Source organism: Podarcis gaigeae (genome assembly GCF_964106915.1).
Source record: "Podarcis gaigeae genome assembly, chromosome: 7".
Lineage (NCBI taxonomy): Eukaryota > Metazoa > Chordata > Lepidosauria > Squamata > Lacertidae > Podarcis > Podarcis gaigeae.
The window spans coordinates 76,700,517-77,134,695 of record NC_139683.1 but is presented as its reverse complement, the minus strand read 5'-3'; the positions used below and the strand labels follow the sequence as shown (position 1 = coordinate 77,134,695).

General features: G+C 44.3%; 3 protein-coding genes and 3 long non-coding RNA genes across 18 annotated transcripts in view; 3 read left to right on the top strand and 3 right to left on the bottom strand.

Annotated features, from left to right (window-relative positions):
• The window catches only part of DNAH5 (dynein axonemal heavy chain 5), a 165,418-nt gene extending 94,494 nt beyond the window's left edge, over nt 1-70,924 (bottom strand). Inside the window, exons 1-33 of one of the 4 annotated variants that reach the window (XM_083747096.1) lie at nt 70,718-70,924; nt 54,542-54,676; nt 52,228-52,312; nt 51,283-51,440; nt 50,831-51,052; nt 47,526-47,663; nt 45,379-45,555; nt 43,705-43,818; nt 42,713-42,820; nt 41,643-41,765; nt 40,537-40,752; nt 37,415-37,522; nt 36,778-36,863; nt 34,829-35,150; nt 32,323-32,529; nt 30,746-30,917; nt 29,020-29,165; nt 23,199-23,361; nt 20,442-20,687; nt 17,666-17,856; nt 17,475-17,571; nt 16,710-16,846; nt 13,349-13,550; nt 12,189-12,424; nt 9,655-9,873; nt 7,240-7,302; nt 5,204-5,442; nt 3,142-3,382; nt 2,829-3,028; nt 2,588-2,741; nt 2,250-2,413; nt 1,182-1,338; nt 140-352 (exon numbers count right to left, since the gene is read on the bottom strand). In XM_083747096.1, the coding sequence (XP_083603222.1) occupies nt 140-352; nt 1,182-1,338; nt 2,250-2,413; nt 2,588-2,741; nt 2,829-3,028; nt 3,142-3,382; nt 5,204-5,442; nt 7,240-7,302; nt 9,655-9,873; nt 12,189-12,424; nt 13,349-13,550; nt 16,710-16,846; nt 17,475-17,571; nt 17,666-17,856; nt 20,442-20,687; nt 23,199-23,361; nt 29,020-29,165; nt 30,746-30,917; nt 32,323-32,529; nt 34,829-35,150; nt 36,778-36,863; nt 37,415-37,522; nt 40,537-40,752; nt 41,643-41,765; nt 42,713-42,820; nt 43,705-43,818; nt 45,379-45,555; nt 47,526-47,663; nt 50,831-51,052; nt 51,283-51,440; nt 52,228-52,312; nt 54,542-54,676; nt 70,718-70,849 (5,571 nt within the window). In that variant the 5' untranslated portion in view covers nt 70,850-70,924. Of the gene's footprint in view, nt 1-139; nt 353-1,181; nt 1,339-2,249; nt 2,414-2,587; nt 2,742-2,828; nt 3,029-3,141; nt 3,383-5,203; nt 5,443-7,239; nt 7,303-9,654; nt 9,874-12,188; nt 12,425-13,348; nt 13,551-16,709; nt 16,847-17,474; nt 17,572-17,665; nt 17,857-20,441; nt 20,688-23,198; nt 23,362-24,714; nt 24,819-25,147; nt 25,263-29,019; nt 29,166-30,745; nt 30,918-32,322; nt 32,530-34,828; nt 35,151-36,777; nt 36,864-37,414; nt 37,523-40,536; nt 40,753-41,642; nt 41,766-42,712; nt 42,821-43,704; nt 43,819-45,378; nt 45,556-47,525; nt 47,664-50,830; nt 51,053-51,282; nt 51,441-52,227; nt 52,313-54,541; nt 54,677-58,207; nt 58,520-70,717 lie in introns of those variants that run through there. The other 3 variants (XM_083747097.1, XM_083747099.1, XM_083747098.1) reach the window with 3 other exon arrangements.
• On the top strand, nt 27,241-34,891 carry LOC310848456. Its single transcript, XR_014566415.1, has 3 exons — nt 27,241-27,308; nt 30,912-30,973; nt 34,772-34,891. It is a non-coding gene; the product is annotated as an uncharacterized lncRNA (long non-coding RNA).
• Nucleotides 70,925-96,344: 25,420 nt separating the features above from the next.
• TRIO (trio Rho guanine nucleotide exchange factor) lies at nt 96,345-356,465 on the top strand. Of its 6 annotated transcripts, none has more exons than XR_014566281.1 (57): nt 96,345-97,138; nt 160,476-160,550; nt 167,377-167,491; nt 170,825-171,017; nt 172,160-172,672; nt 182,216-182,338; nt 188,671-188,862; nt 194,556-194,687; nt 206,682-206,912; nt 212,764-212,886; nt 214,785-214,976; nt 221,203-221,372; nt 223,452-223,626; nt 225,418-225,613; nt 228,152-228,318; nt 233,136-233,255; nt 238,508-238,699; nt 240,671-240,820; nt 245,813-245,927; nt 248,976-249,091; nt 254,705-254,827; nt 257,724-257,918; nt 258,071-258,186; nt 258,966-259,032; nt 259,670-259,779; nt 261,743-261,812; nt 262,500-262,589; nt 265,472-265,564; nt 272,266-272,377; nt 274,520-274,710; nt 276,534-276,635; nt 277,598-277,740; nt 279,024-279,123; nt 289,993-290,236; nt 313,633-313,925; nt 315,748-315,918; nt 321,900-321,995; nt 323,288-323,436; nt 324,027-324,093; nt 326,697-326,800; nt 328,697-328,766; nt 330,061-330,150; nt 331,416-331,508; nt 332,174-332,224; nt 332,613-332,690; nt 334,361-334,552; nt 338,156-338,333; nt 339,473-339,685; nt 343,036-343,283; nt 344,865-345,003; nt 347,577-347,604; nt 348,440-348,602; nt 349,429-349,550; nt 349,648-349,726; nt 350,888-351,088; nt 354,153-354,291; nt 355,813-356,465. XR_014566281.1 is itself a non-coding variant. In XM_083747100.1 (57 exons), exons 1-57 carry the CDS (start codon nt 97,033-97,035, stop codon nt 356,353-356,355), a joined length of 9,219 nt encoding a protein of 3,072 aa, XP_083603226.1. In that variant the 5' UTR covers nt 96,345-97,032; the 3' UTR covers nt 356,356-356,465. The 6 variants fall into 6 exon arrangements, 5 of the variants coding, with proteins under 5 accessions (XP_083603226.1, XP_083603230.1, XP_083603228.1 ...); XM_083747100.1 differs by having other exon boundaries at nt 339,473-340,245; XM_083747102.1 differs by lacking the exon at nt 96,345-97,138 and adding an exon at nt 98,833-99,134 and having other exon boundaries at nt 339,473-340,245.
• Nucleotides 234,749-253,010, bottom strand: LOC310848436. Its single transcript, XR_014566379.1, has 3 exons — nt 252,831-253,010; nt 237,287-237,447; nt 234,749-235,123 (listed from the first exon to the last, which is right to left on the bottom strand). It is a non-coding gene; the product is annotated as an uncharacterized lncRNA (long non-coding RNA).
• LOC310848426 lies at nt 332,631-382,053 on the bottom strand. Of its 3 annotated transcripts, XR_014566360.1 has the most exons (5): nt 381,994-382,053; nt 353,297-353,489; nt 344,763-344,908; nt 341,093-341,216; nt 332,631-332,765 (listed from the first exon to the last, which is right to left on the bottom strand). It is a non-coding gene; the product is annotated as an uncharacterized lncRNA (long non-coding RNA). The 3 variants fall into 3 exon arrangements; XR_014566361.1 differs by lacking the exons at nt 332,631-332,765; nt 381,994-382,053 and adding an exon at nt 334,985-335,430 and having other exon boundaries at nt 353,297-353,755; XR_014566362.1 differs by lacking the exons at nt 332,631-332,765; nt 381,994-382,053 and adding an exon at nt 338,340-338,713 and having other exon boundaries at nt 353,297-353,755.
• OTULINL (OTU deubiquitinase with linear linkage specificity like) lies at nt 364,738-391,310 on the top strand. 3 transcript variants are annotated; one of them, XM_083747416.1, is made up of 8 exons: nt 364,738-365,544; nt 380,265-380,418; nt 382,039-382,070; nt 382,172-382,263; nt 385,527-385,676; nt 386,610-386,738; nt 387,922-388,194; nt 389,176-391,310. In XM_083747416.1, exons 2-8 carry the CDS (start codon nt 380,312-380,314, stop codon nt 389,353-389,355), a joined length of 963 nt encoding a protein of 320 aa, XP_083603542.1. In that variant the 5' UTR covers nt 364,738-365,544; nt 380,265-380,311; the 3' UTR covers nt 389,356-391,310. The 3 variants fall into 3 exon arrangements, with proteins under 3 accessions (XP_083603542.1, XP_083603540.1, XP_083603541.1); XM_083747414.1 differs by lacking the exon at nt 364,738-365,544 and adding an exon at nt 373,718-373,869; XM_083747415.1 differs by lacking the exon at nt 364,738-365,544 and adding an exon at nt 373,744-373,934.
• The last annotated feature ends 42,869 nt before the right edge of the window (nt 391,311-434,179 follow it).

Genomic DNA, 434,179 nt, shown 5'->3' with positions numbered 1-434,179 from the left:
GACTTCCTGAGCCAGAGACAGCTTCTATTCACATACACAGCAATATACTTTGCTCTTTATATCAAGCGTAATCCTTGGAAAAAGTGGAACCATCATCCCATAACTGTTTTTTGTTGGGGGGTGGGGATTAGAAACTTGCCTGGGCGGGGTAGGAAGAAAGAAAGTCAATCAGTTGGAAATCCGCTTCCTGGATGCTTGCAGCTGCCTGCCGAATCACGAGATGTAAAGAGCCCTGGGACTCCTTTAAGAGGGAATTGAGCCAAAGCTCCACATTACCTTCTGCCATGACGGGCTTTTCCAGCTCAATTGTCTCACCTTCCCGGGAGGAGATTGAAAGGATCCGATCATAAACCTGAAAATTATACATCTTGTGTGACAAAGTTGCATGGAATCAGGGATAGCAGTTGTACCCTTCCTGATGTTGGAAGAAGAAGAAGAAGAAGAAGAAGAAGAAGAAGAAGAAGAAGAAGAAGAAGAAGAAGAAGAAGAACAACAACAACAACAACAACAACAACAACAACAACAACAACAACAACAACAGCAACAGCAACACAGTCGTACCTTGAATCTCAAACGCCTTGGCTCCCGAACAAATCGGCTCCTGAATGATCGAAACCCAGAAGTGAGTGTTCTGGTTTTCGAATGATTTACAGAAGCTGAACACCCAGCGCGGCTTCTGATTGGCTGCAGGAGCTTCCTGCAGCCAATCAGAAGCCACGCTTTGGTTTCCAAACATTTTGGAAGTTGAATGGACTTCCAGAACGGATTCCATTTGACATCCAAGGTACAACTGTAATACTAACAACAATAATTTATAATATATATTTCATGGAGATTGGGGTGGCATGTTACAGTATCCATTCCAGCTTTGTGGGAAGGGAAGAGAAGTAGAAGGGGTGGGTCCTGATATTCAAAAGGAAATAAAAATCAGTCAGTGCTGTTTTGTGCTCTGCATGACCTGAAAAGCCAATCCCCTTTTTCTACCCTAAGCTCAACAGAGGAACGAGAACACAGGTGAAACCTGAGCAGCCAGGTAAGTGCTTTCATTAGGTTCCAAGATGGCTTCCTGTGTTTCAGGTCCTCTGAAGTTAGGGCAGGGTGTATAAAGGACTGGCTAGGTACCCAGGACCTCAGATAACCACCGCTTCCTTTCTAAGAATTATGTTACCAGTTATGCAAACCTTTTCATGAAATTTCACAGACTTGATGTTATCAAAGACATTGAGCAAGTGGGCCTGTATTGTGTGAGAATCTGAAGCCTGGCCCAGGATTTCCAGCAGGGCCGGGTCTGACACAAAGAAGAAACGTGGAAATGAAAGCCGCTTTTTCTCCAGGTACCTGAATTTGAACAAAAACAGAATGAGCGTGGTGGTGAGTGGTGCAACACAGCTCTTGCCTGCCAAACTTCATCATAGCCTCTCAGAGACCCAGATCCTCTCCTTACCCATTATAGACTTCCCTGTTAATGGCAGACAGTGAGTCTCACCTTGCTCCTAGGGACTTAAAATGCTTTCATCTTGCTGCCTGGTATTACAGACCATTTGCAACATGAACTAATGAAGGCTGCTGATCCCCAAGACATGCTTAATTTAAATGATGAAGAGATAGCAAGAGAAAGCCAGAGTCACTCCACAGGAAGATGAAGAGGCAGGCAAGAAGGGATGTGGAGGTTGAGACAGCACAGCGAAGGAAAGCCCTTCCCTGTCAGACAGAAACACAGGTGGGATTCAGTTGCATAGTGGCAAATTCAGGTTGTACACTTAAAGTAGATTTGGCACTCTTATGCAACAACCCTGCTTCACAAAAACAAAACAGCAAGCATTTTGCTGTAAGAAAAGTGATGAAGAAATGCAGTAGAAAGTGTGGGAATAGCTGCTTGATACAACATTGCAAGTCCCCCGCAAACATGCGAGAAGGAAAGCTCAGATAATCAGTCTGTGTTATATAATCGCCTTGCAAACTTTGTTTGAGCAGTTCAATAAACAGATCATCCAGAAGCAACTGCTATCTTGCTTCGCAGAGATTGCTGTGAATTAAGTTTTTTCTCTTAACTGTGACATAATAATTGCCTCAGTTTCTAGTTCTGACCATGATAATATCAACAGTTGCAGGCCTGATCTTTTTCAGCCACTGAAGGGAACGGCAAGCAGTGGCAAATCCTAGTGGAATGCAAGCAATAAGCAGGTTTCAATTTCCTCTGTTGTAACAGATTGCCCAGAGCTGAAGGGTTTCTCTATAAGCAGCCTCACCCTGTAAGAGACTTTTGACAAATTTCCAGCTGATCCAACAAGTGAGGCAGGAGCTGTCCCATGGTTTCATCTCCAACACAGCACTGGACCACATTGGGTATTTCGTGGGCTCGCGTCATAATCTTCACCCACGATTTGTCAATGTTGGAGAAACGCTTTGCTTCCTGTTTTAAGGAACAAACAAGGGAGGCATCAGTTTAGCTTCTCATGCTATTCTCTTGCAGCCACACTAAGTACATGTTCAGGGGTGTGTTATGTTGCAAGGGACAATCATTTTAAATACTCAAATTGCCCTGAACATATCTGCCGATTCCATCAGACAAAATAAAGACACTTACCTTTGGAAGCTGTTTGGCAATGTCTCCACCTACAAAGACAGCCTCTAAATAGATCCACAAATTCTGCACTGTCATCCAATTCTCAATGATATCAGTAGTGTTAGAGAGGTACTGTACCCACTTTTGTATTTGAGCTTTGAATGGTGTATTGTACCTGAAATAAATGCACGTGTTTAGGCAGATTATTAAAAATGATCACATAAATAACTTATCAGAAGAGAAAAGGAGTCTTCCATATTACCTGTTGCTCATTAGGGAACCCAAAATCATCAAGCTGTCCTCCATGCTTGCAATGGTTTCGGAAGTGCTGTCTCCCCTCAAGAGCAGCTCCCCGCGAGTTTTAAAGTTAGCAAAAGTAAATGTTTTGTTGTCCCACTCTGCAATCACTTGTTTCAGCTTCTGTTCAATGTCTCTCTCCTTTACTGCACTGATGCAGATATCCTATCAAATCAAACAACATTTTTTGCATAGAATTTAATAGCTTGTCATAGCATCACCCAATACAGCAGGACTTACCAATGAGCTCATCTCAGTACTGCCAGCATTATTCATACCTCAATTTCCTCTTTGTATTTCAACAAAGGTGCTTCCATGATGTTTCTCAGTTTGAACGACTCATTTTCAACATCGAAACTGTGATCAGTGAGATCAGTGATGCGCTTCCAGTGACGCGCCATCATGGCTTTATTGGACATCAGATCAAGCAAAGGGCAACATTCATTGAAGTCGTCAATTGTTTTCTTAAGGTCCAGAAATGCTTGCCACTCCTTCAAAGCTCGAGGCAGCTTGCGGCACCTAGAGACACACACACACAACAACCACCCAATATTTTAACATGATTTCAAATATTTCCACGGTGCAATTCAAACGTTATGGTCCACAACTCCCATCATCCCTAGCTAGGAGAACCAGGGGACAGGGAGGATGGGAGTTGTAGTCCAAAAACAGTTGGAGACCCAAGTTTGAGAAACACTGACTCAGACGTAAACCCCGCTGGGTTCAAATTCTTCCTAGCCTGCAATCCCATACACATTTACCTGGAAATAAATCCCTCTGAATTCAGTGGGACTTTATCAATAATAATAATAATAATAATAATAATAATAATAATAATAATTTATTTATTTATTTATATCCCGCTCTCCCCAGCCAAAGCTGGGCTCAGAGTGGCTAACAACAATAAAATGATACAACATTCTAAAATCATTTCATTATAAAATTAATTCAAATCAGATTAATGGCAACCAATTGGGCTACAGTTCTGTGAGGATTGCCAAAGGGGGGAGTCAGGCTGTGCCCTGGCCAAAGGCCTGGTGGAACAGCTCTGTCTTGCAGACCCTGCGGAAAGATGTCAAATCCCACAGGACCCTAGTCTCTTGTGACAGAGCGTTCCACCAGATCAGAGCCACAGTTGAAAAAGCCCTGGCTCTGTTTGAGGCCAGCCTAACCTCTCTGTGGCCTGGGACCTACAAGATGTTTTTGTTTGAAGACCGTAAGTTCCTCTGTGGGACATACCAGGAGAGGCGGTCCCATAGGTACGAGGGTCCTAGGCCGTATAGGGCTTTAAAGGTTAAAACCAGCACCTTAAACCTGATCCTCTACTCCACTGGGAGCCAGTGCAGCTGGTATAGCATTGGGTGAATGTGATCCAGCAGCGAGGACCCCGTAAGGAGTCTCGCCCCAGCATTCTGCACCCACTGGAGTTTCTGGGTCAGTCTCAAAGGCAGCCCCACGTAGAGCGAGTTACAATAATCCAGTCTGTAGGTGACCGTTGCGTGGATCACAGTGGCTAGATCAGGGCGAGAGAGGTAAGGAGCCAACTGCTTAGCTTGGCGGAGATGGAAAAATGCTGCCTTTGTTATAGCTGCAATCTGCATCTCCATGGAAAGGGAGGTGTCAAAGATTACACCCAAACTCTTAAAATAGCACTGGCAAAGAGGTTTCTGGCAGCAGGTTGTTATTGTTTTTTTGCAAACCCCCCCCCCCCCCCCCCCCGGAAACAGTAAATCCATATCAAATGGGAGGCGGGATGCAGGTTAGCATTTTGATGGCAACAATGTGGTGGGGACATCTCAAGAAACGTGTCTGCGTAAGGAGCATTGATACCACAAGACCCAACTTGTAGAACCCTTTATCGATAGCAGGGAAAGGGAAGGGGAACTCTAGCTCCCATTAGCCCCAGTCACACTGCCAGTGGTCAGAGATTATGGGAGTCATAATCTCTGGAAGGCTCCAGGTTCCATGCCCTCCTCCGCCAATAAGAAAATCCAGTTTATGGTTCTCTTAAGAAGAGGTAGCACAATCAATTTTCCTGTTTGTACTAAAGGCACATCTGCTTCTCACATTAAGAAACAGTCACAACATCTTTATAATTATCAGAAGTGTTGAACACTTAATCGGAGAGCAACACCTCGAAAGATGAAAATGAAATTGGTGACAGATTCTGCCTGGCGAGTCAAGGACTAAAGAAGATTAAGTAAAAAAAACAATCAACTGAGGCTCAATGTTTGTTCCATTGCTCTTTTGGAGATTTGCTGTAAGCAGCTAAATATTAGCACCAAATTTGAAGGAGTAAATAACATGGCCCATGTTTAATGCTCAATGCAGTTTTCTCACCTGTTCTGAAACTCAAGGAGTTCATTATTGATCTTCTCGATGTTCACTTCTGACCAGAGGATATCATAATAGCCATTTACTGTTTCAATGATATTGTTGTACAGGCTATAAAGCTTCTGCAACAAGTTCAGCTGCTTCTTTATTTCCAGAAGCTGAGGGTACTGCGTCACAGGCAAACCAAAAAGCTCTTCGCCCCCAGTGTAGGTGATGTATTTCCGATAAAGGTTGTCAAATCGGTTCTGGAGTTTAAAATCACATTTGATCATACGGTGCTTGAAATTGCGAGAAATAAAACGAACACAGCTCAAAGAGGCCACTTATCTAAAATAGGAATAGTTAGCAGCTAAGGGAAGCAAGAGGTGTAAAATGAAATGGAGAAAGGACTCTGCAGCAGAGCTAAATTTTGCATGTGGAAGATCTCACGCTCAACCCTGGGCAACCTCAGTTACAACTGGAAAAGATCCTGAAAGTCTCTGCCAATCATTGTAAACTTCTGACCTAGGAGAAGGTGGGTTCTTCTGAATTTGTCACAGGTTTAGTCTTCCTTCCTTGCACTAAAAATTCCTCTAAGTTCCCAAGAACATGCTAGTTTTAAGACACACTGAAAATCAAGCCAATTTAGTTCAGGGCTGGTCACCACTGGGGGAGGAAGTGGGGTGCGGTGGGTGCGGTCCGCCCTGGGTGTCATCCCTGAGGGGGGACGACATTGCCGCGCCGCCGCCACCCCACCCCCGGGATGCTCACCACGGATGGTACTTGCCGCAGGTGCCAGAGCAGCTAGCTTATGGGTAGGCCAACTAAGGCCTGGGGGCCGGATCCAGCCCAATTGCCTTCTAAATCTGGCCCGCAGACAGTCCAGGAATCAGTGTGTACAATGTGTCTTGGCTATCTAAAATGATGGAATACTAACAGGGATGATAAGAGCAGATATGGTACAAAAAGTGAATAAGGAGTGGGTTACCTTTAAGGAATGCATCAAAAGCTATGTGGAAAAAGTAAAACTTTTGACAGATACTGAGTGAATCCAGAAAACGATTAGAGTGAAAGGAGAGTGAAGTTAAGATAGAAGAAGAGATTAAAGAAATAAGAAATGTGTTTAAGCCAATTGGAAAAATAAAGCAGCGTAACAAGAATGGTTGGAAGTCAAGTCACTTTGTGGGTGTCCGTGTGGAGGTATGTTGATATGTATAGAATAGGCAGGGGCGAATGAAGACGTTGTGGCACCCGGGGCGGGGCGTCACTACGTAGGGCACATGTGCGGCGTCGCAACATACGATGCATGCGGCGTACGTAGCGACACCCCACATGCGCTGTACATAGTGGTTTGCCGGCGGCGCCACTCCAGTGCCGTACGGACAGTGCTGGGATCCTCTGCTCGTGGCTGCAGCCGCAAACGGAGGATCCTCCACATGCAGCTGCGGCGGTGCGATGGCTGCTCACACTGCCATGGGGTGCCTTCTAGTCACCCCCCATACCCAGACATGGCACCCGGGTTGCACCGCCCCACCCCCGTTTGACGTCACTGAGTATAGGTAGGTATTATATAGAGTGCTGTAGGTACGCGGGTGGCGCTGTGGGTTAAACCACAGAGCCTAGGACCACAGAAGGCCGGTGGTTCGAATCCCCACGATGGGGTGAGCTCCCGTTGCTTGGTCCCTGCTCCTGCCAACCTAGCAGTTCAAAAGCACATCAAAGTGCAAGTAGATAAATAGGTACCGCTCCGGCGGGAAGGTAAACGGCGTTTCCGTGCGCTGCTCTGGTTTGCCAGAAGCAGCTTAGTCATGCTGGCAACATGACCCAGAAGCTGTACGCCAGCTCCCTTGGCCAATAAAGCGAGATGAGTGCCGCAACCCCAGAGTCGGCCACGACTGGACCTAATGGTCAGGGGTCCCTTTACCTTTACCTAGGTATGCTTTATGTTGTGAAAATAAGGTATTGTGTTGTGTATATGTACTGTGTAAATGTATGTGTTCTATATGTTAATAAAATATTTTAATAATAATAAAAAAGATAGGGGCTAAAAGGTCAAAGAATACCTGGAACATGATGAGTCTGTCACTAGCTTCCTGAGGTTCAATACCAGTCACCATGGGACCATTCTGGAAGAGAGAATTGGCATATCCTATAAATAAAAGTCCCATACATTTGTATACCTTTCAGAAAAAATAAATATCATTCTTTGTTTTAAGAACCTCTCCATTCTGCCACCCCATTCTGTCTACGTCATAATTTTTTTAAAAAAAAAAGTTTAGTAAATTTCAGATAATCTGTAGAACTGTTGAAAGATTATTAGCTTTATTTCCCTTGTCACATGTAGACAACTGCTTCAAAAGCTCCCAGATTTGATAGTGGAGTGGAAAAATTAAGTTTTCCCTCAGTAAAAGTAATTATCTCTTTTCCCCACCCCAGGACACCCTCCTGCATTCCCCAAGGATGTCAGTCCCATAGATTAAGCTCTGGGCACATGGATCAAACTTGAAACCTGTACAGAATGGAGCTACAGGGTACTACAATAACAGTGAGTTACAGAGTGATGTTAGGAAAGATTGAGGGCACAAGGAGAAGGGGCCGACAGAGGACGAGATGGCTGGATAGTTTGACCAAACTGCGGGAGGCAGTGGAAGACAGGAGTGCCTGGTGTGCTCTGGTCCATGGGGTCACGAAGAGTCGGACACGACTAAATGACTAAACAACAACAACAGTTACAGAAAGCTGGTTCGCACATACAATGGTGCCTTATATGAGGGAATGCATCCCTATAAATTGAACACTCCAACCAGTATGTTCGACGCCACTTCTAACACAAAGCTTTGCAACAGAGTTGGTTCACAATTGCACAGTAACCAGGTGTACAATACAGTGGTACCTCTTTTTCAAACAGCTTAGTTTCTGAACAACTCGGAACTCGAACGCTGCAAACCCGGAAGTAGGTGTTCCGGTTTTCGAACTTTGCCTCAGAAGCCGAATGTGCTCCTGAGTTTTTACTGTTGTGCAGCTAATTTGAGTCCCCCCCCCCATTGTAATTAAGGCTTTTTCCCGTCCGTTTTTACCCTTGTGCAGCTAATTTAAGTCGTCCCCCCCATCGTAATTAAAGCCTTCCATTTCTGATTGCAGTGTTCTGAGGTGATATTTGGTGCTTTTCCTTCTGCTAAAAAAAATAATTATTGTTTTTGTTTCTGTGGCTTTTTCATTTTTGTGACTGTGGCCTGCATTTCGTTTTATGGGACTCTTGACTTGTGACTTCGTTTTTGTAACTTCTTTTTGTGACTGGAACCCAGTTCAGCTACTGACTGATCGGTTGTGTGACTGTGGAAATGGATAAAAGCCCCCCATCCAAACAATGACTATCATCAGTACAGATAAGGGGGGGTTAATTTTTATCATCTACAATATTGTCTTATTTATTTAATATTACAGAACATTGATTATTGCATTCATTTTATGGATCAGTGATCTTGTTAGATAGTAAAATAGCTGTTTTAGGGGTTGTTTTTAAAAGTCTGGAGCGGATTAATCCATTTTGCATTACTTTCTATGGGAAAGTGCTCCTTGGTTTTGGAATGCTTTGGTTTTGGAATGGACTTCCAGAATGGATTAAGTTTGAGAACTAAGGTACCACTATATAGTATATGCATGCATATATGAACCAACCCTTATCTAAAATCAGGAGTGGGGGATCTTTAGTCCTCCTGATATTGCTTGACTGCAAGTCCCATCATCTTTGACCACTGACCTTGCTGGCAGGAGCTAATGGAAATTTGAGTCAAACAACATCAGAATGGCCACAGATTTCGCACCTCTATCTTAGAACCATCTGACAATGTTAACCCTTCCCAAAGGCTTAAGAAAGGACACAATCTTATTGCATGACTTTGGAATACCTTCCCTATTAGAAACTTCCAGAGCCTGACCTGGAGATAAAAACATTTATATAGTTATAGTTTTGTTTGTCGGCTGACGTTGGCCTTTTAAGACAATGCTGTTTATGTATGGGACTGTTTAAATGTGTGTGAGTGCTTTGTTTTGTTACAAACTGCTTTTCCATAGAGATGAAAAGGCAGGTTATACATTTTAAACACACACTATCAATTAGAGAAGGCTGCTTCGTTGCAACCCATTAAAAAGAAGGCACCCAAAGACCAAAAGAACCTAGCCAACCTTTTGCCTGAAGTCTAGCTATTTTCAGTCCATAATCCAATCCCCTTAATGGAATTTGGGTTATCAACACCCATACTTTTTTCTGTATAAAAAACAACAACAGCCTGAGATAATTCTTCAAGACAGAACATAGAATTGTGGAGATCGAAGGGACTCCAGGAGGATGTATTCAACTAAAATATACTTTCAGTGTTTAACGCTTGACGCCTTTTCAGGCAGCTTCCCAAAAAATCTATACCTTACAAATAACAAAATGATACCCCACCCCACCCCAGTTTACTATGATCCTTCACCTTCTCGTAATCCAAGTAGTACTGATCGCAGTCTTCCACAAATATTTCCACCGTGCTTATGAGCTCCCCTCTGAATTTGGGTTGCAAGGCTACTAATTCATTCTGCACTTCGTTTCCTCGAACCAGTACTTTCTCCCAGGTATAACGCAACGTATCCACCTTTTCCATCTCTTCCTTTGCCACCAAGAGCTCATACTTGTTTAACATTGCATAGGACTCCTGCCAGGACAAAAGGTGGTTATCTTTGACCATCAAAATTAAATAAATCTGCATGTAAGTATGTACATAATGAAACGTTCTTTTGGGGAACTCAAGATCAAAAATGTAGCAGGTGGTCCTGTTAAAGATGCAAAGGAGCTAGGCTGGTGGAACAGGTAACTTAAAATTGACGGTGACATGGAATTTTAATTAGCTGTGCTTCTAGTTCGTCAACATGGCACCAGGGATGCAATGGAAATCTAAGAATTTCAGTTCTGAGAGTGAATCGTATTTACAGCTACAGATATGTGCCCCAGAGGTACCAGGTTGCCCCCAGGATTGAGGGGGCCCGGAGCTCAGTGTGTGCGCCTGATGTCACATGAGCCATACATAATTAAACCACCTCTCCCTCTATCAAGAACAATTTTCTGTTTATGATGAATGATGGGCATATGTAAAAATAAGAAGATATCCATGCCAAATGAATAGAGCCATAAATTGGCTTAGTACAGCTTAATATTGGTGTTGGTGCTGACCTTTAAAGCCCTAGATGGCCTTGATCCAGTATATCTGAAGGAGCGTCTCCACCCCCATCATTCTACCTGGACACTGAGGTCCAGCGCTGAGGGCCTTCTGGCGGTTCCCTCACTGCAAAAAGCCAGGTTACAGGGAACCAGGCAGAGGGCCTTCTCTGTAGTAGCGCCCACCCTGTAGAACGCTCCCCCCCCCCATCAGATGTCAAGGAAATAAACAACTATCTGACTTTTAGAAGACATCTGAAGGCAGCCCTGTTTAGGGAAGCTTTTAAAGTTTGATGCATTACTGTATTTTAATATTTTGTTGGAAGCCGCCCAGAGTGGCTGGGGAAGCCCAGCCAGATGGGCAGGGTATAAATAATAAATTATTATTATATAATATCTCCATTTGCACAAGCAAGCAAAATAACCAGATAGTCTTCCATTAATGATAATTTCTCATTTCACTCAAATTGGGAAACAAGGATCAATGGTTTCAGGACAAGGCAGAATAGTGTTCTAAACCCACTAACCATAGTTCCCCATTTGGGCGATATATGACACTATAGTTTATGGTAGAGTGCTTGGTTTGTTTGCTTCGTCATGCAAAGGGAGGAACAAATGGAGTATGTAGACTGTCAAAGGCTTCTTAATATATGATTGTCTGAACACTAATGCTAGGAGGATCTGAAAGGATCTGCAAGAAATCAGAAAAACCTGCCTGTCAGGGAACTGCCATCAGTACTGGAGTGAGAGCGCAAAAGCCAGAGGGATTCCAGAGAGCGTCCAGGGATCGGGAGAAGCAGCCCATCTTCTGGGGAAGAGAATCAGTGTAGCACCAGTGGAGAAGGGGGGCAGGTGGGGGAAGTGGCGAGGCGGTCCCATGACTCCTTGCCTGGGACCAGCGGGGAGAGTAGGGGTCCTCCGCTGCCCATGCCCTCCCTGCGCAGAAGGCTTTCACGCAGACAGGGTAGGTGGAGCCTAGGCGTCAAAGAGCTTCTTTGCTGGAAGAAGTTTAAGAAACGCCCACTCACGGATTCTGCCAGCGACTTAGTCAGCCACGGGTGAGTGGTGGTCCGGACAGATAAGGTTCACGCAGGCAACCCAGCCAGGTGTTTGCACCCAGCCAGGGAAACAGGTGCCTGCTTACGCACGAGCAACCCCTTAGAAACCATTACACTGCCCTTGCAAAAATTGCATATCCTCTCTTTTTTCTAGAGAAATGCACAAAGAATTCAATGTCGCTTTTCAACATCCACCAAAGCAAGGAACATTTTGCACAACCTGACATGTCACTAAACAGTTAAATAGTGACCAAGGAAAAATCACTAACATTTCATGTGAAACACTGTTGTCCAAAATGATTTCAAGCCATCCTTTTGATGGACCCTGTACTACTGTGTTAGTTGAAGCGATAATGAGCCCCATCATAAACATACAATAGCAGATTAAGCCGTGGAGAAATATATAAAATACCTAATTTGTTTGTAAAATGGAGGGGAGGTATAAAGGAGTCCATAACTTTGCATCAACATCAGGTATGGGGAGGAAAATTGGTTTGATCAGCATTTAAATTTAATTTGTATTTTTATGTGACATTTTATTGTTTTGATGTTCTTAGCTGCCTTGAAATTTCACTAGGAGAAAAAGGCAGGATATTAAATTGCATTGGGGGGGGGGGAATATATAAAATAAACAAAAGAGCACAGCAGACTGTGATAGGACCCTGAGTTGAGGGCCAGGATAGGGCAGCAGGGGACAGACAGAATTCAGCGCCAAAGATCACATCAGGAAATGGGTACAGGATCCCTTTCCAACTACCTCAATTGGTCCCACTTGGAAGTCTATGGGGATCTGTTGCTCTCGGATCTCTTTTAAGGCAGCCATTGCTATCCTTATGTCATCCAAGTCTTTAATCGGACGGTTTAGTTTCTTGCTGATTTCCTCTACAAAGGTAAATATGTTTTCCATCTCTGTCCTGTACTTCTTGTTACAGTGACGTCCAAACGCAACCATCCAAGCCTTGGTTTCTGTTGTTAGGGCCAATTTCAGATCCGCTGAGGGAACAAAAAAATCATTCAGTGACAGCTAGTTAAGGAAGTAGTGACACACCCCTTCCTGAATCCACCCCTCCTCCTTTTTCCATTCCATGAATTTGGAGAGAAGGGACCAAAAACAAAATAGCTTTTATAATGCATTGTAATAATACAGTCATGGGATGCGGGTGGTGCTGTGGGTTAAACCACAGAGCCTAGGACATGGCCATCAGAAGGTTGGCGGTTCGAATCCCCACAACGGGGTGAGCTCCCGTTGCTCAGTCCCTGCTCCTGCCAACCTAGCAGTTCGAAAGCACGTCAAAGTGCAAGTAGATAAATTCCTGCTCCAGTGGGAAGGTAAACGGCGTTTCCGTGTGCTGCTCTGGTTCGCCAGAAGCGGCTTAGTCATGCTGGCCACATGACCTGGAAGCTGTACGCCGGCTCCCTCAGCCAATAAAGCGAGATGAGCGCCGCAACCCCAGAGTCAGCCACGACTGGACCTAATGGTCAGGGGTCCCTTTACCTAATATACAGTCATCCCTTGGTTTTGGAACAGTTTAACTCCCGAACATGTTGGCTCCCGAACGCCGCAAACCCAGAAATGACTTTTCTGGTTTGCAAACTATTTTTGGAAGCTGAACGTCTGACGGGGCTTACACAGCAGCCAATCAGAAGCCATGCTTTGGTTTCCAAATGTTTTGGAAGTCAAATAGACTTCCGGAACGGATTCCATTTGACTTCCAAGGTACGACTATATGTTCATTAGAACCAATAGGTAGAGCAAAAGGAGTGACATTTACAACACAAATGCTATATATGAGTTCAATGGGATTTACTCTCAGGGAGGTGTGTGATGGATTGCACTCTTTTTGTTTTAAGCAAGATTCACAAATGCAACGGAGACTAGCATGAATTTGATGGCATTTGAATATTAAATCACCATACCAGTAAATAGCGCAACTGTTCCCACGCATATGTATTCAGGCTCAGAGTTAATTTCGAGTTCTAAGTCTCTGTAATATAGAATTTGGGATTCAAATTCAGAGAGCAGAGGGCTTCCTTTGATGAAGTTTTCAATGGTTTCCTCTTTCTCTCTCTGCCAGATGTGATGGTAACATCTGAAGCGCTCCAAGGCTGCAAGGACTTCCTGAAACATTAACAAGTCACAAAGTAAGGCGGCTGAATAAGCCAGCTCCACTACAATGTTTTACCTGGTTCCTAGGAAAAATGTGCAGGAAGAGTTAAGATTAGAATGAAAACAAACCCAAAGAAGTTGTGAACCTCCAAAAAGGAGTATATTTAATTCTGATCAAAAGAAAGACTTTGCAAAAGAGGACTCAAAATTCAATATTACAATAATTCAGAATAATAAGAAATTGATATCTAAAACATATAATCTTTATTATATATAAAAAACATATAAAATTATTATCTCTTACTGGACTGGGAATTGATGGATGAAGAAGTGAAAGAAACAATGATTAAATGGGCCCAAGATGTCGGACATACTACTTATCTAGAGCAATGGGAGAAACTCTGGCGAGAAGATATTCGATTTACCGCCTCATACACAATCAAAGGAAATTTTGTTAAGATGTTCCACAGGTGATATCTAACACTAGCTAGGTTGGCAAAGATATATAAACTGAAATCCAACATTTGTTGGAGATGTGGTAAAGAAACAGGAACAATAATACATATGTGGTGGAGGTGTGAGGAAATTAAGAAATTCTGGACAGTAATACATGAAGAATTAAAGAAGATGCTGAAATATCAATAATTAAAATACTTAAAATAATTAAAATATATCTCCTTGGATTGATGGGGAAAAGATACCACGGGGGCGGGGAGAATCTTCTTATATGCAAGCACAGTAGCTAGAGTAGTGATTGCTGCTAAATGGAAATCACAAACTCTACCTTCAAGGGAGGAATGGATTTGTAAATTAAATGTATACTTAGCTTTGGCAAAACTAACAGCTATTATAAGGAATCAATCAAATCAAAAATAAAAAGGAGTGGAAATGTTTTGATGAATATATGGAAAAATATTGCTCAAAAAATGATATGCTAATATGCCTAGATGAAAATGTAAAGTATCTGAGGGAATGTAAGTTAGTAAGGAAGGACAATAAGTATACATAGATGAATTGAGAAGCCTGCAGAATGCAAGATAAATGTAATCTCAGAATGTAGAGGAAATCAAATGGGGGCGGAGGGAAGTGGGGGAGGGACAAAAGAATATTACGTTTGATTGAGGATATAAATGATAAATATATGTGGGGATGGGGATGATGTGGGGATGGCTTTGGTATATTTACATTGTGATGTAATATGGAATAAAATTAATTTAAAAATATTAAAAAGAAGTTGCAAACCTTCAAAAAGTGTTCTTAGGAAAGGTTTGTAATGTTTCATTTATTCAAGTAGCTGAGCATGGAGTTGTGTGCTCAGTCAAAGCAACATCCACGATCACACACAAAAATCTAATTTACAGTATACATAAATTGCAAAAGGTTAAAGCTACGAGCTCCCAAACATGCAAACAGACCAGCATTGTGAGCCAAGAAGAAGGTCCCATCTCAACTGGCTGTTATATGGTCCAAAAAGGTCACTATTTCTTTCTAGCTCCTGTGTGCAAACCCTGCAGTCTTGAATGGCTTAACGAACAAACAAAGATGCTCTCTGCAGAATGGCAAAATCACATGCCGTGTTGCAATGTGGGTTTGGTTGGCTGGAAATGGAAGGGACCCAGAACAGCTCTTCCGTTCCTGGTGTGGTACAGAAAAGGCCTTCAGGCATGTACTGAGATAAAGCTCTTGATAGGGTGTTTTCCTTCACAATGTAAGGAAAGTCACAAAGCCAAAAGCAAAAGTACCGTATTTTTTGCTCTATAAGACTCACTTTTTCCCTCCTAAAAAGTAATGGGAAATGTATGTGCGTCTTATGGAGTGAATGCAGGCTGTACAGCTATTCCAGAAGCCAGAACAGGAAGAGGGATTGCTGCTTTCACTGCGCAGCAATCCCTCTTGCTGTTCTGGCTTCTGAGATTCAGAATAATTTTTTTCTTGTTTTCCTCCTCCAAAAACTAGGTGCATCTTATGGTCTGGTGCGTCTTATAGAGCGAAAAATACGGTAGTTAAGCAACTATAGCCAATGAGATTTATTTTTTGTTATTTCCCCCATTTTGGTGACTGTGGAATTCTGCTAGCTCAGAAGGCTGCCCAGGTCAGACATGATCCTGCAATAGTTGCGTTCTGCCACCCTCTCGTCATGGAAATTCTACTCAATATTGATGCAGAGCACATTCCAACATATAGTAAAAACTTAAATATGTGGCAGGATTCCCAAAAAATAGACCAGAGGAAATTGTATTTAATCCAGCAGAGCTTTACTGGTACTGATGGCAAATGAGCACAATGGTAACAAATCTAATCCAATCAGGATTGGCACTGTCCGTAAGAAATCCATTTGCAGCAGACTTAACTTAAACTTACAATAACTTATAACAAAGCTGAAACTTAACACTAAGCATACTATATACAGAACACACCAGAAGGAAAGAGATAGAAAGAGTGAAAACAGGGCGTCTTCTGGCCTTGCAATTATAGTCAGCATGACCTTGACAGAAGAGATAACAGGAGGAAGAAGAAGAAGAAGAAGAAGAAGAAGAAGAAGAAGAAGAAGAAGAAGAAGAAGAAGAAGAAGAAGAATAGGAGGAGGAGGAGGAGTTTGGATTTGATATCCCGCCTTTCACTCCCCTTCAGGAGTCTCAAAGCGGCTAACATTCTCCTTTCCCTTCCTCCCCCACAACAAACACTCTGTGAGGTGAGTGGGGCTGAGAGACTTCAGAGAAGTGTGACTGGCCCAAGGTTACCCAGCAGCTGCATGTGGAGGAGCGGAGACACGAACTCGGTTCCCCAGATTACGAGACTACCGCTCTTAACCACTACACCACACTGGCTCAGCATCTCTGAAGATATAACCCAAACATCATGAACCTTCTGCTTGTTTCTTTCACACAGAGAAGCTTCCAGAACCCTCTTGAATTAATTAGAATAGGAAAGATCTCTACACATTAAATCAATACTTTCTGCACTAAGAAATTCAAACTGACACTCTTAACAATGCTTTGCAGTCCCATTTTTCCACTGACTTCTGCCAGTTCCTTCCTCCTCCTCCTCTTTCTCTTGCTTTCCATATACTTTCCTCCCCATCCCTTTCTGTGACTCTTTTCTCTTCCCAATTTGGTTACTTCCTTTTCATCAGCCGCCTCACTTAAAGATCCCCTCTACACATTTACTTACCCTTTTGGTGGAGTTGATAGATGTGCTAAGAACGGACATCAGCTTAATTATTTCCTTATTCTCTGAAATGCTTTTGTAGTAGTTCTTGTTTTGGACAGGAGAAGGCAAGATCAGAGAGGCTGTATCCGAAGCAGTGTCTTGAGCAAGGAACAGTTGCAATCATCACATTAATACATTAGGCCTCAGAGACAAAATCACAAATCTCAAAACACATCTTCATTATATATTGTGCTGACCATTCTAAAAACTTCAGCACAGCCTAAAATTACATGCTGATAGCTTTGCAGTATATTGATGCTAAGTTAAGTAATAGGCTCTTGGTTCAATTGCTTCCTTGAGAGCATTTCAATCTTCTCCTGGTGATTCTGTTATCTTATTTATTTGTTAAATATGGATTCCAAACAAGGTCTCTTGACATTTATTTATTTTTTTACGTTGACAAGCTACACCTCACTTCAGGCTTTGAGGGACTCCATACATTATAGAATGTGGCAAAAAAAAATACACATGGGGACTAGTGCATCTGTTTTTGCTGATGTTTTAACATGCAAAAATCATCCTGAGTTGAACACGTCATCCTGCTTGCAGGATCCTGCTCATGAATTCCTCCAAAAATTATGTACAACCCTTGTAAACTCCACTTGCTTAGGAGATCTAAGTTACCATGAATGTTCCTTAAGTTTTAATAACAATTTTTAAAGTACGGATTTCTGCCAGTATATCTAATAAAGGCAAGATTCATACATAATCGCTGCAAAGTATTACCAAGGATATTTCCAACTTCAGTTTGTTTCATTTCAGTCTCAGAATCGCTGTCTCCTTCATTTCGCAAAGCAGCCATTTTACTTTCTAGCATCTTTTGCTGGGCAGAAACAAAGGGGAGAGGGAGATTATGTGGTACCCAAACCTGAATGTATCTTATCAGGAAAGTTATCAGAAACACAGAGGCGCCATACCTTGGGTAGCCTCTCCTTGCTCCACTGGCCAACTCCTTTCATGACGCTTACAATGCAGTCCACAGCCTTGTTGAGCGTTTGCTGTACTTCCTCGAGTGTGGGCATCATAGCAAAATTTGGAATGGAAAGGATAACGCTAGCCTTAAAGATGGGCTGAGCACTCTGTCTCTGCTTGGAGGCACTCTCCTTATCTAAAAAGAAAGGCAAGTGTCAGGCTTCGGGGAATCAGCTTTCTCCCCCATGGCAGTAGATAAGCAGAACAAAGGAAAAGGAGTCTTCTTACCAGTTAGAAACTATAATAATCATAGCGAGAGAACAAAGAACACATCTCCTAGTAATGGCGGTGCTCCCAATTAAGGACTCCACCCCCTTCTGTCCCTATTAATCTACATCACTTCTGTATCTCGTAATCTGAGTTTATACCCTCTGTGCTTTCTGTTCTGCCACTTTCTGAGCTCTTCTCGACTTTGGGGAGGGCGGTGGAGGAATGCTGTCTAGAGACTGTGAATCTGTTAACCCTCTCCCTTCCAGTTTTTCGCCTGCTAGCTGTTCCCCATCCACTATTTCCCAGCTTCTGTCTTCTGAACTTCTGTCTTCCCTCTGCAAACCACTGTTCCAAATCTATACTGTCCTCCTGCTCCTGGGAAGATTCAAGATCCAGATCAGGAACGGGGGGGGGGGGGCGAGGCTCCCAATATTCCTCCTCAGTGCAGCCCTCTGCAGCACAGTCCCTGACAGCAAGACAGACAAACCATTATTAATCCAGGACAGTCTGCTGAAGAAAAATAAGAATATCCCAGGTGTCAAGGCTTCAGGGAACCCTATCCCTCCCCCAGGGGCAGCCAAAAATGCTGATAAATACAAAGAGTCCTTACCACATAATTTATTCAGTATTCACAGAGAGAGAGAGAGAGAATGTAGCCTCTATTCAACGATGGTGTTGCTCCAAGTATAGTCCCACTCCCCTATGTCTCCCTTAATTGACGTCACTCCCGCGTCGTTTAATCTGAGCTTTCTGCCTCTGAGCTCTCTGTTCTAATACCCTCAATGCCCGGGGGCAGAATGCTTTCCAAGGACACTGAATGTGTCAGCTGGTTCTCCCCTGGTGCTTCTCCTTCTTCCTGCTCTCCCCTTCCAGTATTCCCCAGCTTCTGCCCTCTGCAGCCTCCGAACTATGCCCTTCCACAAACCACTGTTCTAAATCTATACTATCTTTCTGTTCTCGGGAAGGTTCAGGAGAAGGGGGCAGCCCCCACCATTCCTCTTCAGTCCAGTCCCTGATGCAGATGACTTGGTGACACTCCAAAAGTGTTTCCACTGGAGGTGCCCGTGGTTCTGGTTTGGCTTGGGGTGCTGAACTAAAAAAAGAACTGTTCCTAGTAAATCTTTATATGATTCAGCAAAGACAGACCCTGCACACATAGTGCCCATTATTCCAGCTCATGTTAGCCATGTAGCCCTGAAGAGGAGATGACCACCATAACAATCTGACAGTGGATATTAGATGTGCAGCAGAAGCACACCCAACACCCACCCAATCCTCAGTCCTATAGACATTCCCATGACTTGCCTTCACTAGAACAAATCTGTATTGCTGGCGTGTGCTAGGATTTGCAGCACTTGCGTTGTGGCCCACACACAGTGTCTCAGTGTGCCGGCAAACAAGGTTGCGTGTGGTGTCCATGCTGAGAGAGCATAAGTCTGTTTGACGCCATATCGTCTCTGATTAAACAGCAGCATTCTATCAACGCAGACATCTAGGATTATTTAACCATGCTCCTCATCAAAACCCACAGCGGTTCATAAAGAAAGCACTAGCATGTATTTTCAATGCACTGCAGAACTTCAAAGCACCTTTGTCCCCAATCTGTCTGCATTCTTTCCTCCTTTTGCATGAAAGAGCAATATTCAGGAAGCTACAGTCCACCTCCATTAGCATCGGAGGAAGTTATCCCACTGATGTCAAGGGGAAGCAGATTGTGTGCCCTGGGAATCCTATCTGCTCTGTTTGATTGCTAAAGTCTTCTTTGTGCATAGACTTTGCTGTAGCACACAAGTCGGTGGGGAGACGCAGAGGATGGAATAATCAGCCTCAATGCTAAAAAATAGGACTTGTCCAAGAGGTAAGTCCATTGCCGGTTCTGGACAGGGTCATACTTCTGCCCCATAGTAGACCCAGTCCTGTTTCCTGTTGACCAGGGATGCTTGACTTCTGTTGAAAATGTCTCATGGAGCATTATTGACTGGTAACAAGTAACAGCATTTGCAAATAACAGCATGCAGCCTGTCCTGTATCCCCTAAGGCAGGCTTCCTCAAACTCAGCCCTCCAGATGTTTTTGGCCTACAACTCCCATAATCCCTAGCTAGCAGGACCAGTGGTCAGGGATGATGGGGATTGTAGTCTCAAAACATCTGGAGGGCCAAGTTTGAGGAAGCCTGCCCCAAGGTGACCTGCTGCCCTTGGGGGACAGTGAAATACAGTATGTTAGGGGAAATATTCAGCTGCCAGCCTAATGAGCTTTTCAACGTGGAATTGGGAAGCAAGGCAACAGCTAGCACTTTGCCTCAGGTGGCAAAATGTCTTGAGCTGGCCTTGGCTGATCTGGCAAAGCTTTAAACAAGCCAAATATTGTACCACCCAACTGTGCAGTCTCACCTAAGACCACCAACAGCCAGTTCCATCACCAACAGCTTGTAAGAAGATGGGATGTTTGAAATTTTAACCATGGTTTTGCTATGCCCAGCTGTTTCTGCTGAGCATGGCACGAGACTTACCTAAGAAGCTGAACATAGAAGAGGCTTGGATGCGCCTTCTCATGGCCTCCAGGGTGTTGCGAGTAACTTTCAGAAGAGCATCCACGTTGCGATGGTTGAAATGGGACAACAGCTCTTGGGCTTCTTCCTCTAGCATTTCCATTTCCCTCTTCTTTTTCTTGGTCAAGGGGGAAGACAAGCCTGCTGACATCTGGCTAGCTGTGTGCGAGGATGCTAAGGGGTCTGATGGCCCGTCCTCCTCCGCTCCTGGGAACAGTAATCAGTGGAGTTAAGTCAGTAGCCTTCTGAGCAGCCAGTCCTTAATCTTGACTGTGTTGCACAGCAAAGGTGCCTGAGTCCCCAGTCGCACAGAAAGTTCTGTGTCAATGTGAATAGAAACTTCATGCAGACCTTCCCTGTGCAACAAGGGGAGGGGGTAAGCACTCACAATGAAGTTGGGACTAGGCTTGCACATGCATCCATCCCCCTTAGAGATATTTTGTGTTCATCTGAACATGCCTTCTGTCTGTCTGTCTGTCTGTCTGTCTCTTTCTCTCACTTTTTCTTGTTGTCAACCACTTATGTAATTAGCCAGTTAATATGAGTCAGAACTGAGATACCCCATGTTATACATTGGATTGTTCATAATGGCTCTTAAGAATACTGTGATGCTTCAGGAGCACAGACAATCCACACACAAAATTGACCAGGTACAGAATTGCCTGAGAACCTCAACTTTCCTTTCTCTTTTTAAGAACAATATTTTTAGAACTTTTGTTTGTGGTTCGAGGACCCGACCCCCGAAATGTGAAATGAATGCACAAGGACACGAGATATAAGGTTAATGGGCAAGAAAAGGCCACAACTTTATTGATTACAGCAGTGAAAAGGTATTGGCTTAGGCATTGGATGTCTAAAACAAGGAGGGTTTATTCACCAGTAGGTGGAGCCTGTTGATGCTAATCCAACTATAGGCTCTCCCCTGATGTCACCGAGGGTCGTGCCATGGCCTCCCACCAAGCAGGCATCGGACAGAATACACAACCGCCAGATTCCTTTAACGGAATACCCAAAAATTGAAGGCATAGGCGATGGCCACACCTAGCCCTTCGACACACCACAACACATTATTCCAATGCCTAACCTACCCACCAATACCAAAAAAGTTGTGACGATTGCTACGAGGTAGGTGAAAAAACCAAAAAAGCCTAATGCCAAATGGAAAAACTCCTACCAGGCCCCCTGGACAACCAGGGCGACCAACCTAAGGTCCATAGCAAGGCCAATGACCTAAGCCCTAACTCAAAGGGAGTGGAGGGTGGGTGACTCGTGACGGGACGACGATGAGGAATGAGGCTGGGGAGAGGCTGGCACCGCAGCAAAAGGCTGCTGAACATGCCCCCTCTGAGGCACCTGGTTGGGTGCCTGCCGAGGGGCGTGGGCGCCAGCCAGGTAAGGTGGAGGCAGGGGGCTAACGCCCCCTGCTAGGGGCAGTGCTTGGGCTCCCGCCCACAACCACTCCCCTCTCTTCCAGGGAGGAGAGTCTTTGCAGATATAGGCCTGAAAGTGTATGAGCAATGCCTAGTTCAGTTTCAGACAGGAATCACTACAGTGGTACCTCAGGTTACATACGCTTCAGGTTACAGACTCCGCTAACCCAGAAATAGTGCTTCAGGTTAAGAACTTTGCTTCAGGATGAGAACAGAAATCGTGCTCGGCGGTGCGGCAGCAACAGGAGGCCCCATTAGCTAAAGGGGTGCTTCAGGTTAAGAACAGTTTCAGGTTAAGTACGGACCTCCGGAACAAATTAAGTACTTAACCTGAGGTATCACTGTATTTCTTTTTCTCTTTTTAAAAGTTAGTATTATTATTTTCATGAAACATTACAAAGAGCAACTACAACTGCAAAGAATTATTTCAGTTAGTAGCTTGGACAAAACACAGCACAGTACAACAAGGAAATTATCCATCAATGTCATATTATGAGCACTCTGCTCTCATGCATTTTCTGAAATCTCAGTGTCGAGTTTCTCTGCATGGGGCACCCACCTGTCAAAATCTCTTTTGCTCTGATCTTAAAAGGCAGGTGGGACGAAGCTTGCACATACACTTTTGGTGGCTCCCCCACCCCATTAAGATCGGAGCAAGATCGGGGACTTAAAAAGGAAGGTGGGAGACTGGCAAAGGTGTAGGCAAGTCTGCTCCCTTTTGTCTTTTAAGTCCTTTTCCCTCTGAACTTCAGGGAGAGGAGACTTGCAAAAGCCTTTCTGAGTCTCTACCTTCACCCGTTTAAGACTCACATTCTTCTCCTGCAAATGGCAGTGACAACAATAAGGTAGGGGGTAACCTTTCTACCGACCACCGACCACCCACTTTCAAAAGAAATATTTGAAACCTCTTGTGTAATATTTTTGTGAAGCATTTTACAGCAGCTTCCACAGTCCTGAAGAGACTGCAGGAGCTGCCTTAAAGCGCTTCGCAAAAGTGCTGTTTGAAGCAGCTCGCGTGCTTCTCCAGTTCAGCTGAAATCCTGCTGCCTTGGCTATGCAATCCTCTTCTCTGCTGGGAATAGAGCATGCAGCGAATGCCCCATCCTCTCACCCCTCAGCTGACATCACTGGTGACGTCAGCTGATGGGTGTGTGGGCGTGGTTGGAGGGAAAATAGCCTTGCAGGCCAAGTTAGAACACGTGGATGGCCAAGACTGGCCCACAAGCCAGAGATTTCCCATACCTGAAATAGACTATGAGTTAACATATGGTGGAATGCCAGTCCTTACCTTCATGCATTTCCTCATTGCTGCTTCCACCCAGAAACTTATTGCCAGAATCCCCTCTGATTTGCCCCTCTGTGTCCAGTAACATGTTGATAAGCTCATTTGCTGCTTCTTCTACCAATGAGCTTTTCAGGTGCAAAGTGCATGCTCCCTTCGTACAGAGTTCCTGCAAAAATGCAAATATCATTTAGATTTATTTTTTTTCTTTTTTTCTTTTTAAAATCTTCTTTTTTATTTTGACAAAGTAATAAGAATAAACAAATAAGAATAAATATATGCACCCCACCACCGAGACCATTCCGTTGTAACTATCCAACCTCCCAAAATTTCAACACCTCTTGCGATGGTTTGACCCCTTTCCGTTTTAACAGTACAAATTCTACAAACACCTTCCATATTTCCTCAAAATCATTTCTCCTGCATATCCCCTGTCTTATCTTAATGGCACATGTTAAATTATCATTAATTGAAGGAAAGCCTTACTTCTGCACATGACTGTGGCCTGATGGGAAGTCTTGCTTCTAAGCTTTGCTTCTGCATATGATGCTGCACAAACCGTTCTAAGCTGAAACATTCCTAGAATGTTCAGTTCACATTCAGTTCGTACTCTGACCTGTTCTTAATGCATAGTGGACCACATCTACGGATGAATATTATATCAATCACTAGTAAAAGTTTAATAAGGAGGTTTTCATGCCTGTCTAGTTCTGTGCTCCCTTTCCCAGCCTTTAATCTATCGGTGATTAATGCCTATATGCAACCCTTTGCTTTGTACTTGTGTTAACCAATCAGCAACAATCACGTATGTGGCAATGCTGTAATATTCAATAAAAGGGACTCCCCGAGACATGCTCGAGAGATGCCTCCCATATGACACCTGCTACTTGTCTGTCGTTATTTCAACCCAACAATTAATAGCCATCTCCCACACCCCTTTATACCATTCTTCCATTTTATATTCACCTAGCCCCTTCCACTTCCTAGCTATCATAATTCATGCCGCTGTCAATAAATTAGGTTTAATTCTGGCTTAGCAATGCTAGCAACAAGACAGTTGCGTATGTAGTTCTCTTGAGTTACATAAACACACGGAAAGAGCCAACAGTCTTTGTTGCATTTTTTGTCTCATCGTTGCTCCAAGGAGCTCAGGGAAGCATACATGGGTCCACACAGACACACAGACATGTCTGCTGTCACCATCCATTTCATCTTCCCAACAGCCCTGTGAAGCAGATTGGGTTGAAAGATAATGACAGACCCAGGGTCACCCAATGAGATCTGCATAGCTGAGCAGGAATGATTTTGAACCCGAGTCTCCCAATTCCCAGGCTGGTATTCCTATACCACACTCACTGTGACTGTGTCATTTCAGCAGAAACAAACAGGCCAGTCTTCAGAAGGCATCTGCTCAGCTCTGATGAGGCAACATTCCAGGGTGAGCATTTCTGCCCCTGCTGGCTGGTCCCCTCTCGATCTTTATTCCTACCCTCAAGGCTCACTGTCCTTCCAGTCTCCTTACCTTCTCCTCTCTCATTCTCTTGTCCTTATACCCACCACCTGATTTCTTTCTCTCCTTGGATAGCTCCATAGGTTACAGCATGGTCCTGATAATGTCAAGGTTGCAGGTTTGATCCCCGTATGGGATAGCTACATTGCAGGGGGTTGGGCCAATTGATCCCCAGTTTCCCTCCCAACTCTACAAGTCTATGATTCTATAAAACACCTGCTTCAAGTGGATACCTCACAGTAACATCTGGGATGTCTACCTCTGCTGCTAGTTCGTTCTTAGTGGCCCACAACTCCACTGCTTTTCTAGGGTATCAGTACATTGCCGTCTATAGCACTTTGTTGTATTTAGAGCATCACAAACCATTCTTCCACTTATTTCCATTATCTCTACAACTTTTGGTGGCACTAGCTCTAGAGAGAAGCCCTGTACTGCTCGGGTGTACCTGCCGACCCTCTCTTTTCCTCTTCTCGCCTGCTACTTTTCCAACAATATGCTATCGTGACGAGAACGACACAAGCAGCCCCTGTCCTTGCACAGTGCTATGGTCCATTTCAATGCTGCCTGCCTGAAATGGAGAGACAGGCCATTGTGACCACATGATGTTGCTTGCCTGAAAGGGAGGGGCTAACCACTGTGATGTCATGCAGGTGGTCTCTATGCCCACCAGCAAATTGGGTACCAGCAACCTTACACGCCTCCAGTCAGTAGAGAGCAGACTTGGGACTAACAGATACCCAGGAGAAAATACATTTTGTGGTTTCCCACTAAACAGCTAAGCTCTGCACCTTCCTCTGATTCACTCGCTCTGTGCTCCCCCTCTCTTGGGACGCAGTTGGTGCTGTGGTCTAAACCACTGAGCCTCCTGGGCTTGCTGATCAGAAGGTCGGCAGTTTGAATATCCATGATGGGGTGAGCTCCTGTTGCTCAGTCCTAGCTCCTGCCAACCTAGCAGTAAGAAAGCATGCCAGTGCAAGTAGATAAATAGGTATCACTGCAGCAGGAAGGTAAACGGCATTTCTGTGCGCTCTGGTTTCCATCATGGTGTCCCATTGTGCCAGAAGCGGTTTAGTCATACTGGCCACATGACCTGGAAAGCTGTCTGTGGACAAACGCCGGCTCCCTCGGCCTGAAAGCAAGATGAGCGCCACAACCCCATAGTTGCCTTTGACTATACCTAACCGTCCAGGGGTCCTTTACCTTACCCTTCTCATGCACAAGGATGCCATGAAACTAGCTCCAATCGTGTGGCTTTTGAATCCAAAGCCATCATTTTAAATATGAAGTAACTGTAAGTAAAGCATCTTATTTATTTATTTTTTACCAGTGGGAACTCTGTGTTTTATTTTTCATTTTCAGCAATGCTAGGAATGCAAGAATGAGACAGAACAGGGACAGGGCTGGGTAGCTCCAGCTTCCAAATTTTTTAACTCTCTCTACATATATAAACTATAAGTCAACCAAATTTATTTCTAAAACCCAAGATTTACTTGAATGAGAAAGGTGTCATTTGAACCCTAGACCAGACAAAAGTTTCATAACTTTCTTACTATCCCATTCTCTCAAGTGCAAGGATCTCCTCTCTTCAAGCAGGAAGGAACTACCATTCCCACCATGATTTATAGGACATACGTAGGAGGCCTGCTTTCTGCAGCTGGCGGCCAGTGATAGCATCTCTGCGCTTTGCTTGCCTGCTGCCTGACAGTCTGTTCTCCAATATGTGGAAGCCACACTTTGAGGATGAGAAAGCAGCAGAGAGTCAACTTGAAAAAGGTGTCATATAGATGTCAGGGTGCTATCAGCTGTTCCCAGCTGGTTGCCCAGGGAAGTATAAAAAAAAGTTTCTTACAGTCCTTTTTCATTTCAGTCTTCACAGAGAGAGGCTATAGAACCCAGCCTCTTTAACAATAGCATTGTCCCGAGTGAATCTCCACCCCCCCCTTCTCTCCCACTTCCTCATTCGGCGTCATCATCACCTCCTCTACGGGTGCTGCTATGTGCCCTCTGTCTTTGAGCTCTTTGCTCTTCTACTTTTAAGGATCGCCAGGTTCTGGGGGATGGAGGGTCTGGAATGCTTTCTAATGACAACGTGTCAGCCAGCTGCTGCTCCGGCTCTGCCTAATCTTCCTCTCCCATTATTCCCCAACTTCCCCCCTCATCTGCCTCTGAGCTGTGACCTCCCTCAAACCCCTGTTGTAAATCTATACTGTCTTCCTCTTCCTCCTCCCTGGAAGGGTCCGGATGGGGAGACAGTCTCCACCATTCCTCTTCTACCCAGTTCTTGACAATTAGTTTTCTTTAACAGTGGAAGCAGGTTTTCAGATTATACGCAGCTCTTCTTCAGGCTTTGATTATGAGAGCAAAAAATAAACATCCAATAGTCTAGATAGAAACAACTGGGGAGTCAGGCTGATGGTTACTTGGTTGCAGAGGTTTACTGGCCATTGCTGTTGGCATGGAGGTAGTCTAGGAGGCTGAATTCAAAAATGCCATTCTGATGTCATGTGTGATGTCACAAAGGGGATATCCTTTACGTCTTGGTAAAGCCAAAAACAGTTAACAGTCAGATTGCATCTCAGCCCTGTCAAGATGGATCTCCCTAATAGGTGATGAATAGTTTTATTTGGGGGATATATTAACTTTTACTATTGGGGAAAAGTTTTAGATTGGTTTGCCAGCTTGTGGCCCATCAAGTTGAGGCCGATAGATATACATTCACAGCCCTGTACCCATCCAATAATCAACTATATGTGTGACTTTGGGACTGATTCATACAACCACATTTCCTTTTCCACTCTATAGCAGCTTTTTCTCTGTATTTGAAAAAATAACAAAGGAGACGATAAGGAAGCAGGAATAAGATTTGGATGAGGATGGTGAGGATCTAAGCTTTACATCTGAGGGGGCTAGGAAGATAGTTTTGTGGTCCAACATAGGAATGATGGGAGCTTCATATTATTGAATTCCTGTTCCACAAAGAAGAAGTCTTTGAACTCTTTGCGCTCCTACTTTTAAGGCTCGCCAGATTCTGGGACAAGTAGGGTCTGGAATGTTTTCTAGTGACAACGTGTCAGCCAGCTGCTTCTCTGCTCAGCCTGATCTTCCTCTCCCATTATTCCCCAATTTCCCCCCTCATCTGCCTCTGAGCTGTGTGGGTCAGAATTGACGCTTTTGAATTCTGGTGCTGGAGGAGACTCTTGAGATCTTCTTGGACTGCAAGAAGATCAAACCTATCCATTCTGAAGGAAATCAGCCCTGAGTGCTCACTGGAAGGACAGATCCTGAAGCTGAGGCTCCAATACTTTGGCCACCTCATGAGAAGAGAAGACTCCCTGAAAAAGACTCTGATGTTGGGAAAGATTGAACGCACTAGGAGAAGGGGACAACAGAGGACGAGATGGTTGGACAGTGTTCTTGAAGCTACTAACATGAGTCTGACCAAACTGCAGGAGGCAGTGGAAGAAAGGAGTGCCTGGCGTGCTCTGGTTCATGGGGTCATGAAGAGTCGGACACGACTAAATGACTAAACTGTCAGAAGCTCATCCTATACTCAAGTAGGACCCTGGCAGAGACACATGCCTGCTGGCATGTTCTCTCCTTCCTGGTCATTCGTTCGGGAGCTTCAAAAGCTTTATTCTGCCCGAACATCACAGCGCCTGATGCTAACAGACATCGGCACACTTAGGGATTCACAGAGTCTTCACAGCTTGCGTAACAGGCCTCAGCAACTCAGCATTTTGGCTAATCTACTTTATTTACATATAAACACACACAGAGCACTGCAACATGGCTCCCTCTCTCTCTAGCATCAAACAGCAAAGAGAAAAAGAACAAAGGACAATAGACCCACTTCACGGAACACAGTAACACAAACATTCTATCTCCATCACTTCCCACTCTGTGGAGTCAAAACATACACCATCATGTGATAGACAAAAATCACATGACTGCAATCATGGAGCAGGAATTCTAACAACAAACAACAATGACTCTGTAGTTTTATCTGAGGCCATAGTTCTGCACCTGATCTGTTACACCATACTGAAGGTAGGCATTCATGTGATTTGTAGACTTTATCATGCAAATAGTCCCTTTTTAAATGCAGTTATGCATTTATGAATACAACCTCCATTCAAAAAACTAGAAGTAAGGAGGTGAAGTCTAATCTAGTCTTCTCCCTGACGCTTATTTTCTATGTGCAGGGAAGTTTGTGTGTATATATGTAAGGACATGCAATAATGCAAGCAGCTGAAAGCGGTGCAGCTCAGGCACATGTTTAATTCCTCAGTGAAGGCTAGGTGTATATGATGACTATACCTTTGTCATGTGAAGGAATTGCTCGCAGGTCTGCGGATCGTCTTCAGGGAGATTGCAAAGGGGCACAGTGCTCATTTCTTGAAGAACAGCATTGATACGAAATTCTATTAGGTCATTTACTCGATCAAGCAGCAGCTCAAGGTCAGCTTTAAGGGCAAGGAAGGGAATGAGTATAGTTAGGCCAAGTACTTTCAGAAGCCACTTTCCCCTCCCTTTTAAGTGTGAATGGACTAATGTGTTAGGAAATTCTTAAAACCATCATTATAGAGTGTAACGCAGCAGCCAGCTGAGAGGGCAGAGAGGGATTTTCATCATCAAAATCTTGAAGAGGACAGTTGAAAAATATAAAAACATTTTATAAAAGAATGGAAATGGTTTACTGAACATTTACAAACAAACTAAGTGTAAATAGATAAGAACATTAACAGGATTGTTGTAATAACCCACAGTTTTATAAGAGTCTATATTTAAAGTAGATAAATAAATGAGTAAGTAAAGGTAATTTGGAATATGCAGAAGATATTAAAAATAAATTTAAGGAACCGCAGAAAGAGGGGAAAGGAAGTAGAGTTTTGAAATGTTGAAATGATTGTAAAATTATTGAAATGTATAAAATTAAATAAATAAATGTATAAATAAAAAAATTTAGAAGAAAAATATAAAAACCAATCACTTTTTAAGAGTTTCAGAAGTGAAACAAAACTGCACACAGGCTGAGAAATAGACTTGGGACTCAGCTACACGGCTGCAAATACAGCGATTGAAGTGTATTGTAAGTGTATTATACAATTGTGACACTAGATGGCGGTGGTGAGCTAATGGTAAATTCCACATGTATTTTAAAAAACGTTTTTAAAAAGCATTTTCACAGTGTTTTTTACATATGTGTAGATTCAGCCATAGAATGGCTGACACAACAAGACATGGAATGGCTGATGCTGCCAGACAGCAAAGCAATATGGGGAAGGTATGATTTGAAGAATGGAAATAGCAGGCAATGGATCAGGTCTTTAATCTATTCCTTACCTCTTTTCCCTACACATACGCGCAGCTTCTCTGAAAATAAGAAACTTTCTTATTGTTTTACAATGGTTTGGTCATCAACTGGTGTTCCCAGCCCCATGTCTTCTCCTAAATATCTAGTTTGGCATTAAAAATAAAAAACCTATCACACTCTAAATCGGTATAATTTCCACTTATAAGTAAGGATAAAAGGATGAGTAGTACAAAGAAATAGTGATAAGCTTCCTGAACTCCTTCCTGGAGTTCAAAGTCTTTATCCTGGCACTAGAGAAGACAACAAAGATCAAACAAAAGAACAATTGTCCAATAAGTCTAGCTGGCCAAACACTAATTTCTTCTTGATGTCACTTAACACACCAATGAACGCCTGTGCTTTGCACCTAACAGTATACAGTAAGTCTGCAAGTTATGCACATTTAACATGTGTGCATTCAGCAAAAAAAAAAAAAGAATTAATAAAGGGTGGAAAGGAAAAATGACTTTGGCAATCTCACCCACCATTGAATCTGATGGGTTTTGACCATACATGATTATGGCTTTGGGTGCGATCCCCGGAACATAACCCCTGTGTTGAAGGCTTGCTGTACCACCAAGACTGAACAGATCACATGCAGAGTTTGAACCGCAGTCCTGATCATTAACAAGGCACTGAATTTGTGTGCTTATTGGTTATAAGGGTCTTATTCCTAATGATAAGACTTACCAAGCTTATCCAAAATATTCTGTAAGTACTTCTCAATATTCAGGGATGTCCAGGTCAGCGTGGTCAAACCAGGCTGGATCGCATCATCCACTTTCGCCAAATGAGGAGCCATTAGCACATGAAGGGGAGTTTGGATTTTTGATTTCACTCTCTTGTACTCTGCCAGCATCATCTGAAATGAGGCCCAGGAAGAATTGTAAACATGCAGCATGAGGGTGGCACTCAAAGGTACCAGCATCCCTTATGATACCCCCCCAAAATCTCAGTATGTGCGTTATTCCCACTGGTGGGTCATGTCCTCCCCATTTCGTGCGGCCACCATTTTGTGTTATGCAGTACACCCTACGGCAGCCATTTTGTATTATGGCACACCCCACAGCAGCCATTTTGTGATAGGCACCCACAACACACTCTCAATATTCCAAATGTGCCTGCCGACCCAAAAAAAACCTTTATCCACCTTATATTGTCAAGTTCTGCTCTACAGATTAAAGACATACTTGGACTATGCTCAACTGACTGGGTCACAAGTTGTCCATCAACCATGTATTGTGGCCTGGCAAGATAATTTATAACCATCTTATTTTTGCTGTCCTGGAAAAAGCCACTGTTGGAACTCAGCTACATTAGTAAAAATAAAACGTTATAAATGTGTTACAACACTGTGACAACAGATGGCGCTGTAGAGCTGAAATTGGAACTCTATGAAATTTTCCATTGTGAGCTTTAAAACCGTTTTTTTTTCCAGAGCATTTTCAGAGTGTTTTTTATAGTTGTGTAGATACAGACTTTGTAAGCCATCTATATCTGACAGGGTGGGTCACAATATGTCAAGACCTGGCTTAAGGGCTATCAGGATACAAAGAATATGACAATTTGCTAGGATACTCTTTTATTTTATTTTTTAAAAGGTGGGGTCAGTTTTGCTGTAGTTCATCTCATCATTATACTTGATAAGCCTCCAAGTTTACTGGAGGGAACACCTAATCAAATTTAGTGACATATGAGGATATAGTTTGAGTTCCTAACTTGTAGTTTTATAAATCATTTAATGTGACAACACGAATAGAAGTTATGAATATTGCAGTTGTTGTATAAGGGATTATTATTATGACTGGAATGTAATGGAAATTAATAAGATTTTGGAACACAGAAATAAAGCAAATAATCCAGCCATCAATTCTAGCACCTTATCTAAATTATGTAATTCGGTATTTGAACTATTGGTATTAATAATTGAATTATAAATTGGTATTGTTATAATGAGGCTGTTATTGGATTGTAATTGAAAACTAATAAAAATTATTATCAAAAAGAAAAATTTAGTGAGATATAGATAAATTCATTAGGAAAGACTACATAGCAATTTAAACAAGACAGGATTCCAACCTACTGGCACATCCAGGAGATCCTTAAAAAACTGTTTTATCCCTAAAGAGTCATATGTCAGCAGCGCATGAAGTAAACTAAAAAGACTGCACAAGGATAGTTTATCCTGGGACATCAGTTATCTTCTTAAACCAGCGAGATGACTTTCCCATAGATGCAACAGTTAGGTGGAAGAAATCCAAGAATACCTGCAGCTTATTGAAGTTCTGTTTGTAGGAGTCACGTTTCTGTTGAAGTGCAACGGCAAAGGGTGGAATGTCTAGTCCCATGCGTGACATGCACTCTGTTTCCCTTATTAAGGTGAGGATCTCGGGGTCAAAATTGACAAATATTTCTCCTGGCTCTGGAGCTTTCACCAATAACGAGGCCTGAAGCCCGGCTCTAGCTAGGTGGACCTGCAGACAAGAAATGTTACAGACATTACTGTCATCAAGAGGAGCTCACATCTGGCTTTGTCCAAAACTATCACCTTACACCAGAGGTTTTCAACCTTTTTGGGTCCACAGCTCCCTTGACCAACTGCATTCTTCCTGAGGCAGCCCTGTGGGGCTCAGGAGCCGGCGGCTCCTCACCCTTTTTTGAGCACTCTCCCTTGTGGGCTCAGCCTACTCTCCACTCCCCTCTCCTTGGGAGTCCTCCGGGCAGCCGCAACTGCCACCCCGGTCTCTAAACTGCCCCAGCCCCACCCCAAAGAGTGGTGTCTCCTCCCACGACCCCACGGGGACCTGGGAAGCATCCCCTGGCCAGCCCCAGAGACACTATTCACCTGAGGAGCTCGTAGCCAGGGCTGCTGCAACAAACAGCTGTGCAAGCCTTTGGGAGGCAGAGATTCCAGAGGGCATCAGAGGAAGGGAGGGAAGGAAAGGGGGACAGAGGCCTGTGTTGCCCGTGGCTCCCCTGACCATCATTCAAGACACCCCAAGGTGCCATGGCTCACTGGTTGAAAACCACTGCCATGCACAAAAGCAGGGGCAGCACAATCTAATCATCTGAGCAACTGGGATGCAACCAGTCTCAGAATCCTGCTCTTCTAACTATCTGGAAGCTTTCCATAGACTTTTGATTGCTATAGACTGGCTTGAGGATGAAGTTAGAAGACACAACTAGTTGATGCCTTTTATGCTATGCACTGGAGGACGACATTGTGCAAGGAAAATACAGCCCCAGAAGCCCTTTTCGGTAGCCTGGAACCCCACAAAAAAACCTAGAAGAATCCTTCATGCCCATGGGTGAGTTTCAGTGTTGCGCTCTTCCAATTGTTCTGTCTGCACAAGCGTTTCAGATTGTGGAGGGAATGATTCCCCTCTCCTCCACCCGTGTGTTGCTATGGGGGTTCTCCCAACACACACACCCAAGTCAATTTGTGGGGCCGTAGGGGAGGCGAGGGGGGAAACCCCATTGGGCAAGCAGAAGTCCTTGCATTGCAATTCCACCGCTGGGGCTCATTAGGTGAATCCCACCCCAAGTCATGAAGCAGAGGCAACATTTCAGCAAGCTACTGAGCAGTTCTGTAGTTCTATGGTTCTAGCAAACTGCAGTTCAACATTCACATCCAGCAAGGTTGGAGAATAAATGGCGCTTGCTACACTTCATGGCGGGACACGGGTGGCGCTGTGGGTTAAACCACAGAATCTAGGACTTGCCAATCAGAAGGTCGGCGATTTGAAACCACACAACGGGGTGAGCTCCCGTTGCTCGGTCCCTACTCCTGCCAACCTAGCAGTTCAAAAGCATGCCAGTGGAAGTAGATAAATAGGTACCGCTCCGGCAGGAAGGTAAACAGCATTTCCGTGCACTGCTCTGCTTCACCAGAAGCGGCTTAGTCATGCTGGCCACATGTCCAGCTGCACGCCGGCTCCCTCAGCCATTAAAGCGAGATGAGCACTGTAACCCCAGAGTTGGCCATGACTGGACCTAATGGTCAGGGGTCCTTTTACCTTTACTTTACACTTCATGGCTACACAACAAGGCCAGCTCTGAACCAGTGTTGATCTTGGTTCTCCTCTCCCACAGTTCCTGAAGCAAGGAGCCCTATTTCTGTGCTAGCCTTGCCAGAGACAGAAGCTGCTGTTGACACATTGCATGCACATTCTCACATGCTGTATACTCAGAAACCTTTCACTGAATAACCCATGTGAACATACAGGAAAAAATCATACTGAGTCAGAACACTGGTCCTGCTAATCTTATACACTTTAATCTCACTGATCATGGCTCTTCAAGACCTCAATCAGGAGTCTCTCTGTCCTGATATCTAAGAACCTTTTAAGTCAAGATATAAAAGACTGAACTTTCCACAAGCAAAGTTTATATTATACCACTGAATCCTGGCAGCAATAAACCCAGCCAGATTAGTAAGCAATCTAATATACTCATTTCTGCTGAGCAATTTCACTCAATATAACACATTTTGTGTATGATTTTCATTAATCTACACATTAATGTGCCCACTTGTGTCCACTAGACATTAATGTGCCCATTGTTGTACATGCTACTCAGCTGGAGAACCGCATTGCAAAATTCAGAGATGTGTACATTTAAAGGGGACAACTGTGTTTCTGTTCATGTAGTGTTTCAGAAAGTGTGAATTGCATCAGCTTGCCTTAAACAGGAACTAAAATTTCGCCCCATCTCTAGCATCAATTCATACCACTTGAATTCCACTAAAAAAAACAAACAAGGATGCCATCTTACCTGTTGAAGCCACGCCCTGTGGTAGACAACCTCAAACTCCAGAAGGACTTTGGCCACCCTGTTGTAGTTGCGGATTATGGACTTCGCTTCTGCTGTCTGCAGAACGAGGGGGTGCTTCTGGAAGAGATCCATGGGTTCCTGGATCCTGTGGAACAGCTGCCGAGCCCACAAGATCTTACCAGCCACGGGAGGAAGGTTGCGCCCCAGCGGTGGGTCGTTCTTTTGCTTGGAGTACAGCTTAGAGACCATCTCAATGTCATGACCATAGTTTTGAAGGATTATCTTGTATTTCTCATCAATGCCAAGGTTAGGAATTCCTAGTCTGCAAAGAGAAAGCATCACCGTCAGGAGAGGTTTATGAAGATGGAGTTAGTTCATCGGTTTCTCTTCACAGAATCATAGGACAAGGTTGTGTACCAAGGCGCTGTCTTGCCAAATACAAGGTGGTTCTTACACCATCAAAACTTAACACAAGAAGGAGGGAGGGGGAAGGAACAGAGGCAAGAAGGGTAACCATGTTAGAATCACTACCTCCTAGTGATTCTTCCAATTGGTCTTCCGGTTGGATTTTCCCATACTGGCACCCAAGCCACAAAGTTCCCAGGAGAACAATAAAGCACACTGACATGAAGTATTTTGGTTTATGGGTTCAATTAGGCCACAAGTCTATTGATTACAAATGTGAGCGGTTTGGCTTTGGCATTGGGTTGAAGCTAGGCTATATCTTGACTCCTGCCCATCTGCAATGAGTCCACTTAAGGGTACACCACCAATAGGGGGCACCCTATGACTTACATCACATAGGGGCACCCCAAGGAGTCCCTGTAGGGGCTATGATATGGCCCTAGCCCACGTCCAGGCTTCTGACAGGATTCACACCCCGAATCCCTTTAACAGGATACCCTTACTGAGGAGGGGCAGGCGAAGGCTACAACCTCCCCTCCATCCAAACAAAGGCTTAAGAAAGCTAAAGGACCCCTGACAGTTAAGTCCAGTTGCAGACGACTCTGGGGTTGCAGCGCTCATCTCACTTTACAGGCCATGGGAGCTGGCGTTTGTCCACAGACAGTTCTTCCGGGTCATGTTGCCAGCATGACTAAGCCGCTTCTGGCACAACAGAACACCAAAACCAGAGCAGCACATGGAAACACTGTTTACCTTCCCGCCAGAGTGGTACCTATTTATCTACTTGCACTTTTTGGCATGCTTTGGCATGCTAGGTTGGCAGGAGCTGGGACCGAGGAATGGGAGTTCACCCCGTCACGGGGATTTGAACCGCCGACCTTAAGATCAGCAAGCCCAAGAGGTTCAGTGGTTTAGACCACAGCGCCACCCGCGTCCCCAAAAACAAAGGCTTACCCAATGCCTAACTGCCACTCGAGCCCAACGCCCACCCTGAAAGCTGATTGGCTGAGGCAGTCTCAAAGGGGGCAGACCCTAACAACAATAACAAGAGCTGGCATCCTTCTGCCCCCTTGGCCAGTAAACCGTTGAGACCCAGCTGCCTGGCCACAACACCACCCACCGGGAATGGTGAGCGGACTTCACAAAACAAGTCTTATCAGTGGAAGCCCTACATGAGGACTTTTGCTTGCAATGGGACTTTCCTTCCTCTCCATCCCTATGAACCCCCCAAAATTGACTCCAGGGGGCACAGGAGAACCCTCAGAACAGCTTACAGGGCAAGGAGGGGGTCATTCCCTCTGGCAAGCTGAAATGTTTGGGTAGACAGGACATTTGTCCTAGCATGACTTTGCATTCCACTTACAGAGTTGGAAGGGACCACAAAGGCCATCTAGATTCTAGATGATAAACCCATGCGCCATGGGAATTCATGTTCTTTTATCTGGGAGCAACACCTTGAAAAAAATAACTCAACAATAAAGGATGAAAGGGTTACAGAAGTACTGGTAGTTTCACATTAAATGATTATAAGTAATCATCTTTACCTTTCGAACTTTGTCAGCATACTAAGGGCTCTTTCGGTGTTTGTGATCTTTTCAAAGGTAATATCCATAAATGCCTGTAATTGTTGCTGCAGGAGGAAAATATGAGGATGGAAGATGTTTATTAATTGTATTCTAAATTAACTATCACAACCAAAGGGCTGCCTCTTTTCATATGAACCTACCCAGACCCTGAGATTATCTTCTGAGGCCCTCCTTCGTGTGCCTCCTCCTTGAGGGGTCCGGAGGGTGGTAACATGAGAACGGGGCCTTTTCTGCATTGGCTCCCCATCTGTGAAATGCTCTCCTCAGGGACGTTTGCCTGGTGCCTTCATTATACACCTTTAGGCGCCAAGCAAAAACATTCCTTTTTAACTAGGCCTTTGACTGATTTGATTGACTTCCTAGGCCCTTTTAAAATGTGGGGGTTTGGGGCGGTTATTGGGTTGTTGTTTTTATTTTGATTATGTATTTTGTGGTTTTGTATTTTGCTTTTGTTCTGTGAACCGCCCTGAGAGCTCCAGGTATAGGGTGGAATAATAATAATAAAAGTAGTAGTAGTAGTAGTAGATATGTAGAGATGTATTTATTCTCAGTGACAAGGGTGATCAAGAAAAAAATTTTTGAGTATCAAACTTACATGAAGATCATCTGTTTGCTTGCAGAACTCTTCATAGTCTTGATCAAAATCAGTTTTCCTCTGATCTAAAAAATTGTACTGCTTTTTCTTCATGGTGGCAACAATACTCTAAATATAATTGGGAGTGAATATTGTTACAAAGGTGTATTAATCTCATCAGTATATGACTAAACATTTACTTTTTCTTCCCCCAATAAATCTTTCACATGGGGGTGAGGGGACCTACACAGCTTATATTTACAATAGTGTAGCTGATAATGCTAAAATGCAGGCAGCATTCATTAACTGGATAATAAAGTTTTGCACACAAAAAAGGCTCAACCCAATGAGTTCTCATTTAAAAGCCACATTTCTTTCAAGGAAAATAAATACTCAAACATGCAAAAATGTGCAACACTTCTGTAGAACACACTCTGGTGCAATTATTTATTTTGACAAAGGATATATAGAAGTAGAAACGTAGGAGTTGAAACACAACGTCCCAGTGTTATTTCGTTTCATTCAAAGGCCTCCAGTGAGAAGCAAAAAAATCGTATTCATAACCACAAATCACAGCATTAAAAACCCTGGCGCAAGTTACCTCCCATTGCTCCTGCATTGCCGTGGTCTGTACAAATGAAAGTACAATAAGATGTCTTACTACATTAATAGTCAGCAACTGCAAGGGGGTGAGAGGTCTCTAACGGATTTCTCGACAACTTTGGCAAACTACAATTCCCAGGATTCTCGGGCAAAACCTATTACTGTTCAGCTGGTTGAAGACCAATATAAAATGTGCAGCAAGCGAAACACTGGATTTGGGTCTAAAAACCCCTCTTTGGGTCTTGTTCTCCCTCGGGTGGTGAACTATGCAATGCATCATGTTTTACTATGGGAGGAAATGACTGAGAGCCCCTTTATACAAATAATAACCAATTCCCATGTGGAAATCGGACAGAGCAGTGTTCCACAGCACCCTGAGGTGCTTTGAATGATGGTCAAGGGTGCTGTGGGCAACACTGGCCTCTGCCCCTCTTTCTTCCCTCCCCTCCTCTGATGCCATAGCTGTCAACTTACAGATGTGAAAATAAGGGACCAGCAGCCTCAAAAATAAGGGATCAGCAGCCAAAATAAGGGATTTTCCAAGCACAGTTATGTTCAACTTTTAGCCCCTCCAAGCCAAAGGCAGAAAGCCCAGCCAGCAGCCAAATGAAGCCTCAAGCGGTGGTTCCCACAGCGCAGCAACCCGGCAAAGGGGATGCAGCAAGGAAAACCACCGTCCACCTCTCCACTGGGAAGCACTGAGCAAAGGAAAGTCCTCACGCAATGCGGCCAATTTGATCAGCACAAGGCATGCAAGCTCCACCCCCACCCCCCCAGTCGTTCTTAGACTCCTTATTGGGTGAGCAACGCAGCCAAGCAACACAGTTGGAGCCTCCCTCCTCCCTGGCCAGCAGGGAGGGAGGGAAGGAGAGGAGCTGCTTCCTTTGAAACCCGGGAAATTTAAGGGACATCATCAATAAGGGACAGCAGCGGGACATGTGCTGGGATAAGGGAGTTTCCCGCCAAATAAGGGACGGTTGACAGCTATGCCTCTTGTGTTTCTGCCTCCCAAAGGCTTCCACGATGGTTTATTGCAGCGGCAGCCCTGGCTACAATGTGCTCCCCAAGTGAATGGTGCCTCTGGGGCTGGCCAGAGGGTGTTGGTTGCCAGCCCTCACTGCTGGGAATGGACAGACAAGTTGGAGGCTGGGCAAGGAGGCTGACCTTTCTTGTGCTTGCTGTGTGCATGGCCTACCTGGCATCCAGTGCCTGGTGCTGAAGGGGAGCCTTTCCACCATGCAGGCAGGGCAGTGCCCACCGCTGCCTCCCCAATCTTTGGCCAGTCTCTGTCAGGCCGCTAAGGCTGGGGGCATCCTCTTCCCAGGCCCTTGTGAGGCAGTGTGCAGGGGCACCTCTCTTTGGGGCAGACCAGGGTAGTGGTGGCGGCTGCCCAAAGGACTCCCAAGGAGAGGGGAGAGGAGAGGAGGCCGAGGGAACCCCCCACAAGGGGAGGGTGTTCAGAAAGGGGCAAGAGGCTGCCGGCTCTGCAGGCAAGGGGGACATAACTGGGCTCCTGAGCCCCACAGGGGTGCCGCAGAAAGGATGTGGTTGGTCAAGGGAGCTGTGGACCCAAAAAGGTTGAAAGCCTCTGAACTAGAAGCAAGAGCTCATGCCTAGCATTAGGGAATTAATGCATGGAGAAATTTAGACAGGCTTGGTGCCAGCTTTTGGCATACTTAGGCAAGTGTTTGGGTGCAGCAGTCCTGTCATGAGCATGACAGTGGCAGAAAGCTGGAAAATACGGCTCTATGACACAAACGTCCTGGGCTTGGAGGGCTCAAAACCCAGCATGATGATCAAGGAGAATCAGGTGGAAGTGAGGCAGGAAAGGCCTTCCCTTATCCCAACAGCATGCCCTATCTTATCGCCTTGACAAAATGCTACCTTATCCTAAAATGCATTTTTTCTTAAATTCTGTCCCTTAAGATGTACACCTGAGGATCTCCAGGTTTGTAGGTAGGGACAGTGCTTTGGGGAGGGGATGGTGATGACAAGAATAATAATAATGTGCCAGTACTCGAATGTTGATGAAAATGCAGTGGGTGCCAGCACAAAATGGCTGCCTTGGGCAGCGATACAAAGAGCTGGCTGTAGTGTAGGAGAGAGCGAGAGAGCGAGAGAGAGATGAGGTTGGGCTCAACTAAAGGTAAAGGTAAAGGGACCCCGACCGTTAGGTCCAGTTGCGGACGACTCTGGGGTTGCGGTGCTCATCTCTCTTTACTGGCTGAGGCAGCCGGTCTACAGCTTCTGGGTCATGTGGCCAGCATGACTAAGCCGCCTTCTGTTGAACCAGAGCAGCGAACGGAAATGCCATTTACCTTCCCGCCGGAGTGGTACCTATTTATCTACTTGAACTTTGACGTGCTTTTGAACTGCTAGGTTGGCAGGAGCAGGGACCGAGCAACGGGAACTCACCCCATCACGGGGATTCGAACCGCGGACCTTAAGATCGGCAAGCCCTAGGCTCCGTGGTTTAACCCACAGTGCCACCGCATCCAACTATAGATGACTAAATCCATTTAGGTTGGCATTCTGCATACCTGGTATTTAGTGGCCATCACTTCTAGTCCTTCCATCTTGGAGTCTTGCAAAACTGAGTAGGTTGTGATGGTATCGAAGATGTGCATAATCTTAAGTAGGCGGCGGTGAAAGGTTTCAAATTTTCCAAAGATATACATCTCACTGAAATCAAACTGGCGCTCGGATGGACTCTGTTCCAGTTTTTGTTTGGTCTTGTGGAAACAGTTCTGGTACTCCTTAAGAACGTGAGCCAGGAAATAAATAAATAGATGGATAAATGGAATTGGGCACCATGACAAAAATGACATGCTTGTTTATGACACACATGATCAGCAGTATACTAGGTTGCTTTGATACACTGACTTTAGGTATTTCTTTGTGTAAGTCAGAGAGGCTCAGAAAAAGATATATCTCTTGATGAAACACTACTACAGTGGTACCTCGGATTAAGACCTTAATTCGTTCTGGAGGTCGGTACTTAACCTGAAACTGTTCTTAACCTGAGGTACGACTTTAGCTAATAGGGCCTCCCACTGTCGCCGCGCCGTCGCCGCATGATTTCTGTTCTCATCCTGAAGCAAAGTTCTTAACCCGAGGTACTATTTCTGGGTTAGCAGAGTCTGTAACCTGAAGTGTCTGTAACTCCTCTGGGCCCCCACCCCACATTTTAAACTATTCTTATTCTTATTAGGTTTGTATTCTGCCCTTTATCCAAAGATCCCAACATTAAAAGAACATAATTTATGCAGCATAATAATAAAAGCATGATACAGAGTATTATAATAGCATAATAATAAAATAATCCTAATAACAGCCTCCGCCCCCACATTTAACAGGCCAGACTATTTAATATCCAAAGTCTTGAAGAAAAAGGAATGTGTTCACCTGGCACCTAAAGACAGACATGCAATGATGGAACCAAGCGGGTCTCTCCAGGGAGAGCATAATAAATAAGGAATGATTTAAAAATAGTGGGGTAATGTCAGATAACCTTGAGGACTGCAGTTCTCTCTATACCCACTTTAACCCTTCAGCCACACCCACTTTGACATGTAACCCATGCAGGATCGACCATGGCTCATTGTAACGGTTAGCTACCCTGTCTTATACCACGTTATAAGGTTACCTGCTTAAGTCGTATAGCGGCCTGTATTTTTTCCAGAACTACATCTTGCGGCTGATCCCAGATGGTTGCAGTGTTATTATTGGTGATATAAGCTTTGCAGGCAGTTATCATTTGATTTGTAACCTACAGGTAAAACAAGAAGCTTAGTAGTCTCAGTCAGCTTTTTTGTGAAATCAACAACTGTTGTTTCGGCTTGATCCAGGCCGTGCATTTCGCTTACTGTAAAAAGCATTCCATCCCCGGCTGCTCAGAAATATAAGGCTCTATCCCCAATCAAAGAAATTTGGAGGGGCTTGAAGTCATAATGATAAGGGAGGAGCCAGCCACTGGATACATCCCTCCCCCTGGTTCTTATTTTTCATGAGCACCCTTGATGCCTCCCCAAACTACTAGGAAAAAGAACACACAACAAGAGACATTTCACATGATAAGCATAGTGTGAAGCCATATCCCAAAAAATACATCTAGCTTCAGTAGGCTACCATGAAATAACATATCAACTTGAAAAATATGTGTAAGAGATTTATCAGTGACTCAACGGATCTCCATCCCAAAACTGAACGGATCCTAATTTTGGCAACTTAGCTTTCTATGCATCTTTTCGCATTATTTCTTCATATGCTATATTTTCTATTGAAAGAAAGCTCATTTATCCAGTCATATGATTAACTATGGCTGTGTTTGCACATAATCCTAAACCACGGTTGCTTTAACCATAGTTTGTTCAAGAAACCATGAGTAGTTTCACAGAAAAGCAAACAAGCCGTAGCTTGTTTCTCAAAGTTTGGTTTCTTTTCCTGATGCTTTTGCCTTGTGCATCTGTATGCAAGACTGTTCGGTTGAGATATAATGCCACTGTTAAAACAAGTGAGGTTCAATAACCAAGAGCAAGCCATGGTTTCACATCATGATGTGTTGCCGGAAAACAACCCATGGTTTAGGCATTCAAAACACATACACTTTTGCTAAACAAACCGTGGTTTAGCATTCTAAGTCTTTTAATTGTTCACAATAGGCAAACTTCAGTTCCCAAGAAAAAGGAAATAATTCAGCACAGTCTTTGTACCTACTTTCACAAACAAAGACGTTATCTTCTCCGAGGTGTTATAATAGCGTGAGATACTGTGGATCATTTTGATAGCATGTATGAGTCCTGGAATAGCATCTACCATCGTCACCTGAAATGCCAACATGTCAGTAAGTGCAAATTCTTGTGTGTGTCATTTGGCCAAAGTGATCCCTTAATAATATTATTCAACATGGACCAAGAGAGGTATCATTTTGAAGACACAATGCCACATGCTGTTAAAAATATAAGGTTAATAAGCAAAAAATGTAATGTTTGTCTGCATTGTGTATGAAAAGATTTTGCAAAGAGAAGTTTGCATTAGGCAGTAGGTTAAACACTAGGTAAATTTAACAAGGAAAAACTGGAGATTTTCCATTTCACTGAGTATGATACTGTAACTGATTACTCATTTCTGGAGGTGAAACTTGAGAACTCAGCATCACAGCAGGAGAAAAAGCTAGCAGCTGCAGCAGTAGGAACTTAGCTTGTTGAACAAGCAATAATAATAATAATAATAATAATAATAATAATAATAATAATAATTTATTATTTATACCCCGCCCATCTGGCTGGGCTTCCCCAGCCACTCTGGGCGGCTTCCAAAAAATATATTAAAATACTGTAATACATCAAACAAGTTACTTAGGTTCTCTCTCTGGGAGCAGAGAGAGGCAATTATTGAACTGAATTAAGCACTTAAATAAGACTGGGATCCATTACTAGTATGTTTAAGAGCAATGTTTTACTTTGCATTTTTTTAAAGTTTATTTGTAACTATTGTAAGACTGTTTTCAGTAAAGCTTTGAAACCCATTCTTGTGGACAACAAATTCATTTTTCTACTCTGCACAAGGTCTAGATCAGGGATTTAGTTAGCAGTGACTCTATTTGCAAACAGTTAAATTAAATGTTAGGATTCACTATCATTCGCTTGTGGCCTGGAAACTCCTTTGCTATATCTTTATAACACTGAATTGTTTTTTTAAAAACTTACAGGGTCACTGTTGTATAGAGGGTCACAACATTTCTCAAGCGTATACAGATACTTCACATTATCTTTTGCTTCATTTGCTGCATCTGTGATCCGAGTGTCCAGCTCTCGCCAACTCTTTGAAAATTAAAATGCAAAAAATATACTTTACTTTTTTAAAAAAAAAACACTTTTTTTTTAAGGGAGAATTTCTGAAATGCTTTTGCCCTCAACAAATAATGAACAGAAATCTCAGGTCAAAGAACCACAATAGCTCACCCTGTGAAAGCAATAAGAAGCTGATTCAGACCAGCCTCCCTCAATTTAATTCTTTTCACATCTTTTGAACTACAATCCCCATCATCTGCAACTATTGGCCATGCAAGCTGAGACTGATAGGACTCGTAGTCCAATCCATGCAGATGGCACCAGGTTCAGGAAGGCTGCTCTTATCAACATATATTTACCCCTTACCTATGCGCTAGGAAATTGCTGCAGGTCAATTAGGTATAATTAGGGGTGTGATTTATTAGGGGTATAATAAGGCCAAAGATAAGGGACATGGGTGGTGCTGTGGGTTAAACCACAGAGCTTAGGGCTTGCCGATCAGAAGGTCAGCGGTTTGAATCCATGCGACGGGGTGAGCTCCCGTTGCTCAGTCCCTCCTCCTGCTAACCTAGCAGTTTGAAAGCACGTCATAGTTCAAGTAGATAAATAGGTACCACTCTGGCGGGAAGGTAAACAGTGTTTCCGTGTGCTGCTCTGGTTTGCCAGAAGCGGCTTAGTCATGCTGGCCACATGACCCAGAAGTTGTACACCGGTTCCCTCAGCCAATAAAGTGAGTTGAGCGCTGCAACCCCAGAGTCGTCAGCGACTGGACCTAATGGTCAGGGGTCCCTTTATCTTTACCTTTAAGGCCAAGGATATATCATTCATTTTATTGTATCAAAGTATATATCAAGCATAAGGAACATTTAAGAAGCAAGTTAAAGCCTTTGTTTTTCAACAGGCATAATTTCCTGTGCTAATCTTCATGAATTGTATAGCAGTTTTATATACAGTGGTACCTCAGGTTACAGACACTTCAGGTTACAGACTCTGCTAACCCAGAAATAGTACCTCGGGTTAAGAACTTTGCTTCAGGATGAGAACAGAAATCATGCGGCAGCAGCAGGAGGCTAAAGTGGTACCTCAGTTTAAGAACAGTTTCGGGTTAAGAACGGACCTCCGGAACAAATTAAGTACTTAACCCGAGGTACCACTGTATATTTGTAGCAGTGCAATTGTTCTGTTACTGGAATGTTGTACATTATACTATCAGCTCTTTTACATTTTATAAGCTGAGCTGAAAGGCTCTCCCTGTGTGTTACTATATATACGTGTGTTTTTTTATTGTTCTAGTCCTGAAATGTACATTTTATTACGAGCTGCGCTATGGGCTAACCCCAATTGAAAGGCTCAGTGCGTGTTGCTATATACAAGTATTAATTTTATAGTATTTTATTGTTCTGTTTATGGAACATGGCACATTTTATTATAAGCTGCCTTGTGAGCCTATTGGGTGGAAAGTCTGTGTGTGTGTGTGTGTGTGTGTGTGTGTGTGTGTGTGTGTGTTTGGAAACAAGTATCGCCTTTAAAGAAAAAGGAACGGGGTTCTAAATCTTATGAACACACCAGCAATTAACCAGCAGACCTTACCTTCAGAAGTTTCGATTTAGCAGCCGTAAGCACTCCGAGCACAGCCTTCACATCTGAGGTCTTCAGCTGGTCCACCAGGTAATTAAACTTGGACAGACGTTTCTTCCAGTGATCCAGCTCTGCGCGTGGCCCCAGATCATCTGCTTCCTTCCGCAGCTGGCTATTTTCCGCAATGACCTACAAAGTCACACAGGGGGTTATTACCAGGCGAATATGGGAAAGCTAATTGCTCTCAGTGGACTGTGTGCAACCTGCTGGGCTTTCAGTGTTAACATCTTGAATCTGGTTGGATGCTGAGTCTTAATGCTAAGCAAGCTAGGAAGAAATTGACGGTTTACTTGAGAAATGCACTTTTCTCCTAATGAATTTCCATTAAAACTTCTGTCAGAAAGATACAAGCAGTCAGCAGTCAGCAAGGCCCTTAGTATCATAATGATGAATTATAGGTTTGGTTTTTTAATAATAATCATCACAATGTATAGTAAATTATTCAAACCTGGAATGCTGTGCCCAATTCTGGACACCACAATTTAAGAAGGGTGTTGAAAAGCTGGAATGTGTGCAGAGGAGGGCAACCAAGATGATAAAAGGTCTAGAAACCAAGCCTTAGGAGGAACAGTTGAAGGAACTGGGTATGTTTAGCCTGGAAAACAGGAGACTAAGAGGAGCTATGATAGCCATCCTCAAATATCTTAAAGGGCTGTCACATGGAAGATGGGGCAAGCTTGCTTTCTCGTGCTCTGGAAGGTAGGACTCAAACCAATGGCTTCGAGTTACAAGAAAGGAGATTCTGACTCAACAATAAGAACTGTCCGACAGAGACTCTCCTCCCTGGAAGAGAGGGGAGTGGTTGTGGGAGGAAACCCGAGCTCCGCCTCTAGCAGGGGGCATTAGCCCCCTGCCTCCCACTCACCTGGCTGGCGCCCATGCCCATTGGCAGGCACCCAACCAGGTGCCTCCAAGGGGGCGTGTACAGCAGCCTAAATGCTGGGGCGCCAGCCCCTCCTCGGCCTCACTCTTCGTCGTCCCGCCGCGAGTTACCCACCCTCCACTCCCTTTGAGCTCAGGGTCTTAGTTTTTCTTGGCCTTGCTATGGACCTTAGGTTGGTCGCCCTGGTTGTCCAGGGGGCCTGGTAGGAATTTTTCCATTTGGCATTAGGCTTTTTGGTTTTTTCGCCTACCTCGTAGCAATCGTCACAACTTTCGTGGTATTGGTGGATAGGTTAGGCATTGGAATAATGTGTTGTGGTGTGTCGAAGGGCTAGGTGTGGCCATCGCCTATGCCTTCAATTTTGGGGTATTACATTAAAGGAATCTGGCGGTCGTGTATTCTGTCCGATGCCTGCTTGACGGGAGGCCATGGCATGACCCTCGGTGACATCAGGGGAGAGCCTATAGTTGGATTAGCATCAACAGGCTCCACCTACTGGTGAATAAACCCCCCTTGTTTTAGACTCACCCCTCTCTGAGGGGGTGGAGTCAGCTGACGTAATCCAATGCCTAAGCCAATACCTTTTCACTTGCTGTAATCAATAAAGTTGTGGCCTTTTCTTGCCCATTAACCTTATATCACTTGTCCTTGTGTATTCATTCCACATTGCGGGGGTTGGGTCCTCGAACCACAACAAGAGCTTTTTGACAATGGAACAGTCTGCCCTGGAAAGTTATGGAGTCTCCTTCCTTACAGGTTTTTAGTAGATGTTGGTTGGCCATCTGTTGTGGATGCTTTAGCCGAGATTCCTACATTAAGTATATCTGAAGGAGCGTCTCCACTCCCATCATTCTACCCAGACACTGAGGTCCAATGCCAAGGACCTTCTGGCGGTTCCCTCGCTGTGAGAAACCAAGTTACAGGGAACCAGGCAGAGGGCCTTCTCAGTAGTGGCACCCGCCCTGTGGAACGCCCTCCCACCAGATGTCAAAGAGAAGAACAACTACCAGACTTTTAGAAGACATCTGAAGGCAGCCCTGTTTAGGGAAACTTTTAATGTTTAATGCATTACTGTATTTTAATATTTTGTTGGAAGCCGCCTAGAGTGGCTGGGTATAAATCATAAATTATTATTATTATTATTATTATTATTATTATTATTATTATCGCTTCCAATTTTACAGTTGTAGGATTCTACGATTCATCGAAACATCACCTGTTCAATTTGCTTAATCCACACTTTCATGCAGGCCTCTATCCGTTCCAGAGTCTCCGTACTATTTGATGCCACCAGGTAGTCTGCAGGTCCCTTGAGCGTTTTCAGATCATAGGTTTCACACTTCTTCAGATTCACCTAAGCAATATTTTAACCAGTTATTGTTCCATGTATACATTCAGTAACCCATTCACCCAAGGAACTGTGGCTGTGCACAGACTCACCCCAAGGATATTGTCTCTGCAAAACGTAAGACCCAGTCGCTTTGAACTTCACACTGCCCTGCTCTAGACTTCAGCTGAATAAGGTGAGGTAAAGGTAAAGCACCCCTGGACGGTTAAGTCCAGTCAAAGATGACAATGGGATGTGGCGCTCATCTCGCTTTCAGGCCAAGAGAGTCAGCGTTTGTCCACAGACAGCTTTCTGGTTCATGTGGCCAGCATGACTAAACTGCTTCTGGCACAATGGAACACCATGACGGAAGCCAGAGCGCACCAAAACACCATGTACCTTCCTGCCACAGTGGTACCTATTTATCTACTTGTGCTGACGTGCTAGCTTGGCAGGAGCTGGGACGGAGCAACAGGAGCTCACCCCTTCACGGCGAGTCGAACCGCCAACCTTCAGATCGGCAAGCCCAAGAGGCTCAGCGGTTTAGAACACAGAGTCAGCCGCTGAATAAACTGCATTAGCAGCATACCTCTGCTGCAGAATAACAATGGGCCGTTGCCCACCTCACCTGCTTATGAGCTTCCCTGAGGCATTTGGCTGGCCACTGCTGAAACAGGATGTAGGCCAAACACGCCTTTAGTCTGATGCCACAGGGCTGTTCTGACATTCTTAGCATATAATTTTCAAATGATGCTCCCAGTAAATGCTGGGAATGGACACTCAAGAAACCGTGGGAGCTTGTCCATTACTTAATTCAAAGAGTACAATACCATTGGTGCATACTTCACAACTATGTCCTGTTTTAATAATAATAATAAATAATTTTGTTATCTATATCCCGCCCTCCCCAGCCGAGGCCGGTCTCAGGACGGCTAACAATAAAATAATACAACATTCTAAAATCATTTCATTAAAAATTTACTTCGAATCAAATTGATGGCAACCAATGGGCTAGAGTTCTGTGAAGATTGCCAAAGGAGGGGGTCAGGCTGTGCCCTGGCCAAAGGCTTGGCGGAACAGCTTTGTCTTGCAGGCCCTGTGGAAAGATGTCAAGTCAAGTCCCACAGGGCCCTAATCTCTTGTGGCGGAGCATTCCACAAGATCGGAGCCACAGCCGAAAAAGCCCTGACTCTGGTTGAGGCCAGCCTAAACTCTCTGTGGCCTGGGACCTCCAAGATGTTTTTGTTTGAAGACCGTAAGTTCCTCTGTGGGACATAACAGGAGAGGCGGTCCCGTAGGTACGAGGGGCCTAGGCCATATAGGGCTTTAAAGGTTAAAACCAGCACCTTAAACCTGATCCTGTACTCCTATGGGAGCCAGTGCAGCTGGTATAGCACCGGGTGAATGTGATCTCGCAGCGAGGACCCCGTAAGGAGTCTCGCTGCGGCATTCTGCACCTGCTGGAGTTTCTGGGTCAGTCTCAAGGGCAGCCCCACGTAGAGCGAGTTACAATAATCCAGTCTGGAGGTGACCATCGCGTGGATCACAGTGGCTAGGTCAGGGCGAGAGAGGTAAGGAGCCAACTGCTTAGCTTGGCGGAGATGAAAAAATGCTGCCTTTGTTATAGCTGCAATCTGCGCCTCCATGGAGAGGGAGGTGTCAAAGATTACACCCAAACTCTTAACGGACAGTGCTGGCACTAATTGCGCCCCCGTAAGAGATGGGAGTTGCCCCCTCATTCCCATATCTTCCCGTCCCAGCGAAAGGACCTCTGTCTTCGAAGGATTTAACTTCAACCGGCTCCCACATTGTAGCACCCTGCTTGTGGTTAACGCTTAGCTGGAATGAAATATTCAACGCAGCAATAGAGAAATTAAAATAGTAATTTATTTGTCAGACAAATAAATGAGAGACACAGTGGTATATGGTTACCAAGCTCTGGCCTGGCCTCCTGCCATTCTGGCCAGCACTTATATTTCCTTAATCCAGCCCCCTTGCTCCTCCTTTGGCTGCCTCTGTCCAATCAGCCTGGTTGAAATTCCTATTGGCTGTTTGCTAGAACCAATCACAAAAGATACACCCATTTCCTTCTGTCCTTTTATGGGACACAAAGAGCTATATATTCTTCTATCTATAAATGACAAATAAGTAGTAATATATCTTACATGTGTCTCAACAAGGAATCTTAATTACCAGCTCACCTCTTGCCCTCCTTGCCCTATTGCCTTCCAAAACAGATGGTTAATCTTAAATTTTTATCTTCAAGGATCTTTAGTTCACATCAACATTGAAAGATCTCCTTCATTTGAAGGTTTCTAAACAAAAAGGCCTGACAACTATATATCAGGAGTGCTCGATGGCGTCTCCTGTCTGGCAGGAGGCTGGGCTCATTTGCCCCTCTGGTCTCCTATTGCAATATGACTCTATGAAATAAGAATCTAGCATTTCTTAAATCCTTTGCATAATTACATTTAAGCTAATACATTTCATACATTATCATAGGTAGCCTTTTAAAAGAATTAAACCTTCTCAAAGTGAAAAGGAAGGAACAGTTTCCAGCCTCAAAATAAAAATAGAAAGAAGCTTCTTCTTCTCCAGCCAAGCCAGTTGCCTTTTTCACTGCTCTTGGCCTTTTTAACCTTAGGAAGAAGATATGGCTCATTTTACTGGGAGGCACATGGTGTTATTTTACTATTTACCAACCCTTAATTTGTTTATCTCTGCTTTTTTTATCTTCTGTAACATGCAAGGTCAGTGTCCTCGCTCTCAGCCTGTAATTCCCTTTTTATGACTTTGAGAATTGTTTTCTGTTATAAATCAGGGGGCCCCCTTGTCTTAGGAGGAAAAACATTTTGCCAAGGTTTTTTAGTCTTCTGCCTGGCATGAAACATTTAAAAATCTTTAAGCTCATTTTAAGATTCAGGCCCTGATCAAAATATATAAGCTCTGATAAAAAATGCAGGCTTATGATTAGATGCCTCAACATAACCATCCAGCTACAGCTTCCAAACATCTGATCAGTGTGTCTGGGGCCAAGTCAGGATGGCCATCCATCAACAGATAGAGTTGGGTGTCATCAGCATACTGATGGCAACCCAACCCAAAACTCCGGAGAAGCTGGGCGAGGGGGCGCATAAATACCTATGCACCTTGCTCAGCTAATATTCTTCTAATACAAAAAGAAGAAAGACTACCTTCTCCATCAGGCTCTGCTGAGCCCCGGAAAGAACACTAACAAATCCCTCTAGAGAAGCAATGAAGTCCTGCTTGATGTTAGCCCCTTTCTGTGGTCCACTCGACTCTCCCCAGCCATAGTTCATTGTCTTCAGAGCTGGGATGAAGATATCAGACAGCAACTGCTGGACACTGTTCAGTAAACCCCCGTGAGCTGTATCCATCATGTTGAAAGCAACTTCCTGGCAACAGAACAAATCAACACATCACATTGTTAGCTTGGGGCTTATTATACTACTGAAAAGAACACTGAGGACTAGAGCCTTGAATGAGGAGATCATGCATGCAATCCCAGTCTGTTTTGCTTGATAAATGGCAAAGTGCAAATCAAACTCGAGATGGACACAGGGCAGTTCCCCTACATGCAATCCGAAGTGCTCATGAATGCGACTAAAAAGCGGGACATACTCACTCGATTAATATTTTCCACAGTGATTGGTTTGGATGGGTTAGTTCTGATGAAGAAAACGCATATGCCAGTTAAAGCGACATCCTTGCCTTCCGTCACAAATAATTTAGGCCCTTTGCTCTTAGCCGAGTGAGGGATAGCTGCCGTAGAGCCTCCATGTCCTGGAACATTTGGGGGGGGGACAGTATCAGTGCAGCCAACTGAACACTATGGTTATCTCCTGCTTGGACTACTGCAATGCGCTCTATGTGGGGCTACCTTTGAAGGTGACCCAGAAACAACAACTAATCCAGAATGCAGCAGCTAGACTGGTGACTGGGAGTGGTCACCAAGACCATATAACACTGGTCCTGAAAAACCTACACTGGCTCCCAGTACGTTTCCGAGCACAATTCAAAGTGTTGGTGCTGACCATTAAAGCCCTAAACGGCCTCGGTCCAGTATACCTGAAGGAGCGTCTCCACCTCCATCATTCTGCCTGGACACTGAGGTCCAGCACTGAGGGCCTTCTGGCGGTTCCCTCGCTGCAAGAAGCCAAGTTGCAGGGAACCAGGCAGAAGGCCTTCTCGGTAGTGGCACCCACCCTGTGGAATACCCTCCCACCAGATGTCAAAGAGAACAACAACTACCAGACTTTTAGAAGACATCTGAAGGCAGCCCTGTTTAGGGAAGCTTTTAATGTTTAATAGGTTATTGTATTTTAGTGTTTTGTTGGAAGCAGCCCAGAGTTCCATGAAGGAGATGGGGGGGAAGTCTCGAGATTCAGAGCAATCTCTAGATATGGATATGCATTTGGATTGTTGTAAATTTATATTTATATTTGTAAAATCAAATAAAAATGATTTCAAAAAAATAAAATAACCTTTTAAAGAGCACATCCTGTGTGTGTAAAGAGCTGATGGGTTGTATCTTTGACTGCCAAATAAGTATGGGCAATACTTTCCCTACCTGTTTCCGTTGCTTCCATCTCTTGATAGTAGAACATGACGTGACGAAAGCCACCAGCAATGAAGAATTTATCAATACGCTCTATCTGTTAAAAGTTCACCATTTGTAGTTAACAGTTTAAAGTTAAATGTATATCAGTGCCTTGCTATGTATATCAGTGCCTTGCTATGTCCATGTGCCAGAATATTTGCATACACTTGCAAAGAGTATGGAAATCAGGTCTTTCAACAACCTGCACATGCTTTCAACACCTTGGGGGCCTGGGTCTGTGCTTAAAAGCTCTGTGCCCAAGCATTGCATTTTATTTTATTTGCACCAGAGCTTTCTCCCCGAAAACCCACTCTTTAGTGCTTCATCGGAGCAAGCATCATGTTTCCCACAAATTGCCGTTTCCTCCGATTGAGCTTTAAAGAGCAGCTTCACAGGGAAAGCTACGAGGTGAGAAAGAGCAAAGAAAGGGTTAGTGTGGACACAGCCATGGAGCAAGCTGATCAGGCGCCTGGGGTGGCACACGTGCCCTGTGCACAGGGTTGCAGCCAGCTGCCCATGGGGTGGGGCAAGCCAGGGAAGGATGTTCCGCAGGGCCTCTGAGGCGTCTGCCTGGCTCCTCCCACTCAGCCACCCTACAGGTGGCAGGCGGACCGTTTGAGGCAGTGGGCCTGCAGCTCCCAAGCGGCTCGGGCACACTGCAAGCCCTGCAGTGACTGCCGCCCGGCATTTTGTCACCCCCCTCAATGGTGACACCCAGGGCGGACTGCCCCCACCACACACCCCTTCCTCCACCCCTGTGTGAACAAGCCCTGATAGTGTAGTTGAGCCTGCTGAAGTTTTAAGCTCATTCCAGGCACAACTAACTGCGCACGGGTCAATGTTGCCCGATGGTGTGTGACCAGGAAATAATTGGGGAGGTCTGAGTTGCACTTCCCTGTGCTCTTGTGTGCTCTCATGGGAAGGAATCGTACCACAGGATCTCACAAGGAGAAGAAGACCTTAAAACAGTGGTTCTGTGGGTCCCCAGATGCTGTTGGACTGCAACTCCCATCATCCCTGAGCTCTGGCCTTGCTAGCTAGGGGTGTTGGGAGTTGTAGTTCAACAACATCTGGGGACCCACAGTTTGAGAAAGGCTACCTTAAAAAGGCCTTGCCCACAAGGGTTTGGGACTGTTTTGACACCCAGGCTTCCCACTCACCCTTGGGTAAGGCCCTCACTGAGCTACATGGGTTGATAGGATGTCAGAGACTGGCTGGATGAGGAAGAGCGGTGGGAGCCACCTGCCCAAGATGGCGACTTGGACCCCAGATCATGGTGGTGGAACTCTGAGGAGCAGTCTGGGGTGTGCTAGAAGCAGAAGGTTTGAGCAATCGAGGGTGTCAGGAGGAGGGCCTTCCAGGACAGGATTAGAGGCTGAAAGTCACAGTGTGAGTGGCGACTCAGACAGAGAGCAGTCAGACGTTGCCCTTGCTACACAACACCAGGGCAGCCCCAGTCCTGCTGGCTCTCTTGCCAGACAGTCCCACAGGGAGAGCCCACCGAACTCAACACAGCCTTCGTCTGCTCAGGAGGAATCCAAAATGAGGGGCTAGAGAGGGAAGGGTAGGGTTAGTGGTCAATTTTAGCAATGTCCCAGTTAAATTAATACAAGCCGGAGGACTCTGCTGTGTTATTTTCTGCTAATAAAAAGCTAATTGCCATTTCATGCCTCCAGTTCCTTCCTGCCCTGTGGATGACTTGGGCTCGCTTGACAACCTCTCAACCTCAACTGGCACCTTAGAAATTATGGATTTTTGAGAGTGGTGCAGAAGAGTATTAATCCAAACTCCCCTTAAATATAACAAAGCCACAGCCCCAAGGAGCCTCAGTTGGCCTCGGGTAGCCAAGGTGTCCGCCTGGCTACAGCGAGCCATCCCTCTTGGAAACGGCTCTGTAGCTTTGTGACATCCTCACACTCACAATGTGATTTGTACCGAGGCATAAACTGCCGTCCTGGAATCCTAATAGGATGAAGGGTGATCTATAAATATTTTAAATTATGTTCCTGACTCACTAGGATCATCTGTTTCCAGGAAGATGACCCAGAACTGAGCAGGAGGAGAGGAGGAATGCTAAAGCATCAGCAAAAGCAATAAACTGGCGTACAAAACATCTGAAGGGATTTTTCGAAAACCATTTTGCTCCATTTACAGTGAAGCGAGTGAACATTTGGCGCACGCCAACTTGCATGTTCTTAAATGCATCCACAATCAACATGGCATTAAATCCGTTCCGCTCCCAGCAGGTTTCTGCCTTCTGAAGCTACTACATCCATTAGCCTACCTGATTTCCTTCAAGGATTGCATCTTCCACTTCAGCCTTCTCTAAATCCACGCAGGAAGCAACAATCGACAGGATATAATCATGCCTGCCATCCAGGTGAGCACGCTTGGCCTCTTTTTCCTCCTTCAGCTTTTGCTGGAAGGACAAAATTCCCATTAGTACCTTAGAGGGAACTTAGCGTTTCTTTCCAGGCCCTGCATTAGAAGCTCAAAAATTCCCGATGCTTGAAAAAGCAAAAACTCCATGTGATATTCTTGGAGGAGGGGGAAATCTCACTGTTCACTGGGTAGGGCTGCAGTCATATGTAAGTTCCTTTGGATTCATTCAACGGGAACTTTCCCCCAAGTATAAATGTGTTATGTTATGTACTGAAGTTCTCACCCTGAGCAAGCAGGGGGATACTGTGGATAGTTTTCACTCAGGTCCACATATGTAAATAAAGGATTGAAAGTGACGTTCAGTGATTGGACAGTTACAGAAAGTGGTTACTGTTGCATTGTAGTGGAGCTCTATATAAGCAGGCTGGCTGAACCCTTCAGTTCTGTTCTGTTCTGTTCTGTTCTGTTCTGTTCTGTGAATAAACAAGAGCTGTTTGAAGAATCGCTGTGTCGTCTGATATGTTCACCCAACTCTTAACACATTATATGAAAGGCTGCCTCTGAAGATGGTTCGGAAACTTCAGCTAGTGCAGAATTCAGCAACCAAGTTGCTCACCGGAGCAAGACGGTTTGAGCATATTACACCGATCCTGGTACGACTGCACTGGCTACCAATTAGTTTCCGGGCCCAATTCAAAGTGCTGGTTTTGACCTATAAAGCCTTAAATAGCTTAGGACCGCAAGGACCGTCTCTTTCCATATGAACCTACCCAGAACCTGAGATCATCTTCTGAGGCCCTTCTTCATGTGCCTCCTCTTTGAGAGGTCCGGAGGGTGGCAACACGAGAACGGGCCTTTTCTGCAGTGGCCCCCATCTGTGAAATGCTCTCTCCAGGGACGTTCGCCTGGCGCCTTCATTATACACCTTTAGGTGCCAGGCAAAAATGTTCCTTTTTAACCAGGACTTTGGTTGATCTATACCCTTTTAAAATGTGGCTTTTTTCGGGGGCGGATGTTATTAGGTTGCTGTTTTTATTCTGATTATATATGTTGTGATCTTTTCTGTGAACCGCCCTGAGACCTCCGGGTATAGGGCGGTATATAAACTCAATTAATCATCATCGTCATCACATCATGTATAGAATTGGACTCTGAAGCTGTCAAGGGAGTTAGGAATGCAGATGGACTCCAAATCCCCAGTGGCGGAGGAAGGGGGGGGGTCTGCAGGAGGATAGCCCCACCCCCAGGTGCACAGCATGTGCACCGCACCAGGTGCTTGAGCAGCTAGCTCGGCCTCTGCAAATTTCATCAGCCCCAGCCAGTATGGCCAATGGTCAGAGGTGATGTGAGTTGTAGTCCAACTACCTCATGCTGCAATGAATCAGTGTGTCCGGCTGTTAACCAGAAGGTTGGTGGTTCGAGCCCACCCAGGGACAGCTGTGGGCAGGATTCCTGCATTGTAGGGGGCTGGACTCAATGACCCTCTTCCAACCCTACAATTCTATACATCTGGAGGGCTACATAGGCTTTGCCATGTACCCACAGGAAGGGATTGGTTAGGCACTGTTTTCCTGACAGCTGAGCGGACAGAATGATTTCTTCGTTTATTTCCAACCGATTCCAAAACGCCTGCTTCTCAAAATGAGATCTAAGCGGGCTTTCGATTGTCGCCCAAATGAGCCATGCATCATTTGACTTCCTGAAAACGTCCTCGCCATGGGGTTGGAAAACAAAAGCCAATCATTTGATAAAAGCAACCTGAAAGATGGAGAGATCTCATTTCACCCGGGCAGCAAATTGCCTTCGACCGTTTGACAATAGCAGCAGCAGCTGCCAGAGCTGCTAAGCAACAGGTTACCCAAGCTGCCACAAACAAAACATTACAGAGGGGGTGTTGTGCCAGTTTCTAGTCTCAGGCTATCGTTTTCGGTCGTGGTCCAAGCTTCAGAAAGCCAATAGGGGTGACGCAGGGGGGTGTCTTTGCATTCAAAAAAACATGAGAAAGGATATCACATTTAAGAACTAACATACTGTTCCCTTCAGTGGCTGGCAGGAATCCTGACAAAGCCCACAATCAGCAACATGAAAACAACAAAATTCTCTGTGGTTTTTGGGTTTACATTTAGTTACCATAGCTAATAGACCTATTTCGCTTATAACAAAAGGAGGGGGGGCTGCAACTCGCCAATGAAGGTACTGAGACAAAAAGCAATCCATCATGAAATAAATAAGACTGCAATATCAGCTCATGAATCACAAGATACGGTATTATAAGGATTCCAATATACACAGCTCACTCCATCATCTACGTTAAGTATCTGAAAACAAGCCGTCATTCCATATCTAAAGACCTTCTAGAAGACGCGGCGGTCTTTACGGCGGGAATTTTCCCATTCAAAATACATAAATCATCAGAGCCCATAATGGGCGGAAGTTTAATTCATGAGGTAATAATAATAAATTATGCACTAATAATGATCTGTCACTCTTCTCCAAATGGAAAAGGATTTTAAAAAATAAATAAGAGAAAGAGAAGAAGCTTCACGCAAGAAAACAACCATTTATCTGTTCTCCAGGAACTTTTTACCTCATGTTATAACAAGAAGGTTCTAAGCAATCCTGTGCTTTCTCTGTGTGTGCAATCATTTATCATCTTTATCGTTTTGAATCAATAAAATGGTTGTTTTGGGGTGTGGAAGGGTATCCTTTTGGATTCTGGATGTAGAGGGGGGGATTTAGAACTAAGAGGCCCAAAAGAGCATCCCTACCTTTTGCGATGCCCATCCCCCACCCCAGCTACTGGTTTTTGAAGAATAGGGAACAAAATCACATGCCTATACTTCCACTTGCAGCTCATCCAGACCTGTGCTTTCCCCCAGGAAAACCCAATCTTTACTGCTGAATTGGAGCAAACACCAGCTGGGTTTTCTGCATATTGACATTTGCTCTGATTTAGCACATATTTTCTTCAATAATTATTTTTATTTGGACCATTTATATACCGCTCGTAGTTAAACAAAACTCTTAAGTGGTTTACAACATAGGTCTTAAATACCTTAAATAAATAGCAAATACCAAAACAAAAAAGAGAGAATTTCTACGTTCTATAAAACTTAACTAAATAGAGCATCAAAATAAACATGGCCACATAAAAATCATCTGCAAAAAAAATGCAAGGAAAATCCATAGTAAAGGACTAAATCCAAGCATCCTCTGAAGATCAGGAAGCAAAATAATTCAATATGAAAATGAGCTTAAAAGTATAAATTTCACCTTTAAAAAAAAATTTAAAACCTGAGTCACAATGAAGCAAAAGAAAATCAACTCATTCTTCCCCACCACCATACGTCAATCAATCATTACATTAAATGCTGATTATTGAGCATTCGTTCCCATTTGCTCTCCTGTACTTTTCAGCACATTTCCCCCTCACTTTCCTTACTGCAAAGGATTCAGGGAGGGAAGTAGGTTTGTTGCCCAAGAGCACTGAATCCACTTGTATTGCACAACTAGAATCGGCTGGTATGCAATTCCCATCTGCAAAACAGCGAGGGTCTCTGGCGCTTACCTTCAAAACTCTGCTGATGCTTTGTTTCCAAAGTTGTCTCTTCCCACTTCTGAACATTTTGCTAGCTAAAGTTCACTAACAGTTAATCGGAAGCCAACATTTGCTTTGTTGCTCCAAGTCCCTTAGTCGAAACTTTTGGGGCACGAGGATCTCTGGCTAAGATTAGGTGCCTTCAAAATTGGTTTAGATTCTGGAATGTGGCCAATGTTCACAGCTAAAACAGATTGTGAACAGAGCCTGGCCTACCTACAGAAGCCAAACGTTGCTCTAGAACTCAGGAGTTTGAGCTGCTGAGACAAGCCCAACGTAGGTGTGGTGTTGTTATGGTAGTGTTGACTTCTGAAACTACACCACCAAATTTGCATATCAATCTTAGCTGTCCCTCTTCCAGTCCTCTCTTTTCTAACCACACTTCATCTTTGGTCTTGTTTGCTCTATGGATCTTGGGCAAACACTTTCCCTTCTCTTTCTTTCTTTCTTTCTTTCTTTCTTTCTTTCTTTCTTTCTTGTGCTCTGTGAGGCAAGACAGGTGAATGGCTGTCAAAAGATGTCAGACCTTACACTGGATTTAATTAATACAGCCACAAACAGAAGCCCAGTCTCTGACTCAGAGCTCCATGAGCATTACTACGATCTCTGGCCATCTTGATCTGCACTGCCCTGAAATCTAATATGGTGAAATGTGGTAGATAGTTGTTTTTAATCAAGGAATAGTTCAGTCTTTCTTTTTTTAGGGGCATTACTCAGTCTTAGAGTCTCTGCTTTGCCTAAAGTAAGTCCCTTGTTCAATACATGGAATCTCTAGGGAAGGCTATCTCCACTTCGAGCACAATTCAAAGTGTTGGTGCTGACCTTTAAAGCCCTAAATGGCCTCAGCCCAGTATACCTGAAGGAGCATCTCCACCCCCATCATTCTGCCCAGACACTGAGGTCCAGTGCTGAGGGTCTTCTGGCGGTTCCCTCACTGCGAGAAGCCAAGTTACAGGGAACCAGGCAGAGGGCCTTCTCTGTAGTGGCACCCGCCCTGTGGAACGCCCTCCCACCAGATGTCAAAGAGAACAACAACTACCAGACTTTTAGAAGACATCTGAAGGCAGCCCTGTTTAGGGAAGCTTTTAATGTTTAATAGATTATTGTATTTTAACATTCTGTTGAAAGCCGCCCAGAGTGGCTGGGGAAACCCAGCCAGATGGGTGGGGTATAAATAAGTAAATTGTTGTTGTTGTTGTTGTTGTTGTTGTTGTTGTTGTTATTCCTTTTCTCAAGATGGTTTCTTCCCTCAGATTCTCATTTCTCTGTCTGTTGCTTACCCTGCATCATCTCATCTCTGGCCAGATGCCTCCCTGACCCGTTAGTTAGTTAGTTAGTTAGTTAGTTAGTTAGTCAGTTAGTTAATTTGTATCTCAGGGCGGTTCACAGCATAAAAATACAAAATGCAAATGCAAATATCCCCACGTCCTGGGACTTCAGCCTGCCTCACAAAGCTATTCCCATTCCTAGTGACTGTGTGAAGTTTAAATACCAGCCAAACTTACAACTCTCTATCCTCATGGGCGATGGACATGAAACATTGACAGGTTTGTTCCCTGAGCTGTCGTAAGGTTTATCAATGTCATGTGCCATCAAGCCAGCTTAACTGATCAGTGTCAGAGAAGCGAATGGCCTTGATGCATTTTGGGGGGACGAATTCTACGTTTCCCGTGTTCAGAGACTAGTTTTGCAAACATGGAAAAGAGAGAGCCAATAGCCCTTAAGTTTGGATATAAAATTAAATTGGTTCATGCTGTGCAGTGCTGTGATAATATTGTGCCAGGACGAACAGCTCATTGCAGCTAAAACCAGCTTTCGCTTTAAAACACACAGCCAGCAGGATGCCACCTATAAGGCTATGAGAAGGCACTTGAAAAGGGGTGAGTTTCTCTTGCCCTGCAAAATGCAGAAAAGCAATACTGTGGTGCCCCCCAGTGGCAAATATATTGTATTATGTAAGCTGCAGTATAAAGAAACAACTCACACACAGTTTAAGAAAATGATTTAATATTCCTTTGTGACATGAAGATTACAGCTTAAGCTTTCCATGAAAGTCAACAAGACTGTGCCCACACAAGAAAAAATCCTTGCGCCCAGATATGTGGTGAAACATTCAGAATTTTTGCGCCTGGGCATATAGAATAGGTAAGTTGAAATAGCAGGCTGGGTGTAAACAACATCATACCATGGTAGTCCTGATCTTTCTCTAGGGACAAGATGCATCAAACTCCCAATTTATGCCCAGTTTAGAATCTCTCCCTCATTATAACTGGGAGAGCATATGGATTCTTCTTCTTTAAGACTGGAAATCAAATCACACTCTCTGGTTAATTAATTGATCTAGATATCTAGATTCATCACACTCTTGTCTCAAGGAGCTCAGAGCTATCTCCCACCCCTCACCCTCACAAAAACTCTGTGAGGTAGGTTAGACCAAGAATTGGTGGCTGGCTCGATGTCACCTAGTAAGCTTTGTGGCTGAGTGTGGGTTCAAACCCAGATGTCCTGGGTCTACTACTATTAATCCTTCCCTGACTTTGACTCCAGTTTATGTTCCTGCTGGTTTTCAGCATCGTCTCTCAACTCCTATATGATTCCGAGCAGAAGAATTGCACTGAGGGCCATTTGCTTGCTGAGTAATAAAAATTGTGGCCTCCTTCTCTCTCTCTAATTGAACTTATATATGTTCAGTTGCAAGGATGTCGTGGGAGATTTCAACAATGGGCAAGATTCAAGGAGGTGAAAAGGATTGTGGACATGCTGAGTGTGGACGTTTGATAACATTTATGACAGGATTTAAGAGTACTTATTGATTATTTCTTTAGGGTGGGATTCAGCTAATAAGTCCTGTCAGCAGAAGCCCTGTGCAAGGGCTTAAACATCCAGCCTACCTTCCTTAACTAAAGGCAAATTGAAATTTAATGCCTTGAAAGCCATTCTTCTTTTTCATCTTTGGCAATCACTCGTAGCCAAGTAAGATTACATTCCATGAACATGGTCTTAACAGTGAGTCCGTAAGTGACTGTGGAGGCTAATTCTGGATCCAAAACCCTAAAATGTATTTTATATAATTGACCTTTTTATCTGTATTTCTATTCTTTACGCATCATATTTTTTTATTGCTATGGCCAATGGCTGATGCAAATAAAGATTCATTCATTCATTCTGCATCCACACGTCCTTCCACAGTGGGGGCATAGGTTTCTGGGCAAGAGTTAATCAAGGTGTAAAGGTAAAGGGACCCATGACCATTAGGTCCAGTCGCGGATGACTCTGGGGTTGTGGCACTCATCTCGCTTTATTAGCCGAGGGAGCCGGGGTACAGTTTCTGGGTCATGTGGCCAGCATGAATAAGCCGCTTCTGGCGAACCAGAGCAGCGCACGGAAACGCCGTTTACCTTCCTGCTGGAGTGGTACCTATTTATCTACTTGCACTTTGACGTGTTTTCGAACTGCTAGGTTGGTAGGAGCAGGGACTGAGCAACGGGAGCTCACCCCATTGCAGGGATTTGAACCGCCGACCTTCTGATCAGCAATTCTTAGGCTCTGTGGTTTAACGCACAGCGCCACCCGCATCAAAGTGAGGGTTTGCCAAATGCGCCTTCCTCTTAACATGTTTTTCCCTTTCGTCTTGAGTTTGAGCATCTTCAAAACCCAAGAAACCTTTGGTAAAGACTGTTCTCCAATTGGAGCACTCACAGGCCAGTGTTTCCCAGTTGTCGGTATTTATGCTACATTTTTAAAGATTTGCCTTGGGAGAGTCTTTAAACCTCTTTTGTTGACCACCAGCATTAAGCTTTCCATTTTTAAGTTTGGAATAGAATAGTTGCTTTGGAAAATGATCATCAGGCATCCAAACAACATGACCAGTCCAACGAAGTTGATGTTGAAGAGTCATCGCTTTGACAATGGTGATCTTTGCTTTTTCCAGTACACTGGCATTAGTTCACCTGTCTTCCCAAGTGATGTGTAACATTTTTCAGAGACACCGTTGATGGAATCTTTTGAGGAGCTGGAGATGATGTTTATAAGTTGTCCATGTTTCACAAGCGTACAGTAAGATTGGTAGTATGATAGCTTTGTAAACAAGCATACTGATTTCCCTGTGAGTGTCCTGGTCCTCAAATACTCTGCACTTCAATCAGGAGAAAGCTGCAATCGCAGAGCTCAGGCGATACTGGGTTACTCCGATGAAAATAGTAAAATCCTATTCCCCACCCTCCAACGTTTCTCTGATGAAAATAGGGACATCCTACCATACCCTCCAACATCTCTCCGATGAAGATAGGGACGTCCTAAGAAAAAGCGAAACATTCCAGGATAAAATCATAAACCAGGATGGCTTCTGTAAATTCGGAACTGTCCCTGGAAAATAGGGACACTTGAGGGGTCTGGAAGGCCCACCTAAAAGAAAACAAGGAGACAAATGTGCCTCCCTCCAACTCTATGGCTGGCAGATCCACATCAATGGTGCCATCACTGAAAAGGCCCTGTCTCTCGTGCCTGCCAATCTGATTGTGTCTGCTGGTGGCTTGCAAGCAAGCCCTCTGCAGTGGATCATAAGCCCCAGGCAGGTTCACATGGAGGCAAGTGGCACTTCAGACAAGCTCCTTGCAAACTATCTGGGGCTTTAAAAGGCCAACATTGGCCTTTTAAATTGAGCTCACAAGCAGTCAGGCAACCAGTGCAACTGATACAGAATGACTGTTTCATTAATTATTTCATATGTTCCAAGGTTCAGCCATGGGACTGAATATCAGTTTCTGGGCTGAACCCAGCACAGATTCATAGCTGTTTCATCCGTGGTTTGTACTGGAGCTGATCTGAGCTTTCTCAGAAATAAAAAGCTCCCATATTTTAAAAAGAAGAAATGCAGTTTCAAGGAGGAAAAAAGTGAAGCCACAGGATCGACAGGATCTGCAAGAGGTCCTCCCCATTCCACTCCTACTTATACCAGTGGTCTTATATTTCATAGAATTGTAGAGTTGGGAGGTACCCTGTGGATCATCTAGTCCAACCCCCGCAATGCAGGATTCTGCAGCTGTCCCATACGGGGATTGAACCTGCAACCTTGGAGTTATCAGCACTACGCTCTAACAAACTGAACTACCCAGCCTTCCACTATTTAACAGACATTTCTCCACTGGCACCTGGAAATAATGTGGAATAGATCAAATACAGGATAGACTTTTACAGGCTGGAAGCTAGCACATCGAAAAGGGATCACAGTTAACTGGGGAAACAGGGGGTACTTCAGAGCTCAACAGACCTCTGTGTCATGAAAGTGAATGCCAGTAAGAGATAATAATACATGCACCCTGGTTTATGGTAGTGCAAAATGCAGGTTGCCACCAGCAGACCTGATAATGAAATTGATTTGCACTCTGCTTTCTTTTTTTGTGAGCAATTGACCGACATTAGCTAACAAGGGTGGCTTTTAATTAGAGGCTGTCGACAACTAGAGTTTCATGGCCATATTGCCAGATGCAACTCTAAATTTAAGAGGGCAGGTGGTCTTGTATGAAGAAGCGCTCAACAAACTGGGGCGGGGGAGAGTTGGATTTCTTGGGAGACTATTTCTGGGCTCACTCGTTAAGTGCAGTAGAACTTGCTCAGGGAAGAAAGAAAATACAGTGGACCCTCCACATCTAGAGGTGCCACTTCTGCGCACACACACGGCGCAATAGAGCGTTTCTGCACATGCGTGCACGATGAAACCCGGAAGTATACACTTCCGGGTTTGCCGCGTTTGCAACCCGAAAGTTATGTTACCCAAAGGTAACATAACCTGAGGATCCACTTTAACTTAATGCATTGCAAGGCAGCTCAATGGCCTGACTGGCACCTTTTTTTGTCCTTCAGATCTCTCCTCAAAACCCATTTTCCTTAAAGCGTTTGTTTTTAACTCCTTAGACCCAGTTCAGGTACCTTTTGACCACCATGGAATCACTCCCCTGTGAGAGACCCCTGGGCAGCTTTTGCAACTCAGACAAGATAATGCAGTGCTTTGAACCAACGTCTTCCCCATGGTGAGTGTGTTGTAATATACAGGTACTGAATCACACTTGCGTGCATGAAAGGGTTAATGAGCCCTGAGCTGAAATTACTAGAGTGGGTGAGGCTTAGCAGGCTCTCAACATCCTCTGATCCCCAGCCCTTCTCAGTCTCTTTCTCTGTGTGTTTCCTGGAACAAGTAAAGGAGCCATGCAGCCGTGGCTCCCTGTAAGTGAAATGAATCTCTACAAAATGAGATTTTATAGCCTGCACCTTTGCTAACCGAAAGATTGCACAATCCTTTTTGTAAGGAAATTAAGCACTTATTTTTTAAGTTGTTTGGAACCTTTCTTCTTCTACTTTGTTTTACTGCCAAGGGATGCAGATTGTTTGATAAAACTTCTGGAAGCCCTGAGTTAAAATTTAAAAAAGCCTCACTTATTTAAAAAGCAAAGCATCTGTGATTTATTCTAGCCTAAGTATTTCATGGCAAACTTTTGTTTAAAGGTGGGTGAGGGCAGATGCGAATCTAACCAAGTTTTAATGTGCTTGCTGCAATCACCCGTGTGTTTAAGTCTGCTATGCGAGAAGTAGAGATCTCTCTTCCAAGCCTCTCTCTCCAGCAGAATGGACATGTGGCTCCTGTGACTTACATTATAGCAGCAACTGAAAAAAGGTTTGCCAAAGCGTCTTGTTTTGTTTCAGTGACCAAGGACAGGAAACCTTCAGCTAGAATAATTAGCAAATTGCTGACCCACTCGGAGCCCTTAGAAGGTGGTAGGTTCATAACCAATCTCACCTAATGACTATCCTGCTCCCATAGTCAATTGCATGGGAGCCAAGAAAACACCTCAGTGAGGTCTTGGTTCTCATTCCAAACTACAGCAAGGACTAAATATATGCTGAACTACAACTCCCATCAGCCCCTGCAAGCATGGCCAATGGCCAAAGATGATGGGGGTTGTAGTTCGGCAACATCCTCTTCTCACAGTAGCCAACTAGATGCCAACACTTCAGCATCCCAAGTCATGTGGCACCCCCATAATCTTCAAACCACCATAAGTGCAATTTTACTCTCTTCCTTTTGGAATTATAGGACTTCGTGTAATGGAAATCTACTCAATATTGATCCAGAGTAGATTCCAATATATAATAAGCATGATTCCCCCCAAAAAAGACCAGAGGCAATTAATATTTCATCCAGCAGAGCTTTACCACTACTGAAGGCAAATGAGCATAATGGTCACAAATCTAATACAGGATTGGCACTGTCCATAAGAAATCCAGTTGCAGCAGACTTAAACTTACAGTAACTTACAGTAAGTCTAAATCTTAACACTATAGCATACTATGTATAGAATGCCACACCAGAAGGAAAAGAGTTAGAAAGAGAAAGCTCCTTCTGGCCCTACTTTTATAATCAGCATGACCTTCACAGAAAGAGATAAGAGAACCAGTTTAAACCAGCTGTACTCAGCTTCTCTGAAGGAATAACCCAAACAACATCAAGTTTCTTTCACAAAGAGAAGCTTCCAGAACCCTCTTGAATTAATTAGAACAGGAAAGATCTCTACACATCAGATCAATACTTTCTGCACTAAGAAATGCAAACTGACACTTTGACCTCAGAAACCACAAAAAGCCACCTCACTTTTAGCCTGTATTGTCGAGGCAACGCACTACCACTGCAGCACAGAGACCTGCTTTTGAGTCACCCATTTTTTCTGGTTTTGCTATCTGTACTGCCCATCCTATGCTCAAGTTTGAGGATCAAATCTTAGGGTGGAGCAGTACCTTATCCTTGGAGTATTTGACCAACCAAAACCCATATTAATTCCTTACAGCTCAGACAAGGCTTTCTTAACATATTTCCACACTCAACATTTGTACACTTAAGTTTAAATTCCTCCTTCCCCTCAATGGCCCTATTGTTTCATCTGCATCGTATTGCAATTGTAGCACTGAGGCCTGTGACAGAAGAGGTAGCAGTAGGTGTAAGGAAACCTCAATGTTGCTGGAAATAAACTAAAATTGGAAAGGGAAAATCCCTAATGAGGGAAGCAGCCCCCCCCTCAAAAAAAAAACACAGAGAGAACTGTATGTGCTCAGTTCCCACAGAGTATTGATGAGGTGGGAATAGAAAATCAGATGGGGAAGTGGGCACAAAGTTGTATGAGGGGACATCCCTAGTTGATAGTGCAGTCCTATACATGGCCACTGGTCCCATCACCTCCTGGCAAATAGAAGGGGAAGAAATGGAGGCAGTGAGAGATTTTACTTTATTGGGCTCCATGATCACTGCAGATGGTGACAGCAGTCATGAAATTAAAAGACGCCTGCTTCTTGGGAGGAAAGCAATGACAAACCCAGACAGCATCTTAAAAAGCATAGACATCACCTTGCTAACAAAGCTCCGTATAGTTAAAGCTATGGTTTTCCCAGTAGTGATGTATGGAAGTGAGAGCTGAACCATAAAGAAGGCTGATCGCCGAAGAATGGATGCTTTTGAATTATGGTGGTGGAGGAGACTATGGACTGCAAGAAGATCAAACCTATCCATTCTGAAGGAAATCAGCTCTGAGTGCTCACTGGAAGGACAGATCGTGAAGCTGAGGCTCCAATACTTTGGAAACCTCATGAGAAGAGAAGACTCCCTGGAAAAGACCCTGATGTTGGGAAAGATGGAGGGCACAAGGAGAAGGGGACAACAGAGGATGAGATGGCTGGACAGTGTTCTCAAAGCTACCAGCATGAGTTTGACCAAACTGCGGGAGGCAGTGGAAGGCAGGAGTGCCTGGTGTGCTCTGGTCCATGAGGTCACGAAGAGTCGGACACGACTAAACGACTAAACAACAACAACAAATACATGTCTCCTCTGAGGTAAGCCCTATTGATTGTAATGGGACATTATCCAGGTATGTGCAGCCTAAAACACTAAACAGAAGCACTCAAATATTTTGTTGCATATGCCACTTGTGTGGGTGTAAAACTTATTTGGCCAAAATGCTCCTTCACATTACAGGTGGCTGAATCTTTGCATAAACAGTGCAAGAGAGGCCCGAGGCTCAAAGATCATTTTGCTTTGTCAACTATTAACCAGACTTGTTAACCTGCCGGCCCTTCCTCCAGGGAACTCGGCAATAATTTTCTCCGATAGCTTGGGCTAACGCAGGGGTCAGCAACCTTTTTCATCCATGGGCTGGTCTACCGTCCCTCAGACCATGTGGTGGGCCAGACTATATTTTTTTTGGGGGGGGGAGGAATGAACGAATTCCTATGCCCCACAAATAACCCAGAGATGCATTTTAAATAAAAAAGCACACATTCTACTCATGTAAAAACACCAGGCAGGCCTCACAAATAACCCAGAAACGCATTTTAAATAAATGGACACATTCTACTCATGTAGAATACTTATTCGCGGACCGGATTGAGAAGGCGATTGGGCCTCATCCAGCCCACCGGCCTTTGGTTGCCTACCCCTGGGCTAACGGATACGAGCTGGCTTTGCACCCAGCAAGTTTCATCACCAAGAATCCAACACTCCAGCCGCCACACAATAGCAGCATCCCCTTTTCCCACCTCTGGCACATAAGCATGTGAGGGGGGGGGAGGGAGGGGGAGGGAGGGAGAGACAGAGGGAGAGAGAGCATGCCACAGTTTACCATCTGCATGCCCAGATCTTCTAACATTAGAAGCTCTGGATTCATCATCTACGGTAACTATTGTGTCTGCTTGATCCCTTTTAACCAGAGCAGTTCACATCTAAATTACATCGTCCTTACAATAGCTGGGTCAGGGCCAAAGAAAGCGGGCTCTTAAATGAGCAAGAAGCTGTTCTCGAAAGTAAATTATGTGCACACATATTCAGAGGTATTTGGCAACATCTAGCAGTCCCCTTGGCAGAAAAGGGTTGCTAGTCAGAAAATTGGCAAAGGAGATTGGAAACCACCAGCTCTGTCCCAATATCCAGAATGATGTACTAGGGATAGTTGGAGAACAGCCTTTACCAAAGGTGTCATGGAGTTTGAAGACACTCGAACTCAGAACACAAGGGAGAAATGAGGAAAGCACACTTGGCAAATCCACACCGTGATCAACTCCCTCCCGGGAACCTATGTCCCCACTGTGGAAGGATGTGTTGATCCAGAATTGGCCTCCACAGTCACTTACGGACTCATTGTTAAAACCGTGTTTATGGAAGACAATCTTACTCGGCTATGAGTGATAGCCAAAGAAGAAGAAGAAGACTAGGGATAGTACACAGCTCAACTATAGACATCTGGTTTTTTTCAAAAAATAATTCGTGGTTCTTCTGCTTTTAAGTAACCACAGACAACCTCCGTCAAATGGATTTGTGAGAGGGGGCTTTCAAATCCCAAAGTATTCTTTGCAAGCAAGTTTAAGAGATAGCGCCTCTCATTTTAAAAACCAAGCACTGCTTAAAAATTAGAGCCAGTAGAGTGGTCAGGTTATTGGAACAGGGTTGGAGAGTGCCAGATTCAAACCCTAATCAGTCACAGAATCAGAGAATTGTAGAGTTGGAAGGGAACTCTGAGGATGATCTAGTCGAACCCCCTGCAATGCAGGAATATGCAGCTGTCCATACGGAAATTGAACCTGCAACCTTGGCATTATCAGCTTCATGCTCTGAGCAGCTGAGCTATCCAATTGGCAAAGACGAGGTCCTTTAGGGCTTGAAACCCACGAGGCAAACACCACAGAACAATTGCCTTACCACTGAGCCACAGCAGCAATCAATGGGAGTTCCTTCAGATGACCAACTTACTGAGCATTAATCCTGATTTGTTTGCACCAAGCTTATGCAGTGGTTAGACTACATCTGGTCTTTACTGTACATTTATTTTGTTTGTGGGGTAATCATATAACAATGTGCATTCATCCTGTTTAAATTGCAGGGTGTTTACACATCCTTCCACAAATAATTTGTTCATTCCACACTTTTCAGTACATTTCCCCGTTACTTTCCTAACTGCAAAAAGTCCATGTTGTGTGTGTGGTTCTGGTTTTAACTTGCACTAGGGCAACAAAGCACTTTATTCCATAACTGTTAGTGCACAAATCTAAACTTCTGGCATGGGCTTCAGTCCTTTCCACAAAATACTTGGCAGTCTTGAGGCAATCTGGGGCCCTTGATCTAGTCACTCACTCATTCTCAGCTTGACCTAACTCAAAAGATTATTGTGATGTGGGGTGGAGGGAGAGAGTCAGGGCCGCTGTCTTGAGCTAACAGGGTTTCCCAAACTTGGGTCGCCAGCTCCTTTTTGGGACTATAACTCTCATAATCTCTAGCTAGCATGACCAGGGGTCAGGGGCGATGTCCAAAAACAGCTGGAGACATAAGTTTGGGAAACCCTAAACTAGAAACTAGGACGTGGGTGGCGCTGTGGGTTAAACCACTGAGCCTTGGGCTTTCCGATCAGAAGGTCGGCGGTTCGAATCCCCGCAACGGGGTGGGCTCCCATTGCTCGGCCCCTGCTCCTGCCAATCTAGCAGTTCAAAAGCACACCAGTGCAAGTAGATAAATAGGTACCGCTCCAGGGGGAAGGTAAACGGCATTTCCATGCGCTGCTCTGGTTTGCCAGAGGTGGCTTAGTCATGCTGGCCACATGACCCGGAAGCTGTACGCCGGCTCCCTCAGCCAATAAAGCGAGATGAGTGCCGCAACCCCAGAGTCAGCCACGACTGGACCTAATAGTCAGGGCTCCCTTTACCTTTAAGCTAGAAGAAAGGTTAGATACAGAAATGAATACACTAACTCCCCAAAGTTCCTACAAGCAGTTAGGAAAGATATGGCACACAGCAGAGGTAAACACCCTCAGGGAAATAGAGTGATCAAATTTCAAGGTGCTCTTGCGCTCAAAACAGGTAAGAGCCTCTCCTTACACGTTTCTGGGCAGATTGTGTGCAATGCAGCATATGGGACTCTTCCCCACCTGACATTGCCCGAAGGCAGTCAATATTCTTCAACCACCTTCTCAAATGCCCGTTTCTTTCTTTGCATGTTGTTTTCTAAGTTCCCTCTCTCCAGCCCCCCACCTCCTTCCTTGTGAGTATATTTCGCAGCGAGGCAAAGTTTGTTCTCGCGCAGCAAAACAGCACCAACTCCGAAGAGGTATGGGGAGAACGAGTTTCTGCGGGTGCAGATTCTGGCGCCCTGGAATGTCAAGCAGCTGCAAAAATAAAAATTAAAAAAAAACCTCTTTCCCAGTTCTAATAACAAGAAGAAATCCCTACCCTACACGTCCACAGGTTCAGATTGCCACCCGGGAGGAGGGAGCTGTATCCTCAGAAACCCCCTCTTTTTGAAGCTTTGTTAAAGACCCCGGAACAAACTCGGCTAGGAGATCCGGGCGCAGAAGCAGCTTCCCCGCCCCTGCGTCTCCAGGGTCCCCCTGGAAGGGTCTCCTTCGCGCAGCAAAAGCATCCCGGAGAGCAAGGAAGGACCAGCGCGAAGATTCTCACCTGCATCTCTTTGATGTTCTCCATCGGCGCGATGGGCTGAGTCGGTCTGGGATGCTGCGCTTGGGAGCCCAACTTGCTCGCGGCGGTGGCGGCGGCGGCCGACGCTTGGCGACCCCCTTCCCCCTTCTCCATCTCCGGCCTTGGAGAGAGAGGGAGAGAGAGAGAGAGAGCGCAAAGCGCCTCCTGCCGCTGCCCACTTGGCTGAAGCGCCCGCTACCCGGACGTGTTTGCTGCCGCTGCTGTTTCCATGGTGAGCCTTGAATCCTCAGACACTTTGCAAGGCTGCTGCTGCTGCTGCTCTTTTTTGCTTCTTCCCCAGCCCGCTTTTCTTGGCCTGCCTCTGAGGTGCCCCTTCCAGAAGCATTCCTAGGGAATCCTCAAAAAAGGCCTATCAAGTGCAACCTTCTTTTTTAAATGCTCCTTGCACACACACACCCCAACAAAAACATGCAACCTTTCTCGATTTCTTATTACCCCTTCTTATCCCTCTGAGCTTTTCTCTCCCCATCAGGTTGCTGGAGAACATACAGCCTGGAAAATGGCCTGTTCTACCAAGTGCATCCATGTGTTTTATAGATGATAGATAGATGATAGATAGATGATAGATAGATAGATGATAGATAGATAGATGATAGATATAGATAGATAGATAGATAGATAGATAGATAGATAGATAGATAGATGATAGATAGATAGATAGATAGATAGATGATAGAGATAGATAGATAGATAGATAGATAGATAGAGATAGATAGATAGATAGATAGATAGAAATAATAATTATAATTATAATTTATTTATACCCCGCCCAGCTGGCTGGGCTTCCCCAGCCACTCTGGGCAGCTTCCAAAAAAATATTAAAATACTGTAATACATCAAACATTAAAAGCTTCCCTAAACAGAGCTGCCTTCAGATGTCTTCTAAAAGTCTGGTAGTTGTTGTTCTCTTTGACATCTGATGGGGGGCGTTCCACAGGGCGGGTGCCACTACCAAGAAGGCCCTCTGCCTGGTTCCCTGTAACTTGGCTTCTTGCAGTGAGGGAACCACCAGAAGGCCCTCGGAGCTGGACCTCTGTCTGGGCAGAACAATGGGGGTGGAGACACTCCTTCAGATATACTATATCTATATCTATATAGATAGATGATAGATAGATAGCTGGATAGTTAATTTTTATTAAATTTTCTGTTTTTTCACTATTTCAAATACTCATTTTACATCCTTAGGCTGTCAAGAACTTCCCTTCTTCTCTTTCCATGGTTCATTTTACATAACATAAATCCCTGCATATTTTACAAAAACTGTACCATTCAGTATTGCATTATTGCATCCATCAGAACTTATTTACACTGTTTAATTTATCTTAACACTGCCAGCATTTTCAGCTGTGCACAATTATTTCTCATATATTCAATAAACGTTGTCCAATCTTCTTTAAACATATGCTCTTCTTGTTCTCTTATCCTGTATTGTGAAGTCTGCAAGTTCTGCATATTCTGTCAGCTTATACCAAGTGCATCCATTGCTTCGTCCACAGGCTTGCAAGAATTCCAGCTATGCGTGTGCAACATTTTCATGCTGCTTCTGGCCACCACTAGAGCCCCCCTCTCCCATTACAGATCTGCTTAGCAACGTCAATGAGATTTCAAAGTCCTGACCAACCCTTAGGAAGCTGCAGGTAGAGGCTTTGAAAGTGACCTACCCCCCACCCCCAGCTCTCCATGTACCTTCTGGCCTGGAACTGGAAATACAATCCAGCCAAGTAAACCTTTTCATTGATTAGTTGGGATCAAAAGCGTGTGTTTCAGTCTCTCAGTTTTTCAAATCAATGCACACTTCACTGGGTTCTTCACTCTTCCCAGAAGGAAGGCGTAAGCAACAGAGTAGGAAGAAAGAGACAGGGAACTTGCATACGTCCTTTGGAAATCATAACATGCAAGATTCTTCAAAGCGCTGTCACCAGACAAAACAGAAAGCAGCACTGAAAAAGAAGATTTAGAAGCCTCTGGAATTTAATAATTCTCTCCTAACGTTTTTCATTTTAGCAGGAGGAGGGTCCGCGTTGATTTGCTGAAGAACGAACACACAAACGCACACCACTGGCACTAGGATTCGTGTGCAGCGCAGAGGATTTGCTGATGTGTTCCAGGCCACATTTTCAGGTCCTATGACTGATAACTTAACTGCCCCAGGGTAGATCTCTCCCTGTCAAGTGGCAAAACTTTGCATCAGGTGGAGATGTGTAATAGTCCAGCTAAGGAGCACCTTACATCTGATGATATATTGTGCCATAATAAGTATATACTAGCCATCTATCGTATTATTAATTATTATTAATATATTATGCCATAAGAAATGTGTTTAATATAAAAAGGATAAAATAAAATCGTTAATTTAGAAAAAGTTAAAAACAACAATTTAAAACCTTTTTTATAAAAAGATCAACAATTGTCAGTAAAGCATGAGACTCTTAATCTCAGGATTGTGGTTTTGAGCCCTCGTTGGACAAAGAGATTCCTGCACTTTCAGGGGTTTGGACTAGATAACCCTCGTGGTCCTTCAAACTCCACAATGCTATTATTCTAATAAGCTAAAAACCAGATGAGCACTAATGTAAACATTCTACATGTCTTCGGTACCAGGCTATTTTGTGCCCTGGAAAAAGCTAGCTACTTGCACACACACACACACACACACACACACCAACATTTGCTAATTTCAATTTTCAAAAACAGATGTCTTGTGGGGGGGGGGGGAATGATAAGCACAAAACTTGAGACCACTGCATTTATTTTACATTGCAAGAATAAGTAATGCAATTTGTAATGTTTGATTAGCTTTCTCAAATACATAACAAAATGTTTTAGTGCACCAATCATTTTGAATAGCCTTGTGAATGGTGATGTTAAAATTTAAGTTTATTAAAAGTTTTAATTTCAGGGACATCAAAATCTCACTTTGTGTGCCTTTTCCTTTGCAATTCCTTCAGTTCAAGCGCTGTTGCTTGGGCATGTTAAAGATCTGTTGAACCAATGTGGGGGGAAACTAGTTGCTTTCAGACAATACTTAGCAGTATCTTTAACTACAAAGTTTAAAGAGTGTGCATTGCAGGGCCCCAAGAAGGCAAGTGGGTTTGTGTCCAGGGCTCTCTTTTGTACACCACTCGAATTCGACTATGGGGTACAGAGCTCATCTCTGCTTTCAGGCCGAGGGAGACGGTGTTTGTCCACAGACAATTTCTGAGTTATGTGACCAGCATGACTAAACCACTTCTGGCACAACGGGACACTGGCACAACAGAGTGCACAGAGACGCCATTTACCTTCCCGTCACAGCGGTACCTATTTATCTACTTGCATTGGTGTGTTTTCGAACTGCTAGGTTGGCAGGAGCTGGGACAGAGCAATGGGAACTTACCCCATGACGGGGATTCAAACTGCCGACTTTCCGATTAGCAAGCCCAAGAGGCTCAGTGGTTTAGACCGCAGTTCCACCCGCCTCCCTCTCCTCTAGCCTGATAGAATGGTTGCAGTAGATGGCAATGACAACATAGACAATTTCAGCTCCAGGGAAGGTCTATGCTTTTCAGCCTGCAGTGATACATCAGGCATTTGTCAGCACCTGTCAATCCCAGTGCAAGCTCACTGAGGAAAACTAAGCCTTCTCCCTCCAAAAATCATCTCTCTGCCCTTCTGTTCCAACAAGCATTGACACATCCGACACAGTAGCTCGGTGTTTCAAGGCAAGCTTCGGAGTCTCTGAAGGCAAGTTCACGCTACCTAGCAAACATTTGGGGATCCCTAAATTGTGCCTCTTAAAAGCCTGATTCTCAGGTCCATCTAGAATGGCAACAGAGCCTATGTGTTTTTAAAAAGCGGTGTTACAGGAGAAAGTCTTAATTTCAGAGACTTTGCAGAATAACCACTAGAGGGAGAAGATCCCAGCAGGAGAGCAATCTGTCGCTATGTCACAATTCAACACCACAGTTCCTGATTTAGTAGCAATAGTAGCCCTTTTCTGCTGTTCTTTCAATGGGGGGGGGGCGGGATTTGACTCACTGCTGCCTTTCCTGTGTTCACTGCAGGAAAGGAATAGAACCTACTTGTATACAACCATGCTTAAAAAGGTAAAGGTAAAGGGACCCCTGACCATTAGGTCCAGTAGCAGATGACTCTGGGATTGCGGCACTCATCTCACTCTATAGGCTGAGGGAGCCGGCGTACAGCTTCCGGTCATGTGGCCAGCATGACTAAGCCGCTTCTGGCGAACCAGAGCAGCACACAGAAATGTGGTTTACCTTCCCGCCGGAGCGGTACCTATTTATCTACTTGCATTTTGACGTGCTTTCGAACTGCTAGGTTGGCAGGAGCAGGGACCAAGCAATGGGAGCTCACCCTGTCGCGGGGATTCGAACCTTCTGGTCGGCAAGTCCTAGGCTCTGTGGTTTAACCCACAGCACCACCCGCGTCCCTTCTTTCAGTTTAGTAATAAATTGTAATTCAGCAATTTCTCTTTCAAGTCTATTTCTGAAATTCTTTTGTAATAAAACAGCTGCTTTGAGATCTTGTTTTGAATGTCCTGGGAGACTGAAGTGTTCTCCTGGTTTCTCTGTCTTGTGATTCCTGGTGTCAGATTTATTTTCATTTATCCTTCTGAGAAATGCCCTTCCCCACCCTCCCACTATATATAAGGGTCTGGTGACTTCTGTTTCAGAGTATCTGAGTCCATGCACACAAAAGCTCAAACCCAGAACAAACTTAGTTGGTCTCTAAGATGCTACAGGACATTTTTTTAATTTATTTATTTATTTATTTCGACTGCGTCAGACCAACACAGCTACCTACCTGAAGGTATGAGGCAGAATCAGATGGAAGACATCTGTCTGGAGATTATTGTACTTGGCCCAATTGAGGAGTAAAAGGTCTTGAGCACTGTTTTAAAGAGATGCCACAAACTCTTAACTATCATCGATGAGCCCAGGGGGAAAGCCCTGCCTTTATTGCTTCCCCGATGTCTCTTGACAAAGAAGGCATGCCGTTAATGGCAGTCATGTTAAACAAGAACGGGCCTGGAGAAGCGAAAGCTTCTCTGAAATGGAGCTCATAAACTGCTAATTTGCTTCATGGTTTCCCCCATATTCTGCATGACATTAACGCCGCGTGGAAGCTGCCAAGAGAAACCAGTGCTCAATAGCTACTCAAGCCTTTTTGAATTATAAATATATCAGTTCGTTTTTCAACTTGGACTGAGCTCATCCTGAAGGAATGAGACTCTTCTGCCTGGTCCAACACTGCCCTCAAGAGGCATTTCCTCACCCTTATACCGTTTGGAATTTAAAGCCGTTCTGCTCATATGTTTCTGGGGAAGGCTGCTCAAACATGGATGTTAGATGGATGCAGTCGCTTTGAGAGCAGTTATTGTTGTTGTTGTTAATTAAATTTGTATACCGCCCTTCATCCAAAGATCATAGGGCGATTCACATCCTAGAAACACAAAAATATATATTAAAACAGAAACAAACCAATAGCTCCCCTCATATTCCTCTGCCCCTGTATGATTCATCCTAAAAATGAAATGATACTACCTATTTTTATTTATTTATTATGTGGGCCTTTGCCTGCCTCAGCCTCCTGGAGAGCCCTGCCCGCTGCTCCCTATGCCTCAGAGCCCGCCATGTTTGTGGAGACGAGATACCTTTGGCTTTGGTGATGGGTCCTGATGCTCTGGTTCCTGTGGGCTGACCCCCATCCCCTCGTCATCCTCCATCGCCCCATGAATACTTCCTACACCAACTTCTCCTTCCCAATCCCCAGATTGCCCCAGTGTGCTCCAGTCCTAGCCAGGATGCTCTTCCTCCTCCCCATTGTCCTGCCAGTTTGTGACATAAGCCATGGTTTAGTGTTATAGGAACAAGTGTGCACACGCCTTGGCCCCATGCGCTGCCTCCTCTCCTTCTTAAAAGACATAAGGATGAGATTGAAAGCTTTTGTTTCCACCTTAGAACTAAGCCCTTTCCCCTGTGAATTGTGAGCTCTGGAAACAGTGGCTTGTCATAGTTAACAAACCAGGGTATCAAACTATGATGTGATCCTGATCTGTTGTGGCTGCAGAACAAACCACAGTTCCTTGAGTCTGGACATCACAGGGAAGAATGGTTAGTTCTAAAGTTGGATGTTTTTGGTCTCCTCTTTACACAAATAAAGGGGATGGGGGGATTTATAATGCCAAGACTCATAGTGCACAGAGGTCAGCAAACTTTTTCAGCAGGGGGCCGGTCCACTATCCCTCAGACCTTGTAGGGGGCCGGACTATATTTTGAAAAAATAATAATTATGCAAGAGCACCACGAGCCCCGGTGGCTGCTTACAATACGATAATCTTTATTGTCATTGTCCCATACAGAACAACGAAATTGAAAAAATCTACATCAGACATTCAAAAATCAACAAGCCTGCTATCCCAGCCTGGTTAACCCACTAAAAACTCTGATACCCCATAATTAAATACAATATTTAATTATTGCTAGAGACTACCACAGAGACTACCTTACACTGCGTTTAAAACAAAAATCGCATTTGGATAAAAACTGTTTCTCAGGCGGCTAGTCCTAGTCTTTAGAACCCTGTACCTTCTTCCAGAAGGCAGGAGCTGAAGGAGATTATTTTCAGGGTCTTGCAAGCGGCAGGGGCTGGCGGCGGTGGAGGGACAATGAACGGCGCACGAAAGGGCTCCAGAGAGCTGCCTAAAATGGCGGCCACTTGAGCACTGCTGTTGCTGGCACCAACAAAGCCCAGCCCCCTTCCTCCTCTAGGCATGGCGGGGAGAAGCCAGGAGGAGGGAGGGAGGGAGGCAGGGAGGGAGGAAGAACATGCCGGCTGGTTATCCACACAGTGATTCCCAGATCATCCGCAGGCCGGATCCAGAAGGCAATTGGGCCTGATCCGGCCCGCAGGCCTTAGCTTGCCTACCCATGTGCTAAACCACGTTATGCATCAACCACAGCCTAAGGAGTTCTATGCAGTTGGTGGGTTGTTCATTAAACTACAAATAAGCTTGCTCACACCCACATAGATCACCATAATATTGGCTCTTGAAGAGTTGCACTCCTGCCAACAAAAGTGGGTAGCAAAATCACATCAATATGCATCCTCAGCCTTTGTGTGAGGCACGGCTTCCCAATTCTAAAAATATAAATTAGCAAATTCCTATATGGCCTATGACTGGAACTGTTTGAGCTCCCTCCTTCCATCTAGAATGGAAGTAGCTGTTAGTAGCTGGTATACAGACAGAGGCTTATTAAATGATGTATTCTATTTCTTTGCTATGTGTTTTATGCTTTTGGGAGATAAGCCAGTTTGCTTGATCCTCATGTGATACTGAAGTATTGGCTTATTTAAGAGATAGACAAGGTACTTTCCCCTTTCTTTTCGTGTGTTTGGTACATTGCAAAAGGAGGGTGGTGCTAACATGAAATAATTTGATGGAACAATTACAACAATATGCTTAAAAAAACAGAAAAAAGCAGCAACTGGTTGTTGTACCTGCAATGAAGGTTTGAGCATCCCGAAAAAGATTCCTATGGGACATTAACTCTTCAGACATACTGTGGGAAACTGCTTAACTCTATTAAATGGTGAAAATAGACAATGCACTATTTTGACAAGTAATTTCCTCCAGCAATCCCAGAACATCCATACAGCTTAGATAAGAACATTTCAGACAGAAAGGACAGAATGATTGCTCCCGTATCCTTCATAACAAGGCAATCTGCAGTAGAATATCCACTCAACGACTGGATCAATGCACCATGTTGGAGAGTCCATCACATGCCCACATTTGCCACAATGAGGGCAAGGCGCTTTTCAGAGTGAAAAACAAGGTGTCTTAATGTGACTACATTTCAAGTACAGTTGCAACATTTCTATTATTACTGTATTTTTCGCCCCATAAGACACACTTATTCTCACCAGAGGAGAATTCTGTTTGGTTCACATTTTGAAGCAAACTGACCTAATTCACACCTCCCAGATGAAGACACGGATAAGAACATAATTATCCTCCAGATTTCACACGTCTCCAAATTTTGTGATGCAATTCTCAGCTCAAAAACATATCCAAATTGCCTGTTACATGCCGTACTGTTTTTGTTAAAACGAATAAAACGTTGCCTTTTTTTTTAATCAAAGAAAAAACATACAAAAATGTGTTGTTGTTTTTAAAAAGCATGTTTTAGGATAAAATAAGGCTTGAAACGAATACACTGAAATAGAATGTGCAAAGAATAATTGCTGTGTGCGTTTTCATAATCTGCAGGCAGGATAGAAGGAACTTATAAATGAATATATGTGGAATTGGTATGCAGACAAAGAAACCTGGAAACTGTAGTTTCCATTCGTGTACCTCCACCTTCACACCTAGTTTCGCATTGTGAACTGAGGAATCATTGATCGCGTGTTCAGACCCAAAGACCTCCCCCCTAAATAAATTCACACATGACTCAAATTTTAGTTTTGGTTTTTGGCAGAATTTAGGCCACAACTTTATTGATTACAGAATGTGAGTGGTTGCATAAGCTCTGGTTCAACTAGCTCCCTGCACCATTGCAGGCAGGGCACCAGCATAGGTCAGCCAAGGGTGAACACCTGGGTAGGCGAAAAGCCAAGAATAGACTATGTTCACCACCCAGATGCCCCCCTGGACTCAGGCACGGGCACAACCCCCTCTCAGGGGTTGACCAAACCAGCTGAGTCCCTGGATTCCTTTAACGGAATACCCTTCACATAGGGATGGCGAGACCACTCTCCCATCCCTATCACATGAACCAGTGCCTATCCGCCACACGAGCACCGCGCTCACCGCCAACCACTCACACCTGTAACCAATCCCTTAACCCCACTGACATGGAGGTCAGCCACAAATCATTCCTAATTACAGACAGATGAACCCATCAAGCCTGTAAAGGGATGCATCATGGAAGGTAATGCCCGGGTGATGGATCACCATCCCACCCAAGGCAAAAACCTTATTGGCCACTGCGCTCTGGGCACGCCTCCATCTCTGCGACTCTTTGTCCTGCGTTTGGACCAGATGAATGGACTCTAGGCACCAGGAGATCCTCCTCAGAAGACTGAACACTGAGTGCCTCCCTCAAAGGTACAGACCGAACCTGTACAGAACTAAAAATATGTGAGGAGCTTGGCTGGGAGAAAATTCCCCCTCCCACAAGCTGTGCTGGCTGAGGCCCTGAGCTCCCAGAACCTGGGGGTGCTGACGGCGAACGAGGTAGCCCTGACCGAAAGGTCTGCTGTACCAAAGCACCCATACTCCTAGGACAACCCCTAGGACTCTATGGGACTGGGATTCTGGAAGGCTGAAATTGGGAGAGCAAGGCCCCAAAAGGGTCATAAACCTCACTCGCTTCGCTCACATCCGAAGGACCATGAGCCCCAAAAGCAGTAGAAGACATGGAGGGGCCCGGCTGAGCGTCAGGCTGCCTCCCAAATTGTTGGGCCAACAACTCAAGTTCTGAATTGAACCTAGTCATGGCAGCAGGGTCTGAACCAATATAGCCATAATTGCACTCAAGCGATCCAGCGTAAGCTGAGGGACCGCAGGGGCCGGCGCTGAACGCAGTGACTGAGATAGACCTCTAATCACCCTCTTAGAAGGGAGAGCAGGACTGGGATTCCTTTTAGTAGGCATCGTGATCCCTTCCTTAACGGGTGGGGGGAGGGGTACTAAATCAACGTTCACACAACAGGACCCAGGCCGTTAAGATGGCGCTCCTGCCAAAACTAGGCAGGGACGAACCTGTCCTTGCAAAAGGAACGCAAAATGGCGGCCGGAAGAAAAGAAGGGGGATTTCCCTCCCTTAAACAATACCCAACCAGGCTTATTCAAAACAACACAGGGGGTCAGTCTCCAGGTCTCACCGCAACATGTGCCCTCTTTTTTGCTCATAATCATTGCTTAGTTTGTCTTGGGTAACCTATATAGGGTATCTTTTCGTTCATCTAGGTGTTGTGCAACTTAAAAGCTACGTCTTACGATTCCAAGGCTATAAGGAGTCTGTATGAAGTCACCATGGTTGCCTCTCTCCCTTTCACAGCTGGTCTTTCTGAATAATGTGTAGCTAAATAATCCTCTTAACACCCCAAGTCTGTATGACTCTTTCTATAAGGGTGAAACCTTGGGAGGCTGGAATTCCATTCTCTGAGGATGCTTGGCCGAGAGAACAAACCCAAGCTTGATTGTCAGATGACTGAGCCCCTCCAGTCAGCGACAGCATTTTGACAAGAAGAACTACATAACCACGTGGTTTAATTTTTGTGGAGCCTGGAAGCTTATGAAAAAAGAAATGTACATATTCATCATGTGGATGATGACGGTTCTGCTAGGTTAGGAAGCAGAAGTGAAATCACCGTGTGCTTCCAATTTTACCTGATCAGAGATTATATTCATGAATTTTAAAATTCTGGCCGCTTTGCTGTTGCATTCCAGTGTTGAGTGTATAACCAAAGAGGCAAATTAAAAATGAATTGGAGCTTTCAGTTCCCCCTCCTGTGTAGCTATCCCAGGTGAATTCAAGTGGAAAAATGAATAAACCTCTATTTAATGAATGCTGATCTAGCATGGAACGCTTTAACAGTCTGGTGCCATTGGATGTTCGGATTTCTTTCCTATCCGCCGCCCCCCCCCTGCCCCCAGCCCATGGGTTATACAAGAGCCAGTCTGCTGAGGTTCTCAAAACATTGCTTTGAAACCACAGCAGCTGCTTGACCTGAACATCCAATCCTACAGTGAATATTGTAAAGTAACAGACACGCACCGCTTCCTCTGGGAACACTGAAGGGAGTCATTGAAGACTTCCTCGCCAGAGTGGTGCTTTGTATTTGGCAGAATCAGATAGGAATGGAACGATAGAGACCCAAGCAGTAGACATGGTTATAGCCCTATTCATGTAGTACACATCTAAGTCGACCTTCAGGTTACAGGTTGGGAATTGGTTCCTCTACATTAGAGAAGCCCTGCAAGTAGAAAAGGAGCACAGCAGGGAGACTGCTGTCTGACATGCTTACTCCCTGTAATTAGGCTCCTTTTATTTCATCTTGGTTTCCTTATAATTCTCTTGTTGTTGTTGTTTAGTCGTGTCCAACTCTTCGTGACCCCATGGACCAGAGCACACGAGGCACTCCTGTCTTCCACTGCCTCCCTCAGTTGGTCGAACTCATGCTGGTAGCTTCGAGAACACTGTCCAACCATCTCATCCTCTGTCGTCCCCTTCTCCTTGTGCCCTCAATCTTTCCCAACATCAGGGTCTTTTCCAGGGAGTCTTCTCTTCTCATGAGGTGGCCAAAGTATTGGAGCCTCAGCTCACTGTCCTTCCAGTGAGAACTCAGGGCTGATTTCCTTAAGAATGGAGAGGTTTGATCTTCTTGCAGTCCAGGGGACTCTCAAGAGTCTCCTCCAGCACCATAATTCAAAAGCATCAATTCTTCGGCGATCAGTCTTCTTTATGGAGAATTCTCTTAATTTGGTTAAAAATAAGCTGATTTCCCCCCCTTGAGAAGTACATAATGGGGCAAAGTTGAATCACTCACATCATTCGGGGGCATGTACAGAGTTCCAGCCAAACTGAGCTACTCGGTAACACAATTCGCTCTGGGAAGCAGCCTCTCTGTAATGAGTAGATCATGTCTCTCAATTGCCCAGAACGTGACGATAAAGCAGTGATCATTTGGACAAGATTGTCAGACGCTAGGCTCTCTGCCATAGCGTAGAGGCACAGATGACACATCAGTGTAATGACAAGAATTCACAGTAGACAACAAGAGGTTCTGCTAGAGGTTATATGGCAGGGAGTGAGGTCTTTGTAAATCTGGGTTTGAAATTACACTCCACTGGGTAAGACCGAACCAGTAAGAAAGACTGCAAACTCAGAACTGTAGCTGAAACAAATTAAACAGTTTGTCGAAGCACAAATGCTTGGTACAGAGACAGTGGAGGAATTACAGTGTGACTAAATAATCTATCATTTCTATTATCTCTATTTTATTAAATAGGCATTCGAGTTAACAATGTTGAGTCACACGCTATGATTTCTCTACTGTATCTGCATTGAGCTTTCGGCTTCGATAAACTGTTTAATTTGTTCCAGTTACAATTTTGAATTTGTGATCTCTCTCGCTGGTTCAGCTTTGCCTGTTTGGCAGTGTAATTTCAAACCCAAATACACACAAACCCAAATGTCAAAATACAGACTCAGGGTGGGTGGGCAAACACCCTGGAAATATACAGTTGGAGGCATGCAGATACCATGATGTTGGGACAGAGACAAACAACACCATTTCAGTCACATCCCTACCAAACATGTGGACCAGAAAAAACCCTCAAATCCTACTGAGGTGTTTATCATATACTTATAATTAATTCCTAAATTTATATGCCACTTGATTGTTGTTGTTTTAAAAACAAACAAACCTCAAAGTGTGTTAGAAAAGGGTAAAACAATAAAAAGTTAGAACAGAATTTTAAAACTCTTAAAGATGCATTGGTTTGAAATACCTGCAAAAGTCTCTACCTATTTTTTATATTTTTTTATTTATACTTTTTAAATTTATACATTTCATTAGTTTTACAATCAAACTTTGACTTCCTTCCCCCTCTTTCTACGGTTCCTTCAATTTATTTTTTAATATCTTTTGCATGGAGTGCCTAGCATGCTCTGGTCCATGGGGTCACAAAGAGTCGGACACGACTAAACGACTAAACAACAACAACAACATCTTTTGCATATCCAAATTAACTTAATTTGCTCATTTATCCATCTTCTTTAAATATATACTGCAGGTTATTGCATTAATCTTGCTAATGTTTTTATCTGTTTACAATTTATCTGAAAATATTCAATAAACCATTTCCATTCTTTTATAAAAAGTATGTTTTCTTGATTTCTTATTCTCCCGGTAAGTTTCGCCATTTCTGCATATTCCACAAGTTTTTGTATCCATTCTTCCTTTGCTTGGACTTCTGCTTCTTTCCAAAGGTAGTTCCTACGTACCCTCACACACGATGCAACTAGAGGTGAACCAAATTGGGATGGAAGTGAGGAGGCATCTGATTAAAATCATAGCTTGCTGAAAAATGTGCCCCCCAATTTGGTTGAGGGCAGGCTGTGAAACAGGACAAACATCTGCGTCCAATCAGATTGAGGACAAGAAACACTGCCCTCAGTCTGATTGGCTTTTGTCACCATGATATCACGAGTCGTCCATCTCAGTGGTGGCTGAAGCCTATTGGGAGAAGGTGGAAAGCACTGATAGGAAGACCAACAGAAGCTGTCACCAGATCCATCTAATTCTAGTTTTGTCCCCATCTGTCTCTGCTGAGTTACAAGAGGGGACTCATGAGGTTTAAAAAGAAGAAAGTTGATATGTAATTCCAATTCCTGGGCTGGTTGTAAGAAGGCAGGCTGAGGGCAGAGTTGAGATTGGTGGGGCAGTGCCCCATTCTCCTTAATGGGGTAGCCTCCACTGCTATAACTAGCTCGAAATTCCAAAATTAATGGTCTAATCCAATGGTAGTAAAGGTAAAGGTAAAGGGACCCCTGACCATTAGGTCCAGTCGTGACCGACTCTGGGGTTGCAGCACTCATCTCGCTTTATTGGCCAAGGGAGCTGGAGTACAGCTCCCAGGTCATGTGGCCAACATGACTAAGCTGCTTCTGGCGAACCAGAGCAGCACACGGAAATGCCATTTACCTTCCCACCGGAGCGGTACCTATTTATCTACTTGCACTTTGACGTGCTTTTGAACTGCTAGGTGGGCAGGAGCTGGGACTGAGCAACGGGAGCTCACCCCGTCGCGGGGATTCGAACTGCCAACCTTCTGATCAGCAAGTCCTAGGCTCTGTGGTTTAACCCACAGCGCCACCCACGCTCAATCCAATGGTGTTGGTGTTTTAAACAGCACACAAAAATAACCTTGCACCCAAGATGGATTTTTTTCTTTATTGCAGCTAACACCAGCTTGGCCACAATGGTGGGTTGTCTACTTGTGCCCTCGGGGAGCTGTATTCATCAACTGTACATGAGAATCAAGGCATTTTAGCAGATGGGCCCGTCTGAAGATATCCAGGAGGTTGCATGTGCACCAAATGTGGATGAATTCTGGCAGGACTCCTGCCAGAATTGGCCAAACAGCTGCCCAGTCTTAATTTACATGCTGGTGCTTTCATCAAACCCGGGGAGAGTCGCAAACACGATGGAAAATTATTCCTGAAAAGCAGAGGAGAAACTGTCAATTTGCAAGATCAGGGTTAGCAGTAGTGTAGCATCTTTTCATAAACTGTTTTACAGGATATACATGTCAAGTTCATATATAATCTGTTCTTCAATATAAAAAAGCAACGAGATGGCTACATTAAATTAAAAGCACACACATTTGTTGACATGTCTTCTTGGGCCAATAATGAATAAAAGTAAGCAAATTCCCAAGTGATTCATTATTGCCTTCCATCTTTTGACTTAATATGGTGGCAATTTCAACAGGATGGCATTCAGGGAGTTTAAATTCCAGCATTTTATGTAGTTTACCGTGCAATATTATGCATATTTTCTCCGACGTCGGCTGAATTCACTGAGACTTCTTTCCAGTTGTGCTTAGGACTGCAGCGTTATTCTGTTCATGTAGGAAATAAATTCCTTAACATGAATGATATAAATTATATACGAGATAAAGTCAGGATAGCTACAGGAGATTGTGATTAGAGCAACAAAAATATGAGTGGATCTCAAGGATTCTTTATCACTGTTAACCTAAGAATGCTGGATCAGACCAATGGTTCATCTAACAGGGTAGGCAACCTAAGGCCCGGGTGCTGGATCCGGCCGAATCGCCTTCTAAATCCGACCTGCAGATGGTCCAGGAATCAGCGTGTTTTTACATGAGTAGAATGTGTGATTTTATTTAAAATGAATCTCTGGGTTATTTGTGGGGAAAAAGGAATTCATTCATTTTCCCCTCCCACCACATGGTCTGAGGGACGGTGGACCAGCCCATGGCTGAAAAAGGTTGCTGACCCCTGATCTAACCAACATCCTGTTTCTTAGAATGACCAGCCAGATGTTTTTGAAAAGTCCATTAACAGCTTTCTCTGCTGTTTGTTCCCCATCAACCAGCATTCAGAGATGGTCTACCTCCAAACATTCCAAACATGGCTGTTCAGTTTAGCCAAAGCCTGTCACAACATGAATTTATCTTCTGTAAAGCCATAAACCGGCAGCCAATCAGTACATAATAATAATAATAATAATAATAATAATAATAATAATAATAATAATAATAATTTATTTATTATTTATACCCCGCCCATCAGGCTGAGTTTCCCCAGCCACTCTGGGGCAGCTCCCAATCAAGTGTTAAAAACAGTACAGAATTAAATATTAAAAACTTCCCTGAACAGGGCTGCCTTCAGGTAGGATAGCTGCTTATTTCCTTATTTCCTTCACATCTGAAGGGAGGGTGTTCCACAGGGTGGGTGCCACTACCAAGAAGGCCCTCTGCCTGGTTCACATATTTGGACAGTGAATTCTGGGCATCAATTACATCTTCGTAGGGGGGGATGTACTTTTTCCCATCGGTTCTGAATCTACTTTCCAATATATCTCATTTGGGTGACCCCAGGTTGTAGGGTTATAAGGGGAGAAAAATGTTTCTAGTAACTTTCTCACATTCACATCATTACGAGTGCCTGCTATGTACCAGTTTAGTCATCCCTTTTTCTAAACTAAAACGGGTGGAGATAAGAGAGCGATCAAAACTGTCTCCCATCCTGGACTACCTCTACCTCTGTTTTATCCCAAGTGTTTAACAAATTACTAATCAAGAGCAAGTATTCCTAATACTTTATTTATAAAAAAAAAAGTATTACAGTAGTACCTCGGGTTACATGCGCTTCAGATTACATATGCTTCAGGTTACAGACTCCGCTAACCCAGAAATTATTACCTCAGGTTAAGAACTTTGCTTCAGGATGAGAACAGAAATCGTGCTCCGGCTGCGCGGCGGCAGCAGGAGGCCCCATTAGGTAAAGTGGTGCTTCAGGTTAAGAACAGTTTCAGGTTAGGTACGGACCTTCGGAACGAATTAAGTACTTAACCCGAGGTACCACTGTAATTTAAAATATCAGCTGGAATGGCTGGAAGTCAAGTCACTTGGTGGGTGTCCTTGTGGGGAAGGTGTGTAGGTATGTTGATATGTATAGTATAGGTAGATATTATATAGAGTAATGTAGGTATATTTTATGTTATGAAAATAAGGTAGTGTGTTGTGTACGTGTATTGTGTAAATGTATATGTATGTGTTTTATATGTTTAAAAAAATAAAAAAATCAGAACTGTTTGTGTGTTTTGCTACATTCATATACCACCTTTATCTTCTAAGGATCTCAAGGTTGCTCTCCTCCTCCCCATTTCATCCTCACAAAAACCCTGTGAGGTAGGTTAGGCTAAGAGGTGATGATTGGCCCAACGTGACATAGTAAGCTTCATGGCTGAGAGGGGATTTGAACCCTGTTCTCCCAGGTCCTCTAGTACAGCATTCTATCCATTAAGCCACGCATTGTTGTTGTTTAGTTGTTTGGTCATGTCCGACTCTTCGTGACCCCATGGACCAGAGCACGCCAGGCACTCCTGTCTTCCACTGCCTCCCGCAGTTTGGTCAAACTCATGTTCGCAGCTTCAAGAACACTGTCCAACTATCTCGTCCTCTGTCGTCCCCTTCTCCTTGTGCCCTCCACCTTTCCCAACATCAGGGTCTTTTCCAGGGAGTCTTCTCATGAGGTGGCCCAAGTATTGGAGCCTCAGCTTCATGCATAAACCCATACAATTAAAAAAACACCCATATAGACATTTTATATTGCAAGCATACATTCCACTTAGTCTAAGTAAGGTTTGTAAATTAACAAAAGTCATTGTTCAGTTTCTACATCAGTCTTTTGACTTATCATGTGCTCATTCCATTATCCCATTGTAAGGCAGTCTCATAGTACAGTTCAATATCTGGCATAGGCAAACCTTCTTTTCTAGCATTTAGCGTAGCATCACTTACCCTTCCGATTTTCCTAGGAAGAGCTTAACATAAACCTGCCTGGACAGGCTTTTATACTTGAACAAGTTAGCAGAGGTAAAGAAACTTGTTCCGCAGGCTTCTTGCCAGCATAAAGTAAGTGATATAGCTTGTTAAGAGCAGCTATGTGGAATCTATGCATTTCTGCTTGGTAGAGTTCGGTCTTTGTGGGATTCATTATTCATTGCTTTCTGCTGGTAAAATTGTCACCGTCCCACTGAAATTAAGCATTCCATTTTGTAGATCGGGGGTGGGGGTGGGAGGTTGAGTATAGTAATTTAATTCACTGAAATTGTAAACGCTTGTATGCATTACTATGTGTTTAAATTTGATTGGTCGGTAACGAAATTATTATTATTACTATTATTATTGTTCAGTTATGCTTTATTATACTTACTTACAGCTGTACAACATAAACTAAAATTCATTGTTACCAATAAACTAATACATTTAAAAAACACACAAAAAACAAAAACATTCTGACAATCAATTTTCTTCCAAAGAACGGAATTCTAGAGTTCTCCTGCAACTGGCTAACATTGGTCACAGGGGAGGTATCTAGTAAAGGAGAGACTCCATTTTATTTGAAGCAGTATGAAGGTGTTTTAGAATCCACTGTGAACACTGCTAAGTTGAATGGAGCGTTGGAGTGCTTCTTCTCTGCTTGAAAGAGAGTGAATGTGCTGGTCCTGAGGGTTAACCGTGCGGCGAGGTCTGAGTCCAGTCAGAGGTCATGGGTGTGGTATGGAGGCTGTCCGTCAAAGCTGAAGCGGGGTCCAAGGCAGGAGTCGGGTGAGGTCAGGAACTCTGGCAGAAGAGCAGGACAGGGTGCAGGCAGGAACAGGCTACCAACAATGTTGCTCCCACAACCTGGGATTGGTTGGCTTTTATCTGCCCTGAGGCGTAGGGCGGCCCTGGTCCACAGGTGACTCGCCTCTCCTGACCTGGAGGAGAGCACTCCTCCTGCGGGAACTTAGTTCCCTCCGCCTCTCTGCCCTGAGCCTCTGCATCTCAGGAGAGGCTGGAGGGTTACCGGACCCAGAGGCAACCTCAGCTTCCCCTGACGGGGCTGAGAGTGGAGCACCTGCAGGCAGTGGGTCCTCCATCACCTCAGGAGCCAGAGCAGACTCAGCTGGTGCCTGCACCTGAGGATCCAACACAGGTGAGGACCCTCCACGCTCAAGCCCCAGCCCTGGCTCAGCTGGTTCTGGAGGCGGGGACTCCTGTGCAGGCTGGGATTCCTCAGGTTCAGCCTCCGAGTCCGAATCCCAGGATTGTTAATAGATGAAAATATAAAGTTATGATATGTTAAGATTAAGAATTAAATAGAATTAAATAGATGAAAACATAAAGTTATGATATGTTAAGATTAAGAATTAAGATAAAAACAAAGAGGGAAAGGATTTGCTGAATTAACCATTCGAATTGGAATACAAAAAAGGGAGGTGTGAGGAGGTCAGGGAAACAAGTAAATGAAAGGCAAAATATAGAAAGATGGATTTATTTTTAATTGTTTCTCCCCCCCCCCTGTATTTTGTATCTTCTGTTTTCTTTTTTTTCTACTCTTTTTTACTATTTTTGTAACTTTCTCTGAAATTTTAATAAATATCATTTTTTTTAAAAAAAAAACAACAATCTGCCAAATTGACAAAATTCCTACCAGGCCCCTGCCCCCAAAGCAGGCAACCCCATGACAGGCATAGAAAGGTCCAACGCAACAGCCCTAAATTAGGGAGGGTGGGCGGGCAATCTGATGCACGCAGCAAAAGAGACCGAAAAAACTGTGTGCCAAGAATATAAAACCTTCAGGCCATCCCTCTAAATGGTAACATCAAAATCTCCCCATCAACCCAAATTGGCCCGATCACAATCATGGCCATCCAAACAGTCCTGCCCAGTAACCAAGAGGGGGTGTCCTGTTAGACCCCACTGCAACACGTGCTCTTCTTGAAGAAGACGCTTTGTATGATCACTGACTAGTGCTGACAGCGAGCTCCCTTGGCTGTGGTAGGGAACTTCCAGTTGGGGAATTCCTGAATGCAGTCAATTCCAGTGAGGCTGACTGGTGCTACTGCAAAGTGCTGCTTACAAAGCAACCAGACAGGCCAAATTTGTGGGCCAAATTCATACTCTTGTTGGGCTCACCAGTTAGCGGTTCCTTACCCCTGCAGTATATATTTAAAAAGGGGGAGGGTAAAAGCGATTTCTCCTTTGAAATTGGCACAGGACACAGTATTGCAGCGAGTACAAAATAAAGGAAGGGGGAATTAGCAGCAGAACAAATATAAATTTGCATTATGTGGACCACATCTTTAAAGTATGGCATGAGAAACAACATTGTACATATGAGCAGGAAAGCTCCAAAACCACAAGGTGGTGTTCTCAATGTTCTGTGGCAAGCTGGTCCATCAATCTGAAAAGTTCTTAAATCAGAAGCAGAATTGGAGTGAGTACCGGCAGTGGATTCAGTTCTGTTTCCCCACTGAAAAGGCACAGCAGGTGCATCTCTCTCCATAGCTACATCCAGACAATGTTCCTCTTAATGTTGCATGAGATCATCTACAAATAAAAATGTAGTAAGGCTGCCATATGGTCTGGCTCTCTATATGCAACATAATAAATTAAGATTTGCTTTTGTTCTTTTTTAAGTACAATTTTACAGCTTGAAAAATGAAGGAAGATTGAAGAGACCTGTGTTCTGGAAAGCTGAATTTGTGTGTGAGAGAGATATGAACAGTATAAACTAAACAAGCTATAGCTTAGGGCCCCACTCACTTGGGGGCCCAAAAAAAATTAAAGGGAAAAAACTGGATGTACATTTCCAAAACAGAAGATAAAAAAATAAAAATAAAACCTACATACAGCAACAGTGTTTTGTGTTGCGTAGGCTCCTATGATGTAAGTAATGGGCCCCGCCTGCTAGCCTGCTCTCTAAAATATCACTGGTTTGCTCGTTTCTATATATAGGGTGCCTACATTCTGCATGGCCTAGTTGCATGGCAACATGTGCAAATGGCTTTAGATACCTATTAGGTCCATAAATTCCATCTAGCATATATTCAACACAAAAACCAGTGACAATTTGTTGCTGACAAAGGATAGCTGGACATATAAAGGGTCCCATTACCTTCAGTAGCTATGGGCCTCATCAAACCTAAATCTGGCCCTGACATGGGCCAGCTACAGTTATCTCTTGCCTTCAGGCTGTCAACAGTTGCAAAATCCTTTCTCTGGTAACTCCCATGGAGGTAACACAGTTTATCAGATCTTTATATAATTGATTTAATGCGTCATTCCCCAATACAAGTACCTTATACAGGGTATAAAATTGGGAGCTGCTCCCTTACGGCCTGCTGCAACACCAATGAGAGGTGCTTAAGGTAAAGGGTAAAGGGACCCCTGACCATTAGGTCCAGTCATGACCGACTCTGGGGTTGTGGCGCTCATCTCGCTTTATTGGCCGAGGGAGCCGGCGTACAGCTTCCGGGTCATGTGACCAGCATGATTAAGCCGCTTCTGGCGAACCAGAGCAGCACATGGAAATGACATTTACCTTCCCGCCAGAGCGGTACCTATTTATCTACTTGCACTTTGACGTACTTTTGAACTGCTAGGTTGGCAGGAGCAGGGACTGAACAACAGGAGCTCACCTCGTCACGGGGATTCGAACCGCCGACCTTGTGATCAGTAAGTTCTAGGCTCTGTGGTTTAACCCACAGCGCCACCCGTGTCCCCATGAGAGGAGCTTACTTTGAACCAAATAATAAAGACATGTTGTACCCTCAAGAAAAAATACTCAAGAGAATCTCTAAAGATCAGCTTGTAAACAGACACATGCGAGGACCGATAATACAATCTCAAACCCTGTGATAATAATTCTAGCGATAGAACATATAGGTGACCATTTCCACCATAGTCCCATTATAAGGGCAACCAGTGCTTTTTTTCTGGGGGGACACAGGGCTACACATACCCCTAAACATTTTTGTGAATCTTTGTGCTTTTGTCCATTTACTGTATTTATTTTCCCCCATTTGAGCTATAAAATGGTGCTTTTCTTGAGTCAAAATGAGAGTACCCCTAAACATTTTTTTTTAAAAAAGCTGTGAGAACAACATCTGAAGGAACTCCAACAGCAAATCTACAACCTAGAACGTTTGAAGTTAAACCATTAAAATGGGCCAATATTTAGGTACGGATTAAAAAACATTAAGACATGTATTCAAGAGTAGACCCAAGCCACCCCCTGTGACTGCCATATATGACCCATTGGTTAATGTGTTTAGCTTCTGCAAATCCCTTGTTTTAATTTTCTCTTTAGCTATACAGTGGTACCTCGGGTTAAGTACTTAATTCATTCCGGAGGTCCGTTCTTAACCTGAAACTGTTCTTAACCTGAAGCACCACTTTAGCTAATGGGGCCTCCTGCTGCTGCCACGCCGCCGGAGCACGATTTCTGTTCTCATCCTGAAGCAAAGTTCTTAAGGTAATAATTTCTGGGGTTATAATTTATTTATAATTATCTGAGGTAATAATTTCTGGGTTAGCGGAGTCTGTAACCTGAAGTGTGTGTAACCTGAAGCGTATGTAACCCGAGGTACCACTGTACATTTAGCTTGCTTCAAATCCACCGACACAAACAAAAGGAAAAGGAAGCAAGGCATTTCTCCCTGTTAACTCTTTTACATGTAGACACTTAAGAGCCTCTCAACTCCCAGTGACTTGGAGGCGGCAGGAGAATAAATTCAGAGCCAATAATTAAGATATATCTGGGCCAAGTAAACTTATATATGGATAAACTTATTTATATGTATACACTTATTTAGACAGATAAATAGAACCCTCCTCTGTACCCGGCTCAGACCTGCCCTTGTGGTGAAAGTTTCAAGAAAATATTGGAAAGGATTCGGGTATTCCACCTTACCTCTTCCTTCCAAGTCCCTATAGCACTGTTCTCCTTGCTATCACTGAAACACAGAGCTAAACACTAGGTTTCATATCCAATCTCTCAGCGGTTATCATAATTCCCTGTTTTGCTGTCTTTGCATCTCATGTCAGATCTCATGAGAAATACCACCACAAGTGACCAGGACAGAACAAGCCAGCATTGCCTTTTATAGGCTAAAGTCTTGTGATTCCTTTCTTTTTTTTAATTATACTTTTTCTTAAATTTTACATTCTAGAATATTCACGTAAACACCCTTAAAATATCAGCGACTTCCCTTCCTCTCTTTCCATGGTTCTGTTTGCACAACATAAATCCCTGCATATTTTGTATAGACCATTTGGTTGTCTATTATAACATCCATCAAAACTTATTTTCACTGCTGAATTTATCTTAATGTTGCCCACATTTTCAAATACACAGTTTTCTTCCACATATTCAATAAACATTTGCCAATCTTCTTTAAACGTATGTTCTTCTTGTTCTCTAATTCTATATGTTTGATCCATAAACTGCGTGTATTCCATCAGTTTCAGTTGCCATTCTTCTTTAGTTGGGACTTCGTTCATTTTCCATAAGTCTTGTCATTCTTAAGATTCCCATTTTTAAAATGCCAGGCTTTTCTCAACCCCCTCTTCAGATGGAGGCCTCTGGTAGAAGCCTTTAGGTGCCATCCTCACAGAAGATTGCAAGGGACCAGAACACCCCCTTCTGTATTTAAGTCACCAATTACTTCCCTGTGAATCTTCCCACTATAAAATGAGAGGCCCTAGCCATAAATTGGGCCTTTCGCTCCCTGCATTATTCTCCATTTAGTTGCTGAGCACACCCCTCCTTCAATGGAGGAAAGATGCAAACCCCCACATTACTTGGTGGTATTTGTCATTGCAGCTCTATACTTTTGCTCTTGCCCATCAGAAAGACTCACAACCAGCCCACTCCACTTGTCAAGGATCTTGGGATGACACTTTCCTGGCAGAGAACCAACACGGTCTGATGTCCCTCTTGTGTGAAGTGGTACCTTGGCGTACGCTGGCACCAGGTGAGCAGGCTGCCCCAAAGTTGTCTCTGCTGAAGTTCCCTTGAGCTGGATGCGAGTTTGGCTGCTGCCCAACAGCAGGGGAGCCGGTTGTTTGACTGGCTGCTACGCCAAGCCAGGAACTAGGAAGGAACCCAGCTGCTCAGTATTGAAGAAGGGGCAGGGGTGCCAAAAAAGCACAGCTGAATGCAAACAGGAAGCAGAGTTAAAGGAAGCAGTAGAGGACAGGTCTAAGGAATGCGGGTGGCACTGTGGTCTCAACCACTGAGCCTCTTGGGCTGGACGATCGGAAGGTTGGCGGTTCAAATCCCTGACAGAGTGAGCTCCTGTTGCTCTGTTCCAGCTCCTGCCAACCTAGCAGTTCGAAAGCATACCAGTGCAAGTAGATAAATAGGTACCACTGCGGCGGAAAGTTAAATGGTGTTTTCATGCACTCTGGCTTCCATCACGATGTCTGTTGCGCCAGAAGCAGTTTAGTCATGCTGGCCACATTAGCCGGAAAGCTCTCTCTGGACAAACGGTGGCTCCCTTGGCCTGAAAGCGAGATGAGCGCCACAACCCCATAGTCACCTTTGACTGGATGTAACCGTCCGGGGTCCTTGACTCCCCCCCCCCCCCAAAGGACAGCCACCCGCCCAAGCAGAATGGGGAGAGAAGGAAGGGAATAAGAGTCACTGAGCCAGGAGCAGAAGAGGCAGGCTTGGGAGCCCAACATAAAATGCAAGAGGAAGGATGGAAAGATTAGAAAGAAGCAAACAGGGCTTAAGCTACTCTGCTTAGGACCACAAGCAAGGCACTCACCTGTTGCTGGAATTGTAGGAGGCTCCTCCCCATCTTAAGTACATAGGAGGCAGATGGGATACCTGCAGAGCCTGTGCAGAAAAGGGACGATGCCTGGATGCAACGCCTCCCCAGGCAGTTAGTCCAACTTCCCATATGGACAACATCCTCTGCAACACTTACAGGAAGCTGGATTAACTGCATGTGTTGTGGTAGATGGCCCCTTTTCTGCACAGGCTTTGTCCACGATGGTCACTGAATACTTGGATGCGCCTCTTTTTGCTGACCACTTTGCAACAGCCAACATCTAATGCAGGCATAGGCAAACTTGGCCCTCCAGATGTTTTGAGACTACAATTCCCATCATCCCTGACCACTGATCCTGTTAGCTAGGGATGATGGGATTTGTAGTCCCAAAAACATCTGGAAGGCCAAGTTTGCCTACGCCTGATATAATGAATTGTCCAATGATGGATTTAAAGTGGTAATTCTACAAGTCATGGAACTGGTTCTAATGCAGAAAATACGCTTGATGAGCTTTCTTGCCAACTTAAATTGCAACCTTCGCTGCCCCAATCTTGGTTTGAAGAAGAGCAGGGAAGGGACTTCTGTTGTCCTCCTGATAGACTGCAGCCATCATCACTGACCCATTGATCATGCTAAAATTGTAGAGTTGGGAGGGAGGGACATATAATCCAAACTGTGCAATCTTTTGCCCAAGGTGGGGCTTGAACTGAGAACCCTCAGATTAAGAGTCTCATGCTCTACCGGCTGAGCTATCCACAGGGCTAATGGAAGTTGGAGTCCAACAACATCTGGGTGGCCCCAACTTCCACATCCCAAATTACAGATGTAAACACTCCCTTAAAAAAGCCACCGGACCTTTAAGGTGAAATAAATCAGATTAGCAAAGTGGGGTTTTGGGGGGCCAGCAAAGTGTGTAGATGGCCTTTTAAGACTGATAAAAAGAGAATTGGGTTAATAAATTTTGGGAAGATTTCTGGCAAGCTGTCATCACTCCGCAGGTGGCAAAATTTGTTAAGGCCGCTGTCGCTCCTCTCAGACTTTGCCAGCACGTAGCTTGTCACTCTCTTTAATCTGCTTTACTTGAGGCTGTGATTTTTGCATTTCGTGTTAATGGCCCGTTGGCAGTAATAAACGAACTGCTACTTACTCCCATAATTGTAATTGCACACGTTGACAACTGATTCGGGCATCTTCCTCAAACGAGGCTCCTGCTAATAATGAAAGGTTAGAAAGCGGGGGAGGCTGCGAGCACTTTCACCTTCCAACGCTCCTCACTGCTCTCGGCTTTAAGAATTTCACTTCTTCCATGAAGGAAAGGGTACTTGACCTGCGGCCTCGCTTTATGGGCTCCCCTTTGGAGGGGGGGAGGAGGAAACACACCTTCCAATGGCCTCCCCAAGAGAGAGGGCGCGCTCTGCTCCCCACCCCCCGCCATCAAGGCGCATTAAATGCATACTCCGGCGCCGAGGCATTAAAGGGGATTTCCCCGCTTGCACATAATGCCAATAGCAAAATGATCTTTCGCTCCGCGCCCCAACTGCCTCTTTCCTGTGCAGCCTCGCCGAGCGCGCACGGAGCTGCCCGGAACTTCCCGACAGGCTGCCGCTCCCCTCCTTCCCCGCTCCGAGGCTGCTTTCTCTCTTCCCCCAGCCAACCCCCGGCTTCCCTGGGCGGGGAATCGCCTCTCTTCCTTCCTTCCTTCGCTGTCCCCACCCACCTTTTGCAATGGCAAGCAAGATGGAGGAGCGGGGCGGCTTCGGCGCCCTCCCAGGGCGCTGTTGTTAAAAAAGCGCAGCTGCTCCCCAAAAGCTGCGGCGCCCTTGCTGCCCCCCCAGCGCGCCCCGCTGCCCCCCTCTTCCCGGATTGCATGCCTCCCTCCCCACCCTCTCCCCCCATGCGCCCTCCCTCCCCTCCTTCCTGCAATTGTCTCTGCTTCTCCTCCCCCCTATCCTGCATGCACCCATTGCTTAGGCACGCGCTCTCTGGAGAGGCTCTGCCAGAGCTGTGATCCCTCCACGCGCGCGCGCGCGCCTCCATCTATTATTGCGATCCTTTGGCTGCCGCCGGTGCAACCGGATCGATCCATCCACCCATCCAGCTGCCCCTTTCTTTTCTCCCCCCCCCCTCATTTCCCCCTCCTCTCCCCCTCCCTCCTTGCGCCATCGTCATTGCCAGCGCCGCCGCCGCGTTTCTTGGATGGATTTCTTCTTCCTGGGTGTTTTTGCTGGAAGGTGAAGCCGGCGACCCGGGGCCCCCCGAGGTTTTAGATCTCCTCTTCTTCCTCCTCGACCCCCCCCCCAGCTCCTGGCTCCAGGCCGAGAAGGGAGCGAGGAGCCCGGTCAGCGTGGCGGTGGCAGCGCGCTCGGGTCCGGAGGAGCCACCGACCGCGTCTCGCAGCCATGAGCGGCTCCACCGCCGCCTCCTCCACCAGCGGCAACGCGGCCGGCGAAGGGGCGGAGGACGCCGCCAAGGATTCCGCGGACATCGCGGCTTTCTTCCGATCGGGTGAGCGCTCCGCTTGGCCGGAGGGGAAAGGCGGTCTGGCGTTGGGGAGGAGAGGGTTGGCCTTTCCAAGGAGTTTGGAGAAGGAAGCGAGTGGGAAATCTCGGTCGTTCCGATTTGATTTCCCCCGTCCGGTGTTTTTGTGCGCTTTGGAGTGTCGCTGTTTTCCTTGCCCTAGAGCTTAAAAAGGGGGGGGGAGGGGGGAGATATCAATCCTTGCCTCGGCAAGCCTCATATTTTTGCAGGATTTCTATGGCCGTGCGTTGAAAAAGGCCAAGTGTTCACAGGACCAGCCATATGTACCGCTGTATACGTTTTACAGGGACTCTTTAATATTTGGTCGATGGATCTGGCTGTCAACTCCAAAGCCCCGATGTAGATTCTCTTTTAGCCAGTCGGGGTACCTTATCGTGCCCCATTCTTCAGAGCAGCCTCACCTCCTTTAAAGACTAGATTTCCCCTCCTTGATAAAGTCAATAGACTACAGAAGGCCAAGACTATCTGTGGACTGTAGCATGCGTTTGGGTGTCATAATCCACAGCCTTTGTCACTGTTTCTAGACAGCTGCTGTAACCAAGGAATGGCACCCAGCCGCATCCCCATCTTTCCCTTCCTCCATGGGGAGGGGGGGGGGAACCGAGCATTTGTTTTCTTGTCTGGCTTTTGGCTCCAGCTCTGGGTGTGTGTTTATTTCTATTAAAATGAAAAGCTTCTCTCTCTCCATCTCTGCCTGCCTGCCTTTGCGGTTCGAATGCAAGTCTTGGAAGAGCGGGGTGTAAATAATCTACAGAGAGGCTTTGTTTGTCTGTTTTTTTCTTTTCTGGGGAGCGTGCATTTTAATTTTTATTTTTTAATACAAATTTGGCCTAAGGAGTAGACAGTTGATTGTCTTTGTGCATTGATTTTGGTAGATGGTCGGATTTCGGGGGGGGGGGCTGTTGGCAGAGGAAGACATGCATCTTGCATAGTTAAGCTGTAAGGGAAATACTTTGACACAAGGCAGGTGGTGAGAGCCTCTCCTTACATGGTCACTCCAGCTGTTGCCCAAACCTCCTTGTATCCTGTTACCCTAGGGTGGTAAAACTTTTATTATTATTATTCTCGTTATTGAGTGCTTGAGATGGGGTAATGGCTGTAGCTGGGAAACAGAATGGATAAGGCGCAGAAGGCAGGCGATTCCTCCAAAACAGAGCTTTTCCAGAAACCCTACAAGTGCAGAAAGGTAACCTGTACATTAATGATGCCTGCCATGTGTGTGAAACTGCCATGTTGCAAGGCTCCCAATGAATCCATTGCTTATGGCCACAGGGACTGTGTGATTTGTATAAGACAGTAAGGGGTGGGAAAGGAGTAGTTAGTTGGGCCTGTATGTTTCTGGGCTTGCAGCTGAACTGAAAAACCGCTTTCTCCCCTTGGAAAATGGGGTGGGGTGGTTGTTGGGTCATATATGCAAGTCACAGACATCCCTTTGCTTCTGGAGCAAACGTACCTGGTTCTGACAAATCCAGGCAAAAGCCAGGAGGCTCTGTGGATTCAGGTGGGGAGGTATATCTCTGGAAGGAGGGAGGGAAAAGGCATGGGGTTGTCCCAACCAATGCCTGCCTGCTGTTGGGGGGGGGGCAGGGGGAGGAGGCTGAAGGGGAAGCCCAGCAGAAAGGCCCCCTGTAACGGCTTGCCTCTCAGACTTCTCCCGAACACCGCTTTAGACAGAAGCTCTCGCTTTGGGTTTTCCTCCCTCCTGCCAGAATTTGTTTGGTTCCTCCTCCTCCTCCTCCTCCTCCTCCTCCTCTGCTGCTGATATGCTGCTCATCACCATCCTTCCAAGGAGGTGGGGAGAGGGGGGGAAGATAGGGCAGCGGGCTTCTTCGCTTGCTTAATCTGGATGCCTTTAAAAGGACCTAGCCTAGAAAGTGGGGATAGGTTGGGGGGGGGGGGAGAGAGAGAGAAAGAGAAGAAATGCAGACTCATCTCTGGAGAACCGAAGGGGCATCTGAGTTAGGTAGGTATTTTGCCTCTATTAGTGAAGGAGTAGACCATGAATGCTTGGAATAAGTGTTCGTTTGCTAGCGTTTGCCCTATTTGACGGAGAACTGGGGCAGTGGCGGGGGGGGGGGGAGGCATATGGAGAAAGGAAGCATGAAAACTGTCAGTTGTTCGGTCTCCCCTTTATTCTCCTCCTCCCCACTCCCCAAGTTGGTTATAGTCAGGGAACTTGTATACAAGGGTGATCACAAGCTTCTCGGCTCACAGTCCCTTAATCTGGTCCAGATATGATCCTTGAGGGTGGTGGCTGTGTGGACAGGTGGCTGCTTTTCTCGTGAGCTTTCTTCTTCTTGTTGTTGTTGTTTAAAATGGGCTCCCAGTATAGACTGCATGGATCATGTTCCTCAGGAACCCATAATCCCTATTGGACATCACTGCCGTGGTTATATTGTCTCGCAGTGCTGAGTTGCAGGGAGACCCATTCATTCTGCATGGCTTCAGGGGTGAGTGTTTTGCTTTCCTGGGCATTTCTGGCGTCATGGGAATTGGGTGAGTTGCTGCCCAATTGAGGCTGCTGTCCTCCAGGTTTGATCTGTGCTGCGTGACAAAGATGTTCTGGTGTGTGCCCGTTGCGAGACATAAGTGAATTTTTTACTGTTGAAAAGGTTTTCTGCACGGGGGTTATGTCAGAGCATTCTGGCTTCTCTTCAAGACAGGCTTTCAAATTCGTCGGCAAAATTTACTGGCATTCATACCTGTCTATAGATACTTGTTTGGGGCTGTATCCACTGTCCTGGGGATAAGACTGTTGAATTCAGCAGGATTTGAAACCTGACAAAGGCAACATATGATTTCCCTTCCCTGGGCTACCTTGAGTTGATTCTTCTTGCCTCAGAGAAGGGACTACAGTATTTGCAAACCTTGTTCAGAATGTGTTATCCCATGGTGGTTCTGCTTCAGGTTTTACGTGATTTCTGATTCACCTGTGTTGTTACCCACTTTGAGCCATTCTGCAGTGAAAGCATCCCTGAGAATATTGGTAGTGAGAAGACTGGGAGAATTGGAAAGAATTTATTAAACAATAAACACAGGAGCTAATCATTGACAAATCCTTCTCTTTAGAATCCACTTAGATCAGGCATGCAGAGACACACACTGACTTGGGCTGTGTGTTATATTTAATCCCACCTAAATCATGTTTTGGGACGCAGGTGGCGCTGTGGGTTAAACCACAGAGCCTAGGACTTGCCGATCTGAAGGTCGGCGGTTCAAATCCCCGCAATGGGGTGAGCTCCCGTTGCTCAGTCCCTGCTCCTGCCAACCTAGCAGTTCGAAAGCACGTCAAAGTGCAAGTAGATAAATAGGTACCGCTCCAGCGGGAAGATAAACGGCATTTCTGTGCATTGCTCTGGTTTGCCAGAAGCGGCTTAGTCATGCTGGCCACATGACCCGGAAGCTGTATGCCGGCTTCCTCGGCCAATAAAGCGAGATGAGCACGACAACCCCAGCGTCGGTCACGACAGGACCTAATGGTCAGGGTCCCTTTACCTTTACCTAAATCATGTTTTTATTTTTTATTTTTATTTTTGTGAAAGACCTGATTTGGCTTTCTTTGTGTTGATTAGCCATTGACTTTGGGAAATTGGGAAAGGCATTCAAATAAATACACGTCTCTGTAGGAAAGTCCTGGTGGTATGGATAATAATAGACAATGAATGGGGTGGAAAGTGCAGCAATAGGAAACGAAAAGGGGGGGGGACTGGGAAGAACAGGGATGGGTGGATGGAATACCATTATGGCGTTTCAAGCATGCAAGTAGGAGTTTGGGCGGGCACCGTGACTGGTCTTCCAGGACCGGCAAAGAGGGAGGGGGCTTTGATTTTGGAATGGTGCAGCTGCTATGGAAGAGTATCTCTGAGTCATTGGGATGGGTGAACTTTTTATGGCGTGGAATGTATTAACTGTGGACTGCTGGTTGCTTCCACTGGACAAACAAATTAAAATAGGTCCTCGGAGCCTCATTGCTGAGGCCTGGAGGTGCTGTTGAATAGCTTGAGGACCTATTAAGATAAAGCCTGAAATGGAATGTGGTGGGGCTGGGATGCTGTACAATGGCTGGTTTGGTGCAGTTAATAATGGTACATCACTCCCATGATGTTTGCTTGTTGCAGGAAGTGGGGAGAATCCAAAAAAGCAACTAAAATCATGCTTTAAAAAATAAAAAAATCAGATGGCTGTGTTGCATATTGGAGGTAGGAATGCCTTGTTTTGCCTGTAATATAGGAATGACCTTTATATTTAGCCTTAAAATGTTGGTCTCTTGAGCTATATAGGAACTACAGACTTTGTGACCAAACTATATGAGATGCTCTCTGATTAGATTTCCATAAATTTTCTGGGGAAGGTGGAAAATCCTCAAAATTGGATTCTTGGGGAGAAGGGCTTTCTGACTTCCTTTGCCCCCTACCCAGTCTGTCTCCAGGGTTAGAAACTCAGCTATATAAGCTGGGTGCCAAATGGCTCCTTAAACTAAAACAGAATGCCAAGCTGCCGTTTTGGGGCCAGGTGGCTCAAAAGTTGTCTTTTTCAGTTCGACTCTTGGGTTCCTGAAATTCATTTGATGTTTGCTGTGCTGAGCCTGGCTTCGGCAGGGTAAGGTGGGATATAAATAATAATATTTATTATTATTATTATTATTATTATTATTATTATTATTATTATTATTATTCCAATTGTGCAAATAAAATATAATGGATAGAATTCCACAGGGTGTGTCGCTAGTGTGTGAAAACAGTCAAGATCTAAGGATTTCCAGGCATGCGCCTCCAGATGGTGTAGATGTCAGGCGCCATCCTCATGCCCAGGCATCTTCACTTGGCCACAAACGGCCAATAGGTAAGGTAAAGCGACCCCTGACCATTAGGTCCAGTCGTGGCCGACTCCGGGGTTGCAGCGCTCATCTCGCTTTATTGGCCGAGGGAGCCAGCATACAGCTTCCGGGTCATGTGGCCAGCATAAGCCGCTTCTGGCGAACCAGAGCAGCGCACGGAAACGCCATTTACCTTCCCGCCGGAGCGGTACCTATTTACCTACTTGCACTTTGACGTGCTTTCGAACTGCTAGGTTGGCAGGAGCAGGGACTGAGCAACGGGAGCTCACTCCGTTGCGGGGATTCGAACCTCCGACCTTCTGATCGGCAAGTCCTAGGCTCTGTGGTTTAACCCACAGCGCCACCTGCGTCCCTTTAAACGGACAGGTGCAAAATGCGCCTGGCGAATTTCGAGCATGGTTTGCCGCCTGTGGGAAGCATGTGTGATTTTCCCAGCTGGGCAAACAGCAGATTTGGCATTGTGGAGGTGGGCAATTTATTGATCAGGATAGTGGCACGAGTGGAAAAGTAATAGCTCCCCTTCTTCCCAGTGCCACAGCCCCGATCCAGCGTGGCTGCTTTGTATAGATCAGAGCTCTGATCTCAGCTCATCTCCGTTAGCTTTCCGGTAGTAGGCCGTGGTACCTCAAAAGGAAAGAAGCACTTTAAAGCAATGCAGTGCTTCCTGCTTTCTTGGAAAGAGTAGACGTATTTCTCAGCATGCTGTAACTTGGGTGGAAATGATTCCTTAATGCTTGAAATAACAGGCACAGTAACACTTTTGGCCCAATCCGATACGCACACTTTGAACGGATGTTGTTGCGCTTGTGGGCTTAATACTTTGGCATGCGCGCCGCTCCTGCCACTTTCAATTTCCTTATTTTTATTGGCAGAGATCAATGTTGGTAGCACGATACTGCCCTCCGTATTAAAAAAGCGGCGCGAGGGCCTTTCATGCGTTGACTTTTCAAGCCTCATGTACACTGCTGTGATGTAAGCGGGACCAGGAGAAGCAAAGACTTCCTGTGCTCTCGTTCTCCCCTCGTTCTCTCTCGTTCCCTGCAATTATATAACTGGGCCCACTCGGTTTGATGTGCAGTATAGCACTTCGTGGTCTACATTTTTTAAATGCCTCCTAAAAATAGAGGGAAGGGATGACTTTGAAACAAACTAGATCGAGGAAGTTGTGTAACGCTCAGAGTTCTTTTGCTATTTCAGTGGGTAATTTGAACTACTTTGAAAGCAGGGTTTTTCCCCTCTTGGGGAGCCACATTCTCTTGCGGGGTAATCTATTTGGGGCCGCATGCTGGCTGCGGTCAGAGCTGCTCCCATTTCTCTCCCCCATTTCTTTCCCTTTTCTTCCCCAACTCTTGGTTGCATGCAGAAGGTCAGAGGTTTGAACTGAGAGTTTGCGGAGAGCTTTGTCCTTCAGTCCATTTCTGTTTTGCTTCCTTTCCACCTTCCTTGTTTCCCTCTGGGTTTTCCTCACCTGCATGAAAACAGGCCATTTTAACGCAATTAGTATATTATTATTAAACTTTTTTTTTTAAAAAAAAAACAAACCTAAAATGCCCAAACTTTTGAAATACACAGTGCATTTCAACTCTTGTTTGGATTCTTGATTCCTGGATATAAAAGTAAATATTTGCCCGGACACTTTGTAAGCCACTAGCAATCCAACTTCCTACATTCAGATAACATCAACTTGTCTCAAATAAATCCTGCATATTGCTGAGAATTCCAGCATGCCCAGTTGGATTGAGTTGCAGCTGGTTCAGAAATAACACCAGACCATAGTGCTGTGTGGAAAAAGCAACCAAAAAACCCTGGACTCCTCTTCTTAGGCATAGTAATGATTCCCTATCTCTTTTCCTGTAAAAAAAACCAGCTATAAGTAAGTCAGAGATTAAATTGCTATAACCAATGAAAATAAACCGCTATGTAAAAATCACAGAGATTTTTTTTGCTCTCTAGCGCCATTTGGTGTTGCATGTTTGTAGCACATTCAAAACATTGTGTGTGGGGTTTTTAATATACATATAACTAATGTAGCTGAGTCCCTGGTTTTAAGGTAAAACACAGTTTGCTGTTTCATCAAACCCAGCAACCTACAGTTTGTACTTCTGCAAACCATAGTCTGCTAGTTTGGATAAAATGGTAAAGTATGGTTTGCCTTAATCCTGGTGTGTGAAACCAAGGCTTCTTGACTGCTGATTCACAGAACACAGAACCATGGTTTGACATTGCACCAGAGTTGTTTGGTCTCACTGTCTTTCTGTCCTAGTCTTAAGGTGGGGCATGCCAGGAGCACAACTTCTCATTTTTATGGCTTGATATCTTTTCAGTTAAGAGAGAGAGAATGAGAGACTACCAACAGACAGAAAAGTAAGAATAGAGAGAGGAAAAGGGCAAAAATGTATGGCAAAAATGGTCCAATCTTTCAGGCTGGGGTTAAACGTGGATCTAGGAAAGTTTAGATATTTATTACATTTGTATACCACCCTTCCTCAGACAGTCTCAGGGCACTTCACAACAAAATAAAACACAAAATGAGTAATAAAAATAAGAGCAAAACCCCCCCCAATCAACACATTTAAAAGCACCTAGAATGTTGTTCAGCCAAATACCTGGTTGAAGAGGAACGTTTCCACCTGGCGCATAAAAATATAAATAATGAAGGTGCCAGGTGAGCCTCTTTGAGGAGAACATTCCACAAATGGGGGGCCACCACAGAAAACGCCTGTTCTCATGTTGCCACCTTCTGGACCTCATGAAGGAGGTGCATGAAGAAGGGTCTCAGAAGATGATCTGAGAGTCCAGGTAGGTTCATATGGAAAGAGGTGGCCCTTGAGGTATTGCAGTCCTGAGCCGTTTAAAGCTTTATAGGCCAAAACCAGCACTTTGAATTGGGCCCAGAAACTAATTGGTAGCTAGTGCAGTCGGACCAGGATTGGTATAATATGCTCAAACCGTCTTGCTCTGGTGAGGAACCTGACCACTGAATTCTGCAGTAACTGAAGTTTCCAAACAGTCTTCCGAGGCAGCCCTACGTATAACGTGTTGCAGTAATCTAACCTTGAGGTTACCAGAGCATAGCCTACAATAGATAAGCTATCTCTGTTCGTATAGGGGTGTAGCTGGGCCACTAGCCAAAGCTGATGGAAGGCACTGCAGGCCACTGAGGCCACCTGAGCCTCAAGTGACCGCAAAGGATCCAGGATTATCCTCAAGCTATGAACCTGCTCCTTTAGATGAAGGATAACCCCATTAAGAACACACAATCTCCCAACCATCTGGTCTGGTTCTAATATGTAGAATAGCAGAGTCTGGGATGATTCCTACGGAGAGAGGCGGTCCTTGAGAAATAATAATAATAATAATAATAATAATAATAATAATAATATAATTTATTTATACCCCGCCCATCTGGCTGTGTTTCCCCAGCCACTCTGGGCAGCTTCCAACAGAACATTAAAATACAATAGTCTATTAAACATTAAAAGCTTCCCTAAACAGGGCTGCCTTCAGATGTCTTCTAAAAGTCTGGTAGTTGTTTTTCTCTTTGACATCTGGTGGGAGGGCGCTCCACAGGGCAGGTGCCACTACCAAGAAGGCCCTCTGCCTGGTTTCCTGTAACTTGGCTTCTCACAGTGAGGGAACTGCCAGAAGGCCCTGGACCTCAGTGTCCAGGCAGAATTGCGGCCCTGAGCCGTTTAAGACTTTATAGGTCAAAACCAGCACGTTGAATTGGGTCCGGAAACTAATTGGTAGCCAGTGCAGTTGAAGACTGCTACTCAAGATACACGCAACATTTGTCTGAGGTTGCTTGTTGCAGGCAAAGTTCGGTAGTTCTGTGCAAAGCTAAATATGCTTCTTGGGTCATTTGCAGTCTTCCAAATGAGTAAGCTTCTGAGAAACATTGGGGTTCCCTGAAACATAACTTTGAAAGCCACTGCTTGTGAATGGAGCCAACATGCCTTCTGATCAAGGAAGGAAAACCTTTGGTCTTCGTTTTTTCCTTGGTTATTTCCCCAGGACATCAGTTCTGCGGCCAGATACTGGCATTCTTTTTTGCTATTTCAGAAACTGTTCTTTTTTGTTCACCCTTCATTTCTCATCTTGGTTATCATCATCATCATCATTTTTAATTTGTATACCATATTTCTATCTTACAGCGGTTTACAAGCTGAAGAAACAAAAAATGTACAGCTTACAACAATCTAATGCAATACAAAAATGTGATAATAAAACAACTTTAAAATAGGCAACCAACAACAAAAAAGTAACATTCAACAATCCTTAGAATAGTATAAAATAATAATATCAACATATAAAAGGTAAACAGAAATCCACTCAACAGTTACAATAAATAATATCTAAACTATAGTCAGTAAAACAACGGCAAGCCACAGTACATAAAACAATACAATATACATTGAGAAGCAGAGACTAGAGGGTAGATGAAGGCAGGTGGAAGGAGGCCTTGCCTGATGGAGTCTGTTCCCTCATGATTCTTTTTTTTTGGGGGGGGGGATGACTTCCTTCCTCAATACTGTATAACCTTTTGTCCGCAATTCTGCACTTTGTCCTGCTCACCATGAGATGCTGCTATTACTGTTAATATTACAGTGGTACCTTGGGTTACAGATGCTTCAGGTTACAGACGCTTCAGGTTACAGATTCCGCTCACCCAGAAATAGGACCTCGGGTTAAGAACTTTGCTTCAGGATGAGAACAGAAATTGTGCTGCGGCAGCAGGAGGCCGCATTAGCTAAAGTGGTATCTCAGGTTAAGAACGGAACTCCAGAACGAATTAAGTGCTTAACCAGAGGTAAAGGTAAAGGGACCCCTGATCATTAGGTCCAGTCGCGGACGACTCTGGGGTTGCGGCACTCATTTCGCTTTATTGGCCGAGGGAGCCGGCGTACAGCTTCCGGGTCATGTGGCCAGCATGACTAAGCCGCTTCTGGCGAACCAGAGCAGCGCACGGAAACGCCGTTTACCTTCCCGCTGGAGCGATACCTATTTATCTACTTGCACTTTGACGTGCTTTCGAACTGCTAGGTTGGCAGGAGCTGGCACTGAGCAACGGGAGCTCACCCCGTCGTGGGGATTCAAACTGCCGACCTTCTGATCGACAAGTCCTAGGGTCTGTGGTTTAACCCACCGTGCTACCCATGTCCCATTAACCAGAGGTACCACTGTATTATTAGTTAATAAGAGTTTAATAGCTGTCCTCCACCCTAACTTCCAAGGGTAGGTTACAACAATTTAAAGAATACAACACAAAAAATGGTTTAAAACAAATTACAATCACAAGAATAGGGTGGGTTCTAAACATTTATATTTCAGGTCTTTTTGGGTAAAGAAGTGTGTGTGTCACTCTCATGTCACTTCCCTCTTTTATTCTAATCACTGACATCCAGTTTTGTTTTGTTTTCTTCAGTTTACATGGTTGTGCCCTGCCTTTTAGAAATTCCCCACAAAGCAGCATTCTTTGATTCAGCTCCCCTTTGATTTCTCATTAGGTTTCAGTTTTGACTGTGGCTCTTTTCTTGTTAAGGCAAAGATCTTGTGTTCCACATCCTTTTTTCTCTGGCCTCTTCCTGTGCCTAGAATGGTTGTTCTGAACATATTTTACCGTATTTAAAAATGACGTTTCCAATTTATCCAAATCGAATCTTTTTGAACATGTCACCCTTGATACTGCTAAGAAATTAAAATTACCAGGATGTCATAGATCCACTCTGCCATCAAATTCCACTGTTGAATATTAATACAGTACATCATTTTGCAATCTGCTAATTTATTCCCTTCTAAACTACAAATGGAATTTTCTACTTGGGCCAAAAAAGCAGAAATTAACCCGCCCAAATAAGAAATGCAACCAACACGTTATCTGCCGTTCACTATGATATTCCTGTCCTTGCAACTCTTCTGAGCTTTTGAGCCTTTTTGGAGATAAAGGGTGGGCTTTTAGTCACAGGACAACTTGGTGCTTGGTTACATGAATTCTAGGGGATGCGGGTGGTGCTGTGGGTTAAACCACAGAGTCTAGGACTTGCCGATCAGAAGGTCGGTTGTTCGAATCCCCGCAGCGGGGTAAGCTCCTGTTGCTCAGTCCCAGCTCCTGCCAACGTAGCAGTTTGAAAGCACGTCAAAGTGCAAGTAGATAAATAGGTACCTCTCCGGCGGGAAGGTAAACGGCATTTCCGTGCACTGCTCTGGTTCACCAGAAGCGGCTTAGTCATGCTGGCCACATGATCCGGAAGCTGTACGCCGGGTCCCTCGGCCAATAAAGCGAGATGAGTGTAGCAGCCCTAGAGTCCGCAACTGGACCTAATGGTCAGGGGTCCCTTTACCTTACTTGAATTCTAGAAGAGATTTCAAAATCAGGAAATTCTGAGAAGGTTAGAGTAGGGTGCCATATGTCATGCTAGAGTTCTTCCTAGCACATTATAACGAAAGGCTGCAGGTGTGTGAATAATGCTGGAATCTTTCTTGAATGTGCAGGGAATTTTTTTTGTATATCAAGGGACATTCTACTGGGATGTGCTAAGTGCAACCAAAAACGATAATTCTCAAGAAAGAAGTGTCCACGAAATGTCACACTAGTGCGAACAAATTGGGGATTTCTAGTAAATGGTAAGAAACCAAAACTGCTGTTGAACAAGCCTTGAGAGATTTGAGGTGGTGGAGCAATTATTTTGATCTCTCGCAGCTTCATGAACCATGGTTTATGTAGTGGGAGACAAGCATCAGGACCAAGTGCTTCTCCCATGATCCTCCACCTCACGTCCTGGAACTTTATCCCTGACTTTTATTAATCCAGGGTTGCTGTTACTATGTGAACTGTGAACTATTGCTTAATCTTGGGTAGCAAACCAGGATAAGTCAGCCGATACGCGAGTGAAGGGGAAGAATACTTGAACCCAAAACTTGTTCGTAGCTTCAGGAACGGCACTTAACTGTTTTGTCAATGCAGACAAAACACATACCTGGGAACTAATTGGTTTGCGAAGCTGGGAAAGATCACCCAGACGATACCAACATGTGATTTTGTAAGAAAACTCTGGAAAGAATTGGGATGCGGCTGTGTTAGACCTGTGAAGGCAGCCCCAAGTGTACCACCCTAAACTATGGAGGAAGGGTGGAACAAAAAAGCAGTGCCATTAATCTAGAGTGTAAATAAGGTCACTGGGCACCTTGTAATTTTACTTTTCCAATTCTTGAAGTGAGGAAAAGCCGCCATCTTGCGGGATTTCTGTCCTCCAAGGCTACGCTTCTCATGAGTAGAGCCAGATTGTCGCCTGAACGGGCTCTTTGTGGCAAAAGGGATGGGTTGGGAGAGGAGCTATGGGAAAGCATAGCCTTCTTTTTATGAGCCCAGTCATGTGACTGTTACATCACCATGTGGAGTTTTGAGCCTAGCCATGTGGCTGTTGCATCACAAGAGGAGTGGGTGGGGCTACAGCAGGTTGAGTTTTTCAGCCATCTTTCTCTAGCCTAATGAGCACTTGGTCACTTGCTTACATTGGGGTGAAGTACCCCCATGTGATTCACCACTCCAGCAAAGGACCAGGGCTACTGCTGACCTGATACTCGGGGAAGACACCAAGGAACCATGTACTTCAATGAGGGGTACATGCTTTTTAGGCTCAATTGCGGACATCTCTGTTTAAAGGCATTCTGGAAGTGGGAATGGGCAGAATCTGTTCCTGAAACCTTGGAAGACTGCTTCCATTCATAATAGGGTAGTACTAGGTTAGGTGGGTCATTGGTTGAAACTCTACGTAGATCAGCTGCTTGCATGCTTGGTTTGCAGTCATCTTGCGCAACTAGAGAATGTGAGTATTGCATAGTTTATTTCTAACCTCTCTTTTTCTTCTTCAAGGAAAGGCTTGGATATCTTTTTGAAATAATTCTAAATGGTTCTTCATCCCAACAGATTCCCTCAGTGGTGAACAATAATAAGTATTCAATAGAAGCAAAATGTGATTCATCATAAAACAATAAAAGCTAAAAGGCAGCAGCAAAAAACAAGCACTGTGTGCAAAACAAATGGAGCCCCTTTAAAATGCCCAAGTAAGCAAGAAAATCTTAACCTGGCATCTAAAATATTGTAATATTTTTGCCAGTTGAGCCTCTCATGGGAGCGTGTTCTAGAGTTGAGGTTCCATCTCAGGAAAGGTCCTCTCCTTGTTGGGAACGTATTGCAGTTCAGCAAGCGATGGAACCTGGGGAAAGGCCTTAGCTGAACATCTTAATGCGTGAGCAGGACAAACATAGGATGAACTATATGGATCCCAAGCTGTTTAGGACATTAAAGCGAAGGCTCAACACTTTGAATTGCGCCTGGAAGCAGATTGGCACCCAGTGTTATTTTTTGAGAATTGGAGTTATACAGCTCCATCTATGCACAGCAACATCTGGATGGACTGAAGCTTTTAAGCCATCTTCAAGGGCAGCCCCAAGTGTATTACATTACAGTAGTCCAACTGGGTGGGCACCAGAGCATGGCTCACCATAGCTTAGCAATCCCTACCCAGGAATTATAAGTGTACACAACTGTTCAGTTCTGTCAGTGGCTGTTGGTTACAATAGTCCTAAACAAATACTGTACTTTTCTGTCTATAAGATGAGGTTTTTTTCTTCAAAAATCATGCTAAAAATTGGGGGTAGTCTTATATGTGGGTAGTGCATTGTGAGGATGTGGGATTGGTGGCTGCAACGAGTCAGAGAATGTTATTGGTGGCTGCATCAAGGGGCTGGTGTTGATTGTATTATTATTATTATTATTATTATTATTATTATTATTATTATTATGTTACCTTACAAGCTTCTCAAGGAAATCTTAGCAAGGCGCTCTATCTAGAGTCATACAGTGGGAATTAGTGTTTGATTCAGCAAGGAAATTCTAAGTTCTAAACAGAAATCTAAAGCCAGTTCTTTTTGTGTAACTTTTATTATTTAGAAAGCTTGAGGTGCTTCCCCCCCACCCCTAATTAAAACAGGGATTGGTGTGCGAGTCGGAACTGCGAGGGGAAAAAAAATAAAAATAAAATGGTGCTTCTGTTAATGCTTCTGAAACGACAAGTTGTGTTTTACCAGAAATCTCCTGCAGAGAATTATTAGCACTTCATTTTTATATTTCTGGGAAGCGTATATCTGTGTGGATGCCTTCCAAAAACATTAACTCTTTAGGAAGAAAAACCTGTTGTGGTTTTCATTACCAATATGGGAAAACATTTTGGATCTTCAGAGCAGAGCTTGGGCCTGTTTCTTACTGTGAGGGGTTGCCACGGTGAGGATGCTAGGCTAGATGTGCTGTTGTTGTGATCCATCTGGCTGGTAATGTTCATCTGTATCCTGGTTCTGGTCTTGTATGTCTTCTTCAGCCTGAAAGTTCTCACATCCCAGAATGTTCCTCCACATGGAAAATTGCTTCTTGCTTTTTCTTCAGGTGTCTGCAGAGGGTTCCGCCTGGGTGGGAGAGCTGTCCAGAGAACATGGGCTATAGCAAAGACCCTCTTCCATCTTGCTTCTAGATGGGCACAGTTAGCGGAATCTCCTTTGATGATCTGGGTGACCACAAAGGTGTCTCTTGGGGAAGGTGGTCCCACTCGATCACCTGGTTCCAAGTTGTTTGTGTGTGTTACTAGCAAGAGATGGAAAGAAGATAAAGTCCCGTCCGGAGAAGAATGGCAGATTAAGTTGATGGATTATGCCGAAATGGCAAAAATGACCGGAAGAATCAGAAATCGGGAAGACTAAAATTTTAATAAATGATAAATTATTTCCCCATTCTGTATCTTAAGAACCATTGTAAACAGTTAAAATTGTCAGTAGAATTGGAATAACACTTGTAGTTTAATGGTGGATTTTTGATATAATGATGTAAAAGATTTGGATTATTATAAAAGATGCAGGAGGTAATGACTAACAATAGGACCCACAAATGGGAGGAGGGAAGTCCAGGAGATCCTTTGGAATCTTGTTTTTATGTTGTATGTTGAAGATGTGATTGTAAAACTAATTTGAAAAGCCACTGCATTCTGAACTAGCTCTAGCTTCCAAACCATGCTCAGGAGTTCATTAGACTGTTCCAGTTGCAAAGTTCTCAGTGTGCGACCGCAGTCACTAAGCTCTCTCTGTCCAAGAAAGGGCGGTTGATGTGTCAACCAAAGGTGACCATCTATGCTCCTTTCCTAAGGACAATAGTGGAACCTGGAGAACCCACCCCCCAAAACCAAAGTATGACCATTGGGAAACTCTCTAGCTCATTTCTTTGTGTGTAGAAGTTCCAGGTCTGATCTCCAGCATTTCCAGGCATCAATTCAGGTCACGAGTAGCGGTTTGGGATTCCGATGTTACAGACAAGTAGAACTGGTTGTCATCAGTGCAACGTTCAAAATTCGCCAGGCACATTTTGCACTTGGCCACTTGCGACCAAGTGAAAGATGCCTGGTGCCTGACTCTGTCGTCACCATCTGGAGGTGCGTGCCTGGGGATCGTTGGATGCTGACTATTTTCACACATTAGCAATGCATCCTGTAGAATTCTACCCATTATGTTTTATCTGCACAATCAGAATGAATTTCAGGAACCAAAAAGTATTGAAAAATATGATTTTCGAGTCGTCTGGCCCCAAAATGGCAACCAGGCATTCCATTTTGGTGATGGCAACCCTGATTTAAGGAGCCATTTGGCGCCTAGCTTATATACCTGAGTTTCTTGCCCAGCATCATTATACAGTGAAACCTTGGTTCTCAAGCTTAATCCGTTCCAGGAGTCTGTTCCAAAACTAAGGCATGCTTTCCCATAGAAAGTAATGCAAAACGGATCAATCCATTCCAGACTTTTAAAAAGAACCCCTAAAACAGCAATTTAGCATGAATTTTACCATCTAATGAAACCGTTGATCCATAAAATGAAAGCAATAATCAGTGTACTGCACTATAAAATAAATAAGACAGTATTGTAGATGGTAAAAATAAAAATTGTTATTTTTTCTTACCTGCACTGATGATAGTTATAGTTTGGATGGGGGGCTTTTATCCATTTCTGCAGTCGCACAATCAAATCAATCAGTAGCTGAACTGGGTTCCACACAGTCACAAAAAATAAAATTAACCAAAAAAGCCTCAAAAACAAAAGCACAAAATAAATAGCAAAAACAAAAGCGCCAAACTTAATCTGTTCCGGAAGTCCGTTTGACTTCCGAAATGTTCGAAAACCAAGGAGCAGCTTCCGATTGGTGCAGGCGCCCCGGAAACAATAGCCGACAGCCGCATTGGACATTCAGCTTCTGAAAATCGGAGTTTTCGGTGTTTGGGAACCAAGGCGTTTGAGAACCAAGGTACCACTGTACTCCAAATTTTCTAATGACAGCTCCCTGCATCTTAATATAAGATAGCATCTGAGTTACAACAATGCAATACCTTTAACAGCCATACTGTACCATCAAGGTCTGTATTGGCTCCAGTTATCCCTCTTTGCCGGTCCCCCATCCCACTTTCCTTGAGAAGGATGGGGAAATTGGCAGTCAACCCATTGCAAGTCAGAACTAAAATTTAGGAGGGGTTTAGGCTCAGTTTATAATGGGACCTCCCACTTCCAAAATTTGCCATCATCTGTATTGGCAACTGTTTTCTTATTTTCCCCACGTGATAACGTCTAGTTTGAGTCTTTCCTATGGATACTTTGCTTACTGGCAATCAAAAGCATTGTGAAAATGAAGGATTCTGTTGCATATTGTACCGCTTTTCTCAATGGGATGCAAAAAGAAGAAAGTGTTGTTGTTGTTGTTCAGTCGTGTCCGACTCTTCGTGACCCCATGTACCAGAACACGCCAGGGACTCCTGTCTTCCACTGCCTCCCACAGTTTGATCAAACTCATGTTGGTAGCTTTGAGAACACTGTCCAACCATTTCGTCCTCTGTCGTTCCCTTCTCCTTGTGCCCACCATTTCCCCCAACATCAGGGCCTTTTCCAGGGAGTCTTCTCTTCTCATGAGGTGGCCAAAGTATTGGAGCCTCAGCTTCAGGACCTGTCCTTCCTGTGAGCACTCAGGGCTGATTTCCTTCAGAATGGATTGGTTTGATCTTCTTGCAGTCCATGGGACTCTCAAGAGTCTCCTCCAGCACCATAATTCAAAAGCTTAAGGGCCCTCAATTTTCGCCCTCCGTGCCCAGCCTGTTTTCTCTGAAGCATAGGTAGGGAGTTCTCTGACGCAGCTAAACTTGAAGTTCTAAATGGAAGTAGGTAGGAAGAAGGACTGTGATTCAGTTTGCGACCAGCCCCTGGAAAGCTGAATCACTTTGTTCAGGAAAAATGCTGCATGACTAGGAAGTGATTCATAGTGCTGGTGACTTCCTTGCAGCTCTGGTTTGGATGCTCACTGTTATAGAAGGAGAAAAGGGGGGACTGGAAGGGGAGGAAAACCTGGGTTGAAAAAGAGACTCCAGTTTGCACCTTTAGACTGCACGAGCTATTCTGTTTTTTTGTTGCTGGGGGAAGTGGGCAACGCTTTCTTTCCCACGGGGGTGGAAATGAGTCAGTGCACCCAGGTAGGGAACATGCAAGCTGACTTTTGGCTAGTGGGAGTGTATCTGCGACACCAGCCCACCTTTCAATAATATGAATGTCTTAAGAACTGTGATTTTTCCAGACCAGATGGCTTTTTGGGTTGGGCTTTTATTATTACACGTGTTTCAGGCTTTCTTTTTTTTTAGTGTTTTGTGCTAGGTTAGGGTGGGTCCTAAATTCCACTAGCTGCAGTGCTTTTGTTCTAGAAAAAAAGGTACTGGTGCTGCATACCCTTGCGTTGAGTTGAGTTGGTGGTGGTGCTGTGGTCTAAACCAGTGTTTCCCAACCTTGTGCCTCCAGATGTTTTTGGCCTACAACTCCCATCATCCCTAGCTAGCAAGACCAGTGGTCAGGGATGATGGGAGTTGTAGGCCAAAAACATCTGGAGGCACAAGGTTGGGAAACACTGGTCTAAACCACTGAACCTCTTGGGCTTGCCGATCAGAAGGTCGGCGGTTTGAAACCCTGTGATGGGGTGAGCTCTCGTTGCTCTGTCCCAGTTTGAAAGCACACCAGTGCAAGCAGATAAATAGGTACTGCTATGGCGGGAAGATAAATGGTGTTTCTGTGTGCTCTGGCTTCCGTCATGGTGTTCTTTTGTGCCAGAAGCGGTTTGGTCATGCTGGCCACGTGACCCGGAAAGCTGTCTGCGGACAAACGCCGGCTCCCTCGGCCTGAAAGCGAGATGAGCGCTGCATACCTTTAGTCACCTTTGACCGGACTTAACTGTCCACGGATCCTAGCTTTACCTTTTACCCTTGAATACCCCCAGAAAAAAACCACTGCAGCAAACACTCTGTGAGGTGAGTGAGGCTGAGAGACTTCAGAGAAGTGTGACTAGCCCAAGGTCACCCAGCAGCTGCATGTGGAGGAGCGGAGACGTGAACCCAGTTCACCAGACTACGAGTCCATTGCTCTTAACCACTATGCCATGCTTGGCCTGGTTGTTGGGTCCTGCTCGCTCCATTACGTGATTGTGATAACTTGAGGAGATAATGACTGAAGCTCCTTGTAGAAAGGGCAGGTTAGGAACAGGATACATTTGTACGTGTGCATTTGTCTGCTGCCCTTTTTGCATGCGACGAAAACGTCAGCATTTGGTCTGACTAAGAGGAACATAATGTATGTCTGGCTTTAATCTGGTTGCTCATGTCAGAAAGCAATTTCTTCACCAGGTTGGCTGCAGATAGGAGCAAACTACTGTCCTGGGTCCATGAATTAAAGAGTCTGGCTCCAACTATAAAAGGGTGGTGTGGGGAAAACAAAATAGTTTCATAGCTCCTACAGCTAAGTGCCTACTCAGTCGCTTTGACCATGGAGGTGGAAAAGCCAGGTGAGATGTGGTCCAGCAACGAGCCCCTTTGTCTGCCTAAGGACAGGTCTTGTTCTCTTCACCCCTTTAAGGGAAGTGTTGAGGTAGAACTCCCTACAGTGATGAGCTTTCTAGGATCTCTTCCTGATAGATTGATCTGCTGTGGGTGGAAAGACTTGACATGAGCTCTTCCCTGATGTCTGGAGAGGAGAGTACTGTTGCACTTGAGTCCTGTTAATGGACTTCCCGTAGTCATCTAATTGTCCTCTGTGAACTCAGGATGGGCCACTTTTCTGATCTGTCAAGCAGTTCTTACATTCCACTTTGCAGCAAGAGACATGGAGGGCTCCAGATTCGAGGTGCTGATATTCCTAGGACAGAACCCTTCCATCCTTGATTTCATGTCCCTTCTGGACCACACAGGGGCCTGTGAATGTCCTCAACCAGCATGCTACTGGTGAATATGTCTTTTAATCTGGCGAGAGGAGCTCAGTGCAACATTGGGTAGGGCTAGGCGATTTCTGGTTTTCAACATTGCGATCTATCACCAGCTAAACATCGCGATACACTGATATATCACAATGTTTGAAATAAGGATGGAGCTATGTAGACGCATTGTCTGGCTTCCTGATTCGCAATATATTGCCAGGTCAGAAATTTCGAAACCGATATCAGGATATGGACTTCAGACCAGTTTTGGACGATATATTGGTGTATCGCCCAGGCCTAACATTGGGCAGAGTTCTTGTCCTCAAGACTTTGGAGAAAGGCCGGGGATCTTCCTTCCAAAATAGCAATGAAGTAATGAGGGAGTTTCTAGATTTCAGCATGGCATCTAGGGGGAAGACTTTGTCCCCTTCTCAAGTGGTGGTGGGGAGGTGGCAGGCTTCATGATGAGCGTAAGTTTTAGCGGACTACCAGAGCCAGCAACTCATTCTCCATACAGTAAGACAAATCTGTGTTCAGGAGGCTCAGACCCAAGAGAAGATAGGTCCCTGGAGATTTAACTCCCCTACAGGGATCAGTCTGTCTCAGTGTGAGGAATCCTCTTTCCCTGCCACAGCGTGTGGAAAGGTTTTCGCCGGGTAAAACATACCATTTAGGCTTGATGAATGAAAATAGCTACTAAGGTTTAAAAGGAGACGAGGATTCCTTGAACTTCAGCTGTTAGCTCTGATTGCTGTGCTTTGCTTGTTACGTGGTTCAGAGCGCACAAATGGACTGAGGAATGTAGAATGAAAGCATTAAAGGCATTGGGGGAGGAGCTGCTGGAAAGATTAATATAATAATAATATTAATAATAATCCCACAACCCACCCACTTGCCTGTTAGATGTCCGGGAGAATACCTACAGCAAGCAAAAGGATTATGAAAGATGGGCAGTGTTTTACCGTGAGATGAAAGGTTTAAAGAGATAAGATTCTGAAGCGACCGGCCTTGTTTATCCAGGCTAGTCCCTATTAAGTTGCAAGCCCATCCATTAGTGTGATATGTCCAGTAAAGACAACCGTATGGGAAGAATGTCTCGGATGCTTAGTGTGCAGTTTAGGAGACAATATAGCTTTTGTGTGTTAATGGCTTTCGGAACTGGCTTGCCAAATAGCTACACAACTAGAGATGAGATTGTCTGGGGGAATAAAACAAAAAGAATACCAGGATGCTTGTGTGTGAGAGAGAGAGAGAGGGGAGGGGGCCTGTCTGTCTGCTTTCTCTGCTTACCCCTACCTTGCGAACCAGTGTTTGTAGAAATTATTTCACGTCACGGACAAAAGAACCTTTTTTCTGGAACATGACTAATCTCCAGGCTTACAATGTGTTTTTAATGCACTCACCATTTATGTATGGAATACAGTGGTACCTCGGGTTACATACGCTTCAGGTTACAGACTTCGCTAACCCAGAAATACTACCTCGGGTTAAGAACTTTGCTTCAGGATGAGAACAGAAATCATGCTCTGGTGGCGTGGTGGCAGCAGGAGGCCCCATTAGCTAAGGTGGTGCTTCAGGTTAAGAACAGTTTCAGGTTAAGAACGGACCTCTGGAATGAATTAAGTACTTAACCCAAGGTACCACTGTAAGTTTTAGATACTAAAACATTACTTTCCTTTGTTATTGAAATGTTGAGTGTCTGGTGCTGGCTGTGTGTTTTTGCTCCTGAATCTATAAAGTCCCATATACACCAACATAGTAGCAGTCTTACAGAACAGGCACCAAATGCTACAGGTTTGTGACTGGGGCTGCAATCGTAGCCCGACCTACCTGGGAATAAACCCCGTAGAAATCAGTGAGACCCACTTCTGAACAGCTGTGGCAAGGAGTAAGACTTGTGCTGTAAGCTTAGTCTTGCTGTAAAATAGTCCTTTTTTCTTAATTTGACGTGAGCAACTCCCTGGCATATGGGGCAGGGGTGTGTGTATGTCAGACTTGGTACATCTCTCTCCCATTTACCCCAATGGCATTATGACTAGAAGGTAGATCCCATTTTTTATTCTCTACCTTGAAACGGGCAAAGCCGTTGGGTTCCCCTTTTGAAATGGTTTCTGTACTTTCCTGAGATATTTCCCTATTTCAAGAAAATGTATTTCTTGTTTCAGTATTCTTTAGTAGCTAACCGGTTCTTTAAAAATGCCCACTCATCCTGCACCTGGCTTCCTCCTAAGGAACTAGAAACGTGAAGGGAACAAAGCCTGTGTGTGTGTGTGTGTGTGTGTGTGTGTGTGTGTTCAAATGTGTAAAAATTGCTTATGTACAGGTGGCATATCATTTGAAATGAAATACACCATCTTCTTAAGCTCCTTAGCGTAGCTTAATTTTGACAAAAGCTATGTATGTATGACCTTACTGCCCCCTTTTTATTCCGGAGGGAGGGAACTAGAAAATAATGGCTTTCCCATGTCTTCTGGGGTAGATTTGCCCTGTTATCTATTGATTCGCACTGTTTGGCCATGTAAAACCTGGACTAATACTGTGATTTTCACCTTCGTGAAGTTACTTCATCTTTGCGAACAAGCAGAAAATCCTGGGAATTTTCTACCCCATTCCCAGTTCTGAACCACAGTAAGGAGAATGTGATCCAGATTCTTGGTATGTTCCCAGTTGATGTCAAGGAGAGGCACTTGAGGATTCTTTTTGGACCTCATTCAGTTATTTTTGGCTTGTAGTTTTGCTGCTTCTAATCAGATCAGAATCCAAACTTCTGTTGTGTTTTAAAAAATGGAGGGGGTGAAGCATGCATACTCTCATCTATATTTTATGTGCTTTGTGGGTGAGGTACATAAACGCTATCTGGAAACTGAATTACCTTCTTTAGGTTACTTTGACATGCCAGTCTGGATTTAGCTGGTATTAAAACTGCATGGGGAGGTGGGGGAACATTATGGCTGCGTGGCAACACAACATCAACTGTGGTTTAGTGTTAACATGAACAAGCCTAAGGCTTAGGTGCTCCCCCATTCCTCTAGTTTGCCCACAACAAGGATATTGAAAGCTTTTAATTAACTTCAATTCTGTGTTATGTCCAAACGTAGACAAAACTGTGGTTAGTATTTGCATATGGCTTACTGAAACAAGCCAACTTCAAACAAGGATCTACAGAGTTTGGCTTGTTTTAACAAACCCTTGTTAATATTAACCACAGTTTAGGGTGTAACAGTAAACTGCGGTCAAATGAAAACACCACTTGTGGTTCCACCAGAAGAACAGAGAGGGTGGAGGGCACACAAGCCAGAGACATAACATGAAACAGCAGCTTAACATCACATTCGAATCGGGTGATTGACCAGACTTGCGCTGGAACAAAAGTTCCCCTAACAGTAATCTGTACCTTGGATTATCACTTTGGCCTGCCTACATAAATGGAGCATCATATGAAAAAAAACTGTTCCTGTACCACTTCAGAATGCAGATGTAGGATGTATATTTAAAAACTGCTTTATGGAAGAAGCAGACAACAGTTTCCTTATGGATATTTATACTCTGTAAATGGCCCTGTAAGCTACAACTTAAATTTCCTAAGTGGGTGTGGGGTGGGAGGAGGAAATTTAAGAAATTGGTGAGGGAACAGGAAATGAGCAACTTCACTTACACCATATTGAGATTTGTTGAGTTTGGGGAATGAATTTCAGAAGTGAAGCCCTGCAGGCCTGGGATCTGAAGGTAAAGAGTATTAGTTCTGGGAGAAGTTTCCAACCAGAAATGTATCACCAATCCTTTGATTGCCTTGTTAGTGTGGAACGAACGCCATTCGTGATTGCTGCTTTGCGATAATTTTTTCACAAAGTGGTTATGTGCCGATTGCGATTATCGTCACTTTTGTTTATATGTGTACAGTGGTACCTTGGGTTAAGTACTTAATTTGTTCTGGAGGTTCATACTTAAACTGAAACTGTTCTTAACCTGAAGCACCACTTTAGCTAATGGGGCCTGCTGCCGCACCGCTGGAGCACACTTTCTGTTCTCATCCTGAAGCAAAGTTCTTAACCCAAGGTAATATTTCTGGGTTAGTGGAGTCTGTAACCTGAAGCGTATGTAACCTGAGGTACCACTGTACTGGCCTTCGTACGAGAGGAAATACTGAGGCGTTCTTCTCAAGACGTTCCATGTTCTGACTTAGTACATTTATTTAATTACTGTTTCATCTAACTCAATAGCCTGAAACCTGAGGTTTTGAGGGTGGTTCTTCCTGTTCACTGATGCTATTGCTTACTGGTTTGTATGAAAAAGACCATTATCTGCCTTCCTCTGAAGATTCTGGCTGATTTCATCATGGCCGAGGACTGTTGTATTCTTTCATTTCCTTTTGGGCGTTGGGAGCGTTAGTTTGTTATCCAGCTTTGCCCAAACAAACCTTGTGCGTTGCTAAAAATAGGACACTCCGGGTGCCAACTTTCTCTTTGAGTCATGTCCTACGCAGGTCATTCAAAAGAGGGAAACTTGTGTGAGAGAGAAAGGGAGCAGCTGCAACTGTAGACTAATGACTTTGACATCGTTCTTGAACGCCTAAGTACAAATGGTGTGCATCTGTTGGGTGTGGCCCTATTTTTGTAATCATTCATTGATTTAGTTATAAAAGGTAAAGGCAAAGGTAAAGGACCCCTGGATGGTTATGTCCAGTCAAAGGTGACTATAGGGTTGCAGTGCTCATCTCACTTTCAGGCTGAGGGAGCCGGCGTTTGTCTACAGACAGCTTTCTGGATCATGTGGCCGGAATGACTAAACCGCTTCTGGTGGAATGGAACACTGCGATGGAAACCAGAGTGCACAGAAACGCTGTTTACCTTCCCGCCACAGCGGTACCTATTTATCTACTTGCACTGGTGTGCTTTCGAACTGCTGGGTTTGCAGGATCTGGGACAGCAACGGGAGCTCACCCCTTCGTGGGGATTCAAACCGCCAAACTTCTGATCGGTAAACCCAAGAGGCTTAGTGGTTTAGACCACAGCGCCCCCCTTTCCCCATGTGTGTGATAAATAGGTACTGCTGCGGCGGGAGGGTAAATAGAGTTTCTGTGCACTGTGGCTTCCGTCACGGTGTTCTGTTGCGCCAGAAGCAGTTTAGTCCTACCGGCCACATGACCCGAAAAGCTGTCTGTGTACAAACGCCGGTTCCTTAGGCTTGAAAGCAAGATGAGCGCTGCAACCCCATAGTCGCCTTTGACTGGACTTAACCGTCCAGGGGGTCCTTTATTTAGTTATATACCTCGACATCAAGGAGATAGGATGTTGTGGTCACAAATGCCCATTGCTGGATCTGGATGCTGGCCTTTTAGATCAAGAGGCAATTGTTCTTTCAATGGACTCTTAGAAGTGGGTACATTAGCTGTAGATCAGGGGTCAGCAACCTTTTTCAGCCATGGGCCTGTCCACCGTCCCTCAGACCATGTGGTGGACTGGACTATATTTGAAAAAAACTAATGAACGAATTCCTGTGCCCCACAAATAACCCAGAGATGCATTTTAAATAAAAGCACACATTCTACCCATGTAAAAACACGTTGATTCCTGGACTGTCCGCAGGCTGGATTGAGAAGGCAATTGGGCCGCATCCAGCCCCCAGGCCTTAGGTTGCCTACCCCTGCTGTAGATTATTTGTCGTTGAAGTGGCATCCTGGGGTCACTCGCACAGAATCCCCACACTAACAGCACAATGACCCACATTTCTCTTTATTGCACACCTGGGACAGCAATAGTACACCTTTGCTGGGAGCAACCAGTGTTCATCATCTGCAGCCCAATCTTCCTCAGAATACATTTTAAACCTTATAAACCTTTGCGGAGCAGAAGCATCTGTTCCCCACCGAGGTCCTTCTTCTGCACCTTTCACTTCAGTGCTGTTCTCATCGATCTTCCCCTCACAGTTTTGCTTTCAGCCCTTCTGCTGACTGGCAGGATAGGTGGACCTGGGGTCATGTAAATCTCACAAAGTGTGTGCCATCCAATTCTTTCCTGTGGGGTAGCTTTAGATATGAGGGTCAGCACCATAAACCCCTGGCTAACAGTTTAATTAGATTAACTCGCTTTGATCACTCAACCGGGGGTGAGTTTTAATTAGCTTTCAATCCTCTGTGTGTGCAGTTGTTTTGCTGTTCCCACACAATTTGTCTGTCTTGCCCTGTTTCTTGCCCGCTTAATTCTCTGATGCAGATTGTCAAACCAGTTCTGCATTAAATCCATTTTTTCTCTTAACACCATGTGCCTACTGTTCTGTTTTTACTGGAATGGTTTTACTTGTTCCTTTAGCTGTATTTATTATTATTATTAATTACTGTACAGTGGTACCTCGGGTTACATACGCTTCAGGTTACATACGCTTAAGGTTACACACTCCACTAACGTAGAAATAGTGCTTCAGTTTAAGAACTTTGCTTCAGGATAAGAACAGAAATCGGGCTCTGGCGGCGCAGCGGCAGCAGGAGGCCCCATTAGCTAAAGTGGTGTTTCAGGTTAACAACAGTTTCAGGTTAAGTACAGACCTCCGGAACAAATTAAGTACATAACCCGAGGTACCACTGTATTATATTATTGCAACCTGCCCTGAGACATGATGATGAAAGGCATAAAAAGACATCTTATCTAGCTTTAAAACGACATTCTCCTTTCTAGGCTATCTGTTTTGCAGTTGAAACTTTTGAGGCTGACTTACCTATTTTACTTGAATGGGCTTGAAAAAAAGGACCCAGGGAAAGTAGGGAAAGGAATTGGGAGAAAGAGTTTTTGTAATGTATTGAACTTTCTGTGACAGCAAAAAACCCACTTCTGATAGTGCGTATGGGAGAAGCGGAAGATGGGACAATTCCATCCTGACTGAGAAGACAACATTTAAATGGGACATCTTCTTTGTTCCCTTCATGCCTTCTCTCAGCCATCACAAAATATGGTGATGGCCCCAAATTAGATGGCTTTAAAACAGGATTAAACAGATTCATGGAGGATGATATTGTCAATAACAACAAGTTCCTCTTGAGACAGAGAAGCAGTATGCTTTCCAATTCCAGTTGCTAGAGTGGGAAAGTGCTATTGTCGCCATATCCCGAGGCACCTTGTTGATCACTATGGGGTGCTGGGCTAAATAACATCTCATCTGATCTAGCAGACCTGCTATGTTGCAGCATGGTGGCTGTGGTTTTAGTTCTGTTGATTCCTGATTAGAAGCAGTGGGTTCAGTTGTCTTCTGAGACTTAGGTTGGAGCGAACTGGTTTGAATTTTTTATTGTTATTTTAAAAAGTTGACGTGATAAAAAATATTAGCTTTGGTGTTTAGCTCTTAGAATCATAGAATTGTGGAGCTGGAAGGGACCCTGAGGTTCATAGAGTCCAGGGGTGAGCAAGCTTTTTCAGCAGGGGGCCGGTCCACTGTCTCTCAGACCTTGTGGGGGGGGGGGGGGCTGGACTATATTTTGAAGGAAAAAAATGAACGAATTCCTATGCCCCACAAATAACCCAGAGATGCATTTTAAATAAAAGCACACATTCTGCTCATGTAAAAACACCAGGCAGGCTCCACAAATAACCCAGAGATGCATTTTAAATAAAAGGACACATTCTACTCACGTAAAAACATGCGGATTCCCAGAGCATCCATGGGCCGGATTTAGAAGGTGATTGCAGTGGCGTAGCGTAGGTTGTCAGCACCCGGGGCAAGGCAAGTTATTTCCGCCCCCTAACCCGTGGATTTGCGCCCCCTAACCTAACCCTAACCCCCAGATGTTGCGCCCAGTGCAGCCGGCACCCCCTGCACCCCCACGCTACGCCACTGGGTGATTGGGCCGGATCTGGCCCCCGGGCCTTAGTTTGCCTACCCATGATCTAGTCCCAACCCCCACAGTGCAAGAATATGCAGCTAGCCCATACGGGGATCGAACACACGAACGTGTGGTGCTACCAGCACCACACTCTAACCAAGTGAGCTCAAAGCACTTGGTATTCACTTCAGCCATCCTTAAAATAGCCCTGCAAAGTAGGTCGCTGTTATTCTCAGGTGACTGAATAGAGGGATGAGATTGAATGATGGCTAGCTTGGCATCACCTGGTAGCCCAGAAGATGCTTCCCCTCTCTCTTTTTTGTAAATATTTTACAAAAACTAAACCATTCAGTACAGTGGTATCTCTAGTTACAAACTTAATTCATTCCGGAGGTCCGTTCTTAACCTGAAACTGTTCTTAACAAGAGGCGTGCTTTCGCTAATGGGGCCTCTTGCTGCCGCTGTGCTGCCGTCACACAATTTCCGTTCTCATCCTGGGGCAAAGTTCTCAACTCGAGATAACTCTTCCAGGTTAGTGGAGTTTGTAACCTGAAGCGTTTGTAACCTGAGGCGTTTGTAACTCGAGGTACCACTTTATTCTATTATTGCATCCATCAAAACTTGTTTACACTGTTGAATTTATCTTAATGCTGCCAGCGTTTCCAGCTGTACACAATTGTTTCCCATATATTCAATAAACATTTTCCAATCTTCTCTAAACGTATGTTGTTCTCTTATTCTATATGTTAAGTCTGCGAATTGTGCATATTCTGTCAACTTAAGTTGCCATTCTTCTTTGGTTGGGACTTGGCTCATTTTCCAATTAGGGCCTAACAAAACACAAGGGCGCAGTAGTAGCATACATAAACAACCTTTTTTGGCACCTGGGGATTTCAGTCTGAATTATCCCCAACAGAAAGGACTCTGGGTGGTTTTTTTTTTTTGGGGGGGGGAGTACTTTTAAACATTTCCCAGAAGACTCTTATTCCTTCTGCGGTTCAAAGAAACAGCACTCTCAATCTTTCCATACTGTGCTCCAGGGTGGAAATACTTATTTATTTATATCATCCTTTCTCTCACAGAGGGGTAGGGTGGGTCATGCAGTAAAAAAACCCCAATTGCAGTGGTACCTCAGGTTACATACGCTTCTGGTTACAGACTCCGCTAACGCAGAAATATTACCTCGGGTTAAGAACTTTGCTTCAGGATGAGAACAGAAATCGTGTGGCGGCGGCAGCAGGAGGCCCCATTAGCTAAAGTGGTGCTTCAGGTTAAGAACAGTTTCAGGTTAAGAACAGACCTTCAGAACGAATTAAGTTCTTAACCCGAGGTACCACTGTACAGTGAAACATAATAATAAAGAAATCCATTGCAGCGACTAAGCTAACAGTAATACTTCAAACTGTGTGTGTGTGTGTGTGTGTGTGTGTGTACCCGTATTTTTCGCTTTATAAGATGCACCAGACCACAAGATGCACCTAGTTTTTGGAGGAGGAAAACAAGAAAAAAAAATATTCTGAATCTCAGAAGCCAGAACAGCAAGAGGGATCGCTGCGCAGTGAAAGCAGCAATCCCTCTTGCTGTTCTGGCTTCTGGGATAGCTGTGCAGCCTGCATTCGCTCCATAACACACACACACACACACACACACACACACACACACAAACATTTCCCCTTCCTTTTTAGGAGGGGAAAAGTGAGTCTTATAGAGCAAAAGATACGGTCGGGGTGTGTGTGTGTGTGTGTGCGTGCGTGTGCGCGTGTGTGTGTACACACACACACACACACACACACACACTGCTCTGGAGGTTCCTGCAACCTTCTGGAGTAGATTTAGGGAGGTTCCAGGAAGGGAGATACGTTATGCATGCTGAAATACTGCATTGGTGGAACATCTTGGTTGAATACCACCCATGAGAGACAGTTCTTCGTCCTGGTGGAAGAAATGGCTGATCTGGAACCCCAGACACCTTTCAGAAAACCCTGGCTTACTCCTTTAATTCACAGCTGGGTTCTTAAATCATAAGATGAGAATATCAGTGAAGGCCCTAACCCACCAACGGTCCATTTGTGTGGGGAGGAGGAACTGCATCCCTGCACTGAAAGCTTGCCTTTAACTTGTATTTCTCAACCAAACGTGAGGCAGAATCTTTCCTTATGACCTCTGGAACTTGAAGCAGAAGTGAATTCCAAAAAGGCTCATTTGCTGCCTCCAAAACGGCCGCCTTCGTACACTTTGACATGTCGCCTCACTTCTGAGTTTTGTGTTTTTGGGAGTGGGTGGAGGCAGATGACGTTGGGCTTGCCGTTCGATAAATAGAAGTATTGAGACCCGGCCAAAACACGGGTCATAAGGGAAGTACTGAATCAGAAGCTCACTCCTAAATAAGGCGTCTGTTTTTAAAAACACAAACCTTTTGCCTCCTGTATCTGCTGCTCCCTGGATGGCTGAATCGCTCGTTTTTATACATGAGTAAAGTGTGACTGGTGCTGTGAATCATCATTTGTTAACTCTCCATATCTGGTCTGTGTTGAAACTTTGCTTGTAAAGACCTAGAGAAAGTCTTTGTGCCTGAGATTAAAAAACAAAAATCAAACCCATGCTCAAAACTCTCCCTGTTTTGAGTTGGTGAAAGAATCTTTCTTTTCGCAAAATCCTCTGAATCAATAATTGCTTATTTGCCTTGCTTCTGCTCTTCCCCATAAAGAAGCATTGTCTGTTTGGCATTTAGTGAAATAATCAATGCTGGGTATGTTTGAGTATCTCCAACGAGGCGGCACAATTTGACGAACAGCCGTAAGGAAAACGGAAATATCAAACTTTCGGCGTAGCATTGCTCTGAAAAGGGTAGATTTTGATAATAACAATGAAAGGAAGTGTGCTTGTGTATGCATGTTTAGACTCCATTGTCCGTTGGTGGCGTTCAGTGAAGTCGGTGGGTTCTGAAACTTCTTGGGAAGACAGCACGCCTTGCGTCCAAGGGGAGATCTTGAGTCTCAGACTTTTCTTTTGTGGAAGCACCTCCCATGAGTCAATGAGACAAATCAGGTTCTACGAGGGATGGGAACCTTTTTGACTTGAGGGCCATGTTCCTTCATGCACCCATTTCTGTGGTGCATTGTGGCCAGAGGCAAACAGTGGGTTGAGCAACAGATGCAGCTCCTCCTTTAGGTGACTTTCCAGCTATGCAGGAGTCAGATATTTCTACAGAGAGACACATCTCTCCTTGCCCTTATCCAAGCAAGCTAGAAACATGTTCGCGGTTCAGGGATGCATTCCTGGCAGGCAAAAAACACTTGAGGGCGGGTAGCAGGGCTGATGAGTATTGTTATTATTTTCACTGTTACATTATCTCGTTATTTCCTCCAGGAAGTTCAAAGTGGTGTGTAGGGTGTCTCCCTCCCCATGTTTTCTTCACAACAGCCCTGTGAGGTCAGTTGGCCTGAGAGAAAGCGATTGGCCCAAGGGTCATCCCATTGAGCTTCATGACCATGTGGGGATTTGAACTCATGTCACTCGTGTTTCTAGTCTAGTACCACCCAGCTTGTGTTATCTCTGAGGAGATAGACCCACTGACTTGGAGGGTTTCCTCCCCTCTTCATAGTAAAGGTTCTGTGTGTGTTTGTGTACGAATGCAACAAAAACTAGGTTAAGATGGGTAAATGTTAAATTGTAGGTTTAAAGGTGATGCAATGAGATATGGGCTGCTTTTATGAATTGCACAACTAATATCTTCAGTATCTCTTTGTTAGGTATTACGGACACTAATCGGTTGGTGTCTGATTTGTAATCAGTGTTACCATGTACTTGGGTTTAATTTCTTTGGAAGAACTTGTATTAATTCATTTTGTATTTTTATGCTGAGATCTGCGGATGAAAATATAATTTAATACATAATAATATCTCATTTAATATAATGAAGATGATATAAATGATAGTAAAATGCTTGGGCCCTGATCCCGGTGAAGTCAAGCTCCTGTCAGCAGCAATGAGACTTGAATTATTTTTATTTTTTAAAACAAATTTTATATATACCACTTGATGGTAGGTAAGACCACCTCTAAGGAGTTTAAAATATATTAAATGCGTACTGCTGATGCTTGAAGCTGCACGCTAGGCAGCAGAAGGACGCGGGTGGCGCTGTGGTCTAAACCACTGAGCCTCTTGGGCTTGCCGATTGGAAGGTTGGCGGTTCGAATCCCCATGATATGGGGTGAGCTCCTGTTGCTCTGCTCCATCTCCTGCCAACCTAGCAGTTTGAAAGCACGCCAGAGCAAGTAGATATATAGATACCGCCCTGGTGGGAAAGTAAAAGGCATTTTGTTGTGGTCTTGCTTCTGTCACGGTATCTCGTTGCGCCAGAAGCAGTTTAGTCATGCTGACCACATGACCGGAAAGCTGCCTGTGGACAAACGCCGGCTCCCTTGGCCTGAAAGCGAGATGAGCACCGCAACCCCATAGTCGCCTTTGACTGGAATTAACCATCCAGGGGTCCTTTACCTTTATTTTTATTTTAAAAAAAACACAAACAAACAAAACCTGCTAGGCAATGTGCTTCTTCAACTCTGAAACATTTTCTAAACGTCTCGTTTCCCATGTTTTATTGTTAGCCTTCGATTTATCTCAATTCACATTTTCTGTGCTCCTAGGTTTGTGATACACAAGCAGTAGGCACCCTAATGCATTCCTGAAATATCTTGGTGTAACCAAGGAAGCTGGATGGGTTGTCAGCCACTTAATTGTGTGTTGAGTATCTTTTGCCCATTGTCAAAGGTCTTTGGCTGCAATCCTAGATGCACTTACTTGGGGGTAAGTCCCACTGAAGTCAATGATGCTTCCTTCTGGGTAAGCATACCTAAGGTAGTCCTACATTACTTAACAGCTGTCGGGAACTAAAAAGGGGTGGGGGAGAGAACAGGATACTTGCATCATTTTGACCAATGGCACTCCTTCTGAGAAGCTATTCCAAAATCAAAAGCAATCTGAAAAACAATTTGGGTGTAGCCAAAGCTGAGAGGAATGAGTTAACTTGTTCCAAATAAGGAGCTCTCTATAATATTCTGAGCCAATCAAGGCTGCTGATCAACGAAAGGTGGCAATTTTTTCTTCAACAGGAAGCATTGCATTTTCACTTGACGCTGCTATGCTGGCTTTTGCACACGTGACTCCTAGTAGCAAGAAAATTGCATAGCTTGGCATTTTCTAAGGCTTCGCATTAGTAATTGCCCCCGATTCGTAATTGCACTGCAATTCACTGGCTCAATTGATTGTAAACACACTAAAAACAATACTTCCCCACATCCCAGTTGCCAGCATAGCACCTTGCCTTACGGGGGGGGGGGAATGCCTGAGGGGTGTTCACTGAATAATTACTCCCATTTAAAATTTCTGAGTTGAGCATATGTAAGAATTTTGTTCGAGGAAAGTAAATCCATCTTATATGTAACATAGATTGACTTCAAAACTGCTTCCTCCAACTCTGCCCTCCATTTAACTGTTGTACAGTGTTAGGTTGCCTTTGACATCACGGAATCAAGGTTTGAAGCTGGTTCCAAATCGTGATTGATTGATTGATTGATTGATTGTACTGCCCTTCATCACAAGATTTCAGGCTGAAGTCAACAGTTTTGTTGGCAGAGCGACCCTCCCTGAGGCACAAGCCTAGGCACTGTGTCTGGAGGTCCTGGGCTGCCCAGATGACAACACCCCGTTCCAAGCCTCGCTGATGTGGTCCACAGGAAAACAGAACAATACGTTTGGCTCCAGCTTGGCCGCAGGAGTTGGCAGAAGGAGATATACAAGGTGCCTTCCATTCCACTTTGGATTTCTGTAGGGTTTACTTCTTCTCCTTCTCCCAAACATATCCCTTGCAAAGCAACAGAGGTTTAGGGTCAGAGTTTTCCTTCTCTTGGATGGGCTGCCTTCCCAGGTTGCTGCACCTTACTTTCCTATACAGCATGTGCAGATACTACCTTTGTGACCCACAAATGGTCCTGTCCACTCAATCCGCCAGAGCCTGTCTTTGTATGCAGAGCGAGTCCCTAACTTGGCTATCCTGTCCTGGTTTAGCTGCCCAGTTGAAGCCATTCCTGCGCTGTCACATGCTGACAGCTTCTAGGAGCCACAGATGAAAGTTGAACACAGACTGTGGACCAAAGCTGGACATGTACCCCAGATGGAGCACGACATGTCCCCCACCAGATTTAGTACCCCCCTTCTTCTTTCTTTCTTTGGCAATCACTTGTAGCCGAGTAAGATTGTCTTCCATGAACACGGTCTTAACAGTGAGTCCGTAAGTGACTGTGGAGATCACTTCTGGATCCACACGTCCTTTCACAGTGGGGACATAGGTTTCTGGGCAGGAGTTGATCAAGGTGAGGGTTTGCCAAGCGTGCCTTCCTCTTAACACATTTCTCCCTTTCGTCCTGAGTTCAAGCATCTTCAAAACCCATGACACCTTTGGTAAAGGCTGTTCTCCAATTGGAGCGCTCGCAGGCCAGTGTTTCCCAGTTGTCGGCATTTATACTACATTTTTTAGATTTGCCTTCAAAGAGTCTTTAAACCTCTTTTGTTGACAACCAGCATTACGCTTTCCATTTTTAAGCTCGAATAGAGTAGTTGCTTTGGAAGGCAATAATAATCAGGCGTCCGCACAACATGACCAGTCCAATGAAGTTGATGTTGAAGAATCATTGCTTCGGCACTGGTGATCTTTGCTTCTTCCAGTACACTGGCATTAGTTTGCCTGTCTTCCCAAGTGATGGAATCTTTTGAGGAGTTGGAGATGGTGTTTATAAGTGGTCCATGTTTCACAAGCATACAGTAAGGTTGATAATACAATAGCTTTGTAAACAGGCATTCTGGTTTTCCTATGACTGTCCTGGTCCTCAAGTGCTCTGCACTTCAGTCGGGAGAAAGCTGCAGTCGCAGAGCTCAGATGATGCTGGATTTTGGCATCAATGTCCGCCCTTGTGGAAAGATAACTGCTGTCAGCCATCTCACCTGGCTTCATTAAACAGAGAGCCAAGACAGTGAGGCCCTCTACTTCAGAATCATAGAAACATAGAATTGTAGAGTTGGATGAAACCCTCTAGACAGGGATATGCAGCTGTCCCACACAGGGTTCGAACCTGCAGCCTTGGCATTATCAGCACCATGCTTGAACCAACTGAGCTATCCTGACCTGTCATGTGGCTTTTGCTCTGCCAGGACCATTTCATCTTGATCACAAGTAACATCATGAAAGTGCTAATGCCTAGAGGTCCTTCTTTGTCTTTGTACCAAATTCTTCACGATTTCAAAAATGTTCCACGATCTCTCAAAATTCACTATTGACAGCAGCACCAAAAAAGAGAGACTTCCCCAAAAGAAACGGCTGGTTATCCTATTCCATTAGAACAGTTTCCTGCTTTGCATGGATACATAAAAGATAGGAGTGAGTCTAATAATCTGAAAGTGGCTGCTCAGCTCTTAACAGGTGGCACTATAATATCTGTATTGCGAGAGATTCTGTATAATGCGCCGGTTACTTAGGAACTGGGATATTGCTTCTGTGATTGTGTAAACTAGCTTAGAGAACATGCTGGAGAAGAAAAACAATTTAATTGTTTTTGGTAGCGTACTCCTACTGGACTGCCGTTAACTCTGGGAAAGGCTAATTGCAGGAGCAAGAAGGCTTCCATGGGAAACGATATTCTTTTAGGTACGTATTCTGGACCTGAAGTGTTTAGCCCTTCAGTTGAGCAAGGCTGTCACACCACCACATTTCAAATATTCTTCAACTCAGAGCACATTGCAGTTATTTAATTTAGAGGTAACCAAAGGCATGTCTCACTGTGGCCAAGTCTGATCTTCTTAGTGGTGGGTTTATTTAGATGCTGGACCTAAGCATCCTTGGCCATAACTTCTACTGGAGTATCCAAGAGCACTCCCAGACCAGAAACGTTTAATTTTGAGGGGAACACAATGGCATACAAGACAGGCTGAACCTCTGCTCCCAGACCAGTTGACGGCCTTTGTTCTTCCTGATTAGGCTTCATTTTGTTAGTCTTCGACCAGTCTATTTTTGCTTCCCAGAACTGATTCAGAATATCAGCAGCTTTTCTGAAACTGAGAGAGAAAGCCTTGTTGGGTGTATTCATGGGAGAAGAAGGTCACGTCCATTTTATAACAGCTGCACTGGCTTCCAGTAGGTTTCTGGACACAATTCATTAAAGACCTAAAATGCTTTGAGCCCAAAGTAGCTAAAGAACCAGCTCCTCCCATATAACCCTGCCTACGTTTTAAGACCTGCAGAGCAGGGTTTCCTCCACATCCCATGATTTGGGGAGACACAGCTGGCTGGGGCACTAGAGAGGACCTTCTTTGAGGCAAATTGATTTGGTCCCCCTTCTTGGCATTATATTTGCTTCCCTCACCACCACACCAACCTGTCAGTGCACGTTCTCCAGGCAGATGACACATGCTGGGGTTTGGTGCTTTGTTTTTGAAAAGGGAATATTACTTGCCTCACCAGGCATTGATTCTCTCCCCCCGCCCCTCGCCACAAACACATACATAGGCTTTCTTATGAGAAACAGGTCCCTTAGTCAGTGCTTCCTGGTCAAATAAAACAATGTTGTGACACGCAAACTGGCTTTATGATGACGCCAGTTCCACAACCGTAGCAGAAGCACTGCTTTGAACCTGTTTGTGATGTCTTTATGATGCTGCAACGAATACACCTGGTTTTCAAACTTTCTGTAGTGTCTCATATGCTAAGGACCCCCTCAAGCATTGCAGGGGATTCTGGGCAATTCCGACGCATATCATGTGGCAAATTGGCCAGGCTTAGGCCTCTCGGTGGCCTTGTGTGAGGATGAGCACACGCAGTGCTTCCTGCCATATTTGCATTGGGGTTTTTCAGTGGTGGGCAATGTTTCTTTTTTATAATATTTTATAAAGTTTTCTGTTTTACAATTTAAAATACTCATTTTTCCTCCTCAAGATAGCAACGACTTCCCTTCTTCTCTTTCCATGGTTCATTTTACATATCACAAATCCCTGCATATTGTACGAAAACTTGAACTGGTGGAGGTGGAGTGGTTGCTGCAACTCCTCCATAGGGCCCAGAACTGGAACTAGCTGCCCGACACTAGGTTGGTGCATGTAGCCATCCAGAGCTATAGAAACAACTGTGGTGTCTTTGACCATAAAGAGTTAACTATCTGCCGTGTGCATTCCTTAGCTTCCATGCTTCAGGTGAAATACCTGAATTTCTGTGCTTGGAAGTTCAAGTTAATAAGGAAGCTGAGCCACTGCTGCAAAGGAGGTGAAAACGTCTATTCTAGTACAAATGTTTTACTAGGAAGAAAGGGGGGGGGGAATGCTTTTGGATACCAAATGCTCCAGTAGAAAGCGCCACTCGATGACTTTATTTCCTTAACTTGGTGTTGGCTGAGATTTCAGAAATTGCCTTTGAAATCTGGCGAGAATATGCTTCTGTGTAATAACAAAAACGTCCTCCAATTGCTTCCTTTTGCATGCTCTGTAACCTATCATTACCAGAAAAAAAATAGTGTTTTTTTTTTACTGGTCAAGCTCATCTGTCTGTAGTTAGGCGGAGAAATCTGTACGCCATAGATGAGTCATTTTCAGCACTGACTCAGATCCTTTTCTCCACTCTTTTGGAAGGAGATGCTCACTTCAAAACCTTCTGGAACTGAAGGCTTGCCTGCCGCGTTTGCCTCTTAATAATGCGCCATGTGAGCAGAATCCGCTTCTCTTCCTGAACAGGCCTCTAAGGATAGGGAGTGGAGCTCCCTCTCCCCTGAAGCCAAAATGGGCAAGGATTGCTTTGGGTCAGTTGTACTGCTTTGCATTGCATTTTCTGTAGGTAAGAGCAGGGGTCGGCAAGGTTTACCTCGCCTGGGCCGGTTCACTCCAGCGCAGACGCCTCTGTGGGCTGGATCACACACATGCCCCCGATTTCCGGCGCCCTCGCAGTCGTGATTTCTGGTGCCTGCGGAAACAAGTCCCCGCGCTATGCTGTGCCATTTTAGCGCAATGCGTGGGGACACGCCAAGCAGGTGGCTCGGTTTGGGGGGGGCTCGTGGGCCGGTTAAATGACCCCCATGGGCCGCTTGTGGCCCTTGGGCCTTAGGTTGCTGACCCCTGGGTAAGAGCATAAGGAAACCCCCCCCCCCCACTGATTCAGTAGTGGTGAGGTGTTGTTGTTGTTGCTGCTGTTGTTTAGTCGTTTAGTCATGTCTGACTCTTCATGACCCCATGGACCAGAGCATGCCAGGCACTCCTGTCTTTCACTGCCTCCCGCAGTTTGGTCAAACTCATGTTCATAGCTTCGAGAACACTGTCCATCCATCTCGTCCTCTGTCGTCCCCTTCTCCTTGTGCCCTCCATCTTTCCCAACATCAGGGTCTTTTCCAGGGAGTTTTCTCTTCTCATGAGGTGGCCAAAGTATTGGAGCCTCAGCTTCAGGATCTGTCCTTCCAGTGAGCACTCAGGGTGATCTCCTTCAGAATGGATAGGTTTGATCTTCTTGCAGTCCATGGGACTCTCAAGAGTCTCCTCCAGCACCATAATTCAAAAGTATCAATTCTTCGGCGATCAGCCTTCTTTATGGTCCAGCTCTCACTTCCATACATCACTACTGGGGAAACCATAGCTTTAGCTATACGGACCTTTGTTGGCAAGGTGATGTCTCTGCTTTTTAAGATGCTGTCTAGGTTTGTCATTGCTTTTCTCCCAAGACACAGGCGTCTTTTAATTTCGTGGCTGCTGTCACCATCTGCAGTAATCATGGAGCCCAAGAAAGTAAAGCACCCGCAAAGGTGTTCCATGAAGCTGCCACCCTATTTAAATGTTGCTTGCTGTGGGTGCTGGGCTACTTGCTTCTGCACCGGTGGAATATCCTCCTGTGACCCAGGCAGTCTGCATGCTGCGCCGTTTGTGTTGGACAGAGCCTCTTAAAGTCTTAATAAGACACTAGCTGTGGGAAACAGCTATAGGATTAAGTGCTTTCTGCATTTGGGCTCCATCTGCACGAAGCATTTAAAACAGCATCGTACCACTTTAAATGGTCGTGGCTCCCCCCGCCGCCGAGTACCCTGGGAACTGTAGTTTGTTAAGGGCGCCTAGGGTTGTTAGGAGACCTCCGTTCCCCTCACAGAGCTAAAATTCCCAGATTTCCCAGAGGGATTTATTGTTACACCACTCTGGGAACTGTAGCTTTGTGAGGGGAACGGGGGTTTGCTAATAACTTTCACCTAGTTCCCCTACCCGCTTACCAGGCAGGTGGGGTATAAATAATAAAACTGTTAGAATTATTATAATTTTTATTTTGCCTTCTTGGGGCAATTGGGACTCTGCTCAGATAATGAGTGGAGGAAGTCTATAAGGTAATCTTGGCGGTTTTGCTACTTGCCATTCATCTCATTCCACATTAGTACCAAATGTTTAACTTTCTCCCCTGTCCAGGCTTTGTTTTAAAACGAGCTGCTTAAACCAATGTGTGTGTGGTGGTTTTTTTATAGTACAGGTCCAACCAGTCTGAACCTTCCTGTTTTATGTAGCGTTTTAAGGATTATGTAGTTTAAGATCCAAATTGTCCCGAAATTAGCAACTGCCTGGCGCCCAGGCCTTACTGGGAGTGGAGTCCGCCAATTTCCTGCAAGTACCTTATAGCAAAGTCTCCTACGTTTATTGTAAATCACTCTAACGCCAGCTTTTAAAAGCTGTTTTGCATAATATGAAGCTGCATGTGGGGAATATATATATATATATATATGCGCTTTGCAACTAATGCGGGTCCAATTGAGACCACGTGGAGATCTCTGAATACCAGTTTGGTGACTAGGGAAAGCAAAATGTCACTTAGAGAAGGATCTGAAATATTTTCCTTGAATTAGTTTTATTCTGGATTGTTTTGTTTGATTTTTTCCCCTTTATGTGTTGCAAACTGCTTTGGGATTTGTTCTTTAAAATATAAAGCGGTATAAAAATGGAATCAATAATGATAATATCAGGGAAAGGGGAGCAGTGTTTAGACCGTGGGTAGGCAAACTAAGGCCCTGCGGCCGGATCCAGCCCAATCGCCTTCTAAATCCGGCCCACGGACGGTCTGGGAATCAGCATGTTTTTACATGATGAGAATGTGTGCTTTTATTTAAAATGCATCTCTGGGTTATTTGTGGGGCATAGGAATTCGTTCATTATTTTTTCCAAAATATAGTCCGACCCACCACAAGGTCTGAGGGACAGTGGACCGGCCCCCTGCTGAAAAAGTTTGCTGACCCCTGGTCTAGACTTTCCATTGTGGCGACTGCAGCCCAAGTTTAAGGTGCCATTTGGTGATTAGATTTTATGTCTTGAGTTTCTAATCGCTTGTGTTGGTGTAGCGCTGAATAAAGCATGTACTGTTGGCATGCCGCGGGTAGATAAACACTGACCAGAACTCTTTTCCAAAGCAGTAATATTAATGATAACCGAAAGTTTTAGCTTAAGGCAAAGCATTAACAGCAGACCAACCAGTGGGTAAAATGTTTGCATGCATAGCCCTCTTTTTAAGTTCAGCGCACACAAATTAAACCTAAGCGAGTTTCTTTCTAGCATTCTTAATTCCTGCAATTCAGAGCTCCTGTCAGCAAGCCTTCTTTCTACAAAGATTTGTTTGCAGCCCTTTCACTACCCCGGTCTGGGACCTTTCCCTATAGCAGTACTGGCCATGTCCTGTCGTTAGCTGTGAACAGTTGCAGCTTGGTATTACCAGGGGATTAAAAGCAATCATTGCCAAAGCCTATTTGGTAGCAAATCCAGTCAAAGCAACTGTTGAGCAAGCTGACGTCCTCACAGGGTCTGGGAGGAAGATGTCCAAGCAGACGTCGTGCGCCGGGCTATGGGTGTCGTGAAGACCCCGATCTTTAACGCACAGCCATGGTGGAAGAAATACTGTATCTTCAAGATCTGCTGTTTCAGGAAGAGAGCAAGACAGAAAGAAGGGGAGGTAATTTAAGTTCAGCAAGAATTGGCTTTGGCTAGGCAGACGTTTGGCGCTGACCTAGTTTGTGCTTGCATTGAAGCAGTGAATTCCTAGAACCTGAAGGGACCCTTTTTAAGAAGGGACCGTTTTGTTTTAGCAGTGAGCTTCAGGGTCTATAAGCAAGTATATTTATTTTTTTTAAAAAAAATTAAAAACCCTGTTTTTAAAGTTGTTGCTTTGTATGCTTGAGATTTAGCCCTGTACTCAGCTGTTGCGTTTAGCTTTGTGTGTGTGTGTGAATGCTAATTAGCATTAAAGGGCTTGGTATAATTTCCTCTCTCTTAGAAATATGTGACTCTCTTTTTTTACCAAATGGAAGCCAAAGAAAATGGAGGGTTGGTGATACTCTAAGAATGGCAGGCTGGTTTGTTGGTTAATAGTCATGTAGCTTGCTGAACCTATAAATATATTTAGTGTTTCCTCATTTCTTCAGTTGCAGCCTAGGATCCATTGTCTTGGTGATTTCCTTCAGGTGATTTTATAATATACCAAATAGCAATGGTTCATTCCTATATGCTGTATAGAACATTCTCTATATATTATAACAACCTTATTATTAATTGAACAGTGATTCATTTTGATGAGCTGTTTTAAAAAATATATAGTGCTGTCAATGTACAGGTCGTTTTGTTGAGTACCACAAGCCAAAACCCCATTGAGTTTCCAATTTAAGTGTTGACAAACGGAGGGGGGCAAATGAATAAATGCCTACATCATTTCCAGTTTGGTGCAGGGTATTTGTGTGTGTAACTGTAGAGACCATACAATGCTTTGTTGTTAAAAACGTAGAAAAAAGAGAGCCCTGGCCCGGTGACGGCATTTGGTTCGGCCTAAGAGGTGTCAATGTGCGTCTAATTTTAGAAGATGGTGGCAGCATTCTTACTTGACACTGTTTCCTGGTAACCTTTTTGTTGATCCTTTTGAAAGGCATCTGAGAAGGAAAGTTACGCGAGAAAATGCCTGGTATGTGACCTCATTTTCCATTTCTGTTTCCAGATGTAACACTGTAGAGTCTCTTGAAAAAATAATAATAACGGGACTCTGGTCGTGTGATGGAAATGGCTACAGGTTTAATAATCTGATATTGCAGGCAGAAAAGAGCTAGGAAGTAATCAAGCCTGTAAATGGCTTTTTCGGGGGTTGGCATGATATGTGCTTCATCTTTGCCATCTGATAACCTTCTATGGATATTAAAAGCATAGGTCTGAGAAAGAGTAATACAAATGTGATCTTTGTTGGAGTGGCCACTTATGCCGGAAAATTCCCAGCCAAGGAGACTCTTGGAAGATGAAAATGCTGAATAAAAATATTGACTTTGCCACTAGGCTGCATTAATGCGATTTACTTTTTAATCTTTTCATTTTGAGTCCCGGCCTTAATACATATTATAACATGAAAAACTGCAGTCGGGATTCCTGTGCTAAATATTACTGGCCTCAGATGCTGTGCGAAATTTCTGCGGCTTTCACAGTCAGGTCCTCGTCTTTTTCATGCGTGTGTTCCAGCCTATCGACTGATCTTTAGCAGCTCTCCGCTCTTCTTTACTGTCTCATTATGCAAATATTTTCAAGTGAACATAGATCTTCAGACAGATTCCCCCCCTTCCTTTCCCAACTTCCTTTATGCATCTGTATCTAGGCCAAGCATTGTTGGACTCCAACTCCCATTAGCTGTAACCAGCATGGCGAATATTCAGAGATGTGTGCTAAAAAGCAAAACAAAACATGCCACTGCTGGTTAGGAGGAATTAAAACTATTTCCTTGCCTAGAAGAAGGAATCAACTTGAAGATGTACCACACACTTGTAGGTGGCGACTTCTAACATTAAAAACCCCCCCACACAAAACAGAGCTATGCTTCCGTGCTTGTGGTCAAATGTTACCATGATTGGAGTAACCTCAGGGCTTTCCTGATAGTCTCCAAAGTGATTGCTTGAAAAGCAAGCTCAGGTGGAGGATTCAAACGTGTTTTAATGATAATTCAGCTGCTCCTGTTAGATGCTTAGCAAGCAGCAGCTGCTTACAGGCCCTGCCCATTGTTTGATACAGGGCAAGGCTTTCTCTTTATTTTGACTATAGGTGCAGCCCAGCAGCAGCACGGTTTGCAAGCAATTGTTTACCTGGTAGAAGGTGAGGAGTTTGCTAAGTGATGTGTGTGCAACTGTTGTATCCTGCTTTGGAAAGTGTACTTCGAACTTTATACTTTCAGTTTGCCCCACCCCTTGCTGCAAAGCCACAGGCTCATATTGGTGATCTCAACCTGTTGGTTTTTAATGTTGCTTACTGTTGTGTTGTGATTGCAAAGCTGTATGCATCTGTACAGACACAGCAAATGAATTTGGGGGCATTGGCTAGTACTTTGCATCGGGATTTGAAGTTCAATGGGACCACCAGGCCTTTTTAGTGAGCGCTCGTCTCTTTTCTCTCATATGGAAGGCATATTTGGGGGTCCTTTGAGTGATGATTTAACCTGCTTCCTTTCTGTTCCGAAGTTGGGGGGGGGCAAGAGGTGTGAATTTTGCTTCTCTTTGTGCTATTACAGTGGTACCTCGGGTTACGAGCTTAGTTCGTTCCGGAGGTCCGTTCTTAACCTGAAACCGTTCTTAACCTGAGGCACGCTTTCTCTAATGGGGGCCTCCCGCTGCCACACGATTTCTGTTCTCCTCCTGGGGTTAAGTGTTCTTAACCTGAGGTACTACTTCTGGGTTAGTGGAGTTGGTAACCCCAAGTGTTTGTAACCCGAGGTACCACTGTATTACACTTGACGGTAGCGTGCATATTTTGCTATAGTGAATTGGCTTTGCAATTTTGTGTTGTCGTGGATTAATGGCACCTGATCTTACACAGCGTCCTTAACTTTTCTATTGTGAGTCTTTTTCCATTGACAAAAAGGAAGGCCAGAGGTCAGGTTAAAGCAGCCATCGTATACAGTGCCCCAGACATTAGCAGTAGTATTGACACATAGCTTATGTTTAGTTCTGGACCATGTCTGCAGTGTCTTGATTGTTGCTTTCCTTTTCCTCCTGTACGATTGTTGGACATTTAGGTAGCTAGGTAGTTTTCCTTTCCATATGACCTGGCAGTTCAGCCTGGCTGTAGTCATTCCGATGGCTCATTGTGAGCAGACATAGCTGTCAAAACTTCTTGTCTTGCCATAGTCCTATAGCATCACTGTGCAGTTTACCTGTTGCTTGGTAATGTTAGCTGTTGCCTCTTTTGAGTTAGGTCCACAATCCACTCTCCTTTTCTTGTGGGTAGAAGTACAGCGGTTCAGCAGTTTCCAGGTATTTGTATACTTTTGGAATTAGACATCTGCTTCCATTGTTTATGATCAAAGTTGTACTCTAGTCTTTTTTAAAAACATAAACAATAGCCCCTTATAGTAGGTCTGGTCTCCATTTTCACTGTAGTACAATTGCCAATAGCTTCCAGTATGGATGAGAGATGCTTTGGGCTGCATCCATTTATGACAACTTAATGGTCAGCATCTTAAAAAGCAGAGACATCACCTTGCCAACAAAGGTCCGTATAGTTAAAGCTATGGTTTTCCCAGTAGTGATGTATGGAAGTGAGAGCTGGACCATAAAGAAGGCTGATCGCCGAAGAATTGATGCTTTTGAATTATGGTGCTGGAGGAGACTCTTGAGAGTCCCATGGACTGCAAGAAGATCCAAGCTCTCCATTCTGAAGGAAATCAGCTCTGAGTGCTCACTGGAAGGACAGATCCTGAAGCTGAGGCTCCAATACTTTGGCCACCTCATGAGCAGAGAAGACTCCCTGAAAAAGACCCTGATGTTGGGAAAGATTGAGGGCACAAGGAGAAGGGGACAACAGAGGACGAGATGGCTGGACAGTGTTCTCGAATCTACCAACATGATTTGACCAAACTGCGGAAGGCAGTGGAAGACAGGAGTGCCTGGCGTGCTCTGATCCATGGGGTCATGAAGAGTCGGACACGACTAAACAAAAACAACAACAACAATGGTCAGGGGTCCCTTTACCTTTACCTAATCCAAATGCAGTATGGTATTATTATGATTAAATCTCTTAATAATTTGGAAAAGAAAAGCATTATCCTATCCTGAAACTTATTATCCTGAAAATATTGAAAATATCCCATTTGGCTGTAAATCTTCTTGGTTCCTTTAGCGGTAGGTTAACTTGGACATGAGTGCAGATTTATGATACCATTTGCTTATACCTCTCTTCTCTATGCAGAAATCAAACTCAAGGTGGCTCACGAATAACAATATAAATAACACAGAGACACAAACCGTCCACAAACAAACCATTAAAATAACAACATAGAAGCGACCAGAAACAACAGGCTCTAACTAAAACTATCTTTTAAAAAACCCCAGAAGCAAATCTTCTGGAATGAAACTTATTTTTAGGAGCTGATGTAAAAGCACATGCACCAGAAATGTCAATGCTTGAGTATCTTTTGTTGCGTCGTTGGGTTTTCACATGAACAGCAAGTTGCTTATAGAGAGCTCTGGTTGATAGGAAATGTTTGGTAGCTGGTTGGAAGGCAGGTGGTATGGGATGGATTTCCCCCCTTAAAGTAAGGTGAAAAGATGCTCTTCTCAGATAGGAGTAATAAGCTCAGAAGAAGTTTTCTGCCCTTTCCAAGAGAAGTTTTCAGCAGTCTTTCTTCCTGTTAAATGTTAATCCAGTGCCCCCAACAGACTGTGAACTTTCTGTGGGAACAAACCTAACCTCCTTCCTGGCTTTTGCGTGTTCCCCTTTTCTTCTCCGATGCTGCTGTGAGGAGGAGCTCAGCTGTTTCTCCCTCCATTTTTGATTAACCACAGTTTGTCCGAACCCAGAGAAACCATGGTTCACCTTAACTGCTGTTAGCGGAGACACGCTTATGAAACTGGCTTGTTTTCATGATGATTACCCACCGGTTGCAGCGCACCAAACTGCGCTTAATCTAAAGGAGGTGCTTCTGGTCTCCCTGGAGCCCGTTTAGAAGATGAAGAGGGGAACAGTTGAGCCTGGGATAGAGGCTCCATCTTTGTAATGCTGAACTATGGTTTAACATTTGCATCTGAAGGAAGCTGCCAGTGGGAGGCTTAGGGGTGGGGAGGGGAATATGGTTACAAAGCATTAGAATAGTAGGAAGCAAGCAGTGTTAGAAACTCAGGTGTATAGCTAGAGGGCACATGGGTCCTTAAAACAAGGTCACAGTCACCAATACGGAATGTCTAGTTGCTGTTTTTGGGCAAGATTGTTTTCAAGTCTTATTTTTCAAAGGATGGACTGACTGCGATCGATTCTGAGTTAAACATCTGGCTAGCTCCGATGACAACCTTGAGCTGGGTTAAGAACTTTGAGAACTTAAGGAAGAAAAGTCACTTTATCCAGGGAGAGTCCACACAAATATTAGCCTATTCCTACCTCTTAATGGTAGGACACGGGTGGTGCTGTGGGTTAAACCCACAGAGCCTAGAACTTGCTGATCAGAAGGTCGGCGGTTCGAATCCCCGCGACGGGGTGAGCTTGGCCCCTACTCCTTCAGGTCCTCCTCTCTTGGTCAACGCCAGCTACCTTCTTCCAACAGCATGAACCAAGACAGAGTTCCTTTGAACATAAAGAGAATCAGAGTTTCTTAGTTTTCTGAGAATTTTAGAAGGCCATATCCTCTCAGCACTAGTTTTGAATTTACAGAGTAGTAGCTTAGTGAAATGCCCCGAGATGTAATGGGACGCAGGTGGCGCTGCCGTCTAAACCACTAAGCCTCTTGGGCTTGCAGATCAGAAGATCGGCAGCTCGAATCCCCGCGACGGGGTGAGCTCCCGTTGCTCAGTCCCAGCTCCTGCCCACCTAGCAGTTCGAAAGCACATCAAAGTGCAAGTAGATAAATAGGTACCGCTCTTGTGGGAAGGTAAACGGCGTTTCCGTGCGCTGCTGTGGTTCGCCAGAAGTGGCTAAGTCATGCTGGTTGCATGACCTGGAAGCTGTACGCCGGTTCCCTCTTGCAATAAAGCGAGATGAGCTCCGCAGCCCCAGAGTCGGTCACGACCGGACCTAATGGTCAGGGGTCTCTTTACCTTTACCTCTTAATGGCTCCACAGACCATTCAAAACGTAGGAATATTCTTCACAACTGTGAGCAAGGTAGTGGGGTGGGGTGGGGATAAGTGAAGACAAGCTGCAACAATTAACTACAGTGGCACCTCAGGTGAAGTACTTAATTCGTTCCGGAGGTCCGTTCTTAACCTGAAACTGTTCTTAACCTGAAGCACCACTTTAGCTAATGGGGCCTCCTGCTGCCGCCGTGCCGCCGGAGCACGATTTCTGTTCTCAACCTGAAGCAAAGTTCTTAACCCGAGGTACTATTTCTGGGTTAGCGGAGTCTATAACCTGAAGCGTGTGTAACCCCAGATACCACTGTATAACGTTCCCGGCTTCTGCTCAGGCCGCACAGAAGCAGCATTTTGGTTCCTGAAATGCATTCTGATCCTGCAGATAAAATATAGCTGATAGACTTCTACAGGATGTGTTGCTTGTGTGTGAAAACAGTCAAGATCCAGTGATTCCCAGGCATGCACCTCTAGATGCTGGAGACACCAGGCAGCATTCTGGCACCTGAGCATCTTGGTCGCAGGTGGCCGATAGTCAGGTGTAAAAAGCGCCTGGCTAATTTCAAACACCATTAGGAGCTGATAATTTACAAAGTAATTTACAAAGCTGACAGTTGTGGCTGTCCTCACTTATAGTCAGGGCTGCTGTGGCTTTCCTCCCTCTCTTTGCTGTGGAGCGGGTCATTCACCTATTTTTAGAAGAGAGCTATATTTCTATCTATCGATCTGTTATTATAGCTGTAACTCTTGACCTAGTGCCTAGCAGACAAAGGTCTCCAGACATTTATGGTTGCTGATGATAACCTAAGAGGTACAAACAGAGGCAAAACGGTGTTAAAGTTTTGCAGTAGGAATGGTTCATAACGCCTGTGTGTGTGTGTGTGTGTGTGTGGTGCATTCACTCGTGAATAACGCAGGAAAATGCACACAGACTATTTCATCTCCAGACAGTGCTTTGCGTAGCAGAGGTGGATCTTAAGAAACTAGCACAGACCATGCAGACCTTATAAGAGCCACATGGTTAAACAAAAGGTAAGCGCTGCATTTTTATACTGATGAGAGGGCTGATTTGTGTGTTCTCTGAGCAGGGAGCTGGCTACAGCCGGCTGAATTCAGGCAGGCAGCAAGAGCTTGGAAAAAATGGGTGTTCCCTTAGTGTGGCTTATGTCACTAGTGTTCGCCGCTGGACAGAGCGCTGACTTAATAGGCAAAGCACAATGTGAGTGAAGGAGTCGGCTCGGCTGAGCAACAAAGGGAGTTGCCACCAGTTTTTGTGTGTGTGTGTTTTTAATGCACATCTGGGGAAAAGAGTGTTTAGTGCAGTGGAGTTGCCTCGCCCTTAGGAAGGAAATTTGTTTTTTTTTGCTTTTAATGACAAATGGAAAAGGGAGTGACCTTCCTGTCCTACGTTTACAAAACCCCACCCTTTGAATTTGTCCAGAAATCAGGTTGCCGTCCCAATTTTGCTGTGAGTTTAATGCCATCTGTGGCTTCTTGCTTGAGGTTTTTAAAAGCAGGTTTCATCAGATTGCTTTGTTTGGGGTGGGAGAGGGAAAAACAGGTGTGTGTTTTTGTGTGAGCTGAGTTCTTTCTGACATCTGGAAGCCCACGTAAAAAGAGGGGGATCAGGGCAAGGTGGAGATCTCTCTTTTTTTAAATATTATTTTGTGACATTTTCAGCTCCAAAGGTAGGAGGAGGCAGGTGATAACTGCAGGAACAGAAGAGGCAAAGCAGCTCCATCTGGCTGGGTGCTTTTGGTTTAAGCGTATTCACTGGCTCAGCTCTGCAAAGCGATGATGTAATCCGTTCTGCTGCAAGGGCTGCTGACTGTGGGTAGATGCTCTGTTGCTGCATTTTGCACGGATACCCCTGGCATTGTGCTGCTTCATTATCCAGAGTGGTTTCAGAGCTATCGTAAAAGGCGGCAGGTAGATTTTTGCCCCTTTCCCTTTGGAGTTTTGAATGATCTCCAGCATTGCGTTGCCTCTGAATTCTAGCAGGGCTGTGTTTGCTTATTAGGGAGGCAAGGGTTAACCCATGTCCTCACAACTTGCCACTGTCAACATGGAATCTTTGGGACATCTGCCTGGGGAATGGATACTGCCCTTATCCTCGGGTTTGGGGTGAGGCGGGGGAAGAAAGATGGGTTGCTCATAGCAACCACTTGCCTACATAAAAAGTGCATTTTTTTCTCTTTTGTGTGTAGCTCATTTTTCTTGGGATCTGAAAACATGTCACATATGGGTTTACTGCAGGAAAATCATGGATTTAATTTTTTTTTTTGCAATAAAAATGTGTTTTTCTTTTAACCAATGCATTTTGAATGGGGATTCAGATGGTGCTTTTGAGATAGGGATATTGGGGTGGTAATTTTCCAGGAGTGGTTTGAAAGGAATTCTGCAGTTTAGCACCAAACCTTTGTGCACAAATGCACAGCAACCAAAACTCTCCAAATCGGAGCGGAGGGAAGCAAAAAACTGATAAGAAGGAAGATGAGCTAGCACAAAATGAGCAAATTGGGAGAAGAGTTCAAGCATCAAATTGGGTTTCTTTAGAATTGAAATCGGGGTGGAGGGCTCCTTAACACAGTTACATGATTGTGCTTCTCTTACTCAGTTTTGCAATTGCTCTTAACCATTCTCAATATCACTTTCAGTAGGGTGGGTTTTTCCTAAAGCATTATATGGGGAGTTGGCGTTTCTCCAGCAGAGCTGGCACACTGACTTAGAATCAAAGAGTTGGAAGGGAGCCCTGAGGGTCATCTAGTCCAACCCTCTGCAATGCATGAATTTCAGCACATGGTCTCCCATCCAATTTGAAACCATACCGGACCCTGCTTAGCTTTGTGAATGTGCTAGTGGTTTTATCGCTGCACCGCTTTTGGTGGTTTTATAAAAATCTGACAATGCTTCAACCCTCCCATAGTAAAAAAAAGACAGGATGTTTTCCTTTGGTCCTTAGGACAGAAATAAGTTTTTAATTGTTTGGACAGTGTTTGGTGAAACTTCTTAAGCAGGGAGCAGCATGGCCAGCAAGCTTTCTAGTGATTGGAGAATGAGATGTTATTGTCTACCTTAGGACAAAAACTAGGAGGGTAGTAACTCACACGATTCATTGTTGCAGAACTGCACTCTTCTTGGTGTGGAATGTCAAGAGCACACAGCCCTGATGATTGGGAAAGGATTGCCAGTTATGTAGCTGGGGATCACATAAGAAACATTTATAGTCCCCGAAAGGGGTTAGAATTTGAACTCACAAATGTATGAAGTGTAGTGTTTATAATTATCTGGGTTGCTGTATTTTGAAGTTGGAGCAAACATGGATATCTGACACCTGCTTCATCCCCTTAAGATGCTCCAAAATTTTAGTTACACATCAAGTAGGATTTAACTTGTTCACCCAAGACCCAGTCCCTTGCACTATTCTCCACAAAAATCTCACCTAGAAATATAACTCCATTTCTTCAATTTCCCATAATCTTTGCCCTGTTGGTGTGTTTGCAATTTCTTTCTTTTTTAATAATATTTTTATTAAATTTTCAACAAAAACAGACAACAAACACAACAACCACCAAAAACAAAGAAAAATATACACAAAAACAATATCAAATCCATAAAATGAGATTCTCTTGGACTTCCCTCTCCCCTATTGTTAATCATTTCCTCCTGCATCTTTTATGATAATCCAAAATCCTTTACCTCTCCATTGTGTCCAAAATTCACTATCAAACTACAAAATTCACCATTTTCAAGTGGACCACCTGGGATTGCTGGCTGCCAGGACTCTTGCAATGATTGCTGGGCTGGGTGGACCTTAATCTGACCCGTTGAGGAACTCTTTATCATGGTAACAAAGAAAGCATGTGAAGGAACATTTAACACTGATTAGTTGTGCCTTCAGTACTTTGTTGTTGTTGACATCCATCTGTCTTAAGAGGGTACCTCCAAGGGTGAGGTCAAACCACTAGATTGGCAGTACTGAAGTGACCTTCCATGGTACGCAAGGCTGATCAGTGTGTCTGGAGGTCCTGGGATGCCCAGATGGTAAGATCCTTCTCTCTGCCTCGCTGATGTGGTCCATAAGAAAGCAGAACAACATGTTTGGCCCCTGCTTGGCTGCAGGAGTTGCCAGAAGGGGGCATGGGGGCATCGTATTACGGATTCCACTCTGGATTTGTGTAGGATTTACTCCCTATCTTCTCCTGAAGATATCCTACAAGGCGGCAGAGGTTTACTATACTACTAAGGGATAAGAAAATAAGAAGAAAAGATAAAAAGGTAAAGGACCCCTGGCCGGTTAAGTCCAGTCAAAGGCAACTATGGGGTTGTGGTGCTCATCTCGCTTTCAGGCCAAGGGAGCCAGTGTTTGTCCACAGACAGCTTTACAGGCCACGTGGCCAGCAGGACTAAACCGCCTCTAGTGCAACAGGACACCATGACGGAAACCAGAACGCACAGAAATGGTGTTTACCTTCCTGCTGCAGCGCTACCTATTTATCTACTTGCACTGGTGTGCTTTCGAACTGCCAGGTTGGGAGGAGCTGGGACAAAGCAACGAGAGCTCACTCTGTCACAGGGATTCGAACCGCCGACCTTCTGATCAGCAAGCCCAAGAGGCTCAGTGGTTTAGATGGTAGCGTCCCATTACATCTTGGGGTATTTCACTATGCTACTGCTCTGTAAATTCAAAACTAGTGCTTGAGGATATGGCCTTCTAAAATTCTCAGAAAACTGAGAAACTCTGATTCTCTTTATGTTCAAAGGAACTCTGTCTTGGTTCATACTGTTGGAAGAAGGTAGCTGGCGTTGACCAAGAGAGGAGGACCGGAAGGAGTAGGGGCCATTCTCATTGTTTCTCTTGCCCATATTTAGATGAAATTAAGACTATTAGGATGCGGGTGGCACTGTGGGTTAAACCACAGAGCCTAGGACTTGCCGATCAGAAGGTCATGGTTCCAATCCCTGCGACGGGGTGAGCTCCCATTGCTCAGTCCCTGCTCCTGCCCACCTAGCAGTTTGAAAGCACGTCAGAGTGCAAGTAGATAAATAGGTACCGCTCCAGCGGGAAGGTAAACGGCATTTCCGTGCGCTGCTCTGGTTCACCAGAAGTGGCTTAGCCATGCTGGCCACATGACCTGGAAGCTGTACGCCGGCTCCCTTGGCTAGTAAAGCGAGATGAGCGCTGCAACCCCAGAGTCATTTGTGACTGGACCTAATGGCCAGGGGTCCCTTTACCTTTTAAGACTATTATAACTGGATCTAGTTTGCTGGATCGAGATTTCTCCACCTTCTTACCTGGTAAAACGGGAGCTGCAGTTTCGCTGATTATTATCCAGGGGATGACTGACAATCCTTAAAAGTTTGGTAGGGGCTTGAAAGAGAACAATTTTTTAAAATTGCCAAGATTTTCTGGTAAATGTCAAATGCATTGGTAGTTTCTGGGGGTTTGATGGTGAAAAGGACTGACGGCAAAACTGAGGAGTGGGCTGGCTCTATTTTTGGGTGGGTGGCTTCCCTCCCCAACCCTCCCTCTAATCCGTCTGTGGCCCACCAACCTGTTTTCCAGTTAAGGTAATATTTAAAAGGCTCTGTGTATCTACTTCATAGTGGGTGGAATTTTGTGTGCCTTTTATACAATCTGGAACCAAATGATCTCATCCTGGTCAGATGCTGCATTACGAGAAAGCATGCTTTTATCCTGACTTTCAGATGAGCTAGGATTATTTTAAATATTATGCTTGGTGGGTTTTTTTGTTGTTGCTTTTGGCAGTAGTGGTCTCCTTGGCTTTTTTTTTTTTTTTTGCTCACGAACAGTTGGAATGCGTCCCAAGTTTGGATTGACTTGCATGTTACGTTACGTTAATTTGTTTGAGGTCAAGATGGCATTATTCACTCAGATGGCACAGTTTAGTCTTGGCTTTCTCTTGTATAAATCACGAATTTGGAATGACTGACTCTCAGCAGCGATGCTCCTTAGGAAGAAAGTAGGCAATAAATCTGCATTTGGGGCCGTTCTGTGGACTTATCTTTATATTGTGGCGATTACAGTAATTGACTGATAACAGGAAAGTGTGATGCTGTGGTCCCAGTGCTACTGGTAAGCTGAGCATTTCCTCTCGCTAAAGCAAGCAGGTTTGCAACTTCAAAACTCCTAATGTTGATCTGGCCATTGCTGATGGGTTTGCACAGCCAGCAAGCTAGAAATAATATAAAGGGCAATATGGCGGCATGCTCAACTGCTAGAAACTACAGTCCTTTGATATCAAAGTGGGGAGGAGATTCACAGGAACTTGGCCCTCCAGATGTTTTTGGCCTACAACTCCCATGATCCCTAGCTAGCAGGACCAGTGGTCAGGGGTAATGGGAATTGTGGAGGGCCAAGTTTGAGGAAGCCTGTCGTGTACGGTGCAATATCCTCATTGCACATAAATAAGAACACCATGCATTTAGACAATGCATATTCAGCTCCAAGAAAAGCAGAATGTATATTTTTTTAAGCACAGTGGGGTAAATTTACATCCTCACTTTGCATAATCCTGGTTTTGGTGGCTCCGGGGAGATGCAAGGAACTGTGCCAAGATGCTTGCCTCTTCCCTCCACCCTTCCATGTGTGTTTCATCCTAAAGTTTTGGTATTTTGCTCCATTTGTAAAACGGGCACATATGTGCTGTGCCATTGGCTCTTGCTTAAATATGGTGGGTCAGTCAAGACCAGAGTCAGATGGAAAGTGAAGATTCTGTCCATAACAGAATCTTCATCCGAACCAGCAGCCTATTGAAGCTAACGATTCTTTGCAGATTCAACCTTGCTGCTGAATATAAACCTGGCTAGTTCTGATTAAGAGACATCTTGTTAACAGCTACCTAAAGGTTATCTCCTCCACCCTATCCCTTTGGCTCTCCAACTTTGACTCCATCCCAAGTTGCCATCTATCTCTTTTTGCTTAGGAAAGCTTGCCTTGCCTGTAGATTCCTGTCCCCCTTCTTGATTCTTCCTTTCCTGCTATCACTGCTACTTTCTCTTCCCTGCTGGCCACACCTAGTCTCCTTCTAGTCAAGCTTGTGGCTATGTGTTGGATACAAGTTGTGTAATAGTCACACTGAGTACTAGTAAATGGACTATATATGGCAGCAGGAATGCAGGCTCCTGAAGGTTTTTGTCATCAGAAAAAAAACTGCTTCAACCCAACCTAACAATATGCTGGACTAACTTTGAGCCTGATCCTCAAAGTGTGACACTGATAGCTCCTTGTATGCAAACTAAGTTGCTGCGGTTCTGTGGCTTTTGTGACTCTTGAATGAGTTTGGCCTGTAGTATCAAAGTTCAAACACCAGTTACACCACCACCACTTTATGTCCTCTAAGAGTCTAGGTAGCTGAAATTGTTTAAAGAGTTTGGGGAATAAAGGCAGCGAAGCAAATTAAAACTTTTTTTTTTAACAGAGAAATTAACTGATTAAGAAATCCAATTAATCATATTTTCCAATCCCTTGTCCCCAATGTTCCTTCTCCCCAGCATCACCATCAAAAATGAAGATGGGGAAAAAAAGGCTGGGGAAAAAAAGACTTTTCTGGCATGAATATTCCAGAGTTGGTTTCTGTTAGGGCTGGTTAACAGGCAGAATACGACTTTGGGTGCCCCAAGAAAATTTGCAATGGTTATTTGTCCTTCCCTTTTTCAAGTTTTAAATTACTGTACTTTTCCGTGTATACATACTTTTTAAATAAAAAAGTATGTTAAAAATTTGGGGTCGTCTTATACATGGATTGTCAGTGGCTATTTGGTGTGCTATTGGTGACTTTGTCAAGGTCTTGTGTTGATTGGCTGTTGCTGCGGCAATAGGGCAGGCGATTGGTGGCTTCTGCCAGCACGGGGACAGACGATAGGTGGGTTTTGAGACATGTATGAGTGGCAGTGTAGGTCAGGCTGGTGAGCGATTTTTGGCAATCCCCCCTTAAAAAAACTCAACAACTCTGGGCCACCCCCTGCAAGAAAAAGCTCAACAATGCTGAGCAATCTCCTCCCATTTTCTTAATTTGGAGTCCCCCCAAATAGGGGGTGTTTTATCCACGGCGACGTGTTATACACGGAAAAATACGGTAAATCGTTCAAATTCAACCGAGCATATCGGATCCAGTCCATACCATCTACTCTCAAGAGTATGTTATTGAAAATGCACCCACAGAGCACCCAGGATGGTGATCTGTATGGCTATCTCTATGTAGCTTCTTTGGAGTGGTTGGACATTTACCAGAGAAGGTTGTAAGGTGGGGGTCTGAGTTCAGTCCCAGGAAGTGCTTAACTGGAATTGGCAAGAAGCCCCTGCAAAGATCTCATAGAATCCATCCATGATAAATTGGAAAAAATGTTTAAAAGTACTTTTCCAAAAAAAAAAAAAAAAAAACAACAACCCAGAGTCCTTTTCATTGGGGCTAATTCAGACTGAAATTTCCAGGTGCCAAAGAAGGTTATTTATGTATGTTTTTACTGCGGCCCATGTTTTGTTAGCCCAGAATGGAAAACAAGCAAGGTCCCAACTAAAGAAGAACATTGGCAACTTAAGCTGACAGAATATGCGCAGCTTGCAGACTTAACATATAGAATAATTCTCATGGGGATCTGGTGGCCACTGTGAGAACAGGGTGCTGGACTAGATGGGTCACCACTAGGCTCTTTTGGGTGTTTTTGTTTTATTGTGAAGTGGGGACACTGCCCTCCATTAGGGCATCACTGTCAAGATGCTTGGTGAACTGATACAAAAATAGGGCATGACTTTTCTAGATGGTTCAATAAATTCAGTATTTGGTGAAACTCCCAAGTATTGTTCTTAAAGGCTTTCTCCTGGTCTTCTTCTTAGGTTAGTCTTGTTTTATACCATTATTGCAGCTTGTAAAGGTAAAGGACCCCTCGACGGTTAAGTCCAGTCAAAGGCGACCATGGGGTTGTGGCGCTCATCTCGCTTTCAGGGCGAGGGAGCCAGCGTTTGTCCACAGACAGCTTTCCGGGTCATGTAGCATGACTAAACCACTTCTAGTGCAACGGAACATCACAACGGAAGCCAGAGCGCACAGAAACGCCGTTTACCTTCCCGCCACAGCACTACCTATTTGTCTACTTGCACTGGTGTGCTTTCGAACTGCTAGGTTGGCAGGAGCTGGGACCGAGCAACGGGAGCTCACTCCGTCACAGGGATTGGAACTGCCAACCTTCCAATCCGCAAGCCCCAGGCTCAGTGGTTTAGACCACAGCGCCACTCACGCTTGTACCCAACAGTGAACTGATTAGGGTTGCCAGATTTCTAGAAGTAAAATTGAGCTTTTGGGGGAAATGAAATTCAAAGTTGTTGAACTTTTTTAAGGAAAAAATTCTGGATGTATGGCAACCCTTGTACTGATGGGATATTAAGAATTACAGTGTTAGTGGCTCACCTTTGAAAGGTACATCGGATTAGCATTGATTTCATATATCTAAAGGAGATTATAGCTTTATAGATCTTAACCTTTTCCTTTTAGTTGTCTGAAAAGCTTTGAAGACCACCACAGATGGGTTAAATATTTTTGCTGATAGTTTTAGTTGCTCTGGCGTGGCTGCACATGCATGGGTGCCGCATTCATTCACATAAAACAACAACAGGAGATTCATCTATGTAGGTGAAAGAATGTATGCTTGAGTTTGGCCACTGAAATACTTCATTAGTGGAATGGAAATGTTAGTTCATTGACTATATTTCTATCCTGGTTTTTGCAGGTGGGCAGCGAGTTTGCCTCTCAGAACGGCTTATGACAATCCAAGCGCTAAAATGCATCTTAAAAAATTATAAAATACCCAACAGTAGTAGCAAATCAACAGTAATAAAAGAGGAAAGATTGGGATCTGACTGGTTTAAAACAGTGAAGATAAATGTTCATCTGCTGTGAGTTCTAACACATCACAGAATGGTTTCTCTGCTTTTTCAGGCTTGGCTTCTTAGGGGATCCTCATTTTGAGCATCGGCTCATCTGTCTTTCAGCGGAAGTGACTAGTATTTCAGAGAGTTGAGTGTAGCACCCTTGAAGTACACCTGGCTTGAGAGCAGTACATGTGAAAAGGATCTAGGACTCTTGGTTGACCACAAACTTGACATGAGCCAACAGTGTGACGCGGCAGCTAAAAAAGCCAATGCAATTCTGGGCTGCATCAATAGGAGTATAGCATCTAGATCAAGGGAAGTAATAGTGCCACTGTATTCTGCTCTGGTCAGACCTCACCTGGAGTACTGTGTCCAGTTCTGGGCACCACAGTTCAAGAAGGACACTGACAAACTGGAACGTGTCCAGAGGAGGGCAACCAAAATGGTCAAAGGCCTGGAAACGATGCCTTATGAGGAACGGCTAAGGGAGCTGGGCATGTTTAGCCTGGAGAAGAGGAGGTTAAGGGGTGATATGATAGCCATGTTCAAATATATAAAAGGATGTCACATAGAGGAGGGAGAAAGGTTGTTTTCTGCTGCTCCAGAGAAGCGGACACGGAGCAATGGATCCAAAATACAAGAAAGAAGATTCCACCTAAACATTAGGAAGAACTTCCTGACAGTAAGAGCTGTTTGACAGTGGAATTTGCTGCCAAGGAGTGTGGTGGAGTCTCCTTCTTTGGAGGTCTTTAAGCAGAGGCTTGACAGCCATATGTCAGGAGTGCTCTGATGGTGTTTCCTGCTTGGCAGGGGGTTGGACTCGATGGCCCTTATGGTCTCTTCCAACTCTATGATTCTATGATTCTAAGTATAGCTTCTCAATTGCAATTGCACCTTTCTTCTCTGAAATAGAGATTTGACATGAGATGTGATGAGTAAGTTTTAGAAATGAGTCCTTGGAAAGTGCATGCAGTCATACCTCGGGTTAAAGACGCTTCAGGTTGAGCTTTTTCAGGTTGCGTCCTGCGGCGACTCGGAAGTAACGGAACGGGTTACTTCCGGGTTTCGCCGCTCATGCTTGAGCAGATGCTCAAAATGATGCCATGCGCAGAAGCAGCAAATCATGACACGCGCAGAGACGGGTTGCATTCTGCTCAGATTGCAAATGGGCCTGCGGAACGGATCCCGTTTGCAACCAGAGGTACCACTGTAGTTCAAAAAGCAGCCAGACCCCTGAAATGGAGGGTATAGGAAAAGCCCATGCACAGTTGTTGTTGTTTTTAAAAAACAAAACCAAACCAGAGGCCAGTCCATCTAGTGTAGGCATAGGCAAACTCGGCCCACCAGATGTTTTGGGACTACAACTCCCATCATCCCTGACCGCTGGTCCTGTTAGCTAGGGATGATGGGAGTTGTAGTCCCAAAACATCTGGAGGGCTGACTTTGCCTATGCCTGATCTAGTGCCTAGAGTGGATTGCTGCTTCCCTGCTCTTTTTGTTCCTCCAAACTTTGGGCTTGGGAGGACAGTTTTGCAGGTGATAAAACCTGAAAGAGGAGAAGCCAGCCAAAGGGGTGAAAAACAAACAGGATATATGCTATAGTTGTATGGGAGCAGAACAAAAAGATCTGTGAAGTGATGGGCAAGGAGATTATCCATGCTTCCTCCAGGTGCTTCCCTGTGCTCAAATCCTCCTGAGATGGCAAGACAAATGGACAAAAGAATTATTATTTCCTTGGACTTTTATGTCCGATAACATTACTGTTGTGAAATATGGACACAGTGTGTAGAACGAAGCTTAGAGGGCAGTTTATTCCATTTTCACGACTTTTACCCAGCCTAGCTGTTAAGTTCCGCATTGTATTTGAGGTTTCACGTGACGTAAAAGCCACTTCTGGAACTGTAGCGCTCATTTCCTTGTTACTTGCTTCCAGAAGCAACCCATTTGCAAGTAGTACAGACATGCGTGCTAAACATATTCCACTGTAGTTGCAGATAAAATGTGGAAATTGGAATAAACTGGCATGTGAATGCAGCCTTAGAAAATACTGGCTGGAGCGGCTGCACTGCATTGTAGGGCTCTCTTAGCCAAATCTTTGGCAGGATGCTTAAGGAATTATTATACCTGCATTTAATGGTAGATAAGAATGTCGTACTAGAATGTTAAAATTGCTTATAGAGAACAGATAAGGGTGTATGAAGGCATACTTTTTGTGATTTTTAAAAATGTATGTGATGTTCAAGGTTATATGCATTGAATGGCTCAGGACCGCAATACCTCAAGGACCGCCTCTTTCCATATGAACCTACCTGGACCCTGAGATCATCTTCTGAGTCCCTCCTTTGTGTGCCTCCTCCTTGAGAGGTCCACAGGGTAGCAACATGAGAACAGGGCCTTCTCTGCAGTGGCTCCCCATCTGTGGAATGCTCTCCCCAGGGAAGTTCGCCTGACGCCTTCATTATACACCTTTAGGCACCAAGCAAAAACATTCCTTTTTAACCAGGCCTTTGTTTGATCTGATTGGCATCTAATGCCCTTTTAAAATATGTTTTTTTGTGAGGAGGGGCTATTGGGTTGTTGTTTTGATTTTGATTGTATATTTTGTGGTTTTATATTCTGATTTTGTTCTGGGAACCGCCCTGAGACCTCCCCTCCTTGGGTATAGGATGGTATATAAATTCAATAAATAATAATAAAATGGTAATAACGGGGGTGGGGACGAAGTATCAAATAAGATCAAACAAAGTTTGGATCGTTTACGGGGGGGGGGGGGGTGTTGCCTAAAAGTATTATTCCTTGCCTACAGTGGGGTTTATTATCTTGGCTATTTGTAGCGGAGAGTTTGTTATCTGTGACATTTGTGGTTTGCGAGGATAAACAGAAAAGAAGCATTGCAAAAATGGGCAGTTCTCGCCACACTCATGAAGCAAATTAGTTGTTTCATTGTTCCTGCGGAAATCTTGTGGCCCTGTTAAATTCAGGCTTGTCAAAGCATAAATGATGGTGCTTTGTTAGGTCAGGTAGGAACGACGTGAAGCCCAGTTCGTGAATCGATACGGTTCAAGCGTCTGCACGGAATAATGAGAGAATAATTTCCCTCCCGTGTGCTGCGTGCAAGCGGGATTCAAATAAGGGAGCTCTTTCTGAGCTCCCCAGCTCGGATCTCGGCTGCGCTGCCTTGCTCTCTTGCAAATCCGGCGAATACTGCAGGCATTGCAGTGGCAGCAGGAGCTGCAGACTGCCCTGATTTTGAAAAGATGACATCATCTCTATTAATGTGCGGTGCTGAGGTTGCTGGAGGGAGGGATGTCGAGCCAGTGTGTGAGTAGAGATGGATGCAGATATTTATGGATCTGTACACGCATGCAGCAATTTTCAGAAACCCTCCTTGTTCAGACCTCAGCTATAGATGTTCTGGGGTTATTTACTTTTTAAAAAACAACCTTGTAAATGGCTGGTGCTTGGCGTGAATTTCATGGCACACTTAGAGGGCACAATTTGTTTCTGGGTAAATAACCAACAATGAAATGCGGGCTACTTTATTTGGTAATTGTTCTTGCTCACCTGGACTGGAATCCATGCTGGAGGGAATCATTTTAAGGCAACCTTTTAAAGGACATGGAGTGTTGATATATTTATTTTATTGTTGGAATTTAATGAAAGGGCATCCACAAAACCACCCCCTCCTTTCCCCTTCAGCATGTGTAGAACATGTTAATTTGGCCATAAATGGGTATTCTTGTATTTTATTAAGGCATTCCTCAAGAGTTGGGAGATACTGATTTCTTTGGATATCTGGAATAAACGAGCTATATATTTAAAAAGGGGGGATGGGGACCGGGACTTACATGCTTTTACCAAATGTAAAAAGCTGGTCAGAAGAATAGCCCACAAAAATGCAAGTATGGAAAAGCTGCTCCCTACCAGAACAAAGGAAGCTGAGAGGAGGAATGGAATTAACAGGTAACACTGAGAGTAATGCAGTAGGGAGGAGAGAGGTGTGTAGATTTAAAGGTCGTTGGTTTGCTACTGACCATCCTCTCTGGGTCCAACTCCAGATAGTTGGGTGGAAAGTCTGAAGGCTAGGGGATGGTGCAGATGATGCATTTGTGTGTGTCTCCCCCCCCCCCCCAATGATTTTCAAAGTATTTCCAGCGGAAAAGTCTGAAATTGTTTTGTGTGTTGCATAAACGTATGTCATTCTGGGGTACAGTGGTACCTCAGGTTAAGAACTTAATTCGTTCTGGAGGTCCTTTCTTAACCTGAAACTGTTCTTAGCCTGAGGTACTGTGGGTTAAACCACAGAGCCTAGGGCTTGCCGATCAGAAGGTCGGCGGTTCGAATCCCCGCGACAGGGTGAGCTCCCGTTGCTCGGTCCCTTCTCCTACCAACCTAGCAGTTTGAAAGCACGTCAAAGTGCAAGTAGATAAATAGGTATCGCTCCAGCGGGAAGGTAAACGGCGTTTCTGGGTGCTGCTCTGGTTCGCCAGAAGCGGCTTAGTCCTGCTGGCCACATGACCCGGAAGCTGTACGCCGGCTCCCTCGGCCAATAAAGTGAGATGAGCACCGCAACCCCAGAGTTGGTCACGACTGGACCTAATGGTCAGGGGTCCCTCTACCTTTTACCTGTACATGTGGGAACCTCCCAGGCTCCTTTGCTCACCATTTCAACGCCTCATAAAAGATATTACACGGTGCAGGATTATTCGCGGACAGCAGCTTCATACAAAGTCAGTCTGGATTGGATCAATTTTAAATCATCGGCAATTTCCATCCGCTTCTCACATTTCCAAACTCATACATTATCCCAACAAGCATGAGTACTAATTGGCCGCTAGAAGAGTTGAAATCTATTTTCTTGCAGCTAAATAAAGCATGGGTAGCTACCAAGGAGCATAATTCAGAACATCTGGCCGTGTTGCCCGTTTCCCTTTTGTGCCTTGGAATGCATGTGTGTTGGAATTGATGAATTGATATAGAACGATGCTGTTGCTATGCAAGCACTCTCCCCATCATAGGTGAGGCCTTGTGCAGGGCTCAGGCCGGCAGCTATAAGACAGCCGAGCTTTGATGTTGCTTTGACGGAGCAGCAGTCCTCTCCTTGTTGCCAGCTCCACCTTTACTGAAAGGTGTCCCTTCAGTTAGAGGAGCCCAGCTTGCTCCAGCAGTCATGTATGTTAACAGAGTGAGGGAGATCCTGGTGGCAGTGGGGCTTCTAAGATGGAGTCCTCTGAGGGACGGCAGTGTGACATCCTTGGGCCAGAGGGGTGCACTAATATCATAGGCTCAACTCGCAGATGTGGCCGCCGAGATCATATAACACTGGTCCTGAAAGATCTTCATTGGCTCCCAGTAGGTTTCCAAGCACAATTCAAAGTGCTGGTACTGACTTTCAAAGCCCTAAACAGCCTCGACCTAGTATACCTTTTTAAAAAATAAATAAATATATTTTTATTAATTTTCCAACACAATTATACATTTTTATCCAAATTTTAACAAAATAACCTCGGCCTAGTATACCTGAAGGAGCGTCTCCACCCCCATCGCGCAGCCCGGACACTGAGGTCCAGCTCTGAGGGCCTTCTGAATGTTCCCTCCCTGCGAGAAGTGAGGTTACAGGGAACCAGGCAGAGGGCCTTCTTGGTAGTGGCGCCCGCCCTGTGGAACGCCCTCCCATCCGATGTCAAGGAAAGAAACAACTACAGTGGAACCTCTAGTTGCGTTCCGCTCTTGTTACGGACTTTCAGCTTACGAACACAGCAAACCTAGAAGTGTTTACTTCCTGGTTTGCCACGCACACATGTGCAGAAGCGATCTGCAGGCTTCGTGCATGCGCAGAAGCGCTCGGTCGTGCCGCACACATGCACGGAAGAGGCGTTCTAGTTGCGGACTTTTTGGGGTGTGAATGGCACTCCAAAACGGAATAAGTCCACGACTAGAGGTACCAGTGTACTTGGCTTTTAGAAGACATCTGAAGGCAGCCCTGTTTAGGGAAGTTTTTAATGTTTGATATTTTATTGTATTTTTAATACTCCGTTGGCAGCTGCCCAGAGTGGCTGGGGAGGCCCAGCCAGATGGGAGGGGTATAAATAATTCATCATCATCATCATCATCATCATCAAGGGACTGCCCCCATTAGTCCTTAGTTTCATTCCCTGAAGAAAGGCAGTCTGCTTCCAGGATCATGACATGCACATTAGCTTACAAAAGAGGTGAACTGTACAACCTTAACACCAAACAAATTAACAAGCAAGCAGAGGTTTTAAAAAGCAAATCACACAACAGAAGATTGAAGGCGATGGGATTGCTCTCTCCTCGCCTTCCCTGGCTTTAGTTTATCCTGCCAGCCGTAACCAGCACTGTTTGTTTACGGAAGTAAATGTGAGATTAAGAGGTTGTGTTTTGCCATTCTATAGGTATCTAAGGACACTAAGCAAGATCACTTACTCGCAGACTAAAGGACCGAAAGTTTGCATGAGGAAAGGCTGTTGGTTAACTGGGCAGTATAATGTGCCTGTTGTGAAAAATAAAATGTCCACGTTGTTTTGGACAATGATTTTAATCAATTATCTGCACTTTCTGGAAACAGTTGAAGACATTTTGTTCTGACAAGCTTACCCAGCTAGATAAAAGAGTTTTTACCACCAGGGTTTTAGTCTTGCTTTAAATATACTTGTGTTTTAACTGTTATTAATTATCTTACCTGTAAATTGCATTGAGAAGGTGATTTATAAGGGAATTAATAAATGTAATTATAATAATAAATAACAATTTCGCAACCTACCCTGAAGAGTGTCACACTGTCTTCATCAGTGTTTAGCTCCTATTAAGTGTGTTTTTGGATTGCAGCCTAAATATTTGCAGCACAATGATAAATACATGGCAATACTTATTGTGTCATACTTATAGTGCTTGACCTCTTGGCTCATATTTTGGTCCTGTTTATGTTCTCTTACGGGCTTTTAACTCAAATATATGTGTGAGGATAATGGACTCAGATTTAAGATTTTATAACTGCAGTTGTTAGAGAGTATGCTTTTTTGCATGTGGATGACATTTAAACTAAGCTGTTTTTTAAAAATCTGATTTTAGGGCTGCTGTTCTACTACAGCTGTATTGAATAGGGTAGAGTTTTTCATGGGGAACTGTCCAATAAGCAGTCTTCTTCGCTCTCCGCAGTGTAATATGAAATGGTACAATCCATAAAAAAGCTATACCATGAAATGCTATAGTGCCAGAAACTTTTGTCTTTGTTGAATATGTATAGCTCAGTTCTCTTCTGGGAAACGCATATTGATTTTAAAGCCAAATAACCTCCATTTTATTTATTTCTTCAGGATTTCGTAAAAATGATGAAATGAAAGCTATGGAAGTCCTGCCAATCTTGAAGGAGAAAGTTGCATACCTGTCAGGTAAGGCGATGCATTTTGTGTACAACCCTGATCTGTATTTCGTGGATATTTATTCAGTGCTCACCAGCAACACAATGTTGTCCATTTTTACAGTTGAATTTACCTGCATGGGAACGTGTGTTGGGCTTGCAGTCTAGCACATGAATGAGGTGTTGGCGGCAATATAAAATATAAGATGCTTTGAAGAAAAACTTAACCAGGTTTTTCTCAAGCCGTTCTCCTTTCCATGTAAATAACAAAAGTGTTTAATTTGTATACATCGGAATCTCAGTTTTCAAAAATAATCTGTTCAAAGTGTAATCCGTTCAAAATCCCAAGGATCAATGGGCGGTCGGCAGAATGCATTGAAAATGGAAGCAATTACTTCCGGGTTTTCGGCGTTCATGTTCCGAATTGTTCGACTTCTGAACCGTTCAGAAACCGAAGTTCCACTGTATAAGCAGTTCAAACAACTTCATATCTTTATAAGTGTTGTCCTGTTTTTAAATTTACCTATCTAACAAATATCATTTGTCTTTCTTTGTTTTTAGGTAGGGGGTGCATTCCAAATACTCATTTAAGAGTGGATCACTCCTGCATAAAATTGCTCAGGAATTTTTAACTTAAAAAAAGGATATATATTTTTTGTTTCTCCCAATATATATACTCCATAGTGCTACCTCTGAGAATGTCCATTTGGGGTAGCCATTAGGGTTTTAGACTGGAACCTGGGAGAGCAGGGTTTGAATCCCCACTCAGCCACTGGGTGACCCAGAGCTAGTCTGGGTATCTCAGCCTAACCCTATGGGGAAACACCATCTTGAGCTCCTTAGAGGAAAAGAAGGGTGTAAATGTCATGAACTGTTCTTCATTCCTCTGAATCTTCTCTTTTTAAGAGAGGTTAATAGGACAATCTCTTCTGTATTCATTTGTTGTCTTGGGCTTATTAATCCAAGAGCCAGGTGAGACATCCTAAACAGTTTCTGATGGGTTTGCCTTACTGGTAAAAAAGAAAGAAAATGGTTAAGGACCCTTGGAAAGTTAAAGTCCAGTCAAAGGTGACTACGGGGTTGCGATGCTCATCTCGCTTCCAGGCCGAGTGAGCCAGCGTTTGTCCACAAAGAGCTTTCTGGGTCATGTGGCCAGCATGACTAAACTGCTTCTGGCACAATGGGACACCGTGATGGAAACCAGAGCTCACGGAAACGCTGTTTACCTTCCCACCACAGCAGTACCTATTTATCTACTTGCACTGGTATGCTTTCGAACTGCTAGGTTGCCAGGAGCTGGGACAGAGCAACGCGAGCTCACCCTGTTGCGGGGATTCGAACTGCCGACCTTCTGATCAGCAAGGTTCAGTGGTTTACACCACAGCACCACCCACGTCTACCTGAAGCTGTTACGACATTTCAAAACAGGCTAGTTTCTAAATCTGTGGAAGAGCGGGAACTGAAAGCCAGCTGGTGAAAGAATCGGACCCTAAACATTGAAATGAGCTTTCTACGGCCCCATACGTCGCTAGGTAGCTTTCCAGAGAGCAGCACGCAACGTGCTTTAATGGTTTGCGGCTGTTAAATAGACTACGTCTGTGACATTCTTTCAAGTTTAAACACTTTAAAAGCTGTTGGGATTATCGTGGAGCAGTCTTTTTGCCCACAATCCCTAAGCAACTGACTACTTAAAAGGATGTGTTCTGCCTCCCAGCTCTGTTTGGTTTAGCGGTGTGAAATTGCAGAATGCCAAAAAAGGGTTTTAACTCTGTCCTATCGCCGCGGCCCAGATTTGCTTGAAAAACCCACTTGCTGGGCTCAAAACAGCACCCTCCCCTTTGACGCATCCCAACAAAAAATAAATGTGAATGCTGCTTATATAGTTGTGTTATTGTGCTCATAGGAAAACATTTAGCTCTGTATACGGTAGTACTTTTCAAATTCAGAAATTTCTGGTTTGAATCTCATCTTATCCATAAGTAGGCTGAGGAAAATTCCAAAGCCGAGTTATGAGGATAATTATTCTGATTTAGAGACATGAAGCTCCTTTTTTGAAAAGGGGGGGGATGCAAAAAATAAATAAATAGGGAACCCCCCCTTTCCCCTAAAAACTGAAAAATGTTGGACTATGACATATGAAAGGGTAGAGAAGCGTGTTTCAGTCTGGGCAAGCCTTCAGTTTTATTATTATTATTATTATTATTATTATTATTATTATTATTATTATTATTATTATAACTGCCCTTCATCTGAGAATAACAGGGTGGCAGGGTGGTTTACAATAAAAAAACTCAATAATACACAACAAAGTAACAAAACCAGTAAGACCCTGCCACACACACAATTTAAAAGGACATAGATTGTGTCAATAGCCAAAGACCTGAGACAAGAGGAGTCCTAGAAATCCATGATTAATATAACAAATCTGAAGGAGAAACTGAACGATAGCTCAGGAAAGGGGACTGATAATATTTCATGTAGTATTCATTGAGTCTTGGTTTCCTCCCTTTCTTCGCAGCCCTTTTTATGGAAATAAGTGCTTTATTTCTGCTTGACACTTAGCTCATGGTGCCCAAGGTTAGTAAGGGTCACGTGTTCCATGTTCTGCCACCGTGAGCAACGGCCCCGACACAAGTTACCACCTTTTAGTGGAGGAGAAACAAGAGAGAAGATTTCTGAGATCCCAAATTCAAGCATGATTTATCTGACCGTTGCGCATGAGCCCAGAAAAGCACTGACGCCGAAAGTCAAGACACACACTCCCTCCCAACCCCATAACTGTACTTGGGGGGGGGGGGACTCAGAACCTTCAAAGTGCTACATGATCAAAGTTAGCTCCGCACCCCTCGCCCAAGTTTGGGGCTGGCAGTGGGGTATCCGATTTGTAGACATTTTGAGTATTAGGAATATGGTTCCCTCTTTCTCAGTTTCTAAAAGTCAAGGTGGCGTATAATAGCCATTTTTGTTGACCTTTGTTTTACTCCAGACACTGCTTGTGTGTTGGTTAGGACAAGCCTAGACTTGTATGGGCCCTCAAAGTGTGAGATAGAAATTTCTCTATAAATAAGTCAGTCAGTCTTATACCAGTGAACTATTCCCAAATCAAGCAGAGCTCTCAAATCAGCCTACACACACACACACACACACACACACACACACACACACAGAGTTGTACCTCAGAAGGTCCATTCGACCTCCAAAACATTCTGAAAGCAAGGCGTGACTGCAGGACCACATTGGACGTTTGGGTTCCATAGAACGTTTGCAAACCGGAACACTCACTTCTGGGTTTGCGACAGTCAGAAGCCAAAACGTTTGACTCCCAAGGCGTTCAGGATCCAAGATACGACTGTACAGCCTAGGCTTTAGTCAGGGTAGTTTATGGTTAGCAGAAGATATGCACCCTAGATTTCATGTTACATCTTTCACCAAGATGGACCTCAATTTCTTACTCAAAATGCCTGCCTTTTGCTAGAGATCTTCTGTAGCTGCGTAAGAGACAGCCTACCTGCCTTTTATGTCAGCTGGTGAAAGTATATGGAGCTAGAACCATTTTTCTCTTTTTGTTTCTTGGGCTGCAGATCTGTGGTTCTTTTGTTCATTGCTCTTGGTTAAACAAGACTGTGTTTTCTCGTCCAGGAGAGTCTGACTAAGCTCAACTCGCCCTAGGTCTTTCTCTGCTAAGCCAAGTTAACGGAGCAGCTGGGTAGTTAGACTTTGGAAGTTTAAAGTTATCCCGGTAGTGCCTCTCATGATATATGAGTCCAACAATGCTTTAACCCCTGTAAGTGTTGGTATCTATTGACAATGTGTCTCTCCTGTGTTAGAATATCTTTAGTTTTGGCAGTAAAGCTGGAATAACTGAGCACCCATCTAATCTGGGCTTCTACATGACCCTGGAGACCCCAATAGGTTCTTTCTGTTGTGTTTCAGGGCAGAGGTGTTGTTGCCCTGTGTGTAAAACTGGGTGACACCATTTTTTCTTGGTTTACTGTACCCCAGAAATGTGTGAATCCTAATCAGAGATGACTGTCAAAGATTAGTGCTGGAGAGAGATCAATATCTTATTGGGTTTGGGTTCATTAACTGTTGCACATTCCTTTTCTCCCCCCACCAAACCCACATTCCTGGAGATTATAATTTTGCAATAGCGTTAAAATAAAGAAGAAGAAAAATACCCTTTCCCCCTTTTTTTAAAAAAAGGCTGTGTAACTGTATAGATAGGTTTGTTTAATTTAAAACATTTATTATGAGCTTTTCATTGCAAATACAACTCCTGAGCAGGTTACAAATGAAAGCAGTTTAGTACTTGGATACAGGTACTAAAAAGCAAGGCAGGTGGTTAAGAAACCAGCTGAAATAAACCTCAGCGCTGGCACCAAAGTCCACAAACTGCTGTGTTGAATAACCAGGCCGTCATCTGGTTTCGAAAGGCTAAAGTAGTGGGTGAGTCTCCATGGCAAATCTCTACAAATAGCATGGATGTGCCATAATTGATTGGCTAATTTAACTAGAGTGAGCTGGAAAATTGTCCTGGGGGAGATAATAAAAACAGGTAAAGTTGCGCAGTTGTGGGAGGAGTTGAAACTTATGAGATTGCTTTTTGTGCCTTTGCTCCACTGCAGTAAGTCCAACAAAAATTGTCTTCTGGCATTGCTTCTAAGTCATGGGTCGGCAACCTAAGGCCCATGGGCCAAAGGGGCCCACAGGGGTTGCTTAACCGGCCCCTGAGCCTCCCCCGAACCAAGCCGCCTGCTCGGCGAGCCCCCACCCGCTGAGCTAAACCAGTGCAGTGACTCACTTCCGCGGTGCTGAAAATCGCACATGCGCTGACACTGAAAATCGTGTCTATGCAGACACTGGAAATTGCGCACGCATGATCCGGCCCACAGAGGGATCTCCGCTGGAGTTAATGGGCCCAGGCGAGGTAAACCTTGCTGACCCCTGTTTTAAGTGGTATAGTAATACTGATGTTAGTGATGGATGCCTCTACTTCCCCATAATTGGATCTTAAGTTAAGCACGTAGCATCACCAGGAATGCAAATAGTCCCCTGGACGTAAAGGAAATAGTCAAAGCAGTGGCCACAGACTTTCCATGTCAGGTTTGGCACATGTCCTTTGTCCTTTCTCAAAAGGGGGCCAAGGTAGGAGATGAAGGAATGTCTGATGAGGTCATAGCCAGTTCTGGCTCCATGTCATTTCTCATGCAGCTGACTCCACAATGTGTTCATTGCTGCTCAGTGTTTTGCTGTCTTTTGCAAAGGCCTCAGCTTCTATCTCTTGTAGCCTTCAAGAGCCCCAGTAATGGAGGCAGAAGGTGCATGATATAGTTGCTGCTGTGAAGCTAAGGTTTCTGGGATCAGGCCAGTGTCTGCATGGAAGACTAACTGGGAACTCCGTGCAGTCTTCTCTATAAAGTCCTTGGAAGTAGAGACAGGGTTGCTGGTTTTCTAGCTTCGAAGAACAATCCTGGTCTGCATGTTTTTGTAGTGGTCATGTTGCTCCAATGAGTAGCTTTCTGTTCTCGGCCTTTCCAAGTGGTATGAGAAGCATTGTAGAGTGTTATTAGGAGTACCAGTAATTTATCTACCACTGTAAGTGTGCAAAGTGGTTTATAGACTCCCAGTTAGCTTGCCGTCGAGACTGGGCAGTGGGGACAGGAGGGAGAGATGGAGGGAGCAACAGAGGGGTGTGGTCAGGGACTGGCTGGACAACGAGGAATTGTAGGAGGAGCCACCCTAGGGAAGCTTCAGAAGAGGACACGGTGGGACACGGGAAGACAGATCAGAGGATGAAGCGGGGGCAGAATGGCTGGATGCTGAACAATTAACAGGCTCGAGTGAGAGAGAGGAAGAAGAGGCAGAAAACACTGCAGACGTAGGACAGGTAGCTGAGGAGGAGGCTGAGGCTGCAACAAATTCACAGGAGCCTTCCAGTCCTACTGTATTCCTCTCCGCTCCCCTCTTGTCTCCGGGAAGTCGGAGACTTTTGCATGTAACAGAACGACGAGCACAGAGGTCTCACTGCCCCCTCCCCAAAGGAGTTTTAAGACTGCAAGGAAAACAGCCGGACCGGGAGGAGACTTAGGGGGAAGTGGGAGGCTGGATTGTCAGTTCTGGCACCTGCTTGCCATAGGTTTCTTTGTATTCTGTTTCCTTGAATAAGGAATCAACTTTACTGCTCTTCTTTTAGTCTCCATGCTGACCTGCAGCTCACAGGTGTGAGCAGTAGATAGTGTCAGCATTGGGAGTGGTTCAAATCTCCGTTTAACCTTCCAAGCTTATTGGTACAAGGTCCCAGGGTATGGTTTGAAGGCACATGAGGCCACCACCTTGCTAAAAACTAAGCAAATTGTAGTCTGATCCGTGGCTTGATGGGTCACTGCCTGATAATCACATCTACGCTGCCTTTGGTTCCATGATGGAAGGAAGGCCAGACACAAATGCAATAAAATAAAGCACAAAATAACAAAGGGTTTGGGAAATTAACAAAGGGTTGCTCTGTGAATGCTGATCTTGAGTCCTGGGACAAAGGCTCGAATGCCAATGTGATCAGATAAATATTTACTTCCAGCATGTTTAGCATGGTTCTTGTAGACCTGAAAACAAGACCTTTTGTAAACTGCTTGTCCCCTGGTGGTATGTGTGTGTGTGTTTGTTTTCAGCAAGATCCTAAAACATATTGGCAACATCTTTTTATTGAGCCAAAGCCACGCTTGTAGAAATGAACATGTGTAGAATCCCGTGCTGTCTTCTCAAATGCGTACTGTCAGATTTCATCCCTCCCCTGGGCAGAATCTCTTATCGCCAGTGCACACCGTAGCCTACAGTTGGCACTCAATATGTTTCTTTTTCAGGTGGAAGAGATAAGCGCGGAGGCCCCATTCTAACATTTCCAGCTCGCAGCAACCATGATAGAATACGACAAGAGGACCTTAGGAGGCTCATTTCATACCTAGCTTGTATCCCTAGGTAAGGGCATCTTCCCTGTATTATGATTTGAAGCTCTGCTACTTTGCCTCGCTGTGTCAAAACACTTTAAAAGGGAGTCCTGTGTGGGTTCATACCAAGTTCATGTTCCTCTAACCTTCCAGTTGTTTGAGGAGATGTAACTCAGCAACCAGGCATGCCGCTCTGGAGAATTCAGAATGCTCTCAAAGAAGAAGCAGATCGCCATAAAGTTGGAGTAAGGTTGTTTTTCTGCACCATCTCGCCCTGAATGATCGGGGCTGCAATTAACAACGACAACAACAGCAAAGGCATTATTCCAAGAGGCATTATTCCCTTAGCCCGGAGTGCAAAGTGAATTGTGGCGTGCAGCCAAAGTCTGAATCACTATTACTGCATTTGCTAGGTTCTTTCAGGTTGCGAGACTAGTTTATACAACTTGTGATAAATTCAGATGATAAAAACAAATCTATCCTTGGACTGTACCACTTCTTGCAGCGGGTTTGTGGTAGGGGGCACTTGTCTCTGTGCATCCGTATGAACACTATTCCACATTTACACACAGAATGAAAACAGCATGTCGGGGAAAGAATTCACCCTAGTCATCTCTTTGACGTAATTTTCCCTGAGGGGTGGGAGAGTGTGTGTGTGTGTGTGTGTGTTAGCACTGAACTGTGCAACCTCACAGAGTCCGGGAAAAGCTTTACCACTCGATTCTGTGGATTTATAACCTATTCCGAATTTATGAGCTTTCTGGCAAAGGAAGAAACCAGTGTTCCAAGGAACAAGGGAGAAAGTGGCTTTTTGCGAACCGTAGCTTCTTGAGGACCAGCCTTGCTGAGAGTTATTTGTGACTGGCCAGTTTTGGTGCTTTGGCAAAGTGGCAACACTTAAAAGATGTTTTTCCTGGTTCACACTAGGCCGAAGCTGCTGCTGCTGCTTCTTTTTTAAAAGTGCCAGTTTCACAGGGGGAGGACATTTCGTTGAACCGACTATTAATTCCAGAGTAAAGTTTGCACCTTATAAATGGTACTGAACATGACTCGGCAAGACTGCTCTTCAACCCAGAAATAGCTCACATCTGAGCTGGCTGCCTCTCCTTCAGTCGGTCAGAATAATATTGAGTGAAGTGTAAATTTCCTGCTTAGGGCCAGCTGGCCTTACTGTATCTGGCTATGGTTTCAGAGCTTTCCAAAAGACTTGGCGTGGACCAAATGCCAGGCTGACTTTAGGCACTGGTAGCATTTAGGCACTGGTAGTCAAGCACACAGCTCTTTGTTTTTTTCTCTTTGTTTTTTCTTTTGTTTTTTCTTGGACAACGGGCAAGTCAGCAAGGCACCTTCGTGAAGGAGAGGGCATTGTGGCTGCATAATGGCTGACGAACATTAGAGAGTAGTTTTTGTCAGCATTGGAAACTTGGGCAGCTGGTTTAGCCGCTCATTTGGAGGCAGCTGATAGCTGCTAACTTGAATGGCTTTAAAACAGGGTTAGGGAGATTCATAGGATTAGGCCAGCTCCTGTAAGAACAAGATGCTGGACTAGATGGGCCATTTGCCTGATCCAGTAGATTCTTCCTAAATTGTTGCATACTCAGGATGAGGTCCACTTGCACAACCAGACCTCCCTGCCTCCTTCCCCTCTGCCCCCCCTCCACCCCCTGAATCTGCTCTTGAGGGCTGGAGGGGGAACTCAGAACAGGATTAGCAGGGCACTGGGATAAGAAAGGGAGGAGGAAGCCCTGCTAGACTAGTGGAAACCCCTGCACTGGATACAACCCACCCCTCCGCCTGCGCACCTTTTTAATGCTTAAAAAGTAGAGCATTAACATCGTTGCTGCTTCTTTGGCGATCATTCATAGCAGAGTAAGATTGTCTTCCATGAACACAGTCTTAACAGTAAGTCCATAAGTGACTGTGGAGGTCAATTCTGGATCCACACGTCCTTCCACAGTGGGGACATAGGTTTCCAGGTAGGAGGGTTTGCCAAGCGTGCCTTCCTCTTAGCACGTTTCTCCCTTTCGTCCTGAGTTTGAGTGTCTTCAAAGCCCGTGACACCTTTGGTAAAGGCTGTTTTCCAACTGCAGCGCTCGCAGGCCAGTGTTTCCCAGTTGTTGGTGTTTATACTACATTTTTTTAGATTTGCCTTGAGAGAGTCTTCAAATCTCTTTTGTTGACCGCCAGCATTGCGCTTTCCATTTTTAACTTCGGAATAGAGTAGTTGCTTTGCAGCTCTGCCCTGACTGATCTTTAAAGGAGGAACATCAACCACGAAGCCAAGGCCCTATAGCAGATAGCTGAGAGAGTTGAAGCAGTAGCAAAAGTCTGTGGAAGGTCTTGTGAAACAAACAGCTTGCAAGGCTGCCTCTTCCTCCCGAATTCTTCACCCAACCAATATAACATGGAGGGGTGATGCAGAGGGAGGAAGGCACGAGAAAGCAAGACCTCGTTGGCTGCACACATACTTAGTGGTACCCCAGAGTATTTTTTTGGGGGGGGGAGGGGAGCGTGGGGAATATGAGTGCTGTCACCCTGGCCTAGGGGACAAAACGTTGCAGTGTATTTTCAGCCCTTGCAATCCCAGAGGAGAGATAAATAGGTTTTCAAGGAACTAGGACAGTCCATCAACAGACAATTAGTTTTTTGTTTTCTGAATCTCCCTAGGCTGAGTGTCATCAACATTCTGAAGTCAATAGGTCCTTGTTAGACTATGTAGGAAGTGTTTAAATTAGAGGGCATCTTAACAAAACAGAACTATTGTCTCACTGATATCTGGCTCTGTGACGCTACGGTTGCTTCTGTGCTGAGTTTTAAATGAACTGTTAAAATTTTACTGAAACCCATGTTGTGCTTTATCTACTAGTGCAGGGGCACTGCAGTAATAGAGGTAAACTAGGCAGGTGCCTGGGGAATCGTAGAGTCATAGAATTGTAGAGTTGGAAGGGACCCCAAGGGTCATCTAGTCCAACCCCCTGCGTGGCTGGAATCTAAACTAAAGCATCCAAGACAGATGGCCGACCAGCTAAGAATACCTGCTGCATACATTCAGATGTTCTGCGGAAAGAGGGAAGAGAGTGTGCCTGAATGTTTGAGGAGATGCACCGAGATATCTTGGCATCTGGTTGCCTGGTTGATGTACATTACGTATGTGTAAAATGTTCATTCATCTAGGGCTGGCCGTGCACTAGTGCTTAATCCTACCAGGTTGTGTAAAATTCCGATGAGGTGTCCCCCTTCTGCAGGTGAAGCTCCCACTGAGTTGACGGATGGGAACGAGAATAGAATTGGCAGGCAGAGTAGCCAGGTTGGCGCCTGGGGACCCTTCCTGCCTTTATTAACTGTTGTCTTGTTTGCTTTCTAGTGAAGAAGTATGTAAACGAGGTTTCACCGTTATTGTAGATATGCGTGGATCTAAATGGGACTCTATTAAGCCACTTTTGAAGATCTTGCAGGAATCCTTTCCCTGTTGCATTCATGTTGCACTGATAATCAAGCCAGACAACTTTTGGCAGAAACAGCGGACTAACTTCGGCAGCTCCAAGTTTGAATTTGAGGTAAACTTCTCAATAACCAATGTTGGGTGCCCAAAGTGTTGCAGGGAAACCCGCCATTTGAACAGTGTTTTGGGAAATGTTGTAAAAACTAGCATTTGGTACATTAAAGTCTTCCATTTCAACGTCGCTGAGGAAACTTACGGAGCATAAACTCCTGTACTCCTCCATTGATGCTCAAGAGGGCAAGTGGGAAAAATAACCCCAAATGTCAAAACAAACAAACTAGAAATAATTCCTCAGTGGCCCTGGGAATGCTGGCTGTGTCAGCTATGACTGTGTCAGCAATGATGCCTATCATAGCTGTCAATGGTCCTTTATTTGGCGGGAAACTCCCTTATCCCAGCGCTGTGTCCCGCTGCTGTCCCTTATTCATGATGTCCCTTAAATTTCCCGGGTTTCAAAGGAAGCAGCTCCTCCCCCTCCCTCTCTGCCGGCCAGAAGGAGGGAGGCTCCAACTGTGTTGCTTGTCTCCGTTGCTCACCTAATAAGGAGTCTAAGAATGACTGTGGGGTGGAGCTTGCATGCCTTGTGCCGATTAAATCGGCCGCGTTGCCTGGGGACTCGCCTTTGCTCAGCGCTTCCCAGCGGAGAGGTGACGGTGGTTTTCCTCGCTGCATCCCCTTTGCCGGATTGCTGCGCTGTGGGAGCCACCGCTTGAGGCTTCGTTTGGCTGCTGGCTGGGTTTTCTGCCCTTGGCTTGGAGGGGCTCAGAAGCTGAACATACCTGTGCTTGGAAAATCCCTTATTTTGGCTGCTGATCCCTTATTTTCGAGGCTGCTGGTCCCTTATTTTCAAATCTGTAAGTTGACAGCTATGATGCCCATATGTTGCTCACACGTGGAAGGAACCAATGAGCTCAGGTTGCTATGGACACATAGCAAAACTCCCTCTGCATCAACACATACTTATGACATCATAATGCCCACCAGACCATCAGTTTCAGTGGCCCAGCCATGCCAAAGCTTAGGTGATCCCTACAGGCAGAGGTTCAGATCTCTTTACATGGTTAACCGCTGTGATTTGGGAGCACAACACAGCACCCCCATAGCTCCCTGGAGTTTGGTTTAATGAAACTGTACAGTTTCCAGCGCTTTAAATGTATCTTGTCGTGTGGTTAACCTTTAACTGTTGCTGCTTTTCAGACCAACATGGTGTCTCTGGAAGGCCTTACCAAAGTTGTCGACCCTTCTCAGTTAACTCCCGAATTTGACGGCTGCTTGGAATATAACCACGAGGAATGGATAGAAATCAGAGTTGCCTTTGAGGATTACATTAGCAATGCCACACACATGCTCTCCAGGCTGGAGGAGCTGCAGGACATATTGGCCAAAAAGGACTTGCCTCAGGACTTGGAGGCGGCTCGGAGTATGATTGAAGAGCACTCGCAGCTGAAGAAGAAGGTCATCAAAGCACCCATTGAGGACCTGGACTTGGAAGGGCAGAAGTTGCTGCAGAGGATACAGAGCAGCGAGACCTTCCCCAAAAAGAACTCTGGGTCTGGAAACGCGGATCTGCAGAACCTCTTGCCCAAAGTGTCCACCATGTTAGACAGGTTGCACTCGACGCGGCAGCATCTTCACCAGATGTGGCATGTGCGGAAGGTGAAACTGGACCAATGCTTTCAGCTCAGGCTTTTTGAACAAGATGCAGAAAAGGTAAAATGGCGGCAGGCGGTGGGTGTGTTTCTTGGCCAACTTCTTAAGTTGATGGGACGCGGGTGATACTGTGGGTTAAACCCACAGAGCCTAGGACTTGTCGGCGGTTCGAATCCCCGCGACGGGGTGAGCTCCCGTTGCTCAGTCCCTGCTCCTGCCAACCTAGCAGTTCAAAAGCACGCCAAAGTGCAAGTAGATAAATAGGTACCGCTCCGGCGGGAAGGTAAATGGCGTTTCTGTGCACTGCTCTGGTTCGCCAGATGCGGCTTAGTCATGTTGGCCACATGACCCGGAAGCTGTACGCCGGCTCCCTCGGCCAATAAAGCGAGATGAGCGCCACAACCCCAGAGTCGGCCACGACTGGACCTAATGGTCAGGGGTCCCTGTACCTTTATGTGTCAGCACCCAGTGGCACTGTGGGGGTCCGCAGGATTCTTTTCCAAGGAAGGGGCCAAGTAAAGCAGTCAAAGGATACTTTCTCAGAATAGAAATGTGAAGGAGAATGTCTGTACATTTTGCCTCGCATCTCAGGTTCTACAAATGCTAGAAACTTTCGGTTTTTAAAAAATGAAACCTGGGATTGGTGGATTTTGGTTCATCAGGAAACGGAAGAGAGCTGTCCCCTGTGTACTCCTCACCCTGCAAATACCCATTGATTGCTCTATGCAGTGGACAGCTGTTGGAACACCCGGTACGGCTGGATGTGTTCCCCTTTAAGAGCCTTGGACTTAGTGTCTGTGTGACCGCTCAGGTTTGAGGAGGAGCTCGCTGCCCCTGTATGGAGCCGGTGTGACGTTGCCCAGAGCCTGCAGCCCAGAACCTCCAGGAACCAGACATGGTCCATAAATTGGCCCTTTAAGTCATGCTAAAATGGAATTCTGAATGCTTATCTCTTTTAAAAAGGTAGGGGGGGCAATTGGCAAGTGTAAACTAGCTTCTAGTTTTCAAAGGTGTGAAGCCTCAAGCCTCACTATAGTCATTGAGACCTTTCCATGCTTAATTTTGGATTGGCCCTCTTAGACTGCCGTCATGCACTTTGGGATGTAAGTCCAGCTGAACTCTGCATGCTTCAACTTCCAGATAAAACACACACATAGGATCTGCCCCTAACTAACCGTGGCGTTGTGCAGTTTCATGTTGGTGGCCCCTTTTTTCCGTTGCCGTAATGACTTATTTAGTGGGACGCGGGTGGCGCTGTGGGTTAAACCACAGAGCCTAGGACTTGCCAATCAAAAGGTCGGCGGTTCGAATCCCGTGACGGGGTGAGCTCCTGTTGCTCGGTCCCTGCTCCTGCCAACCTAGCAGTTCGAAAGCACATCAAAGTGCAAGTAGATAAATAGGTACCACTCCAGCGGGAAGGTAAACGGTGTTTCCATGCGCTGCTCTGGTTCGCCAGAAGCAGCTTAGTCATGCTGGCCACATGACCCGGAAGCTGTACGCCGGCTCCCTCGGCCAAGAAAGCGAGATGAGTGCCGCAACCCCAGAGTTGTCCACGACTGGACCTAATCGTCAGGGGTCCTTTTACCTTTACCTAATGACTTATTTAATGCAGACACATCTATGATTTAGGCAAATTAATCATAACAACTGGGATTTGAGAGAGATGCTTTTCAGCGCAGATTGGCTTTCGAAACAGATAACAATTAAAATCTGGCACGCAACAAACAAAACCCTAATAAAACAGCAAGCCTCTCAATGCAGTAATTGTGGTTTACATCCCATGACCCCAGACTCCTGGTTCTAGTTTTTACCAATTTCTTTTAACTCAACTCCTCTTTCACTAGAAGGGTTGGGGGTATGCAGGCAACTGAAAGCAACACCTTTGACCTGAGTCTCGAGAGAATAAACGAACCAGAGGTCATGCCCTTTCCCTAGCTTGCTCCTAAAGTGACCACCACAAAGGTTGTTGCTCCTTTGGGGTGGGGTGACCTGCCACCCTTGGTGGGCCCAGTGTAAATAACCTCTCTGGAAGTAATTGCAGAAGCAGATGTTACTTACAGCAGGGGTGGGGTAGGGCAGGCCTTCTCTTCTGCCATATTTGCTCATAGTAGACCACATAAGCGGCACACAAGACACTACCAAACCATTCTACGTTCTAAAACTTACATTAATAATCCAAAACTTGAGAGAATAATGTACAAGATCTACTACAGAAGCCACAAACAGAAAACTCATTCAAATTGTGTCCAAAAGGAAGATTCAGTCTTTAAAGTTCCTTTAGCCAGGCTCCTGTAGATATCAACAAAGGTAAGTTTGATCAAACGAAACATCGGCCATGTTGCGCTCAAGGGGTAGATATCAATGAAGATAAGTTTGATCAAACGAAGTGTTGGTGATGTTACGCACAAGAATTAGACAGGGTGCCGGCGTTTGTCACCTGTTTCACCCATGAAGAGTCTCGGGCTTCTTCAGTAAATTCTCTCTCATGGTTTTGATATATTTATAAACATTCAACTTCATATGCTAAGTTCTTTCTTGACTTAAGCATTTATTCATTTACATAAACTGGCAGTAGATATCACCACAGCATCAGCGCTGTAGTGTTCTGGATTTTCATGCCACTTAAGTTGTAAGTGTCAGCGCTGCTTGTCGCCGGAATGATGTACGGATTATTTAGTAAGAACGTACGGACCACCCTGCTTGTCACAGGAACATGCCGGTCAGTTCAAAGATGGAGTTAACTCTTTATTAGCAAAAACACGGTCTCTGCAGACTTGGCTGAGTGTCAGGCCTAATGAGCAGAGCAGCTCATTCCCATTGATGATCTTCCATGAAAATCACTTGCCAAGACTGAAAGGCCCTGTCTCCTCGGGGCTTTCCGCAAGCAAGCGGAGACTGTGCCTGTATGCAGCCAACCTCCCCTCCGCCCTTTTCACACCTCTCCTGGTTCTAGGTTCATTTTGCCTTCCTGACTCATCTCTGCCTCTTGGCCTCCCTCCTCCTAGTCTCCTGCTTCCACTTCTGCCTCTGATTCTGAACATCTCTCTGCCATAGACTCTCCCTGCTCACTGAGCCCTGTTACCTCTTCAGCTTCTGATACCTCTTCTTCCCAGTCCTCTGACCACTCATGGTTGTCCCACCACCAATCCCGGGGCTCTGAGCCTTCTTCCCTTGGTGGTTCCTCAGCTGGTTCCTCCTTCCTCTGCTTCCAACCAGTCCATGACACTGTCGGATCTGGCCAGGGACCAACCAGATGCCCATGGAGAAACAGAACCTAAGCACTACATGTTCGCCATGTGCAACTCTGCAAAAGGTTTCATCGCTAGTAGCCATTGATTCATGTCTCCCTGTGCCAGGCTGCGTAGGTACAACTTCTGCACTGTTACTGAACATATGTAGTCAAGGATGAGTCTGGACCCCCCTAATCTATCTTGATTCCCACCATGGCTGTGCAAGAGGCATTTCACTAATCAAATAGATCCCAAGTAAGTTGTAGATTAAATAAAAGCCCACGTATATTTGACAGTGACTCCAGTTTAATATTGAAACATGGAATTGCGCTAAGCATTATTGCTTTATGTTGCAGGGTTACAACTACATAGGGATGGTATCAAGGGTTTGTAATAGCCCCCAAGAGTAATTCCAGTGGGGCCTTACTCATACCTTACTCATACATTTTATCCTCCAACTAAAAGGTACCTAGAGACAGAAATTAAAAACATGAATAATGCGCATATTTCAATTTTTATTACAAAAAAGTAGGTATTGTGGAATGAATGTTTGGGGTCATTTGGACCGCAAGTCATTTAGACATGCAGTTTTTAATTGCACGTTTTCTTTCTGTTGCAGTGGGGGTATAAATGCTCGCAGTGCGCTCTCCTTAGTGAAACCCTCAAATTTAAGATAGAAAGCCCTAGAGGAAGCAAAACAATTGGCTTCTTTCACCGTAAAGTGTGCATACACCTCAGATGCTTGGGAGGGTTTTAAAATGTTAAAGCTGAATATTGTTCAGAGCTCAGGCCTGCTTTTCTAAGGACCTGTTCCAAAATCAGAAAGCCACCTCTCTCTTATCTGTATGCAATTGGCGAGCCTCTGAGGTTAGAACCCTGGACATTTTCACTTTGCTTCTGCTGCAGTTAAAACGATGACTGGCAGGGGCTTTCCTTTTGCAGAACGCTACAAAGCTATAACACTTCCTTTGGGCTCTTCCTGCAAAGAGAGTAGAGTTGAGAAGCTCCAGGTGTACTCATACCTGTTTTGCAGCCGAACCCGCGGGGAGAGATTTTCCTCTTTTAGAATATGCACATCCATCTAGCCCTTCCGCCCAGCCAGTGAACTCCCCCCAAGATTTAGGGCTCAACAGGGGCTGGGAAGCAGCATATGGAAATAAGAGATTCGTCCTCTCTGCCAATGACAACAGGAGATGATAACAGGAACCGGAGCCAATTCTGACATCATATTTTTTCCCCCTCTAGCTGAATACCCGTGGAGGATTAACTATGAGAAAAGAAAGTTGCTAGAATAGAAAATGCATGTGGATTTTACTGTTTTTATCCTAAACGAAAGCATGTGTATATACAATGGTATTTATATCTACGTTTTGCTTACTAGTTTGGACACTCTTCATTAAGTTGGGAATGCAAGGGCCTGATTCAGTGCCTGCCCGCCCCGAGCAAATTGTTCCTGCCCGTGAAGTGCCATCCATTTTGACAGTGGTTAAAAGCAGGGAGAAATTAAGTAGACACTGTACAGAGGTGGGTGGAGTACAGTGCAAATTATATGCAAATCACGGGAATCGGAGAACACCCTATTCAGCCCAAATGTCTCAGCTGATCTGCACAGATCACCTCAGGAGGAGAGGGGGACAGTGTGCCTGGCCTGTGTGTGTATGACAGAGATCCTTTTTCGGTCTACGCATATATTTCAAGTTTTGTCCGTAAGCTTCTTTCACAGGTGTTTAAGCCATCTGCAGGACCCGGGTGGTGATGAATAATAAAGGATGACTAAAGACCAACATTGGCAAAGGAATGAGACAGATTCTTTCACACAGGGGGTGGGGAATGTTCTGACAACTGGTCCTTCAACGTTTTCTTACCTTCCATGTAGCTATAGATAGGCTCAGGCGACCAAGACACAGAATCATAGCAGAGTTGGAAAGGGGGGTTTCTCTCTCTCTCTCTCTCTCGCTCTCTCTCTCTCTATATATATAAATTTATTTATTTGGTTTTTCATATTAAAGTTTTACAATCACATAACCAATATACATCATAAAAAGAGGATTCCAGAGAACCTCCTGGACTTCCCTCCTCCCCTTTGACGGTCCTAATGTTAGTTATTTCCTCCTCCATCTTGTATAATAATCCAAATATTTTGCATCTCCATTCTATCCAGAATTCACCATTAAACTCTAAGTGTTATTCCAATCCTACTAACGATTCTGTTTACAATGATTTTTAAGATAAATTATAAATTTCCCCCATTCCTTATTAAAATTTTGGTCTTCCTGATTTCTGATTCTTCCAGTCATTTTAGCCATTTTGGCATAATCCATCAACTTGATCTGCCATTCTTCTCTGGTCGGGACTTTATCTTCTTTCCATCTCTGGGCCAATAACATCCACGCAGTGCCTAAAATTCCTAAAAGAAAGGCTTCAGGTTTTGGTTTATGTTTTAGAAAAAGTTATTTTAAACGTTTTTTTCAATTCATTATACATCATTTCCCAAAATACTTTTACAACCTTACACGTCCACCACATATGATAAAAGGGGCCTTCTTTTTCCTTTCATTTCCAGCATATATTTGACCCTGTTTTATACATTTTTGCTGGTTTACCGGGAGTTATATACCAACGGTACATCATTTTCATATAGTTTTCTTTCAACGTACAGTGGTATCTTGGTTATCAAATTTAATCCATTCCGGAAGTCCATTCCAAAACCAAGGCGTGCTTTCCCATAGAAAGTATTGCAAAATGGATTAATCCGTTCCAGACTTCTAAAAACAACACCTAAAACAGCAATTTAACATTAATTTTACTATCTAACAACACCATTGACCCATAAAATTAAAGCAATAAACAATGTGCTGCAGTCACACAATCAGTAGCTGAACTGGGTTCTACACAGTCACAAAAACAAAACAAAAAGAGCCACTAAAACAAAAATGCAAAATAACAAAAACAGACAGACCTCAGCTTAACACTCAAAATGGAAGCATAACACTCAAAACGGAGCATTTTCGACTTCTGAAAAAAGTTTGCAAACCGGAACACTTACTTCCCAGTTTGCAGTGTTTGGGTTCCAAGTTGCTTGAGTACCAAGGCGTTTGAGAACCAAGGTACCACCGTATAACATGCTGTAAATTTTAAATCTGAATTCCATAACTTCTTCCGTGCTGTAAGTCCAACCCTCTTCAATGCATGGGCTGCAGATCTGTTTAGAATCAAAGATCAGATTGCAAGCCTTCTCTCTGAAGTGCTACGTTTTTGTGACGTGAGGGCACTTGCAGGCAAAGTCTTTGCTATGCGAACCTTCTTTCTGGTATAGGCCTTGCCTAAAGACTCTACCATCTTAGAGCTGGCTGAGATGTCATAACATCTAGGAACACTGAGAGCATGATGGCACCATGATAACTCCGCACGTGTGCAAGCAAAGTGCCGTAGTGATCATGCCAGTGGGGTTGGGGAGGAAAATTCACCAAAGAAAGCATCGCTTGGCAAGTGTTGTCTTTTCCGTTCAGGGACGTAGACTTGCTGTGCGGAAATGAGGCCCTTTCTAGACCGGCTTTAGAAAGAGCACTAATTAGTTATGGATTAAGCATCAACATTGCTCACTTCAGGTGAGATGGAGTGGTAAATCTCAAACCCAGATAAGGGATCTGTATCGGAGAGTTTTTGTGTTAGCCTGCTTGTTGCTAAACCATACCAAAAAAAGAAATCAGACAAATAACATTGGAGTTTTGTAGTGGAGCTCCAAAACATAGTGAAGGGGAAGAGCCGGCCGAGACAATATAATTGGATGTTTTATAGAACTCTAAAAAATTGCAGCTGTGCCATCTAAAGCGCACTACTGACAAAGAAGCAAATGTAATTCATTGACTAATAAATAATTGCATCTTTTTACACAGACTGTGTTTATTCTCTCCCCCACCCTCCACCCTCATTTCTAACTAGCTGTGCCACTGTTTCACATGGGATTATCTCCCTCACTTACAGCCAGCCTATACAATAAAAGGCTAAAAGCCAAATTAAAACAAAGATTAATGCCTAAGATGGATGCGCACGCACAGGGAATCGTAAGGTTGGCTTGTTAAGCGGAAGCGTCAGTCTCAAATTTTCGCAGGAAGCGGAGTGCATGGAGCTTAGACGTATCTAAAAATCACGATTTGATGCCCTGAAGATTTCACTTCAAATCTGCAAACTTCTTTATTTTTATTTTTTTAAAAAAACCTGGTGAACTCTGAAATGCCGTGAAGTAGATTATTAAAAAATCTAAATTGAAAATTTCTCAAGGGCTCTCTTGAAGCCAGTCTTCCATGTATGCTGTTTGTTAAATTACTCTTCTTTAACGCAGGCAGGAAGAAATGATGTTTTGTGACTGAAGGAAATAGCTAACTCGTTCCTTGCCAAACTGTACCAATTGATTAAGAAGGGTTTTTTTGGTGGGGAATCTAAGTCTAAATAGGTCTTCCAAGGCCATTTTGCCTGCTGCAGAAGGCACAATGAAATACTTGAAGGAAGTAATTGATGCCCAAAGAGTGCAAACTATTAACGATGGCGGTGCGAGGGGCACCATTTGTGCTTGGGTTTCAAGCAGCGAAATGTCTCGGGCCTGCATCTGTGCTGGTAGTGAACATATTGCTCCCCATTAATTAGAGCCGAAATGTTTAATCAAACTTAGCTGGGCCAGCTCTGTTGCTGGGGGTGGTTGCCAAACGCCACCGGAAGCCAAGTTGGCCCAGAAATTTCTGTGTTGTTTTTTTCCGTCCGCCATTGCTGCTCCCCACTTTTCCACGGCGGATGGAACTGGGAGCGAGCACGGAGCTCAGCCAGGCAGGCTTTGTTTTGCTGCCAGTCCTAGGGGCTCCTGGCTGCCAGGCAAGGATGCAGCTGCCTTAGGTTTTCTGTAGGTAGTGCCACAAGCGCTCACCTTCCAGCTCCCCATTCTCCCAAGTTTGCACCATTCACAGATGTACAAACTAAAACGAGGGTAGGTTTCTTCCTCTGTGAACGCTCCATTCCCTGGTATCTGGACCAGACATCGAGAAACAAGCTGGTTGGCTAACCCTTGTGATGTCGCCAAGAAACCCCTCTTCTGCCCCCCTCCAACCCTCTACATAATATTGTTTTCTAGCAAGACGACAACTAGCATGGACACTCTCTCAAAAAGCCCAGAGCAGACGGCCTGTCCGAAGCATGTCGGAAGAGGCAAGACTGACAGCTGTAGCCATGCTCGGTTTGATGTACGCTGGTCTGTCATCTCAGCTGCAAAACTAGTAAATGGACGTGCTGTGACCGGTCTTTTTATTTTGCAGCTTGTCTTCCCTCCGTATCTCAAAATGTGGAGAACTGGATGTAGCATTCCAGCTGTACTTTAACTACTGCAGTTTCGGGTGGTCCGTGTGAACTTTCATACTGTGTTCATTAGCAATTACTTGTTGTGGCCCTTTCAATGTACACAGTTGCCTCGCAGTCCTTACGACATTTATTTCTGTGCTGGCCTCTGAGATGTCTTAGAAATGTGATATCCAGTGCAACTGAGGCCTCCTTTGCTTTTCGAATAGTTCTGATGACTGCTGCTGCTATTATCCTGAGTTAACCTAGTCCTTGTTGGTAGTATTGCTGCATCATTGGCCATCTTACATTCGGCCACTGTGCATTTGTTTAATGTCCTTCTCCCTGCCTCTCTTTTTGCTGTAGGTTTTTTATTTTTGTTTTACATTAATCTCTTCTTTCACTCAGTTTTCAGCCCAATTTTCCAGTTTATTAAGAATCCTTTGGACACTGTCCTAACCTTCAGTTGTGATAATGGCATTTCTTCCCAGCTTTGTTGAATGCACTTGGGGAGCGCCTGTTTGCTCCCTTTCAAACCAGAGAGTTTGAAGGAACAGGAACAGGATAGAGACCCATAAGACCCACCCTGATGCTTGCCCCTGCTGTTTTGGTCCATTGTTGAGCAAGTTGAGGAGTGTGGTGCTCTCACAAGTTAGGTATCCACCAAATAATATGGCCTTCTTCATAGTGTTTCTCTGTTTTTACTTGTGCTTTGCAAATGGGTACACAATGGACATTACTAGTAGTCCAAACAATGTCTACTTGCTTCACTAGTCAGTCCTATCATTTACCATTTGGGGCATGTTGATGGCCGAAAAGAGCCGACTCATTTCTTTGCAAAAGCTTCTCTCAGCTGGTTGCCTGGGGGCAGTTCTTCCTCACCACAGGGGACTAGGCAATTGGTTATTTACAAGCCCGGCTGGCAGAACTCTGTGCTTAAAGCTTTGCTAATTTGGAAAGTCTTTGCTTGTAAACATGCAAAATATGTTGTTGTTGTTGTTTAACCTGGTGCCCTGTCCTGTGATGAGCATTAATTCCTCTTTTCTTTTAGATGTTTGACTGGATCACACACAACAAAGGCCTGTTTCTGAACAGCTACACAGAGATTGGAGCCAGCCACCCTCATGCCATGGAGCTCCAGACACAGCACAATCATTTTGCTATGAACTGTATGGTAAGAATATTGGAACTTGCAACGGCACTTTGTATTTGGCAAACATCTTGTATTTCACAGTGCAGAGAAAGTCTGACCCCAGGTGCTGGCCCTGTATGCAGTGTGCTGGAGAGGAAAGAACAGAATCCAATCTAAATAAACAAGGTAGGAGAAGAGAAGGGAGGAAGAGAGACTGAGAACAACAGAGTTGCTTCGGGTTTTGCAGAACTATTACAGCTGCCATCGTAGCAACTTGCAGGCGACATGCAAACAGGTCCCCCTACCCAGAGGGCCTGTAATCTTCTTATTCAGTGGAGGCAGGGAGTAAACCGAGAGAGAAATAACTTTGTACATTACGGCATGAGGACTAGGGAGTTGTGCCCAAGGCTAGTGAGTCACGCTGCATAGAAGTAGCCGGATTATAACGTATATGGACTCCTTCCAAATTCAGTGAAAGTTGGAGGCCTCATTCCTGTGTATGTATGCTTTTGCCACAGGGATTGTGAATGGCTGTGCAGCGATAGATTAGCTAATAGTAATAATTCCGTAAGTTGCGAAACTCCGCTGAAACAGCTCGGCTTTCAGGAACCGTGGTCCAGGCTGTCATTTTTAAATGAGGGTAGGTAAATTAGAGCCTGATGGAGTTTTGTTTGCACTCAAGAGAATGGGGACAACTACATCACACACAGACACAAAACACACACCCTGATTGTATGAAGGCGCAAGACAGTGTTACATGGATAAAACGAAACCAATCCTAATTTGATCCATGTTTGAACAGGGGTCAGCACTGATAGAAGAGACATTGGCAGTTCTAAAAAAACAGTTTGAAATGAACTAATATACCAGTAAGCTAGGATTTGCTAAAGCTTTTGTGGTTTGGGTTTGTCCTTGCTTGCATTGCTTTTGGTTTCAGATTAGGGATTCGAATGCGGCCTATTTTGACATCGTTTTCTAACGTCTTAATGATAGCGGTTCGTTGCAGAGGCCTGCATGGGCTTGCCTTTTATCAAAAGGCACTAATTACTGAAGTTAATTAGCATTTTGGACAGTCTGAGCCAAGGATAGGGATTGAGATCGAGATGGGAACAAATGCTGACATGTCTGAAGAGTTCGTTGTAGGTGAGGGTTATGCAAAAGCCGAGCATTCTGCTTGTGTTTCTGGCTTGACATTCAGCCCTTAGGAGTCCAGTGAATAAAGGGGCCAAGCAGTCACTTGCCCAGAAATGTTGTCACTAACAAATCGCAGAGCAGGAGTATTCATCAGTCCAGCAGGCCATAGTGAACTATCTGTGAACCAGTGAAGGCAGTGAATGTCTTGTGTGAGTGCCTGGAAGTGGTTGGAGGATGGATGGCGGCTAACAGATTGAGGTTGAATCCTGACAAGATAGAAGTACTGTTTTGGGGGGACATGGGGCATGCAGGTGTGGGGGATTCCCTGGTCCTGAATGGGGTAACGGTGCCCCTGAAGGACCAGGTGCGCAGCCTGGGAGTCATTTTGGACTCACAGCTGTCCATGGAGGCGCAGGTTAATTCTGTTTCCAGGGCGGCTGTCTACCAGCTCCATCTGGTACACAGGCTGAGACCCTACCTGCCCGCAGACTGTCTTGCCAGAGTGGTCCATGCTCTGGTTATCTCCCGCTTGGACTACTGCAATGCACTCTATGTGGGGCTACCTTTGATGGTGGCCCGGAAACTGCAATTAATCCAGAATGCAGCAGCAAGACTGGTGATTGAAAGTGGCTGCCGGGACCACATAACACCGGTCCTGAGAGATCTGCATTGGCTCCAAGTACGTTTCCGTGCACAATGCAAAGTGTTGGTGCTGACCTTTAAAGCCCTAAACGGCCTCAGTCCAGTATACCTGAAGGAGCGTCTCCACCCCCATCGTTCTGCCCGGACACTGAGGTCCAGTTCTGAGGGCCATCTGGCGGTTCCCTCACTGCAAGAAGCGAGGTTACAGGGAACTAGACAGAGGGCCTTCTCGGTAGTAGTGCCCCCCCCCCCCGTGGAACGCCCTCCCACCAGTTGTCAAGGAAATAAGCAGCTATCTATTTTAAAAAGACATCTGAAGGCAACCCTGTTTAGGGCAGTTTTTAATATTGTTTTTAACACTCGATTGGGAGCCGCCCAGAGTGGCTGGGGAAACTCAGCCAGATGTGCGGGGTAATAATAATAATAATAATAATAATAATAATAATAATAATAATAATAATAATAATAATAATTTATTATTATCATCATCATCATCATCATCATCATCATCATCTCCCAGGCTGCGCACTTGGATTCAGCTAACCAGTCCTATCAGCAGAAGCACTGCTCAAGGACTTTCACTTACACAATGAAGCCTTCCCCCCCCCCCCCAGTCACACACACACACTTGGTGCTGCCCCTGAAATGGGCTCTCAGTGAGTGGCAGGAGAATGCCCTAGAACAGCATGCAAAGCAATGGGAGGAACATGTCATCTGGCAAACAGGAATGCTTGCACAGGTGGCACAATTGAAAGAGTGAGGCATTGAAATGGACCCAGTGGGTACCTACTAGTCTGGGATGCAGCTCTGCCCTGAGAGTGAGGAGGAAGTTCTGTGCAGAAAGCCCTAAAAATGGGACTCCTTTGCTTTGTATAATAATAATAATAATAATAATGATGATGATGATGTTATGTACTGAAGTTCTCACCCTGGGCCAGCAGGGGGATACTGTAGATAGTTCAGGTCCACATATGCAAATAAGGGATTGAAAGTGACGTTCAGTGATTGGATAGTTACAGAAAATGGTTACTGTTACGTTGTAGTGGAGCTCTATATAAGTAGGCTGGCTGAACCCTTCAGTTCAGTACTGTTCTGGCCTGTGAATAAACAAGAGCTGTTTGAAGAAGCACTGTGTCGTCTGATATGTTCACCCACAACTTAACAAATAATAATAATAATAATAATAATAATAATAATTTTTATTTCTACCCCGCCCTCCCCAGCCAAGGCCGGGCTCAGGGCAGCTAACAAGCAATAATAAAAACAAGTTGAATGAATACAACTTAAAAACAAGATTAAAATACAACATTAAAATATTGAAACATTAAAATATTAAAATGCAGCCTCATCACAGGAGGAGAAAGAAAAAAGAAAGAAAGAGGGGGAGGGAATCAAATTGACTCCAAGCCAAAGGCCAGGCGGAACAACTCTGTCTTACAGGCCCTGCGGAAAGAAATCAGATCCTGCAGGGCCCTGGTCTCATGAGGCAGAGCGTTCCACCTGGCCGGAGCCAGTGTTGAAAAGGCCCTGGCTCTGGTTGAAGCCAATCTAACTTCTAACCACTAGAGTGCTGCTATTTATGGACCTTGAGGCTCTCCGTGGGGCATATCGGGAGAGGCGGTCCCGTAGGTACGAGGGTCCTAGGCCGTGAAGGGCTTTAAAGGTCAAAACCAGCACCTTAAATCTGACCCTGGTGGGTTTATATAGTATCGGTCTATAGGGTGTTGTTGTGGCCGATAGTTGGTAGCCTCCTTGGATTTGAGTGGAAATGCTAAGGTAAAATCTCACATCCTAGCAATCTTATTTGAATACAGCATGAAGCAATGAGGTCAGATAAGGTAAAATATATATATACTCCAAGAATAGGCAGTAAGAAGTTCTCCCTGACCCCTGCTGAAGTCCCTCCCAGCTCTTCTGAAGGCTTAAGGTTTCTTTTTCTTTCTTTTTAAAAGTTCTAATATTCCCTTTTAATTCACAAACCCGTCAGGCTGATTTAATAAGCTGTTTTTAAGCCCTCCCAAAGTTCCGTTTGAGGCTGCAGCAAACAAAAGTCACAGTGTTAATAGAAATCTGTGTAAATGAGATCAGTCCAAGGTACAGGGTGATTTTGCTGTTTCTGCAATGTGCTTTACTTGATCAAATAAAAGTAGGCTTTTGCTCGAGAGAGAGGTGCTCATTTTTCTGCCCTGCTTTGAAAACATGTCGCGGCAAAGGGCTTGGAGAAAGCAGTGCTGGCAGGATGGCATTTCTCTGTTGCTTTCCAGAAAACAACAGGGGGTGCTGAAATTGGGAGCAGTCAGTTGCATTTTGTCCCTGATGGAGTAGCGAATGCTGCTTACCTGCTAAGTGCACATACCCCTTTCTTCCTGTTTTTAAAAGGGAATATAGGAAGCTGTGAATTCTGCCAGAAGCCTTGGAGTTAAGAGGGGCTGTCTTGTGGTATGGCTAATGGCTAGAAAAAAACCTTCTCCAACCTAGTGCCCTTGCTGGCTGAAGCTGATAGGAGTTGTTCTCCAAATCACCTAGAAAAGCACCAGTTTGCTAACTTTTAGCTACCTGAACTGGTGCTTTCTAAGTGTTTTGACGCCAGTAAAGTTAGCTAAAATGTATAGAAAAAGAGAAAGAAAATGTTGGAAATGTAAAAAAAGAAGATGGGGATTATTTTCATATGTGGTGGATCTGTGACAAGGTTAAAAAATTGGGAATCAATTTATAATGAACTCCAAAAAATATTTAGGTATACTTTCCCCAAAAGACCGGAAGCATGTCTATTAGGTTTAATAGGAATGGAAATCAAAATGGGAGACCAAAATTTGTTCATGTATGCTACGGCTGCCGCAAGAACCCTCCTGGCCCAAAATGGAAAACACAAGACATACCAACCTTCCAGGAGTGGCAGGTGAAGTTGACAGAATACGCAGAACTTGCCAAATTGTCAGGGAGGATCCGGGACCAGGAAGACCAAAGATACCAAAATAATTGGAGTAAATTTATTGAATATTTAAAGGAGAATTGTAAAGAGGTCAAGACACTAGCAGGATTGACATAATACCTTCAGTGTATAATAGTACTATTGTGAGAATGATGTGCGTGATAGAAAGGGGTTAAATATATCAATTGCAAGGAGGGAGGGGAGTTGCGACTCGGCAGAGTCAAAGGGAATGTAAGGCATTAATATGGTTTGTTGGAAAAGAATATGTAAGGAAAACAATAAAAATTTATTTGGGAGGGAAAAATAGAAAGCACCAGTTTGTGGAAGGCTGGCCTGCAATCTTAGTCCATGGCGTTCTCTGAAGAATAGTTCTCATGAGGGATTGCTGCCCATTTGACGTCCCCATTCCCCATAGCCCTTGCGCCTCGCCGGGCTTTGGGAAGGACGTATGGTGTCTTAGACAGTATCCCAGAGTCCTCCTTCCTTCCCAAAGCCTAGTTAGCACTTGCCCAACTTGAGGAAGGAGATGGGAGGGCTCTAGGACCCTGCCAAAGCCTTGCTCCACCTTCCCAAAGCGTGGTACCTCATTTATCCGGCTTTGGGAAGGCAGCATGGGGACTGGGGAATTTTGTGCCAAGGTGACAACCCTTGTGGTTCAGTGGGTGGCTAGGGAGCAGCAGTAAGCCATGTTTTCCTCTCTTCTAATTAATTTGCGTTTAATGAAAGTTTAGATTTAATATTGCCCGTGTAAGCTCTGAAGATTGCACCATCCGAATATTTAGCATCCTTCCAGCCTACTCGCTTGTATTTTTTTAAAAAAATAATAATAATGGATGTTCAGACTTTCCGAGGATGTCAAATTCAGGATACTGAATTCTGAACTTACACAAAATGCGCACGGCCCTGGTTGTGACAGTATAAGGATATGAGCGAAAAGCTGGTTTGCAACGCGATAGACTCTTACTTTCTCAGAGAGGTCTGCAGCATGCTTGGCATCCTTATAATAATAATAATTTATTATTTATACCCCGCCCATCTAGCTGAGTAGTAGTAGTCCAAGCAGGAGATAACTAGAGCATGTACCACTCTGGCAAGACAGTCCGCAGGCAGGTAGGGTCTCAGCCTGCGTACCAGATGGAGCTGGTAGACAGCCGCCCTGGGCACAGAATTGACCTGTGCCTCCATGGACAGCTGTGAGTCCAAAATGACTCCCAGGCTGCGCACCTGGTCCTTCAGGGGCACCGTTAGCTCATTCAGCACCAGGGAGTCCCCCACACCTGCCCACACCCTGTCCTCCAAAGCAGTGCTTCTGTCTTGTCAGGATTCAACCTCAATCTGTTAGCCGCCATCCATCCTCCAGGCACTCACACAGGACCTTCACCGCCTTCACTGGTTCCGATTTAAAAGAGAGAGCTGGTATCATCTGCATACTGATGAACACCCAGCCCAGACCCCCTGATGATCTCTCCCAGCAGCTTCATATAGATATTAAAAAGCATGGGGGAGAGGACGGAACCCTGAGGCGCCCCACAAGTGAGAGCCCAGGGGTCTGAGCACTCATCCCCCCCCCCACCACTTTCTGGACACGGCCCAGGACAAAGGAGCGGAACCACTGTATAATGTGTTTTTGTTCTTGTCTAATGTGTTTCGTTTCCTCTCTTTCCAGAATGTGTATGTAAACATAAACCGCATCATGTCTGTAGCCAACCGTTTGGTGGAATCTGGTCACTACGCCTCGCAGCAAATCAAGCAGATTGCTAGCCAGTTGGAGCAGGAATGGAAAGCGTTTGCTGCAGCGCTGGATGAGCGAAGTACCTTATTGGACATGTCGGCCATTTTCCACCAGAAATCAGAGCAGGTCAGTAATTCCGCACAGCGGCGACAGCAGACTAGACTGAGCATGCACGGTCTCATTTAATCTGGAAATGGGTTTTGCCTCTCATGAGCCCCAGTTCGTATGTTTGCCTCTTAAAGGGGCTTTGGGACAGGGCAAGTTCCTGGTTTCTTGTTTCTTTGAGAATAATTTTTATTAGTTTTCAATTATATCCTAATAATAGCCTCATTATAACAATGCCAACTGATAATGCAATTGTTAATACCAATAATTCAAATACCAAATTATATGATTTAGATAAGGTGCCCTCCCCCACGAGCTAGAATTGATGGCTTGATTATTTGCTTTATTTCTGTGTTCCAAAATTTCCATTACATTTCAGTCATAATAATAATCCCTTACACAACAACTGCAGTATTCATAACTTCTGTTTGTGTTGACACATTAAGTGATTTATAAAACTACAAGTGAGGAGCTCAAACTATATCCTTGTTCTTCCTCTGTGTCGCAATTATCTTGTCCGTGGTGTTTCCTCCTGTCCTTGTAGGATGTTATGTCTTTCTTTCCCCCGGTTGTTGCTGTTATCCATCATGCCTTGGGCGAAGCTGATATCCCATTGTTGTTCCAGAAATTGCTCCATTGCTCCAGCAGGTTCTGTTGATCCTCAACCTGCTCCAAGTCCATTTGACTTGAGATCCTTGCTTTGGACAAGGGACGAGGGCCATCGCTCCTCAACACATCCTCACTGTAGCCGTAACACCTCCTATATTTTGCTAGAAGGAACAAGGAAATCCTCGTCTTGATTTTGGTTTTTCTTCTTCCCTCCAGCAAAACACACACAAGCTGCATAGGTCTGCCCGGTCGTCCTCAAAGCATGGGCAAGCAGAGGGATCTCATGCCTGTAACTGCTTTGGGAATTGGTGGTCACTACAAGCTACAAATAGGGACGTGGGTGGCGCTGTGGGTTAAACCACAGAGCGTAGGACTTGCCAATCAGAAGGTCAGCGGTTCGAATCCCCGTGACGGGGTGAGCTCCCATTGCTCGGTCCCTGCTCCTGCCAACCTAGCAGTTTGAAAGTACGTCAAAGTGCAAGTAGATAAATAGGTACTGCTCCGGCGGGAAGGTAAACGGCGTTTCCGTGTGCTGCTCTGGTTCGCCAGATGCGGCTTAGTCATGCTGGCCACATGACCCGGAAGCTGTTCCCCGGCTCCCTCGGCCAGTAAAGCGAGATGAGCGCCGCAACCCCAGAGTCGGCCATGACTGGACCTAATGGTCAGGGGTCTCTTTACCTTTACAAGCTACAAATAAGCTTTTTTTAAAAAAATGTGATGCCTTGTTAAGAGGCAAACGTACAACGTGGTCTTGGAACTCACCTGCTGGTGAGTAAAAAGCCATAAGCAAAAGCAGTTGTTTGTGCCAATAAAGTTCCAGCGTCTTGAATGGCATCGTGATAGTTCCACCGTCTACATTATCCATCAAACGTTTTGCAAGGATTGTAGAGGATAACTAGAAAGCTGAGGACGCTGGGATGCAAGATTAAAATTAAAAGTTTAACCTGAGGCAAGCGTTTGACTAGGGTCTCTAGCTGCAGGCGTTCTCGGCTATTTAAAGTAACAGTTCTAAGTTATGCGTAGCCACAAGTGAATTAAAAACCTGATTTAGTGAGAAGCAGGCATAAATGTTCCTCTTATCCCCTGGAGGGCTGTCTCTATAAGTAGAGCATGTCTTCCTTAAGGGAATGAGCTGCTCACTTGCAAACTCGGCTTTGAGTTGCCCGTCAGTTTTGTTTCTGTTATAGTTAGTGGTGTTACTTAATTGTCCTTTTATTGAGCTAAACGAAAGAGTGAAATACACGGAGCGGCTCTTTGACTTGCTATGGCTGAAGTTTTGTATTCGACTCTCTAGATGTGATTTTCTTTTTATTCCATTTTACAATTAAGATTAACATTCAAATGAAAATCATAATCATACACTTATAAGATTCCCTGAATCTTTTGGCTTCCCTCTGCCCCTCCCTGGGTTCCATTGTAAGTCTTTTTTCAACTGCGTTGTATAATGTTCTCCATTTATCAGTTAACTCTCATTTTTACCATAGTTCTCGTTACATTACAAGTGTTGTTAAAATCCTGCCAATATTTTTAATTGTTTACAGTGTTCTTTAAGGTAACTTATAAATTTTCCCCATTCTTTATTAAATTTGTTGTCTTCTTGATTTTTGATCTTCCCAGTCATTTTTGCCATTTTAGCATAGTCCATCATTTTTATCAGCCATTCTTCCTAATAAAAAAGCTTCTGGTATTTTCACAAAAGGTTAGTTTAAACATTTTTTTTAATTCATTGTAAAACATTTCCCAGAATGCTTTAGTTATCTTGCATGTCCACCACATATGATAGAAGGTGCCTTTCTTCTCTTTACACTTCCAACATGTGTTTGTAGCAGTTCGATACATTTTTGCTAGTATAGTAGGAGTGATTTAGCCCATCAAACAGCGAAGAGGACCAGATTAAAGGAGAGCAGGCGTCTCTAGACCTTCAGTAGTTGTGAAGAATAGTCAATATTTTATATAGTCCTATAAGAACTATATGAAATATTGCAGAAAGATTTATGAGACTGAATTTTAAGCTATGGATTATTAGAAATAATAGGATAACAAATGTAAGATTAAGAGATGAGGTTTGAAAATCATTAGACGTGGTTGATGGAAGTCTTAGGCTAAAATAGCCAAAATGTTGTATGAGATGAGATAATATGTTTTGTTTGGAAAATATATGTAAAAACTAATAAAAATGTATATTAAAAAAAGAAAGAAAAGTCAATTCTGGCAGGGGCAGCTTTTTAAAATAGCTGCACATAAAATAGCTGCGATCTGCCAAAATAGTATATTGCTATTAGTGGAGCAAAAGAGGGATGAATGTGGCACAGTTGGGCGACATTGTACCAAAACCAAATATGGAACTGGGTTGATTTTGCTTGTGGTGGAGCAGTGGCTAATAAGACATAGAAGACCTAGATTCAAATCTTTCCTCACCTAAAGGAAAGTCCTGAGCAGGTACACTATCTCTTGCAGAGAGAACTGAGGTCCTGACTTCAGATATCACAACCTGCACAGGGCTGCTGTATGGGGATGGTGATAAATGCTAAGTATTTGGGGAAGGGTTATAGCCTAGAATACACGCTTTGCATGCAAAAAGTCAGTTCCTGGGGTCTTTAGCAGAAAAGCTGACCAGACTGGGAAAGAGAGAAACCTCAAAGACAGCTGCCAGTTGGGGTAGATGGTATTGGACTGGACCCAATGGCAGGTTCTTCATCTTACATCTTCAAGGGGTTTAGTGCTTACCTACATTGTGAGTTCAGATATTGGCAATGGGTTCAGTCTACCAGGAAGCAGGTTCCTCCGTAAAGCCAGTCAATTTCCCCTCCTTCTGCTGGAGATAGTTGAGGGTTTTAGGATCGGGTTTGCTTCCCAGCTCTGGGCCACGATTACTGTATTTTTCGCTCTATAGGACACACTTTTTCCCCTCCAAAAATTAAGGGGAAATGTGTGTGCGTCCTATGGAGTGAATGCAGGCTCCTTGGCTTCAGCAATAGCAACGCGAAGCCTCCAAAGTGCAGAGGGAGCGCTCCCTCCGTGCTCCGGAGGCTTCACATTGCTTTTGCTGAAGCCTGGAGAGTGAGAGGGGTCGGTGCGCACCAACCCCTCTCGTTCTCCAGGCTTCAGGGATAGCCGTCTGAAGCCTTTGGAGCGTAGCGCGAGTTCCCGCTGCGTTCTGGAGGCTTCAGGTTCCTTTCGCTGAAGCCAGGAGAGTCTTGTTCTCCCGGCTTCAGCTAAAGGAACCCAAAGCCTGCGGAGCGCAGCGAGAACTCGCGCTGCTCTCCGAAGGCTTCAGGGATGGCCGCCTGAAGCCTTCAGAGAGCAGCGCGAGTTCCCGCTGCGCTCCGCAGGCTTTGGGTTCAGCAAAAGGAACCGGAAGCCTGTGGAGCGCAGTGGGAATTTGAAAGGAACCTAAAAGGAATTCGAAAGGAACCTGAAGCCTCCGGAGCCCAGCAGGAACTCCCGCTGCGCTCCAGAGGCTTTGGGTGAATGCACCTTGACCGCACCTTGTTTTAGAGGGGGAGAACAAGAAAAAAAATTCTCCCCCTCTCTGCGCAGCGCCCCTTCAGCGAAGCGGCAGAAGAAATGGAAGGGGCTCCGTTTCTCCTGCCGCTTCGCTGAAGGGGTACTGAAGGGGTACTTTTTTCTTGTTCTTCCCCTCTAAAACAAGTGCATCCGATGGTCGGGTGCGTCCTATAGAGCGAAAAATACGGTACTTGGCTACTGCTGCTGCTTTTTAGTAGATCTTACTAGATTAAAATAACACCATAAGGAATTTGGGTGACAGGAATGCATGCCACTTAGGCCTATCAGGGATGCATATGATGGTCTGCATATAGCAGGGGTCAGCAAACGTTTTCAGCAGGGGGCCGGTCCACTGTCCCTCAGGCCTTGTGGGGGGCCGGACTATATTTTTTGGGGGGGAAATGAACGAATTCCTATGCCCCACAAATAACTCAGAGATGCATTTTAAATAAAAGCACACATTCTACTCACGTAGAAACACACTGATTCGCAGACCGTGCACGGACCAGATTTAGAAGTTGATTGGGCCGGATCCGGCCCCTGGGCCTTAGTTTGCCTACCCATGGCATCCAGCCTTCTTTATCATTCCCAGTTTGCGTTATAGTGCTTGCCTTAAGTTCTCCCAGTACTAATGCCAGTTTGAGCATGCTTCTGTTTCACAAGCAAAAGTTGGCATTGCGTAATTTCAGAACAAAAAGGGTGCATCTCTTGCAGCCAACTTGCTATTGGACGATGCGTCTATGGTCCCCCAAGTGCACCTGGTCGTTGTGGCAGGAGTGCCCAAATGATTAAGAGGGAGAGACTTTCTATTTTCTTTCAGTGTTCTCCTCTGTGTAAACTTGAGGAGAAATAAAAATAGAACATGTAGGCGGAGTCTGGGACTAATTGAATTAGCCTTATTAATGCATCGTTCTGCTGTGTGCTTAATTGTAGTGCTTTCGCCACAGGAAAACAGGCTACGAATTATAAGCTAACACCATGACTCTGTATGTTAGGGAGCGTGTTAACAGTGAGGATGATCGGGCTGCCTGATCCGACAGGATTTTCTGCTGCCAGAAATTGCAGCTGAACCCTTTAAAGATTTTTGGATGCATTTAGAACTGTCCTGTTTCGCATGTCAATTGAGGTTTGGCTTTGGATTGTTTTAGTGCTTCCATATGTGTTTGTTTCCTCTCTCAAGCCCCTCCACAGCTTAACAAAAGAGCTCTCATTTTACTCAAGCGATGCCCCCCCCTTCTTTTACAACTGTCTCTCCGTTGCCGAGGATAGCAAAATAAATATGTAATTCTTCTTCCTTCTTTTTTCTGAAGGCATCCTATTCTTTGATCTGGATTAAGCAAGGGCAGAAACGAATCTGAATTCATGCTAGTAGCTAACCAAAGAGGTTCCTAAGGCATTCCTGCTATTCCTCGTAGACTTCAGCGTTTTCTGAATAGAAGAACGCAGGGTTTTAAAGGCAGGCGGATAAAAAGATTGCCTTCAGGAGGGCTAGTTTGCTCCTTGATTCACCCTTGTTTGTCTCATGTTATGCACGAAGCCTAATGCAATCTCTCAATTTACGTTCTGGTGCAAATAACTAGGAATTTCTTTCCTTCCAGTACATGAGTAACGTGGATTCCTGGTGCAAGGCCTGTGGAGAGGTAGATCTCCCCTCAGAACTTCAGGACTTGGAGGACTCCATCCATCACCACCAAGGAATATATGAGCACATTACTCTGGCATATTCTGAGGTAGGTAACACCGCTGCCCCTATCTTTAAGTGGATTGTTTGTTGGACTTAATCTAATGCAAGGACTGCTTCGCACATTTCACTTTTTAGCACCGAAAAGCAGCAGTTATAATAACAGTTATAAAGGCATAAGCTTGTGGGGACTGGCGACTCCTTCATTAGATACATGTAGTGTTATCTTCAGTCGACGGCACGCACACGTGAAAACAGAGGTACTCGGGGCAGAGGAGAAGTAATATGTCTGCTGTTTACTTCTCTTGTACAGTGGTACCTCAGGTTAAGAACTTAATTCGTTCTGGAGCTCCGTTCTTAACCTGAAACTGTTCTTAACCTGAGGCACTATTTCTGGGTTAGCGGAGCCTGTAACCTGAAGCGTATGTAACCTGAGGTACCACTGTATATGCAGGCAGTGACCATTTTGGCGGGGGGGTTCCGTTCCTGGCCCCCGCATACGTGGCGGGGCGAGCATAGGCCTGCCCCCTTATGCCCCTGTTCTGCCCTCTGGCTGCCCTTTTCCGGGTCAAAAAGGACCCACATCTCAGTTACAGGTCAATTGGACGTGTGCAAAATGGTTGCCACCTGTATTTCCAGTTGAGGATAACAGTTGGTTCAACTGATGAAATGGGGTCTAGTTTGCAAAAGCTTGTGCCCCACTCCCTTTCCTGGAGGGGCCATTGTTTTTGTTGCTGCTTGGGTGTTCTGTATTTTATTGTTAGGTATTGTTTCAGCCTTCATTAGCATGAAATATTGGTTTGCTCTTGGTTGATATTAAGAGTGGGTTTTTGTTAACGTCGTTTCCTGTTTCACAACTGTTGATTCATTTTCTTGAAATGTTATTAACTTTTATTCCACATGTCACTGTGCTGCATTGAGCATGGTTCTATCATTATCATTATCATGGTTATTATTCATTTCTATACCACTTTATATTTTTAAGAAAAATCTCAAAGCGGTTTACAGCACATTAAAACATCAATAAAACAATCCAGAATTAAACTTCACTAAAGAAAGTAAAATATGAAGCATACAGTTTCAAAGCAACATAATGAACAGGAAACTAAAGTATTAAAGATTTCAAAATAAAATGTTACAAAGGAGGTCAACTACAGAATACGTATTTAACACAAACACAAACATGGTTCTATCAGCATACAAATAGACTCATGATATTAATAATAAATACAAACGTGTTGGAGTAAGGCTACCAGATTTTTTTCAATGAATCCAGGACACTTTTCAACTTCAGTGGATTTTGTATGGGGACTGATTTGTAAATCTGGGGACTGTCGTCTGGTAACCTTACGTTGGAGAGTATTCTGCTGCTTTTGCTACGACAGATTAATCCCGCTTTCCTTCTGGAAATGTTTACGCTTTTTAAGTGTACACAAAGATGCTTTAAGTGCACAGTTTCAGCTGTGCAGTGCAAATGTCAGGCATACAATTTGCATACGTGTGCGATACGAATTTGCTGATTTGGGAAGGAGCTGGGATTGGCTGCAGCTCCCTGTTGAGAGTGCATCTGTAGCAAAGCCAGATTTGCTTCTGTGTGAAAGGCCCTAAGGGCTGAATACTACTAGGGACATTTCATGCTGTTTTTCTGTGGGCTGTGTGCAAGCATAATGCCATTAATTAATTTGACTTGTTGCCTCATGGATGCAGCATTGATTTGATCATTCGGTTTGGGCCTCACAACAAATGCTGGCTTTGTTTCACGTTATCTTGGCGGGGAGGAGGTGCTATAGTTGTTAGATATATTGTTAGATCAATAAAACAGCTGACCTGTGAATTTCACCGCATTCGTTGAGGTGATGGGTGCACTCAGTCTTTACCCAGGTTCCCTTCCTTGCTAGGGGATGTTGCTGTTGTTATTACTGTCAAAAATAGATGATAGATGATAGATAGATAGATAGATAGATAGATAGATAGATAGATAGATAGATAGTTTCCCACTCTTCATCATAAGGTCCCAGGGCAGATAGAAGCAACGAAAACAGTACTAATTCCAGGTGGGTCACAAATACTTTTCAGCTGTCAAAGGCAAGGGTAAAGAGATATGAAGAAAGCAGAATGATGATGCTAAATGAACCTCTGTAGGCAGTAAATTTCACAATTTGGGGGATACCTGAAAGAAGCCGCCTTCTGGGCTGCCCCTCCTTGAACTTCTCAGGTTGGTGAAGATATGAGGACAGCTTCTTCTGCTGAGCTTCACACCTAGGATGGTCTGTAGGAGAATCAATTGGTCTTTTGGGGAAATGTAAGTCTTTTTATTCTTCCTGGCAGCCTTCAGTCCCCTTCCCCCGCCGCCCCTTACAATGTGCTCTACCTTTACACTTGGAAAGCTTTCCATTCTGTGCTTTTTCTTCTCTAGCTCTTGACTACAGAACATTCTTTGCATTTTTCTCCTCCCTCCACACCCAACTGCTTTTTCCTAAATCCTCACAGTAATTGCTGTGGAAGCCTGAGAAGAGGTTTTGTTCATGAATCTCGGGTAGTTGTGAAGTGTCCCTGATCCTCTTTACCAACTTCAGACACCCATCGGCTTATTAGTGTCCCTCAATATAGTTTGACAGTGATAACCTTGAAGACTTGTTTTAGTAAAGTATTGGCCTTGTTCTGTATACTGGCCAGAGGAGGCATAGATCTAACCTCGCTTGCCTATCCTTTGAGGTTGAAATGTTCCCGTCAATTTCTTTCAGTATCCATCTTGTCTTTCGATTAACTTCAGTGTTTGGGCAGGAACACTAAAACAAGTATTTTCTGTGCTTCTATTCTCCAACCGTTATATTAAGCAAACAAACAGAGAGAAAACAAAAATATTGTGTGTCCAACATCCACCCTTATACCCAAGAGATCCAGAGCAGGAGAAAAGCAGTTTCTGTTTATCAAGAGTCAATCAGATTGTTGGTAAATACAAATGTGACATCTCACATTCTTGTGGGATAACGGCTCATCATGACGCCACCTGTTCTCCAAAAGCAAAAAAATGCACCTAAACCTGAAGGAAACCTGAGGAAGCCCTCCTCAACTCCAGCCCATTTACTGCCTCCTTAATTTTGTCTTAGTCCTTGCTTCTTGCGAGTTAGTAATGTGACCTCTCACATTACTATCTGCATGCAGCAAAGGGAGTTAGGTGGGAGTTTGCAATCTGCTCCCGATCTCAGAACTCCTGGAGGCTTTGAAGAGTAGGGAGAGAATTGGCATCTGAAGACGCACCCAAAATAATCCCTCGTTTTGCTCAGTCAGTCGTTGCCAGCTGTAGCTGAAATATGAACGCTGCACCTTTGACTCAGAGCTATCTTGGCAGAGAGGAAAAAGGACACTTCTAACAGTGCATGTTGATACAAACTGAAGTCATCCCCCCCCCCCTCTAGAAGAGGCAGCCAACACCTTAAATGAGCCCCGTGGCCACTTTTTCTCTACTGGAGTAAAATGATGGAGACGCAGGGAGGAATTCAGTGTTGCACTAAATCAGGCTTCCTCAACCTCAGCCCTCCAGATGTTTTCGACCTACAACTCCCATGATCCCTTGCTAGCAGGACCAATGGTCAGGGATGATGGGGATTGTAGTCTCAAAACATCTGGAGGGCTGAGTTTGAGGAAGCCTGCACTGAATAAACACACGTTCCTTCAATACAAGCATTTCTTATTGACCTCCCCGCCCCATGTTATGTTCTGGGGGTCCTCCCGACCCCCTAGAACAAATTGGGGTGGCAGAAGAGGGGAGAAAACCCCACTGCTTTAGTGGGAACCATTGTAGTGGCTCCTTCTAGCAGAACTACTTACTTGAACCTGGCCCTCAAAATCCCAGCCTTTTGGGTGAACCAGTTGCTGTTCCTTCACCTCCAGTGCCAGAGATGAAATCATAGCTTTCCTATAGTTTCGGTACATAAATGCGCTGTGTGCCGATGGCTATATGTGGGGGTTTCCAGCAGTTGCTGTCCAAGAAGCAGCTCTATGTAGTAAGCTTTCACAGCAAGATGCTCTAGGGCAAGAGTGTGGAAACCTTATGTCCCCCGTGGGCCAACTCTGACAAGTGGGTTGTTGCCCCGAGTAAGTAATGAGGTTTCTTAAGAACCTACCCAATACAGTTACAAAAGAATAAAAGTTTCCTCAAGGAGAGTATGTAGCTTTGTGTCCCTTTAAGGTTCCTGACTAATGCGGAAAAAAACAACGAAGAGAGATGAGGCGAGGGAGCAGGATTGGAGAGGCAATGGAAGGGCGATAATAAAAATAATAATTTTATTATTTGTACCCCACCCATCTGACTGGGTTCCCCCATCCACTCTGGGCAGCTTCTAACAGATATAAAAACATAATAAAACGTCAAACATTAAAAACTTCCCTGGACAGGGCTGGCTTTAGATGCCTTTTTAAAGTTGTATAGTTATTTATCTGATGGGAGGGCGTTCTACAGGGCGGGTGCCACTACCAAGAAGGCCCTCTGCCTGATTTCCTGGGATGTCGCTTCTTGCAGTGAGGGAACCAGAAAACCCTCAGAGCTGGATCTCAGTGTCCGGACTGAACGACTGGGTTGGAGATGCTTCTTCAGGTTTACAAGGATGATTAGGGTTGGAACGATCTTCCCTCATGAACAATGTGGTCTCTTGGGGACAAATAATTCAAGACTTACCGTATTTTTCGCTCTATAACACACAGATTTTTTCTCCTAAAAAGGAAGGGGAAATGTCTGTGCGTGTTATTGAGCGAATGTGTGGTCCTTGGAGCCAAGTGGTGCGAGGGGAGGCAAAAAAAAGCAGGCAAAAATCAAATCGCGCGTCTCCTAGAAGGGAAACTTGAAAAGAGGAAGCGGCTGCTTTCCGGCATTCTGCCTCAGGGTCTTACTGCCCACCCTCCTCTGCTTCGTTGCTGTGTTTGCTCAAACGGAACAAAGAGCAGGGAAAGCCCCTCCCCTCCAGGCAGAGGGAAAGCAGAGTGTGTCTCTGTGCTCCGTGCAGGAGGGAGAGAGAGAGAGCGAGAGAGAGCGCGCGAGCTGGCTGACTTGGGTGGGTAGGTGAGGGAAAACTTTTGCCTTCCTTTCCTCCCTCCTCCTGTTATACCCCTCTCCTGCATTCTTAGCCAGCTGCTTCTCTGCACACCCCTCTCCTGCTCCTTGTCCCTTCTGTGTTTTTCCTTCCCTCCCCACTTAAAATGTGGTTAAAAAGCATGGATCCACATGGATCCTCAGGATCTTTGCATTCAGTCACCCCAAATTCACCATCAGATCACATAGCATGTCCATGGTTACAGCCTGCCCCCCAAAAATCACGCACCCACTGTTGCCTGGGGCTGCAATGGTGCAAAAACGTGGTTACAAAACATGGATCCACATGGATCCTCAGGATCTTTACATTGGGTCAGCCCAAATTCACCATCAGATCACATAGCATGTCCATGGCTACAGCCTGCCCCCCAAAAATCACGCACCCACTTTTGCCTGGGGCTGCAATGGTGCAAAAACGTGGTTAAAAAGCATGGATCTACATGGATCCTCAGGATCTTTGCATTGGGTCAGCCCAAATTCACCATCAGATCACATAGCATGTCCATGGCTACAGCCTGCCCCCCCAAAACCACGCACCCACTGTTGCCTGGGGCTGCAATGGTGCAAAAACGTGGTTAAAAAGCATGGATCTACATGGATCCTCAGGATCTTTGCATTGGGTCAGCCCAAATTCACCATCAGAGCACATAGCATGTCCATGGCTACAGCCTGCCCCCCAAGAATCACGCACCCACTGTTGCCTGGGGCTGCAATGGTGCAAAAACGTGGTTACAAAGCATGGATCCACAGGGATTCTCAGGATTTTTGCATTGGGTCACCCCAAATTCACCATCAGATCACATGTCTGTGGCCACAGCATGAAGCACAAAAATGATACATCCACTGTTTGATTCAGAATGTTTTTTCCCTTGTTTTCCTCCTCTAAAAACGATGTGCGTGTTATGGTCAGGTGCGTGTTATAGAGTGAAAAATACGGTAGATTCCTGAGGGGGAAGGGTTATCTGAGGTGATAGGTGAATTTGAATCTGGCCGCTCATAGGGAAAGAGGATTTTCCAGATGCATTGAGTCACACAAGGTATGGCAATCCAATTTTTCCCAATCACAAGATAGAGGGTGGTCTTAGAGAGCCATGAACCAATTATAGTAGTGGACCCGATATTTGTACCATCCTTGGAATTTTCAGTGCCGAATGCAAGATGGCGGCATCTGTGTACAAGTCAGATGGAGAACACTTAAGAGATACAAGCGGCTGCTGATCAGTTTACCGTTAAGGCAAAGTCACTTAGAAGGGAAAGTTTTCACCTCCGAAGCCGCCATTATTTTATTGCAGTTCTTTTTAATGCAGAGACAAAGGAGCGAAATAAAATCTGTACTAATTGTGCACCACATCTCCTGGCTGCTAGATTTATATTTAAAAGCAAAACAGATACGCTGTGCTTTTTAGCTGGATAAATATCACATGCAGCATCTTTAAAATAATAAAGTGAGAGTCTTGTGAAAGGTGGGAGGCATCAAGTCTCTAAAAATGTTTTCAAACGAAAACCCAGGATATTTCTGAAATATGGTGGTGTCGACTTCTTGCCATATGGGCTGGTTAGCAGCTAACCTGTATTGGGGATACTGTTTTTCAACTTGGCATTGGCAGAAAGGCCAGAAATGTAAGCTCTGCCCACTCATTCACACCTACGCAAGCCCAGGCCCAGGCAAAGGGTCTTTTAATCCCATCTCTCTTGTGTGTGTACAGCAAAAGCAGTTTGGGCAGAGCCCTTCCCTTAATACACACACCAGCTGCTATGGGCTTGAACTTAGGAATGGGTAGCGCATTGTGCGTAATTGGGGGCAAAAAGGTGCTACCAAGGTGCTTAATTGAGCTGGCACTCTGAGTATGCCCGTGATCATTTAGCTTCCTTCAAGAGTAGATGAACCAAGAGAGAGAAGGCTTTGACAAATGCACAGGTGCTAGTGAACCCTGGCATACCTTAACTATCCTCATTAATATCAGGCACACTTTCCCTCTATATCTGAGTGGGGCAGGAGCTCCAGATATACGCAAATACCCGACTCGGCACTCTTTATCAGTTTCCCTACTGCTAACAGGACATCGATTAGCCCTGGTGTGAAACTTTGAATTGGCAGTCCCACACAAATTAGGCTACAGTGGTACCTCAGGTTAAGTACTTAATTCGTTCCGGAGATCCGTACTTAACCTGAAACTGTTCTTAACCTGAAGCACCACTTTAGCTAATGGGGCCTCCCACTGCTGCTGCGCCACCAGAGCCCGATTTCTGTTCTCATCCTGAAGCAAAGTTCTTAACCTGAAGCACTATTTCTGGGTTAGCGGAGTGTGTAACCTGAAGCGTATGTAACTCGAGGTACCACTGTATATCATTTCAGCAGGCAGGAGGCAATTACGATGGCTGAGGATGTAAAAAATAAAATTAAACATGGGAGAATGGCTATGGTCCACATCTTCCCCATGCCATTCCTTGCACCTTTAATTTTTTTAAAAATAATATTTATTAAAGTTTCAAAGAATTACAAAAATAAAAATAACAAAAAAACCAGAAAATACAGAATACAAAGAAAAATAAAAACAATTAAAAACAAATCAATCTTTCCATATCTTATCTTTCATTTGCTTGTTTCCTTGACCTCCTCACACCTCCCTATTTTGTATTTTAATTCAGTTAGTTGTTTCAGCAAATCCTTTCCATCCCATTCCTTGCACCTTTAACAACATGGTGCCCTCCAGATATTCTGGACCGGGGTCAGCAACCTTTTTCAGCAGGGGGCGAGTCTACCGTCCCTCAGACCATGTGGTGGGGCGGACTATACGGGGAGGGGGATGAACAAATTACTATGCCCCACAAATAACCCAGAGATGCATTTTAAATAAAAGGACACATTCTACTCATGGAAAAATGCGCTGATTCCCGGACTGTCCGCGGGCCAAATTGAGAAGGCGATTGGGCTGCATCCGGCCTCCAGCCTTAGGTTGCCTACCCCTGTTCTTGACTACAGTTCACTGTACAGTGCTGCCTCGCAAGACGAAATTAATTCGTTCCGCAAGTTTTTTCTTCTTGCGAGTTTTTCGTCTTGCGAAGCACAGTTTCCCATAGGAATGCATTGAAAATCAATTAATGCGTTCCTATGGAGACCGCTTGCCAGGCTGGTGGTGCGGAGAAGGGCTTTTCTCCCCACCGCAAGCCTTCAGGACAGGTACGGGAACAGAGGGGAAGGCGCGCAGCGCTTCTCCTCTGTTCCCAGGGCTTGCGCTGGGAGGAGGGTTTTTCCTCCCCACCGCCAACATTCAGAACAGCATTCTGAAAGTTGGCGGTGGGAAGGAAAACCCTCCTCCCACCGCAAGTCTTCAGGACAGCCTTCCGAAGCCTGGCGGGGGGAGAAGGTCTCTCCGCCCCACCGCCAGCCTTCGGAGGAGCCTTCCGAAGCCTGGCGGGGGGAGAAGGTCTCTCCGCTCCACCGCCAACCTTCGGAGGAGCCTTCCGAAGCCTGGCGGGGGGAGAAGGTCTCTCCGCTCCACCGCCAACCTTCGGAGGAGCCTTCCGAAGCCTGGCGGGGAGAGAAGGGCTCTCCGCCCCACTGCCAGCCTTCGGAGGAGCCTTCCGAAGGCTGCCGGCGGGAGGAGGTCTCTCCGCCCCACCGCCAGCCTTCGGAGCAGCCTTCCGAAGGCTGCCGGTGGGGCGGAGAGACCTCCTCCCGCCGCCAGCCTTCGGAGCAGCCTTCTGAAGGCTGGCGGCGGGAGGAGGTCTCTCCGCCCCACCGGCAGCCTTCGGACAGGTACGGGAACAGAGGGGAAGGCGCGCAGCGCTTCTCCTCTGTTCCCGGGGCTTGCGGTGGGAGGAGGGTTTTTCCTCCCCACCACCAACATTCAGAACAGCATTCTGAATGTTGGCGGTGGGAAGGAAAACCCTCCTCCCACCGCAAGTCTTCAGGACAGCCATCCGAAGGCTGGCGCGGGGAGAAGGTCTCTCCGCCCCACCGCCAGCCTTCGGAGGAGGTCCGAGGACAGTGGGGAAGACGCGCTGCGCTTCCCCGCTGTCCCGGAGATTTTCCTATGGGCTTTCGTCTTGCGAAGGAAGCCCATAGGGACATTCGTTTTGCGAAGCGCCTCCAAAACGGAAAACCCTTTCGTCTAGCCGGTTTTCCGTCTTGCGAGGCATTCGTCTTGTGGGGCACCACTGTATCTTAACACCCTTTTTTTTATTGTGCACGAACATTCAGACATTTATATCACCTAGCTACAGTTTTTAGTGCTATTATCCAGTAATAGACTGTAATTTCTCTCAGTATTAAACAGCTATTTGACATTGCTCTTTCAGTCATGTTAATTTGGGAGGATTTCCCCCCAATTAAAAACAAAAACTCCCAAGAGATACGAACGTTGTGTTGAAAAACCAATTCTTTAATCTGTTAGAATGTGTTTCAAGAGGGAGGGAAGTAAGCAAGTTTGTACAGTCAGGGTACAGAGTCGGTTATTGTCATTGGCGTGAAGCGAGAAAGAAATTAGACCCCATTTCTACATAATGTAAAAAGGAGCTATGAAGATTAAGGCAACCATGTTTTTTTCCTTGTGTTCAATAAACTTTAATACATCGTAACTAAAAGATGTGTTCACTCAAGCATCAGATTGATCACTGAGTGAAAAATTACTGCTGCCACCACTGTCATACTTCATATTTGGCTGTTCTTTGAAGATAGATGGGCAAAGGAACCAGGTTTACTGAAGACTTTCCATTCTTCAGACAAAGCCACTGCAAGCACTCAGCCCGGTGAGGCTGGAATTCTCAGCTAAGCAAAATGCATTCAGTTAGTCAAGCTAGATGCCGATAAAACTTTTCAATGAAATCAGATTAGAGCAGACTTAGTTCCTGTATGGCTTCAAAATTCAGAGAGAGGCAATCTTGATTCTTGACATTCATTGCCAAATATGTCTTAATGCCCAGGCCTTAAAAACCCACCACACAGTCAAAAGCCTCCAGGTGCCTGTAGCAACTTCTGTTTTTGGGAGGTGTTCGCCAGCTAGAAGGCCTCATTTTTGTGCCCCCTCTCTACTTTTTGTGTGCTGTTTCTCATCTGTGATGCTGCATCTAAACCGCAGCCTGCCTGTTGCTTCTCAGACTTAAATATTATGTATTGAATGTGAAGTATTGACTTATTGAAACTAAGGCCCCTTCTGTGCTGTACGTTTGAAACACTATTATTGCACGACTTTGAACAATTTTGGCTTCCCCCAAAGCATCACGGGAACTGTAGTTTTTTTTTAGGGTCCTGAGAGTTGTTAGGAGAGGCCTGTTCCTCTCACAGATCTACAATTCCCAGAGTGGTTCGACAATCGGTCCCTCTTCCCAGGGAACTCTGGGAATTGTGAGTGGAATAGGGGTCTTAGAAAGGGCCTGACTCTTCCACTGTATCCACACCCACCCCTCTACAGTGGTGCCTCGCTAGACGAAAAGAATTCGTTCCGCGATTCTCTTCGTCTAGCGGTTTTTTCGTCTTGCGAAGCAAGCCCATTGACAGTTTAGCGGATTAGCGCTACAGCTGTCAAGCGGCTTCCAACGATCAGCTGTTAAGCGGTTTATCAGCGGAACAGCTGATAAGCGGCTTAAGAAAAGGGCGAAAAAAAGCGAAAAAAACCCGCGGGGGGATGCAAGATTTTTTTCGTCTTCGGAAGCAACCCCATAGGGAAATTTGTTTTTCGAAGCGCCTCCAAAACGGAAAACCCTTTCGTCTAGCGGGTTTTTCGTCTTGCGAGGCGTTCGTCTTGCGGGGCACCACTGTACTTTTGGATCCGCTTCAATAATAGATGAGATAATTAAATATGACCATTACCTTTTAACAGGTTATTTTAAAATGTCTATGGAATCATTTGTAAGATGAACGCTATAGGATGATAACCATATTTCGTGTTCCGTTAAGGGGGGGGGGGAAATCCTGCAGTTATTTAAAAAAAAAAAATCAGCAAAAGTAAGGTGACAAAGCTATTTGTGTTTGAAAAGCTCTGGGTTTTTAATGGTGCCTGCTTTTATACAACTGTACTCAAGAGACCATATCTTGTTGCTGCTAGTTAAATTTGTATACGTACCTCCCTATACTCACCGGTTTCAGGGTGGTTACAACATAAAATCACAATATAAAAACACAAAATACATAATAAAAACAACCCAGTGCCCCACCCCATACTCCACAGACCTTCCTTGTTTCTGTGTGTGTCTTTCTGCCTCTCTCCCTCCCCACAACCCCCTGCAGCTTGGGGGATTTTTGAGAGCAGGAATGGGGAACCGGTTGTGGTAACAACAACTATGATTATCATTCATTCATTCATTCATTCATTCATTTATACATACCCCGCCCATCTAGCTGGGTTTCCCCAGCCACTCTGGGCGGTTTCCAACAGAATATTAAAAAAAACAATAAAACATTGAACATTAAAAACTTCCCTAAACAAGGCTGCCTCTTATTACTATTACAGGACTGCTGGTTATTACTATTATTATTTAATATATTACCAGCCCTTCACCCTAAGGGCCCAAGCAGGATTGCAATGCTTTAAAACCCAACATTTAGACAACTTACAATCCCAAAAATAGAGTGGGTCCTAAGATGATGATATTATTATCATCATTATTATCATCATCATCCAGACATTGTTGGACTACAACTCTCATCGTCGGGAGTTGTAGTTCGGCATCACCTGGAGGGTTGGGTCACAGGTTTCTCCACCCCTGCTCCAGAAGAAGAATTTATTGTAGTGAATGGGACTGTGGCTGAAAGAGAAAAGCTGTGCTCCCCTCCTTTGAACATAGTCGCCTTTTAATTCCATCCATGATAAGTAACGCCATGCTTCCTGTGCTTGAGGTGGAGATATTCTCCTTCATCGTTAGATGGGTAAGCGACTGTGAAATTCTAGTGCTGCGTCCTGGAAATTTGCGTAGCCTGCAGGTGAGCTCTTAAATTCTTGTCTCGCTGAACAGGTGAGCCAAGACGGGAAGTCGCTGCTCGACAAGCTGCAACGGCCTTTGACTCCTGGAAGTTCAGACTCCTTAACCGCTTCCGCGAACTACTCCAAGGCGGTGCACCATGCCCTAGATGTTATTCACGAAGTGCTGCATCACCAGAGGCAGCTGGAGAACATCTGGCAGCATCGAAAGGTCCGCCTGCATCAGCGGCTGCAGCTGTGTGTCTTCCAACAGGATGTTCAGCAGGTCAGTTTGTGGCTCCTAGGGTCGGGAGATGTTCTGTTGCAGATGCTTGCAAGGGGTTTTTATTTTTATTTTTTACACAACCACCCGTTTCCTATACGTTGCCTTTGACTAAGAAAAGAAGAGAATTGGGGGGAAATTAGAGTTCTCAGCCAGCGTGCTTCGGATCCCCTTTCAGTTAGCCAAGGGCGCTAGATGCAATTAAAATGATTATTGGGGGCGTGGGTGGCGCTGTGGTCTAAACCACTGAGCCTCTTGGCCTTGCCGATCAGAAGGCCGGTGGTTCGAATCCCCGCGACGGGGTGAGCTTCCGTTGCTCTGTCTCAGCTCCTGCCAACCTAGCAGTTCGAAAGCACACCAGTGCAAGTAGATAAATAGGTACCGCTGCGGCAGGAAGGTAAACGGTGTTTCCATGCACTCTGGTTTCCATCATGGTGTCTTGTTGCACCAGAAGTGGTTTAGTCATGCTGGACACATGACCCAGAAAACTGTCTGTGGACAAATGCTGGCTCCCTTGGCCTGAAAGCGAGATAAGTACCACAACTCCATAGTCACCTTTGACTGGACTTAATTGCCCAGGGGTCCTTTACCTTTTACCTAAAGTGATTATTGACAGTTTATTGAAAACTAAGCTAAAATTGAAAACCAAGGCCAAGAACAAATATTAAATTTCCAGCTGAGAAGAGAGAATATTACTACACACTGTTGATGGATGGGGATATTTGGCACTCTCTATACAGTAAGCCATTAGTGCAGAAAAAAAAATGGCGGCCGATTCCGGCTGAGTGTTTCGAGGCCTACAACCTGAGAATCTTGTGCATCCTCATTGTACTTTGATATTACAGAACATGCACGTGAATACTATACTTTCTGAGTTGTGTGCAGATGCAGCGGCAAGGCATGTATGATGAAGGCAGATTTGGTTTATATTTAATGGAAATTGTAAAAACAAAGAACAAGTGTACACCTTGGCTTCCACAGAAAGCCTCGCGTTCCTCCTTTCCCCAAACCTTTCTCAGAGCAAGTAACTAAATTTTGTGTGGAAAACTCCAAGCACGCTCGGTTGAAGGAAACCGGGATACTTCCAAAAGGAGGGTGCATTTTAAATGACTGAGCTTAAACTTTCAGTGAGGAGACAGTTGATTCCCAGCCAGGTGACGAAAGAAAAGCCTAGCCAGGTGTTATGTACTGAAGTTCTCACCCTGGGCCAGCAGGGGGATACTGTAGATAGTTATGCAAATGAAGGATAGAAAGTGATGTTCAGTGATTGGCTAGTTACAGAAAATGGTTACTGTTGCATTCTAGTGGAGCTCTATATAAGCAGGCTGACTGAGCTCCTCAGTTCAGTTCTGTTCCAGCTTACAAATAAAGAGCTGCTTTGGAAGAATCGCTGTGCCGTCTGATATGTTCGCCCACAACTTAACACCAGGTATCTTGCATTTGGGTGAAGGGGGAGATCACACGCAGAAACACACCTCTGTTCGCTTTTGGTGATGTGGTGGCAGTAGAAACTCTCTACCTCTCAACGCAAGTTAGTGGAATAAATAGGAAGATGGCATGGACAGGGCATTTTTGACTGTTAAGTAAAAGACTTGAGCGTCAGCCACCAGAGCTGGACTGACAGAGGAAGAAGCAGGACTTTGAAAACCTGTCACTGCGTCGTCCTTACCAGCCAATCTCCCAGGACCTTCCAGCCTCTTCAAAGTAAGTGAGGCATGTCTAGGGCTCTCGGTGGAGTATGGAGGGGAAGTCGCTATCATGCTTGTCAGGCAGCTTCAAAAGATCCCTGTAGGGACCTATTCCCCAAGATCATTTGTTGGCGCCATGCAGCCTCTGACAATTATAAAAATGACTAAGGTGACCCACTAACCTGAAATGCCTTCTTTCCTTGTTCCTTCCCCAAGCCTCACCGGCTTTCGTTTACATCAGGAGCCCATGCTGTATCTATTCCCTTCTCCCACATTCTCACCTGCATTTCCTACTGGTGGATTAAAAGGGGGGTGGGGAGAGGAGGAAAGGAAACGGTTTTATTTTGTCACCAAATTGACAGGTGTAATTTTGAAAGTGGCACTGCTGTCATATCGTTTGATCTGCACATACCAGTTTGTTGAAAGCAGCGGTTGCCTGTCATCTGCATCAGTGACTATCAGATGAATTAGGGTGGCTTTGAATCCATCAAAAATTGACCTCCCGAGGAATGCAGAGACCCAGAGTGATTTCACTGTTTGGGCAAAAGCGTCATCTGTTGTAATGTTTTGCCACTTTCTGCTCCCATGTCTACCCTACATGAATTCCCTAGGTGTGAGAGTTTCATATCCTCCTTAAATACACATACACACACACCACTTGAGCAATTTTTATCTGGCCTGATAGCTCACCAAATTTTAATCAACTTTCCCCTACATTCTGACCGACTGCAAATAGGTTGCATCTTCTCAGCATGTAGGATTTAGCAGAAATGATAAGTTCTTCCAGATCTAGCTTTCAAGCACTGTATCTTTTCATCCTACAGCCAGGGACCTGTAAAGTAAAAAAATCATGAAACAGTATACAAAATAGTTGAAGCTTAAATTGTACGTGATGAACAGGCTTCATTTCACAATGGGTTTTTCTGCTGCCTGGTCCCTAAGCAAATGATGTCATCTGGCTCCATGTTGTTGGAGAGCGAATGTGGCTTAGAAAACTAAATATAAGTTCCAATAGCTATTCAGGAAGCTGCTGAAAATGCTCATAGCAAGGATATATAAAGGTAAAGGTACCCTTGCCCGTTTGGGCCAGTCTTGCCAGACTCTAGGGTTGTGCGCTCATCTCACTCTATAGGCCGGGAGCCAGTGCTGTCTGCAGACACTTCCGGGTCATGTGGCCAGCGTGACAAGCTGCATCTGGCGAGCCAGCGCAACACACGGAACGCCATTTACCTTATCGCTGGTAAGCGGCCCCTATTTATCTACTTGCACCCGGAGGTGCTTTCGAACTGCTAGGTTGGCAGGCGCTGGGACCGAACGACGGGAGCGCACCCCGCCGCGGGGATTCGAACCGCCGACCATGCGATTGGCAAGTCCTAGGCCCTGTGGTTTTACCCACAGCGCCACCCGCTTCCTAAGGATATATACACACTCATAAAAACTACCTCTGTTTCTTTTGAAGCAATGGGGAATTCTTAGGTGGAAGGATTTTGGGACAGACCAGGGAGACCTGCTGCTAATATCTTAACAGTGTTGATTAGTTAGGAAATTCTGGTTAAGAAAGAACCAGGGTTAGTCAGAACACCAACAGCAGCCTTAACAATGATTTAAAACGCCAGTGGGAATTTCTGCACGAGGAGAATTTCTGCATGGCTGTTCCATACACTCCGGACCTGTTAACCATGGTAAAGAGACTAGGTACTTTATTTACATTTGTATTAGTCTTTTTGAACCGTCATTGAAAACCGCATGCTCAATTCAGAATTATAGTGCAGTGTTTGAAGACATCCTTTCTTCCTTTGCGCAGAACTGCTTCCTTTGTTCTTCATTCTTCCTCCTTCGCAGACCTGCAGTGCTCTCTTTTTTCCTCTAATTTGAACAATGGTTGAACTTCTGGCTAATGCTCAAGGCTTTTGCTATAGTCAACCAGGGAAGAATCTGTAGAATGAATGTTTGCCCGAAGGCTGTATAATATCTCTGACTAATATAAGCAGAAGCGGAATGTCTGATGAATGAGGCTTCACTGTGTTTGCAGACTCCAGGGTGGAAGTTGGCTCTTAACGTTACATGCAATTCCTGAAAATATTACTTGGACGGGCTTGAATTAAACTTTGCTTTTAAGGAAGAGCTCTTCAGTTGCACTGGAGCCTGCCAGTATGATGCATCTGTAGAGAATTTGTGGAGTAGGGGAACATCTTGCTTTTGTTACCGTCTTAATTGCAATAGCATTGTGATGTGTCTGTTGGCTTCAGAACCCAGAATGTTTAGCTGCTGAGTAGATTCTGATTAGTAAAAACTTTGGGGCCCGATGTGTATTGAAAGCAGAGTTCTTGCCCGATGAGACAATTAAAGCCCGGCATTTGATGGTTAGACATGCAAAGCAACATCTCAGGATAAGATACAGTTCTACTTAATTTCACTGGTTTTCAAACGTGATGCCTACAGGGAACGCTTTGTATGAACTTGTCTGCCAAGCAGGGCTTGCATATAGATCTTGGAGTGTGCAAAGGATTCTGGGGAATGTTATAAACGTGCACATTTAGTTCACATGAGATATTTGTTGGCAAGGCCTGTTACACCTTGCCATCACTGTATACAAACTGTGTGTACGTTTCGAAGGGCAATTAGTGCATCATATCAGTAGAATGTAGTGTAGGTGGCCACAACAACGAACTACGAGATCTCTTAGGAATAATATGGACATTTAATATGAATTAGCAATTATGCAGTTAGTGCTCGATGGTGCCGTTGCCTTTTTGCTGCTTCACAAAGATCCAGCTCTCACTCTGTGCAGCATCTATGTGCCTTGGTCAGGCCACACCTGGAATGCTCTGTCCAATTCTGGGCACCACAATTTAAGAAGGATGTTGACAAGCTGGAACGTGTGCAGAGGAGGGCAACCAAGATGATCAAGGGTCTGGAAACCAAGCCTTACGAGGATCGATTGAAGGAGCCGGGTATGTTTAGCCTGGAAAAGAGGAGGCTGAGAGAAGATAGCCATCTTCAAATATCTCAAGGTCCATCATATGAAAGAGGGCACAGCTTGTTTTCTCCTGCTCTGGACTTGAACCCATGGCTTCAAGTTACAAGCAAGGGGATTCCCACTAAATGTCAGGAAGAACTTTCTGACAGTAAGAGCTGTTTGGCAGCGGAACAGTCTTCCCCGGGAGTTTGTGGTCTCTCCTTCCTTGGAGATTTTCAAGCAGAGGTTGGATGGCCATCTGTCATGGGTGCTTTAGCTGAGATTCCTGCATTGCAGGGGGTTGGACTAGATGTCCCTTGGGTCCCTTCCAACTATACAGCTCGATGATTCTATGTAATTGAGAATCCTGGCATGTCTGGGGGATTTTCAGTTATGGAAAGTACATTTGATTGATTGATTGATTGATTGATTGATTGATTAAAGTTCCTTTTATATTACCTTTCAGGATCATAGATCATCCCAAAGCAGCTTAGGAAAAATCAGCCATTGCCAACCTCATGCCCTCCAGATGTTTTAGACTATGGCTGTGCCGCCTGGGGACTATAGGAATGGCAGCCCAGAACATTGGATTCAGCAGCTCAAGTGACACCTAACCCCATAGGAAATATTTTACTTGCTTGATTCTCAAACCCTCCAAGGATCATCTCTCCCTTTGGAGACTTGACAGTCTGAGGTCCAGTGCGCACGATACAGCTGCCAAATTATACTGAGTCCATATCTGCAGCAACTTCTTGCATGGCCAGTTGACTCACTGTAGAGTTTTGAGAATTATTTTTTTTGACGTCACTGCAGACTTTAGCCAGAGAATTGCCACAAATCTGTGTGGTGGACTTGTGTAGACAACCACTTGGCGGATCGTTTTTAATGTAGCCTCTATGCAGCAGGTTTTTTTTTTATGTGCAGAGGCCCGAGGCCAGGATTAATCTGAGTTGGGAGTTTTAATAATCACTAGGCTTTAATTTGATTTTTACTTGGCTTTTATTTGGGTATGGATATAGATCTATATACACAAAATGTTGCCTGTCCTGGTCTTTTGGGATATTTTGGGGGGAAGGAATTTAGATAAACCTGGAACTTGATTGTGGTTAAATTGATCTGCCCTGTTCATTACAGCAGCAGCAGATGCCATGTGAGCCGCGTTGTAAGCATATAATTGGGATTCCTTCATGCTGATGTTTTCTTGCAGGTGCTGGATTGGATCGAAAACCATGGAGAAGCTTTCCTTAGCAAACACACAGGGGTTGGTAAATCGTTGCATCGAGCCAGGGCGCTGCAGAAACGCCATGAAGACTTCGAAGAAGTGGCACAGGTAGGACTCACCCACAAAATCTTCATTTTAGTATGTTGAAACTTAGCTTGTAAAATAATGTACTGCAAGCCTTGGGGGGGGGATATGGAATAGTTTGGAATTTTGGCTGATGTATCGTACAAAGGCGGGACGCAGGTGGCGCTGTGGGTTAAAGCCTCAGCGCCTAGGACTTGCCGATCGAAAGGTCGGCGGTTCAAATCCCTGCGGCGGGGTGCGCTCCCGCTGCTCGGTCCCAGCGCCTGCCAACCTAGCAGTTAGAAAGCACCTCCGGGTGCAAGTAGATAAATAGGGACCGCTTACCAGCGGGAAGGTAAACGGCGTTTCCGTGTGCGGCTCTGGCTCGCCAGAGCAGCGATGTCACGCTGGCCACGTGACCCGGAAGTGTCTCCGGACAGCGCTGGCCCCTGGCCTCTTAAGTGAGATGGGCGCACAACCCCAGAGTCTGTCAAGACTGGCCCATACGGGCAGGGGTACCTTTACCTTTACCTTTTATCGTACAAAGAGCAGCAGTCCCCAGAGCTGGGTGATACTATGATTCATTGTCTGAACCAGTATAGCATTCACATTGTGAACTTTTTGAGCTGCCGGTACATCGTGGCTCCCCAGCCACTGCGCCTCAAACCAAGAAGTTGCAGCTGACCATGATTTTAAAGTTGGCTTCTGAATCCTGGCTTGTTTGGGAGCCGTTGAAAGTAGTTCCCTGAACAGGAAGCTATGGTTAACGACATCACAAGCAACCTAGCGAAAAACAGATCTGTAAACCGCTGATCATCTTTATTAAGACAGAGCTTTACTTTTGTGGTCCACTGAGTTTAACCAGAACTGTTTGTGTTTCAAATATAAAGCACTGGAATTCAGCCAGGAATTCGGCCAGTTCTGGAGTTCCTTTCTTTCATTCTTGATGTTCAAGGTGGCGGTGTGGAAGAACTATTCATCTAGGATTATGTGCCATTGGCATCCCATCAGTTTGGAAATAGCTCTTGTCAGTGGGTTCTAAGTTCTGTGCTCCTGGTCTGTGTCTTGTGTTCTCGACAGAGATTTGTTTTCCAAATTGCTAGGCCACCTTTCAGAGCTGACCCTCCCAAGGCAGCTCACAACATTGCAAACACTAACAATTCATAATACAGTCATAATACAGTCATACAGTCATCGAACTTCATCTGTTCCGGAAATCCGTTCAACTTCCAAAACGTTCAGAAACCAAAGTCTGGCTTCTGATTGGCTGCAGGAAGTTCCTGCAGCCAGTCGGAAGACACGGAAGCCCTATTGGACATTCAGCTTCCAAAAATAGTTTGCAAACAGGAAAAGTCGCTTCCGGTTTTGTGGCATTTGGGAGCTGAAACATTCAAGAACTAAGCTGTTCGAAAACCAAGGTACGACTGTAATAGATTACAATCCCTAAAGTTGCAGTCTAAAAATGTCAGCCAAATAAAACACTATCAATATTAAAAAAGTATAAATAAAAAATATAAAAACAAGCAGGGTGGAATAAAAAATAGAAACGGCAACCAGGAGCCCTTTGAATGTTGAACGGCTGTGCTGTGCGTTGGGTACAAAAATTTAGAGGAACTGAACAAAGTTAGCTATGAAATTGACAAACTTCAGTGGATCAGGTGCTTGTGGGTTGTTGTTTTTTTGGTAAACTTGGGGGAATCTCTTCCTACAGATGTGTTGTAAGATTATGGTAGAGATTACCATATTTTTCCATGTATAAGACTAGGTTTCCCCCTAAAAAATAATGTCAAAAATTTGGGGACGTCTTATACATGGATACCTCTCCTACCATTTTCTTAAATCAGAGTCCCCCAAAATTGGGGGCGTCTTACAGACAGAAAAATACGGTAAATCCCTGCAGAAATTTCCTTTTTGCAATAACCTTTGCCCTGGTTTTTCTGTAGAATACATACACCAATGCAGACAAGTTGCTAGAAGCAGCTGAGCAGCTAGCGCAGACAGGAGAGTGTGACCCCGAAGAGATTTATCAGGCAGCACACCAGTTGGAAGACCGGATTCAAGATTTCGTTCGGCGTGTAGAGCAACGCAAGATTCTCTTGGACATGTCCGTGTCTTTTCACACTCACGTTAAAGAGGTAAGTAAGCAGCAAAGTGTATACGTCAATGATAGTTCTGGGACCATAGTTTAATGTAAGCCAGTTTCAAACTAGCTTGGGCAAGGATGACTTCAGATTTGATGGAGTCCTTGCAAACTGTCCTCTGGCGGACCTCCTCTTCTGACTGTGCGCTTTGGCAAGCTAATGCTTTCCCTGGGCCTAAGTTATATTTCCCAGAGCTAGGGGACTCGTTATTTTTATTTATTATGAAATTACATCCCGCATTTCTGCAAAAGTACACTGGGCGGCCTGGGCAAAGTTGAGACGGTGCAAAATACGACAAATATGCAACCTAAAAACCATCAACAGTTAAAAATGAACAAACTGATCACGCAGTAGAAGATTGGGAGTTGTGGAACTGCAATCGTTTCCCTCCGCTGGCTCCCAATATCTTTTGCCACCCTTAACCAGGGTTATCTTTTAACTGAGATTTGGAGCCAGGTTCTGGATCTGCTTCCACAGTTCTGATCTCTGATAACAAGTGTGTCAGGTAGAAGCGAAGGCTCTCAGCCGAGGAAGGGCCTGGCGCTTTTCACAATTCCTGCCTGACCAGGATTTTCAGCTCTTTGTCAGAAGCACTCGGGCTCTTAGTGCTTGTGTTTTGTTTTATCCATTATGTATTTGTCAGCTTCTTTGTGTGGGCATTCACCCCGAAAAGCGGCCTGAAGATATTTTAAGTAGGAAAACCGTTCTCAGCAAGCTCATAAAACCTACCATTGCTTGAGGCAGTTTGAAGCCATGCCATTAAGTTTGTAGCAAATATCTGCTCATCTTCTGCATAGAGTATGAATCTTCAGTGCAGGGCTGACCCAATGCATTTTCTTTTGGCCTGAGGTGAAGGCCAAGAAATCCCTCATTCCATGTGCAGAAGTCAACTGGACTGACAGTTGAATATTACTTCATTGTTGGTGACAGAAAAACATCCTCACCCCCACCGTACCTTGGAAAGCAGGCTAGTTTTGGAGGCATAAGGCAAGGCATGTGGCAGCTGCTTCACCCTGCCTAATAGCAGAGCTGGCCCCCACATAGGTGGAAATCTCCCTCTGTCTTCTTAAACTCCAAAGTCAAAACAAAAAAAATTCCTTCCAGTAGCACCTTAAAGACCAACTAAGTCAGTTCTTGGTATGAGCATGCACACTTCTTCAGATACACAGTCAGTTGTTCTCAGCCGCCTTAATTATAAAGTTTACTCTACGGAGAAAAATCTAATTTCCCTTTTTCCAGGAACAAAATCATTGTTCCCATTGATCTCTTGCGCCTCTGAGCTGCAATTTAGGCCATTTTCGAAGTTCAAATGTTTCCCCTTGGCACTTGAAGCTACTTTCTCTTACCTCATTACATAGCAACTTCCTGTCTGCCGTGTTCTCACCCTTACTCTGGATGTAACACGCAAACAGCAAGCTTGGCTCTGAATCAGAATGGCTTTTATGATCTCGGTGTAGCATTGCTCAATTTGTTTGCCCCAGAAAGCATTGTCTGTCTTTCCATTATTTGCGAATGGCAATCTCCACTTTGAGGCGGGAAGGTTTCTCTGTCGTTTGTATCAGAGGAAATGTTCAGTTGAATTTGGTTTTATGGTGTCCGTTTAGGCTGTATTTTGGCATGTGTGCATTCACATGCATGCAGCATGTGTGTGCAGTGAAACCTCATGTTACGTACCGTCCTCCTTGTGAACGCTTTGGGTTACAAGCTCCTCTAACCCAGAAGTAGATGCTCCCAGTTGTGAACTTTGTCCTGGGACACAAGCGGAAGTCACGCAGCGGGAGGTGCCATTAGCGAAAGCGCGCCTCATGTTACGAGCGGTTTCCGCTTAAGGACAGACCTCCGGAACTAATTAAGTTCGTAACCGGAGGTACCACTGTACATAGATGTGTCCCTGCCTTTCTGCAGACTTGGGAGAGAAAAGCTGGGTTTCAGTGGCAACTAAAAGTAGATGTCTGCCTGTGTCCATATCTGTTAGTGTTTGTTCTAAAACATAAGTTGTTCTTTGGTTCTGAAAGGGCTTGCAACTAATTCTGGCAAGAAGGCATTGATTGAAAGGAGCTCGTGCCATGATGAAGGTCACCTGCCAGAAGGATCTTAAATAAAACCTTAAGATGTACTACTTGAGTAAAAATCGGAAGCGGCTTTGATGGAGGATACAATTAGATGTGATTCATAAACGTTGGGAAGCCAGCGCAGATGTATTGGAATGGTGCCTAGCTTTCCCCCAGTGCAGAGAAATAATACCCTGGCTTCAAACCTGCCCCCTCCAATTTCTCTGCATCTATTCCTTGTCTTAGTTATGGCAATATTCCATGGTGTGTTAAGGAAATATTCTATCTAACCTACCAACAGTGCAGCTGTAATTTAATGTGAATTCCTGGTGCTGTTTTTAGCAACCCCTGTGATAACTGGAATGAGTATATTGGAGGTGGATCAGGGAAGCTTAGGTTTGAATCTCAGTTCAGCCATCAAGTCCACAAGGGGATCTGGGACCAATTTGTCTGTCCCAACCTAACCTTCAAGGTGATCGTTGGCAGTAGGGGGCAACCCAGTCCTGCTTTGTGCTTTATGGAAGAGAAATGGGATACAGGTGTGGTTGATAAATAAGCAACCAATCAGCAGGCAGGAGCCTGAGAGGAGGATATGATAGCCATCTTCAAATATCTTAAGGGCTGTCACACGGAAGATAGAGCCAGCTTGTTTTCTCCTGCTCTGGAGACCTGAACAGATGGATTCAAGTTGCAGGAGAGGTGATTCTGAACGAGCATCAGGAAGGACTTTCTGATGGTGGGAGCTGTTTGACATGGATCAGACTGCCTTAGAAGGTGGTTTACTCTCCTTCATTGGAGGTTTTCAAGCAGAGACCTGTCATGGATGCTTTAGTTGAGATTCCTGTGTGGCAGGGGGTTGGCCTAGATCAGTGTTTCCCAACCTTGAGTCTCCAGCTGTTTTTGGACTACAGTTTCCATCACCCCTAATCACTGGTCCTGCTAGCTAGGGATTATGGGAGTTGTAGTCCAAAAACAGCTGGAGCCCCAAGGTTGGGAAACACTGGCCTAGATGACCCTCAGGGTCCCTACCAACTCGACAATTCTAGGGTACTGTGCATATTAAGTTGTGCTGCGCTGAGGTAAGGCATGTGAACTCGGTTTGAGTAACTATTGTGGCATTGTTCTTCCTGCTTGATTGCAATACAGTGGTCCTTCGGGGTGCAAACGGGATCCGTTCTGGAGCCCAGTTCGCATCCTGAACAGAACATGACGCGTCTGCACGTGCGCATTTCGCCGCTTCCGCGCATGCGCGTGACATCATTTTGACCGTCTGCGCCAGCAGCGAGACCCGGAAGTAACGGCTCTGTTACTTCCAAGTCGCCGCAGAGCGCAACCCAAAAATACTTATCCTGAAGCATATTTATCCCGAGGTATGACTATAAGATGGTTTTGTGCCATGGCCAGGTGTTGCAAGAAAAGTGATGGCACCCTGTGGTGTCATTGGGAAATATGGCAATTTGCACCTTGCTGATTGGAGGAGACGGTGATTTCTCTGCACCAACCTTGGATATTATCAATGGAATCCATTTGCACGTGCAAGTGGGAATCGCACACGGACCTTCCCACATTGGCGAGGGCGGCCCATCCTGTTTTTGCCGCCTGAGGCGAAACGAGAAGGTAACACCCTGTTTGCGTGCCACCCACCCTAGCCTTGCCACTATAGTTACTCAAACGAGTTCACACGCCTTACCTCAGCTCAGCACAACTTAATATTGTACTAGCGCCTCAGTAAGGCTGTGTGAGGACTTCGTGATATTTCACAGGATTCTCGTCGAGGTCTTGCCAGAACCTGGAAGCCTCTGTAGCTGCGTCTCCTCCTGCAGAGACGGCCCTTGGATTCTGCCGCCTGAGGCGCTTTCCTCACTCTGCCTCATGGGTGGGCCAGTCCTGCACATTGGCAACAACCAGATTAATAGTGGGTGCCATTCCCAAATGTTGACAGATTTGTGTTTCTTGCGGTGTTCATATCAACCAGGCCCCTAATTCCTCGCCTCAGATGTGGAAGGTGAACTTAACTTCACAAGTAACTGGAGAGCCAGTGTGGTGTAGTGGTTAAGAGCGGTGGACTCGTAATCTGGTGAACCGGGTTCGCTTCCCCGCTCCTCCACATGCAGCTGCTGGGTGACCTTGGGCCAGTCACACTTCTCTGAAGTCTCTCAACCCCACTCACCTCACAGTGTTTGTTGTGGGGGAGGAAGGGAAAGGAGAATGTTAGCCGCTTTGAGACTCCTTCGGGTAGTGATAAAGCGGGATATCAAATCCAAACTCTTCTTCTTCTACTACTTAACACTGATATTCGTTGAATGCTCAGTGGCCCAAAATTATAACCTGGAGGCAAAAGTTCAAAGCATTTTTGCGAGCAGGCTCACAAACCGATTTAAACCCAAAACCCAAAGAAAAAACCCTGACCTTTCATGGGTGGTTATTCTTTCAGCTTCAGTGCTCAAATGGATCGTGAACTGAGCATCTTGTCTGGCTTTGCCTTGTGCCTGTAGTTAGGAGCTGAGTGAGAGACTCTGTCTTGAGCAAGATGAGTAGGAAAAGGAGTCTTGTTTACAGCAACAGTTGCTTAGATGGAAACCCCAGGGCAGGGATTAATGGCAGAAAACCTTCGGCCATTTCCCAGAGTGCCGCTTATCAACATTCCCTGAGTAATGCAAAGTCGGGATGGGAGGTTGTTCAAAAGGTGCTTTGAGTAATGTCTGCATGTGTCTGCGCTCATAACGTTTTGACTGTCAGCCGTACAAATGTGCATTTAAATAACTCCCTTTCCTCCAATGGGAAAAGCTGGAACGAGCGCTGGCCAGGTGTTTGCGCAGCGGTGCCAAAGCGCAGGGAACAAATCAACTCTGTCAACTCTTTGTGGAAGATTTCAGCGATGGACCCATAAGTGCCTTAATATTTTTTTCGTGGCAATTGGTACACCACACTCCTCGGTGTCTTGTGAAATGAGATTCCAAATACTTTTTGTGTCAAACTGCCTGTAGTATTTAGAAAGCCATGTCAACTACTTTATCGGTCGTTGGTGCAAGTGTCTTCCTCCTGATTTTCTGCAGAAGTCCAGACTAGATTGGAAGAATAGAGGCCTTTAGTGGCATTAGCTGAGGATTAGCAGGCATGTTCCAAAAGAGTCTGAAGCTTTCGCAGTCTTCAGAAATGAGACTTCACTGCAGAAAGCTAATACAAATTGATCATTTGCTTTTCTTGCCACATTTTCTGTATTTGTGTCACTCGCATGCAACGAATCTCGTGTGATTTTACAGCTGTACAATCAGAAGGGTTTTTAGCACTTAGAGAAAAAGTGCTGTGCCAAACACAAGGCGGTCTGTTTCTCAATCCGCTTTTTTGGGGACATTGCTCCCCTTTTGCTTTACGTTAAAGATGCAAATGGGAAACCAGAAATGGCGCAGCACTATTGCAACATCAGAATAGTCAGGGTACAAGACAGCCACATGGAACAAGTGTCCGCTCTCAGATTCTTTATATCAAACTCTTGAACACTGAGGTAGGGGAAGTAACTCTGAAATGAATCTTAAATTGCTTTAAATTCAAATTGCTTCTGGTGCTTTGATTCCTGAAAAGAGATGGAGGTATTCTGCAAAGTATTCGGTTACATGATTTTACGAACAGGTGGCATGCTCTCTCAGCGAGGGCAGCATGCAAATTTAATTAATTAATAACAGCTGAGAATCTTTACAGCCTCAGAAACACAGTAATATAAGTAACACTATCTCAATATTGCAGGTGGAGGGTGGGGAAATGGAATTGAAAAGCACTGGCTAGCCTAAGGCTCCCTAATGTGTTCAGACTGAGGTGAGACTTGAACTGGGGACTTTATCTGGCTTGCACTCGGAGCCACTATGCTCTACCAGCTGTGAGCAAGGAGTCTCCAGTTTTAGATCTCAGATTTTCCTGAAGACTCGCTGAGTGACTGGAGGAGAGCCGCCGTTTCCCCCCAACGCTCCTCTCCCATCTGCGGCACAGACTGAATAATACTCGGGGGCTGTATAAATGCTAAGTAGCATTATATTCACATCACAACCAATTTTCCGTAAACTGCCAACAGGAAAATGGCAAAGGGAGGGGGGCTGGGAAACCCAATTTGTTTCCCGGTTTGTTTTCTTCAAGCAGGCTTATTTCTTTGCTGATTTTTCTTCTTCCTCCCGCAGCTCTGGACGTGGCTGGAAGAGCTGCAGAAGGAACTGCTGGACGATGTCTACGCAGAGTCGGTGGAGGCCGTGCAGGAGCTGATCAAAAGGTTTGGGCAGCAGCAGCAGACCACGCTTCAGGTGACGGTGAACGTCATCAAGGAAGGCGAGGATCTGATACAGCAGCTGAGGTAAGAGGTTGACTTCCCTGGAAAGAGCAGCTCTGCGTTGTGTTCTGTGCCGTTCCTTCTGTAACGCGCAACCAAATGCGTTTTGTCTGCTTCGGCTGGTCGCCCAGCTGCATCCCTATCTGGACAGAGATAGCCTAACTACTGTTGTCTATGCTCTGGTAACCTCAACATTGATCTGCAGCAGATTCCAGCATATACCGTATTTTTCGCTCTATAAGACGCACCAGACCATAAGACGCACCTAGTTTTTGGAGGAGGAAAAGAAGAAGAAAAATATTCTGAATCTCAGAAGCCAGAACAACAAGAGGGATCACTGCACAATGAAAGCAGTGATCCCTCTTGTTGTTCTGGCTTCTGGGATAGCTGCGCAGCCTGCATTCGCTCCATAAGACGCACACACATTTCCCCTTACTTTTTAGGAGAGAAAAAGTGAGTCTTATAGAGCAAAAAATACGGTAGTTAGCAGAGTAGAACCTTAAACACACTGCAGGATTCCCAGAGGCAATTAAAATTTCATCCAACAGAGCTTTACTGCTACTGAAGGCAGATGAGGATAATGGTCACAAATCCATCACATTCAGGATTGGCACTGTCCATAAGAAATCCAGTTGTAGCAGACTTAACTTAAACTTACAGTAACATAATAAGTCTAAAACCTAAACACTAAGCATACTATGTACAGAACACCACACCAGAAGCAAGAGAGATAGAAAGAGAAAGTGAAACCCAGGCTCCTTCTGGCCTTACTTTTATAGTCAGCATGACCTTGACAGAAAGAGATAAGAGAACCAGTTTAAGCCAGCTGTACTCAGCTTCTCTGAAGGAATAACCCAAACATCAAGCACCTTCTGCTTGTTTCTTTCACACAGAGAAGCTTCCAGAACACTCTTGAATTACAGTGGTACCTCGTCTAGCATCCGCTTCATTGAGCGCCTGTTCCGTCTAACGTCCGTGGCAAACCCAGAAGTACCGGAATGGGTTACTTCTGGGTTTGCCGCATGCGCAGAAGCGCAAACTGCTCCAACCGTGTGCACAGACGCGGTGCTTTGGCCAGCGACCAGGGCTCCAAAACGGATCCTGGTTACAAAACGAGGTAAAGTGCTACCTCGGGTTAAGTACTTAATTCGTTCCGGAGGTCCGTTCTTAACCTGAAACTGTTCTTAACCTGAAGCACCATTTTAGCTAATGGGGCCTCCTGCTCTGCCACGCTGCCGGAACACGATTTCTGTTCTGACGCTAGTCTGTGACCGTATTAATAAATTCATTCATTCTGTTCTCATCCTGAAGCAAATTTCTTAACCTGAAGCACTATTTCTGGGTTAGTGGCGTCTGTAACCTGAAGCGTATGTAACCTGAAGCGTATGTAACCTGAGGTACCACTGTACTACTGTAATTAGAATAGGAAAGATTTCTACACGTCTGATCAATACAGTGGTACCTCCAGTTACGAACGGGATCTGTTCCGGAGGACCAGCCATATCCCGAAAACTTCATAACCGGAGGCACCCTTCTGCACATGGGTGCGGTGTGATTGAGCGTTTCTGCGCGTGCAGAGCACTTCTGCGCATGCGCGCATGGCGAAATCCAGAAGTATACCCTTCTGGGTTTGCTGCGACCATAACCCGAAGATTCCGTAACATGGAGGTTACGCAGCACGAGGTACCACTGCACTTTCTGCACTAAGAAATGCAAATTGACAGACCCTGTGCCCACCTTGCCTTTAGGGACAGACTTTCAAATTCCAATGGCACCCTGTGAGAGCCCAAAATTTTGTACCCCAACCCACCTCCCTCCTTCCGTTCTGCTCAATTCATTATGTCATAGTTGTGGCGTTGAAGAATCCTGTGAGTGTGCTGAAGAATCCTGTGCTAGACACCCAAGCTCTGATTCCTCAGCCCTTGAGGAGACGTGGAAAGGGTTTCCTGAGGGAAGAGAATTTGAAAACCAGTGGCAAGGGCTGGCTCTTCCTCTTCGACTCCCACAGGACAAGAAGGGCAGTGGAGACTACTGTTCACGTACACGTTTCCTTTCAGGTCCTGTTTTCCTACTTAAAAGTTTTTCTCCCCCCCTTTTTAATAGGGATTCTGCCATCTCAAGTAACAAGACCCCCCACAACAGCTCCATCAATCACATAGAGACGGTCCTTCAGCAGCTGGATGAGGCCCAGTCACAGATGGAGGAGCTGTTTCAGGAACGCAAAATAAAACTGGAGCTCTTCTTACAGCTGCGGATATTTGAGAGAGATGCCATTGATGTGAGCCTTCAATTTCTGCAGAAATGTTATGGTTTTTTCCTCCTTTCTCGCCTGAAGGGTGGGCTGGGTTTAAAATGGGGAGTTTCACTAGAAGAGCAAAAATATAAAGCTGTTGGTTGTCTCCTCTGATTGATTTGGTTTCCTTTAACCCCCCACAGAAAGAGACATGACTGGGTACTTAAGGATTGTAATCTCAGTGCTAATGCAGACAGTTATAGCCCTGGGAAAGTTCAATCTATTTTGCTGTCAAGGAGTCTGAATTTACAGCCACCCTCTACCTGTTTTTCAGGAATGTGGTGTGAATGAATGAATATATCTGTAGAGACCAGAAAGAGAGAAAAAAATATAAGTACTCCTTGCAGGTTGCTTTGTTAGTTATCTTCTCCTTTCTCCTGTGTACGTCAGTATTTTAAGTATCAATATATTTATCTCTGCATAAGTGCTCCTGATGTTCCATATGTTTTAGTTTTGGAAAGCTCCACGGACATTGGCAGTTGTTCATTCTATTCTTTTAAATTGCAAGCACAAAACCTTTAATGCCATGCATTGTGCAGCACCCATTTTTAAACTGGTTTTAGTTCAGTCCCTCTTTCACAATCCATGTTCAGAAACGGTGACTTGCATAGATTAGAAGAATCTTTATTTGCATCAGCCACTAGCCATAGCAATAAAACAAAACAAAATGTACTACTGAAAACAGAGGTAAAAACTTAACAATAGAAAATACATTTTGAGGGTTTACATCAATAATCAGATAATAGGACTTATTCTAATTGCCCCCACTAAAACCTCTGAGCAGATGATCCCCAACCACATACTCAATGCTTCCCATTAAATCCATTTTAAAACTTAAGCTGAGGCGAGTGTGAAGTCTTTCTTCCTCCATCCAATATCAGTGTTGCCCACCAATTCTGCCTCTGTTCTTCAGTTCATGTCCCTTGATTTGTGTTCCAGCCAGCTGTTGAACATACAAATGAATGCCTCTGTCCTCTTTCAAACATTGACTGCAAACTAAAGTCTCTTCACCATGAGTTTATGAACAGCCGCTTTGAGATAGATGGCTTATATAGACTTCAGGTCTGGTTTTCATTTGTCAGCTTGTCATCAGCCTCTGTCCTTTAAACTGTCCAATCTGGGTGCTCCATGGAACTTGTCTTTCCCTCGGAAGTGAAGTTCAAAATGTCTCTTACAATCTTTTAGTGCCAGCAGTCTGATTCCAGTTCAAGGAGACCCCACCTTTTCAAATACAGTTTCTCCTGTCCTAAAATGCTACCCAAAGTCTAAAAGCTTCTCGTTGACCCATCAACCCCTTTCACAACCTTGAGACCTTAGTCTTGTTAACTAGACCTGCACATGAAACAAGAACGTCCCATCTAATCATCTTGGTCTGATATCTAGGGCTTCTTTGACTACAATTCCCATAGTCTTTGGTATACCACATACCATGGCTACCAACTCCTGCCAAACGTGCTTGGAAAAGGACAACGCCTTGTTACTGTTAGTGACTTCCTACATCTCATGATGACGGTCTCCTGTTCTCAAGACATTCATTGTCCACAATGTTTGCATCTCTCCAGTGTACCTGAGATTCTCATGTGGGTTCCTTAGTTCTCTTGATCCCCAGGTGTTACAAAAAGCAAACTTGTTCTTGGAGAGTAGACTGCTTTGTTATTTTTTAAACCAAGTGATTGATCCTCTGGTGCCTTTTGAGTTCCACTGGATAGCCACAGCCTTTGTTGTTTTTACTCATGTCCTCAGTGTTTTCTTCTTCTTCAACTTCTCCCGCTTTAGATCATTTCAGACCTTGAGTCCTGGAATGACGAGCTCTCGCAGCAGATGAACGATTTTGACACCGAGGATCTCACCATCGCTGAGCAAAGGCTCCAGCACCATGCGGACAAAGCTTTGACCATGAATAACCTGACCTTTGATGTCATCCACCAAGGGCAGGATCTCCTGCAATACGTCAATGAAGTGCAGGCTTCTGGTAAGATGCATGCCTCCCACCTTAACCAGGTTAATGGATTTATAGAGATTATCTAAGCTGACTTAGGGCACCTGGGGCTCCGCTGACTCTTGAACTGAAAGAATCTCTGAGAATTAGGGCGCACCAGGCTCTGCACATTAGAGGGGGGAAATACCTATTTATTAAAATACATTTCATTATGGATTAACACATATTCTGTTTTTAAATATAGACAGGCACGGTCAGGGCTTTTCAGCTGACCGGTTTCGGCTACTAAGCTCTGCCCTGAATAAGTTCCTGGTGAAAACGTTAACTAACGTAATCTTGAAACCGTAAGCACAGAGGATATGATCCATTGTACACTTTGGTGAATCCAATAGCTTAAGCACACCCTGCTGCTGCTTTTTAAAGGACCTCGTATTTTTAACAAATGCCTTTTGGATGTATCCCATTTCCCTTAAACACCCCCCCCCCCCCCGCATTCAAAAGCAGCCCGCCATTTCTTGTTGTGGTTTGCTGTTGGCAAAAGAGAAGCCTACAGTAGTATATTTTTGCAGAGTTCTGAAAGGCAAGATTGACCCTAAGGAAAGAATTTCATGTCAGACAGTAATAAAATATTTTGGGCACTTAAGAGTCCCTTTTCTCTCTGGTTTATTCTTGCATTCATTGCCTTCCCGCTGTTTTTGGTTTTCTGGTATCAGCTGGTTAGTCATAGGCACAAAGGACAATCAAGCCAGAAACCAAGGGGAGTATTGCTTATAAGCACCAAGACCAGAAGTCAAGGCGTGTCTCTGTTCAAAATAATGGTGGTTAACAGCAAAGCTGATGTATTTGAGCGTCTCCAACAGAAAAAGATTGAAATGATGCTCAATCTTTTGCTGTGTGATTTTTAATTGCACTTTTATATTTTCAGAGCTGTCCAGGACAGAAGTAGCACTCGGGGGGGGGGGGGGGTTTGGAAATCAGCAAAATGTCTGGATTTTTGAAATTTCCCCCAAAAAAGCTCCACAACTTTTTGTGTCCGGAGTTTTACTTCTTGAAATATGGCATTTAAAATTAAATTAAATTTAAATTTAAATTCTGTCGATTTCAAATAGAATATAAGAAACAAAAGAACGGTAAAAATGCAGCTAAGAACAAATGCAAACATTTAACACAATGGATGTGCTTGTCTGCCGTTTTTGGCCACAAATGCATGGACACACCGTGGACAATCTGAATGAAGCGTGTGGTCTGCTGGTGATCTGAGGAGCGTCCTGCAGCCAATGAGAAACCATGATTTGGTTTTTGAACGTTTTGGAAGTCGAACGGGCTTCCAGAACGGATTCCGTTTGACTTCCAAAGTACGACTTTATATATTGGGTCAGCAAACTTTTCCACCTGCGGGCCGCATCGCCTGCACGCAGGAGCATGCATACCCATGCGCATGCACACACGCCCATCGCTCTTTCACCGCTGGCTTTCGGAGCCATGGCAGGGGGGGGAGAGGAGGCGTCTCCGGCTTCCTATTGGCTGCAGGAGCTTCCAGCAGCCAATAGGAAGCTGTGGCTGCGTCCCGGAAATTAGTCCCTGTGCAGAGCAACTGGCGCAGCACGGAGACTGACTGAGCGGGCAGCAAGGGGTGGGGGCCGGTTTAACGATCCACTTGGGCTGTATCCGACGCATGGGCCGTAGTTTGCCAAACCCTGGTATATAACATCACACCAACACAAAAGGCCCCCAACTTTCACTGGCACCTAGCCTGATCAAGAGCCAGATTTTACAACCTGTATAAATTAGCATCTTGTTTTCTGCTGTTGATAGGGGCAAGGTTTTAGGTGGAGCTCCGAAGCACCACAGCAGCACTTCTCCCCTTCCTTGTGCCTCTTCCTTCTGATATGCCAGCAAATAGTACCCACACAGGTGGCGCTGTGGTCTAAACCACTGAGCCTCTTTGGCTTGCTGATCAGAAGGTTGGCAGTTTGAATCCGTGCAAGGGAGTGAGCTCCCGTTGCTCTGTCCCAGCTCCTGCCAACCCAGCAGTTTGAAATCACGCCAGTGCAAGTAGATAAATAGGTACCACTCTGGCGGGAAGGCAAACGGCGTTTCCATGCACTCTGGTTTCCCTCACGGTGTCCCATTGCACCAAAAGCAGTTTAGTCCTGCTGGCACACGTGACCCGGAAAGCTGTCTGTGGACAAATGCCTGCTCCGTCGGCCTGACAGCAAGATGAGCGCCACAACCCCATAGTCACCTTTGACAGGAATCTTTTACTGTTGTTTTTTTTACCCACGCTTGTCTAAATCCAATTTTTCAGGCACTAGGGCTATGCACCCACCTCTAAGAAGGCATAAACCTGAGATATTATGCACACAAATAAATGTGCATGTTACAGTCAGGACACTGAGAGAAAGAAGTATTGGGAAGTCCCAAAATAACTGCTGCAAAAGAATGGGAAATGTTGTAATTGTAAAACTGAAAACTCAAGGGGGGGGGGGAGGTATTTCTGTGTGGTGCTGTGAAGGAACTTCAAATGGTACCTGTGTTTGCCGAGGTGACATTTGCCAATGGTGCTTGCAGGTGTCGAGCTGCTCTGTGACAGAGACGTAGACATGGCAACGCGGGTTCAAGACTTGCTGGAGTTCCTTCACGAAAAGCAGCAGGAGTTGGACCTCGCGGCTGAGCAGCATCGGAAGCACTTGGAGCAGTGCGTGCAGCTGCGCCACCTGCAGGCCGAAGTTAAGCAGGTACGAGTCAGTGCTGTGCTACGTGCCCGTCTGTTCGGTACACAACCTTCTTCATAAAATGGTCACGGGGATAGCGGTTATAGAAGCCTGTTTGAAGAAGCAGCAACCATGACACAACAGCAGTTCCTGTTCATCATTCCACTCTCAAAATCAAATAACTTTCTGGGTCTGCGTCCCTACCCTACAAGTACCAAAATACCATATTCTGTGTGTGGTGATTTTTTTTGCTTAATTTTTTTTAGTCCAAAATTGGGGAGCGTGCTAAACACGGATGTTCAAAGCGCGGGGGTTAATAACGAAGCTGCCTGAATCGACAATCTCCCCCTCAAAAGCTCAGCAACTGTTTTGCAAACTCTCCCCCCCCCCAAAAAAAAACCTCCTCATTTTTGGTTCAGAAAATAGGGGTCATCTTATACTTAGGGGCATCTTAAACACAGAAAAATACAGTACTTTTTTATGTACAAAAACATGACACTGGACTCTATAAAAGATACAGGAGTGGTCTGTAGAAAGTTGCCCCCGGGCAAGTTCCATCGAAATAAATGGGAATTGTAGCATAGATGATGATGAATTATTTTTTTATATCGCCCTTCATCCAAGAATCACAGGGTAGTTTGCTCTATGAAGCCATAAAAATGGAACAGCATGATAACAAACAAAGCAATACCCCCAAAACAACAACAACAATACACAAGTGGTTTGAAAGGCCATAGATTGTTTAAATAGCCGGAGGTTTTGGAGAAGCGAAGCGTTTTCACCCGGCGCCTAAAGAAACATAGAGACCTCTCATTTCTGTAACTGAGCTATGCTGTCAACCAGTGTGGCAGAATGAAACCAGAGGCAACTGGCTAGCCACTGTTAGAAGCTGAACCTGTGGCTTTCAACCAGTGTGCCTTGGCACCCTGGGGTGCCTTGAATGATGGTAGGGGGTGCCGCCAGCAACACTGGCCTCTGTCCCCCTTTCCCTCCCCCCCTTCCTCTGATGCCCTCTCGCGTTTCTGCCTCCCAAAGGCTTGCATAGCTGTTTATTGCAGCAGCCCTGACTACAAGCTCTGCAGGCAAATGGTGCCTCTGGAGCTGGCCAATGGGTTCTGGTTGCCAGGAGCTGAAGCAGCTGCGGAATAGGCAAGCAATTGGGTGAGGGAGCCCAGCCAGTCAGTCTTCCAGCCCTCGCTGTTGGGAATGGACAGATAAGTGGGAGGCTGGGCAAGCAGGCTGGCCTTTCTTGTGCTTGCTGTGTGCAAGGCCTGCCTGGGAGCTGAGTGCCCGGTGCTGAAGGGCAGCTTTTCTGCCATGTAGGCCACTGCCTCCCCAATCTTTGGTCAGTCTCTGTCGGGCTGCTAAGGCTGGGGGCGCATCCCCGTCCCAGGCCCTTGTGGGGCCAGTGTGTGGGGGCACCTCTCTTTGGGGCAGACCAGGGTAGTGGCGGTGGCTGCCCAAAAAACTCCCAAGGAGAGGGGAGATAAGAGAAGGCCGAGGGAACCCCCCCACAAGGGGAGGGTGTTTGGAAAAGGGAGAGAGGCTTCCAGCTCTGGAGGCAAGGGGTGACATAACTGGGCCCCTGAGCTCCACAGGGCTGCCGCAGAGAGTATGTGGTTGGTCAAGGGAGCCGTGGACTTGAAAAGTTTGGAAACCTCTGAGCTGAAGAATTACGACAGTGCAGCGACTTTTAGCTGAAGGGATCCCACAGAGCTCTGCCTACGTTCTTAAACTTCTCGTCGGAGCTGTTCTCAGCAGATTGCTTTGTATGCATCATGGCACCGAAATTGCCTTACTCTGCTGCTTAAATTGCTGCTCTTAATAACTGCTGGGATAGCACTGTATCTCATCTTATCCTTCCTGCGAAGTCTTTTTGAGTGGTGGTGTTTTTAAAAGAAAAGTTTGTTACTTATCAGCAAGCCAGCTTGAGCACTCAGGACATCTGAACATATATGCAGCTGATGCATCTGGTAAATTTTGCCCCCGTTGTCAGAATTATTATTATTATTATTATTATTATTATTGGCATTTTGATTTTGCCTTCCGGCAGATGCGTTTGAGGCCGCTGACAAAAGCTAAAAGTCATCAGTATAAAATAAAAACCAAATGCCAAAAAGCAACAGCAAGCATTACTACCCTCTATGAGTGTAATCTGTAAGGAAATTCACTATAAACTTCAACATGGCCAGCATAGTTTCCATGTTTGCTCCTTCTCAAGAAACTTCCTTCACAGGGGCTCTGGTGGAAACTTAGATTAGGAAATTAGATGGAGGAAATTTAAAATAAACTAGTCAAGTGTTTCACATTTGCATTGTCTCATAGATATGTTCCGTATTCATGTTGATTTATCTCAGTCAATGTGCTAAAAGCTCTTAAGTTACTGTTTGCATTGTGAATTTAAACATATTAGGAGTTGAGGCCAAAATAGTTCTATTTCCCCTCTTTTATCAATTTGGATGAAGTTGGATTGGTGGAATTTACTCACAAAAGACCAGTGAATTAGAAAACCCCCAAACCAGATACATTGATCCCAATTCCGTAGTCTTCCCAATGAAAAGGATTCCCGAATTGAGTTTCTTCTCCACAAGTCTTACGTTGTAAGCCTTTTGGGGGGCGGAAAGCTCTTTTTTATCTGTTGACATAAGTGACCTTGATGCAGAAATACACATTTCATTCTTAAGCCAGGAAGGAAGATGTCTTGCTGTTTTTCCTCTGAGATAGGAAAAGCTTTGCAGCTCGGCAGGTGTTCAGCCAGACAGAGAGAATCGCGTGTTTGCTGTTTGTTGTGTTGGCTTCCTGCGGCACTTGATCCACAGTTCCTTTAGCTAATGACCGCAACTTCCTGCCAGATTTGCTGCTGCTGGACTAGGAGACAGGAGGTTACTTTCTTAGTTGGTTACACCAAACTTTGGCTTCGCTAAAATGGCGGGTGGTATGAATAATCTGATGAGACATGCATTACTATTTTTTAAAAGTTTGCTGTACAAAGATGCAGGCGGTTGATAGTTGAACACTTTGTATTTCTGGTGTGACGTTTCCCTCTGTTCTTTGTGCTCTTTAAAGCGTGTCCCTAACTTTACCCTTTAAGGCTCACGATTTTTGCAGGCGTAATTTCTTTTGAATTAGGTGTCTTCTGTGCAGTCAAGGTAAAAGCAGCCATGCTCTGTAAATACAACAATAATAGTACGGTTTCTGTCTCCCTTGGACGTTTTTCCAGACAGTCTATTTTTAATGTTAATCTTACTTTAATAAAGTACATATCTGCAGTTGGTGTTTTATCTCTTACCAGAAAAAAATGCAGCTACATGTTGAGCTGCCACTAATAAGAATGTTGTGGCTTTGTTTTCTAGATAGTGCTGAGTTTATCCAAAGCATCCATTAACAGGACACAATGGGATTGATCTCCTTTGTTCTTTTTAATCTTCCTTGCAGAGAAAAAGGCTCTGTACTTTTGCGACCATTATTGTAAAATGGTGATCTCTGTAGCACTTGGTCCATCATTGCGAAGGTGCATTGCGCTTTCAAGATCCAGTGCAGTTGCCACACTTACTAGCATGGAGTGATCAGGTGTGAACCATCTCACCCTGCTCCCCCCTTGCACATCGTCTCCCTCCTCTGCTAGGGCGCCCTGTGATACTGAACAATGGTTAACCCTGGCCCACGATGCACCTTTTAGAATCCTGATTAAATTTCCATTCATAGCAATCAAATGTATGGTAAGCCAGGATTTGAGGAGGCGGGAGGAGGGATGGGAGTCCACAGCCCCAAGACATAGTCCCAACCAGGAAATATGCTGTTTCCTCTACGGAAAAGAACAGAAAACCAAAGTATGTTTGGTAATAAGCTGGTGAAAGCTGAGCTTTGGAATGGTCTGATGTTGGCACCATTGTTAACATTGCAGCGTGAAACAAATTCCCCCATCTTTGAGTATTGCTCTTTAACAATAGGAACGTTTTCAGATGTATTGCTCTAGACCAGGGTTTCCCAAACTTGGGCCTCCAGCTGTTTTTGGACTGTAACTCCCATCATTCCTAGCTAGCAGGACCGGTGGTCAGGGATGGTGGGAATTGTAGTCCAAAATGAGCTGGAGACCCAAGTTTGAGAAACTGCTCTAGACGTAAAGAGAACGTTCAAAACCAGCAGTTCTCAAGCTCCCCCCCGCCCCCAGGCCACGCTTTCAGAATAAGAATTTGCTTTCACCGCACCGAATTTTATGTTGTTAAGAAGTACATTGGAAAACCAAAAGAAACAATTCCTAGCAGTGCTTGGTTTATAACATAGGGCACAACTACTTTATCATATGATCGCAGGACATCAAGAAAGTATAAAACAATGCAGGTACATAAGAACATGTATCATTCCCAAAATATAAAGATAAATGAGTGTTATTCAGCACACTGTTAGAATGGTGCTTCTGGATCACAACTGAAATTGTCTTCAGTATCACCCATCCATATTTTGCAAATAAATACAGTGGTACCTCTGGTTACGTACTTAATTCGTTCCGGAGGTCCGTTCTTAACCTGAAACTGTTCTTAACCTGAAGCTCCACATTAGCTAATGGGGCCTCCTGCTGCCGCTGTGACACCACCGCACGATTTCTGTTCTCATCCTGAAGCAAAGTTCTTAACCCGAGGTACTATTTCTGGGTTAGCGGAGTCTGTAACCTGAAGCGTATGTAACCTGAAACGTATGTAACCCGAGGTACCACTGTACTCTGATACTATACTGTATTATACTATATGGAAATGTTTAAATGTTTGGTTTTCCTGGAATCTTCCTGCCACCCCCTTTGAGAACCACTGTCCTAAGCTGTGCTCTCTCCTCCTGCATTTCAGGTATTGGGCTGGATCCGAAACGGAGAGTCTATGTTAAATGCCGGACTGATCACTGCCAGCTCGCTACAAGAGGCTGAGCAACTTCAGCGTGAACACGAACAATTCCAGCATGCAATAGAGGTAAAAGTGTTTTGGTCTATTACTCTCGACTTTGCGGTCCAGCAGAGCGTGCAGAGATACCTTTCGTTCTCTTTTTGCACTTACACTAGAGCAGGCTTCCTCAACCTCCGCCCTCCAGATGTTTTTGGCCTACAACTCCCATGATCCCTAGCTAGCAGGACCAGTGGTCAGGGATGATGGGAATTGTAGTCTCAAAACACCTGGAGGGCCGAGTTTGAGGAAGTCTGCACTAGAGGAACAACTCAGTTTATAAATTCAATTTGCTGGTTACTTTATGGTTCGTGTGTCAGATTGATAATGTTTAAATCTCCCAGTGCCTGTAGATAGCTTAAGAAACAAGGCGGTCCTTGCCTGATTTTTCATGAGTCTGCCGCTAACTATATTTTACACAAGAGGAGAGATGTTAGTCAAACGCCCTTTTGCCTGTTGATGTGTATCAGCCAGCAAAAAAACGACTAAGGTATTTGTCGACATGGCACAACAACCTGTGAAGGGTTCCTAAAGATGCGGAAATAGTATTTTGGCTCTTGCTTAGTGAAAGTCTTCATGCAGAATGTCCCAGATTCAGCCCAGGTCTCCAAAAGACTCTTTTGTAAAATGCTAGAGAACCGCGGCCAGTCAAGGTGGACACAATATTGAGCCTGATTGCTTGCTAGTCGGACTCTGCTTAAAGCAGCTTTCCCGCCTTTTTATGATAGCATCAGCCCTCAGCAGGAAAAATGGAGACTAAAAACTTTGTTCATAAATTTGATTTCTGGTTACCTCTTGAGCAGCATTTGTGGCTATCACTGTGCATTTCACTGGCTGGAATTCATTGCTGAAGATTTATTAACCAAGAGATAGTTCATTTGCTATGGGGGCATCATCATTTTCCATTGCTAAATGCCACACACTACCATGAAGCAATAATGTGGAAAGCCCTCGTGCCACTGCTAACGTGCATCTTAATTTAATGTGCTTCTTTAGTTTAATACGGCTGCCAGACTGGCGACTGGGAGCAGCTGCCAGGACCATATAACACCGGTCCTGAAAGACCTGCATTGGCTCCCAGTACATTTCCAAGCCCTATTCAAAGTGTTGGTGTTGACCTTTAATGCCCTAAACACTTTCGGCCCCGTAAACCTGAAGGAGTGTCTCCACCACTGTCATTCAGCCCTGAGGTCTAGCTCTGAGGGCCTTTTGGGGGTTCCCTCATTGCGAGAAGTGAGGTTACAGGGAACCAGGCAGAGGGCCTTCTCGGTGGTGGCACCCACCCTGTGGAATGCTCTCCCTTCAGATGTCAAGGAAATAAACAACTATCTGACTTTTAGAAGACACCTGAATGCAGCCCTGTTTTGGATGTTTTACCATTTGTTGTGACTTGCCCAGAATGCCTGGGGCAACCCAGTCAGATCCGTGGCATATTATTATTATTATTATTATTATTATTATTATTATTACTACTACTACTACTACTACCACCACCACCACCACCACCACTACTACAACTACATGATCAGCAACAACCAGGGTGTTCAAGTAACTTTTAAATCCTGTTCTAATCTTCACCTTACTTGGGATAGGTGTCTTGACTAAAATAGAGGCCCAAAGCATTGAAAACGACTGCTGTACGATTTAACTTTTTTTCTGGTAATACGTAGTGAGACGTGAGTGCTTAAGATTGCTAAAAGTAAAATCCTTTGCTTTTATCCATTGGGAAGCTTTTTATTTTCAGAAATCCTTGGTGCTACAGTAACTGCCTTCTGTTCTACTGTCGTTCTGCGGAGTTTTCCGTTTTCCCTTTCTGTTGTTCACAGTTTGCAGTGTCTGTGTCCTCACTCTTGGCAGCTTTGGTAAATTTTCGGTATAACATTCCTTCCCTTTAGAATCTGCAGTGTAGATATTTGTCCTTTTAGGGGATAAATGTGTAGGAACCATAACCGGGGGCTACTTTGGTAGAATGCAATAGAGCGGGCTATATACTGGATATACTTAAGAATTCCAGAGCAAAGTTAGATTTCAAATCTGGAAAAACTACTTTCCCTCCAGCACACCCTCTCTGCGTCTCCTTTTTATTTATGCATTTGTTTTCTAACATTCCCCTCTTTTCTTCCATCAGAGCCCAGGGTTTTTTAGGTGAGTTTTCTCTAAAAGCAGCAAATGTCTTAAGTCAAAAAAGGGGCCCAGGAATCTGCGTGGCCACAGAGCACTTAATAATAACCTATAGCAAAACAGTTCGGTACATTTATGCTCTGCTGCAGTTCTTAAACAAATATCTACTCTTCATTGCTGTAAAGAAGTACCTGGTTACTAATGCCGGCCTATCTCACAGAGCTGTGGTAAGGATACTGTGAAAGTATCTGATAACCACTCTGAACACTCAACAGTAATAGGATTGAAGCTTCTTTGAAAAGTGATATTTAAAATTACATAATAACAGTAATAAGGGATGTGGGTGGAGCTGTGGGTTAAACCACAGAGCCTAGGACTTGCCGATTAGAAGGTCGGCGGTTCAAATCCCCATGACAGGGTGAGCTCCCGTTGCTCGGTCCCTGCTCCTGCCAACCTAGCAGTTTGAAAGCACGTCAAAGTGCAAGTAGATAAATAGGTACCGCTCCGGCGGGAAGGTAAACGGCGTTTCCGTGCGCTGCTCTGGTTCACCAGAAGCGTCTTAGTCATGCTAGCCACATGACCCAGAAGCTGTATGCCGGCTCCCTCGGTCAATAAAGCGAGATGAGCACCGCAACCCCAGAGTTGGCCACGACTGGATCTAATGGTCAGGGGTCCCTTTACCTTTAATAGCAGTAATAAAGCATTTTGGCAGTGCAGGTGGAGTACAGTTGTATGGGCTTCCTTCTACACATTCAACGAACCCATCACGTGTGATTGGGAGAAGCATCGTAGCTGCAGGACCCCCCCTTCAGTGCATGCACATTATTGGGGTGTTTTCAGTCGGCCCACATCCCTCTCCAAGCAATCAGGAACACACCACCTGGGAAGAATTCCTGGTCTTGTTGAAAGGGGAATGCGTCTGCAAGCATAGGCATGCAATCCTATAGCAGACAGGTGAAAAATGGCCACATGGCAGGGGAAAACCTGCTCCCCCTGCCCCCCCCCCCACATCACCACCACCTCACCCCACGACCCATGAGCGTTCCAGAAGACCCGATAAAAGTGGGACAAACTTACTCCCAAAGTGTCCCACGTAGAGGGTATAGAGAGGTCCCCTTTTTGCAAATACGCCCACCTCGTATAATTCAGGCAAGTTGCTCCAGGTGTGGTGCTCTGGTTATGGCATGTGAAGTTTGCGAGCACATAAAAAGGCAACCAGTTACTCCCAGTCTCCCGACGCTGCTTGAACTGGTATCCAGTACTGGGATCCTGTTGCCTAGTGCACTCTGCTTTCCCTACCTACCCAGTTTAAGGGTGTGTGACCATTCGCCTGCCATGTAGTCCCTGTTACAACCTAGACCTGGAATCCTTAACTATAATCAGGTGAGAGTGCTCTGATTTCTGTCTCGTGGGGCTTGCTTTCTCTCGCTGCTGTATTGTTGCAGCTGTGTGTAGACTAGATGTAGATGACACAAAAGGTGTGTGCTGAGAGCCTAGCTTTTTTTGGGGGGGGGACGCTGAAATATGAATGCTGTTATCAGCTTCTCAACCATTCCAGCAGTGGCTTTCCTTCCCCGTTAGAAGAAGCTACACAGAACCAATGGAAAGAGAAATACTTGTCTCTGTGTAGATTCGTCAGTCATAGGTGACCAGTCCCTGATTTTCCACCAACATTTCATAGGTTGCCTTGCCTTCCTGGTGGGAAAACACCCCCTCTCGATGTGAAAAAAGCCTACCATCTTGCACAATATTATCAGAGAGCTTCTGGGGCATCTCTTCTGCTTCGCTTGGGGTTTGCTATATGCAAAGAGGAGATTCTGTTCTCCTGCCATGCCTCTGTCTCATTGCTTCTGCTGGCGGTGCTTTGGCTTGGCTAAGGAAGACTGACAGAAAGCCTCAAAACAGGAAACACCCACCAATAAGAGAGCCCTGTAACTGACCTCGTTTCAGGGATTATGGGATCTGTGGCGTTTTTTGCGTCGTGACCTCCTAATTTCTCCTTCAAAGTTACCCTCCAGAAAGTGGCCGCTCTCCCACAGATCCTGAACTATTTCATTCTATCTGAACGCAAGAGACCGTTCCGGTGAAATGTTCTGGATTCCTGTGGGACAATGCTTGGAATTATTCGCAGGTAGCATTCCATGTTGGGGGGGGGGGGGCGGGTGAGACAGCAACGCTTCACGATGCTATACACATAGCTCAAGGGGACTCACTTGAATTATTATTAGTAAGAAATAACTCAGCCACTATGTACATAGTGCTGTTTAGAGTAACATAAGCAATGGGGGTTGGGGGAAAATGGGTTGGTGCCCCAACAAGCTCACAGTTTAAACTACTAGAGCAAGGGAAAAGGTGGGGTTGTAGCAAGTTTAATAAGGCATGCTTGGTTCACATTCTTTTGTTGGAGATGAGGTCAAGTGCTGTGGTCTAAACCACTGAGCCTCTTGGGCTTGCTGATCGGAAGGTCAGCGGTTCATATCCCCGTGATGGGGTGAGCTCCCGTTGCTCTGTCCCAGCTTCTGCCAGCCTAGCAGTTCAAAAGCACGCCTATACAAGTAGATTAATAGGTACCACTGTGGTGGGAAGGTAAATGGCGTTTCCGTGCGCTCTGGTTTCCGTCACAGTGTTCTGTTGAGCTGGAAGTGGTTTAGTCATGCTGGCCACATGACCCAGAAAGCTGTCTGTGGACAAATGCCGGCTCCCTCGGCCTGAAAGCGAGATGAGCGCCGCAACCCCAGTCGCCTTTGACTGGACTTAACCGTCCAGGGGTCCTTTACCTTTATAGCTTTGAGAAGGATTTCTAAGGCAGAGGTGGCACCTAGAATTCATTCCTAGGTTCTTAACTGTTCTGGCTCATGGATAATTCTTTAGTAACACTTGTGGACAACACATTCAACTGATGTCACATTTTAAAATACATCCACAAGGATAGCCCCAAAAACCAGCACTTGGATACAGAATGCTACATTGCTGGGTTTGCTTCCTTGACCCAAAGTTGGCCAGAGTTAGGAGGAGAGAGAAAGAGGAAGGACATTTCGCTTGCAGTTGTCACATTAATGAGCATTTAGCTGGTGTGACAAGAGGAGGGCGCAAACCCGTTTTGAAAACGTGCGGAATGCTTTTCACGAATTAAGTGGCGTGTTCTGTTTGTATTTGATCAGAAAACGCACCAGAGCGCATTGCAAGTGCAGCAGAAAGCCGAGGCGATGTTGCAGGCAAATCACTACGACATGGACATGATCCGGGACTGCGCAGAGAAAGTGGCCTCTCATTGGCAGCAGCTGATGCTCAAGATGGAAGATCGGCTTAAGCTTGTGAACGCCTCTGTGGCCTTTTACAAAACATCGGAGCAGGTAGGGGACAATGGCTCACTGAGCCAACGGTGAGGCTGCTGGTAAATGGTTTCAAGGTCCGGTTTCACGACAGATTGGTTTTAAAGCCCAAATTCACTCAACTGGGGTTAATAAGGGAAACCAATTCCATTTTACAGACTTGGTTCATTTGCTTTTCTCTGTATGTTGTCATCTAGCATTACAGTCACAATACTTGAAAATGGAAACATGTTCCTAGGCGTAACTTGAAAGTGAGCACGATCTGTGTGTGTATATTTTTTGTATAAAACAAAACACACCATTTCCTGAATGGACTGGGTTTCAGGTAGTAGGTGTATAAGTCCTAAAGCCTGCTTTCTAGAAGTTTCTCTACCACTCTCCCTTTAACCTTGGTAGTTTATTGATTCCAGTTTAAATTAATCTAAGGCCAAAGCTAGACATTAGTGAAGGCGAAAGGGTCCTGTTGCTACCCCTGGAAACAGAATCTCCATGCCTTCTTCTTAGGCTGCTTAATTTATCAAAGAGCGAGCCTTAAAAGTAATTGCAGCTCAGGAGCAATTAAGCTGTTCCAGTGCTAAAGATGGGCTTGCTCACATTACCAAGGGCTTACTAACAACTGCTTTGTTCACTTGGCTTTAGCAGAATGGAGCTGTGGTATTGAAGTAACCTCTGTTTGCAAACCACAGGTGAGGGAAGCCGGGAGTAGTCCAGAGACGTAATGTTGACCCAGTGTTTGCATTGTGTGACTTCTGAGGAAGCTGTCAAATCAGGTTGTAGATGTGAAGTGAATGCCAGTCATTTCAGTCTTCTTCTTCTTTGGCAATCACTCGTAGCTGAGTAAGATTGTCTTCTATAAACACGGTTTTAACCATGAGTCCATATGTTACTGTGGAGGCCAATTCTGGATCCACACGTCCTTCCACAGTGGGGACATAGGTTTCCGGGTGGGAGTTGATCACGGTGAGGGTTTGCCAAGCATGCCTTCCTCTTAGCACGTTTCTCCCTTTTCTCCCGCGCTCAAGCATCTTCAAAGCCCGTTAAAAAATTGTCCAGTAGCACCTTAGAGACCAACTAAGTTTGTTCTGGGTATAAGCTTTCATGTGCATGCACACTTCTTCAGATAACAGACAACTGTTAACGACTGCAGTTAGTCCTACAGGAAAAAGCAAGGGATAGTATGCAGATGACCAAAAACATCAACAGGTTTACCATACCCATTGAGTCAATCACCCATCTCCTACCACCCTTCTGAGAAAAACCCCACCCACCTTTCCACTATATATAAGGGTCTGGTGACTTCTGTTTCAGTGTATCTGAAGAAGTGTGCATGCACACAAAAGCTTATACTCAGAACAAACTTAGTTGGTCTCTGTGCCCCCACTGGACTTTAAAAAAAAATATATTTATTTTGACTGCGTCAGACCAACATGACTACCTACCTGAATCTAGATTCAAAGCCCATGACACCTTTGGTAAAGGCTGTTCTCCAACTGGAGCACTCGCAGGCCTGTGTTTCCCAGTTGTCGGTGCTTAGACTACATTTTTAAAGATTTGCCTTGAGAGTCTTTAAACCTCTTTTGTTGACCACGAGCATTACGTTTTCCATTTTTAAGTTCGGAATAGAGTACCGTATTTTTCGCTCTATAAGACGCACCAGACCACAAGACGCACCTAGTTTTTGGAGGAGGAAAACAAGAAAAAAAATATTCTGATTCTCAAAAGCCAGAACAGCAAGAGGGATCGCTGCGCAGTGAAAGCTGTTCTGGCTTCTGGGATAGCTGCACAGCCTGCATTCACTCCATAAGACGCACACACACTTCCCCTTACTTTTTAGAAGGAAAAAAGTGAGTCTTATAGAGCAAAAAATACGGTAGTTGCTTTGGGAAAAGTTAATCAGGCATCCACACAACATGACCTTTCAGTATTGATGGGTTAGCCCTCATCCTGCAACAGAAACCCTTACTCTGTCTTTTCTTGTCTGTTGGCCAATAGGTATGCAGCGTACTGGAAAGCTTGGAGCAAGAGTACAAGCGAGAAGAAGACTGGTGCGGAGGAGCTGACAAACTGGGCCCCAACTCGGAAACAGACCATGTAACGCCTATGATAAGTAAACACCTTGAACAGAAGGAGGCATTCCTGAAGGTAACAAGGAGAAGTTCCTGTGCCTATGAACACTATATTTCAAGGCTGGGTTTTGCAACCGTGCATATAAAACGGGCAGACAAGATTGCCTAATCCATGGGTAGGCAAACTAGGGACCAGATCCGGCCCAATTGCCTTCTAAATTCGGCCTGCAGATGGTCCGGGAATCAGCGTGTTTTTACATGAGTAGAATGTGTCCTTTTATTTAAAATGCATCTCTGGACCAATGGTACGAAATACTATGGGAAACAGCCCTACTAGAAAAATCAACCAATAAACTGAAACTGACACAGGGACAAACAGAAGAAGACGCCTTTACCCCGGTATGGCTCCCCTTTATCACATACACAGCCCAACAAGACAATGACAATAATCCACCAACAGCATAGAAATCAATATGGCTAACCTGATCCAAAACACCCACCCACCCCACTCACACACGAAAACAAAGATCACGTCAGCCAATCACAAACAAACAACCATACCCTAGGCCAAGCTCAACCTCTCTCACCACCAAAGAAACTCAAATGAACAGCACGAGCAACGCTGACACCAAACCCTACATACATTAAGCAAAAAAAATGCATCTCTGGGTTATTTGTGGGGCATAGGAATTCGTTCATTCCCCCCCCCCCAAAAAAAAAAAAATATAGTCTGGCCCCCCACAAGGGACAGTGGACCAGTCCCCTGCTGAAAAAGTTTGCTGACCCCTGGATCATCCATTATGGAAGGATTGCCTAATTTGTGAAATTCTCTCCCCCTTGAGATAAGCCGTGTCCTTTTGTTTTATTTGCTTTTTGACACTGCCCCAAACCCATACCTTTCCACCTAGGCTTTTTGGTAGAGTTGTGCGAATGCTCCACTGCCTACTAGTGATGATCTGCTGAGATCTGATTATTATATCTTTATCTTAATGTGTTTTAGCTGATGTTTTGCCCATTTAATTTTTTTTTATTGTATGGTCTTATCATACACTTAAGTTGTACCTACTATACCCTACAGGGCCGCATCCAACCTTAGTCATCCTTAGAGTAGTCCCATGGAAATCAATGGACTTGACTAAATTGGGTCCATCATCCTAAAGGGAAGGTGCTACACAGCGTGGAATCCTGTTTGTGCTCGTGGAAGGGTTTTTGATCCTGCTTCCTCCTAAAGAAGAAAAGGAGAGATTGTTTTTGTGTCTTTCTCCCTATGTGTGCAGCCCTCAACACCCCTGAAAACTTGCTATATTTTGTTGGGGGACCCTCCAGAGAAGGCGGAAGGAGGAAGGGGAAAACAGCAAGAAATCACCTCCCCTTCCTCGGCCATTAGCAGCAGGTGTCCATCGAATCAAAAGCCCATCTATCAACTTAAGAGCACCAATTGGATCCTCCTACCTAATAAAAAATTCAAAAGTGGGTCCCTGGTGTGGCAAAGTTGAAACCAGCGGCTGTCAATCCGTTCTACTATTTCTGCAGAGAAAAGGGACAAGGAAAGATGGACTGGAAAGCTAACGGGCGGGCGCAGGATATAGAAGAAGGCTTGCGGCTTCTCAAAATAGCAAATAAAAGCTGTCAAACACAGTGCAGTTAGTTAATTGGAGCAGAAGGCTGAAGAAGCGAAGGAAGCACAAGGACATCAATCTGCTTGATTGCCCATTTAATATTGAAGCAGGCTCATTTTTTGCCGTTTCTGGCGGCACTAAAAGCAAAGTTTACGAGATACCTTGCGAAAACAGCAGAGTCTTGCGGCGGTTTTCAAAATTAACAGGTTTAATTGTGGCATAAGCTTTTGTGGACGAAAGTCCGCTTTGCCCATGAATGTTGTTGAATGAATAAGAACTCTCAGGCCAACGTATAAAGGGCTTAACATAGTGACTTGACCGGATCAGGGGCTTCCAGCTGTCACCTCTGCTACCACTTTTCCATTTTTTACTAGTAATCTGTTTTCAGATATCAGAAGCTCATTTTTAGAGAAGAGAGAGAGGCAGGAAAGGCTGCAGTGGTTAAGGGGAGTGTGTGTTCTGTAGTGTAAACTGATTGCTACTTTGTCCATTTAGGTGAAGGTGACCAGAAAGTGAACCTCAATTTGTACCATGCATGAAATGCAAAATGCTTCCCTTTATTTCTATTGGCTTTTCATTCGCTACTAAACATGGTTACTCAGATGTGAACCTCATTTGAGTACCTAAATCTACATTTAGGGCTGCAGCCTTTATTGTATTAGTGGGCACCTCTGTCTTCTGCCTCCGATATTCAGTTAGTCTCCTTGGTTAGTAGCTTCAAGAGAGTTCAACAGAACTGAGTGCTGCTTGGTTTTCTTTTATGTTAGAGCTTGTTTTATTCTTTTGCCTGCTACCCGAAGAACTCCAAATCTCCAAAACAAGCGCTCTTGCTCTTCAGAAGCTGGTGTAATTAAGAGATTTTTGTACTTATGTCCTTGTCTGCTGGTGCCTGCACAGTGATCGTGCTCCTAGTTTATAATCTGCAGATTATGAGTCCTAGCAAATAATGTAATAATTGAGGGCAGCTGGTCACATCAAGCAACTATTTCCCTATTAGTGTTTAAGAGCAAAACACAGCATGAAAATGCTGTGATAGGATTTAATTCTGTTCTTGAATCCTGAGTGTTGGCGGCCTGCTTAAGGAAGAGAGCGCTTAACCACAGTCTCATGTTTGGATGCTGCACTAAACCAGACCTTGTTTTGGCTGCCACGGCATGCTAAAAGACTCCAATCACTGAGGTCCTCGGATGGGACACTTCTAGTGGTTCTCCACACCCCTGAGGTGCCTTTGGTCATCGCTAGGGACCATCACCTCCTGGCAAATAGAAGGGGAAGAAATGGAGGCAGTGAGAGATTTTACTTTCTTGGGCTCCATGATCACTGCAGATGGTGACAGCAGTCATGAAATTAAAAGATGCCTGCTTCTTGGGAGAAAAGCAATGACAAACCTAGACAGCATCTTACAAAGCAGAGACATCACCTTGCCAACAAAGGTCCGTATAGTTAAAGCTATGGTTTTCCCAGTAGTAATGTATGGAAGTGAGAGCTGGACCATAAAGAAGGCTGACCGCAGAAGAATTGATGCTTTTGAATTATGGTGCTGAAGGAGACTCTTGAGAGTCCCATGGACTGCAAGAAGATCAAACCTATCCATTCTGATGGAAGTCAGCCCTGAGTGCTCACTGGAAGGACAGATCCTGAAGCTGAGGCTCCAATACTTTGGCCACCTCATGAGAAGAGAAGACTCCCTGGAAAAGACCCTGATGTTGGGAAAGATGGAGGACAAAAGGAGAAGGGGACGACAGAGGACGAGATGGTTGAACAGTGTTCTCGAAGCTACGAACATGAGTTTGACCAAGCTGTGGGAGGCAGTGGAGAACAGGAGTGCCTGGCGTGCTCTGGTCCATGGGGTCACGAAGAGTCGGACACGACTAAACAACAACAACAAGAGACCAAGCTTTTAGTGTGGCAGACCCTGCCCCGTGGAACTCCCTGCCACAGTAGATATTCAACAGGAAGCATCCCTCCCTTCCTTCAGACAACTTTTTGTTGAAGCACCTTACGACATGCATTTTTTCCTTTTCTTTTAACCAATCAGTATTTATTGATGCATTTAATGATGCCTTAATGACCATTTCACTCATTTTTATTTATATATGCTGCATCCAGTCTTGCTATATATATATATATTTATAAAAGTGCAGATTATAAATTTGCAAATAAATAAATAAAAGGACTGCCGAGGGGGGGTGGAGAGCAAAACTGGTGTAATCTCCTCCCCAGGGACCAGTGTGCTTACATTAAGCTATGTTTATTAGCTCAGCTTTATGTCTGAACGTGGCCCATGTAAAAATATGACCAGTGACTGTCCTAGAAGCTTAACTAAACTGCTTCCCCCCCCCCCTCCCTAAACCACTGTGATGATGTTTTCCTTGATCAAAAAATAGCTTGACAGTTGATGCCCTGCAGCCACACTCTAGAAAAAGGCCTAGCATGTGTTACTAGGAGAACTGAGGTTGGGGAACAAGGATCCCACTTGCCAGGCTTGGAACATCCATGAAAGAACAAGGCACATCCCTTGCTCACAGAAGGGATGCAGGTGGTGCTGTGGGTTAAACCACAGAGCCTAGGACTTGCCGATCAGAAGGTCGGCGGTTCGAATCCCCGCAATAGGGTGAGCTCCTATTGCTTGGTCCCTGCTCCTGCCAACCTAGCAGTTCGAAAGCACATTAAAGTGCAAGTAGATAAATAGGCAGGGACGCAGGTGGCGCTGTGGGTTAAAGCCTCAGCGCCTAGGACTTGCCGATCGAAAGGTCGGCGGTTCGAATCCCTGCAGCGGGGTGCGCTCCTGCTGCTCGGTCCCAGCGCCTGCCAACCTAGCAGTTCGAAAGCACCTCCGGGTGCAAGTAGATAAATAGGGACCGCTTACCAGCGGGAAGGTAAACGGCGTTTCCGTGTGCGGCTCTGGCTCGCCAGAGCAGCGGTGTCACGCTGGCCACGTGACCCGGAAGTGTCTCCGGACAGCGCTGGCCCCTGGCCTCTTAAGTGAGATGGGCGCACAACCCCAGAGTCTGGCAAGACTGGCCCGTACGGGCAGGGGTACCTTTACCTTTAGATAAATAGGTACCGCTCCGGCGGGAAGGTAAACGGTGTTTCCGTGCAATGCTCTGGTTTGCCAGAAGCGGCTTAGTCATGCTGGCCACATGACCCGGAAGCTGTACGCCGGCTCCCTCGGCCAATAAAGCGCGATGAGTGCCACAACCCCAGAGTTGGCCATGACTGGACCTAATGGTCAGGGGCCCCTTTACCTTTACCTTGCTTGCTCATAGAGAAGCATCTGTGTTGTGCAGCCCAAGAGGAATGGGCCAAACCTGCTTTGTTTCTTCAAGCCATTACATGCAGGCTGTAGCGGAATTTAAATTTCCACTTGTAGTGCCTAAAACGACAAGGTCAGTTAGCATCACCTTGCGCATGCCTGCCCTGATGTGTCTGTCTGTGGTCTCTTCCAGGCTTGCACGCTGGCTCGGCGAAATGCTGATGTCTTCCTGAAATACCTGCACAGGAATAGCGTCAACATGCCAGGGATGGTGACTCACATCAAGGCCCCTGAACAGCAGGTGAAAAGTAAGCATGCACGATGGGCTGGCTATCTGTCGATCTTAATAGAGTTCAACCATTCTGTTGGTAAGGCGGCGATACAGTTCTGGTTTATGTGGGTGGTACCCACGAAGCACACACAGAACAAGGGTGCAAATCAGCTGTGCATTAGCTGCTCCTGTTAGCATTTCAAGCCATGCTAAGAGCAATAAAGAACTCCTAGCTGTGGTTGTCACCGGGTAAAAAATAAGGTCGTTTTTTGAGGGGGAAGCACAACAGTGGAAGTTTTGGGGTTTTTTGCAACTTGAGATAATGTATTAATAACAAATGACCACAGTGCCAAACATTTAAGCATGTTTCCTTTGTTTGTGTAAATTACACACTTACCTGTGCCTGCGTGTGAAACAGAGTTTCTTTTTCCCCTCTTTTTGAATAAATTTTATCAGGTTTTATAAAGAGAGATACAAAGATGGTAATCAAATATCTTTTTTGTCCAGGCTAAAACTTTAGATCAGTGATTCCCAACTTTTTTTTGGCCATGTATCTCTAAAATCCTGATTATTCAAAAAGTGAACTCCTATTCACGTGGAAGAAGCCTAAAAGGTCATTCACTGTTAATAACTCATTCTCGAATTGCCCCCCTGGTTGGGAACCATGGATCTAGATAAAATGAAAACATTGATCCGGGGGGGAGGAAAAGAAGAAAGAGGAGGAAAAATAGAGAGAACAAGAAAGGAATAGATAGAGAGAGATAGCATTAAGAGAGAGAGAGAGAGAGAGAGAGAGAGAGAGAGAGAGATATTAAAAAACTAAGAAACTTCCAATTAATTGTCTGTCAGCTATATATAAAAATACACAGATTTTCTAAATATTTCATGCAAATAAAATATTCCACAAACCCGGCAGCACATTTATTTATTGCAAACTGCTAAATAAAACAAAATAACAGCTGTAACAGAGACATTAACACAGAGAAAATGATCAAGACCTATCCTTAAAATAAGCAGAAATCAGAATGCACAAAAATAATGAAATCAGTGTCCTATGTAGTGCTTACAAAGCCTTCTATGAAGTTAGTTGGTGGCTGCATTTTAAAGCCCTGCACAGCTTGGCTGATGTGGGTCCCCAATAAAACATCTGTTCCTACAGCAGCCTGACATACACTCCAGTTGTTTTCAAAGTCCCTCCTCTGAGTGGCCACACCATTGGAGGTGAGGCAGGTGATGACAGGGGAGAGAGCTTTTTCAGTTGTGGTGTCCCATTACTAGAACGCTCTCCCTAGGTGAGCTTGCCTGGCACCTGTGTTAGTAACTTTTTAAGTGCATGGTGAAGAATTTTTATTGCCCTCTCCCCGGCCAGATTTTTAACACCTGGTTTGTTTGGTTTTTTAAGTGATTGGTGGCTCTTTTTTTAATGCTTTTTCTGCACTCTGTTTTATTGACTGTTCCTTTCAATAAAAAAGATGGTTGTAAATAAATAGACGAATGAATGTGTTTGAAAACAGCAAGCTGAGGACCAGTTATGAGTATGGTGAACACTTTGGAGTGCGAAAATAAATTGCAGATCTCAGTGAGGAGCTGAAATGGCAACACTTTGCTTCATTTATTTTATTTTATGTGTACATACACAGCTTTGTATTTTTTTCATGCTGTTCTGCTGATCTGCCATGATTTCTGGGACACTCAGTGGCCGCCTTTGGATGATTGTATCTCCATTTAATATGCCAAGATACAAATGGATCTAGTATCTGTGCACTTCTCCCTTTGTACAAGCAAATGAACACGCCAAGAAGTCTTCAGTTAACACTAGTTTCTCATTAGGTATGAACTGAGATGCTACGGCCAGTGGTTTCAGAACAAGCCAGGATATGAATCCAACTCTAAACTATGATTTCATATCCTGGCTTGTTCTGAAACTGTCGGCCTTACGTTCCTAGTTTGGATGCAGGGGAACACATCGGTTAACGATAGGAAGATTTGCTGACTTGTTTGTTCACTCACATAAGGGGAGGTGGATGTGTGCAAGGGTACTAAGCTTGTTCATATCACAGCTTATTAAGCAATACAGTCTTACCTCGGGTTACAACTGCTTCAGGTTGCATTTTTTCAGGTTGTGGACCACCGAAACCCGGAAGTACCGGAATGGGTTACTTCCAGGTTTCGACGGTCGCACATGCACAGAAGCGATAAATCGCGCTTTGTGCATGCACAGAAGCACCGAATCGCAACCAGCATATGCACAGACACAGGTTGCGAACGTGCATCCCACACAGATCACGTTCGCAACCCGAGTATCCACTGTATATGATAATCCAAACACAGTTAGATACCTTGATATCCCAAAAATTTAAGCAGGCAGCACTGGGTGTAGAGGTTATTGCTTGTGAGAGTTGCTTCATGCATTGACCGCTTGCCATAACAACATAAAGGCCATATTTAAATGTAAGGCACAGATACACCAGACACTTTAAGGATGTGGGTGGTGCTGTGGTCTAAACCACCAAGCCTCTTGGGAGTGAGATCCCATTGCTCTGTCCCAGCTCCTGCCAACCTAACAGTTCAAAAGCACACCAGCGCGAGTAGATAAATAGGTATCACTATGGTGGGAAGGTGAACGGCGTTTCCGTGCACTCTGGAATTTGTCACGGTGTCCCGTTGTGCTAAAAGCGGTTTAGTCATGCTGGCCACGTGACCCGGAAAGCTGTCTGCGGACAAACGCCAGCTCCCTCGGCCTGAAAGCGGAGATGCGCGCCGCACCCCAAAGTCAAATACGACTGGACTCAACCATCCAGGGGTCCTTTACCTTTACCCTTTACACCAGACACAGGAGGTTCAACCTTCCTACAGACAAAGAATCCTTAATTTGTATTGCAAGAGCAACATGTGAGATTTAATAAAACTTCTTGTTCAGTCTGTTCTCTTGCCACTGCCGCTTGTTTTCAACTATTGCTGATGTATGCCTGACTTCCTTATGTTCATTTGAGTTACCTCAACGGCTTGCCAGATATATCAGTTCCATAGGCCTTTGCTTTTTGCTCAGTGCACCAATTGATTTGGCTTCTTTATGATCCGGCAGATATCCTGAATGAGCTCTTCCAGAGGGAAAACCGTGTCCTACACTACTGGACAATGAGGAAAAGACGCCTTGACCAGTGTCAGCAGTATGTGGTCTTCGAAAGGAGCGCCAAACAGGTCAGGGCCTGTATTTTAAGCAGCCTTTTCTTCCTTGCGCTGTTGGATTGGAATGCCCATGTTTGCTTGTAGCCCTTCTCCCAACAGGCAGCCGAGAAGCAAGTGGCATCACGTCTCACTGATTTGTATAGCCTGTGCTAAAAAAATGCCCTCTTGTCCCTTTTCTCCATTGTGGCAATGCTGAATTTGCTTGCGAGTGTGTCGACACTCTAACCTCTAGTCCTTTTGCGCCACAAGGAGTTTCAATCAGCACGATGCTGCTTGCGAGGAGGCCATAGTGTGCGAAGTGCTGAACGTGCTAATAAATCCCTAAGTATAAATGACTTGGGACGCGGGTGGCGCTGTGGGTTAAACCACAGAGCCTAGGGCTTGCCAATCAGAAGGTCGGCGGTTCGAATCCCCGCGACGGGGTGAGCTCCCGTTGCTCGGTCCCTGCTCCTGCAACCTAGCAGTTCAAAAGCACCTCAAAGTGCAAGTAGATAAATAGGTACCGCTCTGGTGGGAAGATAAACGGCGTTTCCGTGCGCTGCTCTGGTTCTCCAGAAGTGGCTTAGTCATGCTGGCCACATGACCCAGAAGCTGCACGCCGGCTCCCTCGGCCAGTAAAGCGAGATGAGCGCCGCAACCCCAGAGTCGGCCACGACTGGACCTAATGGTCAGGGGTCCCTTTACCTTTACCTTTATAAATGACTTGCTTTTAAACTACAGTAGGTTGTATGCTGGTGGCCCACTAGCAGAAAGTTGGAAGCACATAACTGGGATCTAAAGGGCCAGGCGCAATCTTCTGCTTTGCAGCCTCAGAGGTTTTCAGGTCCTGCATTCCCTACTCATCTGGCTGGAAGGATCCAATGGGCTGGTTCTGGAGATAGCACAGGTAGGGAAGGAGACGCAGGGACCAAGCAGCCTCTTAACACCAACCTTCCTTGAAACAGCTGCAAGATTTTATGAGCCATATACAACAACAACAACAACAACAACAACAACAATTTATTATTTAAAACTCATCTGGGTGAGTTTCCCCAGCCACTCTGGGCAGCTTCCAATCAAGTGTTAAAAACAATATAGCATTAAATATTAAAAACTTCCCCAAACAGGACTGCCTTCAGATGTCTTTTAAAGAGAAGATAGCTGCTTATTTCCTTCACATCTGAAGGGAGGGCATTCCACAGGGCGGGCGCCACTACTGAGAAGGCCCTCTGTCTGGTTCCCTGTAACCTCACTTCTCACAATGAGGGAACCGCCAGAAGGCCCTTGGCGCTGGATCTCAGTGTCCGGGCTGAACGATGGGGGTGGAGACGCTCCTTCAGGTATACAGGTATACAACAGAGAAAGGAAAAAGCGAAGGGCAAAGGAAGAGCGAGTGTGTACTGGTGCCATGGAAAAAATAGTCCACTCGTTTGGGTAGTTCTATGGGGATAGAATTGTGTATGTTGGAATTCACCAGATAGAGTGTTTCTCAGAGTGCAGGTTCCTAGTAACTTAATTTATCACAATCTAGCTTTTAATAAGTTTTCTAGGTAGCCTGTTAGTTGGGAGTATCCATTTGTAGCTGGGTAGGGTTGGTAGAGACACAAAGATGGAATGAAAAGGTGTACAGTAACCCAGATTGTCTTTTATATATTTTAATATTATACAGTTCAGTCACGGCAAAGAAAAAGAATGTAGCATTAAGATTGTGGCGTCATTTTACATAGTCTTAAAACATTGGCAGTCCATATAGATTCTCCATGGACATGTTTGGGAGGCTGGTGGGAGAGCTTTCCTTTCTTTTCCCCCTTACATATGAAAAAGGGTTTGGTCAAATGCATTTTCCTTTATAACCCCATTTGCCACTCTTCTAAGCCCAGTTAGTTTCTTTTCTTTCTTTTTTCTTTCTAGACATCTTTATTGAAAGTTCAAAAAAGTACATAATTATATTATATGAGTGCTAAACATGGTGAGACATAAATAAAAGAGGAAAAAAGAAACAGCACCCATGTATAAGGGGAAATAAAGGGGGGAGGGGGAACAACCCAAAACTGTATACTTTACAAAGCTGTTATTACAGTGGTACCTCGGGTTACATACGTTTCAGGTTACAGACTCCGCTAACCCAGAAATAGTGCTTCAGGTTAAGAACTTTACTTCAGGATGAGAACAGAAATTGTGCTCCGGCAGCGCGGCAGCAGCAGGAGGCCCCATTAGCTAAAGTGGTGCTTCAAGTTAAGAACAGTTTCAGGTTAAGTACGGACCTCCGGAACAAATTAAGTACTTAACCCGAGGTACCACTGTATACAATAACCAAGATTGTGCAGTTTGCACTCTGCAGCTAGTGGCACATTTTAACAGTGGCTTAATAGGGTTGTATCCAGCACTGCACAATTCTATCCATGCAACAGAACGTCCCCCTCCTCTCCCCTGCAGCTTCCCACACACCCTCCAAATCTGGTCCAGAGTTTTTGGGGGAACACTCTAGAGCATATTTTGGGAACGTGCGAGGAGAGGAGGGAAAGAGGAAGTCCCATTGCATCCAACCCAATGAGTCGTCCTTCCCCTTCTCCAAAAGAAACTCTAAAATTGTGTTTTTGTTGGGGTGCTAGGAGTAAAGATGTAAAGATGGCCATTGCCAGCACAATGGTAAAAGAGGGTTGAAAATCATTGCTCTCAAATTTGGTTGAAATGGATTCAGACATGTGATTTAAATGTAATGTAACATATTTCTAAAATGAATGGATTTAATACAGCTGTAGGAACTCATGCCAATACTATAGAAAACAAGCTTTCAGTAAAATATAATAAGACCAAAATAACTACATACACAGAAAAGTGGTGGGAGGTCAGGCTTTTTCCAGGCCGTATCAGTGGTGGCTGGTCGGGCAGGTTTCAATAACTTTTGTTTCAAATGAGGTACGGATCTCTGCAGATTTTCTCATCTCTCTGATCTCTTGAAAAATGAGCTATTCTTTATTGAACTGCTGGTCCAAAAGCTGCTGTTCTATTCTCAGCAAAGTCCCGCTGTTTCATTTTTGTAAAATTATGTGTTTGAACATTGATGCTCTCAACAACCGAACTTCTTTGATGGTTGTATTCAGCTCAGTTTAGCTGGTAGATATTCTAGTGTATAATTTTTGGTAGCTGGTATGGAGCTTCAATTGCAGTATAAAAAGTCCCCTGACGCCTAACATCTCTTTATATAATTCTCCAGAACATTGTATTCTGCCTGTCGCATCTCAAGTATTTCTGACCTGGAACTAGCTGTGCTTTGTGCATTTTTAAAGTGCTGGTGTAGTTTCATCCTTGAAAAATGTTAAAACAGAGCAGTCATAACCCTTTTTTACTCAGAAGTGAGTCCCACTCAGTTCAATGGGAACTACTTCTCAGGGACGCTGGTGGTGTTGTGATCTAAACCACTGAGCCTCTTGGGCTTGTCAATCAGGTCTATACGTGACCGCTCCTTGATTTTCCACCAACATTTCAGAGGTTGCCTTGCCATTCCTGGCAGGAAAACACCCCCTCTCCCCAGTGTGGGACCCCTTCTCGATGTGAAAAAAGCCTACCATCTTGAACAATATTATCAGAGAGCTTCTGGAGCATCTCTTCTGCTTCGCTTGGGGTTTGCTATATGCAAAGAGGAGATTCTGTTCTCCTGCCATGCCTCTGTCTCATTGCTTCTGCTGGCGGTGCTTTGGCTTGGCTAAAAAGACTGACAGAAAGCCTCGAAACAGGAAACACCCACCAAGAAGAGAGCCCTGTAACTAACCTCATTTCAGGAATTTGGGGATCTGTGGCAATTTTTGCGTCACGACCTCCTAATTTCTCCTGCAAAGTTACGCTTCAGAAAGTGGCCGCTCTCCCTCTGATCCTGAACTATTTCATTCTATCTGAACGCAAGAGACCGTTCCGGTGAAATGTTCTGGATTCCTGTGGGACAATGCTTGGAACTATTTGCAGGTATCATTCCATGTGGGAATGCTATACACATAGCTCAAGGGAGTCACATGAATTATTATTGGTAAGAAATAACTCAGCCACTATGTACACAGTGCTGTTTAGAGTAACATAAGCAATGGGGGTTGGGGGGAACATGGGCTGGTGCCCCAACAAGCTCACAGTTTAAACCACTACAAGGCATGCTTGGTTCACATTCTTTTGTTGGGGATGAGGTCAAGTGCTGTGGTCTAAATAACTGAGCCTCTTGGGCTTGCCGATCGGAAGGTCAGCGGTTCATATCCCCGTGATGGGGTGAGCTCCCATTGCTCTGTCCCAGCTTCTGCCAATCTAGCAGTTTGAAAGCATACCAGTGCAAGTAGATTAATAGGTACCACTGTGGCGGGAAGATAAATGGCGTTTCCGTGCACTCTGGCTTCCGTCACAGTGTCTCGTTGCACTAAAAGCGGTTTAGTCATGCTGGCCACATGACCCAGAAAGCTGTCTGTGGGAAAACGCCGGCTCCCTCAGCCTGAAAGAAAGATGAGCACCACACCCCATAATCACCTTTGACTGGACTGAACCATCCACCCTTTACCTTTTACCTTACTTCCCAGAAAGACTGGTGTCCAGTTGGTGCCCTTGCAGTTACAAAGGGCTTTTAATAGAATTGCAGAGTTGGAAGGGACCGTGATGGTCCCTCCTGCAGTGCAGGAAACTTCTGCCCAATGTGCGCCTCAAACCCCTGATCCTGAGATTAAGAGTCTCATTCCGTACCGACTGTTCTGTCCCAGATACGATCTTCACAATATTTGAGCAGTAGTATATTTGAATGGAGAAGAAGGAAATCTCTGAATTGTAGAAACCAATGGCTACATCTCCCCACCACTTAACTCCAGGCCTTGATGTTCCAAGGATCGTTCACAGGTTCTAATCTGTTTCTCTCTTTGCAATTTGTGGTTTGTGCCATCAAAGGCTGCCAGAAACCTTTGAGCAAGTATCTCTATTCAAAGCACATTCACTTTGATTTTGATCCAATGGATGCCTCCGCTATTGGAAGGAGGAGGGCAATTTTTGCCAATCTCCCCTCTCCCTCCCATCCTGCAGCCTCCAGTTTTCCCCAGGAATTGGAGACCCGCTGCAATAGGGTGACATGTGGCAGGATGGTGTTACAGGAGAAAGGACAAATTGGCAAAAAAGAAAAAGAAAACCATTTAAAGCTCTTCCTTGAACAGAAGGGCATCGATTGAGTGCATTTATTTATTTATACTTGGTGCAATTGTACCCCGCTGTTCAGCCAAAACAGACTCCCAGAGTGGCTAAAACGAAAATAGACCCTAGAATCTAAAAGACACGGCACGTAAGGAAAAAGGGACGGGGAGGGAAAAGGAGTAAAAAGTGATTGCTGGCTCCACTTCTTGAAAGTTATATACAGTAATAGTTCTTAAAGTGACCAGCTGAAAACAATTCAGGGGTAGGAACTGCCTAATGGAGCTGATTTTTCAGGAGAGGTGACACGACGAGCTCTGCTTGTCATCTCTCCCACTGAGGCAGCCTGCTTGGATAATGTTAGGAGATGCCTGGGCGATGTTAGGACAAGTCCAGGAACAGGTGACCTGAGTTTCGAATGGGATTCTACACCTAGGAAATAAGTTGCCTTTGCTGAAAGGTAGTCTAACACTTCTTCGTGATCTGTTTCTCTCTTAGGCTCTTGAATGGATCCATGACAATGGAGAATTTTATTTATCTACGCACACTTCCACCGGCTCCAGTATCCAGCATACTCAAGAGCTGCTAAAGGAGCATGAAGAATTTCAGATTACGGCCAAGGTAAATTGCGACGGCAGTTAAGGTCCCCTGCCATTTTCTTGCTGTGTCTTGTGCCTGTTTTTATCTCTTTGGGAGAAGTGGAGCCGCATCGTCGATTGAAAGGGGTGCAGGGCAGGCAGATATGTTCCCTCTTCCCAACCACATGTAGTCTCTGCACCTGGACTGGGAGGCCCTTTTCTATCAAAGGTCACTTTCCCTTAGCATGCAGATGAAGGATGGAGCCAGAGACAAAAGTGACTGAGCAAGCTCGCAGAGAGCTTTCTCCTTCATCCTCCTTACATCGCCTCATCTTTTGGGGATTTCTCCACCATGATTTCCCCCTTCTTTTCTCCAGCCAGGCTCTGAAATTGTATTGAAGGGTGCATGTGACCCTTAGCTCATCGGTTGCCAACCCCTCCTCTACACCCAAATAATAATAATAATAATAATAATAATAATAATAATAATAATAATAATACAGTCATACCTCGGGTTACAGACGCTTCAGGTTGCGTTTTTTCTGGTTATGGACCACCGAAACCCGGAAGTACCGGAACGGGTTACTTCTGGGTTTCAGCGGTCACGCATGCACAGAACTGCTAAATTGCGCTTTGCGCATGCGCAGAAGCGCCGAATTGAAACCCGTGTATGCGCAGACGCGACACAGCGGGTTGCGAATGTGCATCCCTCACGGATCACGTTCACAACCCGAGCGTCCACTGTAATAATAATAATTTATTATTTATACCTCGCCCATCTGGCTGTGTTTCCCCAGCCACTCTGGGCAGCTCCCAACAGAATATTAAAACCATGATAAAACATCGAGCATTAAAAACCTCCCTAAACAGGGCTGCCTTCAGATGTCTTCTAAAAGTCAGATAGTTGTTTATTTCCTTGACATTTGATGGGAGGGTGTTCCACAGGGCAGGCACCACTGCCGGAAAGGCGTGGTTCCCTGTAGCTTCACTTCTTGCAGAGAGGGAACCACCAGAAGGCCCTTGGAACTGGACCTCAGTGTCTGGGCTGAATGATGGGAGTGGAGATGCTCCTTCAGGTTCCAATGAGTTCTTTGAAATGACTGTGTGTTTTGGGGTGCTGCTGCTCTACTTTGCATTATGAGTCTTGCCCACTTATGCCAAAGTTTCTTGTTAAAGGGGAAAAGAAGACGGCAGCAACACAAGTTGCTCTTTTTGCTTTGTAACAGGGTCCTCTGTGTTCTGAAAGCATAAAGTGTTGGCTAGCTAAGCATGTAGGGATGTGCGTGGCGATGTGGTCTAAACCACTGAGCCTCTTGGGCTTGTCGATCATAAGGTCGGCGGTTCGAATCCCCGCGACGGAGTGAGCTCCCGTTGCTCTATCCTAGGTCCTGCCAAAGTAGCAGTTTGAAAGCATGCCAGTGCAAGTAGATAAATAGGTAAGGTAAACGGCGTTTCCGTGCGCTGTCTGCGGACAAACGCTGGCTCCTTCGCCCTGAAAGCGAGATGAGCGCCGCAACCCCAGAGTCGTCCATGACTGGACGTAACTGTCAGGGGTCCTTTACCTTTAGCTAAGCATGTAATGAACAACTCAGCACTTGACCACTAAACCGCATTCTGCTTATATAGGAGCAAGCAAAGATTTTGTGTGCTTTGTAGTTGCAGGTATTTTGTACCTACAGTCAATTCCACAATGGATACGCATATTTGAGCTATGTTGTGAAAAGAACGCAAGAATACATTTCACTAGTTGATAGTGGTATCGAAACAATTTGAGTATGGTGTTTATCAGTAATGTGTTTCAGGAAATGCAGGGTCCAGAGGAAGAACTGTGCTTGAGAAGTAAATGAATTATATTTTATTTTATTTATGACCTGTGTGTGGTGCCTCAGAGCATGCCCTCAGAGCCAGTGTGGTGTAGTGGTTAAGAGTGGTGGACTCGTAATCTGGTGAACCAGGTTCGCTTCCCCACTTCTCCACATGCAGCTGCTGGGTGACCTTGGGCCACTCACACTTCTCTGAAGTCTCTCAGCCTCACTCATCTCACAGAGTGTTTGTTGTGGGGGAGAAAGGGAAAGGAGAATGTTAGCTGCTTTGAGACTCCTTCGGGTAGTGATAAAGCAGGATATCAAATCCAAACTCTTACTACTCCTTCTTCTTCTTCTTCTTCTTCTTCTTCTTCTTCTTCTTCTTCCTCTTCTTCCTCTTCTTCTTCCTCTTCTTGTAGTAAAGAATTTCAACAAGAATCTTTGCTGGTTCTGATACTGGATCCCACCTTTTATGCTCTTAGCTGTGCCACTGAAGTTTGGTTTAAGTTGAGGCTGTGTCAGACAGCCAGTCGCTTAAAAGACAACACCAACATCACGTTTTATATTCTTCTTATTCCAGTTCTTGAGATTTAGGCCATCTAGGATGGTTTATATAAGGGGGGGCCATAAAGCAATTGGCATGTGATGAACAGGAAGACAGGGATTAGTTTGGGGGTTGTTTAGGAGAAAATGGAAATTGTAGGGGGATATAAATATGCTGGCTGCGAGGAATCCTCCTCCCTTACTTCTGCAAACCTATTGAGATATTCCTTGGCTTTCCTCTGCCACCATGAAGACTAAAAACTTCAGCTCTCTGTTCCTTGCTTATCAGCAATCTGGGGTAACATAAACTTGAGCTGTGAGGCTGGAGGAGCAGATTTCTAAGATAAATTCTGCTTGTGAAATCCTGACCCCGAAAACTCAAAATAGATGGTTCCTCCTTTAAATCGATGGATTGAAATCAAATAACAATCCTGATTTTTTTGTGTTATGGCAAGAGCAACAGAGAGCTGTTCAGACATGGCCTCGTCTGTTTGCAAACCATCTGCTAAATCACTTGTGTGGATGCTTTTTTTACTGGATAGGTGTCGTTCTGTCCCAGTTCTACCTTTCTGCCTTTTGTGTTTCCCACAGCAAACCAAAGAGAGGGTGAAGCTGTTGATACAGCTGGCAGACGGCTTTTGTGAAAAGGGCCATGCCCATGCAGCGGAGATTAAAAAATGTGTCACAGCGGTGGACAAAAGATACAGGGACTTCTCTCTGCGCATGGAAAAATATAGGACCTCTTTAGAGAAAGCCCTGGGGATCTCTTCGGATTCCAATAAATCGGTAAGTGCTGCGGGGTTTTTGGGTTTTTGTTCTTCTGCTAGCAGAAACGTGGGCTGGCTTAGTGCGGCGGCTTAAGCTCCTTACTAGACAGCTGCCTTTTCTCTTTTCCCCCTGCCTCTGCTAATTCTGTTGTCTTCCCCCTCTTAATTCAGAGTAAAAGCCTGCAGCTGGATATAATCCCAGCCAGTGTCCCTGGGTCAGAGGTGAAGCTGAGAGATGCTGCTCACGAGCTTAATGAAGAAAAGAGGAAGTCTGCCCGCAGGAAAGAGTAATGCAGTGTTTTCCACACTCTATAGAAATCTTTGTGCATGGTTTAGCTTCGTGTGTGGTTTGATATCTCCCCCCCTCCCCCATTTGTGCTTTTCCACTTCCCAGTACCAGCCTTACACGTTGAAAGGAGCAGGCTTTTTGAGTAGATGAAATGTTTTGTTTTGTTTGTTTTTTTAAAGCTCTCTTCCTATATAGATGGTATATTTTAAGTTCTGCTTTTGGAAATTCTCCATATACACGATAAAAAAGGACAGTAAACCACGCATGGTGTACAGAAGAAAAAGGGAGAAATCAAAGGGTTCCAAAAATACATGGTTTATTATTTTTTTAGGAATCTGACTTCATTCTGGAAATCCCAACGCTTTCACTTCTCACTTTTTGTGTGTATTCTTTGGATATGCTTGAAGTGATTTATTTTTCTGGTTTGTTCACTGACTTTACAGCAGAGTTCCCCAGTTCAGACATAACAGGGAACCCTGGCTTAATCCAAGCTACCATCTCCGTCCCAAATCTGTACCAAGGCTGGTGCTCAAGGGGTGAGGGAGAAGTCTTCATAAACCATGCTTTATTCAGTCTTGGACTGTTGACCCAACGTTGTCTCTGCTTAAGAATCGGCAAAAACAAATAAACTCCCCCCTCTTCCCCCCCCCTTGTAATTCCTTTGTGTGCTGGATCTCTGTCCTGCTTTTCCTATTCACAATAGAAAGCAATGGTAAATCAAGAGGAGAGTGATGTGTGACGATTCCAGCACACTGATGTTTCCTTTCTGTTTCAAAGGTTCATTATGGCTGAGCTTATCCAGACAGAGAAGGCTTATGTGAGAGATCTCCGGGAGTGTTTGGATGTAAGTGTGTGACCATGTGGGATGGGTCTCACGCAGAACCTTTGCAGACTGTAGAATTGAAGGGCCAATTTGTGACATCTTGCATCTTAAGCAGACCTGTTTGTCAACTGAATTGTCCTAGGCAGCCATTGTTGACTTGGCCAGCATCTTGTTTTGCTGCTGCAAAACTCCTATGTTAGCTGGACATGGGCACAGTTTGTTTACACTTTTTATTTTTTTATTTTGGGGGAGGATTCACCGTGAGCGGACTGCTGCCTTTGTTTACGCTTTGGTGTTTTCTATAAAAGAGATGATCCTCTGCTAATGCTTCCATTATGTGTATCGCACATTCGAGAGCTGGCTCATTCTCTTTGAACAGAAATGCCTGTTCATTGTTAAAACCAGAGAGGAATCATATTCCCGTTGTAGCTATTGCAATGCTTGGATTTTAAACTCTATGACTTCATGTATGCCATGAAGTATTTTGCCTATGGTTAGAATTTCATTTGTATAAAACCAGGCCAGAGTTTACAATAAAAGCTAAAGTGGCCATACATTACAGATATTGGTGTGATCTTGTATATCTCAGTTTGCTTTTTGAGTTGTTACCCTCAAGCAAATTCACAGTTCACCCTTTTTGTCTTGTGCTTTTGACCAGACATATCTATGGGAAATAACAAGTGGCGTTGAAGAGATCCCACCTGGTATTGTCAATAAGGAACATATTATCTTCGGAAACATGCAGGAAATCTACGAATTCCATAATAAGTGAGTTAAATCTCTAGGCCAGAACGAAAGTGCAAAATGCCAGGTTGTTCAGTCTGGTAGAGAATGAGTTATTTTGTATTTCTTTTTCTTAGCAGATCTGCATAGTCCATAAACGAACGAGTATGACATTTCATTTTTCATTTATGGGGTGATAGCTGCAGAAAGCTCTTTTCAGATATCAGTAATGGTGAACTTGCCATAATTGGAGCGCACAGCCTGAATTCAGGATTTGTATGAAGCCTCATACTCAATAGAGGTGCAGAACAAAGAGGTGGGGATGTGGGGATATAACTGCACCACAGTGCACAAAAATCACGCCTAGGCCTCCTGTTAACAAGATACCAGTATCACCTGCTGAGAGGAGTTCAGGAATGTTAGTGCATTGAGTTGACAAAACGATGTTGCGTTTCTATTTTTTTAAAAAACATTCTCACAATTTCTGAAAGCTAACCCTGAACATAAGACCAAATACAGCTCCTGTTACCAACCGGGCCTTGCAAGCAAAACAGTCATCTGATGCACACTTGTGTGGCGGAGCAGCCCTATTTTATGCAAGATTTATCTTTGCCAATTCTGCGCAAGCTGGAAGGTCCTGTGTGTGTTTGGAATGGAGGGCACCAGAAACAAGCTCTGTGCCACCCAGTTCTCTTGCCCTCCTGCACCTTTTAAGGAGTGACATTCAGATCTTAATGTGACCTGTGTGGAGACCTGTCACGGGACTGCCAAGGAATGCCTTTGAGTTGGAGGAGAAGAGAAGAGTCAGGGCAGACAGTAAGGAAGTGACGGAAGGGGAAGAGGGAGAGAGCCAGGAGGCAGAAAGGCTCTCCGATACTGAGGCAGAGCCCCAGCACTGCACAGGAAGCTCAGGTACAGATGGGGAGCCTATGCCTGTGCCTTCGGCACAGGAAAGGAGAGGATTAAAGCGCAGGGATCAGAGATGTCTCATGAAGCTTCCCCGCCTTTTCTGTTGGAGGAAAAGCAGAAGACCACTCCTCAAATCTGAACCAGAAGATGCAGATGCATGATTGTACTGTGCTGCTTGTACATGTGTAAAATAAAGAACTGTAAATATTTCTCCGAGTGAGCAGAGGGTGCTTATTGCGCAGAGCATACACAAACCATCACAGCACCTCTGCTCTGTGTGGACATATAGAGAGATTTGGGGCTGTCTTTAGGCCCTATCTTGGCTCCTCAGTATGCTACCCAGGATTATAGCCAAACCAGTTCTGAGTATGTAACTAGGAGTCTGTCATTTGCTCATCTTCACTGTTGTGCTGAAACTAAATCAGGATGGGAGATACAGTGGTACCTCTGGTTACGAACTTAATTTGTTCCGGAGGTCCGTTCTTAACCTGAAACCGTTCTTAACCTGAGGTACCACTTTAGCTAATGGGACCTTCCACTGCCACCACATGGTTTCTGTTCTCATCCTGAGGTAAAGTTCTTAACCCAAGGTACTACATCCGGGTTAGCGGAGTCTGTAACCCGAAGTGTTTGAAACCCAAGGTGTTTGTAACCTGAGGTACCACTGTATATTAATTGGGTTTCCACAGTGCGCCATAATTTCTAACTCTGTTATAACCCACTGTGTGTTCAAGGCCCAATTGGGGGCAGCTTAAGTTAGCCCTTCGTGGTAGAGTAGAAGTGGGTTTTATGAGGTTTGGCTGCTGCTGTCGTCACACCTTTCCTGTAACATGTTGATTGTGTGGTCCAACCAAAGTAAAGCAATTTCGAAGTTGCATTTAGTTCTGTGAGAGAATCTGTAGCATGTAGCATCCTTTTAATTCTTCTGTTACTATTAGTCGAACGTAAATACTTCAGCTGAAACTGGATTTTACAGATAATTTTTCACGGGTATATGTACGTATATGTTTATGGTCACTACTTAAGATTTTTGGGTATCCTAATGAAAATCTGGCAAGGACTTTGAAAATAATTTTGTCACTTTGTTGTTGTTTTACAGTATATTCCTGAAAGAGCTTGAAAAATATGAGCAGCTTCCTGAAGATGTTGGTCACTGTTTCGTCACTTGGGTAAGGGAGCTGGTTTTTTCTATAGCAAATAATCAGTTATGAGTGTGGGGGGGGGGTTGTTAAAAAAACAACAGCCCTCTGTCCATGTGACACCACTGTCCTAAAAAAAAGTCAGATTCAAAGACATTATACCTGTGTTATGAGAAGCTGAAGACTAATGGGGTCCACCAGCTCTATAAAGAGCCAACTTAATTTTTTTCCTGCCATTTATTTCTATTGATTTTTCAAATTAATACAAATAATTGCCAAATTGATACAATCTAAAGAGCCAACTCTAAATGGTGTTGGGGCATAGAAAATGGTTTGCAGAATGCGAATAAGAATTCTGTGTTTCAGTTTTAAAGAAAACAAAGAGGCACAAAACAGGATCAAAATGCAGCAATGTTAGAATTAAATTAAGGCAACTCATGGTGGATCCTTGGAATTTATTGATGCAGAATAGATTCATGGTTAGAATCTTTAACTGCTAGACGAACACACGTTTGTTAATAACATCTGAATGGATGAGTGTCAGAGGGCCTGATTCAGTTTTAACTTTATATTCTGACTTTTCTTTCCTCTTTAATTGCTCTTGCAAGTTTCCTTATCCAGCTGAGTAGGATAAGAAAATGATCCTTTGCAAGATAAAGTTTGAATCAGATGTAACGTTTGGAAGAAAACGCTCAAAATTTGTTTGTGTTTTTGCAGGCAGATAAGTTCCAGATGTACGTGACTTACTGCAAGAACAAACCAGACTCTACCCAGTTGATACTGGAACACGCAGGTTCTTATTTTGATGTAAGTACCAGGACCCTTGTGCTTGAATTAAATTTCTCACCCTTTTGAAAGTGCAGTGGTACCTTGGTTTACGAACTTAATCCGTTCCGGAAGTCCATTCTTAAACCAAGGTGTGCTTTCCCATAGCAGCGGGGGACTCAGTTTACAAATAGAACACACTCAAAAGGAAGTGAAACATGTTCTGCTTCCAAGGCAAACTTCACAAACGAAAACACCTACTTCCGGGTTTGCTACGTTCTTATTCCAAGTTGTTCATAGACTAAGCTGTTCTTAAACCAAGGTACCACTGTATGTTTATGAATGAGACACCTCTGTGTCCGTGTGTGTGTGTGGCTTTTAGACAGTAGAAGTTCATAATGAGTTGAACAATATCCTATTAGTTGTTGATCATTTTTTAAAGTTACCAGCCTCCAGACTTTGTGATGCCTCGTCCAAAGGGGTGCTGCTATTATATTGTAAAGTTATTTAGCAACCATCAGCTACAGAACCTCTCTGTGAGTGGAATTATAAACTGCCCCCTGGTCATTCTATCCTGGACATTTTAAAATAAAATAAAAACAACTCAGCAAGAATATAATCAGTGTCCCTAGTTGTGTACACACACACACACAAATATCAATATGCTGTTATCTGAACAGCTGGAACAGAAATTGCTTTTAAAATACGGTGCTTTGTTCCTCTTTGAAATCATCAACTGTATTGTGCTTGTAGGATTTGCAGAAATAGGACAAGGCACAGTATATATCTGCCAGACATAAATGAAAGAAGAAATCTGCTTCTGGAAGCACGAACTGCTCAGGAATACATATAGGGGCTTAAAACATTATATTCTGAGTATTATAACTTAGTCTAGCTGGTATAGAGTGAACAGATAACTATATTAAAAACCCCTACCAATGTGTTGTATAAAGAGTAGTGAAGAATGAACACACATTTTAAAAAGGCATAGAATGTTAATCAGATCAACCAAGGTAAAGGTAAAGGGACCCCTGACCATTAGGTCCAGTTGTGACCGACTCTGGGGTTGCAGCTTTATTGGCCAACGGAGCCGGCATACCGCTTCTGGGTCATGTGGCCAGCATGACTAAGCCGCTTCTGGAGAACCAGAACAGCACACGGAAATGCCATTTACCTTCCCACCGGAGTGGTACCTATTTATCTACTTGCACTTTGACGTGCTTTTGAACTGGTAGGTTGGCAGGAGCAGGGACCGAGCAACGGGAGCTTACCCCATCGCGGGGATTCGAACCACCGACCTTCTGATCGGCAAGTCCTAGGCTCTGTAGTTTAGCCCACAGCGCCACCTGCGTCCCTAGATCAACCAAAGACCTGGTTAAATAGGAACTGGCGCTGAAAGGTGTATAATGAAGGCGCCAGGCGAACTTCCCTGCGGAGAACATTCCACAAAAAGGAGCCACTGCAGAAAAGGCCCTTGTCATGTTGCCACCCTCCAGACCTCTTGTGGAGGAGGCAGATGAAAAAGGGCCTCAGAAGATGATCTCAGGGTCCGGGTAGGTTCATATGGAAGCAAACGTGGGTGCTCAAGTGCCTATTACTTTGAACATAAAATAGCTCCACCCACATATTAAATAACAGTAGCTCCTTAAGTATGCAGAAATGTGTTCGTTTTTAAATTAAAAGCAAAGGAGCAGGTGGGATGGGCCCTAGAAGCCCAGTGAAGGTCTCCAGGAAGTATGCAATGGCACCAGGAAGGGAAGTTCTTGAATTGTTTTGTTTCAGCCCCCAACAATTTAATACCATCTTACAGGCTTCCCACTGTGAGAACAGGATGCTAGACTAAATGGACTTTAGACTTCACACGGGCGCTTCTCTAAATGCAACCCACCACATTCATGCATTATTCTATTTGTTTTTGAAACTCGTAGCTCCCTCTGCTGGCTTTCAGGGTCTTCTAAAAGAAAATAAAAACGTCCTCTCTGGTACAATAAGCAGTCCTTAAAACGGCAGATCGCATTCATAGGCTGTCGCCCTCCCATCCAACTCCCAATGTTCCCATTTCTGCAACCAGAATAAATACTGTAGAGGAATGGTTGATTATATTTTCCCTTGGAATGGATGAGAATACGATACGGCATGTAAATAAAAATAGTAAGCGTGCGGGTGGATGTTGGATTTGGTATATCGTATTTTGTGTGCGTTTTCTTCAGGCATGTGCGTGCTTAAAAAAATCACTTCATTAAAAAGAAATTAAAAGGAAGGTAATCAGGGAGCTTACAACACAAAAGACAGAGACTGCAGGGTACCAAGAGAGCAAGGGGCTTTTGGGGAAAGAATCTGAAAACTCAGGCTTGGTTCTCATCATAACTGCAACACGTCTGAACACTTCCGTGTTACGCTGATGAAAAGCAAGTAACACTTGCCTTCTGTTAACACTACCCAACTTTCATGACATTGCACTATTAATATATTATTTATTTATTTATTTATTTATTTATTTATTTATTTATTTATTATTAGTACTGCTCCCAGCTGATTAGGTTGGCCGAGCCAACACTCTAACTCTACCAAGAGTTCTGTGTATTATTTTTTTAGTTGCCTCTGTCTTTTCTCATCCTGCCCATGGTGGGAATTCTAGTAAATAACGCTCTTCATAATGAGTGGCTTACTTGCCATCCATAATTCTGTTTTGTGTGAAAGAGGTTACAGTCCTGTTCGCACTTGGATAACCCCCATGGAACTTAGTGGTACTTGCTTTTAACTAAAGAAATGTAGACTCCACCTAAAAATTGTAAACAGACTTTGGATCTCATTATACAGATGCATAACTACTGTGAGATCTGCTCCCATTCTTGAAACAGAGAATGTTGCAGCAAACTTTCTAAGTTGGCTACTACTCTCATATATTTTTCTTTCCAACACAGGAGATACAGCAGCGGCATGGGCTAGCCAATTCAATCTCCTCATACCTTATTAAACCTGTCCAGCGGATAACAAAATATCAGCTTCTTCTAAAGGTAAGCACCATTTTCTTATTGGCATAGCCCCCAGATGTGTGGGTGGGTACCTTTTACACTCAAAAAGATGCTGCTTAAAACATCTGAGTGTGGATATTGAGGTACAAAATAGGCTTATTGTGTCTGTTATGAAGGACATAACTCCTTTACTCTTTAAAAAAAGGATGATAAATTGTCATAGGGTTCTTTCAGAAATCACATTTCTAAAGTGCACCTTCAGTCTACACTTGGATGGCGGCTAACAGATTGAATCCTGACAAGACAGAAGTACTGTTTTTCGGGGACAGGAGGCGGGCAGGTGTTGAGGATTCCCAGGTCCTGAATGGGGTAACTGTGCCCCTGAAGGACCAGGTGCGCAGCCTGGGAGTCATTTTGGACTCACAGCTGTCCATGGAGGCACAGGTCAATTCTGTATCCAGGGCAGCTGTCTACCAGCTCCATCTGGTACGTAGTCTGAGACCCTACCCACCCACGGACTGTCTCGCCAGAGTGGTGCATTCTCTGGTTATCTCCCGCTTGGACTGCTGCGATGCGCTCTACGTGGGGCTACCTTTGAAGGTGACCCAGAAACTACAACTAATCCAGAATGCAGCTGCTAGACTGGTGTCTGGGAGCGGCCGGTGAGACCATATAACACCGGTCTTGAAAGACCTACATTGGCTCCCAGTACGTTTCCGAGCACAATTCAAAGTGTTGGTGCTGACCTTTAAAGCCCTAAACGGCCTCGGTCCAGTATATCTGAAGGAGCGTCTCCACCCCCATCGTTTTACCCGGACACTGAGGGCCAGCACCGAGGGCCTTCTGGCGGTTCCCTCACTGCGGTAAGCCAAGTTACAGGAAACCAGGCAGAGGGCGTTCTCGGTAGTGGCACCCGCCCTGTGGAATGCCCTCCCAGCAGATGTCAAAGAGAACAACAACTACCAGACTTTTAGAAGACATCTGAAGGCAGCCCTGTTTAGGGAAGCTTTTAATGTTTGATGTATTACAGTATTTTAATATTTTTTTGGAAGCCGCCCAGAGTGGCTGGGGAAGCCCAGCCAGATGGGCGGGGTATAAATAATAAATTATTATTATTATTACTACTCCATGCAGACAACACGATTGCTACAGCATGCACAGCAGTGCAGTTCTACATCTTGTACATGAATCCAGGACACCTGTCTAAGCACTGTATGCATGTATGTCTTCTATAGGTTGTGTACTGCAAGAGCGCACACTTAATTTGGCACCTATATTTACCGCTTCACGTTTTGCAAATGTTTGATGGGATGTACCAGGAAAAATAGAGCAGCGATATTCGCCATGTGAAGTGTGTGTTCTGTGCTAAGTGGATTTTCAGGACCACATTTTGATTTAGGTTTTTAATGGCATTCAATTAAATGTTTTTAAATAATATATAACTTTTTTTAAAGCATAAGTGTTTGGGGATGAGGAAGAATAAAAGTCTTTAATGAATAAATGAGGAGCTTCAATCCCATGCAGTTGTACTTTGGTTGCATTTTGACCCAAAGAGCCCCACTTGAAGCAATTTACAGAAACCATAAAATACAAATTTAAAACAACAGTAAACAGCGTAAAATGTTCAGCAGCACAAAAACAAAACCATCAGTGGGCAGAGAGCCAGACAAGGGTCTGATCAGAGCAAACAGACCATTGAAGCCATTATTGAACTTCCTGAAAGATGCTTGATGGGCTTCTGGGGGGAGGAATTCCCAGAAAGCCCCCCCCCCCCCCGTGCTGCCCTAGAGATCCTGTCCCAAAGAGCTTAGTAGGCAGGGAGATAGGATCAGGCAATGCTTTAAATGTGGTGGGACCCCTGACCATTAGGTCCAGTCATGGCCGACTCTGGGGTTGCGGCGCTCATCTCGCTTTATTGGCCGAGGGAGCCGGCGTGCAGCTTCCGGGTCACGTGGCCAGCATGACTAAGCCGCTTCTGACGAACCAGAGCAGTGCATGGAAACACCGTTTACCTTCCTGCCGGAGCGGTACCTATTGATCTACTTGCACTTTGACGTGCTTTTGAACTGCTAGGTTGGCAGGAGCTGGAACCGAACCATGGGAGCTCACCCCATCGCAGGGATTCGAACTGCCGACTTTCTGATTGGCAAGTCCTAGGCTCTGTGGTTTAACCCACAGCGCCACCCATGTCCCTTGATGCTTTAAATACTGCAGCCCAAAACCATTTAGGACTTTAAAGGTGACAACCAACACTTTTGAATTTGTCTCAGAAACAAGCCAGGAACCAAGGCAGATCAAATAATGTCAGAGTGATGTGCCTTTGGCACCTAGTGTCCTCACCAGCTTCAGTCTCTAGCACTCTTCAGAGGCAGCCCCATGTGCAGAGCATTGCTGTAGTCCAGCCTAGATGTGGCAGCGAGTGTGGGCATCTGATCTCCATTTGGGGCACAGTCTGCCACCCCCTTTTAACACCTGCCAATCAGCATGGTTACAATGACCCCTGGGGCTGCTCCCACACTGGCCAGTGTGAACACTTTCCTAGCCATGCAGCTCCTCTTATTGCAGTCATACCTTGGAAGCTGAACGGAATCCATTCCAGAAGTCGCATTCGACTTCCAAAACCTATGGAAACCAAAGCGTGGCTTCTGATTGGCTGCAGAAAGCTCCTGCAGCCAATCGGAAGCTGCGGAAGCCCTGGCGGACATTCAGCTTCCAAAAACAGTTCTAAAAACAGTTCCAGGTTTTGCGGCATTCAGGAGCCAAAATGTTCGAGAACTAAGCTGTTTGAAAACCAAGGTGCGGCTGTGTAGTGTTTTGGGCATACAGGGCAAAGGACTCATATTGTCAGACATGAGGCTAAACAAACTGCTAAATGAACTTCACACGATGTTGTTGTTTTTAAAAAATTGTATACTGCCCTATATTCATGGTCTCGGGGCAGTTCACAATATATGAAGCACAAAATACGAAATAAAAATAATCAAAACAATAGAACAGTACTGATGTATACACACTTATAAACAACATAAAGGTCAGGGACCCCTGACCATTAGGTCCAGTCATGACCGACTCTGGGGTTGCGGCGCTCATCTCACTTTGTTGGCCGAGGGAGCCGGCGTACAGCTTCCGGGTCATGTGGCCAGCATGACTAAGGCGCTTCTGGCGAACCAGAGCAGCGCACGGAAATGCCGTTTACCTTCCTGCTGGAGCGGTACATATTTATCTACTTGCACTTTTTGGCATGCTTTCGAACTGCTAGATTGGCAGGAGCAGGGACCGAGTAATGGGAGCTCACCCCGTTGCGGGGATTCGAACCGCCGACCTTCTGATCGGCAAGTCCTAGGCTCTGTGGTTTAACCCACAGCGCCACCTGTGTCCCTTATAAACAACATACTCCCCAATAAAAGCCCCTAAACAATACTCCAACCCACAGATGGAAAAACCTAAATTAACATATAACATTTAACAACAATTTAAAACAACCCAACCCTCCAAATAAAACAGCACCCACGCAAGTTAAATCCTCATCCTTGTTAAAACAGTAATTTTAACACAAGGGGGCTGGCCCCACACTCTTGTTCCACCCTCGAAGTGCTGCCACCACAGAGACGACGCTCTTTGGTGTCTCCCCTTTGGCGGCGGCGGCCCCACCAGGAAGTTTTTACTTGGCAAGCAGCCACAGAAAAGTCAGTTACTGTGTCAGTCAATTCATGCAAGGAGCGCCATGCTTGGCAAGGTTTCCTTTGGTTTGTGAAGTCATCGGAAGGAAAAGTCAAGGAAGAACTGGGGTTCATCCCAACTGGCCTGAGCGTACGAAATCGAAAGGAAAAGTGCCCTTGTTTGGCTCCTCTTGCCGCCTGGACAAATCAGTGTGCCTAATAAAATCTAGAATATGTAATTGGAGACAAAGGGGAACGTGCTTAGCGTATGCGTTACTGCTCTTGCTTATTCACAGGGACTTCACTTTATTCATAAATTAAGTCTTGTTGCTTGCTTACAGTCTTGCCCCCACCTCTCTTTTGTGGTTTTAATTAAACATGTTGCTTACCTTCCCTTGCACCCCTCCTTCCTCTGTGTAGTCAGCAGCAGAGAGGGATCCCGTCTTTCCAATATGCTTCAGAGAACAAGGTTATTGCACACCTGCTCAGCCGAGTGTCCAGGGACCCCAAAATCCATTAAAAGCAATTAGAGGAGGCTTGGCAGATGGTAGAAGTTGTGTATGAATAACTAGGCAAGAGACTTGAGAACCTGCCCATGAATGAAATTGTCTACCAAATGAAATTTGTGACATCCAAGCAACTTTTCTGTATTGTATTAGATGCACTTAATCCATCTCCTTTGAATCCCTTTTAAGTGTCACAGTGGCGGGGGGGGGACCCCAAAGTAATCTAGTTTTTTCTGGAATACAGTAATTTAGTTTTTTCTGGAACAAATTAATAGCCCTTTTTGAAACCTCAGGCATTCTTTATACCGAAAGGCTAAGGTACTGTTTGCTGAAGTTTTTATACGAGCCTCTTAGATAAAAGCAGTTTATAATTCAATGATGGGGCAGAATTCTAAATGTGGGGAGAAATTCAGACCCGTGGTATAGTTGAGTAATTTGAAGACTTCAGGCTTAATGTCCGCATTCAATTATTTATTTATTGGAGAGTGCTTTTTAGATGGCAATGGGTATCGCTTTGCTTGCTTAAAAACATGGTAAGATAACCCTGCCGTGCTTTCTGTCCCCTGCTTCTTCCATTGAGTGAGTGGGGTCCTGAACTTCTGCCCCAGAGTCCTGCTCCGACAGGACCACTGCTTCGCACATTGATTTCCTGACATCCAATGCCCCTCTCCATCTGGTCCAATTAGGGTCAAGCTCAAATCCCTTTGGGACTGACCTACCAATTTCTGACCATAGTGCCAGCCTTACCTGCCATCTCTTTTCCCCTAACTTTTTGAGACACTTGGGGTGTTGGCACAGCATGCTGATAACCAGGCCCTGAGTTCTGGGAGTTCTGGGAATGTGGTTATATGCTCATAAATAGCATTCATGCAAAGCCTTGCCAGTAGGGTAACATTGCCTCATCCTGCTGTTCTCCATTTCCCCAGTAATTTGGGGAACAGCGGAGATCACACTGGGCTCTGCAGTAGGGACCTGATATGCTCCAGGTCTTCTTTGAAGAGTAGGTGAGTTTTCAGTTGTCTTGACATTCAGAAAAGCAGTCTGTGCTTCCTGAATTATTTCCAAAGGGTGCTGGGGGCAGGGTTTGTACATAACGCTGCTGACTTTTGTGCCACAGTTTTTTCCCTTGAAGTTTTCCCTTTTTTGACGGTTCTCAGGTGCTAACAAGCTTTACTGTTGGTTCTTGTGAAAGGAATAAGTACCTCAGGTTAAGTATTTAATTCATTCCGAGGTCCGTTCTTAACCTGAAACTGTTCTTAACCTGAAGCACCACTTTAGCTAATGGGGCCTCCCACTGCCACCACGCCGCCAGAGCACAATTTCTGTTCTCATCCTGAAGCAAAGTTCTTAACCTGAAGCACTATTTCTGGGTTAGTGGAGTCTGTAACCTGAAGCGTATATAACCTGAAGCGTATGTAACCCGAGGTACCACTGTAGCGGGAGAGCAGAGTTTCCAATACTTAAGGCTGTTTCTTAGCCTCCTCTGAAACCCTGGACATTGTGACCTATGGAGATGAGCCATAGCTGAGCAAAAGTGCATGCTTTGCATTAATAAGATCCCACATTTGAACACTCGCATCTCCAGTTAAAAGCTCTTGGGTTACTTCCACTGGGAAGGATCTCTGCCTTGAGGTTCTGTACAGTCACTGCCAATCAGAGTAGACTGACTGACAGCATCACAATGGGGGATTGTGATTCCATCTGACATCAGACAATCTCCATCCCCTGAAGGTTTCAAATGGGCCTTGAAGATTTTAGTACAGCCTTTAGCAGCTTGCTTTATCTTGAGTTTCAGAGCCAGTATTTTCACCTGATTTTGCTAATTTTATATTATGTTAGATCAGTGTCCGTCCTCTTGTCGCACAGTAATGTTCTGAAATCTGTTTTGAGATTCACATGGTGGAGTTTCTTGTATTATTTATTGAGGCTTGAATTGTATTCTATTGTATGTTTGATCTGCGGCTTGTAAACCACTTTGGGAATAATTTTTCTTGAAAAGCAGTATTTGTTGTTCAGTTGTTTAGTCGTGTCCGACTCTTTGTGACCCCATGGACCAGAGCACGCCAGGCACTCCTGTCTTCCTCTGTCTCCCGCAGTTTGGTCAAACTCATGCTGGTAGCTTCAAGAACACTGTCCAACCATCTCGTCCTCTGTCTTCCCCTTCTCCTTGTGCCCTCCATCTTTCCCAACATCAGGGTCTTTTCCAGGGGAGTCTTCTCTTCTCATGAGGTGGCCAAAGTATTGGAGCCTCAGCTTCAGGATCTGTCCTTCCAGTGAGCACTCAGGGCTGATTTCCTTCAGAATGGATAGGTTTGATCTTCTTGCAGTCCATGGGACTCTCAAGAGTCTCCTCCAGCACCATAATTCAAAAGCATCAATTCTTCAGCGATCAGCCTTCTTTATGGTCCAGCTCTCACTTCCATACATGGGAAAACTATAGCTTTAACTATACGGACTTTTGTTGGCAAGGTGATGTGATGTGATGTGATGTGATGTGAAAAGCAGTATACAGATTTGTAAAAACAGAGAGATCCAAGCGTGATAAGCACTGTAATAAATGATGCTGATGTCTTTGCAGGAGCTGCTCACTTGCTGTGAGGAAGGTAAAGGAGAAATTAAAGACGGCTTAGAAGTGATGCTAAGTGTGCCAAAGCGAGCAAACGATGCCATGCATCTCAGCATGCTGGAAGGTAGGGTCCAGGGCATTCACTTTGCTCTGTGAAAACTTCTTTCTAAGAACTCAACAGCAGCTCTGGGTAAACACCTATTTACATGACCGCCTGTGGCAAGCAAAAATCACCTCCAGGTGACCAGGGAAGGTTTTGTAACCTGGAAAACAGCTTTAGAAATTGTGATTGCCATTGCTCCAACCACACTGAAATAGTCTGCTGGAAAATAAGGTTCCACTTCCACAGTCTGCGTTCAAGTTGTTCATACATTGGGAAGGCCTTTTTATTGTACAACTCATTTCTTACCAGTAGAGGGATATGCAACCAGATAATAAGAGATCAGGCCCACAGTGAAATCACTAAGCAGCCAGTTTGTGGCACACAGTCCATTTATATTCAAACAGCATCTTGGTTGTGGTAGAATCATCGCCAAATTACTTCTTTGAGGTGAATTTTGAGGGTTCTGCGGAGGAGAAATTTATGTAGGCATTTCATTGGTCAATTAAAATATTTGTTATAAGTATCAAAAAATGTGTGTGATTGCTGCTTTTTTCATCTTTTACAATGACAACCAGTAGAAGGGTTCTGTTTTTAATAACGTACCTGGTCAATGCTTTCTGGTCAATGCTTTCATCTTAAATCTTTATTTTGACCTTCCCATAACTTGAGTTCCTGCTTAAAAGATGTCACATGTTCATTTTTTTAAAAAAAACTGATGGCGTCTGATTGAAAAACCAACTTTCGCAGTTACATTTTATGCCTGTCTGCATGCTTAGTTTTTTAGTTCAAAAGTGAACTTTTTTGGAAACCTTTTCCTCAATCAACAATCACTTCCCTAAGTAAACCTTTTATTCTTGCTTTCATGGTCTGTCACTTTGCACAGTTTCTAAGCCCTGAGTAATTTATATCAGTAGTAGTTAGTGAGGCCTTTACTACCACATATTTAAGCAGAAATGTTGCAGTGACTATGAAATCTAGCATTAGTAGTTGCCTTGTCAGGAAGCATGTGGGCAGGCTTTATGGAATATTCCAATATTTCTTTTACACAGGTCAGCCTTTTAAACAAGCTCTGTTGAACATTTGCATAGTTGACATGTTGACATCTCAAGTGAAAGCATTTCCTTTTAGGAGCTGATTTCTACAGCTCCAAATCCATCTGTTGATACTTGTGTCCTTTGATGGATTATATATTAGACTTTATTAAAGTGAACAGTTCCTTACTGCCATATACATACATTTTCAGTTTGGCGAGGCAGGGATGGAAGTGATGGAAATTGTGTTTCACTATTTCAAGCCGGTTCTGTCTTTGGTTGATGCTCTTTGGAAAGTATAAAAAGCTTCAGCCACGTTAAACCATTGGCTTGTGTCTTTACTGCGGACTGAATACCTTTTATATGGAGCTAATAAATGAAAGCATCTCCCACTTAATAATAGGGAATGAACTTTTAAGTAATCATGATTGATTCCCCTTATTTTCACAGCTCCTTTATGGGTTTGTAAATTCAAGGTAGCAGCTACATTCCAAATGGCTATTTGGGAGACACTAGTTTTAAGAACTGCTACATGAAGCCATATTAGCTTTTCTAAAGAGGCATTGTATTTATGCATGCAGTCCATCCCTAGCAGGTTGAAATGAAGCACAATTTTGGAAGTTCTGGAACCATTTTTGGTTGAGAATCAGTTGAGTCAAAACTGTTATTAGAAATTTCCATTGCAAAGTAGCTTGTAATCACATTTTTTGGGGGGGGAGGGAGAGACAACTTCATTGAAGCTTTGCAAAATGGAAATATTGTTTAGTGTGAAATTAAATGCTAAATAATACATTAAAATATGTTGGTAGCTTTATTGAGTACTTACGAGATTGTAACAAAGTATTGAGGCAGGGGACTTCCAATTCCGCTTTTTCAGGAAAACCCCTGCAAGGACATGTTGATTATGTAGATTACTTATCTTAGAGGTACCTAGCTTGTCCATCATTAATAACCTTGTCATGGGGGGGTGCATTAAAGGCTTCTGAGGAAGTCCAATGTTTTCCCAGAACTAGTTCAAAAACTGCTAAGGTAAGAGAGTGTAGGAAGCTTTGTCACTAAAATAGAGCTTTTTGGCTCCCCACCAGCCTCCGTTTCTCTTTGCTTCTTTCACCTGTTCCAACTTTCTTCCTAGGTTTTGATGAGAACATTGAATCTCAGGGGGAGCTCATCCTTCAGGAATCCTTCCAAGTGTGGGACCCCAAAACACTCATTCGTAAAGGTCGCGAGAGGCACCTTTTCCTCTTTGAGATGTCGCTGGTCTTCAGTAAAGAAGTGAAGGACTCCAGTGGGAGAAGCAAATACATCTACAAGAGCAAATTGTTTGTAAGTTTGAAGCGAAAACCCAGCCAAATCTAGTTATTAACGACAAGCAGATGGGCTCGGATGTTGCAACCATGCAGAGCTTTTCGGTATAGTGTGTCACTACCCTTCCAGGCTTTCCTTCCAGGCTGGAGAAAGGAAAAGAGCCATTTGAAGGTTAACTGTTTGCTGTAATAGGGCCATACTACTTGGCAGCTATAGAGAAAATGACAAATCTTGCAAATCCAAGGGGAAAGATAGCTGAAGGAGCTCAGATCCATTTCAGAGGCCTCATTCTCTGCGCATCACTGACACAGACTGGCTGGCCCAGTTGCTAGCCAAACACTTGGTTGTGGCCGCTCAAAGCCTGGCCAATTAACTTCAATCTTCATTACTCCAGTTTTGAAGCTCAGACACATGGTGCTCTCCAGACGCCATTTTGCCTCTAAAGAATCAACAGCTTTTTAAGGAAACTTTTAAGCTTTTTAAGGGTGGAGCGATGGATGTGAGAAGAACTTGGGCAAAAGGTGTAGGGAGTGGAAGTTAGTTATTTGCAGTCTCCTCTAATGGACTGATGTGGAAAGGGAGTAGCTTCTGTTTTTCTCCTTTCTTTTGCAGATCAAGTGAGAAAATTGGGTCTTTCTTTCTCTTATGTTCTGATGAGGATTCCTACTTTTTTAGGGGGTTCCATATAGTTTTACAACTTTGTGACAAGCTATAACAGAGCAGGTGGAACTTTGTCATATCGTTTTAAATGTCCAGGGGGTGGAGAGGTGGTGCTGTAGTCCTCATCTAATAAAGTGAAAAGCTTTCCAAGTTCCCAAATCCAAATAACAATTCTTCCTTTGTAGAAATCATCAATTTTTGCAGATCCAAGGCAGACGTCTATTAAGAGCTGCAGTTTTTCCTTGTGCATTTCTGACAATTCCAATGTCAATGACTTTCAGGGAAAGTCTTCCTCCAATGGCCATTTCAATGCACAGATTCCCCCACGTGGAAAGGGCCTTTAAATGTACCTGCTTAGAAATGGGTTCTGTATTGTGATTCTTAATTGAGAAGATTGTGGGTGTCATTCCACATAATTAAAACACCTCAAATTTATTAATAGTTGGATAATTTGAGTAGTACACAGGTATTTTCAGAGAGGGCCCCATGGAAAACATATGGTGGTTTATGCCTTTTTATTGCAAAAGGAACTAATATTAGTGTCAGAAGCCAGATGAGGGAGCTGAAATACACTGAAACAGTCACATATTCACCTCCTAGCATGGTTCTACAACTGTGACCTAGAAATAGACCCAGCATTAGACAGAAGAATAACTTCAGGGCACAGACTGCCAGTCACGCCAATTTGCGTGAAAGCTTTTGACTGATGCAACCAAACATGATAGCTTTTGTCCTAAACCAGGATTTGACCTAGAGCTTTCAAAGGAAGAGCCTCACAAATTTATTCCACTGAACCATGTAAAGTGAGAATGATCTACAACCGATTGTCAACTGCATCATGTCAAGGAACAAAATCCAGACATGTCATCTTTTGGCTTTTGAAATTATTCCAGTGTTCTGCTTTATGTCCAGAATTATTGATAGAGCCTCTCTTTGTCCTGTGTAGAGTTAAGATCCTGAACTACTTTATTCTGCAGTATCCTGTTTGACAACTGAAACAGAATGCAGAAAAAAGTAGAGAAATAAACATTCCTAGACGGGGGCTACAGAAATCTTCTGAAAATGCCAGAGTACTGATTGACACCCACTCTCACGAGAGAGAGAAAATACATTCTAACAAGTATGCCTATGACTATTCTAAAAATCTGAATTATATTCCTCTAATCTCTTCTGATTTTCAGACCTCAGAGCTGGGTGTCACAGAGCACGTGGAAGGTGACCCTTGCAAATTTGCACTCTGGGTTGGTAGGACTCCTACTTCAGACAACAAAATTGTACTAAAGGTAACTGTGGCGTGTACGGATACTCTCTAAGTGTGTGTGAAATCATTTTTGAATAACTGTCCCCCCTTCATCTGGCCTGCAGAGCACATTACCAACAGTTCTGAGCCTTACACATGAATTCGGGGTTCAGAAAGATGGCTTCGAGAGGAAGCAGTTTAAATGTCCTGCTGCATTATGGTTTAACTGTCATTGAAATTCTACTCAATATTGATCCATAGCAGATTCCAGTGTATAGTTAGCAGAGTGAAAACTTAAGCACGTTGCAGGATTCCCCAAAAATAGACCAGAGGAATTAATATTTCGTCCAGCAGAGCTTTACAGCTACTAAAAGCAGATGAACATAATGGTCACAAATCCAATACATTCAGGATTGGCACTGTCCATAAGAAAACCAGTTGCAGCAGACTTAACTTAAGCTTACAATAACTTACAATAAGTCCAAACCTTAATACTATGTACAGGACACTACACCAGAAGGAAAAGAAGTAGAAAGAGAAGGTGAAACACAGGCTCCTTCTGGCCTTACTTTTATAGTCGGCATGACCTTGACAGAAGAGATAAGATAACCAGTTTAAGCCAGCTGTACTCTGCTTCTCTGAAGGAATAACCCAAACATCATGCACCTTCTGCTTGTTTCTTTCACACAGAGAAGCTTCCAGAACCCTCTTGAATTAAGTAGAATAAGAAAGATCTCTACACATCAGATCAATACTTAATGCACTAAGAAATGCAAACTGACATTAACTCTGTGTGCAAACCAGGCAACCGTATGAAGTGTAACATGAACATCTCTTTTTCACAACTACTGTAATATAATTAAGAAATACCATTTTGCAAATCTAAACCATGAATATACTACTACTGTAAATGACACAACCAGGTTTGCTTCATCCCTCCTTCATACATGGAGTTGACTAGTGAAGGTAACATTAAAAAAAAAAGTTGCTTATTTTGTCTTAAAGGCCTCCAGTATTGAAAACAAGCAAGACTGGATCAAGCACATCAGAGAAGTAATACAGGAAAGAACAATTCATCTCAAGGGAGCTTTAAAAGAGCCAATTCATATCCCCAAAACTGCATCAACAACAAAACAGAAAGGAAGAAGGTTAGTAACTGCAGAGAATGTCAAGGTATAAATTTCCAGCTTGTCATTCATGAGATTTGTCTCAAATGTATGTAAGGCTGAGCTCTTCGGGAAACCTGTTGTTGTTTTTTATGTTGCTAGTTAGATCTCAGTTCTGAACTGTAAGTTCTTCAAATAATTACACAGCACAGAAACTTGAGCACATGCATTATTTTGTTGCATGCTATTCAGACCCTTATTTTAAAAGTTGCTGTGCTTGGCTTTTGAAGAAGTTGACACATGTCAGATGTACTAAACAAACAAGCAAGCAAGCAAGCTGCTGACACTGTACTGAAATGTATTGCATAGCAAATTGCAGTCACCAAATGTCTGGCTCCATAATTTCAGAATGCATAGGTTTAACACATTAGCTCCCTTTATTTTGGGACGTATGGGGGAGTGAGTGGGATGTGGCTTGGAGAATGTGCATAAATTGTCAACCTAAACAGGGATTTTTGTGCTTTCCCCATTTCATAATCTCCTGATATATAGTAGACAGTTTGTGCTAATAGTGATGGACAAAGGAATTTATTCATTTCATACATGCCAAGATCAGTATACTCTCCAGTGAGCATTGTAAAAACAAAACACCTCCTCCCTTAGGCTCACTATTTGTATGGATTTTCTGTACCTTCATATGAACTTGCAGTTGATAGTGTTTGTGAACATTCTTTATCCAGTTTGCATTATCCATACATTATAGATTAACCACAATCGATTTTAAAACTAAGTGATGAAGTACAACGGCATGTTTGATTTCCTTCTCTTGGGTTTTGTGTAGCATATTATTGGCCTCCTATTTGAATGTCACGGGTCATGGGTGGCGCTGTGGGTTAAACCACAGAGCCTAGGACTTGCCGATCAGAAGGTTGGTGGTTCGAATCCCCGCGATGGGGTGAGCTCCCATTGCTCGGTCCCTGCTCCTGCCAACCTAGCAGTTCAAAAGCACGTCAAAGTGCAAGTAGATAAATAGGTACCGCTCCAGCGGGAAGGTAAACGGCATTTCTGTGCGCTGCTCTGGTTCGCCAGAAGCGGCTTAGTCATGCTGGCCACATGACCCGGAAGCTGTACGCCGGCTCCCTCGGCCAATAAAGCGAGATGAGCGCTGCAACCCCAGAGTCCGTCACGACTGGACCTAATGGTCAGGGGTCCCTTTACCTTTTACTATTTGAATGTCTGCTTTTGTACATGGAGATGAATATTAACATCACCCTACACAGAAAATGTTTTTCCAGCTAATGACTCTTAACTTCCTATGTTTTTAGAGATGGAGAAGACTTGGATAGTCAAGGAGATGGAAGCAGTCAGCCAGATACGATTTCAATTGCATCACGAACCTCCCAGAATACACTAGACAGCGATAAGGTAAGACAAAAGTATAATTAGGTTTTTGGTAAAAGTTTGCTTATGCCTTTTTTTTCTATAATCATTGCCAAGTGATAGCTGTGACTGGCTTTACATTACCTCTTCATATTTGGGAATCATGCATGGTTTTTTTCCTACAGTGGGTCAAAATGCCACATGAATGGGCGTACAGAATTCATAGGCTCGAAATCCGATCTTCATGTACCTAAGAATGGAATTGTATGTTTGCTTTTCTTGCTTTTATATCCTGTTCTTCCTCAAAGTAATGTACAGCTGCTTACATATGGTTCCCAGGTGGTGTGCTGTCCAGACATTGCTCATGGCCCCAACCCTTTAGTTTCAACAGTCAAAAACCGTACAATGGTCTTCACACCATTCCCTGGGCCAAGATAATGATCTGTGCAAAAGGACTCTAGCTACTCATCTTTTAATAGGTCTCGTGGATGCTTTCAGTGCAGCTGTATATAAAATATAAGAGGATATTTTCACATTCCCCAGTAAATCAATTCCTAAGTTTCTCTGCTTTATGGTTTCCTTTTGTTCAGCTTGGGCCTTAGCCTAGTACAGTCATACCTTGTTTTGCAACCAGGATCCATTCCAGAGCCCCGGAAGCTAGACGAAAAGGATGTACAACAAAGGGCCACTCCTCGCATGCACACGGAGCAGTTTGCACTTCTGCGCATGCACGAGCTGCAAACCCAGAAGTAACCCATTCCGGTACTTCCGGGTTTGCTGCGGACAGTCAGCGAAATGGATGCTTGATGAGGCGGACTCAGAACAAGGTACCACTGTATGCAAAGTTTTTGGTTTCTTCACATAGGCGTTGTTGAGCGCTTCCATCACCGGAAAGCAACTTTTCTTCTTGATCCACAGCTTTAAAAATATTTACAGGCATACTCCTCTTCTCTCTGCCCTCCGCAGCTCCCCTGCATACAGAGAGCTAGCTTGAAAAGGGAGAGCTTTGAAGGTGCAGATTTATTTTTTCAGACTGATAGCCAACCTAGTTCAGGGTCTTTGCAGTCTTACACATGAGAAGTAGCCCTTCTGCCTTCCAGTATTTTGGCTAATAACACACACAAAAATTAAGATTACTGGTGTGAGCATTTTTATTACAATTGTGCTGTTCGAATTATGTACTGTTTAATGTTAAATTCAATGTATTGGGCTACTTCTACACAGACCTCTTCTGTTTGGCTAATTAATGGCACCCTGCAATTGTACCTTTGAGGCTCCACGTTCACCACAAAATTTATGACTCCAGGCCTAGCCTTTCTGTGTTTGTGTCAATATTTGGACACTGCCAGGATACCTATGACTCCTGAGAACTATCTTGCCACAGGCAATTCCAGGGCAGCAAATCTGTCACCTGAGTGTCACAATGTAAATTTATTATAAATATATTTTTTGGCATCACTGTGCCAGTAGCAAAGGTGAGATTTATTTGTTTGCTTATGTGTTTTGGAACAATGCTGTCAGAGAAACTATGTCAGTTCTGTGTAGGAAAAACCTCTTTTTAGTTTTCAGACGATGAAAGGACCAGTAGATGATGCCGTGACATGATAAATTTAGACCCTTGGGAATCGCCTAGCTTTTTTCATGGAAAGTAAAGTTTTCCTCCATATCCTCAGGAATGTTGGATACAACTTTGACCACAAAGCGCTTCATAAGGAAGATTTTTCAAGAAAGGGCCTTTATGGGTGCACAAGTATTTATTATTTGTGCTGAATTCACATAACCGCTCATTGTGAAATCCTACACCTTTGACTCAGTATTACTGTGCAAGCAAGGGGCAAATAAAAGATTCAAGTGACAAGCCCTCCTGGTAAAATTGGGGCTCAACTTTTATCTTACGCTTCAGCCAGTAAATAGTACATTGTTATTTCTGGTCCACCTGGGTGAGCAAAGTACAGAGGACTAGAGACTCAGCTACACAGCTGCAAATAAAACGCTTTCAATGTGTTTTAATGTGCAATATACAAATGTGCCACTGGGTGAGCTACGCAAAATTCAATGTATTTTTCAAAACTTTTTTTTTTTTAAAGCATTTTCAGAGCGTTTTTTTTTCTATGTGTGTAGATTCCACCTTGGTGTGCACAACAAGTAGAGTAAGTAAGTACTAGCTGGCTGGACCTGGTTACCTTATGAGGGTAGCAGTGTGTAACAGAGCTAATGCAGCTGAATGATGTTTGGATAATTTGCCGTGCAAGATGTTGTACACTACATCATTATTCTGATATGAAGGCTTTACTGAGAACTTAATGGCTCCAGAGTAGATTTTTAGTTGACAAATACACACCTCAAAATAATGTTTTAACAGGGGCTGACAAGCTTGTGACCCTCTAGATGTTGTTGGGATTAAAGCCACAAAGGAGGAAACTAAGAACTCTTTATTTGGGGAAATCTTTTTACATATATAAATCATAATATGTGGCTTACTGTGAGTACGCAGGCAAGATGCCTATGTGTTTTCTCGAAAGGCAGTTTGAAGGGAAACCTGGACAAAGTTTCTGAAGTTGTGATTTGCAAATTCATTAAAAGTTGTGAGGTTAAACTGGTATTTAATTTCATTTTTATTATTCATTAGAAATATTTATAATCTACCGTTCAGCAGAAAGTCTCAGGGCAAAAAGATGCATCGTTCAAACCAATGGTTAAACACTAAAATGCAAAATCCCATTACAGAGAAAACCAGCGACCAAAACTCAAATGCCCACTTCACCTCACTTTTCAATTTTTCATATTTGTTTCCGCATTACTGTATTTAGGGTATTCAAATCTTTGTTATGCAGCTTATCAGCAGAATGTTTATGAAGTGATGAGCGAAATCTAATTTTTTGATTTTGCAGGATGAGGAAGTACCGTATTTTTCCCTCTATAACACGCAGATTTTTTCTCCTAAAAAGGAAGGGGAAATGTCTGTGCGTGTTATAGAGCGAATGTGTGGTCCCTGGAGCCGAAAAATCAGGCAAAAATCAAATCGCGCTTCACGGAGAAGGGAAACCTGAAAAGAGGAAGCGGCTGCTTTCTTGCATTCTGCCTCAGGGTCTTACTGCCCACCCTCCTCTGTTTCGTTGCTGTGTTTGCTGAAACGGAACAAAGAGCAGGGAAAGCCCCTCCCCTCCAGGCAAGCAGAGGGAAAGCAGAGTGTCGTTTCTAATTCCTCTCTGTGCTCCGGTTCTGCTGGGGGAGAGGGAGAGGGGAGAGAGAGAGAGAGAGAGAGAGAGAGAGAGAGAGAGAGAGAGATGGCTGGCTTAGGTGGGGGGAAACTCTTGCCTTTCTTTCCTCCCTCCCGTTAAATCCCTCTCCTGCATTCTTAGCCAGCTGCTTCTCTGCACACCCTCTCATGTCCCTTCTTTGTTTTTCCTTCGCTCCCCACTTAAAATGTGGTTACAAAGCATAGATCCACATGGATCCTCAGGATCTTTGCATTGGGTCACCCCCAATTCACCATCAGATCACATAGCATGTCCATGGCTACAGCCCACACCAAAAAAATCACGCACCCACTGTTGCCTGGGGCTGCAGTGGTGCAAAAATGTGGTTACAAAGCATGGATCCACAGGAATTCTCAGGATTTTTGCATTGGGTCACCCCAAATTCACCATCAGATCACATGTCTGTGGCCACAGCATGAAGCACAAAAATGATACATCCACTGTTTCATTCAGAATGTTTTTTCCCTTGTTTTCCTCCTCTAAAAACGATGTGCGTGTTATGGTCAGATGCGTGTTATAGAGCGAAAAATACAGTAATGAGGTGGATTTGGATTTTCGATCGTTTCACTTTTGTTGTGATACGAGCCGTTTGGGGCATATTCGTAGGGGAAAGCAACGTACAAATAGTAAATAGTACATAAATAATAAACCTAAAAAGCTGAATAAATAAGATACTTGCTAACTTGCGGTTAAGAAATATTCTTCAAAGCATCATACAATAAAGACTAAAAACAAGAGTCTTACAATAAGTATAATCTCCTTAACATCTATTAACAGATACCAAAACTCCCTTAGAAATGTATCTAATTATTTTCAGGCCCATAGTACTAAGATGGGGCTGCCCTGATGACGACTCAGGCCTTTTTATCATGCTTAATGGCACAGACCTAGTTTCCTCAGGAAGGTGGTTAATTCCTTTTAAGACCCAGATTGGTTCAGTTTATGAGTTTCGCTTTTGATGGGGGCTAGATGCATTTAAACTGCTATTTTTATTTGCTCCGCAGCAGTGCTGCGCTTCAGTTTTGCTTCCCTCCTCCTTTCCACTTTCTTTATCGCGACTGCTTTGATGTTTTATGAAACTTCGAAGGCCATCTGTGGCAGAAACGCAACACACACACTTTGTAGATTAAGTGAAGTGGTGGGAGAGCCTGGATGAGGCATGGGCCTGCGGATGGCGGTTAAAAAATAAACTGTTCGCCACATGCTAATTTGAGGCATGACTCTAATAGTAAAATGTCAGCATCTTCCAAAGGGCGGTGACGCTTGCTGCCTTGTAAATTGGCAACTCAATTTGTTGCTTTTTTTGTAATAGTTTTTGGGACTTCTCTGAAGTGTTGCCTTATGCTGCTTCTTTCCCCCCCGTTTGGTAAATCATACACAATCCTGAGCAGCATGCCTTGGGTAATCTGTGAGACAGGAATTTTGAGGTCTTAGATATATTGTAATGTTCCTAAGCGTACCAACCAAGCATGTACATAGATCAGCACAGGAAGACCGAACTGGAACCATTTTGATTCCTAAACTGAGTAAAGGTTTTCTCTGCAAGGTCAAAGTGGGAAACCTCCCATTGTCTTTTCCTTCACTAATCCTGTCTTAAGGGCACATTTAAGATATGAATAGGGTGTGAGCCTGAGATGTGGCCCAGGAACTATGTATTTATCATTACAAAGGACTGGCCAGGCTCCCCTGGTAATCCAATCAAGTAACCTGCCAGACAGGAGATAAACAAAGACAAGAGAAAAACAACATTCAAATTTCTGTTTTAAGACCACCTTTTCTGTGATGTAGATATGATGTATCTGAGGGGTAGTCTTAGGTTACACCCCTTCTGTGATGTAGGTATGATGTTTCTGGGGGTGGTCTTGATCTACAGGGTGACAATTTCAATAGTCTTTATAAGGCCTTGCACGCCATTGTTCTGGGTCCCTCCTCTCTCCTGCGGGTGAGGGGAGCACCCTGTTGCAACAGATAAATAAAGATCAAGCTTACTAGCTGCCTTGCTTCTCAATATTCTCTGGTTGGCATCTGTTATTCTCTCCTACCAATAGGGAACCTATGTAAGGACTCTACATGGGCTTTTGGATACCCCATAAGGGAAAAGGGCAAATTTTTGTTTACAACATCTGTACGTTCAAAAGACAAAGTAGGGCTTGTAAAGAAGCCCAGCTTCTCTTGAACTTCAGAACCGACCCCCTTGAAATAGCTGTTTATTGGGCTTGTCTGAGGGCCACAGCAGCCGTATATTTTAGGATCTTATATATGGTGTTTGCTCTCGCCCAAGTCAAATTTTGAAGGTTGGGATTTGCATGTCTCTTTATGAAAGCAACCATCAGCTTTGCATGGGCTCAGAAGTACTTGAGGTACCCTGATTGTTGTTGCGTTTTTTTACACAAGTTGACAGCCCTAGGGTTGCATTCTCAGTGCTAACACAGGAGCCACTTTGCAGTATGGTGTAAGGTAAAGGGAGCCCTGACTATTAGGTCTAGTCATGACCGACTGGGGTTGCGGCGCTCATCTTGCTTTCTTGGCCGAGGGAGCCGGCGTACAGCTTCCGGGTCATGTGGCCAGCATGACTAAGCTGCTTCTGGCGAACCAGAGCAGCGCACGGAAACGCCATTTACCTTCCCACCAGAGCGGTACCTATTTATCTACTTGCACTTTGACGTGCTTTCGAACTGCTAGGTTGGCGGGAGCAGGGACCGAGCAACAGGAGCTCACCCCGTCGTGGGGATTCGAACCGCCAACCTTCTGATCGGCAAGCCCTAGGCTCTGTAGTTTAACCCACAGCACCACCCACATCCCCGCAGTATGGTGTATGAGGCCTAATATAAAAATCAGAGGAAGGGGATGCGACTTGATCAAGATCTATAAGATCATGTATGGTGTGGAGGAAGTGAACAGAGGGAAGATTCATCCTCTCTCACAGTGCTAGAACTCTGGGCCAACTATTGAAGTTGAATGTTCGAAGACTCGAGACAAACAGAAGGAGGCATTTCTTCACACGGCACGTAGTTAAAATACAGAATTTACTACCACAGGAAGTAGTAATGGCCACTGTTGGACTTTAAAAACAGCCCTGTTTGGGGAAGTTTTTAATATTAATGCTGTACTGTTTTTAACACTTGATTGGGAGCCGCCCAGAGTGGCTGGGGAAACTCAGCCAGATGGATGGGGTATAGATGATGATGATGATGATGATGATGATTATTAGGGGTTGGACAAATTCAGGGAAGATAAGCCTATCAGTGGCTAATGGCCATGATGACTGCATGCTGCCTCCCGTGCTAGATGCAGTAGGCCGCTGGAAACCAATGGCTGGGGAGCAGAAATGGGCCGCCCCACTTGCTAGCAGGTTCCACAGGGGTAGCAGATCTTGCCTCCAAGGAATGTGTTGCCCACTGCTGCCGCTGCCACAGGATCAGTAATGGCTGTGGCCTGTTCCTTGGAGTCAAGATCTGCCTCCTCCTTGGCAGCCTCTTGGATTCGTTAAGTCAGATGGATGAGGTTCCCCTCTTTTTCCTGATGTAGATCTTCACTCATCCCTTCTTCCCTGGTGGAAGCGGCGCCATTTTGTGGTTCTTCTCAGGTGCCAAGATGGCCGGGCTTCTAATAGTCTATTTTGAGCACTGGTTGTGGAAGTAGGTGGATGTTTGAGCTGATCCAGTAGCACTCTTCTTCTTTTGCTAAATCCTCAGTGGTTAATACTGAAGAGAGACTCAGAAGCTGTTAAGCACCTTAAATTGCACATCCTGATCTGGATTCCCTGCCCTGGTGCATTTTCGATGCACTTCTATGCAATTTACTCGTAAGTCAGGCCTGCTGTGCTCCATGAGGCATACTCCCCAGTGAATATGACTGGGATTGCAGATTTCCGGTCTTGAACCCTTCCTTCTCAAACCCCAAGATAAGTGAGCAAGGCTGGGCTTCCATCTGCCCTCCGAAATACCTCTTAGCTAAGTCATTGTGCTTTGCAGTGCACTGTGAAGAGCAAGCTTTTATCTTTATGGCGTTTCCCACTTTGATACAGCTTCCTCGGGAATGAGCATAGTATCTCTGAGGCAACAAGAAGCACTTTGAAATGCTCTTCAGTAAAAAGGCTTTCATAAGTATGTGTTTAATTTCCTTCTGTGTTTAAATTCCAGCTTGGCTGACTGACTACCTTGGGAAGGCTGTAAACAGGCAAATGTTTTGGTCAAGAAAATAGGATAAAGTTAATAATTCTGTCACGATTTTTGAGGTGTGCCTTTCACTTAGATAATTATAGAGCATAGGTTCCCCCCCCCCCCCAGTTCCTGCTAAATTATCAAAGAATACCAGTAGCACAGTAAGGTTCTATAATCTGGAATATATTCTCTCACACAGAATCCAGAAAATATATTTCCTTCTTAGAGCAAGCTTCCAGTCCTTATGATTTTTTTAAAACGAAATTTGAAAAGGGTTTAGCAAAGCAAAATGATACCGCTCATGCAAATACCCTTCCGCTTGCTCTACTCAAACCTCTGCCATTGCTTAAAACTGCCATTTTCTTCTCAGTATTCCTCCCTTCTTGTACTCAAAGCTTCAGCTCAGCTGCCTTGTGTGTGAGAGAGACAATGGGTGCAGAACCCTCAAATATTGCACAATACTTCACTCAATGCATTTTATTTCTGGAAGGGGTCTGTGTTTGAGGGAAAGTTGAGGGAGGGAAAAGGGAGCTGAATGTGAAAATGGGGGTTGTAGAAAAGCAAATAGGAAGCATAGGACTGGATGTGAAGGTGGAATCGGGTGTGAGAGAGGCTGCAGAGGAGGAGACAGTGGCCTTGTAACTGGGTGGAAGTTGAAAGAAGGTCTTAGTAGTTGCTTTTTTAATTTTTATAATAATCTTTTATTAGTTTTCAATTGCAGTCCAATAAAAGCCTCATTATAACAATACCACTTTATAATACAATTATTAATACCAATCATTCAAATACCGAATTATATAATTTAGTTAAAGTGGCCCCCCTGTGTGCAAGAATTGATGGTTTTCTTTATTTCTGGGTTCCAAAATCTTATTAGTTTCAATTACATTCCAGTCATAATAATAATCCCTTCTACAACAAATGCAGTAGTAATAACTTCTATTTGTATTGACACATTAAATGATTTATAAAATTTCAAGTGAGGAACTCAAACTAGACCCTTGTTCTTTCTGTGTGTGGCAATTACTCTGTCCTTGGTGTTTCTTCCTGTCCTTGTAAGATGTCGTGTTTTCCCTGATTGTTGCTGTTAATCCATCATGCCTTGGGTGGAGCAGATTTCCCATTTTTGTTCCAGAAAGTTCTCCATCACTCCATCATGTGCTTCATTGTTTTGTACCGAGAACTGTCCCAGTAAATAAGCTGTTTTCACCACTTTTCCTCTCAGCAAGGAGTGGTCTGTGGAACTGCAGATGACTTAATAAAGAACCTTATCAGTTCCTTGGCAGCTCATAGATGCCTTTTATCCTTCCTTCCAGCTGAAGATATATGATCATTTATCCTTCCAATTGTATTAAATGCCAAATCCTCTTAGCGTTATTCAGTTCACTTCATAGATACAAAAGGATGGGGAAGAGTCAGTTCTAAGTTTCCATCGTAAACCTTTTGCAAAATAGAGCTTCCCTCCCTTTTTCCTTTCCCCCCCGTTTTTGCACACACCGTTCCATTTGAAGATATATTCCATATTTATAATCCAATTTCCTCCATCCTCACTTGTACAATTATAATTTGAACTAACATTCAGAGGAGGGTTGCCGAATCATAAATGTAGAGAAGAAAACTTTAAATAAAGAAACCGTAGACTTCCCTCCCCCCATCACCACCTTTTGCACCGAATGAAGTCTTATCTCAAATTCAAACCTTAAAGTCCTTGCAGTTGGTTTGTTCCGCAGTTTGTGATCTCATCTGTTCTAGCATGTGTGTCTGTAGATTAGCCAAATTAAGCTCTAATTAACAAGAGAACCTCTGCTTCTTAATGGCGGCATTGAAGGGTTTTCGGCAGGAAAAGTGCTTTTGCACTCAGCGCCTCCCTGCCCCCCGCATCCCATGCCAGAGCGAGAGCCAGGTACCAAGACAAACTCCGAGTGAAGTGTGTTTCCCCCATCCCCAGGGCGGAATTTGCAAGGATGATTTACCCTCAATCATTCTTGTTTTTCCTTTGTCAACGATCTCCTGCTGTCGTGGGGGCTGCCTCCAGTAAGGCCTGGAGGAACTGGAAGCCCTGGTCTTAGACATTGCAGTGTGCAGTAGGAGAAGGAAGAGGCAAGAGATTCCCATGGGAGTGGTCTGTGTGCAACAGGGGTGTAAAGCAGGGCTGCAGAATACAAGACATGGCTTCAGAAATGGAGTTAGGAAGTGGAAAAGTGAGGGCAGTAGTTGAATAGGGTTGGAGGCTCTAGGGGGTTAATGTAGGGGTGATTGTTGAGTGGAGGAAGCAGGGGTGTACCCCCTAGTTATACATACAAAAGACTTCCCCTAAGTCCTCCCTCTCCCTTCCACCCTTGTTTTTCATTTGCACTGCTTGTTTGGTTTAATACACCAGCGCCCAAACCTGCAGGAAGGCCAGCTTCCCATGTGGAGACAGATGTGTTCCAGACACTTGCAGGTTATTTGAGCCTTGATCCTCCATGACAAAGCTGGTAGAGCCCAGTTTTGAATGAGCTGTTATTCAGGCTGATATTCAGAATGTTCTGTTCGCAAAGTTGTCGGTGTGCGTACGTTTGAGGGAGGCCTACGTTTTGACGTTTTGTGGTCAAACTCTAAATCAAAAAGGCCTTTTTCTCAGAGCCTTCGGGCATACAGCTGTTTTCAATTGTTCCTGACTCCTATCTAGGGAGAGCCATAAAAATAAATCAGTGCCAAAAAAAAAACTCGAGAGCTTTCCTTTGCCTCCCCCCTCCAGCCCCTCTCCCAGCCTCCCTTTGGCATAATTTTGAATGGACTGAGAGCAAATATATAAGAGAAGTAGGGTTGAGGTGGGAAAGGGCACCCCAGCTCACATTTAACAAGCGAGAAGGCAGCTTGTTTCTGAAAGTGTGCACCTCATAACTTGAGTAGAGACTGTCCAGAGAGACTTAAGTAGGAGCAGTATGATTAATTCCTGCCTGTGTCTTGACGGGTTCATGCTGATTTATTTTACTTCATTATGAGAAACATAAGGCTTCTCTTTACCTCCCCTCTCTCCCTCTTCCAGAACTAGGATTTGGGAAGCAAGGCTGGCAGGCAATGGTCATGGGAAAGCTCTGAGAGAATTGCAGACATCCTGAATAAAGTTGTGTCACACAGAGTGTGGAAAGGAAGGGAGGAATTGACCCAACTTTTTTTTAAAAAAGGGGACTCCGCAGCAGATAGCTTCTTACACTTTTCCTTAGCATGGCATATCAGTGTCCTTAAAAACCAAATACATTTTCCTCACAGAATCGCCTGTGCCTTTCAGAGTTCAGAAATGACAGCAACCGGTTTAACGAAATTGGCACAGTAAAATCACTTTCCTTGCAATGTGTTAGAACGTGGCCGAGAATTGCTTTTTTGCCTCTGCTTGTTTTATGACCATTGTAAGAAATACTGAAAATATATTGATGTGGGTGGCATGCCCCACCAGAATTTGTAAGCCTACGGTACTAATAATTTCTCTGTTTTGTTGCCTTGTTCTGCAGCTCTCTGGTGGGTGTGAGTTGACCGTGGTCATCCACGATTTCACGGCATGCAACAGCAATGAGCTGACAATCCGCCGTGGTCAGACAGTAGAGGTTCTAGAGCGGCCACACGATAAGCCTGATTGGTGTCTAGTACGAACCACCGACCGTTCCCCAGCTGCGGAAGGACTTGTACCCTGTGGGTCTCTCTGCATTGCTCACTCTCGAAGCAGCATGGAGATGGAGGGCATCTTCAACCACAAAGGTAGGAGAACGAGGACTTGGAAGTCATCTACCCTTATATTTCTCCATGTTTTGTTTATCAGTGCTCTGAGGGGGTCTTTAGAAATTGGTGCACAGCTTAGGAGTTACAGGGGTTCATGCCTGTTAAATGACCATCACCTCAGCCCTGCACATGTATTTATTATTATTATTAAATATTTTTATTAAGTACAAATTAGAAAACATACATATTCACAACAAAAGAAAATACAAAAGAAAAAGAAAATACATCTAACCAAGGGGAAAAATTAGAGAATATTTTGTCTCTTTTCATATTTACAGTTATTTATACCTCTATAAAATGCTATTCACAATAAAGCAGTGAAATGAAAGATATCAGAAAAAAGAAAAAAGAACAAAGAAAGAATGAAGAAGTAAAAGAAAAAGATCATAGGTGCAGCCCTGCACATGTATGATGAGACTCTGTGCACCATGTTTTGTAGATTTTGGGTTGTGACCTTAAAGTGGAGCTTCGCATAATTGTTGTCCACACTGAGTATTCCAACAGCTCCATGGGTGTGACAGATAAAATATGGGTGGTAATTTGGCTGTGCTTGTTGAACAGCCCTATCGGAGTGGTTGAAGAACTGCGGGACGTACCACGTGACTTCTCAAAAAATTGCAATAGTTCCACACAACTCCCAAATGTAAAAGCATGTATTGCCATATAGCTAGATGACAAGGATCTACAAACCGAGAACCCTCCGACAGCTGCTAAGATCCCCTCTCCCAGTTCTCCCCTGTGAATTGCGGAGGAAAGGGAAAGGGTCTATTCACAGGTTTGCTCGCACAACACACTGGCCAGACCTTGGCTTAACAAGACTGCATGAGTATGTGAGCTCCCTTCTCCTTTCTGCAGCCAAGCCATATTGAACCAAGCCAAGGTTTAGCATAGCCTGTCATCCAAACTGAGTCTGGTGGTTAAGCTCTCTCCTCGCTAGCCATGAGCTATATAACCAAGATCTGGGTTTAGTTAAACCTTGTGGCTAGTGAGGAGGGTGGGTAACAAGCCCTGATTTGGTTGACATGCTAATCCAGACTTTGGCATAGTAGCCAAAAGGACCAGAAAGGAGAAAATCAGCTGTGAGTTCCTCTCCAGGAGCCCATGCAGTCTCACTAAGGTGCAAGGTTTGACTTCACCTGGTGAAAACCAGGCCAATGTGCCAGGAGCGAGAGAGAGCAGCTCCAACTCCCCAACATGCACGTTGCCCAGAGAAAACTTTGGAAGCTGATCAAGCGGGTCAAGGTTCGCACTGGTCTTTGGAGAAAGGAGTGGTGAAAGAGATTTATACTGCTTTTCTCCTGAGGTCAGCACAAAGTGTGAGAGAGATACTCCCACCTTGAATGCAGCAAAGAACTTGAAGGCGCTGGGTAAATAATGCCCACAAATAATGTCTGTTAACACCTGCGTGATATTTGTGGACCCTTGCGCATGACAATCTCGTGCTTGACAGTCTGAGGGAGTTAGAGAAGTTTCAGGGGAGCGCCGTGTGTTTAGAACAAACCAAAAGATATATTGTATGTACTTGTAAAACAGACTTACCCAGTACAAACTGCTTCTTAAAGTCTGAGCCGTTTGTTCCATACTTAATTGGTGTAAGACATCCGTGTACTCAGAACTGTCTCGGTGTTCTGTTTAATGTATTTGTCAGACTCTTCATAACAGTTTGCCCTGGAGAGAGAATGCAGCCTTCAAGAGTCTCACCACCACAACGTTCTTACATGCACTAGGAAGAGCTTGCAGAGTAGAATACGTAGTAAAATAAACTGGTTTTAGATAAAACAAAAAAAATTCCTTCCAGTAGCACCTTAAAGACCAACTAAGTCAGTTCTTGGTATGAGCTTTCGTGTGCATGCACACTTCTTCAGATACGACTTCACCTGGTGGTATCTGAAGAAGTGTGCATGCACACGAAAGCTCATACCAAGAACTGACTTAGTTGGTCTTTAAGGTGCTACTGGAAGGAATTTTTTTTGTTTTGACTATGGCAGACCAACACGGCTACCTATCTGTAACTGGTTTTAGATACTTAGCTTTGAATGTTTTCTCCGGTTTTAGAGAGAACCAAATCATGGAACAACTTATCATTAAGTTGCAATTGTTAATAATTTTTCCCGGGGGGAAATAAACCTTAGCATATATTTAAGATCGTGTTTGCAGCCTATCTGCTAAGCAAATGAGCTGTGAACCAAGAACTCCCAGGTTTTAATCTTGTCTCTGGCCTGAGTATCCTTCAGTAAGCCAATAACTCTGAACCTCGCCTGCAATCTGTGGATAATACTTTAAGGACTGCTGAACAGTTTACTGAGAGTTTATGAAGTGCTTTGAATGCTCACATCTTTGAATGCTTATTATTGATAATGTTATTATTACAAAGAAAACCTTTTACAGCTAAACCTTAAAGGTAAAGGTAAAGGTACCCCTGCCCGTACGGGCCAGTCTTGACAGACTCTGGGGTTGTGTGCCCATCTCACTCTATAGGCCAGGGGCCAGCGCTGTCCGGAGACACTTCCGGGTCACGTGGCCAGCGTGACATCGCTGTTCTGGCGAGCCAGAGCCGCACACGGAAACGCCGTTTACCTTCCCGCTGGTAAGCGGTCCCTATTTATCTACTTGCACCCGGAGGTGCTTTCGAACTGCTAAGTTGGCAGGCGCTGGGACCGAGCAGCGGGAGCGCACCCCGCCGCAGGGATTCGAACCGCCGACCTTTCGATCGGCAAGTCCTAGGCGCTGAGGCTTTAACCCACAGCGCCACCTGCGTCCCAGCTAAACCTTAGGATGGTTAAAACACCAGTATGCTAGGCTTTGTTTATTCTGCTCGCTTGTTCTTCATCAACCAAAATATGGAAGCTGTCATATTGCTGGGGGCATATTTCTGTACAGTATTGGTTTTTAATAGCTCTCAATAAAAGGCTTTGTGTGAACACCGGGCCTATCGCACACACTTAAATATACAATCGGTTTGAGTTCCTGGACGACACTTGACCATGCAGCCAGTTGGTGGAGTGAAATCAGGTTGTGTATGTGACAGGATGGCTACATTTGCTTCTGTCTCTTTCTAAAGTCATTTCAACATTAGCAGAGAATGTTCTGAAATCAGCGGGTGTCAGGGCCACCGGATTCTGATGATGTAGCAACAGCAACTGAATTGACTGGTGTTCCTAAAAATCACGGTTGATACGCCAGCCCATGATAAACAACTGCCTCTCAGGCCTTGAAGGACTTGATTAGCTTATGATACCCTGTTTTAAGTCAACTATGTCAATGTATTATTTGTTTCTTATCAGGTTTATACCTTGTCCTTCTGCACTAGGCTTCCAAGGCAACTGACAAAAGGACATAGCAATCCAGTATAAAAAGAGCTATTAAGGTATAGGAACCACAGTCACTACAGAAGAACAATAAATTGTTCAGCTGCAGAGAGAAGGTCTTTGTGTGCTTGCCCTGCATCAGATTGTTCTTGCTTCTTAAAGTAATTTAGGTGATGAACACAGCATTTCTCAAGATAGCTTAGTGAATTTATTTTGCAGCTGTTTGGGACTTCTTGTTTCCGTGTTTGTCCACAGGGCTGCTTTGAACATTGTGGCCAGTCTTTCATTGGGAGTGCAATTAATTCCATGTGCCACTAGGCCGCATGACAAACTGTTTCTGATGTTATCAGGACTTTGAAAAGCAGTTTGTGATATAGCGTTTAAGGGCTTTTATGGATTAAGAGGACTTCCATGATAGCACCTGAGTGTCTTCTAAACATAAATTTAAAAAATCCATAACAAACCTGCAGAAAAATGGCAAGCAGTTCAGTTTTAGTGATTCTGAGTCTTGGGCAAATGGTGTTGCAAATCTCTTACAACTTTTGGGGTTTCAGTAACGTAAGTAAGCTTATTCCTGGCCAGCATTTACCATAAAACATAACTGAATCATTTGGTAAGGCAAAAGGATTTAGGTATTATCTATGTTGGTTTATTCTGTATTTCCTTGACAGGGCCTTGAAAAATTAAAGCAGAGTTGGGGATCTGTATGCTTGAGTCATAATTTTGCCAGTAAGTGTTCTAAGGCATGCATATTCAGAAGCTCAGGATTTTGCTTCCAATTAGTCGGCTAATTAATTGCTTAGTTGTGAATTGCCACACTTTCACCGCTCAATTTTGGAGCTCCTCAGAGAACGTGAATGGGTTAAATGAAATCCTAGTTAGTCATAAATGTGCACATTCAGATGTCTTGCTCAGGGTTTTGTTTTTTTTTAATCTCCCATTGTGCTAATGTCTCATTCACTTGCATCAGTTTTGGCAAGATTTGTAAAGTCAGGCGAACTAGAAGCTGAGACGCATTTGCCACACCTGAATGTTCCTTGTTCCAGCTGTGGCTTCATTTAACAGTCCACATTTGAGTAGTGACTTCTTTTTCACGAACAACAAAAGTTAGAAGGCAGAATTCTTTATACAGTCTTTTTGACCACCTTGAAGCAATTCCTGAGCCTTTCCGGCCATCTCCCATCAATTTCGAAAAGGCCTTTAATAGGATACTGTAAAGAAAGCAGAGCTGTTGGCTGTGTCTTACAGGCGGGGGGGTGGGGTGGGGTGGAGATGCAGTGAATTATTGAGCACTTGAAAGAAAAGGCCTTTGGGCCATTTGCACTCAAATGGGTCAGCATCTGGCTGACCCAGTAAAAAAAATTGCTTTTGTTTGCAAGGATGCGAAGCTACATGAAATAATACCCTAGATATTTTCCAAAAGAAACAGTTTTCTAGTCATTCAGTTCCTTTGCAAACTGGCTTAAAAAAAAAAAAATCTGTGGGGTAGAAGGAACCGTGAGAATTCAATGAACAGGGCAATCTTTGTGTTTATAACCTAAGAAACCAAAACCCTACTGGGTGCAGCTGTGCTGGTGGTACTGAAACTGTAGGCACATTGTACAGTAAAGGCAAGAAGAACTCTGTCCAGAATTTGTTATAAAGTCACATTGTGCTTACCCAGAAAGTATTGACCCTCAAAATGATTTACCGAAGCTTTCTTGTTGGGGAAGATTGTGCAGCTTTTTTGGCCGAGGCCAAGGTAGTTAACGGCGGAGAACAAAGATGAAACTGGCAGGATCGAATGATTCTTTGCTGCTGAGTTCATGAGCAAGCACTCCCTGCCTCTCTCCTTACAGGAAATGTGTACTGTAAATAAAATTCCTGGTAATTTGTGTAACTTGCGTTTTAATCCAAGCATTGAACAGTTGCAGCCTTATGTTGGACCTTTTGACTTTTGGGATTGGGTGGCCTTGCGTCCTGTGAGTTTGAGCAATTCAGCATGATTTCCAAGTTGCATTTTGCCAAAATGACAAATTGTGATTTATAAGACTAGGGAATTATTGTAAAGTGCGTAACAGAGAGAAATTTGTTCAGTAGTTCAGTAGAGTGGCATGGAGCCTCCCTCCCCCTCCCACACCAAATGCTCCATCTATTAATCCCGTATTCTCTTCAGTATAAAATTCTCAAAAATGAGGAGCAGTATTCACAGTAACATACATCAAAAAATCAATGAAAGCAGGAACTTAAAAGCAGGCAGAGGGACAACAACTACTAAGCCAATATTTTAGCACTGAAGGGCCTCCATAAATAAGGAGTCTTTGGAGCCTTTATAAAACGTAACCACCCACCTAAGCTTTCTTACACAACCAGCGTGAATTGGGAAGGGTGCAGGAGGGGCCATACTTGAAAATTAGATTCTGCAGTTTCATGCGGCTTTCATGGACATAATAATCTAGAGAACGTCCTACGACTATGTCTTACAATAAAAGAAGAAAAGGTGGGCTTTGCTGGCAAACCATGTTTTCTTGGCAAGGTGGAAGGGCCAAGGAACAGAGAAAGGTCCTCTAAATTCCCAGCTCCTTCTTGCCATAGCGTGTCAGGTTTACTGCATGTTGGCAAAGTGTTTGTTGTATAGATCGGACCAGGGGCAGCCAGCTAAGGCCCAGGGGCCGGATACTGCCCAATCGCCTTCTCAATCCAGCCCACAGACGGTCCGGGTTTCAGCATGTTTTTACATGAGTAGAATGTGTCCTTTTATTTAAAATGCATCTCTGGGTTATTTGTGGGGCCTGCCTGGTGTTTTTACATGAGTAGAATCTGTGCTTTTATTTAAAATGCATCTCTGGGTTATTTGTGGGGCATAGGAATTCCTTCATTTTTTCCCCTTCAAAATATAGCCCAGCCCACCACATGGTCTGAGGGATGGTGGAACGGCCCACATCTGAGAAAAGTTGCTGACCCCTGGTTTGGACCAAAGGGGCTGTTGTCTCTGACCCCCATTGTCCAATACAGTTACTTTAGAAGGGAAGACTCTGCCTTCCTTTGCCCCCCAAAGCAGCTGGTGTGGGGAAGGATTTCTTTGCTGTAATTTATAAAAGAAGGCCTAAACAATTACCGGTAAATTGCAAAAAGAACATCAATCACATTAGCTACAGGAGTTGCACAGTGATAATACTTTCTAGCCATTATGACACTCAAACTAAGATGAAAATGTCTTCAACAAACATTTTGTGATACTACTGTAAATATATAGTTGCTAATGGCTGCATCCTGTTTAAGAAGGTAGAGCTTAAAAATAGCACCTCCTATTGGCCACTGTCTTCCCACACAGATATTCCATATATACACACAGAAACGCATATGTATGTGATGCTATATTTGACAGTGTACATAGAGGCTTTCTCATAATATTTGAAGAGACCTTCGCTAGTATAGGAAAAGTTCCCAAGGAATGGTAGAATCATTTCTGTATCATAAAGTGGTGTGGAACCATTTTTTCCCTCAGTTCCAAACATTCACTAGAATCGAAATAGCCAAAAATATATGTGAGCATTTACAGTAACCAATCACTCACACACACACACACACACACACACAAAACGGTGATATGTCGTGGCATTTTCTCCCTCCCTTTTGGCAAGTCGCTTCTGGTGTTTATGATTGGAATAGCCATAAGTTGAAAATTAAGGTAGCATTGGAAAAGAATGCCTAACTCATGATTTTCGAGCTTAATTTCATGATACAGCAATGTGCTTTTTATTAGCTTGACTAGGAGAAGGCCTTACTGCTGGATGGGCTGGTCCCTTGCTTTTGCACCGTGAAATTAACCATCCACGGTCCTTTCTGCTCGCTGAATTGCACTCCAGCCTCTCAGAGGGAACGAATGAGCTAGTTGTCGGTGGAGCCAATAATTTTTCTTGAACTTCAGTTAGGCTAGTTACGGTAGAGGGTAAGCCATCGCATCTGGCTATTCCCACGTGTGAGCCTAAAATCTGGAGCTGCGCTGTGCAAGTGAGTCAGACTCCCTGAAGGGAGTCGCTGCACTAAAGCTACGACAAGGGGCTTTAAAAGAGCTGTTATTCTGCTCTCAGTTCTTAGCTAAGGAGTTCTCAGAGGGGAGAAGGAGGAGGAGGAGGAGGAGAGCACGGTGTGTGGAAATCCTCTGCAGGACTTTTGCAGCAAGCAAACAGTTTGCCATGTCAAACGGAGTTGAGCAAATTGACACCCTGGAATCTCTTCATTCGCCGTACTGTGGAAATGGGCAGCCGGGCAGCTGCAAATACTGGATCCTGGACTTAGGTACAGATGGCAGGCAAATATTGGTTTGGGCGGGAGGAGGGCAGAGGGTTGCTTCCCCTCCTTTTCCGAAGCAGATGTGTTTAGGTGAACAATATAGCATGCTGTGGGCTTAATACCAGCAAAGGGGAGACCAAGTGTACTTCAAATAACTTCTATCAGACTCTTATTTCTAGAAGATACAAGCACAGCGATGCTATTCTTTCCATTCCTAAATTGCTGTAAAGGGAGACAGGGGGGTGGGAGGTGGAAATGGGGATTTGCAAGCCAGAATGGGGAAGAGTAGCAGAGCTGTTCCTGTCCAATAGTCTACCTAAGAATATTTATCTGTAGCAGAATGAAGCCACTTTCCATTTGCATGAAATGAAGGTTGATGCGGGGGGGGGGGGGCGGAGAATGCATGATCTAAAATGTCATTTATCTTATGCAAATTTTTGAAAATCTTCAAGGGGAAAAAAAGATTCAAACATCTACAAATCAAACATTTCCAATTAAATATGATCAGGCAAGTCAGGAATCAAAAAGGATGCAGTCTATTAATACATCAATGCTAACTGTGTGTTTTCTATACACTATCACAAAGATACACAAACCTATCAGGGATCAGATTTTTCTGTTTGCCTGTTGTACCAGACCAGCCATCCAACAAATGGGTTGATTGGCTCTCAATATTATCAGATGTCATTATCTGTTCCAAAACAAGTTTTATCTTCTTCTGTGGCGTTGTTTAGTCTGCCCGCATGAGCAGCCATTAACTTAAATCTAACCAGGGTAATAAATTTTAAAGGTCTCTCTTTCTTTGGGTGAAAGGAATGGGATACTTGAAAATTGCTTGATGAATAGAAATTACAAGGATTTCCACTAGAGACTGTTGAAACCCATTGTCATAGAGGTTGATTAAAATGTATCTGGATCTTTATATTTCCCTACTTATCTTGAATGTAATTTAAAAGCAGCCACTGGTATTCTAAGGATCTAAGGCATTCTAATGTTCATGTGCAGCCTGATCCTGTTTATAACTTAAAGGTAAAGGGACCCCTGACCATTAGGTCCAGTCATGGCTGACTCTGGGGTTGCGGCGCTCTTCTCGCTTTACTGGCCGAGGGAGCCGGCGTACAGCTTCTGGGTCATGTGGCCAGCATGACTAAGCCGCATCTGGCGAACCAGAAAAGTGCACGGAAATGCTGTTTACCTTCCCACTGGAGCGGTACCTATTTATCTACTTGCACTTTGATGTGCTTTCGAACTGCTAGGTTGGCAGGAGCAGGGACCGAGCAATGGGAGCTCACCCCGTCGTGGGGATTCGAACCACTGACCTTCTGATCGGCAAGCCTTAGGCTCTGTGGTTTATAACTTACTCAGAATCAAATCCCACTGGGTTTACTGCTGCTTACCAGTTAGGATTGCAAGCTCAAAGTGAATTAGGAACAGTTTGGGTAGACTGAACCTGGGGCATGCATCTGGGCTGGAGGAGTTTCAACTGTGGAAAAATTACCGCAAGGTACGGCTGATGTGTGACAAATGTCTGAAATGAATTGGAAACAGCATGGAACTGTGTACCTTTCATGTTCTTCGTAGTGGAAGAGTTCTTGTGCCTTTTGAAAAGTCTGTAGATCTCACTGTGCTGTTCATGATAAATTCCAGCTCCAAAGATAGCATAAACTTCTCTGAGGAACATCTGACAACCTCCCAGATGCGTTACTTAGCAGGAATGTTTCTCAGATGCCACAGCCTGCAGTGTCGTTTGGATAGATGCTGTACCAAACCAGGTAGATAAAGCACATTCAGTTGTGCATTGCATTTGCCAGCTTAGGCTCATAGAGCATGCTCACGCTGGGCACAAGCAGCAGGAAGTACGTGCACCTGGCTAGATGGCACATTTTTAAAAGCATACTGGATCTGTGAGCAACCTAAGAGGGAAAACATGAGGCAGAAATGGTTTATAAGAGAATTTTGCTTTCATGCAAGAATCTGATTATCTCAAGCTCATGTTTGTGGCCAATGCGCTATGCATGCTGATGACTATCTAAAAATTAATTGAAACTATTACTTCCATGCATTGGCATTTAGGCTTATTCATTTTTCCTCTTTTCGAGGTCTGCCAAAGCCTCCCGACTTTATTAATCATTGTTGCACATTATAGTGCAGAAATCAATCTTTCCAAGGCCACCCTAATGTTTTCCCACTTACGCCTCAAGTTAAGAATGGCTTGCATTCCAATGAGCTGAATCACCTGGCAGGAAGTCTATATAGTTCCTGGGTGTTGTGCAGTCCATTCTGGTTTTTTTATCCTGTTTCCTTTTGGTCTGTGTAGAACTCCTCACATTGTTCACACCTATATAGGATGCTTTGGGGGCAAGTCAGCAGAAATGACTGAAATTGTATAAACCGAAACCTCATTAATTACCGTTGTACATATTGCATGTCTGTAAATAAGAACTGAAATTTGTAAGATTCAGCCTCCTCTTTGATATATGGTCACTTCTATTTAAAATAGACAGAGCCCTTTCAATATTGATTCTCCTCCAGACATCTATAGTTGCTATATCACACTTTGCAGTACTGGGATGTTGGCTGGGCAGCAAGCATGCTTTCCCACCAAACTTTTTCTTTGAGTATTGAAATTAATACATGTTTTAAAAGCTAGATTAAAATCCTTTGTGTTACTACATCACAATGCCTTAAAAACAAAACAGTCAACAAGTTGTTATAGAGAAAGTCTTCTCCCAGGAAGAATGAGAAGAGAAACTGTTACTGCATTTTCTGCCCCAATGTAAGATTCTTTAGGGAAATGTAACAGGGAGAGATTAAAGTAAAACAAAAACATCTTGTTATCTACAGATGAAGGACTGTATACAAATTTAATAAATTAATAATAATAGATTTTTTTTCCCACTGTAGGGAGCAGTGGAAATGTACAGTCATGCCTTGGTTTACAGACCCTTCAGGTTGTGTTTGTTCAGGTTATGGACGCTCTGAAACCCCGAAGTACCGGAATGGGTTACTTCCAGGTTTCGGAGGTTGCGCATGCACAGAAGAGCTAAATCGCGCTTTGTGCATGCACAGAATCCCTGAATCGCAACCCGCGCATGCTCAGATGTGCCGCTGCGGGTTGCGAACGCTGCAGGTTATGAACGTGCATCCCGCACGGATCACGTTCGCAACCCGAGCATCCACTGTATATTGGATTGTGTAATGGGCACACTTGATCTTTATTTTCAAATAACCAGAGGCATACCTTCCTACTTCCTTAGATCATACGAAGCCATGTTTCCCTGGTAAATTTCAAAGGTAACATGGAACAGTATGGATGGAAACCGAAAGAAACATGAGACGTGTTAATGCATTCTGTAGTGTAACAGGAAATAGTGGGTGGAGGGTTCCATTAGTTTTGCCTTTTAGTTAATACAAAATCCTATTGACCCTAATCAAACATGCGCAAATGGAGACCCATGAAAGTAAGCCTGGGCTGCCTTATGTTTTCCAGAGCAGGAATTGCTCCATTCTTGCCATGAGACTGCACACACTGAGTATTGCCAAGCGCTGCAAGACATGTCCACGTGGGACTACCGTTTTCGGGGAGCTGTAGCACAGATTCAGCGCATCTGATCCCCGCGATCCAAATGCATTCTGATTTTCCACTTCATTTATCTGTTTATAAAACAGACAAAACAATTATAAAACAAAATCATCCCAAATAGAAGAGAACACTATAAATTGAGTAAAAGAAACAGGTCTCACAAGTCTTTAAGATCCACAAGCATGAGACTCGTAATCTCGGGATTGTGGATTCGAGTCCCATGTTGGGTGGAAGGTTCCTGCATTGCAGGGGGTCGGACTAGGCAAACCTCCCTGGTCGCGTCCAATTCTACAAATCTTTGATTCCGTAATCTGGACTGGGGCATGTGTATCCCTTTCTGTGGGGGCACCGCTTCCTGTTGTGTGCGTTTTATCACCCTGCAGAGAGAGCTTGTAGCTGCTACATAAAAGGTAAAAGGACCCCTGACCATTAGGTCCAGTCGTGACCGAATCTGGGGTTGCGGCGCTCATCTCGCTTTATTGGCCCAGGGAGCCGGCGTACAGCTTCAGGGTCATGTGGCCAGCATGACTAAGCCACTTCTGGCGAACCAGAGCAGTGCACGGAAACACCGTTTACCTTCCCACCGGAGTGGTACCTATTTATCTACTTGCACTCTGAGGTGCTTTCGAACTGCTAGGTTGGCAGGAGCAGGGACCGAGCAACGGGAGCTCACCCCGTCGCGGGGATTCGAACCGCCGACCTTCTGATCAGCAAGTCCTAGGCTCTGTGGTTTAACCCACAGCACCATCCGTGTCCCTTCAGCTGCTACATAGAGAGGCTGAAAGAGTGGAGTTAGGTGTTGCTCACGTAGGGCTCTCATATTTGTGCTCAGGATTTGTTGCCGTAATTGATTCCAGCTGTACTTCAGGTAAGATTTATGGCTCAAATGGAACACACGAGCTTTCCTCCCTAAGTACTTAAAAAAAAAAAAAATTCACATCCAGTATCACGATGGTGCGTGCATGTAATATATCTCTCCGTTTCTACTTGAGGGATAGTGTTACCGTGAAGCGGTTGCTGGGAAAGGGCGCTCAGGAAAAGAGGGTGAAGGCTGGAATGCAGTAAAGTATTCAGTGTAGCTTGCAGGGTGGTGTAACTCTTGGATGTGTGCCAGTTCTGAAAGAAGTGCATAGCCCTGGCCTTTGTGGCACAGATGGAAGTTGTTAAATGTGTTGCTGTAGACCCTCGCCAGAGTCGGCCAGAACAATGGGCTGCAAAATCTCCCCTGGAACAGAGCACATCTGGGTGCTGTGGAGAGGCATGTCTGTCGGCTAATGCACTGCAGGCCTGTGTTTCCTACCTTCTCTCAGTGGGGACCATCTCTCAAGTGTTCTTTTGTGCACAATTCATAAACAGGAAGTTCCAGTTGAAATCTCCCTTTTAACGAACTTGAAGGTCTTTTTTTAAAAGAAAACAAAAAACCTATGTTCACGTGTGCCCATGGAGAGCGGAGGAGGGTGTCTAAGGAAATAACGATTTGCTCCTGAATGGGCTTTTGTTAGCTTGAGTTTAGGGGCACAATTTCTGCCTGTGTTGGATGTGGTCTGAGGTTCGAATTCTTCCAAAGAGCTTTAGAAGAGATGGGGCCCCAACCTCATTGCATGTAAACCACAATAAGGTGAGAGACCCCCATCGTTTTCTTCCCACCCACTTGCTCCTTTTAAATATCAGTTCTCCCTAACGTATTGTAGGGCTAATTCATGCATGTTAGGTTCATAACTTGGTGGTAATAAAAAAAATGGGAACTTGCATAGGATTTGAGCCATCGCAAGTCAAACACCATTTGCATTGCAAGTCAAACCCAGTGCTTTTCTATGCAGTCAGTTTATGTGTTCTGCGTCAGATGTTCACATTATGTTCATGTATGTGTGAACTAGCTGGAAGCTCCTTTCTGAAGGCCGTTAAAGGTGGAAAAACTGGAGGGGGTTGTCAGAGCTAATAAACAACGTGGCATGGGAATGTTGAGGGTGCATGAAAAGGTAGGAGAGAAACATATTAAAGCACCATCTCTCTGAGTTTCACTTCCTTGATCCAGCTAAGCTGAACTGCTAAATAGGGGTGTCTTTTTAAGGGTCTAGTTTTGACTCATAAGCAATGGGACAATGTTCTTGCCTCCATAGCATGGGGCTTTTTGCATTACAGATTGGGAAGCAGCTCTGTGGCAACTCTCAGTGCTACAAAGCTGATTTGAGAAGGCTGAACCTCTCAAAATTTGATGGAAACCAAAAAGGCCAGATTTCTTGGGGCTGAAAAAGTCTCTGATGAACTCCAAAGAGCCATCCCATCAGACATCTAAACCCAGCTGTTCACCTGCCTAGCTCTTTCAGGAATCTTTCTATGAATCTTAGTCATAGCCTTCAAACCACTTCCTCCGGATTAGTCCCAGTGACTTCACTATGACTACTCCAGAATAAGTATGTTTGTGGGTATGTTGGTCCTTAACATTCCCCATTGGTTTTGAAGTGGATACTTTTGTTCTATCATTTCTTGTAATGTCTCAGGAAAGGGGGAAAACATATACTTGCATAATTCCTAAAGAGCCTTCAAATCTTAATTACTAATTCATCAGGCAAAGACATTTTTTCTATTGTATGTTATGCATTACTAAATGCATGTGTTAATAAGCCAACATTGTATTATTACATGATCATGAACTTGCCTGCGAAGCATTTTTAGTTATGCCCTGCTCTCTCTCTCTTACTTTCATATGCAGAGAATTGTAAGTCTTTGTTAAGCAAAATCCATATGGAGGAAGGTGCTGGCTTTGAACCCCATTAAATACATTGGGGATTTATTTACTTAACCCACAGCTTCTCAATACATTTGCTATTAAAACAATGTTCCATAAGATAATGGGAGGGGGGGGGAATGCTTTCCTAACAGTCTTATAGTTTTGCATCCCATCAAAGTTTATGCATTGCTTGCAAGTTGCATGAAGCTCTGAAGGGAAGAGGAATATGTTGGTATCCATCTGTTTCTAAAGACAAAGAAGCACAGTTCCCCACTGAAAGTAATAGCCCTTCCCTAACACCCCCTACACCCCAAGAGGAATATAATATAATCTTCTTTGTACATATAGTAGAAGGATATTTATAATTTATCACTCCCTACCTTGGCGATTCCTTAACTTAGATACCTGGGGTACAGTTTTGACTTTTCGCTTTCTAGATGAAAATTGGTGATGCCCTTGACACTTGGAAATAGAGAATTTCATACTCTTGATAAATCCCAGAAAAATGGGTAGACATCATCATTGCAAATGCATAATAGCCATTAATATTGCCTCCTGTCATCTTGCTTTTCCCCTTTGTCTTGTGACTTCTAGACTGTAGTGATGGTTCTGCAATTGCCCTGCACTCATCAGCTGTGAATACCAGGAAATCCTGGTATATGCTTTGCTCTTTCAAGACGATATATTGGGACAGAGATGTTGGCTCAATGCTTTGGACGATATAAAGTGTTGGGTGCATCTAGTGTAGCACCTTAATTTTTCAAGATGCATTTCAGCCCCTCTGGCAGTGTTAACACACTGTTTGAGAATCAATGCCCTAGCTATGAAACATGTTTGCTGCAGAATTCCTATGAAAATTGGTGAGGTTTTGGTGCTGGAGCTATTTGCTGTGAAGCTGTGATTTTACTTCATACTCTCTAAGGAACATTACACACATTGCATAGCAGTGAATCAAAGTTTTCTGCAGTGCATTCACTCTGTGCCGTAGTTCACACATAATACTAAGCCATGGTTTGTTTAACAAACCACAAGTTTTTCTGCAGCTGCTCAAACAACCCAATAGCTTGTTTCTCCACAGTTTGTTTTTCTTTCCAACTACTCTTTGTAGCTTGATGAGTGTCTGAGGTGGGTAAATTGCTGGCTTCACACATAATACCAATGCCATAATTAAAGCATAGTTCATTAGGCAACAACAAACCATGACTTCGTATTGTGGTTTGTTGTCATTAAATAAGCCGTAGTTAAACCATTGGGCAAAAGTTGGATGATCACATTAACAATTTTAAAATAAATTATAGTTTAATCAACCCATGGTTTAGCTCTATGTGCGAACCAAGCCAGTGAAGGGTTGCAACTAAAGCTGGGTCTCTCAAGTACCTATATGATGATTGCACAGGCTTTTTGCCTGCACACTTCTTGAATCCAAGATACTTTTATAGATATACCTTTAAAGCAACTTTAAAACATGGGTAACTGAAGTTGAAGAAAAGTGGTGATTCTTTTGACTTGTGTTTATCCTTCGGGGTGCAGAGAGGAGCAGTGGCATGTTGTTGTTGTTGTTGTTGTTGTTAAAAATGGATATTTCATGCACCTAGCAGCGGCTTTATTTCATCAACTGATCCATCATTTTCATTGAGATTTGGAGCAAAAGGAGCTAAGAAACAATTGAGTGGCAAAAGCTGCAGAGCTTTCCCCCCCTTCAGAACACTGTGTTTTAATCAGAACTTGTCATGATCTTGGAAGTGCAGAAAACCAGCCGTACCACAAAAATATATCGGTTGAAACATGGAACTCTTGGCACTCATGCTAAAACAAGCCCCACAGCACAGTGATGGGGTTTTTTGCCAGAAGAAAGCCCTTAAGTAATATCCGTATAAATCCGAAACCTCCGGTTTTAATCTAGAGAGAGGGCTAAAGTTGGCTCTATTAACTGCATCACATAAAGTGATGCCTGATTCAGTGATGATGGAATCCTTTGTTCCTGGCTACTAACAACATGAATGATACTTTTCCTTTTTGTAGTTTGGAAAGCATCCTCTTTGGAGGAGAAAGGAGATTTGAGTCCCGTTTCCTCTTTGGTTGCGGTCTAAGGTTAAGAACTCATAAAAGTACATGTTTGGGACATGGCAGTCACTGTACAGCATATAAACATGTATGGTTTTCCCATTCTCCTTGCCCAGTTGTACTGTGTCCTTGCTTGGCTTCACTGTTGGACAGGACAAAGGTGGTAAATGTAGGTTGAATGCTGTTAATGCCTGTTTCCGGGTTTAGGGCAGTCAGCAGGCAAATGCAATGCCCATGCTCAGATGCAGAGCAGCATGCCAGAGATCCAGCAGGGGGCAGTAGTCTGTTTTCCTTTGCACTTGCCCTTGTTCCCAAGCAATGGAGACCAGACTCTGAGTGGGTTCCTCTTAGATCGTGCAGTACAGATGTTCTCCACCAGCCAACACTGCTGATGGGAGCTGTAGTCTAAAACAGGGATGTCCAACAGTTCGGTCGCAATCTACTGGCAGATCCCCGAGAGGTTTTGGTAGATCGCGGTCGATCTCTGGTTCCCTTTCCTTAGCGTCACTAAAACTGACTCCTGCCCTGCCCTCCATTGTTGTATGATCTCTGGAAAGGAAGACGGGAGCTTTCTCTGTTTTTCAGCTGTTTTGATCCATAGCAATCTTTTTGTGAGTGACCTTACCCCCTTTGACCCTTGCCTTTAACTCCCCCCCCCCAAAAAAAGTTAACCCCTTAAAATGGGGCTTTTCTCCTCCCTAAGGAAAGCTCAACAACTTTGAGCTGAACCCCCCAAAAATAGGGGTACATCACTGCCAGTTTTTAATTCTGAAAGTAGATCACAGTCTCTTGAAAGTTGGCCACCCCTGATCTAAAATATTTGGAGGGCACCAGATTGGGTTTTTAGCTGTCAGATCTGTTCATTCACCATATTTTAAGTGTCGAGAAGAACCGTCCACTGAAAATGTGTAGCAAAAATGTTACACGATAGGAAATGAGCATCAAACGGCTATGCTAGTTGCTGAAACAATATTGGTTATGACTCTTGGTTGTGTTTAGTCACAATAGCAAACCAGGATTTGCTTTGTGTGATGTGTTAAATGGCCCTTCCTTGTTGTTGCACCTTCCCCGTCCATTTGCCAGCTTCAGTTATCCTTCCGTGGCCATTGACATGTGGAGTGCTCCATGCTTCTTATGTCGATAGCGTGCTCTGTTGGCCATAAATTATGCCTTGAGGGGATACACAGCCCACTGTCTCAGTAGTAGCATATGTGTCACATCTGGCTTTTAGAAAGCATACCGTGGAGGAATTGGACCCTTCTGCTTTTATGTCTGCCTTGAGTGGAATGCTAAGTTGAAATTAAGGCCCCTTTTTAAAAAAAAAAAAAGAAGAAGCTTTTATCCTTGGGCTTTTGTTGAACCTTATAGCACAAAAGTTGTATCCTTTCTAACACGCCTGAGAAACACTTAAGCTGGAGTTGACTATCTCTTGTTTGACCTCAGCATCTGGTACTCGGAGGTACAGTATATCTGCAAATCAATTTAGCCACCTTTGCTAATAGCCATGGATATGTTAGATTTCATGTTAGCTTTCGATCAGTCTTTAGTGTCCTTTTCTTCACATAAGTAGGCTGGAAATTATGATAGCCCTGGAAGGTGTAATGAAAACTGTCCATCTGTCTGCATGCGTAGGGAGCACTGCCTTGGCCCTTGAGCCTTTGGAATATGTAGGGTACAGATGTTTTTGCCACAACCGAGCTCCTTAAGTCAGGAGAAAAACATAGAATAAGCTTGTACTAATGAGATTCCCCAAATCATGGCGTGCCCCAATAAGAATTTTGTGCTGCTTAAATGATGGCTTGCTGCTTTATTTTATTAGATTCTTTAATTCTAATTCAAGTAGGCCACGTCAGCTTCCACACTCATTCTCTCTCTCTCTCCCCTTCTCTCTCATATACTCAATTTTGTCTGCAAGGTAGGTTTGGCTGAGAGGCAGTAATGAGGCCAAGACCACACAGTGAACATGAATAAGAATTCTAACCTAGGCCTCTATGCCCATCACAACACACTATTTACTACAGCACGTTTTGTCATAGAATCATGGGAGTTGGAAAGGACCCTGATAATCATCTAGTTCAGCCACCTGCAATGCAGGAATATGCAGCTGTTCCACCTGGGATCGAACCTGCAACCTTGGCGCTATCAACACCTCGCTCAAACCAACTGAGCTATTCAAAAGGTGTCTGTAACCATGGGAAGGAGAGAAAATGCTGCAATGAGGTAGAGAAGCAAACACCTCCGGTGTTCAAGTCAAACCTTCAATTTAGTATTATTATGACTTGACCGGAAAAAGAGCAATTTCATATGAGTTGAGAAATGGCCTGTTTCCCATATCAACAAGAAAGGAAATGACTTCAAGTTGGACTCTTTCCAACACTCTTTCCAACACAGTTTGACTGTGAGGGACTCGGTTGTAGCCACAACTTTCATTGGTTTCCCTTCCCTACAGGTAATCTATATGCAGAACTTCTTGTGTGCTTAATCACACATACACACACACGAATTTTCAAAGCACTTTATATATGCTGTCTGTAATTTCTGCTATGGTCATGTAAGGTTTGCCAGTAACATTCTGCATGTCACAGATGGGGGCCTGAGAATAAGCTAGATGCTTTTTGTGAACTATAATAGCTATATTACTATGCAAGAACATACAGGTGGGCTTGATTGACAGCAGGGCAGGCAAGTGGAACATGCCCTTGGGGAACTAATTTGATGTTGAATTGTAACATTTCCAAACAGGTTAACCTGTGGCCAGTAGAGTCTTTTACACTGGTGTGCATAGTCTGGTTACAATGTGTTGCTTTAAGTTGTGGGCTCAATCCCATTGAAACCCACCAAGGAACACGCACGGCTCTCTTAATTATGGAACTTACTGTCTCTAAGCCAACTGCTTAGTTTCCTACATTTGCACCCCACCCTTTCTCCAAGGAGGTCAGTGCAGGATTATAACCACATAGCATAACAGTGTGTGTTAGATTAAGTTCAGATATCTTGATTTGCAAAGGCCCCTGAGGAGGATTCCTAGTAGAAAAGCCTTCTTGGTGTCAGTCCAGTTTTTCTCTGATACTCCACACGAGCGAGTTGTATGAGAGGCAGCAAAGTGACACAAGCCCTCTGCTTCTATTTAATGTATGCTCTCAACTCGCAAGACTATTGCTGTTAAAAAGGAACAAATGATCCTCATTATGTCAACAGCGAAAATGAAAGGGCTTCCACATAGTGATTCATAGTAAAATATTCCTTTTCATAAAATGGCACAGTGGCCATTTCCACTGATTACCTAGAACAGAACAGCCTTTTGTACCTGTATCTGTACTCTTAGATACAGATATTTGATTATTTTTTCCCCTGCTGGCTGGTGGTCTAAATAGCAAGAACTGGGAACAGGGGCTAGCTCTGTTCATCTGAGAAAGCCTGTTGAAACTCTGTTATTTTTTGTCATGAAAAAAACAACACATCCACTAGTCAGTCACTCAGGAATGTAGATTCACTACCTTAGGCACCAGAAATAGAAGGGCAGCTTTCTATGAATACTGTAATGGTTTCATTATTTTGATTGCTGGTGTTGTAACGTTTAGGGTTATCTGACTTTAGACAAGTACAGACTTACATAGAGGTATTTTTTTTAAATCTCCATAATTTGTCATCCATGTGCTTAGCTGAAGGTGATGACTGCTGCTGTCGCATAATAGGAAACCTTTCTCAGAGAAGTACATTTACGACCCTGTTCTCTGACAAGTATATAATAAAATGTGTCTGTAAACAAACATATGTCACATGAATGCATGACATTACTACATAGAAAGCATCTGGGGGGAGTAAAAAAAGAACCTAGAAGCTCCATATATGTAATTGTACACATTCCAAGAAATTGTTACAGTGTGGAGCATTCATTAATTCCAGTGTGTCTGGTCTAAGTCCTCTTCTTCTTCTTCTTCTTCGGCGATAACTCGTAGCCGAATAAGATAGTCTTCCGTAAACACGGTTTTAACAATGAGTCCATAAGTGACTGTGGAGGCCAATTCTGGATCCACACATCCTTCCACAGTGGGGACATTGGTTTCCAGGCGGGAGTTGATCACAGTGTGTATCTTCAAAGCCCATGACACCTTTTTTAAAGGCTGTTCTCCAACTGGAGCTCTCACAAGCCAGTGTTTCCCAGTTGTCGGTGCTTAGACTACATTTTTTAAGATTTGCCTTGAGAGAGAGTTTTTAAACCACTTTTGCTGACCACCAGCATTACACTTTCCATTTTTAAGTTCGGAATAGAGTAGTTGCTTTGGAAGACAATCTTCAGGCATCCGCACAACATGACCAGTCCAGCAAACCCAAGTTGAATACCACCTGAGGAGTTTTGTACATTATGCTGGAAATAGCAAACAGAGGAAAGGGAGAGAGAATGTGCTTTTGCATAGGTAGATTTAGAAAGCAGGTATTTCATCTCTGGACACCAAATTGTCTATCCCAGTATTGATCCTAAGTGGACATACAGTCGAGCATAATTGTGTAGTAGCAAGCGTCAGCTCTACCCTATATGAACCGCACATTTCAGTTAAAGAAAGGGCACTTGGATGTGTGTTTTATTTGGCAGAGGAAAATTAAATATATCTGTTTCATGGGAGGAAATGGGTTTTTTGTTGCTTCTGGCCGCGTCTTAAATATTATTAAGTTGTCTGGAGCTCAACAGGAAAATCTGAGGCAGATGCCTTTCTTTCACCAAACAACAGGGTATGATTAAGGAGATTTTACACACATACAGTGAGCCTGCAACTTTAGTGCATTTAACTTTTCTGCATTCACATTTACTTGCAGGGCAAAAAACTAGAAAGGGTGTAGGATTCCCGGAAAAATGACTTTGGCAATCCCACCCACCATTGAACCCAATCGGTTTTGACTATATGTGATTTTGGCTTTAGGAGCGATTCCTTGAACGTTACCCACATATATTGTCATACAGATAAACAAGGTCTGATTCCTTGGCTTTGGGTTTAGAATGAGTACTTGGCTGTAAAATTTTGATTTCCATCTTTTGTTCTAGCTTAACTATTCTGCTTTCTCTTCAGTTCCTTTGTTTTGTTGTATTAAATGGACTTTGCCTGAACTCTGACCTCCATTAGCAGAGGTACATATGGAGCTGTACTTCGAGCTTGTGGAGAATGTAGGAAATTATCCCTTGGAGGGTTTGTGGCTAGTCTAAACAAAAGTGCACCCTTGAGATATTTGATAAAAGCAAGTCCCAAAGGCTCATCTGGTGTCTGTATTTATGATTAGTTTTATGAACTTGGGCAATACCCTTGACTAGCCTTGGAGAAATGTGAGTTACATTCATAGACTTAACAAGCGGGATAAATATTTATCATCTTGTTAATGGAAGATCTGGGAGACTAGTGGGTGGACATCTTCTTAAAAATTCACAGGACATTAAAATGGATGCAGACGCAGTAACTAATCGGTTTCTTAGCAAGTTTTATATAATAACTGAGGGGCATTTTTTTACAATATAATGTAACACCACTATCCACACACCCACACATGCAAAAAAAAGAGATAATTCCCTCAAACAGTATTAGGACTCTATGTGCTAAATTGCTCCCTGCTGACATCCCTTTGACATGTGAAGATGTCTTAGTCCAGGCCTTTAGGCAGAGATGAAGTTTGGACCTGAAGGGATATTACTGGTTTTTGTCCACCCACTGCTTTTTAGACTGTTTTTGAGGTTTTATGTCTGTGTAATGTTCTATATGTTTTACTTCAGAGTTATTGGTTTTGTGTTTGTTTGTTTTTTGTTTTTGTTTTTTTGCTACGTGCACCACGGCCTAGAATGGTGAGGGCAAAATTAATATGGCAATAAATAAAAACTCATAGAACGCAATATTGGCACGCAATTCAGTTCCGTAGGAAAGGGAGCTCCCCCCCCCCCCCACTCCTTGCAGCTTCTGCCCCTTATGAATGTGAAGATAAGGGTTGCATAGTTTATAATTTCAGAATAATTGTGAAAGTGTAAAACGAATTGTGTAAGATAAGTTATGCAGTTGTGCTCAGTTTGCCCAAGTTGTGTGAGTCCTGAGTACAGAATTTTAATTGTTGAGTGCAGAATACACAAAGCAGCAGCAATTTTGTGCCCGATGTGGAAGTGACATGTATAAAAAGCTAGGCTAGAACTTGTCTGCCTCATCTGGTAATCAGATCCAGGGAGGTTTTTGTGGTTTTGCGGGGCAGGGTTTAATAGAGAGGCATTCAGTCGCATGAGCCCCAACTAGCAGTCTAACATAATGCAACCCAGGCCTGGGTTAACAACCTCAGTAACGAGGAGGCCTAAAATAAGGTAGTGTTTTTATCCCTGTAACTTGTAATTCAGATACTAGGCATTTGGGGGGTTGGTTGCACATCTGTCCCAATCCAGTGTACAGCATTATTTTCACCCCATGTAGAATACAGTGGTACCTCTGGTTACGAACTCAATTCATTCCGGAGGTCCGTTCTTAACCTGAAACCGTTCTTAACCTGAGTTACCACTTTAGATAATGGGACCTGCTGCTACGCCGCCACCGCACAGTTTCTGTTCTCATCCTGAGGTAAAGTTCTTAACCCGAGGTACTATTTCCGGTTTAGCAGAGTCTAACCCAAAGTGTTTGTAACCCGAGGTGCTTGTAACCTGAGGTACCACTGTACACTTAAGTTTACACACCAATATTCACTGAAAATCAGGCACGATTGTCAAATACTAAGGCAAAGCATATATAAACTAAATTATGTGTCTGGGTAGCCTTGTTGAAACAAACAAAGAAGGGTTTTAGCAGGAATCTAAAAAGCATAGGGTGAGAGCATGCCTAATGCTAGAATTAGAAAAGAACTTTGCAAAAGGAAAAGGAAAAATATAGCTTGCATTTTTTGTGGGGTGGAGGGGAGAGAGACTTGGCTAATCAATATCAGCTACTAGTAATGCCAGTTTATATGCATGTGCTGTTACAGCACGGTTGCTGGTTGTGCTTGGGTGGCGTTCATGCCACAATATTACTACCTCAGGCTTGGTCGATGTTGTACAGAGTCCACACACTGACATTATATCTACCTGGGAGCCAGCAGTTCTGGTGTGGAAACCCCTCCTGCAATCCAGCTGGCTCACATGGTTGCAGCAGGGAACCCTCCGTACAACAGCTGACATATCATAGTGCCTATAACTGAGTCTTGTGTCTGATCCGTGCATACGACAACAAATAGCAATATGGTGTTGCACAATGACCAAGGTCACGCCAGTTTCCTTGCATTTGGATAAATTCCAGAAAGCGGCTTCGACGTTGCAGTTGTTACCCGTGGCTCTCGCCGTTCCTCACATGAAGTCAAGTCTACCCAGCGGGCGTGGTTGCTGATAGATCTTCCATTGATCATTCCATTCCCTTCTCTGTTTCAGATTCTCTTTCCGTTTCCAGCAATGATGCCAGCCCTCCTGCGTCGGTAACATCCCTCCAGCCCCATATGATTGGGGCACAGAGTTCTCCAGGTCCAAAGCGCCCGGGTAACACCCTGAGGAAATGGCTCACCAGCCCAGTGAGGCGACTTAGCAGTGGAAAGGCAGATGGGCATGTCAAGAAACTGGCCCACAAGCATAAGAAGAGAGGCGAAGTTCGCAAAAGCGCTGATACTGGCTCTCAGAAGGACTCCGATGACAGTGCTGCTACACCACAAGATGAAACTATTGAAGAGGTGTGTGTTTTCCAAGTTTTTCTTTGAATATTATATAGGCACATTCAGTTGAAATAGGAGTGTAAATTCAGGTATTATTATTTTTGGGGGTGGCACTGTGGGTTAAACCACAGAGCCTAAGGCTTGCCGATCAGAAGGTCAGCAGTTCGAATCCCCGGGACGGGGTGAGCTCCCGTTGTTCTGTCCCTGCTCCTGCCAACCTAGCAGTTCGAAAGCACATCAAAGTGCAAGTAGATAAATAGGTACCACTCCGGCGGGAAGGTAAACGGCGTTTCCGTGAGCTGCTCTGGTTCACGGCTTAGTCATGCTGGCCACATGACCAGCTGTACGCCGGCTCCCTCGGCCAATAAAGCGAGATGAACGCCACAACCCCAGAGTCGGTCACTTTTACAGCATCCTGGTACTTTTTGTTTTGTTCTTGGACACACTGGCCACACTGGGAGAAGCACCACTGCCTGGGTCTGGGTTTTTTTTATGACCAGAGAGATACTTCCTTGTCTTCCGTTGCTGCCAAAATCCTTAACAAACAGTTTGTTTTCTAAGTCTTCCATGGCACTCTTCCATAAACAGCCGCATCTGGCTGTTTCCATTCCTCAAAATGTGTTGCCTCATTTCTCTTCACTATGTTTCACTGCAAAGAGAGGGAATCTCACGGGACATCTTGACCATTCAGAAACATCTATGCTTTGTGATTGCCGTCCTGATCTATACTATGTGATACATTGCACTCTGATCCTGCAGATTTAAATCAGACAGTTGTAAAAAAATGACTCTTAACTAACATTAGCTAACAGTTTAAGTACCAGCAAGATATGATCTCTGATTGAGGTTTACTATATGTGTTTTAGCCCCTTCCCCCTTAGTAGTTTTAACATGGAAGCACGAGCCCAATTTTGCTATATTGAAAAGACATACTTGCATGTGTCTGTAGTGTACTTTCAGTACACAAACGTGACCATTCTGGTCCAATTCAGACATACTGATCCCAGTTTGATGACCCAAAACCTGTGCTCAAACGCCCTTCTTGCCCCCTTCCCTCATGCTCCCAGCTTGAGCAAAGTTATCTGTTTCTTAAAACAAAGTGTCCCACGATTCCAAAAAAGGTACCTGTTTTAATGGCTTCCTATAAACCAGGCTATGAGGTCAAGAATTCTAGGGAGCAGGTGTTTGCTCTAGTGTGAAATAACCAAGATTTGAAAATGCAGTGGGTTTGTTTTAAAGTGGAAGCTTAAATTCTCCAGGGAGGGGAAGGAGGGTGTGAGCCCAAAATTCGGCATGGCTTCTTCCATAGCACATAAATCATGGGTTATTTGCTTGTCTGAGCTAGAACATAGTCAAGCCCACTTGATTTTGAACCAACGTAGGGTTGTTGTTTTTTTTAAGGACATCAAACGCCTCTTCACAATCCAAATACAATAACAGAGTGAACTTCCATTCTATTTTGTATGATGGGCTTCCAGTTAAAATTTTCAGTTCTGCTGCCTTTGCAGGTTTTACTGTCAATTGACATATTTCTTAAAAGCACATTTTGGGGAGGCTTGTCTTCTTCCACCAGAAGGTTAAAATGAGCTGAACTCTCCCAAAGGATATATGAATAGTGATGGGGTCTATAGAGTGCTCTCGGGTTTGATAATTTTCATGGCATATTAGAGAGGGAGATGAGACCAGTTTTTCACAGAGTGTAAGAGACTGGGCTATGTACCAGAAATTCTGGCCTTCAAACATTGTAAGACTGCTGTAAGAAGATGAGGCTCTATGAAGTATTTTCCATATTCTGAAACACTATATAAATGCTTAAGTACTGTTAACGTTGCATTTGTAGAGAGGGCGTAATGAGGGTTTGAGCAGTGGCACGCTCTCCAAATCATCCTCGTCAGGCATGCAGAGTTGTGGAGAGGAGGAAGGTGAAGAAGGGGCCGATGCTGTTCCACTTCCTCCTCCAATGGCAATCCAGCAACACAGTCTACTCCAGCCAGATTCACAGGATGACAAGGTAAATAAATGAAAGGAGGGAGATCCCTTGGCAGAATGGTTTGACTGAAATGATTTGTGTTTGGTAATCAAAGGTGATTGACGTGTAGTGTGTCATGTCAAACCTGAACATTTTGCAGAGCAGTATGGGCTCCCTGTGAACAGACCAGGAAGAGAGTAGTAGGTGGTTCATATCCAGAAGCCTGTGTGGTGGTGGTGGTGGTAATAAAATCCCTGCGCCACAAAAGTTTGAAGTCTACACAGTTAAAACAATCAAACAGCAAGCCAGACCCACAGCACAGACTAGAGCAACCTCAGTCCTGTTTCTCAAAGGCCTCCCTGAAGAGGAACATTGTCATTGATCTTCTGAAGGTCTGGGGAAAGAGTTGGTTGGGTGTGCCTCCCTAGACCTTCAGAACATCATCCTGCCTAGCTGTTCTCATTCCTGCATCTCGCCCCTCCATCACTCTGGCATGCTGAAGTTCCTTCCATCTTTTTGGATGTTTGTCTGCCTTTGTCCTTCGTTCATCTCAAATTGGAAGGCTTTGTCAGCGCAAAGTTTTGCTAAGCGACCGGATTCTTCACATGTTGCATTTCACTCGACGTTTTGCTCCTTTCAAGCTTATCGTTTGAATTTTTAAAAAACACACCCACTCGGCATAATTTATGCCTTCTGACATAAACAAAAATTTATCTCATGATTCACACCTAACTTTTCGAAAATACAGATTTTGTTGTTGTGTATATAGTTTTCTCACGGACTTAGCTTTGCACCAAATGCACTTTTGGAATACCAGTGACTTTGCTTTTTAATATTTTCCTCTTCCTTTTTTGAGGGGCAGGGTATTTTTTTATGTGAGATCATGGCTATGCTTTCTTGGCAACAAGCCACCATTTTGGGCAAAGCAGATGTTTTCAGCATTTGGGGGTTTCCTACCCCCCTCCACACCCTTGTGGTTTTCTTGAGGATCTTAATCATTGTTAAGGTAACCACATCCTGACTAGCAGTGGGAATTTCCTGCATGCTCAGTAAAATTGACTCCCACAGTGTATAAAAGCATGGTAGAACCCAAAGTGAAATGTTCCTAGAGATGGACAGGAAGACCCCAAATTCCTCCTGTCCTTAGAATAAGTTTGATTCTTTTGCACATTAAACATTTGAGCCCCTACCCAGATGCTATCGCTGGGCTCCAGCCAACAGAAGGAGCCCTACCTGGGTCACAGCTTTCCCCATTCAGTGAGTTGAAGAATGCCATGTCACAGAAGCTGCTAAGAACTTCCATAGCATTGGAGGCCCTGCTGCTTTTGGCTGAGATGCTAGCTCTCGTACTAAATGTAAAGCACCTAAAATCATTTTGTCACCCTTGGGAAGGATTTTGCTTCTGTTTCTCATCTCTGTGCATGGAAAACTCTGGAACAGACCTTTAAGGTTCATGTCCTTCCATCTAGACCCTTGCTCTCCTCACCATTTGTATTGTCTGGTGGTTTTAAAATAGGAAGTGTTAGAGGAGATCTGGAATACAGTGGTACCTCGGTTTTCTAACATAATCCGTTCCGGAAAACCGTTTAACTTATGAAATGTTCGAAAACTGAAGAATTTACTTCTGGAAGCAGTTACTTACAGAAAACTCAATACGTTCAACTTCCAAAAAGTGTTCAAAAACCAGAGCAGTTACTTCTGGGTTTTCGGTGTTCAAAAACTGAAACGTTTGACTTCTGAGACGTTCGAAAATCGAGATACCACTATATTAGAAACACAGGCACTTCTGTCTTTTTGGAGCCATGTTCTGCATGCTGTGAGAGGACTGGGGAAGAATATGCATGAGCCAGAGACATTGTCTCAGTCTCGCCATACATAGCAGCGTGAAGAGGGAAGCAGCACCTGAACAGTCCTAAAGGTCTGGAAAGTAATTTGACAAACCATTAAAAGTTAATTTCCACCCATTCCTCCACATTTCTCCATTCTGGAGTCCCGTGTGTCGTATAAACTTGACAGTGCTAGAGGGTGCAAGTGTCAACTACTTTTTAAAGGGATTTTTTTCTCACAGGACTTCTCTGTGCACCAGTACAAATGCCAGAATATAAAACCCACCATCGGTTGCATGCTTGTGTTTTGCTACAGGGCAAATAGGGCTTCCGCCTTGGCCAAGTCATTGCTCACACATTCTCTTAGAATATGGTGAGAAAAATACGTGCATGGTGCTTGATGGACACCATGTGAGCTTTGTGATTGGCTATCCATGTCACAGAATCGCAGAAAAAAGCAGCACGGGGTTTGGAAATGCATCTCAAAACTTCCTTTACTTTTTTTTTGTTAACTCATCTGCTTTCCTAGTTGGGTAGACACTACTTAGATGATTGACATACGTATAAGGCAATATTAAGAGTTCTAATTGCTGTTTATTGTGCCAAATGGATTTTCCATTCTGTTAAAACACTTGCCCAGGCCTTTTTATGGTGCAGGAGTGGCCCAAACCTGCGTGCACTCTCATATTTACACACACAGTTATATCACAGGGTGCTCCAAACTGACACCCACACTCATGCTGACTCATAATCGTACGTGTGGTTTGTTCCCTCTCAACAGAAGTCTCGCATACCGGTTGTTGGTGTGATTGGGTGTTGATGTGAAGCACCCAGTTCGTAGCTGACATCATTGCACAGAGGAGGGCTGAGGGAATCGCTCCTCCTTCGTCTAAAGTTCTGGGCAACCATCTAAACTGAGACTAGAATCTAATGTGGGCTTTATCATTAACCCTTCGATCGCCAGCACTGATACTGTTTTGTGACTCTTGATACCCCACTCCTTGCGCCAGTCTTTTAACCTGAAATGCCATCTTTCGTAGGCCTGCTAAACAGTTGTCCGGGCTTGTTCTCTGTCTCACTGGAGCCAGAAACACAGAAAGTTCATTGAAAAGTAGCTTAGGGTAAGAGGCCAGCCTCTTCCTACCTCTTCGCAATTTATTCACTGCCCCTCGTTACCCTCACAACCAAGAACTCTCGTTGTGCCATAAACCCACCTTGAATTGCTATGTCCCTAGCTAAATCGTCAGAAGCACAAATGAATCACATCCCATTCCTGTCCCCCATTTTCTCCCGTAGTGATTTAAAGGGAACTTGTGTAATTTCATCCTGATTGGATTTAACCCCCCCCCCCCCCGAAAAAATGTGGCAAGCTCTAGTTGACGTATTCAAGCAACTAGGTTTGGCTGAGTTTTCCTCTCCCTAGGCTCAGTAATTACCACCTGAAATCTTTTATTATGTACAAAAAAGCTTTTGCATTATAAATATTTTGCTCTGTTCCATTTGGAAAAAATAATACTAAATATGGGAAAAACTAGTAAAAGGTGATAAGATTACAGAGAATCTTTCTCTTTCTTTCCATGTTCAATAGGTTGACCATAAAGCATTTCCCCTACTTCCTTAATATTTTTCACCCTGACAGGGTGAAACAAAAACAAGCAGGTCTGGCAGTCACATATTTCCTTATTGCAGCATTATTGCAAGGTCTGAGATAATAGTATAACTGTGGTAACCTGTCCAGTTCTCAGGTTCTTATCTTCTAGTTTCTTCCAATGCTTAGGAATTCAACATATCCTTGCTGTTCGGACTAAAGCAACCAAGAATGTCTCTGCCACAAGGATTATTTATAATTCCCAGCATCTCTGGATCAGTTCTCACAACTAGGCCTAGAGTCAAGGTTTTCCTCTTCAGATTCCAGTCAGGCAACAGGCGAAATTAACAATTATCTCAGCTCTACCTTCAATATGTGACAGCGTTCAAGTTGCTTGAGCTTCTTCCTCTTTTACTTTTGTAATGTTTGTGCCATCCCTTAGTTTGAACTCCTTAGGGCCATGGTTTCAAGCTGTGTTCCAGGGAATTCTGGGATTCCTTGGAAACGTCATGTAGGCATTTCTCAATTAGAAGATCAGTAATGGCGAACAAGCTCTCTGGAAAAAGGCTTCTTTGCAAGTACAGTACTGATCTTCCCCTGTAATGCATGCGTAGCTACATAGCAGTTTTGGTCATGTTCTGAGGAAGTCAAATCTCCGTTCTCATGTGGCTATGATGAGGCCCCCAGGCTTCGCCAGTGTATCTTATGCATTGCCTTGTATACTCAGGAACATTTCCCAGAATTCTCTAGAACTTGTGAGGGTGCCTTGGCAGCCAAGCTGATGTGGGGGGAAATCCCTGAAGGAAATAATAATAATAATAATAATAGTGATATATAGCAAATTTCATCTGGGCAGGAATGGGCATACTCTAGTCTCAAGCTGTAGTGGGCTGCAAGGCATATGTGCCAAAGAAGTGCATGTTTTGTTGTAATATGTAGCCATTAAAAAGACAATTCACAAGTAAGTATGCACCTCCCATTTTATGATGGCATTCCTGTGGGAATTAATTCTTCTCCAACGTTTTGGTGCTACACAATTAATTGCTTTTTTAAAAGAAGACGGTATCTCCTGATTTGTAGTTTAACTCAGCCATTGTGAAAGAATTGCCATTCTGATACACATCCAAGGTTTACCCAGTTACAGTGAGCAGAAAGGAAGGGGACTACAACGACAATGGCTGCCTCTATTTTCCTTTCCCTTTAAATTTGCTCAGGTGACATCCCTGTCCAGCCACTAGCACTGTCAGGCCACCTTAATTCGTGTGTCACTAAATAACAACCACTTCCATTAGGGGATCGCAAAGATTTTTCAGTTTTCCATTTGGCGGTGTCATTGCCGTACATCATCCTGAGTTGTGCTTGAATTGTAGCTTCTGAGTTTTCTTCTTGTTTTGGATAGAATTGCTAAGAGAGCTGCTATATTACTGTATAACTAATCTTCTTTTGTTTTTGTTTTCCTTTGTTTCTTTTCTTTCTTTTCTTTTTACTCTTCCTTTAGCATTATGTTGATTTATGTTCTGTCTCTGCTTTGGCTCAGTTCCCCTACCTCTCCATTTAGAGTTTCTTGTGTGTTCTCGCATTTGCCCCACTCCCAATGTCCCCTGTCTCATCAAAGCTAACTCTACAGCACATGAAATTTGCATATTATTATTACTATTCTTTAAATTATGGGAGCTAATCTTTCTGCTCCCATAGATGAGGTTGAACAGAGTTCCGTGTTCTGAAGCATTGTACCTGTTGGTTTAACATGTCCGTCAAGTGGTGAAGAACAACGTAACCTGTGTTTTGCATGCTGTACATCCCTGCTGGTCCTTGTAATATGAAGTGAGGTTCATATTATTATGCCTTGTTTAGCTTCCAGTTACTTAATGGTACATGTAATCTGCAAACAGGCTTGCATGTTTGCTAATTACTGAAAGCCAAATTCAGTGGCCACCAACCCTCCCAATATCCTTTTGCTGTCAACACCTTTTATCCTCAGTTGCAGCCATAAATTGGCATCTTGTAGCTTTTGAGGACAGAGATCTTCTAGACTCTGCACTTACCTTTGGGGGAGATGGATGGCACAAGAAATGGTGAGCAAAAAGACCCTGCTCCCTTTTAGAATCCTCAATTGGCTCCTTGTTTAGTAGTCTTAGCCTACTCGACAGTTGATTTATTGTTTCGTTCATTCATTGCAGTTCTATTCCCTGTGGCTTTATAATGTGAGTTGAATTGGGAGGGGTGGAAAAGGATCCTTAGATAATTTGGTACATCCGGCATTGGCTTTGCGTAGTAGCTTTGGTAGGTTCTAGAGAAAGAGAAAGATCAAGGCTATCCAAAAAAATATTCCCAGTCATCCAGCTGCAAACGGAGCATTATGAGTTCCTATCCAGGTATTATAAAAGCATTAAATGGACACAGGCAGATTAATGTTTGTCAATACCAGAGTTTATTTAAAACTTCCTTTGGTGCTTGTGTCAAATAGAGGGGTTTAAAAAAAAGAAGAAGTTGAAAGAGAGGCATTTTGTTCATTAGCAAGGTGCCTTGGGGACAAATATTGATAGTGTGTATATCCTCAAATTGATATTGGGGATGCCTCTTTTCCTGCTTTTCACCCCATTGTGCAGGCATCTTCCCGGTTATTGGTACGTCCTACCAGCTCAGAGACTCCCAGCGCAGCCGAACTTGTCAGTGCAATAGAGGAGCTTGTGAAGAGTAAAATGGTGAGTCTGGTTTGTTTGATGGCATATTTTCCTTCCTTTTGGGGGAATCCTAGAGGCCCTCAATACGTTGTTGGACCACAACTCTCATCATCCCCAACCATATTAGCTGGGACTGATGAGAGCAGGATTCCCACAATATGCAGACGGCTATGGATTCCCCAGCTGAGGTCCAGCTCCGAGGGCCTTCTGGCGGTTCCCTCACTGTGAGAAGAGAAGTTACAGGGAACTAGGCAGAGGGCCTTCTTGGTAGTGGCACCCGCCCTGTGGAATGCCCTCCTGTCAGATGTCAAGGAAATAAACAACGATCTGACTTTTAGAAGACATCTGAAGGCAGCCCTGTTTAGGGAAGTTTTTAATGTCTGATGTTTTATTGTATTTTAAATATTTTGTTGGAAGCCGCCCAGAGTGACTGGGGAAACCCAGCCAGATGGGCGAGGTAAAAATAAATTATTATTATTATTATTATTATTATTATTATTATTATTACTACTACTACTACCGCTGTTTAGAGCAGCGTGGAATCCTATCGAAACATGTGGCTCTAGGAGCCATACTGGGAAATCAGACCAGAAGTCTCCCCTGTTGTTTTGTGTCCAAGTATCTGGTATTGAGTGGTACAGTATTTCTGAACGTGAAGATTCATTTAGCTCTGAGAGCCAATCCAGATTATAGTCACCTAAGCTAGCGGCCGTCACCACTAATTGTGGTACTAAACTTCACAAGATAAGGAACTTGTTTCATTTATCCAGGCTTCAGCTTTGATTGCTGATATCAGCCCCTTCCTGGAACCCTGGACTTAGGCACAGTTAGCCTGTGTTGGTGTGGACCTGAAAGGAAACTGCTTGCTGGGTGCAGCAAGGAGGGCTGCAGAAGGACCTTTGGTGCCTGCAAATGGCCACAAACATGGCAACACATCTTGCCACTGTTTGATTGCACCAGGGAAGGAGAGAGTTGTGAATACCAGTACACAGTTGACAAAGGTGTTAGAATAATAAATGATCAACATGTTCTTAAAATAGATAAAAGTACAGCATGTAAACGGCGTTTCCGTATGCTGCGCTGGTGCTGGCTCGCCACAGCAGCTTCGTCACGCTGGCCACGTGACCCGGAAGTGTCTCCGGACAGCGCTGGCCCCCGGCCTCTTAAGTGAGATGGGCGCACAACCCTAGAGTCGGACACGACTGGCCCGTATGGGCAGGGGTACCTTTACCTTTTTTTACAGCATGTGTATGTGAAATAGATTGTGCTGATGGTGTTGCCCCAATCTCACTTGTTTATCGTTTTCCTCTTAGGCTCTGGAGGATCGTCCAAGCTCACTGATGGTGGACCAGGGAGACAGCAGCAGCCCATCATTCAATCCTTCAGACAACTCACTTCTCTCCTCCTCTTCGCCCATAGATGAGATGGAAGAGCGGAAGTCCAGCTCTTTAAAAAGGCGACAGTAAGACTAGCCCACCAATCCCTTTCCCTTGTTTGCTTAAAAAGAGCATATGTCCTTTGCCTTCTGTGTTGTAAAATCTGTGTTATTGTAGACATTAGTGTCTACCTCTTTTGTTCAGCGAGTTAAGACTTTGATTATTTCAACTGTTGGAGGATTTTGCCGGAAAGCCAGCTAAATTGCAATAATTTCCCCTGTCTAGCACATTAGCCCCCAGTCTTCTGCTTGTAATGCTTTTAAAAACTTAGCAGGAAAGTTGAGAGTCTCAGAAACAAAATATGTTTACTTTGGGGGGCTCTTCAGTTCACACAAATGGTAGCTGCAACAACCAGTTAGGCCTTTAACAATGCCACTTTGTGGAATGTTGATTATATTAAATCCATTTGGCATGCACACTTCAAATTTCAGTATGAGAAACATTAGTACTTTTATAACTATTCTTGAAATAGATATATTTTAAAAAAATCTCATGTTGCTTAGTAACACCATATTTCACCATAGTATTCCCTACTGTTGTCACATTATTTGCATGCATAGAAATTGTTCATATCGCAAAACGCCACCCTTAATTCTCACTTTTTGTAACTTTGCAGCTATGTTCTACAGGAATTAGTTGAGACGGAGAGAGATTATGTGAGAGATCTTGGTTACGTAGTAGAGGTATGTCTTTTTAAAATCAGTGTGCTGCTTACAGTCAGATAAGAAACACAAACTTCAGAAGGGTAAAAAGGAAAGCGCCATTCCTCTCCATCGAACACCTTTGGAGGATGCTACCAGCAATGCTTGGAGAAATCTACTTTGTCACCTGTTATATTAGTCCCTTTTTAGCTAGTTATGAACTAGGTTAAGATTTGTAATTACTAGACAACCGTTTCCAGTGTTATTGATGAGCTAGCAATAATTCCATATGTAAAGTATCCTTGAGAAGGCGCTTTTTACAAGCTGCCAACTTAACTGCATATGGACAGCTGAAAATGTAAATTCTGAATCCTGGCTGTAATTAGTTTCCATTCCAGCACGAGATCAGGACCGCCTGCTGTTTCTTGGCTCTTCTGTAAAATAAGCTGTTGAATCTTTAAGGCCGGCTTGGTAATATATTTGCAGCGAAGGGGCCTGTTCAGTCCTTGTGCAGGAATGTAGGCAATGGAATGGCTGGCAGTATTTCAGTTTTAGAACAGACAGCTGGAACACCTTTTAATAAACAGGCCTCTTAATAGATTTAGGAACGACTTCTGAACGTGGCAGCAAATTAAACAAGTACAATAGATGTACTTTAAAAATGGATTCAATTAGATTGCTTTGAGTTGCTGCTTCTGTTGTCCTGAATTAATGATCTGGAAAGAATCAGATGTGTGGGATCACGGGGCTCACTAGGCTGAGTTACAAATTGTATTGAGTACCCCAGCTTCTGTGTTCCAAATTGCGTTCATTCGTGCAACCTAATTGAGCAGATTGTTGCCACACCAGGGCTGCTCTACATTTAGGGCTTCTTCGCGCCCTTTATGGCACATTAGACAATTTGTATGCTTGCATTCCTTGCACTAGCGGATCTGCTTGCTCCTGCAAAGGCTTGTTTCAGGCTATTAAATCCCCCCACGCAATAATGTACATGGGTCCATGACCAAACAGAAAACAGTTTGTATAAACTGGATGGTATGTGTAGTGAATCGTTAGCTGTTGCTGGAACGTGTGCAAATACACTCATGGAGGTAGCTGTGGGTTCTGCGCGTGTATTATTCTGGTTCACAACTACCGTATTTTTCTGTGTATAACACACCCCTGTGTTTAAGATGCCCCCTATTTTGGGGGACTCCAATTTAAGAAAGTGGGAGGAGATGGCCTGAAGTTGTTGAGCTTTGAGGGTGGGGAGTATGTGGCGATCACACAGGGTCCCCGGACGTTTGACTGTCTATTGATCCCTGTGCCACCACTGTGCTTGCTTCCCAGCTGCCACCAACCCGTTACTCTCGGGTACACACTGAGTCCAGACAGTTGTTAAAATTAAATCAAATAAACAATGAAATTGATTGTGAAAATGGACAGTTAACTTCCATTTACTGAAAATAATACTTCCACAGATTTTGGAATGCAGAAATAAAGAGAATAATAAAATCTAGCACATGGAGGCCACTTTAACTAAATTATAATTATAAAATTTGGTATTTGAATGATTGGTGTGAATAATTGCATTATAAATTGGTATTGTTATAATGAGGCCAATAATAATTGGACTGTAATTAAAAACTAATAAAAAATTATTATAAAAAAGAAAATAATACTTGCACACGTATCACACAAACTGGCCCCCAGTAAGGCACATAAATCTGGATCCAGCATGAATTTGCTGTCAAGATTCAGTTTGATATTGTCCTTTTGCCTTTCTGAGCTGCTTTTCCCACAGACTTGGTCCTGTGAGTTGATGTGTCAAGCCAAACAAGGAGCAATGTAACATTATACATAAAGCACGCAAACTGATAATATGAAAAAGAGTAAATCGGGATTTGTTACGAGCTTCAGTACTTACTTGACCACAATGTGGAAGCATGTTGGAAAGGGATTTTCAACTACGCTGTTGCAAAAATGTTTGGCTTCCCATTGGGTCTCTTGTTTTTTTTATGTTCTAAATAAGAGCATGGCTTATGGCAGGTGTGAGCAGAAGAGAGATAGACTGTGGACCACTGGCCAACCCTGATGGCTGTTGATCCTATCCTGCGAGGCATTTCTTAAACAAGAGTTCATACTCAGAATCAATGAATGCATATTAGTTATGGCATTAGGACTTCATCCTGAATACAGTGGTACCTCGTGTTACGTACTTAATCCATTCTGGAGGTCCGTTCGTAACAGGAAACCGCTCGTAACATGAGGCACACTTTCTCTAATGGTGCCTCTCGCTGCTGCTGTGCCACTGAAGCACGACTTCCTCTCATATCCTGGGGCAAAGGTTGCAACAAGGGGCATCTACTTCCGGGAGAGCGGAGCGCGTGACCCACAGCATTCATAAGGGGGACGGTACATAATGCAAGGTACCACTATATGTATTTTCAGCCACCCCCTAGATAGATAGATAGATAGATAGATAGATAGATAGATAGATAGATAGATAGATATTATTAAAAACACATCAGCCAGCAGGGGGATTTTGGGGGATGGGGGAAGAATGATAAAGGGCCCAAGATGATACTCAGCAGTTTGCAATGTTAAAAGTAATAAAAAGGTGAACAGCAGCGCTCATGTCCATTTTTCTTACTAACTTACTCCAGGGTTACATGGCACTCATGAAAGAAGATGGTGTTCCGGACGACATGAAAGGGAAAGACAAAATTGTGTTTGGCAACATTCATCAAATATATGACTGGCACAGAGAGTATGTATGTTTTTGTTTTAGTTCATAACGGGTTTTCTTTCTGGTTCTCATCTCGCATAACCAGCTGAAGAAGTGGACAAAAAGCACCCCAAGCAGCATAAAAATGTTATACTGGAAAAATTCAGTTGAGCACGTTGTAAAGATTGACATAGAACCATAGAATTGTAGAGTTGGAAGGGACCCCGAGGGTCACCTAGTCCAACCCCCTGCAATGCAGGAATCTCAACTAGATCATAAATGACAGGTGGCCATCCAACCTCCGCTTAAATATCTCCAGCGATGGAGAGTCCACCAGCTCTCGTGGGAATTGGTTCCATTGTCAAACAGCTCGTACTGTCAAGAAACGTCTTCCTGATGTTTCGTTGGAATCTCCTTTCTTGTAACTTGCATCCATTGGTCTGGGTCTTATCCTCTGGAGCAGGAGAAAACAAGCTTGCTCCATCTTTCATGTGACAGCCCTTCAGAGACCCTTTTCCAAGTCTCAGGCAGGGAGCTACTGGATAAGGGGGTCTTTTCTCTGGAGGCACACAAATTATGTATTTTTTTCAACCAGGCATCCACCTCTGTTAGGTGCCAAGCAAAGGTTGCCCTGCTCTCTTGTGCTTTTTGTAATTAACGGATACTGTTGGAAGGCCATTCCTGTATATACATCTGGTGCCCAGTTTATTTCAGTAGAAAGAAATTACTTTGGTTTTTACCACTTGGGGGCAGTTTCCAATTTACAGCATGCCACAGGTAGAATTATAAGCCAGTTATTTTCAGCGCTAAGGTGGTTTAGCTGTGCCTTGTTTCATATGGAAGTCTGACCTCTATATTGCAGTCTGCTTCTTAACATTTGGACATGTCTGGTACCTAAGGATGGAGCCATCGGGGCCTTACTAGTCCTAGTAACAGGGATGCCCTTGATTTAATATAACCTTGTGGCTCAAGAACGTGGTCTCAGCTGAAAGTTTCAGATCCCTTCATTTCACAATTGTGCACAGTCTGCCATAAGATGAGATCTTAGATTTTGGTTCTGTTCTATCTGAGCAGCAATTGCTCCTAGTGTCTGGGAGTCTTATATTTGGAAAGTCTACAGACAAGAATAACTGTCTGGTGGACTATTTGGACTATTGCAAGACATTTCTGAATGGATTCATTTATCTCTGTGGATGGAAGGCCTACATTGCAAACATTGTTAGGGCCCCGCAAATGGCCCTGTGTCTTCTATCCCTTTAGTATCTCTACGAATGAGTGGTGGCAACCACATAATAGACAGACCTTGGATTAGAGCCAGTTCCTCAACTGCTAGTGCAGGTTCATGTAACATGATTCATCTACACTGGAATTTCCCTTATCCCTAGATAAAGATAATTTTGCAATTTGCTTTTGCTCAATTTTGAAAGTAATATGAGTGCATTAACATGCAACTCTACACACTGTTCACTACTCAGTTATTTGTCACTGTGATGTAGAAGACATGGCATATGTGTTAGTTGAGCTCTGATTCAGAGGAATCCCAAGTTAGGGCAAAGCTTCCTTGCTGTTGCTTGTTAACTTTCATTTCGAGGAAACCCGACACTTTCCCCAGATGTTCTTCGCCTGGGCTCAGAATTGTCCCAGCCACACAGTCAAACCAAGTGGCTGGTTGAGGCAATTATAATTTTAAGGGAACTTACTCAGCAGTGTCCAAGCTGAGAGGGGCACCCTGGGATTTCTTGCAGCATAACACTGGGGCGATGTGATATAGCTGCTGGCAAATGACAAAAGTGTCTTCATGCGTCTTCCACAAACCTTTCTATTTCCGAAAGTGGATGGCTCCCACAGAGGAAATGCAACCAAACTGTTGTCAGCTGTTGAATCAGTTGTTTGTTGCCATAATGAGGCTAACAATAATATTTTTTTTGTACTGCTCAGTTTCTTTTTAGGAGAATTAGAGAAGTGCCTTGAGGATCCAGAAAAATTGGGATCACTTTTTGTTAAACATGTAAGTATGTTCCTCCTCTCCATTGTATATATAGAAGATGCGTTGATCATAGATCTGGATATTTGACAACATACAAGCAGCCCTTATATCTTCACCCATGTATTCTCCATTCTGTGCCTTTTTAAAAGATGCATGAACTTACTTTGCTTTGCTTCTTTGCCTTCCAAAATGCTTAGTTAGAGTGGCAGGAATAGTGAACTTGGGGGAGATATAAAGAAATTATGCACAGAGCAGATTCCAGCACTAACGCCTTCCGTTCTCTCTTAAATGTGTAGGCAGTGACAGAACATGCAATCTGTTACACTCTCACTTAGTTTCCTGATTTTTCTACTTAGCCAGACTTTTGTGGCTTTCCATATGTACAACGAATCTGAAATATGCTCTTAAAGAACAGAGGTTATTTCTTCACTTCTTTATTTGGACCATGACACATTTCCTCATGGTGGGGGCGGGAGTCTCCTCAAGAAGATCAGCCATGGTGGCCACACTTCCCGAAAGATGGAGTTGTTCATTACTGTCATTTTAGCCCTTCAGAGCACACAGCCAGAGAGAAGTGTTGGACCTTGCTCTGACTCAAAGTGTGCCCTAGAATGCCCACAACCTTAGAGTACACTCCAGAATTCTTTGCAATATAAGGAGGGTTCATGACTGGCTCTGACAGTTCCTTGGCAGTGGGATGCAGTCCCTGAGGGCACAAAATTTTGGAGCAGCTGCTCTCACACACAAGCCTGCATATCAAATGGGTTTATTAATTTGGGGGCAGCAGGGAGGATATGCCTTGACAGTAATGTGGGTCATAATCCTCTGCCAAACGTCTCTGGGCACAAAGTGTAGACTTGAGGCGAACATAGATATGACCACCAGCAGGCTAATTGTGTAAAAGGTGCTCTCCGTCAGTTGCAATTATCGTTGTTGGCTGTGTTCGTGTACGGCAGTCATGGGGAACCTTTCAAGCTCCTGCTGTTGCTGAACTGCAATGGCCATCACCTCTGAGCATTGCCCATGCTTTCTTGGACTGATGGGAAGTGTCGTTCAGCAACATCTGAAGAGCCAGAAGTTCCCCACACCTAGTCTACAGTCTGCTGCACACTTGATTTATCCAAGCACTTGTGAGCATATGCAAGGAAGAGAGTAGGTGAGACAGTATGGGGAATGCAGTATCTTATATGGACCATTATATTCCTGTAGAATATGGTAGCTTTTGTTCTAATGATCTGTGCTGTTCTGGTCCGTGTCAAGTATGCTTTACGTTTTCATGAAATACAACATCCTTGTTCTTTTCCCTCTGCTGCAGGAGAGAAGATTGCACATGTACATAGTTTACTGCCAAAACAAACCAAAGTCTGAGCATATTGTCTCGGAATACATTGATACTTTTTTTGAGGTAAGTGCCAAAGGCAGGGGGTTGGCTGTCTCTTTCTGGACAGAAGAAATATACTCATAATCTTTTCCAAAAATTCTTGTTCTTTGCAGTCTCTGAGACATTATCTCTCTCAGGATCTGTGGCTGAGATCGAAATTAGTTTATTGTTACCAAATGAATAAACTCTCTCCCCCCCCCAGCCCCCAGTTAGCTCTAGGGTTTAATAATTCTGTACATCAAATTCCGCTTCAAGGTGAATTACAGCATGGAATTGGTTTTTTTGTGATTTTACCATACAATACTTGTGAGACATCAGGAAGCCGAGTGACATCGACTCGTTTAACTGGATCTTAAGATGTTGTCATAGCAACCTGAATTCAAATCACTAGCTGCTTTCACATACCAGGCCAAAGACATTCAAATGAGGGGGAAAGTTTCCTAAGCTTGGGTCTCTTGCTGTTTTTGGAAGGTGCTCCCATCATCCCTAGCTAGCAGGACTAGTGGTCAGGGATGATGGGAATTGTAGTTCAAAAACAGCTGGAGACCTACGTTTGGGAAAACACTGGTTTAAACGAAGTGTAATAGAGACTAGTACTTATTCAGATGTGGCTAAATCTCTGTTTACGGTGTTGATTCTGTCAGCTTGAAGGTACAAGCAAGGATAGATGTTGGTGCTTAGATATGTATGAACACATGATGCCTCTGTACTGACTGAGCATCAAGTGTTAATAGAAAACTAGTTTTAGCCCAACAGACAATCCAAGGGAATAGTTTACTTTTGCATCCTTCTTTTGCCAGCCAATCAAAGCCTGGAAAATTCAGTATTCCCAAAGTGAGTCTTTCTTGTCCCAAGCTGGACTGAGGTTGCTGCCACCATCATCCCCCTTTCCTATTAAAGTTTAAGCCCCCAGGTTATTAAAATGTAAGCCCCCCAGGTTTGGCATCCATAGATGGTCTGGCTGTGTGTAACTAAGAATAACTGTCGTCCTTTAACAGGAGGGATGATAGGCCCAGACAGGATAAAGGGGATGAGACTCAACAGATTTCTTTGGGATATGGATAGAATGAAGTCAGGGAAGACGTGAGTCCTACTGAAAAGCAAACTTCTTCTTTTTTAACAGTTCATTTTGCTAAGTAATTTAGAGAGTTAATCTAAGGGAAGCTGTTAGGAATCCTGAAGGGAAATCTGTATTAGAGTGCCTGTCAAAATTAGCTTCCTTGATGATATTTCCTCCCAAAATAGAGAGTTACAGGATCTGCTCTGAACTTTTATTTTACTACTACTAGGACCTGAAGCAACGTTTGGGTCACCGACTTCAGCTCACCGACTTGCTGATAAAACCAGTGCAAAGAATTATGAAATACCAATTGCTACTAAAGGTAAGGCACTTTGAATGCTCTCGGTTGGGAGTTTTATTGCTGTATAGCATTTGGAACACTTAAAAAAAAAAAAAGATTGCTTTGCATCTTATAGATATAGGCAGATATTTCTCAGAAAGTACCCACAAATGTTCTTTGTTTATGTTGGAGCACTGTGCGTCTGCTAAGGTAGTTTACATAAGTATGCCTCAGGAAATAGTAAATTACTAGGGTTAATTCTGACCTGAAAATGTTTCATTTCCTCTGTTTGCCAATTTCAGAGAAAGCAGAGCCCTTTGTGGGGTTTAGCTACTTGTGAATAAAATAATATTTGTTTTGCTTTGTTTGATTTCTTACCTCCCTTATAACATATGGTTACAACCATAAAATATACAACTTAAAGCACTTGCCCATATAAAACAAAAACACAGTAAATATGCAAAACAATTGAAGGACAGTCAGGAAACACACTTTGTTTTTACTGTTTGATTTCTTCGCCTAAGCATTTTATTTCTGATATGCTGTACATCAGGGCTTCCCAGAAGTCCCAAAATGGGATGGTAGATAAATGCACATTTTATTATCATCAGCAGTTTCTGATCATCAGGACTTCCCAATATATATGCATACACATATATAATTTTAATGGAATATGTCAACTCATAGTTCTTTCTTTTTCTTTGCAGGACTTCCTTAAGTACTCCAAAAAAGCTAATCTTGATACAACAGAATTAGAGGTACTTAGAAATACTGTTTTCTTAAATATTTATGCCAGTATCAAGACTGCTGTTGTAGCAGAATTATAGCACTCTTTCTGTTATCTGTCTGCAGTCTGTGGACCTCCTTCACAAAGATTGTTCTGTTTTTGTTTTTCCACATTGGATTTATTCTGGAATTAAAGGTTAAAACAGCAGGTCCATCACTTTGGGAGAATTCATCATGGAGATTACAGGAAGGGGCAGGGTGTTCCCAGAAGCAGTCTCCCAACACATTTTATTATATAGCCTGCCTCTTCGATGTGTGCAATCAATCTTGGTAGTGGCACCTTAGAGAATCTGAAAAGAATAACTAAAAGGCATTGCGCAGTTCACTGTTCTAATCTCTCTCTCTCTCTTGATTCAATAGAGGGCTGTAGAAGTAATGTGTATAGTCCCAAAACGGTGCAACGACATGATGAATGTTGGTCGTTTACAAGGATTTGATGTAAGTCCTTCCTTGGGTTTGGGCATCTTTTCTTCACAAACAGCATCCTCCCATTACAATCTGGTTTCGAGTCACCTGGAAGCATTTTAAGAACAAATGCATGTACTCTTAACATTTGGACTTGTTTCAGCTTCAAAATTACTCCTAAAATCCAATTGAAGTGCCTTTTTTCTTGTTAGAGGTTGAAAACAGACCACAGGGAAGTAGCCTTCTCGCTTGCTTGCCCCTGCTAGGTCCCTGAACTGTAATGCTGGCAGGAGGGCAAAGCATAAGGATAGGAATAGTACAGGGAACCGTGCCCCTGTAGGCTTGCACCCAAACTTAGAACTCATGGCGTCTTGTCCCTGCTCTTTCATCCTCCTAAAGCACCTGGGCTGGATCTACACTGATCTGGAAAATGCTATTAAAAAATGCTATTAAAAAATAGCTCCCAGTGCAATTTCCCATTGGCGACACATCGCTACTCTACAGCTCCCTCTGGTGTTACATTTTTATAACGCATTTTTAACGTTATAACTCACCAGTGTAGATTAGTCCCTGTTCTCATCTGACATATGCATGTTGGATGTCACAGTTGTTGGAACAAGAGCCAGAATATAATGTGCAGAGATAATGCAGTGAGGCCGAATTCACGTGGTTGTTGTGTAATAATGGCTTGGTTGATATACATCAGGTGGAAGTAAGGCATAGCTGTCAACTTTTCCCTTTTCTTGCAAGGAATCCTATTTGGAATAAGGGAATTTCCCTTAAAAAGGGGAGGAAAGTTGACAGCTATGGAGGTAAGGAGCTGCATTCCTGAACCCCACTAAATTGTACATTTGCTAACGGGTGGGGCTGCTTGGTTGTGACATTTTGAGATGTGGCCCAAAGGAAGTGTGCACACAACCCATGATCACGTGGAATGGGAAGAGGCTTCCTGATGACCGAGAGAGAGAGATTGTGTGATTTTCTTTCTATGATCTTAACTGTATTGATCCCACTGTTTCTGCCATTTTGTTGTTGTTTTTAATCAGTCACATGTCCCTTTGGATTCCCAACTTTGGTCTTCTACGGGCTACAGTCCTTCAGGGATAAATTTAGCAGAGCACCGTAAGAATGTAGATATAGTTTGAATTGGAGAGCAGCACTAATTCTCAGTAACATAACCATGTGGAATGTAAAAACGTTGTTAGCCATACTTTCTTTGGTAATATAACTACTTGTTTCAGCTGGAACTGGATCCAGCAATGGGGCAAATTGATCCTGTGCCGCTCAGAGAGGAAGGAATAACAAGTAGGGAGAGCACCCAATTAACTCTAATTGCAAGAACGGTTGAGCATATCTTCCAACAAATTAGAGGTATAGCCTCTCAAATAACCCAATTATCCAAAGAGGTCCACAGTTTATCAGTTCATAACAAGCAGGCATTAACAGAACACCATAGTACCAAAGTGAACTGGCGACAACAAGAGCAGACCCCTAACCTCAACATAGATCGTGCAGAGGCTCTTAAAACAAACTCTTCTTATTTAATCTTCCAACCAAAAAAGATCTGCATGACAATTTGTGGAAGGCCAGATCAAACTCCTAACCGGAAAGGTACCCAGCATTCCAAACGACATTTATCAGACTTGTTTCAGCTGATGGACTAAAAAGGGTTGACTCAACTTGTTCTGGCCTCTCTTTTTTAGGGTAAAATTGTTGCCCAGGGTAAGCTGTTGCTGCAAGATACGTTCATGGTTACAGATCAGGAAACGGGACTCTTGCCGCGTTGCAAAGAAAGACGGGTGTTCCTGTTTGAACAGATTGTTATATTCAGTGAACCACTAGATAAAAAGAAAGGCTTCTCAACGCCAGGATTCTTATTTAAAAACAGTATCAAGGTAAGTCTTCTGCATATGTTTTTTCTTTTAGTTATGCAGTGGGCTTGAGGGTTCAATTCCATTTTGACAACAGTTTCTAATCCAACTGTGCTCATCGTCTGTTTAAAGGGGGGGTGTCCCCTTCCTCTGGGATTAATCTCCTGATTCTGCAAAAAAACACTGGGAAAGGGTTTATTTCAAAGCTTAGTGAAAATATACCAATGATCAGGAGGTGAAAGGCTAGCTGTGGGTTAACCCACAGAGCCTAGGACTTGCCGATCAGAAGGTCGACGGTTCGAATCCCCGCGCCCCTTCCGTTTCTCCTACCGCTTCGCTGAAGGCGCGCTGTGCAGCTTTCCCTCTCCAGCTTTCCCTGCGCAGCACCTCTCCAGCGAAGCAAAGCCAGGAGAGCGAGAGAGATCGGTGCGCACTGATCCCTCTTGCTCTCCTGGCTTCAGCGAAAGCAACGTGAAGCCTCCTGAGCACAGTGGGAGCGCTCCCTCAAGTGCCTCCCTCAGGTGACTGGGTTTTAGGAAATGATTTTCAGAGAAATTAAGTGAATTACAAAGCAGGAATTAACTTCTGTTGCCTACTTTGGCTGCAGCACAAATGCTTATTATAGCCAGAAACTGAAAATACTTAGAGCAAACCAGCCAAAAGGCCTGGAACACAGTCAGGTGTGGTTTCTCTTAATTATGGGGGAAATTGCAAAATGCAGTTGATTAGGAGTCAAAATTTAAAAGACTATTTCTCATGTGTCTGGCAAAGCTTTATAAGTTAATAATATCAAAACTGTTCCAATCAGGTATGCCAGCATTTAGAATGCTGGACCACCCCATAGTAAGTCTGGAAATTGTAGATGGTGTCTTGTGAACGATGTGCCTCTTCTAAGAACCTGTCTAATGACATAAAGAATTTTATTGATTTATGGCAACGTAACATTGCTCAACCCCATACGTCAACTGCAAATGATTGTTGTACTTCCTTTACCTGTTTTCTGTGCTGGTGTGCTTTTCCAAACCCCATTTTATTCATGCACATTCCCACTGTTCATCTTTTAATATCAGATATAAGTCAATATCTATGTTTATATTGAAACTCCATGAAGGTTTACTCCATGAAGCAGTGCGCCCTCCTCCCCTTTGTGTGTCCATAGCACACATATTGTGATCAGGCCCCTTGACCTCCCTGCCTTTTTCAGTATGATTCACTTTTATCTCACCATACTTGGAAGCTGTAAATGTGCGTTTTCCCACCAGGTGGCCTCAACAACTCACTTCGCAAACTGGATGTGAAGATGTTGTATTCTTTATTGGCTCATCTGTTGGAACGACTTCCCGAGTTTGATTTCTGGGTTGTTTGTTCACACTTGAGTCAAGATCCCAAGCTGTACTTGGTCACTCTAAAAACTGCTGCAGAGAGCTCTTTAGTCTGTCAGCAAACTAACCTGGAATGGAATTTTATGAATCCCTCCCTTCCTCCGGGGAGCACAGAGTAGCAATTTATTCTCACCAGTGCCCTGTGACGGATGTTGGGTTGAAAGAAAAATGATTCAAACAAGGTCACCGCAGAGAGCTTCGTGACTGAGTGGGGACTTGTTTCTAGGTTTGCCAAACCCAGCACTCTAGCTATTGCAGCACACTTAATGCAAAACTACTGTGTGTTTCAGCTGAGCTAAGAGGAGCAGGTGCAAGTTGGCAAATGGCTTGCTGTTAAATGTTAACCTGAGATGAAAGTTGGACTGAAAGAGGTTGTTCATAGTTACTAGCAGCATCTTGTATTGTTTTGTAGCTCAGCCTTGCAAAAGAGCCCGCACAAGTTACTGGCCTGTGCAAAAAAATTTTAGTTTGCTAAGAGACTAGTAGCCTGTTATCTCCATGCTGGCCAAAGAGGGAAGTAAGCATGGAAATACAGGCTAGTTTTAAAAGTTGCCTTCTCCCCAAGAGGACTGGTGGACTCCACCGTTTCCTTGCTGATCACGGAAGAGGGAACTATCCCTCTTCTGTAGCCAGCACAGAAACCAAACAAGCTTGAACAGAAGGGATGGCATGACCGCTCCCTCCTTTGCCATCATGCTCACTTAAAGGTAAAGGTAAAGGGACCCCTGACCATTAGGTCCAGTCGTGGCCGACTTTGGGGTTGCGGCGCTCATCTTGCTTTATTGGCCGAGGGAGCTGGCGTACAGCTTCCAGGTCATGTGGCCAGCATGACTAAGCCGCTTCGGGCGAACCAGAGCAGCACACGGAAACACTGTTTACCTTCCCGCCGGAGCGGTATCTATTTATCTACTTGCACATGCTTTCGAACTACTAGGTGGGCAGGAGCAGGGACCAAGCAACGGGAGCTCACCCCGTCGCGGGGATTCGAACCGCCAACCTTCTGATCAGCAAGTCCTAGGCTCTGTGGTTTAACCCACAGCACCACCCACGTCCCTAAAGAGGAGCTGCTCCTACTTTGCTTGGGTAATGACAAATCTGTAGGGACACGTGGAATGCTGAGAATCAGAGGCACTGTCTCATTCGACTGCTCCCTGGTTTAGCACTTTTTCTCATTTCTAGGTGTATTTGAAGCCTTTCAAGCAATTCCCCCTCATCACTAACAAATTGATCAGGTGTCAAAGTGCAAATGGCTTCTTCTGTGCAGGGGCAAGTCAGAAATTCCCTTAGCAAGCAGGGAGGGAAGTTTTTAGAAACTTAAGAGAGGGTGCGTTTTTCCTTCTTTGCTGTCAGGCTGTTTTGAATGATTAACATAACACTGGCTGTCTAGGTAGGCTAGTGAAATTTGCTTGAAGACTTCAAATTAAGACATGACTATTATTATTATTATTATTATTATTATTATTATTATTATTATGTTTACCCCGTCCATCTGGCTGGGTTTCCCCAGCCACTCTGGGCGGCTCCCAACAGAATATTAAAAACATGATAAAACCTCAAACATTAAAAGCTTCCCTAAACAGGACTACCTTCAGAAGTCTTCTAAAAGTCAGATAGTTGTTTATTTCCTTGACATCTGATGGGAAGGCGTTCCACAGGGCGGGCGCCACTACCAAGAAGGCCCTCTGCCTGGTTCCCTGTCACCTCGCTTCTTGCAGTGAGGGAACCGCCAGAAGGCTCTCGGAGGTGGACCTCAGTGTCCGGGCTGAACAATGGAGGTAGAGACGCTCCTTCAGGTATACTAGACCGAAGCCATTTAGGGCTTTCAAGGTCAGCACCAACACTTTGAATTGTGCTGGGAAATGTACTGGGAGCCAATGTAGGTCTTTCTGGACCGGTGTTATATGGTCTCAGTGGCCACTCCCAGTCACCAGTCTAGCTGCCACAGTCTGGATTAGTTGTTTGACGCTTTGTGTGGGCTGGGCTATGGACAACATGGACTAGAAATGAGTATTACATCCCCAGCTCCAGTGCCAGTAGGCTCTGGTGCAACAAGTTCTCCAATTGCTAGTGCCCCTTCTGGTTTTGGCTGTGTATAATTGTGACCAGCTCGCAGAGTGGTCTTTATTGGGAATTCCTCGACATGGGTGCTCCTGCTAGGTTACCGCATGCCATCTGATCAAAAGTAGTAACAAAATGATGAAATTGGCATTTTCTGAAAGCTTTTCCCTTTTTCTCTTTAATGAAGGTGAGTGGCCTGTGCTTGGAGGAAAACATAGACAACGATCCCTGTAAATTTGCACTAACGTCAAGGGCAGGTGATGTTATGGAGACTTTTGTTTTGCATTCCACTAGTCCAGGAGTCCGCCAAATGTGGATCCACGAAATCAACCAAATCTTGGAAAACCAGCGTAATTTTCTAAATGGTAAAGTGGACTTCATTTCTACTTCCTACTAAAGTTTCAGAATTAATCTAATTCTCCAGACGGTTTTCTTTGTCTTGCTATTTTAAAAGTCCCCCTCTATCACGGTTCCATATTTTGAGTTTATTGACGGGGCTAATAATTTTGCTTTCCTTGTGGAAGCTTTTGGTCAGAGGCTTTAGTTCATTCCCAGTAACCTTCCATGCAGAATCACACTGAAGCTAAGTTTTTAAAAGCCAGCCGTAATGGTTTGACATATATCATTTTGCTTACCTTGCTTGTTAATTAATTATATTTGAGAGTGGATGTCCAGCTTCCTTTTTTTAAGAACTTCTGCTAAATATCTTGTCCAGCCCTGACTTCCTCTTTTTAGCACAGATAACCTAAATAATGTCCCACAATTTATTCAGTTTAAAATACCTAGATACCATAGTCTGATTTACAGATACATATTTCAGATAATCCCATTTTTTCCATCCACACAAAATTATTCACATGGTTGTTATAATCCCACTATTTCATATAAATAGATCATCAAAGCAAAAATAACCGATATGCTTTCACTTCGACATTCTTGGACAAATAAGAAGTTGTCCATAGTATGTCCATACTGTAATTCAGCAACTCACACAACGCAATGTTAATTTAATCACAGTTGTTTCATAAATAGTATTGTGTTCCTTTTCAAATACATCAGAATTTTTTGCTGCCATGAATATATTTGCTTTAAAGTTGCTTGGCTTTATCTGGGAATAATGGTGTGAGTAATACCTGCCAAAAAACATGGCGATTGTGCAAAAGAAGATACAGTCAAACCTCGGTTGTCAAACGTAATACATTCCAGAAGCCCATTCGGCTTCCGAAATGTTCGACAACCAAGGCGCAGCTTCCAATTGGTTGCTGGAGCTTCCTGCACTCAAGCAGAAGGTGCGCCAGACTTTAGGCTTCCGAAAAACGTTCGAAAACCAGAGCATTTACTTCTGGGTTTTCAACGTTCGGGAGCCAAAATGTTCCAAAACGGAGGCGTTTGGGAGCCAAGGTTTGACTGTACTGTTATTGGGGCAATTGAATTTGAGACCCTGTTTGACAACTGGCTTTGCATTGCCTTCCATTTTTGTGTGAACCCCTCTCGCTTTTCTCAGCCTTGACATCACCGATCGAGTACCAGAGGAACCACAGTGGTCCTGGTGGCGGCGGCGGCGGCAGCAGCAATAGCAGTGGCCCTAGCACCTGCCCTGGAATCCCCAGCTCCAGCCGTAGCAGGCCTTCCCGGATCCCGCAGCCAGTCCGACACCATTCCCCAGTCCTGGTCTCCTCTGCAGCCTCAGTCCAAGCAGAGGCAGACAAGATGTCAGGTATGTCCATTCACAATTCCTCCCTGCCTCCCCACACCACCACCACCCTAGAGGCTGGCCTTAGCCAGGCAGGCAGGCACCCGGTACCAAATGCTCAGCAGAACGGTCCAGAGAGAGAACCAGAGAAGATACCCAAGATGAAAGCGATGGAGAGCCCCCGGAAGGCGTCGGGAAGCGCTTGCGGCTCGGCAGACGCGGATCAGAGGGAATTCCGCGGGAACTCGGAGGAGATCCGTTCCAGGAGCAGCGTGGGATCGCTGGCGCTGGGGAAACCGAGGCCCGGAGCCGTCTCGCCAATAAACTCTCCTCCCGCAATGACTTTCCCTTCTCCTTTTGGCAAGGAAGCCTTTCCTCCCAGCAGCCCCCTGCAGAAGGGCTCCTTTTGGAGCTCCATCCCAGCATCCCCTGTCAGCCGCCCCGGCTCCTTCACTTTTCCCGGGGACAGTGACTCCCTCCAGCGCCAGGTCCACCGCCACTCTTCACACAGCAAGGACACAGACCGCATGAGCACATGTTCCTCGACCAGCGAGCAGTCAGTACACTCCACCCAGAGTAATGGGGTAAGAGCTGGAGCGCTTCTATCCTGCGAGCTCCTCTAAAAACAAAAAAATCTTCCCATGCTCCTCCTCCCTTCCTGTGCGTTGCCATCATTCTCCGTACTAACTTCTGGCTCTCTGGTGCTGCACCGCTGCTCTGAAATAATAATAATCAGTCGCTCCCAGTCTTTCTATGCAAATCTCAGTAGAAACGTATGTGTGTATACATAAGACATGAACTTGCAGTATGTATACAGACACGAAGAAAGCCTTTCTAACTCTAAATGTGACTTCCACTTCTGCTGGGAGGGGGAAAAAATCTGCTAGTCTGGTTTCTACTAACTTGCTGTTGGCTTCCTCCCCCTCCATCTAACACGAAGGCACAAATTAACATTCTGTGTACAGCTGCCCTGGTGGAGCTCAGTTTGCGCCTCACCTGTGTTTCCATAGGCAGGTTTGCTTAGGGATTCCTCTGCCGTTCGTTCATATACATGCATACAATTCACCCCCCGTGCCACCCCAGCGACACTGAAGAAAATAAGAATCGCCCCGCTGGATCAAAGCAAAGATCCATTCTGTTCCCAACAGTGGCCAGCCAAATGAACCCAAGATACCCACATGGCAGTACATGAATTCAACACTCCACTCCTCTCCCCTGAACTCTCCGACATCCAGTATTCAGAGAACATGGAGGTTCTGTTAGGCTGCGCTTCCTGTGTTTCGGTTGAGCTGAAGCATTCTGTTGACTTGCTGTCTTTTAAAAATCCGACCTGGTCAAGGAATCTTACAGCATCACAAAAATAAATCCTGATAAATACACTTAGTGCACACAAATAGAAGGCTACTGTAATCAAACCTCCAAGCTAAATACCTTCTGTTCTCTAAGAAGCGCTGCGCTGGGGCCACCTGGAGATTTCATTTTTCAGCCCGCTCTGCAAGGAAAGATCAGGTTGTCGGCCAGCAGACCTCGGCTCCTTTTCTTTAAAGCTGCCAATCTGGAAATGCAACATGGCAGTCAAAGGACACCTATTGTTATTTTCAGAATAAACATTCTTCATGGGGGATGCAATAGTTGCATCCTCAAACTCGACGCTGGTCTTAAAACCACACTCTTTTCCCCACCCCCCACCCCAATTTAAGTGTGTGGTACACTTCAGCTCCTTTCACAGCTTCCGCACAACCTCGATCGCACATCACTTGGCCTTCAGAACCTTTCTTGAAAGCATGCACTACTTGGTTGAATTTTTTTTAACAATGTAGACCTCTTCTGATTTCCTCTTTCACTCACTGTATCATAGCTGTAGGGTAAGAAATTCCGCTTTGCATGTTTGTTCTGTTTCTGAGCTCCTGTTATATTTATTTGATTTGGCTTTGGCATACCTCCTTAAATTGTTTTCTTAGCTTAGGGAAATGTCAGCTTGGCAGCCAGCGTAAAAAAAAAGCTTGCTCACTGTAAGGGATGGGGCTGTTCAAGGTAGTATTTCTATGTGTTTTTAATGTGCTGCATGGGGGTGGTGGTGAAAATGCCATTTCTCCATATGGAGAAAATGTGCTGCAGAGGCAAATAGCTTCATACTAGGAAGTAGCTGTCTTGGGTTCGAGAGTATATCTATGCATCAGGCAAATTGCCAGAAGTGGCTTAAATTTAAAGCAAAGCAAATCTTTTAAGAGGACTCAGCAGTTATTTGAAGGGAGATTGCCTTAATTTAAAAAAAAAATGCTTCTTAGACTCTTACACATAGGGGAAATAATAATTGTCTCTCCACCACCCATTTACTAAAGGTGGATACTGTTCATTTCACCAGCAAACAGGAACATTTGAAATAGGAATCTCACCATTAAGGGAAACACCACCTTCCCCTTTAGGCTTAGCAGTATATTTCTTCCCCAATTAACTTTCCTTTTCCAGATACTGTATTGGGATAAAGGAACAACATACTTCCCTGTATCAGTGGCTGAAAACATCTTGTCCCCAAGTCATTTTTGCAGAATCTGGGGATTTGTTAAATTACTGCCAATCTCCAATTTCAGCCAAATAAAAAAAATTAGGTTTTTTTTTTAATAGTTCAGGCATCTGGTGTTCTTGAGCCCAGAATGGGTACTATCCAGTGCTTTCTGGACAGAATGAATTTAGCAGCACTGGGATGGGCAGGGCATGCAGCTTACGAACTCTAGAAAAGGCAGTGTAAGGTGACTTAGTGAGCCATTTCTGATAAAATGATCCCACTAAACCATAGCTTATCACACCAGAAGGTAGTGTCAGTCCCACACCACTTGTTACTCACCAGCTTTAACGTGGCTATTTTAAATTGCAATTCCCTGTTGAATCTGAAATGGGGAACTGAGATTTAATGTTGGTTTACTAACCAGTATTTAAGCTCCTGATGAGTAAACAGGCTGGTGCTTGTTTGTTTAATGGAAGGTTTACAGAGATTTTCTTAAGTCCAAACATGCATCCTTTCCTGTCTTTAAGAAAGGAGGCTAAATGATTAGTGCATGAACATAAAAACCATAGGTTCACACTTAATGATGGGGATATTAAGAACATAAGCCCTACTGGTCAGTTTAATTTACTTGCTCTGTTTATTAGATAACAGCTCTTTGGGGTCTATCTAGATTTCTGAAAAATCTCAGTACTCATATGGTTCGTGTAAAGGGTGTAAAGGTTTTATTTTAATACAAGCTTATTGAAATGACTATTGCGCTAATGTCATGGAAGAGAGGCATTCTCTCCCGCTTCTCCCCGGTATTTTTGTAAACTGTCTCCTTTTTCCTCCTTGTTTTCCTCTCTCTACCTGATTGGTTCACCAACAGAGTGAAAGTAGCAGCAGTAGCAATATCTCCACCATGCTGGTGACACACGATTATACGGCAGTGAAGGAGGATGAGATTAATGTCTACCAAGGAGAAGTCGTGCAAATTCTAGCCAGCAACCAACAGAACATGTTTTTGGTGTTCCGAGCCGCCACTGACCAGTGCCCCGCAGCCGAGGGCTGGATCCCCGGCTATGTCTTGGGGCATACCAGTGCAGTCACCATTGAGAACCCCGATGGAACAATGAAGTAAGTGTCTCGGGTGCTCCTTTTAAGGTTGACATTTTTGGTAAGATTGTTAGTTTGCTATGCACCCCAGAGGAGTAGCTGTGTTGGTCTGTTGCAGCAGGAAAACAGGCACGTGATAGATCTGGCTGGCTGCCATGGACTGGTTGGACACAAAGGCATGCTGGGAGGAACCAGCTGAGGAACCTCCAAGGGAAGGAGGCTCAGAGCCTGGAGATTGGTGGTAGGACAACAGTGAGAAGACTGGGAAGATGAGATGTTCTGTGTCCAGGGCAGCTGTTTATCAGCTCCATCTGGTACACAGGCTGAGACCCTACCTGCCCGCGGACTGTCTCGCCAGAGTGCTGCATTCTCTGGTTATCTCTCACTTGGACTACCGCAATGAGCTCTATGTGGGGCTACCTTTGAAGGTGACCCGGAAACTACAACTAATGCAGAATGCGGCAGCTAGACTAGTGACTGGGAGCGGCCGCCAAGACCATATAACACCGGTCTTGAAAGACCTACACTGGCTCCCAGTACGTTTCCGAGCACAATTCAAAGTGTTGGTGCTGACCTTTAAAGCCCTAAATGGCCTCGGTCCAGTATACCTGAAAGAGCGTCTCCACCGCCATCGTTCTGCCCGGACACTGAGGTCCAGTGCCGAGGGCCTTCTGGCGGTTCGCTCGCTGCGAGAAGCCAAGTTACAGGGAACCAGGCAGAGGGCCTTCTCAGTAGTGGCGCCCGCCCTGTGGAACGCCCTCCCACCAGAGGTCAAAGAGAAAAATAACTACCAAACTTTTAGAAGACATCTAAAGGCAGCCCTGTTTAGGGAAGCTTTTAATGGTTAATAGGTTATTGTATTTTAGTGTTTTGTTGGAAGCCGTCAAGAGTGGCTGGGGGGACCCAGCCAGATGGGCGGGGTACAAATAAATGATGATGATGATGATGTTAAAAGCTGAAGAGGTAACATGGCTTAGTGAGCAGGGAGAGTTTGTGGCAGAAAGAAGTACAGAAGCAAGGAAGAGGAAAGCCAGGAGGCAGAGATGGGTCAGGCCTGTGAAGAGTCAAAGGTTCCCCCCCCCTTTTTTTTTCTTTTTCTTTTGTGGAAAGTTAAGTCTGAGGCCTAGTTTTCACTGAGGTGAAGAATCTGGAGTGGTTGAAGCTAGACGCAGATGGGAGCTTACATAACAGAGTGCTTTCTCATGCAAAAATAAATCGATCTTTTCACAAAGAAAACTTACATGTGAAAGAGGAAGCTGAGCTCGAATTCTTCCCCCGATATATAGTTTTCTATGGGAGAAAACTTTTTTGTATGGATGGGAAAAAATAACTGAGCCCTGCAGTCCAAAAGGGTGCAGCCTAGACACAGGTTTACAAATGCAGCAAGAACTAGGCTCAAACTAGTTGTTCCTGTAAAAATGATGACAGAATTCATACTCTTTGGGTCAAGGCCACCAGAAGAACCATGTCATTTCATCGATCATTTGTTCATATACTCACTGTTTGGTGGATTATCCGTCAGATGTTCCTACTTCTGCATGTTCGAATGTTTTCCAAGGCAAGGGTCCAGTTAATCACAATGCTGTTGTGTTCTGGCTTCAGGAAGTCGTCATCTTGGCACACAGCACTCCGTCTAAGGAAGAAATCTGAGAAAAAAGATAAAGACAGCAAAAGGGAAGGCAAGCTGGAAAATGGTTACCGTAAATCTCGAGATGGACTTGCCAATAAGGTTTCCGTGAAGGTAACCTTTCTTCCTCGTGTTCTTAGTTGTTCTTAGCCTATACAGTACAACAAGTATCTCACTTTAACAATACTTTTTTTACTTGAAATACATTGCACCAGTTTTCTTTTCTACCTTTTGTTACTAGAGATATGAAGTGCTAAAGACCTGTTTTCATGTCGTGTTTTAGGGCAACTGTATATAATTCAGATTTGAGTATCCCTGGTCAGGCTAACCTACATACTGGAGAGTAAATCCCATTAAACTCAGTCTTATTAGGATTGCTCTGTAAATGTGATACCATTTAAAGAGGGGGGGGGGGAATAGCAGCTAGCAGGGTTCCTGCAGAAATATGGTGGGTTGCACCTTCTGTATTTCAAAATCTGTCATTAACATGCAACTAGAGCCGTGGTTGAAAACTTCACGTGGGGATAGGTAGTAGGAGTGAAGGTTTAAGATTGGAACTGGGGTCAGGAGAAGGAACTCTCTGATGTAGGTATTCTCAGGTAAAGGGTGAAAGCCTGGGTTGACTATAGCAGTGTATTTTTTTATGTTGGGAGGGAAGAATGTGGGGAACGCTTTCATGAGGAAAAAAAGATGGCTGGACTCAGGAAAGGAGTAGGGGCAACAGCTTTTAAGAAAACCGTTAACAACCAATAAAAGTTTTGTAGCCTAAACAAGAACAGTAGACACCTTGTAGTAGCTACGTTTATGCATTGCTAAGGACCTTGTGTCGGAAAATCATAGGGGTACATTGTCTTATGGTTGAATTGAGCAGCTTGCCAGGCGAAACAATCCCCCCCACCCCCGGCTCATGTGCTGTTCTGGGGTTTCTCCTGCCCCCCATCCAATTTCAAGGGACACGGTGACAAGGGAGGGAGAATCCCCGTTGTGTAAGCCAGAGTCATCTTTGCACAAGGTTTCGACCGATGGGGCTCGTTCAGTGCATTCTGCACACTGACTGGCTGCCCGCTTTTAACAACAAACCCCTTCCTTCCTTATGGAACAGCAAAATGCACAAAGAGACTGCAGATGGTACAGATAAAGCTCAGTCAGCTTTGTTCAGGGAGTTATATTGCAGAGAAGATTACTCACTTTCATTTTTTCTGGAGTGCATGAGTCAACTTTCAGAACACACAGGTTGAGCTCACAGGAAGCAACCGTTTGCTCAGAGATCAACAAATACTCTTGACCTGTTAGCAGTTTTAAGGCAGAAGTGCACATGCCCTATGTTGGCCAAACCGCCTTTAACATCATTCCGCAATTCAGAAGTTAAAAGAAGCATCTTTTCTGAGTCCTAATTAATCCTTTCAGAAGCAGTAGTAACAACCATGAGTTAGGATATTAGATTATGTAAGAAGAGATAAGTCATCTCTTTCCAGCAGAATTTTGTTTATCTGATGCAGCATCCATAACAGACCACAGGTGCATGACAGAAGCCTCCAAAAGTTTACAAAAAGTTTACAAAGCTTTAATGTCAAATAGATCCCTTTGCCATGACTTCCTACAATAAATCCAGATCCATACTTCTACACCCCATTTGAACATTCTCAGTACCCAAAAAAATGGCAGTTCTCAAGTCAAATATATTATCAATATCATATATATATATATATATTATCTAGACAAACTGTTATATAAATATCACTTCCATACAGCTCTAACAGAACAATAGATGGAATTGTTACTCACTTTAAGTGGGGGGGTGGTGGAGCATTTCTGAACCATTGTAGGTGAGAATACTTTGGGCTAGACTTGTAGTGAATAAAATTCTCTCTGTATAACATAATCACGTACAGTGGTACCTCTGGTTACGAACTTAATTCGTTCTGGAGGTCCGTTCTTAACCTGAAAGCATTCTCAACCTGAGGTACCACTTTAGCAAATGGGACTTCCCGGCGCTGCTGGCGCACGATTTCTGTTCTCATCCTGAGGTAAAGTTCTTAACCCGAGGTACTATTTCCGGGTTAGCGGAGTCTGTAACCCAAAGTGTTTGTAACCCGAGGTACCACTGTAATATCATAGAGCCATCATACTGGCACCATGATTGGGTGATGTCACAGATGATATTTGGTCACAATGGATCCACCAGGATTCTGAGCACTCCACAATTCCTGTGCTGAATGAAAAGGGAGTGTAAAAAGATTTTCATCCTGCCTGAATTGTACCTGGAGATTAGATCTGGTACGTCTTCAGAGACCCAGCAAAGGGGATATTTCTTGGTGGCGTTGTCAGTATGGGGGGGGGGGGGGAGGTACCCAGCCAGCAATGTACTGCTTTATATTTTCAGGAAATATTTTGGCATAAAAATCTCGCTGCTGGTCTCTAAATGTCCAATTTTAAGGAATGTAGTGGAAAAAGCTTTGTTGGTACAAGTGCACAGAAAATACCACGTTGTCTGTTGATCATGATATGTTAAGTACACCTGGCTATGCTGATGATTGTTGACCTTACAACATCATTGAGCACCAACTGCACACAGTCCTCTATGTCAACAGTTGACAGACGTTAAGACTACAGTTTTTAACCTTATTGTCCTTAAGAAATGTCTGGAGACTTTCAAAATGCTAACATTTTTCAACTTCCCTTTTCAGCTTCTCAACCCCAACTACATTTATGATGGTAAGTTGTGTTTAAGGTCACTGTTGCCAATAGCATGAAAATACATTTTTTCATTACAAAGGCAGAGAAAGTCTAAAATGCATTTAAAATGTGGCTGGTGAGCCTGCTAAGCCAGCAGAGGGAACTATCTGTGAGGCTGCAAAACGTCTGGGGAGTCGTAGATGCAATCCCTCTTCAGACATTTTCTAAATACCATAATGGCCAAACCAGTGGGCACCAGAAATGGGCCTTGGTGCTGAACAGTAGTCAGTGATGGGTGAGCCACCTGATCTGACTAAAGTCTTTTCAGTTTAAATGTAGAGATGTATTTTATCAGAGAGGCAATAGCAGAGATACAGTTTCTCCAATATCTTGGTTAAGTCATGAGAAACATTGCGTTGTCACAGGAAAAAAGGAGTGGCTGCATTTGAGAAATAACATTTTTTCCTAGCAGAATGTGAGACACAGTGCACTAATTGTGTCCATCCCCCTTGACTAGGCAGGAACCCACATGACAAACTTTTTCATCACTTCCTCCTCTCCTCCTTTTGCTTTCAGTTAATTTCCATGTCAGAGCCTGACAGAGAAAACTGTTAAGAGGCAGCCTATAGAACCAGAACAATAAAGAGAAATAGAAACAAATAACATAAGATCTAAGGGTTCGTTCCTAGTCTCTATATAGGTCACACACATCCTAATGGGCCTTAAGGCATATGCTGCCCTATATTTTTACCAGACTTAAACTGTACTGGCACTAACCGTATCACAGAGGTAACATGCAAACTGCATGTATTTAGGTGACAGAGAAGATGTATGAATTAACTCTTTAATGGCAATTGTTTCCTTCTCTTCCCAGTTCCCCCAGAATTCATAATACCATTAAGTGAGACAACATGTGAGATAGGAGAGACTGTCATTCTGAAATGCAAAGTCTGTGGTCGTCCCAAAGCTTCAGTAACTTGGAAAGGTCCTGAACATAACACACTGAGCAGTGACAGTCATTACAGCATCTCATACAGGTACCTGTGGCTTCTTCCTTTGCATGCTTTATACTGTGTCAAAAAGGGGGATTTGTGAGATAGTTGGCAAGAAAGCATAAAGAACATTTTGAAGGGACTACAGTGGTGCCTCGCAAGACGAAATTAATTCATTCCGCAAGTTTTTTCGTCTTGCGAGTTTTTCGTCTTGCAAAGCACGGTTTCCCATAGGAATGCATTGAAAATCAATTAATGTGTTCCTATGGAGACCGCTTGCCAGGCTGGTGGTGCGGAGAAGGGCTTTTCTCCCCGCCGCAAGCCTTCAGGACAGGTACGGGAACAGAGGGGAAGGCGCGCAGCGCTTCTCCTCTGTTCCCGGGGCTTGCGGTGGGAGGAGGGTTTTTCCTCCCCACGCCAACATTCAGAACAGCATTCTGAAAGTTGGCGGTGGGAAGGAAAACCCTCCTCCCACCGCAAGTCTTCAGGACAGCCATCCAAAGGCTGGCGGCGGGAGGAGGTCTCTCCGCCCCACCGCCAGCCTTCGGAGCAGCCATCCCAAGGCTGGCGGCGGGAGGAGGTCTCTCCGCCCCACCGCCAGCCTTCGGAGGAGGTCCGAGGACAGTGGGGAAGACGCGCTGCGCTTCCCCGCTGTCCCGGAGATTTCCCTATGGGCTTTGTCTTGCGAAGGAAGCCCATAGGGAAATTCGTTTTGCAAAGCGCCTCCAAAACGGAAAACCCTTTCGTCTAGCGGGTTTTCCGTCTTGCGAGGCGTTCGTCTTGCGGGGCACCACTGTAGATGATTGTGACTATAAATACCAGCTGAGTGTTTATAAATCTCACATGTTTACAAATTTATAATATTTTGCAGTGACTTGGGAGAAGCATCTCTGAAAATCATTGGTGTGACCACAGAAGATGATGGTATTTATACCTGTATAGCTGCAAACGATATGGGTTCAGTTTCATCTTCAGCCAGTCTACGAGTTTTAGGTGGGTCTATCTCTGTGGCAAGGAGACACAGAATAAAGATAGCAATTCTTTTCACATGTTAAATGCTCAATGTTAGATTATTTTTTCCACTTTTCAGGTCCTGGAAGTGATGGGATCATAGTCACCTGGAAAGATAACTTTGATTCCCTGTACAGTGAAGTGGCTGAGCTTGGCAGGTATGATTCATCCTACTTATATAATCATAAATATTTTTGGAAAGAAATGACTTCTGTGTTGAGATGGGCATTCAGCTGTTCTAGCATACTTTCAAGGACCCTGATAATGCAGAAATCAAGTGCTTTCTTAGAAAAGAGTTTGCATGGCAAGAGTAAACTCTACGCTTTTGGTGCTGGGGTATGAAAAGTAGCCTAAAACAATGTTATTACTTAACGTATATTAATTAAAACCTGAGTCATGCATTGGAGCAACTTCCAGTAAGGAAAAATCATGTCATTCAGCTAACATTAATGTGCAAAAGCTACCAAACCAGAATGAGATCAGGCAATTGTAAAATCACCTCCACACCATTTTGGTTACATATGAATCGGGCAAAATAAGCTGAACTTTGGGAAATCTTTGGACAGATCAATGTGCATTCAGAGAGGCTGCATAAAGCAGAAAGGAACCTGCAAGAAACATCAAGCCTGTGCTCCTCTTCCCTGTTCATTCATAGGCAGGAGAATTAGTTTCACTTTTTATGATGGACCTCTTGTTGCATGTGATTATGGTTTAAAGCAAACTCATCAGTTTCAAAACAAGCCAAACCCATGGGGTATGCAGTTGGCTTGTTTAACTATCCAGAGTTTGCTTTAAACCACAATCTCTGGTTCACACAATGAGCCAGGAATTGTGGGAAATGAAACTTAATTCTGATGAACCCCTCCTCCTAGCCCAGAGGTAGGGTGGAACATATGAGCCCAAGTCTTCATAAGAACAGCTTTCTACTCATGAATGTAGCTCTAAACTCTGAGTTTTAATTTTGTTCTTGTATTTCCCTGTTATAGCTGGCTCACATGAAAATACTGATACATACACTTATCATAAGAGCATCATATTTGTAACCTGCACACCTGACTGTCCAGAACATGAGAAACAGGCCCAGGCTGATTTAGTATACTTCATATAAATAATTATTATTATTAAAAAGTATTTAGTATTGTAAGTGTCTCAGAAATTGGACATCTGGTTGCATTTCAAAGGGAGAAAGTTTTAATAGTTCAAGACCAGCTTTGAATATGTATGTTTGCAAGTGTGGGGTGTGAAAATAAATACATCTCTCTCTCTCTTGTATTCCTTGCCTTGTGGAGCTGACTTTCCTTTCACCACTTGTTTTGCAGGGGCAGATTTTCTGTCATTAAGAGATGCGATCAGAAGGGAACCAAGCGAGAAGTAGCCGCTAAGTTCATAAATAAGAAACTGATGAAACGAGATCAGGTCACCCATGAACTCGGAGTTATGCAGAATCTCCAACACCCTCAGCTTGTCGGCCTCCTGGACACCTTTGAGAGTTCCACCAGTTACATCTTGGTGTTAGAGATGTGTGTGCCCTTTTATGTTACCTAATGTTATGTTGTGGTTTATTTTATATGCTGCTTTTTGACCCAGACTCTTCCCACAGTGGTCAAAAGAATATTAATGCAAAAGAAAAATGCAAAAGAAAAATGCAAAATAAAAATCAACCAAAACAATACAAAACCTAAAGAAAATCCCTATAATGCTAAACATAGAAGGAAAAAATAGGCAAACTGTTCCCAGTGCCAGCCCCACTAACCCCCCTAGCTCATCACCACTATTCCAACACACAGCACAAAACCTCCAGATAAAAACATGGCAAGCCAAAGGCCTGCACCGTCTTAGTCTTTTACAAAAACAACAAACCCATACTGACACAAGAAAAACAAGACATACTTGGAGACACCCAAATATCCTGGCTAACACACCACCAACTACACACCTTCTTAAACAATTCAACTGTAAAATCTGGTGCCACTAGGCCCTTGACCACCTTTGAAAATCTTCACCTGACAGTTCTTTGACACAAAGAACAATGGGAGCATGACCTAGGCTATGAAATTAACCCCACCCAATGGACTAGAAAGTGGTCTAAACCTCCATCTCAGCCAAAAGAAAGGAACTCACACTGAAACTCACATACAGATGGTACTTAACACTACAGAAACTGGCATTGATATGCCCAGGAACATCACCAAAATGTTGGAGAGGCAGTACCTCTACAGGCACATACCTGCACATGTGGTGGGAATGCCCCAAAATCCAACCATTCTGGACAGCCGTTCTACAAGAGATATGCAAAATAACTGAACAGGTATTAGAACTCACCCCAGAACTTGCCCCACTAAACATTTTCCAAGAGCATCATGACCGCTCACATGATAAAGACCTTATAATCCACCTACTCTCAGCAGCCAGTCACTGGAGAGACCAGTCAGGAGTGAACATGGACCAGTGGTACCAAAATGTATGGGAAACAGCCCTACTAGGAAAGCTAACCAATAGACTGCAACTGTCACGGGGACAAATAAAAGAGAATGCCTTCACCCCAGTGTGGCTCTCCTTTATCACGTACACAGCCCAACAAGACAACAACAAAAGCCCACCGACAGCATACAAAACAATCTGGTTAACCTGACCCAACAATTCCCCACCCCACCCCACAAACAAATCTCACTGCTGCCAACTAAACACAGCCAACCATTCCTTGGGGCCCCCACACAACCTCTTTCACTACCAAGGAAATATAATAAACAAACAGAAAGAAAACCTACCCAAATGATAGGTTTACCATTTCCCCGCCTCCCACCAAGCAATAGTCCTCTTACTGCTACCTGCAGATATTTTGCTCCTACGTGAAGTTGGCGATACATAAGACTCTCAACTTACACAGGGGTTGCGTTCAAGGGATAGTGCCTAATGCCAAAGTTGCTTATAGTCAAAACACATTGAGTTGAATGGTGGGTGGGATTGCGAAAGTCTCTTTTCCAAGAAGCCCGCCCCCTTTTAAATATTTTTTGTGTGTGTTGTTGTTAAGCGCATAAAACTGAATGCGTGCATGTTGCGAGTTATTCCTCGCTATTAACTTTTAGGAGAAAAAAAAATACATTCCTGTTTAGGTAAATGTAAACATTACTGTTTACTAGGGTATTTGATAGCTAAAAGTTCTGTCCCAGGCAACCCTGAAATTAATAGTTGCAGAGCGGGTGATTGCTTTTCAGTAGCCTTTTTTGGAAGGTAGTTTTAAACCATTTTTAAAGATGTTTTAATAGCATTACTATGGATACATTTGCAGCCCTGGGCTCCTTTGGAGGAAAATGCGGGGTATACATCAAAGAAACAAACATCCCTCTAGCCTCTCTTGCCTCACACATCTGGTTGCTTGGCAAGCCACTCAGTCAGGATGCCAAACAAACCAGGATTACCCCTGGATCCTTGGTTCAGACATGATGACAAACCACATTTAGAGCAAGCTGAAACTGATAAACTAAAAGCAAACCACGGTTTCAAGTTATGGTTTGTTGCCGTAGAACAAATGATGGTTATTTGTGCATAATGTGTTTGGGTGTTCAGACAAACCATGAATTAAACAAACTATGGCTAAGCTCCTGTATAATGTTGCGAGTCTCCATCCATAGTTCTTCAGGCACTCTGCCCACCAAATCTAAATCCTTAAACCTGTTCCTCACTTCCACTGTGTATTCATAAGGGATTTGATTTAGATTGTATCTTACCAGCCCAGTGGTTTTTCCTACTTTCTTCAGTTTAAGCTTGAATTTTGCTATAAGAAGCTGATGATCTGAGCCACAGTCAGCTCTGGGTCTTGTTTTTGCTGACTGTATAGAGCTTCTCCATCTTTGGCTGCAGAGAATATAATCAATCTGATTTCAATGCTGCCCATCTGGTGATGTCCATGTGTAGAGTCAACTAAACAACAACAACAACAATGGCTTAGCTCTACATTCAAACGTGGCCAATATGTTATGCTCTTGATTTCTAGATGTTAAATGTTGAAGATAGGAAAATCTTACATGATTAGAATCTTACACTTATTTTGTGAGTACGTCTTCATAAATACACACCTGAGTTTAAATCAGGCTACATTTCTACTTCAAGTTAATCCTAAGAACAAGTAATCACAGAGCAATAATGGAGATTTCTCACTTTATGGTGAGATTTGTGGGGGTTAAAAAAAAAGTTACCGTATTGTTTGCTCTATAAGTCTCACTTTTTCCCTCCTAAAAAGTAAGGGGAAATGTGTGTGCAACCTATGGAGCGAGTGCAGGCTGCACAGCTATCCCAGAAGCCAGAACAGCAAGAGGGATTGCTGATTTCACTGCGTAGTGATCCCTCTTACTGTTCTGGCTTCTGAGATTCAGGATTTTTTTTTTTTCTTGTTTTCCTTCTCCAAAAACTGGTACAGTCTTGTAGTCTGGTGCGAAAAATACGGCAATTTATTTCTACACACACACACCCCTCTATAATAGTTAGGACTAGCTCTACCATGCAGCAGAGTTAAATCATTCCCCCCCCCCCAAATGTGGACAGATGATGATGATGATGATTAACATGACACTTATGCTTTCATAGTGCTAACCAGGGCCGCCTTCTGGACTACATCGTGCAATGGGGAAACCTCACGGAAGGAAAGATCAAGCTATACCTGGGGGAGATTCTGGATGCTGTACAGTATCTTCACAATTGCAGAATAGTGCACTTGGACCTAAAGGTGAACTGGATAACAGGTTTTTCTCCCCCGAATACCGTCAATACCAGGATATACTTCAGAGCACCCACACATTTCTGACAGACTAGCTGGTGGTCCAGTCTTGTGTGTGGAAACAAGGTTCATCCAGGGGACGTATTATTCGCCCAGTCCCATCTCCTTACTGCACAAAGGCTGTAAGTGCTGTGAGAGCCTTGTGTGAATAGGAAGCCAACTCAAGGAACAATGTACAGTTGTGGCCAAAGCCCACTTTGAGCCTGATGTCGGGAACTGGCAGGACGCTAATGAGTGGGCATCGGTGGCAGGCAAGCTGGAGTCCGAATCGGGAGAGGGGAGCAGTGGGTTGGGGGCGACCCATACCAGCCAGGGGGCAAGAATTGGAGGATGGAAGAATCAGAGGAGAAAGGAAGGTCAAGCTAGGGAAGGGCTCCCTCACCCTCTCCTGCACCACTCTCTCCCAGAACCAAGAGAGAGATGAAGCGGGAAGAGCAGAGGCAAAACGTTTCCACGCAGGCGTAGTCTCTGGCTGCGTGTGCACCGCCTGTCAGGGTGAGGTACTTAAAGTTGTGGTCCCCTGTTGCTGCAACTGCTCCATAGGATGCAGACTCTGCATGTAGCTATCCAGAGCTGTAGAAACGACTAAGTTATCTTTGACCATAAAGCATTAACTATCTGTTGTGTGCCTTCCATTGGCTGGAAAGTGCCCTTGACAGCTGTGTACACATCTCTGTAAGCCACGGTTTATGCTTAGCATGAACAAGCAGCATTCTGCTCAGTCATGTTTGCTCTACTCATGCTTTGTTTGGAAAGAAGCAAACTGCTGAGTGTTGGTTTTTTTTAAAAAAGTGAATTTGACTTTCTTTCTATATGCCATACCTTGATGCTTAAAGTAGGAGAAATTATTGTGACTTTCACATCTATACTTCACAATACTTGGTTCGCAGGATTCTTAACGTCGGGGGCAGCCTGTCTACGAAGTGGAAGGAAATTTGACTTTTACCCTCTCCAATTCCCTAATGCAAATCTCCCCGCCATCCCTGCAAAAGAGAGCAGCAACTGCTGTTAGCCACAGAGGAGGAAACATAAAGGCTCTTGTATTATTCCTTTGTGTTTTCTCCTAGGTGGCTAACAGCAGCTTCAATAGGAGCAATTTTGATTATTCTGTAGCGTTGAGGGGCTACAGAACCGCCTAGTTTGCAGTTCTGATCACCCTCCACAAACGCTTTTCCCAGCAGCTGCTTTTAGCAAAATAAAAAGATGCTGCGAGATGCATTCAAATATTCCCCGCATCACATTTTAAGTTTTCCTCTCGTACGTTAAATGGGTAGTGTAGTCAGCACGCTCAGATACGGTCGTCTTGTTTTCTGTGTGTTTCATTTCGGAATCTGTCGAACATTTGGAAATTGTGCCGACTCCTCTGAGGCTTGAAAGTACACGTTAGGTTGTTACGGGTGAGGCTGTTTAAACATGTGGCGCTTTGCTTGGCGTAACAAGTGACAACTTTCCCTTCTTCGTCTCTTCCAGCCTGAAAACATTCTGGTGGACAAGAGCTTGGCCAAAGCAACGATCCGACTGGCTGACTTTGGAGATGCAGTCCAGCTCAACACCACGTACCACATCCACCAGCTCCTTGGGAACCCAGAGTTTGCAGCTCCCGAAATTATCCTTGGAAATCCTGTCTCCCTGACCTCAGATGTGTGGAGCCTCGGAGTGCTCACATACGTTCTCCTTAGCGGCGTGTCTCCTTTCCTGGACGAAAGTGTAGAGGAAACCTGCCTGAACATTTGCCGCCTAGACTTTAGCTTCCCAGACGACTACTTCAAAGGAGTAAGCCAGAAGGCCAAAGATTTTGTCTGCTTCCTATTGCAGGATGACCCAGCCAAGCGCCCTTCGGCTGCACTGGCTCTGCAGGAGCAATGGCTGCAGCCAGGCAGTGCCAAAAGTGCTGACAGCATTGACATAGCCAGACTGACTTCATTCATTGAGCGGCGAAAACACCAGAACGATGTTCGACCCATTCGTAGCATTAAAAACTTCTTACAGAGCAGGCTCTTGCCAAAAGTTTGACCTATCTTTGATGTGTTCTCTCATTCTCTTTCACCTGTCAGCTAAACTGCGGGTGAAGCTCTCCTGCCAATCAGCTGTTGACTTGAATTTGGGGTGAAGGAAAAAAAGAAGAAGAAGCCAATCAGCTGCTAGCGTATTCATCGTGTGGAAATGCATTCCAAGTAAATCTAAGCACGGTTGTACTTGGGACTAGCACTGCAAAACTATGTTGGGGTGGAGGACTGCAACATTGTACTCTGCAAAAGGCAATGAAGAACTTGACACTTACTACAGTATTTTAATTCAGGGTTCTGCAAAAAAAAAAAATCCTTTTTTAAAAACGTCTGATGAGAATTGAAATTTTGCAACCGATCTTAACTAGCGTTTTCAAGATTTTAGACAGAGGGGGAAAAATATGCCTTTGTTCAAAGCACTGGTATTGAGAGACAAGGTACAGACACTGACACTTAAAAGACGACTGAACAAAATGGCTGCCTGTCTAGATGGTGTCCGTTTTGACCCATCTGATTTTATTTTATTTTTTTGGACTTGGACATAGAGCTTTCCAGTTGCCTCGCCTGTGTGTATCTTGCATAGCAGTGCACTGAGATCAGACTCTGCTTTTAAGTGCATCCAACCTCAAGATTTTTGCATACAAATAGAATGAACCATTTTGCTCTGATAAAATGTAGGCCTTACTTGTAAATAGACTGTTACCTGCCTTCAACCTGTGTCTCTTTAATTTCCCCCCTCTTCTCCTCTCCCTATAACTTCCCCCCCCAAATGGTGGTGAACCACTGTGTGGGTCTTCAGTTCAGGTCAGCCCTGGCTTGACCTATCAGAAAAGAACTCTTGGGTTTGGTGTCCTTAAGCCAACCTCTTATCGTCAAGCAGTATACAGCAGGAAGAAAATACTGTAAATGCACTCACTTTGGGATTTTTGTTTTGTTTTGGGTTTTTTTTTAATTTCATATCATGTGCAATGTTGTGGCTTTAACATTTTATGCAACTATTTATGAGGACCCCTGTTGTAACTGTAATAAATATATAGAAAAAGCACATTCATAGTATGGCGAACTTTATGACTTTTGTGTTGGGGATTTCCAGGACTGGGTTGGGGGGGACTGGGTTGGGGTTTTATCACTGTGTCATTAACTTGAGCCTTAGCTTAGGTCCTAGTTCGGAAGTCTTGCTGGTTTTAAAAGGATTGTAAAATTATTTTCATTTCCTGAAATGCAAACTGGATAAGGAAAACAAGGCGACATTTTCAAAAGACGGTTTGTTTTGTTTGTTCGAGATGCCAAAGTGTTAATTCACCCCATAATCGATCTCTACTTTTTAGAATTTTCAGATTTGTCTATTGCTTTCTGTACAATAACTGAGTGAATGGTGTGTGTGTTTTTTTCCTCTTTGAAGAAAATACTGTCATAAATTGGACCGGAACCTGACGGAAAATAACTGTCTGCTTTTTTTAATGAGTTCCAAGACATAGGCAATATGTGAAATATTAAGTCATTGATGGTTTTCTGTGCATCAGTGAGCTAGCATGGATGTTCAGCCATCCATGTTTCTCTTTGTGCTTTATGCCTGTTGAAACAAACCTAGCCTGCATCCCTTACAAAATAGACATAGCAGTCCGTCTTAAGCCATAATCTGGCTTTGGTTTTAATTTTAATAATTGCAACTTCCATTGTAATCTATTTATTACTCTTTTTTGTAAAGTTGTACAGAAACTCTTTAAACAAAAAATTAAAATCAAAACTGGATGGATATGTATTCATACCAACCATAACTTTTTTTCTGCTTGTGAATTATTATTATTATTTCATTCCTTATTTTAGTTGGATTTTTGCTTTATTTTGCATGTATATTTCTTTGTACAGCAACATTGCGTGTTTACACAGTATGATGTGATGTAAATATTTTATTTTGCCATCAGTTATTTTAAAAAAATTAAACATATTTAACAGATGTGCCTGATTATTACTATTATTATTTTAATTAGGAGCCTCTAGTATATCGAGTGCTATAAGTTTTCATTATACCGGTAAGTATTAGAAACGTGTTCAGTGTTTTAAAAAAAGGAAGGTAGCTTCTTTCTCTTTCATAGGTGTGTGCCTGATAAAGGCAGGATGCCCATTACAAATGATGTTTGCACAGAACGATAAGCCTTTGGCTTAATAAACCACACTGTTACACAAACAGTTTGTTGGTACACATGGTACAATGGTGTACCATTGCTTTGCAACACCAGGAAACTGGATATCTTAACATTTATGTCTGAACCCAGGGTCATGTTTTGTGTCTTCCTCCAAGACAGGATCATTAGCAAGCCTTAAATGCAAGTTTCATTGTTGACTTACCAGGGTGGATTTGATTTAAATCAAATCGATTTAAATCACGATTTAAATCCCAAGTCAGTAAGACTCAATTTAAAAAATCATCATCTTTTTTCCAGAAAGACTCATTCTTGCTGGTATAATCTTACTATTTACAACCAGATGAAAGTTTCATTTTTGGAATAATAAATTTTCAGAGTAGTTTTTACAGTTATATCCAAAATTACTGATTTGGTTATACTATCAGAAATACATAGACAGGTAATTATGAAATTATTGTGAGGTTTAGTAAGTTAACTTTATATTTGGGCAACTTTTCTGCTGCACTTAATTGGAAGGAGAAAAATAATCATTTCCTTAATAACAATTTAAACTATTTAACTAAAACAGACTTCCTCAAACTCGGCCCTCCAGATGTTTTGAAACTACATTCCCATCATCCCTGACCACTGGTCCTGCTAGCTAAGGATCATGGGAGTTGTAGGCCAAAAACATCTGGAGGCCCGAATTTAAGGAAGCCTGAACTAAAACAATAACATTATAGCATATGTATCCATGTTTGTTAACTGATGTGGTTAAATGATTTTTTAAATTAAAAAAAAAACCAGACTGAGCTTTAGCACTCATGAAAAACTTAAAACAAATCCTTATTTCCTGGTGAATAGCCTTTCGACTATAATGTAACTTAAGTAGAAAACTATCTTTAGAAAGATTTTTCCTCCAAAAGCATTTTATTTTAAAAATCCAACTTAAATTTCAAAAAATCATTTTTTAAAAAATACAGTGGTACCTCGGGTTAAGTACTTAATTCGTTCTGGAGGTCCGTACTTAAACTGAAACTGTTCTTAACCTGAAGCACCAGTTTAGCTAATGGGGCCTCCTGCTGCCGCCGCGCCGCCAGAGCACGATTTCTGTTCTCATCCTGAAGCAAGGTTCTTAACCTGAAGCACTATTTCTGGGTTAGCGGAGTCTGTAACCTGAAGCGTATGTAACCTGAGGTACCACTGTAAATAAAATCATTGATTTTTATCCACCCTGTGACTTACAAATCCTGGCTTGTTAGAAAGAAGCACACCATTATTCTGAGTTCAGACATAATGCTAAGCTATCCCCTTCCTGGTTCATTTGCTAGCTTTTGCAATGGGAGGAGCAATCAGGCTGCATGCCCCAGCACACAGCCTGTGAGCACAGTGTTAGTGTGGTTACTGCAAAGGATTCTGTTTATTAAGAGACCACGGGAAATACAGTTAAATGTATTTGTAACTGTGTGCACACACTCTATTTCAGGGGTAGGCAACCTAAGGCCTGTGAGCCAGATGCAGCCCAATTGCCTTCTAAATCTAGCCCGCGGACGGTCCAGGAATCAATGTGTTTTTACATGAGTAGAATGTGTCCTTTTATTTAAAATGCATCTCTGGGTTATTTGTGGGGCATAGGAATTCATTCATTATTATTTTTTTTCAAAATATGGTCCGGCCCACCACTTGGTCTGAGGGACGGTGGACCGGCCCATGGCTGAAAAAGGTTGCTGACCCCTGGTCTATTTGCTTCAGGTAGGTAGCCGTGTTGGTCTTGACGCTGTCGAAATAAATAAATAAAAATAACTAATTGTCCAGTAGCACCTTAGAGACCAACTAAGTTTGCTGCTGCTGTTGTTTTAAAATAGTGTATTGATCTGTTTTGTAGCGTAATTGTATTCTGCAGTTCAAACTGCAGTACAGTGGTACCTCGGGTTATGTACTTAATTCGTTCTGGAGGTCCGTTCTTAACCTGAAACTGTTCTTAATCTGAAGCACCACTTTAGCTAATGGGGCCTCCCGCTGCTGCCAGAGCACGATTTCTGTTCTCATCCTGAAGCAAAGTTCTTAACCTGAAGCACTATTTTTGGGTTAGCGGAGTCTGTAACCTGAAGCGTATGTAACCTGAAGCATATGTAACCCGAGGTACCACTGTAACATGAGTTCCCAATTGAGGCTCACCTCACAACTTTGCAACTTGGTGCCAACTTGGAACAAAATATTGTGGGGGCCCAGGTAAGCCCCACCCTGCATAATCAATCACATGTCGTAGTGAGCACACACAATTTGAATGGGAATGCCCATCAACTTTGTGGGGGCCCGGCCCTCAATTATTTTATTTGGGGGGGGGCAAAGGGCCCACAGCCCCTAGGAATTGGCTCATATGCAGCTTTGTCATTGGACAAAGGTATTTTACTTCTCCCCTGCCCCCAAGCTTTTAATGTTCAATTCCAGGCTGTTTGATCCCTGTAGTTCTCTGGGCCCATGGCTAAAGAACTGAACTGGGGCATGTTTCCATTGCTCCACAAAGTTTACATAAAAGGTTTACTGGATGAAACTCTGGTGCGTGTATGAGGCAAGGTCACCCAAGAACTGCTTCACAGCGTCAGCATCAGCTGAAACAAAAAAAAAATCTTTCCAGTAGCACCTTAAAGACCAACTAAGTTAGTTCTTGGTATGAGCTTTCGTGTAGCTGTTTTACTACAAAGGAATTTCAGAAATAGACTGGAAAGAGAAGCTGCTGAATTGCAACTTATCACCAAACTTAAAACCATGGAGAGACCTGGTCTGAACAAAGACCTTGGATTCTTATCTCATTATACATGACAAAGCCATTTTTCACCTTTTCACCCCTTGCTTTTTCCTGTAAGACCTATTGCAGTCGTTAAGAGTCGTCAACAGGCTCATCACAGCTATCTGCCAATCACCCATTCCCACCACCCTTCTGAGTAATACCCCTCCCCACCTTCTCACTATATAGAAGGGTCTGGAAACTTCTGTTTCAGTGTATCTGAAGAAGTGTGCATGCACACGAAAGCTCATACCAAGAACTAACTTAGTTGGTCTTTAAGGTGCTACTGGAAGGATTTTTTTTTTATTTTTTATTTTTTACTATGGCAGACCAACACGGCTACCTATCTGTAACAGCATCAGCTGAGTAACATGCAAGCAACGTGAGCCAAGAAAGGCACAATTTGAGTTGGGTTTGGATAATGGGACTGAAGAAATTGCAGTTCAAAAATAAATGGAGAAGATTAGAATCTTAATAAAGCCCAAGTCGCTTGGTGGTGGTGGTTTCTTTTATTTTTTAAAAAATGGCTTGTTCCCGGGCATTCTGTTTTCGTGACTTAACGTGTTTTGCTTTCTCAGCCTTCCACGTCCCAGTAATCCCACGGTTTAAATAGCAAAGAGGGGAGCACCTGGGTAAATTGTGCATTGTGTGTTATACTTTCTCCTTTAACTGGGTGATCAATTTTGGGTGGTATTTTCAAGAAGCTTTTATAAGTAGGCATGATTTTCACAAGCTGTGGTATTTCCAAATATGCAATACAGTGGTACCTCGGGTTAATTACTTAATTCGTTCCGGAGGTCCGTTCTTAACCTGAAACTGTTCTTAACCTGAAGCACCACTTGAGCTAATAGGGCCTCCTGCTGCTCCGCCGGAGCCCGATTTCTGTTCTTATCCTGAAGCAAAGTTCTTAACCTGAATCACTGTTTCTGGGTTAGCGGAGTGTGTAACCTGAAGCGTATGTAACCTGAAGCGTATGTAACCCGAGGTACCACTGTACATATAAACAGTGCTTTTTTTCTGAGGGTATGCAAGGGTACGCATACCCCTAAACATTTTGTGAATCTAAAGGGAGAAGAAACAAATTTTTAAAAGATCTTTAGTTTCTTCTCTAGCGTGGTGAATTGTCAGTTCCGTGCTACCCCCGATGGCGGCCTTTTGTCCATTTACTGTATTTATTTCTCCCGATTTGAACTATAAAATGGTGGTTTTCTTGAGTCAAAATGAGAGTACCCCTAAACATTTTTTTAGAAAGCACTGCATATAAAATAGTGGTATGTTTGGAAGGTCCACTATTTGTGGCAGAGATGCCTGTAATGACGAGTGTGATGATGTGGAACCTCTCAACTACTCGGGGGGGGGGGGAGCTGTTGGTCATGCAAGATTCATAGTCCCAATTCTGCTGCCCTAGCTGTTTCTCACTTCTCCAAAGGTGGAGGTCGCCTGTGGCAACTCCACCCTGCTCAAGATGATGGCCTCAATCCGCCTCATGGTCCTATGAATTACACAGAAAATGAAGCCTTTTTCAGAGGAAGAAAACTTGCAACAAACTGGAGGACGGGGCTACAGCAACCATTTTGGGTTTTCCTTGGAGATTTAAGGAGTTCTTCTAATAGCCACTTCTCCCACATCCAATCTCCAGGGAGAGAGATACCTTGGTTTACAAACTTAACCCATACCGGAAGTCCGTTCTTAAACCAAAACCATTCTTAAACCAAAGTGCGCTTTCCCTAATGAGGCCTCCTACCGCCGGTGCCCATCCACCGTTTGGATTCTGTTCTTAGACCAAGGTAAAGTTCTCAAACCAAGACACTATTTCCGGTTTTGCGGAGTTTGTACACCAAATCGTTCTTAAACTGAGGTACCACTGTACTGTAGTTTTACACCTTCCTTTCAGACTCTTATCTTATTCCAAGCAGCACGTTCTCCATCTCACTGTCCCCCCAGCCCTGCTTCTACTGTTTACACACACACACTTAACGCATCCACCTTGGTTGAGAGACAGTAAATATACGATTCCTTCCCCTGAAGACTTTCACGCTTTCAAGATTCTAGAGTGGTCTCTGTACCAAGGAATCATTTCCTGAACATCTCAGATCACAGACAAACAATTTGCCTGGTAAGATATATGGCCAAGCCAGTACTCTGGTACCATTCGCATGAACAAGCAGTTTAGCGGTAAGGGGGGTACTCCAGGTATCTTGCAAAACCGTTTAAAAAAAATATTCAACAAGATACTCAAACTCTGACAGGAAAAGTGGAGTCCTCTGATTTCTGAATGAATGCTAAACATGTTTGCATCCTATCTATACATCATTTATTCTGCCACGGTCTTGGGTTCAAGCTCCAAATCAGAGGAGGAGCCAGCTGAGTGCAGGGTTGTTGTACTACCAAGTGGAGTGGGCTTCTGATGCTGATGGTTCAGTGTTTGAGGAACAGGAGGTTGATAGTTCAGAGCCTGAGCCAGGATCTGCTACCCCAGAACCAGATTTTATCAAAGGATGTGCTTCCTCCACTAACACACCTGCCCAGTGGTGCAAGGAGCACACAGGCATGAAGCCACAGAGAAGTACAGTGGTGTCCCGCAAGACGAAAAACTCGCTAGACAAAATAGTTTTCCGTCTTTTGAGTCATTCCGCAAGACGAATTTCCCTATGGGCTTGCTTCGCAAGACGAAACGTCTTGCGAGTTCTTGCGAGTTTTTTCCCCTTTTTTTAAAGCCGCTAATAGCCGCTAATAGCCACTAAGCCACTAATAGCCGTGCTTCGCAAGACGAAAAAACCGCTATACGAAGAGACTCGTGTAACGGATTAATTTCGTCTTGCGAGGCACCACTGTAAAGAAGCACTCATCCAGACTAAAGTCTTCAGGCCAAGGAGGTGGAGTTTGGGAAAGGGGGTCACGAGGAAGAGACGAATAAGACCTCAGTTTAACTTCAGTGTTTGTCGGAGCGAGTTGCTTGCTCAGAGCTATCTGCATTGTCATCACCCCTAATCTGCCTTGATCCTGTGGGTATCTAATATGAACGGGTCAGAACACTCTGCTGGTTCTCCTCACAAGGAAATGTAAGGAGACACATGGGGCACTAAAGCCTCACCCTCTGACTTGGAAATTGTACTTAGTGGCTTCCTGATATTAACTTTTTCTGTGAGATTTAGGTCAGGAATTTTGAAGGGGGGGTTGGTAGGGGAGGTTATTGAAAACAATTAGAGTGTTTAGTTACTTTAAAGGGTGTTTACCTAGTTGTTCCTATCATGGGGGACATGAGTGGCACTGTGGTCTAAACCACTGAGCCTCTTGGGATTGCCGATCGGAAGATTGGTGGTTCGAATCCCTGCGACGGGGTGAGCTCCCGTTGCTCTGTCCCAGTTTCTGCCAGCTTAGCAGTATGAAAGCACGCCAGTGCAAGTAGATAAACAGGTACCACTGTGGCGGGAGGGTAAGCAGCGTTTCCGCACACTCTGGTTTCTGTCACAGTGTCCCGTTGTGTCAGAAGCGGTTTAGTCATGCTGGCTACATGACCCAGAAAGCTGTCTGTGGGCCAACGCCAGCTCCCTCAGCCTGAAAGCGAGATAAGTGCCGCGACCCCATAGTCACCTTTGACTGGACTTAGCCGTTCAGGGGCCCTTTACCTTTTTTACCTTTACCTTCTAATGCAGAGCAATGGCTTGTGAGAAGCCACCATTTGATGGGATGTATTGGGTGCTTCATACAACCTGTGAAGGCCTCCCTACCTTCCTGAATTAGAATTCCACCTTGGACATAATCGCCCCTATAGACAAGGGCAAGTGCACAGAAGGCTCTTTGAATATTCCTGGTAGAAAAACCTGATGCTGTTAATGGGAATGCAATCTTTTGTACACTGCTTCAATTTAGGACGGATTAAATTGAGCTCTCCTGCAGCCATCACAGAAAAGAGAAGCCTATGTTACGTTCAACTTCTTTTTGTGGTTTGCATCTGGAGAAGTATCTGCACAAACCATGAAATGTTTCTCGAGAAGTTTATCGGAAACGTAACAGGAAGCCTGGGCTCCTCGCTGTTCAGTCTGTAAAGATTATCTGTTTCTGAAAAGGCAGCTTTCTGTGGCAATGAGCAATTGAATTAAAGGGGGGAAAGAATTCTAGCTCGAAAGACCTTTCGCTCAGCTTCCAATTTAGAGGATTTAGAGATGTTTGGAACAGTTGGACAACCAGGATAATGACACGGCAAGTAGAAGATGAGTTGACAAGAGTGAAGATTGTTAGTTCAGCAGAAAAAAAGGGGCGAGTTCCTGGAGCTGAAATGGTGTGTATGTTAAGAACTCTTAAGAATTTTAATCTGTAGCATTTCACAGTTGTTTAGGGACACATTTGCAGGCGAATATTACCATATTTGATGCTAAGGATGGGTATGTAGTCCAGTATTTTGTACATAAGTGTAAAATTTTGGGTGGTGGTTTCTTCCCCCACCCCCAGGCAGAAGCACCATTGGTTATCATACAACACTATTTTTTACTAGCCAAATGAAAGTATTATAAGGCGGTTGAGATGTTTGTTGCTGAGCGCTATCAGTGTTTGCTGGCCAGCCTTGTACTGGCTAAGAAACTCATGTTAAAAGCTAATCACCATAGTGGTATTGAGAGATGGTTTTGTGTATGGATGTATGTGCATGCGTGTTGGGGAGCGAGGATATATTTTGCCTTCTCTTGGTAGTGCAGCTTGAGGTGTTTGGTAAGCCGGAAATAAATTAAAAATTGTTGATGGAAAAGCATTCTTCTCATGTCACTGAGAGCTAGTTTAAAGAGAATCAAGTGGTAAACCCTTTCCTGGCTTTTCCTCATGCCCTGATCCAGCAGCAGGTATGCATGTACCATTTCAGAAGGTACATAGAGGATTTCATGCTTAAAACTCCCCTTGCCAAAAAAATAATAATACAAAAAATACTACCTGCATGTAGAAAATGAGAACACCAAATAAGTATTTGCTAAGCCTTCTCCTTGGTTGGCTGGTTTAGAACATATAAATGCTATCTAAAAACCTAAGCTGTCCCAGCTGCTTCCAGTCAAATTTTTAAAAATGATCATTTTTTAAAAAATGATCATAAAATTATAGAAACTAATACTGCATACAATCCAACATAGTCTAAAAACAGCAGGAGAAAATAAAAACAGGACAGTTAAACTCACAGCAGTCCCAAGCAGTTATTTAAATGCTATTTTAATAGGTGCACTTAGGACTTTCATATCTATGTGGGGGGTGGGTTAGTGAAGTATTACTCTTACCCTGGAGTAAGAGCAAGCTTTACCCCTTGGTCTTTAGTGAGAGCCCTCCCACATTTGCTGCTTCCACCTCAGTGGCAGAAAAGACAGGGCCGTTTGGCACTACAAATAAGACTTTTGGGGAAACCTCCTCCCAAGAGAAGCTCACTAAAAAATTCCCTTTTTCTGCCAAGGCTGTTGAGCCCCTTAGAGTTTATTTTCTTGCAAACAGGAAATTGAGGGCAGATCCTGAATTGCTTTTTTTAAAAATCATTTAAAAAAAAAAAAACTTCTCAAGATGTTGGTTTTGCTTTGCCTCACTGTAAGCCGCAGTGGCAGCCATGTAGGGTAACGTTAATTATAAATCTAGATACATCAATCAGCTGCGCAACGTGTTTGCACCAGCCCTGAAAGCCTCGCCGGCCACCTTTAAATTGCTATTTGATTCCACTGGCAACATCTCATAAAAGCAAAATGTGAGCATGTTGTTCTGTGCAGGAGTTACTTGGAAAATAAATCTTGACCTGGAAGTCTGTGTTTAATTTGTACATTTGAGCTACATAAATTTGCATGTAATGTTTCATAGTGGCTGCCACACTCCAACTTAAGGGAACAGTGGGTTCAGTCTAAAGCAATGCATCTACAATGAGCAACACTTCCATTTTCTGTCTATATCTCCAGTGTCCCAAAAGTTTAACTAGTATCTGGGCCACAGTGACTTGACAGCAAATGATGATACTCAAGTTTCACCAGGCCTGAAACACTTCCGTTAAAGATTTGTCTTGAAAGCTCCCGACAACTGAAGAGATGGCTATTGACAAGAATTGTAATTTCTAGATCTGGCTGTGAAAAACCTTCTAGGCTTTTAACACTGATCAGTACCTGCCCTACTGTGAACTAAGGTGGGATTTTGAGCCACTATTGGAGGCAGCAAGGTAGAAGCCAATGATCTGTGTTGCATCTTACTGGGAAGTTCTTGTGCACTCATTCCAGTGAACTGGAAGAACTGCTTAGGAAAAGCACAGCCAAACTTCCTGATCGTGACAGAAGTGGCAACTGGCTGATCTTCCAGTCTTTCACAGGTGAATATCGGGACGCTCTGACAATTGGAAGTTTCCAGACTCCCTAAGAAGAGACAGTACTCTTTAACCAAAGCTGTGGCAGAGTAGATAGATAGATAATTTATTACGGTCAGAGACTAGCTTATAAAACACACTTGGGGGTACTATCCCAGAAGGAAAACAAACATTTAAAACAATGTACAACAATAAATTTAAAATTTATAAATGCGATAAGCATATAGATACCTAAAACTTTAAGGTACACTACCACAGAAAGATGACCCAGAGTCACCCATGGAACCGAGTTTGGGGGTTTTCTTAACAAACTAGTTTGGGTTGGGGGATGGTCTGTGCCTACAGATTTGTACACATAATCTGGCAACCATCTGGGTGGTCTTATGATCTTTGCCTAACAGGAAAAGGTCAAATTTTTGCTTTTCCGGGAGGTCAGCGAGCCTCACCAGCAGGGGATCAATGGTCTCACTTCGTGCCTCTTCATAAAAGGGACATCTAAAGAACAAGTGCTCTGGGCTTCCTATATCCCCCAATGAACAGGCGCAAAGTCTCTTGAGCATATGCGATTTTTTAAAAGGATCCTTCCAGGATCAGCAAGCGCAGAGCCAAGCTTCTGGCGAGTGTAAAAGCCCTTCTTGCATTTTTGGATACGAGAAAGAAGAGATATGCTGCCGGTGCGGCTATGTCTCTCTAGATTTCTCCAATTTTATAGTCAGGGCACCTTGAGCAGTCCTGTTGTCTCTCGGTGTATATGATTCTTTGCCTGACTGTAGCTTTTGCCTGGCCCAACCCGAGACTTAGAAGGGCTTGAGGGGCAAAACCCAGTTTCTGAAGGGTGTTCAGGACTGCTGTCTGCCAGCCTGACTGGAATTGGTTGCAGAGGATCAGTGGGGCTATTCCTCAGGGGAGCAGAATCAATGTCAGCCATTTATAGATTGATGTTAGGTGGATATAAGCCTCCACTCTCATCATCCCTGTTTCTAGTCTAACCCATGTGTTTGAAACGCATCTGGGGACTTGTAGGAGAGCTCTAAGGAGTTTGCTGTGGCAGAGTATTTTTTAATAATATAGACCTCTGGCGATTCAGAGGTCTATGTGTATGTGCGTGTGTTGATTTTTTAAAAAGCTTGCAATTTGTTTATGGAACAGATGCAAAATATGGCCTTTCCCATAGCAGTACATGTAAAATACTGCATTTCCTGGAAACTAATTTCCATAATCAAATATATAGCACAGGGATGAAGAACATGGTTTCCTCCAGTTCTGTTGAGGCTGTCAACTCCCATCAGTCCCAGCTGGTCTGGGATGATGGCATTTGTAGTCCATCAACATTTGCAGGGCCACAGATTCTCTGCACCTGACACAGTGGCTAACATTTGAACTATCAAGCATTCTATTGTTATGAATTGGGGGGTGGGGGCTAAACCCTAGGAATTAATAAATAGTAGGATTTTGATTATTTTGGATGTGAAGGGATAATAGAAGCTGCAGAGGAATTCCTGGGCTAGCTTTTGCAAAATGACCTGGCCAGGCTAGGGCCATTTAAAGCAAAATACAGGGCCATTGAAGGCCACTGGCAATGCAAGAGAACTGTCCTTCCCCACTGGCTTGAGGTGTGAACAGAGGTAGCAGATTTGGACGGTTGCCAGGATAACTAGGTGTGGAGTCACAGGAAGAGTTTGGGGCTTTTGACAGGAGTCTTGGAATAGCTGGAAAAGGGACAGAACCATTTTGGCTGATGGCAGGTTGGGAGAGATGCTTTGAACTCCAGTGTTGCACCGCTGTGGGGAACAAGCCTCACTTGAGCAGACCATGCTGTAAGATCTGGACATCCTCTATGTATACTAAAGGTGTAAATATGTGTAATTAAAACACATTTCTAAAGGCACGACAGTTCCCACCATGTCTTGATTCTCACAGCAACACAGACCCTTGGTGAGCGCCTGGAATCTTGCCACATGTTACTTCCGGGTTAGCGCGATCGGCTAATGGCGGATTCCCTCCGAGCTCCGGAGGGAATCGGCTCCGCTGGGGACGGGTCCTACCGCGACGGCGACGCGGGGACCCTTAGAAACCGCAGGTGCGGAAGCCTGCGGACTTGGTGACTCGGTGGGCACCTTAAGCGCCCCCCGACCCACGAAGAGCCTTTTTAAAGGCTACGGAGAGGGTACGGAGAGTGGCGTGGTGCTGAGAGTAGACCGCTACTTCAGTGGAGCGAAGCCGCGAGCCATGGCCGGAGAGCGCTGACTTTTTTCCCAGAATTCGGACTCGAAAAGAAATAACCCGTGAGTAGAACGGAATCTGGACTTTAAAATTTATACCTTTGAATTCGGTACAACCGGGGGATGTGCTAAAGGGAAGTCCGCACCCCCCCTACCTACAAACGATCTAAAGCAAGGATCGGAGAACTAAGGTGGAGATTACTGTTTTTTTTTTGGTGTCAGATAAAATATACCTCTATGAATTTGACAGAAGAAGTCTTTGTGCTGGAGAGAAAGTGAGGAATTTTGGAAGCTTTTTGTGTAAACCCCCCCCCCCGAACCCGGGAGCGTCCTGTGTGTGAGCCGGAGGGAAAAAATAAGGAGTTTGACAGCTGTCAAAGGAGCTGTCAAACGGGTGGATAAAGTTAAGAACTTTGTTACTTAATAACTCTCTGAATTAAAAGTGTTGCATTTGAATTGAGGTGGTTGGAAACAACGTAGTTATAAACAACAAAGTAACGGATTGTTGGAAAAGGACTATTAAATAATTGGAATCCCCCTAGGGGGAACTAGAGACATTACAATGGCTGCAGAGGGAAAATTACTGGCAGAGATAGAAAAAATGTTTTTTCTTGTGGGAATCCTGCAAGAGCAGAGTACGGCTATGAACAAAGAACTTATGACCTTGAATTCTAAAACAAACAACTCTGCTGATTGTATAAAGGATTTGACTGATAAAAAATCTGCAGCTGAACCAGAAGTGACATCTGTGGAACTGGTGGTGAGAAAAGAAGGAGCTGGGAAAGTACAGGAAAATATCAAACAGAAGCTTATATTGTCAGGAAATAAAGAAGAAGATCTTCAGATTACAAATCTGCGAAAGATGAGAAAGATGAAGGAGGGAGTCCCTGGAATACCTGCTACACTGGGATTTAAAAGAATAAAGAAATATGATTGGGACTTCCTCTTTGAGTATGGGAGATCAGCTGACCTTTTGCAGCAACTGCTTTTAAGTATCAGGGACGGAAGAAAATTTGATGTGACTGTGATAGAACTCCTTCGAGACCTGAGGACCAACAAAAAGGGATACCAACAAAATCGGCAGAGAGAGACTGACAGAGACTTAAAGGCCTCGGATGTGAGGAATCCGGGCTAGGAACTGTTTTTTGTGGACATTTGCTTGGGAAGGGATGGAAACTGGGGCAGGGAGGGAGGGGAGAATAGAATTTCAAAATTTTATGATTTCTGTATTTGGCCATTATGACATATAACTAATTAATATATAAAGGGAGATTTGTGGAAGGGAAATTAGGTCGACCTTAGAAAAAGGATTAAATCTTTATAAGAGAATTGGATAAGTTAAATGTGGATAAGTAAAATGAGCGAATTTTAAAAATAACAATAATATGTCAAGGATGAGAGACAAGAACCTGCTGAACTAATTATGGGAATTGGGATGTATGAAGAGGGGGTGGGGGGAAGTCAGGGAAAGAGGGTAAAGAAAGTAAGAGTATGAAACTATACATGTTTTGTTTTTGTTTTTGTTTTGTGTGTATAAAATGTGAAAATTTAATAAAAAATTTATTTAAAAAAAATGGAATCTTGCCACGTGTTGAGGGTGGAGTCCAACTTTTGCAACACTATTTTTTCAATAGCTACCAGCCAGATACAAATGCACCCGAGAAGATAGGATATTGCATTGGATAAAATATGAGGTTTCAATGCAACACAAGCTATATAGATGTATATTACAGCCATACAAGGGACACGGGTGGCGCTGTGGGTTAAACCACAGAGCCTAGGACTTGCCGATCAGAAGGTCGGCGGTTCGAATCCCCGCAACGGGGTGATTCCCTGTTGCTTGGTCCCTGCTCTTGCTAACCTAGTAGTTCGAAAGCATGTCAAAGTGCAAGTAGATAAATAGGTACCGCTCCAGCAGGAAGGTAAACGGCGTTTCCATGCGCTGCTCTGGTTTGCCAGAAGCGGCTTAGTCATGCTAGCCATATGACTCGGAAGCTGTACGCCGGCTCCCTCAGCCATAAAGCGAGATGAGACCACAACTGGACCTAATGGTCAGGGGTCTCTTTACCTTTACCTTACAGCCATATAAACTAGAGGCCAATTTCAAATAACATTTCCCACCTCTGAGACTGTTGTTCTTAAATCTCCACCATTCAAAAACCAAGTAGTTTAGGTCATTCTGCATTACTTCTGTGCTGCTTTTTGTGGACTACTGAAGGAAATGGTTTGGCAGTTATTTACTGATGAAAATTATTTGGGCTGCTGTTTGTTTGTTTGTTTGTTTGCTAAATTATCAGCACGTACAATACGCAAGGGGGGTGGGCAGTTGTCCCTCCTGGATTAGCTATCATCTCTGGATTCCCAGATTTCTTAATGAAATTTTTTTTGAAAGCAACTCTTGCCATCGTAGAACCTAAAATAATTGGCAAAATATGCAAGAACTATCATGCCCGTTCATTTTGTAACAAACTAACCTATTTCCTCAAATCAATGTGTTTACCCAACGAATGAAATCATGGTAACAACTGATGTCAGGAAAGCAATTGGCCAAATAATCACTTGAACAAAGAGAAGTTGAGAAGGACACACCCATTGTCCAGAGAAGAAACTTATTGACTCATTTTATAGCCATTTTTGGTCTTCCCTGGTAAAGTAATTGCTGCAATCTAGCTCAAGTGTTATTACGCCACTATCCCCAGCTAAACAGGTGCACAACATAGTCCTGAACCGTAGTCCAGTGTTGCTCTGTGTTCAAATTTGTTTTAGATGGGGCAATCAGGCCTGGCTACTGCTTAGCCTCCAGACCTACCAGAAATGATAGACCTGTTATCTGATGCTAGTCATATTTGGTTATAGTTACAGATAGGTAGCCGTGTTGGTCTGCCATAGTCAAAACAAAATAAAAAAATTCCTTCCAGTAGCACCTTAAAGACCAACTTAGTTAGTTCTTGGTATGAGCTTTCGTGTGCATGCACCCTTCTTCAGGTGGTATCTGAAGAAGTGTGCATGCACACGAAAGCTCATACCAAGAACTAACTTAGTTGGTCTTTAAGGTGCTACTGGAAGGAATTTTTTTATTTTGTTTTGATATTTGGTTATGTATTTGGAGTATTTACTTATTCCTCCACCCTGCAAAAAAGCAAATCCTGGGGATCCCCCATAAGCATATTGCTCAGAGTGGCTCTTTCTGCTATAACTGTAGACTCTAATATAAACTTTTCTTCAGATCAGGCTATGAATTGTTCTAGTGACCGGAATTCTAGTTCTAGTTCAGATCAGGGCTATGAATTGTTCTAGATGGCCGGAATTCATGTAGGCCTTTTTCTGCGGAGCAGGCTGTGTTTTTAGAAGTCTTTGAGCTGTTATGTGCATTTATTCTGAAACTGCTGCAGCAGGAACAAAATAACTTTTGACTGCTAACACCTTAAGGCCCTTCATGGGCTCCTCTTTCTCATCTTGCACAACGTTTTCAGAATGTGGATGTCAAAATAGTACCATGCAGTGCATTTCACAAAACCTAGGCTCGTTATATTTTTTTAAAAGGCTTTTCAACATGCTGTGTCCAGCAGCCTGTCAAACCCAACACAAACATTTTTTTAAACGGAAGGCGGGGCTGGTGAGGTTGCAGTATGGTTTGGATGCAGTGCGCGATTCTGCCTTCACAAAAATTGTGGAATACCTCCCTTCTCATGCCTTCCTTCCAAAACACGGCCAGGACCAATTCAAGAATCAATGGGTCTTTCCTCTCTTGTTTCTCGCTTCCTTGCCCTTACATCTACTTGTAACCTCGCCTTTAAAATGCCCAAGTGCGCTTCGACTCCAGCAGCACCAAGAGAAAGGGAGAAGGGAAAGTGGGCTGTTACTCCGCGAGGGCTTTTCTGGCGATCGGGGCGTCTCTCCTGCCCGGGCCGCCAGCCTCCAGAGGCGTGGCCGGTGTCGCCTTTGTGTCCGCCAGCAGCGGGCGGAGTGAGGGTGCTGTCGCGCCTTCTCCCTTCCTTTCTGCCGCCTCCACTCACCCGCGCCCGCCCTCTGAGTGCGCCGCAGGCAAGAAGAGGCCCGAGCAACTGCGAAGGCGGTAAGGAAAACCAGTCCGCTGTCAGCGGCTCTTCTCCGAGAGCTTCCCCGGAGGCGAGACCCGGGGTGAGGAAGGGGCGCTGGCTGCGCGCAATTACGCAAACAGCGGAAGGCAGCGCTTACTTCTCTCTTTCTGCACTTCCCTTCTCTGTCTGGCGCGCCCAGCTTTTGGGCTTCCTTTCCCCACAAGCAGATGTAGCTGAGGGCCCCGATTCCATACTTCCTCGGCAACTCCCAGCCAAGTCCCCCACTTTTTTTGCTGCCTGACCTGTGCGCTGGGAAAACTCGGGAAGCGCCTGTATTTTTGCCCGCGCGCAAAAGCGCTCCAGGCAGAGACTTTTTACGCGTCGCCTTTGTGTATAGGTGCGCGGTTGAGTTTTGGATAAGGAAGGGGAGGGGTGGGTGCGTTGCTAGGTTTTTATTTTATCAGATTGCATGGGGGAGGGGTGGGAACATTTGCTTGTAGACTCAAGAGCGTTTGGCACTAGGCGTTATGTGCCAAAAATGGAAAATAGGGAAAAGTTCAAGGCCAGAGACATCCTTACTTCTCATACAAGTTGGATGGCTCAGCTGGTTAGAGCCTGGTGCTGATAATGCCAAGGTTGCAGGTTCGATGCCCAAATTGGGCAGCTGCATATTCCTGCATTGCAGGGGGCTGGATCCTCAGGGTCTTTCCTAACTCTTATCATTCTAAGTCGGCAATGAACTACACCTCCTCTTTACAGTAGAAGTTAAGACTTGAGACAGGGGTGAGAGAGAAAAGCAGACTAAAAGGCATTGTGGCTAGAGCATAATCCTCACACATTATATGTGTTGCGTGTGATTGAGGATGCAAATGTCTGTCGTATCCTAATGTGGGTCGTAATTGCTTATTACATTCTTTTGCGCACTCACACTCGCAGGGTAGTGTAGAGCACTGGCTGGCAGCAGAATGGGTACCTGTTATATTTCCGCCCACAAGTAAATAGCAGCTTCAGGGGGTGGTTTTAATTGAGAGGGGAGAGTTAACACTCCCCCCCCATTTCCCAATCCCAATCCCAATCCCGCCCCATGCAGTTGTTTTCAATCCTTAAAAAAAATGTGGGAGATCTCATTCACAGATATTCTACATCACATCTGAATTGGCCTGAAAGAAAGAGCTGTATATTAGGAAGCTGTTTGCTCAAATTCATCACTATTGTTAGATTATCATTTTGGAATTCATCGCGGTAAGCCTCAAAACTCAAGTTTTGCTCAGAGCTCTTGTGTGGCAGTGGGATAGAGTGCCAACCAACCAGAAAAACAGGCTAGCCCCTCATTGGTTTTATGTTATCGCTCTGTCAACAGTCAGCCACCATTCCGTGGCACACTCATGCTTAGCCTTCATTGCTTTGGTTTGGAGTCCCCCTTTTAGGGTACTTTTTCCATAAAAGTTTTTAGTATGCCTAGAAACCTTGAAGGTTGCCCCAAACCTGCCTGAAACTTCCCTCTTGTGTGTGGCTAGTAGGATTTTGACTACATGAGGATCCACACTTGGATAATTGAGTTTGCTATTAGTACAGTGGTACCTCGGGTTATGCTTCAGGTTACAGACTCCGCTAACCCAGAAATATTACCTCGGGTTGAGAACTTTGCTTCAGGATGAGAACAGAAATCGTGCTCTGGCGGCACGGCGGCAGCAGGAGGCCCCATTAGCTAAAGTGGTTAAGAACGGACCTCTGGAACGAATTAAGTACTTAACCTGAGTTACCACTGTATACAATAAGCCAGCAACTTATGTGGGAGTTACGTTCCAGGGATCGTGCCTTAAGCCAAAAATTGTGTATAGTCAAAACCTATTGGGTTCAATGGCTGGTGGGATTGCCAACATCATTTTTCACAGAACCTCACCACTTTTTTTAAAAAAATTTTTTTATCAAGGGTGTAAAGCTGAATGCACACAAATTAAATGTGCATATGTTACAGGCTTATTGTAAATGAGGATGTAGCTACAGTGGTACCTCGGGTTACATACGCTTCAGGTTACATACGCTTCCGGTTACACACTCCGCTAACACAGAAATATTACCTCAGGTTAAGAACTTTGCTTCAGGATAAGAACAGAAATCGGGCTCCGGCGGCGTGGCAACAGTGGGAGGCCCCATTAGCTAAAGTGGTGCTTCAGGTTAAGAAGAGTTTCAGTTTAAGAATGGACCTCCAGAACGAATTAAGTACTTAACCCGAGGTACCACTGTACTTTATACCACTGCCAATGCCTGGGCTGTCTACTCTGGCAGTGGCTCTCCAGGGTACCATTCAAGTCTGCACCCTCCACCCGATCCTTTAGCTGAGTATTGATCTGGGACCTTCTATATAAACAGCGTGACCTCTGTCACTCTAAGCAACAACCATTTCCCCAAAGAGATTCTGCAGAACTGTGCCTCGATACTATCAGTTCTGTGTTATGCTGCTGTCACACAGTGGAAGAACTCAGAGTTTCCAAAATAAGGTTAAGGTTGTTTGTTTACAAAACACCTTAAAATAAAACGGTAGTTTTCAATGCAGTAGAGGTTGTCGCTTTGAACTTGCCTTGCCATATGCCAGACCCAGGGGTAGCCATTGTGTTGGGTTATTAACTCCCATCATCCCTGACAACTGTTCGTGTTGCAGTTGACAACATCTGGAGGAAACCACACTGGCTCTCCATGTCCTATGCAATAAACGTTTATACAGTGGTACCTCGGGTTACATACACTTCAGGTTACAGACGCTTCCGGTTACAGACTCTGCTAACCCAGAAATATTACCTCGGGTTAAGAACTTTGCTTCAGGATGAGAACAGAAATCGTGCAGCAGCGGTGCAGTGGCAGCGGGAGGCCCCATTAGCTAAAGTGGTGCTTCAGGTTAAGAACAGTTTCAGGTTAACAACAGACCTCAAGAACGAATTAAGTTCTTAATCCGAGGTACCACTGTAGATGCTTCTGGCACAGGGACATTCCACACAGGATCAGCCCATGCAATTGAAGAAGAGCTACAGAATATTGCAAGTTTGAGTGCTGGAGCAGAAAATCAGCCTCAAGGGCAAGAAGTGGGGGGGATATCGAGCCCCTAATATGAAACAGCTGCAGGATTTTTAACAGACTTTTAGTGGGCACCTTATAGAAGCCTTTAAAGAAAAGAAGTGAGCTTGGGTGTGGCATGCAAATGCTCAGTCAAAATAGGCAGGCTTTTGTAGTTTCTGTTCCTCCCTTCTGAAATATCAGAATCCAAAGTCCAGGCTTTCTAGACCGCTCCCTTTCTGACAGGTGTACCTAAAGCACCTCAGTCCTGTGCATATCCCTCAAAGACAGAGATAGGGAACCTGCGGCACTCCCATTGTGATTGGACAACAGCTCCCATAGTACTTGGATATTGACTGTGTTAGTTGGGGCTGATAGGAGTTGGGAGGGCCACAGGTCCCCCCCCCCATAGGAACCAACTCCTAGAGGCCATTGTCTCTTCACCCACCCCCAATAAAATATTTGAGGGGGCTGCGCCCCCCCCAGGTTGATTGGCACTGACATTCAGGTGGTATGTGTGCACACCATGTCTTGTGATCAATTATGTACCAATATTTTTTTCATGTTACCGTATTTTTCACTCTATAGGACGCACTTTTCCCTCTCCAAATATGAAGGGGAAATGTGTGTGCATCCTATGAAGCGAATGCAGGCTTTCGCTGAAGCCTGGAGAGCGAGAGGGGTTGGTGCGCACTGACCCCTCTCGCTCTCCAGGCTTCAGGCAGCTATCCGCAAGCCTTCGGAGCGCTCCAAAGGCTTGCGGACAGCAGCCTGAAGCCCGGCGAGCGCTGTGCCAACTCCCGCTGCGCTCGACGGGCTTCAGGCAGCTATCCGCAAGCCTTCTGAGCGCGGTGCGCAATCTTGCCGCCGCTCCTGGACTGGGGGGGTGAATAAATTCCCCCCTTTATTTCCCCCCCTAAAAACTAGGTGCACCCTATGGTCCGGTGAGCCCTATGGAGCGAAAAATACGGTAGTGCCCCTGCTTCCCACCACAGCTCAAAGATAAGGCCTCTTCTGAAAGCCTGAAAGGCAATGCATATATTTTTAACCCGATTTATCAACCTCAACACATTACACACAGTTTGAAATTTAGGGACTCCCCAGACATCCTTTCTATTCTACACTCATAGTGATTTGTGTTCGTGATGATGTTAGAGTCATTATACATGATCCTGCCATTTGAGCCTTCAAAAATTTCGGAACGGGCATACTACATTTCCAATCAGTGCATGCCCTATGAAACCCTGGGGACTTTTCATATGACAAACGTTCTGGTGTTTTGCTAGGGTTTTGTCCTGCTTTCACTGCACTACAGAGAAAGAGGACCTCCATCCAGACAGAAACCAAGTGGTAACATTGGGGAAGTGTCGCAGGACAACTAATAAAGCAGAATGGGTGTGTGGACAGTCCAGTATGAGTCCACCCTTAATGCACCAGGACTGCATCAATAAAGACGCCCTGATTTGAATGGTTTACTTCTGCTTTGCCAAGTTAATGAGGCAAGGGAAATGCCGTATCTCTTTGGAAGAGCACATGCCTTGCATTCAAATGTCTGAAACCCTAGAGAGCTGTGGTCCATCCGTGTAATGAGCTAAATGAACCAATGGCAAAACTTTGCATAAAGAAACTGTAAGACTTATTTTGGCAAGGTGTGCTTTTGTCGCCCTATATTTAGACAACTGTTTTATAAGCAGGCAGCTATCAGATGATGCTGCTTTTTGGAACATTAGCAACCAAGACAGGCATTTGCATCCAGCAATTACAATTTACAAAGCAATTTACAAAGGTAAATGTAGGTATTTTTTTTTTCTTCTATCAGGTACAAGCTGACCTTCTGCACTGATGCCAGCAGCGAAGCAAACTTACCGAGGGGAAACATGGTTATTTAAAGTAACCCCTCGATTTTTTTTAGAGTGCCTGTCTTAAAGCCGGAGGTCATTTCTCAGGAAATGGAAGGGCAAAGGGGCTAGAATGAAATGTTTAGAGATGATGATGATGAGCTTCCTTTCTGATTTTGAGTTACCTGGAAGTGATGGGAGGCAGGGGAAGCAACCAGATGAGCTTCTCACAGCCTTTAAACATTCCACACTAGCAACTGTCTCCAATTTGACCTTTCAGCTGAAATGCCTGATGGTGGTCATGGGGAGACCTAAAATGTGAGATCTGAGAAAAGCAGAGCTAAGGAAGTCCTTTCCCAAAAAGAGGCCAACACTAGGCTTGCTACCTTCATTGCACAATGGTTCACAGAATCAGAACTGTAGGATTGGAGGGGAAGCCAAAGGTCATCTAAGTGCAACCCCTTGCAAATACAGGAATCTCTGCTAAAGCATCTGTAACAGATGGCCATCCAACCACTGCTTTGAAACCTCCAAGGAAGGAGTCCACCACCTTCCGAGAGACGGTTGCCCTGTTGCAAGCCGTTTCTCAACCTTGTGGTCAGTCTTTTAGCTGGTTGACTTATTTCAGTTTCGTGACTTCTCTGTCACAGGTACAGGCTTCTTTTTCCACTTTTTGTTTACAAAATGGCATGAACTGCCAACAGTAAATCGAAAGATTTCCTTTGCACCATTTTTCTTTTCTTTTCTTATAAAAAGGGGACTGGGAAAATCTGAACAGGGTCCCTGATCTGTAAATACTGCTTCTGTTTTCCTGACTGCCTGATGTTTCATTAGGGCCGGCAAGACAGAGTTGTTCCACCAGGCCTTTGGTCAGGGCACAGCCTGACTCCCTCCTCTGGCAACCTGCACAGAATTTTGCTTAATCGGTTGCCATCAATTTGATTTTAATTAATTTTTATAATGAAATATTTTTAGAATGTGTGATTATTTGACTGTTTGATTATTTGATTGTTGTTAGCCGCCCTGAGCCCGGCTTCGGCTGGGGAGGGCGGGATATAAATAAAATTTATTATTATTATTATTATTATTATTATTATTAGTTACGAATGTGTCATTAATATGGTGGGGCAGGGCACCGGGGTCCATTGCTATGTGCTTTCTAGGAAGAAGTGAGGGTATGCTGTTGTATGGTAGGGGACTCTGAAATGGTTGTACCATTGCATTGATAATACAGTAATACTTCTGCAAATGTCCACCCTGTCGACCGTCCATTTCGGCGAACGTCCATGGCAAACCCGGAAGTACCAGAACGGATTACTTCCAGGTTTGCTGCTCACGCATGTGCAGAAGCGCTAAATGGCTCCACGCGCATGCGCAGAGCGGTGCTTTGTCTAGCATCCGGGGTTCCGGAACAGATCCCAGACTCTCAACAAGGTACCACTGTAGTGCTGAGAAATTAATAAACTTTACATTTTAGAAGAATTACTTTGTCAATATATAAAAACAATGAAGGTTAATAATTCTTTTTTTCCTGTTTTTAGGATAGAATGATGTACCCTCTTAGATCAGAGCTGCCAATCACCCCTACATGTTGCAAGCTGTAAAGGGACAGTTTGCATTAACCATGACTCTTCTTGCTACTGCTCTGTGGTATTGCAGGCAACTCTATACATATATTGCTCATTTGCTAAAATGGTAGGTGTGATGGAGTAATTTTTCCTCTGAAGTGCCACTGGCCCATGGTTAAAGTCAATGGGTGGGAGGGAAAGCACAACCAATGGTCAGTGCAGCCAGATATTATGGTGGGCAGAGTTTGCAGGATTGCATAGTTTTCCTCTGTGTCATCCCACCCCATTGCTTTTCTATCTCTCATGTGTGCACGCGCATAGAACCATGGAATTGTAGAGTATTATTTAGACCAGGGATATCCAACAGGTTGATCGCGATCTACCTATCGATTGCAGGGCGTCCCTGGTTGATTGTGGTCAATCGCATGATCCTTATTGATTGCACACACCACCCTGCAAAAACTTTGGTCAATACAATGGGTAAATCACTGCCTGTTGTTTTTTTAGCGGGAGCCGATCACAGTCTCTTGGAAGTTGGACATCCCTGATCTAGACAACCCCATGCAATGCAGCTGCCCCCTACATGCACATACATACAAACACACACAGAAAGAGGAGACAATTACCAATTGGAGCAGTCTGGAAAGCAAGAAGTTGGGTGTGCAGTGTCCAGAGATTCAGATGACGCGGAGGGCTGCATAAGTAGGTTTTTCCAGCCCAGCATTAGAACCAAGTAACAGCCTTGCTAAAACAGATCATGAGTCCTTCTGGTCTAAGGTATCTCTGGAAGCTTCTAAGGTTTGGTATTCAGAGGTACAAGACGGACCAACATTGTAGCATGGATTGATGCTGTTCAGCAGTCCAGCTACTCTGCTCCATTTGATTTCCCTCTCAGCTTTCCCTCTATTTTTTAAATACCGTAGTTTTCTGTGTATTAGATGCCCCCATGTATAAGATGCCCCCTGTTTTGGGGGACTAAAATTTAAGAAAGTGGGGGGGGGGAGGGCACGGAGTGTTGAGATTTTTTTTGGGGGGGTTACCCAGGGTTGTTGAGATTTTTTTAGGGGGAATTGCCGAAAATCGCTCACCCACATGCAGGGCACTTCCTTTTGTCTGTCCCCTCGCTGGAAGAAGCTGTCAATTGCCTGCCCAATTGCCACATCTTCAGCAAATCAACACCAGCCATTGACGCATCAACCAATAACACGCCCAATAGTCACAGCAGCAACCAATCAAACATCCACCCTATGCACTACCCATGTATAAGACGACCTCCACCTTTTAGCGTAATTTTTTAAGAAAAAAACCTAGTCTTATACACATGGAAAAGTACAGTACTTCTGCAAATATCAAAATTCCCCCTGCCCCAACCTCTAGTGAGCTGCCATTTTGGGTATATAAACAATGGTCCTCACAGCCTGGATATTTGAAATAGAGAGCATTGGGCAGCCTGAATAGCAGTAGCAGAAAATTCCACATGGAGATTCCATTTTGCCATCAGGGCAAATACTTCTTTATAGCACTTAGATGGGCCGTCTAAGCTAGTGGCCATTTACCATATCTTGTGGTAGCGAACTATATTTGTTTTTGCGTTACACAATGAAGTGCTTCCTTCAGTCATTCACAAATCTCCTGCTCACCAGCTTCCAACAGTATAAATTATTATTATTATTATTATTATTATTATTATTATTAAACTTACTTGATGCAGACTTTCTGACTACTGTTCTTGTTGTTTGGCTTTCAGGTGGAGCAGATACCTGCAGAGAAAATTCACAAGTAATATATGCTGTACTGTGTTAATGTTCTTTTTTGGGGGGGAAATTCATATAATCTTAAACAGATTCATTTTATTAACTGGTACCTGCACTTATACTTAGATAACCAAGGTGTTTCAGCTGAAGCTGATTTGCTTGGCTACTGTGCAAAAGAATGGAAAGAAGAAACAGAGCAGGCCAAACACATGAGAAAGGTAAGACTAAGAATGTGAGGGGTGAGATACTAATACGGAAATGGACACACTGCATGGATGGCTGAGCTAAGTTCAGCTTGCTTGTTTGGCCTTTGGTTTTGTATATTTTTAACACAGAATCTCTGCTAAATGCCGAGATATCAAGATGAGTTTGGGCATCTGCATACATAGGCGCCGACTCCATGGGGCCTGAGGGGGCCCGAGCCCCCTCAAAAATTTGTTTGGGGGGGCTCCGCTCCCCCAATAATTTAAGAAAATTATATTACTGCTGCGAAGAGGTGGGAGGGAGAGGAGGCCCCTTGGGAGGAGCTGGCAGGTGCTGGGGCGGCAGCGCCGGGCGGGGGCCGAGGGGTGGGCGCCCCCCTGCGCGGGCATCGCCTCGCCGCCGCCGCGGGTTTGGCTCGGCCGCCGGCCGAGGGGAAGCGCCAAAAAAGGCCAGGATCCAGGCCCGCCCCGCTCTCCTTATTTGGTGCCCGGTTCCGGCTCCCGGGTGGCCTCCTCCCACCCGCTCTCGCTACCAGTGGAAAGAGAGACAGAGGTGCAGCGGAACCCGCAGCCTTTGCAGGCGCCGCCTGGCCGGGGGAGGGGAGCGCGGAGGAGCCCCGCGGGCCTGGGCCCGGCCAGCCGAGCCCTCCCGAATTGCGCCCCGCAGCCAGGATCTTGTGGCGAGGACCCCGGTATGGGCCCCCCCCAATATTTTTTATAAGTCGGCGCCCCTGCCTGCATACAGAACACAATTCCCTGTTGCAAATTAAAATTTCAGCTTGACTGACCCCTGTGCCATTTTCAAAGCAGGGAGGAAATTATCATCTATTTATTAAGTTTTCTGTATATACTGGCCTTTCATTCGAGGATCACAAGGCAATTTACAGTGTAAAGACACAGAAATATGTAACTTAATAAGAAATGAAGCAATACCCCCCCAGTTTAAAAGGCCACAGGTTGTTTAATTAGCCAAAGCTCTGGGGGAAGACGAAACATTTTCACCTGGTGCCTTAAGATATGTAATGCCAGGTGAGCCTCCCTGGGTTGCACATTCCACAAGAGGGGAGCCAGCACAGAAAAGGCCCAGTCTCATGTTGCCACCCTACAGACTTCTCATGGAGGAGGCACACAAAGAAGGGCCTCAGATTATGATCGCTGGGTCTGGATCAGTTCATATGTGGGGAGGCGATCCTTGGGGTAATATACTGCAATGCAGTATCTGCCTTGAAATTTGAAATATCACAACGTTGGCATGCAAATTCAAGACAGAGTGAGTGTGGTTCGATTCAATTGTAATCAGTGGCTTAGTTTTAAAAGAACACATCTCCGACTCATGCCTGCACCCCTTGCTTGGAGGAGGAGATCGAAACCTTCCACTTTTGAAGAAAAGATGGGGTTCTGTTACATCCACATTTGAGAAACCGTGCTTAGTTTAAAGGAACCAGGGTCATACTGGTTTCAGATTTGTTAATGAACCAGGTAGACTAAATCACAGGTTCCCACATAACTAGAAACTGGGATTTGGTCAAAAGGTGACGATTTCAGTCCTCCCCCCTTAGATGCAGAGGAGAGGGGAGCAAAGACTGTGCAAACATACAACTTGTTGCAGCTTGTTCTCCTATGAAACCAAAGTTCAAAATCCAGCTCAGCCCTCTCCCACATCAATAGACTTTCAAAGACTGCATGAAAGATGCAAGCTGCACTACAGTGTCTCCCTTGAGCGCATAGATTAAGCAATAACATCGAGCACATCCATTCGCAACGTAATTCCAGTTCATTCCTTACAGCCATTTTCAAAGGGGAGCAAAGGCGCAAAATAGATCGTAATGTACTATCCATGACAAGGTCTCCACCTCAAAAAAAAAAAGAGGTGCTTCATCTAGTAGTACATAGGTTTATAATAAATAAAGCAGAACTCCAACTTAAAAAGCTTCCAAAACATGTGATTTTTGCTGTTGTTGTTACTAGCTAGTTTTCTACTGGTTTATGGCCTTGCCTTGCTTGCTGTCTGCCTGCTTCACCTGTAGCACGTAAAGAGGTTTGTTGCCCAAGGCTAGGATATATTAAAATTAGGCTTCAAGGTGCTACAGTGGTACCTTGGTTCTCAAACACCGAAAACCCAGAAGTAAGTGTTCCGGTTTTCAAATGTTTTGGGGAAGCTGAACATCCAATGTGGCCGTCGGCTATTGTTTCTGGGCGCCTGCACCAATCAGAAACTGTGCCTTGGTTTTCGAACATTTCGGAAGTCAAACGGATTAAGTTTGGCGCTTTTGTTTTTACTATTTATTTTGCATTTTTGTTTTGGAATTTTGGGGGGGGTTAATTTGTTTTTGTGACTGTGTGGAACCCAGTTCAGCTACTGATTGATTTGATTGTGTGACTGCGGAAATGGATAAAAGCCCCCCATCCAAACAATGACTATCATCAGTGCAAGTAAGGAAAAATAATAATTAATTTTTTTATCACCCACAATACTGTCTTATTTATTTTATAGTACAGTACATTGATTATTGCTTTCATTTTATGGATCAATGGTCTCATTAGATAGTAAAATTCATGTTAAATTGCTATTTTAGGGTGTGTGTTTTTAAAAAAGGCTGGAACAGATTAATCCGTTTTGCATTACTTTCTATGGGAAAGCGCGCCTTGGTTTTGGAACGCTTTCGTTTTGGAACAGACTTCCAGAACAGATTAAGTTTGAGAATCAAGGTACCACTGTACTTTATTTAGTCCCTGAATAATTGGTATCCCCGATGTGAACATGGCTGTCTAATGGTTAGTTCCCATATATCACATTGCAGTGAAGGAGACAGAACACAGGAGAAGGAAAATGAAACGTTCTCAGTGTCTGGAATCTTGGCCATTCAGGTATTAGAAAATTTGATAAGGTGTGCTCCCCCCCCCCCCCCCCACTAATTAACATGGTGCACAATCCATTGGGGAAGCTCTCTTCACAAGATTCACCGAAAATGTGGTGGTCTTGTGTGAGATAACAACTGGGCTGCTGCACAGCTCCCATTTGCTTAATTGAGAATTGAATTGGAGGAATTTCTTCCCATGGGTTGCGTTCCAGTGGTCAGCTCTGACTGCCACCCATTCGGCTGCTCTTGCTGATACCCAAAATTTAGCCTCTGACCTTACCTCATGCAGAGCTGCTTGTGGTGTTCTCCTTTAGAATGGTCCTCGATCAACTGCTCCAGCCGATCATTTGTCCCCATCCAAAATTCAGGAAATACCATTCCTTGTTAATTTGGTATTTTCTCTCTTTTTCTTTTAAGGCTTATGAAGAGTTGTTTTGGAGACACCATGTGAAATATGTACGGCAGGTCAGGGGAGATAACTACTGTGTGCTGAGAGCTGTGTTGTTCCAGATTTTCAGCCAAGGTATTCCTCTTCCATCGTGGACAAAAGCAACAGATGTCCTAAAGGTACATCCTGAAACAAATGATTATATGCAAAGTGAATGATTTTCTAGTATATTAGTTCATTTCCAAGCACAATTCAAAGTGTTGGTGCTGACCTTCTAAGCCCTAAACAGCCTCAGCTCAAGTATACCTGAAGGAGCATCTCAACCCCGTCATTCAGCCCGGATGCTAAGGTCTAACTCCGAGGGCCTTCTGGCGGTTCCCTCACTGTGAGAAGTGAGGTTACAGGGAACTCGGTAGTGGCACCCGCCCTGTGGAACGCCATCCCATCAAATGTCCAGGAAATAAACAACTATCTAACTTTTAGAAGACATTTGAAGGCAGCCCTGTTAAGGGAAGTTTTTAATGTATGTTGTTTTATTGTGTTTATAATATTCTGTTGAGAGCCGCCCATAGTGGCTGGGGAAACCCAGTCAAATGGACACACACACAGTGGTACCTCGGGTTAGGTACTTAATTTGTTCCGGAGGTCCGTTCTTAACCTGAAACTGTTCTTAACCTGAAGCAGCACTTTAGCTAATGGGGCCTCCTGCTGCTGCCGCGCCGCTGGAGCATGATTTCTGTTCTCATCCTAAAGCAAAGTTCTTAACCCGAGGTATTATTTCTGGGTTAGCGGAGTCTGTAACCTGAAGTATATGTAACCCGAGGTACCACTCTGTGTGTGTGTGTACATATATTATTATTGTTGTTGTTGTTGTTGTTGTTGTTGTTGTAGTATACATAGTTCTTCCCCTTTCTGTTTTATCCTCACAACAATCCTGTGAGGTAGGTCAGGCTGAAATCAACTAGCGAGCATTATTGGCGAGTTGGGATTTCAATCCCGGGTCTTCCAGGTCCCAATCTGACACTGTACCCAATGCACCATGCTTTCATTCAGCCTGAAATCCTAAAATTCCCATTGAACTCCTCTATTGGCTATGTTCTCTTCTATTTCAGCTCCCGGAGAAACTTCTTTATTCGCAAGGCTGCAACTGGATCCAGCAATATAGTTTTGGATCAGAACAGTACACAGGCTCCAATACATTGGGAAAACTGCGTAGATGTATTGAAACATTGAGAAGTCAGGTGAGTGGGAAGGTATTAGCAGGATGGATGGATTGCCCATTGTCGCTATAAACTATGCTATGGATGAAATATTAGGGCCACAACCTTACATAGCAAGCTGCCATATACCATATTAGCCCACTGGTCTATGTAACCCACCCAGTAATGTCTACACTGACTAGCAACAGCTCTTCAGGATATCAAACAGTGTTTTCTCCAAGCGCAAACTGGAGGCGATTGGGATTTGACCTGGGATCCTCATACAAAGCACATGTCCTACCGCTGAGCAAATGGGAAGGAGACAATTGAGGCGCAAGGAGGCAGAACATTCAATTAGTTTAATCTGTAGATCAGTTAACAGACGCTCTAGTCAACTAATTAGTGGGGGTAATCTAATTGGAGACGGTACATTTAATATTACAGGCCTGCAAAATAGAATTAAAATACACTTTTTGATGGGATGGGGAGTGGAGTTATTCTTACTACTTCATAGTTACTGAAGGAAACGTCTACACCTTTTTACAGAACCATAGTATCTCAAAAAGGCACCGCATTGAGTTTTCAGTGATGTGCAGATTTATTGAACCGATGTGGTTTTAAAAAGCGGGGGATTAAGTGCATCAAATAAAGGCTTGTCTCAAAGGGTACAGTTTGTTATTAAAGCTTGATAGCCCACCTTTAAGGACAACTACTCAGAGCAGTGAATGGCTGAGAGCTGAGTGGCTGAACCACAGGCGTTTCAAGCTCCCTTTTACACCTGTGGATCACCATTATCTGTGTGCAAGTGGGACCTGTAACAAAATCTTGCAAGGTACAAAATATTTACAGTGTTCCTGCACAAGTCTTCCACAGTATTTCTCCTCACAATTTTATTTTCTTTACTTCCACAGCCAGTTGGCATTCCATGACCACCAATCACCTCAGTCCTCACTGGGCCATTTTGGGATTTATTTACTTTTTTGCCACCTTAATAGTATGTTCTTGTTTTGGTATTCCTTGGGCTTCACTCAGCTTGCTGGTGCCTTATTCCTACTCTTAGTGCCATTTTGGACCAGAATTCAGAGAATTTGAGTTTGCTGTTAGTATATACAATATTAAATACTTAGCTAAAAATAAAACTGCTACTTGCTATTTAACTGTTTTATTCCTCAAGCTAACTTTTTGCCCCCACCTCTTCTGCTTTTTGTTGTTCTGTGCGTTATAGTGGACGGAAGTCAGTAGTATTAAAGACCAATATGAAAGAGGGAACTTGTGCAACGCCCTTTTTGCTGACGAAAGTTTGGAGCACAAACTGTACGAGGCCATAAAATTCATCATGCTCTACCAAGTAATAGAAGCCTACGAATGCTTGAACAACAAGCAAGAGTGCATCCCAAGTTTTTTTAACCAGCTTTTTGTACGTGATACTTCCTTGGACCCTTTGAGCTACATGATGAATCATCTGAATGCCATAGGGGAGAGAAGAGGCCTCGATCAGGTAAATATGAGCTGGAAAAACTAAATCCAATGATTCTGTAGTATTCAAGAAAAGCTTCAAATACTGCAGTACTTGGATGTGTTCATGAGGTTAATGCATCTTTGTCTACATCAAGAAAACAAATAATAAGGCAAGCTGTGTGCAGTAAAAAAAACAAAAAAAAAGATTTTTTTCTTCAAGAGACAACCTGAATTGTGCTTCTGCCTCCTCTATCTCTACTAGTCACAAGGAAGGGACAATAAATATATGGGCCCTGAAGCTTCATCTCCTGAGCAGTGGAAACCTTATTTGGCCATATTTATTTTATCTGAGATTTCACAAGACATCTCCCATGCACTTTCAAGCCTATCTTATTTGGCACATGGATTAGTAACTGTTTTCTAAAATGAAGGAGCTCATTTTCTTTCTTAAGAAATTGAATTCTACTCTTGCTAGTTATCTGAAACATATATCTCCATCTCAGGAAAGCTTACAGAAGCTAACAACAGAGTTAGAAAACCATAAATTAACAGTTTAAATCACCCCTTGCAAGGAAATAAAAGAATATAGCAGCATTTTTAAATGAAGTCCAGAGACAGTTAAAGCTACTTCAATAAAACAGCAATTTACAACCCTAATGGAATCTCACCAAACCTTCTTACAATGCTTATCATTCACATACACGTTTTTTCTCACATCAGATTTAAATTTCCAGAGGTATATCAGTCAGTTTCATGAGGTTTAGTAGATATTCCAGATATAGAATGCCACCCTACATGTCACAAATAGAAAAAAAAAAAGGCTTGGGGTCACTCATCATGAAACTTCTATTCATGGGTTCCCATTTGTTTTTATATGGTACTTTTCTACACTGCCTTTAAATGTCTGAGTTACATCTTTTAATTGCTGACATGACTCCAAATCAATGTCATGTTCACACTCAACAATCTCAATTTATTATGGTTTGTTAGTGTGTAATTCTCATTCTTTTCTGCTTAACAGGTCGAACTGTTTCTCCTTGGGCATTCTCTTGAAGTCAAGATAACCGTTTACAGGTTGTGCAAGTTTAATTCAGCCGTTTCCCAAGAAAGCTACACAGACGTGTATCAGAGGGACTGGCCAGAAGTCTTTCTTCTGACTGAAGATGACCGTCACTATCACATCCCTATTATCAGGATGTAAATTTCTAATTTCTGGGGATGCTGTCAGAACTGCCTGCCATCGGATCCCCCTGCTGAAGAACCATAAAATATCCAAACTTTTTTTTAAGAGTGACTCTAATGCCCGGCTTAAAACTATGATCCAGGCCATTTCTCAGCTTAAGCTGCCTCACAAGTTGTGAGGGTAACATGTTATAAGCCCATATATTTCACTCTCAAGGTCCCACCAGCAGCATATGCCTATTGATAAACATCTTTGGTAATGGCACAAATTGGATGTGAGGGCCAGTTCACACAATATTGGTTTTGTGTGCTTTTTAAGATCAGATCACATTGGGTGTATCACATAGACTTGTAAACTAATAGCCATTCCTTTTCCCCAAGGAACTAGCTCTGTGAGGGAAGTGGGAATTTGACACATAATTCTCAACAATATCACCCACTTAAAATTTGCAGGGAAATCATATAGTGGCATTGGTGTAAAGCCGGTATTAAGTTGGTAATGTAAATGGGCGCTGTGAGGCTATGATCTATGGACAGCTCAGTTTTACTTATATCAATCAGTATCGATTGATAACTATACAATCTCCAGGGTGGCCAATCTTGCTTATTTAACAGAAATAAGGCCCTGCATTGGGATTGCTGAAAGCAATAGTATATCAAGTCCTTCAGAAACATCACAGTATTGTTTAAAGCCACTTACTTGCTTTGCAGTTAAAGGACCTTGTTATACATCCTATTGTAAAAAATAAAGGGGGGGGGGCAGTTACCATTGACTATACTTTGAATCTTGTCTCCTTAGCAACCAAAAGTGTTTGCACATGTATTTTCCACATTTACACCGTTCATTCTGTGCGAAATAGTCCACGTGCAACAATTACATTGGCTCACAAAAATATGGCAGACAGATGTGGGGTTGCCATCTGACAATAAAGAAGTTGGGAAGAGCCATTTGTGTTAACTCTGCTCAAGCACATCACTTCCACTGCCTATAGCTGACCCAGAATGCCATGGGATTTGATAGGTCATTACTGCCAGGATGGTTATGTTGTAGTAGTTTTGAATAGGATGCCTTAGAATATCCTATGTGGTAGAATTCAGAGCATTGCATTCAGCCGTCATCAGAGCTGTGCATATGTTCCACATTCTGTGCCAAGAAAAGGAAAAGCCTGCCACCTAAGTAAATTTGCATAGTTCTGTGATTTGCACTGTAGTGCATACTTTTTTCTGGTTTTGCCTGCCATTTAGAAAGCCAAAGAGTTGTGCAAGGCACTGCTGCCATATCGGTAGCCAATGGAAATCTTATTAAACTGCCCCGGTGACTGCCAAAATCTCACCTGCAAACTTTCAACATACATTCATAGCCATAAGGATTAGTAACCTACTCTTTATTATTCTTATTACTTTGAAAAAGCTGAGATTCTCATACTGCTGAATTATCCAATCAATGCCCCTTTTTGCACTCCTTGCACTCATATGGAGTCGCAACATATGCAGAGCCTAGGCCGTATTCTTTTTTAGAAAGAGTAATTGTGACTATCTCAAAGTAATCACTGCAGTACCCTATTCCTCTCAAAATGTACTTAAATATTTTCAACTTGCATTTTTGGTGAAAATGTTAAGCCTCTGGCTTTGTAATACTGAACAGATTTCATATTGATTCATTTCTTTGAAGAATGGTTTGTAAATCACTTGTGATCTTTACATCAGTGTTGTTTAATCTTCCTAAGAACAGATCATATTAAGCACTGTGTGCTTTTGGTAGCAGAAGCTAAATTCGTTCCGTGTTGTAGAACAAATTTCTCTTTCCAGTTTGTGTATATATGCGTTGCGCAAAACCGTAATATCAAAATGAGTTGAAGAGTATTGTAAGTAAGTTCTGGGAGTTGTGTTGATTTGATGTCTTCTGTGACTTTGCAAACTTCAAAACAAATCTAGAACCCTCTACTTGCTTAAATAAATATATTTATTACTACAGGCTTCCACTCCACACGTTGTCCTCGTACAGTGCATATTGCTGCCTAACCATTAGGTCCAGTCGTGGCCAACTCTGGGGTTGCGGTGCTCATCTTGCTTTATTGGCCGAGGGAGCCGGCGTACAGCTTCCGGGTCATGTGGCCAGCATGACTAAGCCGCTTCTGTCGAATCAGAGCAGCACACGGAAACACCGTTTACCTTCCTGCCGGAGCGGTACCTGGTTATCTACTTGCACTTTGACGTGCTTTCGAACTGCTAGGTTGGCAGGAGCAGGGACCGAGCAACGGGAGCTCACCCCGTTGCAGGAATTCGAACTGCCGACCTTCTGATTGGCAAGCCTTAGGCTCTGTGGCTTAACCCACAGCACCACCTGCGTCCCATATTGCTACCTACTGGCAGCCAAAACAAAATAATTTTTTTTCCTTCCAGTAGCACCTTAGAGACCAACTAAGTTTGTTATTGGTATGAGCTTTTGTGTGCATGCACACTTCTTCAGATTGTCTTCAGAAGAAGTGTGCATGCACATGAAAGCTCATACCAATAACAAACTTAGCTGGTCTCTAAGGTTCTACTGGAAGGAATTTTTTTATTATTTTGTTTCGACTATGGCAGACCAACACGGCTGCCTACCTGTTACTGGGAGCCACACATGCCCATTTCCCCCCCTTACAAAAACACTGTATAGTAAGATAAACTTACCCATTCATTTGCATACTTTTGCTAATACTACACTTCTGTTTTGTACTTGATCACTGTAAACTGTCTAGCTAAAACCCGACTTTAAAACAAGGAAGAAAGGGAAAAACAGAAAGAACTATATTTCCCCTCTGGAAGGCTTGAGGCATGTAGCAAAACTCCACAGATGCACTTTGGGGCTTTATTTTTTTTTTTTTTACGATCCAAGTGGTGTATAAATTTTAAGAGACCCCACAACAGAATCATATTTCTCTACCCATTGAAGTTAACAAACATAAATAAGGTTCATTCATTTCAATGGCTCTAACTTAGTGATACACAACCCAAGATATGAACATAGATATATACAGGTAATTCACATATTTGTGGGGGTTATCGTGTGTATAAGCAAAATTATGTAAAGCCAGGAAGCCCCAACCCCTGCAAGATGGAGGGAAAGAGGCATGAGGGCTCTTGAGAGGGTCCCAAGGCCACTGTACCACATTTCCAAAACTAGGTAAGCTTCCGATTGCAGCTCTGCAAGATGTCGGGGGAGAAGAGAGATAAGTAAATGGAGAGTGGGTTTCTCCACTCTTCATTTATTTATTTCCCACTGTCACACATGCAAAGCTGCAGTCGCATAACTAAAATAAACAGAAGTTGAAAGTTAGCTGTATTCGCTTCACAGTCGTTAGTTACATGTATTGACATAGGACTCTTGTTACGATTAGCTATAAAGCCTGAAACAATGGCAAAGCAGCAGCATCAACATTTTGTATCTCAATTGATGGCCTAGTTTGTAAATCTGTCAGACCGAAATAATCTGGGTATCGGCCGACCAGTGAAGAGCGAACATGAGGGAATTGGTTGCCTCTTGATGCCACAAGGGAAGAAGTAACTCTTCCATTTCTGACAAACCTATATAGCTTTCCTTCCTTAAGCTGAAAGCGTTTAAAAACCCACAAGTTTTGAATTTTGTCTGTCTGGAATTCCAAACATTCAAATTCACAGCCCTCTTTACCTCCCAAAGCTTACCTCCTAGGCCCTTGCCACACCTTTTTGGGCTACTTGGTTTTAAATGGCCACAGTCCCTTTTCCTTCTCTCAGTACTTTTTTCCTGTGGTCACAGGTTTGTTCTGTCAACATCCACCACAGTTAATTCAGAAGTGGGTTGTTTGCCCCCCACAGCAGGAGACAAATCAGCAGCATCTGCCTCCTACCAGCTCCACATCCACACTGAGCCAGGTAAGCTCTGAGACACCTTTCCACCTCTCCATGGCAACCAAACTCCCCACATTATTACATACAACCTGAAGGTTCAGGGCCCAGCTTTAAGTGGGGAAGGCAGTAGCAGCTGTGAGGCATTTAGTAAACAGCTCAGGTGATGTCTAGGAAAAGAGACGAGTTAAAGGGCAATATACTCAATTCTCGCCAACTCTCTGTTCATTATTTAATTTATTTATATCCAGGCTTTTCAGCTAAAGTGCTCCAAGTGGCTAACAACACTTAGAAAACACAACAGAAGCACAAACATGCTGAACTGAAGCAGGCCCTAGTGTCCTTGCCTGCCAGCTTTCTCCCTCCTTCCTTTTGTTTCTCACATTTTTACAGCTTGCTTTTGGCAGACAGACACAACGCTTCAGCAATCCTTGTGCATTCTGGCTGCCATCTAAGTGCAAAGGAAATGGAGTGTTTTCCCATTTTTAACCATTTCTTTCGACATTCCTCAGTACGAGTGCATTTCCTGTCCCGTAGTCAAGAATGGCACCATTTCAACGTTAGAGGGCAGCAGACAACCACCACATGAAGAAAAACTGGCTTTTAAAAAGATAGGGACAGTTTTTCTACCTTGTTTTTTTGTTGTTGTTCCTTCTAGCAGCCAGAAGTAAAATCCTGGTTTTAGCTGATGTAGCCCAAAGGTAAAATAATGGCCACTGTTCCTTTAATGTAGCCGAAAGGTAAAATGGGAATATATGAGCACAAGTATCTAGCTATGAATATATTTTCATAACTAGAGTAATAATTTGCTTGCTGCAGGGCCATGAATGCCATGCAGTGAGCATGGCCCTGGCACTGAAATTTGTGGGTGCCTGGCCCCTTCATGGGGAATTTTGTGGGTGCTCAGGCACCCAGAGTCCCGGAGAGTTGGCACCTATGGTAGGAACTGCATTTTCAAGGGCAAATGGAGCCACCAAAAAGTATTCCTCTAGCCAGCCCCTTTCCCTGCTGTATGACTGGGCACCAAACACTAACATCAAGGCAAACTTTCCACTATTTTAGGTGGGCAATTGCAACATAATTCAATATTTACCCAGGTGAGCTGTTGTTCAATTTCAATCTACAGTCATTATGCCCAGCTGTTAGTCCCCTGGCTGTTCTGAGAAGTTTATTCTCATCAGAAGGCAAGTTTAAGGCTGCAGTCCTAAGACACGTACTGGAGTAAGCCCCATCAAAACAGTGGAATTTGCCTCTGAATAAACACACATAGGATTGCATTGTAAACTGCTAAAACACTTCTTAACTGCCTTTCTCCTGCTACTACCCCTTTTTTCTGGTTACTCCTTGTTTTTCTACTCCTCCTCTCTTGGAAAGCCTAGTCCCAGAAGCCAGTCTTCAGAAACTCTAAAAAGACAAAACTTCTTTGCACCAAGAAATAAACTGTAGGGTCTGGAAGACTAAGCGTGGAAGTGAAGATTATGGGGCTCTTCACTTTAACTCCCTGTGCCTGTTTTAAAGATCTTCTAAAACACAGCGATCTTTCTCTCTTGTGTACTCATCTTTTTTTCTGCAGCCAACCCCAGATGTATTTCCTTCCACCCATGTTACCAGCAGGAACCAAAGCATGTTATTAACCAATTTGCAAATAAAACACGCCTGTCTGCAAACACGCCCACTGCGTGGTCAGGTTTGAAAATGCAGCACTCTATTTTTATTCAGTGTCTCTTCTCCCCTTAGGAACCTTGGGGTTGTTTTTTTCCCTCCTCCCCCACAGACCTAAAGCTCCGGCATCAAAGCCGAGAAATGGACAGTCTTTTGCCATAGGTTTGCTTCCTCAAATGGATTTAGCATTTCTACTGATGCTCTGCAATGAATGGAAAACTAGTAAGGGCAATATGGAAGAAGTCTTAGTAAAAGTAACAACGAGACAAGGTGTCCACAGCAGAATTATAGTTAGGAATATCATGAGTCATAGACATGTAGCAGGGAGGAATTTGTGGGGAACGCGGGTGGCGCTGTGGGTTAAACCACAGAGCCTAGGGCTTGCCGATCAGAAGGTCGGTGGTTCAAATCCCCGCAACGAGGTGAGCTCCTGTTGCTTGGTTCCTGCTCCTGCCAACCTAGCAGTTTGAAAGCAAGTGCAAGTAGATAATTAGGTACCGCTCCGGTGGGAAGGTAAACAATGTTTCCGTGTGCTGCTCTGGTTCGCCAGAAGCGGCTTAGTCATGCTGGCCACATGACTCGGAAGCTGTACGCCAGCTCCCTCAGCCAGTAAAGCGAGATGACCGCCGCAACCCTAGAGTCGTCCGCGACTGGACTTAACACTCAGGGGTCCCTTTACCTTTAGCCCCTTCAAGGATATTAGAGACCTTTTCCTTTAATTTCCAACTTCATTAAATAAAAAATTGTATGTTTCCAGCCTCTGTCCTTGTGTGCAAGAAGAAATATTGTTCACTAAAAACTGGCGCTTCCTCCGTTTGAAAGGCCACCCACTACTAATCCAGTTCAAAGATCATAGAATTGTTGAAGGGACCCCAAAGGCCATCTAGTCCAACCCCCTGCAATGCAGGAATCTTGGCTAAATAGAATCGTAAGTAGGAAAAGTAGAAGCTGCCTCTAAGTCACCCATCAACAGCAGATTACACAGTGGATCACTTGGTCTGAGTCTTCCTCACTATAGTGCAATGGATTGTACAATAATTAAATTTGCATCTGTCTGTATACATAAATTAGCATATGCAAATCTTTGTCATCTTCTTTAGCAATGTGGAAAGTGCTCCCCCCACACCTGTATTTTGGTTTTGGCTGTTGTATGTTGATCTAGGATGCCTCATGATCCCTTCCAGCTCAACAGTTCTATGATTCTATTACAGTGGTGCCCCGCAAGACGAATGCCTCGCAAGACGAAAAACCCGCTAGACGAAAGGGTTTTCCATTTTGGAGGCGCTTCGCAAGACAAATTTCCCTATGGGCTTGCTTCGCAAGACGAAAATGTCTTGCGAGTTTTTCTGACTTTTCCCCCCTTCCCCCCCATTTTTCTAAGTCACCAAGCCGCTTATCCGCTTATCTGCTAAGCCGCTAAGCTGCTAAGCTGCTAATGGGCTTGCTTCGCAAAACAAAAAAACCGCTAGACGAAGAGACTCGCGGAACAGATTATTTTCGTCTTGCGAGGCACCACTGTATTCCAGCCCTGCTACCACACTTTTCGTGTTAGGGTAGGGCTTCCCCTAACATTTCTGGGAGCAACACGATAATGACAGCTAGCGGTTTCCAATTCTGAAACGTCTCACTCCACAGGCCTGATCTCTGCTACAGCTTACCCAACCTGACATCTCTTACGACAACTCACCTTTCTTGGTATCTGTACTGAACCCATACTCTCCCACAGAAATGTTAAGAAACAAAACAATCTGATTACCTGAAGACCTTATGTATCTGCTACAAGCAGCTAGGTGGGTGACTATCAACAAGCCTGCTTTGCGGATTTAAGAGTAAAGTATGCAAGGTTTTTGTGTTTTGTTTTGTTTTGTTTTGTTTTGTTTTAATGATATCGGAAATGCCAATAATGGCTGCAGGCTATGGAAATGCAAACCCGGCTGTAATTGGAGAAGTTACCCACTGCTGTCAGTACTTATGCTGTTAAGTACTGAAGCATGTTGCACTGATAAAGTCAGACACATACTTTACTCAGCTCAAAAAGAACATAATTGTTTGTTGATGTCAAACTGTCAAACTGTCTAGAACTCTCGCGGTGAGCTGCATGCACATCATTTCCAAACTTATAAAAGTGCAATGAATTACCCTAAGGGTAGTGCCAGTTTCAAGATTGCACAGCAAGTCAAGCAGCTATAGTTACCGGAAAGGACAAGTAAGTAAACTGTTGTATGCATTTGGCTTGGAGGAAGGAAATGGGCGTTGGGTGGGTTCTAAGAAGCCTTTTTTTTTTTTTTTACTTTTATAAAAATGTACTTACTATAAAACAAAGTTTACATCTCTTATCTAGTGCTTTTTTCATTCCGTGAACAAATATTAAAATTACAGTTTTCTAATGACTGGGAAAAAATACCATCAGCAGGATGTTCATAAGTTTTTTTTTAAAGAGCAGCAGAACACAAAGTGTCAAGCAGTGGCAGACCTATGTTTGGGGGGCCCTGAAGCTTGAATGGTCATGGGGGGGCCCTTCACAACCACCAACAAGGTCTGGGTAACCACCGTTATCTTCTTCAATGGGGTTGTTTCATGCCAGATCATCACAATTTTTGTTTTTTGAATAGCTACTATATCTCAGATTTTGATTAAAATTGCTGTACAGTGGTACCTCGGGTTAAGTACTTAATTCGTTCCGGAGGTCCGTTCTTAACCTGAAACTGTTCTTAACCTGAAGCACCACTTTAGCTAATGGGGCCTCCTGCTGCCACCACGCTGCCAGAGCACGATTTCTGTTCTCATCCTGAAGCAATGTTCTTAACCCAAGGTAATATTTCTGGGTTAGTGGAGTCTGTAACCTGAAGCGTATGTAACCTGAAGCGTATGTTACCCGAGGTACTACTGAACTGGATTATCTCACACATCAAAGTCACAGGTGTAAATAAAATTTCCTAGGCCTTACCGTTTTTGAGTTATTAGTATGGGGGGTGAAAATTTGGGGGAGATTGGGAAATGTTATAGATGTGCATAGTGCACTGGTGTCTGATGGGAGCAGGTGCTCATGACAGAGAGCCCTCATGTGAGGGCATCAGAAGTCCTCATACAAAAAAAGCTATAAACACTTAATGCTCAGGCTCCTGGGGCAATGTTGCCACTACTTCTGCCACCAACACTACTAAGAAATAGGGGATTCAGCTAGCAGACCACTTGGGGCCAGTTCTGATTTATGAGCTTCTGTTCACCGCTCTTTTTTAATTGTTCATTGCTCAACAACAACAAAACAACCCCCTCTCCCATCCCCTCACAGCTCACCCCCATTCCCACGCTCTCCTTGTCATCGCTGCTTCCCTTCTCTCAGCGTCCTGAACCCCTGGCCTACCTGGTGTCAAAAGCCAGCATGTCAAGTCCCCAGTCCAGGGTCAAGCCACACGTCCAAAATCCAAACTGAAGCAGAGTCCCACAGATATCTAGGGTCCATCAACCTGGGCAGTGGGGCAGACAGAGCACCTCAGCTCTGCTGGCCTGTTGGAATTTGCATTCTGGTTGCAGCATCTGGGCTTGATAAGGCAGGTGACCCATATCTGTTCCAAGCCTACTTCAGCTGAGGAATCACACACCTCCTCCCAGAGCTAGCGAGCCCCACCTGGCCAGCTAGGGAGCTGGGATGTGGGCCCTTGCCTGCCTCAGCCCTGCCTGCTGCTCCCTATGCCCCAGAGCCCTCCATGTTAATGGAGACAGGGGCCCCTCTGCTTCTGGTGATGGGTCCTGCTGCTGTGGTTCCTGTGCACTGAGCCCACCCTCCATCATCCTGTGAGTACTTCCTACACCAACCTCTCCTTCCCTGTCCTCAGCTTGCCCCAGGGTGTCCCCGGTCCCAGTTACACCCCTCGTTGGGATCCTCTTTCTCCTCCCCGTTGTCCTGCCAGGTCATGACGCTCAGTGGCAGCAGCAGTGGTGGGGCCAGCAGAGAGAAAATGCCTGAGTCACTTACCTCGCTGCTTTCTTCCTCTATCCACCTGCCTGCTTGCTTGCTTGCTTGCTTGCTTGCTCGCTCACTCCACCAACTTGCCCAGGGCTTCCCGTGCTTCTCTCACCACTTTAACTAGGCTGCACATGCACCTTTGGTTGGCGGTATGATGACAGGGACGCGGGTGGCGCTGTGGTCTAAACCACAGAGCCTATGACTTGCCAATCAGAAGGTTGGCAGTTCGAATCCCCGTGACAGGGTTGCTCGGTCCCTGCTCCTGCCAACCTAGCAGTTCAAAAGCACGTCAAGGTGCAAGTAGATAAATAGGTACCGCTCCAGCGGGAAGGTAAACGGCGTTTCCGTGCGCTGCTCTGGTTCGCCAGAAGCGGCTTAGTCATGCTGGCCACATGACCCAGAAGCTGTAGGCCGGCTCCCTCGGCCAATAAAGCGAGATGAGCGCCGCAACCCCAGAGTCTGTCACGACTGGACCTAATGGTCAGGGGTCCCTTTACCTTTACCTTTATGATGACAGTGAAGTGAAAACATAGTACAGAGCATTGTTTCCCAACATTACGTCTCCAGCTGTTTTCAGACTACAATTCCTATCATCCATGACCACTGGTCTTGCTAGCTGGGAATGATGGGCGTTGCAGTCCAAAAACAGCTAGAGACCCAACACTGGTATAGAGAGAACTTCTATGCTGCAATCCAGATAAATTAAGTAGCACTTAAAGCACATTTAATCAATGTGTGAAGGTAGTCATGATTAACTTGTCTGTGAGACTTAAGTGTACTTGACTTTGCCCAAAAGTGGTTAAATGTGTAATATTGGAGCAGGGCTGGATTTAGGTTTGATGAGGCTCTATGCTACTGAAGGTAATGGGGCCCTTTATATGTCCGGCTGTCCTTTGTCAACAACAAATTGTCGCTGTTTTTTGTGTTGAATATATGCTATATGGTGATATATGAACCTAATAGGTATCTAAAGCCATTTGCACATAACAAATAGGAGTCTACGCAACACAAAACACTGTTGCTGTATGTAGGTTTTATTTTATTTGGGGTTTTTTTATCTTATATTCTGGAAATGTACATCCAGTTTTTTTCTCTTTAAATTTTTTTGGGGCCCCCAAGAGAGTGGGGCCCTAAGCTATAGCTTATTTAACATATGTAAATCTGGCACTGTATTGGAGTCCCATCCTATACGTGGTTGCTTGGAAGTAAATTTCACTGAGTTAATGGAGGCACACTTCCAAGTAAGTGCACACGGGATGGCTATCTAAGGTGGGTAAAGTTGCTTTATGGCTGAAGGGAGGCAAAAATGTATTACTCTCACTGTGGCCGGCATCTGTTCTGGTACACATCTGTTTGCAATCCAGACAGAAACAATATACACTTTTATTTTGGGGACAATGAAGGAAGTTGTCTAGAAGTTTGAGAGGAAGTGAGGAAATGATAATTCTTTCAATGTGATGTTTCCAGTATTTTTACTGTGGCTCTAAGCTCTGCAAATAGCATGTTAGGGGAAGGCAAAATTATAAATGCTTGTGAATTGTCGTATAAAAGGCGCATAGTGAGGTGGAAATAGAGTTGTGACACCGTATTCTTAAAAAGTAATAACAAAATAAATAGAATACTGAGGTTCACTGTGCTCCAGAGCCTAGTTCACCCAATACCACATGTTTAGTTTATGAGAGTTAGGCCACAATGAATCTGTCAGTCTCAAGGTGCCCGAAGCTCCCATTAGTTAGTGTGGTAACTGCTTTACTGAAAATACAGATGTTATTCACTGCTGCTGCCAGAGTATTGTTTTCAATACATGAAAAGGATTTGGAGACGAAAGTTATAATAAGCTGTACTATTTCAGGCTCTCTTTCATAATGTGGTAAAAAATAATAATGCGTGAAAACATCATGTAGGAATCTGGGAGAGATAAGACAAGATGTGTCCAATATATGCTGGAAAAGGTAGCCATATACTTTAATTTAAGCCAGATTTGCACGGGGGGGAGCCCTTAGATAGAGGACACCTTCAAAGTGAGGGCTGCCTTCTGACTGCCCTTCAAAAAAGGATGGTGCTAAGGCTGAGCCTCACTGAAGTATAGGGATGAAATGGCAGCAACTCATCTACCAAATTCCACTTCACAGTGTTGTGCCCTAGCAACCGAGGCAGGCTGTGAATCAACATGCCAAAGGAAATGCCAAGAGGGATTTGTGTTCCTGAGAATGCCGAATGATTTAATTCCATAGAAGAGTAACACTGAGTAATGTTGTAAACCTTGTTTCGGTTTTATTAGGCAAGGTTTGTAATACAGTGGTACCTCTGGTTGTGAACGGGATCCGTTCCGGAGGCCCGTTTGAAACATGAAAAGCCCGCAACCTGAAGCGCTGTATCTGCGCAGGTGCGCGGTGTGATTTGGTGCTTGTGCACATGCGCGAAGCACGATTTAGCGCTTCTGCACATGTGGGATTGGCGAAACCTGGAAGTAACCCTTTTCGGTACTTCCGGGTTGCTGCGGGACACAACCTGAAAAAACGTATCATGAAGCAAATGTAACATGAGGTATGACTGTACTAGATAAGGCTCAGGATCATCAGGTGTCGAACAGGGCATTTAATATAAAATAAAGGAAAATGCTTTTCCAAATGCAGAATTATCGAATGACAAGGGGCTAAGCTACACTACAGTGGTGCCTCGCAAGACGAAATTAATCCGTTCCGCGAGTCTCTTCGTCTTGCGGTTTTTTCGTCTTGCGAAGCATGGCTATTAGCGGCTTAGTGGCTATTAGCGGCTTAGCAGCTTTAAGAAAAAGGAAACAAACTCGCAAGAACTCGCAAGACGTTTCATCTTGCGAAGCAAGCCCATAGGGAAAATCGTCTAGCGAAGCGACGCAAAAACCGAAAAACCCTTTCGTCTTGCGCGTTTTTCATGGCATTCGTCTTGCGGGGCACCACTGTATTAAAATGCTATATAATATCTGGCTTCCCTTCACTGGAATTCTGGGGGTTCCCCCCCCCCAGTGAAATTGCAGAGTGTGGCGTGATTGACTACTGCAAAATAACACATGGTGTGGCGACCACTTCAAATGTTTTTGTAGTGGAAAAACCATCTACGACACACATACCATCCACAACCATGGAGGCCTGCAGTATAAGTAAGGCTCTCAACATTTGTGAGGGAGGAGAGCATATTGCGAATGAATGCTTCATGGGATTGGGCATTATTTTGTACAGAGGACCCAGCTTACTCTGCATGTTATGTCTCCTGGAAGGAAGGGACTCCTGTTCAGGCCTTTGAGGCACAGGCTCCTGACACAAATTTGCTAAAGATAAGAAATGCAAATTTGTATGTATAGACGCCTGCCTCTTGGAAATTAAGATAGTGGGTGTTAACGGAGGAATCCGAGGGCTCCCTTGGGCAAAAGACAAAGACACCAACCAGGACAATTTGGAGCAAAACAGCAGCCTGTAGGCTTGGCCTGTATTGGAAACTGTCGCGACAGGACTCCCACCCACAACAAGATGAAGCAAAATGGAAGCCCAGAACAAAAGAAGACCCCAACTTTTATTAGTTAATCCCCCAAACTACACCCCTAAGACTACATCACAAAAAGGAGGGGTTGAGGGAGGAGTTGTGGAGGTAACCTGAGTATCTTGTCACCTGGCTGGTTCCTCCTTCCCCCCCTCCCCATGAGTACTTTCCAGGTGACAAAGGGGAGCTTGCAGTTTCCTGCCCCCAGAGGGAATTGCTGATCATTGTTCCAGTCCATGCTGAATCCACTCCCATATGCAAGTTCTTTGTGACCTTGATGGTCTTCTGTCTAGGACCATCAGGGTTGGCATAGCAACTGGGCAGGGCTCCTGTGTATGTGCTGGTATGCTCAGGGGATTATGGCTGCCCTGTATCAAACCTTCCCCATTTTGTAGTCCTTCCTTCATGGAGTAAAATAAAAGTGGAATGGTACAAATCCGATGTATGGTTGATTTTCTTTGAATTTGTAACAGAAGCGTAGCGTATGTAGTGTGTGTGTGTGAGAGTGTGTCACGTTTGTACAAACTGAATGATTGGCAAGGGGTTTCCTGCGTCAGTGGGTGACTTGGATTTCACCAGCATTGAATTTTGCAGTTTGCCCAGCTGCCCTATCAGCAAAGGGATTTTGGTTTGGTGTTTAAAAAAAAATAACGAGGAAGAACGAGCAAGAAATCTAGTGCATGCTGTAAAAGACCTGAGGCTTGGGGCACCCCATACCAATCTTTCGCCCCACAACTTATCTTCTCACACTGCTCTTTCCCACTGCTGTTGTAGCACTCGGTTCTAGTGGAGTGGAGCATTGCATGTTTTTCCTGACCACAGTTTTCACCTTCTTGGCGCAGCTATCTCACATGTTTTTTTCCTGCAAAAGAAAGCAAAGTAACAGATTTCTCACTCTGTTTGGAAATGGAGAAGAGCCCAGCCCATGGTAACATAAAGCAGGACAAAATGAATTGAGGCAAAGAGACACACAGTATCCTAGAAAGTCCTCTGTGAGTGCAAACCACAAGGAGGAAACAGTCTGGCTTTCTGATATTTTTATCCTGAATTGTGGCTGCTCAACTCAACTAATCTGACCAGGACCAAATGTCAAATTCTAACGAATTGTCATGATTAAACTGTGGCGGAAGAACAGCAGGACAGCAAGGCCACTAAATTGCAACCATCTGCTTTCCCTTCATCCCTGTTTTTGCTTGACCTTGGCAGATCCTTCCTACGTGAAACGGGACTTTCAGCCCATAAAGCTGAATAAAAAATATTTTTAATATGTACAAAAGTTTCACTGCTGTTTCTGATAAACTTAACTTTGTAGCGGTTGTTGTTGGTGGTCCTTGTTAAACCTGCAATGTCTGTTTAACCACAGCAGGGCAGAAGAATGAGAGAGAATATCCTGAGCAATGATGCCCGGCTATAAGAAGAGGTTCTGGAACATTCCTGCACACAGTTGTCATTCCCTGCAAATTACCTCTGGCTGTTTTTACCTGTTGAGGCTTATGTCCAGAGCACAGCTAGGTGTGTGTGTGTGTGTGTGTGTGTGTGTAGCAAAGCAGGATTAAAAACTGGTGTGCAAGTGTTAAGCACCCTCTCCAACTTGCTGATTTCCCCCTACAAATTATATTTCATCCACATCATGAGGGAACTTCAGTAATAGGAAACCCACTTTGAAATTCTAATCCATTGTTATTTGTTCTTCTTTGACAGGTAATAAGAAATAATCGAGAATAAGAAATACTTTGTCGTGGCAATTTCTTCTTTGTATCTAATGTCAGCTGCTGAAATGCAAAAATGAAAATGTATTAGGTAAATCCAGGGCCTGGTTTAGGTTTGATGAGGCCCTAAGCTACTGAAGGTAACGAGGCCCTTTATATGTCCAGCTGTCCTTTGTCAACAACAAATTGTCACTGTTTTTTGTGTTGAACATATGCTATATGGTAATTTATGGACCTAATAGGTATCTAAAGCCCTTTGCCACTGTTGCTGTATGCAGGTTTTATTTGTTCTTTATCTTATATCTTGGGAATATACATCAAGTTTTTTTCTTTAAATTTTTGGGGGGCCCCCAAGAGAGTGGGGCCCTGAGCTATAGCTTGTTTAGCTTATATGTAAATCCGGCACTGGGTAAATCCAAAGGACTGATTCTCATGGAAGAATTCCATCTGCTGAGAAGCTCCGTGTTGCTCTATTTTTGTTTTTTGCTCAGTATTTCAGTCTCCAGTGACCTGTTTCTTATTGATTTCTTTGACAGAGTACATTACTGCAGAACAGCTATTTCTTTATTTCTTTGTTTTCACAGTCCGTCACCCTTCACAACTTAAGAAAAATAGTTTAGCAAACAAGATTTATCTGAAGCAAACAGAGCACTTGGGTGGCTGTGTGGAATTCATTGAGAGGCAGCTTACATGGTTACATACAACCAAGACAACCCTGTCTCACTAAAGCTTTTGCAAAAGGTCTGCATTCATTGCATCCTTATCTTGAACAAACTGTTTGCTTTAAGTTGGTCCCAAGTCATCTTACTCAGAGCAATGCCAATTAGGGATCTTGTTTTTGACAACTGATGATTTTGACAACGTGAATAGGCCTTTTGAGAGAGCATCTTGCCCTGATGGGAGAAGAGAGGAAAGAAGACCTGTTGCCACACAGCTTCCAGCGGCGGATAAATGCTTCTATCCAAGCTTGAAATTGACCTGCATTTACTCTACCCCTGCAAAATGATGACGACTTCCCCCTTCGGTTGTTACCTTCTGGGTTCATTCATGAACCAAATTGTTCCATTGCTGTCCAACTCACAGAGGACATCTGTGTGAACAGGAGAGCCTTCCATATCTGTGTGTGACACCTGCATGTTTTACAACTTTGTTTTCCAGGCTTGCAAAATAGATTGGGAGCTCCCACAGATGCAGCAAGCTGTCTGCTCCACACAGCTGGCCTTCAAATGGAGAGCAGCAGAGACAATTATGGAGTCTGGCACAACTGGTATGTTTGCCACACAACCCTTGCATGTTTTCTGAACCCAGAAAGGTAATACCTGAAGAGGGCCATAATTGGATTCAGGGCACAGGGGGAGGAAAGGTGGGGAGTTCCATTGCACAACCAACATGCTCTCCATTTCAAAATATATACAGTATAAATGTTTGTGGGGCAGGAAAGGGCTTCTGGAGCCAGCAGAGAGCATAAGCAAGAATGCCTTAAAGTGAGTGCATTGTATTATAGAAATATAACATGCAGGGTTGCTACTCTGAAAATCAGAATTGCTGTGTAGTGTAATAACAAAAAGACATCAGCAATCTGTTTTTCCAATAACAGGACTATGTATCTATTATTAGTTCCAATAAGACCCTTGGTGTCCTAATTACTTTGCCTCACCCATGTGCTGAATGGCTGATCCTTCCATAATCTGCCAGGTCAAAAGGTTGGTAGGCAGTGTGTATTGCATATTTGAAATATACTTTGGAGAACCGTTTTGTTTTTGCTTAATTCCTTATGTTAGACTGAGGGCAGTGGAAAAACTGCTCACTTGTGGTCATGAGAGGGAACTAGCTACGAGCAATTTCCTTAGCTGTGCTCCTCTGAAAAGTCAATAATAGATGACACATTTTCCAAGGAGGAAGTTGCAGACTCACTTGTTGGCAGTCTAGGCAAAGTGCAGGGGCTATTTGGAAGTGAGTCAGCACTCCAGGTATGCACAGGGTGCCCACAATCAGGATACAGTCCAGTCTTTTAAAAATTGTTTTAATGTCCCCAAAATTAGCAGTAGCTGGATGTGCTATGACACCTCTTGAAATAATCAGATCATTGTGATATTACAATTTTTTTTTTATAAAATATTTATTAAAAATTTTTAAAAATAAAACATAAGCAATAAACATCATTACTTGTGTCGTAACAAAGTTTCATAACTTCTTGGACTCCCTCACGTCTCCCGCTCCCACTTACATCATTAAAGAGAAATTTTTTCAAACAAATTATCATCTTCTTTACATTCTTGTATCCATCCGCTCATTTAAATATAATCTAACACTTCTCCAATAAGTTTATATTATCCTTAATCTCACTTAACATCAAATTTAAATCTAAATTAGTGGTGGGCAATTATTTATGATCTAGCATCCTTCTTAAGATTCAACCAAATTACAGTATTTTTGTAGATAAATCTTAAATTTCTTCCAGTCTTCTTCCACCCTCTCTTCTCCCAGGTCTCGGATTCTGCCAGTCATCTCGGCCAATTGCATGTAGTCCATCAGCTGCATCTGCCAGTCTTCCAGTGTGGGTAAATCTTGAGTTTTCCAGTTCTTAGCGATGAGTATCCTTGCTGCCGCTGTTGCACATTGTGATATTACAAATTGAGCTGAAGCCCTTGTTCATGGTCAGAGGTGGATACTATGATTGTGGCTGAAAAGGTAGCTTTGGGATTGTATGCTTAAAATGTTTATATCCTGCCTTTTGCCTTCAGTTGTCGCTAATGGCTCATAACAATAAAATCCACAATAGCAATTTCATAGAATCTAAACAGCAGCACAAAAGGATATAACCCGATTCTAGCCATTGACTTTTATTTTTTTGGTCTTGTTCAAAACCATGAATTCAGTCTAATTTCATGCTGGAGACAGAAGCTCAGGTATTTTACTGTTGGTGCCATAGGAAAGTTGACTTAGTACTTAATTGGCAATGTTTTTGGGTAAACTTTATATACATGAAAAAATAGACACTGCATGTGGCAGGAAGAAAACAGTTGCATTTCACAGCATTTTCACAGTCTAAGATACAGTGGTACCTCAGGTTACAGACGCTTCAGGTTACAGACTCATCTAACCCAAAAATAGTACCTCGGGTTAAGAACTTTGCTTCAGGATGAGAACAGAAATCGTGGTGAGGCAGCAGTGTGGGGCCCCATTAGTTAAAGTGGTGCTTCAGGTTAAGAACAGTTTCAGGTTAAGACCTCCAGAACGAATTAAGTTCTTAACCGAGGTACCACTGTAATTCAACGAGGAGCTGGACTTTATGGATAGATGAGCTTTCTGCAAAATAAATTGCACATCTTTATTTCCTCCAGCATTTTTACTCAGCAGTGCAGAAGTAAACTCCCTTGAAATGCAGGAGAGCAAACAAGCCAAAGAAATGCAATCAGGTGATTTAAGGTAGGGTTCTTCCTCTCTATATTTAAAAACTAATTGAAATTCCCCCCCTAAAAGTTATTTTGCTACAAAACTGATTGATAGAGAATAGGTAAATTTGAAGCACTGTAATATTCATTTTCTATAGTAGAAACTTGGTTTCTAAGCGGTATTTATTTTTAGCAGAGGAATGTTGCATGCATCTGACAGACACAATTATTGGACTATATGCGCAAGACTGGAGTCATCTTTTAAAATGTCTGCACCACGATCCCAGTCTTTCTCAGCCCTTGCTTTGCTCTCATTTCAACTGCACTTACACCTATCACCCCAACCCTACTACAGACCTATGCAAGAACATATTTGTTAAGTTGCTTAAAGCATAGCTTTCTGGAAAGTTTGACAGTTAGGAAAGCAGCAAGATAATGCACTGAAAAGTATGGGTTAGGCAAATGACTAACAGGAAGATGCAGTGCTATTTCTCTAGAAAAAGAGGTGCCAGAATTCTCCATGAACACCCCCCTTGTTCTCTTATAATGGCAATGGTGCCCACCTGAGAGGTTCAAAAACTGAGTTCCGGTGAGTTCTGGCTGAAAAAAACCCTTGGGAAGATACATAAACAAATAAGCAAGCAAATCAGGATAAATTCAAGGTGATTGCTCATTTTTCTATAACCTTCCCATAAATCAATCATGACTAATGCTCAATACAGAACAGACATGGTCTAACCTCCATGTTAGGTCTGTGCAAGCAAATCAGGATAAATGATTACAAGGCAGGTCATATGGAGCAGCCCATAAGTGAATCTGGCTTGACCAGCCCATATCCTTTTTTCTCCCACTTTGAAACTGTTATGTACTGAAGTTCTCACCCTGGGCCAGCAGGGGGATACTGCAGATAGTTCAGGTCCACATATGCAAATAAGGGATTGAAAGTGACGTTCAGTGATTGGATAGTTACAGAAAATGGTTACTGTTGTGTTCTAGTGGAGCTCTATATAAGCAGGCTGGCTGAACCCTTCAGTTCAGTTCTGTTCTGGCCTGTGAATAAACAAGAGCAGTTTGAAGAATCGCTGTGTTGTCTGATATGTTCACCCACAACTTAACAGAAACCCCCCTGCTTCCTTCAAAACGGAAACGTCGTTTACCTTCCTGCTGGTGCAGTACCTATTTATCTACTTGCACCTTGATGTGCTTCCGAACTGCTAGGTTGGCAGAAGCAGGGACCGAGCAACGGGAGATCACCCCGTCACAGGGATTTGAACTGCCGACCTTCTGATCGGTAAGTCCTAAGCTCTGTGGTTTGGAGAAATGTTGGAGGGTATTCTTCAGGTGGAGGCAGGATTGTCATCAGAACTACAGTGGGGTAGAAAGGGTTCAGCCCTCTTTCTCCATGTGCCCAAGCCAGATCCTGATTGGCCCTCTCCCATGACTGTATTTAGGGGGGACGAGACTTGGGGGAAATGCAATTAAAGTCATGTCTGGTTGGCCCTGAGTGGCAATTCACTTACGTGCAAAACTGAAGGAGTACGGTCAGGGATATCACCAGGCCGAAGAGAGGGTGAAGATTTGGAAGTATTTACCACCAAAGTACTGTACGAGCAATAATTTTCAGACCAATTTTAAAACATGTCTTTTGATCTATGAACACATTTTCCTCCCGGTTCAAGTGTTTTATGCATGCGCTTTAATAGAATAACTTCAGCCAGCCGCACTGAATTCGCTGTTTCTAGATGATGTTTGTCAAAAGTGTCGATTTAAACAGATGATCAGATTTATGTGTTCGTTCAGGGAAGTGCTCCAACAGTATAATTTTGGGATTTCTGGATGAAAATGGGGCATCATTCTTGTGCCCAAGTCATCTCTGCTACCCCATTAGGCTCCTTTGGCTCACAGCTCAGCTGTGTCAAGCTGGTTATGCTACAGTCAGGAGGCTGGTTTGTCAGAATCAGCAGAGAATGCATCACCATTGTGCATTATGACATGGTAATTTCCACCTTATGGAAACGCAGGTGATTGGTCACTTGATCTCTGAGTACAATGAGGCAGTCATAAGAGCCATCCCTAGTCAATTCCATCACCCCACCAATCTTTAACACTATATGTGCCCTTGAAGAGTAGCAGACTTCAGCAAGCGCTCCAGACTCCCTTGATTATTATCTTTGTGCCTAACTTTGTAAATATCTATTATAAAGGTAAAGGCACCCCTGACCATTAGGTCCAGTTGTGGCCAACGCCGGGGTTGCTGCGCTCATCTCGCTTTATTGGCCGAGGGAGCCGGCGTACAGCTTCCAGGTCATGTGGCCAGCATGACTAAGCCGCTTCTGGTGAACCAGAGCAGCGCGTGGAAACGCCGTTTAACTTCCTACCGGAGCGGTACCTATTTATCTACTTGCACTTTGACGTGCTTTCGAACTGCTAGGTTGGCAGGAGCAGGGACTGAGGAATGGGAGCTCACCCCGTCGCGGGGATTCGAACCGCCGACCTTCTGATCGGCAAGTCCTAGGCTCTGTGGTTTAACCCACAGCGCCACCCGCATCTCTAAATATCTATTATACTCCATCTTTTTTAGCATGAGATTTTAGCTGCCATTGCCAGCAGAAATGGTTAAGAATTCCAGCTTCCAATAAGAAATTTGTTTTCTTAAAAAGCTGCTGCTGGCCCTCCCTCCTGCTGTATTGGGGATGAGACTTCCTTGGCTAACCAAGGTGAAAGGAGCAGCCGACTCGTGTTTTCATAATGAATCTCGTTGTTTTCACAAAACCTACTCAAGGAAGTCGCCCACTTCAGCGAGTTGACTTAAAACGTCAAATTTCTAAACCTCTGAGCTGTAGGAGGCAAACTTCTTACAGAAAATCACTGTAATGGTTCTGAAGGGTGGGGGACGAATGGAAGAAATTTATATATTTTAAAATACAGCTTATAGACAGCTCTGTGCTACTGGAAATCATAGTAAGTTAAACATTGTGGTTTGTCAAAGGTGAATTGGGTTCAGAAGAGCATCCTGGGGTTTTTTTAACAGGTGCCATACAGTGTGTGTGTGTGTGTGTGTGTGTGTGAGAGAGAGAGAGAGAGAGAGAGAGAGAATATTCACATGAGGCAATTCGTGGCGAGGTGAACAAAGGCTATATTTTGCCTTGCCATAATCTGTAGTGTTAATAATCTCTTCTGAGTGCTTACGTCTGAAATGACTTCTATAGTATCTTTCTTGTTTATTTCTGTTTTGTCCGCATGCTATATTTTCTTCCAGTGCTATTTCTCTCAGATTGCACTGGTTTTCCTTTTCTAAATTAAACCATCAGATCTACACTGGAATCTGGTGCCCCTGTGGATCCTGCCACCTGAGGCAGTTACCTCAGCTTGTCTCAAGGGTGGGCCGGCCTTGATCGCCAATTTCCCTCATACTATTTTCCGATCAATTTTAGCAGGAAAATTGAGGCTCTCATCCAACAAGCGACTGTCTATGTGTATGTGTATCTTAAGAACTGAAGTTCTGATGAGACCAAAGCTGAGAAAGACCATCCTTTTGCAAACTACTGGAACTTGTTGGTACAAGTTTTAGTCCTGAGTGTTTGCCCCGAACCATCTTTCTTTTGTGTTAGACTAGAGGAAGTTCGGTGTAATCCAGTGTGTTTCAGCATATCGTAAGTAAATCACTGTAAACTCCAGAAATAAAGGCACTCATTATTTCATTCTCCATATACCAAATAGGACAAGCTGAATGTTTCTTTTCCACACAGGAGATTCCAGTCCTACATCTTTTTACCACTGCTACTTAAAAGGAAGTTCTGGTTGCACACAACATGAGCTGCTATTCTCCTTGCCTGTTTCCTCTGACTGACCAGGACAAGACTTCCTTGCAGACTTTTGATCCGGTGAGGTTACTTTTACGTCAGCATCCGGATCCTCTTTATACCCCTGAAATAAAATCAGAACACTGTTTCTGATTCATTCGATAGTTGTTTTTCTCTACCAAAGATTTACTGAGCAGCCGTTTCCTTCTCTGCCTACCTACTTTTAATTTGTTGAGTCCACTTTGAGGCATGGGGGTGGGGAAGGAGATGTCCTCAAAGAGGCAGCAGGCCTTCTCGAGTTAAAATAAATGTGTACATAGCTAAGAGAAGTGGAGAAGTGGAAAGCACATTCTGAATCGCTGGCTTCCTGAGGTGAGCGTAAAAGCAATGAGATGTGAAGAGCAAAGAAATGCCAACCTTTCCACTGGGTGCCACGTGATTCCATCCCTGGTGGTTCTTTATAGCACCTAATTGGGAAGCTATGAAGTTTCTGCAGATGCTCTTCAAGTGAGATTCCATGTTTAAAAGTATGGCTTTCCCAACCTGTGTTTTCCTTCCTCATATAACAAATGTGGGGACAGGTGGGCACTTGGAGAGGAGACTCACTGATTACTCCTTTCCCCATGAACAGGTTTTTCCTACAAATGCTCACCCAGTTTATCTGAATCATTTTTGTGGGGTTTGCAGCCCAATCACAGATGCATGTTTTGCTAGACAAGCCCAGGGCTAGAAACTTCCTAGAAAGGACTCTCTGTGGGGTCACTTCCTCTCCCCCCTCTGGACAGGAATCCTGTAACAAAGGAGATGATCATTTGTACTTCCTTTGGCCTCTGAGGAGACTCTCTCTCCACCATGCTTCCAATCTGACCAGACGTGTGTTGTAGGGTTGCCGTATTTCAAAAAGTGAAAACCTGAACGAAGTTGTTGAGCTTTTGGGTCAAAATGTGTCCAGACAAAGGCAGCCTATTATGAAGCCAACTTTTGTATGTTGTATTTTGTACACGAGACATTTTCTTACTTATTTGCTGTCTGCTAGAAATGTACCGTATGTTCCGGTGTACAAGACGATTTTTATCCCTGGAAAACCACCCCAGAAGTCGGTGGTTGTCTTATACGCCGGGTATACGCGTTGGGAAGGAGGAGAGGGATCCAGTGAGCAGAGGCACCCCTTCTGCTGTCACTCCTCCTCTCTCCCCACAGAAGGGGATGTGCAAAGTCTTTCCAGTGCGGTGCTCACCCGCCCGCCCGCCCAACGCCTCCCCTTGGGCTGCTGCTGCTGCGCTCAAACTCTATAACTCTAAAATTGAACAGCAAAAGTTGGGGGTGATCTTATACGCCCAGTCGCCTAATAAGTAAACCTTTCTTTCTTACTCTGCACTGGAAGTGAAGAGGGAACCACAAATAAAAGGGGTAAAAAGGTGTGGTTGCCTTATTCCTAAACTTTGGTAAACTGCAAAACGTGTTAGTGTTTTACTCTGCTAAAAAGGCTTCGCAGGACACTGACTTTGTTTTTTCCCCCCACACAGATTTAATCCTCAATCGATTTCCTAAAATTATTCCCCAGCCGAACTAAAAAACTGGAAGCCCACCTGAAAGGAAAAGAACCAGGCTAGGAAGGACATTTCCAGGAGAGAATCAGTGGGAAGAGAAAGGTTAAGCATTCCTTCCCACCCACTGATTATCTCCTAACCTCCACACAAACTTGTAGAAAGAGAGAGAAGAGGGCAAAAGTGTGTGAAGTGACTTTTCATTCTGCCATCTTTCTCTAATAATGGCTTATGCTGCAGTCACTGCCACAGTGAGAGGGTTCTATCAGAAACAATGCAATGGTTCTGACTCCAGAATCCCCAGAATACACTTAACTTGACTAACACCGATTGCACCCAACCCAGGAGCAGAGGTTTCTGCAGTAATCTGCATGCCTGCTAGCAATCAAGTTATAGTCCAAGGCTATGTTTTCTCCGGGACGCGGGTGGTGCTGTGGGTAAAACCTCAGCGCCTAGGACTTGCCGATCGCATGGTCGGCGGTTCGAATCCCCATGGCAGGGTGCGCTCCCATCGTTCGGTCCCAGCGCCTGCCAACCTAGCAGTTCAAAAGCACCCCCGGGTGCAAGTAGATAAATAGGGACCGCTTACCAGCGGGAAGGTAAACAGCGTTTCCGTGTGCTGCGCTGGCTCGCCAGATGCAGCTTGTCACACTGGCCACGTGACCCGGAAGTGTCTGCGGACAGCGCTGGCTCCCGGCCTCTAGAGTGAGATGAGCGCACAACCCTAGAGTCTGTCAAGACTGGCCCGTACGGGCAGGGGTACCTTTACCTTTTTTATGTTTTCTCCACCTGCAGCATTTCCTCAAACTTTCTTGTTGTGGATACCCGGATTTTAATGCAATTGGGCTGCTTTGCGGCGGTGTATTCCCCACTGCCCCAGACAGAGGTAACCTCAGGATGAAAAACAGGGAACATTTTGAAGGAACCGTTGAAAACCCATTGAAAACGGATTTCTTGTTTAGCGATCCCTCGTAGCCGAGTAAGATTCTCTACCACACGGGTGTCAATCACAAGGCCCGCGGGCCGAATCCGGCCCGCCAGACCTCATCATGTGGCCCGTGTAGCCGCCGCCGGCCGCCAACCGTCACCTTTTATTCTCACTTTTTTTTTTGAAAGCTGCCTCTTCAGCGCATGCGCGACAGCCTACAAGCCAGAGAACGTCTGCCCTCTAGCGGCGCCGGCCGTTCTACACAGGAAACCTCCACTTTACATGCATTCAGGAAACCTCCACTTGTTTTTATATTGAGCGCATGGCATCCTGTGATGTGACAGATCCAACGGCTGCCTGAACCCTTCTCTCCTGTACTGTAAGTCCTACAGATACAACCAGCCCTTTGAGGGTGACCAAACTGCTGATGCGGCCCCCGATGAATTTGAGTTTGACACCCCTGCTCTACCATGATCACAGTTTCAACAGTGAGTCTGTAAGTGACTGTGGAGGCCAATTCTGGATCCACACGTCCTTCCACAGTGGGGACATAGGTTTCTGGGTGGGAGTTGATCACGGTGAGGGTGCCTTTCTCTTAGCATGTTTTGTCCTGAGTTTGAGCATCTTCAAAGTCCATGACACCTTTGGTAAAGGCTGTTCTTCAACTGGAGCACTTGCAGGCCAGCGTTTCCCAGTTGTCAGTGTTCATACTACTTTTTTTTTTTAAAAAAAGCATTACAGTGGTACTTCGGGTTACATACACTTCAGGTTACATACACTTCAGGTTACAGACTACACTAACCCAGAAATAGTACCTCGGGTTAAGAACTTTGTTTCAGGATGAGAACAGAAATCATGCTCTGGTGGTGCACAGCAGCAGGAGGCCCCATTAGCTAAAGTGGTCTTCAGGTTAAGAACAGTTTCAGGTTAAGAATGGACCTCCAGAACAAATTAAGTATTTAACCCAAGGTACCACTGTAGAGCTTTTAAGCCAATAGCAAAAACAAAAAATGAAGCTGATTAGTGTTACATGCTACTCCAGCTGTAAGCAGTGTGAGATACCAGGAGCCCAGCTGCTTACCCAGGGTCCGTGATTCCCTTTGGAGGCACAGGGGAGACGGTAGTGTCTTTATGATTATTCATTAGGTTATCCATGCCGTTTCCTCTTGGCACAGGTCCCAGCTGAATGAAAAAGGAAGCAGTGATTGCAAGCTTGGTATGCACCCGCCCACCCACAATGCCTTTGGGCAGGGACTGCCAACATCTGTTTTCAAGTGTGCACTGCAGTGTAAAGCAGAATCAAACTGCATTCGTAACAAACCAGTTTCTCGCAAAGCACTTTTCAGCGGCAAAAAATATGCAGTAGATCTAGATTGTTTGTAGACTACGTGGGTTGGAGGGCTAAGTGCTCAGTCTCCATTGATTCTAGAACAACACGTTTGTTTGCACACAGACTCTATATGTCGAGGTAAGGTTAGCCAGAGTTTTGCAGATTGGACGGCATTGGACAGCTGTGTATCTATTGCCCGACAACAACAACTTTTATTATTAGATTTATGTTCCACCTAATGCCCAGATGGCTTCTAAAAGTGATTTACAATGGCTTATTTAAATAAACAGCCCATTGTACAAATTTGCTCAATTCACGATAATTTTTTTAAAATATGCAGTAAAAATTCCCAGGTCAAGAGATCACGGGGAAGCCTTTGCAAACAGGTGTGTCTTCAAAAGCCAGTGGAATGCCATTACAGGCAGGGCCTCTCATATTTTACTGCATTCCACAACACTGGTGCCACCAGTGAAAATGAAAATTGCTCCAGTAGCTAATACGTGGCTGGCCAATTTATTTACATGTGGCAAAATAGGATATAAAAGTTTGAAACTAGTGAGTAGTGCTGTGCCAAAACTATTTATTCAGTTTCGTTTTCACTGTTATCCTTAAATACTTCCATTTTCCATTGTGCTTTTTAGAGTTCCCTTAACCTTTTCTCTACCTTTTAAATCTAAAATTAGGTCTCTACAGTTTCCTCAGAGCATGATACCCTGGAGGTATTTTTTTTCTGAGGGGGGGGGATCATTTTTGTGTAATGTGAAAGTATGTTTGACAAAAGATTCTCCCTTACTGCAAATGCAAATTTCAATCCCAAACTAAAACCAGATTAAACTGGATTTAAATTCTGTTCAGTCCTACTAGAGACATGTTTTTGAGAGATTGAGAGGGAACTTCTTTAGATTTTGGAAGAATAACATTTCTCTGTGTAAATACTTACAGCTCTGATGAGTTGGCATCAAGTATATGTCATAGAATCATAGAATTATAGAGTTGGAAAGGATCGTCTAGGGGTCATTTAGTCCAACCCCCTGCAATGCAGGGATCTCAACTAAAGCATCAATGATAGATGGCCATCCAACCTCTGCTTAAAAACCTCTAATGAAGGAGAGTCCACCATTTTCCAACGACATCTGTTCCACGGTTGAACCAGCTTTTACTGTCGGAAAGTTCTTCCTGGTGTTTAATAGGAACCTCCTTTCTTGTAGGGATGCAGGTGGCACTGTGGTCTAAACCACTGAGTCTCTTGGGCTTGCTGATCAGAAGGTCAACGGTTTGAATCCCCATGACGGGGTGAGCTTCCGTTGCTCTGTCCCAGCTCCTGCCAACCTAGCAGTTCGAAAGCACGTCAAAGTGCAGGTAGATAAATAGGTACCGCTCTGGCGGGAAGGTAAACAACATTTCCATGCGCTCATCTGGTTTTGCCAGAAGCTGCTTAGTCATGCTGGCCACATGACCCGGAAAAACTGTCTGCGGACAAACATCGGCTCCCTCGGCTAGTAAAGCGAGATGAGCGCTGCAACCCCAGAGTCGTTTGCGACTGGACTTAACTGTCAGGGATCCTTTACCTTTTACCTTTCTTATAACTTGAAGCCATCGGATGAAGTCCTACCCTCCAGAGCAGGAGAAAACAAGCTTGTTCCCTCTTCCATGGGACAGCCCTTGAGATATTTAAATATGGCTATCATATCTCCTCTCAGTCTCCTCTTTTCCAGACCAACATACCCAACTTCCTCAACTGTCCCTCACAAGGCTTGGTTTCCAGACCGTCAATCATCTTGGTTGACCTCCTCTGCACACGTTCCAGCTTGTCAATATCCTTCTTAAATTGTGGCACCCAGCACTGGAAAGTAAATGGTCAAATAGTCTCATAAACCAATGTAGTCATGTTGAAGAGAACAACAAAAGAAGGTATTCAAGGTTTGGTTTTTGACCTCCAGCTCGTTCTGTACCATCTAGAGGACAGTGTCCAGGTTTTTGAGTTCATAACTGAGGTTTTCAAGGGGTGTGTGTGAAATAACATACTGGGTTTCTGAAACATGACCAAGCCAAAGTGACTGAAAATAAGTATTTCCTGGGGACTGTAAAACACAAATTGAGCACTGGTTCACTACTTGTCCTCAGGATGTGGTTGCACTTTTGGCAATACCGTCTCATTTTGGCAATGATCCTGTGACAGAAGGGGAATAAAATCAGGAATTAAACAAAAGTCCTTTAAACCTTATTTTCCCTCCTCCCTTCTAGGGCTCAGATGCCCTCATTCACCTTGGGTTTCTTCCTCCAGTACTCTGTTCTATACAAACACTTGTTTTTATCATGGAATTGAACCTGTGGCAAATTTCTTTCACTTAAAGTGAGTTGGATCCAGATTTATTTTCAGCAGGGATGTTTGCACACTGGAGGAAGGCAGCAGCAGGGGCAGACTTTGGTGATATGGCACCCTGAGCGAGGACAAAATTTGGTGCGCCCTGTCTTAAATATTTCTTATTTTCACAATAATCCCTTTTGGTACCGTTGCTTTTTAATGGCTCTTCTCAGCATATACCCATGTGCACCGACCCCTCTCGCTCTCCAGGCTTCAGGAAACTATCCGCAAGCCTTGCGAGCCCAGGGGGGGTGCCACAACCCTGAGATTTACAGTCTCATGCTCTACCAGTTGAGCTATCCCAGCAACATCTTGTTGGTGGCGCAAATCTGCTTCGTTTTTATTTCATTTCTTGTGTACCATCCAATTGCCATCCAACTAACCTCTCGGCAGTTCACAAATTAAAATCCATAAAATACAAATGCCATAAACTTAAAACGGTTACGTTCTAGGACTGGTGCTCCTATTGTAGGAACGTGAAACCAGTGTGAATCAATGTAAAGTCAATCAGAGCAGCGTGAAGACCTGGCGAGGGGAGAAATCGAGTAGTTGTGTCCTTGTGCGTGTGCCACAAAAACCCTGTGCTACAAAATCCAGAGGCTATGTAGCAGACGGACAGGGGATTCCTTTGGAAATAAGTATGGAAAAGGTTTTCTGTGTGCAGGAAGTTGGAAAACCACTGCCAGAAGTGACTTAGAGATGTTTCATATATTACCAGCAGGATACAGGGGGAGGTTTATAACAGGGCTGCTCCCACACTGCTCCCTGCTTGAAGGAAATAGATCACAGGGTGGGTAATGTGGTTTCTTCCCTTGCCAGTATTGCTTTGTAAAGTATTAGCTGTCCTTTAATGGAGTAACCTGAGAATAGGAGGCAAATTACTTTTCCCCACCTTGAAAGTAAAAGCTTAAAATGCATATGTTTGGACTGTCTAGAGCATTTAATGCCATGTCCCTACATTCGCAAAAAGTTTGAATTTCCACTGCCCCAAGTACAAAGATTAATTCTCTAATCATGGAATGATAGGTAGCATCTAGAGTAAAATAAGAAAATCTATCTATCTATCTATCTATCTATCTATCTATCTATCTATCTATCTATCATCTATCATCTATTTAGTTTCCAAATTGGAGGGTGGCAGAAAGAGAAGGTCAACACAAGTCTCTCTTTCTCTCTCGGTTTCTTTTTCATTTTAAAATCCTACTACGTCAGAACCAAACGGAAGACAACAATTAGGCAGAAACCACATGAAAATGGAAATGAAAACGTTTTCGAGTTTTGTCGCAGAGTGAGGTATACTTTGTCATTTGACGGTGTTCGGGAAAGTGTAATGGGATTGTGGGTCTTCAGTACTATGTGCTTTTACTCTACCCACAAGCCCACACACTTCCTCTCAGTTGTTGTTGTTGTCGCTGCTGTCGTACTTTTGGACTTTATTCTTCCTGACCTGGTCTGTGAGACCAAAGGATTCCAGGAAGTATAGGATTGTGGGACACTCTTTAGACATGCATTTTTCTTTGCATTCTGGTAAATGGTTTTAAATGCGGACCGGACAAGACCTTGGAGGAAAAGTCTACCAATGGCCGTTTCTCATGATGGTTATCTATTGCCTGCAGGATCAGAGGGGGTCAGTATGTTCTCTATAATCAGGTCCATTCAATGCTGGCCGTGACTGGAGAACAGCAGCAGGAATAGACCTTTTGCCTCCTTGTGGATTCTTGGGGAATTGTGTTGGCCACCGTAGGGAACAGGATTCTGGGCCTTTGGTGAGATCCAGCAGGGTTCCTCTTATGTTCATAGGTGTGCAAATCTGGGGAGGGAAGGAGTGGCCAGGAGTATACTTTTACTGTAAGAAATTCAAGGTGCGTCTGTGTGAAGGAGACTGATTTGAATTTCCGCTAGAGCTGCAGCATGTGCTTAATTATAATGGTTGTAATATGTTAACCAACAGATTGGTTCTGGGGGAACTTGCGCCTCCTCCTCCTCAGTTCCTCTCAGTATGTAGGTGCCTGTATGATGGTTCACCCTCAGCGCAGTGGCCCTGTGAAATGTACTCAGAGTCAAGAGTGGATTTCAGCTCATTCATGCTCTTTATTCAGCTCACTCAGCTTATTTAGCGACAGAGGACGAGATGGTTGGACAGTGTTCTCAAAGATACAAACATGAGTCTGACCAAACTGAGGGAGGCAGTGGAAGATAGGAGTGCCTGGCGTGCTCTGGTCCATGGGGTCACGAAGAGTCGGACACGACTAAATGACTAAACAACAACATTCAGCTCATAGTGGTGAGGAGGAATGGGAGTTCCCCCACAATATCCACTTTACATACATTATTTACACAATGGGCTGCATGTGATTGGCTAATTCCGGGATTCTCCTGTAGGCCAATCAGGTTGTGGATTCACTTCCACCTGGAGCTGGATTGGGTGGCTCCTGCGGACCAATCAAACTGCTGCATTGTTCTAGGACCAATCAGACTGCTGCTGTTATGTAGTGAAGTTTCACCCTGGGCCAGCAGGGGGATACTGTATATAGTATTCACTCAGGTCTGTAGATAGTTTTCACTCAGGTCCGTGTCAGTTATTTTAGGCGGGAAACTCTGGGCTGTTGTTGCTACAATGTTGACAGCCGGCTGCCTATAAAAGTAGGCCGGCTGAGCTGTTTGCAGTCAGTTCTATTCCAGCTTACAAAATAAAGAGCTACTTGGAGAAATCGCTGTGCCGTCTGTTATGTCAACCCACAACTTAACACTGGCGACGAGGATGGGATCGATGGACATCAGAGCACAGCCAGATGCGGCCAGCCTCTGAACTGAGCTGAATCACTGAGCTGAATCACAGAGCGAAATCACTGAGCGAAATCACTGGACAGAACCAATTCAGAGCTGACTGTTTTGGCTAAGAATCATGGCTTCACTTGTGCCTCTACCGCCGTTTGCGCCAGCCTCTGAATCATGGGACTCCTACCTCGCTCGGTTCGACTGCTACCTCCAAGCCAACGAGCTGACAGCAGTATCAAAGGATCGGAAGCGGGGCCTATTCCTCAGCCTCTGTGGGCCTGAGGTGTTTGAGACGGCCCGAGCATTGGTTGCGCCTGAAGCAGTCCAGGCAACACCATGGGACACGATCCAAGAGAAGCTCCGCAACCACTACGCACCAAAGCCGTCCAAGATTGCTGCCCGCCATGCGTTCTACCACCGGAACCAGGCAGAGGGGGAGTCAATCAACAACTACACCACCGCCCTGCGACAGGCTGCAATGCACTGTGAGTTCCGAGACTTAGACGATGCCCTGATGGATCGAATCGTCTGCGGGGTCCGGGACATCCATCTGCAACGGCGTCTCCTCGCCAAGCCAGACCTCACGCTACAGAAAGCCATTGAGGAGGCTGTGGCCTCAGAAGCTGCTGAACGCTCCGCCCAGGAGATCCGCAAGTCCAGCAGCCCGCGTCTTGCTAGGGAGCCAGTTCCGGTGCATCATGAAGAGGCCAGCAGTGATGAGGCATCCTCCAGTGAAGACGATGACGTGCATCAGACAAAGCGGGAGCGCAGGAAGTTCCAACAGAAGTCCAAGGGCCAACCAGAATGTGCCGGCTGCGGAGGCAACCATTCCCGTGCCAAGTGTCGATTCAGAGACGCCATCTGTAGGAAGTGTTCCAGAAGGGGCCACATCGCTAAGGTCTGCCGATCGGCTCCGTCTGACAGCCCCCTCTTCATCGACTCACAAGTCCAAGTCTTCACTCCAGTCTGCCAAGGAAAGTTGTTTCGCTCTCACCAACTGCCGCTGCCCGTCTGGAACCACGATTGGCCAAACCGACTCGCCTACGCGACGCAAGCTGAACGTCACGGTGCTCATTGAAGGAGCTCCATGTGACATGGAGATCGACACCGGGTCTGCCCTGTCCATCGTGTCATGGAGCACCATCAAAAGACTAGTACCCAGGGTGTCCAAAAGGCAACTCGACTCTCACCGCGTACACCTGAGAGACTACCAGCGAAACGACATTCCCGTGGTAGGCGTTGGCCGGTTCCAGATCGCCTTCAAGGATTTTTCGGGCCTGCTCCGGTTGGTGGTGGTCGAAGGTCAGCGGCCAAGCCTCCTAGGGCTAGACTGGTTTGATGCCCTCGGCCTGGAAGTCACCGGCATCAACTGCATCTCTAACGCAGAGACTGAGGGTCTGGTCAAAGACTTTGCCGAGGTTTTTGACGGCACCTTGGGGCAATATACAGGTACGCCCATCTCCTTTAGCCTTGATCCACAAGTCGCCCCCATCAAGCTAAAGCCACGCCGGGTTCCCTTTGCTCTCAAGGCTAAGGTGGACGAACAACTGGACAAACTGATCGCCCAAGGAGTTTTGGAGCCGGTTGACCACACCAAGTGGGAAACCCCCATCGTCACGCCTGTCAAGCCAGATGTGTCGGTGAGAATCTGCGCTGACTACAAGTGCACGATCAACAAGGCACTTCAGCAGCACGCTTATCCGGTTCCTGTTGTCCAACACCTGCTGCATTCCCTGGGTGAGGGTAAGGTCTTCGCTAAGCTGGACCTTGCCCAAGCCTATCAACAACTGCCCGTCGATGATGCCACTGCTGAAGCCCAGACGATCGTCACCCACCGGGGGGCATTCCATTGCCGCCGGTTGCAGTTCGGGGTGAGTGTGGCTCCTGGCATCTTCCAAAGCCTTATGGAGCGTCTCCTGCAAGGGCTTCCGGGCGTGGTACCATATTTTGATGACGTCTTGGTGTCTGCAGACTCACACCAGCAGCTGTTCGAGCGCCTCCGTGCCGTTCTGACGAGGTTCCAAGAGGCCGGGCTCAAGGTAAAGAGGGAAAAGTGCCAGATCGCCGTTCCACAGGTAGAGTTCCTGGGCTATCTTATCGATGCCTCCGGCCTTCACCCGACCACATCCAAGATCCGTGCTATCCAGCAGGCCCCCACCCCAAAGAACAAGACGGAGTTGCAGGCGTTCCTGGGGCTGCTGAACTTTTATAACAGGTTCCTGCCCCACAAAGCCACAGTGGCTGAGCCTCTTCACCGACTCCTTAGCACAAAGACGCCTTGGGCCTGGGGTCATCGGGAGACGGCGGCCTTCAACGCGGTCAAGGCTCTCCTTTCATCAGACAGTGTGCTGGTACAGTACAGTCAATCCAGGCCGCTGGTCCTTGCCTGCGACGCCTCACCTTTTGGCATCGGTGCTGTCCTTAGTCACCATTTTCCAGATGGAAGAGAAGCGCCGCTCGCCTACTTTTCCAGGACGCTATCTCCGACGGAACGGAATTACAGCCAGCTCGACAAGGAGGCACTGGCACTTGTGGCTGGGGTGAAGAGCTTCCATGAATACCTCTATGGCAGGACTTTTGACCTCATCACTGACCACAAGCCACTCCTGGGCCTCCTCGCCGGTGATCGTCCAACTCCACCGGTCCTCTCGCCACGCATGCTGCGATGGACTGTTTTCCTGGCTGCCTACCACTACCGGCTCATCCATCGCCCGGGGAAATCGATGGGCCATGCCGACGCCCTCAGCCGTTGCCCTCTTCCAGCATTTGTGGAAGACCCGGCTCCAGCTTCATCGCTCCTTCTGATTGAGGATCTTCTGGCAGCGCCTGTATCGGCTGCCACTGTGGCCTCCGCGTCTGCCCAGGATCGCACCATCAGCCAGGTGCTCAACTGGGTGTGGAGGGGGTGGCCACGAGGGCCTTTTGCATCGGAGTTCCAGCCCTTCGCAACCAGACAACATGAACTCTCAGCTCATCGCGGCTGTCTGCTGTGGGGAGACCGCGTTGTGATTCCCCAGGGACTCCGTCAGCGCGTCCTGGAGGCTCTGCACGTTGGCCACCCGGGAATTGTAAATATGAAAGCATTGGCTCGGTGTTACGTCTGGTGGCCTAATATGGACGATGCCATCACTGCCTGGGTGTCCGCCTGTCAAGCGTGCCAAGAGTCGAGGCCTGCACCACCGGCAGCTAAGGGACACACCTGGGAGACGCCAAAGACACCCTGGTCGAGGGTGCACATCGATCTGGCTGGCCCCTTTCACGGCCGGACCTTTATGGTAGTGGTGGACGCCTATTCCAAATGGCTGGAGGTTGCCCTGATGCCCTCCACCACTACAGAAGCCGTCATCTGGGTGCTGCGAGGCCTGTTTGCAACGCATGGGTGTCCTGATGTCCTTGTCTCTGACAACGGACTGCAGTTCACGTCAGGCACGTTTGAGCGGTATCTTTTGGGACTGGGCATCCGCCATGCCCTAACGGCACCCTTTCATCCATCCAGCAACGGGCAAGCGGAAAGAATGGTGCGCTCGGCAAAAGAGGCACTGGCGCGCCTGGACTGGGGAGACTGGCATGAGCGGGTCGCCGAATACTTGTTCGTGCAACACATCACCCCTCATGCGGCCACAGGGCGGAGTCCTGCTGAACTGCTTATGGGCCGCCGCCTCAGGTCACCGCTCGACCGGCTACACCCGGACTTTGCCGTGGCTGAACCCCCAGGCTGTGCCAACGCGCCACGGTCATTTGTCCCAGGAAACCAGGTCTTTGCCAGGAACTATGTGGGGGACATTCCTTGGGTGCCAGCCACAGTAGTGGGAGTCACTGGACCTCGCTCATACCAGGTGGCACTCGAAGACGGACGCTTGTGGCGACGGCACATAGACCAGCTTAGGCGCAGGGTTGGGGACTTGGACACTACCGTGGTGCCCCCAACTGCGCTTGCGGCTCAAGAAGAGACACGTACAGATGGTGAGGCCCCACCTACACCTCCCTCGCAAACTGCCAGCGTGGAGCCGAACCAAGCCGTTTCAGAGGGTCTGCCAGACTTACCACAGACTCAGACCACTCCACTTGCGGAGGCTCCACCCACAACAGCGGATCCAGGGGAGTTGGTTCCAACGCCACCTAGGGTCGCACCACAGCCTCAGCAAGAACTGGGTGGCCGTCCGGACTTGGCTACCAGTCCCCGGCGGTCTGGCAGAGTTTCCAAGCGCCCAACTTATTTAAAGGACTATGTTGTTGGACAGGTATCACTGCTGGTCTAAGTATGGGAAATGTAACCGATATGCTTTTGTGCCTAATTGAACCATTACGCGTAGTGCTGTATATAAGGAAACCATTACGATTGTAACTAACGCCTTATCTCGGTGGGGAGGGGTGTTATGTAGTGAAGTTTCACCCTGGGCCAGCAGGGGGATACTGTATATAGTTTTCACTCAGGTCTGTAGATAGTTTTCACTCAGGTCCGCGTCAGTTATTTTAGGCAGGAAACTCTGGGCTGTTGTTGCTACAATGTTGACAGCCGGCTGCCTATAAAAGTAGGCCGGCTGAGCTGTTTGCAGTCAGTTCTATTCCAGCTTACAAAATAAAGAGCTACTTGGAGAAATCGCTGTGCCGTCTGTTATGTCAACCCACAACTTAACAGCTGCATTCTGAATCCTATTGTTCTAGGACCAATCAGACTGCTCCTATTCAACTCAGTACATAACACCCTGGGAATATAGGTGTACCGTTCTGGTCGGGCAAGAAGACTGGAGACAGTTCTCTTTCCTTGTGGAACAAAGATGCAACTGATTCTGCAAAGCTTGGCAGTAGAGATCCTGGACTGCAAATCCTATTGCCCGAAAATGCACATAACCAGTGCTTATTCTTCCTGGCTGAAATTGTTGCTAGAGCGGGAGGTTTGTGAGTTACACTCACATCTGGGATCTTGCTTTGGACTTCCTATCAAAAGGAACTACGAGAGGCTCTTTGCTGCCACCTGCTGCTTGGAGTACAAATTAGCGGTTCTTGCCACCTGTCAAAACAGTTAATATTGCAACACTGTCAAATGTTTGCATCTTTGTGGAAGATGCAAAGGAGCCAACTCTCTGACTGTGCCCTTAAATCAGGCATAGGCAAACTCGGCCCTCCAGATGTTTTAGGACTACAACTCCCATCATCCCTAGCTAACAGGATCAGTGGCCAGGGATGATGGGAGCTGTAGTCCCAAAACATCTGGTGGGCCGAGTTTGCCTTTGCCTGCCTTAAACTAACCACGAGAAATGCCAAAGGGCATAGACTTTCACTGGCATATCAAGACTGTGGAAGGAAGGAGCAGTTCTGAATCTGAAGATGCCATATGGCTTTGTCCATTAATAATCTCCTGTTGATATTGTTGTATATATACACTGTTGCCTAGCAATACCTTGGGTTGTGGGGTTGCTAACTAGATACCCACATTGGAGACCCACATTTTCCTGAGACGGAGCTTGAGGGTTACATACATCAGTGTGTGTGTGTGTGTGTGTGTGTGTGTGTCTTGTGTGTGTGCAACACACACACAAACACAGCTTTTCCACATAGGTTTCACGCAGACCTTTCAAAGAACTGCAAAATAAAGAAATAAATAATACAAACAACAACAACAACATTATACCCCGCCCATCTGGCTGGGCTTCCCCAGCCACCCTGGGCTGCTTCCAACAAAATATTAAAATACAGTAATGCATCAAACATTAAAAGCTTCCCTAAACAGAACTGCCTTCTTCCTTCTTAGTGAGGTCTTTCTATTTACACAACCTCACCCCACCCAAAATATTGCTGCCTATTATGAGGGGGCGGGGCAGGGAATGATGTGAGAGTAATAGATGTTGTTGCAGCTGAGCAGACCTGATGTTTACTTGGATGCAACCATTGGGAGCCCCACATAAGCCTCTCTGAGCTATTAAAAGGTCTAAAAAATGCAATCATTTAATAGTAGTTTCTTTGAAATAATATTATCATCATTTTTAATTTCATTTCTATACTCCTTTATGTTTTTAAGGGTGGGGGAACCTAAAGCCATATACAGCACATTAGAACATCAAACAAAGCAATCCAGAATGAAACATTACTGCAGAAAGTCAAATATAAAGCATGCATTCAAAGCAACATAATTAACAGGAAACTAAAACATTATCTTAAAGATTCCCAAATGAAACATGACAAAGGAGAATGCACATTTAACACAGCAAAGTTAAGAAAAAAAACCTATCTTAAGCATCTCAAAATAAAACATTACTAAAGGAAGTCAAATATAAAATGTGCATTTAAAACAGCATAATTGGGAAGAGAATACAGTACAGTGTTATCATAAGCATAGAGCATTTCTACTGCCAATCCTGCCAATGGTGGTTTCTGGCGGCTGTGGAAGCTTAGGCTCAGTGACCTGAATCTTCACTAAGAGACAGCCAAGATGGTCTCTGGCCTCTTCAGCAGACTCAGCTTTTGTAGTTGGAGTCAGTCAGAGCCCCACCCTCCAGGCCAGGTGGGAAAAGGCCTGCAAGGCAGGGAGCAGGTCTTCCAGGACTGACAAATATGTGTGCTTCTACCTCCTCAATACGGAAACTCACTCTCTCATTTGTTCACTTTTGCAAAAAGTCATGGCAGGTGTGCCTTCTCACCTGTATTGCAAGCTGGCTGTGAAGACACACCTTAGCCACGCTTTGAAACTCTGACAAGCATTTGACACACATCTCAAAGCTCTGATTTCTGGGCAGTTGTGAACTTTGAACTACCGCTAAGAAAACATTTGAAATATTTCATATATCTAGGTCAATAATTCCATCCAAGTTTGTTTTGCACTTGACCCTGGTCAATCCCACTGCAGTTAACAAAACCACACTGGGCGTAAATGAAGGCCAAGTTCCATCCTCTTATAATTTTTTCTTAACCAACTACGAAGAAGTTTGCATCCCCGAGAGGAAGGGAAGCAAACTGAGGGTGGGTTTTAAAAATAGAACTGGACTAATTCAACAGGACTGAGAAAATGCACTGCATGACCCAAAGCAATCTGTGAGGATTATGGGTGAATAAATGAAGGCATATTTGAGCAACCTATAGTTGGAATGGTTTGTTTATACAGGCCTACATAACCCACCAAACTAGAACTTAGTCAGTAAAGCTCTGAGACTAGGTTGGGAGAGGGCATGTGTAGGCAAACTAAGGCCTGTGGGCCAGATCCGGCCCAATTGCCTTCTCAATCCGGCCCATGGACAGTCCAGGAATCAGCGTGTTTTTACATGAGTAGGATGTGTCCTTTTATTTAAAATGCATCTCTGGGTTATTTGTGGGGCCTGCCTGGTGTTTTTACATGAGTAAAACGTGTGCTTTTATTTAAAATGCATCTCTGGGTTATTTGTGGGGCAAAGGAATTCATTCATATATTTTTTCAAAATATAGTCTGGCCCCCCACAAGGTCTGAGGGACAGTGGACCTGCTGAAAAAGTTTGCTGACCCCAGTCTAGAACCAGGGCTTCCAGTAGTCACACTCTCTATCTGTATCACCAGCACTCACTTACTAATGCCAACCTGGTGGGCTTCAAGGGTAAAGGTAAATGGAGCCCTGACCATTAGGTCCAGTTGTGGCCGACTCTGCGGCGCTCATCTCACTTTATTGGCCGAGGGAGCCAGCGTACAGCTTCCAGATCATGTGGTCAGCATGACTAAGCCGCTTCTGGCGAACCAGAGCAACGCACGGAAACACTGTTTACCTTCCTGCCGGAGCGGTCCCTGTTTATCTACTTGCACTTTGACATGCTTTTGAACTGCTAGGTTGGCAGGAGCAGGGACCGAGCAACGGGAGTTCACCCCGTCATGGGGATTCGAACCACTGACCTTCTGATTGGCAAGCCCTACGCTCTGTGGTTTAACCCACAGCACCATCTGCGTCCCAGGGCTTCAAGGGTACCATCTAACAAACATCTGTACCTCTAGCCAGTTGACTGCAACCATGATGGTCAACCCCAGTGCATCAGGCCTACATTAGTTCATTTTTGGCCTGCCCTTCAGATCTAGTTTGTCAGACTGAACAACTCACCAGGAGTCTCTGGACCAACAGCTGGTCTAGACACTCCAATGCCTTGCTTCCCTTACCCCAATATTTGCCTTCAGTCATGACCCTGGTCAGACATTGCTCTCATATCTGTTTTTGGCTCTCCTGGCCTTCAGTTTCCTGCCTTAGATTCCACACGCCGCTTTTCAAGGCTTGATTTTGATGACATTTCTGTCTCTAAATACTTTCCTATCGCCCTTGAGTCCCTGATCTGACTTCTCTGGGACTTGACCTCTGATAAGTCATTTTCATTTTTGTTGCCTGTATAACTTGGGAAGAAGGGGAAGAATCACAGAGGTTTGCAAGCACCTGTTAAATCACATTATCTTTCTTATCTCTTCTAAATTACTGAGTTGAATCTTTAACTTCATAATTCTGGGAAGGTTCTATGGAATATTTGAGGGCTTCACATCCTGGATCTGCCTCAAGCGAGGCAGCTGAGAAAATGGAAGAAGGAGGTTTTAAATTGCCATCTTTCCATTCTCTCTTCTCCAACAGTAGCAGAAGTTTGAGTAAAGTGAGAGTGGAGGGACACTGAGATGAAACCTGTGGTTTTCAACAACATATGTATTAAAATGTTGTTGTATTTTAAAAGAGTAAATGTTTCAGGAGCTTTTAATATTTGATGTTGATGCTGTTGTTTCCTGGTATTTTTGTTGGAAGCTGCCGAGAGTGGCTGAGGCAAACCAGTCAGATGGGTTGTTGTTGTTGTGTCAGGTCCTCCTTCCTCTCCTCATATCCCCTTACTCCAGTTCTTTCTTGGTACAATAGATTGCTTTTGAACTAGCTTTATTTGCTAGAGTTAGGGGAACACATATGAATTTCTTAAATTGGAATAAATTGAACCATATTTACAGAAAATGCTGTGGGAGTGAGTAGACTTACTAAGCTGTCATCCTTCTGGGAAAATCAGTTAGTTCAGACTCTAGTAGGAACTAAAAAGGAGCCACATCTCCTGTCTGCCCGTTTCCTGGAAAGAATGTTGTTTGCCTGCCATCTCACGTCTAGACAGCCACAATATCTTACCCTCCAGCCATATTGTGAGTTAGAACAAGACTGGAGTGGCCTAGTGAGCCATTTCTACCACTGACTCTTTAGTCAGACTTTATATTTCCTATCCACCCCTGTCTGTGCTGATTTGTAAGATCTGCATCGGCATTCAATAAGTGTTGCCCTTCACACCTACAGATGATCTTGTGGCCGGACAACACATGTTGCCAGAGATCCAAGATCAGATCTGCTGATGCCAGGGCTTTTCTTCTAGAACAGGCATGGCCAACCAGTAGATCACGATCTACCGGTAGATCCCCAGCTGATCCTGGTAGATTGTGGGACCCTTATCGATCGTGGGATTAAATGAAGTTTACCGAAAGTTAACAAATAAAAGCTGAAGAACTCTGGACAATCCTACCCCCCAAAAGCTCAACAATTCTGGACAATCCACCCACCCCACGCACGCTCCTCCTCCCTCCAATGACAATGAGTAGATCACTGCCAGTTTTTTTATACTGGGAGTAGATCACAGTCTCTTGGGAGTTGCACATGCGTGTTCTAGAAAAAGAGGTGCCAGAACTCACCATGAACGCCTCCCTTGTTCTCTGACAATGGCAATGGTGCCCACCTGAAAAAAAGTCCTACATGATGCATAAGTTAAAACCCCTCCCCTCTGTGCATATTGGCCTTTTGCAGAGCTGCTACAGACACTCATTGTTGTGCCTGCATGCCTTGTCCCCTGCAGCTCCAATTCTCAGCCAATTAAATTAAAAACAAAACAGGCTTTCAGCTGCATTCATATCAGGTTCTCTGCCACCCACGGACAAGTCAACACCCAAGCCCAAAGGCATCAACTGTAGAAATTCAAAAGACTCCTGCATGTTCAATGAAGGATCAAATTCTTACAGATTCTAGACAATCCGAGAAAGCTCACCCATTTAGACCAGGACTATCCAATTTGTGGTCTTTCAAATGTTGAACTCTCAGTTCCCACCAGCTCTAGCCAACATGGCTATGAGGGATGATGGATGTTTTTGTTAAGTTGTGGGTGAACATATCAGACGACACAGCGATTCTTCAGACAGCTCTTGTTTGTTCACAGGCCTGAACTGAACTGAACTGAAGGGTTCAACCAGCCTGCGTATATAGAGCTCCACTACAACTACAACGCAACTGTAACACTTTCTGTAACTATCCAATCACTGAATGTCACTTTCAATCCCTTATTTGCATATGTGGACCTGAGTGAAAACTATCTACAGCATCCCCCTGCTGGCCCAGGGTGAGAACTTCAGTACATAATAGTTATAGTCCAGCAACATTTGAAAGGATACAGGTTCAGAACTCCTGATTTACTCGGCAAGCACAGTAAATGGATGGGAAATCAGCATTAGACAAAGAAGTAGCCATTACTGATGATACCTTATGTATACCATTTTACTAACTGTAATTGGAGACATGGCCAAATAAGTTTAGGCCCATAATCTTTTTGTAAACATTTTATTCAAAATCTATACATTTTTTTAAAAAAGTTTCCAACATTCCAGCACACACCCTCACGTAGCCATACAAGTTGAGGAAACTTGAAGGATGTTGACAAGCTGGAGTGTGTGAGCTGGGTATGTTTAGTCTGGAAAATAGGAGCCTAAGAGGAGATATGATAAGGTAAAGGTAAAGGTACCCCTGCCCGTACGGGCCAGTCTTGACAGACTCTGGGGTTGTGCGCCCATCTCACTAAAGAGGCCAGGGGCCAGCGCTGTCCGGAGACACTTCCGGGTCACGTGGCCAGCGTGACAAAGCTGCATCTGGCGAGCCAGAGCCGCACACGGAAACGCCGTTTACCTTCCCGCTGGTAAGTGGTCCCTATTTATCTACTTGCACCTGGAGGTGCTTTTGAACTGCTAGGCTGGCAGGCGCTGGGACCGAGCAGCGGGAGCGCACCCCGCCGCAGGGATTCGAACCGCCGACCTTTCGATTGGCAAGTCCTAGGCGCTGAGGCTTTAACCCACAGCGCCACCTGCGTCCCCGGAGATATGATAGCCATCTTCAAATATCACAAGGGTTGTCCCATGAAAGAGGAACAAGCTTGTTTTCTCCAGCTCTGGAGGGTAGGACTCGAACCAATGGCTTCCAAGTTACAAGGTAAGAGATTCCAACTAAACATATGGAAAAACCTTCTGACAGTAAGAGCTGTTTGGCAGTGGAACAGATTCCCAGGAGAGGTTGTGCATTCTCCTTCCTTGGAGATTTTTAAGCAGAGGTTGGATGGCCATCTGTCATGGATGCTTTAGCTGAGATTCCTGCATTGTAGGGAGTTGGACAAGATGACCCTTGGCCCCCTTCTACGATTCTATTATTACAAGTCCTCCTGTTCAAGATTCTAGCCACTCATATCCTCCTTCCTTAGGGGTGCAAGCAGGCCAGTTCACTCATTCCCCTCTGTTGTAAATAAAAATATGCCCTTTTCCCTTATGGGGTATCCAAGAGCCCATATAGAGTCCTTACATAGGTTCCCTATTGGTAGGAGAAAATAACAGAGGCCAACCAGAGAATATTGAGAAGCAAAGCAGCTAGTAAGCCTGATCTTTATTGATCTGTTGCAACAGGGTGCTCCCCTCACACGCAGGAGAGGAAGAGGACCCCCCAAAATGCCGTGCAAGGGCTTATAAAGACTTTTGAAATTGCCATCCTGTAGATCAAGACCACCCCCCAGAAACATTATGCATACATCACAGAAGGGGTGTAACCTAAGACCACCCCTCAGATACATCCCACCTACATCACAGAAATTTAAATGTTGTTTTTCTCCTGTCACAGTTTATCTCCTGTCTGGCAAGTTACTTGACTGGATTGCCTGGGGAGCCTGGCCAGTCTTTTGTAGTGGTAAAATACCGGTACTTATTTCCTGGGCCAGGTCACAGGCTCACACCTTATTCAAACAGACAAATCCTTGAGACAGGATTTGTGAGGAAAGAGACAATGGGGAGGCTTTTCCAGTTTAACCTTGCAGAGAAAGGATTTGGTCAGTTTAGGAATCAAAATGGTTCCAGGTTGGTCTTCCTGTGTTGATCTATGTATGTGCAGTTATGGACATTACCATATATCTAAGACCATAAAATTCCTATCACACCTCCTCCTTCCCCAGTTTTCCATTTTTATTTTCCAAATGGCCCCAGCAAGTCACTGAGAATGCTCAGTCATCATTGGGCTGTGTTTTTCAGTTTTCACCACCTTTTCAGGTTGATGATGATGATGATTGAAATGATGGTGATGTTGATGACATACCTTGGGGTTCACCCAAACATGCACCTCCCTCTTTTTTAAATCTCAGTGGTCCCATTTTATATCTAATTCTGTCAGCACTCTAGCTCCTGTGTTTTCCCTTTGAAAAAATATTTAGAAGAACTTGTTTTAAATGGCTGGGGAGCAAATTCAACCTGCAACCTAATTGCTTCCCCAAGTAAACTGCTCTGTTATCTCTCATTAGGGAAACGGGGAGAATTTAATTCAGTTCACATTTAAAGGCAAATGCACCACGCTCATACCTTCCAAAACAATGTGAGAAACAAAATACTGGCATCCTTTTAAATGAGCACTTTTCTGAATATAGATAGGTAGCCGTGTTGGTCTGCCATAGTCAAAACAAAAGAAAAAAAATCCTTCCAGTAGCACCTTAAAGACCAACTAAGTTAGTTCTAGGTATGAGCTTTCGTGTGCATGCACACTTCTGAAGAAGTGTGTATCTGAAGAAGTGTGCATGCACACGAAAGCTCATACCTAGAACTAACTTAGTTGGTCTTTAAGGTGCTACTGGAAGGAATTTTTTTCTTTTGTTTTCACTTTTCTGAATTTTGTGATGCAGTTCCCCAACCAAACGTTTTCAAAAATGCATTATATTTGGGGGAAATTGTTGGCAAAATTACGTACATTCGTCAAAACGGCATACAAAAAAATGTACTTATTAGGGGAAATTTCCACTAATTTCTTTGATGAATTTTCTTGAGGATTCTTTTTTTCTAAATCCCAAATTGCTGGAGAATTGAATGTACAATGGTGAAAGATGGAGAAACTAAGAGAACCAAAGCTGAAAGATTTTTCCATTCCTGTCTTTCATACAGAGTCTGGTGTATTTGCTTACATTCCTGCTTTTCTTGGGAGGTGAAGTTTCTGCTTTTCTTGGGAATAATAGAACAGATTAATATTATTTTTTTTACTGTAGTTAAGGGTCACTGAACACATCTTGAAAAACATGGGCACTTCCCCCAACCTCTAACCACAGTTTTCTATGCTCACAGAAGATTTTGAGATATTCTTGATTCTCAAATATTTTCAGAACGAAAATGGACATCTTTTAATAGAATATGAGGATTGCGAGTTTCAAAGGGAAAGGTTCCTCAAAAGGAGTGTGTTTGTTCTAATTACAGTGGTACCTCAGGTTGCATATGCTTCAGGTTACAGACTCCGCTAACCCAGAAATAGTACCTCGGGTTAAGAACTTTGCTTCAGGATGAGAACAGAAATCGTGCTCCAGCGGCGCGGCGGCAGCAGGAGGCTCCATTAGCTAAAGTGGTGCTTCAGGTTAAGAACAGTTTCAGGTTAAGAACGGACCTCCGGAACGAATTAAGTACTTAACCCGAGGTACCACTGTAGTAATATAGGTCAACCTATATGAAAATAATGTTTGAGGAAGGTATTGTGAAGCAATTAACTGTTCTCTTAAAATTAATCTGCATTCCTATCACTGGCTTTTATCAATAAAACCCAATCACATTCCATGTTGGAAGTTGGGGTGTTGTTGTTTTTTTAAAAAAATCAGTTTTACGCCATATTTTTTTCTCAGGTGTAAATGTAAGATTCCAGTACACTTTGAGTTTTTGTTTTGTTTTTTGCAGATACATCATCTCCATTGCAGTCA

What these genes read in the sequence shown, in the direction of transcription:
- TRIO (XM_083747100.1), top strand. Translation starts at nt 97,033, where the DNA reads ATGAGCGGCTCCACCGCCGCCTCCTCCACCAGCGGCAACGCGGCCGGC. An exon ending in TGCAGGCCGAAGTTAAGCAG is followed by an intron (nt 228,319 to 233,135) that starts GTACGAGTCAGT and finishes CCTGCATTTCAG; the next exon opens with GTATTGGGCTGGATCCGAAA. An exon ending in AGCTTGTGAAGAGTAAAATG is followed by an intron (nt 321,996 to 323,287) that starts GTGAGTCTGGTT and finishes TTTTCCTCTTAG; the next exon opens with GCTCTGGAGGATCGTCCAAG.
- OTULINL (XM_083747416.1), top strand. Translation starts at nt 380,312, where the DNA reads ATGTTGCAAGCTGTAAAGGGACAGTTTGCATTAACCATGACTCTTCTT. An exon ending in ATTGCTCATTTGCTAAAATG is followed by an intron (nt 380,419 to 382,038) that starts GTAGGTGTGATG and finishes TTTGGCTTTCAG; the next exon opens with GTGGAGCAGATACCTGCAGA. An exon ending in AAGCAACAGATGTCCTAAAG is followed by an intron (nt 385,677 to 386,609) that starts GTACATCCTGAA and finishes CTTCTATTTCAG; the next exon opens with CTCCCGGAGAAACTTCTTTA.